The 576,716-nt window shown below is 42.7% G+C and overlaps 3 protein-coding genes across 20 annotated transcripts; 2 read left to right on the top strand and 1 right to left on the bottom strand.

Moving 5' to 3' along the window:
• The first annotated feature begins 125,699 nt into the window (after positions 1 to 125,699).
• LSM6 (LSM6 homolog, U6 small nuclear RNA and mRNA degradation associated) lies at positions 125,700 to 142,490 on the top strand. Of its 12 annotated transcripts, none has more exons than XM_008267382.5 (7): positions 125,700 to 125,792; positions 127,140 to 127,241; positions 129,748 to 129,907; positions 129,989 to 130,071; positions 134,950 to 135,053; positions 140,283 to 140,396; positions 142,207 to 142,490. In XM_008267382.5, the coding sequence occupies exons 5-7, from the start codon at positions 134,960 to 134,962 to the stop codon at positions 142,239 to 142,241; spliced, it is 243 nt and encodes an 80-aa protein (XP_008265604.1). In that variant the 5' UTR covers positions 125,700 to 125,792; positions 127,140 to 127,241; positions 129,748 to 129,907; positions 129,989 to 130,071; positions 134,950 to 134,959; the 3' UTR covers positions 142,242 to 142,490. The 12 variants fall into 12 exon arrangements, with proteins under 12 accessions (XP_008265604.1, XP_008265603.1, XP_089158533.1 ...); XM_008267381.5 differs by having other exon boundaries at positions 129,705 to 129,907; XM_089302407.1 differs by having other exon boundaries at positions 125,700 to 125,844.
• Positions 142,491 to 161,835: 19,345 nt separating this feature from the next.
• Positions 161,836 to 179,070, top strand: REELD1 (reeler domain containing 1). Its single transcript, XM_051819913.3, is given in 7 exon segments — positions 161,836 to 161,970; positions 165,101 to 165,319; positions 169,469 to 169,691; positions 171,986 to 172,149; positions 176,638 to 176,938; positions 177,451 to 177,514; positions 178,307 to 179,070. Coding segments are annotated over 6 exon segments (1,596 nt in total). The 5' UTR covers positions 161,836 to 161,970; positions 165,101 to 165,111; the 3' UTR covers positions 178,943 to 179,070.
• A 25,630-nt stretch (positions 179,071 to 204,700) lies between these two features.
• On the bottom strand, positions 204,701 to 494,733 carry SLC10A7 (solute carrier family 10 member 7). 7 transcript variants are annotated; one of them, XR_011378229.2, is made up of 13 exons: positions 494,385 to 494,733; positions 488,239 to 488,321; positions 479,039 to 479,175; positions 472,073 to 472,148; positions 400,370 to 400,408; positions 398,539 to 398,611; positions 283,133 to 283,168; positions 259,082 to 259,165; positions 246,045 to 246,210; positions 244,321 to 244,372; positions 235,173 to 235,246; positions 209,316 to 209,461; positions 204,701 to 207,228 (listed from the first exon to the last, which is right to left on the bottom strand). XR_011378229.2 is itself a non-coding variant. In XM_002716919.6 (12 exons), the coding sequence occupies exons 1-12, from the start codon at positions 494,482 to 494,484 to the stop codon at positions 207,199 to 207,201; spliced, it is 1,023 nt and encodes a 340-aa protein (XP_002716965.1). In that variant the 5' UTR covers positions 494,485 to 494,733; the 3' UTR covers positions 204,701 to 207,198. The 7 variants fall into 7 exon arrangements, 5 of the variants coding, with proteins under 5 accessions (XP_002716965.1, XP_089158529.1, XP_051675978.1 ...); XM_002716919.6 differs by lacking the exon at positions 398,539 to 398,611; XR_011378233.2 differs by lacking the exons at positions 398,539 to 398,611; positions 479,039 to 479,175 and having other exon boundaries at positions 494,385 to 494,714.
• Between the last annotated feature and the right edge of the window lie 81,983 nt (positions 494,734 to 576,716).

The following is a 576,716-nucleotide window of genomic DNA, read 5'->3' as shown; positions in this document are numbered from 1 at the left end:
GCCCCAAAATTACGATCAAAGTATCACTGACTTTCTTACAAAGGCAAATGAAAAATTTTTAATTTTTTTCCTACCTATGGGGTTATGAAGGAAACAAGAACCTACATACCTGTTACAAAGAGCTTATGTTAAAAATAATTTTGACATAAAGAGAGAACAAGAAAACTAGATTTATTTCTGAATCGGATAGAGGACCAAAGTCAAATAAGACATCCCCATGACAGCACGCGAGGCAGAATTCCACCTACTTCCTACTGTCCAGGATTGGGTTGTTTTAAATAGTGAGGTTATCTGTCACTGCAGGCTATTTAAAATCATATATCTATCTGCATGTAATTCAGCTACATGTGGCATTACATTGGGCTTTTATGATCACATATGAGGATACTTCAAAAGTTCATGGGGAAGGAGATTAAAAGATAAATTTATTTATTTGATACAAAAAGTGTACTTTGTTTCTTCATAGTATGCATTTTCCATGGAGTTTTGGAAGATCTCGCTTATGCACGGATTTCAGAATTCTTTGTACCAAAACAAATTTATCTTTAATTCCACTTCTCCTTGAACTTTTTGAAGTATCCACTTACATATGAATCAAGCTGTGAGCAAGGTGGAACGTTATGCCTGACCCAATAATTTTTTTTAAGATTTATTTTATTTATTTGAAAGACAGAGTTACAGAGAGAGGTAGAGAGAGAGGTCTTCCATCCGCTGGTTCACTCCCCAGATGGCCACAACGGCTGGAGCTGAGCCGATCTGAAGCCAGGAGTCAGGAGCTTCTTCCGGGTCTCCCATGCGGGTGCAGGGGCTCATGGACTTGGGTCATCTTCCACTGCTATCCCAGGCCATAGCAGAGAGCTGGATCGGAAGAGTAGCAGCTGGGACTCAAACTGGCAGCCATATGGGATGCCGGTAATTCAGGCCAAGGCGTTAACCCGCTGCACCACAGTGTCGGCCCCTGACCCAATAATTTCATATGGGAACCCATGAGAATGAGTTATGCTTGTCTCAGACACAAACGATAGCCAATTGTTTTATCACCTTTTTTCTGAGCAGCCTTTCGAATAAGCAATGACCTGTAAGATGGGAGGATGGAAAAGTCGTCTCTTACCCAAGAACACTTGCTCTGCGTAGGACAAAGGACTAATGAGTTTACCTCAAAAATATGCCACAAAATTGCATTTCCCTCTGTGAGATCAGCCCTAAAGGACTCCTGGAGATGTCTTCATCTTCTCTTCACCTGTCTGTAATTTTTTGTGGAGTGTCTTCTACATGATAAGTGTCATGGAGCGTAAATAAGTCTATGACTTGAACCATATGCCTGCCCTCAGTGAGCTTTCTCTCATGTCAATAGGAAGGACCACACATCTATTCAAGTACAGTGGACAATGAAAGTGCGAAGTGTAGTTAGTAAAAGTTACAGCACAGCTTGAAGGAAGAAGAGATCCTACTAGGGGTAAGGCGTTCATGATCAGAATAATCAGATTTGCAAGGACTAGATCATTGAATGACAAAATCACTGCCACCCACCATTGTTCAAAGCAGTGGTTTCTCATACCAGGGGACTCCAATTCAATCTCATCAAGGTGGCATGTACCAATGCCATCTCACTAGTCCAGGTGATCAATTTCAGTTCACAATTGATCATAATGAAAGGACTAAGAGTCAAAGGGAGCACATAAACAAGTCTAGTACCTGCTAATACTAACCGATAGAATAAATAAAGGGGAGAGTGATCCAACATGGGAAGCGAGATACTCAGCAGACTCATAGAATGGCAGATGTCCTAAACAGCACTCTGGCCTCAGAATCAGCCTTAAAGGCATTCCGATCTGGCTGAAAAGCCCATGAGAGTATTTCAAGCATGGAAAGCCAAGACACTCTGGAAAAAAAAGAAAAAAAAAAAAAAACCTAAATGAAAGATCTCTGTGGGTGAGATACCAGTGGAAAGAACAGGTCTTCAAAGAAGGAGGTACCTTTCTCTGAAGGGAGGAGAGAACTTCCACTTTGACCACGACCTTGTCTAAATATGATAAGAGTCAGAGAACTCAAAAGGCTTCCATAGCCTTGGAAACTCATGACTGGAGCATAGGGAGATTACTGATGCCATAAACAGGAGTGTCAATTTGTAAAGTCAACAACAGGAGTCACTGTGCACTTACTCCTCATGTAGGATCTCTGTCCTTAATGTGCTGTACATTGAGGCTTAATGCTATAACGAGTACTCAAACAGTATATTTCACTTTGTGTTTCTATGGGGGTGCAAACTGTTGAAATCTTTACTTAATGTATACTAAACTGATCTTCTGTAAAAAAAAAAAAGAAATTATCAATTCCCAACTTGACTCTCACTGGGATTAAACATGACAATAAGTCTGATCTGATTTCATCATCATTTAAAAAATCATCTATTATTTTTCACTTTATGTTTCTGTGTGGGAGCAAACTGTTGAAATCTTTACTTAATGTATGCTAAACTGATCTGCTGCATATAAAGAGAATAGAAAATGAATCTTGATGTGAATGGAAGGGGAGAGGGAGTGGGAAAGGGGAGGGTTGCGGGTGGGAGGGACGGTATGGGGGGGAAGCCATTGTAATCCATAAGCCGTACTTTGGAAATTTATATTCATTAAATAAAAGTTAAAAAAAAGAAAGTAAAAAAAAAAACAAAGCAGTGGTTTCTAAGCATTTATTATTTTACTAGTCAATAGTACATAAAATTTTGAGTGGCAACTCTCAAATATGTATATAAGAGATCTTCCAAAACTTCACAGAAAATGCACATTATGAAACAACCATGCATGGATTTCAAAAATTTTTGCACCAACGTAAGTTTATATATTTTTTAAAGATTTATTTACTTACTTGAAAGTCAGAGTTACACAGAGAAAGGAGAGGCAGAGAGAGAGAGAGAGGTCCTTCATCCAATGGTTCACTCTCCAATTGGCCACAACAGCCAGAGCTGAGCTGATCCGAAGCCAGGAGCCAGGAGCTTCTTCCAGGTCTCCCATGTGGGTGCAGGGGCCCAAGGACTTGGGCCATCTTCTACTGTTTCTACTGCATCCCATATGGGATGCTGGTGCTTCAAGGCTTTTAACCTGCTGTGCCACAGCACTGGCCCCACGATTATCTTTTAATTCCATTTTCCATACAAGTTTTGAAAAGCCCTCTATATTTGTCCTGTATATGCATTGCTGCATTAATATGCCATAAACATCAAACACACACAAATCAGATAAGTTTGATGAACTAAATTTGAAATAGGGTATTTGAAAGTATTTATCAAGTATTTTTCATGGGACAGTGTTTTACCTTAAAAACATGATTTTTAACCAATACAATACTGTTTTATATACTTCATTACTTTTTTGAATATTGTTGTTTCACATTTGTGATGGAGAATTAATTCAAAGGTTTGCTTTTCAGTTACTAGTTTGGCCAATGGCATTAATGGCTGTCTTAATTGAAAGTCAGTTTGCAGACACAGTATAAACTTGACAGATACACCCAAGTAAGATTTAGGTGAATGATAGTAAACATGCATCCATGTTTCTGACAGTCTTCTGGAAATTTTCAGGTTCAGAGTAACTTCTTGTTAAACATCATTAAATTGTCATTATTTTGTGATATGGCCATAGAAATTTTGGTTAAGACACACAGACGGGGTCTGGCACTGTGACGTAGCAGGTAAAGCCACTGCCCGCAGTGCCGGCATTCCATATGGGTGTTGGTTCTAGTTCCGGCTGCTCCACGTCTGATCCAGCTCTCTGTTATGGCCTGGGAAAGCAGTAGAAGATGGCCCAAGTGCTTGGGCTCCTGTACCCATGTGGGAGACCCGGAAGAAGCTCCTGGCTCCTGGCTTCAGCCTGGTTCAGCCCTGATCATTGTGGCCATTTGGTGGAGTGAACCAGCAGATGGAAGACCTCTCTCTCTCTCTCTCTCTCTCTCTCTCTGGCTCTCTGTATCTCTGCCTTTCAAATACATAAATAAATCTTCTTTAAAAAAAAACATACAGACAGCTCTGCCATGGTCTTGTCTGATGCTGCTTGCCTTGGTAAGATCTCCAGTCAGAAGGGTTTTTCTTTTCTTTTTTTTTCTGCAGTCTTGTAAAGTCACTTGTGTATTTTGTGAGGGTTAGCTTCTGTAAATTAGGTGCTATGAGCTACAGATCCACTTACCCTGGGGTGAGACGCAGCCATAGGGCGAGCACACTAGCAGAGCAGGGAGCAATGGAGATGCCAGAGCCAACCCTTGCCAACTTGGAATCCCTACTCTCACAGAGAGGAACGTCCCTTACAGAAAGTGAGGCTGACCCTCCGACCTCGCTACCCAGTGATGCCTCTGCCTCTACACATATATTGAATATTTATAGTGTATTGCCCCCTTTAAAAAATTGTAAATGTTCTAGTAGTTGCTTCTCACCACCCAACTGTGATGAGGTTGAGACTCCTGCAAGGTGCACCTTCACACCCCACACTTGGCCCTCCCACCTCAGTAGGGACAGGGGACAATAGAGTTCTGGTACCCAGTGCCTTCAAGCAGCGTTTTTCCCCGGTAACTAAAACCCCAGGTAGCTACACAGCCAGACAGCCATGATGTTGCAACTACATCACCTTCTTCTTCTTTTGGGACCCTTTTGACCAAATGCTCAGATTTACTCCGTCCTGTTCCCCGAGATCCTCCGAGTCCTCTTAAGCCAGCGTTGGTAGACCCATGAGATTGACAGCTGAACGCCAGCCCCGCCCTGCCCTCAACAGCATAACACGCTGTATGAGTCTCCTATTTGAATCATCAGCATGAGAAGCTTGATAAACAGCTCCAGTCCTGGATGCCAAGTATCTGTGTTTGGTAGATGCGCCGAAGCAGATGGCCACCGTTGTTCTTTTCCCAGACTCCAAACGAAACACTGCCCTCTCTCGGATTCCCCTTCCTCCAAGGTCTGCCCCGCGCCTCAGCCTGCATGGGGCTTGCTAATGCTCCAAGGCCGCTCCTACGCCTGCAAGGCCCGAAAGCCTTTTGCCATCGAGTACTTGTCTTTGGGCAGCCCCTGGCCTCCAGCTGCGTCCTGGCCACTCGGTTCCACGAGGCAATGGCTCACAGCCCGGCATTTCTATGGGCCTGAGAACATCTGTATGACACCAAAACACCCAAAGAGGCAAAACACCGAAATACATGGTTATTTACCTTTTTTGGGCCACCGACTCCTTTGAGGACCTATGCCACATCTAATCAGAAAAGAGCTCCTTCACAGGAATTATGTATACAGTTTGAAAGAGAGGGGTGGTTTATATCTCTTGCGAAGCTCATCTTCAACTGAGCCTTGTTTTTTAAAAGCTAAATTTACTGAGTTGATGTCTTAGAAGCCAATCCATAGTGGAACTGATTACTTTTAGGTTTTTGATTTTTATGGCTGTTTTTTCCCCCCTCTCTTTTTAGTGGGTTATCTTGGAACAGTTATAAAATGTTTATGGTATGTCTATTTATATTGCCTCGAACAGTTAAGGGCTGTTCATTACGGAATAATGTTTATCTTTAAAGACATGGTTATGAAGGTCCTTGCTTTATAATTTGCTTGTCACTGAAGCCACTACACAGGCCACTAGTCGTTCACCCCAAATCAATTTCACTTCTTCTTCCTTACTAAGAGAATCCTGATTTTTGCTGGGGGATGGCAATGTGCCCAGCTGAAGAATCTACATTTCCCAGCCTCCCTTGTGGACAGAGGTGGCTATGTGGTTAGGTTATTGCCAGTGCCAATTACAAAGCTCATTCAAAGGGTCTAGCTCAGCTGGAATGTGCTCTTTTGTATACTCTTTCTTCTTCTTGTCCAGAAGTCCAGAACACAGATGCTATGGCTGGTGCTCTTGTGGCCTTCTTACAGTCATGAGGCAATATTAAGAATGGAAGCTGGGGCCGGTGCTGTGGTGTAGTGGGTAAAGCTGCCGCCTGCAGTGCTGGCATCCTGTATGAGCGCTGGTTTGAGTCCCAGATGCTCCACTTCCAATCCGGCTCTCTGCTATGGCCTGGGAAAGCAGTGGAAGATGGCCCAAGTCCTTGGGCCCCTGCACCCACATGGGAGACCCAGAAGAAGCTCCTGGCTCCTGGCTTTGGATCAGCTCAGCTCTGGCTGCTGTGGCCAATTAGGGAGTGAACCAGCGGATGGAAGACCTCTCTCTCTCTGCCTCTGCCTCTCCCTCTCCTTCTCTCTCTGTGTAACTCTGACTTTCAAATAAATAAATAAATCTTTCCTCCCATTTCCTTCTCCCCGAACACTCGCTTCCCAAAGCAACCACTCACATCAGCCTCCACTGGCGGTGTAACACATTGTCACAAACACGGTGGCTTACTGAGCACATGCATGATAACGTTCTCTTCAGCCCCGGAGGTCAGACGCTTGAAACGGCTGTCACTGGACAAGATCACAGAGCAGGCAGGGGCGAGTGCCACCTTCCTTGACTTTGCAGCTTCTAGGGCGGTCTGCGTGCTTGGCTGGTGTCTGCCCACCTTCAAAGCCAGCAGCGGCGGCTCGATCTTTATCACTTTATGTTGCTTGACGAATGACTCTTCTGCTTCCTCTTCTCCCTTCTAAGGACCTTCCTGACTGCATTCGTTGCCCCCGGATAAGCCAGTCTCATCTTCTCATCTCAAGACCCTTAATTTAGCCCTATCTGTGAGGCTGCTTTTGCCACCTAAGGAAACATATCACAGCTTCCAGGCATTAAGATGTGGACACCTTGGAGGCTTTGTCGTGGTGCCGCAGGTTCAGCCTCCGCTTTCGACCCTAGCATCCCACATTGGAGTACTGGCTTAGAGTCCAAGCTGCCCAGCTTCTGATCCAGCTCCCTGCTAATGCTCCGGAGAAAGCAGCAGAGGATAGCCCAAGTGCTTGGGCCCCTGCACCCTTGTGGGAGACTAGGCAGGAGTCCTGGGCTCCTGGTTTCAGCCTGGCTCAGCTCCAGCCACTGTGGCCATGTGGGGAGTGAAGCCGAGGATGGAAGGTCTCTGTCTCTCCACCATCTCTCTCACTCTGTCTTTCAAAAATTAAACTGCATCTTGGCCGGCGCCGCGGCTCACTAGGCTAATCCTCCGCCTAGTGGTGCCGGCACACCGGGTTCTAGTCCCAGTCGGGGCGCCGGATTCTGTCCCGGTTGCCCCTCTTCCAGGCCAGCTCTCTGCTGTGGCCAGGGAGTGCAGTGGAGGATGGCCCAGGTGCTTGGGTCCTGCACCCCATGGGAGACCAGGAAGAAGCACCTGGCTCCTGGCTCCTGCCATCGGATCAGCGCGGTGCGCCAGCCGCAGCGTGCTGGCCGCGGCGGTCATTGGAGGGTGAACCAACGGCAAAGGAAGACCTTTCTCTCTGTCTCTCTCTCTCACTGTCCACTCTGCCTGTCAAAAAAATAAAAAATAAATAAATAAATAAATAAAACAAAAATTAAACTGCATCTTTAAACAAAAGATGTGCACATATTTGAGTGGCCGTTCTTCTACCTGCTACACCACTGGTACAAGTTTATCACAGATCCATGAATACTTTTTTGGTATATATTCATTTCTATTTTAAAATATTTATCAAAATGGGATTTCTTACGGTTCTACAGCTTGCTTGCTTTCACTTATGCCCATGTAATGTGTAACTTTCCATGTTGGAAAACACAGTCCAGTAAGGGAGTGTTTAAAAGGAAGGCTTCTGGGCTGGCATTGTGGTGCAGCAGGTTAAGCCACTGTTTGTGATGCTGGCATCCCACATCGGAGGGCAGGTTCCAGTCCTGGCTGCTTTGCTTCCGATCCAGCTCTCTCCTGATGCACCTGGGAAACCAGTGGAAGATGGCTCAAGTCCTTGGGCTCCTGCCACTCATGTGGGAGACCCTAATGGAGTTCCAGGCTCCTGGCTTTGGCCTGGTTCAGACCTGTGGCCATTTGGCTAGTGAACCAGCAGTTGGAAGAAATCTCTGTCTCTTCCTATCTCTCTGTCACTCTTCCTTTCAAATAAATAAACCTTTTAAAAATAAATAAAAGGAAGGATTCTTTCTGAAATTTTGAGAAAATGTGTTTCCTTTTTATTGTAAAAAAATCAAGTAGAAAGAAGGAAAAAAGGTTTCAGGAATCCTGCAATTAGGGCTGAGTGAAGTGAAAACGAAGGTGGGGAGTTTAAGAGACATAGTCCCATGTATCTGCATATTGCAGCTGAGTGTGGTGTCTCAGGAAGGAGCTAATAGCCAATTGCTTTCCGTTTGGCTCTGCTGAAAACCCTGGAAGCTGTCCATGGGGAGCATGTGGGGTTATTCTGCTGCTTAGCGTGCATGCCTCTTACCAACCACATCTTATTTCCCTTGGAGAATGACTGCTTCCCAGTGGATAAGGTTTTGGGGGAACTCAAGTGGGTGCCCTGAATTCCTTCCAGCCCAGGGAATGTCAGTTTGATAGTCCCTCTTTGCAATCTCAATTTTGGACAGATTGACAAACTGAAAATGCTTGAAGCTCATGCGTCCTCGTAATGGCTCTAAAAGGATTCAAAAACCATGAACTATGAAACAAAATCTCTAGAACCCACATGGAAGCAACTGTCCAGACTGTGCCAGACAGCCTGAGGGGACATCAGTCCCGCAGTGCAGAGCCAGGAGCTGTTTGCTGAAGTCTCTGTTTTGACCGCTGGCATTAAAATCGGGGTGATCCTAGGAGTTGCTCCAGCACACCTGGGAATGCGAGAGTGCGTTGGCTTTAGTGAGCTGATGTTGCAATTTGGGGAGCTCCGGTGGTTACTGCACCTGAGCTGGGTGCTTGCCTTTCTCTGCTGTCTGTGGCCAGGCTGCAGCGTTCCACAGCTTTAGTTAATGGCTGAGCGGAGCATAGAGCAACAGGTGAAAATAATCCCCGTAAGCTGCCATATTTTCCTTGGAGTCAGTTACTGAGATATCAAAAAAGGAAAAGCAGTAGGAAGCTTTGCCCGATGAGGCGGTTGATTTTATAATTATTTGGTGAAACACCAAGAAAGGAAATGTGGCATATTCATCAGAGCTCTTGGTTGTAAGAAGAAAAAACTTATCGTAAGCATGAGAGAGAAATAAGAAAGATTCTAGGGGAGCTCACAGAAAGAGGAAAGAGGGGCAATCCTAAGCCCCAAGAGTCAGTGGGGGGCAGGGTGGGGCAGTGGTGACTTCGAACACTAGAACTGGGGCCTCGACACGGGGTATGTGGGAGTGAATAGTAGATGGGAGCTCTGCCTGTCTCTGCCTCTAAGGAAGACAAACATTTTGGAGAAGGCCTTTGGTTGGTTCAACTTTCATAGCCTCTTGGAGCAATCACTAAAGACAGTGCATGGGCTGGCACCGCGGCTCACTAGGCTAATCCTCTGCCTGTGGCGCCGGCACCCCAGGTTCTAGCTCCGGTCGGGGTGCCGGATTCTGTCCCGGTTGCTCGTCTTCTAGTCCAGCTCTCTGCTGTGGCCCGGGAGGGCAGTAGAGGATGGCCCAAGTGCTTGGGCCCTGCACCCGCATGGGAGACCAGGAAGAAGCACCTGGCTCCTGGCTTTGAATGGGCGCAGCGCGTCGGCCATAGCAGCCATTTGGGGGGTGAACCAACAGAAGGAAGACCTTTCTCTCTGCCTCTCTCTCTCTCACTGTCTAACTCTGCTTGTCAAAAAAAAAAAAAAAAAAAAAAAAAAAGCACATGATGTGCGGTGATTAACCACATTCCTATCCCTGTGATGGGAACAGAAAGGTCAGGGTCTATAATTAGAAGTTTGTACCAGAACCACACCATTGGAGTGGAGAAAGAAAGTTGCCTCCAGAAAGTGGGGGGCAACCGCTATCAGAAGAACCAATACGCAGGACCAGGTGGACAAGAACAACAGAGGGTCAACCAAGCATGTGATGGAGACCAAAACGCCGCGGAGTCTCCCCGGGGTAGTCAACAGGCCTATGGGAATCTGGGCATCATTTGGTTTCAGAAACTAACATTCCATCCAAAGTCAAAACAAATACGATGGCTTTACTCACCAAATATTTATATGATTTAAAACGAGCAGAGCTTGTTTATTCCCGAGTTTTTACCGCTCTCTGGCTTTTCCAGGACATCACTGACATTTTCTTCCCTGTGAATGTGGAGGTCCTTCTAAGTCTGGCTTAGTTATACCACTCCTGGAGGGTTTGCTAACATGTGCAGGGAGTACAGGAAGAACTATCGGGTACTTGTTCCCGGTGTGGAGTTCTTGGTAAGCTGTAGTCCAAAGAGAATTTTGCATGTGCTACCAAAGTTAAAATATGTGTGTCTATAGAGCTATGCTTCGAAAATTTTAATACAGAGATGTGTGTATGTGTGCTGGCACGTGTGTGGGTGGATGGGTGGGTGTACAAGCAGAATTTCCAATGTAAAATAAAAGATAAGGAAAGAGGTTGAGGAACTTAGGTTGTTCAATAATTTTTAAGGAGAAAAGCGTATCTATTGGATCTGATGTATTTACTTTGCCTTCATCAGGAAAATGTTGATTTCATTAATCACAGTAGTTGGCCACTGGCAGCAACTTCAAACTAATCCCTGGATGGTTGACAGCTCTGCTGATGAGGTCTATAGTTATAAAATATTCCTCCATCAAATGTTAGTAATATTGCATTTTGTCAAAGTTCAATTTCTTCATTCTGAATACAATAGTGAAAATAACTTGTAAAAACTGCCTTCACATTTTCATTTTTATCACCAATACGAGCCCTATCAGTTGATATAATATTATTTTTCTCAATATTCTCAATAGTATTATTTTTACAATAAAATTATTGTAATAATAATTTGTAGCAAATCACAGTTTAGTGTTAAGAATCAAGTTTACAACAAGAGCTTAAAATCTTCATTTGGGTTTCCCACAATGCAGACTTGGATGAAGACTTAGTGACAGATGGTTTATTTGGTGATCCTGGGAAGTTCATGGGTTGGGATGGGGAAAGGGGGAGAAAAAGGAGACCTGTTTATTTAAAAAAGGGGGGTGCATTAATGAGCAGGTTTCCCTTTGCTGAGACACTGGGGCTCAGTTCTGCTGAGAATCCTCTGAGAGACGCCATGAAACACGTCTCAGAACTCATGCACCAAGGAATGGGAAGTCAGTGTTAATCTCCTGATTCTTGAGCCTCCTTGGTGAAGAGCTGACCTTGGAGGCATTAACTCCCTAGCACTCCAGGCTACTCTGACCTTGGGCTGAGAAGGGCCTCAGCAGGAAGCAGAGAGTTGCCAGGAAGCTATTGGTGTGTGTACACAGGTTTGCTACAGCTGCAGGGAACAGGGTGTCGGCGGTGACCACCACGTTCCCTCTTGGCTTTGACCACATCTTCTCATGCCCACCTTGAGTTTGCTCTGCTACTGACATTTCAGGATGTGGCAGGCTGTAATCAGAAAAAAAAAATCTGAGAACAGCAGAATATGTGGAACAAGTCACAGTCTTCAGTGTATGGCCAGGCCCAGGGTTAAGTCCACACTCATCATGTCTCTCCACTACACCTGTTCCGTTCTTCTCTCGGCCGGGCCAGCACTCCCATAGTTTAACTTGCTCGCTTAGTGAATGTCTGGTCCTCCGTCTCCTGGTGCTTGACCTTCGATTACCTTGCCCTTGTCAGACCTTGGTTGTTTCAAACACCCTTGTGCTGTTATTGGCAGACATAGAAGCACTACGGGGTGCCCCAGCGAGTCCTCCAAATACTGAACATGTTCAGCCTTGTGTCCATAGCGTAGCGACGACTCCAACTCTTCAAGATTATCAAAGCCAACCAACCACTTCTAAGGAAGGGACTCCCATTTTTGCTTGCTGATCTATCTGCATGAAGCTCCTCAAACTATCAGGTGGCAGTCATTGGTACAGATGTGGTGAAACCTTTACCGCCTGTATGCCGCCTGGAAATATATGTACCGTGCTCTGAACTGGAAGGAGGGTGATGTAAACCTACCATCCTCTTCCCCCAATTCTTCTAGGGCAGTTAATAAAAGTCGGGCAACTGTTTAATTTCCACGAGTAAGTCTCGTGTATCTCTCAGGCGCTATCACGGATACGTAAGCCAAGCTTTTCCCTTCACCCTTTCCTCCTCCAAGGGCAGCATGGGTAGAAGCTTTGGTGATTATGATTCCTTAAAGTGCCCAGATTGATCATCACCTTATTTAACATCGCTGGCGGGATGTTTTTTTTTTTTTTTAATTGTTGTTGCTTCTGAAACTTTAACAATAGACTTTCAAGGGCCACTTGCAGTACCATTTGTTGTGATTGGAGTTCCTCCAGAATCAGCCCTTGAGACAAGGCCTTGGATGCAAATAGTTTATTTTGGGGAGAATCCTGGAAAGAACAAGTGAGAGAATGTGGGAAGTGGGAAAGGATGAAGAAAATCCAACTGATGCTTGGGTTACCACCGGGGGCGACGTGAGCTCAGGCCCTTTGGAGAGCTCGGAGGAGGGACCATGCAGAATGCAGTGTGCGAGTCCCCCACGGCGGGTGTGGGAGAGCTGGGTCGGCTTTGATGCACTGCTGTTCCTCATGCGCTGAGGGACATTCAGCCCCCAGCAATTCTTGTGTGAGGCTCGAGCCAGCTCTTGGGATACTGGAGGCAACCCTCTCGGAGGGGAGCAGAAGGAGGCAGGTGCTCGGGGTGGGGAGCTGACAACACTTGATAAGTGTTCGCTGCAGCTGTGAGTGAGCTCAGACAAGGGCAAGGGCACTGCAGGAGGGCATGGGGAGTCTGTGAGGCCCACTGTCCAGTAATTCCTCCAGAAAGATCAGGGGGAAGGCCCTGTTAAACATTGTGAATTGAACCCATGCATTTATCACAACTCCGTAAACCTCCCTAAAATGACTAATAAAGAATGCAAAGGAATTTACAAAACCTGCAAGGATAAAGAGAAGAGAAAGGGCAACAGCCAAGCAAGAGCTGGTAACAAAATATTGGGAGGCAATAGCAGGAGGGTGAGCGGTAACCAAGTTCACACAGCAGCAAGGTTTGCTTAGCTGAAGAAACGATAAAAAACCCAGATGACTCACTAGTAGAAAACTGCGAAGCTTTGGAAGGCAGGCACGCTCGTTTCACCTATAGGAGAATAGGCACCGGTGAGGCTGAAAGGGGGACCACAGATGGACCCATAGAGCCCCTCTCCTCTTCTGTGCTCCAGCCGGACCAGTAGGTAACACAAGGTTTAATTTCTGAGGGGATGGAACGAGAAAGTCTTCAGACTCAACAATACCAGGCTTGGAAGAGGGTAGGAGGGCTGAGAAAGGAGGACGAGGTCACATCTACATCCTGTATGCTGATGAGTGGGACCTCCCGTCCCACATCCGCCTTCCCCACTTGGGTGTCAGTACTCGGGCAGCTAGATTCCTACTCTCAAGACATGGGATTGCAAGAGTCCTTTCTGGTGAAACCAACCAACAAGGGAAAGAACTTAACACAGACATGTAGAAGCCTCCCAGGGGATTGCCAGTGCCTGCCTGACTGCTGTACAATAAATAGAGGCGATTGATAAACACTGAATACACACAGAACTTTCCGTCTGCCTTTTTGGTGCCTCGCATTTAAATACTCACGTGAACAAAGAGTCAAGTATCATCAGACACATAAGGAAAGTCTCTATAAAATATAAATATTAAAACAATTAAGCAAGGCAACTTGGAATAAACAAAGACAATGCATTGAAACGAACATTTAAATGTGCTTAATACTGACATTAAAATAGAAGATAGAACATTGCACCTGTGAAATAAGAACATACTGTTACATTAAAAAGGAGGATTTAAGAGATAATTTTCCATGAAAATGGAAAAACAGGAATAGAAACAGCAGATTCAATAAAAGGGCTGGGAGATAAGTCTTCAAGAAATGAAGCAAAAATACGAAGACACGGAAGAATAGGAGAGTCAAGAAAATTAGAGAATTAAACCAGGAGACCCATATTTTTAATAGGACTTCAAGAAAGACAAAATATAGAAAACATAGGGAAAAATCATCAAAGAAATGACTTAAGAACCTTTTCCATAACTTAAAGATATGAGTGTCCATATTGATAGACCCATGAGTGCAAATAGAGTGAAGGATCATCTCCAGGTTCATAGTCTGTCTCTCTCCTATATGGGGACACGTCACAACATTCGTGCAAAAAAAGAATTAAAAGTACATTTATTTCAGTGCAAAATGTCTTGAAATCCGTGGTTAGTTTTCTCATAATACATACTTTCCATGAACTTTTTGAAGACCCCTCATATTGATACCCTCATAGAATTCTTGGCAACTCAGTATCGATGTAGATATATTTTCTAGAACCCTGGTCTCTCACCTCCTGTCTTCCAATTATTCAATTAATTTCCATCAGGTTTTTTTTTCTGTGAATTTCTTTCCACAGCTCAGATCTTAAATCTTACCAATACGCATAGCCAATTCCTCCCCTCATCCTGAAACTGTATCCTGGCTTTCCTTCGACCTCCCCTGCCCCTCCTTCTCTGTCTCCTTTGTGAATTCTTCCTCTGCCTCTGATTTCTGATGCATTAGCATGCCTCAGAGCTCAGTCCTGAGACCTCTTCTCTTTCCTACACCCACTCCTGTGCTTATCTCACCAGTGTTGTCATTACGGTCATGGTCACACACTGCATAAAGACATTGCATGGGCAATGGTGGTCCCATGAGATTCTCATGGAGCTGAAAATTTCCTCCCACCTAGTGACATCATTTTTGTGGTGACAGTGTAGTGTAACACATTACTCACAAGGCTGTGGTGATGCTGGTATCGGCACACCCACTGTGCTGCCACTCACAGAGAAGTACAGTGCATCCGGTTCCACACCATACATAAACCTGGTCACAAAAGGCTATCTTGCCTGTATACATATCGACTATACCATAAGTTTTATCTTTATTTTGGGATGCACTCCTTTTGTATATGAAAAATTGAAAATGAAAACAGCATGCTGCTATGCCAGCAACAACCTCACCCACTTCCTATTTCTGCATCTCTTGCTGTATCAAGAAGCCACATTGAGGGACTGACCTATGCCATCTACATTTGTGCAAGTGCTCTCTGTGATATTTGCGCAATGATGAAATCATCTGGCCATACAGCTTTCAGACCAAATCCTCATCATCAGGTGATGTGTGACTGTATGTATACGCTGATGACTTCAAGCCCTGTGTGTTATCACTAGCCTAGACGTCTCCCCTTCCCTGAAGACTCCCACATCCACCTGTGTTTGAGATCTCCATGAAAATGTCTAATAGGTGTCTCAGAGTGAGATGTCCAAAGTGGAGCCCCTGATCTTAACACAGACGTCTCCATTTGACTCCACATCAGCTCCTTCCTTCCATTTGTTCAGAATGAAAGCAATTGTGTCATCTTTGATGCCCCCTGTCTTCCTTTATCTTATGCATCATAAAATTATCAGCATATCCTGTTGGCTCCACATTAAAAAAATGGCCAGAAACTGAATGCTTTCTGAGAGCTTCGGCAGCTCTAACTGGAATGTCACTGGCTGGGTATCAGCCCATTATCGCTTGCCTGGCTAACTTCCATCACCTACTAACTGGTCTGCCTGCTTGTGCCCTTAGCTCACTCACCCGAGCATAAGCGTGATCCTTTAACTATATAATTCAGATCACAACATTTCTCTGCTTGTAGTCTTTCATTGCTTCCATAGCTTCTTCAGGATGATACCAGATCCCTGTAGAAACCTGCAAAGCCTGATGCACTCTGGCCCCTGACTCCCCCTTGCTTTCCACATCTACCTCTCTCTTGCTGTTTCTCCAACAGGCCACGCATGCTCTGGTCCTCCCCTGAGGCTCCTGGCATGGGATAGGCATACCCTGGCATGCCCCTCCCTCAGAAGGTCATTGGTTCTCTTCCCTGAGGTCTTTGTAAGAAGATAAAATAACAATCGCTTTTACAGTTTCGTTAGAAAATATTTCCAACCTTTAATTCTCTATATTGGATGTCTAGAATCTCAGTCAGTTTTGAGGGTTGAAATGAGATGTACGGCATGTAAGATCTCACCAAAATCCCCTTCTGTTTCGTTTTCAGGAAGTTTCTGGAGGATGTACTCCACTAACATGACACAACACCGCAAGAAAAAGGAAACGGGGCATCCAACAGTGGGGAGAGGCAGCGGGAATTCCCAGGGCGATGGTGACAGGACATCCTGGGACAGTAACTGTGCGAGCAGCCAAGAAAGAGGAGAGCGGGCTCTAGAAGCACCCTCCTGAAGGGGGGACACGCAACTGAGGGTCGGCCCATAGCATGTGATCAGATTAAGAAGAACGATGATGTTGTACAGAGTTTGAAGTTGATATGTGAGGGTCGCATAGAAAATCAGTGGTGTAGTTTTCCGTGGGATACAAAATGACAGGACAAGAAAAGATGAAATATGATCACAGTAGTCTACGTGCCTCAGTTGTTAACAGTAAGAATGACTTTAGCCAAAATTGTGGGGAAAAAAAACTGCATTGGGAGGTTGTAGGAAGAAATACGGTGTGCAAGGGAGAGAGGGTTGAAGAGAGCTGGAGTCACGTCTTCCAAATCAAGATGCTAACATACTGTGTCTAAAGTTTAAAAATCAGGATATAGCAATGGAGTCATGTCACTTTAAGAATATGAAGGCAAATATAGAAATGACAGCTAAAAGATTTGAAAGTGGTTCACTGTAGGATCAGAAATCAGGGTACACACCGGGGCTGGTGATGTGGTATAGAGGGTAAAGCCATTGCCTGCAATGCTAGCATCCAGTATGGGCGCTGGTTCGAGTCCTGGGTGCTCCACCTCCAATCCAACTCCAGGCTGGTGGCCTTGGAAAAGCAGTGGAAGATGGCCCATGTTTCTGGGTCCCAGTCATGTGGAAAACCTGGATGAAGCTCCTGGCTCCTGGCTTCAGCTTGGCTCAGCCCTGGCCATTGTTGCCATCTGGGAAGTGGACCTGCAGATGGAAGATCTAACTCTTCCTCTCCCTCTGTAACTGACTTTCAAATAAAAGTCAGTCTAATATTTAAAAACCAAGCAAACAAAAAAATCAGACCACAGAAGAGGTTTTTCTCTTCTTTAAATTAAAGACATAATAATTGACTTCTAAAAACTAAGTACATGGGTTTCTTTGCTAAAATTAAAATAAAGGAAATAAAGCAAAAAAAAGTGTCCAAAATGCAACAAAAAAAAAGAAGAGCGCTACTCATACTTAATATAACTAATATGTAAGTGGTGTGAGTCGCTATAGAAGGAAAGCAAGGGCACCGATCTTCAGTGTGCTGTAGCCCTGTGGACACCTGGCATCCTGCTCTGCACACATCTCTCCTCCTTCCAGGACATGTCGTACAGAAGCGCTCCTGTCGGCTTTGTGCCTTTCTGTAGCCATCTCCCGTTTCCTCTACCTGGGGACAGGCAAGTGACCCATGCAGGCCAATCCGAGCCCTGTCCTGGGAATGTTTGAATCTAAGAGAGAAAGAGAGCTCTGTCAAAGCAATCCCAGAGCTGCCAGCAGGTATGTCAGGGATGTCCGCTTCTCTGTGCCAAATCCCACGTGCAGGAGAAGGGAGGTGACAATGACTCAGACAGGCAGAGGAGTCCGGGAAAGACACGAAGAAAGAGTGGGAGAGAAAGCAAGAGCCGACAGCCCTCCAGGCTCTGGTTCTGGTCCTCCCAAGCTACTTCCCTGCCTTCCTGGGTCATGAGGCAAGCAGCCCTCTTTTCCTCCTTAAGCTGACTCAGGTTGGATTCACAGCAACCCCCCAAGTCCAAGTGTGTCCTCCGGCATGTCAGTCAGAGGCAATGCCACCGGCCAACAATTACCGTGGCCACAAGGGGCCTGACGCTGGGTCCACCCTCAAAGAATTCGACTAATCGGGACACAAAGACAGTCGGAGTCCTGTGGCGTCTCCATTGCGGGAGGAGCTGTGCAAACAGTGCGTGCATTCGGAAGGAGGGATCAAAACCGAGGAGTAGGGGCCCGGATCGGCAAAGACGCTGGCCCTGGAAGGAAGAGGAGAGGAACGGGAAGCATATTCCAGGCAGGGGGACAGTGAGAGCTGAGGCTGCAAACGCAACGTCTCCCGGGGCCAGGCAGCCAATGAGTCGTGCTGGGCTGCTGTGGGGAGTCACTTTCCTTCTACAAAGGGCTCCTGTCCTGTGGGGCACCCAGTCTAATCAGATCTGCCCGTTTTTTTAGGAAAAGCAAGACATTTTAATTTTGGTGTGCAGTTGATTAATTTTAACTGTGGACCAATTTTTAAAAAATTCAAGCAAGATATGAACCAGATATAACATGTTCGGTGGCCGACTTAGCTAACGGGCTAGACGGAGACCGATACTGTGAGGAAAGACAGTGGAGAAGACACGCTGGTTATGTTCGTAAGGAGACTGGAGTAGGCAGTTTGTGCAGAAGAGTAGAAGGCTTTGGGGAGTTAGATGGGGGCCTTGAGCCCCGCGAACAGGTTGCTCAAGAGACACGTGAGCAGAGAAAGATTTAGGAGGATCTATTCCGTGACTGGGTGAAGGATGAGTCAGACACAGGAAAGACTAGAATACTGTTTTATTTTAAAGATATGATTTTAAGGGATTAGTTCTTGTGTGTGCATTTTTTTAAAACTGTAAAATGGGGTCAAAGTTATTTTCGTGTCGAGGTTTTGCTCCTCTGAGCCCGAAGCAGGGCTGATGTCCCTGTCCCCTCCTGACCGTGCAGTACTGAAGGGTCGCAGTGAGGAGGTGGATGGCAGGTGGTCCGTGCACAGCTGTCCCTTTGTCTGTGGGATTCTTCTAAGACCCCCAATGGATGCCTGAAGCCACAGACAGCGCTTAACCCTGCCTATGCTGTGGTCTCTCCTATACAAAAGTGCCTATGATGGAGTCTCATTTATAAGTTAGGCACAGCACCAATAATTAGCAACAATAATTCACAATAACATAGAACAATATCTTGGAATAAGATTTATTTAAAACTTGTGACTTGTTTATTTGGGGGGCTTTCCCATTTATTATTTTCAGACCACAGTTACCCACACGTGACCGAAGCTGTGGATGGTGCCACCCTGGGTCAGGGGACCGCTGTGCAGCACTCGGGGTCCAGCGAGGTTCTCATTGGGTGTCTCCATACTTGCTCCAAAGCCCCTCTTCGGGCTCTAACCCCTACCGTCTCCTTTCCTCTCCATCACTGCCTACACGGCCCTCTGCCAAGTGGAGTGTGGCAGCTGTGGAGTGGAGCCATCCAGATCTCCCCTCTGAAGAGACTCTGCCCTGAGTTGAGATAGCTGGCAGCTGCGGGACCTTTGGCCTGGCCCTCCCCTGCACGCTGAGGTCGTGCTGTCCACGGGCTGTCCCCCACAATAACTGACCTTGGAGGGGAACTTGAGCTGGTCCTGTCTGCTCCACGTGGGACTCCTCTTGTCCTTGTGGACTGTGGGCTTGCCACTGGCCTGGCTGAGGCTTGCTCAGAGCTCCACTTCAGCTTCAGTCTCTGGCTCGCTGGCTTTATTTCCTTCCCCATTTCCTTTTGCAAGCAACAGATCCAGGCCGGTGCTGTGGCTCAATAAACTAACCCTCCGCCTGCGGCGCTGGCATACCGGGTTCTAGTCCCGGGTGTGGCCCGGGCGTGCAGTGGAGGATGACCCAAGTCCTTGGGCCCTGCGCCCGCATGGGAGACCAGGAGAAGCACCTGGCTCCTGGCTTCAGATCAGCGCAGCCGGCGGGAGGTGAACCAACGGCAAAGGAAGACCTTTCTCTCTGTCTCTCTCTCTCACTGTCCACTCTGCCTGTCAATTAAAAAAAAAAAAAAAAAAAAGCAAGCAACAGAGCCATATCAGGTTCTGGACGCGTTCCCTCACCCCTCCGTCTTCTACAGGTATTTTTGCACCAATAAATCTTTTGCATTCCTAATTTTGCTACACATCTGCTTCCCAGAGGACTGAAATGATTCAGTTGGAGCCAGGGTTAATCCAAGAAGGCTGATGGTAAGAGGGGCTTGGGGACTGGGTCACTTGCTGCCTGGCCAGCAAGGGAGAATCCAGCCTGAACACACTGTGGGGCATGGGGAATCTTTGGCATGAGAGGGTGGCCTAACTGCTTAAATTTCCATTGGTGGTGACCTGGGAAACCAGACCTTTGAAAGTTATAAGGGAAATGATGCATACAAGTGTGTGGACTGTGTGGGAGTTTACTAAATTGATCTATGCCCTGCTGAGAGATGATGAGAAATGAATGTTGAAAACCACATGTAAAGACAAGGCATTTTGAAAAACCGAAAGGAGACTTGAATAGACAGAAAAAAAAGAGGAGGAAGAGGAGGAAATTTGAATAGATCCCAAAGAAATACGGGTGGTAGATAAGCAAGCAAAAAAAAAAAAAAAAAAAAAAAGCTCAATATCAGGACTTGCTAGGGAAATGCAAATGAAATGCAGAATACAACATCACCGTATATTCATTAGTGTGCTTTTAATGGACAAATTAAAAACCCAGATAACAAAAAGTCCTCACAAAAATGTGTAACAACAGTAGCTTTCACAGGTTGCTGGTATGGATGCAAAAACAATATAGAGACCTTGTTAAATAGCTTGGCAAGCTTTTTTTTTTTTCATTTTATTTGAAAGGGAGAGAGAGAGAGAGAGAGATCAATCTCCCATACATTGGTTCACTTTCCAAGTGTCCGCAACAACCAAGGCTGGGCAAGGCCCAAGCCAGGAGCCTGGAACTTCATCTTGGTCACCCACGTGGTTGGCGGGAAGCTGAGTACCTAAGCCATCATCTGATGCCTCCAAAGGTGCACATTAGCAGGAAACTGTATTGAAATTAGGGTAGTAGGGGCCGGCGCTGTGGTGTAACGGGTAAAGCCACCACCTGCAGTGCCGGCATCCCATATGGGTGCTGGTTTGAGTCCTGGCTGCTCCACTTCCGATCCAGCTCTCTACTATGGCCTGGGAAAGCAGTGGAAGATGGCCCAAGTGCTTGGGCCCCTGCACCCACGTGGGAGACCTGGAGGAAGCTCCTGGCTCCTGGCTTCGGATCGGCGCTGCTCTGGCCATTTAACCAATTGAGGGGTGGACCAGTGGATGGAAGACTTCTCTCTCTCTGCCTCTGCTTCTCTTTCTCTCTCTGTGTAACTCTAACTTTCAAAGTAAATAAATAAATCTTAAGAAAAAAGTAGAGTAGAGTAGCAGGGACTGAAACCAGATACTACAGTCTGGCAACTGGGTATCCCAGTGCCAACTATGCTCCTGTGCCAAAGACATGTCCTGGAAGTTTACGACGCACTTGAAATGTACACACATTAGATGACCCAGCAATCCCACTCCTAGCTCTTTACTCAGAAGAAACAAAAATATAGTTTCCCATGAAGACTTGTATGTGAAAATTTATAGTGGTTTTATTCATACTCAGCCCAAAATGGAACAACCCAAATGTCCGTCTAATGGGGAATGGCTAACAAGCTGCAATTCGGCTATGTGGTAGCATACTGTTAACAAGAAGAGAAGAACCACTGATCTGTGCAACAACGTGGGTCAATCTCAAACACACCAAAGTGGGAACACAAGATGCAAAATCAATGATTTTACTTATATATTTTTTAGAGATTATTTATTTGAAAGGCAGTGTTACAGAGAGGTAGAGGCACAGAGAGAGAGAGAGAGAGAGAGAGAGGAGATTTTCCATCCGCTGGTTCACTCCCTGAATGGCTGCAATGCCTGGAGCTGAGCCGATCCGAAGCCAGGAACCAGGACCTTCTTCTGGGTCTCCCACTTTGGTGCAGGGGCCCATGGACTTGGACCATCTACCACTGCTTTCCCAGGTGCATTAGTAGGGAGCTGGATCAGAAGTGGAGCAGCCAGGACTTGAACTGGCACCCTTATGGGATGCCAGCACTGTAGGCGGTGGCCCCAATTCTACTTATATGACATTTAATTCAGAGCAAGGATTTCCAGGGACTAGAGTGGGGAGAGGCAGGCTGATTACCTAGGGGCATGCTGAGGGAACTGTTAGGGTTGATGGTTATGCTCCACATCTGAATTGAGGTTGTGACACCATGGATACATTTGTCAAAACCACACATCCAAATTTTACTATGTATAAATTTTACCTGAATAATCCTGTATTAAAATTAAAAGAAAAACTATCAAACCCAAGGATCTTTTACAAAGTGGACCTTATCTTTGGCAGTGGAAAGTGGACACAGCTAAGGTGCAAAAGTAGCACTTAATAGAGTCACAGAAATGCATTAAGTCAAGATGATTGATGGTCAGGGAAGGCAGCTCTATGAGGCCAAGGTCAGGGCCCTGGTTGAGTAAAGCTGGGGCCTTGAAATGTGGGCTGGGAATATCTGGGCGAATGCCCCCTGAAGACTATGGCTGTGCAAACTCCTCAGGCCGTGAGACGGCAGATGTGTTCCCCATGGTGTTAAGAGCTTGCTGACCACAGAGGCCTCTGCTTCTCTTGAAGAGACCAAGCCGCCGCTTGGTAGCAAGTTGACCGCATCGGGTGGCTTCATTCTCGTCAGAATACACAGCTGTGCTGCTCTAGGTTCGCATTTCCTGTATACCACTATTCGAGAGCTGATGGAACGCTTGGCGCACAGGCTTAGAATCCAACACAACGCAGCATCAAACTGGAGAAACCCCTCACATTCAAGGAAGCCTATGACCATGGAGCTGACTCGTCCCACAAACCACACCATCCAGAAGCAGCCAACCTCAAAGAGTGCTGGATCCACCTTCTAATGGCCCAATGTCAGTGTAGCACAGAGAATCACTCAAAGTAGACGGCATCCCTCTGAGCACAGGATATGCACCGAGCCACACTTTATGTAGCAGTCCCCCCAGTAAACAGCTGGTATTTCTGATTCTATCCGAAGGAAGACCTAGGATGACAACAGCTTTCCTTAGGCCTGATTCCACTGAGTCCAGCTTCTATGCGGCCGTCCAAGCAGCAAAACTGATCTCTCCTCCAGGGATAGTTCTGATTATGGTAACAACATAATCAATGTTTTTCCACATTTTAACCACCATGCACCTGAATTAGTAGACCTGGGGAAAAAGAGTCCATTTACAGAAACAGAACGAGTCATATTTTAGCAAAACTCCATCCCCTAAAATGAGTGCACACACCGTACATCTGTGCAAGACATTTCCCAAGACCCCCAAACAGCTTTATTGATTTCTTTAGGTCTCATCAACTTTTCTTAATTTGTTATTCAAAAACATAGATATCAATTTATTTTTAGGCTCCATATCATGTTAAGACAATTTCAAATTTCTAGTGATTGAAAAGGAGACAATAGATATAAAAAAGTACAACCTGATTACATTGGAGGGGCTTGTATTATGTATAAATGGGTTCAAGTGTTTTAATTCTAGCCCAGGCCAGACTTTATGCCAATGGAAAAAATCTCTGCCTTGTATTTCATGTTTCCCTCCTCATCCCCAGGCACTCTGCCTGTGCTTAGCAAGTTTTTGGTAAACAACTAATTTATTTACTCTCTCCCGTGTTCTGTCTTTTTCTATCACTCTGGCCTAATGGTCATTACACCTCTTAGGGCTAAATCATCTCCTCGTTTGTCTTCATCTAATATGCCTAAATATTTTAAATTCTTATTTTTAATCACAAAATCAAATATGCTAATCCAAGAACATAAATTTATTTAGCACAGTTCTGGAGACTGGGAAGTTCAAGATCAAGGCACCAGCAGGTTCAGTAGCTCATGAAGGGCTGTTCCATAGTGTATATACAACATCTATCCAAAATATATCTAAACACATTTAAAGATGACATCAATAACCCCTTCCATCCTCGCCCCATATAGGAGCAATGGTGAAAGCTTTTCTTGGTCCACATCTTTCCTTATGATTACACAGATGTAGGAATATAAATATTGCTATGCTTGTGTGTGGTGTGGTTTTTTTTTTTTTTTTTATTTATTGGTTTTGATTTGGATATTATTTTCATCCCTCCATCCCAGTACGTGAGGTCTGGCTCTTTTTTTTTCTTTTTTTTTAAACAGCATCATGTTCCAAGTTATTAGTAAAACTACAGTTTACTCAAGTTGCTTATACCTGAGCTCCAATGACACTGAACATATTTTCATCATAATAAAAAACATATAGTTATTTTCTCCTGAGTATTATGGGTTCATTTTTTGGTAAAATTTATTTATTTGAGAGAATGACAGAGAGGGGGAATGAAAGAAAGGGAGGTGGGGGTGTGGAGAGAATCTTCTATCCATTGGTTCACTCCCTAAATTCCTACAACAGTTGAGGCTGTCTAGGCTGAAGCCAGGAACCTGTAACTCCATAATTGGGTCATAATCTGTTGCCTTCCCATGAGCATTGGCAGGAAGCTGGCTCAGAAGAGGATTAGCCAGGACTCAACTTAGCACTCTGAGATGGGATGAGGGCATCCCAAGTGATGGCTTAACCGGCTATGCCACAATGCCAGCCCTCATACCTTTCTTTCTTACAGTTAAGTCTCTGAACCATCAGAATCTAAGGAGATAAGTTTAAATTGTTTACTTCCAGATTGGTGACAAGTTTACAGTAGTATTTAAAAAATAATTCAATATTTTCTCACTGAATAGAAATAGTACCCTTTGGTGTTTTATGTTCTCGTATACTTGAATTTATTTGGGGCTCCATTTTTTATCCAGACAAATTTTTATGTTGCTCTTCTGATGTTGTTTTGATTACAGTGCCTTCATAATAGAGTTCAATATTTCATAAGGCAAATCTCTGCTTTTGTTCTTTATTTTCATCACTGTCTTTCCTGCTCTTGAACACTTATTATAAACTTAAATGAACTTTAAGTTTATTTAACCTAATTTGTATATTAACTTGCTATGTCCTGAATGTCTGTGTCCTCTAAAGCATCATATGTTGGAATCCTAACCCACAAGGTGATAACATTAAGGGGTGGGAGGTAACTAAATTGCGAGGAGGGCGCCTTCTTGAATGGGATTAGGACCCACGGAGCAGAATCCTGAGGACTCCTGTTGGTCTCCCCACCATATGAGGATTTGGCAAGAAGGCCTCGTCTGTGGGGCAGGATTGCGCCATCACCAGACACTGAATCTGCAGTGACTTAAGGCTGGACTGCCTGTTCTCTGGAGTGGTGAGAAATGAAAATCCAGTCTGTAACATTTTGCTCTTGCAACTCAAATGGACCAACACAGTACTCAATGTGGTTTTAACGGAAACTGCATCATAGTTACATATTAGTTTTTGTAAGAGTTAATATTAACACTTACACTTTGTGGAGCAATGGTATTCCATACGGGATGCCAGCATCACAAGCGGTGGCTTAACCCTCTGTGACACAGTGCCAGTGCTCAGCTTCTAAACGTATTTTTTTTTCAGGATAGTGTTTATATTTCTCACTCACAATTGGTGATGACTCTGAACGCTAAGTGGGAGTTGGGCATTTTCAGATTCCTTGGCATCACCCCTATTCTGCCTGGGAGAGAGTGGCAGCAGGTGCCCTGGGTTCACATTATGTGCAAGGTCGATTCTGGATGGTTCTCGAATGTGGTTCCTGAATAGCAGCATCATTCATGTCCTGGGAACTCGTTTGACACACAAATTTTCAGGTCCCATTTCAGATCTACCAAGTCAGAAACTCTAGGGTGGGGGCCTACCAATTTTTAAAAAAGATTTATGTATTTGAAAGGCAGAGTTACAGCGAGAAAGGGAGAGATTTTTCACCTGCTGGTTCACTCCCCAAAGGGCCACAATGGCCAAGGCTGGGCCAGGCTGAAGTCAGGAGCCTGGAACTCCATCCAGATCTCCCATGTGGGTGGCAGGGACCCCAGATACCTGGGCCATCTTCTGCTGCTTTCCCAGGCACGTTAGCAGGGAGCTGGATAGAAAGTGGAGCAGTCAGGACTCCAACTGGTGCTCTGATGGACTGCCAGTATCACAGATGGCAGCTTTAACCTGCTCTGCCACAATTCTGGACCCACAGGGCCTATCAATTTGTAGTTTCACAATCCTGACATGCACTAAAGTTTGGAAAACACTTTTCCATTGGGAACTATGCAGGCAGTGGAATGTTATTTGCCCTTAGAAAAGGAAGAAAAGACTGTTCTTTGCTACAACATGGGATCATGGGATATCATGCCTGGTGAAATACAGACACAGGAGGACATCTTCGGCGTGATTACAATTGAATGCTTTATCAAAAGTAATCAAACTCACAGAAGCATAGAGTAGAAAGGTGGTAGTCACAGGCCAGGGTGGGTGGGAGGGGAAAATGGGGACTCGCTATTCAATAGGGATAAAGTTTCAGTAAGAAGATAAGTGAGTTCTGGAGAGCTGCTGTACCATGTTGTCCCTGGAGCTAAGTGTTCTATATTGTACCATGTTGCACACTCAAATTTTAATTTAGAGGGTAGAAATCTTATGAAGTATTCTTATCACAATAAAAATAAAGTAATATACATGGAACACATAAAAAATAGGAAGAAAATAAACTTGGAATACCATTTTCCTGGAGAGTAGTATAGACTTTGATTAGTCTCACTCTTCATTTAAAAGTCTTGCTCTTGGAGCTGGCATTGTGGTGTGGTAGGTAAAGCTGTCTCCTGTAAGGCTGGCATCCCATATGGATGCCAGTTCATGTCCCAGCTGCTCCACTTGTGATCCAGCTCCCTGCTAATGGCCTGAGAAAAGAAGCAGAAGATGGTCCAAGTACTTGGGCCCCTGCCACCCATGTGGAGGATCCAGATTAAGCTTCTGGCTCCTAGTGTCAGCCTGGCCCTGTCCTGGCCATCCCAGCCATCTGGGGAGGGAATCAGCAGATGGCAACTCTTCGTCTCTCTGTCTCTCCCTCTCTTTGTAACTCTGCCTCTCAAACAAATAGATCAATTTTTCTAAAAAAGTTTTGATCTCATTTCTCCCACCTGCTCTCTTTCCCTTGACCAAGAGCTTCTCCAAAGAGTTGTCAGTTTGCTGTGACCAAGACTTCTCTTCCCATTCTCTCCTCAAGCCATACTGGTTAGATTCCTCCCTGCCCCACCCTGCACACACTCACTGAAACTGCCCATATTTGGGTCTCTGATGGTCCCCCTGTTGCCACATCCAACAGTCATTTCTCAGCACTCAGGATGCTTGACCAATCAGTGGCATTTAACAGAGTTGGTCGTGTTGTCCTTTTCAATGTAATTTCTTTATTTTTTCTCAGAACATGACACTTTCTAGAGGATTCCTTCTGACTGCTCCCTATGAGATCTCTCTGTTCGGTTCCCTTTTTCTTCCTGAGCTTGAATGGTGGAGTGATCCCTGGCTGTGCAGTTGATCCTTTTTCATTTGCCATCTCACTTTCTTCATTGGTAACCATTTCTACTCATTGTGTTGACTACCATCTGTGTTAGGGTAGTCCAGGTAAGCAATATAAATACAGGATGATCATTGAAATTTGAATCTCAGCTAAACAGCAAATAGTTCTTAACATAAAAATATCATGGGAATGAGTGATGGTGCAGTGGTTAAGATATGGTGTGGGACACCCATGATCCAAAGCAGAGTGCCCGGGTTTGAGTTCCAGTTCTGCTCCTGATTCCAGCTTCTTGCTAAGGTGCATTTGTGAGTCAGTAGCTGATGGCTCAAGTAGATGGATCCTTGCATCTCATGTAGAAGACCCGGACTGAGTTCCTGCTCCTGGCCTTCACCTGCCACAAGTCTTCAGTCAAATGTCACCTTCTCAGTATAGCTCAGACTCTTTTGTTTAAATTTGTGATTCATCCCTACACACACACACACACACACACACACCCTCCACACACACACACACACACACACACCCTGATGTCCCTTGCTCTACTTTATTTTTTCCCATCACACTCATCATTTTAACCCAGTTAATTATGCATTGTGATTTGAAGTATTGTCTGTCTCTTCTCCACCACTCCAGTCCAGATTGGTCAAGGAAAGCCAAAGTAAGATTGTGTCCCTGCTTTTATTTCTGTGGATGGATTTAACAAATGTTCCTTATACTTACTTCCTCTGAACACAGTCCACTGATATTAACAAGGCCCTTTGGTTAGCTTGGCTCCTCTCCCCAGTAAAAGAAATGAGGATCTGAGGGTTTTTTTAATATCAGATGAGTGCTTTGTATTTCCAAGGTACTCAAAGTTAGCTGATACCTAGCAAGTTTGACTCCAGCCAAACTAGCATGGTCCGTGTAGACATTTCTTTGCAGAAGTTTCCAGAAAATAATGTATGTTACCCTGAAGAATTTTTTTCCCATTTAAAAATACCCTAAAGTCCTAAAGGCAAGGTTTTTATTAATAAGGCATTGCCATAAATGAAATATGAGACAATACTTATAGAGTGCATGGGACATGATAGGCACTTAATAACTGTTTTGACACTCAAACATTCCGTCTTCCTTGAAATGTACTACTTATGTAACCTGACATTGTCCTAAGAGCTCTTGGCTCAGCATCGCTCAGGTGTGTTTATGGCTATTACCCCATTAATTCAACTTATGATATAGAGAGTTACCAATTGCTATTACCCTCATTTTGTGGAAAGAGAAATGGAGTTACATGTAAGTCAAAGTGATTTGCCCTAACTTTTATGTGTCATTGTCACAGTTCTTTTTTTCTTCTCCTCGGTTCTTGGTACTTCAAAGCCAATATTTGGTAGCAGTTTCAGGAAAGCCTCTAAGTGAAACTGGCCATAAGAAATAAGCCTAGGAAAAATACTTTCTATTTACGGCAGTCTCTAAAACCCATGAGTATTCAGCATCTCAGGACTTGGGAACTGAGCAGTAAATTCTGAGGTTCATTTCATGCTGAGTGAAATGATTGAAGTCAACAGTCATTAAAGGTGATGAGAGTGATAAATTCTGCTGCAGATTTCAACTGTTTATCATCACTGCTTATGCTCATCAATCAGCAAATTAATAGTGCCTATATTGATATTTCTATTCACTCAAATAATTTATTTAACTATTCTCATACACTTTTCACACAGCAAAGGGAGCTTTTTTTTAAAAAAAATCCAGCAAACTTATAAAAAAGATAAATACAAATCCAATCCAATATGTTAACAGCCTCACAAATTACGTTTCTAACAACTCCAAATGAAAGTTTGCAGTTACCAAAGATGGTCTCCTCTGAATTATTGGTGCCAATTTTTTTTTTTAAATGCATGGATTCCATCTCCCAACGTTCTTGATACAATAGGTTTGAGTTGTTGGCTCAGGAATAAATAGCTCCCCACCAAATGAGATGTAGGCTGGTTTGGGAATCAGTGAATTAAACAAACAGTGCAGGATGAAGAGAGTTGGTTGCAGCTTCCTATCAGTTGGCTGTTTATTAATGCACCAAAGCTGGACAAACTAATTTCACTGGAAAGTCTTCATTCTAACTGTAAAACAGATAACTTAGTGTACCAGACTCCCTTTACACACTGCTGACCCATGCTATGTTCTGTGGTTTTGATATGTTCCCTAAAAAACATTGCAAGAAGCTTCATCCCGTGCAAAGTGGGAGGTGGAACATGTAGGGAGATGTCCAGGTCATGAGGACTCCACCCTCACAAGTGAAGTAACACCAATTATAAAGCATCTATATTTTTGTTTTATTTATTTAATTTATTTGAAAGGCAGAGAAACAAAGAAAGGTCTCTCATCTACCAGTTCACTCTCCAAATGCCTGCAGAAGCCAAGGCTGAACCAGGAGCCAGGAATGCAATCGGGGTCTTCTGCATGAGTGACAGGGACATGACTATTTGAGCCATCACCTGGGTGCACAATAGCAGGAAGCTGGAATGGAGAGCAGAGCTGGAATGGACTTGAATTTCAGGCACTCTGATAAGGGCATCTTAAACAATGTACCAAATGTCTGCCCCTGATAATAATTCTAAGAGGGTTTGAAGCTGTGCTCCTGATGTCCTGCCCTCTCTTATCTGTCTGCCTTCTGCCATGTGATAATGCAATATGAAGGCCCTTGTCAGATGTTGGCCCTTTGCTGTTGAACTGCTCAGCCTACATAAGTATGAGAAATAAATTTGTATTCTTTGTAAATTACTCAGTCTTAGGTAATCTATGATAGCAAAACAAAACAGGCTAAACACCATCTAAGACCGATAGAGCAACTTACATACATATATGGGAAAGAGAGCGGTTCAGAGCCAACCTTTCTGATACTACTACATCCCTCAGGTGTGCCTCTACCTGTAAGCTCATTGGTCTCTGTAATTTTCACTTTTCTTCCAAACTAGTCAGCCTCGAACACCAACGTCCCCATCTCCTTTCATCATATCACCTTGCCCCCAAATCCTTCTCCCACTGGGGAAATCCGAACCAAGTCAGGTCTGAACTGAGAGGAAATATTGGGACACGAACTGTCTCCAAACAAGGGGCTCCTGCAACCCCTGGGCACTCGATTTGTTCTGATAATCTTTCCAAACAATCTGGCACGGAAGGTCGTATTTTTCTTTGTTGTATTACTTCCTAACCCCTTCCTTCTACTTAATTCATGCATTGGATCATTACCGCCTTCTGAGAGCTGTTCTATATTTATCATTATTAAACTCATTTTATTGATCTCCTCCTTTGCTTCAGTTTGTCATGATTTTATGAATTTTAATTCAATTCCTTCTGCGATTGTGATCCCTCCAGCACCATACAGTCTTCACATTTTTATTAATATGGTCTCCAGTCTGTCTTCCCAACTGCTAGCTATTATTATGCTGCTGTTAATGAGACTACTTAAAAATATTGTACCTCCGCAGCACCTTATTGGCAAAAAAGTTTTACTTTGACATGAAGCCATTAATACTGACTTTTATGTTTAATTTTTTTGGCCAATTTCACATTTGTTTTATAGCACAGTTGCATGATTCACATGTCTTACATTTTCCTCTGAGTGTCGAGTGAGGAAAATGCTTTTCTAACTGTGAAATAACACCATGATATGCTCACACTGTAGTCCCTTTACAGACAGGGCTTCTTAGTCTACCAAAAACATAAATTCTCAACTTTCCTTCACTTCCATTAGTTAAGATAAAAAACAAAAATTCAAGGCAATGTTAAAATAATATAAAGCCTTTGACTTAAAACTACAAATCCTAGATGTTTATAGGTGAAGCTGACATGATGTCCTAAATTCTTTGCGTGGAATCTGTTTCAGTCAACACAAGCTTTCCCAGAGTCCCCAAAGAGCTGCTTTTCACGGATACTTATTGTACATAAAAGGAGTGCGTTAAGATAAATTAGCGGATTAAGATACAGGTATCCCTGAGCTTTCTGGCAATTTCAGTCAAAATATTATACACCCACATAAAGATGATAAACCTCGGTACTGATTCTCTGCACTCGTTGGCACCTTCCGCTCGCAAATTTCAGCAGCATCTAGAATCGTTAAATTTGAGAACCCTTGAGAGACGATGTTGAGCAAGGTTGTTCTCTCCTTCCAGGCTCAGAAGCAGAAGCAGCAGAGGCATTTTTGTGTCCCCAGCTTTTTAAGCCAAGAAACTCACCCTGCCTTTGTCCCTAACACGATTGCTGTTCTCTCTGCGTGACTCTCTCCTTGATAATCTCAGGGCTGCCTTCCAAGCTGGGCTTTTGATGACAATGTCCAGTTTTCAGGCTGAAGGCCTCATCATTGCCACTTGCCCAGGTTTGACCTTTTAATTCCCAGTGGTTTAAAAATCACGATTTAGAATCTCCCTCCAACTGGGCTTGTGGACGACTGCTGGTAAACACTTTGCTGGGTCCGGCCCCTACGGCATTCAGCTCAGCAGGACCTGGGGTCTGGCATCCGGCTGCATTTACCCTGGATCCTTCTGGAAAATCCAGATGGTGTCTATGCAACCACAGTCTAATTGGCCTGAAATGAAAAATGTGGTTAATTCAAATTGACAAGATTTTTGCGTATGACTTAATCATGTGGTACTGTCTCTAATGACTATAGGGCATTAGGAAATATTTTGCCACACCTGTGAAAGTGAAAAAAAGGTTTTTACAGAATAGACTTGATTTTCCTGGGTAGAAAAGGCCTAAATTATTATTGAACTAAAAGGAACCTCAAAACTCCATTGTGTAAGGTTTCCCATTACAGGCTAGACTTGTATGATGCAGGTTTCCAGAGATGGTCTCCTAAATTCAGTCTGACCTCATAAACTATTAGAAGTAGAAAGGAGGGACCTGGAAGAGCATATAGCTGCCCTTCTCATTTATCAAAATAAGAAAGCCAAATCACAGAGGAGCTCGGTAATTTTTCCAGAGCTGGGTCTAGAACCCACGTCTCCAGTCTTGGTCAAATCTCTTTCCTTGATGACTGTTTGACCTTAATAGGCAAATGTTTCCAGTTATCCAAAGATTACTAAAATGAAGACCACAATGCATTACTAGCAAAATATAAGCATTAAATGGAAAATAGCATATTGGAAATTTCTGGAGTGATATGAATTGTTTGCTAGTGAGATAGGACCATGGCATTTTGAAATGAGAAAGAACCCTACCGCAGCTTGTACAAGATGACAATGGACCAGCATTGTACCTGCATTAGCGTGGAGTTCCCTAACAAGCTCCCTTCTCCCTGAACCCTCTCTTTTTGTCTACCCAAGGGTATTCCCACATTTGGAAGTTATGCTAAAATGTAGCGGAAACAACCACATGGAGAAAATAGTTTTAAAATTTCTCAGGTTCCTCCCCTGCAGTTGGATCTTCATGATTCTGCATAGCTTCATTCAGTATCCTAAACCAACAAAACCCTGCCTAGGAAGCACAGTAATCCATCCTAGGTCCACTGAAGATTTTTAGGCAGAGAGAATAAATCTTCACATTATTCCTTGGTGAACACACAAAAACAATTAAATGCAGAAATAAAAGGGGCTCTTCTCCAGGTTGTTCCAACTCAAAAAAGGTCAAGTCTGGTGTTTCAGTTTTGACTTGGACTGAGTGACAATATTCCGATGCCGTCTGTTGAGACAGCCACCAGTGCACACTTGCCATCCCTCAGACTCCTGGCTCCAGTCATCTGTGTCCCTTGACAATTTCATCTAACTGTCACTCAGTCAGCTATCCCAACACTTGGTCTCAGATCAATCACATCTCAAAGACCTCAACATGGGTGAAGAAATTATGGTTTGCATTCAAAATGATTGTGTCACAACCACTTGCCCGGGAAGGAAACCCAGAAGATCTTGGTGAGGAGCCCTGAAATTGGAGAGTCTGAGAGTCAGGTTTCTCCCTGCAATGCCAGCATCCCATATGAGAGCTGGTTCAACTCCTGGCTGCTCCACTTGCAATCCAGCTCCCCGTTAATGAAGATGGCCCAAGTACTTGGATCCCTGCCACCCATGTGGGAGACCCAGATGGAGTCCGTGGTTCTTGGCTTTAGTCTGGCCCAGCTCGGGCTCCATCTGGGAAGTGAAACAGAAGATGTAAGCTTGCTCTCTCTCTCTCTCTCTCCTCCCTCTCTTTAACTGCCTTTTGAGTTGTGGGGAGCAACTCAGACTAGACTAAGTTACTGGAATTAAGACTTATTCTATGCATCTGCTTTCCCACAATATGGCGCTGAGAAGGGAAACAGCTTCTACACAGCTGCCTCCAGTTCAACCAATAAACTGTAGGACTTGCTCCTGATTGGAGGAGAGCAGCGTACTCGGCGTGTGGGCAGCCGAGTTAGGATTGGTGGAAGAGGACTATAAAGGAGGAGAGAGACAACATGCACCAGGAACATCTATCTGAAGGAACACCTGTGCAGCCCCTGAGAGAGCCGGCTGGCGGTGTGCCGCTCCCCCGCGGAAGTGGGGAATGTGGCAGGGGGAACCGCCCTTCCACGGAGGTGGAAGTGTCGGTAGCCAACCCGGGAAGAACCAGCAGCAAACCCGGGGACGGCCGAGCAGACGAAAGAACAGCGCAGGGTCCTGTGTCGTTCCTCCACGAAGACGGGGAGCGACACGAGTAAATAAATAACTCCCTAGAAGAAGGGAGTATACTATATTGTTGCTGATCAACATAAATATAATGGGAGCCACATATACAATTTTAAATTTTCTAGTAGCTATGTTACAAAAAAGCAAAAAAAGAAACTTTTGAAATTAACATTAATACCCTATTTTAATCCAGGATATTTAAAAGCTGTTATCACCGTGATGTGTGGTATTGCCATATTTCAAGTGCTCCACAGTTGCACATGGCTAGAGGCACTTGTCTGGAGAGTGTGGCACCAGACAGTGTCCTCTTGGCCAATCATTTTTTCCAGTTAATCCTAGCACACTCTCACTCTTTGCAGTAGGCTTCCCATGTTGGAATGATCATGACACATCAAGACTTCCCAACTGTATTAGTCAGGGCTCTCCAAAGAGGCAGAACCAATAGGGTGTATACATGTAAATAGAGATTTATTTGTTTTTGAAACTTGATTGAGAGGCAGAGAGAGAAAGAGAGAGAGAGAAAGAGACCTCCCATTCACTGGTTGATTCCCCAAATGCCTGCAACAGCTGAGACTGGGTCAGGTTGAAGCTAGGAAATGGGAACCTAGTCCAGGTTGGCCATGTGGTGGCATGAGCCCAACTGCTTGAGCCAACACCACTCGATCCTATGGTCTGTGAAGGCAGGAGCCTGGGTCAGGAGCCAGAGCCAGGCATGGAACCCAAGCATTCTGATATGGGATACACGCATTTTTAAATATATATATTTTATTATTTATTTGAAAGGCAGAGTTGGAGAGAGAGCGAGCTTCCCTAGGCATGTTAGCAGGGAGCTGGATCGGAGGTGGCACAGCTGGGACGTGAACTGGAGCTGATTGGGGATGCCAGCATCATAAGCAGCATCTTAATCCACCACAGGTGTCTTAACAAGCATCTTATGCAGTAGGCCAGTTGTCTGTCGCAAGGGGCTTATTTCAAAGAATTGGTTGGCAAGACTGAAATCTTCAGGATAGGCCAACATGCTAAGGGGCAGGACAGGGCAGATGGTGCATCCTGAACCTGGTGATTTCTTCTTTGTCTACAGATCTCAGTTATTTTTCTTTTCGGCCTTCAATTGATTGGGTAAGGCCCACCCATTATAGAACCTAACCTGCTTCCCTCAAAGCCTATGCCTTTAACTTTTAAGCATGTGTCAAAAATAGTTTTAAAGCTATACCCAGAGTAGTGTTTGATGAAACATCTGGGAGACATAGCCTAGCCGAATTGACACACAAGAAGTTAACCATCACACTGACCAAAGCAAAGGAAAATATTTGAAGCCGTCTCTCCCATGTAACCCAGGAAGCAACAGTTAAGAAATCTAGATGGAACTGGGCTTTGTTTTGATTGTGATGACCTGGCAAAGTTTTCTTCTGAATTTATCTTTAAGTTGCTAATTATTCTCCTGGATTACCCTCATTTGAAACATCTCAGCCACTCCAACAAACAACTCGATTGCATTGTATTATCAAAGGGGATATTTTATAAATTAAACAAGTCAGCAAAAGAAACTAGGAATGTCTCAACGGCAGTCCCTTGGGAAGAAAAGTGATCCCCAGAGTGCATCCTATAGGCGTCCAGTGCCATCACGGGAGGTGACAGGTGCTGGTTACTAGCTTTTCACACTTTTCCACACAGGACTGATAAATACAGAATTCACGCCCTTCAACTTTTCCACTGCTTCTTGTGTCTTCCTAAGTTACTGGTAAAGGGGGTCACTGTTGGGGCCAAGGTAGGATTTCAAAGCCCCTTCATCTGTTTTGGAGACTTTCATAAGAAGGGGGAAGGCAGACTTCTCCATCCACTTTACACACGGAAGGCAAGAGGTTTACTTTGCCAGCACCCTGGAGACCAGGGCAAGGACCCGCGAATGAGACCCAGCCTGTCGGGAATGCCCTCTGAGCGGCTGACTGCTGACTGCTGCTACAGGAGGATCAGAGACTACTAGTGGTGGGCGGCGTTGGGTATCCAGGGCACCAGCTCCAGATGCTACTGACACGGCATCACACAAAGGCGCCTGCCGTTGAGACGGGATCTCGGCCGTGCCTGGCGTGCTTGGCTCCTGCTCCCCTTCTGATTCAGTGAACTGCCAGCTGTCTTTCCAGAGCACTTTTTTTTTTTCCTTCTGAAGCACCCAGAATTAATTTCTGTTGCTTGCACCGGGAACCTTGACACAGTGTAGGCCCCCACTTACGGAAGCTGAAATTGTATCCAGTAGTGCAGGCTGGAAATCAGCCCAGGGATCTCTGATGGTTTAACAGAATGATTCTCAATTTTTTTTGTCTCAATATTCCTTTTTGTTTAAAAAAAATTATCAAGTGCATAAAAGAGCTTTTGCTTACATGTATAATATCTACTGATATTTCCCTTATTGAAAATGAAGTCAGAAAACTTAAATTATCTATTGCTCATTCACTGAAAAGAAAATGCCAAAGCGTATTGCTTAACATATGTAACACTTTTAACAAAACATAGCTTTATTTTCTGAAACAACAACAACAACAAAAGAAGTATTGGGAAGAGCGGCATGTTCTACCTTTTCAAACGTCTTTCATCTCTGAGAGAAGACAATAGGATTCTCAGGTACACGTCTACATTAATCTGTTGTTACTCTCTCGGTTAAAATATGTCGGGAGTCTCTCTTCACCCACATACAGAGTTGGAGAAGAGAAGAGTATTTTATTAGTCCTATGAGATATTGGTGGATGCTTGCCTTTGACACTAACCAGAACTTGACAAGTTTCTTAGAAGTTGGTTGTAATACGAAGTCTGAAACCATAGCACTAAATATTTCTTGCCATATTGCATTAAAATCCACTTTTAGGTGATTCTGTAATGTTCATCGGACGTTTGGAAAACACTGGTTTACTGAATGGTACAGATGTGCCAAATGTTGACATAGCTCACTCTATGGAGTGAACTATGTTGGAGGCACATTCCTCAGTGTCCCTGCTGAATTCGTTTAGAAATCATCAGCTACTGGGAAGTTTTCAGGTTGCTGGTAGCAAATATAGGTTTTTAAAAATTCTAATTTTCATTTCAAAGCTCAGATTTTATCATTGGTGGCAAAAATTCTCAGTTGTTTCCCATCAAGCAATCTGATTTATTTTTAAAAATATGCCTGCCAAATAGATCAGTCAGAAAAATGAGTTTCTCTGAGTCATTTTGTCAAGTAACATTGATGTTGTATGGGAAAAGCAGCTAATGCTGCTGTGCTCAGACCCTCACTAGAGTGCAGTCTTTGTACCAGGAATGCAGCAGAAATGCGTTATGGGTACTTCCCATTGCCTGCCCTGGAACATTTTTATTTTATTTCAAAAATTTATTTATTTGTTTAGAAGTCAGAATTGCAGAGAGAGAGAAAGAGTGAGAGAGAGAGAGGGAGGGAGATCTTCCATCTGTTGGTTTACTTCCCCTGATGGGTGCAGTGGCTGGAACTAGGCCAGACTGAAGCTGGGGCCAGGAGCATCTCCCAGGTCTCCTACATGGGTGCAGAGGCCCAAGTACTTGGGCCATCTTCCAGTGCTTTCCCTGGCCATTAGCAGAGAGCTGGATCAGAAGTGGAGCAGCCAGAACAGGAACTGGTGCCCATATGGGATGCTGGCATTGCAGGTTTTACCTACTGTACCAGAACACCAGCAAATAGAATATTTTTCAACTCTTGCTTCCAAGTACTGAAATTTTTAAAAATTTATAATTTTTATAACTTCATCAAAGACCTTGGATGAAACCTGCATTTTCTCCCTGGACAAGTTTTGGCCATGAAATTTATGATGACACCTAGACCACTGCGGGATCCCACTAAGAACTAGCTGTTTCCCTGCTCTGCCTTCCCACAGTGAAAAACACAGATGACGCCTCAGTGTTTGTACAAAAATAGTTCTGACCTGTTGGGTTCCTAAATGTTCTTGGGTCTCCAGGAGTCTATGACCTAGGAGGACTGCTGGGCTGGTGAGCTAAGGTGTGCCTACAGCAACCCAGTGAGAGGGTTTCTAAGGCTCTGTCGCTGTGAAGCAGGCAAAAAACAAGAAGCAGTTTATGTTCTTTTGTTATAAACAGAGTTAAGTAAGTAATAATCAATCCTATTTTATTGAAAATCTTTTTCTAGGATAAAAACGCTTTTTTTATTGAGAGACATTGAAAGAGAGAGAAGAGAGAGTGAGTGAGCACTTGCATCTGCTGGTTCACTCCCCAAAAGCCTGAACAGTTCCCAGCTGGGACCTCAACCGGGAGCCTGGAAGCAATCAATCCAGGTTTCCCGCCCGGGTGGGCAGGGTCCAATCACTTGAGCCGTCACAGCTGTGTCCCGGGCTCTGCCTTAGCAGGAAGCTGGAGTCAGGCGTCAGAGTAAGACACGGAAGCCAGGCGCTCTGATGAGGGACACAGGTTTTATAACTGCCAGGCCAAACTTCAACCCCCTTTTCTAGGACATAGTATTAGTAGTATTTTTTTAAAAAATAAGTGTGTGTTTAAACTTTTATTTTATTCACCTACTTAATTGAGAGAGACAGTTCTCATCTACTGTCCCACTCCACAAATGCCTGCAATGGACAGAGCTGTGCAGGCCGAAGCCAGGAGCTGGGAACTCAATTCGTGTCTCCTATGTTGGTGTCAGGGACTCAATTACGTTAGCCATCGCCTGCTGCCTCCCAGGGTACACATTAGCAGGAAGCAGGAATGGGGAGTGGAGCTGGGACTTGAACCCAGGTACTTTGATATGGGATACAGGCCTCTTAACTGGTGTTGGAACCACTAAACCAAATGCCAATCCCTTCTACAATATTAAAGGGTGACTATCTGAATACTTAGCGCCTGGGGAGCAGACTGGCTATTTTGCCGTTTTCACTTCTCAGAGTGCAGTAGGCTGTGCCTTAAAGTACCATTGCACTTATTGCAAAAGGTGAGGCTGGGGTGGCAGGAAAGAGTCTGTGGCTGCCCCGGCTCAGGTGTCAGAGACCTCAGGAGGTGCGACCCTGGCGCTCCTCCTGGAATCCAGCCGTTGTGAGGGTTGGCCCCCAAGATGTGCAGTGCACTAAAGGACGGCTGTAAGATGGAGCGAGACTTCCACGTGAGCCGCCTGCAGCAATGCCACAGAAAGGGCTCCGGGGAACGCGCACCGCCATTGGTGTTGGACTGGCCACAGCTACGCGGATTGCCGTAAGACCTCTCTTTCCCGTATCCGTGTCCGAGAACCCAGCGCAGGTACACATCCACCCTCTGCTTGGGGAGTTTCCTCATTGATGGTTTTGATGACTTTAATTGATACTAGAGTCAACATGAAGTCAATATAAAGTGTTGAACTTAAGGTAAATATATTTTAGTAAATTAATATTAAGTAGAATTTAAGAGAACATACCTTTTCCTCCAGAGAACATATGTTAAAGTTACTTTAAATAAAGATTTATTAATTTACATTTTTGAAAGACAGAATGACATGGGGAGAGAGAGGGAGAGAAAGAGAGAGAGATCTCCAGCCATTGATTGACTCCCCAAATGATCACAACAACCAGGTGTGGACCAGAACTTTTCCCCTGCCTCCCGCGTGGGTGGCAGGTGCCCAGGCATTTTGGCCAACCTCTGCTGCTTTCCCAAGTGCATTAGTAGGAAGCTGGATCAGAAGCAGAGCGGCTGGGACACCAGCTAGTGCTTTAATAGCAGACGCTGGCTTTATAGGGGGGGTAGCTTTACCTGCTGTGCCACAGCATCAGCCCCCCTGGAGTCACTGTCACAGAGCACAGCTGATAAAGACTGGAGGGGAAAAAAATGGAACAACAACGATTTTTTTAAAAACCCAGTTTGCAGCTATATAATTTGAGAAGTTAATTGGAAAAAGGAGTTAATCACAGTTTAAGCCATCCTCAGTTAAAAATGTACGATAAAATTCTAAAGAAACACATCTGGAGATATAATAAGCCAAATCAAGTTATGTTTATTTAAAGGAGTTAGACTGTGAAGAATTGGTACAATAAGAGGCTGGAAACAAAACCTTCCGACATTTCTCACACTCACAGCTTAGCTAAAATCACCACACATCATTATGCAATAAAAGTCCTGCATATCTCGACTTGGGGGTGTGAGTCAAGGAAGCAGAGTCAAGGCCATGGACAGGCCAAGCACTGAAGAGGCTGGGACAGCAGGAGACCCAGCCTCACTGCTGGTGGGGGTGGGGGTGCGAATGCACTTTGGGCAGCAACTTGGCAACATGGAAAGCTGAAGATGCACGTGGCAGTCTGCTCAGTCTGCCGCAGTGAATATGACAGGCAGAATATCTTAAGCCACAGAAATTCATTTTCTCATGGTTCTGGAAGCTAGAAGTCCAAAATCAAGTTTCTAGTAGGGTTTGGTTTCTGGTGAGGGCTCTCTGCCTGGCTTTGTTGTGACGTGGCTTTCCTCTGTGTTGTGTGAGCACTGAGGGTGGGGGCAGGGCGGGGGTGCTATCTTGTGTCTCTTCTTATGGGCACACATTAGATCAGTGTTCTGCTCTTATGACCCCATTAACCCTAATTACCTCCTTATTGCCTCTATTTCCTAATAGAGTGACATTGGGGTTTAGGGGTTTAGCATGGGAATTTTTTGGCAGAGGAGCCTAATTCAGTCCACAGCAATACACATACGCCAGTCTCAAAAATTTCACTTCTAGAAACATTTCCTAGAGAAACTGTTGTACCTGTGCACACAGGGGATATGTAGGAAGAACAGTCATCGCTGCATTATTTACTATAGCATCATTTAAAAAAAATCTATGTGGCACTATTAGGAAATGGAGACAGAAGTTGTGAAATAGTCAAACAATAAAATAGTAAAAAGTGCTTAAAAAGAGCAAACAGGAGCTGCATGTGGTGGATCGATCTATCTTATAATTTTGAGAATGGAAGTCAAGCTACAGGGGCCAGTGTTAACACGGAAAGGAAGGTATACCTCAAGTTCAGGCTAGTGGCTGATTTTAAAGAAGGAAAAGTGGTGGTTTGTAGAAAAATGGAACTAATTAAAAGATAAGTTTAATTGATGCAAAACATTAAAATCTATGAAGATATTTTTCACAAGACATATTTTCCATCACCTTTTAGAACACTACTTGGGTCTGGCACTGAGGCATAGTAGGTAAAGCTGCCACCTGTGGCTCTGGCATCCCATATGGGCACTGCTTTTAGTCCCGGTTACTCCACTTTTGATCCAGCTCTCTGCTGACGCATATGGGAAAGCAGCAGAAGATGGCCCAAGTGCTTGGGTCCCTGCACCCATGTGGGAAACCCAGAAGAAGCTCCTGGCTCCTGGCTTCAAATCGACTCAGCTCCAGCCATTACAGCCATTTGGGGAGTGAACCAGCAGATAGAAGACCTCTCTCTCTGTCTCTACCTCTGTCTGTCTGTAACTCTACCTTTCAAATAAATATTTAAAAAAAAAAAAAGACTTATCATAGATAGGTGATTCATTTTGTATGTAGCACTTGATTTTTTTTTTTTTTTTTTTTTGGACAGGCAGAGTGGACAGTGAGAGAGAGAGACAGAGAGAAAGGTCTTCCTTTGCTGTTGGTTCACCCTCCAATGGCCGCCACGGCCGGTGCGCTGCGGCTGGCGCACCGCGCTGATCCAAAGCCAGGAGCCAGGTGCTTCTCCTGGTCTCCCATGGGGTGCAGGGCCCAAGGACTTGGGCCATCCTCCACTGCACTCCCTGGCCACAGCAGAGAGCTGGCCTGGAAGAGGGGCAACCGGGACAGAATCTGGTGCCCCGACCGGGACTAGAACCCAGTATGCCGGCGCCACAGGCAGAGGATTAGCCTAGTGAGCCATGGCGCTGGCCTGCACTTGATTCTTAAGCTGAGAGGACCCAAGATGATGCAGCAAAATAACATGTACTATATGGGTAGTGAGAAAATGGTAGTTTTAGATGCAGATCATCCCCAACTTAGGATCTGAGCTGTGGTTTATTACTTTGCAGGGGTGCAAAAGTGGAAAACCTTCAGCAAAAATTGTGCTTCACATTTTGAATTTTGATCTTTTCTCAGGCTGTTGATAGCAGTCCCATTCTCTCTTGTGATGAGGACAGTAGCCTGTGACTGTCAGCTGCCACATCCCTGACCATGAAGGGAAAAACAGTCCCTTTACAGGGAGTTTTGCCAACATACTGGGCTTCAGGTAGGTGAGGTATGCTAAGCGCTTCTTTGGATTTCTAGTATTTTCCACTTACGATGAGTTCATTGGAATGTGGCCCCATTTTGAGTCAAGGAGCATCTGTAGGATTTATTTTCCTTATGTTTGCAATTTTCACAATGAAACAACAAACAAGTCAACACATGTTTAAAAGGAGGCTGGACTAGAGAGTTAGATCTAGGTCCCGATTTAGTTTCCATTATTTACTAGCTGTAGATTTTTGGGCAAGCAACTTAATTTCACTAAGCTGCAGTCTAAAAGTTTCCCCATCTCTATTTACCTCTTGGGGATAATAGGAAATCCAATGGAGCTCATCTAACACACCTGGCACACAGTAAGCAAAACAAATGCTAGTTCTCTTCTGTGTACTACCTTCTGTTTGGTAACACCAGTTCAAATTCCTCTTCTGTATAGAAATTAAGAACAAGCTCTGGGTGGTACAGGGAGACAGTACATGCTTCCTGTTTACCTTCTGTTGGCCTTTCTTTCCTTTTTAAACTCTAGCTTTTCTCAGGTGTTTAAACGTGCGTGTGTGTGCATACATTAACACATAAGCAATAATTCCCAAAGTGCTTGAGAGTAAAAACTAAGGTTTAGAGGGTGAGAAAGTAGTATGTTTAATTTCATGTAAGCATGAGGCGTCTCTTGACTTGTGGGCTTCAAAGAATTATACAAAGAATCTTCACAACATTCATGGAAAATGCAAGTCATGAAAAAACTTTACATAGATTTCAAAAGTTTTCTTAGACCCAGATAAAACGATCTTTTAATTCTATATCTCCACAAACTTTTGGAAGCACCCTTGTATTGTAGTGATAATGGAAGTCAGTTAAAGTTTTTATGTTGGGAGAGTGCTTGATGGTTGAATTCTCATGTTGTCGTCATTCATTTTCTATCAATATAATGTGGACAGTTGTGTGTGGTCACCTTTCAATTAGCCTTGCTATGGTGACATCAGAAAGCTCAGGGAAATCAGAAACTTCATATGATTTAGTAGTTCCAATTTTTTTCAATTGCCATTTGAACTTGTGGAAAAGATAACAAATTCAGATATCTACCTATTTTCATTCTTCATACTAGAGCGTTATTTTTTTTCTATAGAAAAATGCAAATGTCAGAAAATCAGCTGTCATGAAGGTAGAGAAAATGAAAAGATCTGTGCTGCTTTGAGAGTTGTGCAAAATGACTACTGACAATGAAGCTGACTAAACTGCTGCCTTCCATTCACGTATGTCTACAGACCAAAGCCCAGTGCTTCTGAGAACCAAGCTTAACCCATGCAGGAGGAAGAGAGAGAGAAAATAGGTAAAGAGACTGGCTCACCAAGGACGGCCTGGTATGTTGTGCCCTGCATAGCTCTAGAGAGAATCATTCATATGGAGCTCCATGTGTGCATGTGGTGGCCCTGAAAAATCAAGGATCAGAAAACGCTCCTCATGACACAGAAGAATATGTGGCCTCTGAAAACTCCACACAGCCAAAGCGATGAATGGCACATGTTCTCCCGCACCTCACTACACAAACGGGACATATAGCAGAGAATCAAAGCCAGGTTACCCAGGGTTAAGATCATCCACAGGATTATTTAGTAGATGCCTCCTAAGAACACGGAAACAAAGAGAAGGAAACTAAAACCAACACAGTATAACAAAGTTACTTATCTGCAGAAGTTACCCACAAGATTGCTTTTGAGTAATAAATAGATGTAATGAACAGTCAAATCTAACTTACAAAGTAGACCAGTGTGTATGGTGGCATTTGCTCTGTGTAGAAAAGTAAGACGGAAGCCACACTCATTAGCAGAGGGGTATAATATGGGTCTACAAAAGCCTCTCTTCTTTCCATTAGTGATGTCTGGGGAGCGTGGGGTGTGCAGTTTTTACAGTTCTGAGGAGCTCACGAGTTGTGTAGAGAAGAAAAATAAGTACCGAATAGCTTTGAGAGCATCTCCAGTTTCTGCTTTGGTTGAAAGTGTAAAGTGGGTGAACCCCTAAAGTCCATGCATGTGTGGAATGAAAGGCAAGTTCTTGAGTTCCTTTTTGCTTTAAGATTTTGTGACTCCACTAGCAATGATGGATGAGTCACAGGAAGAGGAGCAGAAAGAAAACATCATTTGCTATGGAAGGATGCTCTCCTTTATCACTCTATGTGATTAAATTCTGTAATTATAGTGAAAAAATACTATTCTAAATGCTTTGCACCAGAACTCAATAGAGTGCCGTTGATATAAGCAACACTGGGCAGTTGTTTAAAAATGTGACTTGGAGATCAAGTTCTTGACCTAATATGGTCAAGGTCTTCCATTTGAAACTAGTAACTGCAGATTAAAGACAAGTTTATGCTGAAAATTCTAAGTAGAAATGTTCTTTTGGCCAACATTTAATGCCTTGCTCTTTGGGATCCAGATTTGAAAAGTCTTAGAGGGTTGAGTGTTAAGATCACATCTCTGCCTTGTGAAGAAAAATAATTCTGGTCTATAAAATGGAATGGAAAGTATGTGTTCAGAGAAGTCCACAGCTTGTTTTCATGGCACATTGATGGCTACTGGCTTGTGAACCATTAGTAGGTCAAGTTCATTGTTAGTAACCACCATATTATCCTAACCTCTTCTGCTGACTACAGAGCAAATGAACCAGAAGATAAGGTTCTTCTCTGGATCATTACAATTTCCCATTTTGGCCAATTTATATATTTCCTGATGCAGCAAAGAGCATTAACCACAATTTCAAGAGCTGAAGCAGAGGAGTCATAAAGAGAAGTCACATACTATCAACATAGGTCACAGTGATGGCGTCATGGTGAGGTCATAACGATCCCAGTCTATACTCAGGTTTTTAGGTCTGGAATTTGTTCTGTTTGCACAAGTCAGTTTGACTAAGTTGAGGGATCGCAGCAAATAACCAAATTCACAAAAGATTGATGTAAAAACCAATATTCTGGTTTCTTAATTGCAATGGTAAATATTACTATAACATGGCTGTTATTTATACCCATATTAAGAATTGGCTCTTTTAAAGTTGGGGTGGGGGTGTGTTGTTTGGCTAGGAAGTTAAGATGCTTGTTGAGATCCCTGAATCTCATAGGACTGCCTGGATTTGATTCCTGGCTCTGCCTCCTGACTCCATCTTCCTGCTAATGTGCACCCTAAAACTGTTGAAATCTTTACTTAGTATAGAGTATATAAAGATAATTAATAATGAAGAATGGGAGAGGGAGTAGGAGGTGGGGCAGGAGTGAGGTTGGAAGGGCAGGTATGGGGGAAGAACTGTTATATTCCTAAAGCTGTACCTACGAAATTTGTATTTATTAAATAAATGCTTTCTAAAAAAAATAGTGTGCACCCTACCTAGGAGGCCTCTATGGTTGGGTCCTTGCTACCCACTTGGGAGAGGTAGAGTGCATTTCTGACTCATGGCTTTGGCTGAGCCCAGCCCCAGCCCTAGCTATTGTGACTATTTGGGGGATGAACCAGTAGAGAGGTTTGTGGGGGTGAGGGTGTGGGAGAGGGAGGGAAGTGGGAGGAAGAAAGGAAGGAAAGGAGGGAGGAACGGAGGGAGAGAGAAAGGGAGAAAGAGAAGGAAAAAAGAAAAAAGAGGAGAGAGGGGAAAAGGAGAGGAGAGCAGAGGAGAGGTGAGGGGAGACGGGAGGGGAGGGGAGGGGATGGGAGGTGGGGAGGGGAGGAAAAAGAAAGGAAGGAAAGAAGGGAGGAAGGAGGAATCTTGTGTTTCTGGGCAGTTGAGTGAATGTCACAAAAACATTCACTATATGAGCCACGGTGATATAGCACCTTGAGAGAGAAAAACCACACAGTGAGTCAACAGGGAATGCTTAATATAAAAAATTAACTATCACTGAGAACTGGAGTGCTAAGGGATTGGCTAGTGTGGAATATAAATAACTTGACAGAATACAGTAACAGCAAATATAAGGAGCAGCCACGACCCCTGAGACTGGGACAGAGCACCCGGGGAAGGAGCAATAGTACTGAGACAGGGTAGCCATGACTCGTCGTGTGGCTTACAAACCGCTGAGGGGCTTCACTAACAGAACTTGTTGGAAACCCACTACGAGGAAGCCCCTGGCCACAGGGTGCCCCAGTGTCCCACCTGCCCCCTGTGCTGGCATGCACAACATTAAGCTAGGTGGCGACAGAGAAATATTTACAGGGTCCTGCTCCATCCTCATAAAGTAGGCAATAAAGGGCCGATCGGGAACTGAGAGACAATAAATTAATACCTGGAACAGTTACTCATCAATCAGCATGAAGTCAGTTCAAAAAAGGTAAGCAGTCATGCAAAACGTAGCAATTGTTCGGGTCAAGGAAAATACAATGTTCCCTGTCCAGAAACAGATCATTCCTCCTGGTTTAAGGAAAATGTCTATGGATCCCAGACTCACAATCCGTGCGTAGTTTTGGATAAACATGATCCGATTCTTGGCCCGTTTTCTAAATTCTGTTCTGATCATCTTTTGAGCATACAAGATAAAATACAATCTTCATGGCTTTAATTTGGGGGAGTTTAAAAAAAAACTCCTATGTCCTATATCCATCACATTATAATCTTCCTGCTTTGATTGATTTGAGGGATTTCCTCTTGTCTTCAGTCATATATAATAATCCTTGAGTGACAGCTACAGATGACTCATTCTTTCAGGCTAGAGTTCCAGACCAGAGACTATTTTAGTTCCAAATTACAAAAATCTCTCATTATAGCCTCTTTCATGCCTATAGGAGTTCAGATTCTCTCCAACGTGACCCAAGAGAAGTAATATCTTTTAACTTTGTAGACCAACCATAGATTTCTGTAAAGTGTTAAAAAAAAAAAAAACCTAGTAGATATCCTACCATCCTTTCTTAACCTTTTCAGAGGGGAATTAATGGGCAAACGAAAGTCTTACTCAGAAAGGTAAGTATTTACCAGCTTTGTACCAGTAGGAGCTTTGTGCCTTGTTGGCTCAGAAGTGTGTGTGGATACGAACAGTAACCATTTTGCTGGGTTATTGCAAGCATTAACTGCTTTAATATATGTTACAACATTTAGGTCAGTACCTGGTACAGAGTTGACACTCGTAATTGCTATATATGACCTAATGAAAACATGGCTGGCAGAAAGTAGGTTCAGCTTAAGAGGCAAAGATCAGTAAGAATGAAGAACTCAAATAAATTTATGAAATAAAAAGGTATTACGTTCCTTGTTGCAAGACTAAGTCTGGTTCCTTTGATTATGGTGATATATCCTGTATTGAGCAAGCGTAGGAGGAACTTGTGAGAGTGTAGGTGATCTGTCCAGGTAGGGCCTAAGCAACTCCAGGAAAATACTGTCTCCGAGGGGTTTTTAATGGAGTAGGAGTCTTGGTGCAATATCCAATGTCACTAGATGGTGCTGTAGAGCAATTAAGCTTGGTTGCTTGTTAAATGTGATTTAAAACATTCTTTCTAAGTTAGATTATTTCTGTCGGAGCATTTTGCCCAGGCGTAGGTATTTACATGCACCAGACTTTCTACACTCAAACAGTGTTGCAAGTATGGGAGATCATGAGAACCAGTGGGCCAAGAGGACTAGTAGACATGGAGGAAGGTCACCGAACACAAACCAAGGTCAGGCTGAGTAGCTGGCTGGGATCACAAAGTGGTGTTAGTGCAACCATGGTCCAAGGTTAAATACTCAACGCTGAGGCTAATGTTGAGAAAACGAAAATGTGGGCCGAAAACACACTCCAGAAATAGAGCATCAAGAGTACAGTTTGCTGTCATTGTTTAAATCTGAGGTCCCAGCTACATACCTGACATTTTACTGTCTGGTTCACAAAAACAAGCCGCATTGAAATTACTTTTTTTTTCTCATCTCATTTTGGGTTACTATTTTCTCTTTGTAAATGAAATATTTTAAGGGATCTAAGCAATGATATGCAAAATTGTATTTAGGATTTGGTAGAGTATCTTGAAGGAAATAGTGAGGAGAGGGGCATGAAAGAAAGAAAAGAGAAGTTGGTTTGAAATAGAGATGTTAAGAAAGGCTGTAAAGAGAAAGTGCAGGCCAAGTTTAGACACTTGATTCACACCACAATGCAGTGAAACTAGCCGACTCAGCTCATTGCCTCCGATCTCCTCAGTCGGTACAGCCTTGCCAATTTTTAAACCAGCCAGCAGAGAGCAAGAATGACTAGCTGGCTGTACTGCAGTCCGTTTATCATACTAGACCGAGCTAGAGCGGGATCACTACCAAGCCACAGCATCAGGAAGGAGCAGTTCCCACTCGACCTATAGACAAATGGCTTCTTGGGGACTGAAGTGCAGATAATGGAAGTCAGCTGTTGGAGCACAGAGATGAGAGATGGTGGGAAAAGGAAACAGCCTAGCAACCTTGGAATCAAGAAGAAACAGAGATAAGACGTTCACAAGGCCAAGAAATGAAGAAGAAACATCCAAGGACTTAAAAGGAGAATATTCTGGGGCTTCAGGAAGTTAACAGCTGATTCTTTCCTTATAAGTTGGAGCCTTAAATAGAAACATCAGTGGTATGTGGAGGTGAGTATCTGTCCAAACGTGTTGTGGCCCAAGATACAGGCTGGTGCCTCAAGGTATGACATTTCAGAATCAGGACCCTCTGATTTTTGTGTTGAAACCCCTTCTGCCTTAACAAAGCTGTGCTCACTTGGGTCACTGATACTTCATTAATGACTGCCATTATGTTCAGATGGCTCGATGCTGAGTTTGACCTCTAGAATTCCTACTTCAAATAGTATCTTGCTGGAGTTGTTTGGTTTCTCTCTATACAGGATCATGTCATCAGCAAACATGCATGATTCAGCTTCTTCATTTCCTATTTATAGACTTCTTATTTCTTCCTCTTGCTGAATGGCTCTGGCTAAAACTTCCAGTACTATATTGAATAAGAGTGGTGAGAATGGAAATCCTTGTCTAGTTCCAGACCTCAGAGGAAATGCTCAGTTTTCCTTCATTAAATAAAATCTTGGTTTTATGTTTGTCATATATAGCCTTTAATATGTTGAGAGATGTTGAATTTTATTGAATGCTTTTCCTGAATCTATTGAGACAATCCTAGTATTTGTATCCTTCATTCTATTGATGCAGGGTATTAAGTGTATTAATGTACATATGTTGGACCATCCCTGCATCCCTGGGATAGATCCCACTTGGTCAAGGTGCATTGTCTTTTTGATGTATCATTGGATGCAGTTGGCTAGTATGTTGCTGAGAATTTTTGCACCTATATTCATGAAGGATGTTCTCCTTTTGATTTTTTTAGAATACTTTGAGAAGAATTGATGCTAGCTCTTCCTCAAAAGCTTGGTAGGATTTGGCAGTGAAGCCATCTGGTGTTGGACTTTTTGGGGAACTTTAAAAGTATTTATTGAATCTAATCACTCATTATTGGTCTGTTCAGGTTTTCCATCTTCATGATTCAATTTGGTACATTATATGTACCCAGAAATGTAGCCATTTATTCTAGGTTTTCTAAATTGTCACCATATGGTTCTTCATGATAGTCTCTAGTCATCCTTGGTATTTCTGCATTATTCACTGCAATATCTCATTTTTCATCTCTGATCTTATTAATTTGAGTCTTCTCTCTATTTTTTAGACATATTTATTTATTTGAAAGGCAGAGTCACAGAGAGGTAGAGGCAGAGAGAGAGAGAGAGAGAGAGAGAGAGGTCCTCATTCTCTGGCTCACTTCCCAAACAGCCACAAAAGCCAGAGCCGAGCTGATCTGCAAACAGGAGCCAGGAGCTTCTTCAATGTCTCCCACGTGGGTGCAGGAGCCTAACAACCCAGGCTATCCTCCACTGCCCTCCTAGACCACAGCAGAGAGCGGATGGGAAGTGGAGCAGTTAGGACTTGAACTGGTTCCAACATGGGATGCCAGCACCACATGTGGTGGCTTTACCTGCTATGCCACAGCACTGGCCCCTAGTCTTCTGTATTTATTTTTGAGTTTATCCAAGAGTTTTTCCAACTTTACTTATTGTTTCCAAAAGCAAATTCAAATCTTCATTTCACTGATCTTTTGTTTTAGTTTATATTTCATTTATTTGTACTCTAGTTTTTATTATTTCTTTCCACTAATTTTGATTTTGGTTTATTCTTGTTTTAATATTTCCTTGAGATGCATTGTTAGGTTATTTATTTGATGTTTTCTATTTTTTGATGTAGGCATTTATTGCTATAAACTTACCTCATTACTTTTGCTGTATACCATAAACTTTTGAAATGTTACATTTATACTTTTGCTAGTTCCAATGAGCTTTTAAATTTCCTTTTGATTTTTTCAATGATCTACAATTCACTCAGGAGCAAACTGTTCAGTTGCCATATGTATTTGTATAATTTGTAGAGTTTCTTTTGTTATTGATTTCTATTTTTATTCTGTTGTGGCCAGAAAAGATACATGATACGATTTTGATATTTTTGAATTTTTTGAGACTTGTTTTGTGGCCTCTTACATGGTTGATCTTAGAGAATGTTCCATGCGCTGATGAAACGAATGTGTATTGTGCAGCTGTTGAATGGAATGTTCTGTAGATGTGTGTTAGGTCTATTTGGTTTATAGTGTAGTTTAACTCTGATGTTTCTTTGTTAGTTTCTTGTCCGGATGATCTATCCATTGTTGCAAGTGGAGTATTGAAGTTCCCCACTATTATTGTGTTGGAATTTGTCTCTCCCTTTACATCTGCTAATGTTTGTTTTCTAAAACTGGATGCTCTGACATTAGGTGCACATACAATCATCACATTTTCATGTTGAGTTTATCCCCTGATCATTTTATAGTGACCTTTTTTGTCTCTTATAGTTTGTGCCTTAGCTTCTATTTTGTCTGATATTAAGCATAGCTACTCCTGTTTCATTTTGATCTCTGCTTTCCCTGGAGTATCTTTTTTCCATTCTTCACCTTCTGTCTGTGTGTGTCTTTACTGGTGAAACGAATTTCTTGTAGGCAACATATTGTTGAATGCTATGTTTTTATTTATCCATTTACCCAGTCTATCTTTTAATTAGGTAATTTAGTCCATTTACATTAAAAGCTATTTAATGACAAGTAATTGCTTAGTCATGTGATTTTTTTTCTCTAAGATTTCTTCTGGTTAGCTTGAATATCCTTTATTTTTTCAGCCATAAGTTTCATACTTTCATGTATTGCCACGATGATAGTTTTCCTTTTTTTTTTTTTGTTTCTGTATGTAAGACACCTTCAAAAATATTTTGTGATTTTCTGGTGGGGATGAACCACCAGAGTATTCAGGTTTTGCTTGTCTTGGGAAAGCTTTATTTCTCCTTCATTTATGAAATCCACCTTCCCTGGGCACAGTATTCTTGGTTGGTAACTCTTTTATTGTAGAATATATAATTACATTCCCTCCTGCCCTGTAAGATTTCTGTTGAAAAATCTGCTGCTAATCTAATGGGGGTTGCTTTAGAAGTGACCTGGCCTTTTCACTTGTGAATGGTAGAGTTCTCTTTGAGTTGTACTTTTGGAGTTTACTATAATGAGTTGTGGTGAGGATCTTTTCTGGTCATGTCTATTTAGGATCCCTTGGGGCTCTTGCACTTAGATGTTGATACCTTTTTCCAGAATGGAGTTTTTTGCCTGTTATTTCACTGAATAGAGTTTCTATTCCTCTGCTTATCTCCTTCCTCTCGGAATTTCAAAGATTTGAATATTGTTTTTACAATGATGTCCCAAAGGTCTAGAAGGCTATCTTCGTTGTTGTTTTTTTTTTCTTCTGTTTGCCTGGCTTTGATGTTTCAAAAGACCTGTCTTCAAGTTCAGATATTCTTTTTTTCTGATTGATTTAGTTTATTGTTAAGTATTTCATCTACATTTTTGAGTTCTTCATTTCTAAGATTTCTTTTCTAAGATCTATTTATTTACTTGAAAGGAATTTACAGAGGGACAGGAGAGAGAGGGGAAAGAATTTCCCATCTTCCATCTTCCATCTGCTCGTTCACTCTCCAAATGGCTGCAACAGCTGGAGGTGATCCAGGCTGAAGCCAGGAGTCTGGAGCTGCATCTGGGTTTCCCATGCAGGTGACAGATGCCCAAGCATGCAGGCATCTTCTGCCATCTTCCCAGTCACATCAGCAGGGAGCTGGATCAGAAGCGGAGCAGCCAGATCTTGAACTGGCACTCATATGGGATGCCATTATTGCAGGCGGTGGTTTCACCTGCTGTGCCACAATGCCAACCCCTCTAAGGTTGCTGTTTGGTTCTTTTTCAATATCACCATCTCTTTGCTGGATGTCTTGTTCTTAGCATGCAGTGATTCGCTAATTTCCTTGAACCATCTGCAGATATCTGAGCACCCTTATTATAATTATTCACTCTCTCCCTTTTTTTAGATTTATTTATTTGAGAAGCAGAGTTACATTGAAAGAGAAGGAGAGATAAAAATAGAGAGGTCTTGCATCCACTGCTTCATTCCCCAAATGGCCACAACGGCTGGAGCTGGGCTGATCTTAAACCAGGAGCCAGGAGCTTATTCTAGGTCTCCCACAAGTATGCAGAGGCTCATGCACTTGGGCCATCTTCCTGTGCTTTCCTAAGCCATTAGGAGGAATCTGGATCAGAAGAGGAGCAACTGGGACTCAAACGGGCACGTATATGAGATGCCAGCACCACAGGTGGAGGCTTAATCTACTATCCACAGTGCTGGCCCTCTTCCTTTTTTTAAGTCAGATACTAACATACTACTGTGTCCCTTTTGTGGTATCATATTCCCTTATTTTCATACTTTTTATGTTACTATCTTCATATTTGCACATCTGGTTGGTCAGTTGTTTCTTTTGCATTTAAAGGGAGGCTCTGGTGGTTGAAGGCTTTTCCCTGAGGGTGTGTCTTTGGGTGTTGCTTTTGCAGGCTACCTTGGCTTCAGGTCCTGGCGATGCTGTAGTGTGGTCTGCCTTTTCTTCTTTTGCTGTAGGTGATGGTGGCAGTGATGGCAGGGTGTATGGGGCACTCCCAAGGTCCAGTGGAGTTGATTGGATCCCTGGCATGCAGTGCCCCAGCTGCCTTTTGAGGAAGGGATTGGAGTCCTAGTAGCTGCACTAGTGCTGGTGATAGACCAGGCTGGCACTGGTAGTGAGGAAGCTTGCAAAGCTCCAGCCACCATGGAAGTAGGAGCTGGAGCTGTGAGCACGGCACTGGTATGGGGAGCAGACTGAGCTGGTGCTAGGGGTGGGCTGGGATCCCAGACCTCCAGTCACTGCCTGGGGGAGGAGCCTCATCCCCAGGAGCAGGGCTGCTCGAACAGGTAGGGCATGCAGACTCCCAGACACTGTCCATGGGAGGAACAGTAAAGTCAACTCATGCAGAATGAAACGAGTGAGGCTGCCCCCTCTCTCCCCACAACCCATCCTCTTTATAGACAACCCTTGTGGGAGCCAGGTCCTGGGGTGTGTAAGAGGAAAATGGATAGACTAGGCCCCCAGTTGCCTTATATGTGAGATAGGGGTCAATGGGACCCTCCCCTTGAAGTATGGTGATGGTTTATATAAAGCCCTCAAACTATCACCTATCATGTTTTTGAATAAAGAACATGTTAGCTCTTATCACTTTCAATGACCTAGTTTATTATCTCCGCCCTGCTCATTGCTGGTGGAAACATGTCTCCAGTGTTTGCACTTTCCTCATTCCGTCTTCATGATCATGATGCCTGAGCCCTCAGCAAAATCACCAACTCTCATACTTTTCAAAAGCCATGGTAGCTGCTCTGGCATTGTGGCATAGCAGGTAAAGCCGCTGCCTGCCATGTCGGTATCCCATAGGGGCCCCAGTTTGAGTCCTAGTTACTCCACGTTCCATTCAGCTCTCTGCTATGGCCTGGGAAAGCAGCAAAAGATGGCCAAGTGCGTGGGCCTCTGCACTACATGGGAGACACAGAAGACGCTCCTGGCTTCAGCCTGGGCTAGCCCTAGCCATTGTAGCCATTTGGGGAGTGAACCAGCAGATGGATGATCTCTCTCCCTCTCCCTCTCTCTCTATAACTCCAACTTTCAAATAAATAAATAAATCCCAAAAACAAAACAAAAACAAAAACATGATGCCCTAATGTGAGAAGCAGTCCTGAGGCATTAATGGCATACAGTCCGCCTTCCAGTGGTCAGCAATGTGGCCAAGTATGAAAATATTCCAGGGAAGATGAAGACTGAAGCCAACAATGAAAGAAATCAGAAGGAGAAAAAGAATCATTTCAATATCACCCAATTTTAATTATATAGTACAAAACTAAACTGAGTATTTTTTGTTATACCCTCTATGGGAAATATTTGTACTTTGAAACTTTTAAAATATTTAAGGCAAGAAGAAATGAAATGCATGACAACCAGTTAAGGTCACGCATTTAGGACAAAAATGATAAAATATTAAAATGAAAGGAATAAATGTCCTAACTGAAATCCTGAGATTCACTGGACATGAATTATTCAAAAAAGGAGACACTCGTGGCCTCAAATCCATTATATAATAGGTGGGCTAAGGATGGCAGAGTTCAAGAGTAGAGCAATGCCAAGAAATGAGGAAGTGACAGCAGGTAATGCTTAAAAATACTCCAACTTTAGGCTGAGATTCAAGCATTGAGACTTCAAAGAAGGAAGAGGTATGCTTGGCTAGTGTGCAATGGAATCTGGAGAGGAGGTCAGGAGAGATTGAAAATCGTGGTTTTCCATCAGGATGCCTAAGTGGTCAGGGTAGACAAGGTTGTGCAGCAGTAACAGCCGACCTCATGCCTTAGGGACTTCGATCAGCACGGTTCCCTCTTGCTCCCAGTAGGTGTCTATCTGGAGTTGCTAAAGGAGATGTTAAGTCCAGAAATGCTACTTTTGCTCCATCTCCTTGGCCAGAAGGTACAATCTTATGCTGTGCCCAAAGGTAGGGAAGGGGTAAACACGGATGGGAGCACAACCCCCATGATCCCCAGGCACCTCCACATGGGGCTTTGGGAAGGGAACTGTGTTTGCTGACTGCGGCTTCCCAATCTTCTTTGTTCATGAGAAAAATAGCCCTGACCCCGGCATTTAACATGAGCAGAACATTCGTGGCTGAGATGTTCATAAACTCAGGGTGACATAAGGAAGGTTGTTAGCTTCGATTCTAGCACCAATAGTCATAAATATAACGGAAATCCAATAGAGGACAGGAACAGACAAGGGCCCTAGCAATCATCTCACCTCAGGGTCCCGAATGCAAATGGCTACAGGGGCCCAGGCCTGGCACTGAATAAGTGGAGAAGACCAGGAGTCAGATGAAAGGGAGTGGGGGGAGACTGTCCCCTTCCCTGCTTTAATAATAACTCTGTTCTCAATAACCGACTGCGGTGAGTCAGATCAGACCTGCCCAAGGCCGCCCTTGTGTTAACATTTGTCACATCGATGTTTATTCCTCGTCTTTAAAGCATATCAGTTTTGTCTTTCTAAAAAAATATGTGTTTATTTTATTTATTTGGAAGACAGAGAGAGGCACACACACATACACACAGAGAAAGAAAGAGAGATGGAGAGAGAGAGAGAGAGAGATCTCCCATTCTCTGATTTACTCCCCAAATGTCTACAATGGTCAGGGCTGGACCAGACCAAAGCCAGGAGCCTGGAGTCCAATCTGGGTCTCCCATGTGGTTGGCAGGGACCCAGCCACCTGAGCCACCCCCTGTCGCCGCACAGATGTGCATTGGAGGGAAGCTGGGATTGGAAGTGGAATCAGGACTCCAACCCAGGTCCTCTGCTCTAGTATACGGGCATCCCGAGTGGAATCTAAACTGCTAAGCCAAATGCCCCTTCTCCCCTTTTCATTCGCACATTGTAACTTAGGGACTAAGATCCATGCCATTCAGTACAAGGGCAGCACTGTTGTATGTCTGTTGTATGACGTGCAGAGAGAAAGAGGACACATTAATTCCACTGGGGAGCAACTGGATTCCTTTCTTATTCTTATGGACCCCCCCCCCTTAAAGTAAACAAAGCCACAAGTGACAGGAAGATGCCCAGAAGGAAGGATAAAGCCAGCATGAAAGACACTCAAAAGGAGGCTTACCAGATTTATAATAGGGGAGAGTCTCTCCCACATTGTCAACACACACACATACACACACACACACACACACTCCCTGTGTGGCTAATACTTTAGCAAGAAGAACATTTCAGGGCCGGCTTGGGGGGTTGCTCCTTAGGAAATAATGGCCAATGCTATTCATACTCTAGAGAAGCTACAATTGCTTCTTGAGTTGCTGATATATCGTTTTTGCAAAGATGGAATTACATAATCCAGACACTCTGGCTCTGACCTCAGAAGATCTTCCACCACTCTGCTCGAGGGTCAGAAATGGAAAAAGTAGTGGAGATGTTTTACCAGCGCCTCGGTGGTTGTTGGCCAAGTTTTCGAAACAAAGAGATGGTCAAACAGCTCACAAAAAAGCGGTTGCAACTCCTTGGAAGTATTACAACAGCTGGTTTAATTACTAACAGGAGAGAGTTGACTTTTCCTTGGAGTGGAGAAACTGAGTGAAAAGGTTGCATTTTCATAAAGACGGGTGCGGGTGAGGCACGCAGAACCAGTCTTCGCCTGCTCAGGCAGCAGCAGAACTCCTGAATGTGGACATTCTTCTGAGTTCCAGCACATTGCCCTGTGGTCTGGTTGCCCCACACTGAGTGCCTTAGTGAAGGCAATCCCAGGTCTCCACGGAGCCACGGCCAATCAACCTTCAAAGAGAACGTTTCGGTGTCCTTATGCACCACGGCCACATTCTATTTACCGCATATATTTCCCAGTGAACAATCCGTTAATACATTTACACTCACACATGAAACTAATTAGGATGGAATTAAAGATCTGCCCGCTCCTCTCTACAAATTGAATTACTGAGGCTCTGATTGAATGCTAAAAATCTCTTCTCCCCTCATTAGGGGAGGAAAATGAATCACACGTGTTGTGGAGTGGGAGTGTCATGGTCTCCTTGCTTTGCCGCCAGGGCAGGGAGCTGTGTGCTTCTGGAGAATTGAGGCGAAAGAAGAAGCTGAGTGACAGAACCAGGAAAACAGAGCAGGAACCCGGCTGCATCTTTAAAGCAGCCCCAGGGAGCCGAGTACCTGGGGTGGCGCATTTGAGCTGAGTCGACTGTGACATTGTTCAGTTATGACCCCAGCGAGAACGCCCATGGTTGTCTTGGGCACAAAGTCATAAAGCAGGAAGTTCACCATATTCTGAATGTCCCGTTTTCACATGATCCCTTTTATGCTGTATGTCGACATTCATGTTGCTGAAGAAGTAACTTTGGGAAAAGATTGCTGGGCATACAAATTAAAAATGGAAAGCATCAGCCCAATAGTATGGCATGGTGCAAAAATCTCAAATGCTTCTCTCGAAAACCGTGTATGCGCATGTATGCTTGTGTGCGTTTCTGTGTCAAATTGGTCTTGGGTATCAGAAGCCCTCGTTACATTAGGATTTTTTTACCTGCTGAGCTGTTAGATGCGTTTATCCAAAATACACTGAACCGTGCAATGATGAGACTCTGCAGTCTTCCATTCCTTTTTGGTACCTAGGTTAGATGCAACATGGAAAACAAAATAATCAGTCCCAGATCCATCTTTAGAGTATTTATAGGCTATTAAGAAAAACTATGTTCCTTCCCATTAACAGAGAGAATTCAAATATGGTCAAGACCCTCCTCCCACCTCCCCCACTCCACCAAAATTTGTTGTCAAAGATAGGAAACCATCTCTGCTGGAACACATTCTTATTGGCTTAAAGTAGTAAACAGATGGCAACATAGTAAACTTAAAGTATCATGAAAATAGAGATCTCTTGCTTGAGCAACAAACTGAGCCAAAGAAAGTTTGAATGGCTTGCTCCCGTCACACAGCTAATGAATGGCTCAGATATTTTCAGAACCCAACTGCTGGACTCTTGGATGGGGACTTCTGTGTAAACCAAGAGTCCCAGGCTGGTGTTTGGTCAGGCCCTTTCTGGCTCTCCAATTCTGTGAGTCTTGGGGAACCCCGTGACTATGCTATTACTCCCCTGTCATTCTTTTAATGGATAAAATCATTTAGTTGAACAAAAATAATTGTTTCATCAAGATGGAGAAAACACATTTAATCACTAGAAATGGTATAATGCCTCATTTATTTGGGGAGAATTTTGTACTTAAAAATTTAATCTAGAGACATTTTAGAGAATTGGAAACAAGGGAAGGCAACTAGCCTATTACTGCATAATTTTTGATAACCATTAACTTTGATTACATCCTTGAAGTTGCAACAACAGTGTTGTTTCTTCATCTTTGACAACAAATTTTGGTGGAGTGATGGAGGTGGGAGGAGGGTCTTGACCATATTTGAATTCTCTCTGTTAATGGAAAAAAACATAGTTTTTCTTGGAGCTGCCCTGTCTTCACTCTGCCATTCTAGGGCAACTTTTCTTCTATTTGGAAGATGTTTATAATGAGCGTTTGATGTCACATTGTTGGCAATGTGAAGGAAGCAAACTCTTTCCAATCAATGCATGAGGCTTTGCTAGCGTTATCTGTGCATCCAGCCCAAAGCTAGATGTTTTGGGTGAGAAAACAAAGTTTGCATCCATTTATGCCACGTGTGGCCAGTTGTTTTTCAACAGTCTGCCTCCCAGATCCTGTTTGCTAAGTCCTGGGGAGTCAGTAATTGTACTAGAAAACAGGAGTTAATTGGGATAAAATGTGGCATTTGTACCGATATTGCAAGTTTCAGTGTACTTTCCCACGTGGCATTTCCATGACCCTATGGAAAATACAACTATGAGAACAGGAAGTATGAGTGGCCTGGCTAAAATCTGACAGAAGGCAGATCTAGGACTAAAATCCAGGTCGTTGTTTGCCTGGTGTAGGCCCATTTCTCCAGGACAAGGAAGGACGTGTAAAGACAATGCTGAGTTTCATGGTACCTTCAGCCTGGGAATACCTCTGCCCCTGCCTATCTGAAAATTCCGGGCTTGGCTCTCTGGCTTGTGGCATCTCTGCTAAGCTCACATAGTTCTGGCCACGTCTTACCTTATGATGCTCATGTACTTCCTTATACTCTTGTCTACCTTATTGGTGTTTTGAGATGTCAGTCATGGGGTATCTTATGCCCTCAATTTTATTTATTTTCAACTGGAGGAAAAAATAATCTCCAGACAACAGAACTTTGATCCTGACCTTTCATTCTCAGTTTCAAACATTTTGCAGATTCCTAAAAATCATCTTATTAGACTTGGAAAATCATACTACTAGCCTTCGTAGGGCACCTGAAGTGCTAGCAATTGCGCTAAGAACATCGAGTATTAACATCCTCAGGAGATGGGGATTGCAAAGACTTACAGCCGGGCGGTCCTACTCCAGAACCCACACTTTTAGCTGCAATGGTGCCATTGTCTCCCACGATGCTGTACTTGCAAGTTTTGTATAAAGTAAGCACTTAGAAATCTCTTTAACATCACAGGACTCTGGCCTTTCTTCTCCTGCTGTGACAGAACCACAAACTAGGAACATACCTAATGAACAGCTGCAATTGATATTTTCATCTTAATTGGGGATTAAGTATCAAAGAAATTGTTCTATTTAGTATGATTTACGATGTCCTAACTTTTCCTGTAGTTCATTTCCAACAGATTTTTTTAAACAGTGCAAAGAAACAGTACCATAGTAGCTTTTAAAAATATGTGTGGGAAATTAACTGAAAATATTAAAGAGATCACTCCCCAACTGTTGAGATTTATTTCCAACCCCCATCGCGCAAAGCAGCAGTATCACCAAGAGCAAATGTGATTGCTTTTTTCTCTTACCTTTGTTATGCTTTCCTGTCAGAAAATAAACACATTTATTTATTTATTTATTTATTTGAAAGACCGAGTTACAGAGAAAGGTAGAGACAGAGAGAGAGGTCTTCCATCCCCTGGTTCATTCCCCAGATGGCTGCAACGGCTGGAGCTGTGCCGATCTAAAGCCAGGAGCCGGGAGCTTCTTCCGGGTCTCCCACGTGGGTGCAGGGGCCCAAGGACTTGGGCCATCTTCCACTGCTTTCCCAGGCCATAGCAGAGAGCTGGATTGGAAGAGAGGCAGCAGGGACTTGAACCGGCGCCCATATGGGATGCCGGCGCGTCAGGCCAAGGCTTTAACCTGCTGAGCCACAGCACCGGCCCCAAAGAAACACATTTATAAGGAGGCACACAAGGGAAATTTAGGTGTCTTAAGACACCTAAAACCTTTTTAAAGAAGTAGTTTTATAAAAATAAGTTTGTACAGCAGACTCATAGAATGGCAGCACTCCTGCCTCAGAATCAATCCTTGGGACATTCGGATCTGGCTAAAAGGTCCATGAGAGTCTCACAGCATGGAAAGCCATGACATGGTGGCAAAAAACAATCTAAATGAAAGATCCTGGAGAACAAGACCCCAGCAGAAGGAACAGGCCATCAAGGAGAGAGGCGCCTTTCTCTGAAGGGAGGAAGGAACCTCCACTGTGATACGGCCTTGACTAAACAAGTTCAGAGTTGGTGAACTCAAGGGGCTTCCATAGCCTAGACAGCTCATAGCAAGAGTCTCGGGTGATTGCTGACGTCATAAATAAGAGTGCCAATTGTTAAATCAACAACGGGAGTCACTGGGTACATGCTCCCCACGTAGGATCTCTGTCCTTAATGTGTTCTACTATGAAACTTAAAAACACTACTAGTCAAACAATACCCTATACCTTGTGCGGTTGTGTGAGTGCAGCCTGTTGAAATTCTTGCTTAGTATATACTAAGTTGATCTTCAGTATATGAAAGTAATTGAAAATGAAACTCGATGAAGGGCAGGATGGGAGAGGGAATAGGAGAGGGGAGGGCCACGGGAGGGAGGGAGGTTGGGGGGGGGAGCCACAACAATACAAAAGTTGCACTTTGTAAATTCATATTTATTAAATAAAAAAATAACTATATAACAAACAAAAAAAGAAAAAGAAAAAAAGAACTTAATACTTAGTTAATACTTTACCCTTTTAGTATTTTTTATGTTCTACTTAAAACTATTGCTTGAACTCTGTAATTAATACACAATTACTCTTAGGTGTTTAATTAATGCTATAACTAGTACTCAAATAGTATTTTACACTTTGTGTTTCTGTGTGGGTGTAAACTGTGGAAATCTTTACTTAATATATGCTAAATTGATCTTCTGTATATAAAGATAATTGAAAATTAATCTTGATGTGATTGGAAGGGGAGAGGGAGTGGGAGAGGGGAGTGTTGTGGGTGGGAGGGAAGTTACGAGGGGGAAGCTACTGTAATGCATAAGCTGTACTTTGGAAATTTATGTTCACTAAATAAAATAAAGTATAAATATATAAAAAATAAGTTTGTATATAAAAAATAAATACCAAATGAGCCTATTAGGAGAGTATTGCCATTAGGCATGCTTTTATCATATAATAAACTATCCATGAAGCACTTATATTCAGATCCATATTTCACTGTTTCCTCCCCTGTTGCTGCAGGTACTCAAGCAGAGTTGAATGAATACTTATCAATCTGGAAAGTTCCAGAAGGGATTTTGAAGTAGGTAGGAAGTTGAGCTGGGTTTGACTTTGAGGCCCCTTCTAATTGGAAGATTCTATCTTTTCCAATCTGGACAACTGGAATAAGGTCCGTGTTCTCATGAGGCCTCAGGGAAGGCAAGCAGTGGTGGGAAATCCTAGCCTGTTTGACTCTTATTATTATTTTATCTTATTGCTATTTTTATTATTTTATTATATAATTTTATCTTATCGCTATTTGACTTATCATTTATTAGCTTCCTAATTATTAGAACTTCCCTGGGGAAGTTTTATCTCTTGCCTGTACTTCAGTTTCCTCATCTATCAAATGGGGATAATAACACCAACCTCATAAAGTTGAGGTAAGGATTAAATGAGCTACTGCAAAGAAAGTGCTTAGCACGGTCCTTAGCACGTGGCAAATACTCTGTGTCTTAGCTTGGCTACTGTTCTAGATGAACAGAGGGGCTGAATTATTCATTTCAAATTAGTCCTCCTCCTGGCTCCAACACAAAACAAATGGTAGTGCAATAGTGAGGTTAGGGATCATATCTTGTGCGAGGATAAGGAGAGGAAGAAGAGAAGGGGAGAGGTAAAATGAAGGATTTAAAGGAAGTACAGAAATGTCTGATGTTCAGGGAGAGACGGGGACATGTCACGGGTCTAGTGATGTTGGGGATGAAAATGTACTATGAGAAGGAAAGCCCATGGTGTGTGTGTGCGCACACACGCACACATACACACGTGCGCACGCACACACGCACACGCACACTCACACACTCCTCAGTGAGTTTGGAGATCACGGGTCTATGTGTGTGCTCAATTTTCCAGTCTAGCACACTGTTCTAACACTGGTTCTAATATGGCCTATGGCTTCCTTTTGGGACTTCAGGTCCGTGGAGGGGCCCTGGATTTCCAGCAGGGACCAGGCGCTGTGCAAGTTCAGGTGCTGCTGCTCCAGGGCACTCACTCTAGAAGGAGGAGGTGGACAAGCAAGTGCCATGATCCACTTCAGAGGAGGCCACGTGACCCAGCCCGAAGGGACAGGGAAGACTTCCAGGTGCCACTGAAAGCTTAGATTGGACTTGAAGCAGGTATTAGGCTAATGAAGAAAGTAAGCCAAACAGAACAAAGCAAAATAAAACCCCAGGAAAATTGGACTAAGCAATACTGTAACTCCCACCATACACTTTGAAGTTGGGCCAACCTAGGCTTGCATTCCGGTTCTGCTGTGTATTAGCCTTGTGACATCAGGCAAGTTCCTTAAACTCTCTGAGCCTCAGTTCAGCCAGCTCTGAGATGGGCGCTTCACCACATGGCAGTGGTCTAAGAATTAGCCAGACAAGGTACCCGATAAATGATTAGTCAGGAGGAGGAATCCCTGGTGTGCTACAGCACAGTGAGGTCACTGTAGTTCGCAATAAGCCATTATACATGTTTCCATAGGTTGGAGAAGAGCTTGAAGTCTGTCGCTCCCCCTCTTCGTGGAGGAACGACACTAAACCCTGCCTAGGCTTTATATCCGAGTCACGGCACCATTATGTCGCTCCCCGTCTTCGTGGAGGAACGACACAGGACCCTGCGCTGTTCTTTCGTCTGCTTGGCCCTCCCCGGGTTTGCTGCTGGTTCTTCCCAGGTTGGCTACCGTCCCTTCCACCTCCGTGGAAGGGCGGTTCCCCCTGCCACATTCCCCACTTCCGCGGGGGAGCGGCACACCGCCAGCCGGCTCTCTCGGGGGCTGCACAGGTGTTCCTTCAGATAGATGTTCCCCTTAGATGTTCCTGGTGCATGCCGTTTCTCTCCTCCTTTATAGTCCTCCTCCGCCAATCCTAACTCGGCTGCCCACACGCCGAGTACGCTGCTCTCCTCCAATCAGGAGTAGGTCCTACAGTTTATTGGTTGAACTGGAGGCAGCTGCGTAGAAGCTGTTTTCTCCTCTCCCAGCGCCATATTGTGGGAGAGCAGATGCATAGAATAAGTCTTAATTCCAGTAACAATATAGTCCGAGTTGCTCCCCACAGTGGGAGAGCAGATGCATAGAATAAGTCTTAATTCCAGTAACAGTATAGTCCGAGTTGCTCCCCACAAAGTCTCCAAGCACAGAGTGACGTAGCAGGGCTGCCACTGTGGCGTAGCTAATAAAGCAGCAGCCCGAGGCACTGGCATCCCATATGGGCACCACTTCGAGTCCTGGCTGCTCCACTTATAATCCAGCCTCCCGCTGATGCACCTGGGAAAACAACAGAAGATGGCCCAAGTGCTTGGGCCTCTGCACCCACGTGGGTAGACCCGGAAGAAGCTTCTGGCTCCTGCTTCTGACTGGCCCAGCTCTGGCCATTGCAGCCATTTAGGGAGTGAACCAGCAGATGGAAGACCTCTCTCTCTGGCTCTCTCTCTCTCTCTCTGGCTCTCTGTAACTCTGCCTTTCAAATTAATAAATAAATAAATAACTCTTTAAAAAATTAAATAAAAATAGGGAACAAAAGAGTGATGAAGCAAAGAGGGCCATGTCGATTGCTTTGACTTGACCAGTGCATACTGTGCACATTTTGGTGAAACACCACATCATGCCTGACAGATATGTGTCAATCAAAGTTTTGTTAATCAAAAAACTGTTTAAATGTTTAAGGAGATAGACATGGTGATTTAACTATGATCATTGTCTATTGAATACTTATATCAGATTATCACAGTCTTCTCAATAAATGTGTACAATTAAAATAATTCTTTAAAGATTTATTTATTTGAAAGGTAGAATTACAGACAGAGGGAGAGACAGAGAGAAAGGTCTTCCATCTGCTGGTTCACTCCCCAAATGGCTGCAATGGCTACAGCTGGGCTGATCTGATACCAGGAGCCAGAAGCCTCCTCCAGGTCTCCCATGCGGGTGCAGGGCCCAAGCACTGGGCCATCTTCTACTGCTTTCCCAGGCCATAGCAGAGAGCTGGATTAGAAAAGGAGCAGCTGGGACTAGAACCAGCACCCATATAGGATGCCAGCACCGCAGGCAGAAGCTTAGCCCACTACGTCACAGCGCCGGCCCCTAAAATAAATTAAAAAAAAAAAAAAAGACTCTCTCTCTCTGCAACTTTGTCCTTCAAATAAATAAATAAATCTCTAAGAAAAAATAGGGACCATATATGAGCAGCTCATACCCTTATGCCTCTCACAAGGGCCAGAGCAGGTTTATTTGGAATATGTGTGACATTGAAACACAATAAAAGAGGAAGTAATGATTTGTTGAATTGCGAGTAGGAAATAATGACAAGAAAAAGCCCAGAGTAGCACAATATGCTTCATGTTGAGGCTCACGTGTCCATCCTTACCAGAGGCCCTAATTCAGAGCTGGGGTGGAACAGAGCAGGCCAAACCCCACTGCATACCATCTGATGCTGTGCCTGTGGGGCAGGACTCTGGCTTGTCCCTCCCCCTCCTGTTATAAAGCTTCAGCACAAATTAAAATTTAAGGAACAATCATTTGGATCTACCTGCTCAATGTCTAGAACATTCAAACTATCCATTAAAACTTAATCAAATGACTGATCGGAATCGTTGGCACCATCTGTAATTTCTCCTAACAATAAGGAGGAAGCAGATCAGGCCTGGAAATCTCGACCTGCTAAGAGCTGCCACTTGTTAAGGCACCCTCTCAGCTAGGCACACCTGCCACTCACCTCTCCAGGAAGGAGGAGCCACATGTGGTCAAGGGCTCCAAGTCCAGGCAAGTCCAGGGAAGGCTGTTCTTTCTCCTTCTGCCTCTGCAATGTTGCCATCACCACACTGCAATGCCCTGAGCTGTCCTGGTAAACCAGGCATTGTCCCGGTAGAGAAAAGGAGAACGGAGAGAAAACAGGAATTCTTCAGAGGTGAGAGAAGTTAACCCCATGGGAGACCAGGAAAAGCACCTGGCTCCTGGCTCCTGCCATCGGATCAGTGCGGTGCGCCGGCCGCAGCGGCCATTGGAGGGTGAACCAACGGCAAAGGAAGACCTTTCTCTCTGTCTCTCTCTCTCACTGTCCACTCTGCCTGTCAAAAAAAAAAAAAAAAAAAAAAAAAAGAACCTGAACTTAGATGGGGCTGTCCTTCCCTAACAGGGGGCCTAGTGGCGTTAGACTTGCCATCTCTTCTTTACAGTGATCCAAGGTGCAGAATCTTGGAAACAGTTCCCTGTTTGCCAGGGCGTGTGTTGACTATTCAGCTGGAGCTGAACACTGTTCTTATTTTAGAGGTAGATTGAAGAAATCAGAAACTTGGTTCAAATCCTGTCTCTGCCACTTTTAACTCTGAGATTTAGCATCTCAGTTTCATCTACTCATCTGCTAACTGAAATCAATAGTAAGAGCTCACTTCTCTCATTTCTAAAATAGTGATAATACCCACTTCATGGAGATTAAATAAGAATAAAATCTAGCATATAGGAAATGTTTCCCAAAATTATCTATTGTTATTTTTGTTATGGTTTGCATTAGCCGCATTATAGCATTCTTAGATAAAATGCCTGGATACAGCAGGTGATCAGTACATGGAAGTGACTTTTATCACCAGGGAACATGTTAGTGGTGGTGCTGGTCTATGGTGGAAATGAATGGGGAAGAGTGAAGTGAAATCCTGAAACCGTGGCAGTAAACAAACCCTAACATTAAAAAAAATAATAATAGAGGGTTAGAACTGGAAGGAAAAGGTTCAGCAACTTGTTATCAGAATGTAGAGATTAGAAATCTCTGCACTATAAAATTGTCCTTTGCACATTTATTTTTTTAAAAAAATGCTTTTTTGTGGTTCTATTTTGCTTTCATCGAAGTCCATTTTGAAGAACCCAGTCTTTATCGGGTCAAAGAAAAAAGAAAAAGGAATTTAAATTTCTATTCACTTAGTCAGTTTTGCTTGGTAAAAGAAAAAATGAACCTGGATCAGGGACTTAACTCCACATACAGCTGAAGAATACTAATTAGTCTTTCCTGCTCCCTTTCCTGGTGAGGTTTGTCCCTGCCTCTGGTCAAGGGGAAAAGGGGGCCACATGCCACAGGGGTGATGAGGAAGGATTTGGAGCAGGCTTGAGAGTGGGCACAGGTCTGGGGGACACAGTCCTAGGCTCCGTACGTGGACACCCTGCCCCTCTCCGAGTGCTGACCCTGAAAGCTACGTCATTTCTTTCTTTCGGACGTTTGCCCCGTCATGGATCTCAGGGGAGTTCAATTTGTGATAGGGCTGAACACTCAAACCGTTGCTATCTGAGAAGCCTAGAGCCCCCCGGGGTCTGCTTGAGTCATAGTCCGTGAGCTCCTGAAACTCCACACCCTGTGACTGAGGCGGAGCAGGGTGGAAAGCCAGAAAGAGAGCACAGCTCCCTGGAGCCTGGGTCATCTGTAAGCAGTGTTGCACCCGGTGGGCCGCCTGACCCATGAGCAGAGCACCAGTTTGGAGGCAGCTGAGGGCAGATGTGCTGTGCTGAACCAATTGAACTCTGCAGTCTCTTCAAGACAGAGCTCATGACTTTTACCTAGACATTGACCTATCCATGTTATACATGACTGTATTTGGAGGTGGAGTGGGAGTATGAGGTAGATTTGGAGAGACTGCTCTTTTCAAACCTACCTAGAATTTGCACCTGCTACTCTAGGGGAGGAGATTGAATTCATTGTCTGTATAATCATTCTTTTGATTGGAAAAATACCATCATAAGCTTTTTGGTTAAACAATGACAGGGCCATACTTCTATGCAGGAAGAAGTAGATTAAAACAAGGTAGCTAAACTGGTCTCCAGGGATGATTATGATTTATTTTCCCAAACTGATGTTACAGCTTCTTCAAGGGAAGAGCAGACCAGAGAGGAGTGGATATAGAGGAGGGGGCTCATAGAAAGGAGGAGAAGTGGCGGAGGTTAAGAGTGAAGTTTGGGGGCCAGCGCTGTGGCGCAGCGAGTTAAAGCCCTGGCCTGAAGTGCTGGTATCCCATATGGGTGCTGGTTCGAGTCCTGGCTGCTCCACTTCTGATCCAGCTCTCTGCAATGGCCTGAGAAAGCAGTAGAAGATGGCCCAAGTCCTTGGGCCTGTGCACCCACTTGGGAAACCTGGAGGAGGCTCCTGCTTCCTGGCTTCGGATTGGTGCAGCTCCAGCTGGGGAGTGAACCAGTGGATGGAAGACCTCTCTCTCTCTCTGTCTCTACCTCTGTCTGTAACTCTGTCTTTCAAATAAATAAAATTAATCTTTAAAAAACGAGTAGAGTTTGGTTGCCAGGGTTCTTTTGATTGGGCTGTGAGCAAGGGGCTTCGAGAGCAAAGCCCTGGAGTTTCTGCTCCCCTTTGCTGAGACATAACTGTGCATGTTAATCTCGGTCCCTCTGCAAAGTCGTTCTGTGGGTGGAGTCAACTGTGTCGGCATAAGGGGAGGAAGGAACCGGTGTCCACATGGGAGGACAAACCCCAGAGAGAGGAGCCCAGGAGGTGGCAGGGGCTGCTTGGTTAGTTGTTCTTAAGCACAAGCTCTGAGCCAGCATCGGCATTGTCCTCCAGAGCTCAAAAGTTCCGGGCAAGAAGAGCAGACATCTGTTGATCACACAGAGTGAAGTTCAGACTATTTGAGAGAGGGCTATTGTAGACACATGCCATCTGGGGCACTCTGCAGCACACAGGCCCACTTGGCATGCTGAGAGGAGCCCCCACTGTATGAGTCTCCATGAGAAGTGTAGCCCTCCTCCACTATGGAGACCAAACAGGCCAGAGCCCTGCGTTCCAGACCCCTGCCTTGGAGTGAGGCATTGACCCTGACTATGCCAATCAGGCCGCTACCCAGGACTCGAACTTGGGGACGTGTGGGCAGAAGAGGAGGTGCAGAGGAAAACTGCACTGGGGAGTCTGGTGGATGGAGCGGAAGCTGGCACAAACCTCCAACTCCCAAACAGGAGACAGAGCGGGACAGGAACCTTTGTTAGTTGAGGCTGTCCAAGGAGCAGATGCCAATAGGAGAATAGAGGTAGCAGAGACTTAGCAGTGGAAATGGCTATGGAAGCAGCAAGGGAGGGAGTGGTAGTCAACAGAGAGAGCCATTGGACTGGGAGGGGCTGGCCTGACAACTTTGAAAGGAAGGGCAGGGGGTGGGGGGATGTCGGTGGGAAGAGCCTCACTACGGCACAATTCTGAGAAACTCTTGACTTGGCCAATGGAGATGCTCTCAGCAAATCTGCTGTATTCGTTTCTCATTGCTGCTGTTACAAATCACCAGGAGCTTTGGGGCTTAAAATAGCACAATTCTCCCCTAATTGATGCAAGGAGAATTTATTTATAGCCTCTTATTTGTCTTATGTTTTATAAAAAAAAAAAAAAAAAAGAACTCACTCCCCATTCCTCCCCTATCTTTTTGTCCTAATCTCTCCTCCCACCCCCAAACAATATGGGATTCTTTCCCCCCTCCATGCTTTACTGAAGTATAGTTGACAATTTAAAAATACATGTATTTCAGTCATCCAATATGATGATTCCATAGACACACAGGTGGTGAGGGGAGATGTTGCTCAAGGGAACAAAGTTTCAGATAGGCAAGATGAACACATGCCGGAGATCGAATGTACAATGATGTGGATACAGTCATCAGTATTGTAACACCTATCTGAACATTCCTTAAGGGGGAAGATCTAAGGGTACACACACACATACACACACACAAATGGTAGCTGTGAGGTGCTGGCAATGGTCACTAGCTTGATTGTGCTGGGCAACCCGAGTCTGTTACCTTGCCGTTCTGGAAGACAGAAGTCTAAGATGAGTCACGTGGATCTGAAATCAAGGTGCTCACAGGCTGTTGCTTTCCAAGGGTCCTACGGGAGCTCTTCCTTTCCTTCTTCAGCTTCTAGAGGCTGCCGACATTCCTTGGCCTGTGGCTGCATCACTCAAATCCCTGCTCTGTTGTGCCGTCGCCCATGCCTCACTCTGATCTCCTGCTTTGCTCTCGTAAGGGCCCTTGTGATTACACACAGCCCACTTGGGTAAGCCAGCATCATCTCCCCACCTCAGGCTCCCATCCGCAACATCCCTTTTGCTCTATTGAGAAACACTCATGAACTGTGGGATGAGGATGTGGGCATATTTGGGAGGCCATTTTTCAACCAATCAGAGCTGCCTTTCGAGGAATCCTGGCTTAGGCAGGAGTGGACCAGCCTTTGCATAGCTGAGAGACTCAGGCACTCTGCGGACAGGGCCTCAGAGGCTCCCCATCAGCTATGCTCTCTACAGCGGGTACTTTCTTATAGCTACAGGAAAGAGACTTCACACACCAGGCATGGCCATGTGTCTAAAGTCTCATCAGAAAAAAGGGAGCAGACGTGATGGGTGTAACCTTCATGCTACGTCTCCAAGAAGAACTCACTTGCACACTCCCTTCCTCCTTTGCCCTCCTCTGTGGGCTCGGTATGTACATGGCCCTGGGGAGCTGACTTTGGTTCAGTGAATAAGAGCAGCATTGGAGGGAATGGTTGGGCAATGAGAGGGAAGGAACCAGGCTGCTTGGATGACTTCATAGGGCTGAGCCCCCTCCTTACGCTAGATGCCTGTGTTTTTCCAAGCTATTATGTGACAGAGAAATAAACCTATGCTGTTCGAGCCATTGTATTTTGAGGTCTCTTGAAAGTCACCAAGCCTAGTCTAGGTTTAATATAACTCAATGAAACAGTCAATTTCTGTCTCACAATGCTGACTAGTTCAGATTTTGTGCCTTTGAAAAAAAGGGAGAAGAGAGGATCCTTGGCTTACTGTCTGGAAAGTTAGGGATGAAGGCAGGATAATTCTAATAGTAATATTTCCAAATGAGAATTCATTGGCATACAGCATGCAGAGGTAAGAAAATAGTGTTTTGAGGATCCAAATAGCCACTGCCACTGGATACTAAGAATGGAAAGTGGCACACACACACTGTGGGGTGAAGTGGTTACCGCTAACATCAGGGTAGCTTAAAAAAAGAAAATCACAAATTTAAATTGCTAAATTCTCAGCCAAAGCCACAGTTAGAAAAACTGGATGTCATATATTACTATGCTAGAATAATTTTGTACAGCAAGTTCCAAATAGCTACAAACCAAATGCAATGGTTAATTCTAAAGTTTGCCTTGACCTGTTGGAGTTTTAGCTTTGCCAGTAGAACACTGAACGTAACAACTTGGGACCCTGTAGCTGGCATCGTGACATAGCAGGTAAAGCCACTGCTTGCAACACTGGCATCTCATAGCTGAGTGCTCTATTTCAGTGGATGCAAATAACAGGATATTTTTGCTTTTTATCTCAGGGTATATCAAGAAATCAGACTTTCTGTCGAACAATACAGAGCTTTAAGTATCTTGAACACCTCATCCTCCCATACAATGTCCCAAAACCATAGGTCCACTGGATTGGTAACATCATGCTGACAGGAATTGAAAAGCACTAATTAAAAGGTATCCTTGGGGGGGGGGGGTGTCAATGTCATGGCATGGTGAGTTAAGCTACCACCTGCAACACCAGCAACTTATATGGACACAAGTTTGTGTCTTGGCTGCTCCACTTCCTATCCAGTTCCATGCTAATATGTCTTGGAAAGCAGCGGACTATGGCCCAAGTGCTTAGATCCCTGTCAGCCAAGTGGGAGACACGGATGAAACTGTTGGCTTTGGCCAAATGTGATCATTTGGGGACTGAAACAAAGAATGGAAGACCTCTCTCTCTGTCTCTGTCTCTTCTATGTAACTGCTTTTAAAGCAAATAAATAAATCCTAAGAGCAACAACAAACAAAAAGATGTATCTTAGGGGCCAATGTTATGGTGAAGCGGGTAAAGCTGCCAGCTGCAATGCCAGCATCCCGTATGAGTTCTGGTTCATGTCCCAGTATTAGACCCTCGGAGTGAGGATGCTAACACGTCGAGAAGCACACCCCAAAGACTCAGAGTCCAGACCAGCTGATGCAAAAGCAAGAGGATTTATTCAGCATCTGCGCAGACGGGCCTCCTGAACTCAGGAGTCCAGAGAGCGCCCTCAGCACAAAGCCACACGGTTTATATACCGCAGCAACCAATCAAAAGCACTATAGAGTCCATGCACACAGCAGTCCAATCCGTGAGCTGATCATGTGAAGGGCATGTGTCTTCTATCCAATCAGCTACGGGATCACATGGGAGGCCATGCACACAGCAGTCCAATCCGTGAGCTGATCATGTGAAGGGCATGCATCCTCTATCCAATCAGCTACGAGATCACACGGGAGGCATGCACCTCGTCGCCATTTTGTTGTTTACTTCTTTAGCAGTTCCTTTCCCTGCCAGCGCCATCTTGTTCACCCTGAGGGGGACGACGTCTCACTCCCTTTGTTCCCCTGGTGGGAGAGCGGCGTCCCGCTTCCCACACCGTTATTTGAGGATTAGGAGGCATACAAACTGGGTTAGGTCTTAGCACAGCCAGGCACAAGTGTGGCAGCTAGCTAAGCATAGGGTCCCTTATTTTTATAGCTGCACCTAATTTTAGCTTTGGGGGAAAAAAGTTTAGGGCTGTAATTTTTAAACTTTAATTTTATTTGGGGCAAAGGTAACTTCTTGTTTTTAATGGTATTGGGTTAGGTCACTCCATCTTGGTTTGATTTTTAAGGTTCTTCACCAGCTGCACTGCTTCTGATTCAGCTCCATGCTACAGGCCTGGGAAGGCAGCAGAAGATGGATCAAGTTCTTATACCCCTCCCACCCATATGGGAAACCCAGATGAAACTCCTGGTTTGGGGACTTGCAGCCTTCTAGGAAGTGAACCTGTTGATAGAAGATCTCTTTCCTTCTCTGTCTCTCCCTCTCTCTCTTTGTAACACTGACTTTCAAAATAAACAAATCTTAAAAAAAGAAGTATCTGAGATTCCTTGGTAAGATACATGTCTGCAAAAAGATGGGAAATATATCCCATAAAATATAGGAAACAGAAAGCCACTTCCATGAAGTTTCTAGGAATCTGATGGTCCAGGGATATCAGAATATCATGCTCAAAGACAATGATAGGTTGGTGCAGATTGTGATCCCTACCTGTTGAAACAGGTACGATATAGGGATCTTTGAGTTGAGTGTGTTGCAAGTAATAAAGAATCCTCTACTACCTTGACTAATCCTCTATTATCTTACAGTAAGCTTATACCAGAGAGTAAGAAGGTTCACAAAAAGTCAAAATAACCTAATTGAAATCACCATAGAACCAAAATATCATTGCAATTGAGGATGCAATGGAAGTTCTTATAAAATGTCTAATGACAACAGTTGTAATTGGCATATTCATGATTCCATTCTGCTTATCCCCATCTTTTTTTTTTTCTAGAAGTAATTCTCTACTCTCTCTTGGCTTCTGTTTCTGCTCTTGTTACTATTGCAGTTGAATAACTGTTATTAATCTCCTCTATTCATCTCAAGATTTCTGTGTGCACATAGCTTCTTCCGCCACCCAGTTTTTGCTTAGCCAACTTTTTGTGTGCATCTTGTGACCCCCACAGCCTGCTGAGTCTCTCTGAATGCTTCGTATTCAGTCTCTGGGAAGCAATTTCTGATTGGACTCAACTCTTGTTCAATGTCCTTTTATGGAGCACTCCTGTGCTGGACTGCCTCCCAGCTATCTGGAGACCACTGGTAGGCAGCTATGACACAGCCGCTCCTGTTCCAATCAGCTTTGGTTGCAGCTGCGCCATCGCATGATATGAACACACTGAGCTAAGGAGGCTGTGGTAGTGGCAGGCACTGCCTTGAGCAGGGACATTGCTGCCAGCGCCCGGGTGTCTTTGCACACTTGCCCAGACTATCAATTTATATCGTTTTGACCAAGGAGAGGATCTCAACCTTCAACATCTTAACGAATCAAAAGAAAAATAATTGTGATGATTTCTAGTTGGTGGATGAGCTAGAAAGTTTTGACAGAAAGGATGTTTCTTTGGGAGTTTATCAGTTGCTAATACATTTCCTGTTCCCTTTTCTCTGTATATCTCCATGAGGTTTTCCCCACAGTGGGCACTCTCGCTGTACTATGGAAATGTCAGTAGAGTTGTGGAGACAAACAATACAGTGGCTCCCGACCTCACAAGAGAGCGAGCCACTGGTGGTGGCCACTGGCGGTAGCCACCCTGGGAACAGGCAATGGATGCAGAGGCTGGTGGAATACTTTGTTAATGTCTGCCTGGGCTGGTTAGGCAGACAATGATCAATTTCTTGCTGCTCTTTTTCTTTTCCCCCTTTACAAAACTTAACTTGAACTTGGCAGCTGTATTTTTGCTCATGGACATCTGCTCGCCGAAGCCTTTGGCGCAGCTGGTTTGAGTTTCGATTCCAGCATTCAAACTCCGGGTATCCTCAGCCTCTCTGGCGCTGACTACACAGCTCTGCAAGGTAGAGCTGATGAAAGCTCATCATTTGGATTTTCCCCTTCCACTGCCTGTCCCCGCCAGCTGCTATCCATCACTAAGGCACTGTCTCTTGAAATCTGTGAACTTCTATCTGTACTCATTCAACGTGGAAGGAAGAAACACTCTTTCTCCTACTCTGTATTTCTGGGCTTTTGAGGTTTTCTTATTGCTGACTGACGAGTTTCATCAATAGTTTCCTTACACCCATAGTAGACACTCCTTACCTGTGGTGCTGTAGTTGCCATTTCATGTTTGTGTTAATATAGAATGAAATCTTCTGAAAGCAATCGCTCTCCTTGCGATTTTGAAACCAAAGATCTATGGAACTTAAAGCATAAATTCCTCAGAGAGGAGTTTCTAAAGTGATCCGAGTACTGTGCTTGTTCTTGAACTTCTAACTCAGAAAAGGACTTAGTGAAGAATGCCTTGGAGGCTCAGAAATAGGTTCTCCAGAGACAGGCGTGGTTACTCAGCAGGTTAATTGCTGCTTGGGATGCCTGCATCCTGTATAGGAGTGCCTCCGAGTCCCACCTCCACTTCCTATCGCGTTTCCTGCTAATGTGTGTCCTGAGAGGCAGCAGATGATGGCTCAAGAACGTGGGTCCCTTCCATTCATTTGGGAGACATGGATGGAGTTCCTGGCTTCTGGCTCAGACCTGGCGCAGCCCTAGCTGCTGTGGGCATTTGGGGAGTGAACCACCAGATGGAAGATCTCTGTTTGTCTCTGTCTGTCTACCTTTCAAGTAAGAAAAGAAATAAATATTTAAATAAAAGAATTAAGGTCTCCAAAAAGCAATAGTTTGGTTTTTTAATCAAAACAGCACCATAACGAGATCAAATCATAACTAAGAAAATCACAAGCAATGCACTGTGCCTGTCTTCGACACCCAGTTTCCTTTTGCTGTAAGGAACGATATATGTCATATTAGTCATCACTCCTAGAAGCAGGTCACAGAGCAGTGAAGCGACATTGCTAACAAGAAGCAGTTTTCTGTAGTAGACAGCACTTCTTACCCTGTGGTGGGTTTATCTTATTATTGACAGCAAATCGGGCCAGCGTTGATGGCAACTGGTGCTCTACTCTGCCCACACCAGAGACTGTGCCCGAAATGGGCTCATACCAAAGTTGATATCAGCCACATATTTTCTCCATTGAAAGTCGCCTCCCTCTTCTGATCCAAATGATTAAGGAGGACGCTTAAAACTCTGATATTTCCGTGCTTTGTTGTAGAATGACTGGTGAACACTATTTTGCAATGCCAACCCTTATATGAAGAGGCAACAGCAACTACTTTAATGTGATTAAAGGAGAAATATTCACTGTAACAAATGAGATCTAACGTGAACCACCAGACCTGTTTTTGTGGCTGGCTAGCTTCCTATTTACTTTGTTCAGAAAAACGTCAGGTCCGTTACTGAAAGAACTTGCTGAGATCATAAATGACCCTCTAAGGAGCTGGCATTCTGTTTGCCTAGCTCTGTTATTTCTGCCATCTATTTTGGATGTGGTTTATCGTAAAGCTGCATGTGACTCTCATTTCTTTAAAATCACTTGAGGCATGAGCTGTCAGTGAGAATCTGGGGCTGGATACAGAGGCAGTAACCAGTAAAGGTTGTGTGGGTGATTGGGTTCAGGCTATGCAAATAAGCAGAGTGTGGGAGGGGAGCAAGGACTTGGCTGAAAGCAGCCAAGATAGGGAGGTTGCATTGGGGTCAGTGAGGGACTAGTGAAGCGGAGACAATTCCAGAAAAGACGGTCCCTGCCCCTGTGACCATTTGGGTGATGATGTGATGAGGCCCAGAAGCCAGCTTAGGACATGATACAAAGAAGTGGGGTCTCTTGAAGGGAAAAGCCAAGCTTTCTAGGTGGCCATTGATTGTGACTTGGACGAAGAAACAACCATGAAACGTGAGTCAATGCTCTTTTCTCTGTCTGGGACACTTCACTTACCATCACCCCTTTGCCCAATTAACTCCTACTTCTTCCTCAGTTCCCAGTTCAAATGTCACTTCTCGGGTTGCTATTAATGTTGTCCTTTCTCCTAGGTCTTTTTCTGCACGAAACTCTTCACAGTTTCTAATTAAGTATTATTTGAGTGTTGATTTGATTGATGGCTGTCTCCTAACTGGAATGATATTTGATCATTCAATAAGTGGTTATGGTGCACTCAGTATGTGTTGAGTGTGCCAGGTGTTAGAGTTATATGGTTAATGAATGGATGAAGGAGTGAGTGGTATGAGAATTTGGTTTCCAGGCATCTGGAGCCATTGAAATCCACAGAAGAAAATGAAGAAACCAGTACCATATTTTTGAAAGCTTGCCAGATGTCACTGGGGAGAAGTTTGTGTATCAAATGTAGACCAAAGGTAGAAGTTAAGAAAGCCTTAGATGTTGCAGAATGGGAGAGGTTCAGTTTGCAAGTGGACCACTAGGCCGTGTTTGGAGGCAGTTTTATGGACGACTTTAACAATTGCACCAGGCCTGAGAGATTTCAAGACAACTGCTGTGGGGAGCAATCCGGACTAGACTGAGTTGCTCGAATTAGGACTTATTCTATGCATCTGCTCTCCCACAATATGGCGCTGGGAGAGAAGTAAACAGCTTCCGCACAGCTGCCTCCAGTTCAACCAATTAACTGTAGGACTTGCTCCTGATTGGAGAGCAGCGTACTCAGCCGAGTTGGGATTGGCGGAGGAGGACTATAAAGGAGGAGAGAGACGGCATGCACCAGGAACATCTATGGGGAACATCTAAGGGAACCCGTGCAGCCCCCGAGAGAACCGGCCGGTGGTGTGCCGCTCCCCTGCGGAAGTGGGGAATGTGGCCAGGGGGAACTGCCCTTCCACGGAGGTGGAAGGGATAGTAGCCAACCCGGGAAGAACCAGCAGCAAACCCGGGGAGGGCCGAGCAGACGAAAGAACAGCGCAGGGTTCTGTGTTGCTCCTCCACGAAGAGGGGGAGCGACATAATGGTGCCGTGACTCGGATAGGAAACCTAGCTCAGATAGGAAACCTAGGACGGATAGAAAACTTAGGAGGGAAGAAACGTGACTCGGATAGGAAACCTAGGACGGATAAAAAACTTAGGAGGGAAGAAACGGGAAGAACTGGGAAAATACCGGAGAGAGAGACTAGCAAACAGCCTAGGGAAAAGCCGGACGAAAAAGGAGCCGGAAGAAGCTATTGAAAGCCTAGGCATAGATTCGGATACGGACTACGGGGGGAAGCTGGGAGAAATCTCTAAGGTCGAAAGCGAAAGTGAAAGCTAGAACAGACAGACTCGGACGCGGACTGTGGGGAGAGGCCAGGAGAAATGAGGGAGGAATATCGTTGGAGGAAAGCTTGGGGAAACATACCGGGTAGAGAAAAATGTTAGGGAAATTGAAGCCGCGGGGGGCAGGCCAAGGCGGAAACGAAAGCCACTTTGGGATTCTCAAGTTAGCCCGGGAATAGGGGGCGAAAAGTTGAAACCAGAAGCTGAGACGCAAGCCAGATTGGGATCCGTCTGATTAGCCCGGGGAGCAAAGGACGGGAAGCCAAATCGTGGGGCGGAGACGTACGCTGGGTTGAATTCGCCAGGCTAGCCCGGGGAACTTAGATTGAATCCTAGTGGCGGAGACGCAAGCTACGCTGTGTTACTCGCGGAAGCCGCCGCGTGCAGAGAGAGCACGGGGCGTGAATAGATAGGGAACGCTGGCGTAGGCCGTGGTTCAGACGCGAAAGGGTTAAGCGTGGAGACCGCGGAGCCGCGCAAAGCCGGGAAGCTGCGCAGATGAGAGAGGCGCGCGGGCTGAAGCGGCGCAGAGCCGGGAACCCGCCGGCGGGGCGAGGTGCCGGAAAGCCGCAGGGATAAGAGAAACAGAAGTTTGGAAGTGAAGTAAAAGAGAAATGGGAATGCTGGAAGATAGAAGTGAAATGGGAGAGGTAGGAATGCCCGGAGATAGAGAAATAGAGAAAAATAAGGCCTCCCCTCAACATGCCAATTAGAAGGCTTGAATTCGGTCTGCCTGATTTAAGGCGGTAAGCGCCAGCAAAGCTCGACCAGAGTATGAGCTGCAGGTCACCGAAGATAGGCACGAACCAACACTAATAAGTCTCCCCCACAATACGGCAATGAGAAGGCTTGGATTCGGTTTGCCTGATAGGTTTTGTAAACACCTGCAGGCAGTTCTAGCAGAGTAGAGCATGCGCTGCAGGGCACCGAACACAGGCACGCATCAGCGCCTAAAAACCTCCTCACAATGGCGAAGAGAGGACCCGGATTCGGTTTTCCTGATTGATAGGACTTGTAAGAGCCTGTGGCAACTCTAGCAAGTACAGCAGAGTGTGTGCTGCGGGACACCGAAGACAGGCGCGTATCAACGCCAAAAAATAAAAAGAAAGGGGGATCTGTGGGGAGCAATCCGGACTAGACTGAGTTGCTCGAATTAGGACTTATTCTATGCATCTGCTCTCCCACAATATGGCGCTGGGAGAGAAGTAAACAGCTTCCGCACAGCTGCCTCCAGTTCAACCAATTAACTGTAGGACTTGCTCCTGATTGGAGAGCAGCGTACTCAGCCGAGTTGGGATTGGCGGAGGAGGACTATAAAGGAGGAGAGAGACGGCATGCACCAGGAACATCTATGGGGAACATCTAAGGGAACCCGTGCAGCCCCCGAGAGAACCGGCCGGTGGTGTGCCGCTCCCCTGCGGAAGTGGGGAATGTGGCCAGGGGGAACTGCCCTTCCACGGAGGTGGAAGGGATAGTAGCCAACCCGGGAAGAACCAGCAGCAAACCCGGGGAGGGCCGAGCAGACGAAAGAACAGCGCAGGGTTCTGTGTTGCTCCTCCACGAAGAGGGGGAGCGACAAACTGCAGTTCTTATTAGATGAGAAATCATAATACCCTGATTTTATTTTTAATTTTTAAATGGTTTTCCTTTTAAATGAGTTAGCAAACCAAGAATTATTTGAGAGATACACAGACAGAGAGATAGAGAGCTTACGTCTACTGGTTTACTCTTCATCAGCTGGGGTAGGCCAGGCCAAAGCTGAGAGCTGGGGAAATCCATCCTGGCTTCCCACATGGGTGGCAGGGATCCAGCTACTTGAGACATCATGTACTATGTCCCAGAGTGCACATTAGCAGGAAGCTGGAATCAAGAGCACAGCTGGGACTTGAACCCAGGCACTCTGATATGGGATGCAGGTGGCTCAAGAAGCATATTAACCTCTCAGACAAATACCCATCCCATTCTGGTTTATGAATGACTTTCTCTATAAACTGAACAACACATATTCATCTTCTGTGTGAAGAAGTGGGACGGGCTTAGGATTTTACCCTACTTTCTGAGACAGTTTCCTGGATACTGACGGAAGACATGAGAGACACAGGACTTGATTACTCATAGTACAACAGTAAGCATGGGTTTCAGCATATTTGTGGTGGTTATCCTGGCTCTCAAATCCTATGCCAGTGATCCAGATGGGCCCACGTAGACATCCGCCTGCACATGCAGTGGGTTGCAGTACAGGAGAAGAACTCTGAGCTCAGACAAATTGAATCTTCATATTAGGCAGTAAGTATTTTTGATCTTTGCTCCAGAGGGTGACATTATCTTTACTGTCCAAAGCTGTGAGCAAACCTACCCTTTGCTCTGGAGAAAGACCTGTATTTACGTTCCAACAGTGTTCACTGTTCAAACATCTTTGAAAACATAGTCAATACCTGTCTTTTAAGACAATCAGAAATGTGACAAACCAATAGAGAATTGTCTCCCAACACTATCCAGCCTTTGCTTTACACTGTCTCAACTTTTGGAAAATGTTTCCCATCAGTATGCCACGCCATTGGCTAAGCGATTGATCTGACCTACAAAGAATGGGACAAAACTCATTCAATATGGTCTCATAACAACATTTATTTTTTAAGGAATTTATTAATTCATTAGATTCTCAGGGTGGTGGCAAATGAATAATAATTACTGTAACACAATTCTCATCAATTCTCATATTAATGTGATATTAATACAAAAAGAAGAAATTCAATGTAGTTCATGGATGCAATTCTAATAATATGATACTCCATCCCTTGTTCCTTCCTTCCTTCCTTTTTTAATTTTTGAGATAACATATTTTATTAGATTATTTGTTCTTATTGGCACACAATAATTGTACATATTTAAAGAGTACAGTGTAATATTTTGATACATGCATGAGATAACATTTTTAATTTACATTATACACAAAGTCTTAATGCTCCACTAAATAAAATGCTTAATGAATTAAAACTAAAAAGATCCTACCAGCAAGGGCTATAAACACTAATCAAATGAAAATATCACCATTTCAATCATATACAGTAAATTTTAAAGTAATCACAGATCATTAAAACTATAGTAGCATGTCATACAAGGTTTGACAAAACTTTATTTGTTGTAATATTGGTACACAGAGGAATTTCTTTCTTTTTAGTTTTTGTTTTTTATTTTGTTGTCTTTTTTAATTTTAGCTCCCCTACATAAGGGATAAATGTGATACTTGCCTTAATGTGCTGGCTTATCTCACTCAACATGATCTCCTCCAGTTGTGTCCATTTTAATGCAACTGGCAGTATTTCATCCCTTTTTGGTAGCTAAATAATATTCCTCATAACAGCATTTATGAGGCTACCAGGAGGCCATCACTACTAAGGCTACTATTAGCAGGTTTCCAAGCAACCTGTAGTACTGACTTCAGCTAGGCTCCCCCAGAGTTCTAGGTCAACCAGTAAAGCAAATCTCATAAACCACCAGAGTCCGCCTTAGGAAGCCAGGTGGCTTTATTCTTAAATTTCTGCATTGACCTTCCCACGTGGCCAGAGGCATTGTCCCAGCACATCAGGGTGCATTTACGATGGCACAGGCACCTGTTTGCCCATGAGGAGGAGAGTTAGGGTAATGCTGTCATCTGTAACATCCCTGGCCTGTGAGCTGAGGCTCATTTAAAAACGTTCCAAAGTTCTGGTGACGTCATTGACCCCTTCAGCTCAAGTCAAGGATAAATTCCATACTAACTTTTCTAATTGAAGGATTCCTGATAACGGACTGCAAAACGTGCATAAATCACATTAGTCATCTCTCTGGGAAGCAACCCTGAGTAACAAAGAATAGCTCATTGGGGAGAAATCATATGAAGGCTACATGAGCTATTGGTGGTGTTTCCTTGAAAAATTGGAGGTCTCTTGTGACCAAGCCCCAACCCCAAGGGAAAATCATCAAGCTTTCTAGAGGGTTGCAAGTTAGTGCCTGGCTTCCACGTGTGAAGTATAATCCCTGGGGGTCCAAAAGGTGCCATTAAAATAAACTTTTTATGATCATCAGGAACTTCTACTTGGGAATCATTTTACCAACATAGACCCCTGGCCAACTGATAATTCTGAGAATTCACAGTCCAGTCCAAATCACTGAGTGAGTTCTTGTCTGGGTGGAACAGATATCTATCCACATGGTTATCTTTTGTTATTGTGAGTAAGTATAAAGGTCTCGGGGGCCGGTGCTGTGGTGCAGCTGGTTAAAGTCCTGGCCAGATGCGCCGGCATCCCATATGGGCGCCCGTTCTAGCCCCAGCTGCTCCTCTTCCGATCCAGTTCTCTGCTATGGCCTGGGAAAGCAGTAGAAGATGGCCCAAGTCCTTGGGCCCCTGCACCAACCTAGGAGACCTGGAGGAAGCTCCTGGTTCCTGGCTTCGGATTGGCATAGCTCTGGCCGTTGCAGCCATCTGGGGAGTGAACCAGCAGTTGGGAGGACCTCTCTCTCTGTCTCCCTCTCTCTGTAATTCTGTCTTTCAAATAAATAAAATAAATATTTTTTAAAAAAGTATAAAGGTCTTGAGATTTTATAATTACACCAATATACAGATAAATAGTCACACTGAAGAGTTATCCACCTAATTTTATTTCATTATGAATTTGTTCTAGCAAATATTTGACTTTTATCAAATGCTTTTGAACATCTGTGGGGATGGTTTTTCTCCTTATATGTTGTAATATGGGAAATTATATGAAAAAATTTTAATGCTGACATTTTCTTACATTCTTTTTTTAAAAAGATTTATTTTATTTATTTGAAAGAGTTACAGAGAAAGGTAGAGACAGAGAGAGAGGTCTTCCATCCGTTGGTTCACTCCCCAGACGGTGCAATGGCCAGAGCTGTGCTGATCCAAAGCCAGGAGCCAGGAGCTTCCTCCTGGTCTCCCACACAGGTTCAGGGGCCCAAAGATTGGGCCTTCTTGTACTGCTTTCCCAGGCCATAGCAAAGAGCTGGATGGAAAGAAGAGCAGCTGGGACTAGAACAGCACCCATATGGGATGCCGGCGCTTCAGGCCAGGGCTTTAACCCGGTGTGCCACAATGCTGGCCCCTTCTTACATTCTTAAAACAAACTCCATATTAGTCATGGTATATGAATATTATTATTTCAATATATTGCTGGATTAATTTGAATAATATTTTATTTAGGGTATCTTATTTATATTTGTAATGAATTGGTGTGTAGTTTCCTTTTAGGTGCAGTGTTTTTGTGTGTGAGTGATGGGGAGGCCAGGAGCCAGGAACTCCATCCCAGTCTTGCACGTGGGTGGCAGAGGCCCCAGCACCCAGACCATCTTCTGCTGTTTTCCCAGGCACATTAGCAGGGAGCTGGAGGAAGCACAGTAATGGCCTCTTCGGTGCAGTCTTTTTTAGTTTGCGCTGTGTTGTGCTTACTTTGTGTCAAGAGCATAGAAGTTTTCCTTCTATACTGTGTGAGGAGCTCCCAAAGTATTAAGGTTGTCCTAGAAATGCGCATGTGTTGCTATGCGAAGCTCTCAGAGGACGTTTTTGAAAGGGATTTGGGTTACATCTTTGGCAACATTGCTTATTTTTAAAGAATGCATTGGTCTGTTTAGACATCTCTTCCGGATTCAGCTTCAGAAAACAAATTTTCCTATGATCCAATCCATGTATATGTGTTTTCATGATGACTTAAAAAGTGCCCTTCTTTGTCTAATCCTTTATGCCCCCAATTCGCCTTGTTTGATGGTAAGATTGTGACTCCTGCCTCTTTTCTATACTTTAATGTAATTTTGCCCATCCCTATATTTTCAACCTTTGATAAATGTGCATACACACATACACACATGAATTTGAGATGCAGAGAGACAGAAAGAGAGAGACACAGAGTGAGAACCCCCATCTACTGGTTATGCCCCCCCCCAAATGCCCACAGTGGCTGAGCTGGGCCCAGGGCCGAAGCTGGGAGCTGGAAATGTAATCCAGGCCTCTCACATGGATGGCAGAAACCCGGGTATTGGAGCCATCACCACTGCCTCCCCTGTTTTGCATTAGCAGGGAGCTGGAATCAGGAGTGGGAGGCGGGATTGCACCCAGGCACTCCAGGATGGGACACGAGGCTCTCACCAATGTTGAGTGTCTATCTTTTAAGTGTTCTTGACATATACAGTACAGAGTTGGATTTTCTTTGTGCTACAGTTTGGCAAATTTTTCTTTAATAAGTAGGTTTAATCTACTTACATTCCTGTTATTTTAAAATATTTCATCATCTTTTTTTTTTTTTTAAGATTCTTTTATTTGTTTGAAAGGTAGAATTACAGAGACAGAAGGAGAGACAGAGGTCTTCCATCTGCTGGTTTACTCCCCAGATGGCCACAGCAGCCAGGGCTGAGCCAGACCAAAGCCAGGAGCCTGGAGTTTTCTCCAGGTCTCCCACGTGAGCACAGGAACCCAGGTACTTGGGTCATCTGCTGCTGCTTTTACCCAGGCCATTAGCAGGGAGATGGATTGGAAGTGGAACAACCAGAACACAAACCGGTGCCTATGTGGGATGCCAATGTCACAGGCGGGGGCTTTACCCACTATGCCACAACATGGGACCATTGCTTTCTATTTCAATGACTTTAAAAACATGTCTCCACGTTCAGACTACATTTTTAATCCAAATTTCATGTATTTTATATATACAGAGTTAGGAACATAGTGATTCTGCCCACCCTGCCCTCCCTCCCACCCTTCTTCCTCCTCCTTCTCCTATTTCCACTCTTAATTTTTACAAAGATATATTTTCAGTTTACTTTATAATTATGAGGTTAACCCTACACTAATTAAGATCAAGTGCAGACTACATTTTTGTATGTGTGGTTCTTCTAATACTTTAGACAATTGGCATTTTTGTTCCAGTGGTTACTGTTATAAATATTATAAAATAACCTTCATCTTATATTTCTTTAGGTAGAAGAAATACAAAAAAGTATAAAAAGGAATGCGGTCTGTATATAGTGTTTCGTGGCTTGCTACATAACGAACCTTTAAAGAATATCCAATAGGGATTTGAAAAGACTGTGTTGGCTAGCTTGTTAATTGTGTGTGATTTAAATGCTCCCTGCTCTGCCTCTGAGACTTATCCCTTCTGTCAAGATAGCCAATGTCAACAATTTCTTACACTTTGCTCCGGGAAACTTATTTATGTATTTAATACCACATATGTGAATATCCTTGCAAATGCATGAAAATTAGATTACTTTATAAACTGTTTGGTGACTTATGTTATTTTTTAATTTAATATAATTCATAGATATAGTCAAAGCCACACATGTAGATTTACTTCGTTCTGAACAGCTTTCTTTTTAAAAAAGGCAATATTGAAATAGCCTTTTTCTCCATGTAGCTAGATTTATTCCAGATATATTTTGTTCTTACCATCTAGTTTTCTTCCATAATAATCAGAGAATGTGGCAGTTTGCAATATTCAGAGTTTATTGATATTTGCTTTGTGGCCTAATACATAATAAAAGTTCTCAGTGTTCTGTGGGAATTTGGAATGAATGTGTTTTTCATATCTTGGCTAGCTTGTTAATTGTGATTCAAATTCTCTATTAAGTTATAGATTTTTGATTACTTGACCTGCCCAGATTTAAAAAAAAAAAAAAAAAAACCTTTTATGTGAAATGCAAAGAGACAACTAGAGAGAGAGGGAGGGAGGGAGGGAGAGAGAGAAAGAGAGAGGTAAAGAAAAACACAGAGAGAGCATTTTCCGTGAGCTCTCTGCAGGCCCCTTGTGTATGTTGAGCACATCCATGCTGGACTTCACTGCCATAGATCTCTGCTCTTCATAAACACTGGTCCATAGGAACAGGGCATCTACTTCAGCTAAGAGAACTGCTGTCCCTACCCTCGTCGTGAAGTGGAACCACGGTAACATCTGCTTTTGCGTGGGATGGCTATCATACCTCTGTGAAACACACCTTCCAGAAACACACCTCCAAGTTTCAATGATCTTTCTTTGTATTAGCTTTTTGCCCCTACAATAAAATGCCCGAGACAGCGAACTTTATAAAGAGACAAGGTTTGCTGGGCTCAAAGTTTCAGAGATTCAAGTCCAGCGCTGGGCTGGCCTCTGATGAGGATGGCAGATGGCAATGCCAGCATGAGCAGGAGGAGGGTTAAGTGATGAGCCAGGAAGAAGAGAGAGACTGTGGCTGGTTCCAACTCCGCTTTCATAACCAGCTCTCTCATGAGAACTACGTTCTGTGCACACACCCCCAGGGACCTAAGACCTCCCACGAGGCTCACCTCCTAAACACCATAATCGGATTAGGTTTCCACTCTCTTAGTTCCATTAGCCGTGACTTTGAGTGTTAAAGTCCAGCATAAGTTCAGGAGCCAAATCTCGTTCAAACCATACCAATCAATAAAAACTAGATTCTCTCGAGTTAGTTGAGAGTCCAGCAGGACAAAATCCCATCTTCACTCCCCTGGACCTGAGTTATGCCAGGGTGTCCTATTCTGGATCCCCACATCCTTCTCAGCTGCTCTTCCCACACATTTATGGGTGGCCTGATTCTTTTTTTTTTTTTTAATATTTATTTTATTTATGTGAAAGACAGAGTTACAGAGAGAGAAAGAGAGTCAGAAAGAGAGAGAGGTCTTCCATCTACTGACCATCCCAAGATGGCCACAACAGCCCGAGCTGGGCCGATGTGAAGCCAGGAGCCAGGAGCTTCTTTCAGGTCTCCCACATGTATGCAGGGGCCCAAAGACTTGGCCCACCTTCTACTGCTTTTCCAGGCCACAGCAGAGAGCTGGATCAGAAGTGGAGCAGCCGAGACTGAAACCGGCACCCATATGGGATGTTGGCCCTGCCAGCCGGGGCTTTAATCCATGTGTCACAGTGCCGGCCCCATGGGTGGCCTGATTCTAACAGGTAGCGAGCCTGTGCAATGGAGAGCCCACTGTTTCACCCAAATGGAGTATTTCTTAGGCTCCTTCTCAGTGCTGCTGAGGCCTATGGTCACGTCCCATCAGACCCCTGCAGAACGGCATGTGGGTCCATCTTCGGTAAGTCAGGCCTCATCCTCTCATACCTTTAGCAGCTGTCAACCTGGCTTCTATGCTGAAAAACCACTCATCCAAGCTTGGGGGTCACAAGCACAGTTGTTTGGAGACTGTGGGAAGCAGAAGAAAACTGAGGAAGCTGAGGCTAAATGAAGAAGGACAGAAGAGAATGAAGACTGAACACCTGAACTAGTTCTGAGCTGGAAGGCAGGACGCCCACTCAAGGCCTGGGCAGAATCCCATACTTGACGCTATCGGCTGGCAGTAGCTGACGTCCAGCCAGTCAGGTCTCTTACGGCTGGTGACCAGGGAATTTAAGGTGGGACCAGGATGACAGGCCAGGCTCAGGAGAAGGCCGGTGGGCTGCGTGGGGACAACCAGGCAATACCCAGCCATGAGAAGCTTCCGCTTGTCTCACTGTTCTCGTCTATCTCCTCCATTTGCAGGACCTGGATGTTTTCTTCCCCTAAAGCCTCTGACTCAGTTTCCTCTTCTCCCAACCCGCTGTTAGCCCTGGTCCCAGGTGAGCAGCCACCCACTTTCCCTCGGATGATAATGAAGCCCTTCTTACTGCTGCCCCACTCTCTAATCTGTCTCTACTCAGGACGGAGCAGTCTTTTGACGCACATCGGTCGCACCCTGTCTGCCTAGATTGCTCGCATCATTTCCCATTGTTCTGAACATCACATTCCTAGAGCTTACAACGGCCTGCGAGGTTCTGCCTGAGCTGGCGGCTCCCTGGTGCCAGGTTCACCCCTCTGCATTCCAGGTGCAGTGGACTCTGGACAGCTCCCAGGAGGCCCCTGTTCCTGTTTTTCCCATCTGCAGGTGGCCTCGTTGTCTTCCGCACTACTGGAAACACCGGTTCACCTCTTCTTCCCACGGCTGCTCCACCCGCCTTCGGAGGCTGCGACTCCTTGGTGAACCCTGCCATGGCCTCCTGTTGGGCAGGGTCTCCTCACGCCTCGCTCTCCCCTGTTGGAGGTCCTGCTCTTTTTCTTTATAGACTTTCTTGCACAGCACAGTTTGTCTATTGTCTGCCTTTGCCATTGCAGTGGAAGCTTTCTAAGAGCAGGGACTATATGCATCCTCCTCCCTGCTCTCTTGTGTCTCACCAACAGTTGGCACATAATAAGCACTCAATAAGGCATTTGCAGAATTAATACAGATGAGCTGAGCCAGTGTAGTGGAGAGCTGAGAAAAAGTGTTATGAGGTGAAGTATGTCCTCATCAAATGATCCATCCAAGTCCTTAACCCTCAGGACTTCAGAATGTGACCTTATTTGGGAATAGGGCCCTTGCAGATGTAATCAAGTTAAAACAAATTCATTACCCTGAGCCCTAATTCAACATGACTGATGCCCTGATAAAAAGGGAAATTTTGAGCACAAACACAGATAGGCACTATCCTACTCTGTTTTCTGTTGCTAAGACAAAGTATCTGAGGCCAGATCATTATAAAGAAGAGAAGTTTCTTTGGCTCATAGTTCTGGAGTTGGGACATTCGGGAGCATGGTACCAGCGTCGGCTTGGTGTCTGTTGAGGGTCTTGTGATGGCAGAGGGTGTCGTGTGGTGAGACAGAGCCAGTGAGCCCCCCGCCCCCATGACCTCATCTCATCCTAATTACCTCCCAAAGACCCCCACCTCCAAATACCGATAACCTATGCACGTTGGGGTTAGATTTCCACCATATGAACTTTGGGGGGATGTACTCAAACCCTAACATGCACAGAGGGAGGTCTCTGTGACAAGTTGTGGGGAAGACACCACGTGAAGTGGCAGCAAGCCAAGGAATGCCTGGGGCTCCGAAAGCTGGATGCGGCAGGAAGGGATCTTCTCCTGCGGGTTTCAGAGGCAGCAATGCTCTGTTGATGTCCTCCTCACAGAGTCACGGGCAAAACATTTCCACTGTTCCCAAGTCACCTAGTTCATGGTACAGCAGCCCTTGGAAACTAGCACAGGGAGGTGCCACTTAGTGGGGTCAGGTACTAGAGACTGCCTCTGTGTGTGTAGATGGTGTATGGTGGCAAAGCTGATTATAGATGCTACTGGTTAGTGGCATGGGCTGCTGTTGCCCTGAGTTGAAACAAATCCAGGGGGCTAGCACTGTGGCGCAGCAGGTTAACGTCGTGGCCTGAAGCACCAGCATCCCGTACGGGCACCAGTTCGAGGCCTGGCTGCTCCACTTCCGATCCAGCTCTCTGCTCTGGCTGGTAAAGCAGTAGAAGATGGTCCAAGTCCTTGGGCCCCTGCACCTGCGTGGGAGATCTGGAAGAAGCTCCTGGCTCCTGGCTTCGCATTGGCCCAGCTCCAGCCATTGTGGCCATCTTGGGAGTGAACCAGAGGATGGAAGACCTCTGTATCTCTCTGCCCCTGCCTCTCTGTAACTCTGGCTTTCAAGTAAATAAATGTATCTAAAAACAACAACAACAAACCAAAGAAAGGTTAGTAGGCAGGGTAAATTAATAAATTATATGAGGAAAACTGAGGCGGAAAATGACCTTCAGTCCTCTAACCTTTAAATAGCCATGAAGAAAAAATGTTTGAAAATTTCATAGGTCACTCCCATCCACCTGGAACTTTCCAAAGCTACTTGTGAATAGGGTGATTTGTGCTAGAGATGCTGAGTGACAATCAGTTTAGAAAGTTGATTGGACTGATCAACATTTGTGCGGTTTAAATCCAAGATAAGGAAATATCTACATGGATAAGTCATTCTAATGAGCACCACTGGGAATTAGGGACAAATGTATCCAGAATTAGAAGATGATAGAAGCAGTACCACTAAACCCAAGTGATTTTGCTTGAATGCCTTCCGAACAACTTTCTCCTTGCTGTTCTTTCAGTACCACACCCCAGCACAACAGGAAGGGTTATATGTGAGCTTTTGTGCCTGAAGTTAAGGCTTCCCATTGGTTGGAGATGATTAGGCAGGGTCTTGAGGTAAAAGCAAAAGAACCTTATTTCTAATCATTTTAATTTAGCTGAAACTAAGAAAGTTCTAGTTTGTTCCCACTTCTGCATCCTGATTTTGTTCCTTTTAGATTGACTTTTTAAATTTAATTTTATTTATTTCAGAGACAGAGTTACAGACAGAGAGAAAGGTCTTCCATCCACTGGTTCACTCCCCAAATGGCCACAACGGCCAGCACTGGGCTGATCTGGAGCCAGGAGCCAGGAGCTTCTTCTGTGTCTCCCACACGGGTGCAGGGGCCCAAGGACTTGAGTCATCTTCTACTGCTTTTCCAGGCCATAGCAGAGAGCTGGATTGGAAGTGAAGCAGCCGGGCCTCGAACCTGCGCCCATGTGGGATGCAGCACCACAGGTGGTGGCTTAGCTTACTATGCCATAGCACCGGTTCCCTAGATTGACTTTGTAAAAATGCCATTCCGGGGTCACACTGCTGTTGAGCTGCCTCCATTGTACATCAGAGTGTCTGAGTTCAAGTCCTTGTTCCACTCCTAGTTCCTGCTTCCTGCTGATGCAGCCCCTGTGAAGTAGCAGGTACAGTCCTAAGGGGTTGTATCCCTACCACATACATGGGAAAGTCTGCATTGTGTTGCTGACTCCTGGCTGCAAACATGTGGGGAGTGAACCAGCAAATGGGCTCTCTCTCTCTAAAAAGAAAAAAATATATAAAAATAAAAATACCACACCAAAGAAAATGACTATGATCACTATGCATTTCCTTATTTTGACTCCATGACTTAAATATCAGAAAAATATGAAGCACTTTACAACCAGGAAGGAAGAAATTACATAAAATTCAAGTTAGAATAATAGCTTATTCTATTCCTACTTTTTGCAGAAATTCAATTTTTTAACAAAATGGAGCCACTTCAAAAGCTGAGGGAGCTAAATGGATGGCCTGCTGTCAATCAATCCAAATGAAGATGCAACAATTCAGAGACTGAGGTTTTTAAAGTCTTGAAACTGGCAATTTCTTGAAGTGCAACCCAAGCTTCTTTGTATATTACACTGGGTCAGTCTCCCATACCTGTAGGGATGTACAGATGTTGCCTCCAGTGGTTCCTATTGCCGTGGTCATTTACCTGGTTCTGTGTCTTCATGGCCCACTGTTTGTGTTATTAAGAGGTGAAATCCCTCAGCTTAATTTTCCCCTAGGATGTTTACCATCAGGTCATTTGAAGAAGGTCTCTGCCAGCCTTAGAGGGAAACATGGGGTAGTGCGTGTTAATGAACACATAGAACCATCTTCAAAGACTTCCTTCTTCCAGTACTGTCAAATTTCTCTCCTCTTCACGAAACTTAGGTTGCTTCACACCCATTCTTCTGATGGAGGCATTCATGTGTTCTAAAAAGTGTAGTTGACAGGACACAGGTTGATGACTTGGGCTGCTGAGTCCATGTGGTGCTGAGGTGGTTGATCCCATGGGCAGCTGGGACATCAGGGACAAGCAGAAGAGAATATTCTCCAGGTAGAGAGAAGGTATCTTTATCTGCTGACAACAGTTGCCCCAGTGACTAACCTGGGAAGCCCCACCATGCACTGGCTCTAATTTCTGTATCTGCTCCAAGTTACTCTGTAACTAAGCTAGCAAGATACTCTGATCAGGCCGGTGCCACGGCTCACTAGGCTAATCCTCCGCCTTGTGGCGCCGGCACACCGGGTTCTAGTCCCAGTCGGGGCGCCGGATTCTGTCCCTGTTGCCCCTCTTCCAGGCCAGCTCTTTGCTGTGGCCAGGGAGTGCCGTGGAGGATGGCCCAAGTACTTGGGCCCTGCACCCCATGGGAGACCAGGATAAGTACCTGGCTCCTGCCATCAAATCAGCGCGGTGCGCCGGCCACAGCGAGCTGGCTGCGGCGGCCATTGGAGGGTGAACCAACGGCAAAGGAAGACCTTTCTCTCTGTCTCTCTCTCTCACTGTCCACTCTGTCAAAAAAAAAAAAAAAAAAAAAAAAGATACTCTGATCAAGGAACTGCTTGGATGGAAAGTCTTCCTGAATCTCAGTTGACAGATATTACCTATTTCTTTTGAAAGTCAATACCCTTGCCTCTTGCTGCTCCTTCTCAGGTTCATACCTTCCTTGTTTTGTCCTGCTGTTTGGGGCATTCAAAAATAAAAATCAGCTAGGAGCTACAGTGGTGACATTGATGCCTCCTCTGCTTTGCCCTGGCACACCAATTCAGCACAATTGACTGTTTTGATATTTCTGGGCTGAAACCCTCCTGCTACCCAGATCTGATGGTGCATCCTGGTTCTCTAGCATGTCTGCACTCAACCCACCGATTAGTATGGCAGCATGCCCACTCAAACAAGGTGCAGAGCCAATTTCAACAAGGCAAGGTGCCAATCCAATCCTGGCTCAGGCAGGGCCCAGAGCAAGTGACACAGCATGTCCATGAAGAGCTTTCCGGTGGACCTCATGTTTCACTCCAGGGACCTGTCACCGGAGAAATCTTTCATTATGGTGCATTGTTTTCACTTTGCTAGAAAAGAAATCAGTAGTATAGGATTTGGGGTATTTGGGATTCTTCTTTTGAAATGAAAATGAGAAGACTGTTCAAATATAGGTATTACAGGAGCCCAGTAAGAAGGGTAGGACATCCTTCCTCTCCAAAGCTGCAAATGGCCTTGGCAATCAGAAAAACATGGTCACAGACAGACAGAAAATCCACCTTTGTGTGCTGTGTTAGGTCTAGTGGTTGTAGAGAAGAGACAAACAGTAGTGCAAAAATACCATTGACTCATCCTTTCGCACAAATCCTCTCCTCCAGCTCACAGACAAAGGCTTCCAAAGTGTTGCGAGGCTACAGGCAAAGAAGGAATGAATAGATGGGATATAGCAGTAGGATTGGGAAGACAAGCTCCTGTTAGTTTAATTTATAACTGAAAAGGAGCTGTGAGGTTTTGCCCTGCTGAGAGACAGAGAGAGAGAGAGAGAGAGAGAGAGTTATCACCCTTAATGAACTGCTCTCAAGGAGTAATGAACTTCAACGGTAAGACAAGTTCAGTTGAGTGCCATAGAGCCATCTGGGTAGAGGCAAAGCAGGTTAACAATGTTAGCCATGCTTCTTCCTTCAGTGGGTAGCTTTGTTCCATAGCTCTCTTATTTCACTCTATTTTCCAATTTCTCCCCCTGAGGTGAAAGTGTGATCACTTTTTTAATTAAAGCAAAATCAGAAGAATACAAATTGTTTGGAAAAACAAGATGGCAAGGTCTAAAAACGAAGCCAACTACAACCAAAGGCATTTGGGAAACTCTGACGAAGTTCACCAGGCATATTTTTCAGCAAGAAAAAGCATTATAATGACAGAAAGACTGGCAAGAAGGAGGAGTCGCTGAAGAGATGTCCACAGACTTCCTAGAGCCGCCCTGCTGTTGGGGTCCATCAGGGACCAGAGAGGGAAGCTCTCATCATAGTGGATGCAGATGGTGCACCTGTCGTGGCTGCTGTGGCTAAGAAGTCTTTCAAGTTCAACTAGCACGTGTTTACTACAGCAAACCTTGGGCACTGGGTGTTGTCAAAGCCACAGCAGCTGTGCTGCTGGTGCCCAGGGGCCTGATGCCCTGAGAGCACTGTGCCCTGGAGGGCCCAGATCATGGTGTGCTGGTGCCTACAGCGACCGACTGGCAAGAATCGTTGTTCCATACTCAGCAATTTGCCTGTGGTTGTTCAATACAGTGATTATTAAAAACTAAATTACAAAAACTGGCAATTAAATCAATTCTATGAAAAACAAAAGCAATAAAGATTCAAAATTCATCACTTCCCCCTTATCTTACTGTGATCTACGTGTTTAAAGTTATATACATCAATGAGACTACTTTGAAATGTTTGTGGACAAACAGAATGAGAAGGTAAGTTCATTTTGGTACAAATCTTGAAATCCATGTATATATAATTTTTTTCATAATATGTTTCCATGAACTTTTGGAAGACGCCTTAGAGGCGTGAGTTTCTAAATTTTTTGCACCAAAGTAAACTAACTTTTTAAAAATAATTTTTATTTAATTTATTTGAAAGGAAGAGAAGCAGAGAAAGAGACAGAGAAAAACAGACAACCAGACAGAGGCCTCCAATCTGCTGGTTCAGTCCCCAGATGCCTGCAACACCCAGGCCTGGGTCAGGCCAAAGTCGGGAGCCTAGAATTAAATCTGGGTCTCCCATGTGGGTGGTAGGGGCCCAACTGCTGGAGTCCTCACCTGCAGCTTCCCAGAGTGCACTGCAGCCGGCAGCTGGAACAGAGAGCAGAGCTGGGACTCACACCCACGCACTCTGATGTGGGATACATGCATCTCAAGCAGCAGCTTAACCCACTGCACCACCTGCCTGTTCCCAACAAACATCTTTTAATTCCATTTCTCACAAACATCAGAAATCTCTTTTGAAAATTTTCTTTGAAAGGCAGACAGATATTTCCAATCTGCTGGTTCATTCCCTAAATGCCAGCAACAGGTAGGCCAAAGCCAGGAGCTGGGAACTCAATCTGGGTTTCCCATGTGGTTGGCAGGAAAACAACTACTTGAACCATCACCTCTTGCCCACCCCCCACAAAGTGCACACTAGCAGGAAGCTGGAATCAGCAGTGAAGCTGGGACTTGAACCCAAGCAGCCCAAAATGAGACATGGCTGTCCCAGCTGGTGACTTAACTGCTTTTCCAAATGCGTGTCCCTCCACAAGCTCTTTGAATCATGCTTGCATTATATGAATGTAGAGAAAACAATACATAAGGACTTGCCACTGGCCAGCTCTTTGCAGTTTTGTGTTTAATGACATCGCATTGGCAGCTTGAAACTGGCCATGCTGAGAGTGTTCACACCACAGAAATCAGCAAGGTCTACAGTTCTTCCAGAGAACTGTGGTTTTTTTTTAAATATTTATTTTATTTTATTTTGAAAGAGATACAAAGAGAGGTAGAGCCAGAGAGAGAAGTCTTTCATCTGCTGGTTCACTCCCCAAATGACCACAATGGGCAGAGCTGAGTTGATGCAAAGCCAGGAGCCAGGAGCTTCCTCCAGGTCTCCCACATGGGTGCAGGGCCCAAGGACTTACGCCATCCTCTGCTGCTTTCCCAGGCCATAGCAGAGCGCTGGATCGGAAGTGGAGCAGCCAGACTCGAACCGGTACCCATAAGGAGCTACAGGCCGGGGCTTTAACCTTCTGTGCCACAGCATCGTCTCCAAGAACTGGTTGTTAAAAATTCACCTGCACCAGTCGGGGCTCCAGATTCTGTCCCGGTTGCCCCTCTTCCAGGCCAGCTCTCGGCTGTGGCCAGGGAGTGCAGTGGAGGATGGCCCAAGTGCTTGGGCCCTGCACCCCATGGGAGACCAGGATAAGTACCTGGCTCCTGCCATCAGATCAGCGCGGTGCGCCGGCCGCAGTGCACTAGCCGTGGCGGCCATTGGAGGGTGAACCAACGGCAAAGGAAGACCTTTCTCTCTGTCTCTCTCTCTCACTGTCCACTCTGCCTGTCAAAAAAAAAAAAAAAAAATCACCAGCACCTTACTGCCTGAAATCTACACAAGCCAAGCTTCTGTGTTTTGTAATAAATTGGATGGGATCCTTCAAACCAGCCTTGACATTGTTCTACAGCACCTTCTCAAAGCTGAGATCTGCCTTGGATTTCCACAGTCCCAACAGATTATGGAAAAGACCCTGTTTTCTGGTCTCTCCCAAAAACTCAGGCACAAGTGTGATGGCATGAACATAGGGCGGGAGTGACACCAGCACAAAGAACTCCCTCCTTCTGAGCTAGTTTATAAGTCATGAAATAGAAAATGAGTCAAAGATAATACAGTTTAACATTCTTTGACCCCACTGGGTTCAGCACTGGGAACTGTCAGACTGTCATAGGATAAATTCTGTCAGGGACTCATATTTGGGGAGAAGTCAGTATTCTGACCCTATAAACAAGGGGTAACAATGACCACAGTGGGGAAATCATTGCATTGACTTGAAGTGCTCCTCCAAATTTGAAAAATTTTTAAATGTCAGCACTATAGGAAGAATTTAAAAGTCCATTCAATTTGATGGTATTTCTTTTACTCATTATCTTACTTAACCCTCTAGGACATTGGACTGCACCGCTCAGCTCATAGCTCTGAAACGTTCTCTTCACTCAGCTTCTGTCTGAGAGAGAAATAGAAAGGAAAGAAAGAGAAGGTAGGGGAGGGGAAAGGAAGAGAGAAAATATTGTTTCAAAGATTTATTTATGTATCTGAAAGGCAGAGCAATAGAGAGATGAAAGAGAGAGAGAGAGAAATATTTTTCATCCACTGGTTTAATTCCCAAATGGCTTCAATTGCTAAGGCTGCAGCAGGCTGAAATCAGGAGCCATGAACTCCATCCGGGTCTCCCCCATGGGTGGTGGGGGCCTAAGCACTTGGACCATCTTCTGCTGCTTTCCCAGGCGTATTAGCAGGGGAATGAATTGGTAGCGGAACAGTCAGATTTGAATCAGGGTTCTAATAGGGGATGCAAGCTGGGTTGCCAGTGTTACAGGTGGTGACTTAACCTGCTGTGCCACACCTGGAGATCCTATTTGGAAGAATGGACTCGCAGGTTTCAGGGCCTGGTGAGCCTAGGAGATGTAGGACAGGGCAGCAGGCTGGATACTCAGGCAGGTTTTCTTCCCTGGAATTGGGGTCAGAATTCTGTCTTCAGGAAACCTCTGTCTTCCCTTCAAAGGCCTTCAGCTAACAACGAAGCCCATCATTATCCAGGGTAATCTCCTTTACTTAAAATCAACTAATTACAGGCTGGCGCCACGGCTCCCTTGGCTAATCCTCCGCCTGCGGCTCTAGCACTCCGGGTTCTAGTCCCAGTCAGGGTGCCAGATTCTGTCCCGGTTGCCCCTCTTCCAGGCCAGCTCTCTGCTGTGGCCCGGGAAGGCAGTGGAGGATGGCCCAAGTGTTTGGGCCCTGCCCCGGCATGGGAGACCAGGAGGAAGCACCTGGCTCCTAGCTTCGGATCAGCGCGGTGCACCGGCTGTAGCGGCCATTTGCGGGGGGTGAACCAATGGAAGGAAGACCTTTCTCTCTGTCTCACTAACTCTGCCTGTCAAAAAAAAATCAACTAATTATGAATGTTAATCACAGCTACAAAATACAAATGTACGTCAAAAATTTTATGGAAAATTGAATTAAAAGAAAACATTATTTTTGCACCAAAATTTTTTGAAATCCATGCATAGTTTTTTCCCCTAATACACATGGATTTCTTGAAGACCCCTTATATACACGATTTCAATGTTTTTTTGCACTAAAATAAGATTGTCTCCTATTTTCATTCTGCAAACTTTCTGAAATATGCTCATATTCTTAAAACTTTTTACGTATTTATTTTCATTAGGCAGAGAGACAGAGGTCTTCCATTCACTGGTTCACTATCCAAATGCCCTCATCAGCCAGGGCTGGACAAGGAGCCTGGAACTCAGTCTGCGTTTCACGTGTGCGTGGCAGGGAACAAAGTACCCACACCATCACTTGCTGCCTCCAGGGTGAGCATTAGCAGGAAGCTGCACTGGAAGGGAGAAGCTGGGACTTGCAATAGGCACTCCAGTGTGGGATGCAGGCATCCAGTGTGCCAAATGCCTGCTCCCTCCTTATATTTTTATAACAACACCCAAACCAGTTGCTTCAGACACTAGAATCCAGCCAAGCTGGCACAAAATTAATCATGACAGTTTCTAAACAGGGCCTCCTGCCTGGCTGTTAAGATCTTCCCCCACAAGTCTCTCTCCAGCTGCTTCTTCCATTGCATACTCCTTAAATGTTGGTTTTCTCCAGCATACAGCTGAGTTCAGAGGTATGGTTTTTCAGTGTTAAAAGAGTTTTATAAATGTATCAATGGAGATAGAACTATCAAAATCACCCAATATGCCTAACTAAATTGTGAAGCAAGACTTTTTTGTTGTTGTTCTGGGATAGTATAACAATAGCATAATTTTCATCCAAATAGATCATTCAAATAAGGAGAAATCAAAAGCACAGTTGTGCTCTTTAAGCTTTTTGGACAGAGTCTCTCCAGATTCTTCATCTGGGCCTCTCTTGTGGGTGGCAGGAAACCGAGCACTTGGGCCATCTTCTATTGCCTTCCCAGGTGCATTAGCAGGGTGCTATATCCAAAGTGGAGCAGCCAGGATTTGAACTGGAGCTTATATGGGATGCTGGCTTTGCAGGCAGAGGCTTAATAAGCTAGGCCACAACAGTCCAAAGTCTTAGCCCCGGGACTCTTCTCCTCCCACTCAGCATTACTTCCTTGGCGATCTGTTCCAGATACAGTCCTCAATGGCATTCACACACCAGCGTCTCCAGCATGATGTCCCAAGGAGCTCTGGGTTCCACGTGGAGGTCCGTTTCACAAGTACCAGTTCTATGGTGCTGGTTCTTGAAGATTCACAGCGCATGTGACCGTGACAGAACTGGAGGCTCTGTGAAGCCCTGTGGTAACCAGTGTCTGCAGATCCCCTTGGGGGGACAATGTCCTAAATCTATATTCTGAGCGCAGGCCCCTCTGTGACGTTTCAGAAGGGCGTGTCCAGCTGCTTCCTGTCTGATCCATTTAGATGTCTGTTGTCAGTTCAAACTCAGTATGAGCAAAACTCACTTCGTTTTGCCTGACCCAAAGCTCCCTCCATTTTGTCCCTTCTCTCCTAGAATCCCTGTCACTTCCTGTGGTCAGTACTTCTGCTGCCCAAGAAAAGCGCAGGGGGTCGGGGAGACCACGTGAGCCCCGTGTCTGCGGTCACTACTCCGCGTGTGTCTACTTCCCCGGATTCGGTGACTGCCTTTTGCGCATGTGTCAAATCCGCCCCCACCCCCTTTCCCGGCACACGCCTCCAGCCTCGGCACTGCTCAGCCATTTTTCATTTACATGCTGAGCATCCCTAATCCAAAGACCGGAAACCTGAAATTGTTAGACCCTCGGAGTGAGGATGCTAACGCATCGAGAGGCACACCCCAAAGACTCAGAGTCCAGACCGGCTGATGCAAAAGCAAGAGGATTTATTCAGCGTCTGCGCAGACAGGCCTCCTGAACTCGGGAATCCAGAGCGCGCCCCCAGCACAGAGCCACACGGTTTATATACCCGCAGCGACCAATCCGTGAGCTGATCATGTGAAAGGCATGCGCCTTCTGTCCAATCAGTGAGCTGATCATGTGAAAGGCATGCGTCCTCCATCCAATCAGTGAGCTGATCATGTGAAAGGCATGCGTCCTCCATCCAATCAGTGAGCTGATCATGTGAAAGGCATGCGTCTTCTATCGAATCAGCTACGGGATCACATGGGAGGCATGCACCTCGTCGCCATTTTGTTGTTTACTTCTTCAGCAATTCCTTTCCCTGTCAACGTCATCTTGTTCACCCTGAGGGGGACGATGTCTCGCTCCCTTTGTTCCCCTGGAGGGAGAGCAGCGTCCCGCTTCCCACACCGTTATCTGAGTATTAGGAGGCATACAAACTGGGTTAGGTCTTAGCACAGCCAGGCGCAAGTGTCTCAGCTAGCTAAGCATAGGGTCCCTTATTTTTATAGCTGCACCTAATTTTAGCTTTGGGGGAAAAAGTTTAGGGCTATAATTTTTAAACTTTAATTTTATTTGGGGCAAAGGTGACTTCTTGATTTTAATAGCGTTAGCTTAAGTCACTCCATCTTAGTTTGATTTTAAGGTTCTTCAAAATATTCTCCAATCCAAAAGTTTTTGAGTACTAACTCGGTACCACAAGTGCAAAATCCCACAGCTGACTTCAGTCAAAATGCAAGTCCCCTAGAAATATTGTATACAGTTATTTCCAGGCTACGCGTGGAAGGTGTGTATGAAACCACTGAGTGTCGTGTTCAGACTTGATTGCCCTCAGCAAGATTTCTCATTATATATCTGCAGATATTCCCGAATTTGACAAGTTTCAAAACCCTTCTCGGTTCAAGCACTCCCACTAAGGGCGCTCAACCTGTGTTTCCAATGGGGGCCTCCCCGCTGCTTCTGTTGCTTCCAGGGGTCTCCCTGCTCCCTGATATCCTAGAGTACAAAAAGCTGGTGTTGTCCTCTACTTAGCGCCAGGAAGTTCTCTACAGATGCAGTACAACGCTCCTCTTGCCTGGTGTTTCATGTTAAACTCACCGTTTGCAGCTAAGCTTTTCTTGGTTTTCTGAATGATTTAAAGAAAAAAGTCCTCTGACTTCCTTCGGGGATACGGATGTGTGCCTTTTGGATTTGAAAAGGCATTGAAAGAATTAAAGTGAGGTTTGGGCAGCATAAAGCATTTGTTGGTGCTTAATTTTTCTGGTCATTTGTTTTTGGCCACAGAAAATTGAGAGCTGACTGTTCAGGGACTCACTAGACCAAATAGTCTGGATCAAGCTCTTGCTGCAGTCCGGAAAATGGAATACTTAGCATCATAATGATACTGAGCTTCTCAGGAAACGGGGAAACATTCAAGCTGCTCTTCAAAAAACAAATAAACAAACAAAAAGCATCTTCAAAACTTCTAAAGATACAAGATATTTTAATATGAAAAAGTTTCAGAATAATATTTAAAATACAGTCTCAAGACTTTCACCTTCACGTCATTAAGTGGTACAACTAATTTTTGTTTTACTCAAGGAAGCAAAAATACTGGAAAAATATATCTGCAACTATTACTAGCATTTACCTCTAAGCAGAGAGAATTAATCATTTTCACATTCTTCAATCAGCTAGTTGTGCTTACTGACATGTCTGCAATGAAAATGAATTACTTTCGTAGTAAAAAAAAAAAGTGATTTAAAAAAATCCTTAAAAATATCTTAGCAGTCTATTAGACTGACCAATCTTAGTCTACTTTGTCCAAGATGACCTCAATTTACCTCTGTTCCATGTCCCTCAGTTTTGTTTTTCTTCCAGAAACACAGCATGCCAATTTTAAATAGTCAATAGCATCCTTGCAGTGCGCACCCGTGTGGTCTGGCTTTGCACATATTTTCCAGGAGAAGGTGGTACAACCCAACCATGATGACAGGTCTTCTAAGAAAACCCTGGCTCCTCTGTTTCAAAGTTGCAAAGTCAAAAATGCAGACCGATTTAGCCTCAAAATATATAAAGGATGCATACTGAGGTGCACACAAAAGTAATTTAAAGACCTTGCATTTAAGCTAAGCTCACTGTTTATTATGATTTGTTCGTATACCAACCCATTCTAATAGTCTAGATATTTTATCAACTCAGCATGGACTCCTCTCTCTCTTTTTAATAAAAAGGGTCAATTTATGCCCCACCTACTTCATGATTGACTTTTTAATTGTTTTCAAATAGATTTCAAGTGTGGGTAGCTAAATTGTTACTTTTTTACCTTACTTGGGAGCAAGTGGGTGGAAGGTATACCTATGCTCACTTGCTTTCATGCTTGTATTTAAAAAGTATTTCCCCTCTCAATATGCCAGGACAAAAGCAATTTAGAATATATTTTACATAGTTTTGTAGATTTTATCTTTACTCCAAGAATTAATTCCAAAATCAATTAAGTTCCTATAGACTGAATCTAATATCTTAGGGAAAAAATATGTATTAAATTCAATTAGGCTGAATATCTTATTTCATTATTTTGCTTAATAAATTCAACACATTTAAAAGTGGATTCTGTAAAAGGTCGTGAAATAAGTCAAAAAGTCTTTTTTCATCTAACAGATCACAATACAGAAAGAACTCTTACTTCTGCTGTGACATAATTTACTCATATAGTTCTCTGGCATCTGTTAACTTAGTGTACTGAAGCTTCCATAAATGTGATAGCTTTTTTTTAAAAAAAAAGATTTATGTATTTATTTGAAAGTCAGGGTTACAGAGAGGTAGAGGCAGAGGCAGAGAGAGTCTTCCAACTGCTGATTCAATCCCCAAATGATGGAAACAGCTGGAGCTGGGCTGATACGAAGCCACGAGCCAGGAGCTTCTTCTGGGTCTCCCATGTGGATGCAAGGGTCCAAGGACTTGGGCCATCCTCTGCTGCTTTCCCAGGTACATTAGGAGGGAACTGGATCATAATTGGAGCAGCTGGGACTTGAACCGGTGCCCAAATGAGATGCCAGCACTGCAGGCAGAGGCTTTACCTGCTACACCACAGCGCCAGCCCCAATATAATATCTTTGAAAAATGCAGCCTACAGAAATGTGAGGTGAATTTTCTTTCTTAGGAGCAGTGCTGGCCAGTAAAACGTTTCGTAATGATGTAAATCCATCTATCCTATCCATGCCATTCAGCACTGTGGCCACTAGACACATTCGCCTATTGAGCATCTACACGTGGCTGATGTAACTGAGGAGCCGAATTTTTTAATTGCAGTCAAGTTTAATTAATTCAAATTTAAATATTCACACGTGGCCAGTAGCTAGCACAGTGGCCTGCACAGCTCTAGAGTTACAGTTGGTTGAATTATATTCAGATAAAAGTATTCATGGATGCTTGCCACTTAGTAATGTTCTTTTTTGCCTTAATAAAATCAATGTTGGGACTTGCCTAATTTCCCAAAAAGAGTAAATTAGCTGTTTTCATTACCTCTTTACTTCCAGCTCTTCTCTGGCAGATGGCAGGAAATGAGAGCTCTGTCTCATCCCCCCGAGAATACTGCTGGCATTTCACTGCAGCCCAGCAATTGTCTGGCTGCGCCCCAGGGGCTCTCCTGATGAGCCTCAAACTGATTAAAAAATGAAGTCCTTTATTTTCTACTTACAGGTGAACAATGAGCCAATAATATAACTTTCATTTTTACATATGACAAAAGAGTATTTACCAGTAATCTACTTGCAACGATTAGAGATTACTGTTGGGGGATCTACGGGTGACAATTCCATTCCTGTTTGCACCTGTATTTGTTAGGATTCCAACAGGAAGCAGAAGGTAAACTCAGACTTGTAATTAGGGAGAGTTTAAACAAGGTTTCTTTACAAAAGGTGTGGGCTGTGTTGAAGGAAACCTGCGAAGGCAGTTCAGGACCCCAGGGATAGCAACAGGAGGGAGCTGTCTCCTCCCTCCTGCCTCTTATCCCATCCTCTGATCTCCTTTTGCTGCGTCACATTAGTAAAGTCAACTAGATTGGGAAGCAGTTCATAGACAACGTCCATAAATCCATCCTGGTAGAGCATGGACAGACTGGATAAACCTGGGTAGGTGATCTGCAGAGGCAACAGAAATGATCCTACAACCCCTGCCAAGTTTGTAAGTGGTTCTACATCAACCCAGAGAGACCGTAAATGAACACAAACGTTTGCTTTACTACTCATGAGAGTGGGATTGAATGGCAAAATTTAGATGTATGGGTTGCACTGAATTTATGCATCTCGCCAGAATCCCTTGGCCCCATTTGCTCTTGTTGGAGGACACCGCTTTGTCTCCCCATCGCCACTGTCACCCAAGTTAGCCAGCACCAGTTCCTACCACCATGAGATAACTTGGCGTCCCACGGAGTGAGAGCTGCCTCCGGCGTGACTCGACCTGCCTGCCGATTCGAGCGCTGCAGCAGCCTCACCACCCCACCCAGGAGGCTCTGGATGCGCCCACCTTCTGGATTCAGAGGAAGGGCCATGCAGTGGGCTGTGGACTATGCTTTTCCCAGAATATTCCTGAGAAGAGGGAAGGCTACATGGCACAACTTGGAAATTATGTGACAACCTTTGACCAGTGAAAGACAAGAGAAAACGTAAAGGTAAGGAACCAGCAAACAAATCCTGCTTTCTTCTTCTCAGTAGATCCTATTTGAAAACTGAAATGTTCAAACACTTGGGAAACTCTGGCCAGCTCAAAAATGTACCAGGTTGTATTTGCTTCCTTTGTCTCTGCCTGTGGGCTGTGTAAAGACGCTGCAAATTCTTTGGAATTTGCATTGAGAAGCAGAGTTTACCTCCCTGGAATCTTCACTGGCCTTTGGAACTTGCTTGACTTACAGAATGTACTGGAAATAATACAAGAAGAGAAGGCCATTAGAAACCTTGAAACTTCTGCCTGCTGGAATATTTTTTCTTGAGACATTCTCTCTGTATACTGGACTGCAATGCTGAAAGAAGTGCTAGCTACATGGGGAATCCACATGTGTCACGCAGCCCCAGCCAAGAGCCAGCATCAACTGCCAACCATCCTGGAGCAGGTGCTACATGTGCCTGAAGAAGCCATCTTGACAGTAGATCCTTTAGCCCAAGGCACTATAACTGATGCCACACGCATGAGAGATGAGCCGCCCAGACCAGCCCTTCCCAGTTTCTTGACTCACAAAACCAAGAGCAAAATGCAATGGCTGTTTAAGCTACTGTGCTTTGGGGTAGTTTATTCCATAGTCATAGAAAATTGGAAGACTCTCCTTAAGAGACTGTTTTTAGAAGTTGTTTCTTCATTGTCTGTGTAGGTACTTCTCATATAGTCAACAAACTGGTTCTATTTTCCTATGAAGCTGTGGCCAGCTCAGTAATGGACCACCTTGGGTAAGGATACTTCAGAAAGTTCATAGGAAATGGATTAAAAGATGTTTACTTTAATGCAAAAAAATTTTAAAATCTATGCATATGAGGGGTTTTCAGATAGTTCATGGGATTGACATTTGGTCTAGCTTTGAAATACCTGCATCCCAAATCAAAGAGCTGGGTTTGAGTCCTGGCTCTGCTCTTTTTTTTTTTTTTTTTTTTTTTTTGGACAGGCAGAGTGGACAGTGAGAGAGAGAGACAGAGAGAAAGGTCTTCCTTTGCCGTTGGTTCACCCTCCATTGGCCGCTGCAGCCTGGCGCGCTACGGCCAGCGCACCGCGCTGATCCGATGGCAGGAGCCAGGTACTTATCCTGGTCTCCCATGAGGTGCAGGCCCAAGCACTTGGGCCATCCTCCACTGCACTCCCTGGCCACAGCAGAGAGCTGGCCTGGACGAGGGGCAACCGGGACAGAATCCGGCGCCCCGACCGGGACTAGAACCCAGTGTGCCGGTGCCGCAAGGCGGAGGATTAGCCTAGTGAGCCACGGCGCCGGCCCTGGCTCTGCTCTTAAGTCCAGCTTCCTGCTGCTGTGCACCCTGTGAGGCAGCAATTGATGATTCACATAGTTGGGTCCTTGCCACACATGTGGGAGATATGTATTACATTTTTTTGGCTTCCAGCTTCAACCCCAGCCTGGCCTCCGTCATTGTGGGCCTTTGGGGAGTGAAGTAGTACATGGTGGAGCTCTCTCCGTCCCTGTCTGTCTCTTTCTCTCTATCAATAATAAATAAATAAAATTTTAGGGAAAAAATGGTGTTCTGGCAAGGACACCTGGAGCTGCTGCTGCAATGGTTCCTTCAAGCGTGGTCACCGTAATGGCCTAAGGTGAAGGAAGTAGAGAGAGCATAACTTCCCTGAGTGGTTTTGAGAAAGGAGTCAGAAGTTTCAAGAAGTTGGGTGTGTAGAATGGCTTCACTTGGTAAGACCAGCCACCTGACCATTCTTCCCAGAAGCCCTCCCTTCATGAGGCGGTAAGGAACACAGCAGAAATGGGGTGGGACATGGAGTGGGCCACCAGCTTCTTCCAGAAGCTCAATGGTGGCTGTCCTCTGTGGACCAGGGTTCACAGTGGGAGATGCTACAGTGCAGTTGGGCCCCCTGTTATTCATGGTGATAAAGGAATCAGAACTCTCAAGATCAGATGCCAGCTCTTCACTGCTTTCACAAAGGAAAGATAGAGCTAATCACCATCATGAGCAGCAAGGCCCCAGCACGAGTGAGGTGCCTACTTTCAAGGGTGCATAGCAAAGGGAACTGGCTGTGGTGCGTAATTTGGATAGCTTGAAATCAACAGCTGTTGAGCAGGTTATTGCTGACTCTCACAGTGGAAAACTGGACTCCACCCTTGAGTTCCCAGATTTATGCCATTTAACAAACTCCAAGCCTGTTGACTAAAGAAGATTTTGAATCCCTTGGAGGAAGGACCCTATAATTCCACTGCAAGTATATACAGTAAATATTCCTCTGATCCTTCCCCAGAGGGAACTGTAGCATTTTCCAGGGTAACTGTGCATTTGAGAAAGAGTAAAATCCAGACTTTTCATAGACTATTAGCTACGGTGTATGAAATGATACGGATAGCAGGGCACCTGAAAAGCTATTGTAATCTTTTATTAGAACAGAGACTTATGGAGATCCAGCTCATCTCTTGGTGGGTTCAGGGGTTTAGGATACCCACTTGGCTACTATACCTCTGGCTCCGAAATGATTGATCAAGACAGAGGTGTAGCTTCAGGCAGCACCTCAAATCAGTTGCCTGTCTTGTGGAGTAAGCCTTATGGTGGTAGGAAGGGGCAAGTGCTGACATTTTTAACCTTTGCCATGGGAGTTGTCCCAGGCACTATTGGGTGTTTACTAGCAACCCTGCTTCCACCAACTGATTGCCAATGACAACTGCTTTAGCCATGACCACCAAAAGTGTTCCTAGACATTGCCAAATCACCTCTGGTTGGGATCCACTGGCTAAGTGTCAGTCCTTGATTTCTGCCTCATCCCTTGCCCATTGCAGAAGTAATAACAGGGTCAGTGGGGAGTCACAGAGATTAACACCACCCTCAAAAACTAAGGGGTTCCTGCAATATTTTCCTTTGATTTAACTCTCTACCTTCTGTAAAAACAAATCAGGCAGATCATGGTAGATGATGGTGAACTGCTACACACTCAGCCAAGGAGTAAGTCTACCCAGAGCTGCTGTGCAGGTGTAGATCTTTATCACAGCTACCAAGCCTCTGCCACTTGAGAGTCAGCTAGAGACTTGCGGAGATTTTCTTCTCTCAAGCTATTAGCAGGGATGGAAACCAGTAGCTTGCTTTTGTGTGGCTGTCAAGAACTACAGAGGTTCTGCGTCTTCACCCCATTTGTAAGCTAACAAGTTGCTCTGGCACAGTTTCATGGATGTCGGCAGCAGACGTAAGACTCCTGGGTCAGACACAAATAATTTTATCGCACAGAAAAAGCAGAGCGAGAGCTTCATGTTCATTTGTATTGGTTCCCTGTGCCCTTCCCATCCCGCGGAGATGGGTGATGACATTGGCAGACCAAGAGTCTGCCTGCTCACTTACTCAGTGGGTTGTGTGATAGGAGAGGAACATTACTTTTCTCATCTAAACCTCTTCTTTGCTTGGTGGCTATGTCACTTCCTCCCTCAAGGTTGCTCACTGCAAATACAACCCTGAGAAATGGCTGGGAAAAGGAGTGTCCAGGGCCTTGCTTTCTTGGCACATCCAGCAACGCTATGCAGGGACCCTTGGGGGCCCAGAGTGGGATACTTCACTAAACAGAGGTACTGTGGACTGAATCTTTGTGTTCCCTAAAATTCACGTGTTGAAGCCCAAATCCCCACTGTTATGGCATTTGGAGTGGAGTCTTTAAGAGGTAGTTAGGTTATGAGAGTAGAGGCTTCGTGAATGTGACTGGTGCCCTTTTAAGAAGACAAACAACAGATTTAATCTCTCTGCTATGTGAAGATACAGCCAGTAGGCTTCCATTTAAAAAGACAAAAAAGAGGGCCATCAGCAGGAACCAAACATGCCAGCACCTTGTCCTTGGACTTGAAAGCTGAATTCCTGTTATTGAAGCCTCCTGGTCTAGGAGTGTTTTTGTTTCAGCAGCCCAGCCCACAGAAACCAAGAGAAGCAGTAAGGACATCTGCACTGTCCTGCCTCAATGCTAGGTCAGCGCTCATCAATGTCATAATAATCTTCACAGGGATCATGACTATCTGTGTGTAGCAGAGCACAACACCTTGGTCTACAATGCTGATAAAATCACACCCATCAGTCATGGTCAGGAGATTTCAAGAATGCTAGGCACCTGCGAAGTCACATGCTTGCCAGAGGGTGGGAGACTGATTTCATAGAAGTTAAAGATTCCCTACATTGGTGTCGTTTATAGGAGTAAAGGCACTTGTCAAGTTGCCCAAAACACATAATCCCTCTAAAGTAAAGGAAACATTGGTTGTCCTTTGTCCCACACATCACTAAAGAACTATTAGCATTTTGGCCTTGTTTGGAATTTGGAGGCAGCTAATGTTGTACTTGGGAATATTTCTCTATGATGAATTCAGTATAATCTGATTCACGAGTCATAAGATTGGGCAGAAACATTATTTGATGGAAGTGGTGTATTCCAAAGTAGGCTCAAATTAACCAGAAGGTAGCAAAATATCATCTGTGCAAGTGACCCAAATCTCCTGTCACTTACCACTGCTGTACCACGGACTCCTCTTTAACTCCTTAGGGAAGGGCTACAATCAGTTAATAGAGGGAGAAAGGGATTGAGTTTGGTTCACAGAGTTTGACCTTCCACAATCTCTGGTTTTTCACTATCTTCTTGAATATAATGCTGTGTGGCCCTGCGTGGAGTATGGTATCACCGTAACCTAGGCTGTGAGTATGTTGGACTAATAATCTGTCGTCGATCTCCTCTGTCAGCAATGGTTGCCATGACTGGCCATCCTCATACCACCGAAACAGGAGGAGGCAATTACAATGATAGGATCGATTTCTCAAACTCTGCATACACTGATTCTCCTGCATTAAAAGCCCTGGCTGCAGGAAAGTGGGGTATAGTTCAGAGAAAATACTGAACTAGAGGCTGGTATAACCCCTGCACTCTTTGGGCTTACCATGGTGGCACAGCGTCAGACAAACAAACCCAAAAGAGGATGGCAAGTGTCCTGGCTGGTATAATCTTCCCTGAGTAGTAGAAGGAGCTAGGATTGCTACTACACCCTGGAGCATCCTTCGAATGTTCCTGGGATGACTGCCTGACTTGGAAATACCTTAGCTACTTTTTGTTCAACATCCCTAGGAGGTGAGTTTTACCAGAAGAAAGCTAGGCTGTACCTCCATCATCAGTGCCATGATGAAGTCACAGCAGCTTAGACTTTTTGGATTTTAGCTTCTATTGACATACCTTCAAGCTTATTGATTCTTTCCTTGTCTGTGTCCAGTCTATTTTGGAACCTATCAAAGGCATTCTTCATTTCTGTTACAGTAGCTTTTTATTTGTAACATTTCTTTTTAATTCTTTCCTATTCCTCTGCTTACTTACCCACTTATTCTTGTATACTGTTTACTTTTTCCATTAGAGCTCTTAACATATTAACTGTAATTGGTTTAAATACCTGGTTTAACAAGTCCCAAATCTCTGTCATATCTAAGTCTGTTTCTGGTAATTGATATATCTCTTCAAACTATTTTTTCCTCTTAATATGCCTTATAATTATTTGCTGAAAACAGGGCATGGTGTATTGTTCAAAAATAACTGAAGTAAATGAGCCTGTGGTGCAAGTTTATATGAATATATAGCCATGAGTTAGTAGATATCATAGACTAAAATTTCCTCCTGTGACCTGGGTTTTGTCTCTGTTGTTGTCCTTGGGTTTCCCTAGAGACTAGTTCTGAAATAAAGTTTTGGAAGTGCAATTACTTAAGCTGTAATTCCCTGTTACTTTACAGGATACTTATTGATGTGTTGGGAAGATACAGGAAAAGCAGGGGTGTTGCACATCCATGTGATTAGGTCTTAGTGTATCAGTGGGCCTGGGCCATGACCTTCACCCTTCACAAGTGCTTCTCAGTGTTTTTTTCTCAGGGAGAGCAAGGCTGGAAGGGCCTGGAGTTGGGTATTTCTGTTCCCCTACATCACTTAGAATCTGGGAAAAGCCACTTATCTTAGGCTTTTTATAAGTTAGTTCTCATGGAGGACAGAGCTGGCTAAGGAGAACAGAGTCTGGGCTATTTCAAGATGGCTCCTGTTCTGGATGACCAAGGACATTTTTCTCAGTCTTCACTGTGAGAACCTGGTAGTGCTCTTGGAGGTAGAACTCATGAAAATAAGAAGGTGCCCTAACACAGCCCCCTCTGGCACTTTTAACTCTCAAACTGAACAAATCAAGTCTCTAGCAATTCATTGATTACAGTCTGAGGTTTCTGACTCCAGTACTGTATTCTGTGGTGGTTTTTGAACCTGGGTTTCTGTTCCAGTAAACTATGAGGCTCTGAATCCACCTGTGAGTCTCTCCAGCTTCTGGGGCAGCAGTTTGTCTATGACTTCAGTTTTCTGGTGGATCTAAGAAGAGTTCTTGATTTTCAGTTAGTTCAGTTTTTTTCTTATTGTATGGTTTGGAGAGACAATTTCCAATTTCTGTACATGCCAGACTGGAAATTGAACAGTGAGACTTGTCTTAATCTTACCATTTATAAACTAAAATTTTAATGAAAGCTTTGATTTGATACTTTACTAATAAGGCTGCCTACAAGAACTGGTATGGTATGCAGGCCATGAGGTCTTGTGCTCTGCCTCAATGCCAGGCTGTTTTTGATTCCCATACCTCTGCAAAATCTGAAGTCTCTCCTACTACCTACAATCATGCTTAGAACCAAAGAGACAACAACGAAGAATTCTCCAGCCAGGAGCACAGTTTTGAACATTGCACCAGGTTCCTAGCCATGTCCTTGTCTCCTCTCTTACTCCAGTGAAACATCAAGACCCTTCATCCCTTTCCTTGGAACCTATGAGAGATGACCTATGAAATCTGCCTTGTGTCTCTGGGTCCTCACATCGCCCACTTCAGAGCTCCATATCTGAAGGTAACCTCGTCAACAGAAGGCAAGCCAAGTATTACAAAGGAAAAGAAACTGGAACTCCTTCTCAAGGTTCATACTTTTATCCTTGATAAAGGGAAGGCAGGTGTCGTCAGGATTCCAGGGGGCCATTAGGGTCTGCATGTACCACCTGCAGGAGAATCAGTGAAGGTATCTATTAAAATTAGAGGTGAATGGGCCCCTTTTTGGATCTAGCAAGCCAGAATGTTTGAAGTTATAGTAAGTGCCCCTGATTTATTTGTACTCATCAAAATTTCAGAGCCATTGGATAGATTTGGGTTATCCATCACAGGATTAATCAGCTTTGTACCCACTCTTACTTTATGTTCATTAGGCCAGGGTGCCCAGCCCACGGTCCTGGGACCACATGCTTTTCAGATCTTGAAGTATGATCCTTTGAACAGCCACGAAGTCAAAATAATTTCTATTACAAACCATGTACCTACTGTGATTAAGGTAATTTTGTATGTCCTAAAGGGTTGAAAATGAGATTGTAATCTAAGACACATGACTAGTTTGGATATTTATCTGTTTGTTTTGGATAATAGTAACTGTGGCTAACATTTGAGTACATAACCATGCTTTACACAGGATGTAAGTGATTTCTATTTATTCTCTTAATCCTTGCAGAAATCATGTGAGGTAAGTAAAATGATTCTCCCCATATTACATAGGATGAGAACGAGACCTCCAGAAATGTGGTAACTTTTCCAAATCATGTAGTTCGCAAGTAGCAGGGACAGAACATAACCCAGAATAGCCTGCCCAAACTCATAACCACTGTCTCACTGCATTAAAATTAATTAGATAATAACATATTAAAAAATTATAGTCCTTTGTGATATTGGTCAAGTCTGACCCTTGCCTTTACTGTTTGGCTCCCTTACATGATAAATCTTTGATACTTAATTTTGAGTGTGTAGATGGGTGAATGTGCCTTCGTTTAATTAAAGAGAAGTACATTTAATTGTGCTGGCAAATTTTACGTGCTTGGCTTTCCTCTGAGTTGGCAAAACTCTCCAAGCTCTTAAGTTAACCCTTAGACTTCCAGAAGTTTTGCTTAACGAATGAAAGTTCATTTGAATAGCAGGAACCTACCTAGTGTTTGAGTATTGAGGTTTTCTTTGAGAACCACGTACCAATGCCCTTCTCTGATGTAGAAGATGCTAGAAGTCTTTTCCAAGTAGGCTGGACTGAGCAGTGTAGCAGTTCCCAGATTATTGACTAAGAATCCTTCCTGCACAGTCAGGAGTGGGTAGCAATTTTAATTAGGGGCTGGGGACAAGGACATTTGAATATCAGCCTCTGAGAATTGAAAGCTCTTTTCAATACCAGAACTAATATTTTCTACACAAAATGCTATACCTTTAAGGCCTCATTTGCAAATAAAAGACCACAAGTTCCTGGTATTTGCTTACTGTCATCTCTCCAGGCACAATAATGGAGCACCCTACTAATGACTGTGCAGCTGTCAATTTCACTTTGAAGTTATGAGACCTATTCAGGGCAGGATAAAGGAGACAAAGGAAATGGTCAACAGGCAACCCAGCTCTCATTTTAACACTCCCTTGAGGATCTTCATTACCCTTTCAGTGTCACACCCTACCTCTTCCCTTCTCAAGGTCAGCTCTGTCTAGACAGCTCCCAGCTTCAACTTCCTGTGGCTAATGCGCGTGCACAATAGGCTTGTGACCACAACCTCACACAGTGCCCTTCCACCTGCGTCGGGAGAGTCCCTTCTTTCTGTATTCTCTGTGACCTTTCTCTGGGTGAAAAGGTCTCTGCCGCCGCAGCCAGGACTGACTTGTTACTGAGATTGCCCTGCAGAGAGTGGCTTCTCCCTTGTTAGAAGTGACATCACTGTACATTAAAGACATCATATCTCCTTTCGTATTAAAACGCCTGTCAGTTCCCCTGCTCAGAGGTTGTAAATCTGCCAGAGTAGCCTGAGCTTGGGGAGTTTTCATTATGAAAATATGAAGATAAGCACTCTGTTTTACTGTCAAAGGGAAAGAGGTAGATTTCTGGTAACGACGTTACTTGAAGAAATAAATATACATTTTCTTAACGGAATGTTATATAAGCAAATTTCGAAAAGATAGCTGTCTCCTTTTTTTTTTTAAGTTTTTAGAATTCAGGCTAAAAAAGCTGGCTGGCATCGCTCAGATAGGAAATATAGCCAGGGTGAGATTTATGAATGCATGCATTTCACACTTGCTCCTATGGTAAATCATTGAGCATTTCCAATGATTTCAGCCCTGCATTTTTAGTTGTCCACTCTGAGAAGCGGCATGGAAATGCTTAACCCACCATTCACCTTTAATTCACAGACGAAGCGGTCATTGTGTTGGATTTAAGCTTTTTTTTATAAGAATCACCAATCACCACTTGCTCGCCCCACCTGAGCACCGGGGTCTTATTCATGGAAGAGACAGGGAGTTCATTTCTACCTAAGCCCATAAGAACAGAGACATTAGTGAACGGCCTAGAACTCTCCCCATGGCCATGGCCTTTGTGAGCTAACCCTTTCCAGACACAGAGACACGAGGAGTTCCTAGGAGGTCTCACCATCACAGAGCTGGGAAGCAAACCAGGGACGCTCAGTTCAGTGTTCAGCTTCACCTCAGGAGTTCATCTTCACTTGGTAGTTGACGAAGAGGGAGTAAGATTTCAGATACTAACTATTATTGCTCGCTGCAGAAGTGACCACCACGATCAATGTGGGGTTATTCGGGGCATCTCATTAAGAAGAAAAAAGTAGCACAGCTGCGTTTGGCTGTTAGCTTACTCTATGGATTCATGAACACTTGGATAATTGAGCTTCGCAAAGCTGACCAATCAAGGCAGAGGGGCAGATGCACGTGTGGTGCAGCGGTTATGTGGCCCGTTGGGACACTCGTGTCTCATATCCAGAGTCTCTGATTCGAGTCCCAGCTCTGTTTCATATCCAGCTTCCTTCTAATGCACACCTTGGGAGGCAGCAAGTGATGACTCAAGTACTCACGTAAGATTCGCAGATTGTGTCTCTGGCTCCTGGCTTCAGCCTGCCCAGCCCTGGCTGTTGCAGGCATTTGAGGAGTAAACCGGCAGATGAAAGATCTCTCTGTCTGTCCCTCTGTTTGTCTGTCTCCCTGTCTTTCAAGTAAAAATGCAAATAATAAACAAACATTTCTATATTTATCGCACTGTCAAATGAGAAGAAAGGACACAAGCTGTTTCCTTTACATTGACACAGTGCTGTCTAGGCCATGCATGTTCCCAGGCCAAGGAAAACTGTCAATAATTTTACTTATGGTGTCTGTACGTCAGGAAGTCCCGGCTACCTGACTCATGGCCAGCCACAAGTGGAAAGGCTCGCATATGTGACCAACTGTCCGATGACAATGACCAAAAGAGAACTCTCCTGAGGGCGGCTGCAGCTCTGAGCGCTCTCTGCCGCCCGCCCCAACTACATTTCCACCTTGCAGGGACCTGCTCTGCAGCTCTCTCAACCTAAGAGGAGATCCAGGTGAGTTTGTCAATGTTTGTGAATTCCTAGAAATAAAATTAAGACGGGGAACAAAGCCTTGTTGTCCCTGGTGGCAAACAGCCCTCTCTAGCCATGCTGTAAGATGAGGAATCTGGGGAACGCAGCTGTTTAGTGGGGCAGAGCAATGTTTCAAGCCGAACATTGTCAAGGAGGCCAAGTTCAGCAACCCACTTCCCCTCTTATGAAATTCAGACCATGTTACAAAAATTAACAACTTAAAAAGAAGAGCAGTGTGCAGAGTGGACAGGGTCTGCCCTTATGGACAAAATAGCTGTGTAGACTCCACCACCCGGAAAAATCACCTAGAGGGAGTGTGGACCTAGGGGAACCACCATTTAAAATGAACGCAAATCTTCATTCCAAGCATCAAAGGCAATCAGCGTTTCTGGGGACTCCGGCTTTGTGAGCCTTCTGTTGCTGGCAGAGGGAGGGGAGTGTAGTCTCTTGAGGGCTTTGTGGTGTGTGGCTTGGGGCTGGAGAGCTTTGCTTTCTACCTGTGCTAGGGGCACCAGGTGATTTTATGGTGGGGTGCCTGTGCCATTGGAATTCGCAGTCATGCTGACAACCGGTCTATGCAGAGCCGTGCTGAGCCACTCCGGGCCATGGTCAAGCTCTTTGGAGCTGGTGCTGACTTCTCCAGGCTGCTTTGTATCATCAGCACACACACACACACACACACACACACAGAGGCAGGGGCAGCCTAGCCACCGGAGCTGCAAACCCACCCAGAAGCCCAGTGTCCTCAGGTTGTGTTCCTTCCAAATCAATGGCAAGCTTTATAAAACAAACAAACAGTCAGAAACCCAGCATCTCCAAGGCCACGAAGGAGCAACTTAATCACTCCAAGCTGTTCCCCTTCCAGGGACCTTGACCCACTCCCTACCCCCGCCTTTTTTTATTTTTTTAAATTTTTTATACCTACAGCCAAGAAGTAAATAGGATTGAAACTTCCAGCAGTCACTGCCTGGCCCTCCTAAATTGACCCTGTTTAGGAAAAGAAATCACAGCCGAAAGGGGACAGGCCACCGCGGTGGGCAGGGGGAGGAGGTCAGACTGCCTTTACCCTTCAGCTCCCTGGGCTTACTGCTGGCCAGCTGCCAGGGGCAGAGGCCGGGCCAGATCTCCACGACCCCACCGTGCCACCACGCCACGACCGCAGTCAGCAACATGGGCGGCAAGGCATGCATGGAATAAAAACAACTTTGCAATAGGGAATTTTAAAATGTTTTCTCAAATTTTAATTGACATATAATAATATTTATGGGGTAGAGTGTGACATTTCAATACATGCATACAAGGGGTAATGCTCAAATGGACATAAATGGCACAGCCATCACCTCAACATTTATGACCATCCAAAATTCCTTCTACTAGCTTCTTTGAAGTAGATAATTAATTGTTTGTTGACCATTGTTACCCTTCTATGCTATAAAACCTCACCCTGGTACCCATTAACCGTCTTCTCTACCCCCTAGGATAATTCTTCAGAAACAGAAGAAATGTTGGAATTCAGAAGACAACTTGCAAATCCTGCACAAGCAGGCCAGAGCCCTGGGCTCAATTTGTATCCAGGCTGGTCAGCTCGTTTTGTCCCAGAGCCATAAACCGTACTGCTGTCTTGTAAGACACAGCCAATGTGCCATTTTAGAAGTCTATTCTATCAATCAAAAGCGTAGGTTACTGGCCAGCAAGAATGAGTCAGCGCACACATTATTAGCTCCAAAGGGAGGATGGGTTTTGAAGCGTGCTTTATAGACTGGCCACGTTTTCAGTTATGTGCCAGATTGCGTTTTAGGAAGAAGGTGGCAATAAGATCCTCCATCCCCATTATTCTACAGCCTGACTTTAAAACTCATAGTTGAGAAGTGAGCCAATGTCCCCTTGAAACTCTAGGTGCTTTGTGGCTGATCAATAGAGTACAGCCAACTTCTGAGGCTTCCTTGCTGGAGCTGGAACACTGTTTCAAAACGCCTTCCATTGCCATGCAAGTCTGACTGCTAAGGCTGCCATGCTGTGAGGAAGCACAACTAGCTTGCTGATGAGACCATACTTAGTGACCTCATGACATCACAGACAGAGAGAGAAGCCTACCCAGGCCCCTGCTGCCTAAGCTCACTGTAGGTTTACCTTTAGCACTGTGGGTGAGACCCTGAGCCAGAAACCTCCAAACCTGTCCCAAATTGAAACTCACAGACACTAAGAGATACCAAATAATTGTTATTTCACTAATCATGTAAAATCCCTACATTTCCAGGTGATTTGTTACCAAATGACAGTTAGGGAAAAGAAGTTGCTTATTTGACTCATGACTGCTATGATGTACAGATTGGTACCTGCCCAATTTAAGAGAAATCAAAATGCAAATATTTGAAAATAATGTCTCTTAGATAAATCATTGGGAGATATAGCTAAGGAGATCCTGAAAAAAAAAAAGCATTCTAAGTAGTCACATACATAAAAAAAGACATGTTTGCATATATTTAAATATATATTGCCATCCATGGCAAAGAATTCAAAATACATAATTGTATTACATATTAACTACTTTGTTTCTGGTTAACTTCACAGTTACAGAGTATTACGCTGCTATGAAAATGAGCTTCTATTCACTGACATGGAAGGGTCTTTACGAAGTATAATTAAGTGGGAAAATTTGATCACACAACCATGTGTAGCACACTGAAAAGAGTAAGAGGGAACACAGATGTGGGCAGCGGCCAGGAAAGCTCTGTACTCCCACGGTGACTTCCTCTGAATGGCAGAACAAGAGGTAAGTTCTGAGGTTTTTCTGTAAAGTTATCTGGGAGTCCCAGTTTACTTACAGAAACTGTGTTCTTAGACGATTAAAATTAAGCCAATGTAAAAAGAAGGAGGAAAGATGACCGCATCTCACCCAGGGCTCACTTTCTTCCTTAGGAGTTATAAACCTGTCTCGTTAAATGGTCAGATTTGCCCTCAGTTCTTGATCCGTCTTCAATAAAAACACATATTTAGCAAACCATCAGTTTTTCCAGACTTGGAATAACCTTCTGGCTTGGATGTAGATGTGGTCAAATAGTAGTGAAATGCGGGTTTGTTAGCCAGGACAGGACGTGAGCTAAGAAGACACAATCCTTTCTGGAAAGCCCATTGCCCTTCCAAATCCAAGTCTACAGACGGAGCATGACTTCATTCGAAAGTGCGATACAAAAATGCGAACAGCACTGACATGAAATAGCACGCCATCTCCGTGGTCGAATTGGATTGATGTTTTGGAAATACAGGCGAGCTCGTCTCAGTAGTCTCGGTGCCTTTACCTTCAGGGCAGCTGCCCCTTATTCTGGTCTGCCAAGGGCCAGGGGCCTCTCAGCTTTCAAGGGTGGCCTACATCTTCCCACTTACAAATGGGTAGAGAGTTCAAGTTGAATCAAATCCATCCCACCCCACCCTCACATCCTTCCTTTTGTCCCTTTCATCTTTTTAAAAACAACTGCTTTTAAAAATTATTATCGCTTACCACAGTAAAAACAAATGAGCCAGGCACACGTGATGTGAGAGCTGCCCTCTGAACACATGTGGAAGACGCACTGCAGGGTTGTTAGCTACATGCAACGCTGGGCAGAACTCTTTCCACCTTGCATAACAGCAACCAGCTCCCCACGAGACACCAACTCCCGGTGTCCCCTTCCCTGGCCTCTGACAACTGCCGTTCTACTTCCTGCTTCTGCGCAGTTGATGTCTTTAGATACTATATATGAAAGTGGGCTCATGCAGTATTTGTCATTCGGTGACTGGCTTATTTCACTTCACATAGTGTCCTCCAAGTTGTTCCATGGACTGTGATCATAAATGCTAGAGTTTGCTTCTTTTTTAAAGCTAAAACATATTTCATTATATTTATATACATTTCCTCTATCCAATCATCTGTCATCAGGCATTTGGTTGGTTGTACATCATGGCTTTCATGAAAAACGCTTTAAGTGAATCCTAGAGAATCAGTATCTCCTAGGGGTTCTGATTCCAATGTTTTTAAGAAAGAATTTCCAAGAAGTGTGATTGCTGAATCATATAGTAGGTTTATTTTAATTTTTTAAGAGACTTCCATATTGCCTTCCATAGCAACTGTCCCATTTTGCATTCTCACCAATAATGCCCAGATCCTCACCAACACTTGTTAAAACTCATTATCAATATTTTCATAATGGTCATCCTAGCAAGTGTCAGGCATTATTTCTTTGTGGTTTTGATTTGTCTTTCTTTGATGATTAGTAATATGAGTGTCTTTTATATATCTGTTGACCCTTATTTTGTATTTTATGGAGAAATGTCTATTCAAGTTCTTTGCCTATTTTAAATAGAGTTATCTGGAAAACAGCTGCTGTTTTACACCATTATTCCTTGGTTTGGGTGAGATGAATAGAGTTTAGTAGCCTGCTCTTGGATCTGCAAAACAAGGCCAGTCAGCAAGGCCACTCTGTATCTTTGGGCAGGTAGGCACAATTGTTTGTGGGGGAAGGCCACATAGCTACACATACTTGCACCATCTCCCTACACCGGGCACTGATGCTTCTATTTCATAGTAAGAAATGTATTCTTGAAAGCTAGTAAGAAACTCCAGCTTATTAAAATGCACCTGGGCAAAAGACCATATTGGACCTGCTGTTATTCCCTTATCAGAAGGGAGTTTATGACACATTTGCCATGATGACATTTAGCTGAAAAACCAGAAAACACATAAATCATCTCAGAAGAACATTTTGAGGGCAGAAGTCCAGAGTCTGGTGCCAAGACTTGTTTAGGTGAGAGCACTCTAAAGAGAGAACCCCTGGTGAGAACTTTAGCACAGTCAGTGGATGAACTTAGAGTCTGAGGAGAAGCACCTTGGCAAGGAGACCCTGAGAAGACATCAAAGACAGTTTGCCTCAGATGGCCCCTGCCTGTCAGCCAGCACTCACCATCACCACTGACAGCTGAGGGTACCTTCCTGAGGCTTAAGCTCTAGTGGGAGGCAAAGCTTTTCCCCCTTCCCCCACGCCCCTTCTGTGGGGGAATTTTGCTTCCAACGTGTCTTCCAGCACAGATTCTTCCTGCTCTGTGCCATGCCTGACTTGCCACATCCATCTCAGACTGGAGGGTGCGTGAACTCTGGCAGCTAATTAATGATCACCATTCGTACCAATCCTTGTAGATATCTGTAGATGCACATGAGAGTACCTGGAAAAACGGAATTAAAAGAGAAGAGTGTTTTGGTGCAAGGATGTTTTAAAATAGATGCCTGATTTTTTCATACTACGCATTTTCTCTGAGCTTTTTGAAGATCTCTCATCTGTGCAGCTGTACTATTGGCATTGGGCTTGCAGATGCTCCACGGATGAAGAGGATTCCTGTCTCCATTTTGTTCAGCAGCTCTGCCCAGGCGCAACGTTCACTCTTTCTAGTGTGACACTTCGTATAGCTCTATGTGAAAATTCATGGCCTCACACTTTGTCAAATAGTACTGAAGTTAGGCAAGCACTCTTGTGCCAATGGAAAATTCCCAGTGGTTTAGAAATGAAGGAACTGCAGAGGTGGAAAGAGGCCATACACAGAGCTTAGCCAAGACTTTCTCTGCTCCGACTAATGGAGACCAATAAAACAATATTCTTTAAACACCTACACACACTCCAAGAATCCAGAAGTTGTCTTCCTATTTTGAAAGAGCAATCCATTTTCTCTACAATAGAATCCCTCCAGAACGTCCCTATTTCTTGATCTATGAATTTTTATAACTGTCCTACTGAACTGTTCTTGCAATAAAGTATACTGGAAAGACTTCTTGGAATTATTTGGGGGTGAGGTAGTAACTACAATTCTCTCATTTTCTTTAATCAGGTGTTAACACGCAACTGGACATATGTGTCCTTTGTGTAGCTAGGGAAATGAAAAGTCAGCTTCATTCCTGAATAAGAAGAGGTGCAAAAAGTCAGATATGGACTATAATCATGCTTCAGGCATTTAATCAGAGAGATATTAATTAACTATGTGATTTGGATTAGGAGAACAAGGCTCAAGAAGTGCCTAGATTCCAATTCCTATAGAATCCACATCAAGGGACTTCGTTTTCTCTCATATTTCATTAATATTTATGAAATCTGTGATACTCAGAGAATCTTACCCTGGGACCAATGGAGGATTCATTCATTCAGTCACTTGTTCAGGCATTGCTACTTGGGAGTACCTTTTCTTTGCCAAGCACTGAGAAAATATTGGGATGGATCCTAATCTAGCAAATGCCTACAACAATTAGTCAGTGACTCAATCACCCAGTGTGATTAAAGTAAATCTAGCAATTGTAGCATCCATCGTCTCCTGGACTGAATTAGAAGCTGGGCTTGTCTTTCTCACACTTTGTGTCTCCCCCAGAATGTCTGGCTTCCCCTGCCAGTGAAAGACAGCCAGGATCCTTCTCAATTGTGTTCGTACAGAAGACTCCAAGGTCATGGGGGTTAGTCTCTCCTCTAATTACAATTTACGAAGATGGTTGTGAATCCCCTAATTCTTTCGGGGACAGATATGGAAAGACAGCAAATGTGCTTAGGAGACAGCTGAATATCTACGTGTGGCGACCTTCAGGAAATGTATCCAGGTATTGACACAGGTTTCATCACAACAGAAACAACTACAGTGTTTATTTTTAAAAAGATTTATTATATTTATTTGAAAAGCAAGCTTACAGAGAGAGCGAGAGCGAGAGCGAGAGAATCTTCCATCTGCTGGTTCACTCCCCAAATGGCAGCAACAGCTGGGGCTGAGCCAGGCTGAAGCCAGGAGCCAGAGCTTCATCTAGGTCTCCCACATGGGTGCAGAGGCCCAAGGACTTGGGCCATCTTCTACTGCCTTCCCAGGCGCATTAGCAGGTAGCTGGATCGGAAGTGGAGCAGCCAGGACTCAAACCAGCACCTCTATGGGATGCTGGCACCGCAGGCAGCAGCTAAGCAGTTTTGTCACAACACTGGCCCCAGTGTTTGTTTCTCAGTTTTTAGGTGACAATAGATGTGCTTCTTAGTGCAAGGACTTCAACGACTGCAGAGACATTCATTTTTCCTGATATTAGAGAAAGAGAAAAACTAACCAAATAAGAAAACCAAAGTAAAATGAAAGATCTCGTGCCAGGCTATGGTCTGAATGCTTGTATCCCATCCACCAAATCCAAACATTCATGCTGGAACCCAATACATAATGCGATAGTATGAAGAGGCAGGGCCCCTGGGAAATGGTGAAGCCGTGAGAGCTCCGCACTCGTGAACAGGATGTGTACCCTTATGTAAGAGGCTGGAGCCAGCCTTGCTTCCCTCCGCCCTATGGGGCTGCCGCTGGACGACATCATCCACGAAGCACAGAACAAGTCCTCAGCGGACAGCAGATTTGATCTCAGACGTCCCAGCCCCCACAGCTGTGAGCAACACATGTCTGTCGTTTATCAAGTACCAAGTCTAAGGTCTTTTTGTTACAGCAGCCTGAAGGGACTAAGCCACACCACCAAACTGATTATTTTTATCTAGATTCTGTTCGCTAATCCAGAACTGGGAAAAATAGATTCTAGTGCTAAAAGTTATTGAGCATTAGCATTGGCTCTTAAATTTTTGCATTCCTCCCTGGATGAAGGCCTGAGATGCCAAAGTTGTTCTCGAATGTGACCCTGCTAGTTTATAATATGCTGTATGTTGACTACACCAGTGTGCTGGTGAAAGAAACCTACACCAGACCAGCATGTGGGTTTGATAACCTACCCTGGAAAATCAAAGACATCTGGTGTTTTCTAGAAACATTTTTTGAAAGTCTAAACATAAAGCACTTGTCCAAATCATCAATATTTTCAAATGAATTTATTTATTATGTGTCATAATAAAATGAGCTGTCTTTTTATAGTTGAAAAAATAAAAATTTTCACATTATCAGTTAAAACCACATTAGAAAGAAACACTTTGAAAACTGAGAACAAGTTCATTTTACATAAACTTGATAGTAGGTATTTTAGCAAAAAAAAAATCCCTTGAAAATGCAAAAATACATTTTTAAGAGCTAAAACCATCACACACCTAGTAACCATTTACTGATATCTAAAATATTCTAAATTCTCATATAGTGCACTTTTTTTTTAAATTGGCCATACAGTTTTAATTAGTTTCACTGCGGTAGAATTAGCTTCATTGAAGTGGATGCGTTCTACCGCCAGCTGAATAGCAGCCTTATGTGTTACAGATTTCCTACATAAACTGTAATTCATAAAGGCCAATGCAACTCTTTTCTTTGTAGCTGGGTAACCATTTATGTTTGAGGTGAAGATGTTAATATGGAAATTTTGTGAGCTAGGAAGGAGGACGAACACCATCATTCTAATTTATGACCTTTCATATGAGGCCAAATGTAAAGGCAACTTCAATTGTTTTATATCTCAGGGCCAGCACATAGCAGATGTATGAAATTTGGAGTGTTAGACATAAACTTTTATTACCAAATTATAAATAATTTCTCCCACTTATAATGTTCACCTTTCAAGTTCATCTTGATTAAAATACAAGGGCAGCTTCACACCGATTTCACTGAATTTTACAGCTGAGAGAGGTTTTCTGGAGTTCACGGTGAAGCATAAAACATCACAGTATTTGGGAGGCTCTTCTCACTGGTGTTCAGACTCTGAGCCCATCTCATCTGAAACCTGTCATAGCAAAATGATGGCAAATGAAGTCCTAACATTTATTTAAACATCTCATGTGTTAGATCTGAAAACAAGTGCCCATGATGCAGAGTATATGCCTTCTTTGTATACAAATTAAAAACATACTATCTTTCCTACAAATTTTTCTCATCAGTGAATAAGTTTATATTACTTCTCATCTTCTTTAACAGATCATTTCATGTCCCATGATGAAAGCAGATAGATAATATTGGCTCTAAGTACCCCCAAACTAGGATATCATAGTTTAGGTACAGACTGAAGGCCTAAGCAAGGTTCAGATCCATGCCAGTACTTCATCCCAGATGTGACATTGCTTGAACAACCAGCCAGTGTTCTTAGGAGCTTAAAGCTGGTGTTACATAGATGTGTTAAAGGGTGTTAGATAATCCAGTTCCATGTTTATGTTTATCAACATCATCATGACAACACAAACTCCCACATGTTCATAGGGCTATTGGGTGTTTCTCAAAATAAGCTAGAGATGATAACCTTCTCTTGTGATCATGAAATATTGAGGGCATGGTTATTTAAAGGCATAGGTACAAAGAACTCCAGAAGCAGGGAACAAGAAATGTCAAGAGTTCACTTTAGTGTTTTTATTCCATCATTTGTCTATTTTAAAAATAATAGCTTCAAGAGAATAAGAAAGCAAGCCACAGACTGGGAGAAAAAAGACTATTATCCAAAATATCCAAAAGAACTCTTGAAACTCACCAATGACAGAAGAACCATCTGATTAAAAAATGGGCCAATGACCTGAACAGAAACCAGAGAAGATGTACAGACTGCAAGCAAGCATACAAAAAGGTTCTCCATATCATGTGTCATTAGAAAATTGCAAATGAAACAAGAGTGAGCCAGCATTGCACATCCATTAGAATAGGTGAAATCCAAAACACTGAAAATAGCAAATTCTGGTGAGGAGGAAGAACAACATGGACTCTCGCTCTTTGCTGCTGGGAATGCAAAATGGTACCACCACACTAGAAGACAATTCAGCAGCTTCTTAAAACAACAACAACAACAACAAAACAAACAATCACAATGCTGGGGCTGGCATTGTGGTGCAGTGAGTTAAACTGCTAACTGTGTGCATTGCAGGTGTCCCATATTTGAGTCCTGGCAACTCCACTTCCTACCCAGCTTCCTGCTAATGGCTAGTGTGCCTGGGAAAGCAGGGGAGGATGGTCCAAGTGCTCAGGCCCTGTCACTCACATGGGAGACCTGGCTGGAGTTCCTGGCTCCTGGCTTTGGCCTGACTCAGCCTCAACTGTTGAGGCCTTTTGGGGAGTGAATCTGTGGATGTCTTTTTCTCTTTGTCTCTCCCACTTTTTTGTCAGTCTGCCTTCCCAGTAAATAAAATAAAACTTAAAGAAAAAAAAAGCAAAACTAACTTACTCTTCCCATTATGATTCAGAAATTACTATCCTTGGTATTTTCCCAAATGAGCTAAAAACTTACATGTACAAAAAACCTGCACAAGCATGCTTATGGCTGATTTGTTAAAAATTTCCAAAACTTGGAAGCAACCAAAATGCCCTGCATTTATCAATGGATAAATAAACTATGGCATATTTGGACAATGGATATTACTTAATGCTTAAAAGAAATGTGTTATCAAGTCATGAAAAACACGTAGAATTCTGAAAATGTATATAACTAAGTGGAAGAAGCCCATCTATAAAGGTTGTGCTGTGGGGTGTGCAGGGCGTGCACCACCAACTGTGTGTGCTATGATACCAGCTCTGTGACATTCTGGAAAAGGCAAAACCATGGTGACAATAAAAAGATCAGTGGTTGCCAGGGATGGGGCTGGGAGATATGCATAGGTAGACCACAGAGGACTTTTAAGGCAGTGAAATTAATCTGTATGATACTATAAATGTGGACCAATGTCACTCGGTATTTATCAAAAACAATAGAATGCACAGCACCAAGAGCAAACTCTACTGTAAATGATGAACTTGGATGCTAAGATTGTGTCAGCAGGGGGCATCAATTGTAACAACTAAACTACGAAATTATTGATAGGATGCCTCCTGAATAAGCTCATGTTCATGTTTAGAGCTTTGAAGACTAGTTCTTGATGGACAGTGTTCAGAAAAAGTCTCATACATGTTTTCTTTGTATGGTGAGAGATACTGGAAAAAAAAAACTGAAATATGGAAAGATGCCTTCAAGTTCGTAAACACCAATACTAAGTTGCCAAGGGGACCCTGGGAGCAGCCACACTTATGATAAGCTTGTTGGCTCATGGACTAATCCATGGTACCCACCCCATTTGTCTAGCTGGGGCCTGACTGAGCTGTCTCCCTTGGGAGAGCAGCAGCTGCTGTGCGGATGAACCAGGCCCTTAAACATGCTCACCACGCCCTGCCCACCACATCAGTCTTCATGGCTTCCTCAGGGCTCTATGGTCAAAGAAAGCAGCTATGAATGGCAAACTTATCTTTTGAGTAATTAAAACAACCAGTGAGGCATGGGGTGCAATTTGATGTCTTTTGTGAACCAAGTTTTTAGGGCTAGAGCTTCCCATCTTACTACGTGTGTTCTTTGCAGTTCATTATTTGATTTCAATGGTACTTTACATTACTTTCTACATTGCAAGAACTTCAAAAAGAGCCTGCGCAGGAAATCTGTAACTGTTTTGGTCTTTACCCAAACTGAGCTTTTCTGGAAGGATATAAAGAAGCCTTTCTTCTTCCTCAGATCACACCCACTTATTCTGTGCTCATGGAGTCAGTCAAAGGGTCTTCTGCCTTCAGCTGAGAGGGAGGTCACAAGAGGAGGAAATTCGTCTTAGAAAAAACCTACACATTTTACATCCCATAACATCCAGGTTTAAGAATGTGTTCTAAGGATATTATCACTTTGTTCCTAGTGTTACAAATCACGAACAGAATTAGAGTAGAACTCTTAAGCTGATGAGTGGGTGAGTGCAGGAAATCAAAGGAATCAAGTCTTGGAATACAGGAATCAATGGGTTTTCATTCTCCTCTTCATTTCTGTGAATAGCAAGAATATTGAGAATTCACCAAACCAAGCTCCCACAGCAGCAACGTAAACAAGGTCTGAACACCATTTCCAATTGGGACTGGTTTATCACAGAATGCAACTCAAGCCATTATAACTTGGAGTTACAGTAGTGATGCTATTCTTTTTGTATCAATTAACATTGCCATGGAAACAATCCTCTTGCTAACAATGCCGTAGTCTTCAGACACTTAATATTCGAAGGTGAATTTAAAGACTTGAGGCTGCTTATTTTCTATAAATTATTCAAGGATATTTCTGGGTACGAACGCATCATCATTTTTTTTAGTGATTAAATTACAGTTTCCTATGAGTTCAAGTTCTTTCTTACACTTCTGCAGAAAGATCTTGCTCAAAAGATCACCTGCCGCTTTTTGGAGGTTTGTTTTGTCTCCACATTAGCCTTTCTGTTAAAAGGGGGAACTCTGGCGCTTGCTGCATTAACCGGTTGCGCCAATTCTGCCCTTAGATAAACCCCGAGACTCGGAGCTGCGCGCTCCGGCGAGGTTGGACCTTTTCGGGTGCCGCGGGCTCCCGTAGTCGAGGAAAGCACTGATTGGCTGAAGCTGGAAAGTGCCGCTTCCTCGGCGGTTTCGGTTTTCGCTGCGATTGTCCGTGGAGGCCGGGCTTGGGGGCCGCCTGGAGTGAGGGTTCTGGATCCCGGCCGAGAGGTGAGGCGGACTGCCGCGTGGGCATACGTCGGGGCCGCGCGCGCAGCCTCAGGTTCGAGGCCCCCGGGTGCCGTCTCGCGGAGAAGCGGCGACTGCGGCGGCTCCGGGCCCGGGGAGGAGGGCCCGGCGGGAGCGGCTTGGCACCCCTGGAGGGAGCACGGACCTCGGAGCCCGCCGGAGCCGGTGCCGGCGGAATGCCGCGCCCACGCGCTCTCGAGCGGGCTTGGGGTGGCCGTGGGGTCCCGGGTGGCGGGCGCCGGCAGCGTGTGGTGAGCTGCGGCACCGGCTCAGGTTCCAGGGAACCCCGACGCTAGCCCGGGGATTCCGCGGGAAAGCCGAGCCCGCAGGCGGGTCCCGGCTCCGCCCGGTACTCAGGACCACGCCACGAGGGTGGCTACGGCAGATCTTGGGAGGAGCTGGGCGGTCGAGTCGGGGCCCCAACCCGGTTCCCATAGTTTTCTGGGCGGGAATGTGCACGTGCGAGCCGAGTGGGTATTTTGCTTCGGACGACTGAGAACCGCAGGTGCACCTCGCGTTGATAAAGGCTCTCCCCGCGTGCCTTTCTCCTACCTCTCCCTATCAGTAAGACGGGACTGTTGTAGGCAACTTGGAAGTGGAGAAGCTAGTCCTCACCAAATCCCACCAGCCACGGTCTCTTGCTGTTGTGTGTACTAGTTCGTGCTGTAGCTAAGACGGTACACATTTTATTAACAGTATCGATTTCCTCTTCCGTTTAAAAACTCCATCTAAGTATCTGTCATTTCTGGTTTTGTATTTCCCTTAGCTCGGCTGCCCAGTCTGTCATTGTGTAAGTCCCATACATTGCTTAGCTATTCCCCTACTGTGGAAAAATCTAAGTTGTTTTTCGGTTCCTGTTTGATTTTAGTATCCATGATAAGAAGTTTCCCTAACAGTGTTGCGGTGTTTTCTCGAGCTGGATTCGCAGAAATTACTACATTACATTCTGTAATCATATAAGGTGTTTCTTTAGTCTTCATACACATGGACAGCTTGTCCTCAAAAACAGCCCTAGTAGTTTACGTAATTTTAATACAACTGAGCTTATTTCATGAAAAGTCTGGTGGCTCATAATATATTTCCAACCTGCCAAACAGGGAGGTGGAGCGTCTGTTTGCAGGTGTTGTCATTTATGACTGCAGTGTTGTGCAGTTCTGCTTGCTTGAATCTTGTGCGGGAGTCTGCAGAGGCATGTGAGAGTATGAGTGTGTGTGTGTGTGCACGCACATCCACGCGTGTGTGTATTTTGGAGTTACTGCGTAGGCTAACTGGACGTTAGAGCAGAGAGAGATTTCAGTGGTCATCTGGCATAATTCCCTTATTTTGCAGATGAGAAAGCCGGGGCCTTGAGAGGTGAAATGATGAGTTATCCAAGTCACAGCTAATTCGGTAGCAGAGCTGGAATTAGAACTCAGGTTTCCTGCCTCCCAAGTGAGTACTCTTCACGCAGCATCAGACAGACTCTCACCGAACTGTGGCGCTTGGATTTGCTCCTTTTAGAATTGTGCTGAGTGACTTGTTGAGAGGTTTTAATCATCTGAGGTATCCATAGCACTGGAAAATGAAAGAGTGACCATTTGCAAGGCCAGGACTAGAAGTTCATTACATAGAAAGGCCACCCCTTCAAGAACTTGACAGTTGTTTTCAGATTCCCTGTATTTGGGAATAAAATATCCCTAGTAAGATATAACTAACACTTCATCATCTGGTTAGACTGAACTGTGTTCATTTTCATTTGTTATACCTTGAAGATTTCTTTAAAATTCTTGTTTTTAAGACCAGAGAATGGTGGATTTTTTTTTTTTTTTAAATTTTAGGGCTTATTGCAGGATCTCTCAGTGTAGTCAACATGTGGGACTAGCTAATCCTCCGCTGAGGGTGCTGCGCTGTGTGTGGCAGAATGTGTAGCAAGACTGGTGGTCAGTGTCCCCCAGGCACCAGCAGTACCCTCTGTCAGGTAGACAATCCAGAGATTTCCCAAGTTCCCCGAGGGAGGGGGCAAGACCACTTGCCTAGAGGAGTTACCTGGGGGACTTCCTGAGGGAGGGGGCAAGACCACTTGCCTAGAGGAGTTACCTGGGGGACTTCCTGAGGGAGGGGGCAAGACCACTTGCCTAGAGGAGTTACCTGGGGGACTTCCTAAAGTGGAGATTGCAGTGCCTCTTGGCCTGAGTGTGCTTCAGGAGTCTGCATTTTGAAGACTTTCCTGCAGATTCAGACGCCCCTTGTTCTTGACAGCCCACAACCCTTCCTGTTTTCTCTTTTCCATTTCCCCCTTATTTGCTGGGCAGTAATAGCCTTACCACTAGGTTACTAGCTATTTAAATACATGCATGATAATGTACTGGTCACTGTACCCGTAATTGGGGCTAGCAGGCATGGGGCTGGCACAGGGGTATTGCTTGGCACTGGCCTTGAATTTCTCTCCCACAGCCTTAGGCAACCTGTCGCAAATCAACCTGACGAGGGCTGCGACAGGGTGGACAGAGGTGCTGTGAGTGGACGGACTTGGCCCTTGGAAGTAGCCTCCGTTGACATCTTCAGAGGCCAGGCAGGCACTCCCGTGGGGAGTGTATTTAGAGAGCTGTTCCTACTCGCTGTCTGACGCCCTCCTCAGACATGGATATGAGTCCAATGCTGTGTTTACTTGGGTTATAAGGTTAGGCTCCCTTGCAATTTTTTGCTTCTCAAATTGCTTTCACCCTAAACTCTGAACACCCTAGCTCCCCAGGTGAACTTTGCCCAGACAAAGGATTTGCACATCTTCGGCTCGGTGGCATGGCTCAGAATCGCGCTGGGTGTTTCGTCCCACTGGCCGTGATGTGTGTTTGCAGGCTAGTTTACAGTAGTCATCACTAAAGGGCATTTCCCCTGCAATGCCACTACTCTTGGACTGAATCTCTCTCTCTGTGGCCATTCCCAGGTGTGACAGGAGAACCTTGGCGTATTCGGAAGGGCCGCTGTGTGTACCTTCGACAGGGCTCTGGCTTTGGGGTCAAGCCTTAGTTCTGCTTTCCACCTCACGGGCTTTCTACGTGAATCCCAGCTTTGGCTGACTACAGTTTGGTCTTGTTTCCCCCCTGTTCTTTTCCCAGAAAACCCCGCAGGGAGGCTCCCAGGTATTCTGTGCCAGACCTCTTGGTCACTTCTGACAGGAAATATACTGCCTCTGCCTTCGTAGCCGTTTAGGAAAATAGGTCAGTGAGACCAGGCCTGGGCAGGAGTCCGTGGAGGGGGAGGCGCAGAGCATGACTGTGGCTTGCGTTTTGAAGGGAGACGTGTAGGCAAGGTGACCCTGCAGAACGAAGAGGTTTTCCTCCGCATGTGTTCATGGTTCAAGAGTCTCATCTCTTGCTTCAGAGGTTGTCAGAAGTGTTCCTTCTGCCTTTTCCAATTTAAAAGATGAAAACTTAAAATTACTTGAGCCAAGCGATGGGAAAAATTGTGATGTCAAGACCAATTTACTCATACAAAATGGATTTATGGGCGAGTCATTAAGTACCAGGGAGGACCCAGGAAGCCTAATGAAGACTAATGTAAAAGATGTGGCTCTCCTGAAGTGATGTGTAAAATGTGTTTGAAGCACCCAAAGTCCTTCCAGATACTTTCAAAAGTATTTTTCACGAGAGATTTAGCCGAAGGCAGGCACTCTGCAGGACAGTCGAGGAGCTCGTTGGTAGCCCTTCCTTTCGTGTGACTGACTGTTCTTCCAGGGAGCAGAGCCCCATCTAGAGAAGTAAGTGACATAAGACCGTAGATCGTGAAGGTTATTTCAGAGACAGCCAGATGCCAGAACTAAGTGACGTGGCTTCTCTGCACTCAGCTCCCCAAAGCAGAACACAGAACCCAAGGACACTCCTGCTTACACAGCCCTCCTCTTCCCCACACCCCCAGGTGCCAAAAACTGACAACAGCATTCCCCTTCCTGATTCGTCAGAATCACCCAGGATCACACAGACGGACTCCCGGGTCCTGCCCCAGAGCTGTTGAGTGGAGTCTCCAAGGGACCCTAATGATTCGGGTCTGGGAACTAGACTTGGAGCTGCAGCCTGTGTTCCGCGTGAAGGAGCCCTTCCACAGCTTTTTCTCCGGCCCCTGTATGTAGCGTTTACCTTCAGATCCAAGCGCGTGGCCCCTTGTCTTTCTCCTTTCACTTGGTGGACTCCTTTTCCTTCCAGCTTGGCTCAGGCGTCGTATTCTCCAGAAACTGTCCTTGGATTTGCTGCACCTGGGCTGGACGAGTCTTTCTGTGGCCTTCTCTGTACGTACTTCTGTGCAAATAGACCCGTTGTGAAATTCTCCATCTTTTTTTTTACCCCTCTTTAGTGTAGACTCTGAAAGTCCAAGGCCCTGTGTGCCTGCATCTCAGCAGGTATTCTGTGCAAGTGTGACATGTTGACTGCCTTCCCAAGGGGACGGATGTGATTGCAATAAAGATGAGGCCTAATAGAGGCGTTGTCTTTAGTGAGACTAGGAAAACTTATCTGTCCTTTTTATAAAGGTGTGGAAAGTTAATACCATTCTCAAAACAGTACTGTTAAACACCTTACAGTCTAGGGTGGTATTCTTTCTTAAGATTTTATTTATTTATTTATTTGAGAGGCAGTGTTACAGACAGTGAGAAGGAGAGACAGAAAGGTCTTCCATCTGCTGGTTCACTCTCCAAATGGCTGCAATGGCGGGAGCTGGGCCAATCTGAAGCCAGGAGCTTCTTTTGGGTCTCCAACACAGCTGCAGGGGCCCATGCACTTGGGCCATTTTTCACTGCTTTCCCACGCCGTAACAGAGAACTGGATCAGAAGAGGAGCAGCCAGGACACGAACAGGGGCCCGCATGGGAGGCCAGTGCTAAACACAAAGGCTTGGCCTACTATGCCACAGGGCTGGCCCCACTGTCACTAATTTTTAACTCTTCCAATTTTTTCTTTTCAATTTATTTTTCATGCTAAACTGTAAATATGTGAATTCTAGGAGTACTTGAAAGTACTAATAAGTAGTTAATAATTTTTCTGTGAACTAGATTTTCACATCACCGGTGTATTTTAACACGAATTGCTTAACACGAACAGCTAGTCCTATCGTAGTTTCATACATGAAGAAACCGGCATAATGTGATGTGACGGTTGTGATAGGATATTATCCTAAAACTCAAGAGTTGAGTTTCTGTCAGATCTGGAGAGTTAATAGTTCTGTAGAAGTATCTAACCACAAAACAGCTCATCTTTGAGACAAAAATAAGATAGTTTATAGACAAACAGGGAGGTTCGTTTTTACCAAAGTCATTAAAGGTATTCGAATCTGTTGGAGTATTTACCTTGTAATTTTTCTCTTTTTACTTAAAAACAGCATAAATAAAATTACTATGTGGACCGAGTCCCGGATTATTAGAAGTTGTCCTGAATAATAGTTATAATTTTAGACATCTGTTGAGACTGTGTGGCTAAAAAAGTAAGTGCCAGTTCAGTGGAAAAATTAAATTAAAATTTGCAAAACAAAATAATCAGTTGATCACGTTTTAAAGAAATCTTTTAGGGTCAGCCCTATGGCATAGCGGGTGGGGCCACTGCCTGCAGTGCTGGCATCCCATATAGGTGCTGGTTTGAGTCCTGGCTGCTCCACTTCCGATCCAGCTCCTTGCTATGGCCTGGGAAAGCAGTGGAAGATGGCCCAAGTCCTTGGGCCCCTGCACCCATGTGGGAGACCTGGAAGAAGCTCCTGGCTCCTGGTTTCAGATCAGCATAGCTTCAGCCATTGCAGCCATCTGGGGAACAAACCAGTGGATGGAAGACCTTTCTCTCTCTCTGCCTCTGCCTCTCTGTAACTCTGCCTTTCAAATAAATATATCTTTTAAAAAATAAAATAAAAACAAGAATCTTCCAAGCCATATGGTACAAATGATAGTTTCTGTATTTTTTATTTTATTTAACTTAGGATGTTGACTTTTCTTGGTTAAAGAAAAATTGTACTTCAGTTATGATCACTTTTATTTCTTCATGCCCTTTATTTATTTATTTATTTTTGACAGGCCGAGTGGACAGTGAGAGAGAGAGACAGAGAGAAAGGTCTTCCTTTTGCCGTTGGTTTACCCTCCAATGGCTGCTGCGGCCGGCTTGCTGGCCGGCACACCGCGCTGATCCGATGGCAGGAGCCAGGTACTTATCCTGGTCTTCCATGGGGTGCAGGGCCCAAGTACTTGGCCATCCTCCACTGCACTCCCTGGCCACAGCAGAGAGCTGGCCTGGAAGAGGGGCAACAGGGACAGAATCCGGTGCCCCGACTGGGACTAGAACCTGGTGTGCCGGTGCTGCAAGGCAGAAGATTAGCCTAGTGAGCCACGGCGCCAACCTTCATGCCCTTTAAAGAAGACTTTTTTTTTTTTTTTTTTTTTTGACACGCAGAGTGGACAGTGAGAGAGAGAGACAGAGAGAAAGGTCTTCCTTTTCTGTTGGTTCACCCCCCAGTGGCCGCTGCGGACAGTGCACCGCGCTGATCTGAAGCCAGGAGCCAGGTGCTTTCTCCTGGTCTCCCATGCGGGTGCAGGGCCCAAGTACTTGGGCCATCCGGGACAGAATCCAGCGCCCCGACCGGGACTAGAACCTGGGGTACCGGCGCCGCAGGCGGAAGATTAGCCTAGTGAGCCGTGGCACTGGCCTTTTTTTTTTTTTTTTAAAGAAGACTTTAAATTTTCCATGTAGAGTCTGAGTTCTTTAAAGTCAGAGCTTCAGTGTAGGAAGTATTTCTGAATTTCTTTGTTCGCTGTGTGCATGTGCATGTTTGTCGAACAAACGAAAAGCCCATTACCTAGCACAGATCCGCTGTGAGAGCATCAGCAAACAGTGGTCCTAAACCCGAGTGGAGGTCATGGAGTGGGTGTGTTTGGAAAGCAGTAAGCAGCTGTGTTCAATGGAAGAATGTTTAGTGAACGTTTTGATTAAAAAATAACCAAGTTGGTTCTTCAAGAGAGTCCATAGAAGAGTGTTGTCCATATTAATTTTTAAGTCTCAGTGCCATATCATTATGAAATAAGTTCTGAACTTGAATGAAACAGAAGATTAACTTCCAAAGTCTTTTTTACTCAGGTTTGTTAAGTAATTGCAATTTTGTTCATTTATTTCATGAAATTATTTATTTTTAATGATAAGCTTTTAAAAATTTATTTGAGAGGCAGAGAAAGAGAATGTGAGCTCCCTGCACACATCAGTGGGTCACTATTTTTTTTTTTTTTTAATTTTTCAAGATCTATTTACTTATTTGAAAGAGTTACAGAGAGGGGCCAGCACTGTGGCGCAGCGGGTTAAAGCCCTGGCCTAAGCACTGGCATCCCATATGGGCACCGGTTCTAGTCCCGGCTGCTCCTCTTCCGATCCAGCTCTCTGCTATGGCCTGGGAAAGCAGTAGAAGATGGCCCAAGTCCTTGGGCCCTGCACCAGTGTGGGAGGCCTGGAAGAAGCTCCTGGCTCCTGGCTTCGGGTCGACAAAGCTCCGGCTGATGTGGCCATCTGGGGAGTGAACCAGCAGATGGCAGACCTCTCTCTCTCTCTCTCTCTCTCTCTCTCTCTCTGCCTCTCCTTCTCTCTCTGTGTAACTCTGCCTTTCAAATAAATAAATAAATCTTAAAAAAAAAAAAAGAGTTACAGAAAAATCCTTCATCTTCTGGTTCACTCCCCAAATGGTTGCAACTGTCAAGGCTGGGCCAGGCCAGAGCCGGGAGCCAGGAGCTTCAATCCAGGTTTCCCATGTGGGTGGCAGAAGCTCAAACACTTGGGCCACCTTCTACTGCTTTTCCTAGGCCATTAGGGAGCTGGATCAAAAGTAGAGCAGCTGAGACTCAAACCAGCGTTTGACTTTACCCACTACGTCAATCCCTGGGTGACTCTTCAGATGCCCACAATGGCAGGGATCAGACAGGGCCGAAGCCAGGAAGTCACTCCAGGTCTCCCACGTGGGTGGCAGGAGCCCAGCCACCTGAGTCATCACTGCTGCTTCCTAGGGATTGCATTAGCAAGAAGTTGGAATCAGGCGCTGGAGCAGCTACTGAGCCCAGGCTCTCTGACGAGGGATGCGGGCATCCTGACCTGCATCTTAACTGCTGGGCCGCATGCCCACTCCTTACTAAGAATTTTAGAGACGGTGCTGTTGTATAACAGTGTTGAGGGAGTAACGGACAACTTTGCAAGTCTGATGTGACTAATTTGAGTGTGTAATGCTGTCTGTTTCGGACTCCTATCATACTTGAATTTTGAGACTTTTTTCATTTGTAGTGCACATATTTGTGATAATTGTAATCAGGTAATGCAGAATATTTGGGTACATCAGAGACTTTCAGAAGACCATTTAAGGTTGTGATTTAGAGCATGGGCTGGCTGGCTGCTTACTGACTGGTTGACCTTGAGCAAGAGGTTTAACTTCCTGTGTCTGGTTCTTCATCTGTAAAATAGGGGGAAAATGATTCCCACCTCGTGGGGCAGCGTGGTTTGAGTGGATTAATACATAGAATGTGCTTGGGAAGGTGCTGGCATAGGGTGTACTCAAGTAGCAGCTTTCAAGTGTGATTGCAGTTGTTACGTTCAGAGCTACATTGAGGCATCAGTTGTTCCGGGATGTACCTACCCTGCTTGGTGTGGCCCCTGCACCAGGCCTGATTTGAGTTTGAAGGTTCCAGTATACTTTGGTTTCATCACAGTTTAAAGGCAAATTAATTACTCTTTTTATGTCTTTATTTTCGTCAGCAAAATGGGGATATTAAGCGATTCTCCCCAGGATTGCTGTAAACAGTAACTTTGGTAGTGTTCACAGGGCTCTTAGCGGAGGTCTCAGCACTGGGTGGAGGAAGAGTGTTGTGAAGAACATAATGGCTGTGAGACCGTAGTGACAAGTGACAAGAGTCGGTGCTCTGTAAACAACTCTAATGAGTGGGTTTGTTGGGACTGAAGGAGATGATGGCTGTGAAACACTTGCCTGAGTGGCTCCTAGTACTGAAAACACTTAGCTGTCGCGTTACTAGTTGAGAAGTAATGAGTCTTCAAACGTGGTGCTTTCATACTTGATTTCCTAGAACCGTGTTAAGGGCTTCAAGAGTTTTTGTTGAATAATTAGCTTTTGTCTTAACGCTTGTTCCTCCCTTTCATATTTCTGATCAGGATTGTTAAAATGAGTCTGCGGAAGCAAACCCCTAGTGACTTCTTAAAGCAAATCATCGGACGACCAGTTGTGGTAAAATTAAATTCTGGAGTGGATTATCGAGGTAATATTTTCATGTTTCATCCTTACTGGTGTAACTAAATAAGTAAATGTGGCTTACTGATTTTTATTAACCTCTTAAGTATACCCAGTAGACCAGAAAAGTACTGGCATCAACAGTTTTTATGCCTAGCTCTTTTTCTATATCTGAGATTTTTCCTTTTCCAAAACAAATTTTATTTGAAAGAATGAGAGAAAGAGACACAGACAGAAGTCATCTATCTGCTTGTTTGCTCCCTAAATGCTGCAACAGTTAGGAGCCTAGCTGAAGCTGGGCGCCTAGAACGCAGTCTAAGTCTTCCTATGTGGGTGGCAGGGACCCAGGGACCCAGGGACCCAGGGACCCAGGGACTCAGGGACTCAGGTATTTGGGCCGTCACATGTTGCCTGTGTCCCCGAGTGTGCACTGGTAGGGAAGCAGGGTAGCCAGGACTCAAACCAGGCACTCCAGCATGGGATGTATCTCAGGTAGCTTCTCGAGTGCTGTGCGCCCAGGGACCGTGAGAGACAATTGTGGTAGCAGAGTTTGTAATGCTGTCTCCTGTCCCAGCTCTGAGATCGTGTGTCCCTGAGTTCCCTGGGAGTAGCCAGCAGTGCCCACTCAACTCAGGCATGAATGAGTGGTTATGAAGAAAACCTTGGTGTGTGTAGCATTATTGGTTGTTGCTTAAGTATTCAAGATTGGCAGGCAGCTGTTTAGATGTATAACTTTACAACATGAACTTCCTGTTAGTATAATGTGTGGTAGCCAAAGGCTCCCTTCTGTTCCTGTAGAAAATACTTTTATATATATATATATATATAAAGATTTATTGATTTATTTGAAAGAGTTACACAGAGAGAGAAGAAGAAACAGAGAGAGAGGTCTTCCATCCGCTGGTTTACTCCCTAATTGGCTGCAACAGCCAGAGCTGTGCCGCTCTGAAGCCAGGAGCTTCCTCCGGGACTCCCACATGGGGGCAGGATCCCAAGTACTTGACCATCCTCCACTGCTTTCTCAGGCCACAGCAGAGAGCTGGATCTGAAGTAGAGCAGCCAGGTCTTGAACCATTGCCCATATGGGATGCCGGCACTGCAGGCGGTGGCTTAACCCGCAACACCACAGCGCCGGCCTGAGAATATTCTTTTAAAAAGAGGCCGTGATGCTTCTGAAGTTAACGGAAGGAAAGTCATCAAATTCCATGTAAGCGACCTGCATTGTAGCACAGCAGGTTGAGCTGAGCACCAGTTTGAGTCCCTGCTGCCCCACTTCCGAAGGATCCAGTTCCCTGCTAAGGCACCTGGGAAGGCAGTGGAAGATGGCACAAGTGCTTGGGTCCCTGCCACCCACGTGGGAGACCTGGATAGTGTTCCAGGTTCCTAACTTTAGCCTGAACCAGTCTCAGCTATTGCAGCCGAGTGAATCAATGTATGGAGGATCTCTTGTTCTGTCACTCTGCCTTTCGAATAAATAAATCTTAAAAAAAATTACACATAAAAATTTTTTGTGTGTATGAGAGACAGAGCTCACATGCACTGGTTCACTCCCCAAATGTCCACGATAACCGGGGCTGGGCCAGGACAAAGCCAGGAGCTGGGAACTCAATCCGGGTCTCCCGTGGGGTTGGCAGGAACTCAGCTACTTGAACTATCACCTACAGCCTTCCAGGGTGAGCGTTAGCAGGCAGCTGGAGTCAGTAGCTGGAGCTGGGACTTGAACTCAGGTACTCCACTATGGGATAGAAGCCTTTTAATCTCTAGGCTGAATGCCTGCCCCCAAATTCTGGTTTTTTAATTTTTTTTATTTTAAGATTTATATTTATTTGAAAGGCAGAGTTACAGAGAGGCAGAGGCAGAGAGGGACAGACAGAAGTCTTCCATCTGCTGGTTCACTCCTCAGATGGCTACAACAGCTAGAGCTGGGCTGATCCGAAACCAGGAGCCAGGAGTTTCCTCCAGGTCTCCCACGCTGGTGCAGGGGCCCAAGTACTTGGGCCATCTTCTGCTTTCCTAGGCCTTGGCAGATACCTGGATCAGAAGTGGAGCAGCCAGGACTTGATCCACTACACTACAGCACCGACCCCCAAATTCTGCTTTTTAAATTACTAAATTCTTGAATCTTCAAAATTAAGATACTAAATTACCTGGAATATATCACAAGTAAGGATAACTTACTTACTGGCAGAGTTACTGGGTTTTTTGTTGGCCTCTTTTCTAAACAATAATGACAGTAGTCTTTTGAGCTTTTTACTTTTTCCATGTATAACGATTTAATTTTACTGAGGGCTTACTACATGATGAGTATGTTTTGATTACTGTAACAATTGTGTCTTCAATAAATCCCATAAGGCCTTTGTTAATTAGCCTCGCCTAGGGAGTGGTGTGCTAGGACTCAAACCCAGGCTTAAGAAACCACTGGACTGTTTTTATGGACTCCTTTAGTTTCTTTTAATCACATGTCTCCAGTTTATTTTGATTTTGACAACAAAACTAGTGTATTTATACCGCATTCTGAGATGAACTCTGCATTGTCTCTCACCCGTGAACTTTGAGGAGCCTAGAAGAGATAACAGACTTCTGGGACTTGAGACTATTTCACAACTAATTAGGGTGGGATGCTCTGTTCATTATGTTCTCAGTACCTACTTTATTTTTTTAAGTTTATTTATTTGAAAAGCACAGTTACACAGAGAGGGAGAGGGAGAGAGAGAAAGAGAGATCTTCCATCTGCTGGTTCACTCCCCAAATGGCCACAATGGCCAGGGTTGCACCAGACTAAAGCCAGGAGCTTCATCCAGTTTTCCCACAGGGGCCCAGGGATTTGGGCCATCTTCCACTGTTTTCCCAGGTGCGCTGTGGAGCAGCTGGGAGTGGAACCTGCACCCACATGGCTGCAGTTTAATCTGCTTACCACAGCATGGCCCCAGTACCTACTTTACTGAGGAGCTCAATCAGCATGCCCTTATTTTGGTCTGAATTCTTTAAGGGAAGTGTTCTTTATATAAAGGTAATACATCTTTTAGTTTTGTTTTACTTTTAGAAATTTAAAAGCAAACAATAGAGAAAAAAAGTGTGAGTTTATTTTGTTGCAGAAAAATTTGAAATCTGTGTGTAGATTTTTCATAATATGCGTTTTCCACATACTGTGAAAAAATTTTCACAACGAAATAAACTCATACTCTTAATTTCATTCTTCAACAAACTTTTTGAAGTAACCCAAATAAGCACAATTTTATCTAAATGTAGTCAGCTAAACGTAGTCAGCCATACATGTAACCTTTTTTTTTTTTTAACAATAAACAACATGTTTAGTACTATGACAATGTTGAGATTTTTAATGACTGCATTAGAATCCCTGTGTGTGTGGCTAAGCCGTAGTTTATAGTTGTTGTTTTTAACTGATTTCCTTTTAGTGGACATTTAGGTCTTTACCAATTTTTGGTTATGATAAACAACTGTTTTTTCACATCTATCTTGAACACTTACTTGTCCAAGGATCTCATTAGAGTGAATTCCCTGGGCTAGGCCTGAGCCACTGAGCAGGCCAAATGGCCCTCTACCAGGGCACAGGTGTGTCCTTAGCGAACCCTCATCACCCTTGGATAAGCTCTTGCTCATCTTTTCCAATCTAATTGGCAACAAGCACTAAATATCCTATTTGTTTTATATTTTCTTTGTTTACTGAGGAGATTGAGCCACCTTTCCCGTGGGTAGTAATCTTAATTTTTCTGTGTATACAAATGTCTGCTTATGGTCCCTAGATGACTACAGCAAATATTTTACATTAGTAGAGAGCTTTACTAAAATAATGTGCTTATTTTGTGGTTAAATAATTTTTTAAAAACCAGCAGTTCTCTGTAGTGGTTTCTTTTCAAGTTTGAAGAAAACCTCTTGTTTTCTATAAAATATAGTAGATCTCCACAAGAAGGGAGAAGGTTATAATTCTAACCCTGACACGTTGGTTTGCTTTAACCTTTGTTATAACAATAGACATTTTCATTAGTCTATTTTGCTTTATTAATCTTCAGGCATTTGCATATCACATCTTAAAGGTTTCTTGCTCATTTCTGATTGTGGTTTAGATATAAAAGAATACAACAGGAAACAAACTGTAAAGTTGTGTCTTAAGCCTTTTTTTGCTAAGAAATAGTTGTTACGAACTGCTCACAATGCATGCTGGTTCTTTGAAAGTTTATAGCTTCCAGCGGAATTCTGTTAGATTAATGTCTTGTGCTCTCGTTCCACACACACAATTTTGAAAAGACCCTTTTTTGTTTAGAGGATAATGGGGGCATAGGCAGAGAGTGTGGAGCATATAAATGAAGTTAAGACTAAATGAAACGATTGACTCGGCTAATCGAATCAAATCTGTGCTTGTTTTTATTTAATTTTTCTTTTTTTTTTTCTAGAAAAATACCACTTTGGATAGTGAGGCTTGCAGATTTTTGTCTTTAAAAAAAAAATCTTCAGGTCACAGTTTGCAGAATTTACACCATCTTAACACAATTAAAAAGATTTGCTCAAACTGTTTCTTTGAAAGCTCCCTAGAATGTTTTTAGCCCCTTTCGTCCATTAGTTTTGATTTGAAATTATTGTAACTGTAACAAAACAGAATGGGATGTGTTAGAATGCAATATGCTGCCCTGTATTCTCAAGCTGCTCTCCTCCGTGAGTCACAGCTTTAAGATGTTCTTGCAGGAGCACCTGCTGTCTCCTCTTCTATTATTTTAACAGATTGTGGAGACTTCCTCTTAACCCTGGAGTTCATTCATCTGCTGCCGTAGATGTTGTGAAAGAATGAAATAAATCTGCCAGACCCTATTTCACTTAGCGGCTAAAGTAAGAAATGCCACAGGGACCAAGGATCATTTGTTCGTGCATAATTGCCCACTCCTGTCGTTCGCCTTCAAAGAACAGGATTTTACTTGGAATATTCTTACTCGGTTACTTTGGTGAAGGCTTCCAGAGTTGCTGTGTGTGATCCTACATCCCACTAGGGAAGGGACGGTTCACTGTTTTCCCGGTAGTAGCCGGTGCCTGACTCTTTCTTATGTGCTCTCTCGCTTTCATTCAGATCGGCAGAGGGTAAAGACTCGTGTTGTGTGTAAGTCTAGTGAGTTTCATTTCACTGTGGGTTTTTATATTGAGCACCTAAGAGCTCATGAGTCAGGAGACTGGCAGCTCTAAGGTGTGCCCTGTGGTTGACAACCATGCATGCTTTGAATGTCCCCTTCTTGACTGTGCCTGACTCCAGGGGTCCTGGCCTGCCTGGACGGCTACATGAACATCGCCCTGGAGCAGACAGAAGAGTATGTAAATGGACAGCTGAAGAATAAGTACGGGGACGCATTCATCCGAGGAAACAACGGTAACGTTTCTGCATCGTGCGCCTCTACACCACCCAAATACGCTTACAGTCAGCACCACCTGAGCATCTTCTAGATCGTTTTAAAGTTGGCTTTAGTTTTATTTTTAAATGTTTGGAGCTCAGCTCCTCTGTGTGACCGGTGCTTTGTTTGTAGCTCCTTGGAGTTATGGAACTAGAAATTCTTTCCTTCCCTCTCTTTCCAAGGGTTCTCACCCACCCCTGCCCTCCTGAATCTGGTGTATTGTATTCTCCCACCACATAACCTCACCTCTCGCAGTCTGAGGTTGGAGCTTTGTGTAATTTGGAGCTTGGCCAGTCCAGAAGTCCTTTCTGTAGTAAATGCTGAGATGCATTTTGTGGAGGCTTGTACCCTTTAGTTTGGCAAAAATGGCACAGTAGGAAATATGGTCCTGACATTACTTAGCTTTTTAACAGCGAGTGTTTTGCTATAACTGCTGCAGATAGTTTTAAATACTTTGTTTCAGACATAGATTACCAGTCTAGTCACATGTGGATCTGGGACAGGAAGGGAAAGCACCAGAATTATGAGAATTATTCCTAGACTGAACCCCACTTTTTGACCCCCTGAGTAGAACTCTGGGATTCTTGAGTTCAGCTTTTCTGTTGATTTCTTTACTTCTGGCTAAGGAGTTCTTCAGTCCACCCAACAGCCGGTTCCCTTTGCTGTGAAGTAAACATTCTGACTTTCATAATGGATATTCTGTCCTCTGTTTTCATAGCACCGTATTTCTTCCGAGCATAATATATGTGTGTTTTGATTGCTTCTTAGTACTCCAGCGTGTAGCATTTCTTCTCCTCTTTTCCATATTGTTCTTAATTTGATTTCCTCCATTTCCTGGGAGGTGGTGTGGTCTTACCTCCTCTGACAGCTGATCAGAGGTGAGGCAGCGGACGAGGGCAGGTGCTGTGACAGTGAGAGGCGGGTCCTTTCACCTGTGGAGGGCCTGCTCAGCTCCCCCAAAGCTGTTTGGGCTGACACGCTGATGCTTCCCTTTCTAGAATCCCCATGATGTAGTCAGTGACAGCTACCTTTGGCCTCCCAAGTCTCCCTCTCTGGCTCTTCAGGAGGATTCTGACTGACTTGATGAACCTGTGCTGTGTTCTGTGAACAAACCTGTATGCCTCTGAGCAGGCGTGGGGAAGGGTGGGGAGGCACACCTGGGGTGAAAACTTGACCAGAGTGACCCGGTCATTTTATTCATTTTTGTCATACTCTCACGTACCCTATATGCCACAGACTACAGTTTGGATAGCACCAAACATTCAAAGTCTAGCAGGAAACCCAGAGGAAGAACTTCGGGGTCTTTAAAACAAAACAAAACAAAACAAAACAAAAACTCAATTCTTGTTTATCCAGTTTCAATTAAAAAGGTAAATAAGCAGGTTTAGCATTTGTACTGGGAGATGGATACAAATACACTAATGATTATTCATCTGAAATCAGGCCTGGGAGATTGATTTATGTCCCTCAAAGTGCAGTTATGGTACTTCTCATTGAGAAGCGTTCCAGGGACTCTCAGGTATATTTTATTTTATTTCCTTGATCAGTTTGCAAACTCAGTCTGATGCATAGATAAGATTAGGACACAGTGTTAGAAGACACCACATGTGGGTCTACAGTCATAGAACTTGTCTCACAGTGGTTCTAGAGTTGGTTGGTTATATGCTTGGAAAGTCCTTTTAAGTTTGCAGATGTGTCAGGCAAAATCCACTTGCTTTTAAAACTTACTACCATGATCCTGAAGAGCAGACTGTATTTTCAGTTGTTTTGGTTTTTGTTTTTTTCCAGTGTTGTACATCAGTACACAGAAGAGGCGAATGTGAAGACCCTGGAGAGAAGTCCTTTGCGTAGCGGGACGTGTATATTATATGAAGTTGTCTGTTCTGTTGTTTGGTTCTTTGGTGATATCATTTGTTCTGCTTTCATAATAGTCGGTGATTTTTCACTGACATGGGAGTAAGTTGAATGTATAACATTGTGAATTTAATTGTAAAGAGTTCTTTGCAATAGGCAATTTCTTTTACCTCCATTTCAGTATCCAAAATGCCAAAAGAATAAAAAAAAAAGACAAACCTGTTTCTCCCCTTGTGATTCTTTCAGTTTCAAGCAGCCTCATTTCACTGATCTGCTGTGCTGTTCAGCTGACGGAAATGCATGGGGTGCGTGAGCAGTGCCCACTCCCCTTTATCCGATCCTCTTCTATTTGCCACCCAAAACTTGGAGGAGAATTGGGAGGCCATGAAAAAGGGGCCGTGACATCAGCAGTTCAGCTCTTGATTCTGTCACCTCTTAGAAAACAGCACCCATCAGCCATGGAACAGTGGCATTACTGCCAAAGAAGCGGGGATCCGAACAGAGCTGGGCAGATTCTACAGTGTGCAGTTAGGAGAAAGCCTTCCGGGCGGCAGGGCCCCTGCAGCTGCCCCTGGCAGTGAGCCCTTTAGCTTCCCTCCTCTCCCTCTTAGGAGCACCAGTGGCATCAGCATCCCTCCCTCGTGGACGAACGCAGTTCGAGGAGGAGCCGTTCCCGCACACCACTGGCTGGCATTCAGCTTCAAGCACAGCTTTGAGTTTCTAAACCTCCCCGGGTTCCAGTTGCTAAGCTGTGGCAGCGAAGGAATTTCGCTTCACTCTGCTTAGCCAGTGGCTCGAGGAAGCCCTTCACTCCGGTCAGATCTGTTTCGGAGAGTAACGATGTCCCGGAGCCCAGCACCGGGCTTTCATGGTGCTGGGTGCAAGGCAGCCCCTCTGGGTTATGTGGCTGCTACTGAGAGGGTTCTCACAGTTTATTAAGGAGCTCCCTGCAGCACTGCTTTATCCTCTGAACAGTTCTACGCTGGCTCTAGGAACGACAAATAGCTCTGGGCACTGTGGCTGAATGAACACCAGACAATTGTGTGAACGTCCTGTGGCCTTCCTCCTTCCTCCTCCCTCCCCAGGCCAAACAATTCCTGAGTGGGATGTGAAACAATGCCCTGGTTGGAGACTGTGGGGCAGGATTGGAAGCAGACAGGGAAGGGGCTTTATTTTCAGTTGCTGGAGAGGTGGAGGTGGCGTTTCCATCCTGCTTTCATTTTAAAGTGCAGAGAGTAATGGGAAACAATTCTTTTTAATTAATAACTCGGGAAAGGTGAATAGAAACATTTCACAAGGTTTTGCTGTGTGCTCACAGAAAATAAAACACGCTATGCTATGCTTCAATAATTTATCACTTCTTGACGGGCTTGAAAAGGGCCCAGTCTGTAAATACAAATCGCCAATTTGCTCTTTTATAAATGACTTCTTTTAAGGAGAAAATGGATGTCCTCCCGGTGGAGCGTACATGTTCTCATTTGTTTTGTAGACTATGTAGGGCTGCCAGGTTACCGCGTCCCTTCATTCACTTAGACCAGTCATCTCTGAAAGCAACGCCATGGTTATCTCCCACCAATCTGTAGCATCCTATTTTTGCTAACTTCCTCCCTGACCCCTTCCATGTAGAAGTCTTTATTTTCCCCTTGCCATCTCTCTAGTTTAATAGCTGTATGGCAGACTAGTGTTTTCAACCATGGAACTATTTCTAATCAAGATCGACATTGGGAAGTGCTACCATTTTTATGGTAATAAAGGAGTGTATTATGCACTTGGACCCATGTAAGTTGTCCCTCGTGTATGCCCTTCACATGGTGGAACTGTGAAACAGTGTAAATGCTAAAATTACTTTTTCCTCCATTGTAGTCTCCTAGAGGTCAGTGAATTATTTCCAAAATTGCGTTGTCACAAAGATGCCTGTTCTAGGTGGAAGAGTTTCTCACTTGAGTAAATACATTCTTCTGTCTCTGTGCCCTGCAATCCCTGGCTGCCCCACTCTTTCTCTTGGGCTGTGACAAAACAGAATGTTGAAGGAGAAACAAATGTGTGCTTGATTTTTAGACTATCTGACTTCACATTCTGTTTTGGTCTTTGAGCTATTCCTTGGCTAATGTTCCAACAAGTTGAATTGATTCTTACTTCAAAACTGTTTATCCGCAAACAGAGCTGTTGACAAGTACAAATACAGATGGCAGGCATGTGGTACTATTTCCATGTTCTCATCTCAGCATCCAGGAAGGGAATGTTAGTGAGAGATGGTTTACGTCTCGAGTTTTTTGTTCAAGGCAATATGGAATGGCTGCTAGGAGTGCTTAATTACGTGACAAATAGCAACAAATGCTTAAGGGATCTCTTTAAGGCCTAAAACGTGGCAGCATGGCCTGGTGGGGAAGGGCTATCACCCTGGAGGCTACAATAGTCTGTAAATAGGAGCACCTCTGGGGGGAAACCGTCTGATAATCATGGGTGACCTCAGTCCAGCAGTCTGGGCAGAAGGTCCCGTCTGTTCTTTCGGTGGGTTACGCACACCTATTGTTGCCCTGACCTATGTCCTCAGAGCAAATGCTCCTCAGGGAATTGGCTGGCTCTTGCATTCAGAGGCGAGGCCCAGCCCAGGCTGTGGCCTTGCTCTTCCCCATAGCCAGACTGCACTAACCATTATGTTATGCTCCATGAAAAGAAATCACTGGTGAAAGGAAGACAAAAGCAGTTTTATTGCCCCCCCCGGCTCGTGTTGGAGGAGGCTGCCCAGCAGCTCACCTCTCTCTGCCTCTGCTCAGGTCGCCTAATCAGGGTGGAGCTAGACTGCCCTCAGAGTTGCAGGCTGAGTGTAATAACCTCTTGGATCTGCATACCCAGCCCTACTTGAATTCCGCTAGAGGCTGCCTGTCTGGACCAGTGCTTGGCAGGCCACTGTGGGTGTCTGGCTGCCCGACCGGCTTTGGCTCACTATAGGAGTCCACTTAGAGCAGGGATGAGACTGCAAGAGGGGACTTCAAACATTTGGGGGAAAATGGAATTTAAAAAGTTTATTTTGGTGCAAAAAAAAATTGAAATCCATGGTGGATTCCACAAACGATTATGCCAATAATTTGGAGTAAAGGAGAGGTGTGTACAGGATTCCAAATCACTCTCCAGTGTTGATATCAAATGGAAGTCCCATTGAATTTACAGCAGTGATGAAAACTAAAACGTTGTAGTGTAGTCCAGTTGGGTGAGTGTGGCTAGACCACAGGACAGCTTGTTCTGTCTTCCCTTCCACCCCAAGTAGTGCATGGGTCACGGACAACCCCACAACTCAGTGGTGCGCAACGAGTGCTCACTTGGGCTCTGCATCCACGGGGGCCAGCCGGTGGGACTGTGCTCATTATGGCCACTGGGGGCCTGGCTGGGGACATAGCACAGCACTTCATACTCCCACCTTCTTCACTCAGCACTCCGGGCTTGCTGCTGCATGGCGGGGGGATCAGGAATCCCTCCCAAATGCTTTTGCTTTGCAGTGACCCCAGTCACGTCCACTCCATTTTATAAGCCAGAGCAAGTTCCGTGGCCATGGTGTTCAGGAAGGTGTAATTCTTTCATATCCCACAAGGAGACACAAGTAGAAATATTGGTGAACAACAGTGTGTGTGTGTGTGTGTGTGTGTGTGTGTGTGTGAGAGAGAGAGAGAGAGAGAGAGAGAGAGAGAGAAAGAGAGAAATGGTTCTCCAGAGAAACAATGCATCTGGTGTTTATATACAGAGGGAGTTCTGGAGGAGTTTTCTCGTGTGGTTGTGGAGGCTTGGCAAGTTCAGAATCTGCAGGGTGGGCCAGCAGGCTGGAAGATTTGGAGTTTGGGTCTATAGCTGCCTCCTGGACAAACTCTTCCTCTGAGAAAGTCAATGTTTTCCACTTAGGGCCTTCAACTGGATGAGGCGCACCCACATTATGAAGGGTCATCTGCTTTACTCATTCGACTTTAAGTTTCATTTCAAAAATATCCCCCTAGCAACAGCGAGAATAATGTTTCATGAAGTATCGGGGTACTGTCATCTAGCCAAGTTGACACATGCAGTAGCTATCACGTTATGTTAGCCATATCCTTTGCACCGTAAATTTTCCCAATCCTTAATGAAGCATGGAATTATGAAATTTTTTTTTTATTGCATTGAAAACAGGGCTCTTTCTTTGTTGAGGTGTGGGGGTTAAAGAACCTGTGTTCCTGGTGTCTTCTGTCACTTCTTCCTTAGATTCCCAAGAAAAATAATGACTGTTTCATTCATGGTTTCAGAAGCTGGGTCTGGATGGATTGTTTAGGTTGGTTTTGCAGGTTAACCTTCGGATTCCCAATGAATCTAGATTCAAAAGGAAATGTAGAAGTAAGGGCACCCTTTCCAGAGATCCAGTAGTCATTGTCTCAAGCCAAGCAAACGTGTGTTCTAACCACACGGAAACTTTAGTATATTCCAGAAGCCTGCTTTGCAAGGTGTGTTGCATAGGTGCAAGGTATGTGAGTGCTACATCGAGTGGCTAACTGGATCAGTGTTGATACACTAGATGTATCTGACTCATTCTAAAGTATATTCTAGCCCTTCACCGTGTCGTCCTGAGAGTGTGCATGTGCCACCTGTCTAGTCCAGAGGCGTCCCAGCTTCCTGCTTGCTTTTCCCCTTTTCCTCACCGTGGCATCTTTGGCAGAGCTGCCCACCCCCTTCCTTGTTCCCTGGCGCTCATACAGATGCACACATGTGGAAGGTGCCAGGGTTGGGAGGGCAGGAGAGGGCTCGGATGGGAACGGGCCCCCCACCCTGATCTCAGTGCCAACTGAGCTCGTCCTCACATCCTCCCTCAGGATCGCAGTCCCCCCTTTGCAGGGGAGGAAACCTGATGCAAACGGGGGCAGCTACTTGCTCCAGGTCCCTTAGGGGGTCGCTGCAGCTAGAATAACTGTTGTCCCTGCTGTGCGGTCAAGTGCATTCCATCAACACCTCAGTCTTCTCTTTCTCATGCTCCCAGCAGTCCAAAGATGTGCACCCAGACTGTCATCCTCCACATTCAGAGAACGTGGCTGACAGTGATGTGTGGCTGCTCTGCTCAGCTGTGACAGGGAAGATCCATAGGCGGCCAGTAGCCCTCTACACCCCGAGGCCAAAACCTGCCCAGTGGCCTGTGCGTGCAGGCACTGTTGGCAGACACCGGCAGATTTTAAGAGGACTGCCTCCTAGAATTTGTCCCCCATCCCCAACTCCCGAAATCTTCCAGCAGCCCTTAGCGGGGTCTCCTGTTGGGGATATGTGCATCATCAGACCCAGTGACAAGGGACACATGGAGGCAGGCTGGTATCAACCGGAATCGCCTCTCAGAGCCTGGCCCAGCTCTCATGGAATCTTCTTGGGGGTCCCGGGTCAGGGCTCCCGGCTCAGCTGTTGGGTAAGAACTGAAGGGTTTGGTGACTCTGCTCCAGCGAGGTTTGCCTCGTCACTGACCCCCTCTGTACCACCTGCTCTCAGGGTGTGTACTTGGCACTCCCCCCCCCCCGCCCGAAGCACCAGCCACACCAGGAGACCACTCTGCACCCCTAACCCTGGGCACATACGGGGCCTGCTCAATCACTGTGCAATCATTGAAAACTCAACCGGGCTACGCTGTGCATTTCATGCTAAATATCTTTCATTTGATAAGTTTACTTACAACTTGCATTTGGCTGTTGTTATTTTTTAGTTTATTCCGAAACTTAAAAAACTTTTCGTTGAAACTGATTACTTCAAGAACTTTGAGGGAAATGTCCAGGATGTCAAGAAATGCACTAGCCCCTGGTTAAAAAGCCATATTGTGTTTGCATTTCAGATACAAAGCAAAACATCTATTGTAAGAATTTAAAATAGAGAATGGGTGGTGAGAGATTGAAAGAAAATAGATACTGTTTCCAGCAATTAAAACCATTTTTCTAAATGAACCTGTTTTGCCTGTGCAGAGAAATGAAATTGCTGTTTTCACTGAAAAGAAAACCAGCTTAAATAATCAGGCCACCAGGCAGAGAATTTTAAAAGCCATTGTTTCATTAAAAACCAGTGTCAACTTTTTAATATGATGACTTTTGTTACTGTCATTCATTTCCCTTTAATGAAGTGACACTAACCTAGAATTAACATCTTCTTCCTTGCCTCTTTCCTCTTCTGTTTTATGGAAGAAATCACTTTTCATTGATTTATTTAAAATTTTTATTTCTATAAAAAGATCAAATTTCATATATTTCATATATACAGTTTTGAGAGCATAATGATACTTCCCACCCTACCACCTCCCTTGCTTCCACCTTCCCTCCTCCTTCCTTTCTTATTTTTTCTTTTAATTTCTGCAATGATATACTTTCAATTTACTTTATAATCACAAGTTTAACACTCCACTAAATAAAGAATTCAACAAGTAGTAGAAAAATCACTGTCCCTCAGAAGTATAGACAAAGGTTATAAACAATAATGAAATCTCAAAATGTCAATTTCACTCATATACATTACATTTTTTGTACTCTGTATATTAGTTACCACAAATCAGGGAAAAACTTGGATTTGACTTTTTGGGACTGGCTTATTTCACTAAGTGTAATGGTCTCCAATTGTATTTGTTTTGTTGCAAAAGACAGGATTTCATTCTTTTTATGGCTGAGTAGTTCTCCATTGTGTTTATATACCACAATTTCTTTATCCAGTAATCAACTGATGTACATCTGGGTTGATTCTATGTCTTGCTATTGTGAAGTGAGTTGCAATAAACATGGGGGTACAGATAACTTTCGTATGCTAATTTCATTTTCTTTGGGTAAATTCCCAGGAGTAGAATGACTGGGTTATATGGTAGATCTATTTTCAGATTTCTGAGGAATCTCCATACTGTCTTAAATAATGATTGTACTAATTTACTTTCACACATCCTCACCAGCATTTGTTATTTTTTTAATTTTTGGATGATAACCATTCTAACTGGGATGAGGTAAAACCTCATTATGGTTTTTATTTGCAGATCCCTGATGGCTACTGATCCTGAGCATCTTTCTGTGTGTCTGTTGGCCATTGGTATTTCATCCTTTGAAAAATGTCTGTTTATATTCTTAGCCCATTTCTTAACTGGATTGTTTGTTTTGTTGTTAATGAGTTTCTTGAGCCCCTTATATATCTGGATATTAATCCTTTGTCAGATGAATAGTTTGCAAATATTCTCTCCCATTCTGTTGGTTGCCTCTTTGTTGAATGTTTCCTTTGCTGTGCAGAAGCTTCTCAGCTTGATATAATCCCATTTGCCTACTTTTGCATTTATTGCCTGTGCTTCTGGGGTTCTTTACAATAAATCTTTGCCTAGGCCAATGTCTTGCAGAGTTTTCCCCATAAGTAATTTGATGGTTTCAGGTCTTAGGTTAGATCCCTGATCCATTCTGGGTTGATCTTTGTATAGGGTGTAAGGTAGGCATCTTGTTTCATACTTCTCCATGCAGAGATCCAATTTTCATGTAAACCACTTGTTAGACAGGACAGTTCCAATTCCTTTTTCCTACCCCTTCTAAATTATCTGAGCATTATTTCTGAGTTGGCATTCTTTTGAATTTTGTATTAATTTTTAAAGATTTTTATTTATTTGAAAGGCAGTGGAATAGAGACAGGCAGGAGCTGTCTCCCATCTGCTGGTTCACTCCCCAAATGTCCGCAAAATTGGGCTGAGCCAGGACAAACTCTGGAGCCTGGAATCTAATTCAGGTCTGCTATGTGGGTGATAGGGACCCAGTGACCTAGCCATTTTCTGCTGCCTCGCAAGGTGTACATAGCAGGAATATGGAATAAGAAACAGAGTTGGGACTGGGACTCGAACCCAGGCACTCTGATAAGGCATGTGGTCATCCCTAATAGCATTTTAACCTCTGCAGGAAATACTCTCATATCAACTTTTAAATTACTTGAACAAGCTGACCCTTCCCCAAGCTTTCTGTGTGGTGAGGAAGGGGGCTGGGCTGGGGCCACTTGTAACTCAGTGGGAGCTGTAGTTAGTGACCTCATGGGCAGCTAGCTGGTGGATGACGTAGGGGCTTTAGGAATGCAAGAAAGCCCGTAGAAACTTCCTGTAATGCATAATGTGCATGTGCAAGATGCATCACTGTGAAAACGTTGAACAGTGAGACTAGATCAGTTTTAGTTCCACTGTGTATCGGCAGCTCCTAGAAAGCAGAGCTGTGGTCTGTTTGACTTTTTATTTCCGGAGCCTATCATATTGGTGTTCATTTTCTGTCTGCCTGCTGAGCAGTAAGTAGATAGAAACACTATCCTGATGTCCTTGAATAATTTACCGGATTCTTTGGCAAGTGTTTTTGTGGCCAGAGAGACTGCTCTACCTTGGTATCAGTCCCATTATCGTTAAAACACTGGTGAGGAAGTGAGTTCCGGTGCCACGGGCATCCTGACATTTCGCACCTGCTAGAAGTTCATTCTGCTGCACACTGACCACCTGTTGCAGCACTGGCTTCCCTCCATGATGGTGTCGTTGCCTGGAAATCAGAAGCAGCAGCAAACATGGCTGAAAACAGGGGAGAATGCTCACTGACAAGGAAGTGATGGGATTGGGGCAAGTGACAGCCATCCTGGCATGTGAACCAGGGAATAAAATAAACATCGAATGGAGTCAGACACATTTCCTAGCCTTTATGAAAGCAGAAACCACAAGTCCAGGAAAAAAAAAATCATCTATGGGAAAAGACTGTGGAATGTTGGGAAGCTTTGTAAAGTTTCATCCTAAGCGTACCCCGCCTTTAAAGAGGAAGGAGAGCCCTCGGAGGATTCCAGAGAAGGATCATGCTGGCTGACGCGGGTTCAAGGCTTGCCTGGCACTGGCCGTTAGTCTGGTCTTCACAGCTCCTTTCATGGTCACAGCGACCCTGGGAAGGATACTGTCAGTACACCGTAGTGGAGGCACTGGGAGCGCAGAGAGGGGGTGCAGCTGGCTTAGCCTCAATCAGGTTCCTGGCAGGGCTGGGGTTGAATCCCAGCAACTGAGCTCCAGGGACCTCAAACCATGCACCCCTGAGCATGTCAAGAGGCCCCAACCCAGAATGTGCAAAAGCTTTTCAGAAAACAAACAAACAAACAAACTGAACAAGGATGAGAGAGGCCCTCTTACTGAGGACAGCCCAGGGTTACCAGGTGGTACGAAGGCCAGGTTACTCAGATCTAATTTTGTTTGTTGGTTGTCCCAAAAGAATAATCTCCAGGGCCAGCGCCATGGCTCACTTGGTTAATCCTCTGCCTGTGGCGGCAGCATCCCATATGGGCACTGGATTCTAGTCCTGGTTGCTGCTCTTCCAGTCCAGCTCTCTGCTGTGGCCCGGGAGTGCAGTGGAGGATGGCCCAAGTGCTTGGGCCCCTGCACATGGGAGACCAGGCGGAAGTACCTGGCTCCTGGCTTCGGATCAGTGCAGCGCCCCAGCCGTAGCGGCCATTTGCGGGGGTGAACCAACGGAAGGAAGACCTTTCTCTCTGTCTCACTGCTAACTCTGCCTGTCAAATCATCATCATCATCATCATCATCATCATCATCATCATCATCATCTCCAAGCTGAAAACATGCCCAGGAGAGAAACTCATTTGCAGCAAAACACAGAAGACTAGCCCTTCCAGGTCAACCCCAGGCTCTAAGGGCACTGAATGATGGCTCACAGCCCCATATAACCTGTAGGGGTCACAGGAAGCAAAGTCAGACACCAGGGAAAGACTGAAGAAAGCAAGAAGTGAGCCAATGCCCTAGTGAAGTAGAGACCGAGAGGAATCTGGTTTCTGGGGCCCTTGCAGGAGGCACGACCAGCCGTCTCCAGCCTCACCAGTGCGGTTTCCAGGCTGCTGCATGTCATCACCGTGGGCGCCGCTGTCGCCAGCGGCCTGGCTCGCAACCTCTGAGCGGTTTCCTGCACCCACGCTGCGCTCGGCACCCCACGCGCATCATCGCCCTTCATTCTCGAAGCCAGCCGTCCCCGGCTCTAGACATGGTCTCCTTCAACCCTGACCACGCGCCCAAGAAAACGCAACTTTGTGCGGGACAAGGAAACATCTTAGAGTATGTGTGAGGATTAGGAACTGATGGCTTGGAAAAGACAAGACAGTGGACACAGAGAGCTGCGTGGACTTTACTTAAAATCTCCTTCAACCTTCTCATCTTGCTTCTGTACAGTTTGACAATTTTGCCCATTACTTGGGTAAAGGAATGAAAGACTTTTCTCATGTAGTATAAGCAAGACCAGATAATACTAGACATAAGAGAATGAAGAGTGAAGGAATTCAAAAGGCCAGAAAAAGAGAATGAAAATAATAAACTAAATTTTTTAAAAACTTTTATTTAATGAATATAATTTCCAAAGTACAGCTTATGGATTACAATGGCTTCCCCCACCCCATAACTTCCCTCCCACCCCCACCCCCACTCTCTCCCCTTCCATTCATATCAAGATTCATTTTCAATTCTCTTTATATACAGAAAATCAGTTTAGTATATATTAAGTAAAGATTTCAACAGTTTGCACCCACACAGAAACACAAAGTGAAAAATACTGTTTGAGTACTAGTTATAGCATTAATTCACATTGTACAACACATTAAGGACAGAGATCCTACATGAGGAGTAAGTGCACAGTGACTCCTGTTGTTGACTTAACAAATTGACACTCTTGTTTATGGCATCAGTAATCACCCTAGGCTCTTGTCATGAGTTGCCAAGGCTATGGAAGCCTTTTGAGTTCGCTGATTCTGATCATATTTAGACAAGGTCAAGTCAAAGTGGAAGTTCTCTCCTCCCTTCAGAGAAAGGTACCTCCTTCTTTGATGACCTGTTCTTTCCACTGGGATCTCACTTGTGGAGATTCATTTGTGTGTGTGTGTGTGTGTTTTTGCCACAGTGTCTTGGTTTTCCATGCCTGAAATACTCTGATGGGCTTTTCAGCCGTATCCGAATGTCTTAAGGGCTGATTTTTTTTTTTTTTTGACAGGCAGAGTGGACAGTGAGAGAGAGAGACAGAGAGAAAGGTCTTCCTTTGCCATTGCTTCACCCTCCAATGGCCACCGCGGCTGGCGCGCTGCAGCTGGTGCACCGCGCTGATCCAATGGCAGGAGCCAGGTACTTATCCTTGTCTCCCATGGGGTGCAGGTCCCAAGGACTTGGGCCATCCTCCACTGCACTCCCTGGCCACAGCAGAGAGCTGGCCTGGAAGAGGGGCAACCGGGACAGAATCTGACGCCCCGACCGGGACTAGAACCCAGGGTGCCGGCGCCGCAGGCGGAGGATTAGCCTAGTGAGCCGCAGCACCAGCTTAAGGGCTGATTCTGAGGCCAGAGTGCTGATAAACTAAAATAAAAAACATTTCAACTTAGCTTTTTTTAAAAAAAAAAAAAAAGATTTATTTATTTATTTGAAAGTCAGAGTTACACAGAGAGAGAGAAGAGGCAGAGAGAGAGAAAGGTCTTCCATCTGATGGTTCACTCCCCAATTGGCTGCAATGGCCGGAGCTGGGCTGATCCAAAGCCAGGGGCCAGGAGCTTCCTCCAGGTCTTCCCATGCAGGTGCAGGGGTCCAAGGACTTGGGCCATCTTCTACTGCTTTCTCAGGCCACAGCAGAGAGCTGGATAGGAAGTGGAGCAGCCGAGACTGGAACATGTGGGATGCCGGCACCACAGGCAGCACTTTACCTGCTATGCCACAGCACCAGTACCAAGGCACTGACTTTTGACCAATTCTTAAATACCTATCCCTTATTACTTCTTTAATAGACACTGTCTACGTGAAATTTGAGATGTCTTCTTTCTCTCTGTACAGATCTGACTTGTAGGAGATGTTTTTCTTTTATTGAAATTAAATTTGTCTCACTGGAACTTGAGCACATTGGGTATGTCTCAGCCTTGCCACACACTGGACATACGGTTTTCTTCAAATCATCTTGTATCTTTATTTTTTTCTCTCTGCAAAAATGGGAATATTGTTAATAACAAAACAATGCCATTCCAATACTAATATGAAGGTGAACATTTTTAAAGACACTTTGAAAACTCTAAAGATTTGGAAGTTTACTTTGGACAGCCTAACCTTTTCTTGTCAGCTGTTCAGCATTTGGAGGCACTATCCTGAGCCTTCTCCCTTCAAGATGGAACTGTGTTTGTTGAACTCTCTTCAGCAATGCGTGGTTCGGGAATAGGCATTTGGCCTAGCAGTGAAGATGCCTGTGAAGATGCCCGCATCTCTCATCAGAGTGCCTGGGTTCAAGTCCTGGCTCTGCTCCCCAGTTGCAGCTACCTGCTAACACAGGGCACAGGAGGCTCTGGTGATGGCTCAAGCGCTTGGGTCCCATCTATCTATTTGGGAGACCTGGATTGAGTTCCTAACTCCTGACTTTAGACCTGGCCAGGCCCAGGTGTTGCAAGCATTTAAGGAGTAAACCAGCAGATGGGAATGTTCTCTCTCTCTCTGTCCTCTCACCTTTCTCCCTCCCACTCCCCTCTGCCTCTAAAATAAATAAATAATGACAATAAGTTAATTTTTGACAACTAAGCATGTGGTTTGGAATCCATAAACGACCCGTTAAAGTGTCCCCTGCAGCGTGAGCAATGGCAGACAGCCAACAGAAAACACTGCCTTGGGTGGAGGACCTTATCAGTGATTACTTTGCTTTCTGAAAGCTTATTTTTAAGCTGGCAGACACCCTGTCTTCCACAGACATGAGGTAGGATACCCAGAATCTAATTACAAATTTAGGCTAGTAATCTGGGAATATAATCTGATAATTAGATCCCTTGTTCAGAAAGCAAAATTGCACCTAAGGATTTTGTCTTGTTTAGTCATGTTTTCTGCTCAAAACCTTGAAGGGTTGGTTCTTTAAGTGCCTGTTGGTGAGCTGCATCTCCTCCATCCTGTGTTGAAGCCATCGGTTTTTTTCTGACCTAAGAAAAGCACTTAACATTTGTCCTTGTTTAATTTCATCTTGTTAGATTCAGCTCATTGCCCTGGCCTGTCAAGACCATTTTTCATCATTATTCTGTCATGCACCCGTGTGCCTGCTCCTCCCGGTGGACGGTCACCGGCAGGCTAGCTTCTCATGCCCGCCGCACCTCCCTCACACAGCACAGCGGGAAAGGAGCCATGGGACCCCTGGCCAGCTGACACAGATGACAATCAGTGTCCTTTAGGGGAGGCCCTCCAGCCAGGTCAGAATCTATGCATTATGTCCTCACCATTTTTCTTTATGTGATCCCTAAAAATAATACGAAGCAAATACCTGGCTATGTTTATCTTTTTCATTTAGCTGCCAGGAATCTCAGAGCCTGGGCCAATCACCCATTTTTAATGAATCTAAGCCATTAAAACGCACTAGTAATTATGGAATGAGAGGAGATGGCATTTAGCCAACTAAGTGTGGGCTGGCTGACACCCACATCCCACCACATCAGATTCTTTGGCTCTCAGTCCTGATGCTGCTCCGACTCCAGCTTCCTGCCAGTGCAGACCCTTGGAGGTAGCAGTGATGTCTTGAGTGGGAAATCTGGATTGAGTTCCCAGCTCCTGGCTCTAGTCCCAGCCCAGCCCAACCCCAGCTGTTGCAAGCATTTGGAAAATGATCCAGAAGATGGGAGCTCACTCTCTCTTGTCTGCCTCCCAAATAAAAACAATTAAGAATAATTAAAAAATAATAGTAGCTCATAAATAGCACATGTTGTATATTAGAAATGCCTTTGTGGAAATGAAACCAATAGGAGATAATGTAGAGCTAGAGATAGATAGATAGATAGATAGAGGCATATATATATAACGAGACATAAATAGATGTAGACATGTAGCTACAGAGCAGGCTTTCTTGTGAGACACTGGCTCACATGATCATGGAGGCTGAGAAGTCCTGTGATTTTCCCTCTCTGAGCTGGGGACCCAGGAAGACCTGTGGTATAGTTTGAGAGTCCAAGAGCCATGATACAGTTTGAGTCTAAAGTCCCGAGAATCAGGAGTTCCAAGGACAGGAGAGGCTCAGTGCCCCAGCTCAAGCAGCCGAAAAGTGAATTCGACTTCCCTTTCCCTTTTTGTTCTATTCAGAACTTCAAGACGTTGATTGACGCTCATGAGCAGTGGCAAGGGTCATGTGCTTTACTCTGCTCACTAATGCAGATTCCAAAAACACCACACAGACAGACCCAGAGTAATGGTTAACCGGCTATTCTGGTATCCATGGCCTGGTCAAGTTAACATATAAAATTAAATAACACTGATGGCAAAAGCTTATTTTTCAAATGATGTATTTATATTCTATATGCAGTTTTACAGAATGTGCCTATATAGAGTAAATCCTGATTGGGACTGTTCTGTATCTTGCTTATGCCAAATGTGTTGTTTCTATGCACATGACATAGGAAATAAAACATAGCAAGAACTACCATATTTGCATTTTATTTAAACTTAAGCCATTTCAGGAGCAGGTGTTTGTCACAATGCTTGAGGTTCCCCATTCCATTTCAGAGTGCCTGGGTTCGCGTCCTGTCTCTGCTCCCAATTCCAGCTTCCTGTTAATGTACACTCTGGGAGGCAGCAGATGATGGCTCAAGTGATTGGGTCTATGCCACCCACATGGGAGACCCAGACTGAGTACCAGGCTCCCAGCTATGGCCTGGCTCAGCCCTGGTAGTTGCAGGCTTTTAGGGGAGTGAATCAACAGATGACAGATCTCTGTCTCTCTTTATCTCTGCCCCTCTGTTTTCTAGATAATTAAATATATAAAAATTAAAAAAAAGCTCAAACCCTTATAAATAATTAGTATTTTCTGCTGAAGCGTAAATCCTTTCTAATAGGCATATGCATCTGTTTGGGGAAGAAAAGACCAGTGCTTAGTGGGAGGAGTAATACTGACGCTGAACATTGCTCTTTCTCCTGTCTGAAATAAGGAAGCAGGTGAGCATGAGCTTTTGTGAAAAGATGGCGCTAAGCAGTATTTTTTTAGAAAGCTTTTATTTAGTAAATGTAAACTTCATAGGTACAGCTTTTGGAATATAGTGGTTCTTCCCCCTGTGCCTGCCCTCCCACCCCCAAACTGCCCTACTTTCTACTCCCTCTTCCATCCCATTCTTCATTAAGATTCATTTTTGATTGTCTTTATATATGGAAGATCAACTCTATACTAAGTAAAGATTTTAGCAGTTTGTACCCACACAGGCACACAAAGTATAAAGTACTGTTTGAAGACAAGTTTTACCATTAATTCTCATAGTACAACTGATTAAGCACAGAGGTCCTACATGGGGAGCAAGTACACAGTGACTCCTGTTGTTAATTTAACAATTGACACTCTTATTTGTGGTGTCAGTGATCACTCATCACTTGTCATGAGCTGCCAAGGCTTTGGAAGCCTTTTGAATCCACAAATTCAGTCAGTATTTAGATAGGACCATAATCAAAGTGGAAGTTCTCTCCTCCCTTCAGAGAAAAGTACATCCTTCTTTGATGGCCCCTTCTTCCCACTTGGATCTCACTCACAGAGATCCTTCATATAGATCAATTTTTGCCACAGTGTCTTGGCTGTCCATACCTGAAATGACCTTATGGGTTTTTCAGCCAGATCTGAATGCCTTAAGGGCTGATTCTGAGGTCAGAGTGCTATTTGGCACTAAGCAGTATTATTGGTTGCTGGCTTAGCCTACGATAGACCTTCTGTTAAACTCGTAAGGGTACTGTTGCCACATGGATTTCACTCACTTTACTGGAGCATTTCTGCTTGTAGGAAGAGTTAAGCACCAGCCAGAGAATTGGAGAGTCTAGTATTTCTCCTTTGCTGCATTCTTAGACTGCTATACAGCTGGAAGCAAATGATTAAATTTCTTCCAGATGTGTCAAAATTGTGACTATGGGGCTACCTTCATGTGGTGTAGACTGTCTTTCCTGTTGCTTTACTCAAATATAAATTAATGGTCTTTATGGTTCTTTGAGGGGGTGACTAACGGGGAGGATAAATGGGTAGAATGAAGGCACTAAACCATTCTTCTTGTTTTTTAGTGGCAGAAGGTACATGGTAGCATGGAGAAAGAAGCAGACATCAACAATAGGCCTCATAAATATACTTAACTTCCCATTGAGTTCCCATTTTCTGTAAATTAAAGTTTGAAGAGAATTGTGATCATTTTTCTATTTTCTTTCACAGATTGTCCCAGCACTCCAGAAATCTGTAGGTGTTTTTAAAAGAAATCTATCAAAACATTAAAATGCTCATCATAACAATGATTCTAGATAGCAAGCGTCTATATGAAAACACTGGTCAATTTCAATGAAATTGATGGGCAAGGCGTTTAAAGGGGAAGCCAAAGTCATTTTCTCTATCTCAGGACCTTTGAAAATGAGCACATGTCTCCATGCCTGCTGCAGTGAAGGGCCAGGAACAGACCTGGAATACTGAGCTTGGCAGGTCCTTCTTTTCTGAGGAGTCAATGACATTTTTAAACCTTTTTGTGTTAAAACAAGGAGTGATGTGGGTTGGCGTTGGTGCAGGTTGTAATTATGTACGCCATACTTTAATCCATGTCATGTCAAGATGTTGTAAGAGTAGCTCAATCTCACAGCTAAAATAAAACTTTAAAATATGTGTCATTCTCTAGCTTGAAGACATCTAAGAGATTATTTTTGATTCAAAATATTCTTTCATAATTGAGATTTTATTGGCTGTGTTGAGAGGATCATTAGTCCACACACATTTCAATTGGGACACAATTCCTTTTTTTTTTTTTTTTTTTTTGAGAGAGAGAGAGAGAAATCTTCTAACCACTGGTTCACTTCCACTATACCTGCAATAACCAGGGTTTGGCCATGCCAAAGTCAGGAGCCCAAAACTCAATCCAAGACTCCCATGTGGGTAGCAGAGGCCCAATTACATGAGTGATCACTTGATGCCTCCCAGGGTACATATTAGCAGGAAGCTGGAATCAGGAGCGAATCTAGGACTTGAACCCAGACACTTTGATATTGGATGTGGATGTCCCAACTGGCATTTTAACCAGCAGACCAATGCCCACCCCATTTAGCTTTATTTATTTATTTATTTATATTTTTCATTTGAAAATCAGAGAAACAAAGACAGAGACTGAGATGGAGAGGGAGCCAGAGAGAAGAGAGACAGAGATAATTTACCTACTGGCTTACTCCCCCAAAAGCCCCTTAGAGGAAGGACTGTGCCCTGATCAAGCCAGGAGCCCAGAACTCAATCTGGGTCTCCCACGTGAGTGGCAGGCTATCCACATTGTATAGATGAGGTTACAAACTACTCAGTGGCAGAGGTGTGGGGAGAAACCATATTGACCACAGCCTGAGACCACGTGAACATTGGCGAGTAATACAAACACTGCAGCTCAGTTTGCTCACCCATAAAATGGGATAATAATAGTGCAGGCCCTATAGTGTTCTTGGGCATATTAGCAAGGCAACTTTACCCAACAGCTGATTAGACGTGTGGATGGCACTACACAAACACTGCGTAAATATGCTGTTCATTGAATGCTCTCATACCCCCTCAGCCACGCTGCCTCTTCCTACATAGGTCATAACAAAGCAACTTCAATATTTAGTGGGAAATGGAATTGAAAGATAAGGTTATTTTGATGCAAAAAATTTTGAAATCAATGCACACAAGGGGTCTTCAAAAGGTCCACGGAAAATGCATTTTATGAAAAAAACAATTCAGGGATTTCAAAAGCTTTTTGCACCAAAATAAAAATTATCTTTTAATTCCCTTTCCCATTGGTTTTTGAAAGATCCTTGTATATGGTATAATGCAGCTATCAGGCCTGACCCTATACCGTGACCTCTCTGCTCAGTCATCTTCCTTGCTAAAAGTCCTTTGCTACCCAGTATGGTGGCAAGTCCCCACCTGTGATGCCCATGCATCGAAGATGTGCTCTAAGTAGAAAATGCGCACTGGGTAGCAAAGAAACATGGAACTCTGAGAACTAGAACTCAGAATGTCTAGCTCATAATGTTTATAGTTGTTGGCTATGAAATTATAATGTTTCCAATATGTTGACTTAAACATAGCACTAAAATGAATATCATGGGGCTGGTGTTGTGGCTCAGTGGGTTAAGCCATTGCCGGAAACACCAGTGTCTCATATCAGAGCTCTGGTTCCAATCCCCGCTGCTCAACCTCCAAGCCAGTTCCCTGTAACACACCTGGGAAGGCAGCAGAAGATGGCCCACGTGCATGGGTCCCTGCCACCCACTTGGGAGACCCAGATGGAGTTCCTGGCTCCTGGCTTCAGCCTGATCCAGCCCAGCTGTTGCAGCTATCTGGGGAGTGAACCAAAGGATGGAAGATCTCACTCTGTCTTTGTCTCTCCCTCTTTTTCTCTGTTGTCTGCTTTCTAGATAAACAAATCATTAAAAAATAAAAATAAATATCATTTGTTACTGCCCCCCCTTTAAATATGGTTATGAGAAAATGTTCAATTCTGTATGTGGCTTGCATTGTATTTCCATTGGCCAGCACTGGCATAGAGTTGCCTTCCATGTGTTTGCAGAAGGCTCCCCAGGAACCTTCTGGTTCAGCCCTGAGGTCAATCAGCTTTGTGGGAGAGAGGAGTACGGAGCCCACGCTGCTGGCTCAGCAGGGGCCAGGGATTGGGCAGGCAGTGAGGGCTGTGCCTGGGACGCGGTGTCTCCCTGGTTTCCAACAACAAGAGATACTGCAGGAGTGAGCTGTCACTGAAGGTTGTCGCTGAGCCGTGTGGACAGCCTCTCTCCCCTTTCTAACCTGGCAATCGGGCTTTTGAATGGAGGAGGCCCTGGGAGAGGGGAGGAGTTTGTGCTGCAGGGCCAAAGCAGAGGTGGCAGGTGGAGAGGCCAGGTGGCCCAGAGGTGAGGGCAGGGCCCAAGCACTTGGGCCATCCTCCACTGCACTCCCTGGCCACAGCAGAGAGCTGGCCTGGAAGAGGGGCAACCAGGACAGAATCCGGCACCCCGACAGGGACTAGAACCTGGTGTGCCAGCGTCGCAGGTGGAGGATTAGCCTATTGAGCTGCGGCGCCGGCCATCTTTGTCTTCATTGTGGCTGTTGCAAGTGTCCAGTGGCTGTGCTCTGGGGACCCACGCTGAGAACCACTGGTTGAACAACTCTGTACTGTTATCAGGTGTCTCAGCTGATTCTTAGAAGCTTGCAAATTTGGGGGAGCCAGAATCAGTACAACGGAGATGGGAGGGAGTATGTTAGGCAGGACATTTTTGGTACCAAACGTTGCTCCTGGACCCTGATGTCAACCCCACATCACCAGGGATCACTCCTTCAGCCCTTGTGGATCCCGGAAGCAGAGTGAGCTAAGACGTGCTCTAGGCAAAGGCCCACTCCTCAGCAGGAGGTTGAAATGGAGGCCTTGGCTTCTGTTTTGGAGACCAGGGCCAGTCGTGTGCAAAATCAGTTCCAGTTCTGTGTAGCTATTCACGGCGGCTCCAACAATGGCGTGGCTGGAAGCTGCTGTGTGAGTGTGCACAAGTGATCTTAGAGAAAACTAATACGATTGGAGACGGAGGCACGGTTCCCATGGATGCCGAGGATTAGTGGGCACAGCTGTTATTCTCTCCATGAGAGGGGAACCTGCGGGCAGAAGAAGAGACTTCGTCTTCAAGTACGCATCTTGGGACATCTGAGCGGGGCGGCCGTTCCGTCCAGCCTGCAGGAAGAGAGCTCCCCGGTGAGTGATTGCTGTAGCAGACCGACCAGCTGCTGGGGGGAGAGCAGAGCCCACTGGCGACTTGAGGGTACCAGTCAGTGCTCTAAGATCTACGGCGGGGAGGGTGGGGCTGGTGGCCTGGCAGACGAGACGCTCCCTCGCTTTCCTCCGTATGCTTCTGTGTCTGGTCTGCCTTTGGAGAAAAACATCAGCTTCTGTTCCTGGGGCGCTTTCCAGGTGCCCCTTCTGAAAGCAAGTGCCCGGGCTCCCAGGTTTTTCCACTGAGAGTATGATGTCACATTCTCTCATCAGGTGCCCGGGAAGCTGTGGTGCAGCAGTTTTCAATGTTTGGTGCCTCGTGGAAAACAGACTTAGAAAGGGAAGGCTCACTTGGTTAATCCTCGGCCTGCGGCGCCGGCATCCCATATGGGCGCCGGGTTCTAGTTCCGGCTGCTCCTCTTCCAGTCCAGCTCTCTACTGTGGCCTGGGAAGGCAGTGGAGGATGGCCCAAGTGCCTGGGCCCTGCACCCGCATGGGAGACCAGGAGGAAGTACCTGGCTCCTGGCATTGGATAGGGGCAGCGCCGGCCATAGCGGCCATTTGGGGAGTGAACCAACGGAAGGAAGACCTTTCTCTCTGTTTCTCTCTCTCTCACTGTCTGTAACTCTACCTGTCAAATAAATAAAAAAGAAAAAGAAAGGGAAGCCATTGTCACAACCCCCTAAGAGGTGCGGGTTACAGATCAGAGTCCAGGCTTGCCGTGCCCCAGGGTACAGGGTGGTGGCGGTGACGTGTGAGGAGGAGGAAGGCAGCAGGGGACTCGGGACTGTGTGGGTGTACGGATTGTTTCCCTACGTGGCGGTTTTTAGGTCTCATTCCACTGCGTTGAAGATTTTATTTTGACCTTTTAAAATCAACTTATTAGGCAAACTTTGAAGATGCCTCATCACAGGGAAATAGGAGAATGAAAACATGGGACTATTTTAAAATGCATGTGATCACGCCGAATATTTATCCAGAGATTCCTTTGCCCACCTTATTTGCCTTCTCTCTTTTTACTTTTGTCTTTCGACTTCTGCATTGTTGGCTTTTTACTACTTCTGTTGATGGAGTTTTGAGGTAGTAAACAAAAATGAAATTTACTCCGTCAATGCCGTTTAATCCTATCATTGAATTCTCTCCCTGAGCCATTAAAAAAAAAAAAAAACACTTTAACAAAGCGTGAAGAGAATTAGTGGGGGTGTAACTATCCTTGCACATCCTCTGCTAAAAGTAGTGAAATAACTCAAAACAGCAGGAGGAGGACAGGAAGGTAGCGGAGGGTTGCCAACCTCCCTGCCTCTAGATAAGTTGCAGTTGTGGAATAAGGCGCTAATCCAAGCCTCGCTACGCCGCCATGCCGCCTGGCCACCTTGGAGCACTGGGGGTGTGCTTCGGCAGTAACATGCCGGAGCTCTCACTGCCCCTGCAAATCAGACAATTTGGGAAGAGCTCACTTTAAGATACCAACATTGGCTGGCGCCACAGCTCACTAGGCTAATCCTCCACCTAGCGGCGCCGGCACACTGGGTTCTAGTCCCAGTCAGGGCGCCAGATTCTGTCCCAGTTGCCCCTCTTCCAGGCCAGCTCTCTGCTGTGGCCAGGGAGTGCAGTGGAGGATGGCCCAAGTGCTTGGGCCCTGCACCCGCATGGGAGACCAGGAGAAGCACCTGGCTCCTGCCTTCGGATCAGCGTGGTGCACTGGCCGCAGCGTGCCGGCCGCAGTGGCCATTGGAGGGTGAACCAACGGCAAAGGAAGACCTTTCTCTCTGTCTCTCTCTCTCACTGTCCACTCTGCCTGTCAAAAATAAAAATAAAAAAAGATACCAACATCTTCATGTCTTCCTTCTTTGTCTTAATCATTAAATGAAAGTTATTTGGTCTTACATTATGAGAAAGCTATAAAGGAAGTTAAAAAAACCAAACCATTTAGGGATGAGCATTTGTAGCAATAGTTAACATGCTGTTGGGGACTCCCTCCTTCCATTTCAGGGTGTCTGGGTGGAGTCCCAGCTCCACTTTCCACTGCAACTTCTCCTGCTAATGCACATCTTGGAAAGCAGCAGTGATGGGTGGCTCAAGGAGCTGGGTCTTTGCCACTCCTGTGGGAGGCCTGGATTGAGTTCCCAGCTCCTGGCTCTGGCCTGGCCCAGCCCTGGCTGTTGTAGCCATCTGAACAACAGACAGTCTCTCTCTGCTTCTCTGCATGTCAAACACAATACAAGTCAATAGCTAGAAATGAACAAAGTGTTTACAAAGGAAACACTCCATAAGTGGTTATGTCTTTTTGGTCCTGACTTTGGGCACTTCCGATCTGAAGAGAGCACTAAGAGAATCGCGGCCACAAAGGCAGATTGGGTGGGATTTGGGCCAATCCCATCAAAAAGACTTCATTTCTTTTCTTTTAAAAAATATTTATTAGAAAGGTGGAGTGGGGGCCAGTGCTGTGGTGTAGCGAGTAAGGCCGCTGCCTGTAGTGCCGACATCCCATATGGGTGCTGGTTCAAGTCCTGGCTGCACCACTTCCGATCCAGCTCTCGACTATGGCCTGGGAAAGCAGGAGAAGATGGCCCAAGTGCTTGGGCCCCTGCACGTATGTGGGAGACCCAGAAGAAGCTCCTGGCTCGGTGCAGCTCCGTCTGTTGTGGCCATCTGGAGAATGAACCAGCAGATGGAAGACCTCTCTCTGCCTCTGCCTCTGCCTGCCTGTCACTCTGCCTTTCAAATAAATCTAGGAAGGAAGGAAGGAAGGAAGGAAGGAAGGAAGGAAGGAAGACAGAGAGGAGGCAGAGGAGAGAGAGAGAGAGAGAGAGGTCTTCCATCTGCTGGTTTACTTCCCAAATGATTGTGTTGGTCCTGTTGGGGCTGTGCCAGGCTGAAGCCAGGAGGCTGGATTTCTACCCAGGTCTTCCACATGGGTTGCAAGACCTAAGCACTTGGGCCATCTTCTGCTGCTTTCCCAGGCACATTTGCAGGGAGTTGGATTGGAAGTGGAGTGGGCCCTGGGATGCCAGTGTCATAGGAGGTAGCTTAACCTGCTGTACCACAACACTGGCCCCATATCTGTTCTTGAAAAACACCTGGATTGAGACTGTTGTTTGTCACCACGCAGGAAGGCACAGGATGAGGGTCCTGGCCGCCCTCGCAGGCTGGGCTTGTACCACCCTCTGCCTGGCTTCCAGCTCATCCGCCTTCTCCCATGGCGCCAGCACGGGGGCCTGTGAGGACATGCATCCCCAACACATCGGAGCCCCGCCTCAGCGCTCCGGGAGCCCGCACGTCACCATCCACGCTGGCAGGTCCTCCTACTCTCCAGGGGACGAGGTTCCAGGTATGTGCGGGAGAGGCTTTGGGAGACCGAGGAACCAGGAATCCCCATGCAATCTTACAGGGCGTGTTTGCCTCAGGCAGGGGTGTCCTGGCCTGAAGTTGGAAAAAACAAGCCTGAAATATTTGTGTCATGAAAAGCACGGGATAGCCAACCTCTTTTTCCAGAGTAATTTTTCTAAGAGAAGAGAGCACAGGTGACATTGTTATAAAAATGTTATTATCATAAGAAAAAATATATATTATCATGCATACATAGTTACCTAGAATAATCTTTATGTAGGGTGTGTATATATGAGAAATACACTTTTTTTTCCTCATTGTTTAGAACTAAATAATGTTGTCTATTGATAGACGCTTTGGTTAGATGGTGGATATATGAATTGATTTGATTATAGTAATCATTGTATCATGATTATATGATGTATATCCAAGTAGAATTTGTAAACATTAAATATACACAATAAAAATGTTTATGTAAAATAAAACTGAAGTTATTTAGAGTTTTTTTTTTTTTGACAGGCAGAGTGGATAGTGAGAGAGAGACAGAGAGAAAAGTCTTCCTTTGCCGTTGGTTCACCCTCCAATGGCCGCCACGGCCGGTGCGCTGCAGCCGGCGCACTGCGCTGATCCGATGGCAGGAGCCAGGTACTTATCCTGGTCTCCCATGGGGTGCAGGGCCCAAGCACTTGGGCCATCCTCCACTGCACTCCCTGGCCACAGCAGAGAGCTGGCCTGGAAGAGGGGCAACCGGGACAGAATCTGGCGCCCCGACCGGGACTAGAACCCAGTGTGCTGGCGCCGCAAGGCAGAGGACTAGCCTAGTGAGCCGCGGCGCCGGCTTGTTCTTTAGAGATTTTAAAAGAGAATTGCTTGGAGCCAGTGTTGTGGCACAGTGAGTTCACCTGCTAGTTGCATCATAGGCATTCCCTATCAGAGTGCTGGTTCAAATCCCAGCTGCTCCACTTCCAATCCAGCTCCCTGCTATGGCTTGGGAAAGCAGAAGAGGGTGGCCCACATGCTTGGGCCCCTGCACCCACGTGGGAGACTCAGAAGAAGCTCCTGGCTCCTGGCTTCAGCCTGGCCCAACCCCAGCTGTTGTGACCATTTGGAGAGTGAAACCAGGGGTTGGAAGATCTGCTTCTGTCTCTCCCTCTTTCTCTTTCTGTTGCTCTGCCTTTCAAATAACTAAACATTGAAAGACAACCTGCAAATTAAAAAAAAAAAAAAAAAAAAAAGAGAGAAGCCCATTGGCTGCTGCTTCAGTTTGGGCGCTGATAGAAGCTGAGAGAATTTGTGTCCAGGCAGTTTGTGTGGCAAATGACGGCAGGAAGCATGGCGGGGGGGCAGGCACCTGGGGAAGGAGGAGATGTCTATAAGGTGTGGGACCCAGTGGAACACTGCTGGGGGCATCTGAGCTCTGCTCCTGTGGGGACCCTCTGAGGCCCGTGGGCGACCATCACCTCTGAGTGAACCCCCAGGAGCATGGAGGGGTGGGGTGCTTTTAGCTGCAGGGTCTCCCCATGTCCTCTGGGGAGGGTGGCCAGGAAGGCTGCAGGCGCCCCCTGTGGTAGCTTCGGCTTGGGGAGTGAACCAGTGGATGGAACAGCGCTCTCTCTCTCTCCCTCTCTCTGTCTCTCTCTCCCTCTCTCCCTCCCACCCCTCTCTTTCTCTCTATGTGTAACTCTGACTTTCAAATAAATAAATAATTCTTAAAAAAATGCGTGCTGGCAGTTTACGGGTTCAATGGCATAGGAGATGGTGACAGAGCCGCCTGGGTTCCGAGAGCTGGTCATGTCTTTAGCATGCTGTGACTGTGCTGTATTCTCGCAGGGACCTGTGAGCCCCTTGAAGGTGCAGGTAACCTGTTCTAGTCTCGGGTGTGCATTCAGTGCCCAGCGTTTAATCATTCTAGATATTTGTCTGAATGTCTTTCTTCTGTTGGTTCACCCCCCAAATGGCCTATGAGGCCAGTGCACTGCACCGATCTGAAGCCAGGAGCCAGGTACTTCTCCTGGTCTCCCATGGGGTGCAGGGCCCAAGCACCTGGGTCATCCTCCACTGCACTCCCGGGCCACAGCAGAGAGCTGGCCTGGAAGAGGGGCAACCGGGACAGAATCCTGTGCCTCAACCGGGACTAGAACCCCCGGGTGCCGGTGCCACAGGCAGCGGATTAGCCAAGTGAGCCATGGCGCCAGCCCCGAATGCTTTTTCAATAGAAGCTCCAATGCCTGGCAAATCAAATGATCAGACACAAAGGTGCGTTTTGCAGGACTGTAAAAGTGTAGCTCTGATTTTAGCCACTTGCTCTCTCTCACTGCCTAACTCTGCCTGTCCAAAAAAAAAAAAAAAAAAAAGAATTCTAGAGGTGGGCATTGGACCTTGCTGATTAGACACCCACATCCCATATCAGAGTTGCTGAGTTCAAATCCTGGGTCTGGCGGCTGCTTCCAGCTTCCCATCTTCATTGTAGATCCTGGGAGGCGGTGATGATGACTAGTAATTGGGTTCCTGCCGTACACATGGGAGACCCCAACTGCATTCTTGACTTAGGCCTGGCCTCGTCCCAGACATTGCAGGCATCTGGGGAGTGAACCAATTGACAGGAGCTCTCTGTACCTCTTTCTCTCTCTTTCTCTCTCTCTCTCAAATAAATAATTTAAAAAATATTGGCGAAATTTGAAAAATTAATAGTATGATTGAACTTGCTTTATTTTCTGTTTGTGTCTTTCATTTTTTGGGAAGGGGGGGTCACCCTTTCATCTGCTAGTTCACTCCCCAGATGCTTGCAATGGCCAGGATTGGGCGAGGCTAAACCTTGGAGCCAGGAACTCTATCTAGGCCTCCCATGTAGGTGGCAGGGACCCAATACTTGGGTCATCATTTGGTGCCTTCCCAGGCACACAAACAGGAAACTAGATTGCAAGTGGAGTAGGAAGGACTCAAAACAACACTGTGAAATCAGATGCAGGTGTTCCAAATAACAGCTTAGCACACTGTACCATAAGACAGTCCCTTATTGTAAATTTTTAAAAATATATTTATTTATTTTTATTTTTTATTTTATTTTATTTTATTTTATTTTTTTGACAGGCAGAGTGGACAGTGAGAGAGAGACAGAGAGAAAGGTCTTCCTTTGCCGTTGGTTCACCCTCCAATGGCCGCCGCTGCAGCCGGCGCACCGCGCTGATCCGATGGCAGGAGCCAGGATCCAGGTGCTTTTCCTGGTCTCCCATGGGGTGCAGGGCCCAAGCACCTGGGCCATCCTCCACTGCACTCCCTGGCCATAGCAGAGAGCTGGCCTGGAAGAGGGGCAACCGGGACAGAATCCGGCGCCCCAGCCGGGACTAGAACCCGGTGTGCCGGCGCCGCAAGGTGGAGGATTAGCCTATTGAGCCACGGCGCCGGCCTATTTATTTTTATTTTAAAGTCAGAGTTATAGAGAGAGAGAGAGAGAGAGAAAGAAGAAAGATCGATCGATCGATCAGTCTTCAATCTGCTGGTTCAATTCCCAGACGGCTACAACAGCCAGCACTGGGCCGAAGCCAGAAGCCAGGAGCTTCACCCAAGTCTCCCCCGTGGGTATCAGGGGCCATCTTCTGTTGCTTTTCTCAGGCCATTAACAGGGAGCTGGATTGGAAGTGGAGCAGCCAAGACACAAACTAGCACCCATACGGGATGCTGGATCCTAGGCAGTGGCCTTACCCACTACACCTCAACATCAGCCCCAATTTTTACTTTTTTTTTCAATGAATGAAAATGAGTGAATTTATTATTTATTATTTTCATTTTATTTGAAAGGCAGAGAGGCAAAGGTCTTCCATCCACTGGTTCAGTCCCCAAATGCCTGCAACAACCAGGGCTGGGACAGGCCAAAGCCAGGAACCAGGCACTCCATCTGGGTCTCCCATGTGGGTGGTAGGTTCCCACTTGTGGCCTCCCAGGGTGCGCATCAGCAGGAAGCTGGGATCCGGAGCAGAGCCAGGACTCAAATCCAGGCACTCTGAGATGAGACACAGGAGGCCCAGGTGATGACTTCACCATGGCAACAAGCACCCTCTGCGAGGTTTCCGTTTTGAGAACACCCGTGTAAGGTCGGCGGACGGGACTGAAGTCCAGCGTGTTCACCATGGCTGCGTGTTTTGCATTGCAGTGACTGTGAGAAGCAGCCGTGACTTCATGGGCTTCCTGCTCCAGGCTCGCAGGGTATCCGATCATCAGGTGGCCGGCACGTTCATCTTCATCCCTCCTCGTTCCAAGCGGATGACTTGCTTTGAAGAGGGTGACGCAGTCACCCACTCTGACAAGTCCCCCAAGAGAAACCTCTCGTTCGTGTGGAAGGCCCCCGCCCAGCCTGCGGGTGACATCAGATTCCTGTAAGACGGGGAGGCAGGATCTCCAGCAAAGGAGCTCCCTGCTTCAAACAGAGGGGAGCTCCTCCTCTCCCTTCCCTCCCATTCCCAGTCCCCCACCTCCTTTCATAACACCTCCACCACGGGGGCTGCCTAGATTGGAAGGCGGAGGGCAGCCAAAACTTTGCCTCCAATGCACCTCCACCTCCGCGACTCTGCCCTTGACCGTCATCCAAGTTCCCAGAGCTTGTCACCTCCCTCCCTCCCTGGGCACAGGTGAGCCTCGGCCAAGCCCTGCAGGAAATTCTGATCAAGGGACAAGAGAGTGGATGGTGGGCAAGGAGGACAGAACTGAGGGGCAAAGGCAGACAAACGGACACTTCCCCGGGCCCAGGGAAAGCCGCTTACCCTCTGTGCCTCGGCTGGCTGTCTAGCAGATGGGCAGAATGATGACCGCACCTGCCTCATGGGTTCTGTGAGGGAGAAATAGCCAGAGTGCTGGGAGCAGTAAGCACTACATGTGGACACTTCCAAAACTACGTGGAAAATGGCACCGAAAGATACATTGATTTTGCTGAAGCAGTGTCGAAATCCATGCATATGAAGGTCTCAGAGAGTCCCTGGGAAAGGCATATGATGAAAAAAAATGCATGGACTTCAAACATTTTTATTATATTTATATATATATTTTTGATGTGGGAGTGGTGGTCCCTGGGCTCAGAGTGGGGATTCCCTGGGGGAACTGGGCAAAAGTGTGGGTGCTTTTTTTTTTTTTTTAAAGATGTATTTATTTATTTATTTGTAAGCAGAAATATGGAGAGAGAAGGAAAGAGAGAGAGAAAGAGAGAGAGAGAGAGAGAGAGATCTTCTATCTTCTAGTTCACTCCCCAGATGGCCGCAACAGTGAGGGCTGGGCCAGGCAGAAGCCAGGAGCCAGGAGCCAGGAGCCAGGAACTTCTTCTGGGTCTCCCTTGTGGGTGCAGGGGCCCAAAGACTTGGGCCATCTTCTGCTTTCCTAAGCACATTAGCAGAGAGCTGGGTCGGAAGTGGAGCAGCTGGGACTCAAACCATCTTTCATATGGAACGTTAGCACTGCAGGCTGAGGTTTTACCTTCTAGGCCACAGCGCTGGCTCTGGATTTCAAACATTTTGCACCAAAATAAATTTAATATCGATTTCTCTGTAAGCTTTTGGAAGCCTCCTTATATAAGTGAGCAACATTATTATTCAGAATGTGACATTTGCTTTGCCGTTCTTTTTAAACACTTACATTACCTACAAAGAGGTTGTGCGCGTCTATAGGTCTGATTTCAGGAAAGGCGGAAGCCTTCGGTGTCCCTCCTCCTCACTGGCATCACAGATGCGTGAGAGACTAACTATTGCCCTAACCCAACTTCCGCCCGTGGCTTTGGTTCTCAGTCTGTGTGAAGACATCTGCCCTTGAAGGTCCTTAAATCTGTAGCCACTTCTATTTCTTGAAGCATCTGTGCTCCTGTTGTTGAATATGCCATCACAGTTGCTGCGTGCTCCACGGGGCGTCTCCCTCGGACAGAAAACAAAGCCGAGTCACTTGACTGGCAGCCCCCGCCAAGCTCACCCTATGCTTTCTCACCTCCTGAAATCCTTGCCCACAATCTCACCAGCAGCTGAGGCCACAAGCCACATGGTTGAGACCTGCACCACCGTTTCTCTTGCAACTTGAGTCTCTGGGGACCTTGGCTAAATTAACCACATATTTAGGTCGGCTTTCTGAATGCTTACAGTGAGAAAAAAAAATGATACTTGCTGATAGTCCCTAACTGTGAAATTTGGGGGAGGAAAAATTGCAGAATGCTTGTGAAAGGGATTTTTTTTTGCCTAAGAAAGGCATCTTGTGTCCAAAATATTTCTTGAGGACATAGCTGATTTAGCTCTCATTTTCTATAGAATCCACAATTACAATAGAACTATGTGATAGAATTATGGAATCTTCAGTAGATGATGCAATGAACAGTATGCCAGCAATGACTAATAATAAATTGAAGATAAATTTTTTTTTTAATTTGAGGCCAAGAAGACAACTTTTGACTAAAATGTGATTTTTAGTGACTATCTTTATTCAGGGGGTACTTCTCTATTCTAATGAGTTGTAGCTACTGAGTTTTTATTTTAAAAAAGGATGAAGTCACTTGAAAGATACCAAAATAAGGTCTGCTCTTGTATTCACATAGACCTTTGACCTTTAACTTCGTGTGTGTTTTTCCTTTCTTAGTCTGGCCCCAGGTATTATTTAAGAGGAAATAAATCTGTGAATCATTTTGCTCTCTCTTTTGCCACAGTGTATCGATAGTCCAGTCCTATTTTGTTTACTGGGCAAAGATTGAATCATCAATTGTGTCTCAGCACACACAGAACAGAGCTGATTCTGGCGACCACGTGGAGCTCAGATCTAAGACGCCAGTCCCCTGGCAGAGAGCGGATGGGACTGAAGGAACCGCAGCAGGTACAGCTGGCCGCTGTGTTCGCCAGCCTGGCCCTCTCAGCATTCTTTTTACAGCCATCTGTATTCACTTGTAACTTACGACAGCCAGTTTCCTGTCTGTGCAAAACAGGCAAGGATTACTTTGCCTGGACCGACTGCTGTGCTTCTGGGGGCTGTGGTCTCTCCGCAGTGAGAGGGAGAAACGCTCACCGTGCTCTGTTCATTGCAGCAAACACTTTGTATGGCTCAACCTAGCAAGTTCAGCTAGGCCCCGGGTGGACAGTGGGAGCTGGGTTGCAAAATCAAAACACAGTGCACACCTTCTACCCCTGTAGCCAGCAGTATTTCAGCTATTTTCCTTGGTGCCCTGAAGCTACACAGGGAACACAAAGAAGAAATGGGGAAACTATGTTCCCCCCCACAACAACACACCTTTTTTAAATAAAAATTCAGCCACTTTTTACAGCAAAGATGGCTCTTTGGAGCCTGGGTCACAGAATAGAATCAGAGATAAGAGATTGTTTCAGTGGAAGGGAACTTTTCCTGGCTCACCACGTGACTTTTACTCCGTTGGCCCATGAACGTCTCAAAAAAGGAAAGCAAACAAGGGAAAAGGAATCCTAACCAGCTGGAGAGTGTTTGACCTACCTGAAAATTCCTGGTGCGGTGGAACTCATTTTTGTTATTTATTTCTAGTTAAGTGCTCAGAGTAGAGGCTCTGATAAAGGCACTCGAGCCTGCAGAGACCCCACTCTTAATCCACTCAATCCCATCATCCTTTGCTAATATGCGGAGTCCAGAATCCCGCCAGAACCCCTTCAGCCCCAGGCACAGAGACATCTAGGACCAACCCCGGCTCTGCTTTGCCCAAAACCTTTCTTTTCTCCTATTGCCCGATAATCCTAGTCAGCCATTCCTCCTAGGCACTTTGAAAAGCAGAGTAAAGACCTTGGAGTCTGGGACTGTGGCCTGGAGAGACCCCACACACGCAACAGGTGTTTATTGTTTGAATCCCAAGCAACACCATGCTTTTTATAATGTGGATATGAATAAAACTCAGTATCATGTTGACCTTTGACCTCTCCAATGCCTGAGATCGCTGGGAAATTTGTCATCCCTCCCTCCCCGCTCCCCGTCGTATCATACATGCCTGCGTGTGAACAGCTTACAGAGTCAGCTCCTCACTTTCCTCCCTGTCTAGCTCCAGCTGTCTCTCCTGCCCATTCCTCCATGTAAACCCTGGTGAGCCCAAAAGGGGAGAGTGTGTGTGTACGTGCTCCGGGGAGAGGGCACGTAACAAAGAGAAACATATTTCCTAACCATAAGAAGACTTCGTTAGGCACATGTAAATGATCAATTTTCAAAGTCAGGACAGTAGTACATGGTGGTTTTTAACTAATCTCCCCCAAAAGACCCTTAGGGTCCTTAGACGCTGTCTCCTTTGATGTCTGTAAGCTTTCCCCAGGACATCTCCTCGCCCTGGACTGCGGCTCATGGTGATCTGTGTGTCTTTCAAGGTGCAGCTCAAATATCTCCCCTGTGAAAGTTTTCCTCCTGCTTCTTTGCAGGAAAATGTCTCAGTGGGTTTGGGCTGTTGGAGCAAAATCCTTTAGGTTGGGTAATTTACATGCAATGGAAATGGATGGCTCACAATTCTCAGGCTAAGGAGTCTGAGGTTAAGGCAACAGCAGGTTCAATGTCAAGGCAGGACCAGCCCCTCTCAGCCTTCTCTTCTCCTTGTCCTCACGTGGTGGGTGGGGGAGGCGCACTCCCTCACACCTCTTTTATCAGGACTTGGATCCTGTTTCTGAGCGTGCTGCTTTCTTACCTAACTACCTCCTAAAGGCCCTACTTCTTTTTATTTATTTATTTATTTATTTATTTATTTATTTATTTATTTATTTTTATTTGACAGTGGGAGAGAGAGACAGAGAGAAAGGTCTTCCTTCCATCGGTTCACCCCTCAAATGACCGCTACGGCCGGTGCTGCGCCGATCTGAAGCCAGGAGCCAGGTGCTTCCTCCTGGTCTCCCATGCGGGTGCAGGGACCCAAGCACTTGGGCCATCCTCCACTGCACTCCCGGGCCACAGCAGAGAGCTGGACTGGAAGAGGAGCAACCAGGACTAGAACCCAGCGCCCATATGGGATGCTGGCGCCGCAGGCGGAGGATTAACCCAGTGAGCCACGGCGCCGGCCCCAAGGTCCTACTTCTTAATTCTGTTGCTCTGCAGATTAGGTTTCAGTGTATGGATGTGCGAGCTACTTTCAGATCGTAGCAGCAAGTATACTTGCTTCCTTAGCTCTGATATTAAAGCTTATAGTCTCATTTATATGGTCGGGCATATTAGGGCCTTCCCGCCTATTTTTTGAGATAAGGGACCACAATTACAAATCTCATCACTTCTGCATCCCAGTAACCACCACACACAAAGTCAAGCACAGAGTAGGTCTGCAGGAGATATCCGAATGCAGTTTGGGCAGGAATTACTTAAAACTGTCAGTTTGGGGCAGGTGTTTGGTGGTGAAGAGCCCATTTCTCATATCAGGGTGCCCGGGTTTGGTACCCAGCTCTGACTCCTGACTCCAGCTTTCTGCAAATGTGGATCTTGAGAGGCAGGGGTGATGTCTCTATTTTTAAATGCATAGATGAAGGATACATCCTTTTATTAAAATAAAGATTTATTTATTTATTTCAAAATCAGAGTTACAGAGAGGGAAAGAGAGATGAGAGAGAGAGAGGGAGATCTTCCATCTGCTGGTTTACCCCCTCTCCCCCGCCAATGGCTGAAATGGCCAGGGTTGGGCCAGGCCAAAACCAAGAATTAGGAGCTTCATTTGGATCTCCCACATGGGTGCAGGGGCCCAAGGACTGGGACCATCCTCTACTACTTTCCCAGGTGCATTAGCAGGGAGCTGGGTCAGAAATGGAGCAGCAGGGACTCAAACTGGTGCCCATTTGGGATGCTGGCACTGTAGATGGCTGCTCAACCTGCTGTGCCACAGTGCTGGTCCTATGCTGATGACTTAAGTACATGTTCCTACTGTCCATGTGGGAGACCTGATTAAGTTTCCAGCTCCCAGCTCAGCTGGACCCAGTTCCAACTGTTGCAAGCATTTAAGGAGTGAACCAATGGATGAGAACTTTGTCATTCTCTCTCTCTCTCTCTCTCTCTCTCTCTCTCTCTCTCTCTCATTCTTTCAAATAAATAAATAAATAGATAAAAATTTAACTGTTTCCCATTATTTGTGTATCTGGGTTAGGCTGTCTGTTCCTCACATCAGTGTTTTTGAGCAACAAAGGCGCTGGATCAACATGGAACTCCCCATCCCCTCCATAAAAAGGTTCAGTCCAGGGGGCCTGGCGCCATGGCTCACTTGGTTAATCCTCTGCCTGTGGCGCCAGCATCCCATATGAGTGCCAGGTTCTAGTCCCAGCTCTGTTGTGGCCTGGGAGGGCAGCGGAGGATGGCCCAAGTGCTTGGGCCTCTGCACCTGCATGGGAGACCAGGAGGAAGCACCTGGCTCCTGGCTTCGGATCGGCTCAGCACCGGCCGTAGCAGCCATTTGGGGAGTGAACCAATGTCTCTCTATCGCTGTCTATAACTCTACCTGTCAAATAAAAAAAATAAATAAAGGTTCAGTCCAGTCCAATTCTAGCTGATCAGAGAAACTCTGCAATCAATTTTCTCCAACACCATCGTTGTTATCCACATCATCACTGTGGTAAACCCCAAGTGCATGTTGTGTGTGTGCAAGGCACTGTGCTTCAAAGATTCTACTCTGATTTCTCTTCACCCCCTCAAAAACTCCACCTCGTGGGCACCCACATGGACTCCAGTTTGCAAGTGAAGAAACTAACCAGCTGGCAGGATTTACCCAAACTCAGAAATCAGCAGAATAGAGCACCCAATCAGACAATACACTGACTCTCTCACTTGCACTTGTAGCTGCCCTGTGTGCTGCCATATCTAATGCTCTGAGCTGTCATGTTAGCCAGTCACAGACCAGACATCAGATGATGGAGGGCCGTGGAGGGCAGCGACCTTATCTCTGTCCGTAGCAGTTCTTATATCATCCAGGAAAGTTTTAGCGTTGTAACATGGCAAGAAAGACCTAGGGCTTTAAAAAAAAAATTCCAATCTGTGAGATTCCACGTTTTTTGTTGTTGTTGTTTGTGGCTGAAGGTAGTTTTTGGCAGAGGTAAACACACACACACAAAACACACACACACACACAAACTCTCAGAGAGTGATCATGGTAGTTTCTATATTCCTTGTATGACACTGCTAAGAATGCACTGAAGGGTCAGGGACTTAACTCCTGAAAGGTGTGAAAAGTCACATCTGGGCAGATTGTCATTGTGTGGACACTTTTGAGTGCCTCACACTTAATAGTCAAAGCTTAAGGGACATTAGAGTTTCCACTGCTTACCTGTTGTTGCAGTTCTTTGTCTATCCATTCAGCAAACATGTCTCACTCTCTCTTTGTGTCTTTGGGTCTCTGCTTAGCTCCCAGTGCCCCCATCACTCTTCCCCAGCAGCATGCAGATGTCTTTGCTGCTGCCCTTACTGGAACTGCAAAAGAGAATCTAGATCTTGTTCCTGCCAGCAGTTGGGTGACCAGGAAGGCAGAGACTCGGTCCAAACCATCTCCACACACAGCTCCTGCAAGCAGCAATGGCCAGCAACCCAGCAGGGACAGCATCCCACTCCTAGAACCATCCCTGAATGTCCATGGGCTGCAGAGGCTTGTGGACCTTAGGAGATTCTCCTCAGAGGATTTTGCTTCCAGCCTGAGCACCTACCATGGGTAATGTTGATGGAGTGGGCCATTCAGTGTGGATGGTGGGGCTAGGCTAAACACTGGGGTACCTGATTTGGAGTCTGACAAAAAAGAAAGAAAAAGATCTCAATCATACTTATTGTTAAGTGTGTGAAACACCTTGATTATTAGAGGGTTACTGGTCAGAAGGGCTGGGTATCATAATCAACCCAGGGAAATTCTACTCTTCTGCACTGGGTGAGGTCTCCCAGTTATTGCTATACATAAAATAAAATGTTTCAATATTTTAAAATGTTGATACCATGATAATAACATGATAGTATACAGACAAATATTTCCTATAAAATAATAAATCCTGGCACTTGATAATTCTTTGCTACTATCTTCACTTACCCCCCCCCCCCCGCCCCGCCCTGTGACTCTTGACTCCAAACTCAGGAGCTTTTCCAAAGAAATATGGTTTCATCAGTAGGCACAATAGTGCTAGGAAACATTGCTTTTTAGTGACCCCCTCTCATTCCTTCCATTCTTCCCATCAGGACTGAGGACGATCAAAGCTTTGGTTCCTTGGACACTTGCCTTTCCTTGGACGTGGAGAAGCAGGTAAGAGCCTGAGTTATAAATGGAGGTTGAGGTTGGCCATTTTTGACCTCAGCAAAGTGGCGAGTTCCAAGCTGGGTGATCAGAGCAATTGGATTAGTAGCCAAAGTCAGAGAGTAGAAGGTAAGAGCATGATATACACACCATGTCTTTTTACTGATCAATACCAGCCTTTCCATTATATGCAGTGTCTCTGAAATTATTGGCAATTGTGGAAATTGATGGTTTTAGTGACTTATTTTCCCACTTAGCCTTGGGTAATAATTCCTTTCTTCTCTCCTCCTCCACCCCTCCATCATAATGTGGGCCTCAAAACACCATGTATGGTTCCAGAGGTTAGATCAATGGGCAATATAAAATATACATGCCCACTGATTTACTATTTCTTTGAAATCTTAGAAGGAACACAAAATAAAAACATTGTATAATATCCTTACTTAAATGTATTGGAAACTACAGTAAGATTAAATGGTCCCTCTCTCATGGATCTTGCCATAAAAAGACACATTCAAAGCTTTCAGTTTTTGCAGACGACACAATCACCAATGTTAGTTTAGATGTCTCTTAAAGGACCCTGAGTTTGTTCTGGTAACTGGCCTCCATGCTCCCCATGGGATTTCCATTCGTCATTCCATCCCCATCAATAACAAGTGCATATTTATCTACATGGGCATTTTGCTGTGAGCTCTTTTAAGAGCAGACAGGAGGCTGGGTTTTCAGCTGCTATCTGGGAGTCTTTAAAGAACACAAATTAACTGCAAAGTTTAGTGGCAGATTTTTCTTTTGCTTTTCTAGGACAAGACAGAGGCCTCTAATATGACCGTGACAAGGCCGCTTCTGTACAGTGTTGCTCTCACCCACCCTCAGCGCCTCTGGGCCTCTGAAGCAGTCACTGGGAAAGGGGCTGCGATGACCAACCCAACCTCCCTCTTCCACACCTCCAGCACTTCCAGGGCACCTGCTCTTGAGGGCCAGTCAGAGGCATCCATGCTCTCTGCCAGCTTCTTGCCTCAGCTGGAGCATAAGGAGCCCAGAGTCAGAGAGAACAAGGGAGAGATTGGCCTGGAATCCCCTAGGAAGACCAACCTAAGACCCAAGGTTGGGCTAGAGGGAGCCAGTGCCCCTTTGGGGATCCAGCTCAGAACTCCCCAGCTGGGAATCCTTCTCTGCCTGGCAGCCACCCTGGGCATGGCCCTGGCTGCGGGAGTTTGCTACCTGCATACTCAGTACCGCCACAAGCGGACCCAAGTGTCCTTGCGGGAGCCTACCACCGACGCTGTTGCTGGGAGTGATGGCGGTGAGACCGTGTATGTCAGGAAGATTGGGGAGAACAGTTTTGTTTTGGTTCAAGCAGAATACAAGTAGATTGCTCCATCTGTGGGTACCAGGAGTCCCCCGAGAAGGCTGTCCTACCTCTCAGTGCCTCCTTAGATCCCGCGGAGCTAATGAGAATCCTTGATGAGGATGGGGACTGGCGGTGCCCCCACGACAGCAGCAGTCAGTGGAGGAAGCAGCGAGAGAACAGTTCTAGCAACAGAGGGAGTGCTTCCCGAGCTTTGTTGTCTTAACATCTGTAATTTCGCTTCTTTTTTTTCTTTTTGCAATTAGACGTTCTGTTTGAAGAGTTAAACTCAACACAATGAATATTGTATTACCTGCTCATTAACTAGACTCCTGTGGCCGCTAAGCTTCCTCTGTTGCCTTAAGGAACCTACAGAAATACAAATTCTGTCCCTCCTTGGTGTCTCTGCCTCACCTCCTCTAACTTTTGAAAAAAAAAAATGTAATGTGAAGTTTATGTCTCTCGCAAGAAAAAGAATAAGAGGCTTCACTTTGCCTCCCTTGGTTTTCTTTTCAAAACTAGAATTCAAAGCTGGCTGGAGGTCTGATTCAGTTGACTGGGTGAATGCAAGCATACGTGGGCTTCTTGGAAACTCAGCAGCCTGGAAAATCCACCATGGAAATTGATCCAAAACTAAGGAAAGTTTTAGAGCACTTGATTGAGCGCCTCTTTAGGAAAACACATGTGCAGCACATGGCCATGAACACCAGAGTGGGTAAGCCAGCCTCTTCATCAGGTGCAATGGAGCTGAGACCTCCCATCCATTTTCACTTGATGGGACGACCTGGATATCCCAATAGCTTGCAGATAGATTGCCTTTTGCCAAAGGTGAGGTTAAAAAATTATTGTCCAAGCACACTTTATTTTTTATTTTTTTAAAGATTTATTTATTTATTTGAAAGCCAAGTTACAGAGAGGCAGAGGCAGAAAGAGACAGAGATCAAGGTCTTCCCTCTGCTGGTTTACTCCCAGATGGCTGCAATGACCAGAGCTGCACTGTTCTGAAGCCAGGAGCCAGGAGCTTCTTCTGGGTCTCCCACGTGGGTGCAGGGGCCCAAGGACTTGGACCATCTTCCACTGCTTTCCCAGGCCATAGCAGAGAGCTGGATCAGAAGTGGAGCAGCTGGGACTTGAACCTGTGCCCATATGAGATGCCAGCATTACCTGCTACTCCACAGCGCCGGCCCCCATGCACACTTGAGGTTTTTTGTTTTGTTTTGTTTTGTTTTTTTTTTTTTTTTTGACAGGCAGAGTGGACAGTGAGAGAGAGAGACAGAGAGAAAGGTCTTCCTTTACCGTTGGTTCACCCTCCAATGGCCGCCGCGGCCGGCGCGCTGCGGCCGGCGCACTGCACAGATCCGATGGCAGGAGCCAGGAGCCAGGTGCTTTTCCTGGTCTCCCATGGGGTGCAGGGCCCAAGCACCTGGGCCATCCTCCACTGCACTCCCGGGCCACAGCAGAGGGCTGGCCTGGAAGAGGGGCAACCGGGACAGAATCCGGCGCCCCGACCGGGACTAGAACCCGGTGTGCCGGCGCCGCTAGGCGGAGGATTAGCCTAGTGAGCCGTGGCGCCGGCCTCCCCATGCACACTTGAAAGAGCAGCCTTTACTTGCTTTCTCAGGGAATGTCATCAAGAAATCATCAAATACAAAGATCATTTATCTGCTCCCATAACTTGATGAAGATAACTTTGATTTAGCATTGGTTCCATAAATACTATATGGGGTCAAATATAATCAGCTAGTGTAGTGTAGGGGAATTAGTTATCTTTTCAGAAGTAAACCTATTACAGAGTCATGGACCATTTTAATGTAGAAACAAAAATCATGACAGATTTGAAATGTATGTTTATTTGTTGAGCATTGAATTCATATAGCTACTGTGCTAAGAAATTTACATATATTTCTACATTTAATCTTCACAATGACTTAATGAGGAATAAGTTCAGTAACTATCCAAGGAAGGCAAAGCTTTCATGACATATCAATTCAAAACTAAAAACATTTTTAGAAATTGAGTGTAGGAAACAGCCCCTACTGTCTTTTTCCAGTCCTCTGTAGCTCACTAGGCATCAGTCACAAGACTCTGTAACCCTGAATTCTGTGCAAGGCCACTCTGTTCTCTGGCTTCAGTCTTTAGACACATGGAAACTTGGGTAATTTGTGTATTCACAAATTAACGTGCTCTAGAAATGCTGAGGAAAGAAACAAGCAAGCTGTTCTTCTATGCGGGCCACAGGTATTCTCTGCACATCTCAGCTGTCCTAAGATATGTCTTCACTAAGGTGTGTGGGGAGCAACTCGGACTAGACTAAGTTACTGGAATTAAGACTTATTCTATGCATCTGCTCTCCCACAATATGGCACTGAGAAGGGAGAAACAGCTTCTACACAGCTGCCTCCAGTTCAACCAATAAACAGCAGGACCTGCTCCTGATTGGAGGAGAGCAGCGTACTCGGCGTGTGGGTAGCAGAGTTGGGATTGGTGGAAGAGGACTATAAAGGAGGAGAGAGACAACATGCACCAGGAACATCTAAGGGGGACATCTATCTGAAGGAACACCTGTGCAGCCCCCGAGAGAGCCGGCCGGCAGTGTGCCGCTCCCCCGCGGAAGTGGGGAATGTGGCAGGGGGAACCACCCTTCCACGGAGGTGGAAGGGATGGTGGCCAACCCGGGAAGAACCAGCAGCAAACCCGGGGAGGGCCGAGCAGACAAAAGAACAGCGCAGGGTCCTGTGTCGTTCCTCCATGAAGAGGGGGAGCGACAAAGGTGCAAATGAAGGCTCCCATTAGTGATGAGCTCTCTTCTGCCCCTAGCACATCAAAGCCAAGTGCACCACAAAGACAACACCTTTGGGATATTTCCCATCTAAGAGGGAATTTTCCTTTGTGAACAGACTATTTGGTTTATCTACTGATGTGAAACAAGTTACCCTAAAGCTTAGCAGGTCCAAGCAAGCACTACCACCGCCATTCACTGACTTTGGTGATTGTGGCACTGTCGGGGCTCAGCTGGGCAGTTCTTCTGTTCTGTGTGCTGTTGAATGGGTTGGAACATCCAAGATGACTCACTCATACAGCTGGCAGGTGGCGCTGGCTGCCAGCCCGGAGCTTCACGAGGACTCTTGGGGTGAAATTTAGTTCTCTTTGTGGCCTCTTGTACCATGGAGACGAGGTTTCCAAAAGGGACAAGCACACATAACGAGGCTCTGCAGATCTCTTAAGACCAGCCATGGCAGTTACGTGGCTTTGCTAGTGGTCATCACACCGATGCTCTTGATTCAGAGGGAAGGGCAATAGATTTCACTTTGGGGTGGGAGGAGAGGCAAAAGAGGCAGTTATCCTCCATTCACGACCCCAGATTGCTGGCCTACCACAGGGGCTTACCTGGGAGTGGCAGGGGAAGCCGCTCATCCCTGGGGAGGTGCCCTGAGTCTCCTTCTCTCCTTCCCTGCAGTGCTTCAAGGTGGGCAGGGGAAGGGAGGAAAATCAAATTTCAGGACGAAGCACTTCTTCCTCTCCAGCTGGGCTTCCAGTTCAGACAAAATAGTGACATGAGGCAGCAAGTTAGCCCGACCTCTGAGCTCTGATTCCTCTTCACAGAAAAGTGGATCATAAAATTGTGGTTGTTGTGAAGATCAGAGCCAGGCACAGCGCTTGGGTATTTATCAGTAACCACCCAACCTGGGTTGTCACAGTTGTTAATACACAGTGACTGCAACCCAACTCTGTCTTTAAATTAGTCCACTTAGGGAAATTCTTGGAACACCAAAAATGTGACTTCCTTTCCACGACAACTTCTCTGGCACTCCTGCCTTCCACGGTTCTCTACCACTGGAAGCAGTCAGGCTACCTAGTTGTCATGGTAGCCTCTGGCTACAACCCTGCTGGGTGTCAGGTATTCTCCCAGCACTGTTTTGACTCAATTCTTTTCTGGAGAGAACAGCTGGAGCCCACAGCCTGCAGTTCAGTCACATAAAAGCCCTCTGATAGTGTGAACCTGAAAGTCTTGGCTCTGGAGAAGCCCCAGAGGGAAGTGAGAAGGAAGTGTCACTCAATCTCACAGCTGCCACTAAAGCACAAAGCCATTCCACGTTTAAGAAGGCAAAGGACTCTGATGCAACACCTTAAAATAGCATTTTTGTTTGTAGGAACAACTACAGAATTGTTCAGGCCACCTCTTCTTGGAGGAAAGGAGCTTGGGGGTTAAATATGTATTTAAAGGGAAATAATGGAAAAGTAAAGACTGGAAACTTTATATTTTAAACAGACGTTTTTATATCTGTTGTGTTAATATAATAGCCACAGTTCAGGGTTAGGGGTGGGCCTTAAGCTTTTCACATTCAGAGAGTATCACATATCAGATACTACCAATTAATTTTTCCCCCCTGGATACGATTTTAGTGACTCACAGTTTAATACGTAACCATAGCTTGGCTGAGTTATCTCATGGTTGAGACTGCATTCATTTGCATGTCACTCAGTGTTGCTGTTGCTTATTTCACGTTTTTATTTATTTGATTTTATTTGAAAGGAAGAGAGGAGAGAGAAGTCTCCCATCTACTGGTTCACTCCCCAAATGCCCACAACAGCCAGGGCTCAGTCAGACCAAAGCCAGGAGCCTGGAACTCCATCAGGGTCTCCCATTGGGGTAGCAGGGACCCAAGTATTTGAGCCACCACCTGCAGCCTACCAAGGTGCACATTAGCAGGAAGCTGGAGTCAGGAGTGGAGCCAGGACTCGAACCCAGGCACTGAAATATGCAATGTGGGCATCCCAAGTGATGCCTTAACTACCGGGCCCAGTGCCTTTGTTACAGTGCTTTTTAAGAACTGAATGAGTGTCTAGCACTGCGGCTCACTAGGCTAATCCTCCGTCTGCAGCGTGGGCACCCCGGGTTCTAGTCCCGGTCGGGGTGCCGGAATCTGTCCCGGTTGCTCCTCTTCCAGTCCAGCTCTTTGCTGTGGCCAGGGAGTGCAGTGGAGGATGGCCCAAGTGCTTGGGCCCTGCACCCGCATGGGAGACCAGGAGGAAGCACCTGGCTCCTAGCTTCGGATCGGGGCAGCGTGCTGGCCATGGTGGCCATTTTGGGGGTGAACCAATGGAAAGAAGACCTTTCTCTCTGTCTCTCTCACTGTCTCTCTAACTCTGCCTGAAAAAAAAAAAAAAAAAAAAAGAACCGAATGAGTAGAAATTACAAGCTGAGTTTCTAGAAGTCCTCTGTACTTAGGGCTCTAGGGATTCGTGGGTTAACCTGCCTCTTGCAGCATCAGCCTCCCTTGTCAAGGCGCCAACTCAAATCCCAGCTGCTGTGCTTCTGATCCATCTCTCTGCTAATGCGCCCAGGGAAGCAGGTGAAGATGGTCCAAGTACTTTGGCCCCTGCCACCCACATGGGAGACCCTGATGGAGTTCCTGACTTCAACGTGGTCAGCACCAGTCACTGTGGCCATCTGGGGAGTGAATCAGCAGATGGAAGATCTCTCTCTCTCTTTCTCATCACTTTTTTTTTTTTTAAAGAAACTTAGAGTTCCAACAAACATGAATTGGAAACTAGGAAGAACACCTTTTTTGGAGGGAGATTTATTTATTTTACTTGAAAGTCAGAGTTACATAGAAAGAAGAAGAGAGGCAGTGAGAGAGAGAGAGAGAGAGAGAGAGAGGTTGGTCTTTCACCCACTAGTTCACTGCCCAATTGGCGGCAATGGCTGGAGCTATGCTGATCTGAAGCCAGGAGCTAGGAACTTCTTCTGGTTCTCCCACGCAGGTGCAGGGGCCCAAGGACCTGGGCCATCCTCCACTGCACTCCCGGGCCACAGCAGAAAGCTGGATTGGAAGAGGAGCAGCTGGGACTCGAACTGGTACCCATATGGGATGCCGGCACTGCAGGCGATGGCTTTACCCCTTTACCCCACAGCGCCGGCCCCCCTTCTTTTCTTTTCTTAAAGATTTATTTATTTAATTGAAGGGCAGTTAGAGAGAGAGAGAGAGAGAGAGAGAGATCCATCTTCCATCGCTGGTTCACTCCACAGATGGCAACAATGGCCGGAGCTCGGCTGATCTGAAGCCAGAGACTTCTTCCAGATCTCCCACGTGGCTGCAGGATTGCGCTGTGCCGATCCGAAGCTAGGAGCCAGGTGCTTCCTCCTGGTCTCCCATGAAGATGCAGGCCCCAAGGACCTGGGCCATCCTCCACTGCACTCCCGGGCCCCAACAGAGAGCTGGATTGGAAGAGGAGCAACCGGGACAGAATCCGGCACCCCAACCGGGACTAGAACCCGGGGTGCTCGTGCCGCAGGCAGAGGATTAGCCTAGTGAGCTGCGGCGCCGGCCCCATCAATATTTCAATGGATTCAGAGAGAGCCTGGCGTCAAGCCAAAGAGTAGCTGGGAATGATCAACCTATGGCTGCCACTAGAGCCAGGAGGATGATGGGACCTGGGGCTGGGACTCATGGCAGCCAGGCCAGGGCACGAGCTGCTAGGCTGTGACAGGGCTCCCAAAATGGCATGAGAGGGCTCACAGGTTGGATGGGGAAGGGGCTGAGTGCCGTTTTTCCACTGCTCAGCTAGGGAGTCCAGGGTGGCAAGAAGACGTCTCTCAGGGGTTGCAGCTGCTGTCTTGACCTTGCCAAGTCCTTTCTCTGGGGTCTGCATTTCCTTCCCTTCAAACGGCGCCCTGGGAGCCTCTTGCCCTCAGCCGGTGAGAGACAGTGTCTATGCAGCGCTTTGTTACAGAGGAAAGCGATTGCACGGAAATATACTCCACTGGATATTAAAGAGCGTATTTCCCTGATTTATAGTCGGGCTAGGCAGGGTTGTCTGGGAGGCAAAAAACCAATGGGGATATCCATTTTGACTAATGATTAATTATTATCTCTAAAGTGATGTTTTCCTATCAACTGATAGGCTGGAAAAATAGGCTCGAGCTTGCTAGGTTAGCATCATGGGTCACAGATGTTGCCTCCGCATTTTCAGATTATATTATCCATTACAGGCAGCACCTTCTCATTTAGAAACATAATTTGTTGTTCTCCCAGACCAAAAAAAAAAAAAAAAAAAAAAAAAGGAAGAAAGGCTGACATTTCACATGCAAGCCAAAGATTAGAATCACTGTGCAGGACCACATATGGAAGTACATTAGGATGGGGTGTCCCTGAACCAAGGACACAGGCGGCTGATGCCCAGAGAGATGTCCAAGGCAGTGACTTCTGATCTTTATTATGCAAATGTGCAGCCCCGTGAGCCAGGCTGTTTAACCTCATCAGGGGAAATGTCACTGATCATTTCAAGCTCCAAGTGCAGCACAAGCATTAGTACTATTATGTTATTATTATTATTATTTGTAGGGCATGTGTAAGCCCGAGCCCTCGGAGTAAGCTGAGTCTCAATGGCCCAGGCCCTGTGGGGTTGAAAATCAGCTCCTCTTGGTTGCAAACAACTAACATTTCCTCTCTCTCTCTTTAATGCTTTTTAACGGGCACCTTGCGAGTCTGGTTGTGTAGCAAGCATGTAAGAAGACAGGGATCCCATGAAGTCAATTTGCACCCCTGAGGCTGCCTTTCCTCTCCTCCAGAGCTTTATGGCTCAGTGGCAGAAGGGTCTGGACATCCAAGGACATCTGGGGCAGGAGGAAGGCTCCATCTGGGACAGAAAGATGGAGGATTGAAAAGAGAGAGAGATGCTGTGAGATTAGAAAGGAAGGGGGCTTTATTCACGCCCATGGGCATTGTGGTCTACCAGCACCATAAGTGAAACTGAGACGCTACAGATAGGGCCGAAAGAGAAAGAGTGAATGAGGAGGGAAAAGTTAAAAGCCAATTGGTGTCTAGGGTGGAGGAAGGTGAAGGATGAGCACCTCTGAAATCCAATTTTACTTGATCTCACGTGGCAAGGTCTGACTTTTGGAAGAAAAAGTTTTCAATGTGAAAAATTAAAGTGTTAGACCCTCAGAGTGAGGATGCTAACACGTCAAGAGGCACACCCCAAAGACTCAGAGTCCAGACCAGCTGATGCAAAGGCAAGAGGATTTTTTCGACGTCTGCACAGACGGGCCTCCTGAACTTGGGAGTCCAGAGAGCGCCCCCAGCACAAAGCCACACGGTCTATATACCCGCAGTGACCAATCAAAAGCACTATAGAGTCCATGCACACAGCAGTCCAATCCGCGAGCTGATCATGTGAAAGGCATGCGTATTCTGTCCAATCAGCTACGGGATCACATGGGAGGCATGCACCTCGTCGCCATTTTGTTGTTTACTTCTTTAGTAGTACTTTTCCCTGCCAGCGCCATCTTGTTCACCCTGAGGGGACGACATCTCGCTCCCTTTGTTCCCCTGGTGGGAGAGCGGCGTCCCGCTTCCCACACCGTTATTTGAGTATTAGGAGGTATACAAACTGGGTTAGGTCTTAGCACAGCCAGGCACAAGTGTGGCAGCTAGCTAAGTATAGGGTCCCTTATTTTTATTGCTGCACCTAATTTTAGCTTTGGGGAAAAAGTTTAGGGCTATAATTTTTAAACTTTAATTTTATTTGGGGCAAAGGTAACTTCTTGTTTTTAATGGTATTGGCTTAGGTCACTCCATCTTGGTTTGATTTTTAAGGTTCTTCAAAAGAAGTCATAGTAAAATGTTAGGCTGTGGTGCAATTCCAGAGGAAACAGAAGGCAAGTCAGGTCTGTTCCTTCTCCTTCCCCGAGCTGGTACTGGAGGAAGATCTGACTCCAACCAATGGCTAAGGCAGGACAAGAGTCAGGTGCACAACTACATGGATGAGATGCTTCTCAAAACCTCAGAGCCTCTGTTCACCCCAGATCCTCTGACATTAGGATGACAGAGCGGTTCAGTCTGACTTTTTGGGGAAGTCCAAATGCGTACTTGTTAAAATGTTCCAGGTGATTGGGATGCATAGCCGGGCCTAAGAACTGCTACTTTGGATTCTGATGAATAGAAATTGCCTCAGGGCAGGGACTCCTGTTTGTTTAATTTCAGCGATATCACCTAGCTTCTAGCACAGTGTCTAGCACATAGTAGAAACTGAATATACACTAATTGCATGAAAGAGTAATGGTTGAAACAAGGCACTTTCTGGAATAAAAAGAGGCCCGTGCATAATTAGGCCACTCAAGGCACTTGTGGAGAGGAGCTGCTCCTAGGCACTGGGGAGCTTGAGTGTCAGCCACGCATTTGTTCCTCGCTGTTCTAGCACAAGTAGACACACAGCCTGTTCCCAGCTCCTCCCAGGGGTAAAGGAGAAGCTCTGCTTGGGATCCAGCATGGTCTATGGAGACCAGTCCCCAGAGGCAGCGTGGAGGCCATGAGCAGAGCTTCCTGAAAGCTTCCTTAGTGTCCTAGAAGACACCATGGCCCCATCTCCAGCCCTCTCCAGGGTTGGTCAGCACTAACTCAGAAGATGAGAGGTTGAACATGAAGAAATAAAGACATGAAAAGGGAGGGCATGGACACAAAGGATGAAACAGGGGCTGGCGCCATGACATAGCACGTAAAGCTGCTGCCTGCAGTGCCGGCCTCCCATATGGGCACCGGTTTGAGTCCCGGCTGCTCCACTTCCAATCCAGCTCTCTGCTGTGGCCTGGGAAAGCTGTAGAAGATGACCCAAATCCTTGGGACCCTGTACCCGCATGGGAGACCCAGAAGAAGCTCCCAGCTCCTGTCTTTGGATCAGCACAGCCCTGGCCATCATGGCCATTTGGGGAGTAAACCAGTGGATGGAAGACCTCTCTCTTTCTTTCTCTCTCTCTCTTTCTCTCTCTCTCTCTGCCTCTGCCTCCCTGTAACTCTGCCTTTCAAATAAAATATAAATAAATAAATAATTTTTTAAAAAAGGATGAAATAGAAATCTCAATTTGGAGACCTAATGGAGCCCAAATTAATTAAAAACATAGAATGAGCACCTACCCAGTGACAGGCTTCTTAGTGGGAGTTTAGCAGACAGAGAGAAGTAAGGCAGGGTGGCAATGGCATCTGATTTGCAAGCTGGGTGCTGGAGTCAGTCCTGGGTTACGCACCAGCCTTTGGCCGAGCCCTTCTCTTCCAAGAGTCAGGAGCCCTTTCCCCAGGAGGAATCTGCTCTTTCTGGAAACCCAGTCCATAAATTGGATCCAAGCATGGGCACTCTGGGCGGGAGGGAAGTCCTGGTCCCCAACCTCTCCTTGCCTGTCCCTCCTTATCCTCGTCGAAGACACTTCCCTTACACCCTGGGGAGCTGAGAGTCCAGGTTGAACACCACTGCTGCTAATATCCCAATCTCTTTAGATCCAAGCCGTTTAGCTGACACCAGGTGAACAAGGAGTTGATCACCCGAGGAGTTGATCCAATTGTCCCATCCTGCTTTCCCGGGGCGGATCATCTCACAGCATGGGTTTCCCGGGCCAGGAGGCTCAAATTGTTGCACTGCTGCCTGCACAGCTCCGCTTGGGGTTGTGATCTGCCCCCACCAGCAGCTGAGGACCAGGCACGGGTTGTCCCCCGTGGCCTCTCCTTACTTCCTGTTTCTGGTCAGCGTCTGTGGATGGTGAGTTTTGTGTGCACAAGTGGGCGGTGTCCTTTCCCTGGAGTCAGGAGACCTGTCCTGCCTGCTCAGTGAGAAACATCTCTCAGAGGGAAGCAAGAGAGGAGCCCTGGGAGTGGACTTGGATCTGAGACAGTCTGATGGGGGATCTGTGCAGCTTGTGAGGACATAGGCTGAGGGATTCCGGGATCAGTGGCTGGACTTGTGGACCACCGTCAACAACTGATGGAACAAAGACGGACGCCTCAGCCATTCGTGCTCATTGCCCAAAAGATAGATAAACGTTGGACTGTATTCCTTGCCCTTGAATTTCAACTGGGTCTCCCACCCTATTGCCTTCATTCCCCACCCCCACAGCTACCTGGAAGACCAGTTGCTGGAACACCTGAAAGACCAGTTCCAGGAATCCCCCTCTGACTGCTGCCCCACCCCCACCCCCATCCCCAGCCCTCCTAAAATATAAAAAAGCCCTGCCCCTGGGGGTTGGGGTCTTCTGCCATGTGCTCCGTCCATGTGCACGTGGGCAGATGGTCACCCACCTCTACGGATTTATTTTCTCTGAATACATTTGGTCTGGCTGTAAATTTATGCACTGCCTCCTCTCTATTCTGCAACTCTTTACCAAACATTTACGGTGCCCCGTGTGAGGAGGCACCAATCTGCAGCTCTTTTCCTAACAACAGCCAGTGAAACAAGACAGCGGCTTGGATGTACAGCCAGAGTGCCGGCTGGGTCCTTACTCTGTGCCCCAGCACAAGTTCTGCACCCAGGCGCTGAGCCATCTGGGGAACAGTGTGCCCGGATGGGACCTCTGAGCTGCGAGAGAGGCTGGGATTTCATGGAGTGTGTTCTGTTTCTATAAGCAACATGGCGTAGAAAAATAAGGAAACAAAAACACCAAAATGTTAAGGAGTCACAGACTTGGGCAAGTGCTGCTGATGAACTCAATAGCTTTTGCTGAGTACTTTCATACCTCAGCTTTGCCATCTATAAAATGGGAATGACATGACTTAGGCGGCCAATTTCTAGTGAGCCAAAGATCTTAGAGCTCAGCTGTTCAAAATCCCCGAGATTATTTTTTCTCTGAAGGCAGAAGCTGCATTTTCCTCCATCTTTGTACCCTCAATGCCGCAGGTGGTAAACACGTGGCACATAGTAGGCCTTGAAATATAACCATCTCAGAAAGGCCTGCTGAAATACCCTCCCCACGCCAGCGTGGCCGTACTCCTCTTCCACCCTGCCTGTGTTCTGCAAGGCCCTCGGATTGGTCAATTTACTTGTAGATTGTCCGTCTCCTCCGTAGGCTTCGTTTCCATGAGATCAGAGATCTTTGTCTTGGTGGTCAGGGTCTGGCGTGCTGCCTGGTGCCGAGAGGGCGCCCGAAATCTGTCTAGCGAATGAACACACGACGGGCAGCTGTTTCGCCGCTACTAGTAGTAGCAGTGGTTTCCAAGCCAGCAGAACCAACCCACACCAATCAAACGTCAGCGTCTCTGGAAGGCTCTGGAAAGAATGGCGTGAGAATGGTCAGGAGTCGCTCAGGTTCCTCCTCGCAGCCTTCTGCCTGGGAGCCTGTGCTTGGGACGGCCCCTGTGCCAAGCGGAGCCGAGTGAATGAGGTTTTATGACGTGGACAAAGGCCGCCTCAGAGCCTGAACCGAGGCCATCTGGGGGAGGGGGACAGGGGCCACGCCCTCTCTCTGGGCTCTGCACCCCTGAAAGACTGCAGACGGCTGGGCCCCAGGCCAAGCCGCTCCGTTCCAGTGGGAAAGCTGACCTTGGCCGAGAAGAACCAGGAAGAGGCACAAATGACTCATTGTCCCACATCCTCCAAGGTAAAAACCCAGCAGTGTGTGTGGCCTTCGGGGCTGGAAGCTGTTGCAGCCGGGCTGTTTCGTCAGCCAAAATAAAAGCCCTGGGCCAGGCACACACGCACAGCCTGGGAATGCAACCAGCCGGCCTCTTCCACTGCTCCTACACACCCTTCCCGGCACTTAAAGTCTTAAAACCTCCTAACGAAGCCATTATGACTTCCAGGTCTGAAAGAAGAGCGTGATTTCTTTTTAAAGACTCAAGGCAGCCTTCATTTCCGGTCCGGGCCTGTGACAATTTATGGACTCGTGGCCGAAACGTGATAGGCTTTCAGATGGCGTGTGACTGTACTTATTTTTATTCCGAAGTTTGGCGTCCAAAGCACTTGGATTCCTAAAACGAGCTACTGCCTCCAGAAAGCCGCTAGAGGGCAGTCTTGGAAAATATTTACAAATTATTTTCTTGCTCTGTCTAGGAACTGTTGCTGTTTTAAAAGACCCCCCCCCCCCAACACACACACACACATACATGTACAACCAGCCCATGTAAATATCAGGGCAAGCCCTTGGCCTTTGCTTGGAACTCTTCCTCACTCTCCCAGGAGCTTGGTACCGCGGGAAGCTGGGAGGGTCAGGGCAGCTGCTTCCTCTTTCCTGGGCCCCTTTGTCCACAAGGGAGGCAGCTGGTAGCCCAGCTGTGAGGCTGGCCTGTGGGTACCCCATGGCCTCTTGTCTACACCAGGCCAGTCCAGTGGGCAGAGAACCAGCGTGGAAGAGGCTGGGAGGTCTCAGGTCACCCTCCGTGGTGGTGGGGAGCTGGGGTGCATCCTCTGCCTCCCCCCACCCCCCCAGCTAGTAGTGGACAGAAAAGAGCCAGACATGGTCAGAGAGTGGCCAGCCAGGGAAACAATTTAAAATAGGACTTGCAGGCTGGCAGCCGTGGCGATGTCGCTGGATATTTAAATAAGCGTGAAGATCGAGTCTGGGCACAGGGAACTATGTGCCAGGTTTGTGTAGCTGGAGCCTCTGGGGCAGTGGAAAGCACCTTTCTTTTTTTTCTCACGGCCCAATTTAGAAAAAAAAAATATTTTCCACTTAAAAAGAAAATGGCTGCATTGAGTTCCACTGGGGTGGATGTGAAGGAAGGATGTAGAAATTTAGTTACCATCATCATCGTCACAGTGACTTGAACAGGGCGGGCCATGCAGCAGAGATGGGGCAGGGCTGGGCTTGGGGGACCAGTTGTGTGCTGGGAAGCAGCCTCTGCCAATGTCAAGGTCAGACCTGGGCCCTCACGTGGAACGCTTCCTCATTCTTCCAGAAGCTTGCCTGCAGAAAGGAGCCAGACGGCTCAAGGCAGCTGCTTCTCTTTGTTCAAGTGGAGGTCTCCCAGGGAAGCAAGGGGGACGCTCTCCCCAGCCAGGCCCCAGGGAGCACCACCCCTGGGCCAGGGCAACCTCAGGCGTCTAAGACCAAAACCTGCTTCACAGTCCTGGCCGCCGTGGGGCCCTTCCCCTCGGCCCGCCTTTGTCCCCCCCTCCATAGACACCCCCATGAGCAAGGCCTCTTGTTCTCTCTCTTTCCTCCACGTGGGAGAAAGGGAGAGGCTGCAGACTGAGGGCGCTGGAAGAAGCAAGGGGGCTGCGAGAGGCCTTCAGAGCTGCCCCACGGGAGAAGGTTGCAGAGGCGACAGCAAGGAGGGGCCCAGAGCAGCACTCCTGCGGGCTGCTTTGCACTGTGCTCTGTGCTGAAATGCATTCCGTGGGCTTGGCACCAGCCCCATGCATATTGTCAGGGAAAGGGACGCCAAACGCTGGGACGGTGGCTGTGCACATGAACACTGGACCTTAGGAACTCAAATTCAGCTGCAGTCAATACTTACAGCACACGTGAGCCACAAGAGATACGCCAGGAATTGTCTCTGCTTAACCGCGCCCATGTGTGTCAGCCAGATCCAGAGGCTGCTTCTGCCAGATTGTCGTGGGGAGAGAAGGGGAGAAAGTGGGGTCCCTGTTCTTTGTTCCTAGAGATGTTTCAGAAGGTCCCACCACACACCTTGCCCAGGTTCTCACGAGCCAAGTGAACATGAGCGCGATGGAAGCCATCAGCCGCACTCTGGCCATCAACAGGAGATGAAAGCGCAGCCTGTCCCAGGCTGACCAAGGAGGGGCTCCGGGTGGCAGGCTCCCTGGGGATGGCCCAGCGGCCGAGTGGACTTGCCTGGCCAAGTCTCTGGAGCTTGAGGGATTCCTGGATGATGTGGGAGGGCGAGCCTGCAGGAACCCCCTGGAGGAGAATGAAAAACAAGGGCAGCTTCTTGGAGATGTCGCCCAGGTCCCAGACTGGCATTTCCGGGGCTCCCAGGTTTTGAGACCACAGGGAGGAGAGGGGGCTGGGATCCATCATGCTCTGTTTGCCTGAGCCATCGGGGCAGGCTGAGATCTCCCACTAGGGAGCGGGCAGGGACACCCTGTGCAGGCGCTCATTTGACAGATGAGCTCCCGAGAGTTGGCAGGGCCTGTCTGTGCGCAGGAGGGGGAGAGGGGTCTCTCTAAACTCCCAATGCCTTTATGCCGATGGCTTGGATGGTTCTCAGAGGGAAGAAGAGAGGTGAGACCCTAGAGGGACGTCTCCCCAAGCTTCCTCCCTGAGAGACTCTGCCCTGCCTACCTTGCCCAGTAGCCTTGAGACGTGAGCAACCCAACCCTGCTCATCCCTGCCCAGCCAAGCCCTGCCCTGCCCTACTCTGCCAGGCCCAGCCCTGGCCAGCCGAGATTTGAGCTATCAAAGAGCAGTCTCAGTGCAGGGGCCAGTGTGGAGTCTGAGATGAGCTCCCTTGAGCAAACACCCCTGGCCCAGGCACCTGCTGGCCTGAGCCAGCTGGCCCGCACCCGATTGGCGCTCCAGGGCCAGAGCTGTGGGATTCCCTGTCCAAAGCCTCACCCTCCTCCCTGCACTCTGCCCTTCTGCCCTCTGGGAGGGAGGCTGTGCTTATGGGACAGTCACATCCACCTTCCGGGGCCACTCCTCTGGGGGCCGCAAGTCGGACCCAGGCCCTCGGAGGCTTCCAGAAGATGGAGCAGAGTCTGGGTGCTGGGCAGCGAAACTGGGAGAGGAGGAGGTGTTATCGGCTAGCACACGCTAAAATTAATATATGGGGGGGGGTCCCTGCCATTTATTTAAACAAGAATTCTAAATACCGGCTCAAATACCATGCAGACGACATGGTAAGGTTTAAGACTGATTTAGACATACACAGGAATATAAGGGCTTTATTAAGGGCCAGGAGACTAAGAAGGGTAAGCAGGAAATTTCATTCCAGAATCTCAGAGAGCAGACCAGGGGCCGCGTGCAGAAGTCTACAGCCTGGACATGCTCAGAGGAGACGCGGCAAAAATGGGCAGTGCTCAAGACGCCCACAGGAGAGCAGGGCAGGCCCAGCACGCTCCATCCACCCTCTTAATCACGGCCGAAAGGGGCGTGGTTACCTGATTGCCAGGTGGATGGATACAGGTGATCTGCGGCCCAAAGGGGGGCGTGGTCTCCAGCTCAGGAATCTAATCGATCCAATCCTATCTCCCTGATTGGGCCCACTATCAGAGGCAGGCTGTGCTCCGCAGAGTCGTCTGAGGGTCATCTTCCTGTGTTAGTAAAACGTTGAGCTGCGCAGGTGTCGCTGCCTTCCCCTTCTCTGGGAGAAGAGGCCCCCGCTGAAGAAGGAAGCGCTCACACTTTAAGGGGCGGGGCGAGAGAGCGGTCAGACCCCCAGGCAGGGAAGTCGAAATGAAGGGGGTGGGGGGCTGACCTGGGCGGCTCCCCTCCGTGGGTGCAGAGCCGGAGCTGCTTAGTGCCAAATGGGACGTGGACACTTGCCCTCTGCACAGAGACAGCAGCTCACTTCCCATCTGTCAAGCTGCCCGCCACAGCCTGGGTAATGATTTTCTGTCAGCGAAGGCTTGGCTGGATTTGCACCTGTGACCCAGAGGTCAAGGGCCAGGTGTAGGGCCCCCTTTACAATAACCGGCTGCCCGTGGCTCGTTAGGCCCAGCCTAGGACTCCTTTTTGCCCCTGCCCGAGCTTTCTCCTTGGCCAATTGAGTTTGGATTAGATCCCAAGTTAGCATTGCGGCTGAGTGGGCGGTCCCTGGAGGGGGATGGGGAAAAGGCTCAGGGAGGCGGGACCTGTCTGATTGACTGCTGAGAGGCTCCACCCATCTGGGCCGGCTAGCCAGCTCCCACCATGAAGGCCACCACAAGCAAGGTGGGTCTGGGGGGCCACGTTAGCCCGGATTCTCTGGGTCTCAGCTCTTCTGGGGTTGACATTGCCATCATTAATTGTACCGATTGGTCTCATAAAAACAAACAAACAAACAAACAAAAAAAACCAGAAAAGTCCTTTTGGGAGCATGGACCGCAATGCCTAGCCTTCACAGAACAATCTGGTGAGAACCACAGGCCCCTTCGCAATCTGAAGACTTCTTTCTCTGAATCGGAGGATCACCCCCAGCACCGTGGGACTCAGCCATCACGCAGGGACCTGCGGGAAGTCAAGGCGGGCCCTTCGGAAGTGGCGTGGAAAGTGGAGATAAAAGCTTATTTTGAGGCAGAGAAAGAAAAAATTCAAAGCTCATGTACATGGACAATCTTCAAAAAAGTTCGTGGGTTGTGAATCTTCTGTAAAAACTATGCTCTTGAGCCAGCGCCGCGGCTCACTAGGCTAATCCTCCACCTAGTGGCGCCGGCACACCGGGTTCTAGTCCTGGTTGGGGTGCTGGATTCTGTCCCGGTTGCCCCCCTTCCAGGCCAGCTCTCTACTGTGGCCAGGGAGTGCAGTGGAGGATGGCCCAAGTGCTTGGGCCCTGCACCCCATGGGAGACCAGGATTAGCACCTGGCTCCTGCCTTTGGATCAGCGCGGTGCGCCGGCCGCAGCATGCCAGCCACGGTGGCCATTGGAGGGTGAACTAACGGCAAAAGGAAGACCTTTCTCTCTGTCTCTCTCTCTCACTGTCCACTCCGCCTGTAAAAAAAAATAAAATAAAAAATAAAAAACAAAAAAAAACCACAAAGAACAAAAAACACTATGCTCTTGTGATTATCAAGGCTATAGAGTCTTCATTGAAGAACTTAGCCATTTTGAGGGGGAGAACCATGGACACATGCAAGTTAGCACAGTTCTGGTAAGTGATTAAAGTCAGTAGAGAATTGAGTAGCAAACAAGACGGTAGGATGTGGAGGGAGACTGGGAATTAGCGTGGAGCTACTGGGAAGCACAGGTGCTGGCCACATCAGAGGCCCGAGGGAATCCAAATGTTGCCACATAAAGACCAGGGGATGTGGAACTCACTTCGCATGCAGCTCCACTTTCTAATCTGTCAAATGAGAGTAATTATACCCATGTCAAAAGTTGTCACTGGGCAGGTGTTTGGCCTCATGGTTAAGATCCTGACTGGGGCACCTGCCTTCCACACTGGAGTGGCCGCCTGCATGCATCCGTCCTGGTTTCCGGATTTTGCAGAGGGGCGTTCCTGAGGGAAGACAGAGCGGCTGGATTCGGGATTTGAAGACACTGACAGTGGGTGCAGAGGAAGGTAGAGATTCGGAGGGATTTTGCCAGTGAAATCAATAGAGTCGGTGACTCACTGGACATGAAAAGTGAGCTGTGAAGGTGGAGGGGGAGAGAGCCATGCGGTTGCTATGCCAACAGAGGGGCTGGCATGCAAGGATCAGCGAGGCTATGGCGAGGGTGGGGAAAAAGTGTCTGAAGACCCCCGGGCGGGAGTGTGCAGCAGGAAGGTAACAGGTGGCCGACACACGACCCTAAAGTTCCCACGGGTAGGAAGATCTGAGCCAGCATTCCTGGAAATAGTAACATTGCATTTGACTTTTAATATTTTTGAAAACATTTATTTTATGTATTTGAAAGGCAGAAAGGGAGAGAGGGAGAGAGCGAGAGAGCGAGAGAGAGAGAGAAGAGATCTTCCATCTCCTGGTTCACTCCCCAAGTGGTCACCATAGCTGTGGGGTGGGGTTAGGCCAGGCTGCAGTCAGGAGCCAGGAACTTCATTCAGGTCTCCCACGTGAATGGCAGGAGCCTGAGGACCTGGGTCATCGTCCACTGCCTTCCTAGGTGGATTAGCAGGAAGCTGCATCAGAAGTGAAGCAGCCAGGATTCCACTGGCACTCGGATATGGGAAGCCTATGTTGCAAGCAGTGGCTTAACCTGCTAGGCCACAATGCTGGCCCCTAATATTAATGATTTTAAAAATACTTATTTTTATTTTATTTGAAAGGCAGAGAAATAGACACAGATCTTCTATCTGCCGATTCACTCCCCACATTCTTGCAACCAAGCAGAAACCAGGAGCTGGGAGCTCCATCCAGGTCCCCTACATGGGTATCAGGGGCCCACGTACTAAGACTATCATCTGTTGCCGCCTAGGGTGCATTAGCAGGAAGCTGTATTGGAAAGAGAGCAACCTGGACTTGAACCAGGCACTCCAATCTGGGATGCAGGGGTCCTCAGCTGTGACTTAAAGGCTGAGCCAAATGCCATCCCTGGAAATAGCAACATTAGATGGCGTAGGGTGGACAGAGAGCTCCTCCTGGGCCGTGTTGGCGCCTGGCAGAGAGGAAAGGGGCCGTTTCATCCGGGACACAGAGTTCAAGGAGCAGTTCTCTGGGAAGGCCAGGCCATGGAGCGACTGCTTTAGGGGCAGCCGCGAGTCGGAACCCATCTCTGACCCTAGGAGTCAGTGAGGGCAGCTGCATTCTCACGCGGCTCTCAGCCCCATGCAGGGCAGCTGGACACACTCTCTTCCTGGAGTTCTTTGGAATAGGCAGGAAAAGGCAAGACCCTGGCAACAAAGGTGGGCCAGGAGGGCCCTATACCCTGCACTTGCCCCTGGGTGCTCTGGGGCAGGCTTGCTGGAAGCCCGCGGTCACTTCAGCCCCTGGGACTCAGCATCAGGTGTCTTCATTAACTGATGCAGAGTAGAGACTCACGCCCAGGTCACCTCCCGGCTTGTCTGGTGGGCTCTGTCATAGATCCTTGGCATCGATTAGAAGTTGTGCCGGCTAGACAGAGACTCAAACGCACCAACACACCGCTGACCCCGCACAGCCAATGCAGTTTGCCCAGGTCCTGACTGTCGGAGCATGACAACCACAGCTGCCACTCATTGAGGTCTTATCACGTGCCAGGCATGCGGCAAACCTGCTTGCATGGACTCTCTCCTTGGAGCCCTATAACAACCCAATGATGTTATGTGCTTCTCGCTCTACAGATGGTATTTTGCTCTGTCTTTAACCTGCATGGAACTTCTTAGGCATAGACACAGAGCAGCTGCTACTGTGAAGGGGCCTTGTCAGAAGCAGCACATAGGACAGTAGTATCGCTGGGCCTCAGGTTGGAAGTCGGGGTTAACAGGTGCCATGGAAAATCGACAGAATGAGCTCTAATTGTGTCGGTAAAACCAGTCCAGAGACCAGACTGCGAACAGTGCTCACTGCATACCCAGAATCAGATTCTTGACCGTCCAGCCAGTCAACAAGTTGCACTCAAATGCCGAGTAGCTGGTAACAAGGGAATGGTCACTTTCTAGGGCTGATGATAGAATCTGTTTCCTCCATGTGGTGACTTCCTACCAGTGCACTCTGAAGCTTGGTAGGAGGGTACTTTTTTTTTAATTTATTTTTATTTTTTGACAGGCAGAGTGGACAGTGAGAGAGACAGAAAGGTCTTCCTTTACTGTTGGTTCACAGGAGGGTACTTTAAAAAGTATAAAATGCTTTATGAATAAAAAGTATAAAATGCTTTATGAATAAACTATGCTTAGATTTAAAAATTTTTTGTGCTAAAATGAACTTATTTTTTAAATTCCATTTTTCTATTAACTTTTTGAAATAGTCTTGTAAATATGTCAGCAAAGGTAGACTTTTCCCTTCCCACTATTTGAATTTCTGAGCTGTGGGCAACAAGCTTTATGAAAAATGTGGTTGTGCAGCCAGTGCTGTGGTGCAGTGGGTTAAGCCACTGCTTACAGCACCGGCAATCCCATGTGGCCACCAGTTCGAGTCCCAGCCGCTCCACTTCCAATCGCGCTCCCTGCTAATGACCTGGGAAAGCAGCAGAGGATGTTTTGGGCCAAGTGTTTGGGCCCTTGCATCCATGTGGGAGACCTGGATGAAGCTCCTGGTTTTGGCCTCGCACAGCGCTGGCTGTTGCTGCTATCTTGGGGGAGGCGGTGAGCCAGCAGATGAAAGATCTCTCTCTCTTTCTTTAACTCTGACTTTCAAATAAATAAGTAAATCTTAAAAAAAAAAAAAAAGACCCATAAACAAACCTTGGTTGTGGAGCTCAAGTGGAAGCCGGAATCAGTGCTGGTTTCCAGAACTGTAGAAAATGAAACAGTAAGATCTTCGAAGTATCCTGTGGTTCTTGGGCTGTTAGCAGAGTCTATTCTGTGGTTAGATGTGTGGGCCCTAAAAGCCAACAACATAATCTGAGACCGAGTCCCAACTCCATTGCTTGAAGGGTAGTGAGGCTTAGACTCGCTTCTTATCTTTTTGGCTTTAATGTCCTTACCTGTGCAGTGCAGATTTTAATGGCACAGATCTTGAGGTTGCTGAAAGAATGAAATGAGAAGTCTGAGTAAGGACCTTGTCACTGGCTTGCAGGGCAGAGGGAGGCGGGAGATGGCTTGGGTGCAAGCAAGGATACAAGGCTCGTGGATGAGAGGTGGCTCTGGAGCACCAATCGCGCACGTAGCTTTGAACTTCACCTTCAGCGACAGCGTGCTGGGAGCTGGAAATCAGCCAGGGCTCAAGTGTTTACACCAGAGGGATGGCCAAGAACTGCAGATCACAGCACTGACACTCAGCAAGTCTGGTTACAAGCTGCCATCCATCAGAACACAGGCTCGCTCCCATTTGGCTATTGCGATGGTTTGAGAATGAATTCTGTGTTCACTCCTCAAGATTTCCAGACATTTCCATCCTTCCGATCATTTCAGGCACAGGATTCTTTCTATGACTCAGTGTCTTCGTTACTGGAGGGTTCTACTTCTTCTCCCCTATCTCACCTCTTGGTGAATGTTGAACTTTCTACTCCAATTTCTCCCAAGTGAACCCAAAACTCTTGGATGAGTTTACTAAACATTGCTTTTGTGTGTATATGTGGGGGATGGCAGGGGTATGAGAACAGCCAAATGTGTAAATAACTTGGAATCTGATGATGATGGTGCTGATCTCCCCTCACACAGGTCACAGGGCATGTACCTGGCTCTCTTATAAAGATAGGCAGATAAACACGTATTTACTGTATTAGTGTGTTCCCTAACTGTCTTCAGAAAGCCTTGGGCATTCTGCCATCATGTAACCTGGTATTAAATACCATCAACAATTTTACTTACGATAAATGTGAAGCCAGGAAGTTGATGCCTCAGGGCTGGACTGCCACTGGCTTCCCGCCCGCCCGTGTCCTAGGGCACATGTTGCCTTGTTCCTTATCTCAACTTCTCTTCCAGAGCAGGCGGGACCTGGTCAGGCTGGGTCTCATCTCGGCGCCCGTGGACCTCCAGGGCCACCATGATGAAGTAGCGAAGGCGTGCATCATCATCCTCTAGTGCCCAGCCTCAGTGTCCGACACCAGGCACCTGCGGCTCCCCCGCGGTTTCGCCATCCCTGCGTCCCTGTCCGAGCAGCTTCTTGAAAAACCCAGATCCCCGTGTTTCAGCAGGGTGATAGTTCTCCAGACCCAGAGCTCTGCCATCGCCTCCTCTGACAACAAATTAAACATTTTCTTTCCTTCCCCCTAAAACCTGGTGCCCAGTATTTTGACTGGACACGGGGGTGGACAGGGGCTGAACTTTGGGTAACAATCTGTCATCTCTCACTGCGGCTTCCTGACAGCTCGTATGTCCTCCCCCTCTCTTTTTTTCTCCGCGACCCGGACTTCTCAGCCCCACTTCCCACACCGTCGACTCCGCCTTAACATCCCTCTCGCCTCAGACTGTGCGTCATCTGATTCGCTGGTCCTGCTGTCGCCCACAGGTTGTGCCTGGAGACGCCATCTGTCTCAGCCAGCAGACATCTTGTCTGACAAACATCTCGTGGCCCAGACACGTAGCACAGGTAGCCGCGGGCTGTGCCACTTGTTTATTACAGCCCTTCAAAGTGTGACTACAGTAAAATGTGAAGTTAGCACTTCTTGTGGATTCCTGCTTCCGTGGAGCGATCACTGCTGAGAACTAGATAGTCGAACAGTGGCTAGAGCCCTCCTGCTTCTTAGTTCCCGAGTCTTGGGGCAGTCAGTTATTGTGTGACCCAGGCTTCTCATCTGTAAAGTGGGAATAACACGACTTGCTTCCAAGCGTTATATACACCATCTGCCACAGTGCCCAGCACAGAGGAAGATTTCAATAGGTGTTAGCAGTAATTATCCTCCCTTTAAAAATGTTTTTAAAAGATTTTATTTATTTATATTTATTTTTATTTATTTGAAAGAGTTACAGAGAGAGGTAGAGACAGAGAGAGAGATCTTCCATCTGCTGGTTCACTCCACAGATGGCCGCAACGGCCGGAGCTGCGCTGATCTGAAGTCAGGAGCCGGGAGCTTCTTTGGGGTCTCCCACGCAGGTGCAGGGGCCCAAGGCTTTGGGCCATCTTCTACTGCTTTCCCAGGCCACAGCAGAGAGCTGGATGGGAAGCAGAGCAGCTGGAACTAGAACTGATGCCCATATGGGATGCTAGCGCTTCAGGCCAGGGCTTTAACCCGCTACGCCACGGCGCTGGCCCCAAGATTTATTTATTTAAAAGGCAGTTAGAGAGAGAGAGAGAGAGACAAAGATCTTCCACCTGATGGTGCATTCCCCAGGTGGCCACAATGCCCAGGGGTAGGATAGGCCAAAGCCAGGAGCCAGGAGCTTCATGCAAGTCTCCCCTGTGAGTAGTAAGGGCCCAAGCACTTGAACCATCCTCTGCAGCTTTCCCAGGCCATTAGCAGGAAGCTGGATTAGAAGTGGAGCAGCAGGGAAACAAATTGGCACCCATATAGGACCAATGCTACAATGTCAGTCCCATCCTTTCTTTTTTATACATATAATGCCCTGACACTTATGACATATATTTTATCTAATTAAATATGGAATATGCAAAAACAGGATTAAAAATGCATATTATTCTCAAATGTACCTTTCTCCTCTCCATATATTATTATTCTAAGATAATCTGCCTTCTTTTCTTTAAATGGTTCAAAAATGTTCTTTAATAAACATATCACTTAGGTTTTATTTTATTTTATTTTTTAACATTCCTTTAACAAATATAAATTTCCAAAGTGCAGCTTGTGGATTACAGTGGCTCCCCCCCATAACTTCCCTCCCACCCGCACCCCTCCCATCTCCCGCTCCCTCTCCCATTCCATTCACATCAAGATTCATTTTCAATTATTGTGTGAGAGAAATGGAAATGATGCTCCTGCCAGGTTCTACAGCCATCTAAAGGAAGGTGGCATTGTATGGCATACCCCGGCTGTTGCCATAGGTCCAAGAAGCCAGAGCATCAACAGGTGATAACTAAACTGCTGTGGTGGTGGTGGTGGGGCGGTTAGGGAGAGAAGGGAGAAGGCAAGGGGGGAGGAAGAGCTGGAGCAAGGCAGTGGTGGAGCCTATGGGAGCTTTGTCAATGAGGAATTGAAGGAGATGGGTGGCTAGGAGATGGGTGCAAGAGGGTGTGTACTACTGAAGCTGAAGTTGTCCGTCCAGATTTCTGTAGAAACCGATGAACGGCAGCCAAATTCCATGCATGGTGTGGTGGAGCGCACTGCACAGAATGGCCATGGGGTCCGAGGTGCTGGAGGCCGGGGCAAGCCTAGGGGGAACGCTCCCCATGGTTATGTGGGGCTCCAGACCTCTGCTCTCCTTCGAGAACTGGGCCAGCAGCACCCAATCGTCACAGGGTCAGCCTTTATTGGTTAATGTAGTTTCTCAACATTGCACAGGAAGATAAGTTCTCCAGGGTCTATGAATTCTTCTCCTTTAAATGGGGTTGCTGGCTTTCTCAGATTTGAAAAAAAAAAGAATAGACCCTATGGTGCATATAAGATTTATGGAAGACAATAGCATTTTTTTTTAAAAAAAGATTTATTTACTTACTTGAAAGGCAGAGTTAGAGAGAGGGAGAGAGAGAGAGAGATCTTCCATCTGCTGGTTCATACCCAAAATGATTGTAATGACCAGGTTTGGGCCAGGAGCTTCATCCAAGTCTCCCATGTGGGTGCAGCATCCTAGGACTGTCTCCCACTGCTTTCCCAGGTGCATCAGCAGGGAGCTGGATAGAAAGTGGAGCAGCTGGGACTCAAACCGGCTCCCATATGGGGTGGTGACATTGAAGGCCTTGGCTTAACCTGCTGTGCCACAGCACAGGCCCTCAAGACCATACTCTTATAAGACCTGTGGTTTACTCTTTGTAGACAAACCAGCGATGACGACGATGACAATCATTTTTAGCTAGCTTTTATAGTCTGTCTGAGTTTCTAGGAGGAAATCATTGTTTATATACAAAGGCACTCACTAGTTCAGCTCCACCTCAGCGGATTCGGCACATAAGAAAGTGGCTTGCCTATCCCACGTGCAGGCTCGCCCTGCAGTGGGAAGGTTGTCACAGCTAAGCTCGTCTTGTTTACGCAGTCGTGGAGGGATGCACTCTCCGTCAGTGCTTCGCAGTTTCACTTGTGGTAAGAGGAACAGGAAGAAAGTCAGCTTTCCTGGTAAATCGGTAATGATCCCTGTGTACGGAAGACCGCAGGTTCACAACCTGCCGGATGGATCACAGTTTGGAGGGGCGACACATCAGGTTTTTCAGGGGCTACTGCTCTGCACTAAGCACTGTGTGTAGAAAAACAGCCATGAGGAATCGCATCAGGGAGACAGAAACTTAAATTCATGATTAGGTCATGCCACAGTGTCAGAAGACTTAAGGGACAAATTCTAAGGGCATGGAAGAGAGAGCAAATCTGGCACTGAAGGGGAGGCAGGAAGGCCTGCCGGAGGAGGTGACATGTCCATGGGGGCTTCCATGGCCAAGAGGACAGCCAACTCAGGAACACAAAGGCATTGAATTCTAGACCAGGTGACTTGCTCATCAGAGAAACGGTGGGGTTTGCGGAGACTCTGAGGGTTCATCTTTCCCAGTCCTAGAAACTACGACAAGGTTGGCTAAATTCACATCACCCACATTTTATTCTTTCTGCTGAACATGTTTCTCTTTCAGCCCTCAGCCCTGAAGCAGAGAAAATATGTCTCTGATGAACACACAAGGGCTATTTCTGGATTTTAACATGGTGATGTGGTTTAGATATTGATACGGATGCCTGGGGAGACTATGAGGTTGATGTCTGTTTAACACACATGATGACATGGAGCTGCAAAGAGTCAAGAGAAACCTATAGACTCTTGGCTCACATTATGAGTGCATCTGAAAGTAGGGTAAAAATAAGCCGCAGATTCTCCTGTGATTTCCGAAACATCTCTTTGTTTAATCATAGAATTATTTTCATCTTCCATTCATCATAAATAATCCACTTTCTTACTTAACTAGTCCTTTTGAAAAAATTTGGTATTTAGCATAAACAAACACTGAACATTAGCCAGAGGTGTGTTATTTTTAACAGAAAAGGGAAGCACTTTAAAAAAAAAAACACAAAAAATTTACAACAAAGAGCACGTGAAAAGCTAAACATTATCACCCCCTCAAAAAAATCAAATTTTCTGACAACCATTAAAAAAATCCAGGTGGAGAAGCGAGTAAACATTATCTGATGTATTTTCCTAATACAGTTAGACAAAACGAAGGCATAAAACAGATGGTTTGACGGTGTATAAACAAAATATTTTAAGTTTGGAATAATTAAATCCCAATAAGCATGAATTAAAAATAAATTTTGACCTTACTTCTTTTTTTATGGAAAAATATGCCACAGCATTTGTATAACAAAAGTATGTGTAAACATATCACTAAAGCCACCAAAACTCACTGTGTAAAGAATATTTGAATACAAAACACATTTTTTAAAGCAAAAGATAAAATGTTATCATAGCATTTTTTCACTTGAATTTTATTCCATAATCACACCTACTACAGGTGTCAGACAATAGAGGTAGTTAAGTTGGGGAGGGAATCAGTATTCAAATGCTAGGAAGAAAACATTTTATGATAGCTCAGACAGGTGGGCGGGTGGGCAGATACACATTCCCTGTCACTCCAAAACTCAGATGCTTGTAGGAGCAAAACCTGAATGGCTTTCTCTTCTCTGTAGGCAAGCATCACAAATACCGAGCAAAATGACTGGAGTTTCAGACCGAAGTGCAGCTCTTGGTAACAGTGTAGACCACGGCTTGTTGAGCACTGATTTCTTCCGGATCTGGCATTGGCCTTGCCATTTACATGGAACATGATTCTCGGGAAATTTATGAGGTTCAGTGACATTGAAAGGAGTCAGAATTGAAAAAAAAAGATGAGACCAGGTAGTAATAATAATTTACATTTACACGATTGATAAACTCGGGAGCTTTCTAAGGAATGACGGGTTGTTGTTGTGAGTACAAGGGCAACAACAGAGGCAGCTGCCAAGGACCTAGCCTGAGAGCCAGGAAGCCAGTATCCTCTTCCCTATCAAGAAAGGACTCGAAAGGAGATGGCAGGGTGGTGTGCAGGTGACACAGAAAATCTGTCCCCCTAATCCTATATATTGGTTTCTTCTCTATTTGGCTCCCATTGAAGTTCTTCTAGTCATAGTAGAAGCAAATCCTGGCTACTCCTTTGAAAGCCGACGTCCTATTGAGAAGTCATTTTCCTTGATATTTTAATTAGTAAATGTGTTTTCTTTCCATCTGGCCAGACAGAATGTGTGTATGTACTATTTGTTTGTATTGATGACCTGTATATTTTCATTTAGTCATAAAAGCAATATGATTTTTTTTTTAAATGTCGCAAAACAATTTGTGAAATTTGCCGTGGAAATTCTCCTCAACATGCCGCCTCGGGAGTGCCTACTTCAAGGATGTAGCAGGCTGCTCCGGCTACCAGGGGCAGTTTGGAAAGTGTTCAGCACGTTTGGGGAACAGGAAAAAAACGCGGGTCTCAGATGCGGAATGTGAATAGAACTCACCATGCCCCGTCACTGCTCTCGGGCTCGCTGTCATGCTTTCGTGTCTCGTGTTTGGCTGCTGTGAGTGTGCAAGTGGGTTGGCAAACAGGTGTGAATGGAACAACAGAGGAAGAGCAAAACACACGGAGATGGAACTTCAGCCCTGCCAACCAAATCCTGCAGCTTACCTCAAAGCTCCACCCAGAACGCAAACATTAGGCCCTTTCTTTGAAGTGGCTAATAATAAATTTAAGACCTAGAGCACCCCCGTCTCTCGTAATGGGACTGAGGAGTTGTCTGTGTGGAAGGTATGTGAAGGAATGTCTGAGAACACGCAGTCAGGCAACATGCAGCTCTGTTCCGCCTGGATGCGCGGCTCCCGCTGAGCAGACGGGGAAGAGGCATGTCACGGTGGCCGGGCAAAGGAGTCAACAGCAAATCAAAGGCCGTGCGGAGAAGACTCTGGAAGTGTTCACCGTCACCAGGAAGGCATTCCCCTGATGCTGTGACCTCGTTTCAGACATTACAGTAACTACCACTGTAGTGCTGCATTGCACAGAAGGGGGCACTGGGAGACCATGTGAGCCTTTTGTCACTTATTATGACTGTTTCCCTGCATCAGAAAAAAAAAAAAAAAAGAAATAAACTCCGACATACGGTACCACCCCTGGCAGTCACCAACAAAGTACACTGGGGAAGTAACGCTCTGGTCAAATACATTGTAAGGCACTTAAACAGGTGTGTCATATTTTTGTGTAAAAAAATAAAATATGCATCGCAGCAACATTCACAAGGACGAGTCTTCAGAATTATCTGCAGGTACCCTCCTGTACATATGTACACCGCCAGAGCGCGCTGCTTCCTCATACTGTTGGCCTGGTCAACTTCACTCCCTGCCAGAGAGAGAAGGGAGGAGGTCAGAGAGTCAGGTGACAGCACACCGGGCGATTTATGCTTCTCGAAGGAAGAGGAGGCACACCCAGAGAGCACTGCCCAACCGACAGTGCAACGCCTAACGGCAAGCCGATTTACCTCCCACCTTACTGGCCAGCAGGCTGTCATCGGCCCCCAGCTACTCAGAGACTTCCATGGAGCACGAGATGGGGACCTTGAGTCTCAAGCATCAGTACATTTCATGGAGTGTGTGTGTGTGTGTGTGTGTGTGTTGGGGGCGCTCAGTGTTGTGAGGATGGAGTCTTTGCCGCATGTCAGTAGTCAAATAGGACAGACAGATCCCCTGGGCCTTCTGGAGGACTCTGTTAGCCAGTGGTCTGGGCTGGGTGCCTTCTGGTCAAGGGAAACGAACAGCACTGCCCTTGGTCTCCCTTTTGGAGAGGCTTCTGCTTCTCCATAGAATGAATCCAGAGCTTTGAAAGATTTGGAAGAAAAATTTGCCCTGATAAATTTGCTGTTTATGCTGATTGTGCATCATTGATGAAGATTAGGGTTTTGAAATTTTTTTCTTTATCCTCTGTCAAAATTTATGTGCACAAATTCGGATCAACAGTGCGTGTACACTTTGATAAACACATCTTAAGTACAAATGAAGTTTCTGAAGGGGGACACACAGTGAAAGACAAGATTCTCAAGCTGCTCCTCTACTATTTGAGTAGAATAGTAGAAGTACTACTTGGTTGTTGGCACTATCTTCAGCAGCTCAGAGACGGCATTGGCGCCTGGCAGGGAACAGGAATCACTAACGTTTTGTTAAATAACTGAATTCGTGGGCACGCTGGATGGCCTAAACTTCTCAGGAATAATTCTGGGACCAAGGATGAGTCTCCTGAAATGGATTTTATATTTCTGTCTGGAGTGTTACCATGGTGAAGAAAGATATGGGAGGCCCAACAGGGTTCAAGTCTTACATTTAGGACCATCTAAACTACCCATAGGACCTTGGGCAAGTCATTCAGCTCTCTGAGCCTGTTTCCTAACCTGTATGATGGCGACAGCCAAGTCAGCTGGGAGCAGCACTGTAGATCCCAATGAACAACAGTGGCAGGAACAGCCACCTTTATCATAGCTATGCATAATCCCATCCAGCTCTGGCGTACAGATGCCACCTCTGGTTTCCTAGTGGCTGAAAGTGGGTACAGAGAAGCCAACTGTGCCCAAGGTCACACGGGGAGAAAGTGGTGGACCCAGCAGCAGAGCTCAGAGCCCAGGCAGGGAGCTCAAGGCCCTCTCTGGACCGGGTAGCGGATGGGAATGGTTAGCACACATAGCTCAACAGGTGGGCCTGTGGGCTTTCCCTTTATTCAGGACGTCAAGGACACAGAGAGGGCACTTGGTCTTTGGACATCTTCTTCCCACACATCTCCTGATAACAGCTGCTACCTTGTACAGGGACAAAAACAGGTCCTAGCAGGTCCAAGCCACTGGGCTGAGCCAGGTCTAGTGGTGCAACTGTGTTACATCCAGGTTGCAACTTCTTGCAATTACCACACTCTACCTTATTTTGGTTGGTAATTAAGGAAATCAGTTTCACAGAGAATATAAAATGTGCTAAGACTCTGAGCTAAGTGTGGTGATATTAATACCATATGGAATCCTTTGCTACCAACATTTTTTACTTCTTAATGCCCAATTTGGTGTACAAAGAAATTAGTATACATATGGAAAATTAAAAACAAGTAGACACCTGCATCAAGCCAAGTTTTATCATTTTTAGAAAGGCATGTGGAGTTAGGACAGAGATCAAAGACTGGGAAGGCAAAGGTGGTGTGAGGGGGCACGTGTTTTGAGCACATGTATTTAACTTTTACCCTATGCAATAAGAGTTTTTTAAAACTGCATAAAAGACATTTAACCCTCAGCCTTCCTGTTCGATTGAAATGGATTAATATACCCTTATTATTATATTTAGCTAAGCAAATAGGTAGTTGAACACAGTGATTTGCTAGGAGGAGCTAAAGTGTAAGACCTAGGAAAAGCATTTCATTCTGATTTGTACCCAAAGAAGATCTTTCTTGAGTCTCACCTTCTGCCTTGACACCATCCAAGACTTGATTGTTGGCACCAAAACACTTCCCAGAAGGATCTGAGCCGGGTGGTAGATGAGCAAGGGGACGGATATTAAAGAGAGGTGCTCGTGGCCCGCAAACACTATCTTCAGCATTGGAATTCCTGATGAACGAGGAGACAGGAAGGTGAGAGGCAAACCTGGACTATCATCAGATGAAAGACACACTCCATGACCATCAGAACTCTGGAACTGAAATGGGCAGGTCTCAGATGAGTCCTCCTGTCTTCCCATCCTCCGCTGACTACCTACAGCTCTGCGCTCTGACTAGCACAGATGAGAGTCAAGAAGTGGTTAGTATGCAAGGGCCCTGGTAACTCTCACTACAAACCAGCAGCTTGTCTCAGGAGCACAGGAGAGAGGACTGTGCATGAAGGTGTTCCTGAAGAGGGCTGGGAAGTGTTATTGGTAAGCAGACCTTCACAGATGGGTCTCTTCTTGTTGTGGTGTGAGGCAGTCTGTTGGTCTTTAGGGAGATCTTCCAGGCACCATTTCAAAGGTCCAAAGCTCCCTTGTGGCAGTTGAAAGGATACGGTAAGATAATGTCCGTGAGATAATTCCCCAAATTAATAAAGGCCTTCCTTGAATGTTCTCTTTTGGTCAAGGATCCCAAAGAGTTTTGCATTCATCAGGCAAGGCTCGGGTGATACTCTGCATAGCAGATGAAATGTAAAATTGAATGTTTAAACCTTGCACTAAAGGGCTCAATGGAACCCAAATAAATGAATTGCACTTTGTGAGTTGACCTTTCTCTTCAAAAGGGTAGGGGTGTGTAGATTTTGTAAACAGCTGCCACACAGCATACCTTTTGAGCTATAACTAACAAAACTCAGACACCAGCAGTTTAACTATTATTACTGCTTGTTTTAATATGGCTCCAGTTTTCAGAATTGCTCTGTTTATATGTCAGCTTTTTCAACTGAATAGCTTTAATAGCTTAGCTTTCTCCTTGTTTCTCTGAGAATGGCCTCTGAAAAGGACCCCAGCTCCTAAACACGCGTGGTGATGGCACATAAATAACTTTTTATTGTAACACAAGAAAGGCACAGCTTTTTCAATTATTTTTACCTTCTAATAAATCCCAAAGCTTTATGCAAAAATGCATTTCATGGCTGCTTTCAGTTTCGCAGCCTCACACACCAACTGAAAACACTCAACCCTCCCCCACAGAAAGTCTCTCTTATAGCTCCCCAAGTACACTGCTGTGATTTTCACACAATTTCTGTCTTCACATGAATATAAAAACAGAAGGGCTTTCTCCCTCTCTCTCTCTCTCTTTTTAAATTGTGAATTAAAAAAGATCCATTTATTGTTGAAAAGCAGCATCTGAAACTATGGTCTGGGAGTTATGATGATGAGAAAATATTGAGTCCTGAACACAATGCCTCCTGTTTCTGGAGAAAGGTTACTTATACCTGGGCTCAAAGGGGCAGTGCTAAGAAATTGGGGGATGGAGTGAAAGGGAGCCAGTGATCAAGGTATGGAGATAATTTATCCCTAAAAGTGATTACAGCAGGGCCTTTTGATGCCAAATTCGAGGACTTGGGCTGCTAGACTAGGTCATCTGAGTCACCCCTTTTGCCTCCTCTCTCAATATTTTTTAAAGATGCAGTGGTTCAACCCACTGTATCACACTGCTGCCCTCCCCCCACTTTTTATTGTGAGAAAATACATGTAACATAACATTTGCCATTTTAACCCTTTGATGTATATGCTTTGAGAACATTAACTACATTCATATTACTATGTAATCATGTATCTCCAGAACTATTTTCCATTTGTTGTTAAATCATGAACCACTTTAAAGAATTTTTAAATAATTCTATTTAAACAAACTTTCGATTAACATGTACTATCTCTACGTTTTTATGAGGCACAGTGCAATAGCTCAACATACATACAGAGCAAAAGCCAATCAAATGACATAACCGGCCTGTCCATTTCCTTATCTTTTCCTGTGTTTAGAGCCTACCAGCTTATCAGCCTACCAGCTCCTCTCTTCCAGTTCTTTGTACAGTAAGCATTTAATACATTGAGTCTGTGATTATAAAGTGAATTGGAAGTATGTTATTGAGAAAGAAATTAGAAGAAAAGAAAGAGGAAGGAGGAAAATATTGCATTTTTGGAATCAGATCTATGAAATAGATGAAATCTGTTCTCTGTATATTTATAAATTTTAGGCTTAACAATCAATCAATCAATCAATATATGGTAAAGAAATCAGGTTAAGCTGAATCCTCACTATGGTATCTACCTACCTGGAGCTATTCAGTATACTTTCTGTTCCTTGACTGTATCTCTGTTCTGAATTGGACAGATATCCCACTAGTTACAGCATTTATCTTATGGAAATTTAATCTCTGCTATTCTAAAGCAAAAAAAAAAAAAAAGGTCATCTTTTCACATAATAAACACACTATTATGAACCGTGGTCACCTCATTGTACTATGGAACCCTAGAACTTGTCACTTCTGTGTTTGAGTGAGTGTTATCCAACCTCCCTATGGTAATCACTATTCACAGTTTAGACTGGCTGTGCTTTTAACTTCTACATATGAGAGAGAACACATACTTTTTGCTTTCTGTGTTTGGCTTATTTCCTTTCACATAATGATCTCCAGTGATATCCACCTAGCTGCAAATGTTGGGATTTCATTCTTTTTATGTCTGGATAACATTTCATTGCGTATATTTACCACATTTTCTCTACCCATTCATTTATCAATGGACACTGTGGTCGATTCTATATCTTGGCTATTGTGAATAGTGCTTCAATGAACAGGGGAGTGCAGGTATCTCTTTAATAGGCTGATTTCATTTCCTTTGGCTACATACCCAGAAGTGGGATAACTGGGTCATAATATAATCTATTTTTTTTTAGGATTTTCCATACTGTTCTTCATAATGGCTATGTAAATTTGCATTTACACCAATAGAATCTAAGGGTTCTCCCTTATCTACATCCTCACCAGCACATTTTATTTTTGATTTTTTTCATCACAGCCATTCTAACTAAACTAAGATGATACCTCACTGTGGTTCTGATTACCACTTCCTGATGGCTTATGATACTGGGCATTTTTCAGGTATTTATTGGCCATTTGTATGTCTTCTTCTGAGAAAGTCTACCCAGATCTTTTGCCCATTTCTTAACAGGAGTGATTTGTTGTTGGGTTGTTTAAGTTCCTTATAGGCGCTGGCTGTTGATCCTTTGTCAGATGCATAGTTTGCAAATAGTTTCTCCCATTCTGTTTGCTGTCTCCTCACTTTGTTGGTTGAGGACTATGCTATTCTGTCTTCTTCAACTTCTTTTTCACTTCCTTTGCTGTACAGAAATATTTTGATATAATTCCATTTGCCTGCTTTTGCTTTTGTTGCCTGTGCTTTGGGAGCATGACCCCACACATCACTGCCTATGCAGAGAAGTCCAATTCAGTGCGATCCACTAGGTTCTCCAAGAGAGCAGCAATAAGGATAAGCGTGCTCTGGATGGACTCAGTGCTTGTCCTGAGTCTTGTTCTGTCAACAGCATCCCTACATGGGCTGAACTAAGTCTCACGATGACCCTGCAAGGTGGGTAAAAACTGTAGCTTTCAACATTTTGCTACTGATGAAGTGGAAACACCCAGTAGCCAGGATACCTTCCCCAGTGCTGGCGTCCACATGGCAGCCGGGCACACTGCATCTGCAGGTCCCACATTAGGTGAGGTCAGTTCATCGCGGCACAGGCATCGCGGCTCCCCAGAAGCAGAAGTCCGACTAGGATGTAAAAAGCTTCTTAGCCCAGCCGCCCTTTTGGAAATCTTGACCCTTTGTGCACTCCACGCATCCCCCTTCCCCCAAAGCACTTCCAGGGCAGTAGGCCTCATCAAATGTTCCTGCAATGGGCACCAGGACGTGCCTTGACTTCATGTGGGTGAAAGCCTAAGCAACACCAAGGGCCACGGGTTCAAAGACACAGCCAAGTTCTGACCCTCACGAAGCTTCTGGTGCACAGTGACCTGCACTTCTTTGGATCCAACAGCAGTTCCTCTACAGGTCTCTCCAGTCCCATGCTAGTTCTTCAGCTCTTCTCTCTCCTCTTCAAAAATGCCCTCTGTTCATTGCTCTCCTGAGGGGACTTGGTCTTGGCAAATATCAGTCTTCCTGGCCAGCTGGTCCCCACGAGGCTCTGCCAATAGGGGCACTCGGGAGGGGCGGGAGAAGGAGGGGGCTCTTTTCCAGGTGCCTGGACTTCCTGCCAGCCACAGCTCTGTCGCCAAGGTAGCAGGCGTTGGCTCCAGCTGATAGCTCTCTGTGTCCCCAGAGCCACGGGCTCCGGCAGGGCAGCGCTCTCCTTGGAAGTCTGAGGCCCTGCCTGGCCACTTCTGGGTTCTGAGAACCCCAGTTGCTCCCTGTCATCTTGCAGCTCCAGCTGTACCCCGCGGTTATTCCTCCGGTGTTTCTTCATTCTTCTCCCTTTTCCTTTTCGGTTTTCTAACTCCCTGTGGTGCGAGGGGGGATTCAGGTTTCCTGAGGGACCCAAGTGACACTTTTGCGGACTCTACCTTGTGCACCAGTTGTTTGCTTTTTACTTGAAAAAGAGAAGCGCTGTGCAATGACTCTCAGCTGCTGCAGACATCTGTCAAGTTAAACAGGAACTGCTTCCCCGCACTTCGTGTGTTTGCAACACTGGCTTGGTAGTCATTAATCAAATTAGCCAGTACTCTCCCTCCCTCATGCTAACAGGGTAACGTTAAAAATAAGATGAAAAAACAATATATCAGAGAAAAGACTTAGCGTCCAGAGAACAAGGCCCTTTCGGGGGACCTCTGGAAGACCCTGCATCGTGGCTGCACAAGGGGCAATCCAGGGACTCCAGCCATATGTTACTTGCTTTGCTTTTCAAAAGCGACCTCACTCTTCACTCAATCAAATGTCTACTCTCCATTTCAATGGCTACGTTGTCTTCTCAATCTCCCATTTATCTCTTTTCTCCTGCTTTCTTCCAGGCTCTTCCTCACCTCCCCTTCCTGAATCCCAGGGGAACTTCCACTAGCTGCGTTTGCATTTTCTCTGGGGACAGAGTAGAAGAAGGTAGGGTAAGCAGGTGGAGGGCCGAGTGCTCGGGGCTGTGTGGGCAAGCGCTGGGAGCTGTGAGTTCAGCCTCTCTACCGGCACCATCTAGACAAGAAGCGCAAACTCAAACAGTGAGAGGCTGGGAATCTTCCAGGAGCTACTGCACTCACCATACTGTGATTCTGCCACCTGGCCATGGACTTGGCAGAATGTGAGACTCAAGTCAAGTCAGAGAAAATCAGCCGTACCTCTTATCCCAGGAGCCTATGTAATGCACCACCCTGTCCTCTTCGGTCACTTGTTTAATAACTCTCTTGATCATTATTCATAGTCTTCATTCATTCAGTTAGCGCTCATGTAACTGATTCGCTGCTCTTCTAAAGGGCGAGACAAGCCAGGACGCAGGATGTGACACAACCCTGCGTGGATGCAACTCAGAGGGCACCTCGGTGACTGCTTACACCTGCTCTCCGCCGCACCTCCCACTCTGGATCCCAGCCAATTTCTCTGCTTCCAGGCTTGTTCTCTCTAAGGCATTTGTGTTCTGTGACCACAGTGAGACTTCTACAGTGCAGATCTCAGTCTGTCAAATCACACAGGAGGTTAGCACACAACAGATACCACCCCTGTCCTAAGGGTGGCATCCGAGGACTTCATGACTTTGTCCCCAGCTCTTGCTCTTCCCCTCTTCTCAATCTCACCATTCCTTTGCACTTAGACCTCTGCCAGCATTTTGTGTTTCTACATCCTCCGTGCCGGTGCCACGCTGTCTTGCACCTCAGCACCCCCTGCCTGGGATGCCCCATACCCACGTCTTGATCTCTTCAGTTCCTCTGTGGCCTGTAGTCCTAAGTCCTAAGTTGGCTCCTCTGGGAAGCCATCCTGAAAGCCCCAAGGCTGACCTATAGATTCCACGCTTACTGCTGCCTGCCATTGACTGCTGCGTGTCATTGCTTGTGTCTCGGAGTTTCCCTCACTACGCCATAAGCTTTCGTGGGGTCTTCAACTGCCTCCTCTTGGTCTTTGGGCGTACAGTAGGTGCTCAAACAGAGTACATGGAATGAGCGGGTTTGTATTTTTTCCAGATACCATCACAAAGTTATTGGGCGGACTCGCACTTCATTTTTACTACCTCCGTTAATTAGGGAAAAATAGCAATAATTTAAAGAGCCAAACAAACTTACCAGGAAGAGTTTTCTTTTTAAAGTAAAATTTGAATAAAGGATTCTTTTCATCTTGCTATCACTGCAGTAATATAAATGAAGTAAATTAATTTTAATGCTCCCAGGTACTGATTCTGTGTCACCGTGGTTGACAGGATCCAACCAGACTTTAGGAGATGGCATTTGACTTTATGGAAGTGAACACTATGCACGCATTTACAATTTTACAGGGACTTTAAGCTGTCATGCTGAAAAATGTTTATAAAACATTAATCAAAAAATGCCTCTTTAATACAATGCATTGTCTGAAAGATGTTAGAAGGCGCATGTTGTAAATGGATTCTTTTTCTGACTAAAGTAATTTCCAGCAAAGGCATTTCCCCGTTGCTCCACAAGTACACTGTGTGGATAGATAAAGGGCACTTTCTCAGCACATTACTACCTGATCCAAGCACTTGGGAAATCACTAATGTACAGCGTGCCATATTTCCGTGTCACACATGACACATTCGTCTAAAACGCTCCAACAGGGTTTGACACTGCGGCATATTCCATAAGCAGAGCTTTCAACTGACATCTGCCAAGCTGGAACTTCAAGCAGCGGCTTTCTGCTTCTAACAAGCAAGTAAGGCTTTGCTTTTATCCTATACCCAGGATGGAAAGGATAAAACAGGCCGTACAAGAACAAGTTTCTTCCCCCCTATTTTAAATATGTTTATTTCATGTTCCCTGAATTAGAAAATTCTGTTTGTAACAGTGTTGAAGTTTCAACAACCACTATTTCCTGGTGGATGGGGAGTTTTTCTTCCTTTCCTTGAGAAACTGCTATCTTTCCTCCTGGATTAAACACAGACTTTTAATTTAAGCCCCACTGGAAGCTGCTCTATTGTTCGCGATATAAAAACTGTCTCCTTTCCCTCACTTTCCGGAGTTCATTGCCATGTGCGTGCAGTGTTTCCAGCTTTCATTAATTCATTCACTCATTCATTCCTCGGCTTGTGCAGAAAGTTCTTTTAGGGCCTCTGCCGTCTGTGAAATGCTGTCCTGCACGCGTGGGCTCTAAGCAGAGTAACACAGCCAAGGTCCCCGCATTCTTGGGTACTGCCTTCCGGAAGCTCTTGCCGCCAGCTACCCCAGCTTCCTGCCGTCTGTCTGGGCAGCCCCTACGGTCATTTCTACAATTCACAACTTCGGGATCAACTTTGACAAATCCCATTTGTCTTCCTACCTCTAGATCCAGTCACCAAATCCCGTAGATTCTCTCCTCATTTACCATTCCTGTTCCCCTTCAGTTTTCACCGCCATCATCCTAATTCCATTCCTCATAAAAATCAAACCAAGGTTCCCCTTCCCGCCCCCTGACACTGCTCCACATCTGCAGTCTCTTCCCCTCATCAATCCTACACACCACAGCCAGATTAATCTTCCCCAAGCCCACATTAATTAAAGCCAATACCCTGATCAAAAGCTGCGATGGCTTTCCAGCGCCCATTCATCAACTCCTCCACCTACGCAACTTCGGCGAAGGGCATTTCCTACGCTGCCATTTCTAAGTGCTCCTGCATGCTAAGTGCTTTGCCTGCATTATCTCACTTAATCCTTACAAGAGCCTTTTGAAGTAGCCAGCCATGTTCCCCTTCAAAGAGGAGGCCACTGAAGCAACTTCTCTAACCCTGCAGCTGTTGGGTGGTAAGGGCAGAGGTGGACCCCAGTGTATTTCCTTTGAATCCCTTAACTGTGTCGACTCCAGTAAGCCAAGCCTTCAACCGTCCAGACTCAATTCATCGACTCAGGTCTCCCACTTCCTGGTCTCTGTCGAAGCTGAGCCCTGCCTGGATCTCGTGCTTTCTCTCTGTGTACCAAAGTCCTGGGAGTTTACAAAGGCTCGGTTTTATATTTTTCTCCTCCGTGAAGGTGGTCTTCCTATTGATTTGTCTTTTGAAGAATGACAGCATGCTTCCTGGTGGCATCAGTTAGCACTTGATTATGCCGCCATTATTCTGTGTATGTGTGTGTAGTTTTTGGTTTAGCCTGAACACAGGCCAAATATATCTTCCTTTAATTGTCCTGCCACATTTAAGCACAGGGCTGCTACTCAAAACATACAAGATAGATTTAAGAACAAATGCTACAGTAATGTTTGATAAATTCAGGATTTAGAACAAATAATGGCTGCTTCACTAGATTTTGAAGAGAGAATATTTTTAAGCCCTTGTGGGAAAGGATTATATTTCATAGTACAAAAGTATTTGATATGGTGGAAGGAAAAAAACAACTGGGCTAACCAAGGACCACAAAATTTGAAATGAGTGGAGTAAGAGAGGAAATATATTGAAAGACACCTTTGAGTCTTCTGAAGCCTGATATTATATGTACTTTGCCAGCTAGTTAAGAGCTCCATATCCCGATCACCTGGAGCACTGCCCATCTTTTAGAGGCTTCATCCGCCTGAACTCACGTTACTTGCTTTCCATTTAAATACTTTCTCGACTTTTCACTGAGTTCTGGAGGGAACTGGAATCCAGTGGCTTCCTCCATCAGTTGTCATGGCGACGTCCCACTTTTGTTTAGCTTGTTAGAAGCATGCACAAGTTTATTGTCCCAATGTCCTATGCACTGTCACTGGAATTCCATCTCTTCTCTCAGAAAAGCTCATGTGTGCATTTAAAATTTCCTGGGAGAGATGAGCTCTGCCGCCCAAACAGAATCCAGGGCGGCAGTCTCTGGACACACTCTTCCCAGATGTCACCCAATGCCAGCTTTGGTGTGCTTTTCCCTATCACACACAAGCATGTACACACACACACACACACACCAGCTCAGTCACAGAAAAGTCCAACGTACTGGGCTGGCTTATTTCAATTACTAAATCAAGTGGCAGTTATGCGCAGTTGCATTCTGGAACATGAATGAAGCCATGCTAAGACACGACTGTGGTTTTGGGATGCGAAGAAAGGCTTTGCTTTCAGTTAGAGTGATCCTAAAGCAAGGCCATTTCAGTAACAATAGCTGTTATCTCTCACAGGGACTTATCATTTATCCTGTTATTTCACACAGGGATTTATTATTTATTCTATGTAGCACCTACATTGAGGCTGTACGGTGTAGCAGTTAAAAAGTCTGATACACGATCAGAGAATCCTATGTTTGAGTCTCGTTTAAATCACCATTTACCACTGTGTAAGCTTGGCTGGGTAAGTTATTTAACCTCAGTTTTCACATCTGTAAAATGGGTCTATTTCTCAGACTTTTTAAAAATTGAAATAATGCACAATGTCTGGTGTGGAGTACGTATTCATCTATTATATGCCAGGAACTCTTCTAGGGGCACTGACAAAAGGCCTTGCCCTGAGGAAGCTCAGGTTCTCCCTTGTGCATCTGGGGGAGAAGACAGAGGGCTCTGTGCCAAAGGCAGGCAAAGAGCAGACTGCATCCAACAACACAGTCATGGCACAGAGCAGTGAGAAGACATGCACAGTTATCCAGGAAAATAAGGTAAAATGAACCCAGAGAGCAGTCTGCTTCTGCTACGTTCTATCTCATTGTTTTTAAAGATTTTTATTTATTTATTTGACAGGTATAGTTACAGTGACAGAGAGAGACAGAGAGAAAGGTCTTCCTTCCACTGGTTCACTCCTCAAAATGGCCGCAACAGTCGGCGCTGTGCCGATCCGAAGCAGGAGCCAGGAGCTTCTTCCTGGTCTCCCATGCAGGTGCGGGTGCCCAAGCACCTGGGCCATCCTCCACTGCCCTCCCGGGCCACAGCAGAGAGCTGGACTGGAAGAGGAGCAGCCAGGACTAGAACCAGAGCCCATATGGGATGCTGGCGCCGCAGGCGGAGGATTAACCAAGTGAGCCACGGCACTGGCCCCTTCTCTCACTTTTAGAGGGTGTAAAAAGAAGAAAGCCTACTTCCGGGTGGATGGGAGTGGCATGGCTGTCTGCCAGAGGCCTGCTACAGCAGTCTGGCGCTGCTGTTCAGTCTGTATGGCTCCTAGTGTCACATGCTGGCATAATCTTCGCTATGCAAGGACTTCCCTCACTCCCATTTGGGAAGCCTCCAAAGGCTGGCAAGTCAACTTCCTGCCAAGTCCCCCAGGAAGGGGACTGGATGTCACAGATCATGTCACCTGCTGTCATTGCCTCCAGACTAAACAAATGGTTTTTTGTTCAAATTCTCTGAGGTATTTTAACATTTATTTTATTTATTTACTTCAGAGGGAGAGAGGGGTGGGGAGAGGGCGAGGAGGAGGGGACATTCCTCTCTGCTGGTTCACTCCCCAAATGCTTGCAATGACTGGGACTAGGCCAGGGCTGAAGCCAGTAGCTGGGAACTCCGTCCATGCCTCCCAAGAAAGTAGCAGTTACCTGAACCATCACTGCTGCCTCCCAGGGTCTGCACTGGTGGGAAGCTGGAGTGAGAAGCCAGACCTGGGGAATCAAACCCAGATACTCCAGTATGGGATGTGAGTGCCTTCACCACTGGGCTAAATGTCTGCTCTCTCTGAGATATTTTAATACGTGGATGGTGCTGCATTACCCTTGCCATGATTTACATCTTACTGTGTGTGTGTGTGTGTGTGTGTGTGTGTATGATTTCTTTTTCAACTGAAAACTCCTGCTGTATTATCTCAGGTGCATCCCGCCATGGCATCAGGGCCTCCATTGTTGCTTTATGGAACACAGAAGAAAACATTTCTATCCCTTTTATACAAAAAGCCATCCCAAATGAAGTACAGGTAAATAATACATGCGAACTAGAGCTCTCCCGTGGGTTTCTCAGTTTCCCACCACTGGGCTCGTGGAATCCACATGGATTTAGCACTTTCAAATTGCTGAGTGCCAAGCTAACAGCAGCAGCTCTGGGACGTGTGACAGACCCCCTTTGCTAGGCCTGTAGCAGAGAAACAGGACAATCTTCTACGCGTTTAACAGGTGGGCACAAACAGAATGTTAACGTCCAAGCTGGGAAGCCGCAAAGCGTCATACGGTGATCTCCGAGCATGCCCACTACGGGCCACTGCCCACGGAGCCCACTACCGCTTTCCTGCTGCTCTGCCTCTTGCAACAGAATCACCTTCAGCTCAGGCACTGGGGTGGGCAGGAGTTCATGTCAAACTTCCCTAAGAGACTCATACTCCTGCATGTATTAAAACCTTTATCTACAAAGAAGGGTCAGGCCGGAAGAGGAGGAAAATGACCAAATGTAAGTTTACAGACTTGATGGCTAAGGCCAGTCTTAAGAGAACGGAATCATCTTTCCAGGAATACAATCTTCAGACTGCGTCAGACCTGCAGCAACCTCACCTCACGCAGGATGGCAGGAGCTGAACCTGGGGCTCATCTTCTGGGCCGTCACTTGCTGTTGGGAAGGCGGAATGCCGACTGATAGTAACAGATGCTTATGCAGTGCCTCTGATGTGCCAACCCGCTTCACCTCTCACACCCACAGAGAGCAAAGCCACCAGTATTCGATCCATTTCTCAGATGAGGAAAGTGCCATGGTGGATAAATGACCACACCCAGCCAGCAACAGGCTGCAGCTGTGTGTGTGTGTGTGTGTGTGTGCACCCACGCATGCTCTCTCCTAACCAGTGAGGTAGCACCTGCACTGCCTGGGATGGTTATTTGTGGGAGGACTTAGGGACCCGTAGCAGGGACACATGAGAACATGTAGTAATGGCAGGAGAAAACCCAAGTAAAATATTATTTACACAAGAAAGGTCTGGCAGGGAGAGAGAAAACTCTTTCAAAAATGTGTTTGTGGCCCAGCAGGCTTCTAGTTACTTTGAATAAAAGTTGGTTGATGATCATTTTCAGCCCAGTAAGAACTGTAAGATTGGGTTTCAGCCTTCACTTGCCGGGGCTGTAATTCTATCGCTCTGCTCAAAGTTTCATGTAAATAAAGGTGCAAAAAAAGCCCCAAAATGAGCAGCTGGTGTTATTTCTGGTTTGAAACAGGTATGTTCTGATTGGAAGAGATGTTTAATGAATGGCCTGGGCGACTCACCAGATGCTGACAATGAAACATTTAACTCCAGCATTGACGGCTTCTGCCTCAGATCATCAGGTACACCTTCACCTGCCTGAAAGCCTTGTAGGAGTAATTAGCAAACAGGGAATTCAAGAATGAATCAAAGGACAGAGCCAGGAAGCCTTTGTTCACACACTGGCCGGCTCTTCCAGGAGGAAGAACAGGGCCGCCATGCTTATGGGGACAGGGCGGGCAGGAAGGAGTGAGGGTACTTGTTCCCCTTTTTCTAGGCTGTGAATGAAGAGCTGTTCAACTTCTAAAGGGAAACTCTAGCTACAGTTCACACCCACAGGAGGGGAAAGCAGCAGAAATAGAAGGGTGATTTCATAAGACAAAAATAAAACAAGGTCACAGGCATTTACCTCGGTCACCAGCACAGAACCGGCCCCGTCTGCCTGGCCCTGGAAGGCCTTGTCTAATTTTACAGATTTCTGGTGGGAGTTGGAGCCTTACATAAATGAAGAAATACAGTTGGATCTTTTCAGAGTGAGGCAAAGAGAGGCTGATTGTGTGACTTGAGTTTTCACTAATTTTGCCATAGGCCCCATCGAGTAAATTTAGTTTTGCCTAAAATGCTGCATGGATAATCTTAGAAGTAGACACAGGAACTTCTGAAAGGCTTCCAAGTCTTAGTCACATGACACACACAAGCCATGCCATAAATGCACAGTCACTGTTTTAAATGCATCTTTTGTTCTGTTTTGTCAGTGTGGCCCTTAGTCATCGTCTGACACAAATGTTCATCTTGATGGTGCTGTGTCTATGAGGAAGAGAAGCCTTGGAAGAGGCGGCTTCTTGTGAGTGGAAGAATAAGGCAGTTTTTGATTTGGGGATTACAAATCAGAGTTACTTATCCTCAGCGCCATCTCTCTTAGAAAGGTTGACTCGGATGGCTGTGGTTTATCGCAGCTGGATGACACTCTGACCGCCCACTCCTGGCCTTTATTTGTTCTCAGTGCTGTACAAATCAGGGAGGTAAGACCTCACTTAGAAAACCTCTGGGTGGAGGAAGGAATGAACAAAACTCTAGAAGAAGTTATTCCTGGAAATATTTTTTCCCAGTTTTTCTAATCTCAGTTTTCTCCTGCGAATACTTAAATTTTGCTTTTCAACATTTTTAGACAAATGGGTAGTCATAGTCCCAACCTTGCATCCCCTTTGGAATACGGTAAATAAATGCACACAAATGCAGGAGATGAGTGTGACGTGTAGTTCTCCACCTCGCTGTGTTTTGCCGTTGCCCAGGGTTCCTGGCTCTGTCCTGGGTGGTTGAGCTACAAGTGTGGGGAGGGGTTCTGGTGCCTCTGTTATTGGGCAGCTGTCAGGTGATTCTTACATAAGCCAGGTTAAAAAGCCAGGTCTGGTAATACAGTGGGCAAGAGGACCCTGTAGGTAGACAGCTGTGCCGCTGGCTGTTGGCTGTGCCATTTCCTCCCTGTGTGAACAGGATGAGCTTATTGGACCTCCCTGAGGAGTGACTTTCTAGTTTGTATGATGACATCAATACCTGCTCACGTGCAGGGCTGTTATGACGATTACATGAGACACAAAGGCAAGTTAAGTGCCACATGTACTACCTGGTACACAGTAGGTACCAAATAAGTACTGGGCCCTTCTTTTAAAGCTTCAGTGTCTTCACACCTGCTCTCCGAGACGGTGTTCACCCGAGCCAGGTGAGACAGGAGAAAAGTGAGGCTTGCAGGTTAGGATGCCTGTAAGTCTAGCAGATTCAGATTCCAGTTCACTTGATTATCAGCTGCAGCTCCTGCTGTCCTGTCCTCCGGAGACTGGCAAGTTCCCAGCCCTTGAGTTCTCTCCTTAGTGAGATCTAACCCCTCGGTTAGTGATCTCACCTTTTGATGGCTGAAAATGTCATCTACAGGCTACAAACTCCAGCCTGGCTGCTCTGAGTGGTAAAAAGATGTTAGACGCAGCAAGGTCAAGACTGGAGTCTTGGGCTGGCGCCGCAGCTCACTAGGCTAATACTCCACCTTGCGGCGCCAGCACACTGGGTTCTAGTCCCGGTTGGGGTGCCGGATTCTGTCCCGGTTGCCCCCTCTTCCAGGCCAGCTCTCTGCTGTGGCCAGGGAGTGCAGTGGAGGATGGCCCAAGTGCTTGGGCCCTGCACTCACATGGGAGACCAGGAGAAGCACCTGGCTCAGATCAGCGCGATGCGCCGGCTGCAGTGCACCGGCCATGGCGGCCATTGGAGGGTGAACCAACGGCAAAACCTTCCTCTCTGTCTCTCTCTCTCACTGTCCACTCTGCCTGTCAAAAAAAAAAAAAAAAAAAAAAAAAAAGATGGAGTCTTGATCTGCTTCCACTTCCCTCGCCCACCACGAGGAGCTGCTCCTCTGTTGTCTTCCCTAATGTAATAAATGGCAACTCCTTCCTTATAGCCCTGGAGATCAAACATCTTTGATTTCTCTTCCTTTACACATACATCCAATTCGTTAGCAATTCCTCTGAACTTTGCACTCAAAATATATCTAGAATCCAATGCTTCTTACCTCTGCCACGGCTATATATGCCTTTAATCAAACTACTGCCAGTTCTCGCCTGCATTGAAGCCTCAGTGCTGCCCCCGCCCACCCAGCCCAGATGGCCAGCAGCCCATCAGGATCTTGTCCCTTTTCCTGTCCTTCCAGTGGCTTCCTCCTTCATTCCAAGTAGAAGTCCTGCCAGCGTCCAAAAGGCCTAACCCAAGGACGCCCCCTCGCCTGCCGCCTTTCACCACTTCTCTTCTGACTCTCTCCCTGCACTCCGGCGTCCTTCTCCTCCCCCCCCCCCCCCCCCCAAGCACGCCCTGCCTCAGGTTCTTGGCCTTCCCTCTTCCTGCTGGTTGGAGTCTCCTTCCCCTAAATAGCTGTGTCCTTGTCAGGTCTCTGACCCAAGGTGCCGCTTAAGCCTGAAACCTTCCCACCTTATTCTCTTCCTGGCTTCATTCCTCCCCACTACACTTACCACCGCCTGTGTGCCTTATCTTACGTAAGTGCTTGTCTGCTTATGACCACTGAAAACTAAGCCAGACAAGAGCACGCAGTTTTATTGTGTTTTGGTTACCAATGTATCCCTGAAGCCCAGTAGAACAGGCCTGGTGCACAGTAGGCACTGAAGGAGCTCTCATTGAATGAATCAAGTAGATAGGGTTTTAACAGCATCTTTCCATTGGTAACTTACAGAGCAAAACCACAGCGAAGGCATCTCTGAGAAGTGTCACCACTATAGAATCATTGACAATGCCCAGCTTCAGTGTAGACGACATTCCAAATCAAATGTAACAGTGTATAGGGCTGGCCGAGGACAGGGCTGGCCACTGAGGTCACTCAGGATGTGGCCTGAAGTACTTCTCACCTGAGGGTGGCACTGCTGAGCAGCACCCTGAGACCTGCGCCTCCCCCCGCAGGTGCTGCTGAACCTCCACTGCCTCCACCTGTGTACAGCAGCTTTTCTTAAAAGTATTTATTTGAAAGGCAGAGTCAGTCTCTGTCTCTGTCTCTCTCATGCACACACACACACAGAGAGAGAGAGAGAGAGAGAGATTAAGAAATTCTATTATTTTATCTGTTGGTTCACTCCCCAAATGGATACAATGGTCAGGACTGGGTCAGGCTGGAGCCAGGAGCTTGGAACTCCACCCTGACTTCCCACATGGGTGGCAGGGGCCCAAATTCTTGTACCATCATCTTCCATTGCTTTCCCAGGAGCATGAGCAGGAGGCTAGATCAGAAGTGGAGCAGCTGGGACTCAAACTGGTGCTCATATGGGATACCTACATTGCAGTCAATGGCTTAACCTGCTGTGCCACAATGCTGGGACCCATAAGCATTCTTGACCAATATCATGTTTATGTTTGGTTCACTGCCCTTTTGGTAGCACTGACTTCTAGAAAGCAATGATTTTTAAAAATTTATTTATTTAGGTTACTTAAGAGATGGGAGATGGGGAGAAATCTCTCATCCGCTGGTTCACTCCCCAAATGCCTGTAAACACCTGGCACCAGATGGTGAAAGCCAGAAGCCAAAACCAGTCAAGGTCTCCATGTGGTGACAGGGACCCAGTTACTTGAGCTACCATCTGCTGCTTCCCAGGTTCTGTATTAGCAGAAGCAGGAATCAGGAGTGGAGCCAGGACTTGAGCCTAGGCTCCCTGGTAGGTGATGTAGGTATCCCAACCAGTGTCTTACCTGCTAAGCCTCAGGCCCACCCTGGAAAGCAGCAATTCTAACTCGTGTTGCTTTTGTGAATGTTTCCACGGCTCATTGCTTTGTGAGATTCTTTGAAAAAAAAAATCACATAGACTTCCCTTTCATAAAGGGATTTATACAACTATAAGGATAACTTGAAATGGGAGGCATTGCAAAATTACTTAATCATGCTTCAAGTCTACCCACAGCTTAGGGAAACCTGGTCTCATAGACAGTGAGCTGCAGTGCTGGAGTGAGGGCAGGGCAGGCTGGCTCTTCTTTGGTTCAGATGATACTTCATGAAGTGCACTTCAACATCCATGTGCTAGGTTTACTGTGCTGGTACAATGAAAACGCAAAAGGGCTGTTGAAGTTATGCAGAAATATGGGAACCGCAGCTCCAGATGGGAAGAACTAGGGCCTGGGTTTTAGCCTTCCTAGCAGGACCACCGGATCAGATACTGAGACCACAGGACAAGGAGGTGTGTGATTCCTGGAAACCAGGGGCCAGGCCTACTGAGGTTTTTTTTTTTTTTTTTAATCTTTATTGTTTATTTATTTTTATACAGCTGTTAGTAATATGTTAGGAACACTTTTGTCCTAAGTACCTCCTTTTGGCTAATGAAGACCTAAAACGTATCTGTAAGTGGGGGTACACTGGGGCCAGGCTAGGGTTAAAAAGGACAACAGCTAACATCCACTGAAGGGTTACCCAGGCTGGTTCCTGCCATTGTCAAAAAGTACTGCACAGCACCTGACTGGATGGCTGCTGGGTCAAGTGCTTCCCAGACAACCTGAGCCTGGGTGCGGAGCCCAGCTCCTCTGGAAGCTGAGAGGTGATTCTTGGGTGCGTGTAATGGAATGCCTTTCACCTCTTGATGCGCGTAATACTCTCTTTTTAAGTGTGTTACAAATATCTGATGATCTCAACTTAAAAATGTATGAATCAGTAGTCCTGGGCTAAGGCTGCATAAGACAAATATTTTTAAATTTTTAGCAAACAAGTTGCTATGATTTTACAGTGTGTTCTTTGAGGAATGCTGATTTTATAGTGTCTGAAGAGCTCAAGATTCCAAAGCTAAATACTTAGGCCTTTCACAATTAGAGAATTCCTGACTGGCAGAACTAGAAGGCTCCAGAGGTCACCTAATCTGAACTTTTCATAGCTGGAGAGCCACAGGCCTGGGCGGTTCTGAGCACAGGGCTCTTTCTGCAGAACCCACACAGCTGAGCATAGTGGCGAACGGTCAGAGGGGCCAGGTCAAATCCCTTTGGAACCTCACTTTCCTTATCTGGGGTGACTGTGGGAGTCACGGAGCAGGTGCAGGGGAAGTGACCTACACAAAGCTGGTCGTGGCTGAGTCCTGGCTTCTTCCCTGCAGAGGATGTAGAGCAGCCAAGAAAGCTGAAGGTAGGTGCAGGTTAGCCATCCCTCCACAACCTTGCCAGCAGGTTTTAATGAAAGTGAGCTGACCCCCAGGCGAGTGTCTTTAAACTTATCAAGTGTTAGCAGTCAAGTACAAGAACAGTTGATGCAACCTACTCTGTAAACTGTCTGTCCCCTCCCTGCCCCTTCAGGAGCTCTCCCGGCACCTTGTGGGAGGAGTTTCAGAGCACACACCTGGCTACAGGATGCCCGGACTCTCTCTGTTAGCCTCGGGCGACCACGGGTCCTCCTAACAGCAGTTGGACTCAGAAACAGTAGGGAATCAAGGTTTCAGGACATCCCCAAGGATTTCACATGCACGCTGTAGGATTTGTCCCACTCTTTCAGCAAGTGGGAAGTGCCTCTAGTGCTTTTAGGGCAGTCTGCATATCAGTAAGAGTTCATTTATTACATTCATCGTGCAAAGTATCAAGACAGTAATTTCACCAATCAAAATCTACTTCTGAATTGATTATGCTAACTAGTAAAGTCTTTGGTTCATCAAGATATAGGGAAAAGTATTTGCTGTAGATGACTGTAAAGAATTTCCTTTCTGATGAAATAGTTAACACTCCAGCAAGAATTTTCCATTAGAGAAACTGGCTGTCCCTGGTGCTGAAGTCTAAATTAACTAGTGCATATGTAAGTACTACACTGTCACCACAGAAGCATTTTAAAGTAAATTACTTCATGTAACAAACACTTAGCACATGTAGGCCTATTAAGTACCTAAATAATGTTAGCTGTTGTTATTACTATCGAAAATGTGTTGAATAAATCAACAAAAGGTAGAGAAACAGTTCTATAACATGAATTAAATAATAATCTAAATGAAAGTAATCTTACATTACTTAAATCAAGACTTGCTCTTTTTACTACTTGGTATCAGAAACTTGGGTTGAAGTTTAGAGAAAAAGAGACAGCAGAAGTCAAAGCCTTCCATGGCAACTCTTTGAGGCAGGGGACAAAACCTCACTAAACAAGGTACAAAGGGCCTCATCTTCAGACGTTGGGTTATGATCCGTTAGTGAGGTGCAACATAAATGATGGGTCACACAGCACAATGTATTTGTGAATGTAGGTTGTGGTTAAGACTGCTTGCTAATCCCTGGTATAGAAAACGGAGAGGAGGAAGAGAAGTGTGAGGGTATCAGTGTCGTTCTTCCAGGAAGACTTCTGGCTCCTTGTTAGGATGAGTGCCACATAGGGTCGGACTGCAGGCTCCTCACAGAAGCTACCTTATCCTTAACTTCATCTTTGCTGCTTGGAGCCCTGCTGGCTTCCTCTGGGGAACAAATGCTTATCACTTAGAGAATTTACATTTCTCCCTTTCTTTAGGAAAAGTAGAACAAAACGATAGTCTCTTTCTCTCTTTTCCTTCCTTCTTTTCTCCTTCCCTCCAGGAGAGAGGAAAGAGGGAGAGGAGAGATCCCACCTGCTGGTTCACTCCCCACCTGCCCACAATGGCTGGCTGGACTGAAGCCGGGAGCCAGGACCTCTAGGTTTTCCAGGTAGGGGACAGGGACCCAATGACTGGAGTCACCACTATTGCATCCCAGGATTCACATTAGCAGGAAGCTGGAGTCAGGAGTCAGAAGTGGGTGCTGAACCCAACCACTCTGATATGGAATGCAGGCATCCTAGCTCATGTCTTAACTGCTAGGGGAAGCACCCACCCCTCCCTCGTGTAAAGTTTTGTTTTAGTAAAATCTACTGTCTATAATTTCAGTGGTATCTTTAAAGATCTGTAAATGTCAGAAGCCACCACACTGAAAATGAGGCTGGCACCACCCACTTTAAGTAGACTATAACTTCTGGGACACATGGAAATAGATGTTGATGGAAACAATTATAGGTGTGAATATTTTAAAACTAACTTATAATGAGCAAGATATCCAGAAGTTATTTTCTCTTTATAGTCTTTTTTTCTTATAAAATCTTTTAAGATTTGTTTACTTATTTGAAAGCCAGAGCTACACAGAGAGAGGAAAAGAGACACAGAGAGACTCAGAGAGAGAGAGAGAGAGAGAGAGAGCACTTCCATCTGCTGGTTCACTCCCCAAATGGCTGCAAAGGCCAGGACAAAGCCAGGCTGAAGCCAGGAGTCAGGAGCTTCTTCCAGATCTCCCACATGGGAGCAAAGGCCCAAGCACATGGGCCATCATCTGCTACTTTCCCAGGCACATTACCAGGGAGCTGGATTGGAAGTGGAGCAGCAGCCTTACTCACTATGCCACTACACCACAGCGCTAGCCCCACCATTTTGTAGACTTTAAAGAGCTTTCCTATACTATAATCCAAGACAGTTCTAGACATTAAGGAGGCCTGGGAATCTAGTCTCTGCTGGCTATATAATCTGGGATGAATAAAAATTTCTATGATTTCATTTTTCATATGCAAAGTAAGATAATCAATACTGATCTAATAATTCAAAGTTGTTCAGGTAACATGCTTAAAACATTAAGTGCTTAACATGTTCAGGGTTAAGAGCTTTAAAAAAAGGGCTGTGTAGGGGCGGGCATTTGGTCTAGTGGTTAATATCCCAGTTAAGACACCTGCATAGTACACTGAAGGACCTGGGGTCAATTCTCTGCTCTGGCTTCTGATTCCAGTTCCCTGCTGACGCAAACCCTGGGAGGCAGCGGTGATGGCTCAGCTAGTTGGATTCCTGCTCCCCACATGGGAGATCTGGATCGATTTCCAGGCTCCCGGCTTTGGTCCAATCAGGATGTTGTGGGCATCTGGGAAATGAATCAGTGGATGGGAGCTGTCTCCCTACCTTTCAAAAAAAAAGTACCGCTCAATTGGAGGGTAGTTTTCTTAAAATAATGTTTTTTAAAAAATATATATGCCAAAATGAATCACATGATAAACTTCAGGGGAATACTAGAAATGCAAACTTGCATTTCCTCTGAAGAAAATGATCCCAATGTTATGAAATGATCTTTATAGGTCCAATTGTAAGTCATCCTTTAGCATTCTTGAAAAGTTTCCAATTAAAATGGAAAACAAAATCCTTTTAAGTTTGTTTCTCTGAAGACATTCTTGGGAGTGTCCTTTCCTTCACACATGCATGAGGGTCTCCAAAGAGTTCAGGGAAAATATGTATGATTAAAACAACAACTCATGGATTTAAAAACATGCTGTACATATAAGTGTATCTTTCAATTCCGTTTTTTCACAAGTTTTTTGAATACCCACCTAAAAGTGAAATTGTTATTATCTTATGGAGTGGAAATATCCACTGTAGACTCTTAGAAACTTAAAACTGGAAGGAATCTCAAGTACTGCTTTGCTCATCTCATTGTACAGACTAGGAAATGAGGCCTATCAAGTGCTTTGTTCCAGTTTTTGGTGAAAGAACTTGAACTTGAATTCAGATTAGAATCAGTATGTGGTCTTCCCAGAAATCTATATCTACGAAAAAACTATGTTCTTTTTTTTCTTAAATCTTTTTGTTTATTTGAGAGGCCAGGGAGAGGGTTAAGAGAGGGTGAGAGACAGGAGAGAGAGAAAGGAGAAGGGAGAGGGGGAGGGGAAGGGAAGGAGAAGGAAAAGAAGATGATGAAAAAGAATGAGAGAGAGAGAATGCACTAGAGCCTCTATCAGCTGGTTAACTTCCCAGACGTCTGCAACAGCTGGAGTTGGGCCAGGAGCTCAATCCAGGTCTCTCGCATGAGTGGCTGCCTCCCCGGGTCTGGATTAGCAGGAAGCTGGAGGCAGGAGCCACAGCTGGAACTCGAACTCAGGCACTCTGAGGCAGGATGTGGGTATTTCAGCCACTCAATGGAACCCCTGCTTCCTTCCTCCCCTTTAACAAAAAACTACATTCTTTGAGCTAAATATGTAGTTTCCTTTCACATTTCAGTCTTGTAACTGTGTGAGCGTGGGCCCACAATGAAACATACACAACACAAGGCACTGTCGCCTGAATCTGTCTTGTACACAAGTGTCTGCCAATGCAAGACACACAGTGGACCTTTAGTAAGTGCTGAGAATGTAGACAGCATCCATTGATTTCAGAACCGCTTTTGCAAGTAAGAAAAGAATTGGGAGTCTCATTGTTGACTACCAGCAGATAGTTGGTATGTTCTGAAATTACATGCTTTCCTTTTGCTACTTAAAAACATTAAATAGTAATACAAACATACATTTAACTTACTTTCTTTGAACATCCTGAAACAGTCTCTTTCTAGGTATAGTGGGAAAGTTTTCTACGTACATTAGAACTATAGAGAAGCAAAGAGATTTGAATACTCAAGAGAAAGAGAACCATAAAATACAAGTAAAATACAGTTTCCGCAGGATATCTGGGATGGAATTTCTTTCTTGGTGGGTTCCATTGACTGTGTACTGAGCCACTCCTAACTAGAGAACACACTGCTTTTCAATATCTGCTATGTAAACTATTTTCTCATGATTCCACACATATCACCATCAAACTGGGGAATAATTTGAGAGAGCTCCTGGTTTTCTGGCACCCCACAGCCCATGATGCCATCTTGGTGAATATAAAACTACCTGCAACCCTGAGCTGAAACTAGGGGAGAGCAGCAAACAAGCCCTGTAGTATTGTTTTAGACGAAGCACGGGGATAGCACTGCACTTGCTCGGGCCTCCTCTTTCTTCCTGAACGAACTCCAGGGAATGGCATCATGTCAGGCTTTCCAGATGGATTATGTGAAGCCATAGCTCAATGTCATTTTCAATAGGAAGCCTCATAATTAAAGGTCAAATAGTCACTTCATCTGCAATCAATCAATAGAAAAAGTACTAATACGAAGAACTAATCAATCAATGGCAAATGCGCTAATAAAAGCAATGAATCAAATTCAGTATGTGTGTAATGCAAGTACATGGAAGAGAGTGAGACAGGGCAAAAGTGAGAACAATAAAATAAATTGAAGGTGCATATATAGGAGAATACTCAGAAAGCTTCTCGAGCGGGAGTCTTCACCTTTGGTTCACTGGTTGTGTGGGTTATCACTGGGCCTGCAAAGATTTATTCTTAAATACAAATACTGGACATAATAATGAGTGGTCCTTAATTGTTAAAGGCATATGTAGATATGTGTAAAATCACTGGAAGAAATATGATGACAGTGATTGCAAAAGGGAAAAATAGACCTCTAAAGTACCAAGCGGGCACATCACAATCTGCTGTATTTCATCTTTGTCTGAGAGGTGAGAGAAAACATCACTCTAAGAGATCACTCCTGAAATGTCCCCCTACTTTCTGAAACATAAATTCCTCACACTCGGTGTGATGTTCTTTCCTTTCCTTGCAGGTAAGAACTTCCAGTGGGACAATGTTCAGCATGTAGCTCAGGTCACTGTCATGGTGTGTCCTCCAGACCAGGCATGTCAGATCACTAATAGAGGGAAACATGCACCGGATCTCAAAAAGACGGTCACGGCACATTTACAGGGCTTACCAAATCCCTTCTGGCAATGGCACGCAAGTATCACCTGCTACATGCAGAAATAACTATCTGCAGAAATAAGGGTGGTCTCTCTGAGATAAAGGAAGCAGCTCAGAGGCTATTTTTATAAAGATTACCCAGGAGGCTGTAGGAGGGAAGCCAGGCATGACCAAGGTGTGGCAGAATATTTGAGTAATAGTGAAGTAGAATATTCAAAGTAAAATTCTCTAATCTTAGAGCTAAGGAAACTGAGGTCAGCTCCAGTATTTAAGTCTGACAAGTCCAAGAGAGCTTAAGTCTACCTTGTTACAGAATTAACGAAGGATTTATACTCTATGGTTACTAGGTACCACACTAGTATCTTACTGGAGTTTCTACTTCATGTGAGAACACTGCAAATGCAAACAAAAAATACAACTCAACCCAACCCTTTGCAGCAAAAATAACTACTTCTGATTGCTGTTCAGGTCATCTGCTTGCCTGGAAATTAGCTTTCAGAAAGTATAATATAAGAATGGAAGGGCATGGCTGTGGGATTAAGAGAAATGAAGACACACACACATCAAACACACACACAAAGGAAAGAAAAATAAGAGTGACTGGGTAGGATTTTGCTTATAGTAAACAACAAAATGCTGGTCGCACCGCAGAGTACATCATGGAGATGCTTCTTATACTTTGTTCTACGCAGCCAGCTCTATATAGCACAGAATATCAAGAGGAAACAAAACACATCCATTTTGGTTTTCCTGTCAAAAGCAAATCCCTAGGAGTGGGCCCATTTGCAAAGTCCGTGGCAGACATGCAGAAACGTATTTGGTGTGGCATGGTTCAGTGAGAAGTGCAGGGACGTGGGCTCACTTGGTCCCGCTCTCTGTACATCTAGGTGGCTGGCAGCACCTGCCTCTCACTCTCTAACCTTATAAAAGGCTCAAAGGTTCCAGAAGACCTGGAACACTGGACACCACATCACAGTAAGATACAAGGGAAAGAGGTGCAAGATGATTTTTTGTTTGTTTCTTGAGGTCACCCACATTTGTTAAGTGAAAGTCTACAAGACAGGGGTCAGGGCACTAGGACCTTGGAAATGGTAACATAGTTTTAAATAATATTGCTAACAATAATGAATAATAATAGTTATTGCTTATAGATTGCCTACTGTGTGCCAGGTAGCACAGCAAGCTCCCGTGGTGGCCATTTCATTGAGTTCACAGCAAGCTATGTACAGAACAATCATTATACTCTTTTGGTCATGGATTGACTACCTGTTATCTACCAAATACAATGCCAAATACCTAACAGATTTTATTCTTAACCTTTACAGTAAAAATAATCATTTTTTACAGTAAAAATAACCAATAACCATAAAAAGTATTATGCTGCCCATGTTATGCATGAAAATCTAAGGTCTAGGAAGATTAACTGATTTGTCCAGGTTCACAGAACCATGGTTGGAATATGGTTCCCAAAAGCTCTTTCAACTTTAATTTCATGATGATTAGGAAGAAAATCAAACAGACTGCAATGCATAAATAGTATATACATAATTTATCCCAAGAAGCTAAAGTCCTAGATAACAACTGCTTCTCTATCTCTAAATCATTTTCCAAACTTGGTGAGGCTGACAAAACACTCAACCCGACAAACATATTTGAGATTAGTAAGAACAATATGAAACTTCTTCACTTTCTAGTTTACTGATGTAATTTCTTTAAAGTGAACACACTTAGAAAAATATCCTAATTGCTTGTTCTCTTAAGTGAGTCACGTGTCAAAATGAAGACTTATTTTTAACGTAAGTTTTTTACCTTGAGATGCCTTCACACCAAGGAGTTTGCGAATGATGTAGAGTTCAATAAGGTTTCTGATTACTTAATAGCTTTTAATGACTAACAACATAGATTCTGGATATCTAACTGGTTGTTGGGATAAAGCCACATAATTAGATAAAATCAAGTAGAAAATAGCACTTTTCTTCTTAGTCTATTTTTATCCATTAAATAAACTTTTATTTCACTTTCTGTGCTAATCTTACTGAGCTAATGACAATTATATTGTGTTTCCTTGTAGCAATAACACTTTAAAATGAACTTTAGGTTAATGTCAATATCAAATAGAGTAATAATCTTATCCCTATCTTGCTTTGAGAAAAGCAAGTTAACATCTCTCCAGAGGTAATTCTACATCTTTGCAAAGTCATTTTTTTCTAGCTCTTTTTTTTTTCTTTAGAAGCAGTCCCCTCCAATCTATGGCCTTACCCCAGTGCTAAGGTTAACATTTTACATTGGCAATATTTTATGAGAAGGGAAAACATGACTGCAAATTATGCTAAGCCCACACCATTAAACTGAGGCCCTGATGGCTGGTTTGATCAAATAACAGTGTTTCAATGCGAGACCCACCCTCACGCTGCTATTGCTCTTTCTCTAACAGGTGATTCCATTTAATTTGAAATTAAATTTCAAAATCATAATCTATAACTAGAGGAGGGCAACATACAGTCTTCATCTCTGTGAATCACTTACCCAGTGTGAGGGATTTGTGTGTAGAACAGAAAATGATAGCCACTGTATCTGCTGGCGTGAAGCCCGAATTATTCCTAGGGACAAAAATAATTTTTTACAAACACTTTAATGAAAAGCCTTTTGAACATACCCAAATCAAGTGCCGCACCTACCTTCATGTTAACCTGCCCTTGACCAGTCCTAGGGACAGACTTAATGTTACACCCAAAAGTAGAGAAGTGTCTGAATTCTTGCTAGAAAATCACTTCTGAGTCATGAAAAGGAGCACAGTTAAAAAAAAAAAAATGTGCGTGCGCTCTTGAGAGCACCTATGCAATCAGGCCATGGTACAGACCTTTACAAGTGAGTGCAGCCAAGAGCTCTGCTGGCTAAGTCTGCTGGGTATCACTCGGTATTACCCAAGGCTTGGAAGAATAAATGCACCTCCAGAAACGCTTTCTCAAGGAGCAGAACAGGCTCTTGGAAACAAACACACACTTTTGAGGACATGATATGAACAAAGGTTTATTGTCGTTTTTTAAGTAAACAAAATAATCATTTTTTTAAGCAGTTACTATGTGTCAGTTGCGTCTGCAAGGCCTTTACAGATAAAGGTAATAACCTCAAAAGGTAGCTGATGCAACATCCCTGTTTGCATATGAGAACGCTGAGGCACTTACTCAGGGCTCATTGCTGCTGAGCGTGAGAGCCAGGATTCAAACTGAGGCTGGCTTCTGTGCCTCTGCTCTTAACTATGTTCTGCTTTGTTACACGATATGTAAAGCATACAAAAAAAAAAAAAATCCTGCCTAATGAAAACTGATCGCAAATTATGGTGGCGATCAGTGCTAGGGGCAGAGTGTCACAAGAGGATTTCCCAAGCTGGGTTACAAAGGGCTCAAATGGTTAGGAATGTAATTATTATGACTGTGCCCGTATATTTTAGAAACGATTCCTTCCTGTAGGACCAGGGCTTGGCCATATAGTGACTCTATTCATTCCCTGCCCTGAACTCTGGCAGGAGAGTGAGCAAAGGGAAAAGTGCTCCACAAACTGAGTGTGTGTATACAGTTGCCAGTACAACAATCTACCCATTGTTCAGGATCACTACAGCTCCCTTAGTAACCGCATCCCCCTGCATAACCTTTGCTGGGAGAGAAATCTTCCCTAAATAAACCCCACATCCTGTTTCCTTTGTTACTTGATCACTGGAGAGGACAGGAGCCCACTCCTGCTCCCCGGCCCCCCCCCCCTCCCCCTCCCCTTGTGCACCAAGAGAATACTCCAGAGGCCCTGTGGTCTCTTGTGCTCTGAAAGGGATGTGTGTTCCTGCTTCCTAAGCAGCCTGGCTTCTGGCTGCTATTTAGGAAGAACGCCCCACGAGGCATCCCTGGTGTCTCACCCGGCTGAAGGTTCTCCACGGATCTGTCCTACTTGGGTATAAAAAGATGGCCCTGCGTTTCCACATTCTAGGCTCACTTTTATATTGTGACGCCACTACAGATTCTTAAACACTGCACTCCATGGCTGACATATTTCGCCATCATTTTATTTTCTAAGGGGATGGCCTAATGGGGAAGGGCTCCGGGAGGGTCTGTGAACTCAGAGGCTGAGGGAGACCAGCACAGGGGAATAAGCGAGGGGCGAGAGAAGAACCAGGCCTGGCCTGCCAGGGGAGAGCGATAGGAGGACGTTCGCTGGAGAACCGTCCTAGAAGACGTTAACAGTGCAGTGGGCCCTTCGAGAACAGGTCGCCACTCAAGTGGCTCCGTATCTTAGGGTAAGGGATGGAAGAGCTGCAGGGTGGGTGCACGGGGGCAGGGGGCAGAGAGCAAGTGCTTCAGGCTGGCTTGTGAGCAGGGACCATCAGGGTGGACTTGCCAAGACCGGGTAGAGGAAGTGGCTGAAGGACTCGGGCCAGTATGACATGATCAGATGTGCTTGTAGGGTCTTCAGTGTAAGACTCCAGATGGTGAGGTTAGGAAGGAAGTGGGGAGCTGTAAGGGCCCCCAAAGAATCAGTGAGGGCAGCAGGTGGCGGCAGAGGCAGAACGGAAGGAGCCTGTCACCTGTTAACTTTTATGCAATGTCCCAACAGCCTGAGAGCCCAGGCTTCGGTGCCTCTCACCGGATCTTAAATCCAGACCATCCTTTCGCTTAGACAGAAAATGAGGATGACACAGCCCGACTCCTGGGGTCACTGTGAGGACACAAGCCTACGTCTGTGAAGAGTCTGGCTCACTGTGAGGGCTTCATGTTTGCATGGCTGCTAGTTTGTTTGTTTGTTTGTTTATTTATTTATTTATTTGCTTTGAGAGAGGAGGAGGAACCCAAGAGAAACTGGAAACTTAGAGCATATTGGAAGGCACTAAAAGTGCCAGAGAACGGAGGAGGAACAGGCTGGTCCAGGGTGGCCTGAGGGGGGCAGTCGAGGAGCTGACGTTAAATTTACTGGGTTTGGAGTAGTGAGAAAGGGCAGCATGTTCAGGGAAGAAAAAGGGTCATGGGAGATTTGGACGTGATTATAGAGAGCAAGCAAAGATGCAGTGGATGGGGCTGGCGCTGTGGCACAGTGGGTTAACGCCCTGGCCTGAAGCACGGGCATCCCATATGGGCGCTGGTTTGAGACCCAGCTGCTCCACTTCCAGTCCAGCTCTCTGCTGTGGCCTGGGATAGCAGTAGAAGTAGTAGAAGATGGCCCAAGTCCTTGGGCCCCTGCACCCACATGGGAGACCTGGAGGAAGCTCCTGGCTCCTGGCTTTGGATCGGCACAGCTCTGGCCATTGCGCCATCTGGGGAGTGAACCAGAGGATGGAAGATCTCTCTCTCTCTCTCTCTCTCTGCCTCTCCTCTCTCTGTGTAACTCTTTCAAATAAAAAAATAAATCTTAAAAAAAAAAAGATGTAGTGGATAGAAACCACCGATGGATCCCGGTTCCCAGCTGTCGCACCCTGGTTCCCAGGAAGCCGGAGAGGACACGACCAAAGGGTCAGCTGCACAGGGGTTTCTGTCCATCTGTGGGACACCAGGTGGAGAAAAGGAAGGCAGGGACAGATATCTTAGTTTTTTTGTAAACTCTGAGGCAACTCCCTCATCCTCAGAGTGTTTTGGGGAACGCAGACCTGGGAACCGAAGAAATTAGGACAGCTTGGAGCAGGCAAATGGGGAGGTGATGTTGTGAAGCCAACTCAGAACCAATGAGAAACTCCGGTGCGGGAGAGCATGCCCCCGTGACTGCAGTGCACTTAGCACAGTCTGGGGGTGTCCTCCAGCAACGCCTGCAGTGTTAGCAACACTACGAAGACCGCTGCTGTCTGTGGCTGCCCCTGCTGCCAGCCAGTCACTGCCGCACGCGGGCTTGTGCAGGTAGCTTCCTTCCCAGGGAGCCTGGTGAGGCGTTTGCTTTTGGGAAGTCTCTGGTTAAGAAGCTCTGATGTTATCTGCCATTGACTGTCTGTCACTCATAGCAGTGTGTACAATGAGGGCAAGGAGGAGTCTGTGCAAGCTACGCTAACTTGTCCTGTTTCAGGTAAGGAGGCGGAAGCTGGGCCGGCACGATGCTTGTTCCTCTAAGTTGGATCGTGCTCCCTAATCCTACTGCTACAAAGTCCATCAATGGGAAGGGAGGATGAGGCTCTTGAGGCATCCACTTGCCATGGTTAAGGTTAGAAACAGCGTTTCTCTTCAGTAAGGATACCGGTGTTCTAGCTAAGTCCTACCAGGACCCCGTATCACGGATCTCCTCGGGGAAAGTTCCTAGGGCAGCTGCCCTTACCCCGACTCACAATGCTGGTGCAGGACACAGTGAGAGCACTTTGCATCCAGTATTTCTTCCGTCTTAGGAGTAAGACTGCCCTGCTTTTCCCAAAAGGCAAAGCACGAAAAAGAAGTTAACAGCTTCCCTAAAGTCTCGCAACTGGGTAGTAGGCTGTCCCGCATTGTGGGGATCAGTTTGTCCTCTGAGAAACAAAATTGGAAGAATAAAACCCAAATGCCCTACAAAGTTGAATGGGAGGGCACAGCTGTCTCGGCAGGGCACCTGTCCTCAGCCGTACTCTGTCCTGGGTAATTTCCTAGCACGAGGCCATGGTGGTACACACAGAGTCCTGGCCATGATACTGACGCAGTAACAACTACAATTATTTTCAGTGATTAACATTTCTATTGTGTCTGGACACATTCTTGAAAGCAATCCCATTACTATTTATTTTCTAACTCAACCTTATCTCTTTTTAATATCGATTTTCTTTTTATCCCTTTTTATAATTCTTTTGATCACTTTGGCTTCCCTTGAGATGTTGATTTCCTTTTTCGTCCCAACTGGTCCTTTTTAGTCGCTTCTACAAAGCTTTCAATCCGTGTTTTCCACATAATATTTACTTTGCCTTCCTTTGCAGTGCCCACAAAGGAAAACATGTCAGGTTTTACTGCTGGAATCGCAGACTGTGGAGCAGGAGCAGTCCTCTGAGGCTGCTCTGCCTGAGCCCGCTGTGTTGCGAGGGGGGACGCTTCCGTGCGACATGTTTTCATTTGTTAACCTCTGTACCGTGGCTTTGTCTTTGCTCATTTTCTGAGAAGACCGCGTCTGTCATTAGTTATATGGAACTCTACCAGTTACCCAGGGCTCAGTACTTTCATCGCCGAAACGACCAGGGGACTCACCATTAATAACAGCGCCTGTCTTCCCTCCCGCCCCTCCCCTCGTTCATTCTCCGAGGACCATGGGGAGAGGCCCATGGAGACATCTGCTGAAAAATGCATGGATAAGGACCAAAACATCACAACTATTTCAATATTTGTTTTCTTCCTTTCTCTTTCTTAATGGTTTCTTTTATCAACCTAGTGTTACTTTCATTAGGTACCAAACTGTCTTTGACATATTTTTAAAAGGTTCCTAAGTATTGCTATTTTTTCCTAAGCTTTTCTAACAGTTTTGGTGAGCTTTGATGGTTTTCCAAAGCTGCAGAAAGTTTAGGTTGCTATGGACAGTTGGCTTGTGCACTGATGAATGAACTTCCATTGTGCAGTAATCGTGACACAGAAAAGTGAAAAGAGTGTATTGCCAAGCTAGGAAAGTAATGCCCTCTCTTCTATCACTCATTTTTAATATAAAAGAAACTATTTTGCTATGCTAGCTATTCTATCATAGCTAATATTTTTTGAGCATTTCTCTATGTTAGGCATTTTGCTGAGGGCTTTATGTGCATATGATTGAATTCTAATTACTAAGCCTAACTATATAATTCTAACACTTAGTTCAAACTATTCTGTAAGTACCATTACTATCTCAATTTTATGTATAAGGAAACTGAAAAAAAAATTACAAACTTTTCTGAAATCCAAGTCTGTTTGACCCCAGGGTCAGAATTTTTAACTGACTCTATTCTGTATACAGAGAAACAAGTATGCAGAATAATAACTCTCAGATTCATTTTAAACACTCACTAGCATGGTAACATGGTCAGTAAAAGCAAGTCAGTAAATCTAAGACCTGCTAATCAGATAAGCAGGTTGTTGTAAGAAAGTTGAATTTTCAAGGCTAGGTTGCTCTTGGTTTCAAGCTAAATTTCCACCATTCAGGTGCAGTAGCACACACCCACAAAAGACAGACCAATACCCATGCTAGTATTTTTGCCTTTTTTTTAAAAAAAAGAATTTTTATTTTAGAGATAGAGACAGAGACAGAGACAGAGACATAGAGAGAGAGAGAGAGAGAGAGAGAGAGAGAGAGATATCATTCCTATCCCCTGCTTCATTCCTCAAATGTCTGGGCTGGGCCAGAGCTAAGGCCAGGAGTCAAAAGCTCAATTCAGGTCTCCCACTGGAGGGCAGAGACCCAGCTACCTGAGCCATCACCATTGCCTCCCAGGGTCTGCATGAGCAAGAAGCTGGAGTCATGAGTGGAGTGCTTTCATGTGAGACATGGTATCTTACCCACGAGGCCAAACATCAGCCCCAGATTTTTGTCTTTTGATGCTCAAGTTAGTTTTAGATTCACTGAATTGGCAATGAAAAACTGAAACATACACACACACACACACACACACACACACATACACAGAGAGGGAGATGTTGCTAATTTTAAGTAGAAAGGAAGTAGAAAGGAATAAAACATAGGAAAAGAAAATGGAACTCAACAGCATATAGAACAGCAGGTCTTCGTTCAAACTCTTTGTGTATCTGACCACTTTGTGTGTGTATGTGTGTGCTCCTTATAAGTTCCCTGACCAAAACAAGTACTAGGAATTTAAATGCAGTTGAAGTAGGTTAGTACCATGGGAAAAGCATGGGCTAACACTTCTGGAAATGTCACATGGAAATGGGTTTCAATTTTAGGTGTCTACCTGCCATCTGATTTTCAGTAAGTTATTTACTAAAATTTGATTTCAGGCAAATTACTAAACTCAACTTTCCTAAGCATGGGTCCTCATCAGCAAATAGCAGTAAAAATGCATATTATCACAGTCTCTCCCGTTGGATGTACATGACACGCCAGATGCACAGTCCTTAGCTCAGTGCTCAGCACAGTGAGGGAGGCGCTCAGTAAATGCTGGTAGCTTTCACTCCTCCAATAAAATCCTCAAGAGCCATGGGGTCTTTCAGCATGAAAACAGAGTGAAAAACACCTTTTACATTTCCTCCATTTGCAAAAAGATCCCCCAATTTTAATGCAATATGTTGTAGCTATACAACCATTACCTTGGAGTGTGATTATAGCTATTTGCTATGCCTGTGTTTATCACAGAATGGGCATATCTGACAGTGGCTCGAGGACGTTAAAAACATGACAGCACCTCAGTAAAGGCAGAAAAGAAGGATCTCAACACCACAGGTCCTTGCAAAGTCCCATCTACTCCATGCTGAAAATTCTTAACTTCGGTTCTCCTGGTTGGGACATCCCTGTCCCCTTGGCACGCGCACCTCCTTCAGCAATCCCTGGGGTGGCTGCTCTGTGCTGTGTGTTTTCAGTCTCTGACAGGACTTCGGCACCTGCTGAGCCTGATGCGATGGGTGAGTCTGATAATCATTTCTGCCGGGAGTATGAGCAAGCAAACAGCCACTGAAAGGCAAATGCCCTTTCTAAGGTGACATAACAAGCTATTTACAAAAAGAACTTCAAAATGGCTTGTACTCTCAGACTTACCAATTAAGTAAAATTTTCTCAGTGACTTAATGGCTCCAGGCTTCACTCTTCAGAAATCACAGCCTCAAGCTTGGGAAAACGCTTCCAATTACATCAATCTATAAGTTTTTATCGACTGGTTACAATCATCCCAGTGCTGTAGCAGCCAAGTGCCTAATGGGAGGCCTAAAAACACCTACTGCTCTGACACCACTCTGGACTTAATCAGCCACCTAAGCCCTTTTTTTTTGTGGGAACTCCGTGCCATCACTTGGTCCTTGCAATCCAGCGTATACCTCCCCTACCAGGTGCTATCAGTATTTGTAATCTTCCTTTACTCCTGTTGTCCCACCAACTCTTGTTTTTGTGTTAATGTGTCCATATTGTACATTATTGCTTCTCTTACAAAGAACGCCCTCACGGATCCCTGTTAATGAGCCATACTTTAGGACTCATGTCAAACCCCATCTTTTTTTTTTTTTTTTTTGACAGGCAGAGTGGACAGTGAGAGAGAGAGAGACAGAGAGAAAGGTCTTCCTTTGCCGTTGGTTCACCCTCCAATGGCCGCCGCGGCCGGTGTGCTGCGGCTGGCGCACCACGCTGATCCAATGGCAGGAGCCAGGTGCTTCTTCTGGTCTCCCATGCGGGTGCAGGGCCCAAGCACCTGGGCCATCCTCCACTGCACTCCCAGGCCACAGCAGAGAGCTGGCCTGGAAGAGGGGCAACCGGGACAGAATCCGGTGCCTCGACCAGGACTAGAACCCGGTGTGCCACAGGCGGAGGATTAGCCTATTGAGCCATGGCGCCGGCCTCTACTGTCCTCTTTGGAAGTGCTTTCTTCTTCTTTGAATTGACCATAGTTTGCTTACTGTGGCCCCAGAGAACACCAGGTGTAAGTGCACACATCAATAAACTCATGTAGCATTGGAATCATCTCTTATTTGAGGCACCCACTATGGTCACTTAAGTATTACCTGTTGAATGTATAATACTGGTGTGTATAATACTGGTGGAAAAAGCTACAGTTGAGGTGAGATTTTAAGAAACTCTTTCTCTCTTCCCCCTTTCTCTCTCTCACTGTCATTTGGCCTTTTAAATAAATAAAAATAAATAAATGGACTTTAAAAAAAAGAATAAGGAAAATGGAGGACATGGAGAGCAATTTGGGCACGGGAACAGCCTAAAGAAGAGCCTTGAATAGGAAGGCAGGAGGCTGTTCTAGGAAACAGCAAAGATTCAACTTTACCCTAAGGTTTAGCCAGCATGAGTGCCAGCAGCGACTCATGCGATCGGAACAGATTTGAAATTAGCCCCTCCAGATGAACTTTATTCTGTATACTCTGGCTAACCATTCAAGATTTCTAAGTAAGAGAGTGACTGTCAGAAATGTGAGGTTTTGGAACCAATTTGAAACACATAAAAGATGTTGGCCGAGAAATGGAGTTAACAGTAAAATATTCACTGTTACAGTCTAGGAAGAAAAGAGGCAACAAGAGTCTATAATAGGGAAGTGACTTTGGAAGCAGAAAAAATATTGTAGACATAGGATCCAGATGTTTAGACATATTGATGATGGAAAGGATTCCAGTCTGAGTAACTCTGAGGATGGTGGTTCCATTAAACAAAAGTAAAGATATAGGAGAGGAAGAGGAGGTGTTTGGGGAAAAGATCAATCACTTTGGATATCTTGAACGCAAGGTATTATTAAGACAATCAAGTAAAGATATCTATATAATAAGCGAAAAATAGTGCCGGACTCACATAAAACATTGGAATGGAAGGTCTAGACTTGAAAATCATCAGGATGAAGTGGGCAGCTCAAGCCAGTAGAATGGAGGGGGTTCCCTAAGCACAGATGTGGGTAGGTGAGATGCAGGCCAAGGACAGGTCTTTTGGAAATGTCTATGATTTGAAGGTGTCAGGAGTGAGACCAGTGGTGAGAGAGACAGGAGAAAATCCTGAACAGTTTAGTGGCACAGTAGCCCAGTAAAGAGTATGGTTCCTTATATAGGAAATTAATGACAGTAAGAGATACCAAACCACTTACCTGGTTGAAAAGATGAAGGTTAGAAGCATAAAACTCAGCTGAATAGAAAATACTGATGAAAAGAAGAAGAGATTGAATCCAGATTAGCAGTATAAAAGCAATATATTTGATGTATTCACTGGTATGCTTAGTTTTATCTAAACCTTATGAGAACTCAAATAGAAGAACAAATGAATAAAGCAAACAAATATACATTGCTAAACCAATACAATTATTTAAATTCATGTGACCCAACTTGTTTTTTTTTTTTTTTTTTTTTTTTACAGGCAGAGTGGACAGTGAGAAAGAGAGACAGAGAGAAAGGTCTTCCTTTGCCATTGGTTCACCCTCCAATGGCTGCTGCAGCCAGCGCGCTACAGCTGGCGCATCGCGCTAATCCGATGGCAGGAGCCAGGTGCTTATCCTGGTCTCCCATGCGGGTGCAGGGCCCAAACACTTGGGCCATCCTCCACTGCACTCTCTGGCCACAGCAGAGAGCTGGCCTGGAAAAGGGGCAACCAGGACAGAATCCGGCGCCCCAACAGGGACTAGAACCCGGTGTGCCGGAGCCGCAAGGCGGAGGATTAGCCTAGTGAGCCGCGGCGCCAGCCCCAACTTGTTCTTATTGATGATATCATCAGATACAATCTATGATGTCTTCTACCCTGAAAAATCTGAAACTCTCTTCAGTTTAAGATTTGGTTATTAAATGTGTTCAACTCTGGGGCCAGCGCTGTGGCATAGCAGGTAAGGCTGCTGCCTGCAGCACTGGCATCCCCATACGGGTGCCGTTTTGGGTCCCAGCTGCTCCTCTTCTGATCCAGCTATCTGCTATGGCCTGGGAAAGCAGTAGGAGATGGCCCAAGTGCTTGGGCCTGCATCTACGTGGGAGACCCGGAGAAGGCTCCTGTCTCCTGGTTTCAGATTGGCCCAGCTCCGACTGTTGCAGCCATTTGGAGAGTGAATCAGCGAAGGAAGACCTTTCTCTCTGCCTCTGCCTCTCTGTAATTCTGCCTTTCAAATAAATAAATAATCTTTAAACAATTAAATTTGTTCAACTTAGAACTATATTTACTATATATAAATACTATATATACATGAATTATACTATGAATATTCATAGCAAATAACACAAATGCAGTAGCATATAATATAGTCATCAGAACATCTTCATTTTAATAATGAGATTCTTTGATATTAATATAATAATAAAAGTTGTCTTTAGCATTATAAGAGAACAAAAATGTTGACTTCGGAGCCTTCCCAGTTGCCTGCATTTTATACTCGCCTGCATCTCAAGATGAAATGATACTACTTTGGGTCTGTGGTATTTGAAAAAAAGTTAACTATTCACATTTTAATCGATGCAGCCAAATTTTATACTTATAAAATAATACTATTATATTCTATAAAACTTACTTTTAAATAACATTAAGGGTAAGATCAGTTTAAAGATGTAATAAATTAAACTGGTGATGAAGTGCTCAATCCATCACATTTGAATTTGATGGATAGTATGGCTTCTCTCATCTGACATCAGCTATTGTAAATCAGGAAAACAAAAGAGATTACGATCACCAGAGTATAATGGATGTCTTTTTACAGAACATGTATACATGTTGCCAAGTAAATAAAAATAAAGCTGTGTATTAATTAACATTAGGGATGAATTTAGCGAACATGAGTTGCAGCACACTGCTCCTGGGGAGTTGGAGGGCAGCCGGGATGTCCCATCTCCCACTTACTTATGAACAGGATGAGAACCAGGCTGAATTTATCCAGGTCGATGTTCGGGTTCGAGAACGTGTCACAGAACGTGGTATAGATGATCATGAGGAGCACACTGCTGCTGATGGCACCGAAAGGGGGCTTCTTCCTCTCCAGCCAATCCTTGATGTATCTTCGGACAATCTGAAACACAGAGATCAACAGGTTGCCTCTTTTCAGCGATGTAGGGAGTTGGATTGGGCATCACAAAGTGATTCTGACAGCAGAAAGACATAAAGGAAAGAGAATAATTTGGATGATGGCCACAGTGGATTTCAAAACCTTCCTGCCACACCGCTCTTCTTCTGGGGAATTTAGCATTTGTAGTGCAACTTCCACTGGGCGTCCATAATGAGAGTATATTTTCAACTGCATTCAAATCCATCCTTAATCATGCCAAATGCTCTTTGCTAGCTGTCACTGAGACATGCCCATTAAGCCTCCCCAAAGTTTATCTCCTCTGCTGATCCTAATGGATGTGTGTAATTATCACAGTCCCCTTTGCCTCGACAGACAATTCCAAGTGCAACTTTGGGAATCTTAAAAATCTGACATCTTCAAGAATTTCAAGACGGTAGATAATCGAAAGTGATCCATGGAACATATTAATATTTAAAATGCTAGCAATGCACCAGAAGTTTTTAATTAAATTATAACTCATGCTTGAAAAGCAAAAGTGCATGTGTTGTGGGAGTTTAAATAATTCAAACTCTGAATATCTAGAGTTTTAGTGAATCCAAAGACAAATGCCATTTGCATGCTTTTAGAATTCCAGAATTAACACTTAAAAATGAATAAACCTGTCCTAACTGTCCTACAAAGGGATTAGTGAAATAGAAAGTTATAGAGCAATCCTTTCTTATTTAAAAATCAAATCAGATATTGAAAATTAGGACAGCCTGAATATTGGTGATAACTTTCTATTGGACATAAAAGTGAGCCACTCTCCTTAAAACCTCGTTTCACTTTTGAAAGAAGCTGTACAAGCCATTATGAGGATGATAGTTGAGACATATTATGTTTTGAGTCACTCATTATCCTGCATAATTGAACATGAGATTTCACAACAGGCTGAATTACCATGGATCCATTAGCAATAATGAGGTCAAGAAACTTCTTCTGATAAGGCTGCTGGGGTTCTGTCATCATCTGCTCTGTCACTGAAAAGGCTTAATTCACAGTGGAGCCTATCTTTACAAGACACTCAAGAACAAAATAAACTACTGTACTATCAATGGAACCTCCGTACAAATGGCTACTGCATCAACTTCCACCATTCTTAAGGAGTCACTGAGTGAAACAGGGTAAACAAAGGGAGTCTTTGGCAGAAAATGGAGCAGGTGACACAAGGTACAGACACAAAACCGTGAAAGTTGGGTGGAGTGGGAATGAAGGGGGGATGTGTTATATACAGATAAATAATGGTTACTTTTTTTTTTTAAGGAGTTCTCTCTTGTAAAAGTTACAACTGGATTTAGGAAAGATTTTTGGTTTGTTTGTATTAGTGATCCCAGCTCATAGTAATCTATCTCGTGTTCATTTCTTTCTTTAAAGTTAAAATGCAGTGAAGTATGGAGAAATAAGAGCAGCTGCTTCACACAGCACTATAGACTGGCACATTAGGGCACATATTTTACGTAGCAGTGCTAGAGGTTATCCACATGGCTCCATGTCCAGATACGAGGGTACTTCAAAAAGTTTATGGGAAACAATGAAAGCTATGTTTGGGTGTAAAAATTTTTGAAGTCTATGCAGTTTTTTCACAATATACATTTTCCATGAACATTTTGCAGATCCCTTGCACATGCATATATTTCAATTTTTTGCATGAAAATAAACTTATCTTTTGATTCCACTTTCAAAGAACTTTTTTTTTTTTTTTTTTTTTTTTTTTTGACAGGCAGAGTGGACAGTGAGAGAGAGAGACAGAGAGAAAGGTCTTCCTTTTCCGTTGGTTCACCCTCCAATGGCCGCCGCGGCCGGCGCGCTGCGGCCGGCGCGCTGCGGCCGGCGCACCGCGCTGATCCAATGGCAGGAGCCAGGAGCCAGGTGCTTTTCCTGGTCTCCCATGGGGTGCAGGGCCCAAGCACCTGGGCCATCCTCCACTGCACTCCCTGGCCACAGCAGAGGGCTGGCCTGGAAGAGGGGCAACCGGGACAGAATCCGGCGCCCCGACTGGGACTAGAACCCGGTGTGCCGGCGCCGCTAGGCGGAGGATTAGCCTAGTGAGCCGCGGCGCCGGCACAAAGAACTTTTTGAAGTATACTTCTATGTCTCCATGGGGGCAGCTGGTTATTAGAAGGCTACAAAGGGACTTCCCTTAAAGGATCAGTTCATGATCTATTTTGTTTGGTAGTATAAAACTGATGGCTGCCCAAATTCAATACAAACTCAACTCCTTTAGGAAATAAAATAAATGGAAATTATATGGCATTACTGAAATCAAGGCTGTCCTTCGATCTTGTTTTAAAATGCAATGTTAAAGATGTAAAAGATCTCTCTCTGCAACAGGCCAAGATCCCAATTTCAACAGTGAAATTTTCCTCCTCTCCTGCTACCATTGTCCCTCTCCAAAACAGTAAACAAATAAATATGAATGGGGTTACCAGATAAAGCCATTCAGAGGCCAAGACCAAGCTCTAATCATCAATCAATTCTATACGCAGTAATTTGATTTAGGAAACCTAACAATCTCTTTCTCCATTACAAAGTACCCAGAGTCTCACAGTAGAGCAGAATTGCTTTAGTATGGCTCAAAACGAAGGCTTCTGAGTCCAGAATGTCCCTAGTTAATATGCCTATCTTCTAAACACATCAATGGTTAATGCTGACACTTAATCTCAATAAAGAAAGCAACTGAAAAGTTGGGAATTGGATAGACCCACAAATGAAACAATAACCCTAGAATGAAACAGACTGTCTTGAACCACTTTTAGTCTTATTGTGACATTTGTCTGTGTTTTCTAAGTAAACCATTTTATAAATTGCTAGATTCCACAGAGCTTTTCCATCTTCCTCTAAAATTAAATTCACAAAAAAACTGCTTTTGCACTGTGTGGTTGGAAAAGTGTTAAAAATGATTCATAAACAAACTGGGTGAAGTAGTCTTGACAGGCTTCAAAGATATTCTTTGGATATAAACTCTAGGAAATCTCATTTTCTCTTAGTTCAGCAACTTTTTTTTTTTTTTGAAGCAGAGAAATAGAATGAGCGAGAGAGACAGACATACAGACAGAGAAGACAGGGGTTGGGTTGGGTCATGCTGAAGCCAGGAGCTGGAAACTTAATCCAGTTCCCCCAAATAGTGGCAGGGACCCAACTATTTAAGCCATCACCACTGCCTCCCAAGGTCTGCATTAGCAGGAAGCTGGAGTCTGGAGCCAGAGCCATATACTGAATCCAGGCACTCTGATGTAGATTCAGGCATCTTAACATTAGGCAAAATGCCCAAACCAGCAACTTTCATTTTTGGTACAATTTCTCTCCATTAGTTTAGAATTCATCTTATTTTTAATTTATCCAAACTTCTTCGCCTTATAGAAATTTTTAATAACCTTACAAGAAACAAGACTTTGCTAGAAATAGATCAAGACAATTTGATATCCACACTTTGGTATTTTTTTTAGGGAGGAAAAATAAAGAAAAATTGAGATGAGGCAAGAAAAGTCATTCTGGTGAGAGGGCCAGTTGTATCTTTCTATATACTCATTTGCTCTCATTGCTTAGAGAAACTCAGATATTCAAAGTTAAGTGTCAAATTCTCATTAATTTGTTTGCTTTTCCCTGAGGAGTGGGAAAAATTTTTTTCTTAAGAAGCTTTTATTTTATTGTCTACAACATTTTGACTTTCTTGATTTTAAATTAGGTAGCAGGATCAATTAGGTAGCAGGATCTTTAAAGGGAATGCAAATTTGACTCTCTATACTTTCAGTGAGCTGAGTTACATATCAACTACTGCATGGCTTCCAAGCAGGAAACCTGTAAGAATGACAGACCTTAGGTGAAGAATGTCAATACACTGGGATAACTGTGAAAGAGAGTATCTATTATTTGAGTTTTCTTACATATTTTTGTCAAGGTATGTCCTTTTCTTTCTATTCTGTTTTTAAATTTACAAGTTGGCTATTGAGTGAAAATATATAATGGTTTATTTTTCATATTAAGCCTGAATTTTAAAATTTATTTTTCTTCAAAGTGACTTTGGATTATTTCTCCAGTTTTTATCCTCTGTTGCACTGAATTCATATATTTTCAAAAAGTATTTTGTTTCTTCATTAATATCCTACTGCAATGTATAGATACAAAATCAAATCCAATTTATAGAATACGTTTCTTTAAAAGTATTTTCATTAAATGTTGAGATGATTTAAAATATTTATGTACTTTACAAAGACGATGAATAATGATAACAAATGGGTATAAAAAGCACCTATTATCAGCTTCTCTCTGAAAAACCTCTTCCACTACTATTTTATTTAATTTTCATGAAAAAGATGGTGCAGGGGCCAGCGCTGTGGCTCACTTGGTTAATTTTGCCTGCAGCACCAGCATCCCATGTGGGTGCTGGGTTCTAGTCCCGGCTGCTCCTCTTCCAGTCCAGCTCTCTGCTGTGGCCCGGGAGTGCAGTGGAGGATGGCCCAAGTCCTTGGGCCCTGCACCCGCATGGGAGACCAGGAAGAAGCATCTGGCTCCTGGCTCCTGGCTTCGGATGGGCGCAGTGCCAGCCGTGGCGGCCATTTGGGGAGTGAACCAATGGAAGGAAGACCTTTCCCTCTGTCCCTCTCTCTCTCTCACTGTCTATAACTCCACCTGTCAAATAAATATATTAAAAAAAAAAAGAAACAAAGAAAAAGATGGTGCAGGTATTAGCTTGCTGAGTTCACGATGGAAACTGGAGGCACAGAGACCAAAGGAATTGCGGGAGGTTAAAAAGTGATGCAGGCAGGAAAAAGGCTCCTACTTCAGGAGGGAGCTGCAGCACAGCAGTTAAGGGTAGGGACCCTGGAGCCACAGAGCGCCTAACCTTCAAACTGGCTCACTCCTTACTCCGTGATCTTGGGCAAATTCCTTACCTTCCCTCATCTGTGAGACAGAACAGTAGCTGCAGTGATAAACAAAATAGACCTTAGGAACAGGGCTTGCACATGGCACACAGTCACTTTCTTATTTACATGTCCTGGCTTTGTGGTGTTTCCCTCACTGTTTTCAGCATAGCCCACAGCGTAATGTGACAGTCACTTTTCTCTTTCATGTGAAGCTGTGAAACCAGTTCAGATCTCATATTTGATTCTAAAAGTGCAACATTTTGCTAGCATTAATAAAACTAACTTCTGCTTTAGTGGAAGATTACTTAATATAAAAGGCCAATCTCAAACTGTGAAACAAATCACTAATGGAAAGACCAGAGGATGCATGAATGATAATGTATACGTCTGATGTTTTATTATTAATTCACAAGGAGAAGAAAGTGGGTTTTAGTGACCTGCTTTGAAAAATACACAAGGTGACAGAAAATACTGAAAGATGGTGGAAATTCTGTTTCATTAACACTTATTCATAAATTTCTCTAGATGTAACTAATAAAATAAGCATTAGTCAGAAGCAATTAGAAGTGTTGAAAGGGTTTGTCAGAAAATGAAAGGAAATATTACGGTGGCACAAATTTTATTATTTATTTTATTTTATTATTCTTTGAGAATTGATAGAAGAAGCAATCTCCTAACTATGGAAAGACTAATCTTATTTCTCACAGTCCCAGCACCTGTAGGTTAGAAGATACATGAGGTACTTCAAAAGGCTCAGGGAAACTAAATTTAAAGAGGTATATTTTAGTGAAAAAAGGTTTTTGAAATCCATGCATAGGAGAGAGTCTTCAGAAATTCCTGATACAAATAACGCAAGAATTTGAATTTTAAATTTTTTCACTAAAATAAACTCATATTTTAATTCCATTTCCCACTAACATTTTGCAGTCCTCTTGCTATTCTACAACTCAGACAAGTGAGGTCCAGGAGTCATCTGTGCAGAGAGGAATACCAAACTAAATTTCATTTCATTGGAGCCAGTTGATGAGGATTTCAGCTCAAAAGAAATACTGCAGCTGGGGCCCATGCTGTGGAACAGAGGGTAAAATGCCTACATCCCATATGGGAGCTGGTTCGAGACCCAGCTGCCCCACTTCCAGTCCAGCTCCCTGTCAATGTGCCTGGGAAAGCAGCGGAGCACAGCCCAAGTCCTTAGATCCCTGCACCCATGTGGGAGATCTTGAAGAAGCTCTTGGCTCCTGGCATTGGCCTGGCCCTGCCCTGGCCATTGTAGCCACTTGGGGAGTGACATAGTGGATAGACAATCTCTCTGTTTCTACCTCTGCCTCTCCATCTTTGTAACTCTGCCTTTCAAATAAATAAATAAATAAATAAATATAAAAAAAAAAATACTGGGGGCTGGCACTGTGTCACGGCAAGTAAAGCCACTGCACATTCCATTTGTGCACTGGTTTGAGTCCTGGCTGCTCCCCTTCTGATCTAGCTCTCTGCTATGGCCTGGGAAAACAGTGGAGGATGGCCCAAGTCCTTGGGCCCTTGCACCTGTGTGGGAAATCTAGAAGATTCTGGCTCCTGGCTTCAGATTGGCCCAGCTCTGGCCATAGCAGCGATTTAGGGAGTAAACCAGCAAATGGAAGACTTTCTGTCTCTCTGTCTCTCTGTAACTGCCTTTCAAATAACTAAATAAATCTTTTTTTTTTTTAAAAGACTATATAGGGAAAACACAGAAAAATATAATTCCCTCTTAAGACTATAAATCCAAAGGTGAATGATAAGATTTTAATCACTACTGAGTGATTAAGAAAAATATATTCAGTTCACATTTCCTGGTCATTTTCTTCTGCCTCCAGTTCCCAGCATTTGTCAAACAGGTAGTGATAAAATTTCTATTTATTTATTTATTTATTTATTTATTTATTTTTATTTGACAGGCAGAGTTAGATAGTGTGAGAGAGAGAGAGACAGAGAGAAAGATCTTCCTTTTCTATTGGTTCACCTTCCAAATGGCTGCTACGGCTGGCACTGCGCAGATCCGAAGCCAGGAGCCAGGTGCCAGATACTTCCTCCTGGTCTCCCATGCGGGTGCAGGGCCCAAGGACTTGGGCCATCCTCCACTGCACTCCCGGGCCACAGCAGAGAGCTGGCCTGGAAGAGGAGCAACTGGGACTAGAACCTGGCGCCCCAACCGGGACTAGCACCCAGGGTTGGCCGGCGCCGCAGCTCACTAGACTAATCCTCTGCCTTGTGGTGCCGGCACAACGGGTTCTAGTCCCGGTTGCCCCTCTTGCAGGCCAGCTCTCTGCTGTGGCCAGGGAGTGCAGTGGAGGATGGCCCAAGTCCTTGGGCCCTGCACCCCATGTGAGACCAGGAGAAGCACCTGGCTCCTGCCTTTGGATAGGCGCGGTGCGCCGGCCGCGACGGCCACTGGAGGGTGAACCAATGGCAAAGGAAGACCTTTCGCTCTGTCTCTCTCTCTCACTGTCCACTCTGCCTGTCAAAAAAAAAAAAAAAAAAAAAGAATCCGGGGTGCTGGTGCCACAGGCGGAGGATTAGCCTAGTGAGCCGTGGCGCCGGTAAAAAAAATCTCATTTTATAAGATGCATATACATCTACAGACATGTTTATTTTCACAATTTGGCAGGGCTAATTGCAACTGAGAAACTAGCTGACTTGCACACCATGTTTTCTCTGGACTAGGGCATTCGAGCACTTGAAGCAAGGTCCTCCAAGGTCATGTACTACAGTTTAGGTGAGTCAACAGACTGCTCAGAGATGTAGAAATAACCAAGGGGGGCAAGCTCCCCATTGTCATGGAGCGCACCTTCTGGTTTGAGAGCTAAGTGGAGGGCAAAACAACAAACACAGTAATCAAGAAGCAGAAGATGACACAAACTCAGCCGAAGTTAAAACTGGCTGACACCCCGGTGACAGGTGGCCACCAATAAGACCTATGTGTATTCTCTTACAAGGACAACTCAGCTGCTCTGGTAGAAGTGTGATTGGGTCTTTGGGAAGTAAGTCAAATGGCGAGCCGGTGAGTTGAAGAATACGAGGTATTCCAAGGAGTGGGGCTAATGAGGGCCAATGGAATGCGAGCAGCTCATTGCCTCATGGAGTAGACAAGGATTGGGTTTAACTACTGTTGGGCCTTTCTGAGCAAACACAGTTAAGGCACAAAAGTCTGGAGGAGTTGAGAGTATTTACAAAAGCATGATTATAAAGATGGACTATGGAATCTAAGCTGGGGAAGAAGGAAAGTCAAGTCAAATAGATGGTGGTGGATAGAAAGTAGGGTCAGTTGATCAGGGCTCTGAAGGATTTCTGAATGGAGTTGGTGGGCTTAGGAGGTGAGGAGATGATGGCTAAAAAAAAAAAAAACAAAAACAAAAAGAAAGACCAAGGGGAAAAGGAACTGTACATAGCACAGTACTCTGATAAAATTGCTTCCCATGAAGGTATGGATTAACAATTCCGCAACCACTATACATGTCTCCTGGCAATAACAAGTAATGGCATGTAGTAGGACCACATTTCATACTTTTGCAGAGAGAGTTTACAAGTTGGGAGGCTGGAAGACAAGCAAGGAGAGGAAGCTGGATTACAACTGGAGATACTATTACAAATTCATATATCCAACATAGATTCAGATAGTTACACAGATGGCAACTCTCTGTACTATCTTCCTAACTTTTCTGCAAATTTCCAATTATTAGCAAGTTAAAAGCTAAAAAAAAATAACTTGGGGCACAGGGATTTGGTATAGCTGTTAAGTTGCCACTTGTGCATCTCATACCAGAGTGCTCAGTTGAGTCCTGGCTACTCTACTTCTGATCCAGCTTCCTATTAATGCACACCCCTAGAGGCAGCAGGTGATGGCTCAAGTAGCTGGATTCCTACTACCCACATAGGCGGCCTGGATTGAGCTCTGGACTCCTGGCTGTGCCTGATTCAGGCCTGCTTGTTGGGGAGTGAACTAGTGGATGGGAGATCTCTCTCTTCATTTACTTCTCTCTCTGTCTGTGCTTTTCAAATCAAATGAAAATAAATAAATTTGTAACAAAAAAAAGAAGAGGAAGAAGAGGAAAAGGAGGAGGGAGGAGGAGGGAGGAGGGAGGAGGAGGGAGGAGAAGAAGTAGTAGTAGTAGTAGTAGTAGTCATTAGAAAAGGGAGCCCTTTCTCTAAGGTATTTTGCTTCTTCTTGCCAGAAAATTTTAGTGATAAATGTACACATCTGTGATGCCTGTAAGGAGACTGCATTTCTATAAAAGATAGCAATATTGTGTACTACACAATCTATACAACTGTAGGCAAAGACCTTTATTAAGGGCATGGCCTCATCAGAAGTTACAGAAATAGGTCATGATTTTTTTATATTCTCAAAATGGCTATGTAGTACAAAAAAAAAAAAAAAATAGACATAGGGGCCGGTGGCACTGTGGCGCAGTGGGTTAAAGCCCTGGCCTGCGACGCCAACATCCCATTTGGGTGCCAGTTTGAGTATTGGCTGCTAGATTTCCCATCCAGCTCCCTGCTAATGTGCTTGGGAAAGCAGTGGAGGACAGCTCAACTCCTTGGAGTCCTGTACCCTCGAGGGAGACCCAGAAGAAGCTTCTGGTTCCTGGCTCAGTTCTGTCCATTTCAGCCATCTCAGAAGTGAACCAGCAGATGGAAGACTACACTCTCTGTCTCTAACTCTCTCTGCAGCTCTTTCAAATAAATAAAAGAAATCTTTAAAAACACAGATGTATAAATTTATAAAACTTACTATCTCTGACATAAAAACAGATACATGGACCAATGAAACAGAATAAAACATCAAGAACTAATCCCCATATCCATAGCCAAACTATTTTTTGACTACAGGCTCTGAGAACATACACTGGATAAAGGTCAGGCTCTTTAACAAATGGTGCTGGAAAAGTGGGTAAACATTTACAGAAGAATGAAACTGTGTTATACACACACACATACACGCACACAAACACACAAAGAATGAACTGACTCCTACCCCCTACCATACTCAGGTACTTCAAAATTTCATGGAAAATGAAACTGAAAGATGAGTTTTGGTGCAAAAAATTTGGAAATACATACTAAAGGTCCTCAATAAGTTCATGGAAAAATGTGCGTTATAAAAAGATGCATGCACTTTGATTTTTGCAAAACAAAATGTTGTAATGTAATTTTTCCATACAGTTTTTTAAAAAAGGTTTATTAATTTGAAAGGCAGGGTTACAGAGAGGCAGAGGCAGAGAGAGAGAGAGAGAGAGAGAGAGAGAGGTTTTCCATCCACTGGTTGGTTCACTCCTCAGATGGCTGCATTGGTCAGAGCTAAGCTGATCTGAAGCCAAGAGCCAGGAGCTTCTTCCGGGTCTCCTACATGGGTGCAGGGACCCAAGGACATAGGCCATCTTCTGCTGCTTTCACAGGCTATCGCAGAGAGCTGCAACAGAACTGCAGCAGCTGGGACTCAAACCAGTGCCCATATGGGATGCTGGCACAGCAGGTGGCAGTTTTACCAACTATGCCACAGTGCCAGCCCCTTTTATACACTTTTTAAAAGTACTTTCATATATGAAAATCAACTCAAAATAGATCAAGGATGTAAATGTAAGACCCCAAACTATGAAACTACAAAAGAGGGAAACATTTCAACATATTGATATAGACAAATATTTTTTGATTAGACTCTAGAAATAGCAGCAAAAACAAAATTAGATCTATCAAACTGAGAAACTTCTTCACAGCAAAGGAAACAATCAACAAAACCAAGATACAACATACAGAACGGGAGAAAACTTTCGCAAACCACTTAACTGACTAGTGGTTGATATTCGGAGTCTCTAAAGAATACACACTCAACAGTAATAATAACAATATGATTAAAATGTGCTAATGATCTGAAGACACATTTTTAAAATAAGATATTCAAATAACCCATAAGTATATGAAAAAGTGTTTGGGGCTGGTGCTGTGGTGCAGTTGGTTAATCCTCCGCCTGCGGCACCAGCATCCCATATGGGCCCCGTGTTCTAGTCCTGGCCATTCGTCTTTAAGTCCAGCTCTCTGCTGTGGCCTGAGAGGGCAGTGGAGGATGGCCCAAGTGTTTGGGCCCCTGCGCCCGCATGGGAGACCAGAAGGAAGCACCTGCTCCTGGCTTTGGATTCATGCAGCACCAGCCATGGTGGCCATTTGGGGGGTGAACCAACGGAAGGAAGACCTTTCTCTCTGTCTCTCTCTCTCACTGTCTACAACTCTACCTGTCAAATAAATTTAAAAAATCTTTAAAAAAGAAAAAATGTTCAGTTTTACAAATCATCAGGGAATTGCAAATCAAAAACACAAGGAGATATCATTTTATCCCAGTTAGAGTGGCTATTATTAAAAAGTTAAAAAACAACACATGCAGAGTAGGATGCTGAGAAAGGGGAACTCTCTCATACACTGCTGGTGGGAATACAGACCAGTAGTCCTTATGAAAACAGTATGGAGGAGCCTCACAAAACTGCAAATAGAACTGCCATACGATCCAGCAATCCTACTGCTGAGTACGTATCCAAAGGAAACACAATCAGCCTATCAGAGAGATACCTGCATGCTCTACTCAACAACTGGGACATGGAATCAACGGGCTGAGATGAATGGATGTTTTCAAAGTGACATACTGGAACAGACATTCGCTCTAGCTGCTTGTCATGCCCTCATCCCATTTCAGGACCTTGGGTTCTAGTCCTGGCTCCCTTCCCAATTCCAGCTTCCTGCTAACACACAGCCTGGGAGGCAGCAGGTGGTAGTTGGGTCTCTGCCAACCAGAAGGGAGACCTGGAATGAATTCCTGGCTCCTGGCTTTAGCTTGGCCCAGCCCTGGCAACTGTGGTGGGCATTTAGGGAGTAAAATGGTGGATGTCAGCTCTGTCCCTTAAATAAATAAAATAATTACTTAAAGTGGCATCTATCTATCTATCTATCTATCTATCTATCTATCTAATAGAATATTACTCAGCCATGGAAAAGGGTGGCATGAAGTGAAATAATACAGGCACAGAAACAAAATACTGCATGCTCGCACTCATTTGTGGCAACTCACATAGGAGCAGAAAGTAAAATATAGGTCACTAGAGACTAGGAAGGGGAGGTAAAAGAGACGATAGTGACAGAGAGGATGATGGGTACCAAAACACAGCCAGAAGGTGGCAAATAGTTCTATCGTTATACACAGCACAATGGAGCAATTACAGTTTGCAACAATTAATTATACATTTCAAAATAAATAGTGGAGAAGAGTTTGAAGGTTCCCAACACACAGAAATGATAATATATGAGGAGATGTAAATGCTAATTACCTTAATTTTACCAAGGCACACTGTGTACAAACATATATCATACCCCATAAAAATACAAATATTATATGTCCATTAAAAATAAATCGAGGAAGTCAAGATTCGGTTCAAGTGTTTCTATATCTAGCTAACTAAAGCAAATTAATAATTTGGGGGACTAGCATTGTGGCGTAAAGCTGCCTCCTGTGACTCCAGAATCCCATATGGACACTGGTTTATGTCCCAACTGCTCCACATACAATCCAGTATAGCCTGGGAAAACAGTAGAAGATAGCCCAAGTGTTTGGTCCCCTGCAACCCATGTGGGAGATTTGGAAGAAGCTTCTGGCTCCTGGCTCTGACTGGCCTAGCCCTGGCCAATGCTAGGTAGTGAACCAGCAGGTGGAAGATCTCTCTCTTTCCCTCTCTCTCTTGTAGCTCTTTTAGGTAAATAAATAAATCTTTAAAAATACATTAATTTAAAAGCTAAAAGATGAGAGTATCATTATTGATGAAATGTATTTTTCCAGTTTCATATTTTCATCTAATTGTCTCTTCCCTCTGAAGATCCTTCCTCCCAAGTGTCCTGACATTACATAGAACTCACAATGTGATCTACCAAGAAGCAATCAGATAGAATGGAGATCTTACCTGTCCAACGATGAGAGGGGCCACGACAGTCATGAAAAGCTGAGAGAAAATGGATGTGAAAGGCACAGAAGAGGATGAACCAAGCTGCAAAACAAGGAAAGAGGAGGGGGAATTACTCTGTATCAGTATCAAATACTGCTGTCCATTCAGTAATTCAATAGATGAATTCTCACATGCACCAGAGATTTGGTACCTGGTAAGTATTTGAAATTATAATTTTTACTGGGAGAGTAAGATTGAGAAAAGATGATAACCATTCATTTGCAATCAACTTAAATTACTTACTATTACACATACTTCTGAATAATAAAGTCATTCTGTGTACAAACTGCCTACAGTCATATGGCATAGTATTTTACCTGCAATCACAGTTTATGTGATTTTTATTGCACCTGCCGGTAGATTCATGAAATAAACAAGTACATCTCATTCTTGTCAAGAGATTGTTACTTATGAAAATAAATTAGTTTATAACTTTCATACTCCTTTAACACAAATCTAAGATAGTTTAAAACTTATATAAGGGATAGCAAATTGGAACTCCTGAACCTAACTTTTTTTTCTTCTAAAAATGTCAATACACATCTCCTAAATTTGTATACCTTAACACTGTTCATATTTCTCATTTGTTTCTTTCCCCACTTTTTGATCCTTTATTTGCAAATACATAATTGCACTCTTGGCTTCATAAACATTCTATTCCCTGCAGCATAAGGGTGTTTACCTGTGCACACACATACTTTCATTAGCCTCACCCACCACACATCACAGTCTTTCTATTAACTTCCAAAAGTTTTTCAAAACCTCCTTCTGCCTGTGATTCCTCTCTGGATAAACAATATTCTGCTCCACAGATATTTATCTCTTTCTTGAATTCCCTTTTCAACAATGTTCTCCTCAACCGGCAGTCACCTCTCCTTGGCCCTTGGGACGTACCTTTTTACCCTTTCCTTGCAGACTGAACCTCAATTTTCATAGTTACCCACATTTAGATAAATTTTGAAGTAACTTTTGGAAATAATTCTGTGGCAGGACATTGAATTGGCAATGACTGAAGGCACATAGCAGCAAATGAATACCCATCAAATATTTAGATAAATGAAGCCAACAGCTCAGAATGAAATGATGTGTGATCAGTGTCTTCACTACTTTCTGATTTTTTTTGCATGACTGGTTACAAAATCCTCCAACCTGGTGTGTTTCATAAAATTCTGCTTCCCATCCTCATCACTTGTCTACATGCACTCAAAATGCCCAAGAATGTGTGTCTTGCCCATCTGTGGCCCTGCATACATTTAACGCTGATTTCAGCACTGACCAGTGGCTGAAAATGAGCCCTTCTCCTCCACAACCAAGTAAACAAAAGCCAGGAAAGAGAGTCCGGTGGATAAAATGAAACTGCCAAAGAACAGCCAGGATTCCTAGAATGTTAAATGTTACATGGCAGTCAGGTGTTGATTTTTATATAAAACCAAAGCCTTAATCATAACATCCTATTTTATAGCAACAATGTTTTTGAAGCACACAGTGCTTAACAAATATGTTCCCTCCACAAATATTAAGCCTGAGAATGTTCTGGGGGCAAGAATTAAAATAAAGAAAAAAATGCATTTTATAGAAAATTCAAGGCATGGGATGAATAGAAAAATAAACTTTAAAGAACAAAGTTTTCAGGTTCAAAAACACCCAGTTCAATGCTCTATTCAGAATGTTTATAATGTATGGAGAGAGGCAGCTAGATTCCAAGTTATAACCTCCATGTATAAGGTTGCAGTTTCTGCCTGGAATCTCATGTGAGATCTCACATCTCCCTAGCTCTTCTCTAAACCTCAACTTTATTAATGTGCTATAAAATTTTTTTAATGAATAACCATATCAAACTATATACCCTCTGTAAGCCCAGAGAAATAAAGCAAGCCCAATTTCAAATTTGGTTTCTAAAATATTATACATTTTCATTTATCCATCTATCACATAATAGACCACTGGCATGTGTCATAGTTAGAAAACTCATGTTCTTAGAAGACAGTGCAATAAGATTGGGTTGAGGAGTAGGTTGTCCATGGTCCCCAAGGTCCCTTTGTCCTCGAGAACACCTATGACCTCCGATTCACTTGTTTGGGAACTCAGGTGAGTAGCCCTCCTCTGCAGCTCTGTGGGATCAGGACCAGAGCAAGCTGACCAGGGCTGTGGTTAATTGGGTACTGGAAGCCAGAGGAGGCATGGCCGGGATGCTGTGGAAGAAATCCCTCAGGACAGCTTCCTTAGAAGTGGCTCTGAAGGGACGACAACCCGCAGCACTGGCGTCTAATTTGGCATAAGTCCTTTCTTTTGAATCAGCCACCAGACCTGTCGCTGTGGTCAGTGTGAAGATGCAGGGGTGCCCTGGGGGAGGTGTTTGATGCTATGAAGTATGCCCTGGCAGCCAGAAGAAAGGAGAGTGAGCATCTGGCACAGGGCAGCAAATGAGAACACGACCAGAGAAGTACAAGACCCCATCATTTTGTATGCAGGGTTGATTTTAACTAAAGCAGAAGGAAATATGCGGCCTGGGATATTTGGTTCTTCATATTTTAATGAGGAATCTGTCGAGGTTTCTGTTACAAAGACCAATGTGTTTAGACGAAGCATCAATAATTTGCAGGTAAAGTTTGTAGATTCAGAATCAGCTTGTGTCAAGCAAGTGTTGTGGGCCTCACAGAGTCACCCTGGCAGATTTACTGGAGACATGTCTCCTGCGAACCCACGCTTTAAGATACAGCACATTATATAACCCAGGCATTGGCCAAGTTCTTGCAGGAATATGGCACTTTAAACTCTCATAATGAGGTTTGTGTGTCTGAATCTCTTAGACTTTGGCAGAAACACTTCAGGAAAACTGGATACACAAGAATTTAAGGCCTCTGTGTTGAATCATCCAAATAGTTGCTGAGTGCTTCCTGTGAGCCAGGGCCATGTTCTGGGCACTGCGGATACAACAGTGAACAAAACCCCAAAGTCCTTCTCTCCAGCAGCCTTCTAAAGTTGAGGTTGCCTGCCCATCACCGCGTGCACCCTTCTACTCTCTGGAATGTCACCTCCCCCATGTAGAATCAGAAAAGTTCTAGCCTTTTCCCCAGACTCGGTTCAAGAATCACTTCTTTCAGGAATTCTCTCAAAGCCCTCCTCCAAAAATGCTGAACTGGTCACTCCCTCTTTTGTGAGGCACTGTTCTCTGTGTCTCCATCCTACTTTAGCAACTCTTGGATGTTCGCATTCACAGATCTGTCTCTTGTCACAGTCTGTATGCTTGCATCTAAGGCAGCGGCTCTCAAACTCTGGCACAACAGAAACATCTGGAGGGCTTGTTAAACAGGTTGCTTGCGGCCCTCCCTGCCCCCACTCCCACCCTCACCCCTACCCCCACCCCAGGTTCCTGAATCAGATCGACTGGGGAGGGGAAGGTGGAATGGCAAGAAGTTACTCTTCTAACATGGTCCCAGGTGATGTTCCACTGCTGAGCTGGGGTGCACACTCTGAGAACCACTAATCTAGTACAGAGAAGGTGCTGACGAAATGAGTGTCAATTAGTGAATGAGGGGGCTGGTGTTGTGGCACAGTGGGGTAAGCCTGTGCTTGTGATGACGGCATCTCAAATTGGAGCCCCAGTTTGAGTCCCAGCTGCTCCATTTCTAATCCTGCTGCCTACTGATACACCTGGGAAGACAGCAGATGATGGCTCAAGTACTTGGGCCCCTGTGACCCATGCGGGAGACCCAGATGGAGTTCCTGGTTCCTGGCTTTGGCCCAGCCCTAGCCAATGTAGCCATTTAGGGAGTGAACCAATGGATGGGATATCTCTCTCCCTCTCCATCTCTGTCCCTCTGCCTTTCAAATAAATAAATCTTTTTTTTTCCCCCAAAATTAGTGAATGACTACAACACATTAGAAAAAGAGGTTTGCCAATACTTTCTTTCCATTCTTCCAACTTCATTCAGGTACTTGATTGATAGACCCAAGAAATGGCCATGTTCCTGGCCTCCCACCCAGCTGTCTCCTAAAATTACAAGAGCCACGTTCAGTGTGCACTTCTGTGTGCCAGACACTGCTCACCGTGCTCACTGTGTGCTGAGCAACTTAGTCCTCACGGCAACCCTTCAAGGTGTCCTATTACACCACCATTTCCAATGGCACAAAGCAGTAAAACAACTCAAACAAGGTCAGCATAGCTAATAAGCGATAGGGCCAGGATGTAAACCCGGAAGTACAGCCCCAAAGCCCTCCTGCTTGACCATTATGCTCTACTGAGCAGTAATTATGGAAGGTAGAGAGCGGTGAAAATGGGGAAGGAGTAGAAAGGAAGTCAAAGCTGAACGTCCTGTTTCTGCCCTTGTGAGGTGGGAGACAGAGACAGGACTCTACATCTGTGTGTGTACGTGTGTGTGTGTGCACATGAACATGCACGGGGACTGGAGTGCTGGCCAAGCAAGAAGAGACAGGAAAAGTAAGAGAAGAAAAGTGGGGTGAGGACTTGATGAAGAATAGTTAATGAAACAGCCTTTTCAACTGGGGTTGCCGATGTGAACCACAGGGCACAGAAAATTATCTGAGCAACTCTCCCAAGGACGAGATATCTAGCACCAGGGTTGATTCAATATACATTATGTATGCCTTGGGGTATTGAGGTTTAATTCTCTACCCTACCAGGGACAGGCTGAGTAGAAGCAGGATTGACGTCTATCAATCCATTCAATTTACAAACCACTTAATTTCTTCTTCTTCTTCTTCTTCTTTTTTTTTTTTTTTTGAAAGGCAGAGTGGACAGTGAGAAAGGTCTTCCTTTGCCGTTGGTTCACCCTCCAATGGCCGCCGCAGCCGGCGTGCTGCGGCCGGCGCACCGCGCTGATCTGAAGGCAGGAACCAGGTGCTTCTCCAGGTCTCCCATGGAGTGCAGGGCCCAAGCACTTGGGCCATCCTCCACTGTACTCCCTGGCCACAGCAGAGAGCTGGCCTGGAAGAGGGGCAACCGGGACAGAATCCAGCTCCCTGACCGGGACTAGAACCCGAAGTGCCGGCGCCGCAAGGCGGAGGATTAGCCTAGTGAACCATGGCGCCGGCCTAAACCACTTAATTTCAAAAGAAGCTGGGGGTCTCATCAGTAAAATTATGGGACATACAAACCAGATTCAGAAAGACAGGTAAGTAACAATTCCTGATGAAGAGATGTTGACTGTCTGTGGAATCACAGTTATCAACCTGCAGTTAGAAAACAGATGGTGTGTTTTAAATCACTCCTGTAAGTGAGCTGGCCTGTGAAGTGTCATCAATGCACCAGGTCTTCCCTGGCTCTGCTGTGTAATCAGCCTTTTATCTCCTATCAGGGAAATCCATTAGCCACAGGCGTCCCCACTATTTGTCTCTTCTCAGCTATTAAAACATTATTGTATTAAATAATTCACCCTTGATGATTGGTCTTTGCTTTCATTAGCACCACAGTCAGGGAAAAATAAGAACAGATACTTCCAGGTTACACAGTAGAATAAAAGATGCTAAATCTCTTTTGCTAGAAAATCAGGCACAAGCAGCTTCACACACTGCACAGAGTTAGTTCCCTTCCTGCCCAATCTCTACTCTCCCCACACCCCCATGGAGCCCAGCCCTGGGAGAAGGGAGACAGGCGAAGGGCCTTGCTTATTACCGGATCTAAGCTCTGGCTACCTACACACAGATACATCATGAATAACCTTTGTCCCATCTGTCACAAAGACCAGCATTTACACAGGAGGAAGGAGAGTCTCCAGGTCCCTGCGCCTTTCCAGAACTGCATCTTTCACCAGCAACGTGGTTCATTCATTCTTTCATTCCCTGCTGCCCCTTCTCTTAAAATGGATACATGGAAACTGATTTGAATACTTACACGGAATTGATGAGTTAAATATATACCAGGTAACAGACTTAATGTGAAAATGCCTATGTTTTTTGAAATCAAAATTAGGAATATGGTTGTTAAACAGCCATAATGATTCAGTTGCATTCATCAAACTAAACTGGGTCATTGCACAGAGAGTGTGTTTGGTAGAGTTTTTTTTTTTTTTTTTTTTTTTTTTAAATATCTAAATGCAAGGTTTTTTACTTTGCTGGGAAATAAAGAACAAAATAAGCCTTGAAAGACTTTTCCAAAGTTAAAAAGGTATGTAAAACATGGCTTCACTTTTATTTAAATGCTTATTTTTCTTTATTTTATGTATTTAATTAATTTATTGAAGTATAATTGACAAAAATTGCATATATTCAATGTGTGATACTTTGAAGCACATATACATTGTGAAATGATTGTCACAATCAAGCTATTTAACATAGCCATCCTCTCACATGGCTACCTTTTCATGTATGTGGTGAGAACACAAGATCTACTCATTTGGCCAAGTTTAAGTATGCAATACATTATTAACTGCAGTCAGTGTGCTGCACAATAGGTCCCCAGAACTTATCCACCCAATAACTGCTCATTTGTACTCTTGACCAAACTCCCCCAGTTTCCCTGACCCCTGGACCCCTGGTAGCGACCATTCTACTCTGTGTTTCTATGAGTTTGACTTTTTAAGATTCTGCATATAAGTGAGGTCATGCAGCATTTGTCTTTCTGTGTATGGCTTATTTCACTTAGCATAATGTCTTCCAGATTCCTCCACATTATCTGCTAATTTAACATGTAACATAAAAAGATGACCTTCCAGTAACTTTGATGGTTAACCTTAATGTGTGCAATCATAGGTTCTGGCTACTCAAAGTACCCAGAGTGCTTAGTGAAATGTGCCAAAATGAACAGGAAAGCAATGAGGCAATGAGATGCTGGAGGCAGAGTCATTGAGAGGCATCCAGGAACAAACTTTGTTCCCTATTCTCTGACCAGAGGTTTTGGTCTTGTCAAGCCTGAGTTTGATTCAGGAACCAATGAATCTGCCATGGCTAAATACTCCCTTAAGTAGTGCAAACATTTAAGTTTCTCCAGAAGAGTGCACTAAGCTTGGGTACCAAAGGCAAGAGGGAGCAAGGAAGTAGTGTCTTTGTGACTCTGCCTGGCCCCTACCTGCTCAGGGAGCACTCAGGCAGCTGGTGCTGGAGAGGGAACTAAGCAGCAGGAGAGAGGTCCATCTAAGAGACTGCTGCCCTGAGCTAATTTGGTTAAATCTTTTACAATTTATTTTTCTGTATTTGAGAGAGAGAGAGAGAGAAAGAGAGAGAGAGAAAGACAGATTGACAGATGGAAAGAGATCTCCCATCCACTGGTTCACTCCTCAAATGCATACAATGGCCTGGGCTGGGCTAGGCCGAAGTCAGGAGCAGGCAACTCCATCTAGGTCTCCCACATGGCTCACAGGGACCTGGCTACTTGAGCTGTCACCTGATGTCTCCCAGGGTGCACAACTACAGGAACCTGGAATTGGAAGCAGAACTGAGACTCGAACTCAGGGACTCCAATATGGAATGCAGGCATTCTAAGGGGTGTCTCAACCATTGTGTCAAACACTTGCCCCTCTGCCGGAGCTCATTTTTGTGTCTGCGGCTCACTTACATCCCAGGCCAGCAGTGCAGTTGAGCTCTCTGTGTAAGTGGGCCTTAGTAGGGGTAGGAGTTCATCCGTCACTGCTAGTGCATTGAAACTGCGTACCTGGTACTCCCATTGCAAACCACTAAAGTCTGGGAAGAACCCTGTCCTGAAAAATCATGAAAGAGTGCCCAGATCATTTTGCTTCCCAAAATGCTCTCTGAGAACAGTGTCTGTGTGATCTATGCATGCAGTGAGACAAGATGCTGTCTGCTTGCAGAGGTGAAACTATCTTCCTGTGCTTTAGGAACAAACACTTCTGGACACCAGGTGGAGACACTGGCGCAATGTGAAGCACCTGCAGACATCACAGGACTCGTTTCTCTTCCGGTGCTTCTGTTTCCTAACATTTTATATACCTCACACATGTGTTACCATCAATTATGCTATCATTATTGGGACCATATGATAAGAAATAATCAGAGGACTGTACACGACACTAATGGCTATGTATACTACTTTGTTTACGATGATGGGATCAAAAGTTGGAAAGGTCTTATCAAAGCAGCAAATAACAAAAGAAACTAATGATGGTTACAAGCTCAAAAGCTGCTCCCATCTCTCTCCCTGATCTGGACCTCACTCTTCTATGAACTCCTATTAAACCCAGTCTGAATCACATCGTTTCACAGTTCACTTCTTTTTTTGTTTTGTTTTGTTTTTTGACAGGCAGAGTGGACAGTGAGAGAGAGACAGAGAGAAAGGTCTTCCTTTGCCGTTGGTTCACCCTCCAATGGCCACCGCGGCCAGCGCACTGTGGCTGGCACACTGCGCTGATCCAATGGCAGGAGCCAGGTGCTTCTCCTGGTCTCCCATGGGGTGCAGGGCCCAAGCACCTGGGTCATCCTCCACTGCACTCCTGGCCACAGCAGAGAGCTGGCCTGGAAGAGGGGCAACCGGGACAGAATCCGGCGCCCCGACCGGGACTAGAACCCGGTGTGCCGGCGCCGCAAGGCGGAGGATTAGCCTAGTGAGCTGCGACACCGGCCACAGTTCACTTCTACTCTATCATTCTTCCATATTTATTTCTGTTTACCCAAAGAAGTTTTAAGTTTCTTCAAGGCAATATTTATGAATTATTCTTTTTAAAATTTATTTATGTGTTTTATTTGAGAGAGAGAGAGAATGAGTGAGCTCCCATTCACTGATTTTACTTCCCAGATGGCCATAATGCCCTGGGACTGAAGCTGGGAGCTGGGAACTCAGTACAGGTGTCCCATGTGTGTGGCAGGGACTCAACTACTTGAGTCATCACCACTGCCTCCCTGGGTCTTCATCAGCAGGAAGCTGGACTTGGGCAGGGAGCTGGGACTCGAACCCAGGCACTCAAATATGGGGCACAAGGTGTTCCCCAGTGAACAACTTAACTGCTGCACTGAATGCCCATCTCATGCATTATTTTTTTTTGTCTTACCTACAACTACATTACTAAGATTACAATTGCTCAAGAAATAGTAATTGAGTGTTGGTAACACCTCTTAAAACAAATTATGTCTCTAAGATACATGTGTAGGCATAACTTGGGAGGAACACTTGGGAGGAAGCAGACCCCAGTTGAAAATGCCTTGTGTTCTCTACCAGTTGCACAGTCTCAGCTGAGTTATGAAACCTCTCTGAACCAAGTTTTCTCCTATAAAGTGAGGCTAACACCTGCCTCTGAAGGTAGTCACGCTTGATACATGAGATTATATATAAAGGACTCGTAATTTTTATTCAATAAATACTCTTCTACTTGTTCCCTACTTTGGAAAAAAGGTTTCTTATACAGTGTTGTGGGAATTCAAGCCTCCTGGATTTAACAACTGCTGAAATGGAAGCTAACCAAAGAGACAGCAAGATCAATGGAACATAGGCTGGTATGTATACACTGTGTGTACACATATGTTTGCATGTATGTACACATACCTATATGTACATATGTCTACTTATCCCAATGTCTTATAAATATCTACCTCCTGAAGGTCCAGATAACTAAAAACAAGTCATAAAAAATCAGTTAAGGGGCCAGTGTTCGCTCTAGAAGTAATATGTCACTTGGGGGCTACAGAACAGCAGGTTTGGCTGCCACTTGCCATGCCAACATCCCTTATCAAAATGCCCGTTTGAGAAACTGGAGCTGTGGCACAGCAGGTAAAGCTGCTGCCTGTGGCGCAGGCATCCCAAATGGGCACCGGTGCAAGTCCCAGCTACTCCACTTCTGATCCAGCTCCCTCTTAATGTCCCTGGGAAAGTGGCAGAGGATGGCCCAAGTGTGTGGGCCCCTGCCACCCACACAGGAGACCTAGAAGAAACTCTTAGCTCCTGGCTTAGGACCAGCCCAGCTCTGGCCATAGTGGCCATTTGGGGAGTGAACCAGTAGATGGAAGACCTCTCTCTCTCTGTCTCTTCTTTTCTCTCCAACTCTGCCTTTTGAGCAAATAAATAAATCTTTTTTTTTTTTTTTTGACAGAGTGGACAGTGAGAGAGAGAGAGACAGAAAGAAAGGTTTTCCTTTTCCATTGGTTCACCCCCCCACCCCCACCCCCAATGGCCGCTGCTGCTGATCTGAAGCCAGGAGCCAGGTGCTTCTCCTGGTCTCCCATGCGGGTGCAGGGCCCAAGCACTTGGGCCATCCTCCACTGCACTCCCGGGCCACAGCAGAGAGCTGGACTGGAAGAGGAGCAACTGGGACAGAATCCGGCGCCCCCACCAGGACTAGAACCCGGAGTGCCGGAGCTGCAAGTGGAGGAATAGCCTATTGAACCATGGCGCCGGCTAATAAATAAATCTTTTTTTTTTTTTTTTTGACAGGCAGAGTGGACAGTGAGAGAGAGAGACAGAGAGAAAGGTCTTCCTTTGCCATTGGTCCACCCTCCAATGGCCGCCGTGGCCGGCGCGCTGCGGCCGGCGCACCGCGCTGATCCGATGGCAGGAGCCAGGAGCCAGGTGCTTCTCCTGGTCTCCCATGGGGTGCAGGGCCCAAGGACTTGGGCCATCTTCCACTGCACTCCCTGGCCACAGCAGAGCGCTGGCCTGGAAGAGGGGCAACCGGGACAGAATCCGGCGCCCCGACCGGGACTAGAACCCGGTGTGCCGGCGCCACTAGGCGGAGGATTAGCCTAGTGAGCCGCAGCGCCGGCCCTGTTGTTATTGTTTTTAAAAGATTTATTTATTAGCCGGCGCCGCAGCGCCGGCCCTGTTGTTATTGTTTTTAAAAGATTTATTTATTAGCCGGCGCCGCAGCGCCGGCCCTGTTGTTATTGTTTTTAAAAGATTTATTTATTAGCCGGCGCCGCGGCTCACTAGGCTAATCCTCCGCCTAGGGCGCCGGCACACCGGGTTCTAGTCCCGGTCGGGGCGCCGGATTCTGTCCCGGTTGCCCCTCTTCCAGGCCAGCGCTCTGCTGTGGCCAGGGAGTGCAGTGGAAGATGGCCCAAGTCCTTGGGCCCTGCACCCCATGGGAGACCAGGAGAAGCACCTGGCTCCTGGCTCCTGCCATCGGATCAGCGCGGTGCGCCGGCCGCAGCGCGCCGGCCGCGGTGGCCATTGGAGGGTGGACCAAAGGCAAAAGGAAGACCTTTCTCTCTGTCTCTCTCTCTCTCACTGTCCACTCTGCCTGTCAAAAACAAAAACAAAAACAAAAAAAAAAACAAAAAAACAACAATAACAACAATACAACCCAAAGTGCCAGTTTAAGTACTGGCTGTTCCACTTGCAATTCAGCTTCCTGTTAATGCACCTGGGAAGGCAGCAGAAGATGGCCCAATGACTTGGGCTGCTGTACCCACAGGGGAAACCAGGATAGAGTTCCTGGCTTCTGGGTTTGGCCTGGTTCAGACCTGGCTATTATAACCATTTGTGGAGTGAACCAGATTTGAGCCCCACCCCCATCCCTTTCAAATAAATAAATAAGTAAATAAATTTTTTTTAAAGATGTCACTTGAGGGCAGTGCTGTGGCATAGTGGGTGGGGCCACAGCCTGCAGTGCCAGCATCCCATATGGGCACTGGTTCGAGTCCCGGCTGCTCCACTTCTGATCCAGCTCTCTGCTGTGGTCTGGGAAAGCAGTGGAAGATGGCCCAGGTGCTTGGGCCCCTGCACCCATGTGGGAGACCTGGAAGAGGCTCCTGGCTCTGGCTTCAGATCGGTGCAGCTCTGGCCGTTGGGACCAACTGGGGAGTGAACCAGAGGGTGGAAGACCTCTCTCTCTGCCTTTCCTTCTTTCTCTGTGTGGCTCTGCCTTTCAAATAAATAAATAAATCTTAAAAAAAAAAAAAAAAAAGATGTCGCTTGGGATTCCCTCATTCCCTGTCATACTGCCTGGGCTTGAGTCCTGGTTTCACTCTAGATTCTAGCTTCCTACTAATGTGCTCCATGGGAGGCAACAGGTGGTGACTCAAGTTGTTGGGTCCCTGCTCCACATGTAGGAGATCTGGATTGAGTTCCAGGCTCCTGGGCATTTGAACCAGTGGATGAGAGGCCTCTGTCTATATATCTTTCTGATCCTCAAATAAATAATTAAAAATATCAGTTGATATAATAGCAGAGCTAGTGGAGCCCCACTTACTTACGGGGTGTTTTCATGAAACTGGATGGGTAAGCATGTTGGAGAAAGTCAAATATATCCAAGTGTCAATCTGACTATTCCCACGTACGAAGATAGTATCATGTATGAATTTTGGACATAGCTTTCAGCAGTGGTCAAAGCTTGGATCCTACGTGTTTCAAGAGTTCTTAATGTTCAATTGACTTTATGGGAGAGTGGAAGGAAGTCCTTGATCTGTCATTCTAATTGCACAGCGTGAAGGGTTATTTGCCTTCTTCTGTCAAGCATGAACTTACTTACATAAATTGGTAGCCTGCAGAATTGTGGGGCTTGAGACCATGACTATCATTTGATATCATCTAATGCTTTCCTTAGATGGTGATTACAGAGAATTTTCTGGGCTGTGAACTGTTATCTCTGACCTTCCTATGTCATTCCAGAAAGAGGAAGAGAGAGAGGTTTAAACATAGCTTCCTTTCATTCCTCTTCTTTGTAGCGGGAAGACAGTGTGAAGTAGCCCCTGTGGAGACCTCAGGGGAGCAGGGGTCCACAGAAGCAGGGGCTGCAGAGTACCCCATCAACTGCCCTCACACTGTTCACCAGGATCTGAAACCCAACTGCTGGACTTCACAGCCAAAGGGCTTGACTCAGCCATATGGCCTCTGCAGGTTAACTAGTATACTACACTACTTTCCTGTTTCAAAATCTCTCTCTGCCAATCTTCTCTATGATATGTGGCTGTACAAGGGCCACAATGATGCTTATTAAATGTTGTGTTAGTGATAAATCACATCAAAAGAAAGGGAAGGGGATACACATTTTTAAGTAATGTTAGACATAACAGAGAATCAGAACAATGCTTATGAAAAATATCTGGAGAAAGCAGGCGATCCCCTGAGAAACATCAGAAGTTTTCATCTACCTTCTCATTCTCCTCACATTCAAAATTTTCTTTCAGAATAAAATTCATTGCAAACACCCCCCAATTTATTTAAATGAAATGTTTTCTTAGAACTCTTTTCAATATGATACTTCAGGTACTAATAATTGCTACCTTGAATTTTAATTACCTGTGCATGCATCCTATTTTTCTCTATGAAACCTTAAGTTCTTTAAGGAAAGAATCAATGTGAGATTGATTTTGTAATATTCACAGTGCACAAGTATTCAAACATTGAATAAAAGAATGAATATTTTGTTTAGTATTACTGAAAAGACTAACATTTTTCATAGCAAATAAAAGTTAAGATTTTATGAGTCAGGCTGAGATCCTAACTTTTTAATCATTCATTCATCATTTGAACCAAGTTCTAATCATTTATTACTCGGCCACCTTTCTGTTGCCCTCTTCCCCCCAAAGAGTTATTAACTACTTAGAATTAGAGATAAGGTAATGTATAAGACAAGCATGATTCCCGGACCAATAGAAGGTAAAATCCAATGGACACTAACCATGTGTAACATTGCTTCATAAATAAAATGAATATGAAGTTCCAAGTAATAAATTTATTAAATGCAGTTTTTAAAACTAGACAAGGATTTAGTTTATCCTCATGGAAAAGTACTCCATGGACCATGGTATATCACACTGACAAAATAAAGACAACAACTTCTGCCCTTGTTCAAATCAATGGTAAGCTCTCAAGATAATGAAGGAATACAAGCATTTCATAAAGTATTTTGAACTGGCTGTGGTATGAACATTTTCTACCTGTTCCCCACCCCTGCCCAATTCATATGATGAAATCCTAACCCTTTAAGATGCTGGTTCTAGAAGGTGAGGCCTTTGGGAGCTGATTAGCCTACAAAGTGGAGCCTTCCTTATAAAAAGATCCTCCAAAGTTAGCCAGCCTCCCAACACGTGAAGTCATGGCAAAAGGGAGCCCTCAATGAGTCAGAAAATTGGCCCTTACAGACACTGAATTTGCCTTGATGTTGGAGTTCTTAGCCTCCAGAACTACAAGAAATAAATTTATCTTATTTTTAGTTTGTAGTATTTTGTCCAAATAGACTAACACAGGGTCATACAAGTAAAAGGTAATGTTCTTACCATTAGCTATGCCAAATACTGAACTTATTAACATACAACATTATATATTATATATGATTGTAAACTCTTCCAGTTTTAAGCTTTAAGACACAGCCAATCACTAACACCTTCCTGGAGTTCTTTCCCATTTTTCTCTCTCTGAAGTATCAAATGTAACAACTAACACTTGCACAGTTTTTACAGTTTACAATGTGCTTCCACATAAATTAACTCACTTCATCTTATTACAATTCTCACTTTACAGAGGTAAAAACTGAGGCTGAGAGGGGTTAGAGATCTACTGTGACACAACACCGGCTGTGAAACTGAACTGAAATTTATGTTTTTTCACCATATTGTGCTATCTCACTCCAAACAGAGTGTGAGGGAAAGTGAACTTGGTCCCTTCAAAGTGGCTTCATAATAAAGGATTTGTCTCTGCAGGTCAAGCACATAACAAGAAAATACCAATATTAAAAATAGCCCCAACCCAATTCTTCAGAGATGTGTCTACTTATTTGTTCAACAATACATTCAAATAAAGTTTTTGAGTGGGTCCTAAGACCAGGCACTGTTTTGGGCATTGGTGTTAAAGCACTGACCAATACAGATAAAGAAAGTCTCTGCTTCTATTGATGCCTACATTCCAGTTGGAGACAGTAGATAAACAGAATAACAAATGATTAAGATGCCATGAGACAGGGGGCCGGCACCGTGGCTCACTTGGTTAATCCTCTGCCTGCGGTGCCGGCATCCCATATGGGCACCAGGTTCTAGTCCTGGCTGCTCCTCTTCCAGTCCAGCTCTCTGCTATGGCCTGGGAGGGCAGTGGAGGATGGCCCAGGTGATTGGGAGCCTGCACCCGCGTGGGAGACCAGGAGGAAGCACCTGGCTCCCGGCTTCAGATCAGTGCAGCACTGGCCATAGCGGCCATTTCGGGGGGTGAACCATGCAAGGAAGACCTTTCTGTCTGTCTCTCTCACTAACTCTGCCTGCCGAATAAGTAAAAAAAAAAAAAAAAGCCATGAGATAATAAATGCAGGAGAAATACGAGTTAGTTAACTTGACATCAACAATACTGGGCTAATGGATGCCCAGATAGCTGGGAAAACACTATTTTGGGGCGTGTCTGTGAGAGCATTTCCAGAAGAGGTTAACTCTAATTAGTAAAGAGGACCTACCCTCACTGGTGTGGGTGAGCATCATCCAATTTGCTGAGGGCCTGAATAGAACAAAAACGTGGAGGAAGGGCAAATTTGTTCTCTTTTCTTGAGCTGGGACATCCATTTTCAGCTGCCCTCAGTCATTATGGCCCCTGGTTCTTGGACCTTTGGGCACCAGGACTTATATTAGCAACTCAGGCCCAAGTTCTCGGTCTTCAGACTTGAACTAAATTATATCACTGGCTTTCCTGTTTCTCCAGCTTATATATGGTATACTGCAGGCTTCCAGGCCTCCCTAACCATGTGGGCCAATTCCCATTTTTATATATGTGTATATGTGTGTGTGTGTGTGTATCCTTATGGGTCCCCTTTCTCTGTAGAACACCAACTAATACAAAACAATTAAGCATAGATAGTAGGGGAGACATGATGGAGTACATTATTTTATGTGAAATGGTCAGGAAAAGTGTTTTTCCTTACATGACATTTGACCAGGTCAAAGTGAAGAGGACAGCATGTGGCTATCTAGGGAAAAATCCAGGCTGAGTGAACAGCAAATGTAGACTCTGAGGATGGCCTTTGGTGCTGCTAGCCCATGCTGCTACACTTTCCCATTCCACTCACTATTTTCCCACAGAACAGCTTCACATCTTCTCTCTTACCAAGTTTTCAAAGTCCTCCACCACTAACCTTACTTCCAATTTCACTGAGAAAATATAGACAATTAGAACACATGCGGCCGGCGCCGCGGCTCACTAGGCTAATCCTCCGCCTAGCGGCGCCGGCACACCGGGTTCTAGTCCCGGTCGGGGCGCCGGATTCTGCCCCGGTTGCCCCTCTTCCAGGCCAGCTCTCTACCGTGGCCAGGGAGTGCAGTGGAGGATGGCCCAGGTGCTTGGGCCCTGCACCCCATGGGAGACCAGGATAAGCACCTGGCTCCTGGCTCCTGCCATCGGATCAGCGCGGTGCACCGGCCACAGCGCGCCAGCCGCGGCGGCCATTGGAGGGTGAACCAACGGCAAAGGAAGACCTTTCTCTCTGTCTCTCTCTCTCTCACTGTCCACTCTGCCTGTAAAAAAAAAAAAAAAAAAAAAAAAAAGAACACATGCAAGCTCTTATGGTCACATTAATCAGTTTGCTTACACCTCTGTCCCCGTCCCATCCCTATTACTGTGGATGAATTATGGGTGCTCAGGAGGCTACTCCTGCCCTTTATGTACTAGAACTCTCTCCCTTTCTTCTACTCAAGGACATGGGTCCATCAATTGTCTCATTTTTTTGTATCAAATTTTCTCTCTATAACTGAATTAATCCTATGGATATCAATACAATATTAATTTTCTCAACTTGAAAAAAAAAACCCTTTCTTGGTTATTCATTAACTTTGTTATTGTCCAATTTTCTGTATCCCCTGAAGAGTTAGCTGTTGTTTACCACTGCCTATAACTCTCTTTCTTCTCCCTTGGAACCACTCTAATCAGGCTTTCAACTACACAACCCTGTTCTTGTTAAGATCCCCAGTAGGGGCCAGCATTGTGGTATAGCAGGTTAAGCCTCTGCTGGTGACACTGGCATCCCATATGGATGCTGCTCCATGCTGATCCAGCTCCCTGTTAATGCACCTGGGAAAGCAGCAGGAGATGGCCCAAGAGCTTGGGCCCCTGCACCCCATGTGGGAGACCCAGAAGAACCTCTGGCCTCCTAGCTTTGGCCTGGTCCAACCCTGGCCATTGCAGCCACTTGGGGATGGAAGATCTCTTTCTCTGTGTCTCTCTCTTTCTCTTTGTCTTTCCATCTCTCTCTGTAACTCTGCATTTCAAATAAATAAACAAACAAATAAATAAATCTTAAAAAAAGATCCCCATTTATCTCCATATTCTAAAAACCAATGATCAAGTGCCAGACATGAACTATCAGCACCATCTGAGGTCACTGATAACTTTCCCTTCTTTGAAACACATTATCTGCTAGACTTCTAGGACCCAAAATCTCCTGGTGTTCTTCTAAGCAAACTGGCTGTTCCTGGTCATCTTTGCCGTTCTCCTAAGATCGCAGTATCCCTGATCTATCCCACTCTGTTCTCACCCTCTTTTAGTCTATCTTAAAAATCCATCTCAACGCTAACATCTCCCAAATGTAAGTCTCTGGTTTAGACCTTTGCCCTACATTCCAGTCTCACAATCAATTGCTTAACTGATGTCTCTACCTGGATGCTACAAGGCTGCTTGATTCAAATGTATTGGTACAGAACTCTTTATGAGTTCCTTCAACTTGCTCAACCCCTGAATCTTGCCTACCTTACTCAACATCAACCCATCCCCCAGTTACTCAGGCTTCAAGTCATCCTTGACTCATCTTTTCCCCTCGAAACATCCACTCAGCCTCTCAGCTGACTTCCAACCGCCTCCCAGCAGATTTACTCAGCCGTCTTGGTCCAAGCTAACAGCATCTTGTGGTATGACACTGTACTAGCTTTCTTTTAAAAACTTTGCTATTTATTTATTTGAAAGGCAGTTACAAAGAGAGAAAGAGATAGAGATAGAGATAGAGATAGAGATAGAGATAGAGATAGAGATAGAGAGAGAGAGAGAGAGAGAGAGAATTTTCGGCCACAAAGACTGGGACTGGGCAAACAGCTCCACCCAGTCTCCCATGTGAGTGGCAGGGGCCCAAATACTGTCTCTCAAGGCACACTGGTGGGGAGCTGGATGGGAAGCCAGGCTGCTGAGACTAGAAACAGTGCCCTGATAAGGGATGACAACATTAAAGCAATGGCTTAACCCATGGCAGCACAAGGCTGGTCCTGACTGTACTAGCTTTCTAACTGGTCTTCTTTCTCCACCATGATACCCTCCTATCCTCTTAACCCAGCATCCAGAATTGTCCTTTCAGGTCATGCTATTCCCTTGATCAGAACTCACTTAATGGTTTCCTGTCTGTCAAATTAAAATTCCAAGTCCTTATGAAGGACTCTAAGATCCTACATCATTTGGCCCCTACTCTATCTCTGACATCATCTCTCTTCTTCCCCTTGATCACTTCATTCCAGTCACACTGGCCTCCTTGGTGTTTCTTAAGGACACTAGGCATACCCTCAGGACCTTTGCACCTGCTGTTCCTTCCATGTGGAGCATTCCAGTGAGTCCAAACAACCACCCTATTTAAAATACAATCCCCTTTCCCAATCCACTTTGGTAATTCTTTTTAAAATTTTTAATAAAAAACAGAAATATAAAAATTATACATATTTATAGGTTACCACAGGATGTGTTGGTACATGAATACGTAGTGTAGCTTCCAATCAAGAAAAGTATATTTATCTCTTCAAACACTTACCATTTCTTTTTGTTGAAAACATCCAAATACTATCTTCTAGCTTATTTTTTTTAAATATAGTACATTATCTATAGTCATCCTACTGTGACCTAGAAATCCAAACTTCCTGCCCATTTCTAATGGGTATTTTAACTTAATACCCATTAATCATCCTTTTCCAAGGAATAGTGCTGTAACAAACACTGGGATGCAGATATCTTTTCAACAGAGCTCTTTCATTTCCTTTAGATACATACATACCCAGAAGTGGGATTGTGGGATCATATGATAGTTCTATTCGTAGTTTTTAGAGGAACCTCCATATTGTTTCCTACAATAGCTGTGCTAATTTATATTCCTAAGAACAATGTGCAAGTGTCCCCTTTTCCCCACATCCTTGCTAACACTTCTTACCTATTGTCTTTTTCATAATAGCCAATCTAACTGGAATGAGGTGATAGCTCACTGTAGTTTTGATTTGCATTTTCCTGATGAATAGTGATACTTAGCATTTTTTTTCAGGTACCCTTGGCCTTTTGAATGTCTTCCTTTGAGAGATGTCTGTTTAGATTGCTCATTTTTAACTACAATATTTGTGGGTTTTTGCTATTGAATTTTGTGAGTTCCTTACATATTCTGTATATTAACCCCTTTCCCACATCAATAGCTGGCAAATATTTTCTTCCATTCTGTAGATTGTCTATGGCCATTCCACTCTGAATGTGCCTGATCTCATCTGGAATTGTAATTCCTGTTATTATTCTTTTCAGCAATTATTACCCATCTTATACACTGTACATTTTTACTTATTTGTTGGTTGCTTCTTTCCACTAGTATATGACCTCTGTGAGAGCAATGGCACATCTATTTGCTTGTTGCTCTATTCTGGGCACTCAGGACAGTGCCTGGCATACAGGAAGAACTCAATTCACATTTTTGGACGAGTTTTGAATAAGTCAACATAACTTTGAGAAATTTTGCTATGAAAAGAAGGCACAGAAATGGAATGCAGTTAGCATACAGTGAAGTTTAATTCTTAAGAGGTGTAATATTATAGAGTTCTTCTGTACTAATGGAAAAGATCCAATGTAGAGAAAAGCATGATGATATAGGAGAAAGGGAAATCTATATGAATCATATGGCATACTTGGAGGAAATGGCCTTCAAGGGGAGTGATGAGGTTCTGTATTGCAACAGAAGAGAAGCCAAAGAATATGGTCAGAGGTGCAGAAAGATGGGCTCTTTCTTTGATTGCTTCTAATTTTCTTATCAGTGAATTTCCTTACCACATTAGTTGATAAGAAAAAAAATTAAATATTTGACAAGTAAGTAGAAGATATAAGATGATTCTGAGACAGTAGGTGAGTAAATTAAGGGAAAGCTATATAATTGCCATGCTAACTTAGAGTTAGCTGTCATGAATTTCAAATGAGATCAGTGAACATGCGTGTGTGTTTTCTCTAGCTTGTTCAGATACATATCCAAGAATGCACAAAATTGGATTTCAGCAGGCTTGATGCTCTGTCAGGCTAATAGAAGCCTAAGAGATAAGCATGAATGTTGATGGTGTATGTGATAAAGTGACTATAATGATGGTCTTGACATCTATGGTAGGTAAGATGCAAGAGCATGGGTTTGAGGGTAGAGTGGACATAATTAAAGAGATTACAAAGGCGATAAGGCAAATGAATTGGCCATTCTAGCTAGCTTGAAGAATTTTAAATTTGAGGAATAGGCCACAAAAATGGGAGCTGTTGGTTAGACAGGACATTTGAAATTGGAATTATGAAGGGATGAAGTTATTGGTAGTAGCAAAGTCAAGGCTCTGACCTATTGAGATAGTTGGCTAAGATGAAATGGAAGGCAAGCTTGTTAGAGAAGAAATTGAGAAGTTAGCTGCCAAGATTCTGGAAGGATCAATCCTTTGACTATTGAAAACACCAAGCATTAGTCCAATAAATTTTTGTTAAACAGAAACTAATGGGTAGGGACTGACACGTTTTGGACTGTGAGAGACTGTCTTGGGGTTCTATTGATAATTTCAATGAAGAGGTATAGTTATTTTGACTCAGTCTCTGGAGAAGGCATGGAAAATAATCTGGAATGAGTAATGATATATAAGGAAGACACCTTGCCCTGTTTCAAGGCTCAGTGACCTAAAAGATACCTGCAGCACAAAAATAAATCAGAGGACAGATTTCAGTTGGAACAATAAAGTGTATATTCAGAGAAGAGGTTAAGAATGGAGGCAACCCAGATACCATTAAAAAAAATGTCCTTCACTAACTATTGTACTTGAATATCCAGAAATTTCCAGTTTCAAGATATGACAAAGTTAGACGATGCGATTTTTAAGACTTGTATTAGTTTCTTGGGCTTCTGTAACAAATCCAAAAACTAGATAGCTTAAAACAATGGAAATGTATTGTCTCATAGTCTGAAAGCTCTAAGTCCGAAATCAAACAGAACTAGGTTCCCTCCTAAATATGTGAGGGGAAAATCCTTCATTTCTTCCAGAGTTTGCTAGAAGTACTGGTGTTGCTTGGCCTGTAGGTGAATCACTTTAATCTCTGTTTCTATCAACATAAGGCTCTCTCCCTGTGTTTCTCTGCCTCCTCTTCTTATAAGGACAACAATTATACAGGATTATGGAGCCACCTACTCCAATATGACCTCATCTTTTTTTAAATATTTATTTCATTTATTTGAAAGACAGAGTTACAGAGAAAGGTAGAGCCAGAGAGAGAGAGAGAGAGAGAGAGAGACAGAGAGAGGCCTTCCATCCACTTGTTCACTCCCCAGATGACTGCAACAGCGGGAGCTGCACCGATCCGAAGCCAGGAGCTTCTTCCAAATCTCCCACGTGGGTGCAGGGCCCAAGGACTTTTCTACTGCTTTCCCAGGCCATAACAGAGCTGGATCGGAAATGGAGCAGCTGAGATTGAACCGGCGCCCACATGGGATGCCAGCAATGCAGGCCAGGGCTTTAACCTGCTGCGCCACAGTGCTGGCCCCCAATATGACCTTATCTTAACTAATTATGTCTATAGTGACTTTTTACAAGTAAGGCCAGATTTTAATGCACTGGGGATTAGGACTTCAACCTATTTTGGGTGAAGGGGGGAACAATTTAATCCGTAACAGAGATGTTGAGGAAAAAAAATAGGCTCTCTTTTATGGAATGTGTTCATATTTTAAGTTGCTTAGGTTCTTGTCCTGCTCAATTAATGAGGCATGGTAAACCAAGCATTTAAGAAATGCCCACTGTTTCTTAAATGTATGGCAACCTAAACAGACAAAAAAGTTAAAGACCATGGATGTGATTTAGAGTCACATATTGTAGAAGTATCTCTTGATGTTGTATGATGATGTCACTAAACCTACCAGGGCAGCCCAGCTAACTTCGAAGGGAGACAAGGGACTGTTAAATTGAGGGTCCTAGAGTACCTTTTACTACTCTGGTAACTCTTTTACATTGTTGGACCAACTAAAGCTCACAAGCTATGGCTCTATGAGGGGGGAAAGTTTGTAATAATGTGCTGCTATAATATTAACCACCTGAGAGAATTTCTTGTTATTGGCCAGGGGCTGGGAAGGCAAGGGAGGCAATGATGCTTCTGGTTCTTTACTGAGGAGCTGGAGCAGGGTCCCAGGGACTGTATGCTGACTACTCAAAAGCATTTTTCCTAGGTCTCAGCCATCGGGTCGGGGCTGTAACCAGTACCCTGCTATTTTAGAAAAGGCATTCTAAATTTTTGATTCACAAGTAATCCTTATACATTTTACAGGGTACAAGGCAATATTTCAACACAAGTCTGCAGTAGAAACAGATCAAGCAACTAGCCTTTTCATTTCCTCATCTTTTCTTATATTTGGAACCTAGCTGGTCCCCTCTTAACACACTGTTGTGAACGCTAGTTGCCCCACCGTGCTACGGAGCACTAGAACTGGTTACTTCTACCTGACTCTGTTTTGGTAATGATTAGCCAGACTCTGTTCTCACAGGAGTAACAGAGGAAACCTAGACTACGCAGCCATTTATAGTGTACTTCTTGGGTGCCGCACTCTCTCTCATCTCCCGACTCTCAGACTGGCCCCTGCCCTGTATTCACGGAAGTTCAATAGGCCTTGTGATCCCAGGACTTGGGGGAAAAAGTAAAACACTGCTGGAGGATTCCAGTTCCTAACTGCTAAGGAGCAGGGAAGTACATGCTAAGTTTTTTCTTCCAAATTAATGCAAATACTCACTTGAGTTGCAGTTTGACTCACTGTGAATTCTAAACTGGTAGAGTCCAAATTAATGAGGTTGGTTCTGCCAAGGAAAGTGATCTGATTATTGGACTCTTCCTATCTTGTCAAAATGGAGCCAGCATTTCAGAAGGGAGGGTGAGGTGGAAGTTTATTACTTGAAGGTAATGTCTTTCATGAAAGATGCAGACTCCAACTGTTTAGTAGTATTATCTAGCCCGCTCTATTTCCTACACAGCTGGTAAGAAATGAAGGCCCTCACTCTATTACTCTAATTGAATTCCAACTTGGGTAATTACACTATAATTAAATAAATTTTCCCCATAGTTTTAATTCACTGACAAATAGTGCTAGTCAAACAGCTACATTTCACTCCCGGAAACTCATCCCCACTACACTTCAGTGATCAGTGGAGTGATTTATATTTGGAAGATGTGTGTATAAAAAAATGCACAGTTCATAAAATATTTTAGGTATCATTCATGATTACATATGCTTTGCTCAGCATGAGATAACATTAATTTCTATTATGATCTCTCATCTAATTTCTCATATGCTTCATTCCCAAAGAAATAAGACAGTTCATTAGCATTTCTTATTTTCAGAACATTTTTTGTTGAGTTAACCAGTAGCTTTTATCTTTTATTCCGAAAGCACATTTCATTATCCCCAGAAGACAGGCTGCATAGAGTAGGTGTTGCTGTTTCCCATTTTACAGATGACAAAATCAAGTCAGTCTTCCACAAAGTGAAGAAAACAATTACTGGCAGTACCAGCCTGGAAAACCAGGTTTCTTCAGGTCCCTTAGTCCAAAGCTCTTTCTGTCAAACACTATCAAATACCAGGTCACTATTAATCACTTCAGTTTTACTAATGAGAAAATCAAGAGCATCACATTTGTAACCTGTGTCACAGGTCACTGCTTTGTGATAATTAATGATTTATCTATGAGTTGGAGGGCTAGTATCTGGGTCCTGATGCTGTCCTTGGGGAATGAAATGATTAGGCTTCTTTGTGTCTGTGTGTTATTACCTGGTACAGCTCAACTGGGAGAACAGTTCAAAAATGTGATGCAAAGTAGTACAAAAGAATTCAAATATCAATTTTATTTTAATGACCTTTCTTAAAGGGTTGTAGGTGGCTTTTCATAAAAGATATTAAAGATAAAATCAAAAATACTCACAAAAAGCAGCAGTAGCAAGGGTGTTATAACGATGCCCTGGAAGAAAAAGAGATAATGATCATTTATCAGCCAGGAAAACAGGACATTTTCTTTGCCATTTGAAACTCTGATGCATGGAAATGCTATCCTTCTCACTTCTGTTAAATAAAATCTAGGAGATGGAGAAGAGGGAGCTCCGATCTTGACTCTCCTTACCAACCAGGCTTAGCATCTCCATCACAGTTATTTGTATCTGGCATGAAAAAGAGCCACTCATCTTCCTTAAACTCATCTTTCCTTTTTCAAACTCAAGTTCCCTTCCACGTTGTACATGTATCACACCGACGGAAGTTGGTGGCTAGAAAGCTTTCTCACTCCATAGCTTTCAACTCTAACTTGGATAAAGTGCCCCTTTTGGAGAGAAGACAGGTGGTTTCGTCCCAGTTGGGGTCCTCTCCTGAGCAAAGACCACGTCAGCTGTGATGAATGAGAAGTCGTGATTCTGTAATGTGAACTGATCTCCCCTAGGAAATGAGCTGGGATCTCAAAACTCATTTCACTTGATTAGACTCCACGTCTCCATGGTGGAAGGCAAGTCTTTCATCTAATTCAGCCACACAGGACCACCTCAGCTCCTCTGCCTCCCCTAGGTAGAAACGAGCAAAAGATTTGTTTTCTTCTATGACAGGGAACAGTTTGAGGCTGTTGCCGATGAGGCAGCATACAAGCTTTTAGGTTTCTTGAAGGCAAATCTTTACAAGGAAGCGTTTGAGTTGGGAGTTAACATGACAGGTTTCAGTTTGAGAGCCACAGATGATTAGTCGCCACTCTTAGTTCTTCCTTTATCTCTCCTCATGGCATCATGACTTATACAAGAAAATGTATTTCATATTTTTATTAATGCATTCCACTTGGAAGCGAATTCTACTTGGAAATTTCAGAGTCCGAGGGTGTGTATGTATGGGTATGAGAAAGATACAGAGATACAGAGAGAGAAAGAGAGAGACTGAGACTATATTGTGCATGGGATCCAGGTCTGGAACTACTTCACTGCTTTTTTTTTTTTTAAATTTTTTTTTTTTTTGACAGGCAGAGTGGACAGTGAGAGAGAGAGACAGAGAGAAAGGTCTTCCTTTTGCCGTTGGTTCACCCTCCAATGGCCGCCGCGGCCAGCGCACCGCGCTGATCCGATGGCAGGAGCCAGGAGCCAGGTGCTTTTCCTGGTCTCTCATGGGGTGCAGGGCCCAAGCACCTGGGCCATCCTCCACTGCACTCCCTGGCCACAGCAGAGAGCTGGCCTGGAAGAGGGGCAACCGGGACAGAATCCGGCGCCCCAACCGGGACTAGAACCCGGTGTGCCGGCGCCGCAAGGCGGAGGATTAGCCTAGTGAGCCGCGGCGCCGGCCTTCACTGCTTTCAAAAACAAGTCCTTCTTGTATTTAGAGGGAAGTCCTTTTACAGTAACTAAATTGTTTTGGATGTAGTCCAGGAGGGACTGGCTTACCTGATATAAATATTGCTACCATTACTTTCTTGGGCATATATACATGTGAATATACTCACATACATTTATTATTAAATGACAGAATAAATTCTTCTGCAAACTTTTGCAATTAGAAAATGGAATACAAAACTTTAATTTAAGGGCCATATTTCTAAATCTATTTATTAAAACATGTACTGAGGCTTATCAACTCTGCTGCTATCTATGAAACACATTAGCACATTTTGGAGAGCTAAATGTGCCAAACAACAAAATAACTTTTAACTTAGAAATACTGTCTTTCAATGATATGTAATGTTCAGACTTTAGGAAGAATTTAAAACTTTACAAGGCAATGTGGAAATGAAAACACTAAGTATACTTCAAAAAGTGAAAAATGAAATGAAAAGATAAGTCTATTTTGACCAAAAATTGTTGACATCCGTGCATAGGTGGCATCGACAACAACTCATGGAGAGGCTGGCATTGTGGTGCAGCAGGTTAAGCCACAACTTGCGATGTTGGCACCCCAATTAGGAGCACCAGTTCAAGTTCCAGCTGATCCACTTCCGATCCAGCTCCCTGCTCATGCACCTCGGGAGGCAGACCAAGTACTTGGACCCTGTCACCCACATGAGAGACCAAGGTGGAGTTATTGGCTCCTGGCTTTGGCCTGGCCCAAACCTACTGTTTCAGCTACTTGAGGAGTAAATCTGCAGATGGAAGATCTCTGTCTCTGTCTCTTCTCTGTCACTCTGCCTTTCAAATACATAGGTAAATCTTTTAAAAAAAAAAAAAAGTTCATGGAAAACTATGCCTGCATTTCAGTTTTTTTTCCATCAAAATAAGATTATCTTTTAATCCCATTTTCCTCAAATTTTTTGAAGTATCTAGTATCTATGTAACAGTTATCCAATTTTAAGCCAATTTGTTTAAACATTTATTGAACACCCACTTAAATGCCAGGCACTGTGCTTGTCACAGGAGATTCAAGTGTAATACAACATAGCCCCTCTGCTTAACTAGCTTATAACCCAACAGGGGACAATGACCTCTGAGCAAAGTTCAACATAGAGTGATAGGAAGATTAAATACAGTGGTGCATGAGGAAAGAGCTGTGTGAAACAGGAGTGACTACTTCTGTCTGGGAGATCATAAGATGAAAGCAACATTGAACAAGATTTAAGAATGAATGGAAACTGATCTGGTAAAACAGGGAAAGGGTATTCCAGGAAGAGGGAGCAGCATCCAACAGATCATGGAAAGCTGAAGAGGGCAGGAGAAAAGTGTGAAGTTGAGAGGTCTTAGACCATTATCACCAAAGGCTCTGTAGAATAGGTAAAGGAGTTTGGACTTGATCCTATGCACAATGACAAACTAATAAAGAAGGGAAAGTGAGGAGTTTAAAGAGTTGGTAAACAGGGTGTGGAGGATGGATTTGACCTGGCACCGTATCACCAAAACCGTTGTCTCTGTTGTCTATCAGTTCTGTCCATCAGTTTGTTATCTGCCTATCTAAATTCAGATAAAGGAAAATGGGAAGTTCTATTAATGTTAATCATGGAATACCAGTAACTTCTGCTACCTGTGATAGGAAGAGACTTTCCACAGAGGCAGCTGGGCATTGTCAGCACTCTGAGGACGCTCATCTTGTACTGGAAGAGCCAAGGCCACACAGCATCATACAGTGCATTATGGCCATGCTCCTTCTGATGCTCGTTTCATTTTCTTGGAATAATGGAGCACTCATCATATTAGCAATCATACCAATACCACGAGTGGTCTTGTGCTTTAGCTTTCTCATGTACATTGCAGCATTTGGCTCCCCCTTGACCCCGCACTGTACGAAGTTGTATATTAGGTCATTTTATAGATGAGGAAACGACAGTTCAGAGAAGCCAAGGACACCAAAGCCACATAATAAATAAATGGCAAATCGTGCACTTGAGTCTGCTTCACCCAACTCTAAATCAAGACCTGCCTCCAATACGCTATGGGTCACTGGGGAACAGGTTTTAGCAACCACTAGAGCTTTTGACAGAGCTCTGCTCATGACATATATGTAGTGATTCATTGCCCTGTGATCTGTGTCTCCAGTTGGCAAGCGATTCTTGAAGATGATCTTGCCGTGGAAAGCAGAGCATTGTCATGGGCAGGTGCTCCTGCCATAACTCTCCAGATCCACAGTCTAACACACAAAGGTCCTTTGCATCTCTTCCAAGGACTTGCAACATTTATTCTTAAAACACTTGAAGTGTCCTAGTAAACAGGATGTATTTTTTCTAACTCTGGATTTACTAGTCCTCATTATTTTCTCAAGAATGGTTGTTCAAGTTCATTAACTAAGACTAAAGTATTATACAATGCTGAAACTTACTTTTCAGTTGTATTAGAGAATGAGTCAGCCATGATTCCACTAACTCTACAAGAGCACAATAATTAAGTTTTGATGAAGACATCATAATTCTTATTAAGATAACATCTGTCATTTATGGAGAACTTGTATCAGATACTGGATTAAGGACTTGAGAAGATTTTATGCAATCCTCACAACAATCTGAGGAGGTAAGTAGTGGTATTAATCCCATCTACTACGTAAGGAAGCTGAGCCCCAGAAAGACGGAATAAAGCAGTACGTGGCAATGCCTCAAACTGAATCTCGATTTCCTTGAGTCCTGGGCCTGATGTACATAAAATCTTTGCAATCTTAAGCTGTTTATTTAGGGTTATGTTGTAAGAGTGAATCTGAGAAGATTTTCTGCCTCAGTACATCTTTTGGATGACATGAAACAAATTGAGGAATAAGCCGCCGTGTGACACCGCTAAGCCATTTTTTGAAAGTTAGGTGTTTGCAGATATTGATGCTAAAAAGACTGAACTAAAAATTTAAACTTTGACAGCCACAATCACTGAAAGCTAGAAAGTCAAATAAACATGTTATTTTCCCTTGAGTATATAACAGGCTCAATTTAATTCCTTCTCCTTTCTCTTTGCTTAAGTAAATTTGATGCAAATGGAAAAAATGTTACCTCCTCCTTTCAGACTCAAGGTCAAGACACAGTTTTAGCATCCTGCAGGTGCGATGCTGTAAAGTTTTCTGATTGCAGTACCTGAAGAAGTCAAGTCACAATGTGACCGTCTTTCATTGTCTCCAGAAAAACTTTCAGAAAATCCATTTACACCTCTGATGTGAATGACTGAGTGAATATATTTCAATGACTTCAGAGAAAATGGAAAAAATGTCAAATCTGACACTTAGATTTTAATGCATTTAGTCATATTAAAACACAAACAAGAAACCCCAAATAACAATAACAACAAAGCTGACTGCACTTCTGTCAGTGATAGGCTTGGTAAAAAAGGCAAAACTGAAGTGAATGTATGATTTTTTAGAAGCAGAACATGTAATCACAAGGTTCTACAACAACTACAGTGGTCACAATGGCACTGTCTCTGTAGGCTTCTGCTCCAGGATACTACTGGAATTTGTTCCATTCCCACAGTGACAGAATCTCAGTTTTGCAAGGGAACTTGGAGATCCCCTCATCAAATCCTCATCTGAAATGTGAATCCCTCTTTCACGCTCCCTCGCCCCTCATCAGCAGTGTGAGCTGTGATCTTTCTCTCAAGATAAATGACGCCCTTGTTGAATCATGGTCTCACACAAGGAGGAAGCTCTTTCTTCTAGACACCAACCACTCCCAGGGCTGCCCTGTCTTGCCTTGGAGCCATGTAAGACAAGTCTCATTCTCCTGACTGGTGATGGTCTTTCCACTGGGGCCTTTGATACCATCAACAAAATCACAGCTTTATTTTAGCAATTATGTTTTAAGAGTAACTCTGGTGTTAGCATCTTGGTCCCTGCAGAGAGTCTCTCCTAGGCTACAAAGTCCTCAGTTCTTCCCACCATTGCTCACAATGAACCTCAGGGTTCAAAGTCTTCTCTTAGACATACACTCATCCAGATGAATTTAACAAAAATTGATCAAACCTTGGAAATGAGGCAAGATTAATATCGCCTTGGAGCATTGTCTAACAGGCCGATCCAAGGATCATTTAACTACCTGCAGAGACATACCTTTGCTTGACTTCTATTTACCATTGCTTTGGGCCCAAAGCTATGCAATTGCATGTTAACTTGAGAGTTTTGTCCAGTAGAGATGGGGATGACTTCTGTCTAGTGGAAAAATAACCATAAAGTTTATGATTTCATTACCCTGTATACACTAACTAGTTTTATCTCTAATGTAGCAAACTTATTTCAGTCTGCTTTTCTCATAGCATATATTACTCAAACTCCTCAAAAGCAACTTTTTCATCCTGCTGATTCCTCATCATTATTTAAGTTAATGATTGACACATGTTCATTCTCTATGCGTAAGAAAATTCCCTTGCACTGGACCAGCCCTGGCTGTTGTGGCCATCTGGGAAGTGAGTCAGCAGATTGAAGATCTCTTTTTCTGTCTCTCCCAGTCTCTGTACCTCTGACATTTAAATAAATAAAATAAACCTTTTAAAAAATAAAAAATAGTGGCTGGTGCTGTGGTGTAGCTGGTAAAGCCACTGCCAGCTGTGCCGGCATCCCAAATGGGTGCTGGTTCAAGTCCCAGCTGCTCCACTTCCGATCCAGCTCTCTGCTGTGGCATGGGAAAGCAGTAGAAGATGGCACAAGTCCTTGGGCCCCTGCACCCATGTGGGAGACCTGGAAGAAGCTCCTGGCTCCTGGCTTCAGATAGGTGCAGCTCCAGCCATTGCGGCCAACTGGGGAGTAAACCAGCGGATGGAAGACCGCTTTCTCTCTCTCTGCCTCTCCTCTCTCTGTGTGTAACTATGACTTTCAAATAAATAAATAAATCTTTAAAAAAATAATGAAATCATGGCAAACCAATATATAATGAGTTAAAACCTAAAAATAAAAATGAAAGGCCTTTGTGTATCAGTATTGCTGCAAATGTAGTTTTTTTAAATAAAACTTTTATTTGAAAGAGTTACACAGAGAAAGGAAAAGAGAGAGAGAGCAAGGGGCCGGTGCTGTGGCTCACTTGATTAATCCTCCGCCTGCGGCGCCGGCATCCCATATGGGCACCGGGTTCTAGTCCTGGCTGCTCCTCTTCCAGTCCAGCTCTCTGCTGTGGCCCAGGAGGGCAGTGGAGGATGGCCCCAGTGCTTGGGCCCCTACCTAGCTCCTGGCTTCAGATCGGCACAGCATCGGCCATCGCAGCCATTTAGGGAATGAACCAATGGAAGGAAGATCTTTCTCTGTCTCTCTCTCTCTCACTGTCTATAATTCTACCTGTCAAATAAATTTGAGAGAGAGAGAGAGGGAGGAAGAGAGAGAGAGAGAAAGAGAGAGAGAGAGAGAGAGAGAGAGAAAGAATATCTTTCATCATTGCAATAATTTCCGAAATGGTTACAAAGGCTGGAGCTGGGCCAGGCTGAAACCAGGGGTCAGGAGCTTCTTCCACTTTTCTCATGTAGGTGCAGGGGCCTAAGCACTTGGGCCATCTTCCACTGATTTTGCAGGGAGCTGGATCAGAAGCAGAGCAGCTGGATCTCAAACTTGCATCCACATGGAACGTTGGTATTGCGTTGGTGGCTTTACCCACTATGCCACAACACCGGCCCCACAAATATAGTTTTGCTAAACTCTGTTTTATACCTTTGCCAAATCAATGATTAAGAATGTTATACTACTATAGTTTTAATTGTCTGTGATTACTTTAAAATTTACTGTATATGGGTGAAGTGGTCATGTTTCTATTTCACTATTGTTTATAGCTCTTGCCTATATTCTTGAAAAATTAGAATTTCTTTGCTTTTTACTTCTTAAATGGTTTATTTGGCAGAGTGTTAAGCCCTTGACTATAATTTAAATTAAAAATATGTTGGCTGGTGCCATGGCTCACTTGGTTAATCCTCCACCTGCGGCGCCGGCATCCCATATGGGCACCGGGTTCTAGTCCTGGTTGCTCCTCTTCCAGTCCAGCTCTCTGCTGGGAGTGCAGTGGAGGATGGCCCAAGTACTTGGGCCCTGCACCCACATGGGAGACCAGGAGGAAGCACCTGGCTCCTGGCTTCAGATCAGCATAGCTCTGGCTGTAGCGGCCATTTTTGGGGTGAACCAAGGAAAGAAGACCTTTCTCTCTGTCTCTCTGTCACTGTCCAACTCTATCTGTCAAATAAAAAATATATATATGTTAACTCAGAGGTTCCAGATGGCTGAACAAGGTGTAGCCACACTAACTTCAGCTGCTCTGGGATATGTAAAGAACAAAGGAAGGACCAGGGATCTGACTGATGGAAATGTTCAGCGAAGAACTGAGAAAACAATGAAGACTCTGAGGGGAAAGAACACAGAGACATCACTGCCGCCAGCCCATGGCATAGCCATCTACTGGCTGTGAGCGGCCATCACACCATGACAAGGTGGGTAGAAATAGCTGTGTAACTGCTGCTCACAGTTTTAGCTGAGAGAGAAATCCACAGTCACCCACTCGCTTTTACTGCAGCCTGGGGAGCTGGCTGGCGTCTGAGAAACTGCCGGGACTGAAGCAGGGAAGCCGCCTTGCTTCTTCCTCTCTCTCATTCCTGCTGAGTACCACTCTTGGCAGCAAACAATCACTCAGCTCCTCTGTTCTATCAGTATCAGAGTTAGCATCAGGAGGAGATACCATCTTCTTCAGGAGAAATGAGAAGAGCCTGCAGCAGCCCATTTCACTGATGATACTGACTGAGGGAGAACCTTGGGGACTACACACAGTCTTTGAGTTGTCCTGGAGTGCTCACTGGGGGCAGGGTACCCACCTAAACCTGTAAAGTGAGAACACACTGCTTGCTTCCCATGCCCACCACAAAGGCTCCTAGTAAATATCAAGGAGGAAGTGCCATCTTAAAAGGTGGTACAGGCTGCCCTGGCTCGTGAACGTGTGACTAGGGAATTTTATCTGAGAGACAAATCCATGGTCCCCACTGACTGGAGGGTTGGTGGGGGTGGAGTGCCCACTTAAGCCTGTGAGGCTCTCCCCTCCCCTCACCAATATCTGTACTCAAACTGCCAAGGCAGAACACTGATAGTAACTGGCTCTGGGAATGTCTCTGCTCTCTCCATAGAGGGAGAACCCTCACAGGGCTGAGAATGGATCCCCTGCTCCCGGTGACTGTGGCAGCCCTATGCACTCTGACTATGGAAATTCTGTGACTGCACAATAGGGTGTGGAGGGTGGCTAGGTCTCTGGGCTATCATTGTATCTGGCTTCAGAGACTCAGAAAACTCTGAGTGCCTGAGGTAGGTCATTGCAGAAGGTTCTGTGCTCACATTGAAGACTGCACGGATTCTTTGTATAGTTCTTGTGTGTGCGTGGGTGGGGTGTGTAGCCACTGAGGGCTCTCCCTGGGCACTGATCAGCTTGGCAGGGAGGAGTCGAGGCAGTGATCACACCAGCTGACATGAATATACCATCCTTCCCACTGACAATAGAGATCTACCACATCCAATGTAGAGTCACCATGGACTCTTATATCCTACCGAAGCACTGACAGGAACTCCCTGACCCCACCCAGCACATGCCTCCGAGTATCCACCGAAGTAGCAGACGCTCCACTAAGCCACAGAGGTATAGTTCAAAGATAAAAGCCAGCAGAGGAGAAAACAACAAATGATCCCCAAAATGCCTAAAAATAAATGTAGAAACATGAGAAATATGAACAAAGAGGATAATATAACTCCCCCAAATGAACACAACAACACTTCAAAATTAGAATGTTGAAGATGAAGAGGCTGATGAAACATGTGAAAAGGAATTTAAAAGAATGATCATAAGCTAGTCAAAAGCAATGAGAAGCAAATTCATGAGTTAAAGAAGTCCATGCATGACATGGATGAAAAATTTTCCTGTGAGATAGATATTGATGAGAAATCAAACTGAAATACTAGAAATGAAGAATTCAATACGTGAAACAAAAAATACAGCATTAGCAACAGACTTGATGAGGCAAAAGAAAGAATATCTGTGCTAGAAGATAAATCTTTGGAAATATTTCAGTCAGATCCACTCCTCTCCCCCCAAAAGAAAGCAAAATAAATTAGAAAAATTAAAAACAGTGTTCGAGATTTATGAGAAAATATCAAATGATCCAACATATGGGTCTTAAGAGTTCCTGAAGGTGTAGAAAGACAGAATGTATTAGAAGACCTATTCAGTACAATAGTAACAGAAAACTTCCCTAATTTAGAGAAAGGGACATCAAAGTATATAAAAAGCACAAAAAACTACTAATAGATATGACCAGAAAAGATCTTTACTATGGCACATTATAGTCAAACTTTCAACAGAAAAACATAATGAAAGATTCTAAAATGTGCACAAGAGAAATACAAGATTACCTTCAGAGGGTCTCCAATTAGACTGACCCTGCAGCCTAGAAGAGAATGGTGAGGGATAATCCAAGTCTTAAGAGAAATAAAAAACTGTCAATCCAGAATACTGTAACCTCCAATGCTCTCTTTTATGAATGAAGGTAAAATAAAGGTCTTCCATAACAAACAGAAATTGAAAAAAAATTTTACCACTCACTGTGCCTTACAAATGATGCATAAGATGTACAATACACATAAACTCAGTCATAGTTAAAAAAGAATGTGAAGTCACCAATATTGTTACATCCATTGTATATATCTTTATCTCTCTGACTCATAATCCCTCTCACTTCTGATATATGTACACACACAGAATATATATATTTATTTGTCTTCTATATGTATACTGTATGTAACTTCTTTGATTTTTCTTTCTTTGATTTTTCATTACTTCCAGACTCATTCTTTCCCATTTATTTTTACTTATACTCATTATTAAAAATAAAATTTTATAACTATGATCTTTTTTCTACCTATTAAGTAGATACTGGAGTAATAAGGATAAAGAAGCCTGTATATGCTTCATTTACATTTATGTTGGCAAAAGAAGATATGAAAGACTCATTGAAAAAGATGAGGTTTATATTTTCCACATACACAGAGATATGTAAGACAAAAGTAAACTGAAATTATGACTAGATTGATTTCTTTTAAGTTTAAGTTACATCCAAGGCATCAGCACTGTGGCATAACAGGTAAACAACAGCATCCACATGGGTGTTGGTTCGAGTCCCAGCTGCTCCACTTCTAATCCAGCTCCTTGCTAATGTGCCTGAGAAACAGTGGAAGATGACCCAAGTCCTTGGGCCCATGCACCCACATGGGAGGACTGTAAAAAGCTCCTGGCTCCTGGCTTTGGATCAACCCAGCTCTGGCCATTGCAGCCATCTGGGGAGTGAATCAGTAGATAAAGATCTCTTTGTCTCTCCATCTCTCTCTCCCTGCGTCTCTCTCTCTCTCTGCCTTTCAAATAAATAAATACATCTTTTAAAAAAATTACATCCAAATAAACACCAAGATATTTCAATCTGGAAAAGTAACAAAGGCAAGACCATTTTTTTCCTCATCCCCTTTCCACCAAAAACACTGCCATGTTCTAATCTCTTAGGAGTGCAAAATGTTGATAAGACATCAATTAGTTCAGATAATGAAATGAAAGCTGTAGCATTGTTTTTTGTACTTTTATAGCCATTGTTTTATTTTTATTTGGCATTTCCTCTGCTTTGCCTTATCTCCAAATTTATATCACAGTTCTACCCTGTCTGTGGAGACACCTGCATAGCAAGGAATTGTTTCATGTGAGGCCATCCTGCTAGGGGATTCTCCAGCCGAAGTGAAACCTTCATATGACTTTGTTTTGCATATAGTTTCACGAGAGCCGGAATCATCTAGCTATTCCTAAATATTTGACCCAAAGACATAGGTGAGATAACTCATTATTATTGTTTCAAGTTAAATTTTGGGAGGTTAATTTATTATGTAACAACAGAGAATGAATGTACTAATGTCCAATAATGGTGACTTAAGTAAAAGTTACATAATTTGGGAAACTAGAAGTATGCAATATTCATTAAGCAAAAGAAGAAAACATTAAGTCATCTACTGATCACCAAACCCAATTCACACTATTAAAGACACAGAATCAACCTATATATCCATCAATGGATGAATGGATAAAGAACATGATGTGACAACATCATTCAGTTATAAAAAGATGGAATCCTTATATGTGTAACGAAATTGATGGAATTGGACATCATTATGTTAAGTGAAGTAAGTAGACGCAAAAAAGATAAATTTCCTACTTTCTCTGATATGTCGAAGTCAATATTATATGTATAGTATAAAATGTGTGGGTTCCACATTATTTGGTATACCGATATATATATAAATGTGTCTTTACTGAATTAGACTCCTTATGTTAAAAAAAAATACTCTTCGTCCTCACTTGGTTTTTGTTATTAATTCATGTTTTGTAATATTACCATGACCACCTATGCTTTCAAAAATGTGTATATATGTTTACATATGAAGTGTGTATGCAAAAATGTTAAAAATTGTTTAATTTATGTGTGTTCATTTAACTCTTCATTATACTTTGCTGTATTATTTGAAATAATTTAAAATAAATTGAGAGTGGAAAAAGCAAAAAAAAAAAAAAAAAAAAAAAAAAAAAAGAATGTGAAGGCAGAAAATCTCCTAGCAAAAGTACAAAGAAAATCCAAAGCAATCAACAGAACTATTTATGGAAAAGTTGCAGGGCCAAGTTTGATACTTATCAATAATAACCTTGAATGTAAATGGCCTAAATTCTCCAATTAAAAGACACAGACTGGCTGAATGGATTAAAAAACATAATCTGTCTATTTTCTGCCTCTAAGAACACATCTCTCTAACAAAGATACACACAGACTGAAAGTGAAAGGATGGAATAAAGATATTCCATGCTAACAGAAAGCAAAAAGGAGCAAGAGTAGCCATCTTGATACCAGACAAAATAGACTTTAACACAAAAATTGTTAAAAGAGACAAGGAAGGGCATTATGTAATGCTTAAGGATCAATTCAAAAGGAAGCTGTGAATATAGTAAATGTATATGCACCCAACGCCAGGTGCCTGGCAATTTAAAACAAATGTTAATGGATATAAAGGGAGATATAAACTCCAATGAAATAGCAATTTGGGACTTCAATGCCACACTTTCTCAATGGACAGATCAACTAGAAAAAACATCAACAAAGAAACAAAACAGCTAATCTACACTATGGACCAAATGGACCTAATTGATGTCTCTAAAACATTTCATCTCACAACTGAAGAATAAACATTCTTTTCATCAGTGCATGGAACTTTCTCTAGGATAAAACATATATTAGGCCATAAAGCAAATTCCAACAAATTCAAAAAACTCGAAATCATATCGTGTATCTTTTCTGACCATAGTGTATGAAGCTGAAAATGAACAACTTAAGAAACTCTAGAAAATATGCAAACACAAGGAGACTTAACAGTATACTCCTGAATGAGCAGTGGGTCATAGAAGTATTCAAAAGGCAGATCAAAAACATTCCAGGAAATGAATGAAGATGATAACAAAACATATCAAAACCTATGGGATACAGCAAAAGCAGTGTTAAGAGGGAAGTTTATAGCAATTACTGCCTACATCAAGAAACTGGAAAGACATCAAATAAATGACCTAAGAATGCATTTCAAGGATCTAGAAAAGCAAGAACAAACCTAACCCCAAATTAGTTGAAGGAAACACATACTTAAAATTAGAGAAGAAATTTTTAAAATCGAGATTAAAAAAAAAAGATACCGTCTATTCAATAAATGGTACTGGGAAAACTGGATTTACACATGCAGAAGCATGAAGCAAGACCCTTATCTTTCACCTTACACAAAAATCCACCAAACATTGATTAAAGACCTAAATTTACGACGCGACACCATATAATTATTACAGAACATTGGAGAAACCCTGCAAGATATAGGTACCAGCAAAGACTTCTTGGAAAAGACTCTGGAAGCACAGGCGGTCAAAGCCAAAATTAACAATTGGGATTGCATCAAAATGAGAAGTTTCTGTACGGCAAAAGAAACAGTCAGGAAAGTGAAGAGGCAACCGACAGAATGGGAAAAAATATTTGCAAAATATGCAACTGATAAAGGATTAATAACCAGAATCTACAAAGAAATCAAGAAACTCCACAACAACAAAACAAACTACCCACTTAAGAGATGGGCCAAGGACCTCAATAGATATTTTTCGAAAGAGGAAATCCAAATGGCCAACAGACACATGAAAAAATATTCAGGATCACTAGTAATCAGGGAAATGCAAATCAAAACCACAATGAGGTTTCACCTCACCCCAGTGAGAATGGCTCACATTCAGAAATCTACCAACAACAGATGCTGGCAAGGATGTGGGGAAAAAGGGACACTAACCCACTGTTGGTGGGAATGCAAACTGGTAAAGCCACTATGGAAGTCAGTTTGGAGATTCCTCAGAAACCTGAATATAACCCTACCATCGCACTCCTTGGAATTTACCCAAAGGAAATTAAATTGGCAAATAATAGAGCTGTCTTCACCTCAATGTTTATTGTAGCTCAATTCACAATAGCTAAGACCTGGAATCAACCTGAATGCCCATCAACAGTAGATTAGATAAAGAAGTTATGGGACATATACTCTATAGAATACTATACAGCAGTAAAAAAAAAAAATGAAATCCAGTTATTTGCAACAAAATGGAGGAATCTGGAACACATCATGCTGAGTGAATTAAGCCAGTCCCAAAGGGATAAATATCACATGCTCTCCCTGATCAATGACAACTAATTGAGCACCAAAAAGGAAACCTGTTGAAGTGAAATGGACACTATGAGAAACAATGACTGAAGAAACAATGACTGATCAGCCCTTGTCCTGACTGTTGATGTACAACTTAATACTGTATCTTTTTTAGTATTTTTTGTTCTACTTAATAGTATTGGTTGAACTCTGTAATTAACACACAATTATTCTTAAGTGTTTAAATTTAACTGAAAAGTGATCTCTGTTAAATATAAGAGTGGGAAAAAGAGAGGGAGGAGATGTACAATCTAGGACAAACTCAAGCTGACTTGCCCCAAATGGTAGAGTTAGAAATGTGCCAGGTGATCCCAATTCAATCCCATCAAGGTTGCATGTACCAATGCCATCCCACTAGTCCAAGTGATCAATTGCAGTTCACAATTGACCATAATGATAGGTCTAAGAGTCAGAGGGGTCACATAAACAAGACTAGTGTCTACTAATACTAACTGATAGAATTAAAAAGGGAGAGAATGATCCAACATGGGAAGTGGGATGCACAACAGACTCACAGAATGGCAGATGTCCTAAACAGCACTCTGGCCTCAGAATCAGCCCTTAAGGCATTCGGATATGGCTGAAGAGCCTATGAGAGTATTTTAGGCATGGAAAGCCAAGACACTCTGGCAAAAACAAACAAACAAACAAACAAACAAAAAACACTAAATGAAAGATCTCTGCGAGTGAGATCCCAGCGGAATGAACGGGCCATCAAAGAAGGAGGTACCTTTCTCTGAAGGGAGGAGAGAACTTCCACTTTGACTATGACCTTGTCTAAATAAGATCGGAGTCAGCGAACTCAAAAGGTTTCCATAGCCTTGGCAACTCATGACAAGAGCCTAGGGATATTACTGACATCATAAACAAGAGTGTCAATTTGTTAAGTCAACAACAGGAGTCACTGTGCAATTACTCCTCATGTAGGATCTCTGTCCTTAATGTGTTGTTCAATGTGAATTAATGCTATAACTAGTACTCAAACAGTATTTTTCACTTTGTGTTTCTGTGTGGGTGCAAACTGTTGAAATCTCCACTTAATATAAAATAAATTTATTTCCTGTATATAAGGAGAATTGAAAATGAATCTTGATGTGAGTGGAATGGGAGAGGGAGTGGGAGATGGGAGGGTTTTGGGTGGGAGGGAAGTTATGGGCGGGAAAAAGCCATTGTAATCCATAAGCTGTATTTTGGAAATTTATATTTATTAAATAAAAGTAAAAAAAAGATACAAAACATAAGTGAAATGAAGAACTGATATTTTAAAAAATAAACAAAATGGATACATTATTGGTCCAAGTAACCAAAACAAAGGGGGGAGGGAGAAGATCCAAATTAATAAAATTAGCATTGAAAAGGGAGATGCTACAATGAATATTTTAGAAATAAACAGAATCACCAGGAATTACTGTAAAGTGCTATATTGCAATAAATTGGAACATCTAGAAGAAATGATAGATTTCTGGACACATACACTCTACCAAAATTGAATGATGAAGTCATAGAAAAACCTAAACAGATCAATAACCAAGACGGAGATTGAATCAATAATAAAGATCCAAAAAAAAAAAAAAAAAACCCACAAAGAAAAACCAAGAACCAGATGGCTTCACTGCTGAATTCTACCAAACTTTAAAGAATCAATTCCAATTCTTCACAAACTATTCAAAACAACTGAAAGGGAGAAAATCTTCCAAAACTCCTTCTATGAGGCCAGTATCACCTTAAGTCCAAAACCAGAAAAAGATACAATCAAGAGAACTGTACACCAATATCATTGATGAATGTAGATACAAATATCCTCAACAAAATACTAGCTAATTGAATGCAACAATACATCAGAAAGATCATTCACCCAGACCAAGACGGATTTATCCCTGGTATGCAGGAATGGATCAACATATGCAAATCAATTAAGTCACATATCATATTAACGAATTGAAGAATAAAAACTATATGATTTTCTTAATAGATGTAGAGAAAGCATTTGATAAAATACAACATAGTTTCATAATGAAGACCTTAAGCAAATTGCAAATAGAAGGAACATCCCTTAACACAATCAAGGCAATATATGACAAACCCACAGCTAGCATCATATTGAATGGGAAAAAGCTTGAAACAGTTCATTTAAGATCTGGAACCAAACAAGGATGCTTGCTTTCACCACTGCTATTCAATATAGTACTGGAAGTTTTAGCCAGAGACATTAGGCAAGAAAAAGAAGTCAAAGGGATACAAATTGGAAAGCAGGAAGTCCAGTTATGCCTGTATGCAGATGACATGATCCTATACAGAGGGCAACCAAAAGACTCCACTAAGAGACTGTTGGAACTTATATGAGAGCTTGGTAAAGTTGCCGATATACAGTTAACATACAAAAATCAATAGCCTTTGTATACATAGACATGCCTGAGAAAGAACTTGTAAGATCAGTACCATTCACAATAGCTGCAAAAAATTTAAATAATACCTGGGATTACATTTGACCAAGGAGTTAAAGATTTCTACAATAAAAATTATAAAAAATTAAAGAAAGAAATGCAAAAAGACACAAAAAATGGAAAAATCTTCTGAGAATGTGGATTAGAGGAATTAATAAAAACATGTCCATACTACCCAAAACAATTTACAGATTCAGTGCAATCCCAATCAAAATACCAACGCCATTCTTCTCAGATCTAGAAGGATGCTTAAATTCATACGGAAACACAAGAAACCCTGAATAGCTAAAGCAATGTTAAACAACAAAAACAAAGCTGGAGGCATCACAATAGCCAATTTCAAGACATACTACAAGGCAGTTGTAATCAAAACAGCCTGGTACTGGTACAAAAATAGGCATGTAGACTAAACTAACAAAATAGAAAACCAGAATTCAATCCATACATCTACCCACTAATCTTTGACAAAGAAGCTAAAATCAATCCCTGGAGAAAGGACAGTCTCCTCAAAAAATGGTGCTGGGAAAATTGGATCTATACATACAGAAGTATGAAACAAGTTCCCAACCTTACACTTTATTCAAAAATCAGCTCAAAATGGATCAAGGATATAAATCTATGACTTGATACCATCAAATTATTAGAGGAAAACATTGGAGAAACTCTGTAAGACATTGGCATAGGCAAAGACTTCTTAGAAAGACCCCACAAACACAGGCAAAGTCAGAATTGAAAATTTTGATCATAAGTTATGAACCTTCTAACTGCAAAGGAAACACAACAAAATGAAGAGGCAATCAACAGAATGAGAGAAAATATTTGCAAATTATGCAACTGACAAAGGATTAATATCCAGAATCTATAAAGAGCTCAAACAATTCAACAACAAAAGAAACAATCCAGTTAAGAAATGGGCAAATGACTTGAACAGACATTTTTCAAAAGAAGAAATCCAAATGGCCAACAGACACATGAAAAATGCTTAGGATCACTGGCCATCAGGGAAATGCAAATCAAAAACCACAGTGAGATTTCATCTCATCCTAGTTATAATGCTCCTACACAAAAAAACAATAAATGCTAATGAGGATGTGGGGGAAAGGTATCATAATCCACTGTTGATAGGAATGTGAACTAGTACCGCCATTGTGGAAGACAGTATGGAGATAACTCAGAAATCTGAAAATAGATCTACCATATAACCCAGCCTCCCATTCCTGGGAATTTACTCAAACAAAATGAAATCAGCATATGAAAGAGTTATCTGTACTCCTATGTTCATTGAAGCTCAATTCACAATAGCTAAGATATAGAATCAACCCAGATTTCCATCAACTGATGACTGGATAAAGAAAATGTGGTATATATATATATACAGAATGAGTACTACTCAGCCATAGAAAAAGAATGAAATCCTGTTTTTTCAACAAAATGCGTGCAGCTGGAAACAATTATGGTTCATGAAATAAGCCAGTCCCCAAAAGACAAATATCATATGTTTTCTCTGATTTGTGGTAATTAGTAGAGTACAAAAAATATAATGTATATGAGTGAATTTTACATTTTGAGATTTGATTATTGATTATAGCCCTTGCCTCTATTGTTGAGGGACAGTGTTTTTTTCTTCTTACTACTTGTTGAACTCTTTACTTAGTGGAGGATTAAGTGTATTGTTATGAAATAAACTAAAAGTATATCATTGTCAAAATTAAAAGAAAAAATCATTAAGGAAGGAGGAGGGAGGGTGGGAAGATTCACTGTGCTCCTAAATCTGTATATTTAAAATACATGAACATTTTTCACCTTATATGAATAAAAAATGTTGAAAAATGTTATCTCATGGCTGGCGCTATGGTGCAGCAGCTTAATGCCCTGGCCTGAAGCGTTGGCATCCCATATGGGCATCAGTTCTAGTCCTGGCTGCTCCTCTTCCGATCCAGCTCTCTGCTATAGCCTGGGAGGGCAGTAGAGGATGGCCCAAGTCCTTGGGCCCCTCCACCCATGTGGGAGACCGGACGAAGTTCCTGGCTCCTGGCTTCAGATCAGTACAGCTCTGACCATTGCGGCCATCTGGGGAGTGAACCAGCAGATGGAAGGCCTCTCTCTGTGTCTCTACCTCTCTCTGTAACTCTGTCTTTCAAATAAATAAAATGAATCTTAAAAAAAAAGAAAAATGTTATCTCAAAAACTAAAAAATGAAAGAAAGAAAGGGAGAGAGGGAGCATGAGACAGAGAGAAAAGGAGAGAAGGAAGGAGGAAGTGAATATCATTTTATTCTTAGAATTATATCTATGAACTATATTGAATCTGTAAAAATTAAAAAAAAAACTAAAACTTAAAAAAAAGCTAGACAAAAAAAGTTAGAGAAAATTTTAACCTTTAAGGATGAATTTTTTTTTGCCAACCAATACATAACGAATAAAATTTGACAACAAATCTCAAAATAAATTATAAAGGGGTTGCTATAGGGGACTTTGGGGATACTTAAATCTAAACAACATGGTATTTGATCTCCAAAGAATGATGTTATAAACATGGATGTGAAAATATGAGGACACTTCAAAATGTTCATGGAAAAAGGAATTAAAAGATAAGTTTATTTTGGTACAAATGAGTTTTGTAACCTGTACATATCAGATGTCATCAAAAAAGTCATGGAAAATACGTTTTACATTAAAAAAAATTATGCTTGGATTTCAATTTTTTTTTTGCACCAAAAATAAATTTATTTTTTAATTCTATTTTTCTATGAACATTGTGAAGTACTCTCATATGTAATTGCTTAAATTTTAAAGAAGAAAGAGGCATGGGAAAAACAATTGGAAAGGACGTGGTGCCTGAAAAGTACAAGAAGGCCTCCTTCCCTTCCTGAACCTCTTTCTGCTTGAAAATGAAACCTTCACACACTAAGTGTGACCTTAATGGGTTCAAATTAAACTTCTAGCAGAATGTTCATGTCAAGGGAGGAGGGCATCTTCAGGGGTGACACAAGAATCTGGTTTGTTCAGCAGGCACAGTGCACTGCAGCAAAGATAGCTCCGACATACTATCTGAGCTGGGTACAACTCGCCAAGGAAGCCATCCAGCTTGTCTCTCTAGTCTGATGCCGTGCTTGCCAGGAAAAGTTTTAATCATAATTTTGTCTCCCAAGTAGTGTTTCTGATAGGAGAGGAACACACAGACAAGCTCACATCAGTTGCCTAGGACACAACCACAGTGAGGTGTGCTAAGGACACTTTTGGACGGGCAAAGCTAAGCTTTGGGTTGTGGTGCCATCATTAAAGGGATGCCACCCAATGAGGCCTAGTAGCAATGGCATCTGGCTTGTCTCATTGATGCTACATTTAATGAAACATTGAGTACAAACTGTGTTTTATCCATCACTGTTGCTAAGGGGAAATGGTGAATAGATGATCTATGCCCATAAGCAGTTCCCATCAAGGAAAGTAGTTCTATCTGGTCTCTCTTTAACTTAGACATTTAGGCCAACAAATATCTCTTCCATCTTATTCTCAAAAGATTCTGACTTTTTCAGACCAAAATTAAGGTTCTTATATTTACATTAAACATTTTATTAGGTCTGGCCTATTATCTCTTTAAATTTCAAACAGTATTTTACATTTTATGTTCTGTGTGGGCGCAAACTGATTAAATTTTTACTTAATATATACTAAATGGATCTTCTGTATATAAAGATAATTGAAAATGAATCTTGATGTGAATGGAATGGGAGAGGGAGCGGGAGATGGGAGGGTTGCGGGTGGGAGGGAAGTTATGGGGGGAAAAAGCCATTGTAATCCATAAATGGTACTTTGGAAATTTATATTTACTAAATAAAAGTTAAAAAAATTTTTCAACAATCAACAAACAGTGATCATCATGTTAGGTGGTGAAGCACAGTGGGGAAAGTCACAACAGTGCTTGTAATGTTTTTTAGGGGCAGGCATTTGACATAGTAGTGGTCAACTGATCCATTTTTCTTGGGAAAGATGATGAGTTTGAAGTATCTACAAGCCTCCAATTAGGTGCTGAAAGCAGTTGGTTATACTAGTATGGGACTGAAGCTCAGGATAGAGTCTTGACAATGGATACAGTTGAGTAAGTCCTCAGTATATAGTTGCTGGGTATACTGCTATGGAAAAGTCAAGAACTTAAGGAGGGCCGGCGCCGCGGCTCACTAGGCTAATCCTCCGCCTAGCGGCGCCGGCACACCAGGTTCTAGTCCCGGTCGGGGCGCCGGATTCTGTCCCGGTTGCCCCTCTTCCAGGCCAGCTCTCTGCTGTGGCCAGGGAGTGCAGTGGAGGATGGCCCAGGTGCTTAGGCCCTGCACCCCATGGGAGACCAGGAAAAGCACCTGGCTCCTGGCTCCTGCCATTGGATCAGCGCGGTGTGCCGGCCACATCGCGCTGGCCGCGGCGGCCATTGGAGGGTGAACCAAAGGCAAAGGAAGACCTTTCTCTCTGTCTCTCTCTCTCTCACTGTCCACTCTGTCAAAAACAAACAAACAAACAAACAAAAAAACTTAAGGAATATATATAGGTTGAATATCATAGGAGGCCTACAAGGAATTATTTCCATGGAATAACTAGAGAGGAAGTAAAAGTGCAGTATCTGAGATTTGAGAAGCAAGAGGGAAAAGAGAGATAGAGTTGACCAACTCTTTCAAGAAAGCTATGTGTAGAGGGGAGAGAAACAGAGCAGAAATTTGAAAGGAATGAATACAGGAAAGGAAGGCTATTTGTTCTTTTGTTGCCTTATTTGTTTTGTAAAGGAGAAGAATCTCAAAAGAGAGAAAAGGGAAGAATTGAGACTGCATGTGAAGAGACAGCAGGGAAAGCCTTCCAGCACACCACTTTAGGGCTTGATGGGAAATACACTTCTTCATGGTAAGGTATAGGCTAGAGCAGGTATAGAAAGAGATAGGTGTGTATGCTTGATGCTAGAAAGTGGATAGAATTTTGTTTAATAACTTTTCTACTTAGTAGAAAGTAAAGAGGGTTACCAAATTGAAAGGAAGAGAATTATAGAGGAAAGGAAAGTCAGTGACTGGAAATCTGCATTATAAATAATGGGAAAGAGTTCAAAACAGTAAGAGTTCTGAAATTTACTAAACCTTGATGATATCAAGTTTGTCTGCCATCATAGATACCAACAGAAAACAAAAGACTCCTGGGTTCAAGTCTAAGGATTTTATCATTCACAGCACAGCAGGAAGCCTACTCAGGAAGTTGGCCCCAGTGCCCCTTGTCTGTAAGTCAAGCAGGGTGATGCACATAGGCTCAGCTGGATGCCTCTATAGGGAGTAGACTGAACTCCAGAAAAGGAATATGGAGTTTAGGGAACCTTAGTCTTTTATAAAGTACAGAAAGCAAATCTGTCCTTTGTTCTTGAGGGACAGATTGCTTATATCTTGTTTACTATGCAAATATCCTTGAAAACAGAGGGCATTCAGTCCCTCTGCTACATACTCTACAGAATGTGAGACACACAGAAAACCACCTTCTAACAGAAGAAACATCCAGTAGACCATTCCAATTGATAACTGGTCATCTAAACATAGGAATTATCAAGCCCATTATAGCTCCCTTCAAAACTCATCACTGGGGATGGTGTGGTGGCTTAGCAGGTAGAGCCGCAGCCTCTGGCATCCCATACAGGCACCAGTTTGGGCCTGGATGCTCCAATTCTGATCCAGCTCACTGCTAATGCATCCAGGAAAGCAGTGGAAGGTGGCCCAAGTACTTGGGAACCCGGATGAAGCTCCTGGCTCCTGGCTTCAGCCTGGCCCAGCCCTGGCCATCACAACCATTTGGGGAGTGAACCAGTAGATGTAAGATTCTCTATCTCTCCCTTCCTCTCTCTGTAACTTTGTCTTTCAAATAAATAAATAAGTCTTTTAAAAAAATCTCATCACTGAGTTAATATCCTACCATAAGGAAACGATGGTCAGATAACTATTTTGAAATGGCCTGAAAAATGTCCCTCTAGCATGGTATCAATCCTTTAATGTTCTTTGATACTATAATTCATTCAAATAAGATTCTAATTAGCTGATCTTCCTAGTCACAATTTATGTCTTTTTATCCCTCTAGCTTTAAAATACGAGCATCTGCTACATGCCATTTTGAAATCTAGATCCTCAGTATACTGAATGAGGTCTGAGGACCGTCATTGGCCTTACCAGGAAGCTTATCTGACGTTGCCAAATCTCAGACTCCACCCCAGAATAATATCACAGCTGCATGTTAGCTGGATCCACAATTTGTGGGCATGTTAAAATGCAAAATGAAGGACTTAGACTGCAGAGCAGAGATTGGCAAACTTTCTCTATGCAGGGACAGATAACAATTATTTTGGGTTTTGTAGGCCATAGTATGGCCACTACTCAATCTGCCATTGCACCTGGAAGGCCACCAAAGGTAAGCAGTGGACATGGTCAGATCTACCAAAAGGCTGCAGTTAGCTGATCTGTGCTTTAAGGTACTGCTCCAAATTTGTAATTATGTTTCAAAATGAACTAAGTGTGATGATTTTTTTTTCTTGACTTCTAGACATGCTGGCCCCTAATCGTGATAGAATCATACTCCTCTTTAACTCATCACTCACTATTTAATTGCCCATTAATTTTTCTCTGGGCTGATATTAAAATTCCTAATAAATACCACGTAAAACCTACTTTCTTTCTCTTTTTGATGACTGTCAGGACATTTGCACACCCCACCTGTGGATTGTGCTTCTTTTCACTATGATTTATGATTTATGATAGTGATTGTGCAATCTCAAATATTAGTTTCCTCAGGACCCTACAAAGTAATTCACCTGGAACAACAGACAGAGTCTGCTTATCTTAGGCCTACTTTCTTTTCATAAATTTATTCTGCCAAAGATGATGGAAGCAGAGAGAACGGACGGGGGAGAGGAAATGAAAGATGATGATTGGCAGATACACTGCACGAAGTTTATGGTCAAAATACCTAGAGCTGTATAAAAGCTAAAGGGCAAACACAAGAACGAGAGAGAGTAAGATGGTCACTAATAATCAGAACTAATACAGTGATAGACGTTAAACATGAACAGCAGCACTCAAAGTCATGATTCCTCTTTTGGCTTTTTTAACTAAAAAAGTGAATCTTCTTTTTAGTCTATATAAACCCTAGACCGGGTCAAAACTATGAACTATCAAGTTGTTGTTTTTTCCCACCTTTGGTTGTTGTTTGTTTACCTGCCTTAAGAGTGACAAAAACAGAAATGGGGGAAAGAGTGTTTGGCTCTGTGGTTCATGCACCTGCATCCCATACTGGAGAGCTTGGGTTTGAGTTCCAGCTCTGCTTCTGATTCCAGCTTCTCACTAATGCACACCTCAGAAGGCAGCAGGCAATAGCTTTTGTACTTGGGTCCCTGCCACCCACATGAGAAACCCAAGTGCAGTTCTTGGTCCCTACCTTTGGCCAGGCCCAGCCCTGGCTATTGTGGACTTCTGGGAAGTAAAACAGCTAATGGAACATCTTTTACTATCTACCTCTATTCCCCTTTCCTCTGTCACTCTTCCTTTCAAACAAATACAGTTTTAAAATACTGCACACATTTTTTTTTAAATGACAAAAACAATTTAAAATTCAATTAAATCCAAAGCAGATGGGAACTTTCTAAGAAATTTTCATATACAAGTCTTCTATGTTAATTCATTTAACTTGCAATAAATAGTTTTCCAAAAGAGCTTCTTGAAAATGTTTATCTGAGAAAAACCCAAAAGATACTAGTGCTGCCAATAGACTTTAAAAACTACTGATGGGTAAGATAAAAAGAAGTATTTTGAGCTACAAGAAATATGCTTATCTATAGAGTATAAAACAGATCAAGGAGGCAGAGAAAGGAATTTCTTTTGTCATGACTAGACTTTTGTGATGACAAGCTTCTTTTGTGTCTAGTCATCACAAACTTTCATATAAAGACACAAACTCTCATCACTGAGCCCAAATCTGCCAGGGTCACCTTGGCATGCGTCTTGGCACAGACCTGCAAGCTGTGTTGCTGTTTTGTTTTCCCTGAGCACACATGAGGCAGCCGATCAGCAGCGGCCAAGCAATTATTGTGCACAAAAGGCACAGCTCTCCTGAAACGTTAAGAGAATGGCTGCACATCGCCCAATGTCAGCCACAGTTCCTACGGCTCAAACTTTACACATGGGAGCTCTTAGAATTTTTGGCTTTAGAATCACTGCTTCAGTTGATACCAAACGCCACCTTTGCAATAACAGCTAATACTTATTGAGGTATATTATGTACTAGGAGCTATGCTAAGTGTTTTACAAATATTATCTAAAATACAGTTTTAGTAAATAAAGTGGTCATAATTTTCCAGTCGGGGAAAAGGGGTTTTATAAGAGGCAAAGTTGTAGGAAGTGTCAGGAGATGCAACTAAGCAATAGGGATAAAACCTAAGCGGAAAGGTCAGGAGATGGTCCAAAGGGAAGAACAGTTGTTAAATAGGAAAAAAAAAGTGCAAAAGAGAATACTGGATATTTAAAAGATAAACATATTCAAGGAAGCGAAATGTAGGAAATTGATACAAAATATATAATCTAAATGGAAAAATTACATATATATATATACACAAAATTACATATATAGCCTGACAATGGTGATATATGATATAATGTACCATATTACTTTCTGATGTCACCAGAGTAATGCCAGATATTTATTCCCACTGGCTTAGAAGATTTAACATATATCTGCCATTCTGTTCATTGATGTCTATAACAGAATAGTACCTGGCACACAGTAGGCACTCAATAAATTTTTTGCTGAACCAATGATCAAATGAATGAATGGATATTTGTGTCCATTTGGTAAGAAATACATATTATGAAATGCTTTACAATTCTTCTGTTTTTAATAATAAGACTAACATTTATTGAATGCTTACTGGAGATGCATCAGAAACCATTCCATGCCCCTTTGTAAGAAGTAATTCATTCAGTCCTCTCGACAAACCTATGAGAAAGGTGGCCACTGTATCTCCCATTTTACAGAGCAAGAAACTGAGGGGGCACAGATGCAGAACTTTATAGAATCCTCAAGCAGTATGTTGCAGAATGAGTTGTAAGCGAGGCAGTCTGGCTCCAGAATCCCTTGTCTCTACCGTGATGTGTTTATACACCGGTTAACAGTTATTTGAGAATTCAGGAAAATCACAGAAGTCTAGCTGCAGGGACTCTGGGATAATTTGCTCCCTTATACTGTAGATCATGAAGCTGAGGTGGTGTCTGACACCAAAAGGCTGGAAATGAGTGGACATACCAGGCTCAGCACCAGCATGTCCCAAGGCCACTGCCTAGCTGTCTCCTGTTCAGAGTATAATGTCTGCTACCATCCATTAAGCAGAGCAAAGCCCACATATACAAGACCCACATACTAGCACTATATTGTTTATCTCACACAAAAGGCAAAAGAGACATAGAAATGAAATTAGAACAGACCAAACAAGGGTTTTTGGAAGGAAATCAACTCTTGAAACAGGTAACCTTTCCCCCTGAAAAAAAGGCCCATGAGTTGCCAACAAGGCTACGAAGGAACATTTTTGTAAAATTTTGCAAAACCAAGGCAGAGACATGGAAGATGGAGGAGAGGGGTAGTAAAGGGGTCAATGAGGATAATAGACAAAGGAGGCAGAAAAGTGATCTAAGGAACACTTCGGAAAGGGGCTTTTAATGCAGGCCTTTGGATGTCAAAATAAACTTCTAGAATCCTTAAAAATTGATTTTCTTTTAAGTAAGACATTCAAAATAATGGTTCATTCAAAACTCTTCTTTAGAGTTACAAGAGAAATTGAACAGAAACAGACAAAAAACAACACAAGACCCTACCTACACTGAAATGAATGGCCTGGCCCAGTTTGTCTTTTCCCTCTGGATGCGTGCCAATGACAGCACACACCACCGCTAGATCTAGCTGTGACGATCAATACTGGGTATAACGTGGACAAAATGAATAGAGACAGCTGCACTCCACTTGCCTTGTCTCATATATCAAGGGTCTGATTTACTCTGGTCTTCACAATATTCCTTAGCCAGAACCATTCCTACAATTTAGAAAATTGGCCCTGAACTATGTGACTCAGAAAGGCATCAGTTGGCAGGAGGAGGTGGATTAACCGATGGTCCTAAGAAAGGTTTGCACCTCACATGCGCATCATCAGTGCACACATTCTCCCTCATCCCGGTCCTTAGGGCAGAGGGACAGTAGGATTTAGGTATGTGGGCTGACCTGGGGAGTCTCTCTCTTCCCTAATACTCCCAACCATCAATGCCAATTCTAAATAGGTTTCTTCTTTATAGCATGTTTATTTTTATTAAGTACTAGTAGACAGAAAAAAAAATGCTATCGTATGGAGTCTGTACAACTTGGAAATGCTCCAGGACTCTGAACCTGACCAGGGCAGTGCTACCCAAAGCCTGACTGAACTCCTGGAGGCAGACGGAAAAGCAGTGATGGAACCAGGAAGAACACTGTCTCATCAGTTTGTAAGAACTGGTGAATGGATTTTGCTCTTTTATGATTATGGGGTTTTTGGTATACAAAGTTTAACAGCAAATAACACAAGTAAATCACCTTATGGTAATCAAATTTCACCCGATGACCCAGGAAAATACAAATGAGCTGGCAAAAAATTTGTTTAAAGTGCTTAGATTTTTACCTTGAAAATTCTGATTGTGAATCATTGCAGGCAACACTGACTCATTTTGGGTTGCATAATATTACACAGTTAATCTCCCTTAAATTTTCAGTAAAGATTCATCTCAGCACAATTACTTCTGGGCTGTAACTACTGGATATTATTACTAAGGAAATTTTTTAAGAAGGAATAGCCAATATTTTCAACCAGAAGTGGCTGCAGGTATATTCATATCAGATATTTATTTTTAAATGAACTCGGCTAAGCTAAGCACTTTAAGATCTTTGAAACTTAACAGTTCCCTAGAACAAGAAGCAATTATCTGGTAAGTCACATCAATGAGTTTAACTAAGAGACTTTAAGAAAACTGAAAATCTTTGTCAACATAATTTTTCCACTTCCCCAGTAGAGGGCAACTTCTACACACATTGACAGTTAAAAAAAAAAAAGTCTATTCTCACCACATCCATAAGAACCACAGTATGTTTAAAATAAAACACCACAGTTTATGCCTATGATTGGATTTTCACTAACAAGCAACTGTAAAATGTCCTGGAATTTTAAATAAGTAATTAGGAACTGAGTATATTTAATGAGTAATTAGCATTCTATGATTAATATGAGTGTAATTGCAGGAACTTTAAAAGTAGCAATCATGAGGTTGCTATGATAGAATTATCAGTAACGGAAACATAAAAGGGAAGTGATCTGAGGATGGCCCTTTAGTAATAATTTTGATTCAATTTTATGTCAATTCTAAATTTTGTTAATGTGAATACGTAAAACATTTTATTAAAAATAGATATTCAAAAGTATGATTGACTGCTTTTGATATTTTTATAAACCTTGAACTAGTTCTTATCAGTGTCACACTTCAATGATATCACATAAGAATGTGACACATATATATCATATATATTTATATATGTATATTACAAAGAGAGTGAAACTCCACTACAGTGTGTCCCATTACCACCTAGTATTCTATATGCTAGATGGAAACAATGCAATATATTATCATTCATTCACTCATTCAGCACTTATCTACTGAGTATTTAGTATGTGTTCGATACTACTCTAGCAGTCAAGGATATTGTGTGACAAATCTGATGAAATTTTGTGCCTTCTTGGACACTACATGCTCTAAAATATAAAAATAATGTGTCATAAAGCCTTCTTAAAAGCTATACCTGTAAGACGGATGCTTACCTTGGTTCAGAACCCTAGCTTCTTTTTTCAATTAAAAAATCAGTCTGTGTTTAGTTCAGAGAAATTTTACCAGGAAAATTGAAATGGTTCATAATCTTAATATCCCAAGTAACCCATGTTGAACTAAATAAAGTAACACATGACTCTCATTAGAAAAAGCTTGGGTTGTATTTAAAAAAGTAAGAAATGAGAAGTGAAACTTTCTGGCATCCCACTCAAACCAGAGACAGTAACAGACTCTTAAGAGAAAATAACATACCAGTACCCATCCATTCCTTTACTCACTCACTATGCATCTAGCATTCTTAAGTCATTCAAATTTATATAGTTTTATTAAGACAATCCATACTACGCATAGTGTTCTGCATACCTTTGTCTTTTCACACATCATTATATTTCTTGAAGCATTGTCCATAAGAGAAAATGTAAGTGTACTTCACTCTTTTATTTGATTATTTTATTTTTTATGTATTTATCCATATATAAGAACCTCTCAATTCTAGTTTTAAAAGACATTAAATAATTTTGTCTGAAATTCATAAAAGCTGTGGCATATGGTGTTAGTTCGTGTATTCTATGCAGACTCAGGATTCATAGACTTTAAGAGGAAGCCTGGAAATGTCCTCTACTTTAGAACAGCAGACAAAAATTAAAAGCAATCAGCATCTGATTTAAACAAAAAATTTTCCAATATCTCTATTAGATCACACACAATGTAATAATATTTTAGAGAGTGTCTTTAGCTGTGAATTAGAAATAGTAGTTTTTAAGCAATTTTTATTAAAGTTCTGTTATATAATCATCATTGTTTAGAGTTCTTAAAATTAATTACACATGAAATAATTAATTTATATCACACTACTTATAATATTGTACTTAGCCAGAAGGCTGAGAAGCTATTGCTACTTATAATATCGCCTAGACCATATATTTACTTCAGTTCCACGATAATTAACTGTGATCATCATTGGTTTTAAATGTACAAAAATATGAGAAATAAAAATGAGCACTAGGTGGTGCTGTGGGACCTTCCAGATAAATCAACACTGCAAAGTTCTGTACTTGATAAATTAGTTGCATGGTTTATTCTATATATTTAAATGTACATTAAATAATTTTAGAGATAAACCAATGTTACATAAATAGTAAAAGTAATCTAATAGAAATGCAAAGTTTTGATGGATGACCTCTATCAGGAAGATAATTACTATGAGTTGTTAAGAGTTATTGTAAAGATACCTAAAAACATCCTTATATAGTAGCTATTTTTGAGGCATGCTTTTCAATCAATCATCATTTTTCATTTACCTTTAAAGTTGTTTTTTCATATGTGTAAGAATTTTTTTAAAGTTGGTCATTATATCTTATCTGGGTGATTTTCTTATGTCAAGTATACATTATCATCTTTTGGGGTTCAATTTTCTATTTCCTCAAAATGTGACTGCTTGTTGTAGAGCTGTTAATTCACCGAGAGTGACCAGAATGGCAAGGTAAATTTATGAATTGGGCCACATGTGAGATAATGGGGAGCAAGGGTAACAGGAAACACAGAATACAGTATGTGCATTAAAATTCAGATGAACACACACACTCACACTCAAACCCTATTATGCAAGCCAAGGAAGCACATCTGTGGTCTGCATGTGGCTTGTGGGACACTCATTTGTGACCTCTGACCAAGCCCAACATGTTCCTAACCTTTTATCTGTGAGTGACACTTCTCAAAGGTAACCCAGGAGTTTCAGTTCCAATGAAGGAGTATAAATGATTTTTCAGCCGCCCCCTCTAGGATATTGTGTCACTACCTACGTTCCTCCCTAAACACCAGACATTACTGAGGTGGAGAGCATAACTGTCCACGACGAGCTACCAGCTCAAAGGGAGGCACAGAGTCTGGCGCTATCCATTGGCATGGTCTCTCCCTCCCTGCAGGTACTCTTTAGATCTTGGACAGAAAAAAAAAATGAAGTTTTTAATATTGAATGGATAGAAACATATTATTGACATAAGTGAAAACAAGGTAGAATTTATTCCCACTAATAGTGATGGTGGAACTTAAATTTACATGCAAAAGGCTTGAGAAGGAGGAGTGGAAATGGAATTTTGACCAATGCCACAGACCTCAACAAGGGACTGTTGGTAAAGTTCATCTGGGAGAGAGGCCAAGCTCATTTGTAAACCATGCAATATCCCAAACATTTTCAGCTGCCTTTAGAAAGTACGTGTTATCACATCAGAAGCAAGAGTAAAACCTCGTCATTACTGGGAGCCCACGGAGATGAACAAACCTTTCACTACTTTAGCCACACCTCACAAACCGGCTCTAAGAAGGTAAACACCTCAAAGCCACTGTCGCTGGGCGAGGCTGCGTCAAGGCCGGCTGAGGGACCTGATGCTCCCAGGGAGGCATGTGGGGATCGCCATGCACTCCCAAAGGGTGGAGAGCCTCAGTACCCAAGGCACAAATTTCACTCTTCCAGAATTTCAAACAGGGTCTAAATACTCACAGGCATCTCCACCAACACTAAAAATCAGGCGGAATTTTCAGAGGATTTAAGAGGTTCAAAATAAAGATACCTGGAAGCAGTGGGGAACAGCAGAGAGACATCAGAGTCAAGCTGTGTGAGTTCTTTCAGCCGGCTTGGTGAGACCACCTGAAACGCCATTTCACAGGACAGCAGCCAGCTCAACAAGCTTCGTGTAAAACTGTCTGTCTTCCTCCAGAGTGGAAGCTCCCAGAGTGTGGTCCAGGGACCCAGTGGCCTGGAAGCCCCTTTTTGCAAATCAGTGAGATCAAAACTATGTTCACAGTCATGCTAACAGACTCCTTGCCTTTTTCAGTCTCATTCTTCCACAACTGCACAGCAGAGTTTCCCAGAAGCTGTGTGGTATGTGAAATGAACTGGACTCAATACATAAGCACCTGTCTTGCAATAAGACAGATATTAAAGGGATTTACGAAATGTAAAACAATGGTACATTTTTCACTAGTGTTGTGTGTGTGTTGGGAATTACAGTTATGTTTCATAAAAATGTGTATGTTTGCATATCATGGGGTTTATCACTTTAAAAATTAATTAACATTTTCTTGGCTTAAATTCCAAATATGATTAATACAGACAGGCACAATTTCTATAAACAAAAGCCCTCTGTGGTCATCAGCAAATTTTAAGAGAGTGACGTGGTCCCAAAAGTTTGAGAACACCATCCTTGTGGTAAGCGGCTCCCATATCAGTGTGCTTTGCTCTAGAGACCGTGTGAACCTAAGACTTCTTTCCGGAGGAGATGTGCTTGAAAGCGGATCTTGATGCCTGAGGTGCTTGTGCGGGCAAGGTGGGCCTAGCTAATCTGATGCAGACAGGTCAACAGTGGCCCAGGCAGAGCAACCCTGGTGGAGGAGGGACTACAGAAGGGAGTGGGGCAGTGCGCAGGCAAATGTTCTGGTTTCCGAATGTAGCCTGGGACTACTGCTGGATCTAGGGTGAGGTTGTTTTACTCCATCTTCTCTCTTTTTTTTAATTTTAGAATTCCTATTATATTCTTTTAGTGGTCAAAGGAAGAAGTAAGGATTAGAAAAACCACAATTCTCATATGAGGAAGATAAGGAAATTTTAATTCATTTGATTGAGTTAATAATACTGAATTACTGATCCCCATTCACTCCACCTTCTCTTACCTCTTATAATACTCCACTAGACTCCAACCCACGCTCCACACTGAAATGCAGGCTTTCACTGCATTCCACCAGTCTTTAAAGACTAATACTCTAGTCGTAGTCTACAACATTTATCTGATCCGCTCCTGCTTACCTCTCCATTTCCATTTCTTCTCATTCTCCTTCTGTCTCTCTGCACTGGTCACAGGGCCCCTGGTGCATGGCCTTAACTGCCTATGCTCCCTCCCACTTGCAGAGAGCAGCTTCCTTTGGTCATCATGGACTGCCTGAACATGCACTCTTGTGAAATGATGGGTCTCCTTTGCTAGCTGTAGGGGGAAACAATGATGAAGGAGGCCCTACAAGATCTTCCAAACTAATCGTGGCCAAGAGAAGGGCAGAGCCCAGATGGCAGGGTTAAGGAGAGGCTGCTTTGCACATCCACCTGAGCGAAGGAGTCTGAAAGGGGGGACATCTGAAATGAGCCCTGGATGACAGATATGAATGGCCAATCAACCAAGGGTAGGGGTGGAAAGGATTAAGAATGGTCAAGGGGAATGGGGTGTGGGAATGGAAATGGCTCCTGGTTTTTGGGGAAACAAAGGGAATGAATGGGACATAACAAATCCCGCTCATGACGTAGCCCTCTCACACAGCCCCAGGGAAAGGCACCCAGGAACATCTAGTGGCCTGCTTATCTAGTAATGCAAAGCAACAGGAAGGGCTCTTAGGTTAAAGAACATCTCAATAAGTTCTATTTGGAATTTAACTTTCCCAATGCTAAAACTTTTTTTTTAAATATTACCACTAAAATATCAAAAAAACCAAACACTACAGGGCTGCTAGGGTGAGACACAGCTGGCACGGGGGATAGGATAAGATGAAGCTCTTCTGACAGTCCAAACCTACTGCAGGCAGATGCTTTGTTCTTGTAAGAACATTTCTTCCTATGGTAAACTCACAACTTCTGGAAAATTTGCTATTTAGTAATGAGTTACTTCTATTCAGAAACGGAAAATTCAAAAGACCTAAAACCCGTCACTGTATGCTAATCTATGTTGCTCGTGTGCCGATGCTGTGTGCTTGGCCCCAAGTCATCAATTATGTATAGAAATGTACAGCTACAGCAGTAGCCGGTGTCATGGGCCTGTCACGGATTTCTTAAGCGGAACAAAAACATTTGGTTGTGTCTCCTTTCAGAAAACACAGGATAGGTGAAAGAGGGAGATCCGTGAGAGAAAACAGGAGCAATCCTCAGCACAAAAACAGGCGTCTCATAGTAAATGGAAAATGAATCTTCTAAAACACTTGAAATGAAAACAGAACCATAACTAGGTAAAAGCCTTGGAAACAGACACAAGACCGGCTGGCATTAACTCATCAAAACCGCACACTTCAGAATACAAATTCATTCTTTATATATTTGGGGAAAAATACCTAATGGGGGTCACCAGGCTCCAACCTCTCTGAACCAAATTCAATGGATTCAGTGTTTACAACAAGGAGTAGTTGCGATATTTGAAATAAAATGCCTTGCAATTACCAAGTCTGGTTGGCTTCTGAGGTGTGAGTTTTCATTCTAAATGAATGAAGCATGTTTACAAACTGACCCGGGAGCACAAGGACCTTGAAGATTAACATGAAGAAAATGCAATCTCAGGTATCTTATGAAATTTTCCCCATTATACCAAACACAGCCAAAGCTTTCACTGGGATTTCAATAAATTTAGTTCTACACATTGCTGCAGAAATTTCGTTATTCCCCCTTTCTCTGGTGGCTAGCAGGGGCAGCAGCTGGTGTGTTCTGTATTTAAAACATGAAAAAGAACTCTTGTTCTCATTCCTACATGAATGTGCTTGAGAAAATTGGGAAAAATGATTTACTTTAAGTAAAATGACTTTATTTCCTTTCCTGTAAGGTATTTGACAAGCTTTTAAACATCTAAGAGTTATACTTTCAAAAAGCATACAGATTTCTCCTGGAAGAAACTATAACACATAAAAACTTATCATTTAAATTTATGTAAATTTTCCTGAACCACAGGTTCTTGAATGTATATCCTCATTCTGCAACACTCTCCAGGTAGAATTTTTAATGCTGCATTTTTATAAAATAATTTAGTTGACATGTAAATATTGTGAAGTAGCCAAAGATACCATAATTTTATATTACTTTAAAGAGTGTTGAACAGTCGCATTTTGTCATTAGTATACAGGTATGCTACATTATTCAGCCAAATTCTGTAAAATTGAAGGCATGTTTAAAAATCAATGCTAAGACATTAGGAAATGCCTGAAACAGATGAGAAACAAATCAATTCTCTTATTTCTTAGATTTAACATGGGCATAATTTGCTGATCATTCACTGAAAATGTAATTTAGCAAAACAGACCCCAATGAATGCTGAAATATTTGATTTTTTTCAACTTTTTTAACAAATGATTTTTTGCTAGTTTGAGTGTAAAGATTTCTAACATATTTAAACACATGGCAATTAGACCCATGGCACATCACATTAACCACTTGTTATTAAAGCTACAATTTTTACACCATGGATATTCTATTGACTTCTGTATCTGGTTTAGATATATGGTTAACTAAACATTCAGCAAATTCAATGAAAACTGACTTGCAACCACTTAAAAATTTTTACTATGAGTTTTTAAGTTGTTTTAAACACATGAAATGTCAAAAAAATCTTCTATGTGAAAGGTGCTTCACACCAATTATCTCACTTAATCCTCAGAAATGTATCATCAACTATTGCTCCAAAAGGTAAATAACTTGTCATGGGGTCACATGGCTACTGAGAGTTCCTCATGCTATTCTATCTCTTTAAAAACATTTGACCTCCCCCTTCTTCAAACACATTGTTTGGTTTCTGAAATCTTAAATACTCCTCTCTTTTACTTCCTTCTCAAGATCTTCCCTCACTTTATTCAAGTCTCTTATAAGGCCTTCTTTACAACAGCCACACATGAGGACACACACACACACACACACACACACACTCCTAAACCTTCCATCCCTTACTGCCGTCTATTGCTTTACCTTTATTTTAGTCCACAAAACTTATCACCTGTGGGGAGCAACTCGGACTAGACTAAGTTACTGGAATTAAGACTTATTCTATGCATCTGCTCTCCCACAATATGGCGCTGGGAGAGGAGGAAACAGCTTCTACGCAGCTGCCTCTTGCCAACTTGAGTGATGACCTCCAGGAGCTGATCCTGCTCCTGATTGGAGGAGAGCAGCGTACTCGGCGTGTGGGCAGCCGAGTTGGGATTGGCGGAGGAGGACTATAAAGGAGGAGAGAGACGGCATGCACCAGGAACATCTAAGGGGAACATCTGAGGGAACACCTGTGCAGCCCCCGAGAGAGCTGGCCGGCGATGTGCCGCTCCCCTGCGGAAGTGGGGAAAGTGGCCAGGGGGAACCGCCCTTCCACGGAGGTGGAAGGGACAGTAGCCAACCCGGGAAGAACCAGCAGCAAACCCGGGAAGGGCCGAGCAGACGAAAGAACAGCGCAGGGTCCTGTGTCGTTCCTCCATGAAGACGGGGAGCGACAATCACCCCTTGACATTACACTGACCTATTTGCTCACTGTCTGTTTTTTCCACCATCCTTCCAACTCTAGCCCCAACTAAGTTCAACCATGGGTCTTATTTGTCTCTTCCCCCGGCCCTCCCATCCCTACCACTCTGAGTATTTACAACAGTGACTGCCACAAAGTAGTCCTTCAATCAATTGGCTGATTGAATGGTCAGAAGTTGTGGAGCTGGGGTTTAAATCTGGGACTTTAAAACGCTAGGTCTGTGCTTATTTCATCACATCTGGCTTAATTTAAATAGTAGCACATCTTAGTTGAACGTTTCCAAATGGTATATTTGCAAGAAAAAAGCTATCTTTATAATGAATCCTACAGCACTATCCCTCTCTGCTCTACCCAAAGCCTGTAATTAAAAATCCTGCTTTATTCAAAGAAAGGGAATGAGAGGTCAATATTACCCAGGGAAGAAAGAAGAGAGGAACAGACACATACTGCACACTTAGTCTGTTCTGAGTCACATACGTGTGTATGTGCATGTCTGTGTACACGTGCACACATCTATGTGTACAATTCATTTCTACTTTATTCTCACGGCAATGATCTAAAGCAGGTAATGTTTATTTACTGTTTTCAGATAAAGAAGCAGAAACATGGAATTATTTTCAGCCAACCAGAAGGGCATTGTGCACGGTAATGTGTATGTCTTTGTTTGCATAAGAAATTTTTATTTCCCAATCTTCATTTTCTACCTAAAATATTTTTGAAGGGGAGCACTTACAGAAAAAAGCAGGTATAAGATATTTAAGAATCCAGAAGCTCATTTTCATTAAAAAAAAAAAAAGCCTCAAATCATTGGCGGAGATGGTGGAGCAGGTAAAATAATTACTTCTCTTTCTTGGCAGGAGCCACTCCTTTGTCCTCTAGGTTAAAACAATAACCACCTCTACCCTAAGCCCATTATCCACTTTCAATCCCAATGTGAAAGGCAGGAAGATTGACAGAAGCAGTTTCTTTGATGAGAGTTGTCATTGAACCATGGATATCTAAAACCCTTGTCCAATGTGGTGGTAAGAGAGGCAAGCTGCATAGAACTACTTGAAGAACTTGATCCCAGAGAACTGGGAAAGAGAGAGAGAGAACTCCAGGGAGTGGAGCCTGGGATTCTGCTGGATAAGCTTGCAGCTGAGAGGATAGAAGGGGAAAAGGGCTGTTAAGGGGAGCAAGCTTGAGTTCTCCCCCTGGATAGGCAAATATGGATCAGCTGGCCTATGGGTCAAGTGACCCAACAAAACAGAACTGGACTTGAGTCATCTAAAGCAAGACTCCACCTGGAGGGGCCCTCTTTGTGGTGCAGTGGGTTAAGCCCCAGCTGGCAATGCTGGCATCCCATATCAGAGTGCTAGTTCAAGTCCTGGCTACTCCACTTCTAATCCAGCTTCCCACTCATGGGCCTGGGAGAGCAGAGGAAGATCACCCAACTGCTTGGGCCTCTGAACCCACATAGGAGACCCAGATGGAGTTCCAAACTCCTGGCTTTGGCCTGTCCCAGCCCTGGCCATTGCAGTCATTTGAGGAATGAACCAACAAATGGATGATCTCTGTCTTTCACCCTTTCTTTGTAACTCTATTTTTCAAATAGATAACCAAATTTTATTGAGAGAGAGAAAGAGAGAGAGAGAGAGAGAGAGAGAGAGAGAACCATCTAAAAAGGTAGAGGACAAGGAGCCAAGATTTGGGACTAGATTTCTATGAGGATCATTGCCCATGTCCCCTATTGTGTTAGGATGCTCCTAAGAACAAAGCTCACTCAGAAACACACAGAAGTATGCCTATAGTAGAAAGAGGAAGCTTTTGGAGAAGTGCTACACTCAGAGGGCATCAAAGCCAGATTGCAACACAATACACATGAGACTTTTCTCATTCTTCCTAATCTCTTCTTCCCTCTTGTACCTGATCTTAGAAGGTACAAATGGCTTAAAAAATGGGGCAAACCAAGAGAAACTTATCACAATTCTCCTTTGTTTTACTACAGATTTGATTGGGAGTTGATGTGAGAGGGCAAGAAAGGGGAAAAAGCTATCAGTTGGATAAGAGACTGAAGTTTTGACATTAGACTGATAGCATTCTTGTTTAGTGAAATATAACAGTATACATTTTACATATAACAGTATATATTTTACATATATAATATTATATACATATTAAATGCCTGAGTAACTTTTTCCCAGATCCAAGGATAAAAACATTCTCAGTACTCCAGAAAGATCCCTCATATTCTGTCAGTATTACTCTGTGCCAAAGGTACCACCATTCTTTTTTTAAAGATTGATTTATTTATTTGAAAGGCAGAGTGATGGAGGAAAGGAGAGAAGGCAACAAAAAGAGACAAAGAGAAATAATGAGAGAGGTTTTCCATCTGCTGGTTCACTCCCCAAATGGCCACCACAGTCAGGTCTGGGCCAGGCTGAAGCCAGGAGACTGGGACTCCATCCAGGTCTGTTATGTCAGTGACAGGAACCCAAGCCCTTAAGCCATCTTCTGCTGCCATCCCACATGCATTAGCAGGGAGCTGGATTGGAAGTGCAGCAGCTGGGACTCAAATTCTAGCATCACAGGAAGTGGTTTAACCTGCTATATCATAGTACTAACTCCTAAAGGTACCACTACCCTGACTTTTGTCATCACAGGTTAATTTTTCTTATCTTGAACTTCATATTCATGAAATCACATGTTTGTACTCTTTCTGGCTTCCTTACCCAGTGCTATGACTTTTAGAGCCAACTTTGTTTATTGTGGGGGATAATAGCTCATCTTTGTCATTCATATTTGTGTTCTAGCACATGAATACAATTTGTTGAGTATGCTGGTTGACATTCAAATTTTTTTCCATATTGGTTTACATAAAACAAAGCTTTTGTGAACATTTCTGAATGTGTCTTTTGGTGGACACATGCATTCATTCTATTGGGTGCATGCCAAACAGCAGAATTAAGGTATAGGCTAGGTACATGTTTAGTATTAGTAGATTTTGCCAAGCAGGACCCCAAAGGACTTGAACCATTTGCCACTCATTCTCACCAACAGTATATGAGAATTCCAGTTTCAAGAAATACATGTTTATACTTAGCATTGACAGTCCTTTTTTAGAAGATTTATTTATTTGAAAGATAGTTACAGAAGGAGAGGGAGAGGAAAAGGGAGATGGAGAAACAGAGAAAGAGAGAGAGAGAGAGAGAGAGAGATTGATTGTCCATTCACTGGTTCACTTCACAAATGGCCACAATGGCTGGAGCTGGGGTGGGCTAAAACCAGGAGCCTGGAACTCCATCCAGGTCTCCTATTTGGGTGCATGGGCCCAAGGACTTTGGCCATCTTCTACTGTTCTCCTAGGCACACCAGCAGGGAACTGGCTCAGAGGTGGAGCAGCTGAGATTTGAACCAGGGAACATATGCAATGGCCAGTGCTGCAGGTGGCAGCTTAACCCATTGGACCATAGCACCAGCCTCTGACAAGCTTAAGTTTTAGCCATTCTGATACATGTGTAGTGGCATTTGACAGTGTTTTTAATTTGCATTTTCCTCAGGACTTCTGACTGTGAGCCCCTTATTATATGTGTATTGGAGATTTGAATATCATCTTGCATGAATTGTCTATTCAAATCTCTGCCCAATTTTTTTTATTATTTCACCAATTATCGATTTTTATGAGCTACTTATGTGGTTGGGGTACAAGTCCTGTGCTGGCTAAAGACAGAGGATGTGTATATTCTAAATATCTTCTCAGAATCTATGGCTTGCCTTTTATTCTGTTAACAGTAGCTTTTGATAAAAGACATTTTTAATTTTAATGAAGTCCAACTGTTCAATCTTTTTATATAGAGCTCTAGTTTATTTGGCTTCACATGTCCTTGTATGTTTTATTCTAGTGGATTGGATTTTTTTTAATACCTGAAAATGACCAAAAACTATGGGTTCATTCTGAAACTTTATCCAAAAGGGGAAGGAATGAACTCCCAGAGCAAGTGTAATGGGATGCTAATGAGTGGCAGTAACACTGCTGTCTGCTTGCACCCAATAGATCATTCAATAAATCAGTTATACTTGGCTTGATTATGAAGATTCATTTGAGAAGTCAGTACATATATCATGTCTCTTTTTTAAAATGAACAATCTTCCTAGTGAGTATCTGAGACATGCCTGATTTATTAGCTAAGTTTATTATAGATATGACATAGTTTTAGAGAATCAGAAGACTTCCCATTATTGAATATGCATTGACTGCCCCACGGCAATGCACACAAAGATGTTCTTCTCTTATAATTTGATTTTCTTAGACATGGTATCTGCTGTTGGAGTTTATATGTCTTGGTAAAACGATGCTGGTCAGGAAGTTATGTTTCAGGTCCCACTCTGTCACTGATTACCCAGGGATAGCTCCTTCATGTCCAAAAATGTACATTACCCGGGTGAATTTGGACTTCTACTCTGTGTTTCTGTACTCACTCAATGACCCAACATGAGAAACCACCCTTAAATCCTCTCACCTGCTACATGTACTCACTCACTGAGGACTAGCTCTTAAATAACTAATACACATTTGCTTCTCTTCATTACCACTGCAATAGTCTTACTCGAAGTCAGTGTTCTTTTACCCTCCAGTCACGGGATCAACCTTCTAATTCAACTCCGCACCTCAGAGTCCTGCTCCAGTCCATGTGTCCCATGCTGTCAGGGTGGCCCCTCTTGGTTAACAATAGCTGAGTATTCTACGGCACTTCCTCTTCCTTGGTACCTTGTAAGCATAACTCCTTTAATATTCAGACAATACAAAAAGGAGGTCCTCTGTTTCTATTTAAATGGAGTCACTGAAGGTGACTTTCTCAAGGGCATTTAGCAAGGAAGGAATAAGGTGGGATTTGGAGCCTGGCAGTAGATTTTCAGTGCTCAGGACTTCACAACTCTATGGATTGGATGAGGCCACCCAGCTTACTCACTCTTAAGTTCCTTGAACGTATTCTCTGTGTTCGACCTCTGTGCATAGTGTTCCCTCTGCATGGAACATGATTCCATTTTACTGTCTACTCTCTACATCCCTTTGTCCTGTCACTTTATCTTTCCAGCATTGACACTTCTTGAGATTCCTAGAATGGGTTAAAGTCTCCAACAAGCACTCTCATGATTTCCAATCTTCCCCTAAAAGCATTTATCACATTTTATTTCAATACTTGTTTAATTGTCTTTTCCATTAAATGCAAACTCCATGGGGGAGCAGAACGATCTATCTTGCTGTCGATGGCACCCACAGTGTTTGACTTTTGGTAGGTATTAAAAAATATTAGTTAAAAAAAAGCAGAAAAGGGGCCGGCACCATGGCTCATTTGGTTAATCCTCTGCCTGCGGCTGGCATCCCATATGGGCGCCGGGTTCTAGTTCCGGTTGCTCCTCTTCCAGTCCAGCTCTCTGCTGTGGCCCGGGAGGGCAGCGGAGGATGGCCCAAGTGCTTGGGCCCTGCACCCCATGGGAGACCAGGAGAAGCACCTGCTCCTGGCTTCGGATTGGCCATTTGGGGAATGAACAACAGAAGGAAGACCATTCTCCCTGTCTCTCTCTCTCACTGTCTAAAACTCTACTTGTCAAATAAATTTTTAAAAAAAGTAGAAAAATATTTTGTGATTTGTGATTTGTCTAGTGAGGAATGTAATGTATCACAAAACTTCAAAATAAACCACCAAACAGACATTATGTTCTTTTCACAAATAGCTTTCTAAACAGATCATCAGGAAGATTGTAAGATCTGCTATCAGTTCCTTGAAGATACTGTCAGCTCTTATCCATTTCTGCAGTATCTTCTGTACAATGGGCATTTAGTAAATTGTTAGTTGTTCACCACAGTGCCTCTCTTTGAATGATCTTCCCCATCTGTCACTCAAGGCACAGCATATGCTTGCCTTCACTTAAAAAAATATAAGAGTATGGATTCTGGAGTCAGACTCCTATGTTCAAATTGTGGCTCCACCATTTATTTGCTAGTCATGACCTTGACAGATGATACAATCCCCACTTATCTCCAGGTTTTCTTGGTCTTGCCTTTTCCTTTATCACAGAGACAAAAATGCTCCTGAGTTTCCAGGGTTGAAAATGGTCTTGGGTTATAAACTCACAGTGGGCAAAGATACATTTAGCTCCAATTCAGGTATTTTCTTCTCTGCCCAATGTACAAGCAAGGCTTTTCAAAATTTTTTGTTAGTCATACTAAAAACACACAATTTCACTCATCTATAAGACACTTTCCTTAGTACTCAAGTTACTGAAATACTGCATTATAGATCTGTGAGGTTGTTAGATATTGTAGCAGATTACACCAAAATTCTCATATGAATTCCTCTAACAACTACAGTCTCTGCATCCATAAAGGAATGTTTTTAAACAGTATAGAAAAACCAAAACAATGAAACAAACAAAAATTATTGTCCTGCAGAGTTGTCCAACAGAACTTTCCACAGTGAAATGTTCTACGCTCTACAGTGTTTAGCACAATGGCCCCTGACCACATGTACATATTAAGTAAGCACTTGAAAGGTGGCTAGGGCAGAAGGAACTAAATTTTATTTAATTTTTTGATTAATTAAAATTTAAATTTAATTAGTCATATGTGTCTACTTACTAATGTATTACATAATACAGGTCAACAAAACCCTAATTGTTTATGCATTCCTTTTAAATGGAGACACTGAATACCAGTTCTATTTTAAAACGATTTGTAATGCTTTCCGTGTAATGAAATATGAAATCTCTTTTCTACAATCTCATTACAAAGGATCTTTTAAAATACAAATTGTCAGAGCCTTCATAAATGAAAGTTTCTGCTCCTTCATTGGGATAGTTGACCACAGAATTCCTCACTTCATCCAACATTTGGACTTCTCTTTATTTACTACTTTAGGCTCTTCTATTCACTCTTTCTTACCAATTATAGATATTCACATATAAACAAATATTCACACAATGGCTTCAGGCAAACATTGGACAACAACAAAAGTGATAGTCAATAACAAATGAGCATCCTATCAAAGAATTCTTAAGTGAGAAAAACAGTTTAAAAACCAATCACAATAGGAAAAAAAAAAAGCTTGAAATTCACTTCAATATACTGCCTACCTTGCTCAGTGTTAAATACTCTACCGATTTTTGGGAAAATCCAGAAACCCATGTTTCGCTATTCATTATACTGCAGCTCACAATTAGCACTGCCAGACTCCTTTCTAATCAATTATTCGTTAAGATGTCTAGCATTTCTTTGGAGTCCCTTCCCTGGACATGAGGATGGTTTAAGAGATGACACATGCATGTATACTTTGCAGAATAAAACAAAGACTTTACTCAGGTTTTAACACTAAATGAGAACAAGGGTAAGGAAGAGAAATCAACCCTTTTAGTCAAAGCTGAGCTTCCGGCGAGCTGCAGGCAGTGCACAGCGGGAAAGGATCTGGCTCCAGAAAGTGCCCAAGTGTTGACAGCTGAGTAAGAGTTTGAAGGCTTAACAGCACAAATGCTCTGTCGATGGTATTGCTACAGAGCTTCTCTGAACCGGAACTGCCAAAAACCTCCCAAGCTGTTGACAACCAATCATGTGAAATTAATTCACTCTAGGCCTTGACATTAAATCAGCAAATGAGTATTTTTACATAGGAAATAACCCTGCACTAAGTGAAGAAAACAAAGGATCATGTTATCCAGCCTAAAACTTTGCAGATGTAAGACTTAAAGACCAGGAAGAATACAACTGGGTCCCTTCAGTCCTTCCTGAATAGAGCCATCATAGTACGTCTGCATTGTGCAACACATTTTCTTTATCAAATCTATATTCAATTTATGTCAGTACAAATGGAAAGTTTCCAAAAAGTCCATATATTCAAAATGATCAGGGAGTAAATTAGCATCAGTAAGAGAGAACCCCTAACAGTATCTAGAGTCACATGTAAAAATAAAGATCTTACAGGCTACAAAGGTGCTTCTAGGATTAACATTCTATGTTTCAGAATTTTAAACTTTTCCGAGGCATTTCGGTTTTAAGTAAATCATGGTGAGTTATTCTGAGAGCCACCTGCCTTACCCTATCATCTCTGTTTTCTCTTAAATACCTGCAGCACCCATCAGAAGTCACTTATTCTGCTAGTTACTAGCCTCCCCTATTATAACTATGATCAGCTGCAGCAAAATGTGAAAGTGAGCCATATCCCTCACCGAGTCCTCCAGCAGCTGCCCACTGGGGCTGGACACTCTGGGTTCAAATCTCGCTCTACCACTTATGTTTGCTGAATTCTTTGGATCTCAGTTACCTCAGTAAAAGAGGAATATCATTAGTTCCTTTACCATAGCATTGTTGTGAGGATTAAATAAATTTATACATTCTGACTACACTGTATAGAAAACATTAAAAAATGTTGGTCTGCATTATCATTACTAGTCTTCACAGAGCTGTTACATGGTGACACAGGAGTCTTTTGGGACAAATAGATTTTTAAAACTTCAGTTTTAAATATCAGAGATTGAAGTAAATAGAAAGAAAAAAAATAGAAGGCAAAAAAATCACCTTTCTCTGGATATACCTTTATTGGTAATATTGGCAGTTAGTCTATTATCATCTATGATGTTCTGTGAACTTTCACCTGACGATTCATGTAATATGAGGGCTCTACAGCAGTCAAAGCTAACTCCTAAGGCCTCCTGACTGATAAGACTATAAAATAAGTGATGTTGGAGGCATAATCTGTGTTATTACCGTGAATGATTTATTCCACAACATAGCTCAGAAACCCTAATATTAACATATCTCACACCAATCAATCACGTTCAGTTTTGACTTTCAAATCTTTGTGAGACATCAGGTGATACTGCTAAGTGTACAGCTTAATTGTAGAGACTGCTGATGTGGATAATGTCACCATTAGAAGACCTACAGTGCTGAATTGGCATTAGTTGAGTCTGGAAAACAGAAACGGTTGGAATTCCAGAGAAAAAGAATTAACTCACCAATTTGAACGAGATAAAAACACTAAAAATAATTTGTGAAACAATTTTCTTTGTGCATTTAATAAATATGTGTCAGAACAAGCAAAAGTCACAGAAGCTGAAAGTTAACAAAAATCCATTAAAATAAAGTCACAGCACATAGCGGAGAATTATTTCTGGCAGTTATTTGAGATCATGTGGTTAATATTTGTAGTCAGTCAAATTAACACAATTTTGCCATTGTAGATTCCCAGTTACACAGTGCACACTCCTGAGAGACCTGTTCCAACAAACAGAACCACAAACTCTTTTAGGCATGGAACAATTTGACCATTCTCTTCTGAACAGTAATAATGAAAAAGAAGTCTTTGCTCAGAAAAAATTCAAATTACTGTGCTTTGCCTTCACATTTGCCCATCTTTTCTCCCTTTGATTTCTCCTTCAGAGTCCTTGGATAGAAACCAGGGCATTTATCGCTCCATTTGTACCAACAGATAGGCTTCTCTTTCTTATCAGTCTGCCTGTTCGGATCATGTGCACTCTGCCATGTTATTGATTGAAAGAAGCCCAGGCAAGGTGGTGTCAGCTTATGTTCCTAAAGGGAGTCCCCTGGGCACACTGGTGAGGCTCTAAAGGTCAAATCAGAATTGTCAGTGTTTCCACATTAAACTGCCAGGCACACGAAGAACACAGAATTCTCAAGCACGCAAAACAAACACCAACGTTCAGCATTTTTTGTTTATATCAACCCTCCCACCCCACAGAGGCAGACATATTTTTCATGGAAGAAAATCTGGCTTTGGAGAAATAAAGATGATTTTATTAAGTCACTCTTTTAATTCTCCATGCTTTCTTCTTTCTCTCTTTATTGTCTCTTTTACTTCTCTCCAAAATGCTTACTCCAAAAAGAAATCTGATGGTATAAATAAGACCATGAAATCGCACCATGCTATAGAAACAGTTGGTTGTAACTGCCCCTGGAGGTTAAATTGGCATTTTCTGATGACATGTACACTCAGAAGGAGAAATTAAAGTTAACCACATTCACCAACTGTGTGCTTAGCGGCACCATAAATAGTGTCCAGGTCTGGTTCATGCAAGAACCTCAGAATTCATTCATCAAACGCAATTCAGAGCACACGGATGAAGACATAGCATTTTCTCTAGAAATGGAGTTCCAAAGCTGGGTATGTTTCTGGCCCCCAGATAACTCACAATTCACTCTACTATGTGCTGTGTGCTGTGACATGACATGAAAAACATGACAGAACAACCAGTCATGGCATAAAGAGCTTCAGCGCTAGATTCAGATTTAAATCTCCTTTCTTCATGTACTGGGGGTCTCTAGAAAAAGGCACCCACCTTCTTGAACTTCATGTTACCACATAGGAATATGATGCAGACATAGTGTTACCTTGGAGGACGCTCTTGGTAGGCAGTCAATAATTATCACTTTGCTCTCTACAGTCAAGAACAACTCATCTGGTCTACCAGAAGTGAAGATGATCAAAGAAGGGGCCAAAGCAAGCCCTGAGTTGAAGCTGGGCCTGGTAGAACAAGGAAGATTTTATCAAAGAATAGGAACTAATGGTTTCTAGATAAAGGGAGCATCGTGAGAAAAGAACTGGAGCTTTGTAAAGTACATAGTGTGTTTAGAAGCTGCAGAACACAGCAGTTCAGAGTGTAAATTAGTTAGCCTAGTTTAGTTGAGATCATGGCTCTTCTGCCTCCTAGAGTTGACCTGGGGTAAATCACATGCCTACTTGCTTCACTTTATGTGTCTACATAACAGGACCTAAATCATATCATAGGGTGTACTGAACATTAAATGGAAATATTTCACACACACACACACACACACACACGAAAGGTACTTGGAAAAGTTCATGGAAATGGAATCAAAACAGTTTTCATTCAAAAATTTTTTGAAATCCATGCAGTTTTTCATAATACTCATTTTCTGTTAACTTTTGAAGGACCCTGTATGCATGGGTTTCAAAAAATTTTGCACCAAAATAAACTTAGTTTAGAATTCCATTTTCCATGAACATTTTGCAGTATGCTTGTGCAATAAATATTCTTACTATTGTTAGAGCTGTTGTGACTAGGGACCTGTTGTTATCACCTCAGAAGTACCTGAAATACAAGGAAGATGGGATAAAAAAGGGTTTTCAAAGGGATATTTCTCATTCTGCCACTGGACTCCCAGGCATCTTGCTAGCTGTTACCCTGGAAGCAATATTTTAACTCATGGGTGAATGAGTTCCCTCTATCAGGATACTCACTGTCTCTTCCTATTACTCAATATGTTCTGTTCCAATGGTTCTTAAGCCTTGCTATGCATGAGAATCTCCTGGGGAATCTGTCAAAAACAAGGCCTCTTGGGCCTAAACTTAGAGATTCTTGTTCAGTAAACTTAAGGTAGAGATGAGAAACCTGCATTTTTGAGAAAACTTCCCAAGTGGTTCTGGTGAACGGTAAAATTTGGAGAGTATGGTTCAGGTCTACCCAGATTCAAGGTCACCACGTTTTACTGTTATTGCCCACAAAGTAATATAACATCTAGCTGACCGAATAGTAACAGATTCACAATGTCACTCACCTCCTTTTTATCTTTAATTTCACGAAAAGCATTGATTCATTTAAGGAAAGCATTGACAAGATTACATCTTTCTTAACTAGCTGTAGAAATATTTCACAAGCTTGACTGGGTAAAGAAGCAGGGAACAACAGAGAATCAGGTTAATTTAATGCTTCATTAAACATAAAAAAAGAAAAAAAAATTGACATTAAATATCACAACATTGCCCAAATAAGTTGTTTTACCATTATTTATTCTCATGGCATTTAATAGTATAGATTACAAAAGGGGAAGTCAAAATATTCATGCAGGTTTTAGCATTAGTAGGAAGATCTAGATTGTGATTTGTTGAGCTCAGCATATCAAGGTGCCCCATCTGCTTCCCAAAACAATGCTTTCATGAGGTTCATTTATAGTTTCTTAGTGTACTTAATGGTTTTCTGATCATTATTCAACAATACCTGGAGGAAGAACGTTTTTAGCAGCCTGAGAAGAAATACAAATGGACATCCCTGGAGTTACAATACAATAATGATTTGATATGATTTACAAGGACTGCCAAGGTATGCACAGGGACCAGGTCCAGAAGAGCCCTAGGGAAAAGTTTAAATGTGATCCTGAGAGGAATGTGGCTGTAGGGATGGGATAGGGAAGGGCTTCCATCATAAAAGCGTCTAACACAGTGTGGGTGCCCCTCAACCTACCTGGGGTTCCAGCCTGACAAACCCATCAGAAATTGAAAATATCATAAGTTGAAAACGTGTTTGATAGTGAATCTTCTGACTTAGCAACACAGCACATTCTACAGCCCTGGCTGTTTCCTCTCCTAAGCATGGGACTGATGGGAAGCTGCGCTCACCATCACTGCCCAGCCATCTCAAGAGAGTCTTGTATCTCATATTGCTAGCCTGCAACATGGTCAAAATTCTGACTCTGAAGTACCATGCTATTGAATGCACATCCCTTTGGCACCATCATAAAGTTGAGTAAATTGTTAAGTTGGACCATCAGTCTAGGGACTGTGTAGTTCTCAACCTTGGATACACATCAGAATGCACTCATGAAGAGGTTTTTTTAAAAATAGATCAATGTGCAAGCTCTACCACATTGATACCCTCATTTAATTGGTCTGGAGTGGGTCCCACAACAAGATTTTTTCTTAAAACAAAACAAAACAAAACAAAACTTAAGTCACGTTAACACGTAATCAGGACTGGAGGCCAGGGGACTAGCCAGATTATGAGAGATGATGGCTGACCTACAGTGCTTGTGACAGAGATGGAGAAAGGTAGATTAACCTGACAGATATTCAAGTGGCAAAATCAACAGGATGGACTGATCAGTTAACTGTGCAGAGTGAGGGAAGCATAAGGGACAAAAGTGACCACGAGGTTCCTTCTAGGAAAATGGACAAACTGTGGTGATATTCACCGGCCTCAGATGCTAGTGATCTGGGTTAGGATGTGGTTTCCCCATTTTCTAGTTTGAGGCTTCAGCAATTTACTTAATCTTTTACAACCCTCTACAAAATGGAGATGATAGAATTTTCCTCATGGAGATATTATAGAGAATATATGAGACAACACACACAAAGGACTTAACCTAGTGCTCCTTATATAACGGACAATCAATAAATGTTTTTCCTTCCATTTCATAGCTACTCCAGCTGTAGCTACTATGAAAAGTACAATGTACTTGTTAAGATTTCTAAAGGAATTCAATTTGTTTCAATACATGAACTCATTTTAACTAACCAATACTATGATTTACACTTCTCAAAAGGGGGAAGGTATTTAAAAAATGTCTCAGATGTTGGAAAAACATGAATGAGCATAGACACATGAAGAGAAACCATTTGCTTTCAAGATTGTTCAATTACCTAAAAAAAAAAAAAAAACAGTATAGACAGTAGCTCGATAATGAAAGAATGATTTTAGCCAAGCATTACAGTTCTGATTTATAAGAACAGGGTCTCTGAATACCCATGGGGATTCATTCTGTCAACTTTGCACCACTCTTTTTGCCTGGAATGCTCTCCAGAAAGCTTTATTACTGATCTCCTAGTGGTCCTCAAGTTCTTATCCCTCCTAAATGAGGCCAACTTGATCAACCTTCTTAAATTGCACCTCCTCACCCCTGCACCAATACATCTAACTCCCTTGATCTTAACTCTTCTTTTTCCCTTTTTTTTTTCTTTTTCCTTAGCATTTATCTCCTTTTAACAAACTGTATAACTTGCTTATTATTATTATTACTATTTTTGATTGGCTATCTCCTCCCAGCATGATGTTGGCAGGACTCGGAAAAACTCAAAGCTTTTTTTTCCTACTCTCGCTCAGCGTAACGCTTGTGGTATCAGTTGTGTAGAGGTAAACTTCCCCATACACCCAGCCAACATCTGGAATTCCTGGAGACAGTGTCTCTTAGCCCGTGAGACTGCCACCCACTGCAGGTGCTAACTGGAAGTCCCAGACTGTAACATGTACTTGTAACCAGTTGGCTGTAAATAGGGGTACTCGTGACTCCTGCCTCAGATTTGACTGATCTGCTAGAGAGGCATGCAGAGCTCAGGGAAACATGTTTACTCACTTATTATAAAAGACATTACAAAGGGTACAGATAAACAGACAGGAGAGATGCACAGATTGTGGGAGAAGGGACATAGAGCTTCCAGGCCTTCTCCACACATGCACCTTTGAGAGATCTACTATTCCAAAGCTCTCGGAACACTGCCTTCTGGATTTTTATGGAGGCTTCATTACATGGGCATGATTGATTATGTCATTGGCCATTGGTGATTACCTCCACCTTCAGTCCTTCCCACTTCCCCAGAGGTCAGCATCGTGGGGGTTGAAAGTTCTAACCCTCTAATCACATTGTTGGTTCCCTTGGCAACCAGCTGTCATCCTGAGGCTACCCGGGAGCCCACCAGCAGTTGCCTCATTGGAACAAAAGATGCTTCTATCTTCCAGGAAATCACAAAGTCTTAGGAGCTCAAATCAGGAACCCAAGGTCAAAGACCAAATACTAGAACGAAAAAGACTCTCCCAGAGCCCCTATCTACAAAAGATCTAGGAGCTGGGTGTCAGGAACCAGAGAACAGAGTCCAAACATATTCTTATTACATCACAGCATCATGGTAGCAAACTGCACAGGGGCAAGGACCTAAGTCTGTGTATTAGCTTATGTAACTAAAGTACCTAGCACATTCTGCAGCACCAAGCAGGTGTGAAATGGCTATCTGTTAAATAATAAGAGATCTAAAATTGCTGACAAAATTCAAAATTCACAGTTTACAGGTCAGTATTGTAAGATTTCTACTAACATAAAACCAAGTCATCAATAGATTTATTTTTTTGGAAAAAAAAAGGTGAAATAGGGGAAATTGGGGTTGGTGTTGTGGCACAGGGGGTTAAGCTGCCATCTGTGACACCGATATCCCATATGAGTGCCAATTCAAATCCCAGTTGCTCCACTTCCAATCCAGCTCCCTAATAATGTGTGGGGAGCAGCTCGGACTAGACTGTTACTGGAATTAAGACTTATTCTATGCACCTGCTCTCCCACAATATGGCGCTGGGAGAGAAGAAAACAGCTTCTACACAGCTGCCTCCAGTTCAACCAATAAACTGTAGGACTTGCTCCTGATTGGAGGAGAGCAGCGTACTCGGCGTGTGGGCAGCCGAGTTGGGATTGGCAGAGGAGGACTATAAAGGAGGAGAGAGACGGCATGCACCAGGAACATCTAAGGGGAACACCTGTGCAGCCCCCGAGAGAGCCGGCCGGCGGTGTGCCGCTCCCCTGCGGAAGTGGGGAATGTGGCCAGGGGGGACTGCCCTTCCACGGAGGTGGAAGGGATAGTAGCCAACCCGGGAAGAACCAGCAGCAAACCCGGGGAAGGCCGAGCAGACAAAAAGAACAGCGCAGGGTCCTGTGTCGTTCCTCCACGAAGAGGGGGAGCGACATAATGGTGCCGTGACTCGGATATGAAGCCTAGGCAGGGCTTAGTGTCGTTCCTCCACGAAGAGGGGGAGCGACAATAATGTACCTGGGAAAGCATCTGAGGATGGCCCAAATATCTGGGCCCCTGTCACTCACATGGGAGACCCAGGTGGAGTTCCAGGCTCCTGGCTTGTTCCTGGTTCAGTCCCAGTCATTGGAGGAGTAAATCAGTGGATGGAAGCGCTCTCTTTCTTTCTCTAACTTTGCCTTTCAAGTAAATAAGTATAAAAAACAAGTGACATGGTTGATGAAGTCAAATGTTCTTGTTCACTTGTTCTAATCGATGTTCTCTCTGTGGCAGCATCTATGCCAGGGCTGTTGGAATATGATTAGGCAGAGAAAACTGGCATTGCAAGCAGTACTTTGAGAGGAAGGCATGTTCTGCTTGTGAGAAAAAGGTCCACACTGAGTCTGTCATTTTGCTTTAAAGTGTGTGGGGATGCTTTCCTATGCCACTGCCTTATCAACAGTTTATCAGGGATATGATCTGCCTACCTGCCCAGTTATGGAGAAAATTTGTAATAGTCTCAGTGTTATCTCTCTCGCTCTCTGTATCACAATCCTCCCTGCCTTTTTTGTGCCTACAAACAGAGCCTTGGAAGGTACTGACCCGAGCCCATTCTTCTTTTTCATTCCCTCTATTTTTCTTCTCATTTCAGAAAACTTGGGAGAATGATGATAATGTTTTGGTCTTTAATAAAACCTAATTTACAATATACCCCTAATTTTCTAATCCATAGAAACTGACTCACAGGGTCAGTTTGACCAAACCACAGCTGCCTTGAAGGGGCACAATCAACCAAGACAACCAGGGCACCAAGGGCAGCCCAGGCTGGAACAGCTTCACGAGTTCCCAGAGAAGTTAAATTACATCGCAATGCTACACCTACATTATAGAGACCCTGAGGAGCATAAGTCATTCCATTCTGTGTGGATTTCATGACATGTCTGGTTTTTAGTCTAAATATTTCCAGAAGATGAAAATAAAATACGGTTTATGCAACTCTAGAGAATACAGATTAAGATATAGAAAATGCCAAGCCAAATAAACCTAAAGTCATTTAATAAATACCAATTGATTGATTTATAGTTGGTTCTGAAATGGGATTGCACACGGAATCCACTGTGCCTAACTTCCTGCACCTCACAGCTTAGTTCCATCCTTGGTAACTGAAAGCCCAATGGGATGGCAGATGATAGAAGATCAGATAATCTGAAAAGCAGATAATCTGCTTCTCACAATTGAGTATTAGAGCAGTCTGGTGGACCACCTGAGCCCCCATAATATCCCCTTTCCAGGCCCACAAACACAGCCTTTCAGGCTATTGACCCAAGCCCAGAGGCATCATGGAGGCTCACAATTAAAAGGCTTTGACCCAACTTCTGACCTCAATGTCCGCTTCCTGTGGAGAGTGTCTGAACTGGCCTAACAGAATTGCAGACTTAGGAATGCAGCCCAAATTACTTTCATTCTATCTTCTAGCTCACAAAACCTTCAGGGTCCTATGTGTTCAGATATATGCTGGCCCTACAGCTCCTATTAGTCTGTATATCACGGGGAGGCATGTTGTTCTCAACAATTACTTATCCTTTACTCCAACCAAAAGTGACCATCTTTAACACATGTGTACCCATGTACTGGCAACCTCAGCTCTATGGTTAATTGATAAATAGATCTTTAATTGAAGATCACCATTATAAATAGGTCTTTGAGAAATAAGACTACAGTAAAATAGCTACTGGTTTTCTCAATATTGTAATTGGCGTTGCTAGTAAGACATACGTTTATCCAACACTAGGACCACTGGTCTAAAATGAACAAATTATTTTGTCTTATTTATTTACTCGTGAAACTGTGCAAACAACTGAGAACATTAGAATTGTGAAAAATTAGCTTTTCCAAAGAAAACCCCCAACTTTAGAACCATTCAGTTGGAACAAAAAATGTTAAATGGGCAATGTTGATACCATTTTGGTCTAGAGTACTGTACTCCTTCCTAATTTTCTTTATTCCTGCCTAAGAGCACAGCAATACTACTCTCACACTGAGTATTTCTAAACCATCTCACCATTCAGTATTAAATCAGATGTATTACTCCAAGCTCAGGGATGTAAAATTACCAATAGCTTGAAGAATGACTCCAGCTCTTGTCAATTACACAGTTCAGCGTTTGTTCAGTGATTCATACTATATAGACATCTGTTTGCCAAATAACTGTGTGTGTCTGTAAAAATATGAGTGAGTAGGAAATAGAAACTTAGTCTCTCTCTCTTACAAAGCAGAATGAAGCAAAATTTGATATTCATTGTGAAAAAAAAAATATCCAAAGGATAAGTTTCAAATATAATATAACAAGAAGTACTACTGGTCAAATAAAAATTTGTATAAAAGCATGTATATATTAGTTTTCTTTTCTTTGGGTTAACCTACAACACCATCTAAAGGAGAAAAACCAAATTAATCACAACAATTAAAAAAAAGTGAAAAACACATCTTTTTACTATACGAGGAGTTTTAGACAAGGCATACAGGTTGTCTAAATTAACCAGACATTCACTAAACAAGTCATAACGTGGTGATAGGCTTCCGATGTAATATTGGTCATAATCACAAAAAAATGATTATCTAATTTCTGGGAAAGCAGAAATTAAAAAATTAGATATTATCTATAAAATTACTTGTCATTAATACACAAAGCAGTATATTTAGGTTATATGTTTTATATTTTTATTTTTAAAATGTTTACTCATTTATATTTATGTATTTGAAAGGCAAAACTTCAGAAATAGAGAGAGTGATCTTCCTTCTGATGGTTCAGTTTCCTAAATGGCCACATCAGCCAGGGTTGGGCCAGGCTGAACCGGGAGTCAAGAACTCCATCTGCATCTCCCACACGGCTGTCAGGGACTCAATCACTCCAGCCATCGCCTCCTGCCTCTCAGAATCCCCTTAGCAAGAAGTTGGATCAGAAGTGGAGTAGCCTGGACTGGAACCAGGTACTCTGATATGGGGTGCAGGCATTCCAAGCAGGTGCTTAACCTGATGAGCCACAATACCTGTCCATTTTATATTTTTCAAACTAGAGAGATAATGCTAACATTTGCTTTTAGTTTTAAAAGCAATTCATTCAACAAATATACTTGGTTTCAATTTAACAAATACTTTCTTACCACATACATGTGAGCCACTAAATCAGGTGTTGGGATGGGACAGAAAGATGAATTGCATCACAACAATAGAGGAAATCTGTTTAGACTTTTTAAAACACATGCATTTGATTCCTATTTATAATTGTTGTACCAGTACACAGAAATATACAAACTGATCCCTTTATATCAATATATCATATTTTTTTGGTTCTTCTACTTATCCTTTTTAATATTACTAAGACCATACAGTGGGAATAACCTAGCCACTCTAACATAGGAAAACATGTAGTTAGCTACACAGTGTTGATCTTAACTCAAAAGAAGATAATTTAGAGTGAGTAGAAATAGATCTAAGCATTTATTATATTCAAATAGTTCCAAAATCTCTGTGGAATGAAGAAATGTTGCCATCGTTTTGTCAAACTTTTCAAACTTTGCCAGTTCACTTATAATAGAAATATTATCAGGAGAGACAAATCCCGGTTTTGTGAGACTTGAAGCCTGAACAATTTGGGGCTCTTCCTTAAAGAGGGTATACAAAATTATTTCCAGGGCTTCAGAGGGGGCCCATGCAAATGAGGGGACTAAAAGCTTAAGCATAATTAGCTTCTGAGGAAATCTGTTTTTGGTTTTCAGTCATGAGTAACAAACTTTCATTAATAGCATGATGTGAAACAGAGCAACAAGTATCTGAAATGTAAGTTGGGACGGAAACATGTTTCTGTGAAAGCTAATTACAGGGGGGATGTGGACTTCTCTGAAATTGAACCACTGAGGAACCCCCAGAAACTTACTCTGCCATTACCAAGCACAGCACCATGAGGAGGCTCAAGGTTAATTACTCATTTCCCCTTTCAATCCGTCTCAATTACTGTTAAGGGATGCTTCAATTAGTCATTCTCATTCTCTCCAGGGATAGGAAGAGATTGCAGATAACTCATCCCAAATAGACTTCACAATTTGAATCCGTCCACCCAGCCAAAGAAAAATTTTCACTGGAGACAAGTTAGATTTGCTGTCATCCACTCTGCACTCTGTCAATGCCACTCTTTCATCAGACAAAGAGAAGCCATCAGTCTTCAGGGATGCAGGGCCTTCTTTTCCTTTTCCCCAAGGAGCCAGTTCTGTTTCTACCACACACTTAGCCCAAGACAGCCTTAGGCAATTGTTCATAAAACCACCCTTGGATGGCCCTTTCCAGAAGCTAGCCCCTGAGACAGACGGCCATGTTATCAATCACCCAGACAGCATTCATACCTTTTTCTAAGCCTGCTCTCTATGTGTCATAAGAAGACTGCTTAGCCCTCGAATCTAAAATCTACAGAGGCAGACATTTCAAGGAGTCTTTAAGAAGCGTCTGTGGTGTCAATAGTTTATGAAAGAATACATAAACAATAATGATTTTTAAATGTAGAAAGAAAAGACGCTTCCCATCCTTAGGGAAGCAATTCAACCACTCTTAAATTCACCAGATGAAAGAAAAATTCTAATCAACACAGGGCTTTGTTGCAAAGGTTGTTTTCACCTTTACAAACAATCTAAGTAAGCTAGGCTCTGTTACCATAATGTAGAGATTATACTTGTCAAGCAATGCAATTCTAGCAACAGTATGGAGTAACACCAATGAATGGATAAAGATCGCTAGACATCTTTTACTGATTGTTCTTTAAAAAGATTTATTTGTTTCTTTTTTCCTTTCTTCTCTCTCTCTCTCTTTCTTTGGGAGACAGACAGAGTAAGAGGGAGAAATCCTAAATCTGCCTGTTCGCTCCCTAAATGGCCACAATGCTGGCAGGGGCTAGGCCAGGCCAAAGTCAGGATCCTGGTCTCTCACATGGGTGGCAGGGGTTCAAGTACTTGGGCCTGCGCCTTCTGCTTTTTCAAGCACATTAGCAGGGAGCTGGATTGGAAGCAGAGCTCTCAGGACTTGGGATTTGAACTGGTGCTCCAGTATGGGGTTTCTTTCTGATCAGTCATTTCTTCCTTTGTGCCATCATTAAACCTACACCATCACGGCACTAACACTGTGCTCAATTACTTGTTCTCATGACTGTTTCACCCAATAGACTTTCTGAAGGACTGGGGCTGCTTACAGCTTTGTATCCCTAGTGATTAGTAGAGAGTTGAAACATAGGTGGAGCTCAATATGTGAATTACTCAGGGAAACTCATGGAATAGATAATATTAAATGGTGAGATTTTTAAATTGGCCTTAAATAGTGTCCTTCAACTTAAATGTGAATGGCAAGAAGTCCAGTATTCCAGGAGTTACCATAGCATACTGAATAACGGATGATGGAACTACATTATAAAGAGCTGGCAAAGAATATGTGGCGAAGAGGCCGACCAAATATAGAGCAATTTTTAATATACAGTAATGTCCCTTCTAGATATCAGAACCCAGGGATTGATAACATCTCAAATCTGTTTAAAATAACATTATTGATTTCAGACTTCTTATAAAATTGTTGCATTATGTCTTGAGTTTCCTCTTCAAGATATTTGTGATTTTCTATGTGAGAAAAATCCAAAACTGAATCTTGACTCATGACACTCTTCTCTGTTACACACCCTGGATATCTTGAGACAGAATTATGTCTGTGTTAGCAGGGAAAGGGGGTTTAATACAATCAACACTGGTGACCTTTCCTTGGTACTTTCTAACCCTCTTTTGGCACCACCTTCTCAAACACGACTTCCACATTTTCTTTCGGAGTAAGCCTCAGAAACCACTGACAGTTCAAGTTATCTCCTTATCTATTGTGCTCTGCAACTTTACCATACAACATAAGTGAATATTTTTAGACGACTTTAGAATGTGCTTACAATTACAACTCCAGAAGAGATGGGAAGTACTTAGACAAGATTAGGTGGCTTAAGTTTCTTTTAAAGACTGAAAGTTCTGTAATAATAGCAGATACTTACATCAAGATGAATTTTCTCAGGCAGTCCTTAACATGTAAAAACTTACTTAATTCTCTCAACCCCCTATGACATGGGTTCCATTTTACAAGTGAGAAACCTGAGGCTCAGAAGGGCTAACAACTGACTATTAAGGTCATTGAGATTCAATCACAAGACTCATTCCAGAGCTGTGTTCCTTTTTTAATAATGACAACAGCAAAATAATGATAAGAGCTAATGCTTATGAGCATTTATTGGATGTCAGGCACCTTCTAAACACTTTAAATTTATTTGTTTACTTACTTAAGAAATAGCATTAGGACAGAAATCAAAGAGACTCTTGTTCAAAGATTCTAGTCTGAATGCTGGTACTGATTAACTGTATAACTTGGGGGATGTCACTTGAATCACTCTGGCCTCAGTCTCCATGGAAACACCTTGAAGGTATTGTACAAAATTATCTGAGGACTAACATTATATTTGTAGTCTTCATGTGTGAAACAGGACAGCACAAGAGGCTCTCTAGATGGACATAGGAATACTAAGATGAAATTTGGTATTTCTGCTCTCCAAAGAATTGCCTACTAATCAGCAATGTCACTGATGAAAGTCTAACAAAAATCTCATGTAGTACTCAGAACTGGTATTTGGTGGATTAACAAAGACTATTCATATAAAATAAAATTTGATAATTCAAAAAAGTAATTTCCAGAAGCTATAAAGAAAAAGATTTATAAATTTAATTGTGCAGCTTTTTAAACTATAAATGATAAAACTATCTTTTTTTTTTTTTGACAGGCAGAGTGGATAGTGAGAGAGAGAGACAGAGAGAAAGGTCTTCCTTTTGCCGTTGGTTCACCCTCCAATGGCTGCCGCGGCCGGCGCACCGCACTGATCCGAAGGCAGGAGCCAGGTGCTTCTCCTGGTCTCCCATGCGGGTGCAGGGCCCAAGCACTTGGGCCATCCATCCTCCACTGCACTCCCTGGCCACAGCAGAGAGCTGGCCTGGAAGAAGGGCAACCGGGAAAGAATCTGGCGCCCTGACCGGGACTAGAACCCGGTGTGCCAGCGCCGCTAGGTGGAGGATTAGCCTATTGAGCCACGGTGCCAGCTGATAAAACTATTTTACAGCTAAAAGATAAGTTACTAGAAATAACATTTTTGATACATGTAACAGACTAGTTTATAAAGTCTATGTAAAAGAGTAAAGAAAAAATGGATAAAAATATGTGAACATACAAGTACTTCTTTGTATCCTGGGTGCTTATCCTAGTTGCTTAAGAGAACAATTGGTCAAATAGCCAACGATGAACTAAGAGATTCTATTATTAGTCTTTTATCAGATTTTTATTTTTTAAAGCTATACAATATATATTCAGTCATGCATTGCTCACCCATGGGGACCTGTTCTGAGAAATATGTCATTAGGTGATTTCAAAAATGTGAGATCATAGAAAGTATTCACACAAATCTATATGGGATAGCCTACCACATACCTAAGCCATGTGGCGTGTGCACACACACACAAACACAAACACACAATGTTAGCCTATTGCTCCTAGGACCACGATGAACAAACCAACATGAAGTTGAATCAACAACACTAGAAAATGACAGAATCAAGAGATGCAAGAGATTTGCAAAAATACAAGATATAGGAGACTGTTGCCAGCCTCACACAGCATACTGCTTTACAGAAAACTTATTTTAATAAGCTGGAGTATACCCAACGATAATCAAAATATGGTATAATGTATATAAGACATGTGTATATAAACAATGTATATGTAAACAATGTGTAAGTGTACACATTATATATATATATATATAAACATGTATATATATAACAATGTGTACATAAAACAGTAGTGTGGTCATTTATTATTAATAAAGTTATTAGGTACAGTACATAACTGTTTTGTTACACCTTTACATGACTGGTAGTGCAATAGATTGCTTCTCATGACTATCACTACAAACACATGGGTGTCGCATTGTGCCTTGATGTTAAGATGGTTAAGACAGCACTGGGCAGTGAAACTTTTCAGTTCCATAATTATTGCCTATGTGATCTATCATTGATCAAAACATCATTGATGGAAGGTTAATTTTACAAAATTATTTAAAACTTCATAGAAATACAAAATCAGAATATTATACTACCAAGGAAAAAGGAAACATCAACAAACATTTGAAAAACTGTTCAACCTCATTTGTAATAAGTAATTGATAAGAAATAAGAGAGTTAATAAGTACATATTTGAACAAGACAATATTTTCTCCTAAAGAATTTACTAACTGGTGATAGCCACTGTTGGTGAGGGTGGAGGAAACCAGCATTCCCCCACACAGTGGAAGGAAGATAAAATGGTAGAGTCTCATAAGAAGAAAATTATTTATCAAATTTAAAAATAAGCTTTTAGACCCATCTATTTCACATCTGGGAACCCATGACAGCAGTATGCTCTAAACAATCTAAAATTAACAGCAAGAATCAACATGAGAACTTTTATATGATATGCTATCATTTGTGTGAATTGTTAAAATCACAGACACATACATATGCACACACTTACCTTTACCTGACACCGCTCACCAAAATCTACTCAAAATGGACTAAAGACCTAAATCTAAGACCCGACACCATCAAATTATTAAAGAACATCGGGGAAACCCAACAAGACATCAGCATGGACAAAGAGACATTCGTGGTTTTGTATGTGAGATTTTGGCAATCAAAGCCAAAATCGGCAAATGGGATTACATCAAATTGAGAAGCTTCTGTACGGCAAAAGAAACAATTAGTAAAGCGAAGAGACAACTGACAGAATGGGAGAAAATATTTGCAAGCTATACAACTGATACAGGATTAATAACTGGAATATATAAAGAGATCAATAAACTCAACAACAGCAAAACAAACAATTTGGTTAAGAAATGGGGAAAGGACTTAAACAGGTACTTCTCAAAAGAGGAAATCCAAATGGCCAACAGACACATGAAAAATGCTCAGGATTACTATCTGTCAGAGAAATGCAGATCAAAACCACAATGAGGTTTCACCTCCCCTGCTTTAGAATGGCTTTCATACAGAAATCAACAAACAAGAAATGCTGGTGAGGATGTGGGAAAAAAAGTACCATAATCCAGTGTTGGTGGGAATGTAAACTGATAAAGACACTATGGAAGACAGTGTGGTCATACCTCAGAGGGCAGAAAATAAACCTACCACAAAACACGGCAGCCATCCCACTCCTGGGAATCTACCCAAGGGAAATGAAATCAGCATATGAAGAAACTATCTGTACCTCCATGTTTATTGCAGCTCAATTCACAATAGCAAAGACATGAAATCAACCCAAATGCCTGTCAATTGAATACTGGATAAATAAATTATGGAATATGTACACCATGGAATACAACACAATAGTAAAAAAAAAGTGAAGTCCAGTCATTTACAACAAAATGGATGAAACTGGAAAACATCATACTTAATGAAATAAGCCAGTCCCAAATGGACAAATTCTATATGTTCTCCCTGACCTGTGACAACTAATAGAGCACCTAAAATGTACCATGTATAAATTTAAGTGGCACTTTGAGAAACAATGACTTCAAACAACCTTGCCTTGACTGTTGAGGAACAGCCTTTTAATTCATATTTTTTGTTATCTTTTACTTTCTTTGCCTTTATAATATTTTCCCTGAAACAGTAAGAATACTCACTTATGTTGCATGGTGAAGTTGCAGAGCACAATAGATAAGGAGATAACTTGAACTGTCAGTGGTTTCTGAGGCTTATTCCGAAAGAAAATGTGGAAGTCGTGTTTGAGAAGGTGGTGCCAAAAGAGGGTTAGAAAGTACCAAGGAAAGGTCACCAGTGTTGATTGTATTAAACCCCTTTTCCCTGCTAACACAGACATAATTCTGTCTCAAGATATCCAGGGTGTGTAACAGAAAAGAGTGTCATGAGTCAAGATTCAGTTTTGGATTTTTCTCACATAGAAAATCACAAATGTCTTGAAGAGGAAACTCAAGACATAATGCAGCAATTTTATAAGAAGTCTGAAATCAATAATGTTATTTTAAACAGATTTGGGATGTTATCAATCCCTGGGTTCTGATATCTAGAAGGGACATTACTGTATATTAAAAATTGCTCTATATTTGGTCGGCCTCTTCGCCACATATTCTCTGCCAGCTCTTTATAAAGTTGTAATTGTTAACAATTTGCTACCTCTCTCAACCCTCTGCCCTGAAACTCCCTCTCCATGACTTGCAGACTTTGTAACACGTGACACTCCTCACCTGAACAGTGCAGCAGGTACTCAAACATCCCATGCCTGGGAATGCCTTCTGCGTCCTGGCCCTGCAGAGATCCTTTCTCCAGCCTCTGAACTCTCACCACTTCCTGTATCGCAACTCACAGTTTCCTTTCCTTGGAATGCACTTCTGCTGCTCTTCATTTGTTCAAATTCCATTCAAACTTCAAAACCCAACTCAAGGCCCTCAGATCCCAATTTTCCTTCTGAAATCACCATCTCTTTTATGCCACATACCACTCTCTTATCGGCAGAGAAGTTATTTATGTGTATGTCTCCCATCCCCTGACAGTCCATGAGTACTTGAAACAGGAAGCATAAACCATAGCAAGTTGTCTTTTTCAAGCTTTGCAAAGCCTCATGCAGACAGGAGGCACTCCATTAACAGCTGCAAAATCACTAAATATAAATGCTTGTCTCTGAGAGAACTGCAGGGAGATTTGGAGGCTTTCTAATACTTTTGGCAACTTTCTTTACGATTTTATGCAAATTGCTTAACTTTAGTAGTGTTAATGGTAGTGATAAAATAATAGCACTTTCTTTTTCAAGATGTGGCACTTTACACATACTGTGTCACTGAATCCTCACAACAGCTTTATGAAGTAGACATTAGTACTATATTACAACAGTAAGCTAAAGTGTAATGAGATCAAGTACTATGTCCAAGGTCACATGTGGGGTGTTGGCTTATGATTTTTGTCTTGCTCACCTGTGTACTGTTAATATCCATCACCTAAGGTGTTTCATAAATGTCTGTAAAATAATTTGCTTAAAATCAGGTGTCTGTGCCTGCTTAGGTATATGTAAATTCAATGCCTAATACTATTTAGACAAAACAAGAAAAAAAAGTAACTTGACTTGATGAGATAAACAAAGAAAAGCTGATACTTCCTATTATCACAAAAAGTGACATCATGGTCCATAGACTCTTTAATAGATTGATTTGGTTTTTAATTTTTTGATTGATCATGATCAACAGCAATACTTTGAGCAGCACACCCTAGAAACATGCAAAATTAAGGGACTTTTTCTTTGGGGGTAGAGGGAGTTTCTGGTGATAATCTAGGTGATTTTAGCTCTGCTTTTTTTAAATGGCAATTTCACCAAATCCCTCAAGTGAGAATCAGTTACTTCTCTACTAACCATTTAATATGACCTTGGAAAAAACTCAAGCAGGGGGGCCGTTGTTGCAGTAAGCAGGTAAAGCAGCTGCCTACAATGCTGGCATCCCACATGGGCACTGGTTCTTGTCCTGGCTGCTCAGTTTCTGATCCAGTTTTGTGGTAATGGCCTGAGAGTAGCTTGGGAAGGCAACGGAGAATGGCCCAAATGCTGAGGCCCCTGCCTCTGACATGGGAGACCTGGATGAAGGTCCTGGGTCCTGGGTCCTGCCTTCAGCCTGGCCCAGCCCACACCATTTCAGTCTCAAGGACTTCACGTCCAAGGTCACTGTTCATCTTTTAATACAACAGGACAGGGAGTGGGAATGGCTGTTTTACAAACATGAATCACATATTTGGAATGAAGAGGTCTGGTGGTTTAGCCTCCCAGTTTTGAGAACCTGGACAAATCACCTCATTAGGCTCTTTGATTCACACAGTCCTTAGCTATAAAATGCAGATGACCATCCCTAGGATTTGTGAGCTAATGGATGTGAAAGCACTTTGCCCAGTGGCAGAGCTCAGTAAGTGTTCAGTAAATGTTAGTTGAATGCAACCTATGGGTACTCAAAAAATATTTTTAGGGATAATGATAATGAAGATAACACTGAAGTGTTAGGTGGTAATTTTAATAGAACTTATTAAAGACATCCTTGATTCTACTATTTGAACAACTATTTTTATTCCCATTTTATACCTTACTCACAATGATCAATCTACAGATATATGTGTTCATTGAATGAATACATCTGCTCCATGAATGAATAAATGCATTGTTTTGTTACAAATAGACCAGTTCACAGGAACCTGTATTGAAATTGACGAGACAAATTTTTTTTTTTAGGATTTCAATGAATGATTGTTGTATTGCTAAATCTTATTAAAGGTTTAAGTTATGCTACACATGGGGGAGGTGTGAAGGAGTACACAGATTACATAAAAGGCAATCATTTAAGTTAGAATTAGAACCAGAACCTTCTAAGCAGGAGGAGCCAAGAAAACTCTAGCCATTTCCCTTCCTACTTCACCAATTACTTGAATTAACTGAGCTTGAATTTAACTGCATTGCAAGAACTTTTGGCTTTTAATTCAAACTTTATGTTCTCCAGACATAAAGATAGAAAATTCAAAATGCAAAGCATGGTTTTAAAGATGGCACATAAGAAAGCAAGAAGGGCCTTAGGATTAACTAATGCTCAGAGCAGAGCACCTGAAAGGGAAAATCAGACACACAAATCTTGATCTATTTTCACTGGAGAGAGACACTAAAGGTAGAAAGAACACTCTAATCCTACAGGATATATGTTGCTGTGTCATGTATATAACAAATGTCTTACATGTCATCCTGACATACAAAAACTGTCTGCTTTGCTCAAAAAAGGACAAGTAGGCCATATCAACTTGTGCCCTGATTAGTTTTTTAATTTTTAAATCTTTATATAAGATATACACATGAGAATTGTATTAAAGTATAGCAGAGCTTTTAAATACGAGCACCACAAATTTGAACACTGCAAACGTGTTAAGAGGGAAACAATGTCAGGTATCCATTTGTGACAGCGCAAATCAATGTCTCTAAAAACAGCAGGCAGGTCTATGGGTTATTCTTGTTACCAGACAGAAAAGCAGTCTGTGGCGACCATCACCAAGGAAAGAAAAAAAAAAAGCATCAAGTAAAAACATCGCTAAAAGCAAATAGAATTCTTGAACTCTTTGACCTGCTTTGAGTTGAGAAATAAAGTGTGCATCAGCCCTGCGGTTCCAAGTCCACTCAGATATTTGGGGCAAGTCTGTAGAGCTAGATTTCTTTGAGTGGCTGGTCAACTGGTAGGGACTTAACTACACAAAAGGCAGATGATGTCTTGTCTTTGCAAAGTCAATACATCTTTTCACAGGTCCCCAAACATCCGTAACTCTAATCAGTAATTGTCATTAAAAGCCCTCATTATGTGAAGTGAGTGTAATTAGAGCATCTTGCCCTCACAGGGTGTACTGCACAGAGAAGGCTGGAAGGGTCCATAAATTAGTGCCAATTCACTCTCTCCGTCTACCATGCAATCTGCTGTGAGAGAGAAAAATCGTATTTATTCACATTAAGGCGAAAGCCCACTGGCCCCTACAAAATTAGCCTAAACACTAACTGCAGTTATTTCAGGGACTCCCTATTTCATTATGTGTCTCAGAAATAAAAGAGATAAAGTTTGCCATCAATAATGCCGAACATATCTGCTGAATACCACAGATTCCAAGACATTAATAATTCAAAATCTTGTGGGAATTTTGTCATGGTGGAGATACGACTTGTCTGCAAACGGAGCTCGGGGGATGCCCAGGATGATCTATTCCTGCGTGTGTGCACAACTGCTGTGTTCCTCCCAGTGCACGGGGAGAACACAGATTCTGCTGGGCCTCTACAGCTTCTGAGTCCCTGTTATAAAGTCGCGATGCTTGGCACGTTCCCATCTTCATGTGAATGGTGACCACCACCGTCTGTCATCATATCTTAAAGATGAAAGGGACTGGTAAATTATTTTATTTCCATCTCTTAAACATACGTGTGTGTGCACAGGTATATTTGTTCTGTTCATATAGTTGCATGCGTGGATGTCTACGTACACGTGAGCTCACATAACTATCAGCCTCAGATTTCTTGACAAAGGAGAAATTAGCAAATTCAGTTAAGATGCTCGCTGTTGTTCTGCAGACCATCGCCTGTGACGGTGGCAGGAGCAAATATATTCACCAATATTTTCTCCGAAAGCTTCCATTATGGCCTAGCCAGACTCTCAACTCTTGATGAAAGCTACTGAATAATTCCCCATGCTAAAGCAGGAATAACATTTCTAAAGCTCAAATCTAATATCATTGCCCTGTGGAAATTATTCTTATTGACCTTTGAAACTTAAATCCTCTCTAACAGGGCCAACATCCTATGGGACCTGGTCACCCCTGCCCATTGCTGCCTCACTCATACCAAGCTCTCCTTCTCTTCAGGTTTGGTGCACATGGCTTCCAGTTCTTTGAAAACATCATGGACAACTCTGCCTCAGGGCCGTTGAACATGGTGTTCTTGCTTCCAAAATGTCTTCCACTTAGCAAATCCCTACCACTGCTCAGCTTTCAGCTTAAAAATCAACTGCTCAGAGAAGACTTCTCTGAAGCTCCCCCCACCAAAAACAATTTTAATAATAAATAAATTTAGTAACAATTACTAAATTTTGCTATGTATTAGACACTATGTCCTACTTTTTCTATACATCTTAACAATTTGGTATTGTTCACCCCATGGATTTATCAGCATCATCATCTTCATTACAGACATGTACATGAGTCCTAGAAAAATTAAGAAACGGTTATAGGGTCACACAGCTACATTCTCTCTTTGCACCTTGTATTCCTTGGCTATCACCCATCAGATAATTAGCAGCCTCATGTTTTCCTTCCACACTGGAATGTAACCCCCATGAAGGCCAGAGCTGTGTTTATACTGAGCCCGGGGGAAGAGAACTGTGCTAGCGCTGGGAACACAGTAGGGAACAAGTTTTTCTTGAACGAATGAGTGTACGGCATACCGAGTGACGTCTAATAGAGGGAAAGCAAAGGCTACCTGGAAAGAATTCGTGAATCACTGCTGCTTATCCAGTTCGAGTGCTGAATATGGGAAGTATACATAGGGACACATTATGATTAAGTACTACGTGAAGTCTAATCAAGCCCAGAGTAAATGTAATCTGAGTTACATAATTACATGACATTCCCTTTAGGGAATATTGGCACTTGCCAATAAGAGCAATTATTCAGGGCACCTTTTGAAAATTCAGTCTCTTGGCTTTCAGAGTAGGCTTTCTAGTTCCTAACTTCAATTTCAAAGTATATATGCATTCAAAACTCATTAAAAATTATGTATAATTAGGGTAAAATTGTTTCAAAGGCTCATAGGAGACCTCTTTCAATGAACACAGCTAATTCTTGCATCAAAACAGAATCAATATTATTCCACATTATTTGGGAAACAGAATCAGTGATTATAAATTTTCTGGAACCTAAGAAGCAAGGCTAATTCCCCTGATTCTGGGGACTAGTAAAGATCAGCCCTAGATTTCAAACTGGTAATTGATGGTTATAATCTGAATGAAAACCTGATTGCATTCTTTATTTTTAGTCTTTAATTCAACAGCCTGCATCACTAAATCTTTTATCTACCAGTGTTATATCTATAGAATACAATTAATAGGCATTGTTTCATATTCTTCCTTTCTACAACAAAGCAGTTAATGAATACTGAAATGGTCAAAGGTATGAGGCAGCTTGCCATGAAAATATGTTCAAAGAGTACAAGCATGATACTTTAAATCACAAATCATGCATTTAAATAGAACACAGATGCCAATTTAGGGAACCAACAGAGCCCAACCAGGTACACGCTCAATGAATCAGGGCCACAGGGTCCAATGAGAGCTGGGAGAACCAAGAAAGGATTCACAGATAGCTTCCGTCTAAGCCCATGGGTCATAGATCACATTCCTCCACATTCTCATTCACGTAAGGATAAAAGGAACAATCTGTATTTTTGAGAACCATGACCTATTAGACATAAATGAACTTTGTTCAGCTATCAGCAAGGTTTAAAGGGAGTGCTGTTCTTCAATCAGCATCTGTACTTCTTCCACGAAGCCTTCCCTGATCATTTCTCTCACGCCCTAAATCTCTAAACTGTCTCTCCATTACATGCTTCTGTTAAACACAGGCTTCTATTATCCTGTATTTCAAGTATTTGTGTGTACATGTTTTCATTTTTTTTAAATAAAGATATACTTATTTATTTGAAAGACAGAGATACATAGAGAGATGGAGAAACAGAGAGATCTTCCATCTGGAGGTGCACTCCCCAGATGGCAGCAATGGCCAAAGCCAGGAGCCAGAAGCTTCATCCTATTCTACCACGTGGGTGCAGGGGCCCAAACACTTGGGTCATCTTCTGCTGCATTTCTCAGGCCATTAGCAGGAAGCTGGATTGGAAGTTGAGCAGACAGGACACAAATGGAATGTTGGCATCAGAGGTAGCAGCTTTATCCACTATGCCACAATGCTAGCCCCTGTGTTTCCATTTTGTAAGCAGCAATTTGGGGGGTGGAAGGGGCAGGTTTTTCATCTGATCACATTTTGTGTCCCCCAACCCTGCACCACCAGCACTTTCCATACTGGATGCACACAACAGAACAGTTCACATCACAGATCCATGAACATGGCTACTTGTGAGTGATGTGAGGATGGGTAAGATCCTCATGTATGCATGTACTTGCTCCCAACATATGCAGAAACAGCATAAATCTCATGGGGAAAAAAGGGTATTAAAGATAAGTTTACTTTGGCACAAAATTTTTTGAAACCCATGTATAATTTTTCATAATATTTTTTCCCATGGGCATTTTGAAGACCCCCTCATGTACATGGATTTCAAAAATTTTTTGCACCAAAATTAGCTTATCTTTTCTAAAAAAAATTATTTATTTATTTGAGGGACACAGAGAAAGAGACAGACAGAACGTCATCTGCTCATTCACTGCCTAAGTGCCTACAACAGCCAGAGCCAGAAGCCAGGAGCCAGAAGCCAGGAGCCAGGAGCCAGGAGCCAGGAGCCAGGAGCCAGGAGCCAGGAGCCAGGAATTCAGTTCATACTATTGGCCAGATGTTTAGCTGGACCCAGTCACTTGAGCCATCAACACTGTCTCCCAGGATCTGAACTGGTAGGAAGCTCCTATCAGGAGCTGAGCCAGGAATTGAACCCAAGTATTCTGATGTGGGATTCAGGCATCTTAACCACTAGGCCAAATATCCACTCCATACATTTACCTTTTAATTTCATTTTTCCATGAACTTTTGGAAGTACCCTCATATACTAACATTAGAAACGTTCGTTAGCATCAAAATATAATGACTTAAGTGGAAAGCCAAAATAAGTGTACATAACACTGCACAGCATGAATATCTTAACTAAAGGAGTGTTACTACTTTGACTATTCAATAATTCAATGTATTTTTTCTTCACTTTTCCCCAACTAACACTTACAGATAACTAAGTATGTCATTTGCTTTCTTTGCTCAATCTGGAAGACATAGAACTTAACATTCATGAAAATCAAACTAGCCTTTGATTTTGGAACACTGATCATCCTTTTCTCTTACAAATGCACCATGGATTGTTCTCATTATAGAAAAATCTATAAGGAAGGTTTTTTTTTCCCTCTATACACTTGCTCTTTTCCCCCTTTTTTAAAAAGATTTATTTATTTATTTGCAAGGCAGAGCTACAGAGAGGCAGAGGCAGAGAGAGAGAGAGAGAGAGAGAGAGAGAGGTCTTCCATCTAATGGTTCATTCCCCAGATGGCCACAATGGCCAGAGTTGAGCCAATCTGAAGCCAGGAGCCAGGAGCTTCTTCTGGGTCTCCCATGTGGGTTCAGGGGCCCAAAGACTATGGCCTAGGTCATAGCTGAGAGCTGGATTGGAAGTGGAGCAGCCAAGACGCAAACCGGCTCCCATATGGGATGCTGGCACTGCAGGCGGCTTTACCTGCTATGCCTCTGCACCGGCCCCCCTCTACATACTTCCAACAGTAGTCATTCCTTTTCTCTAGCTCAGACCTAGTATATACAAAGTTTGTTTAATCATGTACATCTCAAGATGGAATAACTAGACACATCGGTTAACATTTTGTTCCTCAACTGAGTGACTCACAGGTTTCAACTATTTGACAACAAAAGGAGACCATTATGTTAACTTTTAAATAAAAGTGGGGAGGGGCACATTGCATATCAGAGTGCCATCTCCAGCTCCTGATTCCAGTTCCTGCTAATGCACACCCTGGGAGGCAGCAGTGTTGGCTCCAGTCCTTGGCCTCCTGCCACCCACATGGGAGACCTGGACTGAACTCCCACCTCCATGGTTCAGCCCCAACTAGAAGCCACTGTAGATGTGTGGGAAGTGAAGGAGGAGTTGAGAGCTCTGTCTGTGTATCTCTCTGTGTTTATCTGTCTTCTGACCATCTCTCTGTCTCTCTCTGCCTCCCAAATAAATAATCTCTTAAGAAGAGATAATTAAATCAAATTAATTCCAGGTTTGTTTCCAAGCATGGGGAAAAAAAAAAAAAGAATACAGATACTGGAAGGAAAGTCTATGTAAGTGGAAGGAGAATATTTAAATAAAAATTTTCCTTCCAGTGATGGACATTTCACCAAAAGTTCTAAATAAAATGAATTACTGTGTGCATAATAGTATGAAAGTCAAAAGCTCATGAAAGTAGAAAGGGTTGATAGTTTTAGATTACATTACTCTAAATAAAGAAGAAATTGTTGCTGACATCACCTTGACTATACTGCATATTGACATGTTTTTGAAGGAATTACAGTTGTGTGGCACAAGTTAAAATCAGATTTATTTCAATCAGCAGCAGAATATTTTCAAAAAATAAAAACACATTAGGATACAAATATATGAAAAGGCCTTTCCAACCTTGTTTTGCATTTACAAAATTTTTAAATTCTTTCTTATTTGCAAGCCAAAAATATGTACAGTGGTAAAACAGTGCTATTATATACATATTCATAAAAAGAGGAACTTCAGATATACACAAAAAAACTCCTGCCCACTACTTCTCCAAAACTTCACTGAAAGAAAAGCAGGGAGGGCGCAGCCACTGTATAAAATCAGTACTAAATGTTTAAAGCTATAAGAAGAAAAGTCACCAAGATTTAAACCTAAGTAACAAAGGGAAAAGAAACAAGAGAATTAAGTCAAACACTCTGTTAACTGAATTCAGACTATGGAATTTTACCAAGCATTAATCTAATATATGCCAAATTAGATTTTCAAATTCTATAATATTTGATTTCTTTTTTTAAAACTAGTTTATCCTCAATCCCAGAAGTTTTTCTTTCAAAGATAAGCTACAATTCTAAGTGGGATTTCTATTCAACTAGGAGTTCTATTGTTATTTTTTAAAGCATTTATGAATCATATTTATGATTTTACCCTCCCTAAACATTACTTTTGACTTTAAAAATGTTAAGACTGATGTGAGAACTAAAAGATGGTTTATCGTGGATTAAATAATCCTCATTTTAAAGCAGGACCATCAGCACACTATTTGTCAACTAAAATAATGTCAGAAAAGTTTTCAGACATCTGAGAATTTCTTTTGAGTTAATGGCTACAAGCAATACCAAGTCATCTGGAAATTTCAGGATGATACGTGTGCTTTGCTTCCGAAACACAACCCTGATTGCATATACAATTTAATACAGATGGTACCTATGATCAATTATATATCAATATATAAATTCTACATTTAAAACATAAATCATATACACTATATACATTTATATATAAATTAACCTATACATTTATATTCAATATAAATAATTCCAATATATTTACATAAAATTAACATATCAATTTATATAGTTTATATAATTTAAAACATATACTAAGTAAATGTTTATATAGTTCATTATTTATTGGTTTAGCTATATGGATCCTAAGTGACTTTTCTGGTTTTTCTTGTGGGGACCACATCCTTGAGGAAACCAACACCACATTCCAGTCTGTCCCAGGGAGAGCCTGCACAGGACCTTCAGCGCTGGACAGCTTGACACTTTCCTTCATACCTCAGTGTAGTGGAACTTCTCATTAATATTCCTCCTGAACTTTGAGCCACAGGAGTGAGGCCATCTGTACAAACCCCCATCACCACAGCCAGGCCACTCACGCTGGTGCCGTTTTCACACATTAAGTCTTAGCAGTTTACTTTGCAACCTACACACCTGTCTTTTAAGAGCCCAAGCAGTCAGTCAACGTGTAGTGAGTAAATCTGACGTGGCTTCAAAACAGGAGAGCAGAAGAAAGAGCTTTAAGAACTCTCAGGGGCCAGCGCCGCGGCTCACTAGGCTAATCCTCTGCCTTGCGGCGCCGGCACACCGGGTTCTAGTCCCGGTCGGGGTGCCGGATTCTGTCCCGGTTGCCCCTCTTCCAGGCCAGCTCTCTGCTGTGGCCAGGGAGTGCAGTGGAGGATGGCCCAAGTGCTTGGGCCCTGCACCCCATGGGAGACCAGGAGAAGTACCTGGCTCCTGCCATTGGATCAGCACGGTGCGCTGGGCACCGGCCACGGTGGCCATTGGAGGGTGAACCAACGGCAAAGGAAGACCTTTCTCTCTGTCTCTCTCACTGTCCTCTCTGCCTGTCAAAAAAAAAAAAAGAACTCTCAGGAGTTTGATTTAATGCTATGAATGAAGCAAGAGTGGAAACAAAAGCCGAAAAGAAAACTGGATAAAGCAATAACAAAAAGAGTTGGTCGTTTGGCAGAGACCCTAGGGAGCAGAAGTTCAAAGGGAGAGCCATATAGCACATTTGACTCCTTGGGCAGCTCAGGTGGACACAATGCCACAGATGTGCAAGGCATTATTGACAGAGCATTGGTATTTTCTGCACCATCATATAACCAGAACACAATAACTCCTAGGAGCAACTTAAAATTTCAGAAGATATGTGTGTATGTGTATGCATGAATATATGCCTAGGAATATACAGGGAGAGAAAAATCTCTTCTGAATTGAAAAAAAATCTCTTCATAAAGCAGTGTCCAACAATTGGACATTTGTTTTGTCAATGAAATATCAACTGGGATACAAGAAGAGCCATGTAAAAATGTAAAATGTATATACACTCATACAGATACACTTACACTATACTTACCTGTAATGAATGTATGACATCCAGGACAGCTTAAATATTTACTTCCCTGGTAAAGATATAGTTAGAGAAAGAGAAGTAGTATGAAAGAGATTCTTCCTAACAAAAGAAGTCAGAGAAGAAAAATTAAGATCAAGAAAACCAAAAACACCAAAGGAAAATCTATACGAGATCCACATCTTGCCAAGAGTGGAATATTTGTGATAAGAAAAGTAGACAAGCCTTGGACCAGTGATCAGGAAGCTCTTTAATTTGACATAATAAGAAACAGACTTATGGACCACAGCATGCTGAAATCACTATACTTCAGACAAGAATTTCTTGGTGATGTCAAAAAACAAGAAGGATGAAATGTGGCTTTGTAAAGGCAGTTAAGAGATGGAAACAAAAGACAAGTTCACTCTGACAAAGTAGAAAAGAAGGGAGGAAAAAAAATAGCCAAGTGGGAAAAGCAAAACTTGGAATGTACGTAGGGATCACAGACCAGGGACGGAGGAGCAAGGCTCCCCAATTTCCAGGGCTTTGGTCCTTACTGGGCCCTGGAAACTGGTGCATTTATTCTACAGATGTTTAGCACACACTAGGTGCCAGGCCCTGTGTAAGCAGCAGGGATATGGAAGGAAAAAGGCAGACAAGGACCCAGCTCTCTTAGAGGTTACTCTCTAGTGGGGAATGACAGACAGCAGGGTGACAGGCAGAGTGGACAGTGAGAGAGAGAGACAGAGAGAAAGGTCTTCCCTTTGCCATTGGTTCACCCTCCAATGGCCGCCGCGGCCAGCGCACTGCGGCCGGCGCACCACGCTGATCCAATGGCAGGAGCCAGGTGCTTTTCCTGGTCTCCCATGGGGTGCAGGGCCCAAGCACTTGGGCCATCCTCCACTGCACTCCCTGGCCACAGCAGAGAGCTGGCCTGGAAGAGGGGCAACCAGGACAGAAGCCGGCGCCCCTACCGGGACTAGAACCTGGTGTGCCGGCGCCGCAAGGCGGAGGATTAGCCCAGTGAGCCGCGGCGCCGGCCAACAAGGTAACTTTTAATACTGGTAACCTGGTGATGAAAATCCAAGGGTTGATGTGCTAGAAAGCCCTGGGAAAGTACTCAGGGAACAGCACAGAGGAGTTATCATTTGAACAGACACCTGAGTGACAAGAAGGAGCCAATCTAGTGAAAACCAGAGGGAAGAATGGTGGAGTCAGTGGGGGGCTGGCTAGAACAGAGGCCCCAGTGAGGAAACAGGTGCCTCTAGGGAAACACAGTCCTTTGGGCTGTGGGCTGCTGAGGATGGGAGAGGTAGTACAAGATGGGGCCACAGGGAAAGACTGGGCTAGTCTGCATGGCTTCTGTTGTTGGGATAAGGAGTCTTAATTTCATCCTAAGGGCCGTAGCAAAACAATTTAGCCTTTAAAACTGGAGAAAAGTTGAGAGAATGATGATACAACATAAGATGTATAATTACAAAGATCACTTTAGCTCATGGAAAGAGTCATAATTTTTAATGGGATTACGTAGAAGCAGGGTGACCAGTTAGGGAATAGTTGTAGTACAACAGGAACATACATGGCATGAGAAGTTGATAAAAAAAAAAAAAAGATACATTTTGAAAGTAGATGCAATAGATTTTCTTTGTGTGTGTGTGTGTTTTTTTAAAGATTTATTTTATTTATTTGAAAGCAGAGAGAGAGGTAGAGTCAGAGAGAGAGGTCTTCCATCCACTGGTTCATTCCCCAGATGGTTGCAACGGCCAGAGCTGCGCCAATCTGAAGCCAGGAGCCAGGAGCTTCTTCTGGGTCTCCTACATGGGTGCAGAGGCCCAAGGACTTGGACCATCTTCCACTGCTTTCCCAGGCCATAGCAGAGAGTTCGATTGGAAGAGGATCAACCAGGACTAGAACCGACGTCCATATGGGATGCCAGCAATTCAGGCCAGGGCCTTAACCCATTGCACCACAGCACCAGCCCTCTAATAGATTTTTTAATGAGTTAGATTTTGGGGAGAGGGAGAATCTAGAAAGAGAAATCAAGGAACCCTTTTGAGTCCACATAATATGTAGAGCTGTTTACTGAAATAAGGAATATTGAGGGAGGAGCAGTTTAAGGATGGGAGATCAACATATCTGTTCTGCACATGGTAAATGTGAAGAAGCTATGTGGGGTCCCGGGTGAAAAATCAAATAGGCCTTTTAGGGGAAGAGGTCAGAGCTGAGGATGCCAGTTCAACAGCACAAGCATTCTGGTGTTACACACAATCCAATGAAATTGAATGGGTTTGCCTACAGAGATGATGTAGACAGAGACAAGGCCAGGAGCCACACCCAAGCCCTGCGCTATTCTAACACGAAGAGTTCATGCAGAGCACAGAAGCTACCTAGGAAAGAGCAGAGAAAGCAGACAGAGACCCCAGGGGAGGAAGTATCATGGAAATGATAAGGAGCAAGTGACCAATCGTATCTAGCACTGCTAAGTGTTTAAGAGGCAGACAGAGAAATCACCACTGGATATAACAAGATCAAGGTCACTGGTGACCTTGACAAGATCAGGGTCAAGTGCTGAGTAGACCTTCAGGGAAACTCAGAGTAAACTGGTGGGTGGGTGGGGGCATTAGAAATGGAGATTGGCACAATTGTTTTAAATATTGCTTGGAAGAGGAGAAGTGAATTGGGGCATTGGCTGGAGGAGAACTGGGGGTAGGGGGTGGGGTGGTGTTACAAGAGCGTGGTCTGACAGAGGTTCATAGTCAATCCTATTCTGGTTTCTAGGCTTACACACAAATGTCTGGGATGAAAAGTAGGATCTTGAGTTTTTCATTGACTCTTCAATGTAATAAACACTTGTTGAAATATTTACTGGACTTCTAGGTGTGAGGCACAGTAGTGGAAATTGGAATAGAACCAAGGATATGGGCCCCCAATTTCAGCACTTGAACTCTGGCTAGGAAGCAGAATCCCAATCCCAGACTTGTGGAATTTTTGTTTCATGGGTCCAAAAAAAAGTAGGTTAAACCTAAAGTTCTGCTGGACTTAACTATGGTTCACATCTGATGACAAACATGAAGGGACAGACTGTCAATAAGAGCTACTCCCCCTCTACACACTTACCATGTTTATTTAAAGCTCAACTTGTCAGTTTGGGTCTTGCAGATATTGAAAAAAGAATAAAAAGAAATAGAAATGAATCAAAAAATACAATTAAGAAGATGGCAGAAAATTATGCTGACATTTAGGGAAAATCTACTTATTTATAAATGTGTAAAGATTAGTAATAAGAAAATACCCAAAAGAATGTACCAAAAATTCAACTATGTATGAAAGAAATGTAATCACAATCACCAAATGGCCTCAAGAGTCAGAGAGGAGCAGCGGTTAGAGCCATTTGGCTATGAGACAGCAGTATCTTTCTCAGACAATGTAAACCACTCTGGCAGCACATGGTAATCATCTTCTGCCTGGAGAAACCTTTCCATTCAAATCTCCTCGTGTACACTGGCTGAGGATCCCTCTGTAACTGTCAGTGTACACAGTGCTCCCACATGCTCCGTCCTCTACCTCCAGCCTCCTCCAAATTATGGTCACAGTCAGGCTTGGTTCATTTCCTGGATGATGACGGATGACTTCATTACAGAAACACAGGTAAGAATTACATACAAAGAAAGAGAGCAGTCTGAACAAAAGGGCAGAGACTGAGCCCTTTTACCGTATGATCTCTTACTAATAAGCCTCACATCTCCCTACACCCGGGAGACCTGCGTGACCACTTTTGGTTTGAGAAGGAAGAAAGAAAGAACAAAGTGAGGGAAGGTAATGCCGCAGCGCTTCTGCATGCCAGCAGCTCTGCTGAGGCCTCTCCTGTTTCCACATCCACTCCTGAACAATACTACCTCACCCATGCAGAAGGAGACTGAGACAAACAGGCCTAAGAATTTTGCCCGAATTCACAACGTTGCACAGTTGGAGCATTGAGGAAGAAACTCCAGTGTGTGTGACTCAATACCTTTCTCTTCCCGGTATAATAGACTGTGGGTATGTAGGCTTAAGTATATCAAAATGAGGAGAAGTTGTGTAAAATAATAAAAATAATATAGAAGTGTAATTTATTTGTATACTGGGGTGTTTCGAATCAGTATTTTTGTTTGCAAATGTCAACTAAGCTAATGGGATAAACATTTACATTTATACAACCATCACAGAGGAAGTATAAATACATATACACATACACACACAATTACTAATTTCAGAGTTAGTCAGGAGTGACCTGCAGACATGAAATGCCATACATAGGGAACAGCACTTAGAAAGCAAGACCTGCTGTGTTGGGTAGCATATTGTTACCGGGATGAAACTGATTTTAGCCCCTTTTGGTAGACACAGGTAGAAAGGATATGTATATGTGAACACACACACATACACATACCTGTGTCTGCTCTCTATCTAGGTACTGAAACGTGTATTTTTAAAACATGGAACCATATTGATATCTCCAACTTCAGTCCAGTACTACAGGACTTATTCTTCTGATATTTGTAACTTCCTATTCCAGTAGTAAGAAATCAGGCTCCCACTACCCTCAATTTATTTCCTCATTCCTCCTGGCCCTGTTAGTGCCAAGTGCCTTGGTTTTTCCCAACCCCCTGGACCCAAGCCCAGTCACCTGCTCAGCCCCAACCACCTCCTGGGCCCAACACCCACCTTGGTCCTGACAACCTTCTCAGCCTTGACCCCAGAATCTGCCCCAACCCTTGCTCCTTTAAGGGGAAGGAGAAGAACCAAAATATACCTTGAAAGAAAAGATAAGGAACGAAAAGAAATGAGGGGGTGGGGTAGGGATACAGCAGGAAGAGGAGAGAAAGAGCTCACCCTCACCTGAATGCCCATCTACCTGGGAGTATTTCTCTAGGCTGGGAGTCATTTCCCCACTTCTTTCCCCTTGAAGATATTCCACTTAATTCAGCCTGCCACTGCTTTAGGGAAGTCAGATGTCAGATTAACGGTTTTTGGTTGTGTGATAATCATCATGAAATCTAGAATTAGAAAGGCAATTCAAAACCTGGTTTCACTACTTAATAGCCATGGTATCTTAAGGAGAGAAAAACTCTGTGACTCCTGGTTTCCTAATTTTTTATATAGGAGTAGTAATAGTCATTAGGAGGAAAAATCTAATACATGCACAATGTTTAACATAGCACTAAGTCCATGTAGCCTTGTAGATTGTTATTACTGCTGTTACTCTTTTGCAATTTTAATTCCTATTACTACAGTATCAATTAGAAAGATAATACATTTTACATACCCACTAACAGCATATAGTTCTGTCTTTCCATTCTTACCAATAATGGGTCTTGGTGAATCTTAAACTTTGCTCATTTTGTAGAAGGAAAATATTTTTATTTGCACTGATGGGATTATCAAGACACTTGCATGCCTTTTCATGGGTTTGTGACATATCTGTGGTTGTTTTTCTGTGAATGGCCAGTATAAGACCCTTCCTCATTTTTTCTATGGAGGGTATGTATTTGTCTCTTCTTGATTTGCAGGGATGGCTCATGTATGAAAAATGGAAGCATTCTTTTCTTTATGCTACTACTCTGCTCTGTGAACTTCGGATTAAAAGTACTTTGTTTACAGAGGATGAACTCACTGACATACCACATAAGCATAAACTGCAAATGAGCCTTCCGTGATGTGCACTGCAGTGGTTTTGCTCATTACTGGGCCTGCTGGACCTCTTTACCCGAGAACAGCAGAGGGATTATCCTCCCAGGTCAGACCCCATGTTGCCTAACTAGTGCAGAAATCCATCACTGAAGAATGGCCTTCACAATGCAATAAGGATCATCCTCATCATCAGGTTTATCATGACAATACTTCCCTATTCAGAATTTACAAAAAGATCTGCCATATCTTAGCTTCCCATTGGTTCTGAAATAAATGTACTCAGAGCTTTTTAAAATTACTTCTCTGTCACCGTCAACAGAGCTTACGAAGCTCCTTCAGCTTTTTATTTCCAGGTCTGCCATCTGCATCTGTGTTCCCCTTATCCATGCCATTCGTGCTTTGATAGATTTCCACTTTCCAGGCCTAAGAGTGTTAATCTTTCACTTTGTTCTCATATGTCAATTCCTCCTCTCTCCCTCCTACTTCTATGATCATTTTATAATGAATTGGTAACCACAATAATGAAATTTACAGAGAAAACCAGATTTTGAGATGCTGCCATAACTAATGGAGTCGGAGAAATGATGAAAAGGGCTTTAATGAGGTTTGAAATATAGTTGGAATATTACAGATAGAAAATCAATTTCGAAAATGCTGTCAGCTTCATCCATGGGGTGAAATTATTTAAACACACACATCTAAAGGACTGCAGTAAATTGGAAGGCAATGAAGAATTGGAAATTGTTCTTTTTATCATCTAGCTATCTCTATTTTGTTATGATTAAAAACCTAACTAGGTAGATATGTGAATACCTTGGATAATCAAACATTGGAAGGACTAGTAAGTGATCAAGCATTTGAATACTTTAACTTAATTTTACATAATCATAGAGGCAAGGAAGAGTTTTATATCTCTTAAGAAATGTTATTTACAAAACAATGCTGATTCCATTGAACAAATTGTACTCCCTTCAAGAGAAAAAACTGAGTTTGTGAACTCACGGCTGATGAATATTTTGGAGAAAACTATCTTTTTTTCCATGCAGCTATTTGTGTGTGATGTGTATACTGTAGAATACCTTGTACAACAAAGGGAGACTGTTGCTTAAACAGATTATCAGGGTAAAGGACAATTAACAGCTGCAGTTCTCTTAAAATAATTTATAAGACCTAGAAAACTGCTTCAAGTCTTGGTTAATTAAACATTCAATAGATTCACAGTTCTGAATCTTTGAAAATTAGATGAAAGCTATAGCCTTTCTCTCTAGAAAAACTCATACACAAATGCAGAACAAATTTTGAATATAAATTCTCAGAAGTTATTAGGATTCTGAGCCTCTGGGCTAAGGAACGTCTCCTCTAGATAAAGTTTTGCTTTGCTTATTTTGCTTTTAAGGTCATCACTAAACATCTAATATATGAACTAATGTTTTTACCTTAGGCAATCCATCTATGCAGGGTCTTCAGAAAGTTCACGGAAAATGCCTATTATGAAAAAAAACTAACCATAGATTTCAGATTGTCCTTGCACCAAAATAAACTTATGCTTAAATCTCATGGATAGTTTGCAGGGTGAGGCTTCTCCACTCTCTGGTATGGATAACTCCCAAGGAATGTGATGTCCTGGTGAACTCTGCGGGAAACTTAATGATTTGCCAGAGAGCTCCTGGCAATTTGACAAACAGGAAATCAACTACTACCTATGCGCTCAATGCCTGGCTCCCACTATTTTTCTGATGACTTTGAGACATGATTCAGGTCTCATAAACAAAGCTCCCCCTCACTCCACATTTGCAGCATGCCAGGAAGCTTCAGTGTAGGTAGGAGTCAGGCTGTCACAAGTGAGGTGGAAAGCATACATGAGATAAGCGGTAAACTTTACAGCTCCAGCCCTCTCTCACAGGATAGGAACACTACTTCTGAAACAGCTTTGTTGAGGTCTAGCTGATACACAAAGGACTGCACATAATTCATGCATCTGTTTTGTTGAGTTTGGACACATGCAAGCACGGGTGACACCAAACTCAAAATCAAGCTAATAGATGGATACAATGCCCAGGTGTTTCCTGTGCCCCTTCGCTGCTTTTTGTTTTTGTGGTAAGAACACTTAACATGAGATCTCTTTAACAAATCTTGAGATGCACAATAGCATGTTGTCAACTGCAGGTATTAGATTGTGTGGTATATCTCTAAAACGTCTTCATTTATATCTAAAACTTTTATGCTTGTTCAGCACCAGTTTCCCATTGTTCCCACAAACAGGTTGCTGCATTATTAAAGGGTGAAAAAGTGACTTCTGAGACAGATACATATTTATTCAAATCCAAATACAGCATATCCTACAATCAAATAAAAATTTTTAAGCAAATAGTTAGTGTACCAGCCTCTATTAATTGCCTATCTAATAGTCATTGCCATCTTTTTTGTGCCAACAGAACTTGATTTCTCTGGGGGCAAGAAGAAGCTGAGTCTAGGATATGACTCATCATTGGATTAAACCTTTCACATGTCTAACCAACATGTGCCTCAAATGCATGATGGATACCCAGGCATGGCTTCTCCTTCAACCTCAGAGCAGAGGGATGTGCCAGGAGTAGCAGCAGCTTTCTGCTTCCCTCCCTCCTTCTATGTTCAATAAATGTGAATGCCCATGTGTGCCAAGGAGGGAAGCACGGTTCTAAGCCGAATCCCATTCCCTTGCATACATACCCCGTTCCGCTCCTTTCCTTAGAGCTCACAGCAACCCCGTGATCCAGTTCTGGTCAATGAGATATTAGGGAAATTATGCTGGCTCTTACTTATAAAAGGAAACAGTAGAGATATGGCAAGAACTTAGGACCTGATTATATTGTTGAACACTAGGGCCAAGATTGGAAATTGCTTACTTCCCATTTTCTTATGAATTGGGATAAAAATATCCATATTATTGAAATTTGACTGATGCACACTAATGGGTGGGAGATTTTAAGTGAACTTTTTTTTTCTCAGAAGCATCCGTAATTCTCAACTTTATAGGATATCTAAGCCATCCCATTCTCCCCAGATTATCTAATGTTTTACTCTCTCTCTCTCTCTCTCCCTCCCTCTCCCTCCCTCTCTTTCAAATTAAAAAAAGAAAAAATTCAACTTCCAATGTTGTACATTGAAACAAGAATGAATTTTAACATGAGAATTATACATTAATTTAATTTAAAATGTTTATTTTTTTATATAAGAGGCAGAGCCAGGACCACGATCTAGGTCTCCCACATTCAAAATTACTTAAGTCATCCCCACAGTCTCCCAGGGTCTGCACTGACAGGAAGCTGGGGACAGAAGCCGGAGGTGGGAATCCAATGCAGGGACTCAATGTGGGACATAGGCTGCTATGCTATATGCCCACTTCCTGTAGCTTTATTTTAAAATGGGGAAATAGCATGTTTGTGAACTGATGATAAATCAGTTATGCTATGCTGGGTTCATTCATGCTGTGTTAGCTAGTCAGGAACCCAAGAACTAGAGCAATCATCGTGATGTGGGAAACACAGGCAGGCAACTAGTTGGGTCTGAAGAGCTGGAAGTCACAAGCCTCATAGCCTCACCCGCTTTGTACCTCTCTACCTGCTTTCCTGTGATGCATCTGTTACATGCAGGACCACAGCACACAGGAGGCAGAAGGAGGTGGCAGGTGGAAGGGTGCTCTCTTTCTGCGGTGGACCTCGCTTGAACATACTGCGCCAGTCTTTTTAGCACTCCTATGAAAGTTGCTACTCTCAGGCCTCCCTGTATATGGGCAGACCTTCCTCATTGCAGGGACTGTCTTCAGTCCCCCCCCCCCCCGCCCCCAGTTTATAGACAACTCTTTGGCTCATTCATGTTGTATAGTTCTCTGTCTAGGGCAGCCTACACTTGTGTGTGAATGAATGTTCATTCCCTCTCTGCCAAATATATTCTATATATTTCTATATATTCTATTCTTGTTTGCACACAATACCTGGATTAAAAGTTAATAAATTCATTGCCTAGATCAATGCTATATACTATTTACTTTTTAAAACTATAAATATCTATGGCAGAGATGATCCTGTACTGAAGGGTACTGTTCATATACACATACATACACACATATATGACATATGATATATATATATATGTGTGTGTATAATATGTTCAAGACTATAATTTCATATCTACATTAGGTATCAAATCACTAGACTTAATGTACTAGTAAAGTATCATAAAAAGTGATACTGTTTGCTGCAGAGATTAGCAGTTAATCTTAACATTTCATAGCATAATTGTGCCTTCCTGTGGGAAGGAGGGCACATATGATAAAACTGATAATGATAAACTGCACATGATAGTAATTTACTTAACTCTTAAGAACAATTTGGAGTTACAAAGAATCTCACATACACAATATTATCTGTTTCTTTTTCTTTTTTTAGATTTTTTTTATTTATTTGAAAGAGTTACAGAGACAGGTAGAGTCAGAGAGAGAGAGAGGTCTTCCATCCACTGGCTCACTCCCCAAATGGCCACAATAGCCAGAGCCGAGATGATCCGAAGCCAGGAACCAGGAGTTTCTTCCAGGTCTTCCATGTGGGTGCAAAGGCCCAAGCACTTGGGTCATCCTCTACTGCTTTCCCAGGCCATAGCAGACAGCTGCATCAGAAGTGGAGCGGCCATCTATATGGGAGGCTGACACTGCAGGCCAAGGCTTTAACCCACTGCCTCACAGCGCCGGCCCCTCATCTGTTTCTTGTAATAATTCAGCAGGGTTAGATATGAATTATTGTATTATCCCACAATAAAGATGTGAAATAGAAGCTAAATAAGTGAGGTGACTTGACTATAGTCCTAAAATTAATACGAACAGTCTCAGAAAATGATCCAAGTTATTCTTTTTGTGTGTATGACTATTACCTTTACAGTTTTTTTAACGACAAAATAATGGGAAAATTTAACAGATAAAAAACTCTAAGTTCAAAAGGGTAGAATACACTGAAAAATGAGTGTTCATTCTTATTTGCATGTTTTATTGATTTATACAATGTTCCTATGTACTATTTAAAACATGACAACAATAAATAAGATGGATGAAAAATTACTCTTTTAAAATCTGTATATGGGGCCGGCGCTGCGGCTCACTAGGCTCGTCCTCCACCTGCGGCGCCGGCACTCCGGGTTCTGATCCCAGTTGGGGCGCTGGATTCTGTCCTGGTTGCTCCTCTTTCAGGCCAGCTCTCTGCTGTGGCCCCGGGAATACAGTGGAAGATGGCCCAAGTGCTTGGGCCCTGCACCCACATGGGAGACCAGGGGGAAGCGCCTGGCTCCTGGCTTCAGATCAGCGCAGCACGCAGGCCGTAGCGGCCATTTGGGGGATGAACCAACAGAAAGGAAGACCTTTCTCTCTGTCTCTCTCTCTCACTAACTCTGCCTGTCAAAAAAAAAAAAAATCTGTATATGGAAGTGTGATTTAGAATATTTTCATTTGTAACCTGAGTCAATATTCAAACAATCACATGTCACCAAGCAAGAATAGCAAATGATACATAGCACATAGATCTTTATCTCAAGAAGCTCACAGGACTTAAGGGAATAATCATAAAAAGTAAAATCAAAGAACAAACTTTTCACAAAGTGAATTTAGTAAGATGCTATGGCTTTGTGATGCTAAGTATTGTGTGAAAAATTGTGAACCAAGATATTTTGATCTGAAGTCTAACATTGACCAAGCTGCCAATTAAAGTCAGTATACCTCAAAAATCTCCCCCAAATCTCTAACTACAAAGCCAACTGCTGTGTGTTTGGACTCTTAACAACCCACTGACGCAGGTCTACTGTGATCCTCATTTTGCATTTAGAGAAACTGGGATCAAGAGGTGTCAACTGGCTCCAAGTCACACAGTTTGTCAAGGGTGGGAACAGATTCTAAGGCAAACCTGTTGGACTTGCAGTCCCTTTGTCCTAGGAGCCAAAGTAAAGGCATTTTAAGCCTCTACATTCTTACAGACTGAGTCGACATTTCAGTAGTTCCTTAACTTTGAATCTCAACAGAGATAAAAGAATATTTTAATGGTATATTTTGTTTATAGCTTCTTCACCTTTAAAAAGAGGATTAAGTATTTATGGTGTGCTCTCAGATATGTGTCAGACTTCGTTGTGTGTGTTAAAGAGATCTGTGTTTACCAAAAGCAGGTGTTTTGATCCTGCGGTCAACCTACACAGAGTAGCATAATGCATTGTAGCATGATCAGCCAGCCCATAAGAGAAAAAAAGCAAAGGGTAAAAGGAGAGAATAAATAATTCCAGGAATTGACATTTCTCTTAAAAATGTAACCCTGCTTTAAAATTACGTATTAAACATTTTTAAAAAGATGTAAATATGGACACTTGAGAAATGTTTCATGGTAAGGGTGACAGCAATGATGGTTTCACATTTATTTGTCTTTATTGGCCTTCATTACAACAGAAGCAAAAAAGGAAAATAATTCCTGGTTTCTATTGTCTTAAATTGTCACTTAATCCTATGAGTAATCTATTTCTAAGTGTACTTTCTTATATGGAGAGATGTAAGTCATTCACTTGCTGGAATAAAACTTACAAAACGAAGTTCGTTTTGCTTGTCAAGTGCAGATAAAAGGAAGAAGGGAAGAAACAGTTTAAATGTAAAAGGCACCTTTTCCCTAACTCCTGCACTAGTTCACACAATAACATGAATAATTTAACTACCTGAAACTTCATATGTGCAGAACACTGCATGCCGACCAGTGGCATTTTCACTTCAAATTTGTATGGTCTTTAGTCAGTGCTCTTCATCTGCATTTCTAACACCTGCTTCAGTCAGCTGTGAAGTATGCTGTTATCTCTACAGTCCTCTTTTATCTTTGCTCTGTCCATCTAACAAAAAAAAATTACATTATAGAATATAATTACTTGGCCTTAAAGAGATAGGGAGTAATTCACATGATCTTCTGAGAGGTATTTTCCTTTATCTTATCAAAAGACAATTTTAAAACAAGTTACTAATTAATGTCATTCGTCATAGAATACATATCCTTAAATTAATACTCTTACTAATAAGGTATAGCAAAAATAACAGCACCTACTTCTTCTGCAATTAGTATTTGTTTTAGGTACAAAAAGAAAATAAGAAGTATAGTAATGGATACCATTATAAAGCATACAAATACCTCTTCTAAGTTCATTATTATACTGTTTCTTATAAAAATGATGCCTTTCTAATTTACCCTAACATGACCTAAGTTAAAATTTTATGTATATCAACATAAGCATCAGCCACATTTTGACAGCCAACCCACTGTTGATAATATTCATTGACAATAGATTATTTGCCGTTATGCAAGTTTTTAAATTTCAACCGCATTGAATTGGAAGGGAGTCTGAGGAACTATCTAAACTTCTCTGTTTCCTTTAATAAACACACACACACACACACACACACACACACACGGGGAAGATTTCATTTATCTACAGTTGTTATAAAATTATATTTTCTACCTAAGATGATTTCCTTAGAATAGCCAGAGATGACTCTTTTAAGACATTTTATTTCCATGTGTTTTAAATAGGACTCATTAAAACACATCATTAATTATTTCTCTACTTTGTATTTTAAAAAGTTTTAATATAATCTTTTATTGATGCCTAACAATCAAAATTATACAAGTGTATTTAAAACTCTCTTATATTCTGTCATATAATATTGTGGTCCTATCAAATGTTAGCAAAACAGGCAAGGCTATGTGCTCCTAAATCAAAGGGATCAAGCAGAGTGGAGTCATATTTAATGGTTCCGTTGTCTTTCTCTGCTTTGAACTCTCAGTATTTCATTTTTTGAGCTGCTTCTTCAGTACAGATTTTTGCTTCTAATAAGTTCTAATTAATTACTTAAGATGAATTAAAGGTTGCTAATGTAATCTTGCTCGCTGAATCAAAAATCTATAACAGAAATATCATGAAAATATTAATTTATATCATTTTTTTGTTTTTATTCAATTATAAATACTACGCCTTGCAGCCTTTCCATTCAAGCTGAGTTATGCAGCCTACCACCCAGAATGGAGTGAACAACTTCTACGATATTAAGGTTAATATTCAGTTTGACAGTCAAATTAGGCTTATTTGAATTTTTAGAGGGAAAAGAGTCTTGAAAGAGATTCTCAATATCCTTGTGAGAGAAAAAGTATATTCTAAAGTCCTTAAATTCCTATTGCAGATTAAAAGTCAAATCCAATCTTTACCACAAACAAAGGGAGAGAAGATTCAGAATGTGATACACGGAAGCTCTTAATGGCCCAGGGAGCAAGCAGACTGTGCTTCAGAATGGCAGGAAGGGAGATCCAGAAAGATGTGGAGGCAGAGGCTATGGGGATGTCTGATACCATGGCCCCACTTAATACGGATGGTGAAGTAGAGATATCTAGAAACCGGGACCCTGAGTCTCCTCAACAGCTCAGTCAGGTATAACCTTGGGGAAGCTGCAAACTCATGGAAATGGCATTGTGGGTCATACACGACAAGGTGAGGGAAAGAGCTCTGCCTGGTGAAAGGAGGTTTCTGATGAATACACATTAAACACAGGTCCTAGCTATGCCTGTGCAGCCCAGGGAAGTCAAGTTTTCAAGGTGCCACCTGAAAGCTATGCCAATGTAGAATCAATCATGAGGCCTTGTCGCAAACCTTCTGGTGTGTTCTCTGATGCTGTCAGGGGCTGATGTGAAGTTCACCAGCACACAGAATTCACTAAGAAAATAATACCTAGGAATCTGCCTGTTGTCCAACCACATCATCCATAAGAATCTATTCATTTACTCATTAATAAAGTCCTCCGAAGGAGCAGACTGGGCAAAACCAGAACAAATGTCAAGTAACAGAGCAGAAATCTTGAAGTCTTAATTTAAAAGTCTCCAAATAGGTACTCTCATTCCTAATGAAAATAAGGCACAGTGGACTGTTGAAAAAACAAAGAAAAGAATTTAAGCAATTTCAAAAGAAAATAATTAACACTTCAACAGAGATTCCAATTTTTAGACTACTTCAAGGAAATAAATGGCTAAGTTTGATGAATAGACATAAAAATGAAACCTCCATTATTTGAATTAACATCAGAAGGAAGAAATGTGTGTCAGGATTCAGTACTGAAAGTTTCAAATTAAGAACATTTTAAAAGAAATGAATACTACTTTCTATATTCAAATTAATCTGTAGTTGAAAATAGGACTCTTTAAGGTACATGACATCATAGCAAGTGGACTCTACAAGAAAATAACAGGAACTGGATTCCAGCTGTGGGTATTCTCAATACCAGCTGGATAAGCTTAGCCAAACCACTTGGCCTTTCTGAATGTCAATTTCATTATCTATTAAATTGCACAAACAATGACAGCTAATATTTACTGTGTATTTATTAACATGTTACACACTCTATTAACATTCCACACGTTGACACAAGTACTATTTCTTGTATTCCTGAACAGAGAAGAGAGGCACAGTAGGATATAAACCCAGACAGCCTGACTCCCAGGATCAGTTTCACTGGAAATTTGAGTCTAAGCAGTACTGTGGCTGCTGTCTGAGCAAATACACATCAAAGTGCTTGGAAATCTATCAGATACTATACATACATAAGAAATCACTAGTATTAGATAAAAAGGTAAAATTCCTTGACAATTAGCAGTATCTACCATCAATTAAATGAATAAAGTATAATACTTTGAGTCTATATTAAAAATATTTATCACAAAATTACTTCAGTAGGAATACATATGATATATATTAAACCTATTTTAACCCAGCTTGAAATACCCTAAAGTTGTGAATTACTGAGGCCCATTGATGCAGAAAGCACTGTATAAATACTGATGGAGAATCACCAGACTCTCACTCAGAACTTAGTCTTTTTGGAACCCAATTCTAATAAGCTGCTTTTCAAGTCCACAGAAATTCAAGTAAAACGGGTAGCTCCATTGGTGTATACCACTCCTATTGCCAAGGGTATTCAGAGCAGTGAGCCCAGTGTCTGGGGGTAGAGCATCATTGAGAATGATTAGAACAAAGGAGAAGCCAAAAATCAAAGCACAGATACCCCAACTTAGAAAGCACTGTGGGTAGGATGGATTAGCATAGAGGAAAAAACAAACACTTCACCATGCCAGTGGGTATCATGGTTAATGTAAAAGTTAATATTCAGAACTATTTTCAGTACTAAGATGACCAACCAAAATCATCAGCAGAAGAAAAACCCACAGTTTCAGAAAATGAGAGAGTATATAATGTACTTGAAAATATTGTATTGGGGCTGGCGCTGTGGCTCACTTGGTTAATCCTCCGCTTGTGGCACCGGCATCCCATATGGGTGCCGGTTCTAATCCCGGTTGCTCCTCTTCCAGTCCAGCTCTCAGCTGTGGCCCGGGAAGGTAGTAGAGGAAGGCCCAGGTGCTTGAGCCTCTGCACCCGTGTGGGAGACCAGGAGAAGTGCCTGGCTCCTGGCTTCAGATAGGCACAGCTCTGGCTGTAGCGGCCATGGGGGGGGGGGGGGGCGGTGAACCAATGGATGGAAGACCTTTCTCTCTGTCTCTCTCTCTGTCTAACTCTGCCTTTCAAAAAAAAATTTTATTAAATGAAATAATTTTTTCTTGGGGTTGTGTAAGTCATTCACCTCTTAATAGTCTGCTCAAATGTTCCCTTATGAGATCATTATCTAATCTTTTTATAAGAAGCCTATGGTGGCAGTCCCATAGCATTTCATCGCCTGGTAACGCCATAGTGATCTTAGCTGTGTACACTGATTCTATGATGCTTGCATAATGACAACATCACCTAGCCACAAGAGCATTTTCTCTATGACACACATATTATTTTAAAATAAATTTAAATATATTTTAAAAATATATACTTATTTTATTTTAAAGGCAGAGTGACAAGGGTGGGGGCAGAAAATGAGACAGAGATAGTTGATCCACAGTCTATTCCCTAAATGCCTGCAATAGCCAAAGCTAGGCCAGGAGTCAGGACCTCCATCCTGGTCTCCCACATGGGTGGCAGGGGCCCAAATACTTGGGCCATCACCTGCTGCCTGCTAGGTGCGTTAGCGGGAAGCTGCATCAGAATTATGGAGTAGCTGGGGCTTGAACTGGCCTTCGGATACTGGATGAAGGCATCCCAAGAAACAGCGTAACCTGCTGTGCCACAACACCAACCCTAGACATATATATTCTTTTTTTAAAAAAGATTTTATTTATTTATCTGAAAGTCAGAGTTACAGAGAGAGAGAGAGAGGGAGGGAGAGGTCTTCCATCCAATGGTTCACTCCCCAATTTGCTGGAACAACCGGAACTGCGCTGATCCAAAGCCAGGAGCCAGGTGCTTCTTCCCAGTCTCCCATGCGGGTACAGGGGCCCAAGCATTTGGGCCATCCTCCACTGCCTTCCCAGGCCACAGCAGAGAGCTGGACTGGAAGAGGGGCAGCTGGGACTAGAACTGGCGCCCATACGGGATGCCAGGGCCACAGGCGGAGGATTAACCTACTGCGCCACAGAGCCAGCCCCAGACATATGTATTCTTTTCATTGAAAAACTATATATTTTAGTTGCATATTCCCTCACTAGAATATAAGCCCTCTGTATTTCTTCTGTTTTGTAAATTTTGGTAGCCTTACCACACAGCAGGAAGTCAGTGAAGTATTGCTAAATGAATGAACTGGTGAAACTGTGTGTAAGGCCTCATGGCAGACAGCTGACTGGTGAAGAAGGAGCCACAAGATGAAGCTGGACAGGAAAGAAAAGAATCAGACCACAGAGAGGGCACTCTAAGCCATGCTTGCAGAAGGTACCTTAGGGTTTATCTCAAGAAAGCCACTGGGGCCGGCGCCGGCTCAATAGGCTAAACCTCCGCCTTGCGGCACCGGCACACTGGGTTCCAGTCCCGGTTGGGGCACCGGATTCTGTCCTGGTTGCCCTCTTCCAGTCCAGCTCTCTGCTGTGGCCCGGGAAGGCAGTGGAGGATGGCCCAAATGCTTGGGCCCTGCACCCGCATGGGAGACCAGGAGAAGCACCTGGCTCCCGGCTTCGGATCAGCGCGCGGTGTGCCAGCAGCAGCGTGCTGGCCATAGTGGCCATTGGAGGGTGAACCAACGGTAAAGGAAGACCTTTCTCTCTGTCTCTCTCTCACTGTCCACTCTGCCTGTCAAAAAAAAAAAAAAAAAAAAGCCATTGGAGGATTTCAAGTAGAAAAATGACAATTTTTATTCATTTATATGATCAATTTATATCTTTCTATTTTATAGAAAAATGGAATGGGGTAAAAAAGGGATGGAGAAATCTAGTATTAACACAAGTTCTGGTGTCTCTCTAAGATGTTCACACCCTAAACACTTGCTCCTGTGAAAATGCCTAGTTGCATAATTGTGTTCACAAAATTCTCAATGCTATCTCTCACCATTTAAATGTTTCCCAAATCTTTTTCTTTTAAATAAGCTCTGAAATGAAAATGTACTGATACAATGACTTTCTAACAAATTCTGATTACTTAGACAGGAACACAAAACACACTTCTGAACAAGGCCCAGAAGGTTGAGTTCCGGAATTTTCTGAGATTGTTTTAGCTACAAATTCAGCTAAGAGCTTGGGTAGCATGGAAAAGAAGATAAGTGAGAGAAACATTGGTGATTTAACCTCCAGTGTTCCCTTAAGGACAAACATTTGTCACCTTGACAGCAAGGTGAAAGGTTTGCAGCGAGTATGCTTATAACAGGACTCTCCCCTCTGTCTCCTCCTTGGGGACCTGTGATTTCTGAACAGACATTATCTGAATGGAGGAGGAGGAGGAGCCACAGAAAGGGCTGGGGGAGGAAAAGAGGTTGAGATCCACATAACTCAGAGCCTCCAACTGAAATGTTGCTCCAGGGACTGTCACAAAGATTTACCATTTGCTGCTCTTCTTTCTAAGCTTCCACTTGAGGCTGGAGTAATCAACCCTATAAATTATCACAAAACATTCAAACAGTACCCAGTGTAAACAGCTTGGATCCCATCACTAATAATTACTAGTGTGTTATAAAGCTGAAGTCCTAGACATATATTTCCACTTTCTATACAAATCTCTAATGTTTAGGGTTTACAACGCTGATGTGAAAGTCCGCTGGAGGCTTAAATCAGGCTCTAAAATGAGCCTGATTTTTACTCTTGATGAAAACATATAACCCAAATTAGCATTATTGTGATGATACCCATGTATCAAAAAGAGTAATAGCATCTTTGTTTTGGTCTAAAGGCTAAACTGCTTACATTATTTTCAAAAGTGAAAAATGGGAAAGAATAATTAGAAAGCTAAAATTTTTCTTTTAAAACTTAAAAGTAATTAAGGTTTTCATTTATGAGCATTCTGATCTTCATTAATGTCAGGAATCAGTGGTATTTCTGTGTTTCTCTGATTAATGGAATTTTATCTATTATACTATTTCATGCTCCTACTTGGAAAAATATCTTAAGCTGAAGTCACTATAATATCAAAACTGAAGCTATCACCCATTACATTTAAATATTTATTCATTGCTTAATCATTTGTTTCTAAGTACTATCACGGAGGCCAAAACCATTTTTAGGAAAAAAGTAAGCTTTTCAACATCATGAACTCAAACAAGCATAATTATTAGAAAAGTAAGGTTACGAAGTATAAAGAAACTGTATAGGCATGGAAGGGAGCAGCAGTAGCAAGCTGAAGACTGGGACACAGAAAGGATGAGATCAGAAGTTAAGAAAAAATGAGGGAGGTGAATTACTGGTCAACCTAAAAGACAAGTACATTGTTTTCAGACCTATGTGTCCTTCATTCACAAAGGAAGAACTGATAACAACTACATCCACTGCTGGACACCATAAAACTAACAGATACCAAGTTAAACTCTCAGTCATCGCACTCAAAATTATTCTGTCATCTAAACTCACTGCTTCTGCTCATGACACTGCAATCATTAACCCTAAAATCTTTGAGTCCTCAGACTCTTTACGTTCCTTGCATTTTCTGACCTTTCTGCCATTTTATATCCCATACACCTTCATGGAAAAACTGCCAGTATATAAGTATTGAAGTAGGAAAATAAGATTCCAGTGAAGCTAAAAACCAAGAGCGAGTCCTTACCAATTAGAAATTCATGTTGAAATGACATGATGAGTGGAATTGCTTTAGATTAATACCTGAGTGGAAGGAAGTGCATGGGAGGGTAGAGGAAACAAGACTGGGGTGAGGTGACATCTGCTGAAGTTGAGAGATGGGCACAGAGGTTTCAGTAGTATCATCACGTCTACCTACAGAAGTTTCAAAGTCTCTAAAATGATTCTGATGTTGTTGTTCATGTTGTTGCTTAAAAAGCCTAGACATTGGCTTTAGAGAGGGTTCTGGCCATAGGGATGAAGAGAGTCAGGGTGGCACTATTTCTAAAAATACTGGATAATAATAATGACAGCTGCCACTTATGAGTGCTTGCTAATGAGTCGGACACTATAAGTGTTTCAGAGATGCAATCTAATTTATTCTTTTTATCACCACCAGGAGGTATTGATCACTAGTTCAAAACACAATGCTAAGATTCCTCCTTATGTATTAGAGCCTGGCATACAGTTGGCACCAGGATAATAATAACTGTCTTTTTCTTTCACAATTGTGGTTCTGTCTTTGCAAGATAATGCAAAGGTTGAACATGGTGTTCATCATTCTTTGGACTCGGAATGCTCTGAACATCAGTCTTCCAATAACTCACCAACTCAACAACACACACACTGCTTCCAGTCCATTTCTCATAATATAACACGTATAGCATGATGTAATCCTCTAACACACCTCAAGTCCAAGTTGAGTTTGCCATGCATGACTCCCCATAATACTGCCTTACCTTATTTCCACCCATCACCAACAAGAATGGGTTCACTCCACTAAACATCTCTCTTCTTGTTTTCTTGCCTGCAATTGATCAGGCACTGATTTATTCATTCTATGTTATTGTCTTCTATGTACCAGGCCCTGTATTTGCCATTGCAGATATATACAGGGAGACACCAAGTCAGGTTGACCTTCTCCACTTGGGCTGTCCTTGACTTCCAAGATCTTACAGGTACTGTCCACCAGGAATCCTTTCCTGAGCACTTGACCCTGCTGTGTTTTCCTTTCCTTGACTGATGAGGCCACACGTTTGAGCACTTAATTATAATTTGTCTGTGTTCCAAGTGTTTTACTTACACACATCTCCTTTCTTCAATTACACTAAATCTCTTAAACAGAGATCATGTCTGAATTCAGTGATAATGCACAGTAGGAAAGGAATAGGTAAGTACAAGGAGAGAGGTAATGTACAAAGAGGAAAATTTCCATGTATGGTAAACTCTCTCCAATAATTCGTAATACTCTCTACATTCTATGAAACATCAGCCTCTTTAATTCTCACAGTGTGTAGTAGAACATAATTTAGAGGCTATACCACAGGCCAAATTTATTAGGACTGGAAGCAGTGTGTGTGACGTCAATAATATTGATAGGAGCAAATTAAGTCTTTACTTATTTAGAAGAAAAATTATTTTAAGCATAAGCAAAGATTAATACTCAGTTTATACATATATATATATATATAAAACATTTATCTAAAAAGAACATAACTGTAGTTTAACCATGTGTAACTCAAAAATCCGATAAATTGATTTGCACACTTTTCATGACAGAAATTCAGCTATGTATGGCTGGCGCCGCAGCTAACTTGGCTAATCTTCTGCCTGCGGCACTGGTACTCCGGGTTCTAGTCCTGGTTGGGGCGCCAGATTCTGTCCCAGTTGCTCCTCTTCCAGGCCAGCTCTCTGCTGTGGCCTGGGAAGGCAGTGGAGGATGGCCCAAGTGCTTGGGCCCTGCACCCACATGGGAGACCAGGAGGAAGCACCTGGCTTCTGACTTCGGATCGGCACAGCGTGCAGGCCACGGTGGCCACTTGGGGGGTGAACCAATGGAAAAAGGAAGACCTTTCTCTCTGTCTCTCTCTCTCACTAACTCTGCCTGTCCAAAAAAAAGAAATTCCGCTATGTTAAAGCAAGTTTCCTTCTATATATTACTAGTCCCTGTTAGAGTATGTTGGGTCATACCACATTTTGTCTACAAGGCACAAACATAACTCATCATCACCAGGTAGGTTTTTGCATAGGAGATCAATAATAATAATATTTCTTGACCTGGAATGAATGTCATTATTTTCCAAATTCTACCTATTATGCAAGGCAGGTTCTCATATCATCACTTATGAGCAATCTTTCCAGACTATATCCAATCCAATCTTTTACCTGTACCTTCGTATATATTTAATCACTGTGGTAGAAGCTCTCTGAATGTAGGATTTGTGCCCAATGATATTTTTGCATTCCACCCAACAGCTCCACGGAACCCATTACACTTTAAGTACTCCATAAAAAGTAAACTTTCCTCATGAAAAGAACAACTATGTATAAAAATATCTAAGTGTATATACACACAATTCAAGAAGTTCTTTGTCAACTCCAAAAACAGAAAACTTTACAAGTAAAAATGATACGTGCATTGTTAAATGTAACCCTAAAAATGTGGTTTTCTGGACAAAGGCAACTTGGAGTATATATGAAACAAGTGAAAATTCAGATAACAGTTGGCATGGTGAAAGTTGTGGAATAACTTTTTGATAAATCACTGTCACTTGTCAAATGTTCTGACCAGCATCAATTATGTTATGGGATTTCCTTAAACAGAAACTGTCTTTGTCTAATAAAAACATAAAAATCAAAATCAAAATATTAGCTCAAAATATCAAAGAAAGGTGGTAAAAAGATCAGTGAAGAAAAAGAAAACCAAACAACTAAGGTGGTTATTTTGTCAAGGAAGAGCTTATATTTGGGACTAGTCAATAGCCCTGGAGATAAGTAGAAAAATTAGAAGACGGTAGTATGACTTAAAAAACTAACTCTATTCAGGTTATTCCAAAATACATTCTTTTGTCTTTTATGTTTAAATGTCCATTCTTTCATTAAATGATAATGATAATTCAGTGTTGAGCAAAATAAAGAACTGAAAACATCAGGCACTTCCCTAAATTTCTTGTGAAATTTTACTCACCAATAAAATCTAATTGTAAGAAAATCGCTGACCTACTCAAACTACCATGTAAGAAAATGATTTTTCAAATGTAAGGCACGATTCTCAATTGGCTCATGAGAAGGCACATGATTTAAACATAAAATCATATCCAGACTGAAAATGAACTGAATTTCAGGCTTTTCTAGTAACAACATATTATTCTTCAAAGGATATTTCTAATACATATGAGATTGTCTTTATTCTCATAATACTATCAGCATTTCTGAAAAAGTATTTTTAATTTGTCAAAATACTACAGTGTTGGAAAAAGAGTGCAATCGACCACTATAAAAAGCCAAAATTATGTAAACCATACTTTCATGATAAAAAATGTTTGTGTACCCTGTTTTTTTCTAATTTCCTCAAGCAAATAGTTCTCTTAGTAAACTAAAGGATAATTGTAAGTGAAATTCATGAGTACTTTTCATAAATAAAATTCTTTTATTTTCAAGAAAACTACGGAAATTTATTGTATTTATATGTATTTTTTTAACTTTTATTTAATAAATATAAATTTCCAAAGTACAGCTTATGGATTACAGTGGCTCCCCCCCCCCCGTAACTTCCCTCCCACCTGTAACCTTCCCAATTTCCGCTCCCTCTCCCATTCCATTCACATCAAGATTCATTTTCAATTATCTTTATATACAGAAGATCTATTTAGTATATATTAAGTAAAGAAAAGGATAATTGTAAGTGAAATTCATGAGTACTTTTCATAAATAAATTTTTTTCAAGAAAACAATGGAAGTTTATAGTATTTATATGTATTTTTTTTTAACTTTTATTTAACAAATTCAATCCCATCAAGGTGGCATGTACCAATGCCATCTCACTAGTCCAAGTGATCAATTTCAGTTCACAATTGATCATAATGATAGGTCCAACAGTCAAAGGGATCACATTAACGAGACTAGTGTCTGCTAATACTAACTGGTAGAATAAAAAAGGAGAGAATGATCCAACATGGGAAGCGGGATACACAGCAGACTCATAGAATGGCAGATGTCCTAAACAGTACTCTTGGCCTGAGAATCAGCCCTTAAGGCATTCAGATCTGGTTGAAGAGCCCATGACAGTATTTTAGGCATGGAAAGCCAAGACACTCTGGCAAAAAAAAAAAAAAAAAAAAAAAAAAAAACAAAACAAAAACCAAAACCAAACCAAACACACACACAAACACCTATATGAAAGATCTCTGCCAGTGAGATCCCAGTGGAAAGAACGGGCCACCAAAGAAGGAGGTACCTTTCTCTGAAGGGAGGATAGAACGTCCACTTTGACTATGACCTTGTCTAAATAAGATCGGAGTTGGTGAACTCAAAAGGCTTCCATAGCCTTGGCAACTCATGACAAGAGCCTTGGGTGATTACTGACACCATAAACAAGAGTGTCAATTTGTTAAGTCAACAACAGGAGTCACTGTGCACTTATTCCTCATGTAGGATCTCTGTCCTTAATGTGTTGTACAATGTGAATTAATGCTATAACTAGTACTCAAACAGTACTTTACACTTTGTGTTTCTGTGTGGGTACAAACTGTTGAATAAATAAAATTCTAAAGTTCTGGAATAATCAACATCACAACTACCAATCTCAATTCATCTAAAAATATGTATATGATTGATACTGAATTCTCCAGAGAAAACTGGAATAGGGAAATTGGGGTATTTCCTGGAGCATGCAGAAATAAAGCCAAACAAAAGACATAAAAATATATAATTGCATTATATATTATATAAAATATATAATTGCAAAGTCATTTATCTATTATGCATCTCTCTTTGGTGCTCCCACTAGAACATTTTGCAGTGATGAAATGTCCAATACACTGTACTGCCTAATGTATAGCCACCAGTCGTATATAGATGTTAGAAACCTGAAATGTGACTAACTTGACTGAGAAACTGAAGGCTCAATTTTATTTAACTCAATTTATTTTTAAATTGCCACATTTAACTTGTATTTTGGTTAGTGCAGCGTTAGGTAATGCAAAATGGAGATATTAAAGCATCTCCTCGCTCCTGAACTTGGAATCAGATGAAATACCTTGATAGCAAAGACAAGCAAAATCATGTTCAACATTAGAATGGTTTTCAGCTCAGCAAGACATTAAGCTGGTAGGTCAATGAAAAGGAGAAACCAGTCAGCCATGGAAGCAGGGAGGACAAAAACACCTATCTAAGCAGCATCTAGGGAAGAAGATCCCTCACCCAAATCATGGACCTGGCTGTTTCCAAGGGCAACACACCCTAGTTGGCAGCCAGACACATCCATTTACAACAACAGCTTGATACAATCAACTTGGGAATTACCACCCTCCCTCTGCTTCCTCTAACCCCATTGTCACCAAATTCACTTCTTATTAAAACGTTTTCTCATGTAAGAATAGTCTCGAAGAGAATACATCAACTCATGCATCTAAGAGTTGCCCATAATTATTTTTTCCACTCCCAGTTAATAAGCTGGCAGTGTGCTTTGTATACAAAGACCTAAGAATGATTAGTGTGAGTCCATTTCTGTGAGGTAGAGCCAAAGACTCAGTTTTCAAACAAGAGCAGGGGTGGGCATGGTGGCACAATGGGTAAAGCTGCCGCCTGTGACACTGTCATCTTATAAGGGTGCCAGTTTGAGACCCAGCTGCTCCACTTCTGATCCAGCTCCCTGCTAATGCATCTGAGAAAGCAGCAGAGGGCTGCCCAAGTGTTTGGGCTCCTGCACCCATGAGGGGGACCTGGAATAGCTCCAGGCTCCTGGCATTGGATCAGCCCAACTCTAGCTGTTGCGGCCATTTGGGGACTGAACCAGCAGATGGAAGATTTCTCTCTCTGCAACTCTGCCTTCAAATAAATACAAAAGAAAGGAAAAGAAATAGGAACAGAGTAAATTTACAAAATACATGCCACCTATATCCCTGACAATGAGGAGCACATTTGAAACTGTGGATAATTCAAGTAGACAATGAAAAACAAAAAAAAAAAAAAGGAAATGATTCTACTTGGAGGTGACATATTAGCATCAAACCCAAGGAAAGAGTTTTTAGATTTTTGAAGCATCAAGAGTTATTTCCGGCCAAGAGAAAAATTTTCCTAAGGATTATGTGGCATTCAACTTCTTTCTAAAAGGATAAAGATTTCCTTCTCTAATTTATTTGTCTTTTTAAACATATGTATCAATTAGATACTTTGGGTGACCCATTATTTATAGTTCTTATATAAAAAAGAATGATCAGCACCAGGCAAACTAAGGTATACACCATACGATTTAAGATTTTCATGAGTTTGATTTTTCTATCTCTGGAAATTAGTGATTGTGGTATCAGGTTCAGAGAATCAGAAAAAAGTCAAATGTAGAGAAGGTATTTCAGGGCTGAGGAGTGTTGGTTGGGGTTAATCCTTAGAGAGATCTGATACTACTTTTCAGTGTATCTTGGGAAATCACACAGAAAAGAATGTGGTATTCTATTGCAGGGGAAGTATTCTTCCTAACCTGGTTGCTCTCTACACTCACCTGCTTAACTTTCATTTTATTAATCACTTGTCTTCACTGGTGGAGTTTTCATTCAATGTTTTTTTAGAACTGGAAATGTAAGCTTTTGACCTCAACAATTGTTTGTCTCCAAACTACTTGAGGTATGGATCAAAAATTCTATAGAGATATTTAATGATGCAGACTTGGGATTCAACCACTTTGAGGAAAATTACCAATGAATTAAAGGGCAAAAGGCAGAAGCCTCTACATTTATAAAATGTTTTTCATGATCTCTACCCCTTCTTTTCTTCCTCAACTTAAAAAAGGTGGAAGGAAAAGAGGAGAAAAGGCAACATTACCTTTTTTTGGTGAACAAGAAAATAATCTTTGTTGTTTTTTTTTTTCTTTTTATTATTTTGACAGGCAGAGTTAGTGAGTGAGAGAGAGACACAGAGAAAGGTCCTCCTTCCGTTGGTTCACCCCCCTAATGGCCGCCATGGCCTGTGCGCTGCGCCGATCCAAAGCCAGGAGCCAGGTGCTTCCTCCTGGTCCCCCATGTGGGTGCAGGGCCCAAGTACTTGGGCCATCCTCCACTGCCTTCCCAGGCCACAGCAGAGAGCTGGACTGGAAGAGGAGCAACTGGGACTAGAACCAGCGCCTATATGGGATGCCGGCGCTGCAGGCGGAAGATTAACCAAGTGAGCCACGGTGCCAGCCCCAAGAAATAATCTTTCCTATTGCTCACTTTAGTTAATAAAAAGACTATAAAATCTGTCCTGCTCCAATCTGTACATATCAATAGCTCCTGATCAGGAGTTCTGAATGCTTGATAGACTGCTATCATAAATATAAATGTCACAAATGTTTTTATCAGGTTATCATAAGGTAATAGAACCAGTTTTCCCATTTAAAAAATCATGTCCAATTAGCTTTACACCTCTTCTTTCAGTACCTTAAAAATCTTTTTTTCTACATTATTTAGAGTTAGAGCTCACTTTCCAAAGCTCCTCTAGCCCCACTCACATCTATATTATTTTCTGCATCTTTATTTTTTAAACAAATTTTAACTTCTGACAGGATGATAAGACCAAAGACAAAGCAATATTCTTATTTTTGAATCTACACACTCAAGTGCAGAGGGCTGTAACATGATGCCTCTCAAGATGAACTGCATTAACCTTCACTTGTGGTCATATCATATTGCAAGTTCAAGTAACCTGTTTTTATTATCACCTGGACTTTCCCAACTTTCTATTTCCTAAGCACTTCTAATGCTTCTCAGATATAGATTTGACCTAGTTTTTATATACCATGGAACTTGTCGCTCCCCATCTTCGTGGAGGAACGACACAGGACCCTGCGCTGTTCTTTTGTCTGCTCGGCCCTCCCTGGGTTTGCTGCTGGTTCTTCCCGGGTTGGCTACTGTCCCTTCCAACTCCGTGGAAGGGCAGTTCCCCCTGGCCACTTTCCCCACTTCCGCGGGGGAGCGGCACACCGCCGGCCGGCTCTCTCGGGGGCTGCACAGGTGTTCCCTCAGATGTTCCTCTTAGATGTTCCTGGTGCATATTGTCTCTCTCCTCCTTTATAGACCTCTTCTGCCAATCCCAACTCGGCTGCCCACACGCCGAGTACACTGCTCTCCTCCAATCAGGAGCAGGATCAGCTCCTGGAGGTCATCACTCAAGTTGGCAAGAGGCAGCTGCGTAGAAGCTGTTTTCTCCTCTCCCAGTGCCATATTGTGGGAGAGCAGATGCATAGAATAAGTCTTAATTCCAGTAACAGTCTAGTCCGAGTTGCTCCCCACAGATCCCCCTTTCTTTTTATTTTTGGCGTTGATACGCGCCTGTCTTCGGTGCCCCGCGGCACACACTCTGCTCTGCTTGCTAGAGTTGCCCACAGGTGCTTACAAGCCCTATCAGTCAGGCAAACCGAATCCAGGTCCTCTCTTCGCCATGTTGTGAGGAGGTTTTTAGGCGCTGATGCGTGCCTGTGTTCGGTGCCCTGCAGCGCATGCTTTGCTCTGCTAGAACTGCCTGCAGGTACTTACAAGCCCTAACAATCAGGCAAACCGAATCCAAGCCTTCTCATTGCGGTATTGTGGGGAGACTTATTGATGTTAATTTGTGCCTGTCTTTGGTGACCTGCGGCGCATAAGCTGCTAGCCGCCCACAGGTGCTCACCACCTCCCTAATCAGGCAGACTGAATCCAAGCTCTCTCATTGCCATGTTGAGGGGAGGCCTTATTTTTCTCTATTTCTCTACCTCCGGGCATTCCTATCTCTCCCATTTTGCTTCTATCTTCCAGCATTCCTATTTCTCTCATTTTACTTCTAAACTTCTGTTTCTCTTATCCCTGTGGCTTCCCGGCGCCCGCCCCGAGGCTGCTTCTCTGCGCCTCGCCCCAGGGCGGCGGCTTCCTGGCTCTGAGCCGCTTCAGCCCGTGCTTCTCTCATCTGCGCGGCTTCCCGGCTTCGTGCGCGCACTCCGCGGTCTCCGCACCCCTTCGCGCCCACACCACGGCCTCGCACTAGCCCCACGTTCCCTATCTATTCACGCCCGCGCGCTCTCTCTGCATGCGGCGGCTTCCGCGAGTCACACAGCGTAGCTTACGTTTCCGCCACCACTGGTATTCAATCTAAGTTCCCCGGGCTAACCTGGCGAATTCAACCTAGCTTACGCGTCTCCGCCTTATGGTTTGGCTTCCCATCCTTTGCTCCCCGGGCTAATCTGACGGATTCCAACCTGGCGGCCCATGTCTCTGCCTCTGGTTCCAGATTTTCGCCTTTTGCCCCCCGGGCTAACTTAAAGAATTCCAAACTGGCTTACGTTTCCGCCTCGGCCTGCCCCCCGCGGCTTCAATTTCCCTAACATTTTTCTCTACCCGGTATATTTCCCTAAGTTTTCTTCCAACAATATTCCTCCCTCATTTCTCCTGGCTTCTCCCCACAGTCCGTATCCGAGTCTGTTTGTTCTAGCTTTCACTTTCGCTTTCGACCTTAGAGATTTCTCCCAGCTTCCCCTCGTAGTCCGTATCCGAGTCTATGCCTAGGCTTTCAATAGCTTCTTCCGGCACCTTTTTCGTCCGGCTTTCCCCTAGGCTCTTTGCTAGTCTCTCTCTCCGGTATTTTCCCACTTCTTCCCGTTTCTTCCCTCCTAAGTTTCCTATCCGAGTCACGGCACCATTATGTCGCTCCCCCTCTTCGTGGAGGAACGACACTAAACCCTGCCTAGGCTTTATATCCGAGTCACGGCACCATTATGTCGCTCCCCCTCTTCGTGGAGGAACGACACTAAACCCTGCCTAGGCTTCATATCCGAGTCACGGCAGAACTGGTTCTTTAACTTTTCAGATCTGCTAACATTTTTACCTCTTCTGAAGTGTACTATACAGTTCCTTTCTCAGTGCTGTATGGAAATCCAGCTTTTTACCTGTCAATTTAATTATGTGACAAAGTTCACAGATTGTTAAAGAATAAACTTGAGGGGCTGGCATTGACACAACAGGTTGAGCTTCAGCCTGTGATGCCGACATCCCATAGGGCTGTTGGTCTGTGTCCAGCTGCTCCACTTCCGATCCAGCTTCCTGCTAATGTGCCTAGGAAGGCACTCAGAGATAGCCCAAGAACTTGGGACTCGGCCACCCAGGAGGGAGAGCCAGATGGAGTTCTGGCATCCTGGCTTTAGCCTGGCCCTGACCCATTCATTATGGCCATTTGGAGAGTGAACCAGCAGATAGACCTCTCCTTTGTGTGTGTCTCAATCTTTCTCTCTCTGTAACTCTGTCTTTACTCCTCATCTAGGATCTTTGTCCTTAGTGTGCTGTACATTGAGATTTAATGCTATAACTAGTACTCAAACAGTATTTTTCACTTTATGTTTCTGTGTGGGAGCAAACTGTTGAAATCTTTACTTAATGTATGCTAAACTGATCTTCTGCACATAAAGAGAATCGAAAATGAATCTTGATGTGAATGGAAGGGGAGAGGGAGTGGGAAAGGGGAGGGTTGCAGGTGGGAGGGACCTTATGGGGGGGAAGCCATTGTAATCCATAAGCTGTACTTTGGAAATTTATATTCATTAAATAAAAGTTAAAAAAAAGAAATAAAAAAACTTTTTTTAAGAAATAAAGAAAAGGTATTTTCATTTAATATTAACAGTGTGACCATTCGCTACAATGCTATATAACGACAATCACTTATAACCATTTATAAATCTCTAATTATTTAAATATATGCAGTAATCATGCTTATAGTAATTTTTCATGGGGATCTTTCAGATATTTGCAATTATTTCAACGAAAAATTCTATGGGTTCGTAATCTATTGCACAGGGATAATCTTACCCAATCTACCTCACAGCAGTTATTATAAGGGGAAAACCTTACAAACTATCCAAAATTAAATTTAAGTATGGCAGTTCCCTCCCTCTTTCTGAGTCAACATTGAATACAAAGCAATGCAAATTTCTTATGGCTGCAACATATGCTTCAGTGATATTTAGAAGCTCACAATTTAAAATCACTCTAACATAGTAAAAAATTTGGTAGATATATGCTCAATTAAAGTGATGTTGGGATAATTACTTAGCTAATTCCACACACAACTGTAATAACTAACAAATACTTTAAATGTATACCTCTATATTTTTATAATATTAGACATATGATAATATAATAGCATTGATTGCATGACTTCTATTTATTCATTCAACAAGTATTTTTTGAGTGTTTACTTTGCTCCAGGTGTCATAGGTGCTATTGATAACTGAATGAGGCAAACAAAGCATACTTTCATTTAAATAGGGGGAGAAAGATGATAAACATAATAAGTAATAAATCATATAATATGTTAGGAGATAAATATTCTGTGAAAAGAAAAACAGCAGCCTAATGAGGACAGGAAGTACCAGAGACAGGAAAATAAGGTCACAATTTTACACTAACTATACTATCCAATTCCATCCTGACAGACAGTCACTCTAAAAGCTAAATAACCATAAGAGAAAAGCTGGAAAAACTGCTTTTGTGGCAGGCTTTGTGAGATAGCTAAGATCACAGGAAGGATGGAGACAGTGCAGGCAGAGGAAGGAGCAGGAAAACGTTAAGTGTTAGAAGAGAGGAAGAGAAGAGTGAACCGACACTCAACTCGTGGGATGACAGGTGCTGAAGAGAGAGGATGGGGTCACACCAGGAAGACAGCAGAATGGCTCATGTATGTGGTGGGCAGTAGGAGTCAGTGAAAGCAGCAGGGGAGTGACATATACAAGTAATATCAGATGAAATTTTATATTACAACATTACGTGGAAGGTGAGAAGGAAGATGGGATTCATTACCTTGCCTCTTGGAAAATACCTAAAGCACAATAAACGTTAACAAGCGTTACCTTTTCTAAATGGATACATAAAAATATTAGTTTAAGCTTTCCAGTGGAAACGTGAGAACACTTTAGAAAATAACGTCTTATAAGAGAATTACTTGAATAATATTAATAATAATAAATACCAATTTTGACCAAGTAGACCAAATATTTTTATAAAGTAAAACGGTAAAGTGAACACATTCTAATTTAATTACTCTGCTTATTATAAATGTTGCCCCCAAAAAGTTAACTCGAGAAAATCAAACAAGTGTGTTACTCTGGCAATAGAGAAGGAAAATGTAAAAACTGTAAGCTCACAGCATAATCACCACTGCACATGCAGAATATTAATCAACATTCAAGCACTTCCCAAGAGCTGTGAGGCATTCTCTGATCCTAATTTCCAGCATACCAGATTCACATCACTAGATTTTCTCCCTTAACCAGTACAGTCTGTTTGGTTAGCAAAAATTTAAACCAAATGGATCAATGCTTTTAAAATGATGAATTTTATGTCTTAAATTCTCTATCTGAAACTGTCACTGTCCACAATCCTATAAACAGGAATATTTTGCTGTGAATTACTGTGAATCTTTCCAATTAAATTGATAGAGATAAAAATTAGGTTCCTATAATTTTGTTTCTCTTCTATATACATTCGCATTTTACATTTTGAACAAACAATTTTATCTTAAGTGATTACATTAATGTCATGTGTAATATCCTAAGGTAGAGAAACAATTTTTAACAGTCATGAATACTGATCTAATTATTTTCAGGGACAAGCATATATATCACTTTGTAGGAGTGAAAATAACACTATAAGGCTAGATTTACATGGGAAAACGCCAGCAGGAGAGGCAACAAATAGAAATTGACTTATTTAACCAATGACACCATGATCAAATGAACTGCCTCTAAACTATTATTTGTATTTGCTGAACCCCAGTTGATAGGCTTTGCTTTTCAATATATATGGGGTACACATTTTGACTATAAAATTAAAAGAAAACACACATGAGTTTGACACTGTGATATGAAAGGGATTTATAATTATGAGGGCAATGGAAACATCCATATAGGAAAACATGGATAAGCTTAATAGATATAAAAACTTCATACTTTTACAACCATAGGAAATGCAAAACCCCCCACCTTATTTCACCACATACAAGCAGTAACTCAAAATGGACTATAAACATAATTATAAAACAAAAACTAAAGCTTACAGAAGAAAAATATAATAAAAAATCTGTATTACTTTTGGTTAAACAAGGATTTCTTAGCTAGGATAGAAAAAGTTTGGCTCATGAAAGGAAAAAAATGCATAAATTTAATTTCATAAAAACTTAGAACTTCTGTTCCATGAAAGTCACCATTAAGAAGATGCAAAAGCAGGCTACAGACTGAGAGAAGTTCTTGACAACACATACCTGAAAATGACTGATGTTCAAACCTATTTAAAAATTCACAACCAATTATAAGCAAAGAACCCAGTTTTAAAAGCAGGCAAGAGATTCAAACAGACACTGCATCAAGTAAGAAATATTGATAGAAAATAAGGCATAAAAGATGTCCAACATCATTAGCCACCACGCTGTGGTGACACACAACACACCTATTAGAATGGTTAAAATAAAGGCTGGTGAGGATATGCAACAACTGGATTGTTTCAGCATTACTTGATGGGAATGTTAAATGGTACAACCATTTTGGAAAACAGCGTGGTGGTTTCTTAAAATGTTAAACATATTTTAGCACATGACTCAGCAATCCCACTCCCAAGAGAAATGGAAGCATATACAGGAACCTGCAAGTAGCTATGCATAGCAACTGTATTCATAATCACCAAATATAAGGAATAACCAAAAGTTCAGCAAGTGGAAACTGATGCCACAAAAATGGCAGTCTTTAAAAAATAATTGAGATGATGATCTACTATGTTACTTGGGGTTCATAGTTAAAATAAGTGGTTCTCAAATTTTGTAGCACCAAATCACCTGAGAACAATTTAGAAGCAAGATTTCTGTGGAATCACATTTGTGAAAAATACCACTTAAATCCAGAAACTTTAAGCTCTTTGACAGCAAGAATTATATGTACATATTTCTTTTCTATCTATCGGTTCTAGAAGCTAGCCCATCTCCTTGTTGGAAATCCACAAATGTTTCAGTCAACAAATTAATGTGACATCAAACAACAAAAAATGAGGTTAAAGTTGGTTTTATTTTTATTTCAAACTGCAATCTGCCACTTTGAATAACATAGACTTATTTTTCAGAAGTGACAGCTGCATGCATGCTTGAAAACCTGAGTTCCTGGTGGAGCCTGGAGTCTATGCATCCTGCTCCTCTCTACACACCCTCATTTACTTAGGAATGGCAGTGGGCTCTGAGTCCATGAAGTGCATTAATAATGGGAAAAAGCTTGCAAGAAGTTCTATGAAAGGGTTGGCATTGTGATGCAGCAGGTTAAGTCACTGCTTGCGATGCTGGCATCTCATAACAGAGTACTGGTTCAAGTGCTAGCTGCACCACTTGCAATCGAGTTCGCTGCTAATGTGACTGGGGAAACAGTGGAGGATGGTCCAAGTACTTGGGCCCCTGTCAACCACATGGGAGACCTGGATGGAGTACAGGGTCCTGGCTTCAACCTGCCACAGCCTTGGCCATTGTGGCCATTTGAATCATCAACCAGCAGATGGAAGATCTCTCTCTCTGTCTCTCCCTCACTATCTCTGTCACTCAGCCTCTCAAATGAACACATAATCATGATAAAATGAAAAGCGCTATGTAAATATTAGGCACAATTTCCCCAGACACCTACCCACCCTCTGTTGCTGGGACTTAATATTCTCACTTGAAGACATCTTGAAGTTTAATTGTTTGGCTCACCACAATATTAGCTCAGACCCCAAAATGTTAGCTCAATAAATAGATCATTCATGGTAGAATTTTAGTTTATAGAAACAGGAGCAGAAAAATAAGAACTCTCAAGCACATTACTATCAATTCATGTGAGTGGGCAACTTGCCATAAAGGCCACAAGCTAAGCAGTTCTGTAGTGGGCTGGATTCAAGTCTCAGAAATTTAATCTTGGTTTTAACCAACTGCCAGCATCATTTGTCTTAGGAGGCCCGTTACAAGCATCCTGGCCCAGAATAGCTTATATGTATTTATTTTTACCCAAATGGGCACAGGAGCAAATGCTTTTCCAGTTTAGGAATGATGACATTTTAAAAATTAATAAAAATAAAAATGAAAGTACATGGCATTTGTTAAAGGGTAATAAAATAACTCCAGTCAATTGGCTAGTTCTACACCAGTAGATTTCTTTAAATAGTAATGAAATCATTGCTTTAAAAAATCCATCATTATTAAAATAAAAAAAAAAATTTGCCTCAGCCTCCACCAAAATTAGATTTGTAAGTTGCTGGTCATTCCTATAATTAAATCTATGTCACAAATTTGCAAGAAAAATGGTCAGTGTGACTAATGCATTTACTTGCTACACAAGTCCTGTCAGACAGCAGAGAGCATTATGCTGCTAAAATGAAGTAGGTAAAGATTCTATACATTTGTAGTAAGTAACAAAGACTGCCTAAATTTACAGTGACTGTACCTTAGATAGCTTGTGTAAGAAACAATTCCCAATGCGGCAATCGCAGGGTTTCTCTCACAGGAAGCACTGTAACGTGTTTTAGCTCTACAAATGTGTTGGGTGCTTTGGCACAGGTGCATACTGCTTTTCTGGACAGGTGCTATATAGAAAATACTTTCATAAAAGAAAAGTGAGTATTTCCAGGCTGCCAGAGCCCTGATCCTGGAAAATTCTTCATTTGACCTCTTAAATGTGTTTTTTTGTTTTAAAAATTTACTTCTTTTTAATAGGTATATAATAACTATGTGTATGTTGGGGGTACAATGTGATATCTGATGTATACACACACATCGTAGAAAGAGTCAACCAAGACAATTAACGTATTCATCACCTCATCAACTTATCAAAATGGTTTCAATTCATCTCTTTGATGACATGGCTGAGAAACTCAGAGAAGAACGTTTGCTAAATTCTAAGTATGTCAACAAGATGACTCAAAGGACATGGACAGAGTATAAGTGGTTCTCTTTTGACAACTTTCTCAATGCCTCAGGTTGCAGATATGGAAAGTTGCTGGTTTGCTGCTGGTGCGAATGCCACTTCTTAGCAAATGAAGAACAGGCACTGCACATGTACACAGAGCCTTATGCAGGGAGCCGACTTTAGCTACACATTAATAGGGTTTTTTTTCCATCAGATTTACTCTCAGTTACCATCTCTTTATGACAAGCCAGTTTTTTAATATATAATATTGGTTTAAAGTTTGAAATAGATTTACATTTTAAAAGTGAGTCTTACTTAGCTTTAACCTTCTTAAACAACCATACTCTTCCTCATTCCTGGAAGACACTGCATTGAAGGCAATTCCTGTCTTTCCTCTTTCTCAAACCTTTGACTTTTACTTACTCTTTCACAGATTTCTGCTTTTATATATCCTTCAGTATCTACTGATTTTTTTCCCTGTTTTCCTGGTTTGTTCCAGGCTGCTGACTGAACCAAGAAAAAGTAGTGTGTTCTCAGTGATCCAGCAGTTACAGTGCTCATTTGCCCCACAAGGTGATCAAATGATACCCATAGCATGACAATGGGCTCCATTCGGTAAAGGTGGAAACCAGCTTCCCGTTACCTGAACATGGCTCATCACACAAGCTTTAAAGCACATTATGGGGAGCAAACATAGGGCACAGCAGATGCCTACATCCCATATCCAAGTGCCTGGATTGGGCTCCCAGCTCTCCTTCTGACTCCAGCACACTGGTAATGAACAGCCTGGGAGGCGGCAGATGATGGCTCAAGTAGTTGGGTCCCTGACATCCGTGTAGGAGATCATCCATGTTCCTGGCTTGGGCTTAGCCCAGCTCTGGCCTTTGCAGGCATTTGGAAAATGAATCATCAGAAGATCTCTGTCAGTCTCTGTTTTTCTGTCTCGCTGGCATTCAAATAAGTACAAATAAAATAAATAGATTTTAAAAAAATTAAAACTAAGGGGCCGGCACTATGGCATGTCGGTGAAGCCAACAGTGCTCCAGCATCCCATGTGGGCACCAGTTTTGAGTCCCAGCTGCTCCACTTCCACAACTCTCTGGTATGGCCTGGGAAAGCAGTGGAACATGGCCTAAGTACTTGGGTCCCTGCAAGCGCATGGGAGACCTGGAAGAGGCTTCCAGCTCCTGGCTTTGGATTGGCCCAGCTCCGGGCATTGTGGCCATCTGGGGAATGGACCAGCAGATGGAGGATTTCTCACTCTCTCCCTCTCTCTGCCTCTGCCTCTCTATGGCTCTACCTTTCAGATTAAAAAAAAAAATCTTAAAAAATTAAACTGTAAAGCATTCACATAAAAATCCTGTTTTGTCAAGTCCTTAGCAATACAAGGAACTAGAAATAAAATTCAATAAGATGGTATTTAAATATTGCATTTAAATTATTTGTTCTGGAATTTAAGTTTAATAAAAATAAAACTATTTTACAAACACGTTGTGAACTTTTGGAGGAAAACCAAGATCACAAATGAAAAAGAAATTGGCTTAGATAAGAAAATTGGGCCAGTGCTGTGGTATATTAGGTTAGGCCTCTACCTGCAACACCAGCATCCTGTATGGGCACCAGTTTGTGTCCTGGCTGCTCTTTTTCCCACCCAGCTCTCTGCCAATGGCCTGGGAAAGCAGTGGAGCATGACCCAAGTGCTTGGGCCCCTGCACCCATATGGGAGACCCAGAGGAAGCTCCTGGTTCCTGGCTTCAGACTGGCCCAGCTATGGCCATTGTGGCCATTTGGGGAGTGGACTAGTGGATGGGGGACCTCTCTCTCTCCCTCTCTCTGTCTATAAATCTGCCTCTCAAATAAGTAAATAAATATTTAAAAATATTTTAAGAAAATTAAGTGGAAAAAAATCTGCATAGTCTTTAGTATTCCACAAAATGAGATATCCATAGCCACACACTTTAAACATCCTGAATTTGCCTAAAAGAAAAACCCAATGAACAATTGAGTCCTGCCTAGTATCACTCTTAAGCCTCTTCATTAACATTTGAGATTCTTGGTCTAATTTTTTTTTTTTTACGATTCTTTATTTATTTGAAAGGCAGAGTTATAGACAGACAGGTTTTCCATCTGCTGGTTCACTTCCCAAATGGCCCCAGTGGCCAGAGCTAGGCCTATCTAAAGCCAGGAGCCAGGAGCTTCCTCCAGGCCTCCCACGTGGGTTGCAGGGGCCCAAGAACTTGGGCCATCCTCCACTGCTTTCCCAGGCCAGAGCAGAGAGCTGGGTTGGAAGAGGAGCATCCAGGACTTGAACCAGTGCCCATATGGGTTGGTAGCACTGCAGGAGGAGGCTTAGACTACTCTGCCACAGCACTGACCCTTCTTGGGTCTAAAATTCACTGTTGCCAGGCAATTGGTGAGTCACAAAGCCAGTGTCTTTCCTCTCTGATGGTTCTAAATGTGGCTGAGTATATTTTTGGCCAGGAAAGGAAGGATTAAAGAAGATGATAAACATGCATCACACGTAATGAAAACATGGCACTTGTGTTTGGGATTTCTTTACTTCCACCAACTATGGTCAGATCAATTAACTATTCAATATTTCTATAAAGCCAGGCAGCAATGAGGAGCCAGCCAGGCAAGGGGGTGGGGGCAGCATAATCGAGTAAAAGAAGAAAGCTATGGCTAGTGCTTGGGTCAAGGTAAGGAGTTCCTGTTAACTCTTGATCTGGTATGGAAACAAATTTCTTCATCATTGCTCATCTTCCATCAGTCCCAGCAATTAGCTTATTTATTTATTTATTTATTTATTTATTTATTTTGACAGGCAGAGTGGAAAGTGAGAGAGAGACAGAGAGAAAGGTCTTCCTTTGCCGTTGGTTCACCCTCCAATGGCCGCTGCGGCCAGCGCGTTGGGCCGACGCACCGCGCTGATCCGAAGGCAGGAGCCAGGTGCTTCTCCTGGTCTCCCATGGGGTGCAGGGCCCAAGTACTTGGGCCATCCTCCACTGCACTCCCTGGCCACAGCAGAGAGCTGGCCTGGAAGAGGGGCAACTGGGACAGAATCCGGCGCCCCGACCAGGACTAGAACCTGGTGTGCCGGAACTGCAAGGTGGAGGATTAGCCTAGTGAGCCGCGGCGCCGGCCTGCAATTAGCTTTTTAAAAGAAAAATAATTATTTGAAAAAAATTTTTTTTGCCACTTTAAATGAAGAAATTTAGAAAGGATGCATTGATGCTTAACTATTTTTATTTAAGCGCACAGTTGCATTTTCTAAATTAAAGAATTCTTCAATTGGATTTTTTTTAAAAAACTTGCCAATATTCTTTTAAAAAGCTGCCTTCTGACAAGGAAGCAACATGTGAGATGGCTGAACTTGAAGTATATGATTTCCTTAGAAAACATATATAGGTATATAAATTTTGATAGCATTTTGTTATTAAAAGTATTTGGCTATCAAATTTTATTAAAATCTCATCAAGAAGGTAATCTCAAATCACTTATTATACTCCACAATTATTGTAAACTGGACAATTTAAATAAGAGGAAGAGATAATGACATTAGTTTCTTAACTTAAAGCAATCCTCCATGGCATGATTTAAAATATTCTCTTGGTCTGAAATTTATGTAAATTGAATTCATCTATCATTAGTTATTACTAGCCCAGCTGCATAAAAAAATAAAAAAGGTCTTCTGAAACAATTAGTTCTTAAAAACACTGTTTTAACCACACTTGGGACATTATTAAACTGGGTATAAATATATACAATATATTTTGTGATATACCTAAGTGTTTGGAAATCAACAAGAATATTCTCAGAGTTCTTGAAAAAATTCTTCTAATAAAAGTCTCTTATTCAATTGTAAAGTAATCTGAAATCAATACCCTTTTCAGATTCCTTTTAAAAAGGAATGGTCCCTCATAATCAGAGAATTGCCAGTGAGCCACTGAATGAGTGTATTTTAGATTTCACATTTTATGAATATCCATAACCACATACACAAAGCAATCATCGCAGAGCCTAGTCCAAAACTCAGGTCTAAGTTTTAGTTCAAAACTATTTCTACGATATCATACAAGCATTTTAGGTAGATTATACTATTATTCCTGAACACAACTCTATAGGTGCTATCATTTTTAAACATGTATTTGGTCACGTAAGGATTCAAACACAGGAGGTCTGACTCCAGAAATCATACTGTTACTCATAATCAAAAATTTTAAGGATAACTAGATATTTTCCATTCAAAAAAAATTCTTAAGTAGCTATATAATACATTTTAAGTATAAAGAAATAAAACATAAAAGTTATAACTTGGGATTTTTCACCTATAAAATAAATCTCTTCCCAAACCAACCAAAGCACCACCATCTTCCCAAAGATTTCATTCAACTGAGATTACTCTCTTTCTTCAAATCTATGATGATCACTGCATAGCTGTCTCTTAATATCCATGCTCCTCCTCTTTGTTAATAGAAATTCAATTTTCAGCTATTGGCAAATTGCCACATATGCCATTTGGCAAGGTGTAATCCATTGGCTAAGTCTTTCATTAGATACTAGTGCAAGTGTGGTGTTAGAATTCCAGGAATGCTGTTTAAAGAAAGCAGACTTAGCTTCTAGGGAGCTCTGTTGTCCTTTCTTGCTACTTTGCTTTGCTAAGTCAGATATGTTGGCTGGAGTGCTAGCAGCTATTTTGGACCACAAGGAAACCTTAAGAAAGGAAGGTACATGCTGTGGCTGGCTGGTGGAAGAGAAAGGCAGGAGTCTCAGCCCATGGTTGGGCTGTACCATACTTGGACAGCCTCTCTCCAGATTTTATATGATATAGAAATAACATTTTATCTCAAACAAATCACTACTATTGTTTTTTTTCCTTTTAAATATGCTGCCTGTAACTTAGACCCACACTTATTTCATAATCCCAGATTTCCTGCAACAATGGTGAAAAGGTGAAAAAAAGAAATAAAATTATTTCTTTTGTAATATTGGAGCAAAATACACCCAATCCGTTTCATTCTCAGACACTCTCAGATACACTCCAACTTTCAGAAACAAAAAAGAAGTAAAAGAAAGGAGGGAGTTGGATGGGAAAAAACCAGGATGCTTCTGCCCTCGACCATTACTCATGCACTTCATTGTCTTTTCTAGACTAGCTGAGCCCTATCCTTACTTCAAGGCCAAGCTAAGGGAAACCACTTCAGTCAGGCCTCTGGATTCAGCAACTGGCAATGCCTGTGCCAGTAATGCCTTCTGCTCACTTTGTTAATTTTCACATTGCATTGCTCTTTTCTATGTGTCCTCTCTACAACCTAGAGGACCCACCTTGTATTTCTAGAAAACTGCGTGTGGCAGATCAATAAATACTTATGACTGATCCGTTGAATTCAGGTAAGAAAAAAAGTGCAGAAAGGAAGAAGAGCAGAAAACTAAAGAGTGAGAGAGTGAGACTACTTGACTTCTTAGAAGTAACAGAGCATAACAGAAATCCTATGGAACCCCTAGAACAAGTTTTACCTCACTGGACCTTAACAATAACTGGGCCTACCATGAGAATATTTCAGGCATGGAAAGCCAAGGCATTCTGGCGAAAAAAAAAAAAAAAAACAAAAAAAACCCTAAATGAAAGATCTTTGCTAGTGAGATCCCAGTGGAAAGAACGGGCCACCAAAGAAGGTACCTTTCTTTGAAGGGAGCAGAGAACTTCCACTTTGATATGGCCTTGTCTAAATAAGATCGGAGTTGGTGAACTCAAGAGGCTTCCATAGCCTTAGCAGCTCATGACAAGAGCCTCAGGTGATTACTGACATCATAAATAAGACTGTCAATTATTAAATCAAAACAGGAGTCACTGTGCACTTACTCCCCATGTAGGATCTCTGTCCTTAATGTGTTCTACTATGTGAATTAATGGTATAACTACTACTCAAACAGTACTTTATACTTTGTGTTTCTGTGTGGGTGCAAACTGTTGAAATCTTTACTTAGTATATACTAAATTGATCTTCTGTATATAAAGACAATTGAAAATGAATCTTGGCCGGCGCCGCGGCTCACTAGGCTAATCCTCCGCCTAGCGGCGCCGGCACACCGGGTTCTAGTCCCGGTCGGGGCGCCGGATTCTGTCCCGGTTGCCCCTCTTCCAGGCCAGCCCTCTGCTGTGGCCAGGGAGTGCAGTGGAGGATGGCCCAGGTGCTTGGGCCCTGCACCCCATGGGAGACCAGGAAAAGCACCTGGCTCCTGGCTCCTGCCATCGGATCAGCGCGGTGCGCCGGCCGCAGCGCGCTGGCCGCGGCGGCCATTGGAGGGTGAACCAACGGCAAAGGAAGACCTTTCTCTCTGTCTCTCTCTCTCACTGTCCACTCTGCCTGTTAAAAAAAAAAAAAAAAAAAAAGAAAATGAATCTTGATGAAGAGTGGGATGGGGGCTGGCGCCGCGGCTCACTAGGCTAATCCTCCGCCTTGTGGTGCCGGCACACTGGGTTCTAGTCCCGGTAGGGGCGCCGGATTCTGTCCCGGTTGCCCCTCTTCCAGGCCAGCTCTCTGCTGTGGCCAGGGAGTGCAGTGGAGGATGGCCCAAGTACTTGGGCCCTGCACCCCATGGGAGACCAGGAGAAGCACCTGGCTCCTGGCTTCGGATCAGCATGGTGTGCCGGCTGCAGCGCACTGGCCGCAGCGGCCATTGGAGGGTGAACCAACGGCAAAGGAAGACCTTTCTCTCTGTCTCTCTCTCTCACTTTCCACTCTGCCTGTCAAAAAAAAAAAAAAAAAAAAAAAAAAAAACCCAAAGAGTAGGATGGGAGAGGGAGTGGGAGATGGGATGGTTGCGGGTGGGAGGGAGGTTATGGGGGGAAAAGGCTGCTATAATCCAAAAGTTGTACTTTTGAAATTTATATTTAATAAATAAAAGTTAAAAAAAAGGAAGGAACTTTCTGAAATGAGTGAAAATGTCCTATCAGATTAATTAAGATCACCTTGGAATAATGATCCCTGTTTCATACCTGACTAGGACATTATGACAAATACAGGTTGAATATAATGAAAACAATTTCTTACCCATGGCAGAGAAGTCTTGATAGACTAAATGAAAGCTGTTAGTCTTGTTGGGGAAATTCTGTGTTCCATTCCCCTGAAGTTAATATGTGTTTGTTACCAGAGAAATGTACTTGTTTTTATTTCCATTACAGCTCTATAGCAACAACAATTAATATTTATTGAGGACTTCCTATTAGATAATAACTGTATTAAATGTGTTTCCCACACATCAGCTTTTTTAATACTCAGAAAACTGAAAGTTGTTGATATTGTTAGTAGTTCTGATTTCTGGGTTACAGAATTTTTCTAGTGTCACATAGCTGGAAGTGGTGGTGTTAGGCTTCAAACCCCAGAATCTTGATTCCAAAACCTAAGTACTTGATTAGTTGCTTAGTCCTTGTGATTACATTTATTGTGAACATGTATGTTGTTTCAGTAAAGAATTATTTAAAAAAAAAAAATAATCAGGCCTAGCAGAATGAGTATCCATGGTAGACACACAGTCAATGCAAAGCTCAAACTATGCTTAGCCTGTTCTCTAACAAAAGGACAGAGTATTTTCTTCAGATACTCACACAGTTGCCTTAACTTCGCTTTCTCTATTAACTTGGACACTTTAAAGAGTAAATAGACCCAATGTAGGAAGCCATGCTTTCACAGTGGATGTGTATGATTCCAAGCCATACAGAAAAACTGGCTTCCAGAAAAATCCTATTTTACAGATATTATTCTGTCAAACAACTGTGACAACATATAGAATAATAACTGGATACATGGAATAATAACAAAATATTATTGAATTACCACTAAGTAGTGCAAGAGATCATTTTTGTTAAATAGCCTTTTTTTCTTCTAAAACCCAATAATAATACAATAAAAAGTACTGATTCTTCTTTTAAAATAGCATATATTCTAAGCAATATACTTTGTGTAAGCTACATTACTAAAAGCTCTGCAAGGCTATGGTACATTAAAATCTGTGCAACACTATATAGAATTAACAGTATATTACAAAATATTTAATAGCTTTATGTATATTTAAATAGACAATAAGAGACCCCCACTGATTTTATTATCATTTAGTTGTAAATCATTATGTACCTAAAAGTAACATAATTCATTTTCACAAATTTAGCAGTTTAAGGTATAAATAAAAATATTAAATTAACAGAAAATGTTTAATTTCTTTCTTATTCCTTATAAAACAAATGAAGTTCTTGTTACATCAGCTATTTTAAAAATAATGCTAAAATAACATTCTTATATTGATTCCACTTTTGAAAGTTTAACTACTTTTAAATATTTTTACATATAATCTATAGTTCTCTAAATATATCACATTTTCTTACAAAACACTCAATAGTTGTATCCTCATTTCAAATTTCTCCCACATAGATTTCTCAGAAGTACCTAAGACAGTACCTTCTTTGACAGTGAAATGTACAAAATAAATGACATGTCAACAAGTAAATTAGCATTCTCTTTCTGACCAGCTGGGTCATGTTTCCTTTTCAAAATCCTCAGTCCCATGATACAAAATAATAATAATCTAAAAGACCTCATTAAATGATCGATATATTGACATAACCTCTATAAGGAGACACATAGTGTTTTAATTGATTCTTTGAATCCATTAAATGGAATATTAAACCTGAGCCTCCAAAATATATTATAAGAGAACAATCACTTTATTTATTAACTGATTTCCTGCAGAAAATACTGGCACGTGAAAAAAATTCAAGGACTTTTACATTTAACCAAAGAGTAAAAAAGTCCAGCTCTCACTAAATTTTTCATACAAACAATATCACAGCAAAAGTTATAATAGACAAAGAAAACTATATTTACTTACCAAAAAACTTCCAAAGGCTGAATTAAATATCGCAGCTGCCTATAGAGAAAATAAATAGGAGGGAAAAACTCAAAGTAAATAGGAAAGCAAAGGAGATCATTCTCCCTCCCCCACTAATCAAAACCTTAAAACATTGACTCTACAAAGCAAACTTAGTCACTGCTTACAAAATTGGCAGTGGCCTGTAGTTTACTAAGACAGATGAGCTGCAGCTTAGGAATTCATAAATAATGGGTCTCAAAAGCAGGCAGAAATGGCTTGCCATGAGATGCCTTAAACCTCTATGACAGTACCAAAAGAATCGTCACCAATAGTAAATCAAAACATTGTTGTTATTGATTTTGCTACTAGGCTTAGACCAATCAGAGGTTGATTTATTCCTAAAAAAAAAAAAAAAAAATTCACATTACTGAGAGGAAGGAATACAGAATTATAAGGCAAACATTAATTTTTCCCTACTAGTGAGCAAAAGTCCTTTGAACTGCAACCACAGGGCAAGATGTGGCACTCACGACAGCCTGGAAGTCTCCACAGTGCTGTGGAGACCAAGAAAGTTACTGCTACGCTGTTAATGCTATGGCAGACACAAGCAAGAAAAACTTCAATTTGGTGTTCAAGATTCAAAGAAGAAATATTTGACTTTGTGCTTACCTAAATATCCATGGAACACATAGTAGATATAACATAGCTCTTAATTTTAGTCATTATATCCCAGGGAAGCTTCTCACATTACCCCAGAAGGAGAGACACATATAAAACATCCAATTTGATAGGGGAAGAAAAAAAAAAAAACAATAAAAGGCAAAAAGAGGGGTAAAGAAAACCTATTTCTAGCTCCCGCAGATCCAGAGCAGAGTTAAATTAATCATCATGGACATTAGCAGCCACACTGTAGGAAAAAGAAGATGTCAGTTTTAGCAAGTTTGAATAAAGTCCAAAGCCAGGCTAAGAGCTGTAGCTGAAAATGCCTTCTGCTCCGGGAGAGGATGCAAAGAGAGTGAATGGGTAATGAGATCCTTGGCTCCAGAGAGCTTAGCTCTCCTATTCCAGTTCATAATTAATTCAAAGCTTTGATAATTTCATTAGATTTCTCCTTTGCTGGCCCTATCAATAAAAGATGGCACTGGACCACAGCTCCTCTGTGGCATAAACACCAGCACAGGCACAGACCAGGGAACCCTTTGCGTCTTGATAGGGACAATGGCATATGGTGTTCCGTGTGTTGTACTGGGAGCAGCAGGGCAAACAAAGACGCAGCTAAATAAAACATTGTAGATGACAATTTTCAACTATAGCGACATATTTAACACATCTTCCTGGAATTCCATGATGGATAATTCCAGGAAAAAGTTTTTTTTGCTTGGAGAAAATTAAGTTAAAGGGTTTAAATAAATTAATTGTGGTGAGACCAACAGGGAACACTGTCTACCTTCTTATAAAAATGCACTTTCCCACAAATAAGTTTAATATCTAGATGCTATTTTGTGCTTAAAATGGATTTATCTCTCTCTTTAGTAAAAGAGTGAGGTCTTCCTCCTCTGAGCTTCTGTCTTCCAAGTTAATTTCTTTCCGGTGCTTTTCACTTATCTCATACTGAATAACTGGTGGTTTTGCCTAGCATTTAATGAAATATGGAATAATTAGAAATAAAAATACTCAAATATCAAAGTAAAACAAGCACTAACTAGTACTCATTCAGATCAAATCACCACACTCCTTTGGTGTCTCTTTTTTTAAAGATTTATTTATTTTGAAAGAGTCAGAGAGAGAGAGAGAGAGAGAGAGAGAGAGAGAGATCTTCCATCCTCTGGTTCACCCCCTAGATGGCCACAAAGGCTGGAGCTGGGCCAGGCTGAAGCCAGGAGCTTCTTCCAGGTCTCCAACATGGGTGTAGGGACCCATGTACTTGGGCCAGCTTCCAGTGCTTTCCCAGGCACATTAGCAGGGAGCTGGATCAAAAGTGGAGCAGCTGGGACAGGAACTGGTGCCCACATGAATGCCGGCACTGCAGGTCCCTCCTGCCCCGCCTGGTTTCCATTTTTAACCCAAACAGAAGCAATATATTTTACATGAACTGGCTGTGTTCCTATATCTGATAAAGTGACCAGCTAATGGAAAATGAGCATCTTAGATACTCAAAGATGTTGCAGCCCAACTCAATCTTAGTTGTTTTCTGACAGTGGAGATGGATTTGAATTCACTCAACTACACTGTTCTCCCATACAGTGACCTCTGGTTTTGTCAATTGATCAATTAAGGTTCTGGGGTACTCTGGGTACCAGGCGAAATCAATCACTGAACCAAGGAGATCTGGCTGAACAGCAGTAGATAACTAAGCTAACAGATGACTCAATTCTGCAGTTGCAGTGTTTGAGAGCATTATGATGCCCAGTGCTTCCAAGGGTAATGACAAATATTTAGAAAGCTTTTTATTGATACAATCAAGACATGCATACCTTTGACTTAAGGAGGAATTTCAGCCCTTAGCATGATGCATAAGGTTCTACAGGATCAGGTCTCTAGCTCATTTCCTATCTCAGATTTTCTATTCTGACAACACTTAACTACTTGATTTTCTGCAAACTCATCAGGCAATTTCTTGCATCCTTGCTCCATGACCTGAGATGCCCTTCCTCCCTCTTCTGTCTGGCTAACTCTGATTATCATAGCCACCAGCTTGGGCATCCATCCTTCTAAGAAGTGTTCAATCACTCTCCTCCAACACTCTCCTTTTAATACCACACATCTACTCTTGTAGGTGGACTGAATGTTCCCACACCTGCTGCCAGAGCATCCTGAGCCTGTATCTGCCACGGCACTTGCCACATCGTATTGAAATGACCTGTGAAGACACCTTCCTGCGCCACCGCCATCTAACGTCTTCTAAGAAAGGAATCTAAGGAGCTTATCCTAAGCTGCTGCTTATCTGAACTGCTGAATAAGCAGAATTTCCTGCAGTGCCCAAAGTCTACCTCTCTCACCAAGTGATTCTATGTGTTAAGACTGGATCCGGCACCTGGTGTCATAACCAAACAACAGCAGTGACAGTAGATCCAGATTTTAGTCTTCCAACCATTATAATAATCTCTTCCACCATATCCTGCTTTGTTTGCTTCCCTTGAAATGCCAACATCTTGCTATTACGAAATAGTTACACAAATGCTTGCCACCAATGATTTTTTTTTTTTTTTTTTTACAGGCAGAGTGGACAGTGAGAGAGAGAGAGAGACAGAGAGAAAGGTCTTCCTTTGCCGTTGGTTCACCCTCCAATGGCCGCCGTGGCCAGCGCACTACAGCTGGCGCACCGCGCTGATCCGAAGGCAGGAGCCAGGTACTAATCCTGGTGGGTGCAGGGCCCAAGTACTTGGGCCATCCTCCACTGCACTCCCTGGCCACAGCAGAGAGCTGGCCTGGAAGAGGGGCAACCGGGACAGAATCTGGCGCCCTGACCGGAACTAGAACCCGGTGTGCCGGCGCCGCAAGGCAGAGGATTAGCCTAGTGAGCCACGGCACCGGCCTATCCAATGATGTTTTTAAAACTTACATTTCTCTACAGCAATGGAGTTAAATAAAATCTAGAATTTCCCAGGAATCCTCAGCAACCATTAGCACTGGATGATCTGCATATGCTGAACTGTATGAAGGCAGGCTGATGAGTGAAAAAGCAGGCTTCAAAACGGTAATGTATGGTTCTTCTTATATTAAGTATTTACACACTCACACACACACATATACACACTTACATAAGAGCACTAATTTTTTTCTGACAGGAATCACCAAAAACTCCTAACTGTGGTTAAATTTGTTGAAAGGATTGAATGGGGAAGGAGAGAAAGTTTTATTTTTGATTTTGTTGGTGGTGCTGTTTGGCTTTTAAATGTTTGTAAATACTATATTTTTATGCTTCAGTGAAGACTATTAAAGCAGTGAGATGGGGCCAGAGTTGTGGGGCACCAGGTTAAGCCATCCTTTGAAATGCCAGCAGGACATACTGGAATGTCAGTTCGAGTCTCAGCTACTCTGCTTCCCACCCAGCTCTCTGTTAATTCATCTGAGAAAGCAGCAGAAGTTGGCCCAAGTACTTCAGCCTCTCCACCCACATGGGAAATCTGGAAGGAGTTCCTGGATCCTGGCTTTATCCTGGCCCTGTCTTTGCTGTTGTACCCATTTGAGAAGTGAACCAGTAGTTGGCAGATGTCTCTCTTTCTCCTTCTGCTACTCTCTTTGTAACTCTGCCTTTCAAATAAATAAAGGAAAAATAAAAATAAAAAAATAAAGTAGGGTTGTGTTGATCCATTTGTTTGTTTTTTGAATCCTTTTTATTGAAAATATAATAAATATTTAATATAAAATTAAAAATTGGTAAAGACTTATTTATTTGATAGGCAGAGTTACAGACAGAAAGGTCTTCCATCTGCTGGTTTGCTCCCCAAATGGCTACAACAGCTGGAGCTATGCCAATCCAAAGCCAGGAGCCAGGGGCTTCCTCCAGGCTTCCCATGCAGGTGCAGGGGCCCAAGTACTTTGACCATCTCCTACTGCTTTCCCAGGCCATATCTGGATGGGAACCAGAGCAGCTGGGACTACAACGAGTGTCCATATGGGACACTGGAGCCGCAGGCAGAGGCTTAGCCCACTATGCCACAGTGCCAGCCCCTAAAATCAAAATTTTAATTTCTGCTTTGAACGTTAGTGCTTTCTCTTGCTAGGTGCTCACAGCTGCAAGTTGATTATTCCTGGTAGCCCACACCACGGTACTGAGATTGGATGAACAGAAGTCATTTTCTGGGCACATCTATGGTATCTGAATATTTGGTTTGGGAAACACATAAAAAAAAAACTATCCCTTTCATATTAAAACAAACGTGGCTCTAGAGAATACAAACTTCATGAACTGAAATCAAACATGAGCTACCAAAGTTCATTTATTTGAAAGGTAGGAACCTGTGGGTTTTATGACCAGCCTCTCCTGAGATATGAGTTTCCTTTTCTTGGCTTTCTGGAAGCCAGATCTGAATGGTTCACTGAGTTTTGCGTACAGTCCTTCCTTTGGTATTACCTCTTTTGCCAGAAATGTATGTAAAATCCATCCCTCCTCTAGAATGCTCCATGACAGAAAAATGGCATCTAATTTACCAAGCCTTGTATCCATAGTGCCTAGAATAGCACCTGGAGCATAACAGACCCTCAGTAAGTATTACTGGGTCAAAGAACTAACCAATGTATGAATGAGCAAATGCTTGTCATGCTAACTGAATGTTCTGTGCAGCAATGTTTTCACTATTAACTCATGCACCCCATCTTAAAAATGTATACATTGAAGTGATCACATGTGATGGATAACTAGATAAAATGCTGAACAAAAAAAGTTGGTTTTGAAGTGATTTTCTAATAATGACACTGGATTCCTTTGTATTACATATTCTAGATAACACATTGCTTCTTGAAACAGCTCAGTTTTAATCAAAATATCTGACTAATGTTTCATTATATAAGTGACAGCATGTTTTATTGTTCTTTTGAAAAATCTAGCAAGCTCAATAATGAATTAATTTCTTTATTATCTACTTGGAATTATTTAAAATAAAAGGGGAGAGGCCTGCATTGTGGCACAGTGTGTTAAGCTGCTGCCTGTGATACTGGCATCCCATGTAAGTGCCAGTTCAAGTCTCAGCTGCTCCATTTCCCATCCAGGGCCCTGCTAATGCACCTGAAAACAGTGAAAGATGGCCCATGTGCTTGGGTTCCTCCATTCATGTGGGAGACCTGGATGGAGTTCCAAGTTCCTGACTTGGCTATTTGGGGACTGAACCAAATAGCTGTTGTGGCTATTTGGGGACTGAACCAGCAGGTGGAGAATCTGTTTCTGTCACTGTCTCTGTCTCTCGTGCTCAGTCTCTCTCTCTCTCTCTCTCTCTCCGTAATTCTGCCTTTCAAATAAATAAATATAAATCTTGAAAAATTTTTGAATATTAAGGAATAATCTTTAAATAAACATTTTGAAACTGAAAACAATGATGATGAAAAGTTCTCTATCTCAATGAAAACAGCAAGCTCTTCCATTGCAGAATAGCTATAGACATTATGAAGTTCTATCTTAAATTAGGCATGAAAGCTACAACTTCCCAGCAATGCCATGTGTTGGCCATGTTCCATATTCCAGAGTTACTTAAATATATCTGGTCTTTGCTAAAATGCATTTAAGATATATGAACACATATATATGAACAAGTCGTCTCTTACAACATTATATCAATAATCTTCATAATGCTAGTCTAATACCCCTCTTTTTTTCTTCCCTCATGAGTTTAAGAAATAAAAATAATAATAAAATCTATTATTTACATTGAATATGAATGATTCATTGCAAGTTAATTTGTGAAATTTCTGGCTTTAGCTATTGAATACCCTGATTCCCAGCCAAAATACATAGAAATGTTTCCCAAAATGTTAAAATGGAACCCCCTTTTGGTTGTCATTTCTAATAATGTTCTATAATAATGGTAATTTAAGGCAATCAGCCCACTATTCAAAGTTAGACAGCAAGATACATGCCTGGGTCCTTAGAGAAAGACAGATTGGGCCAGGCACCCCTTCATATGCAGCCTATGTAAGTGAAGACCAGAAATCCCAAAGAAGATTGAGAAAAGGAACTTCCCAGGACTACTGAGTGCTCTGAATTTTTCTCCTTCACTAGGGGCGAAAGCTGATGTGTTCACCCTATCTCCAAAGTTGGAGGTAGAAATGACATCTACAAAAGAACCGACAGTAGAGATGGGAGAAACTGCAAAGCAGCGTGCTTGGCATTGCTATCCCCTGCTGCACACTGCTGAAGAGACAAACTCCACACTGGGCTGCCGCAGAGCAGAGGGTGTGCTCCAGGAGAGGTCTTGGAAACACCATGGTGCAGTCCCTAGAATTGGGGTTACAGGGATAGGGACTGTGTCATGTGAGCCAAAGACATGGGCAGAAACTGGTAGAAACAACTTCAAAACCCCTGACAAGAAACAGCAAAGGTGAGAGGCTGCTCTAGAGATGAGCATCTAGGACGTAACAAAAGGAGAGGGAGAATAATGGGCCGAGAAGCAAGGTGCTGTCCATTCTACATGGGCCAAGAAGGCACCTTGCAGGATTGCCTTCAAACATGACTCCTTTTAAGAGACCACACCCCAGAGAGACGTCAGTGATAGGAGCTGAAGATGCTAGGAACTGGGGTAGAGGCTGGACGTGACGCTGAAGATCACCTCCCTCACCAGCCCAACAAATATGCAGCACATGGATGCCTGCGATGACCCAGGTCACTGTGGCCCATGCTGCAACACTACCTGTAGGGTAAGACTGTCCCACCCCATCTAATGTGCTGGCCCTACCCTGACTTACAGACCGAAGTCCATGCTGCTTGCTTCTACATGGGCAGCAGGGCAGCAGGGACTCCTGTGCTTTACTGCTCTCACGATCCCAGCCTCTCGGCGTCTAGCACATATTTGGTGGTTTTGTTTTTAACTCAGCTATATGTTTAAAATATTCCATTGTTCTTATAATTTCTCTATGGAACAGTGTGAAATTAAGGATTACATACCTGAATGTCTTCTCAAATACTCATATCCCACCCCCCTCACCTTCCTCCTCGCCCTGTCAGTTCTCTTGGTTTTCTGGTCACTTTCAGTTACAAAAATAGTTGCATCTATCAAAATTAGGGTTAATTTTGAGGTTAATAAATAATCCAGCGCAGTCTAACTTAAAATTTCAAATCCCCAACCTGTCTTGTGTTTTTTTTTAACTTTTATTTAATGAATATAAATTTCCAAAGTACAGCTTATGGATTACAATGGCTTCCCCCCCATAACGTCCCTCCCACCCGCAACCCTCCCCTTTCCCACTCCCTCTCCCCTTCCATTCACATCAAGATTCATTTTCGATTCTCTTTATATACAGAAGATCAGTTTAGCATACGTTAAGTAAAGATTTCAACAGTTTGCTCCCACACAGAAACATAAAGTGAAAAATACTGTTTGAGTACTAGTTATAGCATTAAATCTCATGTCTTGTATTTTTTTAAACATAGAAAATTAAACTTTTAAATTTAAAAATATATACACATGATACAAATTTAAAGTAGAACCAGTGGGGATGAGGTCTATTTCACTTTTCTAAAAGTTCACCACATTTGCTACCTCCAGCCTCTTCAGAGTTGGGGTAGGACAACTGCATTAGATGGAGTGCAACAATCTCTTCAAAACCCCTGTAATATGGGCCTCGGTGCCCTCAGCCATCGCAGGTGCACCCATTGCACTACTGGATGTTGTTAAGCAGACAGAGCTCTCCTATCTGCAGATCTACACCCCAAATGCCCAAAACAGCCAGAAAATGGAAGCAGGAGCAGAGCTGGGACTTGAACCAAGGCACTTCAATGTAGGATGCTAGTGTCCCAAGCAGTGTCTTAACCACCAAGCCAAACACCCCAAACACCAAAGTAGTACCTTTCAAGGTAGAGGCAGTCCTGTGGCCATCTCCTTTGTTTTATGCAGATGCCTTTATTCCACTTTGCAGGTGAGTTCATGTCCCGACTCTGTTATTGCTTCTGGTTTCCCAGAAATGCACACACTAGGAGGCAGCAGGTAATGGCCCAAGTAGTAGGGTCCCAGTAGCCCACATGGGAGACCTCCATTGAGCTCCAAGCTCCCAGCTTCAGCTTTGTCTAGCCCTGGCTATTGTGGTCATTTGGAGCGTGGAGTAGCAGATTAAAGATTTCTGTCCATCCATCTCTGTCTGTCTTTCACGTAATGAGAGTATGAATTCTTGAGAGAGGGAGACAGCAAGCAAGGGGCGGGGGAGAAAGTTCTACTCAGAAAATCAAGAAAGAAGGTCTTTATCAAGGGTAGGCATGAGGACTCAACTCACTGTACACTCCCCATGTGATTCAGGAAGCCCAAAGTATGAACAATTTAAAGAAAAGACAAGCTGGATCAAAGACCAATGGAACTCCTGAGGCCCTGAAAGAAACAAATGCAAAACTCATCTTTGAGGCCACTCCGATAACCCAGAGCAAAGCAGATTCCCAGATGAAACAATCCCCACAAAAGAGGGCTTACAATCAAGAACTGTAAACAACAGAACAGTGTATATGACAAGATCACCACCTCCAGGCAGTGGGGGGCGGAGAAGCAACTGGCTTTTTCACAATATGGTAAAGAAAAACTTATTAGAAAGTTGGAAGACCTAGATGCAGACAAAACTTAGAAACTTTTAGGAGAAAATATGAAACTATCTTTATTCCTTCAGAAAAGTAGAGTTTCTTAACCATGATAAGATAAAGTACACACAAAAAGGAAAAGCTGTGGTTGCCATGCAACACAGTTCTGGCCAATGAAGATATAAAATGATTCTAGTGTCATGATGGGAGTGTATGGAGGTTAGCTTCTGAGACTGCCTCTTCCTTCCTGACTCCCGCCTACAGGGAAAGTGATCTCACCCCCCGTGAGAACACCGCAGAGACAGCCACATCAACATCACTGAGACACACAAAAAAAGCCTGCAGCATCATGGTGCATGAGAAAAAATAAGTCCCTGCTTAGTTAGGCCATTTTCAGTTTCTGACACAGTCATGTTCCTAAACAAGAGAGACAATAATAAAGGACTAATCAGGCAGGTTGGGTAAATCAAAAAGCACTTCTTTTAAGATACAAATTTGAACAAGTGTATTAAGATTTATTTAGCAAAATACCTTGTTACCATTGCAAATGACATCACTGAATAGTATGGGAAAGAAAATGGACTATTGGTCATGATTGTTGGAGATCAAAGCTGAATTGCCTTATCCTGCAAAGGTTCCTCAATTATGTGAATTTATATCATACCAACCTCTGATTCACAGGAAGAAGAACTGTCATTAATATTTATTTCCTTTCTAAGCAAAGGTTCAGTTTGAAAACCACATAAAGACTAAAACATCAAAGATTGAATTTCAATCTTTGGTTTTCAATTAAGTATGGAAATACAAAGTACTTTTTTATACTAGAAAAGTATTTTGTATGGTGCCATAAAAAGGCAAAAAAAATCAAAGAATTATCAAACATTTATTCTGTATTCAAAGCCAATTTCTGTGTATGCAATTTAGTTGCTAGTTTTACTACTGATTTCTTAACTACCATTACTTTGCTACACAAATCTCCTTACAAATAAAATTTCTCTATTTGTGTTACTGAATCATACTCCAGAAAATAAATATAAAGGATATCAATTAAGATATGAGTTGATATGGCATACTCAACACTTTTCATTTGATTCCACTTAATATCTGTCATAATATTTTTGAAGAAGCAATAGCTTAAAGTACAGAATATTGCTTTGAAACCACTACTGAATATTTCTCCTCAACAAAGAAATCTAAATGCAAACTACAGTGCCGCTACAAGGCATCCACCAATCTAAAAAAGATTGATTTTGGGACATGTACCATTAAAATTCATCTTCTTAACAGCTACTTATTTGTTGTAAAAATCTTACAGTAATTTACAGAAGTCTACATCTCTATTTCTATATCTCCAAGAGAAGAGCAAATGTTTAACATCCAGCTGCTTTTCCAAGAGTAAGCTCCATTCTCTCTCTGTTTCTACAGGTCCATTTCTTGATAATGGTGGAAAAAAATTATTTAATATCCTCAATCTTGAGGTGAACATGGGGGTTGCTATTTCTGGTTGCAACTATTCATCTCAATTCAGGCCAGGGAGAAAAATATATTCAAGTTTCTGTTTCTGGATGCTAAATTGAATCAGGTGTCCTCTCCTCTTAAGAAAATTAAGTTGCTTTTGTGCAAGAGTGTTTTAATGAGAACAGAGCAGGCCGACAGTGACAAATGGGAATGACACCAGAGAGAGCACGTAAGCAGGACAATATGTGCATGTTACAGTCTTACAGCCTATTTTTCACTGACTATTCTGAATGACTTCGCTGTTTCTTAAGGGGCCTATTAATCTCAAATTTAGTTATTACACAACGTTTATTTGAACATATATTCTGCACATGATGACAGTTAATAAAGGAAATCTTTCACAAGCTGTATTTTTACATATTGTTCCAAGTACAGCTCCCAGTCATCTGATGGTATTGATGGAATAACCTACATTGTGCTGAGGCTTTACAAAAAAAAGGCACATATATTCATATTCCTTTCTAAGCACATGGGGACTCTTAAATAACCGTTAAAATGCATACCAAAAATCCTAGTACAAAATGGTAACAGGAAAAGGACATCTTAACTGTTCAGCAAAAACTGTTTAATGTGCAAACTTCTAAGAGAACCAGATACCTTTTAACACTTTTAAAGCCTTGGTGCCTAATATGCAATAGTTTTTGCATACCAATCTACATTTTCACAACACAGGCAGAGCAGGAGACAGAAGGCAAAATCAATTTTCTTGAGGTGCAAAAAGAATGCAGTAACACAGTTGCTTTGATTTTCTCCTTGGTGCACTTTTTGGACAAAATATCATGGACTTAAAATGGTGGTGATTCTGTATTTCTTATTTCTAGTAGCATACTTAACAGCTTCAAAGAATATGTTCTCTTTTTTTTTTAGAATATGTTCTTAAAAACACATTTATCAGCTGAAATCATCAATTCAGATTGTGGTTCTTGTTCCACAACACTTTAGGTGTTCCTGGTTCATAATCCCAAAACCTAATGATAATAGCAGGAAAGAGTTATACTAAATCAAGATTTTTAAATCTGCCATATAATTAATTGACGTGCATATGAACTTAAATGCTTTCGATTTCATCCTTCTGAAATCTGTGTCTCCAAAGGTGATCAATTTCAATGAAATGAGAATTTTCAAGTAGGAAGGGCCCTTAGATACAATGACAATCCCTTGACAAATCAAGAAAAAGGACTCCAGAGAGGCAAGGACCTTTCCCAAGGTCATGTTAGCAGCAAACCCAGAGTAGAACTCACCCCAGACATTCCCTGGGCCCCTTTAATATGACCACACTGTATATTTACATATTATTTTAAACAGCCACTTGGAGATATATTAGAAAAAAGGTATATGCTAAAATACTAACAATGATTATATTGGGATAATGGAATTATGCATTGTTTTCCCTTTGAGTTTTCCTTGGTTTTCAAAGTTTTTGTACTGATTATGCATTCATTTTAAAATTTATACAATAAATACTCTAATTTTAGAGGTTCTAACTTTCATCTTTAGATAAACCTGAAACCATGCTGTGCAAATATTAGGTGCTCACTCAATGTCTAACTAAAAATTGAATGAATGGAGGATAACGCCAAGAAGAAACTACTTAAAAAGCCATTGTTTTATTAACTCTGAAGATGTAGAGGAACAAAATGTGGGTATAACTAATATCAACTCTTATGTTGAACATATTCATATATGCAATGTATTTATTAATAGCTTACTAAACCCATCCAAAATTAAGCTGAACCAAACTTACTATCATTCATCCATTCAATACAAATTTATGAACTTGGGCATTCAGAATACAAAAAATAAAGACCATACAGTACCAATACACAATCTAGAGCTATAAGACAGACTTCCTAATAGCCACAAACAAGATCAATGGTATCAAAGAATTATAACAGCCTAGAAATTGATTACTAAAATTTCCTTTAAAATGGGCTTTTTCAGTCTCTCCTAGTGATATGCAGGGAGCACTTCTCTGATCAATTAATGGAAATTCTTTTTAATGACAACCCATAAACTAAAATCTCAGCATGACAAGCAGGAATTGGCCAAGAATTCCCTTAACACTTTGTTTAGAAAGGCATCCACAAAACCTAAGTGACAGCTTGTGTCAAAACATCTAATGTTTCTTACCAATTTTAGACTCTAGCTACCTAACTGTTATTTCTGCTCTTTTCCATCCATTAGGTCTGGGAATCTCAGAGCTTCTTAAGAGGGCAATGGATCAATCCCTCAGCAATAACTCTCTCATCAGCTTTTCATTAGCAATAAAATAGCTTTTCTACAATCTTCTGGGAAATAACTTACCATAGATTCACAGAACTGCTACAGACTTGTGCAGATCAACTAATCAAGTCACTTTTCCTCAAAAAGAACTACACTGAACTCACTAACAAATGGTACCTACCTACCCTGTGCTTTGTGTCTTTGGGATCAAAGATGCACAACCTCTTTTAGGGTTTAGATTTTAAAATCTATGTCTTAAATCACATTTTCATTAGTAAGGCCTTCCCTTTTCTGAACTAACTTTTAATTTGAAATCATTTTTTCATGTTAGTTGCCCTGAGAACATTTTAAAATAGCTGTGTTAATGCTATTGCAAGGACTGTACAAATTTAACAAGTGGCTCTCAGGATAAGGAAAGGACACCAGTTTGTGATATTTGCTATTTTCATGGTATAAATGTTCCCATCCTAGCCAACTGCAGGATTTAAATATGATGTCACAGAATACCAACATAGAAAAGATGGTATAATTCCAAAGGCACAGAAATTAGAAAACGGGGGTGGGTGTCTTGTATCAGAGTGCCTGGGTTTGATGCCTAGCTCTAGTTCTCGATGCAAGCGTCCTGCTCATTCAAACACTGGGAGGTAGCAGTGATGGCTCAAGTAATAGAGTTTTGATCATCCACCTGAGAAACCTAGATTGAGCTCTTGGGTCCCTGCTTTGGCAGAATCAGCCCCCACCACTGTAGGCTTTGGGGAATGAAACAGCAGATGGAAGACCCCCAACTCTGTATCTCTCAAACAAATACATAAAAATTAAAATGAATAATGTGGTAAAGAAAGGACAAATTAAACCGAAAATAAGCACAGAAAAGAAATAATAAAGATATGAACAGAAGCTAATAAAATAAAAATGATGAAATCAGAAGCTGGGGTCTTCCTCAAGCAAGGCACCCAGGAACCAACAAGGAATAAATGCTGTCTTAATAAGAGATGGGCTGATTCTGATTACACCAGTTGATGCAAACATACTCTTCCCCACTACTGACAACAGTGTAAAGCTACCACACCCAATTTGGGGGTCACCATGGACACCTGCCCCACCCTCAAACACTGTTCTGAGCTCCCTGGCCCCACCCAGCATATGTCTCTGGACATCCACTGAAGGAGCAGACACTCCACGAAGCTACAGAGGCATGTTACAAAGATAAAAGCTGTCAGAGGAGAAAATCAGCAAGTGTTTCTATAAATGCCTACAAATTAATGTAGAAATATAAGAAACATGAACAAAGAAGGCAATATGACTTCCCCAAAGGAACACAGCACTTCAATATTAGAATGTGAAGACAGATTGCTTAAATGCCTAAGAAGTAATTCAAAAGAATGACCACAAGATTACTCAAAAACACAGAGAACCAAATACCTAAGTTAAACAAATCCATACATGACATGGATGAAAAAAAATCTGCTGGGAGATACAGATTGAAGAGAAATCAAACTGAAATATTAGAAATGAAGAATTCAATATGTCAAATAAAAAATACATAAACATAGTTGCAAAAATCCTCAACTAAATACTAGCTAATCCAACAACATATCAGAAAGATCATTCATGCAGACCAAATGGGATTTATCTCTGGTATGATAGGATGGTTCAACATTTACAAATCAATACATGTGATACATCACAATAAAAAATGAAGACTGAAAAACATGATTATCTCAATAGATACAGAGAAAGCATTTGATAAAAATACAACACCCTTCCTTGATAAAAAAAAAAAATTAAACAAATTGCACGTAGAAGGAAAATTACTCAGCACAATCAAGGCAATATATGACAAGCCCACAGCCATCATCACATTAAATGATGAAGAATTGGAACCATTTCCACTAAGAGCTGGAACCAGAAATGGATGTCCAGTCTCAACACTGTGATTCAATTTGGTTCTGACAGTTTTAGCCAGAACCATTAAGCAAGAAAAAGAAATCAAAGGAATACAAATTGTAAAGGAGGAAGTCAATGTATCCCTGTTTGTAGATGACATGATGCTATATCTAGGATAACCAAAAGTCTCCACTAAGAGGCTACTGGAACTCATGAGAGTTGCACGATATAAAATCAACACACAAAATCAATAGCCTTTTTATACACAAACAATGTCTTGGCTGAGAAAGAAGTTGTAAGATCAGTACCATTCAAAACAGCTACCAAAAATTTTAAATACTTTGGAATAATTTAACCAAGGATGTGATAAATTTCTCCAATGAAAATTATAAAACATTAAAGAGAGAAATAGAAAGAAGACCAAAAAAATGGAAAAATCTTCTATGTTCATGGATTGGAAGAATTAATATCATTGAAATGTCCATTCTACCCAAAGCAAGTTACAGATTCAATGTGATCCCAATCAAAATACCAATGGCATTCTTCTCAGATCTAGAGAAAACAATACTAAAATTCATATGGAAATACAAGAACCCCTGAATATCTAAAGCAATCTTAAACAACAAAAGCAAAGCCAGAGGCATTACAATACAAATTTTAAGACTTACTACAGTGCAGGTATAATCAAAACAGCCTGGTACTGACACAAAAATAGACACATAGACCAATAGAACAGAATAGAAACTCTAGAAGTTAATCCACCCAGTTCCAACCAACTAATCTTTGACAAAAGAACTAAAATCAATCCCTGAAGAAAGGACAGTCTTCAACAAATGGTGCTGAGAAAATTGGATGTATGCACACAGAAGTATGAAACAAAACCCTACCTTATACCTTATGAAGAATCAACTCAGAATGGATCAAGGATCTAAATCAATGACCTGATATCATCAAATAACCAGAAGAAAGCATCAGGGAAACTCTGCAACATATTGGCATAGGCATAGACTTCTCAGAAAAGACCCCAAAAGCACAGGCAATAAAAGGAAGAGTAGACAAATCGGATTACATCAAGCTAAGAAGCTTCTGCACTGCAAAGGAAACATTCAACAGATAAAGAGGTAACTCACAGAATGAGAGAAAATATTGACAAACTCTGCAACTGATAAGGGATTAATATCCAGGATCTATAAAGAGCTCAAAAAACTCAACAATGACAAAACAAACAATCTAGTCAAGAAATGAGCAACAGACATGAACATGCATTTTTCAAAGGATGAAATACAAATGGCCACTAGACAGATGAAAAAATCCTCAAGATCACTAGTTATCAGGAAAATGCAAATAAGAACAACAATGAGGTAATGAGGTTTTACTTCACCCCAGTTACAATGGCTGTTGTCCAAAAATGAAAAAAAAAAAAAAATGCTGGCAAGAATGTGGGGAAAAATATACCCTAACACAGTGATGGTAGGAAAGCAAACTAGTACAACCATTATGGAAGACAAAAATGAAGATTCCTCAGAAATCTGAAAATAGGTCTACTACAATACTGAGCCATTCCACTCCTGGGAATTTACCCAAGAGAAGTAAAATCAGCATATGAAGGAGTTATTTATACCCCCATGTATACTGCAGCTCAATTGTGGAATCAACCCAGATTGTAATCAACTGATGTCTGGATAAAGAAAATGTGGTATAAATGCACTATGGAGTACCACTCAGCCGTAAAAAAGGATAAAATCCTGTCTTTTCCAACAAAATAGATACAACTGGGAACCATTATGCTTAGTTTAATAAGCCAGTCTCAAAAAGACAAATATCATATATTTTCTCTGACATGTGGTAGTTAACATAGAATCCAAAAAACTGTACAGGAATGAAACAGACATCTTGTGATTTAATTGTTTTTAGCTCTTATTTACATTCCTGTGGAACTATGGTCTTTCTGTTTTTTACTTTTTCAATATTATGGTTGGTGTTACATTAAGCCTGTGATTATAGAATAGAGTTAAATTATGTTTTCAAAAAAAAAAATAAAGAAAAAGAAAAGAAGAAAGGAGGGAGATAGATTGAAGAAGGTAGTATGGTTATCTTCTTAGAACTGTACCAATGAAATCTGCTCTCTTTATATTAATAAAACAACTGTGAAAGAAATCAAAAGTTAGTTATTTAGTAAAATATCAATAAAATTGATCTATCTCTAGAACAAGGATTGTTGGATTTTTCTACAAAGGGTCCATGTACTTTTGCAATCCAACTGGTCTAGCATCAAGTGGATAGTTAGCAAGACATTTATGAAGTTACAAACCTGGAGTTACTGTCAAACTCACAGGTCAAAAACCCAGTCCTCCGTAATATTGCTCTTTCTTTATTATTTTTGATGTTTTTATTCATTTTACTAATTTTAAAGGCAGAGAGACACACAAAGATAGAAAGCTGGATACACAGACAGGGACCTTCCATCTACTGGTTCACTCCCCAAAAGACCACAGCAACCTCAGCTGGGAATTTAGGTCTCCCTCACAGAAGGCAAAGACCCAGCTACTTTACCTCCCAGGGTAAATATTAGTGGGAGACCACATCAGGAGCAGAACCAGAACTCAAACTCAGGCATTGTGGTATAGGATATGGTCATCCCAAGAGTTATTTTAAGAACTGAACTAAATGTTGGCCTCACTGCCCTTACTTTAGACATTAGTTGTACTTTGGAAGTTTTCAGGCTACCTACACTCTTGATCAACAAGTTACAGAATTCAGGGGTTCCCATGACTCCCTCACAACTCAATAGACTACCTCACAGAACTCACTAAAATTGCTATACCTACAATTATAATTTTACTAGAAGGGACCCACACAGGGACAGGTCTGGGAAGGAATATGGAGCTGCCATGCCCTTTCTCTGTGGACAAACTTCAGTATGTTTACCAACCAGGAAGTAATGCCAAGCTTTGGTGTCCAGAGTTTTTCTTGGGATGCCATTATGCAGGACAACTGATTGAATCATTGACCAGAAGACTGAACTCGGTCTCTGAGTCTCTTGGAAGCTGAAAGTTCCAACCTTCTAATTCATCGGCTTGATTTTTCTAGTGATCTGCTGCCCCCATTCTGAAGCTATCTAGGGACCCACAAGGGTCAAAGCATTAACATCATTAAGACTCTTATCCCTGGGAAAATTCCAAAGGTTTTTGAAGCTCTGTGCCAAGAACCTGAGACAAAGGCTAGATATGTTTCTTACTATACAATAGCTACATAATAAATATTGTTTTAGGCTTTGTGGCTGATACAGTAACAAATGCTCAACTCTGCTGCTACAATATAAAAGCAGCCAAAGGCGATGTATAAACTAGTAAGTGTGGCTGTGCTCAAATAAAACTTTTTCTACCTGTAGACAGTAAAACCTGATTTTCATTCAGTTCTCATGTCATGAAATTTTGTATTGCCTTTGACTATTTTCTAACCATTAAAAACTGTAAAAACCACTCTTAACTCACAACCCAAACAAAAACATGTGCATGCTTGATTTGGCCAGCAAGCCGTAATTTGTCCATTGTTGCTCTTGAAAAGAAAGACAGCAGAATTTACTAACATCAGGCATGAAAGAGGAGCTGGCATTGTGGCAACGTGGATATGCCACCACCTGCAACATGAGCATCCCTTATGGGTGCCAGTAAGTGTCCCAACTGCTACACTTCTTATCCAGTTCCCTGACATTGGCCTGGGAAAAGCAGCAGGAGATGGCCCAAGTGCTTGAGCCCCTGCCACCCACGTGGGAGTTCTGGATGAAGCTCCTGGCTCCTGGCTTTGGCCTGGCTCAGCCTTGGCTATTGCAGTCACTGGGGAATAAACCAGTAGATGGAAGATCTCTTTTACTTTGTCTCTCCCTCTCCCTGTATAACAGACTTGCAAATAAATAAATAAATCTTTAAAAAGGGAGGTTATCCTGAAACCCTTAGACAATTTTTAAAAATATTTATTTATTTATTTGAAAGTCAGAGTTGCCAAGAGATCTTCAATCTTCTGGCTAACTCTCCAGATGGCTGCAATAGCCAGGGCTGGTCCAGACAGCTGCCAGGAGCGAGGAACTTCACCCAGAACTCCCACATGGGTTTTAGGAACCAAAGTATTTGGGCCATCTGCTGCTGCTTTTCCATGGCCATTAGTAGGGAGCTGGATTGGAAGTAGAGCAGCTGGGACAGGAACTGGAACCCATATAAGATGCCAGCATCTCAGGTGGCAGCTTAACCTACTATGCCACAATACCAGCCCCACCTTCAGATTTTAATAAAAAGGAATGATAGCCCCAAATTTTGAAAATTTAGATAAAATAGACAAGTCCTTTGAAAGATACAAACTACCAAATCTCTCTCAAGAATAGATGGCTTGACTCTTTTATTTAGCATAGGGTTAACTGTATGATAATTAAGTAAACTGAAAATAGATTTGTAAAAATTAAGAGTGGGAATATGAGAGGGAGGAGGAAGAAGGGTTGGACACAGGCAGGAGGGAGGGTAGGTGGGAAGTGTCACTATGTTCCTAAATCTGTATATATGAAATACATGAAACTTGCATAACTTAAATAAAGTTAAAAAAAGAATAGATGGCCTGAACAGCACATAAAAATAGGAAAGACATTAAATACACAGTTAAAACTTTCCAAAAAGAAATCCCTAGGAATAAATGGCATCACAGGTAAATTCTACCAAATGAAGAAGTAATAGCAATTCTATAAAAACTCATCCAGAAAAACACAAAAAGAAGGAAAATTTGCCAAATTATTCTATAAAGCAAGCATTTAGGGTGATACCAAAGCCAGAAGAAAACATCATAAGGGGGCAGGTGCTTAGCCTGGTATTAAGATACCAGTTAAGATGCCTGCATCCCACATCAGAGGGTTTTACTTCAATAACCATATGCATAGCTCCTGCTTCCAGCTTCTTGCTAATGTAGAAGCTGGAAGGCACCAGCAATGACTCAGGTAATTGGATTTCTGTCATCTGCATGGGAGTCTTAGATTGCATGCTCAGCTCCTGGCTCAGGCCCTGGCCTAGCCTTGGCCATCTGGGGAATGAACCAACAGATGGGACTGCCCTCTCACTCACTTGCTGTCTCTCCATCCCTCCCTCCCTCTCAAATAAAAGCAAATACAAATTTAAAAAACAAAATAGGGCCAGTGTTTGGCTCAGTAGGTTTTGTTTGTTTGTTTGTTTTTTGACAGGCAGAGTTAGACAGTGAGAGAGAGAGACAGTGAGAAAGGTCTTCCTTTCCTTTGGTTCACCCCCTAATGGCCGCTACAGCCAGTGTGCTGCAGCCGGCGCACCGTGCTGGTCCGAAGCCAGGAGCCAGGTGCTTCCTCCTGGTCTCCCATGCGAGTGCAAGGCCCAAGCACTTGGGTCATCCTCCACTGCACTCTCGGGCCACAGCAGAGAGCTAGACTGGAAGAGGAGCAACCAGGACAGAATCCAGTGCCCCAACTGGGACTAGAACCTGGGGTGCCGGCACCACAGGCGGAGGAGTAGCCAAGTGAGCCGCGGCACTGGCCAGCTCAGTAGTTCTAACATTGCATTCCATAGCAGAGTGCCTGGCTCTGAGTCTCACCTCTATGTCCAATGCAATGTCATGCTAATGCAGACCTTGGGAAGCAGCAGCAATGGTGCAGTTAGGTCCTGCCATCTCCCCACCCCCAGGAGTCCCAGACTGAGTTCCAGGCTCCTGGCTTTTGCCTGGACCAATCCTGACTCTTGTAAGTATTTGAGGAGTGAAGCAATAGTTGGAAGATTGCTCTCTCTCACTCTCTCTCTCATTCTCTCTCTCTCCCCCTGCCTTTCCAATAAATGAAAATAAATACAAATTTTAAAAATAAAATATCATAAAAAAACTACAATAACACTCAGACACATAGATAACCTAAAACTTTTTAGAAGCTGGAACTAATTAAACTTAGAAATATGTAAGAAGGATAATTTAGTATAACCAAGTGGGGTTTATTCCAGGAATGCAAAGTTAAAGATTTGAAAGTCAATCAAGGCAATTAACCTTATCAGCAGATTAAAAAAGAAAAAAACATAGGATGAATTCAGTAGATGCAAAAAAAAAAAAAAAAGGATTTGACAAAATTAGACATAAATTCATGAGAAAAACTCAGATTGGTAGAATTCCTAAACTTCCTCCACCTTGTATTAAGTGACAAAAGACTAAATGTTCCTAAAAATTAGTACCAAATGATGGCTACTCTCACTACTACATCTATCCTGGGCCTTGTTAAATTAAAACCAAATGAAGATCAGGACCAAAAATTCCCAAAGTAATCCAGCAAGTTGGGCTATGGAAGCAGCATTATGCTTGCTTGATTTGCAAAACTTGGGTTATTTCTTGTAGATGCATTTGATAATTAAGAAACAAAACTGATAAGTGGCTTCCCAAAAATGGTAAAAAATACCCTGTAATCTGGAAATTCCTGTTCCTATAAGCAATCACTACAAAGGTCAACCGACTTCCTAATCTTTGGTATCTAAGGCAATTTGCAATAGTCTCCCACTGTGCTTCTTAACACTTTTGAAGTCTTTCTGATTGTGACCTCTTTTGTGCAACAATAAACTTTAATATTCTCTTTGCTGATCTGACTTGATTTCAATTTGGATAGTCTGAAACTCCTCATCAGGCCACCATGCAAAAGAAAAAAGCATGTAAGTTGGAAAAAGAAGAAATAAATGTTTTGATTCACATCATCCTAGAAAACTCCCCTCTTCTCAAAGAAACTAGAAGAAATATTAGATGAATTTATCAAAGTTGCAGAATACAAGCTGATGCATTTCTATTAGGCAGGAAGTAAGAAATTAGCCTGTGTGTGATATAGCAATCTTTAGCAGCCTGAAAACGCACGTTGGAAGCAGCCAGTATCTTACACTGCAAAGTCCTGCTCATCCCCCAGTAAGTTTACTGGTAGTCCCAGCTTCTCCCCAGTGAAGACACCCCAGGAGAATCCTCTCTGCCTGGTGCCAAATAGACCACCCAATCTAATAACACCAGTAATAAGAACTTAGGAGGGATTTTACCTATTTCACATCTAGCAAACCCTTTGTCCAGGAGAAGAGGGTGGGGGAAGGAGAAACCGTGTGAAGAACTAGACCCATTTCCTTATAGCCCCAGTCTGAATGCAAACTGTGCACCCAGTATCTCCTGAGGTGCCTGCCTGGTCTATCAGATGTGTTTCGCTCAGCTCAGCTCTCTCAGTTCTTTGCTGAGATGCCTGTCTAGACTGTCAGGTGTATTCTCTTCATCAAACTATGTAACCTTGCTTACCTTAGTCAGAATGGCTAGGCACTGACTCTCAGATCCATCCAGAGAGGTGTCCATTGTTCTGACAGATGCCCTACCCCATTAAAACGTCTTACCTTGCTTACCATTACCCCCTGTCTCACATCTGAATTCTTTCATGTGCAAAGACAAGAGCCTGCGAACAGCCATATCCATTAACATTTCTATATACAAGCAAGAAACCATTTTACATTAAATTAATAAAAATATCTTTTACGAATAGCATAAAAAAACATGAACTATGAAATAAAGGTAGCAAACTATGTTCATACTCTATATGCTAAAAGATGAAAAATTGATAAGGCAAATTTTAAAATTCCTAAATACAAGGATATGTAAAGAAAATCAATGTTAATATATTAAATTGCCTCCAAATTAATCCATAGATTCAAGGTCATCTCAATTAAAATTCCTGCAGTATTTTTAGTATATTGACTTGGCTAAATTTTACTTAAGAAATAAATTATATTTGTTTATTTTTTATTCATGAAATCTGCTTCTTGAGGGGAAAAAAAGAATAATGTTGGAAGATTCCTACTACTTGATTTCAACACTAATACAAAGCTGCTCTAATCAAGACAATGTGGTAAAGGCTTAGGAACAGATATACAGACCAATGGAACAAAAGAGAATGTTCAGAACTGGACCTGCACAGATCTGATACACTGATTTTTGACAAGGATCTAAGGATAATTCAGTGGGAAAAGGACAATCTATTCTAGTTTGTGGTAAACAAACATACTTATGCAAAAACAAAACAAAACTTCATGCTCACCTCATACCATACATAACCAGTTAATTAGAATGGTCCATAGATCTCATAGATCTAAACATAGAAGCTAAATCTATATCATTTCCAGAAGAAAACACAGAAGAAAACTGTGGGTGTAGGTTAGGACAACATTTCTCAGATGATATACAAAAGTCATAAACTTCAAAATAAAAAATGGAGAATTTAAACCTCCCTACAATTTAAAACTTCTTTCCTTCAAAGACTCTGTTAAGAACAATTAAAAAGCAAGCCAGGGACAGAGAGAAATATTTTGAAAAAATACATATCTAATAAAGCACTTGTATGTAGGCCAAATCCTTAAAAATGACACTTATAACTAAAGATGCCCCAATTAAAGAATGGGCAACAGACTTGAACAGACACGTCACTAATGCAGAGATGTGAACAAGAAATCAACACATAAAAAGTAACTCTACATCATTAGTTATTAGAAAAACACAAATTAAAGTCACAATGAGACAGATACAAGTATGTGCACGCTGAAGGATAAAACTTGAAAAGAAAATGACAGTACACAGCTGGTGGGTATGTGGGCCAGCTAGGACTCTTAAATACTGCTGCTATGGATCCAAAATGAAACAGCCATTGAGGAAAATAGTTTGGTTGACTTCTTTTAAAGTTATATGTATTCTTTTCTTATGGCCTAGCCCTCTTGCCACTAGGCATTTATCCAAGAGACAGATCTTCATTTTTCATATAAAGACTTATATTTGAAACATTCAACTTTATTTTGTAATAACTCAAAACTGAAAACTCTCCAAATATCCATCAATATGTGAATGGATGAACAAAGGATAATACATCCATATAGCGGAATACTACTAAGCAGTAAAAAGGAATAAACTGCTGGGACTCTGCCTGTGGTGCCAGCATCCCATATGGCACCAGTTCATGTCCTGGCTGCTCCTTTTCTGATCCAGCTCTCTGCTATGGCCGGGAAAGTTGCAGAAGATGGCCCAAGTGCTTGGGACCCTGTACCCAGGTGTGGGAGACCCAGAAGAAGCTCCTAGCTTTGGATCAGCCTAGTTCCAGCTGTTGTGGCCACTTGTGGAGTGAACCAGCAGATGGAAGACCTTTCTCTCTGTCTCTCCCTCTCTCTGTCTGTAATTCTAAATAAATGTAAGTAAATAACATTATAAAACATGCAACAACATGGATGAAAAAAAAGATCATCATGCCACGGAAAATCAGCCAGACACAAAAGTTTATGTACCATTGATTCCAATGACATAATACTCTGGAAAAGGCAAAACTACACAGAAACCAGATCACTGGCAGCCAGGGACTGTAGGGGAAAACAAAAGGGAAAAAAATTGTTGTCATGACTACAAAGTTCTATATCTTGACTGTGGCAGTGTTTATACAATTTTATATATTCCCTAAAACTATACAGTGAATTTCACTGCAAATTATATATGCCAAAACCTGACTTCTTAAATCTATAAAAAAATTTAAAATCAGTAAAATATAACAATAGAACTATTAAGGCTTAACTTTTTCATATTTATACTTGGTTTTAGGGTTTACACAGAATATTTCAGTAAATATATAAGATTTTACATACTAAAACTAAAAAGCAATGAAACCGCAGAATAACTGCTATTATTATGTAAGAAAAATAAGCTTCAGGGCTCTGCTTCTGATTTGAAAAAATGTCCCCATAGTAAAGTAATGACATTCAAAAAAGGTATCCTTGCTTTATCCTTATGTAAAGATGATAAGAATTTCATGTTAAATACATTTTAAATCATCACAAAGGAATGTGTGAAATACCAGAAATAGTAGTGATAATGGGGACAGAAGATCTGATTTCAAAACAACCTGTTTACATACATACACAGCTATGAAAACTCCTTAAGCCTGGATTTATTCATTTTATTCAAAGAGAGTAACTGGGGCAGGTGTTGTGGTGCAGCACTTGGGAAGCCTACATCCCACAGCAGAGTGCCAGCTCAAGTCCAAGTTACTCTGCTTCCAGCAATCAATGAGCCTTGGAAGGCAGCAGATGATGGTCCAAGTACTTGAGAGCAGTGCCACCCATGTGGGAGACCTGACTTCAGCCTGGCCCAGTCCTGACTGTTGCAGGCATTTGTGGAGTGAACCAGCAGATGAAAGATCTCTCTCGGTCTCTCCCTGTCTCTCTGTCACTCTGCCTTTCAAGTAAGAAATCTTTTTTAAACAGAGAGAATAACAAAGGTGGGCACAGTGGCACAGAGGGTTAAGTTCCTACTTGGGACATCCAAATCCTATAGTGGAGTCCTACCTCCACATCTGATCCATCTTCCTTTAATATGTCTGGGAGGAAGTAGTAATGACCCGAGTTCTTGGGTCTCTCCTACCCATGTGGGAGACCAGGATAGAGTTCTTGGCTCCCGGCTTAGGCCTGGCCTAACCTTGGCTATTGCTGGCATTTGGGAGTGAACCAGCAGACAGAAGATCGATCTCTCTCTCTCTCTCTCTATCTCTGTCACACTGCCTTTTAAACAATTTTATATTAAAAAAAAAAAACTGAAAAGAAAATGACATCAACTTCAAATAACTTTTGTAAGAATTAAATGAAGATGGCAAATAAAAAACCACTCTGTTGGGGCCAGTGCTGTGGTGTAGCAGGTAAAACCACTGCCTGTGATGCCAGTATCCCATGTTGGTGCCAGTTCAAGTCCTGGCTGCTCCACTTTTGATCTACCTACCTGCTAATATGCCTGGGAAAGCAGTAGAAGATGGCCCAAGTCCTTGGGTCCCTGCACCCACATGGGAGACCTGGAAGAAGATCCTGGCTCCTGGCTTTGGATCAGCCCAGCTTCAGCCATTGTGGCCGTTTGGGGAGTGAAGCAGTAGATGGAAGATCTCTCTCTCTTTCTCCCTCTCCTTCTCCCTCTCCCTCTCCCCCTCCCTCCCTCCCTCTGTAACCCTGCCTTTCAAATAAATAAATAAATAAATCTTTTTTAAAAAGAAAAACACTCTGTATTCTACAAAAACAATGCAATGTAAGGTCCAGCATACTTTTATTATAGAAGTATTCATTCTCCAAATTCCCTAAGAACTTAGATTGAACAAGGGAACAAGAGGCATCATGGTGAGAAAACGGACAACCTGCCACTTCTAAGTGATGCCCAAGAAAACCTCTTCCTGAAAGCATCCTGACTACCACATGAAAGTATCTATCTCCGCACTTCAGCTTTGCTTAGTTTTCTCTCACTCGGTGTATAGCATGTTAAGCATCTGATCATACAAGACAAATAAAACACAAAATCGTTGCTATATGTGAAGTCCTGCCAAAGACGCAGGGCTTAATTAAGTCAATGAAATTAAAACAAAGTCAATGAGAAGTGAGGGGGGAGGGGAGGACAGGTGCTTAAAAAGGACGATCGGGGCAGATGTTTGGCACACAGCTTGATTACCCACACTCATATCAGTCTCTGGTTCCAGTTCCAGGTCCTCTGCTTCCAACTCAGCTTCTTGCTAATGTGCACCCTGGGAGGCAGCAGGCAATGATGCAAGTACTTGGGTACCTATCACCCACATGGGAATCAGAATTTAGTTCCAAGTTCCTAGCTCACATCTGGCCTAGCTGTTGCTGACATTTAGGGAACAAACCAATAGATGGAAGATCCCTGTCTGCCTGCTTTTCAATTAGAAAACAGAAAGAGAGAGAGAGAGAGAGAGAGAGAGAGAGAGAGAGAGAGAAAGAGAAGGAAGGAAGGAAGGAAGGAAGGAAGGAAGGAAGGAAGGAAGGAAGGAAGGAAGGAAGGAAGGGAGTTGATTGTTTTTGATGAGCGTACCTGTGAAATTGATGAAGACAATTCTTTTCACAAATTTCTACCTTTGTGATTATATTTATGGTATTTTTTTGGAAAAATAAATAGAAGAGAAGCACCGATTCATTAACAACTTGAGGATCTCTAAAACATATACAAACACATGGGGACTGAACAACATGCTCCTGAATGAACAGTGAAGAAACACAGAAGAAATCAAAAAGGAAATAAAAAAAAAACTGTTGAGGAACAGTTTTTTATTTCATACTATTTGTAGAACTCTTTACTTAGGATAGAGTTAATCTTATGCATATAAAGTTAACTGAAATGAAAAAATAAAGTTAATCGAAAATAGATTTTAGTGAAAAATAAGAATGGGAATAGGCGAGGGAGGGTGAAGAAGGGTCAGAATGAAGGTGCGAGGGCAGGTAGGGTGGGAAGAATCACTATGTTCCTAAAGCTGTGTTTATGAAATGTGCTAAGTTTGTACACCTTAAACAAGAGGTTCAAAAAAATTACAATGATTTCAACTCCTAAAAAATAATACTTGATTCTTTCTTCATTTGTTCTAAGAATTAGTGCATAATTGTAAGCTGTATGTTGTTAAGTAAATGATAAAATAAGCTCATTTTCATAACTTAGAATTTCACTTTTCAAAGGATAGACCAATTAAATATGTTTTCAGTAATTACTACAAAATGTTCTTTTTTAAAACGATGGAATTCTTGGGGCAGGTACTGTGATGCAGTGGGTTAGGCTGCCACCTACAACACCAGTATCCAATTTGGGAGCCAATTCCTTTCCTGGCCGAGTCACTTCCCATCTAGCTCCCTGCTAATGTGCTGGGAAGCAGAAGATGACCCAAATACTTGGACCCTGCACCCACCTGGGAGAGCTGGATGAAGCCCTTGGCTCTTGGCTCCTGGCTTCGGCCTGGCCCAGCCCTCACAGCTGCAGCCATTTTGGGACTGAACCAGCAGATGAAATATCTCTCTCTGTGTCTTTCTCTCTCTCTCTGTAACCCTGCCTTTCAAATGAATAAACAAATCTTTTCAAAAAATACTTCTTTTATTTACTTACTTGAATGAGAGAGAGAGAGAACTCTCATCTATCCACTGGTTTATTTCCCAGATGGCCACAACAGGTAGGGCAAGGCTAGGTTGAAGGTCTCCCACATGTGTAGCAGGGACCCAGTTGCTTTGAGCCATCCTCACTGCCTCCCTAGGTGAATTAACAGAAAGTAGGATTGGGAGCAGAGGAGCAGGGCTCCAAACCAGTCACTGCAATATGGGATACAAGCAGACCAAATGTCCACCTTTTACCTTTTTTTTTCCCCAGTTAATTGACCTCAAGTGGGTTTTATCTTCATTATTAAATATGTTGGTCTTTTTTTTCATTCTAGTACTCAAATTTTTAGAGGGCAGATTATAGCAATTCTTTCTCTGTCCTATAAAGTCATACAAAGCTAAAAAAAAAAAGCTTCAGAGTGTTACATTCAACATAATTTAATATAAATTTTCTACAAACAAGAGAGTAATACGGAGAGAAATATTAGAAGATATTTTTCCAATTTCCTAATTTTACATGTAGGGATTGCACAGCAGCGCAGCATGGGAAGTGACTTGCTCAAGATCACACCGTGTATGACAGCGGCTGAGTCAGGATTGCAAGAGCTCCCCTCTTTCTTCTCTAGGCCATTCATCATTATTTGGCTCTACAACACTATGTAGATACGAGATGTATGACACGGCATGGGAGCTCTACAGACACACGCGCACATAGAACACTACTCAGCAAGCAGTGAAGCACTAAATCGACTTCCAGTTTTTATTAAGGTTATCCTTCTGTTAGTGATTGAAGGTATATTAGCTTAGTGGGCCATGCAATAGCTGTAGCACCACAACTAATGGACTGCCAAGAGATGATTTAATAAAGAGGCCCAGCTGAACAATGGTGTAGAAGTAACTCTGACAACCTGAGGCTTTCTTCTGGTCAAACGTTTTATATCTGTAAGTGACATTTTCTTAAAAAAAAAAAAAAATGGCCTAAGAAGATACTCTCAGAAGGTTTCACTGCAATAACAGTAGGCCACACATTCTTATATAAGTTCACATTCTCCGAGTTCTTCAGATGTGATTAAAAAGAGAGAAAACTCTGAAAGGTCTGGTCCCCAGATCCTTCCACAGGTACCATTTATAACACGGTTAGAGATCTAGTTAAACACCACACTCAGCAGCAACTAAGTGTGTATTTCTTTTCACTAAAGTAAAATACAGAAAGAGAGATACCTTGTAAACATTGCTCTCTAGATTTCACTCCAAAACATGAGCAAAGGGGGGATGAGGGGCGTAGGCAGAGCCAAGGAGAAGTTGAAACAAAAATGTTCATTGAATACACATTCATTGGTCCATCTTTACAACACAGACAAACTTGCACTGAGAGGAGAAAATGTATGCAGGGAGCTATGGTCTGCAGTGAGAAATACATTTAAGAAAATTTTTGAATCGCCTACATGCAAAGTTCTATTACATCTAATTATTCATAAAATACCTCTTGGCAAGTAGATTATAAGGAAGACTGAAATATCAGGTAACAGTTGGGTCAGAAGTTCTGTGGCCACTTTCCAGCTATTCTTCCGATTAACTGAAATTTTGATCAGATAGCCAGTAAGTTAAGATGTTGAAAAGATTCTTCCAGAATATAAATGAGAATGTTATTGAAACCAGCCTTCCTTACCTACCCACAATTAGCTTAGCTTCAAGATCCACCCTGTGGATACAGTTTAAGACTTTTTAAGACGTCTTTTAAACCTGCTTCCTCCTCTTCTCCTCTAATTTTCCTTTATCTTTCTAAGCATCACATTGAAAGAGGTTTATTTTCTTTTTTAGAAAAAAAGTGGATGCTTTTTAAAAATGTATTCCCTTAACTATTCTTTACATCTACTTTCTAATCCCCAACTCACTTAATTAAATTCAGTGTGAATTTAAATTGCAATTAACATCTTTTGAGGGATTACATGTTCTAATCACAATTAGGCAGTGAATATCTAAAACACATACATTTTGTTATATTATCTGAAATGCAAATTGGAGTCCAAAAAAGATGTTTAATAAAAATGTAAAATACTGAAGACTTTATTATGAAACCTAAGGGACTAGAAATGAGATTTAAAAGAGTGAAAGTACTCATACAAGTATAAAAACAAATTGCTTCACCTCTAAAACCCTGGAAATGAACCCACTTGACTCCTATTTAACCTAGCTTCATCACGGTTTAAAAACTGCCTTCCAAGAGGTTTTATTAAGCAAACTGAACTTCATTTCCTTCTCCCTAATCAGTAGCTCACACAGAAATACTGCATAAAGTTGTGTATAGACAGGAGACAAAATCTGGTTTTCTGACCCAAGGATATACAACAGAATGGTTAGATTCTTTTACTTAACTTTTCCTTCAAAAACCATTTCAGAAGCAGAAGAAAAAAAACAATATTTACTGAGCATCTCCTATGTGCCAATGTTATTTTATTTAATTCTCAAGATAACCCTAGGAGATAACTACTGTCACTAAGTCGTAAAACACTGATTGATGACTTGCCAGAATAGTAATCCAGAAACAGAGATATGTCTCGTATTTTTGGAAATACAGTCAAATAAACACTTGAAGGTGGAAAGAGGAATGGAAATTAGGGTATATAGGGTAAGCCTTCCACAAATGCAGTGTTTTCTTTTTTATAATTCACCATGATTTTGAAATTATAACCTGTTTACTTAGACCTTTGTTTTTAAATTTTTATTTATTATTTTCCTTTTCTTTGAAAGGCAGAGATACAAATAGAGGTCCTCTATCCATAAGTTCCTTCCACAAAAGCCCACAACTATCAGGGACAGGCCAGGCTGAAGCTGGGAGGCCAGAACTCAACCCAAGTCTCCCCCACAGGTGGTAGGGGCCCATACCCTTGATCCATCACCTGCTGCCTTTCATAGTGTACATCAGAGCTGGAAGCTGGATTTGAAGCGGAGGAGCAGGGGTAAAGACCAGGGACGACCTCATAAAGGATGCACGTATCCAAGCAACGTACTAACTGCTCTGCCAAATGCTCACCCTAGGACTTCTTTTTAACATTAAGAGAATTGTAAGGCCTATGCAAATATTCAACAATAATTTTTTAACTATCATTGGGAGTAAAATCTTAAAGTTGTCAGAGGGAAAGCGATCCCGTCTGGAGGATGGTGTCCTAATAACCCTCTTGGGATTGTGGTTTGGAATAAAAGAATCGTTCAGGGTGCTCTGAAACTTTTTTGAAAAGCAAAGTTGAATGGAGAACCCAACCAGAAAGACAGCATGGTTGCTGGAGAGGCTAATGGCTTCTAGAAAGACAGAAACCAATCTCGCTGTTTCCCAGGAAGTCCTTTTCCTAAGATAGTCATCGTTTTTCCAACTCTGGCATTTCTTGAGCTGCTGCTAAAATGATGACATGGGCAGGCTATAAAGAGACACAAAAGGTTGCTGGAAGCAGGAAGTGGGTCAGGAGGAGCAGAAATCACCACTGGTGCTGGAGGTTGGAAATTAATCTCAGCCTGCCATTTCTCAGGGGTGCCAGAGAGCACGTGGAGAAGACTTCCTGGAGAGCAGTACCAGGGAGAGGTGAGAATACGCCAAGGGCACTAGGTCCCATGGACTTGGAACACTTCTATCTGAGAACTATCATCAACTATCATGAATTCCTCCTGTGTATAAGAAACTGGGAAATATTTTCTTAATGAAAGAGTGGCATCTGTCCTTAAGAACATTTCAACCTACAGGAGAGTAGAGCATGAGTCAAATCCAAAGCTACTTTAAAGGGAACCAGGAATTCCTTTAAAAGCAGAGAAAGTTGCTCGGTAATGGGCTTCTTTCTGTGTGCAACGGCCAAGCTTGGAACAGAAGAATAACTGCTCTGACATCACCAGCATACACACCCTGAGCTATCTGCTGGGTGGGAGAACAAAGATGTAAGAAAGGCGTAATCCTTTGACTACTTCTTTACCTATCCCATGCAATGCCTTTTCTTCGAAGTCTTAACAACTTAACAACTATTGTTCAAACTTAATGCATTATTGAAAACGTGACATTTAAAGGATGCACTCAATCTCTCTTGAAAATGAGAGTGCATCTTGAAGTATTCCTGGGGGCCTGTATTGTGACATAGTGGGTACAGCCGCTGCCTGTGATGCTGGCATCCCATTTGGGCACTCCACTTCCAATCCAGCTCCCTGCTCATGGCCTGGGAAAAACAACAGAAGACAGCCAGAGAGCCCAAATGTTTGAGCCCCTGCCACCCATGTGAGAACACAAATGAAGCTCCTGGCTCCTGGCTTCAGCCTATTTCAGCCCAGGCTGTTGCACCCATTTGTGGAGTGAACAGTGGACAGAAGATCTCTGTCTCTCCCTCTCTCTAACTCTCCTTTCATGCAAACAAATTAATTTAAACAAAAAGAAATATCCCTAGATATACTTCTGACTTTGGGATACAGATGCACACGTTGTACATAGATACATACATTCATAGTTATATTCACATACTTCTGTTTTCATACATCTATATATACACACATATCTACACACTCACATATATACATATCATTCATGTACACATGACAAATATGTGGGTAATTATCTTTTGCTTGAACTATAAAGAATCACTTAGATAGGATTGGTTTCTTTCCACTTGATTCTAAATGTTTAAAGTCAAATGCACCATTATCTTCTTGGAAAAGAGTCTCTTTTCTAATATAACACAAGATATTAACCTCAAACTTCAACAAAGTTTTCACCAGAATATTAAAATGATGTTTGTGCATTTATATTTTTGATGAAAGCAATCATTTGAATTCATTTTTAGCAGATATATGGTAAACATATCATTAGCCCATGGAGCCTATACTTGCCCAACTGCATTTGCTGACCTGGATAAGCTCTATAAAATTCCTCCCTGTAAATCTTCAAAGTTCTACTAATGCAAACTGGTACATCCTTAGGGAAATGCACTGGCACTAACAACAATGATCACCACACTCTCAATTCCTTAATGTGTGCCAGGCATGGGATGCATATATCACCTCTACATAACTCATCTCATGCAGAGGTGAAATGTCAATAAAGTAGAAAACATGACAGGCATGTATTTAAATAGTGCCCAGTTGAGATGGTCTAGCAGTTGAGATGCCTGCATCCCACATCAGAATGCCCGAGTTCAGACCCTAGCTACACTCTGGACTCTAGCTTCCTGGGCTGCAAATGCAGATCCTGGGAGGCAGTAGTGAAGGCTCAAATATTGGATTCTTGTCACTCACATGGAAGACCTGGATTGAGTTCTCGAACTCTCAGTTTCAACCCGACCTAGCCCCAGAACATTGAGTCCATGCCACTAAGTCACTGGAGAGTGAACCTGTGTGTGTGTGTGTGTGTGTGTGTGTGTATGTGTTAAATTAACTAGTTATTTTTTTTTTAACTTTCTAGGAATATATCATAGCATTTTATTTGAAGAACTTTTAACTCCTTCAGTTAAATGATATCTTTCTGGATATTTTTCTGCATCAAATTCTGGTTAAAGCTAAAGTCATTCTCATTTGTTCAAACTTGGTTAAAAAGACAGATAAAAGCTTCGGTACACTGAGACTAAACAACCACATATATTAAAATAGTGGCCTCATAACTGAAAATGACAGTTGTTACAATAGCAATTGAGTACAATCATATGGCTAACTTTAATGAGTACTCACTCTCTGCAGAATAAGGGAATCATATTCATTATCCACCCTCTTAACATTCATATTATACCCATTTTACAACTGAGATAAAGTAATGTTTCTAAAATTAGAGAGAAATTAGTTAGTAGAGTCAATACTTGAACAGCCTGTAGATACCAGAGCCTATTCTCTTTTTTTCTTAGAGATTTATTTATTTATTTGAAAGGCAGAGTTACAGAGTGACAGAGAGGAGAGAGAAAGACAGAGACAGAGATAGAGAAATCTTCCATCTACTGGTTACTCCCCAGGTAGCAGAAGTGTCCAGGCCTGGGCCAGGTCAAAGCCAGGAGCCTGGAGCCTCTTCTGGGTCTCCTGTGTGGGTGCAGGGGCTGTCTTCCACTGATTTCCCAGGTGCATTAGCAGGGAGCTGGATCAGAAGTGGAGCAATCTTTGCTCATATGGGATGCAGGTGCTGCAGAAGGGAGCTTAACCTGCTGTGCCACTATGCCAGCCCCTATTCCCACACTCTTTAACACGTTAAGGTATCAACAAAAACCTCAGCTAAACAGAAAATGTCTGAGGCATCACTTGTAACAAATTCCTAAACACAAGAAGATATCCCCTCTGACCCATCCAGCCATTTGCTCACTTCCACCTCCACCCTCTCCCAGAAAATAAGTGCGTGTAGTTTTCTAAATCTACATCAAAACAAAAGGAAATAAAAGTGATGTTTTAATAATAAAATGTAAATCTATTATATTTAAAAAGAACCTTTTATAAAATACAGGGGAAGAGGAGAGATGAGTATTAGAGAGAAAGGAAGGTGCAAACAAATGCACTGCTGTGGGCACTTTAGCTGGGCACCATTGTGTGAGTGTCTCAGGTTAAGCCCAGCCAAGCTGAGCGTCTGTTTTGGAAAACACTTCCATGTACTCTGCCCATACACACCAGTGGTACAAAGGAAAGCAAGCCCAGAAATTAATTAAGAAATGAGGGGCTTTATACAGTACTTCCTCATAAACTTCCTCTCTAAGAGTGAAATCTTCCTACAGATTTCCTTACCTCATTTACATAACTGTGCAGGCCTATTCTTTTTTTTTTTTTTTTCTTCCAAGCCCCTTTGCCCTTTCAATCATGAAGCATATTACTCCACTGTCAGTGCAAAGCAGTTCCTAACAACAGGGAACCCAGCTGGGATAGGAAGAGGGCAGCGGGCTCATGCATTAACATAATAATCCAACTGTGTTCCCATAGGCCCTTAGGGCAGACAGCATATTAGGTAGGCCTCCTGTGCAGGCCCTGGTGGAAGCTGCCTTATCACCTGCCTATCAACCTGTGGCAGCTATCGCTGGCTCAATAGCACCAGCTCCTGCCAAGCAGTGGTGCCCAATTACCTTACTACAAAAGACAGAAATCCATTTTTCTATGTCTGTTTAATGTACTCAATGCATTTCCTTATTTGTGATTTGAATCTACATTTCTGCATCATTTCTGGGGGACTGACTTACTACCTTTTAACTTTTAAAAGTCTAGTTGTCTAAAGGACATTCTGCCACAGTAACCAAAAATGAGACTAAATGTGAATTTCAAATTTAAAAAAAGCCCAAGTTGCTAAGAAGCTAACTGCTTGGTCCCCAGTGGTCTGAAAATTCTTCAGTGAGTACAGGAGGACCAGGGTGTGAAGAAGACCTGATTCGCAGCATCCAGGGGACAAAAGTGAGAAGACTATCACACCGATGTCTTCTTTAAATAAATGTAGTTTTTCCTCTAATTCAAGCTATCTTTTTTTTTTTTTTTTTTTGACTGGCATAGTGGACAGAGAGAGAGACAGAGAGAAAGGACTTCCTTTGCCATTGGTTCACCCTCCAATGGCCGCCGCAGCCGGCGCACCACGCCTATCCGAAGGCAGGAGCCAGGTGCTTCTCCTGGTCTCCCATGGGGTCCAGGGCCCAAGCACTTGGGCCATCCTCCACTGCACTCCCTGGCCACAGCAGAGAGCTGGCCTGGAAGAGGGGCAACGGGGACAGAATCCGGCACCCCAACCAGGACTAGAACCTGGTGTGCCAGAACCGCAAGGTGGAGGATTAGCCTACTAAGCCGCGGCGCCAGCCTAATTCAAGCTATCCTAAAGTTGCCATAAAGCATCACCCTTCCTTCCTACTGATACCTTTGTAGAAAGTATGTGGACTTAGCATTACAATGGGCTGAAAGAGTAGAAAATCCAAAATAATCAGATAAAATCATTTTTCAATCTCAAACAACTACTAAAGAATTTTTTTAAAGCTTGTCCATAGGTATGCTTCTTACTGTTTGCATGTATGAAATATGTGTTTTATTTCAATGTTGTTTGGTTCCTTTGCTTTATGTGTGATTTTCTTTCTAAGCTATAATGCCCATCACTAAGTAAAAGCCAAGGAGTCTATTTTCCCATAAAGGCACAATTACTATATGTTACACAGATCACCCTCAAACACCCTAGCAGATGTCTGAAATTATAATGCACTCCAGTGAATTACTCACAATAGACTCATTCCTTGAAATTTCCCCTTAAAAAGTTTGCAAAGAATGTGCATTATCTGAAATTTAATATAGAAAAAGCATGCTTTTAGAGTATTCTAAATTATGGTTTTTAAAAAGAACACAAAGCTACCAATTTGGCTAAGAAAACATTCTCTGCAGATTAAGCATTTCTAAAAAAAATTGGGTTTCTAGAAATGTTACATTTTTGCTTTTTATGGGTATTTTAATAAAAAATGAATTCTCCAGTCAAACAAAAGCACATTTATCTAGCATTTCTATGAATTTTAAATGTTAAGGAACCAAGACTATTATTTAAGCTGACCAATCTGATCTACTTTATGTACATTCTAATAATTAAGTAAAAGTTAAGTATTGAGGACCATATCTACAAAAAGCACTGATTTTCACTGGTACAGTTAACTCTGTCACCTTAGCATTAACAGTTGTTGCAGATGATGGTGACCACTCAGCATCTTGTCAGTTCGTTGGATTATTTCTATACATACCAGAGAAGGTATTATATTAAATAAATACTCTCATTATTAAAAACTGTGCTGGCTTTTTAACCAAACAACCTAGGAAAAATTCAAATAAAAGAGAAAAAAAACTTAATTTTTTTTATTCTGTAAAGCCTGAGTTATTTAATAGTCTCTAAAAAATACACTCTATTATATGTTGATGGGAGTACAAAAACAAAACACTAAACTCTATTATAAATATTAATGTTTATGTATGTGTTAAGCAACACAATTATACACATCCCCTTCTTGATCTTTTAGGGATACCAGGGGATTTTTATTTTTCAGAAATCTGTACATTTTAACCAAATATAATGCATCTCCCAAGTCATTAAATATAGAAACTTGATTTTTGATTAAAAAACAATCAACAACAGCCATGTTGGTGGCAGGATAAATAGAGGCTTAGACTTTATCACTTTAATTCCTTAAAGGGGTACATTTCCACTCTAGGGTAAACAAAGGAAAAGCATTTCCATAGAAAAGAAATCTAGTTATTGCAATAGTAAGAATCTAATTTTAACTTAAATAGCAACTGACCCAGCTAGAACAATTTGGCCTCTAAGGGATGGCACAGAAAGCAATAAGGACAGAATTGCAGTGTCATTACTAGCGTTCAACTCTGGATGAGGTTAAAAGTTAAAAAATACAAAAACTAAACATACACGAAGGAAAGTGTTATTTAAGTTTTTAAGTGGGAGTAAATCCGAATAGAAAATCCTGTGAAAGAAATACTTAGGTTGCAAGGTGGACAGATCAGTTGTTAAATCTACCCCACCCCCAGCAGTTTCTTTTGGCTCTGCCTTCCTGTGTTTGAAATAAGCCACATCTTCATTTTGCTTCTACCAGAGCCTTGCCTTCCCTCCAGAGAATCACATAGAAAAGAACCCTCCTCACCCAATGAGAACGATCTGATTCTTAAGGACTTTATCTACCCAGGTTAATTTGGTAGTGGAGATATGGCTTCCGAGTTGGTTTGCAGCTAGTATATTTTGACATTTCTGCCAAGGATATGATTAAGTATGAGATGCCGAAATTACACGTTGAAAAAGATGCCATTTTACTTTGTTTCTTCCTGAATAGCCCTTCAGCTGTTGAGGCACATACATTTTTCCCCAGGCAAAATCCCCAGGCTAAAATAACTGAGCCTCATATCTTCAGGAAACCCAGCTTCCCAAACACGATTCTTCAGTATCTGATTATCTACTGGCTGTAGTTTCATTTCATATTTAGTCATGTAAATCTACTAGAGAAAAAGGAAAATGAATTCACTTAAAATACTTCTTTTCGTCAAATCTCATAGTGAACACAACTTATCACAATATTTCATTTCCTTTTAAAAGGTTGAGCTTTATTTTACCAATAGAGTTTGAAGTCATGAGATTCAAACATGATCATTTTTGTACCCAAAATATAACTTTCCTTCCAGGGCTGCCCTCTGAGTCGCATGCTACCTCGCACTTGGCACTGGAGAAAGGACCCTCCTGTCTGGCAAAATCTAAACCCATCTCTTTGCAACCTCAGCCTCCCAGGCAACTCAGAGTCAAGACCACCATTCTAAACAGCAGCAGATGTTTCAAGGCTATTATGCCAAACCTCAGGTGAGGATAAATATAACTGAATTAGATCTATAGAAGTTTATCAAACAAATGAAAAAGTAAATGAATAAATAGCTCAAAAGAACCTTCAGACCATCACAGATCTGAAAGAAAACATTAAGCTTATATACTCAACCATGAAGCTTTTAAAACTTAGAGGACTTAAATGCATATTAAATCATAACATCCAAACAAAGCCAACTGAATCTACATTGCAAACATTTTTATTTAGCACATAATTCTATCACAAAGAAGTTCCTGGATTACCACTTCCACATCCACTAAAGTACTAAGTTACTATGCATTGTTTCTGAAAGAACATTAAACAGATCTTAATTTTTTGCTCTTACAATCTAATCTTTAATTCAAATCATAACCATTCTTGGAAAGCTACAAATACCAAGAATTAAGAACTAAAAGATGAAGAAAAAGAAAATATGAGAGGGTAGAGGAAGAAGCAATCAATGTAAAAAGAAATCTATGAATGTAAAAGGTAGAGTAAGTATAGAGCAGAAAAACAACACTCTTCACTACTTCAAACTGAATGATAACTCTTCTCAAAGCATAATTGAAAGCTGCTCTGTGTACAGTGTGTAGAAGAGATGTCCCACAAAGAGATGATAGAAAGAGTAACAGTCTAAAGAGTAAATGGTGGTTGTGGGGATGGCTGGGGTGAGAGGATGGAGGAGGAGGGAAGCAGAAGTACACACGTGTGTGCAAGCATCATTTCCCAATCCTGGGTAAAAACATTAAGATGTAAGTGGTCAGCAACAAGGGTAATTTCTGTGAGACATGAAGAAGAGTTACTTTGCAGCCTTCCTCTTAGCAAATACCCACTTAAAATGTGTTGCTTGGCTGTTGCAGAGAGTAAGGGAGTGTCTTGCAGGTGAGGTGGAACCAGGAGGCCCACATGGAGTTCCCTTAAGACAGAAGACAAGGGCCAACGCTGTGGCTTAGCAGGTAAAGCTGCCGCCTACAGTGTCGGCATCCCACATGGGCACCTGTTCAAATCCCAGCTGCTCCACTTCTGATCCAGCTCTCTGTTATGGCCTGGGAAAGCAGTGGAAGATGGCCCAAGTCCTTGGGCCCCTGCACCTGCGTGGGAGACCTGGAAGAAGCTCCTAGCTCCTGGCTTCAGATCAGTGCAGCCCTGGCTGTTGCGGCCATCTGGGGAGTGAACCAGCAGATGGAAGACTCTCTCTCTCTCTGCCTCTGCCTCTCTATAACTCTGCCTTTCAAATAAATAAATAAATAAATAAATCATAAAAAAAGAAAGAAAACAAAACACAATAAAGTGTTTTGTTACATCTACTATTAGACCTTAGCCCTGGAAATGTGACTCTTAATCCTCAGATCAAATCTTGAAACAATCAATGCTAAGGAATTGATGATATTGTGGTATGCATGGGGGATTTATCATTACTCTGAATAGTAGTTGCCTAAAATAGTCCACTAACTGGGGCTGAGGAATATTGATGGACCACTGATTTCATCATCATTTAAAAAAATCATCTATTATTTTTCACTTTATGTTTCTATGTGGGAGCAAACTGTTGAAATCCATACTTAATGTATACTAAGCTGATCTTCTGTATATTAAGATAATCGAAAATGAATCTTGATGTGAATGGAAGGGGAGAGGGAGTGGGAAAGGGGAGGGTTGTGGGTGGGAGGGACGGTATGGGGGGGAAGCCATTGTAATCCATAAGTCGTACTTTGGAAATTTATATGCATTAAATAAAAGTTTAAAAAAAAAAAAAAAACCAGGAAAAGAGATCACCAACTTCTTCCGTGGGAGTGACTGGTATTGTTCACCATGAGGGTAGCCACTCAGGTGGAAAGAGTGAAACACAGACCACCCTTTGTCACAAGTAACATCAAATTCTGCTCTTAAAAAAAAAAATACAGCTGCCTCTCCTGTTCTTTGTGCGAGAAGCTCATTTTATTCTGGCTTCAATACTTAAATCTAGAAACCAAGAGATAAATCTATTAATCCTCATAAACTGTTCCTAGGAGCTCCCTTTTCCTCAAGGAGTTAAAAGGAACCATGACCACTACACAAAGAACATAGAATCTCTGTGCTAAATTGCTAACACATATCTCCAATTAGATTCCAAGACATTTTTACAGCTTTTATGCCAAGTTTATATTACTAGATGTTAAAGAATGTGTTGTAGCCCTTAAATGCGCTAAGGCTGCCTAATCATGCTCTTGGTAACAATGGTTCATGACTCTATCTCAAGAAAAGCAGGAAGGAGGTTTACCCATGCCTTTGCTGTTACATGGTAACAGGAATTCAAATAAAAACAAATGGCAAGGTCAACCAAAATCCTTTATTCTCTCTTCTGATACCCTCTTCCAGAGGCTAAGACGTCAAAAGTTAGAATTAGATTTTTACCTGTTCTTGGAATAAATGCAGTTAAATGCTTTTAGAGCTTCTAGAATTCAGAATAATGTAACATAGCAAATACCCTCATATTCAGATTGTATTTTTCCAACTTGTATGTCTAAACAATGTAAAATTGGACCTATAAAGCAAACAGGTAAAGAATAATGAGAAATTTTTAATTAGCATTTCATTAGTAACACTATTGTGAAAAGAAAGAGGTCAACTATTAATAAGGTACAGATTTCCCACCACTGGGATTTATCCTGAATTCATTTTAGGACCAAGAAGCTGTGATCTAAAAATCTCCCCTCAAAAAGTTAAAAGTTGAAATAATAGTGCTTAAAAAGTAAGGATTCTGGATTTTAGAACATCTCTTTGTACGTGTAAACCATGTAGTTCCCAACTATTGATTTATAATTTCAACTCAGAACCACAATGCTCATTTATTTACTGAAAAATGATGACACACGATAGTGTATCTGTTTTGGATAAGAATAAACAGCTTAGTGATTTCAAACAAGCATGCGAGTTTCCTTGCATCTCTCTTTTTTGCTATGTGCTCTGCTCAAAACTACACAAAAGAAAACATATCAAAACAAAAATATACTCACTAAAATTTAAGGTTACTCCAACAAAGGGGTTAATTAGGGAAACAAATTTTCTCAGACTGTTAATAATGGGAACGACACATACTATGTGCCCATAAGTAATTCTCAGGTATCTTTGATCTTCAGCCCCACGCGGTTTCTGTTGCCTACGGTAGCCTGGCCTCTGGGACTCTCTCAGAACCAGACATCTGGCTACTTTGTTGTTTTAGACTAATCTCCTCCCAGGAGAGCTCAAGAAATGACACCAGGCAAGGAGGGTCCTGGCAAGGGAAAAAACATTACAGTATTAGCAGATTTCTTTTTGAGTGGACGAAGAGTATCAAAATTGTCTTCAAATTTCTACAGGGGTCTTAGGAACTCCTCCAGTCTGTTGTTCTACTCTGGCATAATTTAAATAGGATGTATGTAGTAATCTTTAAGGCCCATCCATCATCTTTCAGAATCCAGTGAATATTAATCATCAGATATTACAATGTGCAGGAGAAAGTTGTGGGGAAAAATACAAATCAGACTAATTCTTCACCCATCTGTTAGGGTTGGGTGATGACTGATAAAACAAAGATTTTAATTGTCAGCTGAAGGTTTACACCAAAATTGTGGGACAATGTCTGAGATTTGCAAATATGGTTGCATGCCTCTCATTATGCCAACTCCCTATCCTTCTTTTCACTGGGATTTTTTTTTTTTTTTTACCAGAACCTTACCTACCAAACTACCAGAAAAGTATACTAAGAAAACCAAGAAGAAGCAAGAAATGATATAAGCTTAAGAAAAAAAAAAAGAACAGGAACAAAATGTTATATTTTATAGTGGCAATATCATCAATATTTTTCCCAAGGCAACAAATAATGATCAACATTCTGTTGCCTTTTTCCGGATTATTGATCAACTCCCAAAATCCATAAAATTAGAGAATGAAAAAATAATTTACCATTTGCTACACAAGTAGAATATAAGCCACGTGGGACAACTGCTTAATTTGAAAACGTTGATATTTTAGCATAAAATCACATTTTATTCATGTCTAATACATGACTAAAGATTTAGATAATATGTGCAATCAAAAGTTACACTGAAATACAATATTTACATTATACTACAGGTGATGGAAAACACCTGATTGCTGAAAAACCCAATGCACAAATCTCATCTATTGTTAACAGAAATTTCTTGTTTATGTTTCAATTGTTTTTTATAATAATAAAACACAATTATATAGTGACTTCTACCTTGTATTGATATTTCAGAGATTAACAATTTCAAACCCTATTTTATCTTAATACTACCATCTACTAACCCTGCTATCATAACACTACCTAGTCCAGTTACCATGATGAAGGTGAACAGATGACAATCCTATGCAATAATAATTCAATATGATATAATATTTTCTAAGTAGAATGAAGGAGTTATGTTAAGTGAAATAAGCCCTCACAAATGAACAACTATTGTATGAGCCTACTTCTATGAGGTTTCCAGCTGACTGAACAGACATAAAGTAGAATGGTAGCAGCAGACAGAGGGAAGTGGAAGTGGGCGCAGACAGTTAAATGTAATGAGTACAGAGGTTCAGCTGAGGAAGATGAAAAAGTTCTGGAGATGGATGCTAGTGGTACTTTCACAACAATACGAATGCACTTAATGCCACTGAATTGTACTTACAAGTTTTTAACATGATGAATTTTATGTTATATATATTTTAGCACTACTCAAAAAATTCTTAAGTATAACATAAAAACTCAAAAGACAAGGAGAATTCAAAGAGTGTTTTTTTAACTGTGTTTCTTTGATCAAAGATGCACAAAGTTTACAAAAGGCTCCACAATCACACTTTGTAGGTCTGAATGACCAACACACAAGAAACAAAGACAAGCAGAAAAGCAATCCCCGGATACATTAACAGATGGATCTCAGAAAGAAAGTTTCTGCAAGTTCCCCTAGATGTCTGAAGTTTTGATCTTGGTATTAGGAGTACTACAGCCAAGTAACAACATTGCTTCTGAATAGTAATCAGCATTTCTAGAAGAACCCAAAGGGTTAGAAAATTCAAGACAACCAAAGATATATTTTTACAATACTATAATTGTAATAGACTCAAAGAGAAATCCAACTCTTAAAGTATCTAATAACTATCATAGCATTCTAAATTATATTCGGGGTAATTTCAATGTTAAGTGTAATTTATTATATTATTTGAAAATGATATCATTATATATTCTATATGAGTTACGTTCAGTTTTAGCTGCATACCAACAAATAACAATGGGTTCTATAAGAAAGATGTTCATTTTTCTTCCATGTAAAAGAAGTAAAGAGGTAAGCAAGGCAGGGCTGGTATGGCAGCTCCTTAATGTAAAGGACCCACAGTCCCGTTTTTGCTGTCTCAGGATCTTTAGCAGGCTGTCTCACAGCCCCGGAAGGATCCTGAAATTCTAGTCATCCAATCAACATTCCAGTAAGCAGAAAAAGGAAAGAAAAATGCAGGTCACAGCACCTCCTCTGAAAGAGACATCCTAGACACAATACAGAACTTTCATTTATATCTCACTGAATTTAGCTAAATATAATACCAGGAATCTTGGTAAACATGGTACTTTAGGTGGGTAGCAGTGTGTCCAGCTAAAAGTTGGCATTCTGTTCTAAAGATGAAGGAGGAATGACGGAAGAAAGCAATCTGAGATTTCCAACACATATTTTAACTAATATACTCAGTTAACTGCAACTACTATTGCAGTTTAATAAGTAGCCTCAAAAGGGTGGGGGAGGGGTGGCACATTCATTACTGGGATCAGATGAGAACAATTCAGTTGAAAGAGTGGGAATTATCAAAACATCACCATATGAAAATAAGAAATTTAAGATTGGGTCCATTTAAAATTCAGTTAAAGACATTAAGAAATCAGTAACCTTGCATTGAACTGAATTTCCGGAAGTATGAATTGAGTATTTAGTAAATGAACCAAGGAGGTCCTTCCATTGAATTAACATTCATTATTGGCTTAGACAGAGTTAACTGTAATCTTAGGTTTGGAATGAAGTCAATGATTTTCCACAATTCCATTCCCATCCTTTGCTGTTGCTGGAAAACAAAATGTAGGAAAAGAAGCAAAGGAGTGAAAGTTAGAATAACAAGCCAATTTCCTACACAGTTTCTTGCTCAGGTCCAGTGGAGACATACGTATATAGAGTCACCCAGGAGAGAGTTTCGGATGACTCTGGAGATTTTTGAGTTAGACACATAGCCCAAGTTCCTCTAGCTCCTCGGCTCTGGCAACATCCAAAACAAGATGGCAGTCACTGATTCTGAGGGCGCTTTGGAAGCAGAACTTGGAAGAACAGGTGACTCGGCTGCGGAATGAACCTGTGATCACAACAAAACAGAGTCACACAGGCTAGAGGAAACTCGCTAACACCTTAGTGCTGAGGGAAGAATGTCTAAGGGGCCCCAGTGCATCTGCTCCACACAGACCCCATGTGGTAAGCAACCCTCTGGGCTCGAACCCCAGCAGAGACAATTACTACAAGAGCGGGCTGGCCAATCACCACAGTTTCTGGAAGAAGACACAGGATCAGGGAAGCACATACTTTAGAAATCCAGGCTGAGGACTGGGAAATCTGAGTGGATGTCCCACTGTGGACTGAAGAACAGTTATGCCCAGGAAAAGACTATAATGGCAATGCCAAGAATAAAGATGGTAAATCACAGGTGTCAGAGGGCCATGCAGTGTCCTTCAAAGAGGCCTGCTTGCTTGAGACCTGGTTAGTGGAGAAACTAAAATTCACCAGAAAAGAGTAAAGAGAGAATGATGAAAGAAAAGGAGAAAATGGACAAAAGAGAGAAGAACTCAGCAGATAGAGGCATTGATTTAAAAATGCAAAGATAAAAATGAAGAATCTGTGTAAAAAAATCAAATAGACTATCATGCTTTTCTTTCTTCCCAGATTTATGCGGTAAAAAGAAATGTGTGAAGCAATGGGGCAAGGAAGAGAGAAAATACTAAATCTTTTTCCGGGTATCAAGATAGAACTACAGTTTTTCTACATTGAGGTGAAAAATATCACATTTAACTACTAACCCCTGAAGTAATAACATAATATTCAATAAGACAATTCAATACTCAGCTAGAAACTGTAGGTCATTCAAATAAGCTCCCGAGAAAGCAATGATTAATTTATCACCAATTAACTACAACCAGCAGACCATTCCAATCACAAATGCTTTAAAAGCTGGATCTATGACAGCAATAGTAATAATATAATTGCATAATGTTTTGCAATTCACAAAGCATGTTCACACATGTTAATGCAATTATTTAACAGGATAACACTAAGGAACATAGATCTGTTGCCAGGAAATACATTATATGACCTAACCAACACTGTGGATTTAGGGGTGAAAGTGGGTGCTACCAACAGCCTTTCTAGCACTGCACTTAATTTTCTTCTTTTACTTAAATAAGCATAAAAGGAAAAATATGTGCATAGTGCCTTACATTTTCAGTTACCATTTATGTTTGTGAGAATGGGAGACATTTGCAGCTGTGTTTCTGGGTGAGATTGGCTTCCTGGCGGAATTTGGATCTGTGAGACCAAAACCAGTTCGGGACAAAAGTCCTCACACTGAGGGGCAGGAGGAAATTTCAGCTCTTGTCCAAGGGGAATAGGAGTCCCCAAGGTGAACATGGAAAATGTCCCTGTGTCTAAGGTTACCTGTCCGTAACACCCAAGTCTTTGGTCATTACCTTTGGATTTTGCCTCTGTGGGACAAAAAAAAGCAATAATTGTGCCAAGAAGTGACCATAAGGAAGCAACTTTTCCATCAAACTATTAACCCACCTGCAATTCCTTCCTTTACCAACTTCTGTCCTCCTTTCCTGGAAGATAAGTCTGTTCCACCAACCAGGGTATGGGGACAGGATTTCTGGGCAGCATCCTTTCATCAGCCCCACTCATAATGATCTTTCAGCTAGTTTGTTAGCTTAACCCCACAGGGAAGGCCTTTTAAAAATGCTCTATAGGTGGGCATTTGGCCTGGCAGCTAAAATGTCAGTTAGGACTCCGTATCCCAAATTAGAGTACCTGGGTTCCATAACCAGCTTCCAGCTAATGTGCACCCCAAAAGGCAGCAGGCTATAGCCCAAGTACTTAAGCTTCTGCCACCCACATGGAAGACCTGGATTGAGTTTCCAGCTCCCAGCTTAGCCCCATATGAGGCTGTTACATGGTTTGAAAGAGTGAACCAGTAGATGCAAGCTCTCCCCATCCATCTGTTTCTCTCTCCTCTCTCTCTTCTACCTCTCTCCCTCTTTCCCTGCCTCCCTTCATACATAAGTAAACAAAGCCCTGTCCACCAGAAGAGAAGCTGAAAATCTCACATCCAAGGGCCAACTTTCCAACCAGAACCTGACTCAAGTTCTATAGGCTTCCCCAGCTCTTTCCCCACTCATCCTATTCACTTATTCACACTCACTGGTGTATGTTCTCACCAGTTTCCTCCCATTTCATTACAAATCCCTGTGAAAGCAGACTAGGTCTGAGTCCCTTTGAACTCTAGCTCCCCACTGATTAGGATGTAAACACAGTCCTCTGACAAGTGCCAAGTGCTGAATAATCTGCTTTACGTCAACAGAACACTGACATTCATCCCTCGGAAAATTTTCAAGCGAACCACCTTTTATGAGGAACCATCACAAGATCTAGATCTTACACATTTGATGTCTGGGGTTCTGTAGATCTGGTTTGACATAATGTATAATCAGAGAAAAGTTATCTTAGACAGGGGATTGATGACTTGAACAACTACAAAATCAGGATAACATAATGCCAATCCTACCTACTTCATGCAATTGTTGAGAATTAGAAAAGAGAAAATACAGATTAAGTATCCCTATCCAAATGCTTAGAACCAGAAGTATTTCAGATTTCACGAGTTTTACACATACTTGAAGATATGTACACACTTCACTGGCTGATCATCCTTAATTTAAAAATTCCAAACTCTAAAATGCTCCAAAGGTCAAAACTTCTTGACACATGAGCATTGTGAATTTTAGATTATAGACGCTCAAGCTGTACAAATAAAAGCATTTAACAAGGTGGGCACAATAACTTAAGATGTATTTGTCACAATGACAGATGGCCTAAAGAAGTATTCTTACATATTTAAATGCTATATATTGTAAAACTTCCATAAAGAAACAACCATTTATTTTAAATCAGAAAAAGGAATTCTCTTTGTTCATATATATATACACTCATATATTTATTTATCAAGTATCTACTAAAATCTTTTAAAATCCAATTAATTTTTCCCATACAAGACATTCAATTGAGTACATAATTAAACATCATTCAAAATGAAAAAAGGAAGAAAACAGGTTAAAGATTCCACTCAAGTACTAGAATTTCTATGTATGCTTCTCATCACATAATAGGCTTGTGAATGAACAATGAATCCTTTACAGAGGTCTTTTATTTCCTGCAAAGCATTAGAAGTTTTATTTCCTTCCAGGCATTATGCCAGCCATTAGAGGGATTGGCCAACATAAGGCTTCAACAAAGCAGAATGAGTGTGAATAACTGAAAACTACAAAGATATTATAAGACACAAAGGATTGCATATTTGATTTTCCTAGAAAGGCTTGATTTTTCTATAAAAAGCTTACTTAGGGGCCAATGTTGTGGTAAAGCAAGTTAAGCTGTCACTTGCAACGCCACCATCCCATGTGGACACCAGTTCGAGTCCTGGCTTCTCTACTTCCAATGCTGCTCCCAGCTAACATGCCTGGAAAGCAGTGGAAAATGGCTTAAGTCCTTGGGCCCCTGACCCATGTGGGAGATTTGGATGGAGGTAGAGGCTCCTGGCTTTGTTGTGGCCCAGGCCTGGCTATTGCAGCCATTTGGGAAGTGAACATGGATGTAAGATCTCTATCTCTCTCTGTCTCTCTTCTCTCTGTAACTCTTTAAAAAAAAAAGGGATTTATTTATTTATTTGAAAGTCAGAGTTACACACAGAGAAAGGAGAGGCAGAGAGAGAGAGAGAGTGAACAATCCGCTGGTTCACTCCCCAGATGGCCGCAACAGTTGGAGCTGCGCCGATCCGAAGCCAGGAGCCAGGAGTTTCTTTCGGGTCTCCTACATGAGTGTAGGGGCCCAAGGACTTGGGCCATCTTCTACTGCTTTCCCAGACCACAGCAGAGAGCTGGATCAGAAGAGGAGCAGCAGGGACTAGAACCGGCGCCCATATGGGACGCTAGTGCTTCAGGCCAGGGCATTAAACCACTGAGCTACAGTGCTGGCCCCTCTAACTCTTTCAAATAAATAAATCTTAAAAAAAAAAAAAAAGCTTATTTAACATAGTACAAAGAATAAGTGAGTATGAATTATGGCCTTTTCATTACATATTTAAAATAAGACATGTCTAGGACTAGATTTAAAGAAAAGTCTTCAAAAATATTAATCTACTCAAATACATATATTGTGGGCCAATGCCACGGCTCACTTGGCTAATCCTCTGCCTGCGGTGCCAGCACCCCAGGTTCTAGTCCTGGTTGGGGTGCCGGTTCTGTCCTGGTTGCTCCTCTCCCAGGCCAGCTCTCTGCTGTGGCCAGGAAGGCAGTGGAGGATGGCCCAAGTGCTTGGGCCCTGCACAGCAGACTTTAGAGGAATACAGATTAAGTACGTGCTAATAACTCCACTACAGAAATGCAAGTAGATTTGATGATGGTTTATTTTGACAAGGACTAATTGTAAACTCAAATGACAGTTTAGGCATAGTGGTCCCTGTTGCTCTTGATGAGGAGAGTTGCAAAAGTTGAAAATCATTTTCCAGACTAACCTTATGCACTCAAGCAAAGATTAGTATGTTAAATGTGCTGTGCTTCATATAGTTAGTCTCTCTGACCGCTTTTCATAATTAAATTATCATGGTCTGCCTATTGGAGAAAGTGTACCATTTGCAGAGCAGCTTGAATGTGATGCAACTGTGATTACACTGAATTTCTCAGGGTCCACATGTAAAGGATCACTCAATGAGAAGCACAACAGGTCAACCCTGGAAAACTCCCATAACAGGATTTATTAACAGGATCTAAACTAGACTCCCACCAATGAAAAATGATGTCTAAACTAAGACACTGTTTAATTCTACTCCATACTTATTTCGGCACAGTAAATACATAAAGATCTCCTTAAAAGAGAGAAGAAAAGTCAGTTTTGGGAATTAGTTCTGAAATATGGTTCTGAACAACTCTTAGGACAATAATATGAAAAGGAGGAAACTGAACCATTCTCTTGTTTCCCCAAACCCTCTTGTGCCATTTTTATTATAGATACTACTTTACTGTATTAAGGGGATACAAAGAAAAGTAGATCTTGCAAAAAAATATTAAAAAAAAATCAGTTGAGGAGTAAAATACATACAAAGACAACTGATTACAGGTAAGTGTCACAACACAGGTACACACGCAGCACTCTTCAGTTGAAGGAAGAAAACATTAATTCTGCCAGGACCTCTGTCTTCAGAGGGAAAGTGTCTCTGAGCTGGGATTGACCGTTGAACAGGGCTTCCAACTGGTAGATATGAGGTCGGGACTGGACTGTAGGCGTAGATGAATTCATCAGGCCACGTGAAATGACCACAGGCAGCAGATGAATTCATCTGAAATCAAAGTTTTCAAAGTGGTGTGGGGCCAACACCACAGGACTGTCTGCAAGTGATGGGAGGCCAGCAAAAGGTCACAGGGTTGGTTCAGATATCACAGGAGGTGGCTGAAGAGGCAATGCGGATTGCAGGTGTCCCCTACAGTCTAGGGTAGTGCTTCTCAACCTGTGGTTCACAAATCAATTCTGTGACTATGGATTAGCACTTTGCTTTCCAAAATAAATGGGAAGAAACCGAGACAGGCATTGAGAACAGGTGGAAGCAGATGGGGGAAGAAAGGAGAGGAGGGAGTGGATTACACGTACTGTAATGAGATTCTGAGAAGCTTTGCAGATTCTATCTGTGGCTATGGGTTTTTGTCTTTGTTGTTGTTTTTAATGAAAATAATTCATTTAAAGGTCCCTGTGGGTCCAATATCCTGGCACTTGATTAGAGTGTGTTTCAGCCCACTAGATATGTTCAGTGTTATTTTGGATCCAAGTGTTCTTGGCCATGATTAATCTTATTGAAATAAGCAGGCTCTTCTCATTGGGTGCTTAAAAGACAGAGCCTACTGTCTCTATAAAGTGAGGAAAGTTTTAAATGGTTATTTCCAAAGTTTGGAGCAGTACAGTAAAATTCAAGCTTCCCTCTGTTAGCCTACTCTTCAATTCCCATGTTCTTAATAAAAACTCCACTAGACACCATGTGAAAGATACAAATATGAGGCAACATTCTTTTTTCCAAGATTTGTTTTATTTATTTGAAAGGCAGAGTTACAGAGAGAGAGGGAAACATAGAATGATTGTCCATCTGCTGGTTCACTTCACAAAAGGCCACAACAGCCAGGGTTGGGCCAAGCCAAAACCAGGAGCCAGGAGTTTTATCCAGGTCTCCTACATGGGTGCAGGGGCTCAAGGACTTGGGTCATCCTCTAATGCTTTCCCAAGCACATCAGTAGGGAGCTGGATCAGAAGCAGAGTAGCCGGGACTTGAACCAACACCCATATGAGATGCTGGTACTACAAGCCGAGGCTTAATCTGTTAATCTACAAGACTGGCCCCAGTATAATATTCTTTTACGTGGCATATAATCTTATAACAATAGTTTAGAAAGCACAGACATCTTCAATTAATGCAATAAAGGAGATTGTTTCACCAAGAAGGAAACAGTTTAAACTGACAGATCATCTCCTCTCATTTATATAGATTCTTATATGTATTTTCTCTAAATATTTTCATTTAAAACAGCTCTACCTACACACAAGTGTTAAAAATGTGAGGAAAAAAATAGAGAGAGGGAGAGAATACCCCAGGTTATAGAGGTGGTTAGAGTAGGGTCAAAAGAAGCTGAGTCTTCTGAGGTTTAACTGTATTTCCACAAGTCTATGGTTTACTAAACTTGGAGAATGGTTCTCCTACTTTTTAAAAATATTTATTTATTTATTTATTTATTTATTTATTTATTTATTTATTTTCATTGACTTGAAAAGCAGAGCAACAAACAGAGAGAGAGAGAGAGAGAGAGACTAACAGAAGTATCTTCCATCCGCCAGTTCACTCCCGAATGCCTGCAATTGCCAACGCTGAGCCAGGCTGAAGATTGGAGCACAGAACTCCACCCAGATCCCCCATGTGGGTGGCAGGGACCCAAGCACTCAAGCCATTACATACTACCCCACAACATACATTAGTAGGGAGCTGGATCAGAAGTGAAGCAGCTGGGACTCCAGTTAGCACTCCAATATACTATGCAGGCATCCCAGGTAGCAGCTAACCCACTGTGACACAATATTCACACCTAGATCCCCTATTGTCTACAGAAATGTGTAACTAGCATATAGTCAGTGTACACATATGCCACAGAACTCTAAAAGGTTCATTCCTTTAATTAAAAAAAAAAGGTAAAAATAATCACATTCTGGGCCAGCATCCTGGCATTCTGGGTTAGGCTGTTGCCCCAGGATCCATGTGGTAGACCCAGATGGAGTGACAGGCTCCTGGCTTTGGCCTGGCCCAGCCCTGGCTGTTGCAGCCATTTGGGGAGTGCACCAGCAGATGGAAGATCTCTGTCTCTCTCTCTCTAACTCTGCCTTTCAAATAAATAAATAAATCCGAAAAAAAAAATAAATTCTCCATAATAAGAAAAAAAAAATCAAATGTTAATCAGATTAGATTAGCTAAGAGAAAAGCTAAAAATGTGTTTAGTGTTTCCTCAAAATCACTAATGGATTTCCCTGAAAAGGAAATCTGGTATTCAAAATGTAACTAGTTAACATAAATCAAATTATCAAAAGCAAAAAGCTTTGTCACTTTAATATATGCAGATTTTCTGATACTGAAAAAGAAGAATTAGATTAATAGCAAATATTCAATGTTTATTTAGACCTGTTAGGGGTGGAGGGTGCATGTTACCAGAAAATGTTTGTGGCTTAGTTGCTTATTGCAAGGAGCTGGGATACTTTTCTAAAGTTTCACCATTTAGGGGAAAGAGCATATAAATCTACTCAAGCCCTTATATCTGCTTCTAAGTTCTCAAAGCAATCTTTCAACTACTAATTTGGCTTCCTATGCCCTTTCATTATCAGAAGGGGTTACTTTGGATATCTGACACGAGTATTCCAGGTTATGACAGGAAATATTTATTCAAAAATATTTAGGATTAACTATAACACAGACTAATAAGCTTAGATCACCCAGTTTATTAAATTTATTTAATAGCCATCACCTTGTTAATGTATTTAAACACCATATTATACTGCAATTTTCTGTTTCATACCTCCTACTAAACTGAAAATTCTATAAATATACTATACACACTCCAAGCTATAGCAAGTACTCAACATTTATTTTTGAACAAAGTTAGAGAATGAGTAAATGTAGAAGATAAAATTCTTGAGAAAGCCATGGCAATGACTCAAAAACACAAGTGATTTTATCAGTGACAAACCTCTGAAACAATGATATAATGTTGATGTTTGTTCCATTTGTTCTTCCACAGTTTGTAAGTACTTCCATGTGCAAATTCATGAGATGTTTGTAAGCAATCCTAGGAAGTAAGTATGAGAATATGGCCCCTCAGGTGGCAAACCCAGGCTCAGAGAGGCCCAGGGCTTGCTGAGATCAACAGCTGAGTGATAGTAAAAGCAAGACTCAAATCCATGATTTGAGCTCATGCCAGGAGCATCCTTTGCTCAAGGTCCGGGGACCCAGCAGCAAAAGTACTAATATCATGCCATGGTATGCTGAGCTGTAGTAATTTCATTTCATCCAAGATTAAGATTAAGCCTGGTTCTAGTGTCAGAGTTGGACTGAAAAGGTAGAGGTCACATGGCTTTAGCTATAGAAAGAAGAGGACTCAGAAGCTTGTAGGGCTAAACAAGGTCTTTCAATTCTTTTTTTTTTTTTCATTTTTTTAACTTTCATTTAATAAATATAAATTTCCAAAGTACAACTTTTGGATTACAGCTGTTTTTCCCCTCTTAACCTCCCTCCCACCCACAACCATCCCATCTCCCACTCCCTCTCCCATCCCATTCTTCATCAAGACTCATTTTCAATTATCTTTATATTCAGAAGACCAACTTAGTATATACTAAATAAAGATTTTAACAGTTTGCACCCACACAAACACACAAAGTATAAAGTACTGTTTGAAGACACGTTTTACCATTAATTCTCATAGTACAACTGATTAAGACAGAGGTCCTACATGAGGAGCAAGTACACAGTGACTCCCATTGTTGATTTAACAATTGACACTCTTATTTACGATGTCAATGATCACCTGAGGCTCTTGTCCTGAGCTGCCAAGGCTACGAAAGCCTCTTGAGTTCACAAAATCCTACCTTATTTAGACAAGGCCATAATCAAAGTAGAAGTTCTCTCCTCCCTTCAGAGAAAGGTACCTCCTTCTTTGATGGCTGGTTCTTTCCGCTGGGATCTCACTCACGGAGATCTTTCATTTAGGTCATTTTTTTTTTAAGATTTTGATTTATTTATTTGACAGGTAGAGTTACAGACAGTGAGAAAGAGACATAGACAAAGGTCTTCCTTCTGTTGGTTCACTCTCCAAATGGCTGCAATGGCCAGAGCTGTGCCTATTAGAAGCCAGGAGCCAGGTGCTTCTTCCTGGTCTCCCATGCAGGTGCAGGGGCCCAAGCACATGGGCCATCCTCCACTGATATCCCAGGCCACAGCAGAGAGCTGGACTGAAAGAGGAGCAGCTGGGACTAGAACTGGTGCCCATATGGGATGCTGGCACCGCCAGAGGAGGATTAACCTAACGTGACACAGCGCCAGCACTTAGGTGTTTTTTTTGTTTGTTTGTTTTTGTTTTTTTCCACAGTGTCTTGGCTTTCCATGCCTGAGAAACTCTCATGGGTTTTTTAGCCAGATCCAAATCCCTTAAGGGCTGATTCTGAGGCCAGAGTGCTGTTTAGGGCATCTGCCATTCCGAGTCTGCTGTGTATCCTGCTTCCCATGTTGGATCGTTCTCTCCTTTTTAATTCTATCAGTTATTATCAGGTCTCCAGAAGACACTTCCCATTGGGACAGGAAAAGAATCAGAGAAGAGAAGAAGTGATGAGATCCAGGAAGAAAATCAGGAGCGAATTGTGTCAGGGAAGCAGAAGGAAGTTGGATGTAAGTTACAAAAGACTGCAGTTAGGTCATGGAGGATGAGAACTGAGAACTGGCCATGGACCTGCTAACCACACACCACCGTTGGTCATTAAGAAGGGACTCTTGTAATTTAGAGTAGTAGAAATGGAAAACAATTTGAGAGGCATTAGAATCATGTAAGAAAATTTTAAGTTATACACAAAATCTTGGGAAATTGAGGTGTTTCAAGGAAGTTTTATAGCAATTTAAAATAAGCACACTGAACTCTTTCTAGTGTCCCTAATAACTCTAATCCAACACAGAAGATAAGACTGAAGTTAAAGGGTCAGTCTAGAAGAAGCATAGGGACCAAATTTCTTGTTGCTGCTGCTGTTACTTCTATATTTGCACCTATCAAACAAGGAAACATATTGCCTTTCCCAGACAGCATGAGAGACAGAAGGCTGAGAAACACACATCTGCCAACAGGCAAAAAAGTTCAATCCTGACAGCCTTTTTAGACCTAAGATTCCTCCAGGATGCCAGGAACCTACCCAAAAGCAGTAACCCCACTTAACAGAAGAGAAAAGCAAGGAACAAAAAGGCCAAGTGCTTGCTGGTGGAGAAGAGAGTAAATGACAAGTCAGATCTCCTGCTCGCTCCAAGTCTGTCCTCCCTCCCTACCTCCCCCCACTCCTGATTATATCTACTAAAACTACCTTTATAAATGTTTCAATGAATCTTATCTTCATGCATTGGGTTAGCAAGACTAACTCCCTACTGATAATGCAAAATAACCCTGAAATGTTTCATGCCTCTCTGATAAGCCAGAAATTGAACTTTCAGTCTCCTTTTGGACTGTGATGATTTGATCTTTCACCTCTAGTAAAAATCTCATAGCTGTACTTTTAAAGTTAGTAATGAGAGCTTCATTTGCTTTCCAAGCAGATAGAGAACCTTTTTTTAAATACACTCGGACTGCCATGACCTTCATCTATGACTTAAAGAGTTCACCACATGTGATCATTTTCATTGCTCAGGAGACACCCTTAAATTATCTTTGAAGAGATTTGGGTACTGACTCCATTGATGAAATTAATACACAGGCACACATGGGTGCGTGTGCACACACACACACACACCACTTTTACTTGTATCTTTCTTCCAATCCAAAGTCAAAACTTTTAAAAAATATGTATTTTTAATTCAATATGACTATCAAAGGGTTCTAAAATCGTTCAACCTGCTAAATGAAATATAATAAAAATGCCAGCAAAATATGTTTCATTTAAGAAACACACTGAGTGGAGTTTCTAAGATGGCAGAATAGCGACAGGGTGCACTGATTTATGTGGGGTAAAACTAACAGAAGTGGAGAAAGTGCACTCTAGGGGTAAAGCTGCAGGAGGAACTGCCGTAGAGATCCTGCTAAAGCAGTAGAAACAGCCTGGACCCGTGAGGAAGGAGCAGACGCATGGCAAGGTACAGTGAGACAACAGAACACCCAGCTGTTTGGATCTGGGAAAGAGGATGTCTGCCCTGGCCAAACAGATCAGATTGGACTTGCAGGGCCCATGATGCTGTTGATACATCAGGAGGCACAGCTTAGTGAACTGTACCTTTCTGAGTCCAGCTGGGATCCCTCAGGACAGCAAGGAAACTGCTCATGGGGAGGTGGGAGGGAAGCAGCACATCTCTCTCTCTCCCCTCCTCCCTCCTACAACAGTGACCTGCAGCCAGTGGTGGGAGGGCTGGTACCATTTTTGGACATAGGCATGTAGTGGTCACCCCAACTTGAATGCACACACCCAGCAACTGTTGGGGTCACCCTCCACCCAGTTAGCAGGGGCACCCACAGCAGTGCAAGAGCAAGTGACAGAGACAAGTCTCCACTGCACCAGCTGTACCCACCTGGCAATGGGGGGGAGGAGCCATCCCTAAGGAAGGGAAGTGCTGCCTGCAGGACTCTCCTATGCACCCAGCACACTAAGCAAGGCTGCAGCTAGCGGGTATTGTGTGTGACTGTGATCCAGAGATCTCACAAGAGAGAAAAACCTGTGTACCCCACTGGCATCAAATCTGGTTGGGAGGAGAAGAATCGATCCAGTGGGCTGGAACATATGAGGACAGTGGCTCTGGGAGCGCCTCAGTTCAGGTCAGGATGGGCTAGCCAGGCAGAGTGGCTCCACTTGTACTCCTGGATCATGGAAGCCCTGGCTGCTCAGACTAAGAAAATACTGTGATCCCTTGAAAGGAGATAGGGTATGGCTTGGATCAGGGCACTCACAGAGTGTTGTGGTACACTCTCAGAGTTCCTTGGTTGCCTACAGCAGTTCATAGTGGAGGGAACAGTGCTCACAGGAGGGGCGAGGCAGATCATATGTGTGTTGGAGTGGAAGAGACACACTGGAGGCTAATACCTGGGCTCTCCTCAGCTTGGAAGAGAAGGAGTGATCACACCAACAGAGGTGACCATTCCTCTCCATCCAGTTAACCAGAGGAACACTAGCACGCCCAATTTGGGTATTACCCCAGATACTTGCTCCATCCTGGAGCACTGACCAGAACTCCCTGGCCACACCCACCACACACCTCATGGTATTCACTGAAAGAGTAGAATTTCCACTAATCCACAGAGGCATAGCTCAAAGATAAAAAGCCAGCAGAGAAAAAAAAAATTCCACAAATGCCTAAAAATAAATGCAAAAATTCAAGAAACAAGAATAAGAAAGACACTATAACCTCCACAAAGGAGTACAACATTTCACTATTAGAATGTGAAGATAAAGAGATTGAGGAAATGCTAGGAATGGAATTCAAAAAACTAATCATAGGATTACTCAAAAGTAATAAGAAGCAAATTCCTGAGCCAAAGAAAACCATATGATAGGAATGAAAAATTTTCCCATGAAATTTTAATTTTAAAGAGAAATCAAGGCCGGCGCCACGGCTCAATAGGCTAATCCTCCACCTAGCGGCACCAGCATACCGGATTCTAGTCGTGGTCGGGCACCAGATTCTTTCCTGGTTGCCCCTCTTCCAGGCCAGCTCTCTGCTGTGGCCCGGGAAGGCAGTGGAAGATGGCCCAAGTGCTTGGGCCCTGCACCCCATGGGAGACCAGGAGAAGCACCTGGCTCCTGCCTTTGGATTAGCGCGGTGCACTAGCCGCAGCGCACCAGCCGCAGTGGCCATTGGAGGGTGAACCAACGGCAAAAGGAAGACTTTCTCTCTGTCTCTCTCTCTCTCACTATCCACTTTGCCTGTCAAAAAAAAAAAAAAAAAAAAAGAAGAAGAAAGAAATCAAAATGAAATACTAGAAATGAAGAATTCAATCAATCAAATAAAAAACACAGTAGAAAGTCTTAACAACAAAGTTGGTGAGGCAAAAAAAATAATATCCGAGCTAGAACACAAATCTCTAGAAATTTTAGTCACACCAAAAACAAAAAAAAAAAAAAAAAGAAATTAGAAAACTTAAAAACAGTGTTGGAGATATATGGAATACTATCAAACAACCCAACATACAGGTCATAGAAGTGCTTAAAGTTGTGGAAAAAGAGAAGGGAAGAGAAGGCCTTAGTGAAATAATTACAGAAAATTTCCCTAACCTAGAGAAAGGAAGGTCCAAGTACAAGAAGCACATAGAATTCCTAATAGACATGACCAGAAAATATCTTCACCACAACACATTGTAGTCAAACTTTCCACAGCAAAGCATAAAGAAAAGATTCCAAAATGTGCATGAGAGAAATGCCAGATTATCTTCAGAGGATCTCCGATTAGATTCACAGCTGACTTCTGATCAGAACCCTACAGGCTACAAAACAATGGCAAGATATGGTCCAAATCTTGAGAAAAAAATTGTCAATCTGGAATACTGTACCCTGCAAAGCTCTCATTTATGAATGAAAGTGAAATAAAGACCTTCCATAACAAACAGAAATTGAAAGAAAGTTGCTACACACGGAAACACAGAAACCCACCATTGTGAATGAATGCACAGACAGAAAATCACAAAAGAAATCTATAGTAAACAATAGGAATATTCATGGGAAAATGGTAGGGCCAAGTAGTTACTTATCAATAGTTACCTTGAATGTAAATAGTCTCAATTCTCCAGGTAAAAGATACAGACTGACCAAAATGGATTAAAAAATAAGACTCATCTATTTGCTGCCTACAAGAAACACACCTCACCAACAAAGATACACATAGACTGAAAGTGAAAGTATGGAAAAAGACATTCTATGTAAGTGGAAAAATAAAAGGGCAGGTGTAGCCATCCTAATATCAGACAAAATAGATTTTAAACAAAAACTGTTAGAAGAGACAAAGAAGGATACTATGTAATGATGAAGGGATCAATACAACAGGAAGGTATGACTATAATAATTGTAGAGTGTCTGGCTACTTAAAAGATTTGTTAACATACCCAAAAGGAGACAAAGACTCCAATACAACAGTAACAAGGGACTTCAACATCCCACTTTCATCAATGGATAGATCAAGCAGCCAGAAAATCAACAAAGGAACAACAGAGCTAATTGACACTATGCATCAAATGGACCAAATTGATATCTACATAACTTTTCACTCCACAGTTGGAGAATACACATTCTTAGCAGTGCATGGAACTTTCTCCAGTATAGACCATATGTTAGGCCATAAACCAAGTCTCAGCAAATTCAAAAAAATCAAAATCATACTATGCACCTACTGTGATCACAATGGATTGAAGCTCGAAACCAACAATTCAAGAATCTTAAGAACATACGCAAGCATATGGAAACTGAACAACATGCTCCTAAATGAACTGTGGGTCATAAAAGAAATCAAAACAGAAGTTAAAAAATTTCTGGAAACAAATGAAGATGACAATAGCTTATATCAAAACTTTGGGGATACAGAAAAAGCAGTGTTAGAGGGAAGTTTATAGCAATTAGTGCCTACATCAAGAAACCAGAAAGCCATCAAATAAATGAGTTCTCAATGTATCTCAAGGACCTAGACAAAAGCAACAAACCAAATCACTAATTAGTAGGAGGAAAGAAATAATTGAAATTAAGGAAGAAATAAAATTGAAACCAAAAAAATATACAAAAGATCAATAAAAAGAAGAGCTGGCTTCTTGAAAAAATAAAAAAAACTGACACACCATTGGCCCAATGCACAAAAAAAAAAAAAAGAGAAGACCCAAAGAAACAAAATCAAGAAACGAAAAAGGAAATGTAACAACAGATACCACAGAAATAAATAAAAAAGAATCATCAGGAATTACTATGAAGAGCTGTATGCCAACAAATTGGGAAGCCTAGAAGAAATGGAAAAATTCCTAGACAGATACAACCTACCTAAGTTGAGTCATGAAGGCAAAAAATACCTAAACAGACCAATAACCAAGACAGTGATTGAATCAGTAATAAAGACCCTTCCCACAAAGAGAAGCCCAGAAAGTCCATGACCCGACGGCTTCACTGCTGAATTCTACCAAACATTTAAAGAAGAACTGATTCCACTTCTTCTCAAGCTAGTCAAAACAATTGAAAGGGAGGAAATCCTCCAAAACTCCTTCTGTGAAGCCTGAATCACCTTAATTCCCAGAGCCAGGAAAAGATACGACAGAGAAAGAGAACTACGGACTAATAGTCCTGATGAAAACAGATGCAAAAATCCTCAACAAAATACTAGCCAATCAAATCCAACAACACATCAGAAAGACCATTCACCCAGACCCAGTGGGATTTCTTCCTGGTATGCACGGATAGTTCAACATCTGAAAATCAATAAACATGATTAAACACCTTAATAAGCTGAAGACCAAAAACCATAATTATCTCAATAGATGCAGAGAAAACATTTGAAAAAATTCAACACCCTTTTATGATAAAAACCTTAAGCAAATTGGGTATAGAAGGAACATTCCTGAACATAATCAAAGCCATTTATAAGAAACTTATAGCTAGTGTCCTGCTGAATGGGGAAAAATTGGAGGCATTCCCATTAAGATCTGGAACCAGATAAGGATGCTCACTCTCAGCATTGCTATTTAATATAGTCCTGGAATTTTTAACCAGAGCCATTAGGCAAGAATAAGAAATCAAAGGAATACAGATAGGGAAGGAAGAATTCAAACTATCCCTATTTGCTGATGTCATGATTCCATATATAAGGAACTCAAAAGACTCCACAAAGAGACTATTGGAACTCATAAAAGAGTTTGGTAAAGTAGTAGGATATAAAATCAACACACAAAAATCAATAGCCTTTGTATACACACACAATGCCATAGCAAAGTTATGAGGGAACTTACAGAATGGGAGAAAATATTTGCAAACTATACAGCTGACAAAGGATTAACTTCCAGAATCTATAAAGAGCTCAAGAAACTCAACAACTACAGAACAATTCAATTAAGAAATGGGCAAAGGACCTGAACAGATACTTTTCAAAAGAGGAAATTCAAATGGCCAATAGACACATGAAAAAATGCTCAGGATCACGATCAGTCAGGGAAATGCAAATCAAAACCACAATGAAGTTTCACCTCACCCCAGCTAGAATGGCTGTGTTATAGAAATCAACAAAGAAATGCTGGCAAACATAGGGGGAGAAGGAAACCTTAATCCACGGTTGGTGGGAATGTAAACTGGTACAGCTACTATGGCAAGCTGAATACAGACCCACCATATGACCCCGCCATCCCACTCCTGGGAATTTATCCAAAGGAACTGAAATCAGCATATGAAAGAGTTATCTGTATCTCCATGTTCATTTCAGCTCAATTTATAATAACTAAGATATGGAATCAACCCAGATGTCCATCAACTGAAGACTGGATAAAGAAATTATGGTATATATACACCATGGAATACTCTACAGCAATAAAAAATGAAATCCTGTCATTTTCAACAAAATGGATACAACTGGAAACCATTATACTTAGTGAAATACCCCAGTCACAAAAACTCAAATACCACATGGTCTCTCTGATCTGTGGTAAATAATAGAGTACTTAAAATGTAATCTATAGGAGTTAAACTGACATTTTGAGATGCAATGACTTTGAACAGCCCTTGCCTTGACTGTCAGAGAACAATGATTTTCTTATTTGTTTGTTTTTGTTCTTTCCTTCTTTTTTTCTTCATACTAATGGGTGAACTCTTTACTTAGTGTAGGGTTAAGGAGTATAAAAATTAACTGAAAATTTATTTGTGTAAAAAATAATGGGAAAGGAAGAGGGAAGAGGAAGAAAGGCAGGAGTATGAGTGAGAGGGAGTTAGGGGAAGAAGCGTTATGTCCCCAAATCTGTATATATTAAATGCATGAAGTTGTATTCCTTAAACAAAATAATTTAAAAAAAAAAAAAAGAAAAAAAGCAGCACACTGAATCCTAGACTAGGCAAGGTGACAGCCTCCTGCCTACAAGCAGCGAACACAGTCCAGACTCTTTTTTTTTTTAACTTTTATTTAATGAATATAAATTTCCAAAGTACAGCTTATGGATTACAATGGCTTCCCCCCCATATCGTCTCTCCCAACCGCATCCCTCCCCTTTCCCACTCCCTCTCCCCTTCCATTCACATGAGGATTCATTTTCGATTCTCTTTATATACAGAAGATCAGTTTAGCATACATTAAGTAAAGATTTCAACAGTTTGCTCCCACACAAACATAAAGTGAAAAATAATAGATGATTTTTTAAATGATGATGAAATCAGATCAGACCTATTGTCATGTTTAATCCCAGCGAGAGTCAAGTTGGGAATTGCTAATTTCTTCTTTTTTTTTTTTTAACAGAAGATCAGTTTAGTATACATTAAGTAAAGATTTCAACAGTTTGCACCCCCATAGAAACATAAAGTGAAATATACTGTTTGAGTACTCGTTATAGCATTAAGCCTCAATGTACAGCACATTAAGGACAGAGATCCTACATGAGGAGTAAGTGCACAGTGACTCCTGTTGTTGACTTTACAAATTGACACTCCTGTTTATGGCATCAGTAATCTCCCTATGCACCAGTCATGAGTTTCCAAGGCTATGGAAGCCCCTTGAGTTCTCCGACTCTTATCTTGTTTAGACAAGGTCATAGTCAAAGTGGAGGTTCTCTCCTCCCTTCAGAGAAAGGTACCTCCTTCTTTGAAGACTTGTTCTTTCCACTGGGATCTAACTCACAGAGATCTTTCATTTAGGGTGTTTTTTTTTTTTTTTTTTTTTTTTTTTTTGCCAGAGTGTCTTGGCTTTCCATGCCTGAAATACTCTCATGGGCTTTTCAGCTAGATCGGAATGCCTTTAGGGCTGATTCTGAGGCCAGAGTGCTGTTTAGGACATCCGCCATTCTATGAGTCTGCTGAGTATCTCGCTTCCCATGTTGGATCACTCTCCCCTTTATTTATTCTATCGGTTAGTATTAGCAGGTACTAGACTTGTTTATGTGCTTCCTTTGCACAGTCCAGACTCTTAAGCTGATGTCCTGGCTGTCCCACACAGCTGGGAGTTGTGACCTCACTTGGAATGTGTTTTGTGAGGTTTGGAACATGAAATAGAGGTTTTGAATAGCATGAAATCACACTAAATCTAAGTTCCTCAAAGGCGGGCATCAGATTGTCGGGTCTCAGAACTCAACACCCCAAAATATGGGCCTGCGCATGCTGACTTGCTCTGAGTTGAAGGAGACAAGTGGGCCTCAGAACCAAGGTCTCTCTTATCTTCCCCTCCCTCCTGTTCAGTCCCTCTGTTTCCCTCTGAGCGGTTCACGGAAACTAAAATTCCTCTCCCCAGAAACGAGTCATAGAAGCTGCAAGGTCACTCTGGACCTTTCTTTCCTGTTGCCTGAAGTAGATCCTGGCGTGTATTGCCCCATACCCGGCGGTTAGGGAGGAAGGAACGTCTCACAGAGATAGAGGAAATAAAGTGAACAAACAGGTCCTGCTAAGTCCCCACGCTTGTGCATTAGCATTACATCCAGCCACTCTTCTCCACAGCTCGCCACTGCTTTCAGCAGACTTAGCATAAAAATCCAGCTCTCCCTGGTTCTTTCATCATCCTTGCTAAAGCCTCCCATGTTATATAAAACTCTGGTTACAATGTCTTCTGATTTCTTTTGTTGAGCAGTCTATCATGATCTTTGTGATGGCTTAGCAAAAGATGACTTGTTCTCCCCATAAATCTTATTCTCCATGGTGGGAAACAGTGTCTGGAGTAAAGTGAGTGCTTAACTATTGGCTGAACTCCACTTTCTATTTCTAAAGATAACTGGTATACACAGAAGTGTTCTTTATGCTTTAAACTGTACATATATGTTTTACACATCTTTTGTAGATAAGAGAGATTTCAGAATTTTCAAAAGAAGATTGAGGTCTGCCCACCACATTCTAACTCAACAGATCTAGGGTAGACATGAAGTATTTAGGCATATTTTTCTAATCACCTAGGTAATGCCAATTCAGGTAATCCATGCAATTCATTTTGAGAGACAAACAAATATAAATAACATGTCCAAAATCAGTACACTGTTATTAGTGTAGAACCTGCCTATTTTCATAGTTTAAATGACCAGGTTTAGCCCTAACACAGAAAACAGACTTTAGGTAAACATCACCCCTCCATCTGACTGAGAGCTCCTTTCTAACTTAGACTGGCTTTTTTCCATTGCACTTCTTAATGTCTTTCTTTTCTTTCTCTTCCAAGAATTGAAGGCAGAGATCCATAACTATATACTTCTTCTACTTGTTCTAATACCCAGAATCACAAAATTTCACATACAGCTTTGCAACTTCATTCTAGAGTTAAGACCTCATTTTTACTTACATTTTTAGGTTATTCTTGTAGCTGAATCCTTCTCTTTCTCGGGTTCCATAAGAAGAAATATTGAGGTAAAAGAAGAGTGCATCTTATCCCAAATCCTGCCTTATTTCTCACTAAACACCAGCATAAATGGCAAGGAAATGAAATATTTCTATTGTGACAGTATGAAAACCACTGAAGTCTCTCTTGAGAAAACAGAGAAACAACCTTGATTTCTTAAAAAAAATTCCATTTTTTATTTTGTTTTTCTTGAAAGGCAGAGTTACAGAGAGAGAGAGAAGAAACAGAGAGGAGAGAAAGAGAGAGATCTTCTATCTGCTGGTTCACTCCCCAAATGGCCACAATGGCCATAGCTGGACCAGGCTGAAGCTAGCAGCTCAGAGCTTCTTCCAGGTCTTCCCACCAAGAACTTGGGCCATCTTCTGCTGCTTTACCAGGCACATTAGCAGCAAGCTGGAACAGAAATGGAGCAGCCAGGACTCGAACTGGTGTCCAAATGGGATGCCAGTATCATAGGTGGAGGCTTAACCTCCAACACTGGCCCCAGAATTTCTTTTCTAAAGTCATCCTGGGACAGGCATTTGGCTGAGCAGTTAAGATGCCCATATCTCACACTGGGGTGCCTGCATTCAATACTCACCTCTAGTTTCAGCATTCTGTTAATGCAGCCCCTGGGAGGCAGCAGCGATGGCTCAGGTAACTGGGTTCCTGCAACCCATATGGAGAGTGATGGCATCCCTTTAAACTTGACATTCACACTGAGACAAGTAGTCTTCTTAGACTTTGTTAAGATTAAAAATCATTTCTGTTATTACAACTTAAGTTACCTTTATTTCAGTGAGCCAACCAGAATTTATAATAATTTTAAGCAGCCGAAGGAACTCAATGTATGTGCATAACAATGTTTATACACTGGAAAGCCAGTATATCCTTTGGGTATTTATGTTAAACTTTAAAAAAAAAGATTTCTTTATTTATTTGAGAGGTAGAGTTAAAGAGAGGGAGAGGGAGAAACAGCGAGACTGAGATCTCTCTGCTCGTTCACTTTCCACATGGCTGTAATGGCCAGCTGTGGCCACTGAGGACATACAGGGAGTGAACCAGGTTATGGGAAGTTTCTCCCCCCACCCCCCGCCTTTTCATTAATTAATCAAAAGGGAATCCCTGTGGTAGTTACAATAAGGCAGAGTAACTACAACTTCAATACAATGATTCTCTTAACAAGTCTCACAAAGTTTAAAACTTTGCAAGGCTTTTGGGAAACATACTGAATTTTATATTAAACAAATGTACATGGTTTTAAACAATGAATAGGAGTTTATTCTATGTCTCCCAGGTTAGATAAGTAATAAAATATTTTTATCTATCTTCTCATATTTGGCAATAAAATTAGGATTCACCAAGTCTTATTACTTTTTTTATTATTTAAAAAAGAACTAGGGGTAGGCATTTAGCATAACAGTAAGAAACCACTTGGGAGGATGGCACTGTGGCTTAGCAGGAAAAGCCAACGCCTGAAGCGCCGGTATCCCACGTGGGCCCTGGTTCTAGTCACGGCTGCTCCTCTTCTGATCCAGCTCTCTGCTGTGGCCTGGGAAAGCAGTGGAAGATGGCCCAAGTCCTTGGGCCCCTGCACCCGTGTGGGAGATCTGGAAGAAACTCCTGGCTCCTGGCTTCAGATCAGCCCAGCTCCAGCCATTGTGGCCAATCGGGGAATAAACTAGCAGATGGAAGACCTCTCTCTCTCTCTCTCTCTCTCTGCCTCCCCTTCTCTCTCTGTGTAACTCTGACTTTTAAGTAAAATAAATAAATTTAAAAAAAAAAGAAAAGAAACCACTTGGGATATTTGCACACCATATCAGAATGCCTGGTTTAAGTCACAGCTCTTCTGATTACAGCTCTCCTGCTAATGCACATAGTGGCATATTTACATATCACATCTTTATATATAATATGCGCATGTTTATTGTACCTTGTGCCTCCTGTGAGGCAGCAGGTTCAAGTAGTTGGGTCCCCACAACCCAGGTGGGAGAGCTGGATTGGATTCCTGGCTCCAAGCTTCAGCCTGGCCCCAGCCAGTCCCAACTATTCCTGGCATCTGAAAAGTAAACCCACAAATGGAATCTCTCTCCCTCTCCCTCTCTCTTTTTCTCTCTCTCTTTCTCCCTCCCTCCAAACACACACACACACACACACACACACACACACAGCTTTCAAATGCATGAAAAAGAAATACATAGGGGCCAGCGCTGTGGCACAGCAGGGTTAACGCCCTGGCCTGAAGTACCGTCAACCCATATGGGCACCAGTTCCAGTCCCGGCAGCTCCACTTCCAATCCAGCTCTCTGCTATGGCCTGGGAAAGCAGTAGAAGATGGCCCAAGTCCTTGGGCCCCTGAACCCACGTGGGAGACCTGGAGGAAGCTCCTGGTTTCGGATTGGCACAGCTCTGGCCGATGTGGCCATTTGGGGAGTGAACCATTGGATGGAAGACCCCTCTCTCTCTCTCTCTCTCTCTCTCTCTCTCTGCCTGTCCTCTCTCTGTGTAACTCTGACTTTCAAATAAATAAATCTTTTAAATAAATAAATATATAAAAAATGGACATGTCCACACACCACACACTCACAACTACCTGCATCACCAGCTAGACTACGTCAATAGCGCACTGGGTCATTTTGTAATTTTGAAAAACTGCATTTAAAAAATTGGTATTAATAAATAACAATCACAAAAAAAAGAATTCAACTATATTTCTAGTATTTATATAAAATAATCTAAAAGTAAAAAAGGCACAAAATAAAACTGTTAGTTCTAAAAACAGTTTCATGTTAGGGCCAACACTGTGGTGTAGTAGGTTAAGCCTCCCCCAGCAGCGCTGGCATCCCATATGGGCACCAGTTCAAGTCCTGGCTGCTCTACTTCTGACCCAGCTCCCTGCTAATGTGCCTGGAAAAGCAGCAGAGGATGGTCCAAGTGCTTGGGCCCCTGTACGTTGGAGACCTCCTGGCTTTGGATTGGCCCAGCTCCGGCCCTTACAGCCATCTAGGGAGTGAACAAGCAGATGGAAGATCTCTCTCTGTCTCTCCCTCTCTCTGTCTTTAACTCTGCCTCTCAAATAAATAAATAAATCTTTAAGAAAAAAGTTTCATGTAAATACCTAAAGGATATGCTGGCTTTCCAGTGTATAAACACTGTCATGCACATACATTGAGTTCCTTCTGCTACTAAAAATATTATAAATTCTAGTTGGCTCACTGAAATAAAAATATCGTGAGTTGTAATAACAGAAATGATTTTTAAGCTTAACAAAAACTAAGACGACTACTTCTTGTCACAGTCTGAATGTCAAACTTAAAGGGATGCCATCACTCTTTGAATCATGTTAAAATCTCTTAGTAATCAATAATTCTACCAAAAAGTCATTTAAAATTAAAAGCATATATAACAGGAAAAAAATTTCCTCCTAAGTTATCTAACAACTTACAAAGTAAGTAAAAGAATCATTTCAAATGATACCACTGTATCTACATACATCCCCAAGTCATTAAAAGCAAATATACTGCACAACCACACTTTCTTTACTAAATGAGAGTATACAAAAACATGCACATATTATATATAAAGTTGCGGTAGGCACATATACCAAAACATTCACTTAACATAAAGAAGTTAGTAACAAAAAGTCCTGGAGGAAGAAGTTTTTGGACATATCATAAACACTGCCAAGTACAGTCAGTTTGAAAGGAGAGTGCAATGCGGAAACATGCCACAGCAATTCTACTATCATGGTGAGACAGGAAGCCCTTCATGCAAGGCAAAACAGAACTGCAGGGAGGTGAGATCCGAACCTTCATCTAGCAGGAGGCGGGACCAGCTGTCCACGGGGCATAAAAGACTCATGAAATCATCTGGTCTGCCCCTGCGAAGGAAGCCACAGGTGGGACTCGAGAGTCAATAAATCTATAGCAGGCTGATTATGAAGTTGATAATTTTGTACGGACTGCAAATGATGTTATAAATAACCAAACGGTTCTTGGCAGAATAACCAAAACAGGTTCACCACCACTGACTGGGCATCCGGCACAGGATCCAGCTTTTGGACCTCTCCATTTACACCTACCAACAGATTCACTTTCCACCCTTTGATAAGATTTTTCCCGATACACCATACAAGAGATGGATCTTCTCTTACATTTACTTCAATGAAAGCCCTCAATCAATTATCCAATAACATTATTTAAGAAATACATTAAACTTAAAATCTACTGTCTTGTCTTTTAGATTATTTCTCCCATAATCTGATGTAAATGTGAAATAGTCTATTCATTTCACATCAGAAGATATGACTAAACTGGACCCTGCAGACTTTATTTCTGAAATTTGATTTTCAAGATTGATGAAAAATTATATCTTACTCCTCAGGTCTACAAAGCCACTTGATAATCTTGAGGGTCCACAATATAAACACTTAAAGAAGTAAACCCATGCTTTTACCAAATAAGACAGGTATTTCTAAATTCCACATTATTAACCTGCTACTTCAATGTAAATAATTTAAATATCTACTGAGGAATCGACATGTAAATACATTTCAAAAGAATCCAGTGCTATATGTTAATGTCAAGAAAATGGATGAACTTTGAAGTCATACCAAAGTCATTTAAGAACAAAAAGATTTTTCTAGTCTTTTAATTTAAATCCATGTAGAATATATACTTCTTACAGGAATCACATTAGAAAGTGATAAATGACACCTTCAAGTCAATTAACATTTGTCTTACACATACCATAAAAGAACTATATATGAAATTCTTCCAAGGCAAAAGAAGGAAGAAAACCATAGTGGGCATTAGTGCAAGACTCCTATAACTCCTTTCTCTCTCTCTAATTTTGTGGCAACTAAAAATAATTACCTGGCTTAATAAAGTCAATACCACTCATACTCCAAGAATTTAAATGCAGCAAAGAGAAAACATACAGCCATGATGCCTGGCTTCACTTTCAATACATGTCTATGGGTGTCAGTTAGGATTTTAGTGCTGACTCCCAACCCTACCACAACTTCAAGCCAACCCACTCTCCTCACTTAGAGGAAAGCAGCACACTTCTCGTCTCAAACGTTGATACCACCTACCCCATCATCCAGCCCAACTGCTGACTCTGCTTCCTACCCGTTAATAAAAGCCATTGAACAGGACACCCAAGTGCACCCCTTGTGTCCACCTACATGCACCTTTGTCTGCACACTCTACCATCCCTTCTATCATTCTGAATGGTCCAAGTTCTTACTGAGACTCATAAAACCTGGCTGCATTCTCTCTCAGTTGGTCAAATATATTACTCTACTACTTGCTCTTTCTCCCTTATATCAATAGTTCTGTCTCTACTGTACCATTCTCACCAAAATGGAAATATACTGTCATAGCTGCACTTAAAAAAAAAAAAAAACATATCTCCATTCCTCTCCTTTTTATCACTAAGAACCTCAAAGCTACCTGTAATTCTTCTCTTTCCATTTTTCTTCTTTAGTTTTTCTGTTTGCTTGCTTTGTTTTGAGCCCACTACAAACAAGCTTTTGTCCCAATGCTCCATCAAAGCCACTCTGCTAAGGTCCCCGATAATTTCTATTTAGCATAACTAAAATATAAAATGGTACAAATAGTTTGGAAAATAGTTTGGCAGTTTTTTAGGATGTAAGAACATAGTGATTCTTCCCACCCTACACTCCCTCCCATCTACACTCCCCCTCCCTCCTCCTTCCTTTCTTAGTTTTTCTTTTAATTTTTATAATGACTTACTTTGTTTATTTTATGATCATAAGCTTAAGCCTCCACTAAATAAAGAAGTCAACAAATAGTAAGAAAAAAAAAACAGTGTTCTTAGAAAGTTAAACATATATCTGTGGTAAAAGAATGCTTACATAGTGGTAAACTGTCCATCTCAGAAGGTCTTAGATGATTTATAACTATAGATGATTCTTCCTTGCACTAAAATATAAACCTACCAGATGACTGAGTCATTCCACTCCTAGCCATTCCTAAGAGAAATGAGCATACATATCCACATTAAGATGTGTCCATTGATATTCACAGCCTAAAACTAGAAACTGCCCAGAAGTCCATCAACAGGCAAATGGATAAACTGGTATATGCCTACAAAACAACACTACCTAGCAATAAACATATAATATTGATGAATCTCAAAATATATAACTGTGCTGAGTAAAAGAAGCCAGAAAAGAAAAATAAAAGAATACTTATTGTATGACATATTGAATACTTATTGTACTTATATAAAACTCCAGAAAGCACACACAAGTCTACGGTGACAGAAATCAGGTCAGGAGGGGTCATGAGAATGGGAGGAAGTGATGTCAAAGGGTACAAGGGGACTTCTGAGGGTGGTGGGTAGCTTCTTCATCTTGATTTCAGGGTCACAGGTGTACACATATGTTAAAACCTTAAATTGCTTAGATTTTTGCAGCTTATTGTATGCTTTATTAAGCCTATTTTAAAAAATGCAGCAAGGATTCAATAAATTTAAAAATTTTTTACTTTATTTAAAAAGCATAGAGACAGAGACAGAGAGAGCTTACTGGTTCAGACCCCAGATGCCTGCAATACCCAAGGCTAGGACAGGCCAAAGCCAGGAGCCTGAAAATCAATCCAGCTCTCGCACGTGGGTGGCAGGGACCACTTCAGGCACCATCACTGCCTCTCACGGTGCACATTAACAGGAAGCTGCATCGGAAGGATATCCAGGACTCAAACCACACCCGGAATACAGGCATCAAAAGAGGTGTATAACCACTAAGCCAAGTGCTTGCACTTCATATTTCTTAATCACATTTAATAAACTTATTCTAAAAGAGAAGATAGCAGGCACTTCATAAATACTTTTTGAAGGATTAAGTAAGTACCAATGAAATAATATTAAGAAAACAGAATCATAGCAATGAATTGAAGTGGGAACCAACTCATTATATCTTCATTCAATAGTATTCTGAACGAGAAAATAAAAGTGGAAGAGGAGGAACAAGCTTTCCCAAAAGCTCCTCAGTATGAATCGCAAGGCCTTTCTGCCACAAAGACACACTTTTAAAAGCTTCTGAAATGGGCGATTGCTACCCCAATGCACAAGCACGTTTTGTCACTGTCCCCGAGCAGTCGGATAATTTCTTTGAACTTGTCCTAGAGAACTGGCCTGAATGCTCTTGTTATGGCCTCATCACCAACCTTTCCCCCTGCCCATTTGGATGGGTTTTGGTTTCTTAGAAACTAAAGAACAGCCATAGGAGCTGTCCTCTGTGAGTCTTGGATGAAAAGTCCTTTTCCTTGGAATCTTCAATCCTCTGTGTCCCAACCTCCCACTGAAGTAGAGGAAATCACCAATGCTTCTTTATTCATCTCCTTTGCTCCTCTCTTTGAAATTCCAAATTCTATTCATGACCACAATCTGAGCTTCCCCCTGGTACATGAACACACCTGGCTCCTTTCATCAGTGGCTGCAGTTACGAGTTTTCGGCAACATGACTCATTCAGGTTTAAAACTACGTTCAAAACACAGCATGCACTTAAGTATAAAGTTAGCCCCCATGACTCACCTCATTTCCACCAACTGCTTTGGTTAAAATCACTGCAGAAGACACAGGGGGAGGCATGCAACCTACTGTCTGCAAACTGAAAAATAAAAGAAAATTCAATTACAGGGCTTTTTCAATCACAAACAGCTTTCACTTCATTCACTCTAAAATGGCAGAGCTGACCAAATGAAGACAGAACAGTGTTAACTGATGCACCTGCCCTTCTGTGTTTAGACAATTCTACACGAGGTGACCTGGCCTAGAAGATGCTCCAAATGCACAGGCTCCAAGCTCTCATTTCATCCCTCAGGCTTTGAGTGAGTTTATTTTTAAGTTATTTAAGCTCTTTTATATAACTCAAAAAGACAGGGAAGAGCATTTACCCTAGCGATTAAGATGCCAGTTAGGTTGCCCCTGCCCCACATCAGAGTGCCGTGCTAAGGCACCATCTCCTGACTCCAGCTTTCTGCTAAAGCAGACCCTGGAAGGCAGTGGTGATGGTTCAAGTGATTGGGAGAACTAGACTGAATTCACAGCTCTTCTCTTCCCCACTATTGAAGGCAAGTGGTGAGTGAGCCAGCAGATAGGAATGCTAGGCTCTCTCTCTCTCTCTCTCTCCTTCTTTTTCTCACCCCCCCCCCCCCGATAAATAAAATCTTTTCAAAACTTAAAAAAAATATATATAGCTACTTAGGGGCCAGCATTGTGGCATAGTGGTTAAAGCCACCATCTGCAGTGCCGGCATCCCATATGGGCGCCAGTTTGAGTCCCAGATGCTCCACTTCCGATCCAGCTCTTTGCTATGGCCTGGGAAAGCAGTAGAAGATGGCCCAAGTCCTTGGGCCCCTGCACCCACGTGGGAGACTGGAAGAAGCTACTGGCTCCCGGCTCCTGGCTTTGGATTGGCCCATTTCTGGCTGTTGAGGCCATCTGGGGAGTGAACCAGCAGATTGAAGATCTCTCTCTCTGCCTCTGCCCCTCTATAATTCTGCTTTCAAATAAATAAATAAATCTTTAAAAAAACCCAGCTACTTATAGTGAGTATATAATTCACTAAAAGATAATCAAAATTATTCAGAATTTGGTAGGTATATACAGTCTGAGATCATTTTCACATAAAATAAAATCTTTTATTTGCTTTCTTTTCTAAGAAGTCCTTTGGTTTAAACTTCGAAACCACTTCCAAATTCAAAAAAATAATATAAAACACAAGTTTACATTTTTGGATTTCTTTCTATAAAACAGCATTTCTCAAACTTACACTTCATAAAAGATGTTATAATAAAATTATAGAAACAGGCATGATCCAATCATAGATTGTTTCACTCGTACTTGAACAAATTCTAATATATCTATCTTCAATCCAATTCCCATGATAGAAAACAAACTACATGACAAGCAAATTCAAATATGAGTAGTAAATTCAAACACTAAAATTTTTCTTTTTTTTTATTTTTATTTTTTTGACAGGCAGAGTGGACAGTGAGAGAGACAGAGAGGAAGGTCTTCCTTTGCCGTTGGTTCACCCTCCAATGGCCGCTGCAGCCGGCGCGCTGCGGCCGGCGCACTGCGGCCGGCGCACCACGCTGATCCGATGGCAGGAGCCAGGAGCCAGGTGCTTTTCCTGGTCTCCCATGGGGTGCAGGGCCCAAGCACCTGGGCCATCCTCCACTGCACTCCCTGGCCACAGCAGAGAGCTGGCCTGGAAGAGGGGCAACCGGGACAGAATCCGGCGCCCCGACCGGGACTAGAACCCGGTGTGCCGGCGCCACTGGCGGAGGATTAGCCTAGTGAGCCGTGGTGCCGGCCAAAACACTAAAATTTTTCTAAAACTACGCATAATTCATATAGATGTGCCTTCTGGGGAAAGCAAGTAGCTGCCTTGAGTAGAAAGTCCACATGGGGCATAGAGGACTCAATCTGTCAGACTTACATGGATTTTGAATGGGTGTGAACACAGATTATTTTTATTCATTTTTATAAAATATATCACCTAAACTTTAAAAAAAGTTTTCATTTATTTGGATGTTTTATGGAATTTCCATCTCAATTTAATTCAATGTCATCTTCTTTTACAGTCCAGTTTTCTAAGAGATGCTGATGTAGTCTGTGATCTTACAAGTGACCAACCTCTGACCTTCCTATTTGTTCATCATCATAATCACTAATACCTACTGAGCATTCATCATTTGTAGTAGATACTACTCTAGATGCTTTACATGTACTATGTCACTTATTCCTCGCAATAATTTAAGGTGAACACTATTATTCTTCTCATTTTGCCAGAAACTGAAGTTGAGACATAAGTTAGGTAACTTTTCCAAACTCACAAAGCCAGCTCTCTAGAGTTAAACTTTAACTCTGGCACCCAGGTCTTCTATCTCCCCACCACCTACACTAGGGACAGGTTCACTGAGGTATTTCCAATCATTCTAACTTTTTGAATCCTTTCCTCTCTGGCCCTGTCCTTTCTATATACAAAAACAAAAACATGGAATTCTCCCCATTCTTAAAGACCTAAACTATATAAACAGAATATACACGACATCCATGAACAAGATGCTACACAGAAGTATTAAAAAGACATTATTCCTGCCTTCATGGAGACAGCAGATTCAATACATAAATGTACATAACTAACAGAAAAGGTAGACTGTTGCCTCCGCAAACTACAATCCTCCTTCTTCCACTGTGTCTCACTGTTGGCCTTCTTCAAAGAGTAATCTACTTCTATCACCCTCCACAGATCGTTCTCTCTTAACTCTTCTGGAATGCAACTTCTGTCCTCTCTACTAGAAAAAGCAGCAACTTGAAAAGGAACCAGTGATTTTCAAATGTCCGATTCCAAAGTCTGCTTTCCCATATTCATTCTACTCCCATCCCTGCTTGTCAGGGTATTATCTTTGCTTGGTTACTATTGTACTTCACCACCCTAATTTATCTTCTTTCCCTTCACCAGCCCATTCTGGTTTTTTGCTGACTCCTGTTTTCTTTCCAATCCTATTTTCAGTCTGTAGCCTGTACATTCAAATTTATGTCTTACTCTAGCTTCCATTCTTAAATTTAGAGCTGTCTATGACTGGCACTTCAAACTAAACACATCCTATATTATATTTATATTTTTTTATTTGTATAACTTTACTGATATATAACTGATAAGGTAATATTTTGTATGTTTACAGACTAGAGTGTAACAATCTTGATATAAGTATAAATTGAGGAATGATCACCACAATCAAGCTAATTACCATATCTATCACCTCATAGTTATTTTTTTTATATGGTGAAAACATATACGATCTACTCAGCCATTTTTAATATAAAACATGTATTGTAGAACAAATCTCTGGAACAAATTCATGTATTTTATAAAAATGTAATCTCCCCTCTGAATTTAACTGTTTCTGTCAATGGGAACAGTTTTTTGTTTAGTTTGATTTTTTTTTTTTGCTTTGTTTTGTTTTTAGAAAGGCAGAGAGACAGAGAGACAGAGACAGGCAGGCAGGCAGGCAGAGTCCACACCCCTAATTCTCTTTCTAAATGTCCACAACAGCTGGGGCTGGTCCAGGCTGGAGTTGGGAGCCAGGAACAGTGTGTGACAGCAATCCAAGGAACTGAGCCATCACCTGCTGCTGCCTCCCAGGGTACGCACTGACAGAAGACTGGAATCCAGCGCAGAATTGGCACTTGCACCCAGGCACTCTGATATGCAATATGAATACTCCAAGTATATATTTGCCCCAGGCCAATTTTGGTGTGTTTCCCTCCCCCCCGCCAACAATCCAGTTTGAATCTCTGGAGTTATATGCAACTCTACTTGCTCCTCATAAACAATCAGTCAACATAACCAGCTTTCCATTCCTCTTCATGACTGCTCAGACGCCTTCACCGACATCTGGACAGTTACAAAGTCCTGCTGGACAGTCTGCTCCACACTGTCCTCTCAGGAGAGCAAGGCAAGGAGTGTGTGCTCAGAGCATCTTCATTCCAATGCCTTACCCGTGACTCTTAGTTAGGAGTCTATACCTCCCTGAGGGTAACATATTAAATAGTACCCTCAAATGGGGAAGGAGAAGGAGAGAGGGGATGGGAGAGAAATGAGCTGAAAGAGCTTTCTGTAAGTACAGTAGGGTGACTATGTACTCCTTTAAGACCGTAAGGTGAGAACTATACACCTGTTTCATTTAGCATACTGGGACTGGTACAATGCTTTCAGATTAATCTTCCTTGACATCCAATTCTTAGCACGTTGTTCTCTCGTTCAGCACTCATGGGCTCTCTCTCCATCATCTATAGTTTCACATGCAAACTCCTCGCCCCAGTGGTCCAGGTCTTCTGCAAGTTTGCCCAAAAGAAACATTTTATCTTGTCTCCCACTAAAGCCTCATCTCTGAACTCTACTTTCACCATATCCAACTCTGCTGAACTAATTATAACATCCAAGTGACAAATCACACGCCCCATTTTGGTAGATCGATCTCTCTCTCTCTCTCTCTCTCTCTCTCACACACACACACACACACACACAATTTATCCTATGTATCCAACTAGGTTAAAGACAAACAGAAACAAGTTAATATTATCTTATCCCTTGAGTGCCCTATACCTGTTAGATATTCAGTAACTACTGGTTCTTGATAAGCATAGCACATTGTTTGTCTAAAATGATATCATATTCAGATGGCATTTTATGCTTTTGCGTGAGCTTTGATGTTCCTTCTCCCAAACTCAAGCTATAGTGAAAACAGTTACACCTCTCCTCTTCTTTCCCCCCAGCTATGTAAATGATGCCACAATTACCCAGTGGCTCCTACCACACTTGATTCCTCCTCTCCTTCTCACCCTACAATCTTCTCCATCCACAGGTGGTGAGAGCACTCACTTTAAAGTCTACCTTCCACACATTCATTTATCGGTATTGCACAGCTCTGGCTCCATTCTAGTCTGCAAGCTGGCCTCTTAGCTTTCTCTCAGCCCCTCTGCTTTCTGTTCTCCACACAGCAGCCAGAACAATCATTTGCCAGAAAAAATCAGACCACATCACTCCCACACTTCAATCCCTGCCCCCAAACAGCTTCCTTCAGCAGGCTATGTAAAATCTGAATGCTTGAACATAGCCCACAAGTCTCCGCCTGCCTGGCTCCTGTCTACCTTTCCCACCTCTATGCCATATTATTTTCCCACAGCACATATCAGACTTGTTCCTGCCCTAGAGGTTCTGCGCATCATTTCCTGTGCCTAGAACATTCTGCCCTCAGAATTCTGCAATCTAAATTGATCAGCAGCTTGCCTGCCAAACCGCTTTCAACCACATCACATTGTCTTACTCTTTTCACATCACTTATTTCTACCTTGATCACTTACTCCTGTGTTTATTGATAACTACACCTCCCAAGTCTCTTCCACATGCAAAACTAGCTGGCACTTTGTCAGTTTTGGTCACTATTGTTTTTCCAACAACTATAATAATTTCTAGTACATAGCAGTAATTAAATGAATGATTTGAATAAATCAGTGAATCAGTGTCTTTAATTTATATACCCAATATCATTATTAAGGAGGCAGTAAAAATATGATTACCTTTATTTTACAGACCAGAAAACTGAGGTTCAAAACTATTAAACAATACTGCTTAATGTCGTACATTATGGACAGGGTCAGAACTCAACCTTCTAACTCTTAAGTTCAGGGTTTTGGCTATAATATCACACTAAAATGTGGTTACTTGTAAAACGCTTTGAATAATTTGTTAAATTGTTAAATCCCTTTAATAAACATGGTAATATTTTTAATTAAAGAAAATAGTCCAATAAAAATCTACTGTTAGTTCAGCTATTATATCAAACATAAAACCAAACAAATGAAAAAATCCTATATATATAATTTCTTTGTTTCATATCCATTTTTTGAAAGATTTTATTTATTTATTTGAATAAATAGATAGAGTTACAGAGTTACAGAGAGAGAGGGAGAGACAGAGACAGAAATTTTCCATCCACTAGCTCACTCCCCAGATGGCTACAGTGGCCTAGGCTGGACCAAGCCAAAGCCAGGAGCCAGGAGCTTATTGCAGGTCTCCCATGTGGGTGGCAGGGGCCCAAGCACTTGGGCTATCTTCTTTTGCTTTTGCCAGACCATTAGCAGGGAACGGGATCGGAAGTAGAGTAGCCAGGACACAAACTGGCACCATGTGGGATGCCGGTGTCACAAGCAGCAGCTTCACCAGCTACCCAACAACACTAGCCCCTCACATCCATTTTAAACAGACACAGAATCAGCACAAAACATCTGTGGATGTTTTGTAAGTTATAAAAGCCAAAACATCCAATGGACAGTCTATAGCATACAGATATGACATTCTCCCTTGCATTTTTCTCCCAAGATTACTCTTTAAAAGTTCCAGAAAAGTTTCCAACCTAGAACCTTAACTACACGGATACATTTAAGATTTTTAAAACATAATTCTTGGTGAAACTCCTTGATGAAATATCATCATTTTAAATAATGATAATAATGCTAAAAGTGTTTTTTTTTTCCTTATAAAATAACCCACATGGGGTAGGTGTTTGTTCTGCTGTTCAGAAGCTGCTTGGGACACCCGCATCCCATACCAAAGTGATTAGGTTCAAGACCCAGCTCCACTTTCAATTCCAGCGAACTGCAAATGCATACATTGGGAGGCAGACAGTGATGGCTCAAATAGGTGAGTCCCTGACACCCATGTGGGAGACCAGGAATTACATCTGGGTTCCAGGCTTTGGTCTGGCCCAGCCCTGGCTATTGCCAAGTACTTAGGGAATGAACCACAGAATGAAAGATTCTCTCTCTCTCTCTCTCTCTCTCAGTCTCCCCCATCCTCATTTTAAAATAAATAAAAATTAAAATTCTAAAATAAGTATATAGGCCTCTGGTATATATTTGCCATAGAAAACAATGAAGTCATTAGAGATACACCGGTAAATCCTCAAAGGATTTAAACATACATACCCCTTTAAAAGCCATTCATTGATGGGTGTGATTGATAAAAGCTGAAGGAAAAGCCATATTGTTGCTGGGAAGAATGCAAGTGTAAAGATCTGAATAAAAAGATGCAGTTTTATGTGCACCAAAGCACTGGTCAGCTCCTGAAAATATGAAGGCACAAAATAAACAAAGATAAGAAAACTACTTCTGGAAAGAGATCATTACTAAAATAACATCACGAGTTAGTTTTTGACTGTAAGTTACTTCATAGCTAAAATCTCTAAGCATACCTATAAAAGACCAAAGTTAAAATAAAAATATTACTCATGATGATTATATAGTATTTTCATATAAAATTTCTGGAACATTCATGCCCTAATATATCAAATTTGTAAAATTTTGGACCAGGACAAAACTAACTACCCTCACACCAGTATAGATGTGGGAATTCTTGACATCATAAACAAATGAACATATTTAACTGCATAAAAAAAAAAGTTTTAAAAAACTTCAGCACAACATATCTCATTTTAACAGAATTTAATAATTAATCTCTATTCATTACACCAAAACTAGAAGGCCTCAATTTGACAAGATGTTATTGGGCTATGATTAATAATTTTTGAATGTTTTCCTCAGTCATTGTCTATAGTTTAAAGTGACTTTTCCCTCTACAATCTACTCCTTAGATTTTTTTGTTGTTGTTAACATTTACTGAATGCAGGCCAGCACCGCGGCTCAACAGGCTAATCCTCCGCCTGCGGCGCCGGCACACCAGGTTCTAGTCCCGGTTGGGGCGCCAGATTCTGTCCCGGTTGCCCCTCTTCCAGGCCAGCTCTCTGCTGTGGCCAGGGAGTGCAGTGGAGGATGGCCCAACCTGAACCTGCATGGGAGACCAGGAGAAACACCTGGCTCCTGGCTTCAGATCAGCGCAATGCGCTGGCCGCAGCGCACTGGCCGCGGCGGCCATTGGAGCGTGAACCAACGGCAAAGGAAGACCTTTCTCTCTGTCTCTCTCATTGTCCACTCTGCCTGTCAAAAAAAAAACCCATTTACTGAATGCAGCTAAATGCTAGGATCTGAACTTATCTCTTTAGGAATGTTACCTCGTTTAATTATCACAACAACCCCATTAGAGTATGAGTTACTATAGGTGAAGACCAGAACCAAGACTACCTCTAGCATGTTATCAGACCCACTTGTGCTTGTTCCACTGTATCATACAGCTGATCCAAGAGCAAAAAGGATACACATTCAACATGGCAAACCAGGCACACATGTTGTATGTCTCACAACTAAAAAGGAATAATGAACTAAACCTCTGGGTTTCAAGTATATATAAACCAACAAACATTTGCATTTGAATTTCTATTATGTGGTTATTCAGTTGAAATAAAACGAATTCAAACAGTAGTAGAATAATTAATCAGCAAGTAGTCACTGAAGCCAGAGTTTTGACTGGTGGAAAACATAGAACTGTAACGATCCCCTAGCTCAACTGAGATGTTCAAGAGATGTTCACCAAAGGTCATGACCTTTACATTGAGAAGGATGGGATGGGCACTGTAGCACAGCCAGTCAAGCTGCCCACTGGGGTGCCTGTGTCTCATATTGGAGCACCTGAGATCCAGTCCCACCTCCACTTCCAATCTAGCTTCCTGCAAATGCACACCTTGAGAGAAAGCAGATGATGGCCTAAGTAATGGGGTCCCCACCACCTAAATGGGAGTCCTGGATGAAATTCCTGGCTCTTGGTTTCAGCCTGGCCCAGTGTAGCTATTGCAGGCATTCGGGGAGTGAACCAGTGTATGGAAGGCCTCTCTCTCTCTCTCTCTCTCTCTCTCTCTCCATACACAATGCCTTTCAAATAATTAAACAAATAAAAATAAATAAGTTAATGAAAAATGGAATTAAAATATAATGTGAATTTAACAATAGTAAGCATAATAATGAATAGCAATGATTTAATGCAGACTAATTCACTCATGGTCACATTCTGAGACCTGTCCCATCGACTCACACTATCAATCACACTGTGTGGAGACAGGCAGCAGTTCCTGCTTCGTCACAAGATGTCCCTAATGACATTTAAGGAATTCTTGGCAATCTGGATCTCCCTTATGGCCACCGGGAAATGCCAGCCTACCAGAAGCAACATTAAATCCTTGGAGAGACCTGAGAGAAAATGAGGCATCCCTACAATAAATCAGAATTTTTACAGTTGCACCCTAGAGAACTCTTGAGTGATGGCAGTGCAGAGAATTCTCAACAAGCTTGAGACCAAATCTCATTTAAATATGCTGAGAGGCATTTGATAAATATGAAACAACTATTATGGGACTGGTGTTGTGACATGACAGGTTCCACTTGCATCTCCTGCATCCCATATGGGTGCCAATTTGAGTCCTGGCCACTCCACTTAATCCAGCTCTCTGCTAATGCTCCTGGGAAAGCAGTGGAAGATGGCCCAAGTCCTGGGGCCCCTGCACCCACATGGGAGACCAGTAAGAGGCTCTTGGCTCCTGACTATGGTCTGGCCCAGCCCTGGCCATTGCGGCCATTTGGGGAGTGAACCAGCAAATGGAAGATACTCTCTCTTTCTTTCTCTCTCTCCTTTTCTCTGTAATTGCCTTTCAAACAAAATAAATCTTTAAAAAGTGCTTTTAAAAATGAAAGAAATATTAATTTTTCATTTTAAAAAAAGCCATAATAAAGTAATTACCCAGAATACACTAATGAAGAGATCTGAAAATACTTTAGGGGGCTGGTGTTGTGGCATAGCAGGTAAAGCCATCACCTGCAACACCAGCATCCTGTATCAGTGACAGCTGGAGTTCTGCTGCTCCACTTCTGATCCCGCTCCCTGCTAATACACTCGGGAAAGTCCCACGGCCTTGGGCTCCTGCACCCATGTGGGAAACATGGATAAGGTTCCTGACTCCTGGCTTCAGCCTAACCCAGCCCTGGATGTTGCAGCCTTTTAGGAAATGAACCAGCAAATGGAACCACCCTTCTCTATCTCCTTCTCTCTTTGTAACTCTGCCTTTCAAATAAATAAAATAAATCTTTTTAAAAAATAATTCTGATAGGAACAGGATGGTATTACAAAAAGTTTGTGGAAAATGAAATTAGTAAGTTTACTATGGTGCAAAAATTTTAAATCTATGCATAAATTTTTCAAAATATGCAAATTCTGTCAACTTTTTGAAGATGATGGCATCACTTCTGAAAAGCAGTTTGATGATATATATCAAGGGCCATAATATAATTTATATTCTTGACCCCAAATCGTATATGTAGGCTTTTATTCTAAGGATGTAAAAAGGTTACAGTTATACAGAGAATTTGATGGTCAAAATATCATCTGTTAGAGCAAAATCTAGAAACAAATGTCCAAAAATCAGAGAATAATTAAATAAGTTTTACAAAAGAATAAATAAGAATAATAATTAAATAAGTATAATGAAAGTGTTATTAGCTATTAAAAACTATGATGAGCATATGGAGTACAGGATCTCTCCCAAACTCCACTAGAAAGAGTGGAAATTGCCACAATCTATGGAGAGTAATCTGGCAACTCATTCCTTAATTCTAGAAATACTTACTGAGCACCTGGCACCATCCTAGATACTTAGGGTGTCTATAACAATTTAAACAGCACACACTATTAACCTAGCAAATGTACTTCCAGAGTGTATCTCTTCACCTGTGTTCCCAAGTGTAGATAATGCCAATATACTTGTAATACCAAAACCTTGCTAATTACCAAAATAGCCATATCATGACACATCTGTACAAAAGAACATTATCTGGCACACAAAATGAAACTGGGTTCTTTATATCATATGAAACAAACTACAAAATATCCTTTCAAGTAAAATACCATGAAGTGTCAGTGTAAAAACACTATAACTTAAAGATACTAGGATATAAGTGTCTATATTTTACATAGAATTTTCTCTGGAAAAGTACACAGAAATTGTTAATATCAGTTGTTTCCACAGAAAACACATCTGGTAGAGATATGAAAGGAAGACTCCTTACTATACACACTCATTTTTGTACCTTTTAATTCTGAACTATGTGAATAAAATAATGTAAAAGTAAAAAAAAATCAAACTTAAGTTCCCAAAATTAATTCATGGCTACAGGCAACAAATAAGATAAAGTGATATGTGTGTGTACATGCATATGTCTTAAGTACATGCATAAACATATATAGAGAATTTTATTTTTTAAAATATATCTTGTTTTTTAAATACTCTAAATATAAAACATGGTTAGGAGGACAGGCATTTGGTCTAGCAGTTAAAACCTCACTTAATGCACCAGTATCCCATACTGGACTGCCTTGGCTCAATACCCATATCTAATTCCTCTCTCCAGCTTCTTGCTAACATGTACCCTGGGAGGCAGCAGTGATGGCTCCAGTAACTGAGTTCCTGCTAACCAGGTAAGAGACATGAATGGAGTTTCTGTCTCCTAGCTTTGGCCTTGGCCTCAATCCAGCCCCTTCTCTCACAACTGTGTGGGGATAGAACCAGTGTATGGAAACCCTCTCTGTCTACCTGTCTGTCTGTCTGTCTGTCTCTTTCTATCCCCCCACCCCTTCTCAAATAAACAGAAATTTTAAAATGCTTGGGGAAACAAAAAGGGATACAAAATATAGAGATTTTAATAGCTGTTATGTTTATTCTGTCTAATCTTTCTGCAAATACTACTTTTATAACCAGAAAAAAATGTAAAACTAAAATGGAGTTACAAATACTAGCTGATTCAGTAAATGACAATTAGCAACAACTGACATTGCATCAGCATAACGGTACATTAAGGAACACAACAGGGGCCAGCACTGTGGCACAGCTGATTAAGCAGTGGCCTGCAGCACCTGCATCTCATATGGGTACTGGTTAGAGTCAAGGCTGTTCCACTTCTGATCCAGCTCCCTGACAATGCACCTGGGAAAGTAGCAGAAGATAGCCCAAGTTCCTGGGTCCCTGCACTCATGTGGGATACTCAGAAGTTCCTGGCTCCTGGCTTCAGCCTGGCCTAGCCCCGGTTGTTGAGGGCATTTAGGGAGTGAACCAGCAGATGGAAGATCTTTCTCTGTGTCTCTCCTTATTTCTTTGTAACTCTTTCAAATAAATAAATAAATCTTTTAAAATAGAAATAAAAAATTAAATTAAAAAAAGAATACAGCAAAAGGGTTGGCGTGTAGCACAGAAGGTTAAGTCATGGCCTACAATACTGACATCCCATATCAAAGTACCGGTTCAAGACCCAGGTGCTTCACTTCCAATCTAGCTCCCTGTTAATGCACCTGGGAAAGCTGTGGAAGATGGCCCCAGTGTTTGGGTCCCTGCCACCCATATGAGAGACACTAATGGAGTTCGCTTTAGCCTAGCCCATTGCAGCCATCTGGGGAGAGAACCAGCAGATGAAAGATGTCTCTCCCTCTCTCTCTGACATTCAGCCTTTCAGATAGATCGACAGAATGATAGATAGATAGATATCTTTAAAAAAAAAAGAAGTACCCAGCAAAATGAGCCCCAACAGACTACCATGGGCTATGAGGGTCTCCTTAAAAACAGAGAAGTAACAGACATAAGTGTTTCCAAGGAAAAGGCACAAGGCTGTCACAAAAACCCAGTGTCATATATTTTCTGTATCTTCTTCCAATAACCATAAAGATAAAATAACACTGGAAAAGAAAGAAGCAAGAAAACCCTATAAAACCCAAAGTTGTATTATTCCCATATATCCATGTAGAGTTCAGGGCCACATATTCAAATAAATACCATCATGAAAAATTGAAAAGTTGATTCTGCATGACATTTTGTTTATTCACATGTAATACAGGTCAGATTCCATTAAAATAAGAGGAAGGAGATATTCCACATAATGTACTGATTATGCCACAGTCTCACTGACAGCATCAAGAATGGCTTAAACCAGGGCTTTGACTGGGACGTAGAAATATTTTCATTACATACCAATTTCCCGTCTAGCCCTTATTTGACCTTTATCTGATTCACTTTCTGAGACTCAGTCTCATAGCTCTGGGCTTAAAACAAGCAGCATGGCCTACAGTTTTGAAGTTTGCTATATTTACTTTTCAGTTAATGGGATTAAAAAGTAATAACCTGCTTAGGAAAATAGAGTATTCAGGACCCCTTTCCAGGCCATAAGCCTCCCACTCATCATTGTTTCCATGCCCGGCACCAAGCACAGTGCCTTGTACCCATAGGCATTTCAAGAGTATTTGTTGAAATGAATTGGCTCCACTACCACAATCTAAGTCTGAAACTGCATGTCGAAGGCAAATAAATATAAAATAAATTTAAAGCGTGACCTTATTTCACTTCAATATAACAAAATTTCAAAAATTATTTCAACAGTTATTTCAGAAACTACATATCAATATAAAATTGAAGATTTACTATTACATTAGTACAGTTGCCTCTACAATTTTAGTAAATTAGTAAAACATTTTAAAATACACTTCAGTAAATCAATATATGAATAATACTGTATGCAATGTTCAATGTAAATTAAATGGGACCAACATAAATGCTTCCAAATAAACTCAAGGCAACAATAATTTACAGAATATCTCCTATGTACAAAAATGTGCTACTCTAGAACCTACCCAGATACAGATCATAGTCCCAGCAGAAATTATTTTGTGATTATTAACTAGAAATCAAATATCAAGACTACTATCTCCTAACTTATAGCTGTTTAGTTGCCCAGGAAATTAGCAGGGCTTAGAAGTGTTTTAAAGTTACACAGAGATACAACAGAGGACATCTTAAGTTAAATGGCTTTTGAAAATGACTTAATGTTGTATTCATTTGAAAAGGACCTTTGATGGAGAAAATGGCTTTGATGGCCGCTTAGATACCACGATGAAGCTCAGGATCAAGGCATTTCATGATTAGATACAAATTAGCTGGATGACTCTGAAGGTTTCCTATGTGCTTAAGAAAGTTGTTCCTTAGAGAAACACTGATAGCTGTGACACTCTTCCTTCTTCAACTGCTACATCTATGAAATTGGCTGCTTTACAGAACAGCTTTAAGTAAGAAGCTAAGCAGTGAAGAGTCTCTTGCCAGATTTCTCATAGTATAAGTAGCAGCTGGAGCCATTAAGCAGCCATCAGGGGATGTAGTCAGAGCAATGTCCCCAGTGAAGGACTTGGGTAAGGCACTTGCTCCACAAAGAGCATTAGCCAGGGCAGGAGTAAGACTTCCAAGTAAGAGAATCCACACCACTTTACAGATCTTTCTGTATCACTGTGTTCCACATTTGAGAACCAATATTAGGACTTAACTGTTGACAGAAAAACCCTGTGCCCTGGAAGCACTAATCATAGCCCTGTGATATCAGTATGATTTACCAAAACCAGAACTGGACATTTTTAGAGAATTCCATACCATGCCAGTTACATTCACAGGATCAGGCAATCAGCAAAAATATTTGCATTTCTTGATATGCAATTTATCAGCTATAGACACTACAAATTGTACATACACACATATACACATAAATACATTACAATGAAAAAATTAATATCACCCTGACAGCTACCATATCCATAAATTTAGTAAAATCACATTTTTCATGTGGCTACTAGGGTGATCTCAGAAGGAGGTAATTAAATTTTGCCTTCATTGAAATCATACTTAAAAGACAAGAAAATAAACTTAAAATACATAAAAGCAAGACATGATGCTGAACCATAATTTTCACTTTAAAAGCCATTTAAAAGAAAAAAATCCTTCTTACAATAAGATTGCCTTATTTACATAGTAATAAGCATGTCTGAATGATAATTTTATATAATTTTTTTCAATCAAATGGGCATTTTCTCCCCTTTTTTCTTCCATTACAAGTCAAATGAGAAAACTAAATCCTACTCATTCTTCTTTCACATATAAAAATATCTGGATTCCTTTACTCCCAAGAGAATCCCATGTTCAGTGAAACAGTGAGTAGTAACTCCTATCTGTCTCCATGACAGATTATGACTCATTCTGAAAATTATCAATATTGCTTCTGAAATATCTATTAATATTTAGTAGATATGCTAAAGAGAAATATGCTTTTATAAACAAATAGCAGTTAAGAGTTAAGACACAAAAAGCATTTCCAGTATAGCATGAATTCTGGTAACAAAAGGTGATCCACAAAACTTCAGGAAATCAAAATAAGCTTTAACAATGCTAATGTGCCCAAGCACAACAGGTTCCTTCCCATGAGTTACCATCATCATTTGAGGATGACCTGAAGTAGATGCTTAAGTTCAGTTGCCATATTAAAAAAAGGTTCAAGTGGTGGGTATTTGGCCTAGTGGTTAAGGCTCCAGCTAGGACGCCCACATCCCAAATGAAGGGCCTGGGTTCAAGTCACTGTGCCATTCCTGATTGCAGTTTCCAGCAAATGCACACCCTGGGAGGCAGCAGTTGGTAGCTCAATTGGTTGGGTCCCCACCACCCGCCTATATGAGAGATCTAGACTGAGTTTCAGCCCCTGGCTAGGTGTTACAACCAACTGGGGATTGAAAAAGGGAATGGGCACTCTCCGTCTCTCTACTTGTCAAATAGATAAATAAATAAGTATTTACAAACACACATCTAGGGGCAGACGTTGTGGTACAATGGGTTAAGTCATTGCTTGTGTTGCCAGCATCCTTTAAGAGAGCACCAGTTGGAGTCCTGCTTGCTCTGCTTCTAATTTAGCTTTCCACTAATACATCTGAGGAAGCAGCAGAAGAGGACCTGTGCTTGGGTCCCTGCCACCCATGAGGGAGACCAGGCTCAAGTTCCTGGCTCCTAGCTTCAGTCTGGCCCTGCTCTGGCTGTTGTAATGTTGTGGTCATTTGGGGAGTAAACTAGCAAATGGAAGATTGATCTCTCTCTCTCTCTCTCTCTCCCATCTCTTTTACTCTGCCTTTCAAATAAATAAGTATACCTTGAAACACACACACACACACACACACACACACACACACACAATATTCATCATAGCCACATCCCAGGGTCCTATAGGACATAAGAACAAAACACACAATCTTTGCTTAAGTCTAGGTTATCTTTTCTCATATGGAAACCTTGGGATCATAGCTATAAACAGCTTTACCAAAAGGACCCTCAAATGTCAAAACAGTAAGTATGAATTAAATGTTTCTCTCTGAAATTCATGTGCCCCATAGGTGACAGTACCTCTGTTTTCAATGACAGTCCACTGTTAAAAAATATTGTTGCAACAGCAATGTACGATACAGTTATTTCTGGCTTCAGTGGTCCTAAAAAGAGAGAAATGAATTACTGTTAGCAAAGGATTTCCAGTAGGTAACTTGGTATGAAAGAGGAAGCTATTGGAGGAGAAACAATGGTACTTTAAATATCAGCATTGCCTCTAGTGTTCAACTGTCCTGACAGAGCAAAGCATTCGCTATGAGGCAGCCTAACTGAAGGCAGGGATCATGGCTGTATTCTCACCTCAGAAGAATAAAAAAACACACTGGAGAGAAGGTAGGCCAAACCTTCCATGTAAGTCCTAACTAGATCTATCGCCCGTACCATTGCTGCCCCAGCAACCAAAATGCCCCCCACCAAACACAAAGAAGAGACTCGATGGAGTTTCCTTCTCTTTAGCAAATATTTTATTCCTTCTAGGGTACTAGAAATAAAAGCTTGCATCCATGCGAGTATTTGGATCAGCCCAAGAGTATGCATTCTACTAACACTTAGGAAGCACTTACTTCAGGAGTAAGATACAGCATATAGAGAGGATGTATAATACACGGCCATGAATGTAGTTATTATTAACTTGTGCTAGGCCTGGGGTACTGTGATACGCCCACAAGGACAGGCCTGCCTGGAATTAGGCAGCGATTGCTGCAAATGTGTTAACGCTATGAGGACAACAGGGGCTGTCCTGACATACAAAATGTCGCATGTGAACTGTACCCAATTGACTTGAAGATCTCATGGGTTAACCAAACAGTAACTTTCTTTCAGAAGACACAGTTCTGAGGTAAATGTCATTTTATACCTACATGTCAGTGGTTCTCCAGCACTGGATTTGGGCCACCACAGACATTTGGCAGCGTGTAAAAACTTTTTTTGTTTGGCATAACTCAGAAGATGTGCTGCTAACATAGGGTGGATAGAGATCAAGAATTCTGCTAAACATCCTGGAAGGCATATGACAGTACTTCCAACAACAAATTATTGTGTCCAAAATGTCAGTAGTGCTCACACTGAGAAATCCTAGTGCATACCAACATTTTAAAACCTGAGGTTATCTCATATTTAATATTCTGTTCAGCTCTCTTGTAATGGATTAAGTAATGTTTCCAAAACTCATATCTGCCCAGAACCTATGAATGTGACCTCACTAGGAAATACGGTCTTTGCAAATACAATCAAGTTAAGGTGGGGTCTTATTAGACTACTGTGGTCACTAATCCAATGAATGGTATTCTTCCAAGAAGAGACACACAAGGAAAGTAGGCCACATGAAGATGGAGGTGGAGGTTGGAATGCCACTGCCACAACTCTGGGAATGCTAAGGACAGCCAGCAACAACCACACGCTGGAAGAAGCCAGGAAGGGTCCCTCTGCAGAGCCCTCAGGGGGTGTTTTGACTTCAGACTTCTGACCTCAAGAGTTATGAGAAATAAATATCTGTTGTTTCAAGTCACCCGATTCATAGTCATTGGTTGCAACAGCCCCAAGAAACCCAGATACTCCTTAAGTCAAACAACAGGACCACAATCATGTCTCCTCCATACCCCTACACCCCTCCACCGTACCTATAGGCATTGCTCAATAAATATCTAGAAGACCAAGCTTGGAAAGGAAATCATCACTCACTCATTTTAAAAGTATTTCTTGAGCACCTACTACTTCTTAGGCATTTATTGCACCACCTTGAACAAAAAAAGCAAAGATTTCTCAAACACTGCAGCAAGTGTTTCTGTGTATCCTCCCTTTACACAGATCATTTCGTTGAGGTCTGAGAGGAGGGAGCAAATGGGTGAAGGCCAGTGAAGGCTTGCTTTTCATTGCAGGGCAGGAACAATTTTGAAAAAGAAGAACATTATTTTTACACTTGTGAGCGAGTCTGTCTCGGCAGCTCACACTCAGAAACAATATTTCTCCAACAGCTGAGGAGGGTAATTCAGAAGCAGATTTTAACATGAAGAAATCCGGCTTGTTTTGGAAGCAGATAGATGGCTCCCAGGAATTCTAAATGCCCTGCTCTATGACTCATATTTTTATTTCCCTCGAGTCCCCTGCTTTTTATGAGCCCTTATTCTTATCCATTTTGGTTCCATCCACAGTGATGTCTCCAGAATCTCTGAACAGGAGGAGTTAGAATTATCAAGGCAGTTGTTATTGAGGGTTAGGGCACAAGTTCAAAGTTATGTCTCCATAGCAAACACTTGCCATTGACTCAGAATGCATGTTTCTTTGGGGCAAGTGAAGCATTCACAATAAGTGAACAACAAAGTGGTTTTTTTTTAAGATGCTAACTATTCCTGAACTCCACACACAAATTCGTAAATACACCTAACTAGTAACTAATTGGCATAATTCAATACGTTGATCCCTAATTTTTAATGCTTTAAGTCCTAGAGACAAGGTATATTGTCTTTTATACTAGCTGCACATCTAAATAACTCCAATCCATGAAAGAGTATGGTGAGGACATTCTGGGGCTGCCTATGATGTACCTGAAAAGAGGAAAGAGGAATTTATTTTGACTTAGAGCAACTTAAGGTCCTTCTGAAACATAATCAACTGAGAAGCTAACAGATCATCCAAGTTGGGAATGCGGAACTGGAAGTCATCTAGGGCTGAAATAAAAAGTTGGCAAATATTTGCACAGAGGTGAGAGTTGAAACTATAATATAAAAATTATATCTGTTCCCTCCCCAAGCTAACAATTATATCTTCCAAGTCACAAGAAAACCACATTCAGATCTTAAAATGGCTATAAAGCTCAAAGTGGAAGTATGTTTTACTTTAAACAAAATTTTTAAATGTTTATCAACAAAAATGAAATGGGGAATCACAATCCAAAAAAAAGCTAAGCATAAAATCAGAAGCAACATTTGGGCTCCAAAACCATGATTTTTAATGGGAGGGAGAAAGAAAATGATTTGGAATACATAGGAATGCAAGGAATGATTGCCAATCCACAAAAGCCCTCATCACCAAAGTAAATTTCCCTTCTAAAGCTAAGATATTCATGCTAATATTCTTCACACTTATAGCCAGTTTCAGGATATATTTTTAATGGAAAAATGAAGCAATTTCCTTTTTAGGATTGTCTTATTAAGGGCAATAATTTGGGTTAAGACTCAGGTAGAAGTGAGACTTACTCTAAACCCCCAAAGAAGCAAACTTTTCTCTTCCCAAAGACAAATGGCACAGTGCTGAACACCCCTAACTTCTAAGGTACGCGACAGCACAGGACTCCTTAGAACAGATCATTAACATCTGACTACAGATTTACATCTTCTAAGGCTATTTATTTTCAATCTCCTATACATTTAAAAATTAAATTAAATGTCAAAAGAATACCGAGTTAATGTTTAAATTATCTAAGCAGATAATTGCTGTGCTTCTTTCCATTCAGAAAATATTCGGTGTCTCAAATGTTAAGGTTCCCACATCTATACATTTTCTGTCACACTAATTCACCGACTGTAAAGATTTTGTTAAAGGAACTCATATACGTGAAATTTTAAGTGAAAAAAAATCTACACTTTAAAAAATACAGTGCAATCTTTAAGGTATTAATTAAGGCCAAGGTAAAATAAGTATCACAAAAAAACTAAAAACTACTAAAACTTTTCCTATTTAAAAATGTCTAGAAAAATGTTCAATTGAAAACTGTCCAGCTGATGTGAATGTATTACAAATCACATTCCTAGTGGACAAAGCCCATAAATGGAAACTTTTAGTTAAAAATTCCAAGCAAAAAGAGCTTTAGACCATTATAAAGAGAAGGGTGTTTTCAGCTGCCATTCCTCTCCTTCTTGCTAGCTCTTCGTTGTTTTTAACTAGGGAGATGGATGTGCTACAAATTGCAGGTGGGTTTCTGTTCAAGAGGTCTAGCAGGAGGGAAGGTCCATTAAAAACTCAACAGAACTTAGGTCGACAGCCTCTATAGGATATCCCAAACAACTGCTTAAAGGTTGTTTTCACAAAATTAGCTTTTACACTGGAATAGCTATCAAAGACAGCAGCATGTGGTACGCTGTTATTCTTGTCTAACATCAACTGATTTTGCTGTGTTTCCTTGGGTCAGCGCTCAGCATGTGGTAATATTCCTTAAAAGAGATATTCAGTTTTACTGATTTTTGCCGGAACAATTAGTATGGATTCTGCAAGTGGTATGAAATAAGGAGTCCTGGTCTCAGTTGTTTCTCTTCCCAAAGCTAGCTAACTTAACCTAGGGTGAATCACCTGGCTTCAGGCCTAAGTATCTCCAGTTGGGAAAGAGGCAGGCAGGCTTAATATATTTGGAAGTCTTTTCAGCTCTTAACATTCTACTCCGTTATAATTAAAGAAATGAACTGTTCTCTGTTAATGACATGAGGACTAGGGAAAATGGGAAGCAGTGTTTCTAAGATATAATAATGTACCACAACTTCAGTAAGCACATTCCAAAGGAACAAAGAAGAGTATAGAGTCTGTCTCAACACTACAGGGAGGAGAGGACGCAGCACTCAACCACATGTGTGTCCACAGAGCTCTGAGGGAAAGGTAACTCAGTCCTTCAAAAACCTCATGGGGAATGGAATTCAAAGACAAGTTCATGCTGGAGCAAAAAAAGAAAGTTGAAACACATGCATAGTTTCTGTCAGAATAGATATTTTCCATGCATTTTTGGAGACTTCTAATATGTCAGATTTCAATGCTTTTGCACCAAAAGAAACATATATTTTAATTCGCTTCCCATGAACTTTTTGAAGTATGTTTGCATTTTGCCAAACCTAGTCCCTGCATATGTAAGCTGTCCAAGCATCCATCACCAGTCACGGCACTGCAAAAGGGAGCAAGGGCTCCAACACCAGAATCTCTCAGAGGGGAGCTCTGCACACCACAAGGGCACGCGGAGTTTCATTCCCACTACTCAGCTGGTTCCAGGGAGAGAAGGAGCTCATCACCTGACATCAGCTTCCGAAAAGTTTCCGGAAAGCTCACAGAGCAGTGTGTCTAAGAGATGTATTTTCCAAGGGAGAAACCACAAGGAATGACGGCTTTATTCTCACCGTTACATACTCCTTCACGAATTCTGAGCTTGAATCTAGACGAAGGAAACTCTTTAAAACAAACAAAAAAGCTTTCATCTCCACAATCTCTGTGTAAATAATTCTTTTTGGCATATGTCTAGGAAGTGGGGGTGGAGGGGAGAAGGAACCTGTATCATTCTGAGAGATCATTTCATTCATTTCCATCGTGTTTTCACAAAAAGGTACAAGCAACTTCAAATATGCCTGCAAGCAGGATTACCATAAAGTGCGTGTGTGTTCACTTCTGGCCTCATCTGCCCCAGCTGCGTCTGCCTGAAACTCCCCAATAAGCTTGGCCATAGACACCCAAGGTCAGTTTCACGAATGAATGGGACAAGTTCAATTCGTGGGTCTGAGCAGTAGGACCAGATTTCTAGGGATTTCGAAGCCATTAATGGCATCTCCAGTGTCGCCCCCTAACTGGGCCCACCCACGCCGTGCTGCAAGAATACACCCTGCCCCGGGTATGTAACCCAGGGTGTATCCCTGAGCCGGCCAGCACGGCCGCTGAATCCCAGCGGCACACGGAAGTAAGGTCCCGGAATCAAGAGTGCAACGTGTCAGTCGGCTTGGGAGTTTCAGGAGCGGCAGCGACTGCAGCAAATCATCACTCTCCAACACGTGGGCCACAGAGCCAACGCAGCGAGCAGCGGGGGCCCCCTTTTTACCTCCACCTTTTCTCTCTCTCTCTCTTTTTTTTTTTTTAACGTGGGCAGGAGGAGTCGGAAACAGACCAGACGATGAGGTCCACTCCAAGACAGATAAGCAACTCCCAGCAACCAGGCGTCCCCGGGGATAGGATGCTACTTTGAAGGCAGGAGGAGTAAGTTTCCATCTCTCTTCCTGGACGCCGAGGAAAGTCATTGATGGTTCACGGCACAGGCCACCTGTGCTCAGCTCCTCTGCCCTCTGCCTAAGCGGCAAGTGGCCTCTGGGGAGGTAAATCTGCAAAAGGGGCAGAGGAGACCCCGGGCTTGCCCCCTGGGGCCGCCCCTCCTTGAATTAGTTCTGAAGTGGACTCCGCGGTGGAGCCGGCTGAGGGGCAGCACTTACCCCCGTTCACCCCCACCGACGGCTCCAGCTTAGCTGCGGCGATGACCAACACGATCCCGATCATGAACCATTCCTTCCTCATCCTCTCCAGCAGCCTCATGTTTGCTAGGGGGGGTGGGTTTTGTTTGTTTGTTTGGCTTTTTTTCTTTTCGAGCTGCTATCCCTTAATCTCCGGGGCGTCTCCACACTTTCCTCGGTCCCTCCAGACATGCAGCAGAGCAAGTCAAATTGCCACTTGTAAACTCAAGAGCAGAGGGTAGCTCGGGCGGTTAGAAGGAGGGCTGGGAGTAGTAGTATCCAGTGACAGGAAAGTCTCACTGAGCGCCGCCATCTCTACCACGCGCCTTCTGATAGTTGCGCACACGCTCTCTTAGCTCTAGCCGCGAGCTACCGAACGCCTGTGATCAGAAGCGGAGGCGAGGGCCAAGCCCGCAAGAGCAGGCAATCGGAGAAGGGACGCTGGCCACCGGGTAGGGCTAACAGACCCGCCGCTACCTAGGTCTGAGGAAATTTCATAATGACTGGGGCGGAGATGCGTCATGAAGCGCCAGAACCACAAAGCCTGACAGAGGTGTCACTAAAACAAGCCTCAGGCACAGCCACCAGCGCCCCGGAAGCAGATCCACACCGACAGCCTCTCTTTCTCTGCCATGAGCCTTTGGGAACGGCCGGCGTGCGTTTGGGGCACAGGTTTCTCTGTTGGAGCTGCGGCGGCGGGGAGCACATTTGTTAGAGGCGCGCTTCTTCTGGGCTTTACGGCGCCGCCCCGACGCCGGCGCGGACGTGCGCGCGGGGGGAGGGGAGGCGCTCTCGGGTCTCCCGGGTCCGGCGGGGAGTTAGACGTTCTGACGGGCGCGGGAGGGCGGCTCCCGGACCCGGGCGCCTGAGGCGCGCCGTTGTCTTGGTAATTGGAGGCCCGCTTTTACCAGACCTCCGACTCGGCGTTCGCCCAAGCCTGAGGAAAGTGGGCCAGGCGCTCGACTTGGGGCCCCACCTCAGCCCATCTCTGCCCTCGAGAGTGGGGAGGACAGCGGGGGTCCGCAGCTCTTCCCCTCGGGGGCTGGGAGTGAGCGCTCCGAGTTCCTTCCCGCCCTGGAAGCCGCCTTCGGGCGGAGTGGGGTCTGCGCTGGACCCCCAGAACTGAGCCACCGACGCCGCTGGGGGCCACCCTAGGAAGGGGGTCAGGGGTGATGAGGCCGGGGAGCCTGGCGGGTCTGATGTCCATCCTCCAGCTGGTGGTCAGTGTTGACGTTTTAACGAATGGACTTTGTACTGGTAGACCCCGCAGGAACATCACCTCCTCTCTGTTATGCACCCTGATAAAGAAGCAGTAAAACACTGCGTGGTGTTTTGAGGAAGCTTGGCATCTTCCACTTCCATGGTCAACTCTGGAAAACCTGAAAGAGACCCGATCGGGTAATTTCCTTTATTTATTTTAGCATTATCATGATGACATGAGTTGCTATCAAAAATCTAAGCTGCTACCACCTGTAGGTTGCCCAGTACCCAATGTCATGGAATTATACATCAGGCAAGCATGAAGAAAAGCTCATCCCAAGATAAAGAAGAACCTAACGGGGAGACACATTCAACAACTTGCACACCAGGTGTGATAAAATCTGATGGGAATTATCAGGGAGTTCCAAGATAAGTGGAGATAACACGAAACATAGTTTACAGCAGTTATTTTCTTAGAGTAATTTCTTAGTAGGTTAGAGTCATTGAAGGGTTGCTTGTGCACTAAAAGATCATTAAACATGTTTACAGAATTAAGCTGCTTGAACTTTATGGCTGTTCACAAATTCTTGTTTACTAAGAACTCAACTATTGAGAGCAGAATCTAACTCATGAAAAGATTTTTGTCTTGCTTTGAATGGTATTTAATGGAAAAGAAGTCACAGTCACCCCTCTGTGTGTCTCTCTAGTGGCCACATCACTTCAGTCTGAACCGTCTTCACACCGTCCCTGCTCTTCTGTGGGTTTCTTATAAGCACACTGAGTGTCGGATCCAGAAGGATCTCTCAATTACATCTGTAGATACCCTTTTTTCCAAGTGAGGTTCTTTCTGAGGCCTCAGAAGTTGAGTTTAGTTGGAAATCACTCTCTTCAGGCATAATCAGTTGAGATCATACTAGATTAAGGTGGATCTTAAATCCAATGACTGCTGTCCTGAGAAGAATGCCATGTGAAGACACAAGTGAGACACACACCTGAGAACACCGTTTAAAGGTGGAAGCAGACTGAAGTGATAGGCCTACAAGCCAAGGATTGCTGGCAAACCGCCTGCAAGGCCAGAAGTGTAGGAAACAGATCCTCCCAGGATGCCTCCAGAAGGTACAAAGCCTGCCAACACCTTCATTTCAGATCTCTGGCTTCCGAACGCGTGAGGAAATAAATGGCTTTTTTAAAAGCCACCCACTTAGTACCACTCTGTTATAGTCATAGCTTCTAGGGATATGATGTGGATTTATCTTTGGTGTAGCCAGCGTTCAACTCACTACAATGCCCCTCCCTCCCTTCTCTTCCTTCCATTACTCTCTTCAATAACTCCTCTCTCACTTTTTTTCCTGTCATCTTTTTCTTTACCCTGTCTCTTCATCTCAATGTTTTCTTTGTGACCCCTGTTGCTTCACCTGACACCTCAACCAAAATGAACACAGAAACCACAGCTCTTTAAAAGCCATAGGATAATCTGGTTTTTTTTTTTTTCAATAAATACTGTCTTTTCTGTTGCTATAAAAAATACCTGAGACCAGGTCATTTATAAAGGCTCATTTATTTGGTTCATGGTTCTAAAAGCTGGTAAGTCCAAGAGGAAGGTGCCAGCACCTGGGGAGGGCCTTCTTGCTGCACCAAACAGCATGGGCATCACATGATGAGACAGCAAGCATGTCAGCTTGGACACGCTTCCTCTTAGAATTCCACTAATGCAGCGAGTGTGGTGGCACAGCAGGTCAAGCCACTGCCTGGGATGTCAGCATCCCATATGAGAGCTGGTTCAAGTCCTGCCTGCTCCATTTCCCATCCAGCTCCCTGCTAAAATGCCTAGGAAGACATTGGAAGGTGATCCAAGTGCTTGGGACCCTGCCACTTACATGGAAGACCCAGGTGGAGTTCCTGGCTGTTGCAGCCATTTGGGGAGTGAACCAGCAAATGGAAGATCTTTCTCTTGTGCACTCTAGATCTCACTCTCTCTTTCTGTCCAACCTTATTTCTCTCTCTAATTCTGCCTTTCAAATAAATAAATATTAACAAAAAAGAAATCCACTACTACATCAAGAACCCCATGGCCCATGACCTCACCTAATTACCCCCTCAGAAGTCCCACCTTCAAATACTATTAACATATGTTTGGGAATTAAGTTTCCAACATATATACTTTTGGGAGACACATTCAAACAGTAGCAAATATTGTATTTCTTAATTGAAGAATTATTTAATGTGCCTCCATGATATGCCCAATGTGTTTCAGATGTTGAGCATCAGTGGTAAAGAAAAAGAAATAGGTTACCTGTCCTCGCAGAGCTTATCATCCAGTGGAAGGAACAGTTGTAAACAACGTGATTTGTACAAGGAAAAGAGCAGGATATTGAGAATAATCTAGACAAGGGAAGGCGTCACTGAGAGCTGAGACACAGCTGTTAATCAGGTGGGGATGAGCTTCACAGTCCACATAAATGAAAGACCAGTATTTTATTTTTCTAATATCAGACAACTGGAATTTTCAAAAATCAGATTGAGAAGTTTTGAGGAAAAAAAAAAAACTTAAGTTCTGGTTTGGACTTGTGTGGTTTGAGATACCACCAGTACGTGTACATGGTGATGTCAGAAGGGCAACAGAATACATGAATACAGAGTTCAGTCAGAATCAGCCTGTAAGGCATTCTGGTCTGGCTGAAAAGCCCATGAGAGCATTTCAGGCATGGAAAGCCAAGACACTGAGGCAAAAAATGTCCTACATGAAGGATCTCAGTGGGTGAGTCCCCAGTGTAAAGAAACAGTCATCAAAGAAGGAGGTACTTTTCTCTGAAGAGAGAACAGAATTTCCACTTTGCTTATGGCCTTGTCTGAATTCTGACGAGGTTTGCAGAATCAAAAGCCTTCCATAGCCTAGGCAGCTCATGTCAAGAGCCTCAGGTGATCACTGACATCATACATAAGAGTGTTAATTGTTAAATTAACAACAAGAGTCACTGTGCACTAACCTCCCATATAGCACTTCTATCCTCAAAGAGTTGTATTATAACTATGTCTACGTGCTCCTAAAAAATATAAAAGATAAAGTGCTTTCTTAAAGTTAATGAAGTTTCTAAAAAAAAAAGTGAAATTAATCTCAAGATGCAATGACTTTGAACAAGCCTTGTCTCAACCGTTGAGGAACATTCTGTTTTTTTTTTTTGTTTTTGTTGTTGTTGTTGTTGTTGTTGTTGTTTTTTACCATGAAAATTGTTGTACTCTTAGTATAGAGTTGGTCTTCTGTATATGAAGTTAATAAAAAATGGATCTTCATAGAGAATCGGACTGGGAATGGGAGAAGGAGGAGGAGAAGGGGCGGTAGAGTGGGTGGGAGGGCAGGTATGGTGGGAAGTGTCACTATATTCCTAAATGTACTATGAAATGCAAGAAGTCAGTATTCCTTAAAAAAAAAAAAAAGGTTTCTTTGGGGAAAATAAATAAAAAAATACAGAGGTCAGGGAAGGAGTTTGTATTCAGGATGTATGTTTGGAATCCATCAGCATTCAGCCAGTGGTGGTAAAGCCAAGGGAGTGAGTGACCTAACCAGTGAGGTGATGGAAAAGGGGGAATGTTGGATAAAGGGGCAGGATGCCATGAAGCAGACTGAGACTAAAGACAGAAAAGTAGAGGGAAATCAGAGGGTTTGGAATCTTAGAAGATGAGGTAGAAAATTTGAAGGAGGATGGAGTAGCCATCTGGGGCAAATGCTACCAGCATTTGACTAAATGTTGTTGTGAGGGACATCAACAAGAGCCCTTTCAGTGGGCAGGGATGCTGTGGCTGGCAACTTCTAAGATAGAGTTCCACTTCCAAGCCTCTGGGTAATGCCCTTCCTATAGTGTGCACAGACTTACATTCTTCTAACCAAAAGAATATGCCATAATGATCAGATATCACTTCCAAGATTAGGCTATAAAAAAGACAAAGGCTTTTTTCATGTTTGTTCCTTTTCTGAAGGAAGCCAGTAGCCATGTGGCAAAAAAGTGATCTTTCCTTTCCTCCAACATCCATCAGGAGCTTCCCTAGTGAGGTCTTCAGATGGCTGCAGTGCCAGCCTACACCTCAGTTGTAGCTGGAGGTGTCTAAATAAGCCAAGCCCAGATTTTCAAGCCACAGCAAACGTGAGATAACACCTGCTGTTTTAAGCTGTTAGATTGGAATAATTCATTACACAGCAATAAATAACTAATACCTAAGCCAAGTCGGAAAGAGTAGTAAAGTGCCTGCATTGTGGGCATGCACAAATTGGTAAAGTTTTGCAATGCTGGTGAACAGAATCACTCCGCAGGGAGATGCGGAGCAGAAGATTTTCTTGTTTTGAAGATGAGCGCTATTGGCTGGAGCCACGGCTCACTTGGTTAATCCTCCACCTGTGGCGCCAGCACCCCGGGTTCTAGTCCCAGTTGGGGCACCAGGTACTAGTCCCGGTTGCTCCTCTTCCAGTCCAGCTCTCTGCTGTGGCCCGAGAGGGCAGCCAAGAATGGTCCAAGTGCTTGGGTCCCTGTACCCACATGGGAGACCGGGAGGAAGCACCTGGCTCCTGGCTTTGGATTGGTGCAGCACTGGCCCTAGCAGCCATTAGGGGAGTGAACCAACGGAAGGAAGACCTTTCTCTCTCTCACTGTCCATAATTCTCTGTCTCTCCCTCTCACTGTCTAACTCTGCCTGGCAAAAACTTAAAAAAAAAAAAAAAGGAAGATGAGTGCTATTAAAATATTTTCATATGCTGGTGAAAATGATTGGTTAGAAGGGAGACCTTAATAATGAAGCAGAAATAGAAGCTCTGCGATGCTGTAGTATAATAAATATATATATATATATATGCTCAGTTTTCTGGACACATCTCCTAAAACCTTTGGAATCTCCAAAGTGATGAGAGTCCTTGTTTGTCAATAAATAGCTGTTGGCTGATGACTCCTGGTAGCCTCAGGATGGGAGATAGTTGCCAGGAGAACCAATCATGTGACTCAAGGGTTAGACTTTTCAGCCCCATGCCACCCTGGCTTGAGAGGGTAGAGAGACAGAAGGTTGGGTTGCTCACCAAGAACTTATAACTCAATCAAACATGCCAACCTGAAGAAGCCTCTATAAAAGTCCAAAACAGTGGGATTCGAAGAGCTGCCAGGTTGCTGAACACATCCAAGAACCAGGAAGGTGATGCACCCAACTCTGAAAGGATAGGACAGTAGCTCCCACACTGAGGGCCCGTCTGAACTTCACCCAGTGGATCTCTTCAAGTTGGCTATTTATAAGGAAACAGCAAGAGTAAGTAGTGTCACCCCAAGTACTGTGAGCCATCCTCAAATTATTACTGAACCAAATATGGGGGCTGTGAAATTCCACAATTTATAACTGGTTGGGCAGGAATAGCAGCGGCGAGGATTTGCAACTAACATCAGAGGTGACGCACAGTCTTCTGGGACTCAGCCCTTAACCTGGAAGATCTGACTCTAATTCCAGGTAGATAGCATCAGAATTGAGTTGAATTACAGGACACCCAGCTGGAATTGGAGAGTTGATTGGTGTGAGGAAAAACCCACACCCTTGGTTACAGAAGTGTTTCTGTGCTGAGTTTGATTAGCAGAATAATGACTGACATCACCCAGCTCCTCAAGATCTCTACTTACTTATCCCCAGATTCTAAGAGTGTGTGTCCTTTCAAGGCAAAGGGACTTTTTCTCTTTTTGTAGAAGTAATTAAGTTAAGGTCTTATGATAGGAAGATCATCCTGGATTATCTAGGTGAGCCCAATGTGATGACAAAGGTCTGTCAGAGATTGAAGAGGGAGGCAGCAGGTTCAGAAAAAGGTGTGAGATAGAAGCAGAGATCGGAGTGATTTGATTACCAGAAGGGAGTCATAAGCCAAGAAAAGGCAACCTCTGATAGCTGCAGAAGGCAAGGAAAAGGTCTCCTGTGGAATCTCCACAAGTAGGACAGCGCTGTCTGCACCCCAGACCTCCAGGTAATAGATTGTGGGGGCAGGCAGCTTTGTATGTCCACCTCCCATCCTGGCTCAAGTCCTGACTGCTCCATGCTTGTGATCCAGCTGCCTGCTAATGTGCCTGGAAGAATGCAAATGACAGCCCATGTACTTGAGCTTCTGATATCCACATGGTGCACATGATGGGGTTCTTGGCTTCTGGCTTCAGCCTGGCCCAGCTCTGGCAGTTGTGGGCATTTGGGGAATAAACCAATAGATGTAAAATCAGTCTCTCTCTTGCTCTCTCAAATAAAATGAAAATAAAGACTACATTATATATATGGATATCTGTGTCAAAACATGGTATTTCCTCCCTTATATCATAAAACATCGAATCTTACATCTTTTATGAAGGCTTTCTTACTCCCTTGAGCCAGGAATAATCTGGCCCTCTCTTGTGTTTCTCCCTTTGTTGCAGTTACCTTAAGGTTATTTGTGTACATACTTTACTACAACTATATTGAAAATGTCTCAAGAATCAGGATTTTGCTTCTTTTTATCTTACTGTCAGCCACACCAGGTCACACAGTAACATGAGATATAATAAGCACCATATACATGTCCATTGACTTGTCAAAGGACAAAACTACAACAGTGTAATGATCCTATTGGTTTTGTTTTCAATTCTAGAATCAGGCAATACGTTGTTCCATAAAATAGAATAAATGTCTCAATGAGCCAAACAGAAGAGGTTGTGTTGTAGTCAGAGATAGCTGGAACACGGGTTCCTGTCTTCCCATAAGAAAAGAATTCCAGACATGAGACGGAATAGGCAACAAGTCAGCTGGTGAGGTTTGTGGGAGAGAATACACCTAGCAGTCCAGGCAGGCATCTCAGCAAAGAACTGAGATGAGAGCCCAGTCTGCATTCAGACTGGAATTTTGATGGGTGTGGCCCATGAGTTCTGCTCCTTCCCCTTCTGAGGTATTGCTGGCTGAAGGGATTTCTGGGCATGGAATTTGTGAAATTCCCCCCTGGATTTATTAGACCAGATAGCACCCTGGAACTGGGCTGGACGAGTCCCCAGGGATGTCCCCAGGGGAGAGCTGGAAGCATACCTACCAGGTCACTAGACACACGCAGAACTTTGACCTGTAAATGCCTGTCTGCTTCCAAGGCCTGCTTCTGTGTTTCTTCCCTCTTTCAGCCTCACCAACATTCCGTATTGTTTCCTCTTCAGCGTCTCTCACACAAACAGGTTAACGTCTACTTTCCTACCTAATGGTGTCACTGGCTAATGCCCAAAAGTATTTACCTTGACTCACTTCCACCTCAGAGCCCTAAAGCTTTCCAAAGAACTGAACGTTTTTCAAATTTGTTTTCAGTTTTGTTCTGGGGAGAGACACAGTCACCAGCCGCTCTGAACTGGTCCAGACCCTACTGTAAGAGCAACACCTACACAGATGGCCCACAAGTATACAAAATTCACCTTTTACTTCCTGTCAATGCTAAGATCTCCACTCCAGAAGGAGCTTAAGTCTCATTTCCATAACACGAGATGTATATGAGAGCATGTTTTCAAACTGTGCCTGCATGAGTTACACACATTTACATGTAATAACAAAATGTCTGCATTGGGATATTCACTCCACATCCCAAGTAAGAGCTACCTGCTTTTCATTGCTTGGGAAACCATGGCTTTTTGGAAATGATTCCCTGTGGTCTCCTTAATTGCTGCAAATAAAGATTACTTTGTGTGACAACTACTTCTTTTAAAAAAGATTATTTATTTATTTGAGAGGTACAGTTACAGACAGAGGGAGGGAGAGACAGAGAGAAAGGTCTTCCATCCACTGGTTCACTCCCCAAATGGCCACAATGGCCCAGTGCTGAGCCTATTTGAAGCCAGGAGCCAGGAGCTTCTTCCCGTCTCCCATGCGGGTGCAGGGGCCCAAGCACTTGAGCCATCTTCCACTGCTTTCCCGGGCCACCAACAGGGAGCTAAATTGGAAGAGGAGCAGCCGGGACAACACAACACAGCCATATGGATGCTGGTACCAGGGGTAGAGGCTTAGCCTGACAACTACTTCTGATGAAGGTTTTAATTTCCACTCAGCAAGCAGTGAACTCACTTTGTGTCAGGAACAGTGGGTTTTATGGACAGTAAATTGCTAAAGAAAGCAGAAACAAGAAATGAAACAGAGATTAGTTATCTTCCTTTTAAGACAAGGATAGGAGACAGAGCAATAGAAAAACATAGATTAAGGTAGTGTCGGTTTATAGCAGGTGACCTTTGTTGTACAAGGGTTAGGCAAAGGGAACTTGATTTTCATGCCAATTGAAAATGGCTTGTTTAGGAAATTTGAAGATCTCTCTACTCCTGATTTCTCAGTAAGTCAGATAACAACTTAGTTTGCCCTTAGTGACATGAAAGTTTAGTGTGGATGACTCCATGTTGATTTTTAGGCTGGTTTGTTGGAGTCTAGTGCAACAGCTTAGTCCAAAATAGTGGCCTCCTATAATTTTTATTTAACAACTTCAATAGTTGGTATAAAATCACAAGGTACAATGTGCGGAAGGGGACAGGACTTACAGCAGGTAACAGAGAAAATGTGAATTTTGGTTTGTGTAACTGATCTGGAAGTCTAGATAGCTATAAGCATCCTAGATGATGGTGGTTGTCATGAAATAATGGGTAACGCAGGATGGCTGTGAGGTGGGACAGGATGGAAACTGCGTTAGACACATCTGTGTTCTGACCATGATCCAACAACAGTACTCTCCTTAGCTGAAAACTTCGAAGAATCACTGAACTTCTTTACAAATTAGAAAGGACTCAAAAATAATGCACTTATACATTCAGATTTTGTCTTTCCACCTAATCAGGACCTCGCAAGAATGATGGTGTTAGCATAATTGGTTAAGAAATGTGGGTTTGGGGGCCTGTGCTGTGGCATAGTGGCTTAAGCTGCCGCCTGCAGTGCTGACATCCCATATGCACACCAATTTGATTCCCAGCTGCTCCACTTCTGATCCAGCTTGCTGCTAATGCACCTGGGAAAGCAGCAGAGGATGGCCCGAGTGCTTGGGCCTCTGCACCCATGTGGGAGACCCAGAAGGAACTCCTGGCTTCACTTTGACCTAGCTCCAGCCATTGCAGCCATTTGGGGTATGAGCCAGCAGATGAAAGATCTTTCTCTCTCTCTCTGTCCCTTTCTCTTTCTGTAACTCTGCTTTTCAAATAAAATAAATCTTTTTTTAAAAAAAGGAAAGAAATATGGATTTTAGACCTATTAATACTCACTTGTAGATTTATTCATCAAGACAAGCAAGTCTGTGACTCAGTAAAACTCTGACTCAGTTTCTTCACTCGTGAAAATGTGTTTCATGGGGCCGGCACTGTGGCGTAGTGGCTGGAGCTACCTCTGCAGTGCAGCATCCTATATAAGCGCTGGTTCAAGTCCCGGCTGTTCCACTTCTGATCCAGCTCTCTGCTAAAGGCCTGGGAAAGCAGCAGAGGATGGCCCCTGCACACATGAGGGAGACCCAGAAGAAGCTCCTGGCTCCTGGCTTTGGCCTGGATCAGCCCTGGCTCTTGCAGCCATTTGGAGAGTGAATCAGTGGATGTAACATCTCTCTCTCTCTCTCTCTCTCTCTCTCTGTCTCTCCTCTCTGTGCATTTCTTCCTTTCAAATAAATAAATAAATAAATATTTTTAAAAGTATGTTTCATGGATGTGTTCCCTAAAAAGTTATACAAAATACATAGCATGGCAAGGAGTACAAGCTTAGAAATGGGTGACGGTGATAGAAACGATTGTTATATATAGGCTTCTGTAGTTATTATTATTGATTGCTTTTGTTGTTGTTGTTGTAGCATACCATGTGTCAGGAGTTAAACTTTATCTGGATCAACTCATTTCAGTTTTTTACCACCCTGTGGATTCAATTGATTGACAGCATATATCCCAAGTGCTTAGTGCAAACAAAGGCAGAATCCATGTTTCAGGTGATTTATGTGAAAATGAGACCTTAATATAGTGCCTCTGATATAGACATTATCAGACTCTGGGCCCTCAGTGTCCCTCCCTTACCATAAAATTTCTTTGCCCTGTTGTGATGATTGCACATCAGCTTCTTACTAAAGATGAACTCACTAAATTGGAGAGCAGTGTATGAGGTACAGCCAGCACTGTAGGGTCCCAGATCACGTGAGGCAATTTATCTCCTTGATAAATAATACTTTGATGTTATGGCTTGACTTGAGGGTTTTTCTTTACAGGGACTCCAGGCCTTGAGCAAACAAGGTTACAGCCACCTATACAGACTAGAACCTACTGTGCCATCATTAAAATTCCCCAAACAACAAAATAATGCTGGCCAATCAAAGGAGGGCTGTAAGTATTGCAGACCAACCACAGGCCTGTGCATAAGCCGAACGTGCACCTCTCAGCACAAACTTCAGTCTGTAAGACTCCTTACCCTGAATTCCAGGGAGTCAGGAATTAAGTACTAGCTGCCCAAAAGACATGCTCTACATTTCCAAAGTACTACTTTCTTCCATCACCCTGATGATAGGATTGGCTTGCTATGCATTGGGTGAGCAACTTAAGTGTTTTGGGGGTTCTACAAAAATGCGTAAGTATATAGTGTGAACATAGCAGATATGTTTCCCACAAGGAGTATTTTAACTTGCTCAGGCTGTTACCAGGGGCTGGGTGGTTTGCAAACAACAGAACTGTATTTCTTACATTTCTAGAGACTATGAAGTTCATGAACAAGGCATCAGCAGATTCAGCCTCTGGTGAGAGTCCACACTCTAAGTCCTGGATGGCACCTTCTCACGGCATTGTCACATGACAGAAAGGGTACATGCACTCCCTTGGGCATCTTTTCTACCTCATTAATCCCATTCACCAGAACTCTGCCTTCATAATCAAACCGCTTCTTCAAGGACCCATCTCTCTCTCTCTCTTTTTTTTTTTTAAGATTTATTTTATTTGTTTGAAAGACAGTTACAGAGAGAGGTAGATACACAGAGAGAGGGGTCTTCCATCTGCTGGTTCACTTCTCAAATGGCCACAATGTTTAGAGCTGAGCTGATCGGAAGTCAGGAGCCAGGAGCTTCTTTTGGGTCTCTCAAGTGGGTGCAGGGAGCCAAGTACTTGGGTCATCTTCCACTGCTTTCCCAGGTCATTATCAAGGAGCTGGATTGCAAGTGGAACAGCCGGGGCTTGAACAGAGGCCCATATAGGATTGCCAGTGCCATAGGTAGAGACTTAGCCTATGACACCACAGAGCAGGCCCCCAATTTGTATTCTTTTTCATCAATGGAAGTAATTAAAAATTAAATGGAAAGAAACACAAGAACATATGCAATCTTCAAACAAACATAGATTTAAGAATAATTGTTTTGATCAGGGAATACTTTTCATACTTGTGAATACTGTTAGCTTCAAAATATTACCATGAAAGAAAATTCTGATATCTTTGTGGGTACTCCAAAAATAGCAATGATATACAGTGCTTGCCAGTTTACAACAGGATGCTACCAATACACGCATAATCTCAAAGTATGTAATGTAGCTAAGTGGATAATTTCTAAAATAGATGTTTGTTGTCTGTTTTCTGAGCACTGTTAAAATGCTTTACAGAGATAGAGTACTATTTTCTTCTTTGATATTGTCTCTCCCTAGAACAACTCATACACTAATATTAAACAGTTATGAAAATTCAAATTCAAATATAGGAAACCATGCTTTACATTAGACTAGATGTATAACCACTTCTCTTCCCTGTGCCGGAATGTAGGCACTTAGTTTCTAGCGTATTTGTGTTAATGAGCGTTATGCATGTAGATTCCTTCCACTCAAATGGGATTACGCCTTCTCGCATTGACAGTGACCGGGTTTGTCAGCGTGGAAGATGTAGTGCTACTTACTTTCTTTAACCCATAGTGGGTGAATCTTTCCCTGTGCAGAAGACCTTATGCTCTGGTGGTTTGTGGAATCTCTCTATCTAATAGTTTCTTGGTCTCTTAAGTGGAAATCTGTCTCAGGAAATTAAGGGGAGAGAGGAGAACAGACAGCAGTGGATGATAAGCTATTGAGAGGCACGGTAAATAATGGAGGGAAATGCAGCTGGAAAGAACGAGATCATTTAAGGCTATTAGAAGACAAATCCACTTCAAGGCAGTTATTATACCTGTAAATATAGAAAGATGGGAATGTTGACAACTCTTCATCACATAGTCTGTATCATTAATAAATGATGAAGGAGAGAAAGAGTAAAAGAAATTAAGCCCACACTTTGCGCATAACAATGTCACAGAAGCACTTGGAAACACTAGCTAAACTAAAGACAAAGGCACAACTTGGCACTGTTAATGAAGGATGACTGGGATAAAAAGAGAAAATTCAAAAGCCTGCATGTGTGTGTGTAAAACAGCATGGGTAATATAAGTTTTGTTGTTTAAAATTAATTAAATATATGAATACAACTTTACCTTGCACTATCAGAAAACAATGTATAATAATTACCTGAATAATTTTTAATATTGATTTTTAGGGAAAATATGGCTGCCTATATTCCTCTAGGGCAGATCAAGACTATTTATAGAATGATAGTCCACTTCATATTCCTGAGAGAAATGCCAAACATATTAAAATTCTCCAGAGGGGATTTTTATCTCCTCCTAGAAAATTATATATAGCTTTATATCTCAGTGGCCTCTAAGGTGGAGCATCAGCTGGAGTCCAGTTGAAGAAGGAACAAGGATCTAACAGAAACTTGGGGAGACGTATGTCTCTGTGCTTTGGAGAACTGCATGCATCACACTAGGTTCAGGGAACTCCCAAAGACTGCACATTCAAAGAATACATTGGACTGACTGATAAAAAGGGCAGTAGAGTTAGAATAGGTAGGAGACACTGCAGGATGTCTGCTGTTGTACATTCTTCCCTTTGTTAGTGCTGGAACCCCTGATTTGTGTGAGCATGGCTCTGCTAAGTAAAGATTATATGGGTCGGTGATGCGGCATAGTCAATTAAGTTGTGGTCCAGGACACCAGCATCCCATGAGTGCTGGTTCAAGTCCCCGAAGCTCCACTTCCTATCCAACTCCCTGCTAATGAGCCTGGGAAAGCAGATGAAGATGGCCCAAATGCTTGATGGAATTCCAGGCTCCTTACTTTGGACTGGTCCAGCTCTGGCCATTGGAGCCATCTGGGGAGTGAACAATTGGATGGAAGACACCCTCTGTCTCTCTCTTTTCCCTCCTGCTTCTGCATGTGTGTGTGAGTGTGTCTGTGTGTCTGTCTCTCTTCTACCTCTCACTCTTTTTAACTCTGCTTTTTAAATAACTAGATAAAAGCTTTTTTAAGAAATAAAAATTATAGTTTCTTGTGTAGCTAGTAAATGGGCATGTGACTAGGTTCCAGCATTGCAATGCAATTGGAAGTAACTGATTTCTGGGAAGTTACTTAAAGATAGGGGCATTCATCTCTTTATTCCTTCCTTCTTCTTGCTGGCTGGAGTGCAAATGTAAAGGCTGAAATGGCTGTGACCATCATCTGCCAACACTGGAAGGGCAACAAAATGGGAGCATCCCAGTGTGCCATACAGGCTCCATCTGAGTATGTGTAAGAGAGGAGCAAACTTCTATCTCACAGAACATTGCTATTTTTCTATTACTTAAAGGGGACTCAAATGTTAAATAATATGCAGTGTGTTTCTGAAAAGTAGAAAAGTAAGCACCTGTCTCTTGATCCAAAGATGCTCCAAAAATTAACCCAGACTACTGCTTCATTGATTGCTTTCAATTCATACAATATCTTTTTAAAAAACTTTTATTTAATAAATATAAATTTTGAAAGTACAACTTTTGGATTATAGCGGTTTTTCCCCTCATAACCTCCCTCCCACCTGCAATACATCCCATCTCCTACCCCCTCTCCCTCCCATTCTTCATTAAGATTCATTTTTAATTGTCTTTATATACAGAAGGTCAACTTAGTATATTCTAAGTAAATATTTCAACAGCTTGCACCCACACAGACACACAAAGTATAGAGTACTGTTTGAATACTAGTTTTACCGTTAATTCGCATAGTATAACACATTAAGGACAGAGGTCCTACATGGAGAGTAAGTGCACAGTGACTTCCATTGTTGATTCAACAATTGACACTCTTATTTATGATGTCAGTAATCACCTGAGGCTCTTTTTTAAAGATTTATTTATTTGAAAGAGTTAAAAGAGAGATATGGAGAGAGACACACTCACACACACACACAGATCTTCCATATGCTGGTTCACTCCTCAGATAGCTGCAACAGTGAGGGCTGGGCCAGGTTAAAGCCAGGAGCCAGGAGCCAGGAGCCAGGAGCTTCATCTGGGTCTACAACATGGGTGGCATGGTCATGAACATTTTTGTCACTTTCCACTGCTTTTCTCAGGTCATCGGCAGAGAGCTGGATCAGAAATAGAGCAGCTGGGACATGAACTGGAGCCTGTATGGGATGTGGAGTCCAAGTGGTGGGTTTGCCAGTTATGCCACAGCAATAGCCCCCTTACAATCTTTTGAACTTACACTCAGTAGAAATGGAATCATTGGTGATAGGGTGATTATCAAATAGAAAACTAATGCTGGAATTTGCTGTTGTGATTGGCTTACATATCTTGGTAAGTCAAATTTGTGCATAATTGGATGAAGGAAAAAGTCAGAAGCCATAGCTGAAAACAACTCAAACATACTAAGTCAGGCATCCACAAATATTATTTTTGAATATACTGGAAATCCTAAAATCAATGACAAGGCTGACCCTTGACATCAGAGTGACTCTGGGCACTGGGACTGAAATTTTGTATAAGGAGGGGGAGAGAAAGTGCAACTACCACTCCCCAGAGAAGTAGTGCCTCTTCTTCCCTCAGCTCCAAGTGCTGTTGCATATGTTTTCTTGGAATCCAGGGATTGAATAACCAGACCCATAGCATTTCCCAATCCATATAGCTTATGAAAACAGAGCTCTTAAAGTCATACCCCCTCATTACTGGCCAGAATCCTTTATCTTAAACCAAGGATGAGCAAACAAAAGCCCTTGAGCCAAATCCTGTTTTTATAAGAAAAGTTTCACTAAGATGTAACCACAGCCTTGGCCATTCGTTGAGAATTATCTGTGGCTGCTTTTCTGTAACAGTGGAGTTGAGTAGACACAGCTGAGTCATCATTTAGCAAAGCCAAAATATTTAACATTTAGCCTTTGACAGATATTTGCCTTTGCAAGGGAACTTTGCTGCTCCCTACCTATACTATACTATCTTCAGAAAGAAAAAAGTTGATATTCTTTTTTAAGATTCATTTTTTAATTTGAAAGGCAGAGTTACAGAAAGAGGAGAACATACACACATAGATATCTTCTATCTGCTGGTTCACACCCCAAATGTTTGACGGCCAGGGCTGGATCAGGCAGAAGCCAGGAGTCTGGAGCCTCTTTCAGGGTTCCCATGTGGGTGCAGTGGCCCAAGGACTTGGGCTATTTTCACATGTTTCTGCTGTGAGTGCTTAACAAATAAAGATGGTTAGAGAATCAATTCTATTTAAATTTGCCACCATTTTCCTGAAATTTTTCTGAATTTAAAACCAAAGGTAAATGTTAAAATAATTCTCTTTCAACATGCCTAGATAACAATAGGACCAGTTGTTCCCCTGCTATAAAATCATAGGCCATCTACTGACATAACATAAATTATCCAGTCCCTTTCCCATGTTCTTTCTTCTATTACACTTTCTCGCTTCACTGCACTGAGACAAATTCTTCCAGAAAAGCTGTTTTGATGGTGAAGATTATTAGATACAAAACCCAATTTTAAGAAAGAAAATGTAAAATGTTTATGGTTTCAGAGTCGTCTTGACAATTGGAGAATCAGTCTTTGAGAGTTCATTTGAGAAGGAAAGTCAGTTCTTAAGTGTATATGTATTAGTTGCAAACTGAATGTAACAGTACTTTGATAGCTCAAGTATATCTTCCAATTAAGAATAGAGAAGGGAAAAACTCTATTAGCATTTTTCTCCTCTTTTAATGACTGTTTGCTTGTGATGTATTTCTCTGAATTGTGTGCATTCTTCCTTTCACCATCAACTTCAAGCCATTAAGTTTTCTCTTCATTCCTTTATTTCTTCTAGATACTTAGATGTCTGAGCATTTATTTTCCATAAAGTGGTCTCAACCACCGTGTTCTCAGAGTTCTTTGTGGAACCCTAGGAGAGAATATGGAATCTATTAGAGATTAGCATCCTAGAAGCTAGAATAAAGAGGTAACCATACTGCTAATCTTCATCAATGTTAAATAGGTCCCTATAGCACTTATGTTAGTGTTTCTTTGTGGTTGCCATAGCACATCTTCTGCTCAGTTCACTTCTTTATCTCTACCTGAGTGGCAGATAATGGTTTTTGCATTGCTGCAGCTGAGCACAGGTGCAAATGTTTTGGAAAAGAGACTGATGGACCTAATCCATAAATACTGCTCAAAGCTAGAGGAAAGGCAAGGGGCTCTGTTTATTGGCTATTAGTCATCAATAAATGATAGCACTGTTAAACAATAAACATGGAGCTGGAGAGTATCATTAACATTACTTACAAAACAAATGTTTCTGTGATATATTAGGTTTGGTAGCCAAATCCCCAGAGGGCTCTAGAACTGGATTTGCCATCAGCAGTGTTTTTAACTATCTTTTTGAAAAGCTGTTTCTGGTTCTCTGCCTTAAGACTGGCATTTTCTCAAGAGATACAATCTTTATAACCCAAGTTAACTGGGAAAACTGGGAACATCTGAGAAATATTTTGATAATATTTTGATCTTTTCACAACTTGGGTCTCTGTACTATGTTATAGGAAACATGCCTAAAGCCATCGGCAAGCTAAGCCAAGAAAGCAAAGTATAATGCAGAAACAACTAATGCCAAGCCAAAATAAGTGTGTTTTTGAATTATTGTCTTTTTTTAATATTAAGAGTGAGAAGACACTGATAATGAGTTTTTTTTTTAATATTTGCTCATTTGAAAGTGAGAGCCACAGAGAGAGAGAGGGACACAGAGAGACAGAGAGGGACACAGAAAGAGAGAGAGAGAGAGAGAGAGAGAGAAGAAGAAGAAGGAGGAGGAGGAGGGGGAGGAGGAGGAGGAGGAGGGGATGAGGAGGAGGGGGAGGGGGAGGAGGGGGAGGAGGGGGAGGAGGGGGAGGAGGGGGGGAGGAGGGGGAGGGGGAGGAGGGGGGGAGGAGGGGGAGGGGGAGGAGGGGGAGGGGGGGAGGGGAAGGGGGAGGGGGGAGGGGGGAGGGGGAGGGGGGAGGGGGGAGAGAGAATGTTCCATCTACTGATTCATTCCCCAGATGGCTACAATGACCAGGGCTGATCCAGGAGCCTGGAGCTTCATCCGGGTCTCCCACATGGGTGCAGCAGTCCAAGCACCTGAGCCATCTTCCAATCCTTTTCCCAGGCCACCAGCTGGGAGCAGGGTTGAAAGTGGAGCAGCTGTGACCCAGAACCAACGCCTACATGGGACGCAGGCATTGCAGGCTGCAGCTCTACCTGCCACACCACAACACCAGACCCTTGAATTACTTTCTAACAGAATGTGGGAAAAAGCAACAAGAAAGTACCATAAGCAGTCCACTTCCTCCTCCCCCTTTTGCTTGAACTAACATACTGCCTCAGCTGGTACTACATTACAAACAGCTGGAGTCAGTCCTACGTTACCCCTACTTGTTGCGTTTCTAAAACCAAACACTCTAAAAGCAATGAAGAGGAGGAAAGAACAAACATGTTTTAAATGATTCCATTTTCATGGTTTATGACTTGCCCATGATCATTTAGTCATCTATCTAAAGATTTATTTTGAAGCCTAAGTGATGATTACAGATGCATGTGCTTCTAAAACCAGTTTGAGGTGCCTCACTTTAAAACACTCAAGAAACCAAGGCAGAGTGAAAACCTGGGAGCTTGAAACTCTACACTTACCATTTGCATAAATTACCTATCCACAGTTACACGGTTATCTTCACTGATAGAATAGAATGGTAAAGGGGCAGTGTTAATATCTGGCAAATTCTACTTCAAAACCATAGAAAAGGGCCAGCATTGCAGCATAATGTTAAGCTGCTGTTTGCAAAGCTGGCAACCCAATCAGAGTACTGATTCCAGTCCCAGGTGCTCTGCTTATGATACAGCTTCCTGCTAATGCACTTGGGAAGGAAGCAGAAGATAATCTGAGTATGGAGCTCCTGTCGTCGAGGTGGAGAACCGAGATTAAGTTACTGGTTCTGGGCTTCGGCATGGCCCAGACCTGGCTGTCGGAGGTATTTGGGAATTGAACTTGGAGGTGGAAGATCTTTCTATCTCTGTCTTTCCTGCTCTCTTTCTTACTCTTTCAAATAAATAAACAATAATATTTTTTTAAATCACAAGAAAGATATATCCTATTGTTAACATTTTAAGAATTGCATAAAAACGTATTACTCTCTCATTGAGAGACAAGTGCTCCTTCTACCTGCTGGTGAGATATGTCTTGGTTAATGATACTGACCTCTTAAGGTGGTCTTGGAAGTTAAATACAGATAAAGCACAAATATTCATTATTTTTCCCTTATGTTTTCTCCATCTTTCTGTTCTTAAAGAGGAGATCAGTTCATGGTGATCCTAAACATCGGTATTTACAGAATAGATTTAGGAATAAAATAGGATGAAAGTCTCAGATGTGTTAATTACAAACAAAATCATGGCACAACATCTAAGACCTTTCTGGAATCTTTGTATATGACAAATGCAATTATTCTCACTTTAAAAATGTAGAAGTACAAGGCCCCAAATGTTAGCACCTCTTCTGAAGCCATGTAACAACAGATCCAAAAAGAACATCAAAACATCCAAGTTTGAAGTTCAAAATTCTGCAAAGAAGAACATTATTTTTGAGATATTATTTGATATATTTGTATGTGAATTGGCAACCAGTGCTGAAATCCTAATGTGCATTTTAAAAGATTTATTTATTTGAAAGGCAGAATGACAGAGAGAGGGACACACACACACATACACAGTGGTATCTTCCATCCATAAGTTCACTCCCCAAATGGCCACAACAGCCAAGTCTAGGGCAGGCTGAAGCCAGGAGCCTGGAACTCCAGATAGCTCTCCATATAGATCTATACATGGGAATAGCAGGGACCCAAGTGTTTGGGCCATCTTCCACTACTTTCCCAGAGGCATTAGCAGGGAGCTGCATTGGCAGTGGAGTAGCTGGGACTGAAACCAGTGCTCTGATATCAGATGCCAGCATCACAGGCCACGGCTTAGCTCTCTGAGCCACAATGCGGCCCCCCTAATTTGTTATTTGTAGATTGCTTTTCTTCTGTGAATATTTAAATAGATACTCCATTTTACACGTATGTCAGGAAGGCAAACAGAGGCCTAAGCAGAAATCCCACAGTGGAGAGCAAAAAATGAGGTTAAAAGTGGGAAGAGACACATGGAGTGGTCACGGGTGTGGTTGTGTGAGAAGTCGCTTTATTCCCAAGATTGACATAATTGCCTTCTTCCTCTTACTGACATTCCCATTTTCCCATTGCTCAGTCTTTGTGGCTTTATCTTATGTTATCCCAGAGCCAGGTCTCCCTTGCATAGCTTCCAGGGATATCTACCTGGACTGCACTCTCCAAGACTAATTTTCTTTCTAGTTCTCCCTATTGCATTTGTTGACTTGGTCCTATCAACTCACAGAAGGTTCGCTGCTGCCACGTCATCCCCTTCTGTACCCAGGATCCTAAATTAGTGTATGATCTCTAGTCCTAAGTTATATCTTGCCTGTTAGGGTCTAAAATACATTAGGGCTCCATGACAAGAGAACATTTCCTGGTATACTGTAAGGGGCTAACATATGCGGTTCGCATGCACATAACTCCAGACATGTTCCCGGGACAAGGCCTAATTCCCAGACCTTGGCCACCTGAGGGCTGAGAGTTTTGCTTGTGACTCCAGGTTGAAGGTTTCTCAGAAAGTCACTTTGATCTGTGAAGCTTCGTGGGATGGCTTTTGTGGGCTCCAAGGAGCAGGAGCAACCATGGGTCCAGTTGCAGTTCAGGGTCTCAGGATGTCTCCAATCCTAGCTTTCTCAACGTAGACTGTGATGCCTTTGGAGGGTCTAAGACTAAAGCACACTTTCTGATTCTGCTGGATCACAAAGGACACAGGACTGGGCCACTGCCTTTAGATGCTTTTAAACATCAGAGGCTGGGCGAGTGGAGCTGCACACAGCAATGCAGGCTAACATTTAGCCTTATTTGTGGTAAGGATCCAGATATGCCATCAGCCTGCTGCTACCTGGCAAAGTGCACTTCCATTTCAAGCTGATGTGTTTGCTTTCCAGAGTGGAAATGGTTGTCAGCAATTTTTACTTTAAATAGACGTTGCAGTCACTGGCCTTTTAGAATACTTCATATTTACAAAGGTGCATTTTATAAGAACATCCTAAAGTGCTGCATGAATATCATTTCATTTATCCTGATAACATCTCTGTGAGGGAAAGTAGTCCATATTGCCCTCTCCCATTATCACCACTCCTCATGTTCAAAGAAAGCACTCAAAGGCTCAACACAGAGGGTTTCTAGAGGGCTGGAATAGAACTCTTACAAGCCTAAGAATAGGCCAGGTAGGTTTGCAGGGGAAGGTCCAGGCTCTAGGAAAGCGATGGGGGTATAACTTCATCATCCCAAGGAAACGGCACTTTCTCAAGGGCAGGAGAATGGGACCCTGGAAGAGAAAGCTCCTAGAGGAGCCCATTGCATTGAAAACCTTTCCTCTCTGCTTTCTTCTTTCCTGAGTCCAGTCACCACTATCCCCACAAAAGGGAGTGAAGGGAAGGCAGAGGGTAACTGGATGTGAGCCATGAACTGTCAATCCCATTGCTTGCTTTTGAAACTCTCACTTGGGTTCCAGATCAAACGCTAATGACTTTTTATTCTATAGCACATTCAAGTGATTAGAACAATCCATTAAGAAACTTTATTTCTTAGGATTAAATCAATTTGATTTGACCATTTATTCAGTAGAAACTTTGGTAACTATACATACTATTCAAAAACAAGAATTGGGGATATGTGGGGAGCAACTGGGAGCAACTCGGACTAGACTAAGTTACTGGAATTAAGACTTATTCTATGCATCTGCTCTCCCACAATATGGCGCTGGGAGAGGAGGAAACAGCTTCTACACAGCTGCCTCCAGTTCAACCAATAAACTGTAGGACCTGCTCCTGATTGGAGGAGAGCAGCGTACTCGGCGTGTGGGTAGCAGAGTTGGGATTGGTGGAAGAGGACTATAAAGGAGGAGAGAGACAACGGGAACAGCTATCTGAAGGAACACCTGTGCAGCCCCCGAGAGAGCCGGCCGGCGGTGTGCCGCTCCCCCGCGGAAGTGGGGAAAGTGGCAGGGGGAACCGCCCTTCCACAGAGGTGGAAGGGTCGGTAGCCAACCCTAGCCAACCCGGGAAGAACCAGCAGCAAACCCGGGGAGGGCCGAGCAGACAAAAGAACAGCGCAGGGTTTAGTGTCGTTCCTCCACGAAGAGGGGGAGCGACAGGGATAGATGGTGATGATAGAAATTTACCCCTTTCTCCAAGAAGCAAGGGTCTATGGTGTACAAGGGGACTCTTCTAAATAACATTTATGCAACTCATTTCACTGTGACTTTGGGGAAATGGGATTCCTCTGCTCTCTTTCAAGATAATGAGGCTAAAAATGGTTACATAGCCTGTCAACAGGTCTCCTGTATTCACCATCCACCACTACCACCACCCCTTTTCCATATCAAACCTTCAGCCGAGGTGCTGGTACTATGGCATAATAGGTTAAGCCTCTGCGTGCATCCCATATGGACACAATGGTTGCAGCTGGGCTGATTTGAAGCCAGGAACTGGGAGCTTCCTCTGGGTCTCCCAGGTGGGTGCAGGGGCCCAAGGACTTGGGTCATCTTTTACTGCTTTTCCAGGCCATAGCAGAGAGCTGGATCAGAAGTACAGCAACTGGGACTCAAACCAGCACCTATGGTTTTACCCACTACACCATAGCACCAGCCCCTCCCAACAGCTTTGCTCCATCAGACAACTTCTACTCCTCCTTTGATACTTCAGGTATCCCTCCCTAGGAAGTCCCACAGACTCCCGAGGACAGTAGGTAAGGTGCCCTCCTATTGCATCTCCAACTCCCAAGCTCCCTAGTGCTTGATGTGTGGAAAGCCCTGTGCACAGAAGCTAAGAACTTTCCAGGACTTCAATAGACAGGGGAGCCCAGAGGCCTCTGGGGGCCAGGAGTGCTGAGTCTGTGTCTGAGACAGCTGTGGATTCTAAGGAGCTCCTTGGAATGTGAAATCAGAATCAATCCAGCTATGGAACCAGTCCTCCCACCTGAGCTATCCTTTTCAGGGTTTATTCCATAACTACCAACCATCAGTTTTAATCTTATGCTATTGCATCAAAATCTCATCTTTAGGGGTGAGTGTTGTAGCACAGCAAGTTACGCTCCTACTTGTAACTCCAGCATCCCAGACCGGAGCACTGATTCAAGTCTCTGTCCTCCACCTTGAATCTGTCTTCTGCTAGTGCATCCTGGGATGCAGCAAGATGATGGCTCAAGAGGCCCTTGCCACCCATCTGGAAGACTTAGATGGAGTTCCTGGCTCCTGTTTTCTGCTCCTGGCCCAGCCATGGCTTTTCCAAGCATTTGGGTAGTGAAAGAGGATGGAAGATCAATCTCTCTCTTGTTTGCTCTGGCTCTTGTGCTCACTCTTATTCTTTCAAGGAGATGAAAATAAAATAAAGCATTGAAAAGTTTTTTTAAAAAAATCTTTCAATATGGTATACTACCTTTTTAAAATATTTCTATTAATCTACAGTAGATAATGTACAGTTATCAAGGGAAAATGTCAAAAGAATTACAATTTTCCAACCTTGAATTTGCATTATGGCTTTCTACAAAAGCTTTAATCTTGACCTGACAATGAATTTGATTTTTGAGTTACCCTTTCACCATTGTTTTAATTTTTTTAAAAAGATTTATTTATTTATTTGAAAGGCAGACTTACAGAGAGGCAGAGAGAGAAAGAGAGAGAACGGAGGGGGAGAGAGAGGGAGAAAGAAAGAGAGAGAGAGAGAGAGAGAGGTCTTCCATCTGCTGGTTCACTCCACAGATGACTACAATGGCCAGAGCTGGGTCAATCCAAAGCCAGGAGCCAGGAGCTTCTTCCAGGTGTCCCACGTGGGTGCAGGGCCCCAAGGACTTGGCCATCTTCTATTGCTTTCCCAGGCCATAGCAGAGAGCTGGTTCTGAACTGGAGCAGTTGGGATTCCAACCAGTCCTATAATGAGATGCTGGCACTGCAGGTAGTGGCTTTACCCACTATGCCACAGCTCTGACCCCACCCTTTCACCATCTTTAAGACCAATGTAAACTGGAAGTTTCTTAGTTTCACATTCACTTCATTAAGGTGGAACATATTGGGAAGTTATTATTAAATTTAATTTTTCCCATTCTAAAACTATAGTTGTCTCTCAGTATCCAGTGAAGATTGGTTCTGGGAATCACCATTCCCCATACCAAAACCCACAAAGGCACAAGTCCCTTCTATAAAATGCTGTAGTTTTTGTTTGTAATTTAGGCAAATCCTCTTGTATACTTTAAATTATCTCTAGATTACTTATCAGTTCATTATATTATATAATATATATAAGTAGATTTTATACTGTGTTATTTAGGGAACAGCAAGAAGTCTATACATGTTCCATGCAGACGCATGCCTCAGAGGCCCAACTACATGGGACACATCACCAATAGAGCCACTTTGTCTCTTTCCATGGTTGGCTAAATCTGGGGATGAGGAACCAGCAGATGCTAAACCATGGACACAGAAGGCTCACTGCATTTACAAAGTATGTTAGATGTTGTTAAGAGACATCATTTTTGCATTCCTAAAATTGTACCAAGTAAAACTTTAATGTAGAACCTAAGTAGAACATGCAGTTATGAAAACTCACAAGTATTCACTTTCTCTTCACAATCGTGTAGATATTATTCCCTTTTAGTGATTAAGAAACAGTGATTGGAGGTCTCAGGCCACATTTGTGCAGGATTAGCATTAGAACACAAAGCAAGCAAACAAATAAATCAAGTTTTCAGATTGCTTATAAGGTTTGTTCATTGGCAATTGTAGAGTAATCTTTCTCCTAATAAGGAATAGCATCTAATATTTTAAGCTTGCTAAAACCATGATTCAAACATCAAAATTTATTGAAAAAATAAAAAAATAGAAAATGAGCTCAAAATTATTTCTATATTTATTGATTTTTTAAAAAAGATGTGTTTATTTATTTATTTGAAAGTCATAGTTTCATAGAGAGAGGGAGAGATCTTCCATGTTCTGGCTCACTCCCCAAGTGGCCACGATGGCCCAAGCTGAACCAGGCTTCAGAAACTTCATCCTGATTTTTTTTTTTTTTGACAGGCAGAGTGGACAGTGAGAGAGAGAGACAGAGAGAAAGGTCTTCCTTTGCCGTTGGTTCACCCTCCAATGGCCGCCGCGGCCGGCGCCCTGCGGCTGGCGCACTGCGCTGATCCGATGGCAGGAGCCAGGAGCCAGGTGCTTCTCCTGGTCTCCCATGGGGTGCAGGGCCCAAGCACTTGGGCCATCCTCCACTGCACTCCCGGGCCACAGCAGAGAGCTGGCCTGGAAGAGGGGCAACCGGGACAGAATCCGGCGCCCCAACCGGGACTAGAACCCAGTGTGCCGGCGCCGCAAGACGGAGGATTAGCCTAGTGAGCCGCGGCGCCGGCCATCCTGATCTTCAACATGGGTGTAGGGGCCCAAGCTCAAGGACCATCTTCTGCTGCTTTCCCAGGCTATTAGCAGGAGCTAAATTGGAAGTTGAGCAGCCAGAACACAGACAGTGCCCACATGGGATGCTGGCACTGCAGACATCCTCCATACTCCATGTTTCACAATGCTGGCCCCTACCTTGTTTTCTTATGACCTTGTATTAAGACAATGGCTTGGGGCTTGCACTGTATTGAAGCTGGTTAAAGCCCCAGGCTGCAGGACCTGCATCTCATATTGGCGCCAGTTTGAGTCCCAGCTGCTAGACTTCTGATTCAGCTCCCTGTCAACGTGCCTGGGAAAGTAGTGGAGGATGGCCCAAATGCTTGGGCTCCTGCATCCACATGGGAGACCCAGAAGAAGCTCCTGGCTCCTGGCTTCAAATCAGCTCAGCCCCAGTTGTTGCGGCCATTTGGGGAGTGAACCAGCAGATGGAAACTGCCTCTTTCTCTGTTGCTACTTCTCTCTGTAACTCTTTCACAAGTAAAATAAAATTTAAAAAGAGAGACAATGGCTTCATTAAATAGTCATTTCTGGTATTACTCTATAACTTTATTTCATCTCTGCAGTCATCTAACACTACTCAAGTAGAGAACAAACAATTTCAAATGTGAGCTGCAGGACATGCTGGATTTCTAGCATCCCGGCAGGAGTATCTGTATTTTTAAAGTTCCCTTGAAGGAAACTAAGACAATGCTTACATTTGTTACTCCTTTTCTGGCGATCCATGAAAATTACATGGGTAAAAATATTTTCATGACTAAGAGGTAAGCTCCACCAACACAGGAACTTCATCTCACTGACACTTTCTAGAGGCCTAGTACAGGGCTGGAATATAGTTGATACTAATAAATATTTGCTGAATGAGCCAATGAAAGCATAAATGAAACAGACGAGGAAATTGACTCATGATTGCATTAGCATTCTCCAGGGAAAAAGAACTCCTAGGACATATATACACATGTAAGAGGGGCTTTTGTTGTAAGAATTTGCTCACTGGATTGTGTTATGAAGGGCAGAAAGTCCCACATCTGCCATGTGCAAGTTGGAGATGCAGGGAAGCTGGTAGTGTCATTCAGACTGAGTGGGAAGGACTGAGAGCCAGGAGCGTGAATGTCTGCACAGAGATGGATGTTCCAGTGCTAGAGAAAGCACGTTCCCCCTTCCTCTGCCTCTTTGAACAGGTTGGACAATGGCTGCCATGTTACGTCTTCTTTACTCACTCTACTGATGCAAATGCTCATCTCTTCCAGAAACGCGCTCAGAGGCACACCCCAAAATAATATTTTACCAGCTATCTGAGTATCCCTTTAACCCATCAAGTTAGTCATCACAATGACCTTATGTTGTTTGAGAAGTAAAAATAATTTACTCAAAGATATTTACTAAGTGTCCAGGTAGATTTGGAGGCTCTGGACTGGAATGCCCAAGTCCCTAGTACTGTACCTGGGTGAGATATTCTTGTTTAGACTGGGTGACTAGGGCAGCCTCTCGGAGGAGCTGCCATTGGAAATCTGAGTAAAATGAGCAAGCATGCCATGTGGAGAAAACACTCCCTTCCTGTTCTGGAAGCGTTAAATTACATGATGCACAGAAGGCACTTACCTTGGTACTTAGCACATTGCCAATGATCAACAAATGGTAGATATTATGGCTATTTTATCAAATGTCATCCAAGAAATTCATTTCACTATATTCAAAACAGAGATAAGTCCGCCGCATGATGACACAGATGTTTAGATGGCCAAAACAAAGAAGTAGTTATAGGTTAATCTATTATTTTAGAAGGTGTTGGCAACCTCAGGCTTGCATGCTTTCTCCTTGGAAGCAGGAGGATGTTGCCAATACGGCCCAGGAGGATCAGGTTCTGCTGTTCTTTCTGGTTCTTTAAATCAAAGCCCCATTTTTCAAAGCTGGAGTATCCAATTTTGACAGAGTCTAGTTGGTTTTGCAGGCCTTTAGACAAAGTAGGACTTGCAGATTGTCCACATTTTGTACTTGGACCATGATAGCATAATACAATTCCTTTATGCAATGTTTTAAAAATGTGCCAAATTTAAAGAAAAAGTGCTAGCTGTCTGGAATACATATGCAGCCTTTTGTTTGAAAATGTAACACATAATATTGTTTTACTGATCATTCTTTAAACTTCTTTTTCTATTTCTTACAAATAAAAGATGTCATTGTAAAGTACTCAACCCAAATAAAAATATATAAAAAACTCAAAATCACCCAAGATAACCACCATTAACACTTTGGTTACTGTGAGAAACAAACTCACCCATCCACTCAAAAGATGGATTCAGACTCAGGAACTGCAGAGAAAGTGAGACACTAATGGCCTTGCCAGATCAGGCATCTGTAGGTGGGCAGGCACAGCCAGGGAAATTTACAACAAACTATTTATTCTCTAGCTTGCAGATCCCTCCCCCAGTTCTCATCAGCTGAGTGCCACGGAGTTACACTATTACCTGCATTTGCTTCAGCTGTTTTGGCCACTCCTAATATCCTGATTGCCTAAGAACTTTGAGGTGCATGTAACCTAGCTGTCAGGCTAGCTAGCTACTTGTCTGTAGCTGTTGCTAGCTAGTTGTCTACTCACAGCTAAACACTTTACTTTGAAAATGAGCCAAATGTCTTTTTCTTAAGATTTACTTATTTGAAGGCAGAGTTACAGAGAGAGAAGGAGAGACAGAGAGACAGATCTTGCATCTGCTGGTTCACTCTCCATATGGCCACAATGAGTGAAAGCTGGGCGGATCCAAAACCAGGGTCCAGGAGCTTCTTCTAGGTCTCCCATGTTGGTTCAGGGGCCCAATCACTTGGGGCCATGCTCTGCTACCTCCCCAGCCACATTAGCAGGGAGCTGGGTCAGAAGTGGAGCAACCAGATCTTGAACGGGTGCCCGTATGTGATGCCAGCACCACAGGTGGCCGCTTTACCTACTATATTGCAACACCGGCCCCTTCAATGACTACTATTTTTTTAAATATTTATTTATTTATATGAAAGGCAGAGTTACAGAGAGGGAGAGAGGTGGGGGGAGGTCTTTTATCTGCTGGTTCCTTTGCCAAATGGCTACAATGGCCAGAGCTGGGCCAATCCAAAGCCAGGAGCCAGGAACTTCTTCTGGGTCTCCCTCATGGGTGCAGGGGCCCAAAGACTTGGGCCATTTTCTACTGCTTTCCCAGGCCATAACTTAGAGCTGGGTCAGAAGTGGAGCAGCTGGGACTTGAACCAATGCCCACATAGGATGCTGGCAAGGCAGGCGGTGGCTTTACCCACTACACCACAGCACCGACTGCTCAACAACTACTATTTAACACATCTCTTCTGACTGACTTATGCAGAGACATATTTGTTTGTAAAATTTTGGATAAAATCCTATTTTATGTTTCACTGAGAATGCTTCCAAAACATTTTATTAAACTGTTTTTCCTCTCTCTTCCAACTCTTACCCAGCTGTCTTCACCACAGACATTAAAAAACTGTTCTGTGCACTTGAACACATAGTGTAAAAAATCCCTCCAAATCCACTCATACAAATCTTATGCATTCTCTTCAGTGAGCAACACTGAAGAACCACAGTTTCCTCTTCTATTCCCCTGGTGAGGAGGACTCCTTGTGCTGATGGTTTTGTTTTCATCAAGTTGTTAGAGGAAGGGGTGCACGTACTTGTAATCTTAATAGATGTGACCAGAATCGCATTCTCAGAGGATTTTAACACTTCTCATTTCCCCTTTGCAGCTTATCCAATATTTATTTTTAGTGTTTATACACATACATACACACATAACTTGGGGCTAATTGCAAGAGACTTGTTTCATTATTATCAATACTAGAAAAACTCAGCTGTCATTCAAGTTTTACTTGGATCATCAATCTTATATTTTAAAAGTGAGGGGCCAGGGCTATGGCTGTAGGTTAAGCTGCCACCTGCAAGGCTGGCATCTCACATAATTTCAAGTTCTGAGTGCTCTGCTTCTTATCAAGCTTCCTGCTGATTTGCCTGGGAAGGCAGCAGATGACTATCTAAGGCCTCTGCTACCCATGTGGGAGACATGGATGGTTTCTGGCTACTGGTTTCCACCTGGCCTAATCTGGGCTGTAGCAGAGTGAACCAGAGGATGGAAGATTCTCTCTCTCTCTCTCTCTCTCTGCCTTTCAAATAAATAAATAAAATTTTTTTTTAAATGTGAGTGAAGGCTTCAACAACCACATTTCCAAGGCTATGCCAGGCAGCCTATGAGAGCCTCAGTGGGAAGTTACTCACTTATTTCCATGAATTCTTAGAGTTAAGAATGCTCCCTGCATTCCATTTAGCAGAGAAAAATGGCTCCATTTTGCCAGCATTGCTTTCTTATTTTCATTGTATTGCTGTGATGTTTGCTCTAACACATGAGAGCATTAAAAAAAAGCACATTTTTCAATCACTGAATAGAATGTCTAAGCTCTGATTTGCATTATAAACTTGAAAAATGATTTTGAGTTGCTATTCTCAGCTTCTTGGCAGCATTATTGTTTTTTAAATGCTGAAAAGAAAAATCAAGATCACCCATCAGACATGCAATGCCATTAACCCATTGTGCTGATAACTGATGAATTACTTGTAATCTAATTACTTTAATTAGAGTTAACATGCCAAACCCATTCAGACTTAGGTCTCACAGCAATGTTCAGATTGATTTTCTGAATTACATAATTTTGACATTTATTTTCACAGGTGGGAACTGATGCCTCCTTGGTTATTTTCTCAAGGAGACCCAGTTCCTTACCCATGGACTCTGTGCTGTGTTCTGAGCTATCAAGTAGAAGAGGGCAAAACATAGTATTCAATGTCAAACACCCTATTTTCATTCACTCCTTCGAATTAAAGATAAAAAATTTAATTATTCTCTCTTTAAGCATAGAAAGACTGTCTCCGAAAGATTAAATATGGGTATTTTTTAAAGCCTGCTATTGTGGTTATTTGATCCACATCATAAATAGCTATTCATCCCCATGTCTGAGAGGAGAACAGTCTTGGGATATAATTGAGGCACAACCTTGATTTTCCCATCTTTTGTCCAGTTCCTAGTCTAAACACAGTGGTAAGTGAGGTCTAAGTGAACCCCTCTGCAGTTGTCACTGTGCTTCTCCCATTCCCCAATGAACTGTAGATTAGTGTCTGCCTGGCAATTTAATGGCACTTCTGGGCATAAACAAAGGTTTATTAAAACAGTAAGTAAAGGGGGCCAGCGCTGTGGCATAATGAGTAAAGCATCCACCTGCTGTGCTGGCATCCCATATGGGCACGGGCTTGAGTCCCGGCTGCTCCACTTCTGATCCAGCTCCCTGCTATGGCCTGCGAAAGCAGTAGAGGATGATTCAAGTCCTTGGGACCCTGCACCTGTGTGGGAGACCTGGAAGAAACTCCTGGCTCCTGGTTTTGACCTGGTCCAGCCCTGGCCATTACAGCCATTTGCAGAGTGAACCAGTAGATGGAAGATTTCTCTTTCTCCTTCTCACTCTATATTTCTGCCTTTCAAATAAATTAATACATCTTAAAAAAAAAAAAAAGGAAAACCCACCAACGGGAGCTAATTAATGTGATAGAGCCTGTTTCATGAAACCACCTTAAATAAGTAGCTTTGGGATGCTCATGTTTCCTCTATAACTGATGTAGAATCTGGATGTGAAAAATCATTCTTATATTTTCAAAGAATACAGTCTTCAGCATCACTGGGTGTTTCTCTGTAGACATTCAACAGGTGGACTACAATGACATATTGGGAAATTTTGGCTTCAAAAGTATGTGTACTATGTCATGAAACTCATAGTTCAAGGTTTGTTACCTTAAGTATCAGCAAGGGGTGTTTGGCATGGCAGCTGAGGTGCTAATTTCAGCTTCCTGTTACTGACACCCTGGGAGACAGCAGATAATGGCTCAAGTACTTGAATACTTGATCTCCTGTTGCCCACGTGAAGATCCAGATTGAGTGCCAGCCTTGTGGCTTTGGCCTGGCCCAGCCCAACTGTTGTAGGCATTTGGGGAGTGAATCTACAGATGGAAAAATCTTTCTCTGTGTCTGTCTCTTTCTCTCTGTCCTAACTTCAACATAAAATGAAAATAAATAATAAATAAATTTGTTTAAAAACAGTAAAGTTGTACGTAATTTGTCCCATATCCTTCTACAAATGACAACACAACTGTTATTGAAGGGATTGGAGTTCATTTTTCCTCTCTCTCTCTCTCTTTTTTTTTTTTTTTTTTTTTGACAGGCAGAGTGGACAGTGAGAGAGAGAGACAGAGAGAAAGGTCTTCCTTTGCCGTTGGTTCACCCTCCAATGGCTGCCGCGGCCGGCGCACTGCGCTGATCCGATGGCAGGAGCCAGGAGCCAGGTGCTTTTCCTGGTCTCCCATGGGGCGCAGGGCCCAAGCACCTGGGCCATCCTCCACTGCACTCCCTGGCCACAGCAGAGGGCTGGCCTGGAAGAGGGGCAACCGGGACAGAATCCGGCGCCCCGACCAGGACTAGAACCCAGTGTGCCGGCGCCGCTAGGCGGAGGATTAGCCTAGTGAGCCGCGGCGCCGGCTCATTTTTCCTCTCTTAAATCCCACTTTCTCTCTCTCTCTCTCCCTATCTATTCAAAAGTCAAATCAATATAATAAAGCAAGTGATTTATGAGTAAATCTTTGTCACTAAGATCTTTTTATGTGGATTGTGCTGTAAGTTATGAAAGGACTATTTGGTGCTGCTACTTTATCCATTGTCTATATTGACTTTCAACAGCTGAAATGGTTATCTAATAATGAAACCTGATACATATTTTTATAGAAGTTTGTAGTGATTTGTATAGCAAGCTTATTTTCCCTGCAGACATATTTACAGGTGACAATTTAGCTGTGCTTGCTCTAGCAAGTCATGTTGAGATGCTTTGATGAAATAGTTTCAGGAGTTGAGACTGGTTTAGGTATAGTTTTCAGACACTAGAGAATATACATTCAGGAACCTCTGAGGGACACCTTTCCTTGGTTCTGGAGTTAATTTTTCAATCTGAAATCCATTTGATATAATGTCTACAAAAGTATTATTTTTCTATGCTAAAATGGTTATTTTCCCAATCTTTATCCAGAAAACCTAGTTTAAAGTCATAAAGAAGGGTATAATCTACAATCATGAGTAATCATTGAGGATTTATTTCTTGTCCCAAAGTATATATTCATTCTTTATATCATTCAACAATGCAGGGTGTGTATAAAACAATACCATTTTATGAGCTCTGTCCACTGGTTTTAGCAAAAATAATTGCTTTACCAATAAAAAAGAATGACAGGAAGTTAAGAAATAAAGAATAGACTGGTCTCCAAAAGGAAAAAATTGCCCTAACGTGAAGATAAAGTTTAATTAGGGGAAGCTCTGCAGTGCCCCATCTAATAAAACTCATTTTATTAAATTTATGTCCTATATTTTTGCCACAGTATATTGCTTTCTGCACTTAAAATCCAGGCATGAGGATATGAAATTATTTTCCCACTCAGTCGTTGGCTTCAGGGGACAGGGTCCTGATTGCGCCAGGGTCTTTGGTCCTCTTGCCCTTTTGTACCTTATTCAAAAGTTGCGGCAAATGTGACCTCTGAGAAGATACAATTTCCTGTTAGTCTTAGAGTTTGACTTTTCTGTTTGCCTATTAGAACTCTGTCCAGGAGTAGAAAATCTTATAGCTGAGCTCAGAAGCCACAGTCAATATCAGTGAAGTTCTTTTGCTAACATATTTCACAAATGAGCCAATTTCCTTACTCAGGATTTAGCACTTAGATCCTATTTTTAACTGTTTTGGAGTGACTTGCTTCTAAGTTTCCTCCATCATGCAGGATTAGTATTATCTGATTAATTCTGTAAAATGTTTTTGTCCTCAGTATTAAATTATACTACTGAAGGAAAAAGAAAATCCATAGGTTCAAACATCTTAGTTATCTTAGGAGTGAGCAGGGAAATTCACTACACTGATAACATCCATACCAGTGCTCAATTCCTCTCCTTTTGATTTGTAGCCTGACCAGAAAAGTCTACTGCTGGCTGGCGCTGCAGCTCACTAGGCTAATCCTCCGCCTGTGGCGCCGGCACCCCAGGTTCTAGTCCCGGTCGGGGTGCCGGATTCTGTCCTGGTTGCTCCTCTTCCAGTCCAGCTCTCTGCTGTGGCCTGGGAAGGCAGTGGAGGATGGCTCAAGTGCTTGGGCCCTGCACCTGCATGGGAGACTAGGAGGAAGCACCTGGCACCTGGCTTCGGATCTGCACAGCATACCAGCCGTAGCAGCCATTTTGGGGGTGAACCAACAGAAAAAGGAAGACCTGTCTCTCTGTCTCTCTCTCTCTCACTGTCTAACTCTGCCTGTCCAAAAATAAAATAAAATAAAATAAAATAAAAGTTTACTGCTGATTTGATCCTGTTGGGAAAAAAGCAAGATTCACTTTAAAATTTTTTTTTTTTTTGACAGGCAGAGTGGACAGTGAGAGAGAGAGACAGAGAGAAAGGTCTTCCTTTGCCGTTGGTTCACCCTCCAATGGCTGCCGCGGCTGGCGCGCTGTGGCCGGCACACCATGCTGATCCGATGGCAGGAGGCAGGTACTTCTCCTGGTCTCCCATGGGGTGCAGGGCCCAAGCACTTGGGCCATCCTCCACTGCACTCCCTGGCCACAGCAGAGAGCTGGCCTGGAAGAGGGGCAACTGGGACAGAATCCGGTGCCCCGACCGGGACTAGAACCCGGTGTGCCGGCGCGGCAAGGCAGAGGATTAGCCTAGTGAGCCGCGGCGCTGGCCTCACTTTAAATTTGAACTAATCTTCAAATTCTAATTAGCTAGCAGCTTGCATCTCATTTTCCAGTGAAATTTGTGACGAAGTGTAAACACAAGTACCTGGGATCAGGCAAGCACTATTAAGAGTGGAACAGACAGGATGGGCTATGCATAGATTTTAAAAATTTCAGTGAGACAAATTACTGGACAATAGTATTACAGCAGTACTACATGGTTATCCTCTATCCAATGCAACACCCAGAAATAAACAGCACTCATATTACTCCTCCCTTTCTCTGCGGACTTTGGAAGACTCAACCTTTGCAGAGACACCAGAGGATGGCCCATGACTTGGTGGTATAACTGGGTGATGACTTGGAGGGGGGTTGCAAAAAGGTGGGGTGGTGGGCTGGGTTGACTGATTTTAGCACGTTATTGAGACAGAAATTGTGATCCTGTGAACATGCAATGAGCTCTCTTACACTGTGGGGACTATTAAGAGGTAATTGTTTCCCTATTCTTTTGTAGAAACAAAGGAACAAGCAAGGTTTTGAAATGAAAGTGATTTAAGCTGAGAATTTTCACACATGATGTGTTTTCTTTCCTTGTGGCCTATCTTTTCAAGAGCGGCACACAAATTTTGATCTACTTCACTCAAGAAAAACAGATACTCATCATGGTTCATTAACCTCATTTGTTTAGAACAGGCACTATATGGTTGTATTTAGGGGAGTTATTGCCTTATAAAATGCTATGTACTAGCTACTAAACTCACTGTGACAATAGTAGACAAATAATTTCATAATATTAGTCAAAAGGTAAAGAAAATAGTGAAAATTAAAACATTTCAAATACTAGGACTTGAGGAAAGTACAATTTAATAGTATGAATATTACTCAGCCATAAGAAAGAATGGAGGCCATTACGTTAGACGAAATAAGCCAGGCACAGATGGAAAAGTATCTCATGATCGTTCTAATATGCAGTGCCTAGAAAAGGTTGATCTCATAGAAGTTAAGAGTATAATGGTGGTTATCAGTGGCTGGAGAAAGCAGAGGGGAAGTGGGGATGTGGAGAAGCTCATTAATGGGTACTAAGCTACAGTTATATAGGAAAAAGAAGCTCTGGGGTTCTGTTACACAGTAGGTGGCTATCCATAAGGATAATGTACTATATATTACTCTTTTAAAAATTACTGGAAGAAAGGACTCTAAATGTGTTAACAAATAAATATAAAATATTTGAGTAGATAAGTATGGTTACCCTGATTTGAACATTACACAATGTATAAACGCATTGCAACAACACATGGAACCCTGAAGATATGTACAATTTTTATGCATAAACTTTTAAATGTCCCTAGCAGAAAGTAAGAGAGAAAGAGAGGGTGTGTGTGTGTGTGTGTGTGTGTGTGTGTGTGAAGGATGACTCAAGATGTTAGACTCAAGAAATTGTTACAATGGAATTGTCATTGCCTATTTTGAGCAAAAACTGATCACAATTGAGAGATGAGACCAGGTGAGACTCAGTTTTGGATGTGTTTCAATTTTAGATGCCTACTTGTCCTTTCTATGGCAATAACAGGCAATAGGTTGTTTAAGTGTCTAGAGTCCAAAAAAGGGGTCTAGGCTATAGTTAGAAATCTGGAGTCACCTGCATGGAGGTAGCATTTAATGTTAAAGGATTGTTTGTGATCACCACAAGAGTGAACTATTGATCAAGGAGAGATCTGAGGATTGAACACTTTGGTTTACCCACGTGTAGAGGTCTAGAATACAAGGAAGAACCAACATGGATACCACAGCGGAATGATCAGAAAAATAGAAAGACATAAAAGATCCAGGCAAAGGAAATATATTTGAAAGGTGAGTGTGATGAGCTGACCCAACGCTGCTGGTGATGGAGAGACAAGGACTAGGTAGTACCCACCAGCTGGGGTCCATGGAAATCACTGTCAGTCTTGGAATAGGAGCGCATAGAAGCCCGGGTGGAATTGATTCAGGAAATACCAGAAGAGGTGCACAACACATGGAACCCATCATTCTCAAGGTTTTTGTGATGAAGGTGAGCAGAGAAATCAGGTAGTAACTAGAAGGGCACATTGATCAAGGTAGGGTTTTATTTTTAAAGACGAAAATGATCCGGTTAGAGAGGGAAGTGTCATGGGATGCAGAGAAAATGAACACATCATGACAGGACACTCTGGAGTTTAGGAGGTGGAGGAGATCCCTTTTAGACTTGGATTTCTACTTACAGAGGAGCAGAGACTATCTTTCCAAGGTCTTAAGAGGGAAGGTAGGAAGGGGGCACAAGGGAAGACAGTCCGTGTTCTTGGTACTGGGAACAGGAGGAAGTTTCTTCTAATTGCCTCTATTTTCTTAGTAAAATGAACAGCAAAGTCATTACAGGGAGAATAAAGGATGACGTGCTGGAGGCTTAAAGAGAACAGAAGCATTCCAAGATAGTTGTCCAGAAGAATAAGAGCAGGAAGTGAGTGACCAAGGCAGTAAAGCATCCTGCAACAGGAAGGGCTCACTTGAGAGTGACAGGCACGGAAGTAAGGTCTGCGAGCAGCAGTGCGTGTTTTCTTCCAGCCACCCTCCACGGTTCAGGGCAGCAAGGAGGAGGTGGAAATTTGGATTTAGTCAAGAAAAGTAACTTTGATGATGGGTGAGGAGGCCCAAGGAAGTGGGGTATAGAGAAGTAACGATTATCATCAATAGGTACATGAAAGGGTGAGACATCAACAGTAAGGTCATGGATAGGCACTTCCCCTGGGGCTGGATAACAAAGAGTGGGAGAGAAAGATGGAGGTGCAGCTGGAGGGTGACGTGTCTGAAGTTGGTGTCATGAAGGATGTGGAGCTGTTGGTAACAGTGAAGTCTAGAGTGTCACTATTGGCACAGGTGGCTTGAATGATGAGGAGAGCACAATCATGAACGGGGAGAACATCAAGGACCTCCAGGGTAGGGAAACTCTCCTGCCAAAGACCTTTGGATACTTAGAACATCACTTGTGGGACATAAAAAACTATCATCTTAAGCATTAGCTTGCTGCAGATGATTGAATTTTGAGTCCCACCTATGGTTGCCCTGGCAGTGCCAGACCAAATGATTACACAGGCCTTATACAGCCTGAAGCTGATTCATTCCCTACCCCTGGTAGATCACTGTAGGGATCTTTTCCATGATATCGAGACCACCAAGAATGAGAACTGTGTTGGAGATAGTGACAGTAGATCAGCGTGAGAACCTTCAAAGAATGGTGGGGAGGGACAGTGAAGTCTGCAGATGAGATGTGTGGAAGGGAATGGGTGACTCATGGCTGAGCTTCCAGGAAAAAAGAAGAGGGAAGATCTGGAACTGACAGTGGAGTATCTATGGAGTAGGAAGCCCAGGTTTCATTTGGAATAAAGCTGTGGAATAAATAAATGGAGAATGTATAGAAGACCAACGCACAGACACTGAGTTCCACAGAAGTATCTGTACTGGGGCCGGTGCTGTAGTGTAAAGCTGCCACCCGCAGTGCCGGCCTCCCATATGGGTGCCTGTTCAAGTCCCTGCTGCTCCATTTCCAGTCAAGCTCCTTGCTAACAACCTAGGAAAGCAGTGGAAGTTGGTCCAAGTATTTGAGCCCCTATACCCATGTGGGAGACCCGGAAGAAACTCCTGGCTCCTGGCATCAGACCAGTCCAGCTTTGGCGGTTGGGCCATTTGGAGAGTGAACCAGTGGATGGAAGATCTCTCTCTCTCTCTTACCATCTCTCCCTCTATGTAACTTTTCCTATAAATAAACCCTTAAAAAGGAAGAAGAATCTGTATTGTAGGGAAGGGTGCAAGATTGATCATATATAGAGATGGACAGAGCTATATAGGGATGTGATTTACAGCATAAGAAGGGATTGCATTGTTTGATGAAGTAGATACTATGAATGTATATAATTTTCAATAGGACAGAAATTTCCTAAAGAAAAAAAATGTACTGAGTTCTGAGTGTAGAATAAATTGGACACCATGGCTTGTGCGTGCGCTAAAGCAGTTTAGTCATTTATCACCATGACCAGTAGGTGGTGATGCTGGCCCAAGATAGCTTGGTTGCTGGTGGCTGTTCAGCAGGGAAGAGCAGAGGTCTAGATTGAGTACCAGGGAGAGTAAAATGTAAAAGATTCTGGTAGATTTCAGAGATTTCCCTTTCTGAATTAATCATTCTTATACAGAATTAGTATTTGATAGGATGAACAAACAAGCACTAATTCCCAGAAAGGACTGGGACTTTAAAAACTTTGAGCATAGAGGAAATCATGAAAATATTAAAAATGCAAATGATGGGGCTGGCACTGTGGCGCACCTGGTTAATGCCCATGCCTGAAGCGCCAGCATCTCACATGGCCACCGGTTCTAGTCCTGGCTGCTCCTCTTCTGATCCAGCTCTCTTCTATGGCCTGAGAAAGCAGTGGAAGATGGCCCAAGTCCTTGGGCCCCTGCATCTGCATGGGAGACCTGGAAGAAGCTCCTGGCTCCTGGCTTCAGATCAGCACAGCTCCGGCCGTTTCGGCCAACTGGGGAGTGAACCAGTGGATGGAAGACCTCTCTCTCTCTCTCTCTCTCTCTCTCTCTCTCTCTCTCTTTCTACCTCTCCTCTCTGTGTAACTCTGACTTTCAAACAAATCTTAAAAAAAATAAACAAATATTTAGAAAATTGGTCAACCATTTAAAAAATGTTAATGACAGTGCTTTTATTTTGTATTTTTTGGATTTAAAAAAAAAAAACAGAGAAAGAAGAAAAACACAAGAGCTTTCAGACCACTGGAGACAATTCAGGATACAATGCCAAGGAGATTTCTCTTATTTTGTGTCTTGTACAACCATGTGCACAAATTACTATAGGAAAATACATGAGAATCCGTGGACCATACTCTGGTTCTTATCTGAAAGTACATGTTCTGAGAAAAGCAAGTTCTGTTTTTGCTTGAAAAACAAATAAATAAAATCCCACCCTCCCCACTCTTCTCTTCTGTTGGTTGCTTTGGGGATTCAGAACACAGAGCTGAGAAAAACAGAAGCCTAGTGACTTCCTTTGCAGGAGGAGGAGCGGCTGAAAAAGGCAGATGCTGATCTGAGTCGATGAGCTTTGTACATTCATATTCCTCAGTTGTTCAGCATTAGAAAACTCAGGTAGTGAGCGTGTGAAAATGCCAGCAGTCTTTGTATGGCTTGGGGTTTTCTATTCTCACATTCTCGATGTCGCACTGATTGTATCAAGTCCAGAGATCCCCCACCTCTGGACCCAAATTGAACCAGCACTTGTACGGTGAAGTTTTTAACATGACCCGCAAGATTTTTAAGGGCTTGTCAAAAGGATCTTCAGAGCCTCTAGTCATGAATAAAAATGATTTCAGGTACCATTCCTCGCTTGTATTTTATTCCATGGGACTAATTTAATTGATCAAGCTGAATAGTATGGGTTGTTAAGTGGTTGCAAGTAATAAGTGTAAAGTTTTAATTTCTTAGGAAAATATAGTCGGTACATTGTGACATTCTGATTTTATTTATGTGGTTGAAACTTTTCTTTAATGTTAGCATGTTTATACTTGGATTAAATGGTCCTTCGGGGAATAAGATCTTGTTTATACTGAAATCATTCTATGAAGAAAAATCTGCAGCTACCTGTGTGATAGTCTGTCCATGTGGTGTTCACCTGAAAATTAACAATAGCATAAGATTTTCTCTGTCCGTATTTCCTATTTAGCCAAGTATAGTTGAAAGTTAATACTAGCCCTGGAAAAAATGATCATTTTTCAAGTTTCTCTTAAACACATTGTCCTGGTTAGACATTTCAGGGCTAGATTGTTACACAAAAACTTGTAAAGCATTCAAGGTAAGTGTTTGTGAGCTTAACCTGGGAAGGTTTCTATTTATTTTCTTTATTGAGAATTACAACAAAAGCCCAGAAAGCCGTTGCTTTCCCACAGCTATTAGGTAGACAGTGAATCCTGATGTGCTTATGGGGCCACTATTGGGCGCAGTGGGCTGAGCCGCAGCCTGTAATACCAATTTTCTGAGTTCCAGCTGCTCCACTTCCAATCTAGCTTCCTGCTAGTGTGACTGAGAAAACTATAGAAGATGGCCCAAGTACTTGGGTCCCTGCCTCACACAAGGGAACCCAGGATGGAATTCTAGGCTCCTGGTCATTTGGGGAGTGAACTAGGGGATAGAAAATCTCTCTATCCCTCCCTCTTTCCCTCTCTATCTTTCAAACAAACAAATAAATATTTTTAAGGTAATTCATTCCAGAATAATGGAGGACTGTGGTCTTCAGCACGTTGTTGTAATAAGATTTTTTCTCTGTATTAAAGCAGTACACTGCTTCCAAAGGCTGCTTTTAGGTGGCAATGGCTCCTAGCACCAACCAAGGGTACCCCTCGTTCTTGACAGCTGTTCCTGGCAACCATTCCAATTTAGAAGCAACTCAGCAGCCTTGATCACAGCATGCAAAATTGTCTAGGGCACTTGTTAAAAATCTTGGACCTCACTGCAGTCCTAATGAATCTGAATTTCTGGGGCAAGCTGAAAAATCTGCATTGTAGAAGCTCAGAGTTGAGTCTCTGCCTGCACCTCCTATTGGCTACTAGTGTTCAACTGTTTTCCTGGGAGAACTTTTAAACAGAATTACTTTTAATGTTCATAGAGTTGCACTGTGACAGGAAAAGAGTGTGAAATTCCTTTACATCACAATGCCTAGCCCTTTATTTGACAAATCATGAACAGGCTCAGTAGCAAGGATTCATTTTTAAGTTTTTAAATTTATTCTCATTTTATTTGAAAGGCAGAGAGAGATCTTTGAGCAGCTGGTTCACTCCCCCAAAGATCTGCAGTAGCTGGAGGTGGACCATGCAGTCTGGGTCTTTCATGTGGGTGGCAGGCTCCCAGGCACTTGAACAATCTCCTGCTGCCTCCCAGGGTGCACATTAGCTGAAGGCTGAAGTGAAAGCAGAGCAGGGATTTGAGCCCAGGAAGGCTGGTATGGGATGCAGACATCTTAACAATTGCACCAAACATCTTCCCCTGAAAGCATGTTTTGGAAGATCAGTCCGACTTTCACTACTTCCTCAAAACCCTTCTCAACTTTCTTTGCTGCTGTTATTCGCAGCATGTTCCCTTGCTTTGTATTTCACCGAGGAGACGGAGGTGATCCTCAGCAATACTGCTCTGTGATCCTCACACTTCTGTTTCCTGAAAACCTTTTCTGACATTCACTCTTTCAATAATTGTGTAGGCTTCAAATTCCCTGGAATAATTCATTTCTGCTTGAAATTTCTATATTACTATGACAGATACAGGCTGCTTCCAACTCTTTATTGTAATCATAAAAACCAATTTAGGTAACCAATCTAGACTTAAAGTCCAAAAATTCCTTGTCCAGAATCACATAGTCAACTCATACTTGACATTTTCATTGGATACGTGTATAATAGGCTTCTCAACTTGAATTTATTAAAAATTAAGCTCCTGATAGTTCCTCCAAAGTCACCTTCTCTTGCAACCTTTGTCTTCTGTTTTAAGACATACCCTCCATCCAGTTGCTTTGGTCGATCACTTTGGTATCATCCTAATTCTTTTATTTTTCTAACAGCCTATGTCAAGTTCATGTGAAAAGCCTTTAAAACACATCTAGAATGAGAGTGCTTCTCACAGCTTGCTTTGCAATCTTTCTGGCACAAGCCGCTCTTCTCTCTTCTGGATTATTGGAAAGGCCTCTCTGTCTTCTGCTTTCATTCTCTGCAGTCTAGTTACCCCGAGAAACTTAAGTAATGGCATTTATCTGCTCACACCTTCCAGTGACTTCCAGTTCAACTCAGAATAAACACAACTTGCTTACTCTTAGCTGTGATATACTGTATGATCATGACCCTTCACCTCTGTAATCGTCCACTCTTCCATGTTCCCTCATACCACACACTGGTTTCCTTACTAGTTCTTTAATTTGCAATTTATGTTCTCAATTTCTTTGCATTTTCCCCTCACTTGGCTAGCTCTCTCATTTCCTTCACAAATATCTTCTCTTTGAGGCAACCCATGGCCACTTTATGTATAATTTCAATTCTATCAACCTGTGATATTCCCTATCTCCCTTCTTTATTTTTCATCTTAGCATTTAACACTATCTCACTTGCATATATTTTACTTATTTGCCTGTTTCTTCATTCTCCTTTTCAGAATGCCATGAGAACAAGAGATCTGTCTGTGATGTTTCATATGTTATCCCCGGTATCTAGAATAATGTCTGGCACACAGCGACTCCCCAACATGTATTGGGTGGATGTCGATGATTCCTCAAAGGTTTAATACAGTCATTTCTGTCAGAATTGCTGTTGGTTTCTGGGGATAGCACCATTAAAGGGAAGGAATAAAAGCATCTCCTGAATTTGAAACATTTGGTCTATTTACAACAGTGTAAAATGCATCAAGTGATGATAAGTGCTATGAAAAATGAAATGGTGGATAAAAGGAAAGCTAGTCGTGGTGTGGATGTGCAATTTTGGATGGAAGACAAGAGGAGGAGGCAGGAGCCGGCCATTGTAGTGTAGCAGGTAGTCATCGCCTGCGACGCCAGCATCCCATATGAGCAGGGGTTTGTGTCCTAGCTGTTCCACTTCCAATCCATCTCCCTGCTAATGGCCTGGGGAAAGCATCAGAAGATCCCCAAGTATTTGGGCCCCTGCCCCACCCATCAGTTGAAGCTCCTGGCTCCTGGTCTCCGTCTGGCTCAGCCCTGATCATTGCAGCCACTTGGGGAGTCAATCAGTGGATAGAATCTCTCTCTCTCTCTCTCTCTCTCTCTCTCTCTCTCTCTCTCTCTCTCATTCTGACACTTAAATAAATAAATAAGTTTTGGGGCCAACGCTATGGCATAGCGGGTAAAGCCACCGTGTGGAGTGCAGGCATCCCATACGAGTGCCAGTTCAAGTCCCAGCTGCTCCACTTCCAATCCAGCTCTCTGCTGTGGCCCGGGAAAGCAGTAGAAGATGGCTCAAGTGCTTGGGTCACCTGCACCTGCATGGGAGACCTGGAAGAAGCTCCTGGCTCCTGGCTTCAGATCAGCACAGCTCCAGCCGTTGCGGCCAATGGGAAGTGAACCAGCGTACAGAATATCGATCTCTCTCTCTCTCTCCCTCTGTCTTTCCTTCTCTCTGTGTGTAACTCCAACTTTCAAATAAATAAATAGATATTTAAAAAATAACTTTAAAAAGAAGAAAAGGAGACATTTGAGCATAGCTCTAAATGATGTGTAGGAGGGAGCCAGGTGGATATTTGCAGGAGGAAATGTTCCAGACAGAGAACTGCCAGTACAAAAGCCTTGATGTAAGAGTGTTTCTGGATGTTGGGACAACCATGACAAGGCCAGGGAGGTTGAAGAACAGTGAGCCTTGGGTAGAGGAAGCAGAGTCAAAGAGATCACAGGCTATCTGGGGTCCAGAGTGAAGCTGGGTTGTTCTTAGATTGCACTGGGGGGAACCACTGGAATGTTTTGACCAGAAGAAGGTCATGGGATGACTTGCAGCTTAGAAGGATCACTCAGGCTTCTAGGGGGAGAATAGGGTGGGTGTCAAGGGAGCAGCAGCAAGGCCAGTTGGGAAGTCAATGACCACCATCAAGCAGAAACTGATGATGGTATCACTGGAGGTATTAAAAACAGTAAGGCTTTGGACATATCTTGAAGGTAGAGCCAACAGAAATTGAGATTGGATGTGGAATGTAATGTAAATAGAGTTCTTAAGATGATGCCAACACTCTGGACCTGGCCGGCTAACTAACATTACCACTTTGTAAGGAGAGGTGGGTTTTGACGGCAGGTAAACAGCTCAAATCAAAAACTTAGTTTTTCAGATGTTAAGTTTGAGATTCTATTAGATACCCACAGAAAGGGGTCCAGTATGCAGTTGTTATGTGAATTGAATTTAGAGTCCATGGAAGAGATAGTCCATGGAAGAGATAGCTTCAAATTGGAGAGCCTTTGTAGACAGTATGTAAAACTATCAGCTTGGATGGGATTTGCAAAAACATGAATATAGAAGGTATCTGAAGAGATCTCAAAGATCTCTTTGAAGGAAGTGGAGCCCCCTTGGCCAAGTGAAGGAAGGAGGGGCAATTATCTGCATCAAATGCAGTTACAGGGTGGGCCAGCATTGTGGCATAGCAGTTAAAGCTGTCACTTGTGACACTGGCATCCCATATGGGCACCGGTTCGAGTCCTGGCTGATCCATTTCTGACCCAGCTCCTTGCTAATGACCTGAGAAAGCACCAGAAGATGACTCAAGTGCTTGGGTCCCTGCACCTGCATGGGAGACCTAGATGAAGCTCCTGGTTCCTAGCTTCAGCCTGGCTCAGATCTGGCCATTGCAGCCACTTGGTGGAGTGAACCAGCAGATGGAAGATCTCTCTCTCTCTCTCTCTCTCTCTCTCTCTCTCTCTCTCTGTCTCTGTAACTCTGAATTTCAAATAAATAAATAAATCTCTTTAGTTATTTATTTTATTTGACAGGTAGAGTTACAGACAGTGAGAGAGACAGAGAGAAAGGTCTTCCTTCCGTTGATTCATTCCCCAAGTGGCCGCCACGCTGGCACAGCGCCGATCCGAAGCCAGGAGTCAGGTGCTTCCTCCCGGTCTCCCATGTGGGTGCAGGGGCCCAAGCACTTGGGCCATCCTCCACTGTACTCCTGGGCCACAGCAGAGAGCTGGACTGGAAGTGGAGCAACTGGGACTAGAACCTGGCACCCATATGGGATGCTGGAGCCGCAGGCAGAAGACCATCCAAGTGAGCCATGGCACCGGCCCTTTATTTGTTTATTTTAATTTTTTAAATAAATCTTTTTTAAAAATGCAGTTGCCTGGTGAGGCAAACCTTAAGAACTAGAAATCATGAGTGATGTTGATAAAAATAGCTTAGCAAAATGGTAGAGAGAAAAGTCTTATTAAATTGGGCTCAGGGGCCAGTGCTGTGGTGTAGCGGGTAAAGCCACTGCTGCAGTGCCAGCATCCTATATGTTTGCCAGTTCAAGTTCTGGCTGTTCCACTGCTGATCCAGCTCCCTGCTATAGCCTGGGAAAGTAGTGGACGATGGCCCAAGTCCTTGGGCCCCTGCACCCACGTGGGAGACCCAGAAGAAGCTCCTGGCTCCTGGCTCCTGGCTTCAGATCGGCACAGCTCCGGCCATTGTGGCTAATTGGGGGGTAAACCAGCAGATGGAAGACCTCTCTCTCTCTCCCTGCCTCTCCTTCTTTCTCTGTGTAACTCTGACTTTCAAATAAATAAATAAATTTTTAAAAATAAATAAATAAATGAATTTGGCTCAGGAAAGAATGGCAGAAGAGGATCAGAAGACAGGAAGATAGATGATTTTGTGTAAGAATATTGCTATCAAGAGGAGAAAGAAGTAGTATGCTTGGTGCAGTGGGTTAAGCTGCTGCTTGGGAAACCTGAATATTATATTGGAGGGCCTGGCATTGAGTCCTGCCCCTGCTTCTATTCCAGCTTCCTGCTAATTCGCTGGAGAGAAAGAAGATGATGGTCTAAGAACTAGGATTCCCATGACCCACGGGAGTGTGAGGGTCAGGGAGGACCTGGGTGGAGTTCTTGGCTTCTAGATTTGGCCCAGCCCTGGCTAGTGCAGGCATTTGGAGAGTGACCTAATGCAAGAGAATTATCTCTCTCTCTTTCTTGCCTCTATTTCTATAACTCTTTTAAACACATAAGTAAATAAAACTTTATTAAATGAGGAGAATAATATGAGTCTGTATTTAGATGGAGATGTATGATGGAGAAATTCTTTTCTGATTTAGGTTGGATGATGTTAATACTGCAGAAAGCTGATGGGAAAGCTCTTGTAGAGGGCAGGAGCAGGTACCCATGGAAGAGGGAAGTCCTTTAAAAAAGATTTTATCTATTTATTTAAAAGTTAGAGTTACAGAGGGAAAAGAGAGGGAGAGGGAGAGGGACAGAGAGAGAGAGAGAGAGAGAGAGAGATCTTCTATCCACTGGTCCACTTCCTAGATGGGTGCAATAGTCAGGCCTGGGCCAGGGAGAAGACAGGAGCCAAGAGCTTCCTCCAGATCTCCCGCATGGGTCGCAGGGGCCCAAGAACTTGGACCATCTTCCTTTGCTTTTCCCAGGCGCATTAGCAGGGGGCTGGATCGGAAGTGAAGCAGTCAGGACATGAACAAGCACCCATATGGGATGCTGGCACCACAGGCAGCGGCTTTATCAACTACTCCACAGTGCTGGCCCCACAGTGAGATCCTTGAATGAGAGAGTGAAAATGACATTATGCATGGGCCTTATATAGAATAAATAGAAATAAGTCCATAGGTTTTTTTTTCTCACAACAGGGAAGAAAACAAAATAGGTGGGCATTGATGTAGGCAGTTGTCGCTCCCCGTCTTCGTGGAGGAACGACACTAAACCCTGCCTAGGCTTCATATCCGAGTCACGGCATCATTATGTTGTTCCCCCTCTTCGCGGAGGAACGACACAGGACCCTGCGCTGTTCTTTTGTCTGCTCGGCCCTCCCCGGGTTTGCTGCTGGTTCTTCCCGGTTGGCTACCATCCCTTCCACCTCCGTGGAAGGGCGGTTCCCCCTGCCGCTTTCCCCACTTCCGCGGGGGAGCGGCACACTGCCGGCCGGCTCTCTCGGGGGCTGCACAGGTGTTCCTTCAGATAGATGTTCCTGGTGCATGTTGTCTCTCTCCTCCTTTATAGTCCTCTTCCGCCAATCCCAACTCTGCTACCCACACGCCGAGTACGCTGCTCTCCTCCAATCAGGAGCAGGTCCTGCTGTTTATTGGTTGAACTGGAGGCAGCTGTGTAGAAGCTGTTTCTCCCTTCTCAGCACCATATTGTGGGAGAGCAGATGCATAGAATAAGTCTTAATTCCAGTAACTTAGTCTAGTCCGAGTTGCTCCCAGTTGCTCCCCACAGGCAGTATTGTAGATTCAGTTGTAGGAGACAATGGAAAATATTTTGTAATAGTATTTTCTCAATGAAATATCAATTGAGGCTAACAACTGAGAGTTGAGGAGAGAGGAAGTAAAGAGGAATGAAGTAAGAAATAATGATCTAGAATCAAGAGTGATTGGAGCAGGGAAGTGAGGTGAGACCACAGAGCAGCTCTGAGTGCCTGCTGAGTTTAGTGCGGAAAGTACAGAGTTGCAGGAGAGGGAGGGGTTGACTCGAACAAAGTGCACATTTTTCCATGCAACTATTATTTGGAAAAGAAGAGAATAATTTCAGGGGAGTATAATTGAGTCTCAACTATGTCAGGAGGGAAGCAGGAACATGAAGGAATAAGGTTGAGTGGCTGAGTCCTTGGATTTTGGAGGTGGTGTTGGTGTTGAAGAACTGTTGCTGTCAAGGTAGTAGAGAAAGTAGCATGGTTGGAGAAAAAAGCTTGCAAAAGTGTTCCAGAAGAGGCGCTGACAAAGTCTGCATGACCTAAGGAAAAGCTGGCTGAGATAGGAGGACAAGACCCTGGTAGAGAGATAGTCAAGGGTCTGAATGCTCACATGAATGGAAGGACCACCTCGGCAACACTGGGATGACTGGAGAGACTGGCAGTGATCTAGCAGCCAAAGTCTTCAAGACTGAAGAAGCAGAGTCACCGGGCGAGTTGTGGGCCACTGCAGCAGGGAGGAGCAAGAGGGAACGGACACAGGCGTGAACTTTGGGGGAGTTGGGAGGTTTGGGGAAGAGAAGAGCGCATGCTCAGGTTGGAGCAAGCAAGGGCCGGGAGAAGAACAGCCACCACACAGGTCCAACCGTGGAGGACAAAGCACAGGCACCTGCTGTGGGAACTACAGAGGAAGCAGCGTTTTCAATGGAGAGCCAAGTCAGGCTTCCAGAAAGACGAGAGGGAGGTTTAGCAGATTCTGTGGGTTGAAGATGTGAGTTCCAGAGGAAGCAGGGGAAGAGACCCTGGCTGCAGAGTGAAGAAATAGTAGGTCAGATTGTGGTGAGAGTGACAGAACCATATGAGGATGACGGTTGGTGTCAAGACACGAGATCTAGGAATCTCGCCCTTCTTGGGGCAAAGTAAAGGGGGATGGGGAATTGGACGGAATGATTTATCAAGGATGCTTCAGCAGCCCGAGGGAGGAGGCTGTGAGTGCATTGAAGACAGCAGTCAGGACTTGGCACCCTCGGCAAGCACAGCTCTGTCACTTTCACGGTGGCTTCAAGGACAGCACAAACATGGCGGCACCAGAAGCCTGCTCCCTAGGGACTTTCCCACAGTCAATTTATCCACGGAGGCCTCGGTTAGTAATAGGCAGAGGAAAGTTCTTTATGGCCTCCCGTCGGCGTGGACAAAGTGGCTCTCTCCACCCCGAAGGATCAGGTGATAAACGTCTTCTCCGGTATTCCCTAACTCTCCAGAGAACAGCCCTGGCTGTATCGAACTGGAAGGGAGGAGCAGATGGCTCTCTCCCGGGTGAGAAAGTGAGCAGTCCGCAAAGTGTCCGACTGGGACAAACATTTAGAAACATACTTAAAATTCTTGGCTTTGTTGGCTTGGAATTTGAGAGATGAATAATTCTGAGATGGCTTAGTAAAAATTTCAGTGAGGTCACTTTTTCTGGAAAACATCCTACTGGTTTATTCAAAGTGCGCCTAGCTGAGGGGCGGGGCTCCAAGCGGTGCAGGCAGATTGTTCGCGCTGCCGAATGACCCCCACGGGGCCCTGGCGCAAATGGAATCATCTGGTGGTTTTCTTTCCTTTGCTGTGCAAAGAAAATGTTAGCGATAAATGATAGCGATAAATGGTGAACACCTTCTTCTTCTTCTTTTTTTCCTTTTTTTTTTTTTCCAGGAGGGTGACATTTAGGAGAGGAAAAAGGGGAAAGCACTTGAGGGTAGAGAGAGAAAGGGCACTCCTCTCCTTCTTTCGAAATCAGAAACTGCTTCAATCTGTCTTTTCCTTCATGAGTCAGAAAAAGAAAGTGATACAAAATCCGGTCTCTTCCTATGCCTTGAGGCATGACTGCAACTAAACCATTAGGGGATGCAAATTGAATCCTCCGTGAGTAAAATTCAGTGTATGACATAGTGTTTGGGCCCCGTGCAAAAACCACCCATTCATAAATGGGCTTTTCCCCTGAACACTTGAGGCAGGCTCAGCTTAAGCAGGAAGACAAGTCTGACTTACAGGTTATTAAAAATGAAATAATCCTTTACAGTTTTTTCCTTAAGTTAACAGACAGTAAAGTGAGATTGAAATCCGTTACAGTCAATGAATTTTTTAAAATGAGGAATTTCATTAACTTGATAGTTTACAGAAAGTGGTGCTGATGGCAGGGAGTAGAGTGCTTGTTCCTCACTTCATTGTTTGGAAGCCTGGTCTTGAATTATTCTTGGGTGGGTTTTGCCTGCCTACATGCAAATGATAGAAAGAATTGAAGCCTTCGTTGAATTTAAGCTCTTCTGACTGCTTAGGAAAGCTAATGGCACGAGGGTGGCAGTTCCTCAGAAAAATTAAAAATAGAATTCACATGTGACCTAGCAATTCCACTTCTGGGTACATAATCAGAAGAACTGAAAGCAGGATCTCAGCAACATTTCTGATATTTTTGCACCCATGTTCATAGCAGTATTATTCACAACAGCCAAAAGGTGGAATCAACCCAAGTCTCTGCTGACAACTGAATGGATAAACAAAGTGTGTATCCTTATGTTGGTATACATACAATGGAATTATTCAGTTTAGAAAGAAGGAAGGTTCTGACACATGCTACAACATGGAGGAAACTTGAGGATGTCATGCTAAGTGAAGCAAGCACTAAAGGACAAACACTGTATGATACATTTACATGAGGTACTTAGAATAGTCAAATGCATAGAGACGGAAAATAGAATAGTATAAGGGGAGGGGAAGTGGAAGTATGTGTCTATCGAGTACAGAGTTTCAGTTTGCAATGATAAAAAGTTCTAGAAATAGTGCTGACAGTTGTAGTCAATAACACTGAACTGTACACTAAAAATGATTAATATGGGATTGGTGTAGTTTGCAGGGTATTAAGCCACTGCCTGTGACATAGGTATCCCATATTGCAGCTCTGGTTAAGGTCCTGACTACTGCACTTTGTTTCCAGCTTCCTGCTGATGTGCCTAGGGAAGCAGCAGAAGATGGCTCAAGTACTTAGGTCCCTGCAACCACCAGAGACCTGGATGGAGTTCCAGGCTCCTGGCTTGTGGCCATTTAGGGAGTGAACCACAGGATGGAAGATCTCTTTCTCTCCCTGTCCCTCCTTGTCTCCGTAACTCAATCTTGAAAATAAATAAAATAGATCTTTGGAAAGTCTTGTTTGTTATGTGCATTTTCCCTAGAGCATTTACAAAATCTAATGGCTCTAGGGATTTGCCTATTTTAGGTATTTCATGTAAATATAATCATATGAAACATTGTCTTTTGTGACATTCACTTCACTTATAGTATTTTCAAGATTTATTCATGTTGTAGCATGTGTCAGAATTTATGGTTGAATAAAATTTCATTATGTATATAATCAGATTTTTTCAGGGACTGGAAGGGTGATTGCTATTGGATACAAAGGTTGTTTTCGGGAGTGATGAACATGTTCTAAAATTCGGTTGTTATGGCCGCATAGTTCGTGAGTGTACTAAAACCACTTTACAAATGAATGTTTGATGTGATGTAAATCATATCTCAAACCTGTTATAAACAAATGGTAAAAACCCATCACTTAATGTGATCTCAGATTCATGATCAAAGGCACAATGTCCATGGCAAAAGTGGTGAAAAGTGCACAAATTCAGAGTCAGGGGGCCCGCATCCAGGTATCGACTCTGGCACTTAGCAGTGGACTTTGGCTGAGCATTAACTTCTCCAGACATCACGTCAGTGATCAGCCGGAGAGATTCTGTTCTCCCAGCTCCCTCTCTCACACATCTTGTGTTACACCACGTCACCAGCTGCCTCTAGGTAGGGAAGCAACAGCTGCAGGTGAATTTGGAGTGGATGTAAAGCTGGAATTTCATTCCAGCAGTTGCTCTCCACACAGGGTCTCTTCTTTCTGTGAGAAAGCTTCCTCTCTCTTCAGCTTGACACGACAAAGTGAAACAGTACTTCCTTGGTCTCCAGTCAGTTATCCGTGGGCCACAAATGTTCCAGCTGGCATGGAGGGGACAAGCAGGGTTTCTGTATATACAGGCCTAAGGAAAATGAAAACCACATGGGAAATGTTGATTTTTGTTGTTGTTGTTGCATGTATTGAGTTTTACAGAAATGTTCTCTCTTTGCTCACCCCAATCCTCCTTGCTTTGACATATTTCACCATCAATTTCTTCTTGAGTTGGAGTTTTTGCAGTTTTATTTCTTATGTCACATCAGGTTTGGAGGAATCTTGTGGCTTTTCTTTTTGGTCACCTCTTTCTAATCACCTTGATCCTTGTAGACTGTAGTAGGAGATTTCAGTTGATGTCATTGCCTTTATCCCACCTTGAAGCTGCTGTCCAAAGACAGGAGAAAGTCAAATGCTTCTCAACCAGTTCTCTAATTTCCTAGCCAACATTTCCTTGGCAACATTTTGTATGCAATTCTGAGCTGGTATTAAGAAAAATGGGTCAGTGAAAGAATAAATGATTTTTTACTCTCTGAACTTCTTAGTGATCATGTACATGAACTTCCAGTTGGCCCCACTCAGAAGAAACTCAGAGTGTGTATCAGAGAAGAGACTCATTAGGCATCTTGACTGAAGAGATGGCTTCCCAAATATTGCATCTTCAGGTAAGGCTGAGCTACCCATGCAGGGCAAAGAGCCAGACTCACTAACATTGTAAATTAAATATGGGGGATATTATCATTACTATATTTAAAATTACTGAATGATGTACAACTCAGTGTTCTTAGGACAGTAGAAGCTATGAGAGTAAAAGAATAGTAATTCTCAATGAGAACGTTCATCCTTTAGGTTGGAAAAACTCTCTGACAGCAAAAAAGGAACAGTTACAGGAGAAAAGCTCAGAAGTTTTAAGCCTTTTATTACGAGAGACTTCAAGTGTGTTGAGTTTCTAACACCTCAAAGTTTCTGGGGTTGGCTCCTCAAAATTTCTTGAAATATTATTTTGAAAAATCCTGTCCACTTAGGGATAATTTTGGTGGTGAATAATATTTCAATACATTTATAAAAACCCAAATGCTTGGCCAATGACCTTATTGGAAGTGAGTGCTATCATGTTCCAACCAAGAAAAATATCTATGTTATAAAAAAGGAATCTTGTTCTAGGCACTCTCAAAAAATTTAAAATAGAGAAATATTATTTTCCTTAGATGGTCTGATCAATAATTCAGGACATGAACCTCAGCCCTCTGTCTATAGTAGAATGCAGTTGTTCTTTGGCTGTTCCACATCTCCTCACAGTGCTTTCCGGAAGTGGCCCCTGATTTTTCTGCACTTTCTCATTCTCAGTTTTGTGGCTCTGGTAGAATTTATTCAATTGTGACTCTAAGACTGGATAAATGGCCTCAATCTGACCGATCAAAATAAAATCTCCTTTTTCTGTGTGTGGTGACTGGTGCAAGGCTGAGCACACAACCCAAGTGAGGCCAAGTGGAGGTAAAAAGGTTAACCTGAGGACCTTGGTATCAGCTAGTCCGTTTTCTACCAAGTTACCATTATAAATACCAGGAACTTAATATTCTTGTTTGGAAATCCTGGGAGCAAATACTCTTGCCTCAGAGATAGCCCCCAGGGATAAGGAACCTGGGTGTTAGTACCCTGACTCCTATCAGCCATTGGTTGAGGATTATTGGTGGTAGTGGTGGTGGTGGGATCATTAATTCCTTTTGGGCTCAGGTGGCCAGAGAAAGCCCTCAGGCAAAGAAATGCTTTTGGAAGCTGGTCTTGTGTGTACCAGAATAGCAAGGGCAAGGAACATATGGGTGGGGCACTAACACATCTGCTACAATAGTGACTTTAATACCTATATCTTATTCCATGGTAAGTACTTGTGTATGTTACTGACCCATGACATTTATTCACTCAATAAGCACCTATTTACCATGCACCTACCTGATGGTACACCCACTGTGCTAAATGCTGGGAGTAAAAGAATAAAGAAGATAGAGACAATCTCGTCCCTCAGGAAGTGGACATCAGCAAGTAACCAAGAAATCATGTACCAAGGATGGAGACAGCATGGGGAGCTGGAGAACACACCTGAGGGGAACCTAACCCAGAATATGTTTTCCAAGCAATCTCCACAGGTGCCAATAGCTTCCATTTTAGCAGCAGCCAAAAAAAAAAAAAAAAAAAAAAAAAAAAAAAAAAAAAAAGGAGACAGATTAAAAAAAAAAAAAAGATGACAAAGACCAAAGAGAAATTGAGATTTCCTTTTTTTTTATTTATTTAATGAATATAAGTTTCCAAAGTACGAATAATGGATTACAATGGCTTCCCCCCCATACCGTCCCTCCCACCCACAACCCTCCCCTTTCCCACTCCCTCTCCCCTTCCATTCACATCAAGATTCATTTTCGATTATCTTAATATACAGAAGATCAGCTTAGTATACATTAAGTAAGGATTTCAAGAGTTTGCTCCCACACAGAAACATAAAGTGAAAAATAATAGATGATTTTTTTTTAATGATGATGAAATCAGATCAGACCTATTGTCATGTTTAATCCCAGTGAGAGTCAAGTTGGGAGTTGATAGTTTCTTTTCTTTTCTTTTCTTTTTTTTTTTTTTTTTTTTTTACAGAGGATCAGTTTAGTATGCATTAAGTAAAGATTTCAACAGTTTGCACCCCCATAGAAACACAAAGTGAAATATATTGTTTGAGTACTCGTTATAGCATTAAATCTCAATGCACAGCACATTAAGGACAGAGATCCTACATGAGGAGTAAGTGCACAGTGACTCCTGTTGTTGACTTTACCAATTGACACTCCTGTCTATGGCATCAGTAATCTCCCTATGCTCCAGTCATGAGTTTCCAAGGCTATGGAAGCCCTCTGAGTTCTCCGATTCTTATCTTGTTTAGACAAGGTCATAGTCAAAGTGGAGGTTCTCTCCTCCCTTCAGAGAAAGGTACCTCCTTCTTTGAAGACCTGTTCTTTCCACTGAGATCTCACTCACAGAGATCTTTTGCCAGGGTGTCTTGGCTTTCCATGCCTGAAATACTCTCATGGGCTTTTCAGCCAGATCCGAATGCCTTTAGGGCTTATTCTGAGGCCAGAGTGCTGTTTAGGATATCCACCATTCTATGAGTCTGCTGAGTTTCTCACTTCCCATGTTGGATCACTCTCCCCTTTATTTATTCTATCGGTTAGTGTTAGCAGGTACTAGACTTGCTTATGTGCTCCCTTTGACTCTTAGTCTTTCATTATGATCAATTGTGAACTGAAATTGATCACTTGGACTAGTGAGATGGCATTGGTACATGCCACCTTGATGGGATTAAATTGGAGTACCCTGGTATGTTTCTAACTCTACCATTTGGGGCAAGTCAGCTTGAGCATTGAGATTTCCCAGCACAATGTTTCATACTTCTGAGTTTGTTTTTTTTTTTTTTTTTTGGACAGGTAAAGTGGACAGTGAGAGAGAGGTCTTCCTTTGCCGTTGGTTCACCCTCCAATGGCCGCCACGGCCGGCGCACTGTGCTGATCCAATGGCAGGAGCCAGGTACTTATCGTGGTCTCCCATGGGGTGCAGGGCCCAAGCACTTGGGCCATCCTCCACTGCACTCCCTGGCCACAGCAGAGAGCTGGCCTGGAAGAGGGGCAACCGGGACAGAATCTGGTGCCCCTACCGGGACTAGAACCCAGTGTGCTGGCGCCGCAAGGTGGAGGATTAGCTTAGTGAGCCGCGATGCCGGCTACTTCTGAGTTTCACACATTGTGTGTGTGGTGCTAACAAAAACAAAGAGGGTGATGGCCAAGTCCATGGATGCTGCCCCAGCAGCAAGGACCCATTGCACCTCTTCAGGTCATTTGTGCTATTAAAAAAAAAAAGGTAGTAAAAAAGTTTTAAAGAAAAAGAATTCTATTTTGAATAAGCAAGTCCAGTAAGTACCAATATAATGAATAAAATGACCAACTATAGTAGTAATCAAGTGACTACAGCATGTTGGCTAATGAGATCTTAGAACCCAAGCCCAGTTGGGGCAATGTGAGCGTCCGTCACACCAAGGCATGGTTGGAAAGCACTGATGCCAGGAAAGTTGAAAGCCAGCATGTTCTACCTTGGCTAATTTGAAGGAAGGGAGGCACTCTCATTCAGGGTGTGCTGGCAGGAAGTGCAGGAGTAGAGAGTCAGCGACTTTCGTGTCTCCAGGGCAGCTGGGGAACTGGCTACGCAAAGTGGACAGCACACTTGCTGGGTCCTCCTGGCCAGGCTCTGGAGGAGGCTCAATCAATAATTGTTGAATTAAATGGATTCTCTCTCCTTTTTAAAGGTTTGTTTGTTTGTTTGTTTGTTTGTTTATTTGACAGGCAGAGTGACAGATAGATGGAGGAAACAGAGATCTTCAACCACTGGTTCACTTTCCAAACGGCTATGATGGCCAGCATTGGTCCAGGCCAAAGTCAGGAGCCCAAAACTACATCCAGGTCTTCCACATGTGTGGCAGTGGCCCAAGCTCTTGAACCATCTTCCCTTGTTTTCCAGGCACATTAGAAGGAAGCTGGATCCGAAGCAGAGCAGCCTGGACTAGAACAGGTGCTCATAAATGGAATGCAGGCATCACAGGCAGCCACTTAGCCTGCTGCACCACAACACCAGTCCCAGTGTCTTGCTATTTTTGTCTGAAATTTTATTCCAATTTATTAATATACATTTTTACTATTAACTTTACCATATGTTGTGTTTGCTGTTTTTCCTATGTTCCTGTATGTTCTTCTGTATCCTAATTTTTTTTTTTCTTGCTGAGTAACTTCCTGACATAGTGTTTCAAACAAGCGTGAACTTTCAGTGCCTTCATGACTGGCAATCTGCACTACGCTATTCAAAAAATGTGAAATTATTATAAAAGCACTTGTTCTTATTACTTAATAGTAGACATAACTCTATATATTCATTTCTTGAATATTTGTTTTGTGTTCTTATTTTCATTTCATTGGAAAGGCAGAGAGACAGACATGCAGAGAGAAAGCTTCTATCTGCTGGTTCACTCCTCAAGTGCTGGCAACAGCTGGAGCTGGGCCATTGATGTTCCTGGGGCCAAGAATTGAAACCTGGTCTCTCACTTGGGTGACAGGGATCCAAGCACTGAGTCATCATCTGCTGTGTCCTAGGGTGGGCATTAGCACAAAGGTGGATAGGAAGCAGAGGGAACAGTATTCAAATCATGCTATGAAGTGGGGTGTGGGTGTCCCGAGCAGCAGCTTAACTGAGCTGAATACTCTCCCATATGTGTTCATTTCCGTTAAGTTCTATCATTTAACCCACAGATCCGCTATGGATGAAAATTTAAATTGTTTCCGAATAGTGGCTAATGAAAATTACATTATAGGGAGAAGTCTTGAAAGCACAGGTGTTTGTGCATTTGGGTGGTTGCTGCCTGTTAAATTCCCAATCATGGCATTTCAGAGTCAAACTATACACATTTCAAAGGTTGACACGTATTGCTATGCTGCCCTCCAAATACTGGTGACACTCCCACCAACTCTGTGTGTTTGCCAGCTTTCCTGACACTTCATTGACCCACTTTTCTTTGATTATTAGTGAGATTGAGAAGCCACAGTGGTTCCTCTCTGTTGGTAGACACACTTAAACCCTTCTCAACTCGGAGTCTTTATATACAGTCTTCCTTCTGCCCAGAATGTGCCCATTTCCCACGCAACTTTCAAGCCTCCTCCGAGACATCCCTCAAGACTTGCCTCCTTCCCAGACTAATTTAGCTCCTCCTTTTACACCTTCTCAGAGCACCCTCTGGTGCTTACCATGCAGTCTACTTGTTGACATAATAATCCTTGTGATCATCTGGCTCATGCCTGCTTCTTTCACTTGACTGTGAGGCCCTGTAGGCAGGAACCTTGTCTCTCTCATTCACAATCATATTCTAGCTCCTGGGACAGGTCCTCTGTAAATTTCTTTTGTTGAATAAATGAATAAAGTATGATGCAGTCATTGGTTTGCCATAAAATATTTTGTATCATGTTAAGAAATCACTCACATGGTTCCAGTTTTTATTATTAATTTTTATTATTGATCCTTTTTATTATTTTTATTATTGATTCTTTGTACATCAAATCTGCTTCTGAATGAGCCAGAAGAATAAACAGCTCGTTCTCTTAATTCCTAGTGCCGACATAAATCCTCATTTACTTAACAAGCTTCTGATATACAATTCAATAATAAACATTTACTGAAAACCTAGTCCATGTGGGGCATTGGGAATATGAAGCTGAACAACATGTGATCCTTGTCATTGAAAAGTTCTTTAGGGGTTACATGCCCACATGTTAAAGTACCTGAATTTGATCCCCAGCTTTGGCTCCTCATTCCATCTTCCTGCCAATGCAGACTCTCAAACACATATATTTTTCAAATACATATTTTTAAAAAAGGTTTTTGTTTTTTAAGTTCTTCAGTGGGGCATCCACTTGCATAGTTGTTAAGCCGCTGCTTGGGATGCCTATATCCCATATTGGAGTCACTGGGTTTGAGTCCTGGCTCGATTTCTAATGTCAACTTCCTGCTAATGTACACGCTGGGAATCAGCAGATGATGGCTCAAATACTGGATCCCTGCCACCTGTGTGGGACAGCCAGCTTGGATTGCAGGATCTTGGCTTCAGCTTGGCCCTGCCCCAGCTGTTGCAGGCATTTGGGGAATGAGCCAACAGATGGAAGATCTCTGTTTCTCTCTCTCTCTCTCTCTCTCTCTCTCTCTCTCTCTTTCCACCCCCATCTCTCTGCTCTCCAAATTAAAAAAAAAGTACATAAAATTAAAAACCGTTTTAAAGTTCTTCAGTGAGTTGAGTACAAACAGGTTTGTAAATAGCAAGTTTAATTTAAAAAGCTTTTGCAGTTGGTGGAGGGTAAAAAAAGGAACAAGGATTTCAGCCTGGGGCAAGTGGTCCTCATCTCCATTGAAAGACAAGTTAAGAGTCAAAGGCATGAATGTCTGTTGACCAGCTGTGGTAGACACCACAATGAAAAAGCTGACCGAAGATTTCAGTAATGGATCCAACTATGGTAAGCCAAGTGGACCATGACTAGTAGTTAGATTTTTTTTAATGGGAGAGGGGCAATGGTGATACGTGTTTCAGAAGAAAAGTAATGGGGGCCAGCATTGTGGTGTAGTGGGTTAAGTAGCCACCTGCTGCGGTGACAGCTTCCCATATGGATGCTGGTTCAAGACCCGACTGCTGCACTTCTGATCCAGCTCCCTCCTTGGGCCCCTGTACCCACATGGGAGATCCAGAAGAAGCTCCTGGCTCCTAGCTTTGGACCAGACCAACTCCAGCCACTGTGTCCATGAATAAACCAATGGATGGAAGATATCTTGCTCTCTGTTTCTCTGTGTGTGTGTGTGTGTGTGTGTCTCTCTCTGTAAACTTTGCCTTTCAAATAATAAATAAATCTTTAAAAAACTCTAAAACAGGAAAAATAAAAAAGGTGGTAAGATGATTTTTAAATTAGTTTATGGGCTAGCATTGTGGCACAGTGATTTAGGTCACCACTTGAGATACCAACATCCCACATCAGAGTGCCGGTGTGAGTCCTAGCTGTTACACTTCCAATCCAGCTTCCTGCTAATGCACCTGGTAAAGCAGCAGAAGATGGCCCAAGTACTTGGTCTCTGCTGCTCATGTGGGAGACCTCTATGGAGTTCCTCACTCCTGGCTTCAGTCTGGCCCGGCCCCTGCTATTGTGGCCATTTGGGGAGTGAACCAGTGGATGGAAGATCTCTTTCTCTCCTTCTTGCTCTTTCTGTCACTCAGCCTTTCAAATAAATAAAATCATTTTATAAATCAGCTTAAAATATATGTAGAGTAAAAAATCTAATGAATATACCCTGCTAATGTGCTACAATGCTGGCAATCTTGGTAATCCTGTGCTCTTTAAAAATTTTCAACGCAATCTATAAGGAAAATGTATTTCCAATGTATGAGAATTCAATTGAATTCCTTCATAAAATGTTTATTATATACCTGTTAACTGCAAGTCATTATGGAAGTACAAGAAGTCATCAAGGCCAGCGCCACGGCTCAATAGGATAATCCTCTGCCTGCGGCGCCGGCACTCCGGGTTCTAGTCCCGGTTTGGGAGCTGGGTTCTGTCCCAGTTGCCCCTCTTCCAGGCCAGCTCTCTGCTATGGCCCGGGAGTGCAGTGGAGGATGGCCCAAGTCCTTGGGCCCTGCACCCTATGGGAGACCAGGAAAAGCACCTGGCTCCTGGCTTCGGATCAGCGCGGTGTGCCGCCCACAGCGCGCCGGCCGCGATGGCCATTGGAGGGTGAACCAATGGCTCTCTGTCTCTCTCTCTCACTGTCCACTTTGCCTGTCTAAATAAATAAATAAATAAATAAATAAATAAATAGAAGTCATCAAAAAATTCATGGAAAATTGAGTTTTTTTTCACTTTTATTTAATAAATACAAATTTCCAAGGTACAGCTTATGGATTACAATGGCTCCCACCGCCCATAACTTCCCTCCCACCCGCAACCCTCCCATCTCCCGCTTTCTCTCCCATTCCATTCACATCAAGATTCATTTTTGTTTCTCTTTATATACAGGAGATCACTTTAGTATATATTAAGTAAAGATTTCAACAGTTTGCACCTCCACAGAAACCCAAAGTGTAAAATACTGTTTGAGTACTAGTTATAGCATTAATTCACATTGAACAACACATTAAGGACAGAGACCCTACATGAGGATTAAGTGCACAGTGACTCCTGTTGTTGACTTAACAATTTGACACTCTTGTTTATGGTGTCAGCAATCTCCCTAGGCCCTAGTCATGAGTTGCCAAGGCTATGGAAGCCTTTTGAGTTTGCCGACTCCGATCTTAGTTAGACAAGGTCATAGTCAAAGTGGAAGTTCTCTCCTCCCTTCAGAGAAAGGTACCTCCTTCTTTGATGGCCCGCTCTTTACACTGGGATCTCACTCACAGAGATCTTTCATTTAGGTCTTTTGGTTTTCCAGAGTGTCTTGGCTTTCCATGCCTATAATACTCTCATGGGCTCTTCAGGCAGATCTGAATGTGTTAAGGGCTGATTCTGAGGCCAGAGTGCTGTTCAGGACATCTGCCATTCTATGAGTCTGCTGTGTATCCTGCTTCCCATGTTCGTTCTCTCCCTTTTTTATTCTATCAGTTAGTATTAGCAGACACTAATCTCGTTTATGTGATCCCTTTGACTGTTGGACCTATCATTATAATCAATTGTGAACTGAAATGGATCACTTGGACTAGTGAGATGGCATTGGTACATGCCACCTTGATGGGATTGAACTGGAATCCCCTGGCACATTTCTAACTCTACCATTTAGGGCAAGTCTGATTGAGCATGTCCCAAACTGTACATCTCCTCCCTCTCTTATTCCCACTCTTATATTTAACAGAGATTACTTTTCAGTTAAATTTAAACACCTAAGAATAATTGTGTGTTAATTACAGAGTTCAACCAATAGTATTAAGTAGAACAAAAAAATACTAAAAGGGATAAAGTATTAAGTTGTACATTGAGTTAAAAGGTAAGTTTATTTTGATGCAAATTTTAAATAATTCATACATAGCTTTTAAACAATACACACTTTTCATGAAATTTTGGAAGACCCTTCATTGGTACAGATTTCAAAATTTTTTTAATATTTTATCTTATAATTCCATCTCCCACAACTTTTTAGAGGTACCTTCATCAAAAATAAATTAGAAATTGTCTTTTCCTTTGTATAATCTAGGGTTGTAAGAGTAGTCTAAATGCAATCATCTTAAGACATTCTGAATTGTCTTACTAAAATTCATTTGCCTTCCACTTGCTGAAAAATGTATTATATGATGGAATGTCTTTGGAGGGTAAAGGAAATGAAAAATGGACAATCTCCACACCTGGAAATTGGAATGTAAGGTAAACTGCAGTGCTGCTGACACAGAAAGTCTCCCCAATATCCTTTTTATGACCTACTTACGTCGGATTCTTCAATGAGTACCTTCCCATGTCCATGTAGACTCAAGTCCCTGCGTCTACCTTCCATACCCAAAGTATAAACTCCTGGGCCCAGCCTCCCACTCTTTCTCCCCTGTATTTGTCATTGGAGTTTGTTCTTACTCCATAGTATGTTGTACAGGTTCTTCATGCAGCCCTGATCCTGGTCTAAAGCATCCCTAGTGTACAGTAACTCTAGTTTATGTGATGCTCAACCCTGTGGGGAATTGGGTTCTAGACTGAGAATGATTCAATAATCAATGTTCAGTATTTGGAAAAGCTCAAGGGCAATAGGTAAACTCTGGTTTTTAAATAATTATTCCTGATGCTGCATTTATGACTTCAAAAGACATCAAGTGGGGATGGGGCCAAGACTTTGAGTTGACTGGGGTTAAAATCCCAACTCCACCATTTTTTAAAAATGATTTATCTATGTATTTGAAAGGCAGAGTCACACAGAAAGAGAGAGAGAACACACACACACACACACAGAGAGAGAGAGAGAGAGAGAGAGGTCTTCCATCTGCTGGTTCACTCCCCAATTGGCTGCAATGGCTGGAGCTGCACGGATCCAAAGCCAGGAGCTTCTTCCTGGTCTCCCACATGGGTGCAGGGGCCCAAGCACTTGGGCCATCTTCTACTGCTTTCCCAGGACACAGCAGGGAGCTGGATGGGAAGTGGAGTAACTGGGACTCGAACCAGCGCCCATATGGGGTGCCAGCACTGCAGGCGGTGGCTTTACCCACTACACCACAGTGCCAGCCCCCCAATTCTGCCATTTTTAAGCTGTGTAACCTTCAGCAATTTATTTTATCTCTTTTCAGCTTCAGTCTCCTCTTTTGCAAAATGGGAGTAATTTACCTACTTTGTAGTGCCTTCTGGGAGACTAAACAATTACACATTTAAAGTAACCAGTACATATTTTACAAATGCTGACCATCATTGTTTTATACAGAAAACCAAATAAGATTTCAAATGCATTCAACTTCTGGGAACAGTATCTGTATAAATTGTGGACTTCCCATAGTTAATACCTCACTGAAAATGTTTTCTTATTCTTGAACAATTTTTACTAACCAAAAAAACTATACTTAATGTAGGATGGATAGTAAAGAGCTCTCAAAGATTTCAACCTTATGATATAGAGAATAGTTTTCAATAGCTGCTAACTGAGAGGTTGTTATGAAATGCAAAATAGATACTATGTATGATTATACAGCAGTGGAGTATATTTATAGAGAAATGGAATATTTACTTCTCTACCCTAAGACAGAAAAAAAAGAAGAAAAGAAAAAGTCTCTGTTTTCACAGTTCTTTCAATTCTGTAACATACTTTGTAGTTTCAAATACAGAAAGATAAGGGTAGTTAACCTTCTTTGAAATACAGCAAAAACAAGCCAACAAAAGAACATGATTTTATGGCTTGTTCTCCAGGGCATGATTTTCTTCTCATGCTGAATCACAGCCTCCTAGCTCAGCTGTCCATGTTGTGTCCTGGCTTCTCACCTCCCTCATATGTTCGGGTGGCCACACACTTAGCCTGCAGCCTTGGGTCTCTCTTCAGGCAAAGCAAGACACCTGTCTTATGGGGTTCTTATGAGAATTAAGAGAGAAATGCATTTAAAGATGTTTCTGCATTGCCTGGCCCATAGAGGCCCTTGATAAATTTGAGCTATTATTTATTGTGGTACACGTGGAAACCAGCTATGTTGTGTAAGATAGTACTTTGATTTCATCCTGTGTGGGAAGCAAGTGCACCTCATTGTCTTCCTGCATCCAATCCATCAATCTAAGCTACCATCATTGACTGCTTGGACCCATGCCAGGGCCTCCTGACCGGCTTCCTCATGTCCACTTTTGCCCTTCCTCCCCTCCATTCTCCACACAGAAGCCAAGTTATCCCATTAAAAAGAAATCAATGTGATTTTGGGGAGAAGCATTTGGAATAAAAATTGTTCTAAGGTACATCTGTTTTTGGGAGAGGGTTAATTAATTTTGGAAGAGGAGTACTTTAAACTTTTCCTAGTCTTTAAGTACTCATCATGAAATTTCAAGAATTACCTCTAAAAGAAATAAAATAAAATAAGGAAGGAAATGGGAAAAAAGACACAGAAAAAAAGTAAAACCAACTTTTACAAAGTAAAAAAAAATGAACAAAAAGAAAGTTGGTGTTTCTCTGTTAACATCAGACAAAATGTACTTCATATTAACATCATTATTAAGGATAAGGATTATCATTATATAATGATGAAAGATTGCTTCATAATAAATAAAAGGTACAACCATTCTTAAATCATATACCTCTGATAATAAACTGGTGTCAAATATAACTAGAAAAAGGTATGAAACTAGAGAAACTGGCAGGTACACAATTCAAATAGGAAATTTCACCATTTCTCTCTTAATGACTGATGAGTTAACTGACAAAAAGGTAGGAAACGGCTGGTTGGGAAGACACAGCTGACAAGCTTTGCTTAATAAATACATACCAAGGCCTGAACTGCTGAGTTAGTTTAAACTTCTGTGCCAGAGCCCTTCATCACTGGCTGCTCCTGTTGAAATTTGCTAGAGGAGACAGGCTCCACCTATGTCCTCTGAGTGGCGCAGCCGCCGAGCACTTGGGGACTCACAGGGAATATTCTGGGTCAGCCATCAGTGCACCACGATGAGCTAGAAGGGCCAGACCTTTTCCAACCTAATCATCTGAGAATTATCTCAGGTGATTTATTAGCTTTCCCAATACCTTCTGAAGGTACTTCTGGCATCATGTGTTATGCAGTACCTACTGATTGATAGGATTCCTCTTTTTCCCAGGCATTGCCAGAAATGGTGATGGATAGCCCTACAGACAATTTTTGTACTGCCCTCTTTCCTTACTGTTTTGCTGACACGTTTCACAACACTTCTGGTGAAACAATACATTTTTAAGATAACTCTGGTCATTGCAATGTTAACTATGTGAATGTTGTAATTTTAAAGCAAGCTAGTAAAGAAATTAACTTGAAAAGCTGTTGGTTTATTTTTTCCCACTGGAGGGAAATGTCACAAATTATCTTGGATGGTAAAGACATTTGTTACTTTAGAATGAATAATCTTCTTTATTGTCAGAATCTTTTATACGGAAGAAATGCGTGGTTAAATGGTGTTAGGCATTTTGGGCTTTTTGTTTCATGCATGTGAACTATAGGTCCATATCATTGAGACAATTATTAACTATGAGACATTACAAAAGAAGAGCAGATCAGGAAAGAGAAAAAGGAATTGTTAACCTGAGTGGGTAAAGGGCTGTTTTCTATTTCTTTTAATTTGATGGAGAGGAGAAACACACAGACACACAGAGACAGCTAGGTCCCATCCACTGGTTTACTACCCAAATGCTTGCAATGGCTGTCCAAATGTAGGCCAGGTTAATGCTGAGAGGTGAGAACTAAAGACGGGTCTTCCATGTGGAAAGCAGGAATGCAATTCCTTGAGCCATCATGGGTGCTTCTCAAGGGCTGCATTAGTAGGAAGCTGACGTCGGGAGCCTGAATCAAGACTCAGATGCGGTTACTACACAATGGAACATCTTAACAGCTAAATGCCCGCCCCAAGGAGTTTTTTGTTTGTAAGTGAGAGGCAGTCATCTGAAACCCAATCAACTGTTAAGTATCAATTAATCAAAAATTCATTTTGAATACTCTGCATTTTTATATAATCAGTCAAAGTGTCCTCTTTACCTGAGGGGACAGTTCCAGGACCCTGACTGTGGATGCCTGAAACCCCAGACGGCACTGAACCCTATGTTTTATCCTATATACTTGTGCACACTTATGATAAAGTTTAATTTACAAGTTACACACAGCGAGAGATTAACACTTGTAACTAATAATAAAAGAGAGTAATTATAATTAATATATTGCAATAAATGTGAATGTGGACTTTCTCACCCTCTTTCAAAATATCTTACTGTACTTTCACTTTTTCATTTAAATGGAACTTTCTGGCATATTTGAATTGCCAGCATCACTACTCTTGTGGTTTGAGGCTTTATTAAGTAAAATAAGGCTTACTGGAACACAAACAGGATGATACTGCAACAGTTGATCTGACAACCGAGACAACCACTAAATAACTAACAGGTAGATAATGTATACAGCATGGATGCACTGGTTGAAGGGGTGATTTATGTCCCCTGCAGGACATATCAGGATGGTCAGAGCCTTCATCCTGCTACTCAGAATGACAAACACTTTAAAACTTGAGCATTATTATGTCTGGAATTTTCCGATTAATATTTTGGACTTTGTAAGTTATAACCAAAGAAAGCAGAGCCATAGATAAGGGAGATCTACTTTATTAATAATTCTGTTAAAATTTCCACATAGTTTTCGTTTTAATGGTTTCTTTTTTTCTGTCTATCTATATCCATGGTGGACAATGAAATCTCTCTCAAAATTTGACAAAGTATATGAGAAGGTAAAAAAAATCATGTAGAAAGAGTGCAATTTGGGAGAATCATGCTTCTCCATGTCTTGCATGCATTTGAGCAATGAAAATTGGTGCTGATAGTAGAAACAGGGGAAGCAGTAGTTTGCAAGCTCTTGCACAAAACAGAAAGCCAATCATCCGAGGAAAAACATTAGAACCATGGCAGACAGAGTGACTCATGTTGTCTACCATCACTGAATAATTATTAGTAGTTGAACATGGCAGGGCAAATGTGAGTTGGAGTAAACTAAAGAATAAAGTATGGGACAGAGCTATGGAATGAGGACAGTGAGCTGTGCAGGAGATCCTGATCAGCAGTAGTTCAGAAGTGACTTTCCCTAAAGGTGAGGCTTTGCAGGTGAAGCACAAAGCAACACTGCTGGTGACTGCTCGTTTCTTGTTTAAAGAAAACTGAAAAAGCCGGCGCCGTGGCTCAATAGGCTAATCCTCCACCTTGCGGCGCCGGCACACCGGGTTCTAGACCCGGTTGGGGCGCCGGATTCTGTCCCGGTTGCCCCTCTTCCAGGCCAGCTCTCTGCTATGGCCAGGGAGTGCAGTGGAGGATGGCCCAGGTGCTTGGGCCCTGCACCCCATGGGAGACCAGGAAAAAGCACCTGGATCCTGGCTCCTGCCATCGGATCAGCGCGGTGCGCCGGCTGCAGCGGCGGCCATTGGAGGGTGAACCAACGGCAAAGGAAGACCTTTCTCTCTCTGTCTCTCTCTCTCACTGTCCACTCTGCCTGTCAAAAATTAAAAAAAAAAAAAAAAAAAAAAAGAAAACTGAAAACTGGCTTCTCATTCCAGGGTTACATTCACTTTACTCAGTTTTTGTCTCTGTAATGATCTGAATAAGCACAATTCCTTTGGATATTAAGGAGGTGAGCAGGGATGTCCGGTCTGATTTGAGCCCTTAACAGAAAGCAAGGCACCATCCCATGGAAAATGGTGTTCCAACCTTGATTTCTGTGAAGGCGTTTCATCCCTATGTTGATACATATGGCAAATGATGGACCCAGGGCATTTGGACAGTGTTCCATGAAAGGAAATAGACTGAGAGCATGTACTGAGTCTTTCTAGATAATAACCCACATTTTCCATTTTGTTCCTTATGTCTGTATGGTCAGGCAGAGATTCTTTAAATTTAAGTACTTAATAAATTTCCAAAGTCCAAGAAACCATACAGTCAAATTTTAAGGTTTTGATTCTCAGAAAAATGTTTAGCAAAAGTACATTTTATTTGCTTTTTACTAGGAAAGATAAGAGTACTGCTTTAGGGATAGATATTGTGGTGCAGCATGTTAAGCCACCGCTTGCAATGCTGGCATCCTATATCACAGCACTGGTTCAAGTCCCATCTGCTCCTTTCAATCTAGCTTCCTGCTAATGTGTCTGGGTTGGCAGATGAAGATGACCCAAGTATTTTGGTCTCGGCCACCCATGTGAGAGGCATGATGGAGCTCCAGGCTCACGGCTTCAGCCTGGTCCAACCCCAGCTGTTGTGACCATTTGGGGAGTGAAACAACAGATGGAAAAAAATCTCACTCAGGCTCTCTCTCTCTCTCTTACTCTGCCTTTTAAATAATTAAAATAAAATTTTTTTTTAAAAAAGTACTACTTTATACCACAGGATATGAATGAGAATTACTTGATTAATATTAATTTCATAAATAAAGTCAGGAAAAAGGACTGCATCATCCTACCAGTTGATTTTGGCACAAAAAATATCCCATTAGTTGTCATTTTAGAAAAAAGCCACAAGACTCTGAATCTTTAGAATGTTAATGCATTTTGTTCACTGCTGACCCCTCTGACTGCAGGAATTTGCATTTAATCCAGGCACTCAGAATCCTTGTTAACCAGAGGTAAGCAATGACAAGGGCCCCTTGGCCAGCTGGCCCTCCTCCCCACAGTGACATTGCATGAAATACCCTGCAGATACAGAGAATGAAAGACACGAAGGGAGAAACACCATGTGGTATAAGCTAATAATTATTTATATTCCTAATCAAAGCTCAGCATTTTACATGTGTGGTTCAGTACTTCTGGCCTACCCAGGCCCTGAAGCTATTTTTCTTTCTTCAAATTAAGAATTTGCTGATCAAATCAAGTGCAGAGTCTGTATCTGAAATGATATGCTTTCTCTTTATGCAAGTGATTAGGTTCCGCTAAGAAACTAATTGCTGCCATTTCAAATTGCGCAAGTGCAAAAAAGAGTTTTTCTTAGGGATGAATTCCAGCTCTACTCCTTGTATCTTTTTTAACCAGTTTAAAGTCATGCTTTTCTTTAGCACTCTAGCGCAAACTGTTAAAATGGCAGAGAGAATTCAATGAAACAATCAGGTCAATGTGGATAAAAATTCAAATTATTTTAGATTATTAATTGTGGCTTCTGCCGAGATGCTAGGAAATCATCTTCAAGTAAATACATGTTTCTTTTTGCAAGTGTGTCTTGCCCATCGATATTATCTGCGTGTGGATACTTACATGCATGCTGAAGTCTTGAAGACAATTGTCTTCAGTGTTACATATGCTCGATCAGTTGATTAAAGTTCACTTGGTGATAGGTCAACTTTCCACATGTTCTACCAAGGGAACTTAGGTACAGTATCTTGTTCAACAACAGACCACACCTCTAAGCTTGGTCCCACAGAATACAATGGAGGTGAGAAATTCCCCTATCTGTTGTAACATCCTATAGTGCAATGCATTACTCACGTGTTTGTGTGGATGCTGTTGTAAGCAAACCCACCGTACTACCAGTAGTAGAAAAGTATAACACATCAATTATGTAGAGTGCACAATACTTGGTAATGATAATAAATGACAGTTTTACATGCTTATGTATCTATTATACTATGTTTTAAAATGTACTCCTGGGGCTGGCGCTGTAGCATAGCAGGTAGAGCTGTTGCCTGCAGTGCCTGCATCCCTTATAGGCGCTGTTTTGAGTCCCGGCTGCTCTTCTTCTGATCCAGCTCCCTGCTGTGGCCTGGGAAAGCAACAGAAGATGCCCCAAGTTCTTGGACCCCTGTACCCTTGTGGGAGACCTGGAAGAAGCTCCTCGCTCCTGGCTTCAGATCGGCCAAGCTCTGTTGCAACCATCTGGGGAGTGAACCGGTGGATGGAAGACTGCTCTCTCTCTCTCTCTCCCCCCCTCTCTCCCCCCTCTGTAACTCTGCTTTTCTTTTTTTTTTTTTTTTTTTTTTTTTTTTTTTTTTTTTTGACAGGCAGAGTGGACAGTGAGAGAGAGAGACAGAGAGAGAAAGGTCTTCCTTTTGCCGTTGGTTCACCCTCCAATGGCCGCCGCTGCAGCCGGCGCACCGCGCTGATCCGATGGCAGGAGCCAGGAGCCAGGTGCTTTTCCTGGTCTCCCATGGGGTGCAGGGCCCAAGCACCTGGGCCATCCTCCACTGCACTCCCTGGCCATAGCAGAGAGCTGGCCTGGAAGAGGGGCAACCGGGACAGAATCCGGCGTCCTGACCGGGACTAGAACCCGGTGTGCCGGCGCCGCAAGGTGGAGGATTAGCCTATTGAGCCACGGCGCCGGCCATCTGCTTTTCAAATAAAATAAATAAATTGTTAAAAAAATAAAGTGTACCCTTACTTATAGAAAAGTTTAATATTAAACAATAAGCTGTGTTACACAACAGCAGCCTTATGCATCTCATATTCACTCATCTCTTGATTGTATCAAGGTCACTTACATCAGAAAAGTTTGTGTAAATAAGCATACGTTTTGATATTTATACAATGACCAAATCACCCAGCCACACATTTTTCAGAATGTGACCCATGGTTAAATAACACATGAATGTAGTTTTGTCTTTGTCATGTGCAACTTAATGAGCAGGTAGAATAAAAAACAATTTGCATTATGTAATTTCAAGACCTCTCAGTCTCTACTGTTGTCTTCTCAGGTAAGGTTGGACCTTCTGTAACTAGAGATGCACTTTGAAGAACTCTATTAAAATGCAAATCCAGTAAAGGTATATTAGTTAGGGTTCCCAGGGGAACAATATATATTCACGCAGTGATGGAACAAAGACAAAGCCTTAGCCGTTCTCACTCAGTGCCTGAAAGGTAGATAAACATCGGAATTTATTCCTTGTCCTTGAATCTCACTTGGGTCTCACACCTATTGCTTTTACACCCCTCCTGCATTCTCCCCCAGAGGCCCCCACAGAACCACCTGAAAGACCAGTTCCAGGAATTCATCTCTGCCTGCTGCCTCCTACCCCACCCCCATCCCTAGCCCTCCTAAGATATAAAAAGGCCCAGCCCCTTGGCTCATCAATATGCATTCCTGCAGTTAGTCACCCATCTCTGAGAATTTATTTTCTCTGAATAAATTCGCTCTGGCTGTAGATTTGCATTCTGCCTCCTTGCTGTTCTGTGCCTCTTTTCCTAACATTTTTGGTGCTCACTGTGAGGAGGCACCAATCTGCACTCTTTTCCTAACACACATCATATGAATTGATATGTGATTATGGAGGCCAAGCAGTTTCATGATCTTCTACCTGCAAACTGGAGAATCAGGAGGGCCAGCATCATCCAGTCCAAGTACAAAGACCTGAGACCTGAGTGGCTGGGACTTTGATGGTGTGAATCCTGCTCTAATCCCAGGACCTAAGCACTGGACACGCCAATGTCAGGGGCCAGAGAAGATGCATGGCCTCGTTCACACAGACAGTTGGTCCTCCTCCTCCTCCTCCTCCTTCTTCTTCTTCTTGACAGAGTTAGACAGTGAGAGAGAGACAGAGAGAAAGGTCTTCCTTCCATTGCTTCAGCCCCCAAATGGCTGCTACGGCCGGAGCTACACCAATCTGAAGCCAGGAGCCAGGTGCTTCCTTCTGGTCTCCCATGCGGGTGCAAGAGCCCAAGCACTTGGGCCATCCTCCACTGCCCTCCCAGGCCACAGCAGAGAGCTGGACTGGGAGAGGAGCAACTGGGACTAGAACCTGGTGCCCATGGGATGCCAGCGCTGCAGGCGGAGGATTAACCAAGTGAGCCACGGTGCCAGCCCCAGTTGGTCCTTCTATCTGCTCTGTCCTGAACACCAATGGACTGGGTGACGTCTGCCCATATTGCTCAGATGGATTTTCTTTCTTCAGTCCACTCTCTCAAATGTTATTCTTTTCCAGAAACACCCAGAAATAACATTTCATCAACTATGGGGTATCCCTTAACCTAATCAAGTTGGTGCATAAAATTAACCATCAGAAAAAAGTGACTCTGCCTTGGGTCAATTACATCTTCATGGGAATGGATGTGTCAAAGCCTTTTCTGAAAGCAAGTTTCAAGGAAGAAAAGAGAGGAGAGGATGGAGTAATCAGAAGGAAGAAGCAAAATAGGCAGACGATTTAGAAGCTTTTTTTTTTTAAATAAAATATTGGAGTTAGAGAGAGAGACAGAGAGAGAGACAGAGAGAGACAGAGAAAGGAGAGATAATCTTTTACCTGTTGTTTCATTCCCCATCCATCAGGGCTGGGCCAACCTGAAGCCAGGAGCCAGGAATTTAGGAACTCCATTCTGTTCTCCCATGTGGGTGGCAGGGGCCCAAACACTTGGGCTGTCATCCACTGCTTTCCAGATACATTAGCAGGGTCCTGGATCGGAAGTAGAGCAGTCAGGACTCGAACCTGGGACTCATCTGGGATCCCGTTGTCATAAACAGCAGCTTTACCTGCTGCGCCACAATGTTTTCCCCTAGGCAACTGCTTTGAAAAGGTACTCGGGAACTCTTCCTGCTGAGAATATCTTTCTAGAGAAATCTTCAATGAACAAAATGCGCTGCCTCTGAAACCTCTCGGAGGGCTCTTGTTAGCAAAGAATAAACGAAAACCACCAACTGCTGCAGAAAGAACATCTCCAATGACTTCCTCTCCTTTTTTGTGTGTTGCCAGAAAAACTGGGCCAAGTGATAAGGACAGTTATTTGGCAAGAATATGAAGCTGCCAGAGGGAAGCAGAATGAAAACAAGCAAAATTAAAATGAATCTACCATAGGAGATTTTCTAACATCTCACCTGGAAAGGAAAGGAAATTGTAAACTTGCATTTAAGCATCCAGCACCAACTGGAATAAAAATTCTTTTTCTCCTGCGTTCCCTGTGGTAAATCTTCACTCACTTGATGAAATCACATCTTAGTGTCCTACTTAGTGGTTTTACTGTTGCACACAAAAAAAACCCTGAGGTTTATGAGAATTTTTTAATATTATTTTTCTAATGCTTCATTTCTTCTTTTCAGAATTACTCCTGTTCAAAGTAATATTTTAAGATACAGCGCAGGCAGCAGGCATTTGACACAGGGCTGGGGATGCTGCTTGGGATACCAGCCTCCCATACCGGCATGCCTGGGTTCAAGTCCCAGCTCTGCTTCAGTTCCAGCTTCCTGCTGATGGGCACCGTGGGGAGCAGCAGGTGATGGCTCAAGTACTTGGGCTTCTGCCACCAGTGGGAGAACCTGGATTGAGTTCTTGGCTCCCAGCTTCACCCTGACCCTGTTCCAGCTGTTACAAATATGTGGGGGGTGAACCAACAGATGGAAGATCTATCTCTGTTGATCTCTGTCTCTCATTCTCCCCACCTTTCAAATAAGAAGAATTAAATACATTTTTTTAAATAAAAAAATTGATTCTTATTTAAGAACTAAAATAACTTCCAGGGAAAATACATAAGAACATAAAGGTATTCTTGAATATATTTTAATTTTATTGGCAGCATTAGCTCTGTAAGCGTCCCTATACTGTAGGCAGGGAGGTAGCAAAGAGGAGCTGAGCACTGAACTACCCCAGCCCCACCCCTTTCGTGCTGACTGCACATGGCTACAGGCTACATCCACTGTCCATCACTCCTCTGAACTTGACTTTCCGTCTTGCACCAGATGCCATGATATCTCCTAGATTGCAGCTTGTCCTCTGCGGCCCTGCCCCAAACTCCACCTCCTTCAAATATTCGATTAGGCCCGACTTGGAGCACCAACCCCTATCCTGCAAAATGATGACCCCAAATCTTGTAAATTGCAATACTCGTTTTCTCCTGAGGTTGCCTACACTCCCATCTGTGTGTGTACTTCCCCTTTGTCTTTAAATAAGCTTATGTTCCTGTTCACTCTTTGTCTCCTCCTTGAATTATTTCGTGCGTGGAGGCAAGAGCCTAGAACAAATACAGCAGGGGAGTCTGTCTCTCTTCCATCTTCCTAAGAATTCTCACCTACGTCAGGCTTTGTATGGTGAAACTTTGATTATGACACGTTCTTTAATGCCTCAATAATAAGACGGCAGAATTCAGTGTTCAATAATGGTATACAAAGTGCTTAATTTCAACATACAAACACTCAAAAGAATTTCATCATTATGCTGATTTAGATTTTTTGCATGATATCTCTGAAAAAAAAAAAAACTAGTATTCATGCCTACAGTAAGTAAGCTAATAGGTCTCCATTGTAGTCACTTTTTTCTAGGAAATCTTTAGAGATATAAAATCATAAAGACTTTTGAAAATGATCCTTTGGGTGGCTGTTTTGACCTTTGATAAACATGAAAATATTCACACTGATAATGTTAGTCCTGCAATTGAACAAGACACAACATAATTAGATCCTTTTAAAAAGTACACAGCAGGAGTTGGTGTTGTGCCACACCAGGTTAAGCTATCACTTCCGGTACCCCGACTGTGCCACTTGCAATCCAACTTCCTGTTAATGCACCTGGAAAGGCAGTAGATGATGACCCAGTAGCAGCCATCATCCCAATCCAGGAGACCCAGATGGAGTCCTTGGCCCAGCCCTGGCTCTTACAGCAATTTGAGGAGTGAACCAGCAGACGGAAAAATCTCTCTTTCTCCATCTCTCTCTCTCTCTCTCTCTCTGTCACTTTCCTTTCAATAAATAAACACACCTTCTAAAAATTAAAGAATAAAAATATATAGCTCATAAAGATATTACTAGTAGAAATATGGACTGCATCTTCAGAACTTCCAAACTGTGTTCAGGTTGACCTGTACCAACTACTAGAAGGAATTTACAGGCTTGACACGACACAGTTGATTCATGCCTAGTTGTAAGATCACAGAAGTAGTATTGGCAATTGAGTAGAGTGGTTTAAAAATCACCTCAGATCAGCATCATACTGAGACAAGAGATTTCTTAAAGATGACTATTCAGGAAGACTTTAAAAATTCAGACTTGCTAAAGGAAATGATATTCCAAGCTGCAACAACATGTCATAAAGCAACAGCCCTGCCTATTACAATATGAATGGATAGAGTCAATGATTCTTCTAGAAGCTGAACTTTGTTTAGACTCTTTCTGGTTCTATCTCTAGCTTTCAGATGCAAGGTACTTCTAATTTTAAACATTGCTACTGTTTTTCTGTGAACTACACATTAGCCAGAGATGCTACTATGCAACTCAATAAAGTTAGCCCTGGAGCCAAACTACCTAGTTTTGCTATTCACTATAAGATTTGAGCAAGTTACTTTCCTCTGTTTTAAACTCCTCTTGGGCAAAATGGAGACAATAGTAGTACCTATTTCTCTTTTTTTATTTTTATTTTATTATTTTTTTTTATTTTTTGACAGGCAGAGTGGACAGTGAGAGAGAGAGACAGAGAGAAAGGTCTTTCTTTTGCCGTTGGTTCACCCTCCAGTGGCCGCCGCGGCCAGTGCGCTGCGACTGGCGAACCGCGCTGATCCGATGGCAGGAGGCAGGTACTTATCCTGGTCTCCCATGGGGTGCAGGGCCCAAGTACTTGGGCCATCCTCCACCGCACTCCCTGGCCACAGCAGAGAGCTGGCGTGGAAGAGGGGCAACCGGGACAGAATCCGGCGCCCCGACTGGGACTAGAACCCGGTGTGCCGGCGCCACAAGGCGGAGGATTAGCCTAGTGAGCTGCGGTGCCAGCCAGTAGTACCTACTCCACATTATAGATATGAAGCTTAAATGAATTTATGAAGTTAATGTTTATATGTATGTATGTTTAATGTTTATATGTATGTTTATAATGTTATATGTGTGCCCAAGCCATAGTGGGCCCTAAATAAATATTTTCATTGTGATTGTCATCCTTGCTCTTGAACAGGGCAGGAACTGGCGAACTGTGGCTCTTGAGCTAAATGTGATTTAACTGCTTTGTACAATTTGTAACCTGAGGATAGTTTTTACATGTTTAAAGTATTATAAACAATAAAGAAAGAATAAGTAACAGAGAAATATGTGGCCCACAGAGCTTAAAACACTTACCATCTGGTCAATAACATAGAAAGTTTTCTAATGGCTTGTCTAGAAGATGCTTATTTAATTGAAATATTTAGTCTATTTGCATTTAATGTAATTACAGGTGCAACAATTTCACATTTTTTTCTGTTTGTTGCCTCTAATCTTTGCTCCTTGGTTATTCAATTTTGTACCTCTTTTAAGCTAATAAGGCTTTTTAAAAATTCCATTTTCTCTCTCTAGTAGCCTTTATTATTCTTTTAGTAGTTACCTAAAGGTAACAGCATGAATCCCTAACCTAGAAGAGCTTACTACACTTCGGTATTTTATCACCTCTTGGATAATGAAAGGATTTTAGAACACTTTACTTCTGTTTAACCCTTCCCAGCCTTCTGCATTACAGTTGTTATACATTTTAATCCTTTACAATGCTTTCAATTTCTTCATGAATTCAATGTCTGTTTCTTGGGTTATTTTCCTTCTTCTCAAAGAACTCACTTTAAAATTTCTTTGGATATGGATTGGTGGGTGAAAGATTCTTTCACAGTTTTTCTGAAATATTTAAAGCAGTTATTGGGTTATAGTTGGATATTTATTGTCTTTCCGCACTTGAAAGATCTCATTCGTAGTTTTCTTAGTCAGCCATTAGGCTTGTTGCTCCTTTGGAGTTCATATATGATTTTTCTCTGGTTATCTTCAGACTTCCTTTTTCTCTTTGCTTTTTCCAGATTTACAGTGTTGGAAGGATTCCAAGATGGCAGAATAGGGAGGGAGCTTACTGCTCTAGTCTAGGGGAAGATAGTTTTTAAAAAAAAAAAAAAATGGAGAGTGCAGTATCAGGGAAGAGTTAGAGAGAAAACTGCAGAGGAAACTCCATGCAAATTAGAGGGACACTGTGGCTCTATGTGGAGGATGTGGACATGCACAACTCAGAGTCCCCACAGCTGAGAGCCTCAGCACCAGCATTGGAGAGTGAGCTGAGACCAGACTGCAGCAGCCCAAGGCATTGGCAATAAAACCAGTGGGAAGAGTCTGGCATGAGTCCAGCTTGGAATCCCTTGGGGAACAGTGTACCTGTCAACCTAGAGGGAACGAAAAGGACACATTTCTCTCTCCCCTCGGCCACCCAGAATCAGCACTCTGTAACTAGCCGAGAGGGGTTGGGCACCGTTTTGGACATATGTAACAGCTGTGCCAGCGTGTGTCTTCATACCCAGCAACCAGCTGAGAGGAGATGCCTGAGTCTGAATCTGAGAGAATTGATAGGTGGTGGGTGCTCATAACTGTGGGAGCCTTAGTATTATGATTGTGGGAGACTTGTGTATTGCAACAGTGAATATAGTAAGGCTGCATGGGAGAGTGCAGGGTGTGGCTGGATCTTTGAGAAGTCACTATGGGCAGCTCCACACCCTTGGGGCTCCCTGATTCCCTGGTAAAGGTCATTGCTGCAGGATCCGTGCTCACAACAAAGATTAAACAGATCCTTTGTGGGGTTCTTGTGGCAGCATGAATGAATATTGTACACACTGGGGCTAGTGTCTAAGCATCGGTCTCCATAGAGGAGTAGAGGTAAGTGTGAGACTATGCCATCTGATCAAACCTCTCCTCTGATTAAAAAAAAAAAAAAGAAAAGAAAACGAGATTTACCATGCCATGCCCAACTTGTGTGTCACCTTGAGAACTGTCTTTATTCTGGAACACTGAACAGAGCTCCCTGGCCACATCCAGCTCTGGGTATTCACTAAAACAGCAGACACTCCACTAAGCCACAGAGGAATAGTTCAAAGATAAAAGGCATCACAAGGAAAGAAAATCCAACAAGTATCTCCACAAATGCCTAATAATAAACACAGCAATTCAAGAAACAAGAATAAAAAAGACAACATGATGCACCCAAACGAACACAATATTTCAATACTAGAATGTGAAGATGAAGAGACTGAAGATGACAACACAACATATCAAAACATGTAGAATATAGCAAAAACAGTGTTGAGAGGAAAATTTATAGCAACTGGTGCCTACATCAAGAAATTGGAAAGGCACTAAATAAATGAGCTACTAATGCATCTCAAAGACCTAGAAAAACAACAGCAAACCAAATCCAAAATTACTAGGAGAAAAGAAATAATTAAAATTAGAGGGGCAAGTAGTGTGGCATGTCTGGTAAGGCCACCACCTGCAGTACCATCATCCCATATAGGCGCCATATGGTTGCTCCTCTTCCAATGGTCTCTGCTATGGTCCGGGAAAACTGTAGAACATGGTTCAAATCCTTGGGCCCCTGCACCCACGTAGGAGACCCAGAGGGAGCTCCTGGCTTTGGATCTGCACATCTCCGGCCATTGTGGCTACCTGGGGAGTGGACCAGTAGATGGAACACCTCTCTCTCTCTCTCTGCCTCTCCTCTCTCTGTGCAACTCTGACTTTCAAATCAATAAATACATCTTTTTAAAAAATTAGAGAAAAGGGGCCGGCACTGGCATAGCAGGTAAAGCTGTTGCCTGCAATACCAGCATCCCATATGGGCACTAGTTCTAGTCCCGGTTGCTCATCTTCCTATCCAGCTCTCTACTATGGCCTGGTAAAGCAGTAGAAGATGGTCCAAGCCCTTGGGCTCCTGCACTCACATGGGAGACCCAAAGAAACTCCTGGATCCTGGCTTCGGATTGGCGCGGCTCCAGCCATTGCGGCCATCTGGGGAGTGATGGAAGAATCTCTCTCTCTCTCTCTCTCTCTCTCTCTCTCTCTCTCTCTCTTTCTTTCTCTCTGCCTCTGCCTCTCTCTAACTCTGCATTCAAATGAATAAATAAAATTTTGACAGGCAGAGTTAGACAGTGAGAGAAAGAGAGACAGAAAGAAAGGTTTTCCTTCCATTGGTTCACCCCCCAATTGACCGCTACAGCCAGAGCTGCGCCAATTCAAAGCCAGGAGCCAGGTGCTTCCTCCTGGTCTCCCATGCAGGTGCAGGGCCCAAGCACTTGGGCCATCCTCCACTGCCTCCCAGGCCACAGCAGAGAGCTGGACTGGAAAAGGAGCAACCGGGACAGTATCCGGCACCCCATCTGAGACTAGAACCTGGGGTGCCAGCTCTGCAGGTAGAGGATTAGCCCAGTGAGCTGCAGTGCCAGCCAATAAATAAATTTTTAAAATAATTAAAGAAGAAATAAAATTGAAACAAAAAGAATCAGTGAAACAAAAAGCTGGTTTTGTTTTTGTTTTTTGTTTGTTTGTTTTTTTTTTTTTTTTTGAAAAAATAACCAAAACTGACACAGCAGTGGCCCAACTAACCATAAAAAAGGAGGGAAAGGAGGGAGAAGACCCAAATCAATAAATCAATAAAATTAGATATGAAAAAGGCAAGTTAAGAACAAATACCACAGAAATAAAAAAAGAATCATCAGAAATTACTTAGAAAAGCTGTATGCCAACAAATTGGGAAACCTAGAAGAAATGAATAGATTCCTGGACACATTCAACCTACCTAAATTGAGCATAGAAGACATAGAAAACCTAAACAGACCAATAACTAAGAAGGAAATTGAATCAGCAGGAACGAAAACGCCAGGACCAGATGGCTTCACTGCTGAATTCTATCAGACATTTAAAGAACTAACTCCAATTCTTCTCAAGCTATTCAAAACAATTGAAAGGGATGAAATCCTCCAAAAAATCCTTCTATGAAGCCAGCATCACTTTAATTCCTAAACATGAAAAAGATACAACAGAGAAAGAGAACTACAGACCAATTTTTGCAGAATATAGGCACAAAAATCTTCAACAAAATACTAGCCAATCCAATCTATAAAGAGGTCAAGAAATTCAACAACAAAACAAACAACCCAGGTAAGAAATGGGCAAAGGACTTAAATAGACTTTTTTCAAAAGAGGAAATCCAAATGGCCAACAGACACATGAAAAAATGTTCAAGATCACTAGCCATCAGGAAAATGCAAATCCAAACCACCCCCATTAGAATGGCTTTCATATAGAAATCAATAAACAACCAATGCTGGTGAGGATGTGAGAGAAAAGGTATCCTAATCCACTGTTATTGGGAATGTAAACTGGTCCAGCCACTGTGGAAGACAGTATGGAAATACCTCAGAAATGTGAATATAGACCTACCATATGACCCAGCCATCCCACTCCTGGGAATTTACCCAAGGGAAATGAAATCAATTTTGAAAGAATTGTCTGTACCCCTATTTTACTGCAGCTCAATTCACAATAGTTAAGGTATGGAATCAACCCAAATGTCCATCAACTGAAGACTGGATATAGAATTTATGGGATTTGTACACCACGGAATACTACACAGCAGTAAAAAAAAAATGAAATCCTGTTGCTTGAAACAAAATGGATAAAACTAGAAAACATCATACTTAGTAAAAATAAGCCAGCTCAGAATGACAAATATCATATGTTCTCCCTGATCTGCAGTAACAGAGTACCTACAAGGTAATGTATAGAAGTGAGATTGACACTTTGAGATGCAATAACTTTGAACAGCCCTTGTCTCTACTGTTGAGGAACAGTTTTATTTTTCATACTATTTGTTGAAATCTTTATTTGGTATAGAGTTAATCTTATGTGTATAAAGTTAATTGAAAATAGTTCTTAGGAAAAAACAAGAATGGGAATGAGAGAAGGTAAAGGAAGAAGGGTAAGAGTGCAGGTAGGTGGGTGGGTAGAGGGGGAAGAATCACTATATTCCTAAGGCTGTATTTATGAAATGCATGAAGTTTGTATTCCTTAAATAAAAGGTTTCTGAGGAAAAGATTTACAACTATGTGCTTCAGTATTTTTTCTTTGCATTTAACTCTATTACCAGAAAACAGATGGTAAATCATATTTCTCTGCATACTATGTGTGAGGTCATGATCAAATAACACAACAATGGTTGGGAGGCACAACAGAGGCTAATATTCATAGGCAGCAGAATGATTATGCACCATCATGAGTAATGATGCAACTTGCATTTGATCAATGATATTAGGATGTTGCAGAGGCAAAAAACAAAAACAAAAACAACCTTAAGTTGAGCTACTTTTGGAGCCAGTGCTGTGGCGTGGGGTTAAGCTGTGGCCTGCAGCGCCAGTACCTCGTATGGTTGTCGTTTCAAGTCCTGGCTGTTTCACTTCCAATCCAGCTCCTTGCTAATGGACCTGGGAAAGCAGAAGAAGATTGCCCAAGTCCCTAGGCCACTGCACCCATGTGAAAGACCCAGAAGAAACTCTTGGCTCCTGGCTTCGGCATGGTACAGCCCTAGCAGTTTCGGCCATTTTGGGAGTGAACCAATGGAAGGAATCTTTCTCTCTGTTTCTCCTTCTCTCTGTTACTCTACCTTTCAAATAAATAAAGAAATAAATCTTTTTTAAAAGAAAGCTACTTTCTACTCATGGCAAATGATGTTCCAGGCTCCTGGCTTCAGTATGGCTTAACTCAGACTGTTGTGGCCATTTGGTGAGTGAACCAGCAGATGGAAGATCTCTTTTTCTCTGTGTCTTTTTATCCCTCTATCTTTAAAAAAAAAGAAATATAAAAAATAGCCTGTCCTCCTGAACACCCATGTGCACAAAATATTGAATGTTTCATTTATAAAAGAAAATTATTGAGGCTGGTGCTATGGTATAGCTGGTTAAACCACTGCCTGCAGTGCCAGCACCCCATATGTGTATGTGCTCAAGTCCCAGCTACTCCACTTCTAATCCAGCTCCCTGATGATGTGCCTGAGAAACAGCAGAAGATGGCCCAAGTTCTTGGGCCTCTGCATCCACATGGGAGACCTGGATGAAGCTCCTGGCTTCAGTCTGGCCCATCCCTGGCCAGTTAGAGAGTGAACCAGAGGATGGAAGACCTCTCTCTCTCTCTCTCTCTCTCTCTGTAACTCCACCTTTCAAGTAAATAGATAAATATTTAAAAAAAGAAAAGATGATTATGATATATATATATATCTCCTTGTCACTGATATGCATAAGTTTACCAAGCCATTATGCAACTTATTTTGCTGTATTTTATATAACTTTGCAGCTAACAAGATAGTCAAAGACAAACTATTGCTCCATCTTAAACATAAATACAGCATCATTGTGAGTTATGTTTTCATTTGACAACAATAGCAACTAGTTTATAATAATTCTCTGAGTTATTTATCATCTAGAGGATCCAAAGCAGAAAGTACAGTGGTTCCTACCTCTGAGAATAGAAATGCAATTTGACTCTGCCTTAACAGCACATCTTTCTCCCACTTCAACTAACCAAGTATGTATGCTTTTCTGTAATAGTGTATTGAAAGGGTGAGAACAAGGAGTCTGTTAACATACTCGTTTCTGTCCTGTTCTTAACTATCTCAGGAGCATCTTAGTCCAATACTAGGAGAGGGGCAGATATAGATTGCAATAGAAAGCGCTGAGATCATAGCTGGAGGGTTATTTTATCAGATCACCAGCTAAGTGTGTAATAATTAAGATTGGCTTCTCCACATAAGCCTATGAACTTTTCCACATTTCAGAAATACACCGTAACTCTTAGATTGCAAAATACATTATCGTGTCAAATAAACATATTCTCAATAGATAACTATCCACTGCAGCTAGTGATACTGAGTCAGTTCAGCTGATGGATCAGTTAGAGC

This window comes from Oryctolagus cuniculus, chromosome 8, assembly GCF_051225735.1.
Source record: "Oryctolagus cuniculus isolate XC-2025 breed Fujian yellow rabbit chromosome 8, ASM5122573v1, whole genome shotgun sequence".
Classification (NCBI taxonomy): domain Eukaryota; kingdom Metazoa; phylum Chordata; class Mammalia; order Lagomorpha; family Leporidae; genus Oryctolagus; species Oryctolagus cuniculus.
Note: the sequence above shows the minus strand (reverse complement) of the source record. Positions and strands in the feature narration are given on the sequence as shown.

What these genes read in the sequence shown, in the direction of transcription:
- LSM6 (XM_002716920.6), top strand. Translation starts at nt 134,960, where the DNA reads ATGAGTCTGCGGAAGCAAACCCCTAGTGACTTCTTAAAGCAAATCATC. An exon ending in TTCTGGAGTGGATTATCGAG is followed by an intron (nt 135,054 to 140,282) that starts GTAATATTTTCA and finishes GCCTGACTCCAG; the next exon opens with GGGTCCTGGCCTGCCTGGAC. An exon ending in ATTCATCCGAGGAAACAACG is followed by an intron (nt 140,397 to 142,206) that starts GTAACGTTTCTG and finishes GTTTTTTTCCAG; the next exon opens with TGTTGTACATCAGTACACAG.
- SLC10A7 (XM_002716919.6), bottom strand. Translation starts at nt 494,484, where the DNA reads ATGAGGCTGCTGGAGAGGATGAGGAAGGAATGGTTCATGATCGGGATC. An exon ending in GACTGTCATTGAAAACAGAG is followed by an intron (nt 479,176 to 488,238) that starts GTACTGTCACCT and finishes TCATATTTTCAG; the next exon opens with GAGCTGACCAGTGCTTTGGT. An exon ending in GGTTCTCATCCTGTTCATAA is followed by an intron (nt 244,373 to 246,044) that starts GTAAGTGGGAGA and finishes TCTTTTCATCAG; the next exon opens with TATTTTCTATTCAGCTGAGT.